Source organism: Ceratotherium simum, chromosome 16, assembly GCF_057802395.1.
Source record: "Ceratotherium simum simum isolate JZ-2026a chromosome 16, ASM5780239v1, whole genome shotgun sequence".
Lineage (NCBI taxonomy): Eukaryota > Metazoa > Chordata > Mammalia > Perissodactyla > Rhinocerotidae > Ceratotherium > Ceratotherium simum.
This window is the reverse complement of record NC_141915.1, coordinates 10445555-10996311: the sequence shown is the minus strand read 5'-3', so window position 1 is coordinate 10996311 and position 550757 is coordinate 10445555. Positions and strand designations below refer to the sequence as shown.

The 550757-nt window shown below is 48.6% G+C and overlaps 35 protein-coding genes, 1 long non-coding RNA gene and 5 other non-coding genes across 87 annotated transcripts in view; 31 read left to right on the top strand and 10 right to left on the bottom strand.

The window, feature by feature from the left end:
• The window catches only part of NLGN2 (neuroligin 2), a 14834-nt gene extending 1530 nt beyond the window's left edge, over positions 1-13304 (top strand). Inside the window, exons 2-8 of one of the 5 annotated variants that reach the window (XM_087440501.1) lie at positions 1373-2071; positions 5594-5644; positions 7737-7886; positions 8060-8245; positions 8372-8564; positions 8913-9509; positions 10317-13304. In XM_087440501.1, coding sequence (XP_087296627.1) covers positions 1615-2071; positions 5594-5644; positions 7737-7886; positions 8060-8245; positions 8372-8564; positions 8913-9509; positions 10317-11190 — 2508 coding nt within the window. In that variant the 5' untranslated portion in view covers positions 1373-1614 and the 3' untranslated portion in view covers positions 11191-13304. Of the gene's footprint in view, positions 1-1206; positions 2072-5593; positions 5645-7736; positions 7887-8059; positions 8246-8371; positions 8565-8912; positions 9510-10316 lie in introns of those variants that run through there. The other 4 variants (XM_014789573.2, XM_004433144.3, XM_087440502.1 and 1 more) reach the window with 4 other exon arrangements.
• Positions 13305-13352: 48 nt separating this feature from the next.
• SPEM1 (spermatid maturation 1) lies at positions 13353-17193 on the top strand. Its single transcript, XM_087440509.1, is given in 3 exon segments — positions 13353-14095; positions 14098-14155; positions 14354-17193. Coding segments are annotated over 3 exon segments (1047 nt in total). The 5' UTR covers positions 13353-13849; the 3' UTR covers positions 15097-17193.
• Positions 17194-17214: 21 nt separating this feature from the next.
• Positions 17215-19019, top strand: SPEM2 (SPEM family member 2). Its single transcript, XM_004433139.3, has 3 exons — positions 17215-17386; positions 17555-17612; positions 17748-19019. The coding sequence occupies exons 1-3, from the start codon at positions 17249-17251 to the stop codon at positions 19010-19012; spliced, it is 1461 nt and encodes a 486-aa protein (XP_004433196.1). The 5' UTR covers positions 17215-17248; the 3' UTR covers positions 19013-19019.
• Positions 19020-19773: 754 nt separating this feature from the next.
• On the top strand, positions 19774-23774 carry SPEM3 (SPEM family member 3). Of its 2 annotated transcripts, none has more exons than XM_014789571.2 (3): positions 19774-19952; positions 20096-20153; positions 20272-23774. In XM_014789571.2, exons 1-3 carry the CDS (start codon positions 19815-19817, stop codon positions 23772-23774), a joined length of 3699 nt encoding a protein of 1232 aa, XP_014645057.1. In that variant the 5' UTR covers positions 19774-19814. The 2 variants fall into 2 exon arrangements, with proteins under 2 accessions (XP_014645057.1, XP_087296303.1); XM_087440177.1 differs by having other exon boundaries at positions 20096-20157; positions 20378-23774.
• A 1552-nt stretch (positions 23775-25326) lies between these two features.
• On the top strand, positions 25327-27432 carry TMEM102 (transmembrane protein 102). 3 transcript variants are annotated; one of them, XM_087440498.1, is made up of 3 exons: positions 25327-25450; positions 25768-26000; positions 26103-27432. In XM_087440498.1, exons 2-3 carry the CDS (start codon positions 25787-25789, stop codon positions 27416-27418), a joined length of 1530 nt encoding a protein of 509 aa, XP_087296624.1. In that variant the 5' UTR covers positions 25327-25450; positions 25768-25786; the 3' UTR covers positions 27419-27432. The 3 variants fall into 3 exon arrangements, with proteins under 3 accessions (XP_087296624.1, XP_014645055.1, XP_014645054.1); XM_014789569.2 differs by having other exon boundaries at positions 25646-26000; XM_014789568.2 differs by lacking the exon at positions 25327-25450 and having other exon boundaries at positions 25458-26000.
• A 1966-nt stretch (positions 27433-29398) lies between these two features.
• Positions 29399-34578, top strand: FGF11 (fibroblast growth factor 11). 2 transcript variants are annotated; one of them, XM_087440499.1, is made up of 5 exons: positions 29399-29741; positions 31375-31485; positions 31680-31783; positions 32341-32455; positions 32729-34578. In XM_087440499.1, exons 1-5 carry the CDS (start codon positions 29549-29551, stop codon positions 32797-32799), a joined length of 594 nt encoding a protein of 197 aa, XP_087296625.1. In that variant the 5' UTR covers positions 29399-29548; the 3' UTR covers positions 32800-34578. The 2 variants fall into 2 exon arrangements, with proteins under 2 accessions (XP_087296625.1, XP_014645051.1); XM_014789565.2 differs by having other exon boundaries at positions 32257-32455.
• A 162-nt stretch (positions 34579-34740) lies between these two features.
• Positions 34741-42206, top strand: CHRNB1 (cholinergic receptor nicotinic beta 1 subunit). Its single transcript, XM_004433138.3, has 11 exons — positions 34741-34833; positions 34918-35057; positions 35695-35739; positions 36239-36348; positions 36452-36560; positions 36947-37094; positions 37420-37629; positions 39943-40166; positions 40651-40826; positions 41191-41338; positions 41634-42206. The coding sequence occupies exons 1-11, from the start codon at positions 34776-34778 to the stop codon at positions 41772-41774; spliced, it is 1509 nt and encodes a 502-aa protein (XP_004433195.1). The 5' UTR covers positions 34741-34775; the 3' UTR covers positions 41775-42206.
• A 1602-nt stretch (positions 42207-43808) lies between these two features.
• ZBTB4 (zinc finger and BTB domain containing 4) lies at positions 43809-59270 on the bottom strand. 3 transcript variants are annotated; one of them, XM_087440496.1, is made up of 5 exons: positions 55197-57832; positions 54818-54934; positions 50289-50358; positions 48741-49867; positions 43809-48071 (listed from the first exon to the last, which is right to left on the bottom strand). In XM_087440496.1, the coding sequence occupies exons 4-5, from the start codon at positions 49856-49858 to the stop codon at positions 46118-46120; spliced, it is 3072 nt and encodes a 1023-aa protein (XP_087296622.1). In that variant the 5' UTR covers positions 49859-49867; positions 50289-50358; positions 54818-54934; positions 55197-57832; the 3' UTR covers positions 43809-46117. The 3 variants fall into 3 exon arrangements, with proteins under 3 accessions (XP_087296622.1, XP_087296623.1, XP_004433194.1); XM_087440497.1 differs by lacking the exons at positions 54818-54934; positions 55197-57832 and adding an exon at positions 59149-59270; XM_004433137.3 differs by lacking the exons at positions 54818-54934; positions 55197-57832 and adding an exon at positions 58407-58512.
• Positions 59271-60189: 919 nt separating this feature from the next.
• Positions 60190-61255, top strand: SLC35G6 (solute carrier family 35 member G6). Its single transcript, XM_004433136.3, is given in 1 exon segment — positions 60190-61255. A coding segment is annotated over 1 exon segment (1041 nt). The 3' UTR covers positions 61231-61255.
• A 1340-nt stretch (positions 61256-62595) lies between these two features.
• On the top strand, positions 62596-88270 carry POLR2A (RNA polymerase II subunit A). Its single transcript, XM_004433135.3, has 29 exons — positions 62596-63093; positions 72204-72336; positions 72482-72618; positions 72712-72885; positions 73029-73310; positions 73657-73818; positions 73938-74158; positions 74558-74690; positions 75429-75553; positions 75652-75862; positions 76666-76875; positions 76961-77129; positions 77315-77409; positions 77567-77770; positions 78159-78381; positions 78873-79056; positions 79473-79644; positions 79738-79843; positions 79941-80146; positions 82818-83042; positions 83196-83442; positions 83797-83897; positions 84765-84869; positions 84958-85140; positions 85390-85593; positions 85802-85988; positions 86114-86227; positions 86409-86558; positions 86662-88270. The coding sequence occupies exons 1-29, from the start codon at positions 63001-63003 to the stop codon at positions 87816-87818; spliced, it is 5913 nt and encodes a 1970-aa protein (XP_004433192.1). The 5' UTR covers positions 62596-63000; the 3' UTR covers positions 87819-88270.
• Positions 88271-131809: 43539 nt separating this feature from the next.
• Positions 131810-139797, top strand: TNFSF12 (TNF superfamily member 12). Of its 2 annotated transcripts, none has more exons than XM_014789557.2 (7): positions 131810-132208; positions 132366-132416; positions 133021-133096; positions 133782-133835; positions 133921-133956; positions 138700-138824; positions 139023-139797. In XM_014789557.2, exons 1-7 carry the CDS (start codon positions 132050-132052, stop codon positions 139272-139274), a joined length of 753 nt encoding a protein of 250 aa, XP_014645043.1. In that variant the 5' UTR covers positions 131810-132049; the 3' UTR covers positions 139275-139797. The 2 variants fall into 2 exon arrangements, with proteins under 2 accessions (XP_014645043.1, XP_004433188.1); XM_004433131.2 differs by having other exon boundaries at positions 131813-132208; positions 132369-132416.
• A 92-nt stretch (positions 139798-139889) lies between these two features.
• On the top strand, positions 139890-143600 carry TNFSF13 (TNF superfamily member 13). 2 transcript variants are annotated; one of them, XM_004433130.3, is made up of 6 exons: positions 139890-141229; positions 141570-141648; positions 141800-141847; positions 141993-142111; positions 142320-142458; positions 142696-143600. In XM_004433130.3, exons 1-6 carry the CDS (start codon positions 140972-140974, stop codon positions 142803-142805), a joined length of 753 nt encoding a protein of 250 aa, XP_004433187.1. In that variant the 5' UTR covers positions 139890-140971; the 3' UTR covers positions 142806-143600. The 2 variants fall into 2 exon arrangements, with proteins under 2 accessions (XP_004433187.1, XP_087296619.1); XM_087440493.1 differs by having other exon boundaries at positions 141570-141726.
• Positions 143601-144015: 415 nt separating this feature from the next.
• SENP3 (SUMO specific peptidase 3) lies at positions 144016-151701 on the top strand. 4 transcript variants are annotated; one of them, XM_087440491.1, is made up of 11 exons: positions 144018-144222; positions 145061-145786; positions 146541-146780; positions 146876-146987; positions 147368-147515; positions 147645-147692; positions 148107-148184; positions 150160-150297; positions 150486-150569; positions 150647-150719; positions 151156-151701. In XM_087440491.1, the coding sequence occupies exons 2-10, from the start codon at positions 145072-145074 to the stop codon at positions 150686-150688; spliced, it is 1605 nt and encodes a 534-aa protein (XP_087296617.1). In that variant the 5' UTR covers positions 144018-144222; positions 145061-145071; the 3' UTR covers positions 150689-150719; positions 151156-151701. The 4 variants fall into 4 exon arrangements, with proteins under 4 accessions (XP_087296615.1, XP_087296617.1, XP_014645040.1 ...); XM_087440490.1 differs by having other exon boundaries at positions 144019-144222; positions 150669-150719; XM_087440489.1 differs by having other exon boundaries at positions 144016-144222; positions 147368-147692; positions 150669-150719.
• Positions 151702-152576: 875 nt separating this feature from the next.
• EIF4A1 (eukaryotic translation initiation factor 4A1) lies at positions 152577-158912 on the top strand. Of its 2 annotated transcripts, none has more exons than XM_014789555.2 (11): positions 152577-152648; positions 154018-154066; positions 154535-154667; positions 155118-155257; positions 156341-156509; positions 156866-156975; positions 157207-157350; positions 157439-157576; positions 157692-157781; positions 158050-158129; positions 158244-158912. In XM_014789555.2, exons 1-11 carry the CDS (start codon positions 152626-152628, stop codon positions 158386-158388), a joined length of 1221 nt encoding a protein of 406 aa, XP_014645041.1. In that variant the 5' UTR covers positions 152577-152625; the 3' UTR covers positions 158389-158912. The 2 variants fall into 2 exon arrangements, with proteins under 2 accessions (XP_014645041.1, XP_087296618.1); XM_087440492.1 differs by lacking the exon at positions 152577-152648 and adding an exon at positions 153786-153867.
• LOC147914909 (small nucleolar RNA SNORA48) lies at positions 154702-154836 on the top strand. Its single transcript, XR_015554821.1, has one exon. It is a non-coding gene; the product is annotated as a small nucleolar RNA SNORA48 (small nucleolar RNA).
• On the top strand, positions 155586-155730 carry LOC147914908 (small nucleolar RNA SNORA48). Its single transcript, XR_015554822.1, has one exon. It is a non-coding gene; the product is annotated as a small nucleolar RNA SNORA48 (small nucleolar RNA).
• LOC147914907 (small nucleolar RNA SNORD10) lies at positions 156629-156769 on the top strand. Its single transcript, XR_015554824.1, has one exon. It is a non-coding gene; the product is annotated as a small nucleolar RNA SNORD10 (small nucleolar RNA).
• Positions 157828-157974, top strand: LOC147914906 (small nucleolar RNA SNORA67). Its single transcript, XR_015554864.1, has one exon. It is a non-coding gene; the product is annotated as a small nucleolar RNA SNORA67 (small nucleolar RNA).
• A 124-nt stretch (positions 158913-159036) lies between the features above and the next one.
• Positions 159037-161887, top strand: CD68 (CD68 molecule). Its single transcript, XM_004433125.3, has 6 exons — positions 159037-159882; positions 159969-160399; positions 160565-160684; positions 160818-160890; positions 161006-161176; positions 161483-161887. The coding sequence occupies exons 1-6, from the start codon at positions 159834-159836 to the stop codon at positions 161614-161616; spliced, it is 978 nt and encodes a 325-aa protein (XP_004433182.1). The 5' UTR covers positions 159037-159833; the 3' UTR covers positions 161617-161887.
• Positions 161888-163713: 1826 nt separating this feature from the next.
• MPDU1 (mannose-P-dolichol utilization defect 1) lies at positions 163714-166754 on the top strand. Its single transcript, XM_004433124.3, has 7 exons — positions 163714-163857; positions 165035-165100; positions 165284-165416; positions 165747-165832; positions 165953-166071; positions 166244-166354; positions 166494-166754. The coding sequence occupies exons 1-7, from the start codon at positions 163755-163757 to the stop codon at positions 166614-166616; spliced, it is 741 nt and encodes a 246-aa protein (XP_004433181.1). The 5' UTR covers positions 163714-163754; the 3' UTR covers positions 166617-166754.
• Positions 166755-167250: 496 nt separating this feature from the next.
• On the bottom strand, positions 167251-169288 carry SOX15 (SRY-box transcription factor 15). The gene is made up of 2 exons (XM_004433123.3): positions 168307-169288; positions 167251-167629 (listed from the first exon to the last, which is right to left on the bottom strand). The coding sequence occupies exons 1-2, from the start codon at positions 168837-168839 to the stop codon at positions 167461-167463; spliced, it is 702 nt and encodes a 233-aa protein (XP_004433180.1). The 5' UTR covers positions 168840-169288; the 3' UTR covers positions 167251-167460.
• Positions 169289-170415: 1127 nt separating this feature from the next.
• FXR2 (FMR1 autosomal homolog 2) lies at positions 170416-185487 on the bottom strand. Its single transcript, XM_004433122.3, has 17 exons — positions 185078-185487; positions 179149-179201; positions 178684-178777; positions 178199-178270; positions 177944-178092; positions 177626-177719; positions 177008-177124; positions 174452-174622; positions 173876-173954; positions 173441-173550; positions 173120-173206; positions 172598-172820; positions 172186-172383; positions 171897-172097; positions 171703-171798; positions 171451-171551; positions 170416-171116 (listed from the first exon to the last, which is right to left on the bottom strand). The coding sequence occupies exons 1-17, from the start codon at positions 185156-185158 to the stop codon at positions 171021-171023; spliced, it is 2022 nt and encodes a 673-aa protein (XP_004433179.1). The 5' UTR covers positions 185159-185487; the 3' UTR covers positions 170416-171020.
• An 8197-nt stretch (positions 185488-193684) lies between these two features.
• On the bottom strand, positions 193685-195291 carry SAT2 (spermidine/spermine N1-acetyltransferase family member 2). Of its 3 annotated transcripts, none has more exons than XM_004433121.3 (6): positions 195034-195291; positions 194797-194848; positions 194577-194660; positions 194374-194475; positions 194186-194226; positions 193685-194055 (listed from the first exon to the last, which is right to left on the bottom strand). In XM_004433121.3, the coding sequence occupies exons 1-6, from the start codon at positions 195097-195099 to the stop codon at positions 193888-193890; spliced, it is 513 nt and encodes a 170-aa protein (XP_004433178.1). In that variant the 5' UTR covers positions 195100-195291; the 3' UTR covers positions 193685-193887. The 3 variants fall into 3 exon arrangements, with proteins under 3 accessions (XP_004433178.1, XP_087296620.1, XP_087296621.1); XM_087440494.1 differs by having other exon boundaries at positions 193685-193837; positions 195034-195220; XM_087440495.1 differs by lacking the exon at positions 194577-194660 and having other exon boundaries at positions 195034-195220.
• A 1172-nt stretch (positions 195292-196463) lies between these two features.
• Positions 196464-199214, top strand: SHBG (sex hormone binding globulin). Its single transcript, XM_014789559.2, is given in 10 exon segments — positions 196464-196523; positions 196700-196787; positions 196965-197173; positions 197461-197586; positions 197588-197626; positions 197866-198016; positions 198152-198288; positions 198600-198618; positions 198621-198806; positions 199078-199214. Coding segments are annotated over 9 exon segments (1029 nt in total). The 5' UTR covers positions 196464-196523; positions 196700-196762.
• A 7660-nt stretch (positions 199215-206874) lies between these two features.
• Positions 206875-213504, top strand: ATP1B2 (ATPase Na+/K+ transporting subunit beta 2). The gene is made up of 7 exons (XM_004433120.3): positions 206875-207569; positions 209371-209499; positions 209851-209955; positions 210062-210267; positions 210737-210793; positions 211592-211690; positions 211801-213504. The coding sequence occupies exons 1-7, from the start codon at positions 207458-207460 to the stop codon at positions 211963-211965; spliced, it is 873 nt and encodes a 290-aa protein (XP_004433177.1). The 5' UTR covers positions 206875-207457; the 3' UTR covers positions 211966-213504.
• A 6522-nt stretch (positions 213505-220026) lies between these two features.
• Positions 220027-232684, bottom strand: TP53 (tumor protein p53). 2 transcript variants are annotated; one of them, XM_014789552.2, is made up of 11 exons: positions 232540-232684; positions 224446-224547; positions 224271-224292; positions 223943-224182; positions 223315-223501; positions 223121-223233; positions 222772-222881; positions 222292-222428; positions 222133-222197; positions 221601-221707; positions 220027-220976 (listed from the first exon to the last, which is right to left on the bottom strand). In XM_014789552.2, the coding sequence occupies exons 2-11, from the start codon at positions 224517-224519 to the stop codon at positions 220895-220897; spliced, it is 1137 nt and encodes a 378-aa protein (XP_014645038.2). In that variant the 5' UTR covers positions 224520-224547; positions 232540-232684; the 3' UTR covers positions 220027-220894. The 2 variants fall into 2 exon arrangements, with proteins under 2 accessions (XP_014645038.2, XP_087296614.1); XM_087440488.1 differs by having other exon boundaries at positions 224446-224544; positions 232540-232675.
• A 982-nt stretch (positions 232685-233666) lies between these two features.
• Positions 233667-245279, top strand: WRAP53 (WD repeat containing antisense to TP53). 2 transcript variants are annotated; one of them, XM_087440486.1, is made up of 11 exons: positions 233667-233782; positions 233911-234315; positions 234481-234579; positions 234847-234958; positions 242913-243019; positions 243220-243310; positions 243418-243550; positions 244120-244328; positions 244524-244627; positions 244776-244910; positions 245026-245279. In XM_087440486.1, exons 2-11 carry the CDS (start codon positions 233912-233914, stop codon positions 245270-245272), a joined length of 1641 nt encoding a protein of 546 aa, XP_087296612.1. In that variant the 5' UTR covers positions 233667-233782; position 233911; the 3' UTR covers positions 245273-245279. The 2 variants fall into 2 exon arrangements, with proteins under 2 accessions (XP_087296612.1, XP_004433175.1); XM_004433118.3 differs by having other exon boundaries at positions 233692-234315; positions 242931-243019.
• A 1671-nt stretch (positions 245280-246950) lies between these two features.
• On the top strand, positions 246951-253166 carry EFNB3 (ephrin B3). The gene is made up of 5 exons (XM_004433117.3): positions 246951-247541; positions 249741-250033; positions 250222-250314; positions 250427-250531; positions 250959-253166. Exons 1-5 carry the CDS (start codon positions 247420-247422, stop codon positions 251366-251368), a joined length of 1023 nt encoding a protein of 340 aa, XP_004433174.1. The 5' UTR covers positions 246951-247419; the 3' UTR covers positions 251369-253166.
• Positions 253167-259005: 5839 nt separating this feature from the next.
• Positions 259006-355335, top strand: DNAH2 (dynein axonemal heavy chain 2). Its single transcript, XM_014789551.2, has 88 exons — positions 259006-259048; positions 260652-260819; positions 264803-264864; positions 267708-267878; positions 275582-275810; positions 276363-276473; positions 276645-276883; positions 277836-278027; positions 278726-278883; positions 279368-279455; positions 279797-280002; positions 280431-280560; positions 280835-281017; positions 282437-282651; positions 293326-293472; positions 294268-294424; positions 294667-294906; positions 295196-295384; positions 295583-295730; positions 296211-296403; positions 297810-298010; positions 298096-298252; positions 298612-298786; positions 299211-299374; positions 300470-300631; positions 300734-300837; positions 301865-302021; positions 302172-302254; positions 302371-302551; positions 302930-303068; positions 304928-305145; positions 305408-305509; positions 305850-305975; positions 306284-306394; positions 306707-306895; positions 307334-307437; positions 307537-307726; positions 308232-308412; positions 309153-309280; positions 309631-309783; positions 310039-310164; positions 315413-315631; positions 315893-316010; positions 316221-316357; positions 316920-317057; positions 317147-317305; positions 319456-319608; positions 319792-319883; positions 320215-320413; positions 320567-320791; positions 321748-321852; positions 322663-322851; positions 323063-323148; positions 323283-323413; positions 323569-323718; positions 324070-324237; positions 324500-324660; positions 324937-325076; positions 326216-326348; positions 326452-326591; positions 327851-328061; positions 328277-328393; positions 328569-328710; positions 329416-329585; positions 329745-329861; positions 339424-339588; positions 340145-340270; positions 340413-340561; positions 340635-340701; positions 340837-340987; positions 341231-341379; positions 341567-341700; positions 341846-341990; positions 342132-342331; positions 344093-344219; positions 345700-345886; positions 346086-346234; positions 346387-346570; positions 346813-347003; positions 352196-352387; positions 352559-352743; positions 352986-353214; positions 353292-353443; positions 353566-353680; positions 354150-354326; positions 354425-354499; positions 354681-354831; positions 354975-355335. Exons 2-88 carry the CDS (start codon positions 260666-260668, stop codon positions 355127-355129), a joined length of 13518 nt encoding a protein of 4505 aa, XP_014645037.2. The 5' UTR covers positions 259006-259048; positions 260652-260665; the 3' UTR covers positions 355130-355335.
• Positions 355336-355806: 471 nt separating this feature from the next.
• KDM6B (lysine demethylase 6B) lies at positions 355807-377662 on the top strand. Of its 16 annotated transcripts, none has more exons than XM_087440464.1 (24): positions 355807-355929; positions 362736-362852; positions 367680-367799; positions 368098-368240; positions 368333-368474; positions 368701-368799; positions 368906-369125; positions 369234-369326; positions 369407-369568; positions 369652-369861; positions 369951-370295; positions 370399-372557; positions 372663-372789; positions 372919-373024; positions 373874-374079; positions 374206-374270; positions 374353-374430; positions 374528-374676; positions 374808-374922; positions 375018-375205; positions 375389-375530; positions 375852-375978; positions 376073-376243; positions 376357-377662. In XM_087440464.1, the coding sequence occupies exons 5-24, from the start codon at positions 368338-368340 to the stop codon at positions 376378-376380; spliced, it is 4923 nt and encodes a 1640-aa protein (XP_087296590.1). In that variant the 5' UTR covers positions 355807-355929; positions 362736-362852; positions 367680-367799; positions 368098-368240; positions 368333-368337; the 3' UTR covers positions 376381-377662. The 16 variants fall into 16 exon arrangements, with proteins under 16 accessions (XP_087296590.1, XP_087296591.1, XP_087296592.1 ...); XM_087440465.1 differs by lacking the exon at positions 355807-355929 and adding an exon at positions 357625-357776; XM_087440466.1 differs by lacking the exon at positions 355807-355929 and adding an exon at positions 357813-358317.
• A 266-nt stretch (positions 377663-377928) lies between these two features.
• On the top strand, positions 377929-378950 carry TMEM88 (transmembrane protein 88). Its single transcript, XM_004433115.3, has 2 exons — positions 377929-378164; positions 378297-378950. Exons 1-2 carry the CDS (start codon positions 377952-377954, stop codon positions 378567-378569), a joined length of 486 nt encoding a protein of 161 aa, XP_004433172.1. The 5' UTR covers positions 377929-377951; the 3' UTR covers positions 378570-378950.
• Positions 378951-379539: 589 nt separating this feature from the next.
• On the bottom strand, positions 379540-380537 carry NAA38 (N-alpha-acetyltransferase 38, NatC auxiliary subunit). Its single transcript, XM_004433114.3, has 3 exons — positions 380243-380537; positions 379870-380053; positions 379540-379698 (listed from the first exon to the last, which is right to left on the bottom strand). The coding sequence occupies exons 1-3, from the start codon at positions 380321-380323 to the stop codon at positions 379586-379588; spliced, it is 378 nt and encodes a 125-aa protein (XP_004433171.1). The 5' UTR covers positions 380324-380537; the 3' UTR covers positions 379540-379585.
• A 27-nt stretch (positions 380538-380564) lies between these two features.
• On the top strand, positions 380565-385205 carry CYB5D1 (cytochrome b5 domain containing 1). 2 transcript variants are annotated; one of them, XM_004433113.3, is made up of 4 exons: positions 380574-381124; positions 381200-381276; positions 381404-381622; positions 382229-385205. In XM_004433113.3, exons 1-4 carry the CDS (start codon positions 380965-380967, stop codon positions 382457-382459), a joined length of 687 nt encoding a protein of 228 aa, XP_004433170.1. In that variant the 5' UTR covers positions 380574-380964; the 3' UTR covers positions 382460-385205. The 2 variants fall into 2 exon arrangements, with proteins under 2 accessions (XP_014645035.1, XP_004433170.1); XM_014789549.2 differs by having other exon boundaries at positions 380565-381276.
• A 3679-nt stretch (positions 385206-388884) lies between these two features.
• Positions 388885-405084, bottom strand: LOC106802260 (uncharacterized). 2 transcript variants are annotated; one of them, XR_015554635.1, is made up of 3 exons: positions 405007-405084; positions 403100-403197; positions 388885-395132 (listed from the first exon to the last, which is right to left on the bottom strand). It is a non-coding gene; the product is annotated as an uncharacterized LOC106802260 (long non-coding RNA). The 2 variants fall into 2 exon arrangements; XR_015554636.1 differs by having other exon boundaries at positions 388885-395082.
• Positions 405085-407543: 2459 nt separating this feature from the next.
• On the top strand, positions 407544-429914 carry CHD3 (chromodomain helicase DNA binding protein 3). Of its 2 annotated transcripts, XM_014789544.2 has the most exons (40): positions 407544-408894; positions 409463-409575; positions 410063-410233; positions 410478-410602; positions 411856-412139; positions 412379-412509; positions 412666-412816; positions 412994-413187; positions 413510-413743; positions 413941-414144; positions 414644-414855; positions 415595-415726; positions 416134-416233; positions 416650-416841; positions 417017-417217; positions 417576-417713; positions 417983-418104; positions 418261-418434; positions 418569-418710; positions 418940-419071; positions 419716-419833; positions 420049-420173; positions 420364-420595; positions 420892-421058; positions 421528-421705; positions 422176-422241; positions 422715-422800; positions 422954-423087; positions 423656-423800; positions 423981-424143; positions 424261-424382; positions 424488-424623; positions 424737-424838; positions 425023-425151; positions 425541-425649; positions 425849-425981; positions 426318-426513; positions 427620-427783; positions 428030-428156; positions 428641-429914. In XM_014789544.2, exons 1-40 carry the CDS (start codon positions 408795-408797, stop codon positions 428760-428762), a joined length of 6006 nt encoding a protein of 2001 aa, XP_014645030.2. In that variant the 5' UTR covers positions 407544-408794; the 3' UTR covers positions 428763-429914. The 2 variants fall into 2 exon arrangements, with proteins under 2 accessions (XP_014645030.2, XP_014645031.2); XM_014789545.2 differs by lacking the exon at positions 424737-424838.
• LOC147914905 (small Cajal body-specific RNA 21) lies at positions 423220-423359 on the top strand. The gene has a single exon (XR_015554818.1).
• Positions 429915-430507: 593 nt separating the features above from the next.
• On the bottom strand, positions 430508-433129 carry RNF227 (ring finger protein 227). The gene is made up of 3 exons (XM_087440485.1): positions 432509-433129; positions 432221-432434; positions 430508-432145 (listed from the first exon to the last, which is right to left on the bottom strand). Exons 1-2 carry the CDS (start codon positions 433023-433025, stop codon positions 432379-432381), a joined length of 573 nt encoding a protein of 190 aa, XP_087296611.1. The 5' UTR covers positions 433026-433129; the 3' UTR covers positions 430508-432145; positions 432221-432378.
• Positions 433130-433267: 138 nt separating this feature from the next.
• Positions 433268-445060, bottom strand: KCNAB3 (potassium voltage-gated channel subfamily A regulatory beta subunit 3). 3 transcript variants are annotated; one of them, XR_015554634.1, is made up of 14 exons: positions 444051-445060; positions 442683-442726; positions 442562-442599; positions 442246-442325; positions 440676-440720; positions 440546-440590; positions 440291-440334; positions 440008-440094; positions 439406-439759; positions 439226-439320; positions 439017-439137; positions 438758-438846; positions 436595-436746; positions 433268-433340 (listed from the first exon to the last, which is right to left on the bottom strand). XR_015554634.1 is itself a non-coding variant. In XM_004433110.3 (14 exons), the coding sequence occupies exons 1-14, from the start codon at positions 444290-444292 to the stop codon at positions 438406-438408; spliced, it is 1215 nt and encodes a 404-aa protein (XP_004433167.1). In that variant the 5' UTR covers positions 444293-444453; the 3' UTR covers positions 438378-438405. The 3 variants fall into 3 exon arrangements, 2 of the variants coding, with proteins under 2 accessions (XP_004433167.1, XP_087296610.1); XM_004433110.3 differs by lacking the exons at positions 433268-433340; positions 436595-436746 and adding an exon at positions 438378-438483 and having other exon boundaries at positions 439406-439526; positions 439674-439759; positions 444051-444453; XM_087440484.1 differs by lacking the exons at positions 433268-433340; positions 436595-436746; positions 438758-438846 and adding an exon at positions 438393-438709 and having other exon boundaries at positions 439406-439526; positions 439674-439759.
• Positions 445061-445230: 170 nt separating this feature from the next.
• On the bottom strand, positions 445231-446935 carry TRAPPC1 (trafficking protein particle complex subunit 1). The gene is made up of 5 exons (XM_004433109.3): positions 446859-446935; positions 446650-446748; positions 446427-446497; positions 445934-446072; positions 445231-445634 (listed from the first exon to the last, which is right to left on the bottom strand). The coding sequence occupies exons 2-5, from the start codon at positions 446746-446748 to the stop codon at positions 445506-445508; spliced, it is 438 nt and encodes a 145-aa protein (XP_004433166.1). The 5' UTR covers positions 446859-446935; the 3' UTR covers positions 445231-445505.
• Positions 446936-447002: 67 nt separating this feature from the next.
• CNTROB (centrobin, centriole duplication and spindle assembly protein) lies at positions 447003-495600 on the top strand. 7 transcript variants are annotated; one of them, XR_015554632.1, is made up of 21 exons: positions 447003-448220; positions 449027-449111; positions 449360-449441; positions 449922-450078; positions 450985-451101; positions 451321-451437; positions 451784-451882; positions 452874-453110; positions 453431-453577; positions 466906-467039; positions 467618-467743; positions 467970-468132; positions 469066-469324; positions 470343-470497; positions 470786-470849; positions 471045-471215; positions 471356-471488; positions 471992-472064; positions 492026-492097; positions 492240-492429; positions 492851-495599. XR_015554632.1 is itself a non-coding variant. In XM_087440482.1 (19 exons), the coding sequence occupies exons 1-19, from the start codon at positions 447960-447962 to the stop codon at positions 472654-472656; spliced, it is 2592 nt and encodes an 863-aa protein (XP_087296608.1). In that variant the 5' UTR covers positions 447003-447959; the 3' UTR covers positions 472657-472881. The 7 variants fall into 7 exon arrangements, 4 of the variants coding, with proteins under 4 accessions (XP_087296608.1, XP_087296606.1, XP_087296607.1 ...); XR_015554633.1 differs by having other exon boundaries at positions 492973-495598; XR_015554631.1 differs by having other exon boundaries at positions 492240-495600.
• A 25276-nt stretch (positions 495601-520876) lies between these two features.
• GUCY2D (guanylate cyclase 2D, retinal) lies at positions 520877-534186 on the top strand. Its single transcript, XM_014789533.2, has 19 exons — positions 520877-521609; positions 521693-521997; positions 524323-524674; positions 525010-525094; positions 525374-525476; positions 525896-525997; positions 527618-527698; positions 529037-529243; positions 529332-529488; positions 530038-530187; positions 530852-531000; positions 531526-531689; positions 531773-531965; positions 532240-532414; positions 532709-532807; positions 532935-533029; positions 533204-533289; positions 533465-533574; positions 534140-534186. The coding sequence occupies exons 1-18, from the start codon at positions 520877-520879 to the stop codon at positions 533556-533558; spliced, it is 3330 nt and encodes a 1109-aa protein (XP_014645019.2). The 3' UTR covers positions 533559-533574; positions 534140-534186.
• Positions 534187-550757: the final 16571 nt, after the last annotated feature.

The window sequence follows — 550757 nt, the reverse complement described above, 5'->3', positions numbered from 1 at the left end:
GGGGGGGGCGGGGGGGGGCTTGCTGAAACGACCTGGGTGTCTGCTCCTTCAATCTGATCTCTTCCCTGTCCTGCCCCTGCTACCCTGAGCACCCAGGCATCAGAGTAGCAACTGTGGGGGGCTGGCAAGGGGAAGGGGAAATGAACAGCTCAGATGCGACAAAAAGAAAACCGAGGTTTGTCCCCAGGACATAGGTCAAAATGCTGTGCATGGAAGAGAAGGCGTCTGGGGTCCAAGGCTGTTCAAGACTGGGGGGCAGTTGGTGGGTGCATCTGATGCTCTCCAAACCCACCTCAGCACCCCTTCTCCCCAGACAGAGAGGCCTGGTCACTAGAGCTAGGCTCTGATTGGCCAACAAGGGGCAAGAGGCGGGTCTTTTAGGGTTCTCTAAGCCCCCAATCTCCTCACCCCTCAACATACATACTTCTTCCTCTATGCTAAGGTTGGGGGAAACTCCAGCGTTCTGACTCATGCCTTTGCTCTCTCTCTCATGCCCTGAATGGACCCCATAACCAAGCCAGCCCCTTCCCCTCTTCCTCTAGAACCCCCTCCAGGGTGAAAGCTGCAGCCCGTTGCCGAGGTAACATTGCGGGGCAGCATCCCGTCGCCCAGCAACCGGCTGCAGGATCACGCATCTGTCCCCGGATTTGCCCCTCCAGCATCACCTCCCTACTCTAGCCCCTGCCTCAAAGCACCTTAACTTCTGAGGGAAGAAATGGAGAGGGCCAGGGGGAAAAGGGTCCCCTGCTGCACAAATCCTTAGGGAATGGGATGTTGAAGAGAGGAGAAGGTGCTAGGCTTGTGCAGTCCCAAGAAAGACCTGAGTCTGGCCTGGGGTTGGGGTTCAGTGCCATGAAATTACAGCTCAGAAGTAATTAACACGTATAAACAAAACCGCCACTTCCTGCTAATTAATGACTTGGTATTTTTATTTTCTCTTCCTTGCCTATCTCATCCTTCCCAGGGAGGTGGGAACTGGGACTCCTGAGTCCCCTGAGGAGAGCCTGCCTGGGAGGGATAAAGCAGCTGGAAGAGGGTGTCCTGGGTCTAGGGAGCTGACCCTCCTCTGGTTCCGTGCTGGACAGTTACCACATCTTGACCCCACCCCCCAGCCTCAGACTTTTCTATTTGGGTCCCTGCTGATGGGAGGGGGGTTGTTGGGGTTGGGGAGGGGCCTGGGGGCCTGGAGGTGAAAGAAGGGGGGCAACTTGCTCTGAATTTCAAATCACTAACCACTTGTCTCTTCTGTTTCCCCTTTCCTTTCTGTCTGCCCCGTCCAATTTTCCTTCCCTTCTCCTACCTCTCCTCTGTATTTTTCTGTCCATCTGTCTGTCTGTCTGAATCTTGCATACCGTGTCCCTCCTCCCCGAAGATCGGGCCTGCCTTCACCTTCTCCCACTTCCTTCCCCTTCCCCACCCCTTGCCCCCTCCATGGAGAGGAATAGATCTCTCCTCTGTCCAGTCTAACCCAGGGCCCTCCCCACCCCCCTCCTCCCTCCTTTCCCCCACCCCCTCCTCCCTCCTGGGGCGAGGGGGGCCTCCCTCCCTTCCCCCCCTTCTCTCTCTCTCCGAGGGGGGGGTCCCAGGGAGGGAGGGGGGGGTCCCCCGATCAGCATGTGGCTCCTGGCGCTGTGTCTGGTGGGGCTGGCGGGGGCTCAGCGGGGGGGAGGGGGTCCTGGCGGCGGCGTCCCGGGCGGCCCGAGCGTGGGCCTCAGCAGCCTCGGGGAGGAGCGCTTCCCAGTGGTGAACACGGCCTACGGGCGAGTGCGCGGTGTGCGTCGTGAGCTCAACAACGAGATCCTGGGCCCAGTCGTGCAATTCTTGGGTGTGCCCTACGCTACGCCACCCCTCGGCGCCCGCCGCTTCCAGCCGCCCGAGGCCCCCGCCTCGTGGCCCGGCGTGCGCAACGCCACCACCCTGCCGCCCGCCTGCCCGCAGAACCTGCACGGGGCGCTGCCCGCCATCATGCTGCCTGTGTGGTTCACCGACAACTTGGAGGCGGCCGCCACCTACGTGCAGAACCAGAGTGAGGACTGCCTATACCTCAACCTCTACGTGCCCACCGAGGACGGTAAGGGCGCTGGCACCAGGCCGAGCACCCCGTGGACACAGCCCACAAACGCACATGCAAACCTTCAGGCACTGGCATGGCCAGGGGCCCGGTGCTGGGCTTTTGGGGGGCCGTGAGGGGCATTGTGTCCCTGCAGGCTCTGCATGCCCTCCGAGGGTGGTATGGGTGCCTGCCAGGCAGTCCCAGGAACGAATCCCACAGACAGCCACCCCAGAAGTTCTTTGTGCCCACAGAGAATCGATGGTAAGGGCAGCAGGCACTAGGCTGGGTTTACCCACCCTCTCCGCACACACAGAGTGGCCACTGAGGGTGATGAGGTGATGGAGGCATTCATCTTCTGCCTAGACACCCACTCCAGCTCTGCCCAACCTCCCACCCCCAGGCCTGGGCTTGTCCCTGGCTCAATATCTACTTTAGCTATATCTATCAAGGACAACATAGACTCCTCCTTTCCCTCAGGCCGGCATGGGTAGACTTCCATCTGTCACATCAGATCCAGAGCCCCTGGCCTGAGCTGAGTGCCTCTTCTCCAGGATGCTGTGTCCCCTGACCCCTATATACCCCAAAAGGATCAGGGAAGCTCTTTGGCAAAGATTCCTCCACTTACAGCAAAGCCCACCTATCCCCATCAGAACACTTTCCCTAGGGCCCTTCAGCTGGCTCTTGTCAGTGAACTCTCTAGTTCACTACAGCACTGCTCATGGCCCCCAGCACACTCCCCCTGGACAGTTCTCCCCCTGCCAACCTTCAGCACACCAAGGTTAATCAGAATATCTTTCAGAATACCTTCCAGATGTCTACAACAGAAGAGTGATCAGCAGAAATCCAGCCACCCCAACAGACCTCACAAACAGCCCCCACGGGATCCTTCTAACACCCCATGTCACTACTCCAAAACACCCCAACACCCCCAGAGACCATTAACTCTTACGACACTCCCACAGGCAATTTTCCAACAACTTTACACATAGGCCTGGTACCCAGGAAACCCTGTATGTACACCCTACACACCCAATACTGCCACATCATGTCCTCAAGTCCCACTACAGACCAGGAATCTCAGCTACTCAACAACACTCAGGTCATGTACCCAACCAACCTGCACACTGACCATGTGCTCCAACACCCCACATATCACAATTCCCAGCAACTTCACACAGCACACATCCCAACACTTCTCTGAAATTGTGTGTCCATCACCCACACAGGCCTGGGCCCCCAGTATCCCTGGATATAGATCATGTGACCTAGTAACACCCACACATAGGCCTTTACCCCAGTCACTCTGCACCTGGACCATGTGCTCCAACAGGCCACTCACACCACAGTCCCCAATACCCTCTACACTTCTCAAACATTGCTTACCCCACTTCCTACCTAGAGATCATCTGTATCATACCTCAGGCTGTGACAACAGCCAGCAGCCTTACACCCTACTCACAGATCCGGTACTCCAACACCTCACTCCCTGCACTCAGAGTCCTCTCATGCCAATCACAGAACACCTCATGCACCTCAACCCATGTTCTTCCCAACACCTCCCATATGGACCATCCACCCTGTATTCCCATACCAGTCATGCACCCTAACACCCTACCTACCCCTCCCCATATAAACCGTGCCTCCTAGCAACTTGGACACACAATGCATAGAAGTATCATCTCCTCCAATCCTATCCAGATTCCAAGCACCCTAATAGACCATTTACCCCAATACATTCCACACATCCTCCCCAATACCCCAACACCCTCCACATGAGAACCATCCACTTCACATTCCCCTGCCCTCTCATGGACCACTTACCCCACCGCCCTCCTGCCTGTGAATCGTTCTCTCCACTGCCTCCACACAGACTGGCTATCTCAGTGCTCTCCACTCGTGGACTCTCTACCCCCACATCTTCGTGTAGGCTGTCCACCCCAGTGTCCCCTTCAGTGGGCTATCTATCTCACCACCCCACAAGTGAAACATCCACCCAGTACTTCCCACTAATGGACTGTCCACCCCAACACTTCCAAATAAGTTGTCTACTCTGCCCCCACACCACCCATGCCCACGCCTTCTGTATTTTTATCCATCACTTATTGCAGACCTGCTTAGGGCCTGACACATTCAGGTGATCTCACTGAATCTTCACACCAGCTCTGGGAGGAAGAGGTTGACTCAGGCACACACACACACACACACACACACACTTAATATTCTCATGCACACACATGGCCTGCTGACTTCATTCCCATCCCCATCCTGTTATGGAGAAGAACAGGTCCTGATCCTAATGGGTCCCCATGGGGTTATCATTGCTAGTTGGGAGAAGCCTTCCAGAGGCTGGCCTGGGCCTTGCTGACCCATCCCTCCTCATTCTGTTGAGGAGAAGCCTATCAGCCTGGGGGAACCCCTTCAGGCCTCTGGGTTCCAGCTTTCCCCTGACCAATCCCACAATCGGAAAGAACCCTGGAGCCAAACTCTGAGCCCATTGTGGGGCCTTTCCTTGACAGTGGACACACTTTGTGCCTCCCAGCACCTCGTGGCACCTTATGTGTCAAGCTAGCTCAGGGCACTGTGTTCCTTTTCCCTATTTGAGGACTGAACCCCCCAATTGGGGAGGGGGGCTTTTGGCATTAGAGCAGGGGTTGGTGGGGGGCTGGTGCCCCTGGTGGGAAGTTTACCATTTTGGGGGAGGAGAGCAGGCCTGGGTAAGGGATGAGGTTGGGGGAGGTGCAGAGGGAAGAGGTGGAGTGGAGGGCAAGACCTGATGACCCCTTTCCCTGCTTCACCCTACATTGGGGAGATGGAGTGAGAAGCCAGGCCTGTGAGTGTGGATGGAAGAGAAATGCTGGTGTGTGAGAGGCTGGGTAGGTGGGCAGGCAGCCTTAGCTGACCTCCCCACGGCTCTCCAGTGGGGAGCTGAGGGCTTCCAGGGGCTTCAAGCTGCAGGGGCGGGCTACCCCTAACCCCATCCTACCCTGTGCCCTCCAGATTGGTCCAGAGGGAAGCAGAGTCCTTTCTGCTGCAGCCCCTCCTCTCTACAGCCTGAGGGAGCAGGCAGGTGCTTGACTGGCCCTGAAGAGGGCCTTTGTGAGTGGTGGCCTGGGTGGCACAGCTGGCCTTGGGCTCCCAGGCACCCTGGCGGGCTTCCCCTCCCCTCCCATCCCACCTCTAACACCGTTTCATTTCCAGCAATTAGCAAACACATCGACAAGCCAAATCCTTTCCAGCCAAATCAATATATCTTATGACAGGCCTCAGCCCACTCAGGCACCCCACCTCCCCAAAAACAGCCTTTTCTTTGGGGCATGACTTTTTCCGGGGAGGGGAACAAAATTGGGTTGTAGAAACGTTTTTCTCTTTTCTTGGTTTCTTTTTCTTGCAAACAATTTTGCTTTTTTGGCTTATTTTTTCTGCCCCCCACCCTCCCCTTTTCTGCTTTCTCTCCTCCCCTCCCCATCCACCACCTCCCCCGACCCCCATCTTTCCCCACAAAATTGTCCTTTTTTCTCTGTTTTGTGTTCCCGGTCTTAGGTCCGCTCACAAAAAAACGTGACGAGGCGACGCTCAATCCGCCAGACACAGGTAGATTTAAAAATCCCGCTGCTGCATGTGGTTGCTGATAAGAGGACGTTCACGGCCCTGCCCCTAACTAAATGCCCCACAGCCCTCAAGGCCCCTCAGTTCTCCCAACTAAAAAAATGAAAAAGAAAAGAAAAGAAAAATTTGTGATAATTGGAAAAAAGAATTATGAAAACTTCAAACGAAATTTGAACAATGTTGGACCCACTAGAAAACCTGCAAGAAAAGCTAAACATGGTGAAAATTAAGTGAAAAAAGAAATTGGAATATCAGGAAAAAAAAACTCCAAAGAATTAAATGTTTAGAGTTTGACAGAAATTTGGACTGTTTTGAAACTTGTGAAATGTAACATTTGAAAAAACAATTTTAATTTGGAGCAAAACAACGTTTGAAAAAACATTTTAAAGTTGGCAAATTGATGACACAATTGAAACATCAGAAACCTGCTACAATTTCCAAAAGCCTATCAGACGCAGAAAACACAAACATTTGAAGCAAATTAAAGAATTTGGAAATTTTTGAAAACAGGGCCCAATATCTTGAAGTTTCACCAGAAAATTTTGAAAAAAAAATGCAAAGAACTTTTTTCTTTTTTTCTTTTTTTCCAAAAACGGATCTTTTGTTTTTTTTCTTTTCTTGTTGAATCTGCCCCGAGAGCTTCTTGCTTTTTGGTTGTTGTTTTTTCTTTCTTTCTTGATCCTGTTTTTTGTTGTGGGTTTTGAATTCTTGTTGCCCCAGCCCCCCTTCCTGCTCCTTCCCTTTCTGACCCCCTCCCCCACCAATGGGAGTGGAGGTGCTGGGTGGGGAGGAGGGGGTGAACTGAGGACATTTAGCACAGGACCTCGGAGGGAAGGAGACTCCAGCCTGAAGCCCACTGGAGGTTGAACAAAGGGAAGAATAGGATTTGGGGAGGACACAGAGGGGATACTGCCCACCTACGAGCTCCTGGCCAAAGTTAGGTGGAGGGAGGTGGCAGAGAAGGTCTTAGAAGACAGGAGGCAGGAAGCTGTCTGGGGTGGGGGACTGTGGAGGGGAGGGTCTTAGTGACCTGTTGGTTGACTTTCTGGCAGGAGGAAAGTTTCTAGCAGGAAGATGGAGGGTGGCAGAGGCGCTGGGGACCAGCTGTGGAGACCCAGGCCTGGCTTTTGTTTGCTGAGTGCTAGTCAGAGATTGCAGGTGTCAAGAAAGAGGAGGGCCTGTGGGACAGTGGTGACCCCAGCCCCAGCATTGTGGCTAAATCATGGAGGGGTTGCAGGGGAGGGTACTTACTATAGCCTTGGGGACCCTGGCAAGCCCTCTCAGACTCCCACCCTCTTCTGGAATTAGTCACTCAGTCCCGTCTGGAGTGCCTCAGGGGCCTACTACATGTAGCAGTGATTATGGGATCTTTTGGGGACATGGAAAGAGAGGGGTTCAGTGCAGAACCCAGGGCTCAGGCCAGTTTAGGGGGGTCCGAGACTAGAAGCTATACCCTGGCTTCATTAAGCAGGCTATTTCCCACCCTGCCTCCTCTTGCCACAGTAATTAGGCTGGGGGTTGCCGTGGTAACTGGGAGGTGACCTAGAAAGGAATTAGGGCGGGGAGGAGACCAAGCCCCCAGGGACCCTAGGGCCTGGCACCCCCTCACCCACAGACCAGGCTACCACGTGGAGCTGAGGCCCAAGGCCTGAGTCTGAGGAGACGCCAGGACCCTCCCAGCATCTCTAGCTCTATTGCCAGCCTTGGAACCTCACTCTTCCTAGGAGCAGGAAGGAGATTAGCTGTGTGTGTGTAGGGAGGGGGTTCCCTGGATCCAGCAGATGCCCTGAGGGGGGCCACCCCCCACCTCCACTTCTGTTAGGCTTGGAAGGTCTGCCCAGCTTTGGAGAAGTGCTGTGGGGCAGGCTGGCAGGAGGTGGGGAGGGACCTTCTGCCAGGGCTAGCTGGGGAGGGAGGGAGGGGAATCCGGTCTTGCCCCCCAGGGATGGGAGTGACATGTCCCTTGAGCTCCGGGCTGGTCCTCATCAGGCCTAGGAGCTGGGCGGTGCTGCTTCTGGTCTGACTGTATCCTTGTGCCCCACTTCCTGGCCCACCCTCCCGCCCTCTCCCCACACAGATATCCGGGACTCTGGGAAGAAGCCTGTGATGCTCTTTCTGCACGGCGGCTCCTACATGGAGGGCACTGGGAACATGTTCGATGGCTCCGTCCTGGCCGCCTATGGCAACGTCATTGTAGCCACACTCAACTACCGCCTTGGGGTGCTCGGTGAGGGTGGGCAGCCAACTCTGGGGGCTGGAGTATGGGGGCGGATCCTGGCGGGCAGGGTTCCTCTAAACCCAGCAGAAGCAGAATGGCTTCTGGGCTGGACTGAGCTGCCCAGAGAGGGGGCAAGGGTGCTGTGACACCCCCAGGGAGCCCATTTCTTCCTCTACCTCCAGGTTTTCTCAGCACTGGGGACCAGGCTGCAAAAGGCAACTACGGACTCCTGGACCAGATCCAGGCCCTGCGCTGGCTCAGTGAAAACATTGCCCACTTTGGGGGCGACCCCGAGCGCATCACCATCTTTGGGTCTGGGGCAGGGGCCTCTTGTGTCAACCTTCTGATCCTCTCCCATCATTCAGAAGGTACCAGCAACCTTCTCAGTCTGCCCCTCCCTTCTCCTTTCCCACACCCCTGACCCTACCAGCTCCCCCTTCTCCCTTGGGCTTATACCGCCCAGCCTGAAGCCTGCCTGTTGCCTATCTCGCCAGGGCTGTTCCAGAAGGCCATCGCCCAGAGTGGCACTGCCATTTCCAGCTGGTCTGTCAACTACCAGCCGCTCAAGTACACGCGGCTGCTGGCGGCCAAGGTGGGCTGTGACCGGGAGGACAGTGCTGAAGCTGTGGAGTGTCTGCGCCGGAAGCCTTCCCGGGAGCTGGTGGACCAGGACGTGCAGCCTGCCCGGTATGGGTATGGGTGTGGCAGAGGGCCAGGTCCTTGCTGGTTCCAAGGAGGTTGAGGATGAGAGGTGCCCACAGGCATTCTATTTGGCAAGGAGAGGTGGGCTTCAGGCCCCTCTAGGAGCTCTACCTTCTGTCTTGGAAGCCTTCCCTGAGTGGAGGTGCCTAAACAGAGCAGGTGTGCACAAGATGCCATGAAGGGCTTCAGGGAAGACTTCCTGAGAGGCCAAGTGCCCCGAGGACTCAGGAGATTTTAACTAGGGGAGAAGGGTTTTCTGGGCAGAGGCTCAGCAGGCTGCGAGCTGAGAGGAAGCTGTGAGCAGGTAATGAAACCCTGACCCCTTCCCCCCAGCTACCACATCGCCTTCGGGCCCGTGGTGGACGGTGACGTCGTTCCCGATGACCCTGAGATCCTCATGCAGCAGGGAGAATTCCTCAACTACGACATGCTCATCGGTGTCAACCAGGGAGAGGGCCTCAAGTTCGTGGAGGACTCCGCAGAGAGTGAGGACGGTGTGTCCGCCAGCGCCTTCGACTTCACAGTCTCCAACTTTGTGGACAACCTGTATGGCTACCCGGAGGGCAAGGATGTGCTGCGGGAGACTATCAAATTTATGTACACGGACTGGGCCGACCGGGACAATGGCGAGATGCGGCGCAAGACCCTGCTGGCGCTCTTTACTGACCACCAGTGGGTGGCACCAGCTGTGGCCACTGCCAAGCTGCACGCCGACTACCAGTCTCCTGTCTACTTTTACACCTTCTACCACCACTGCCAGGCTGAGGGCAGGCCCGAGTGGGCAGACGCAGCGCATGGGGATGAGCTACCCTACGTCTTCGGTGTGCCCATGGTGGGTGCCACTGACCTCTTCCCCTGCAACTTCTCCAAGAATGATGTCATGCTCAGCGCCGTGGTCATGACCTACTGGACCAACTTCGCCAAGACTGGGTGAGGCCCAGAGGGGCTGGGTGGGGCACCCTTGCAGGCCAAGGGACACACACCCTCCATCCTCGGCTCCTTCTCTCCCTCACTCCTTCACACGGCCATCATTCCTCCATTAAAGCGCTCTTGCCTTCTCCACTCAGACACCTGCTGGACACCTTCTCTGTGCCGGGCACTGAGTTGCATGTTAGAAATTCAGCAGAGTTAGAGAGGTCCTTGTCCTTTCTGGGGGTGGGCTCATTTGGTGGCTTTGGCTCTGTGTCTGTCTCTCCTCTCCCTTGCCTCCCCACCCTTTCTCTCTCCTCCCAGTGCTCTGCCCCTCTGTCTGACTGCTCCGGTCTGTGTGTCTGAGTATGTGTAAGGCTTTGTGTCTGTCTGTTTTCTTTATTGCTGTCTCTACATCTCTCTTGAAATCCATTGATATCTCTCCCTCTCCCTCTGCTCTCTTTGATCTATTTCCTTTTTGCCTGCTGATTTCACCCTGGCTGTCTCTCCTGTGACTTTGTCTCTCTGTTTCTACATGTCTCTATCTCACTCAGTCTCAGCTTCTGCCTCTCTCACTGGCTGTCTCTTTGTCTGTCTCTGCCTATCTCTGGCCCTCTGTCCTCATCTCTGGCAGTCTGTCTCCATCCCTATTTGTCTCTCTGTCTCTGGCAGTTTCTCTGTCTCTTCGTGTCCATCTCTGTCTCTCTCTTTTTCTCTGACTTTCTTTCTGTCTCCCTGCATCTTTATCTATCTCGCTCCCCATGCCTCCTACACCCCCGTGGGAGCCTCACCCTCACTCCTCCTTTCCCTGCCCTCCTGTGCCCACAGTGACCCCAACCAGCCAGTGCCACAGGACACCAAGTTCATCCACACCAAGCCCAACCGCTTTGAGGAGGTGGTGTGGAGCAAGTTCAACAGCAAGGAGAAGCAGTACCTGCACATCGGCTTGAAGCCCCGCGTGCGTGACAACTACCGCGCCAACAAGGTGGCCTTCTGGCTAGAGCTCGTGCCCCACCTGCACAACCTGCACACGGAGCTCTTCACCACCACCACACGCCTGCCTCCCTACGCCACTCGCTGGCCGCCTCGCCCACCCCCCGGCGCCCCGGGCACACGCCGGCCCCCACCGCCCGCCACCCTGCCACCGGAGCCTGAGCCCGAGCCCGGCCCCAGGGCCTATGACCGTTTCCCCGGGGACTCCCGAGACTACTCCACGGAGCTAAGTGTCACTGTGGCTGTGGGCGCCTCCCTCCTCTTCCTCAACATCCTCGCCTTCGCCGCCCTCTACTACAAGCGGGACCGGCGGCAGGAGCTGCGGTGCAGGCGGCTCAGCCCACCGGGCGGCTCAGGCTCCGGGGTGCCTGGTGGGGGACCCCTGCTCCCGGCCACCGGCCGTGAGCTGCCACCAGAGGAGGAGCTGGTGTCACTACAGCTGAAGCGAGGCGGTGGCATCGGGGCGGACCCTGCCGAAGCCCTACGCCCTGCCTGCCCGCCTGACTACACCCTGGCCCTGCGCCGGGCACCAGACGATGTGCCTCTCTTGGCCCCCGGGGCCCTGACCCTGCTGCCCAGTGGCCTGGGGCCCCCGCCGCCCCCGCCGCCCCCCTCCCTCCATCCCTTTGGGCCCTTCCCCCCGCCTCCCCCCACCGCTACCAGCCACAACAACACGCTACCCCACCCCCACTCCACTACTCGGGTATAGGGGGTGGCCTGGGGGGGACCTCCTCCCCAGCCCTCCCGGCCCGGCGGGAAGTGCCACTCGGAAGGCAGGGAGGAGGACTTGGCCACAGGCTTTTCTCGTGTGGAGCTGCCACACGTCGAGGAGCATTAGGTGGACGTGGGTTTCCTCCCCGGGATGCGTGTTTTGCCCATGCAGAGAGGCCCACTCTCTTCTCTGGACCTGGGCCTCTGTACAATTGGAGGGCGTTTTTTTTGCCCCCCACTGGGACACCAGTCTTCGGTGTGTGGAAACGTGGGAGCATTTTCCCATGCGGAGGTGTGCTTTCTCACAAGGGGGTGTGTTTTCCCATGTGCAGGGTGAGGTTTTTTTTGCCGCCCTGGACACATGTTGGCCCCCTCAAAGAGTTTCTGCGGGGATTTGTACCCCAGAATCCTGTTCCCTCATGCCTTCTCCCACCTCCTCCCCCCTCCCCACCCCATGGAGACCCTGGAAGTGGAGTGTTCACGGACAGTGACCCTTGGCCACCAGACAACGCAGGGTGGTGCCTGGGAAGTAGCGAGGAAATCACAGCCCCCCCCCCCCCGCCCCACACCCCTCCCCATCCCAGCGAAGCATGTTCCTCCCCCATGGCACAAGTCAGATGGAGCACGTTCTCTCCAGTTGGCCTCGCCTTCCACAGATGACAGACACAGATGCCCTGCCAGGGGGATGGGAGGAAATCCGGGCATCCCTGTGCTGCCTGGGAACTTGTTTTCCCACGGGTCCGGGACACGTTTCTCTGAGTGGAAGTATGTTCTTGCATGTGGATGTGTGTTTTCCCATGCAGACGGTCCCTTTCTCTGCAGCATCTCCCTGCATCCACCAGGCCTCAGGCCCAGCACTTAATTCCTCCTCACACAGCAGGTGGGAACAGACTTCAAACTAACAGCTGAGAGCTGACTGGGATGTACAAACCCTGAGGGGAGAGCTCTGCCCCTCCCTCCCCCCCCCAGATGCTGAGTTGGGGGGTGGGGACATGGCACCTGTCACCCACAGAGGCCATGCATGTTTGACCAAAGCCCTCATCAGGGTCTGAGGACAGCCTTTCCCTCAGTCTTCAGACCATCGCTCATCCGTGCCAAACTGGGTAGGTGAGTTTGAGGGGGGAAGACCCCCCAAAGTGTGCCAAGGATTCCCCAGTCCTGGGTCAGGGCAGGTCAATGTGGGAGCACGTGGATACAGAGGAGGGGAAGTGACAGCTGAAGGGGTCCCGACTGTGTCTCTCTCCTCACCATGTCTCATCCCTCCCTCTGTGCCTCAGTTCTCCATTCCTCCATCTCTGTCTCCCTCTTTGAAGCCGTCCCCATCTATCAGACCAGTTTCTCCCTCAGCTGCCCACTCTCTTCTTTGACCTGCCCCCTCTTCCCTTGGCCACCAGGGCTGAAGGAAAGGAGTGGAGGAGAGGAGAGCAGGGGAGAAAGGCTTCACAGGACAGGCTGGGGACAGAATGAGGTCAGCTGTGCTGAGGAGCAGATGGAGGGGGCAGTGGGAGACGGGGCTTGGGCAGACACCAGCAGGAAGAATTTGAAAGGACATGTGTGAGGTGACTGCCTGGAGGGCACCTGAGGAGAAAGGGTTTGAGCCTCTGGGGAAAAGAACGATGTCAGGAAGGGTTTTAAGGGACACCAGTGGAGAAGGAGAGAATCCTCATCTGCTGGCATTTTGTGGGTTTCTTAGTGCCAAACTTGAGTAGGGGGTGGGGTGCTGTCTTCCACTGACACCTAAATCCAGTATCCCTGGTCTTGGCTCCCCAGAACTTTGCCTCCTGGCTGTCCCTTCTCCCGCCTCCACCCGTGGAAACTTAGTTCTTTTCCCACCTCTCCCTGCCTGGTCCAGCTCCTCTCCAAACAGCCATGCCCTCTAAATGCTAGAGACCTGGGCCCTGAACCCTGTAGACAGATGCCCCCCAAATTGGGGCATGGGAGGGGGGCTGGGGGACCCCATGATTCAGCCACGGACTCCAGTGCCCAGCCCCTCTCCCCAGAACAATTCCCTGACAATCCCATGTCCCCACCCCAACCCTTCACGGCTCTGTACACATTTTTAAACCTGGCAAAAGATGAAGAGAATATTGTAAATATAAAAGTTTAACTGTTGGTTGTGCCTGCTGTTATGTTAGGGGGTGGGGGCAGGGGGCTCTGAAAAAACAAGCCTTGGGGAAGTGACTGCCGATGAGGGAGGAGGAGGGTGTCCGAGCCCACAGCCCTTTTCAGTGAACGTCTCCCAGCTCCGAGGGCTGAGAGAAAGGAAGAGTGGGTGCTGGAGTAAGACTGCCATGGTAATGGGGCTGTCTGGGGAGTTCAGATCAGGAGCCGTGCAGAGGTCAGAGCGTGGTGGAGAGAAGGAGCGGGCAGGGGCTGATGGCAGACACTAGACAGGCCAGAGGGCCCATGGGCTGTCCAGGTGTGCCACAGGAGAGGCATGCAAGGTGAAGGGCTTAGCCTCTGCCAAGGCCTGGGCCCAGGCTGGAGGGTCAACTGTGAGCCCAGGACTCTCCCTCTTAGCACATTGTGAGGGAGACCCCCAGCATCATTGTGACCCGCTTACCCCCAGTAGCCTCTGGGACAGGCAGGCAGGCCGGTAGATACTGTGGGCACAGAGGGCTGGGGGCCTAGGGGCCCCGGTGGCCCTAGGGACCCCCATGGCTATGGCTGAGTGGCCACAACCCGGGTGGGCTTCGTATCACAGCCCCAACACCAACAACTGCCAGGACCTGGGCAACTCCTTCCTGTTGCTGCTGGGCCTCATCATCTGCATTAACATTGGCATCAATATGGTGACACTGGTCAGGGTGGGGCTGGGCAGGAGGGTGCTGGTAGGACGGTGGGGTCGGGGAACAGGCCTGGTGGCCAGGACCTGCCTGGGGTCACTGTGTCCTCCCCCACCTAGCTCTGGTGCAGACTCCGTGGCTTCTTACACCAAGTGTTCCATATTGTTTGTGAGAAAGGTAAGCAGGGGCTGGGGGTTGGGGTGTAGGAGGGGCAGAAACCAGGCTTTCTAGCCCTGACCCTAAGCTGGCCTCTTCCCCTCCTGCTCTCTCCTCTCAGACACCATAGCTGTGCAGCTTCTTCTCCCTGCACCCTGCCTCTCCATCCCTGGAGGAGCCAGCCTCCTCACCAGCCTCTCACCTCTCCCTGATCCACAGAAGCTTCTAAGTCATCCTCACCTGGGAAGCAGACCCAGCTACCGAAGCAGAGCTTCCCTGCAGTCCACCTTCGATGCACCATGGACCCTGTGAAAATGACCGTGACCCCCCCACCCACTCGCCGCTATCGCCATCGAGGCTCTTCAGCGTGCCGTGCCCACTGCCCGGTAGCCTGGGCCCCAGACACTGACAATGACGAGAAGCCCCCACATCAGCACCCAGCAATCTGCTCCCACAACTGGGATCACCCTAAGGACTGGAAAGGCTTCCAACCCACCTGGGGGTTCTGGGCTCCCTGGGCCCAGGACACCGTGGAACCACCTCCCCAGACCATCCGCTTCCAGCAGACCATAGAGGAAAGGCCCCTCAAAAGAGAGATGCGGTCAGAGCTGGGCCTGGAGGCCTACGTGTATCCTGTGAACCCCCCACCCCCCAGCCCTCAGGCCCCGAGCCACAAGAACAGTGGAGGCAGGGCGGGGGCGGGGGCTGAGGCAGAGCAGGAGCAGTGCTTGCCAGCCCCACCAGCCCCGCCACCCATCCGAGGCCCAGCGATCGTCCCAGACATCCCCCAGCGCCACTCCTCAGGCCGCATAGTGTATGATGCCCGCGATGTGAGGCGGCGGCTTCGAGAGCTGACCCGAGAAGTGGAGGCCCTGTCCCACTGTTACCCCCTGGCCTCTGGATCCAGCACTGCTGAGGGGATGGACAAGGACTGGGTATACCATTCCCTGGCAGAGAGGTGACTGGGAAAAGAATAAAAAGGAGAGAGAAGGTAGTTTGTGGTAGTGTGGGGGGTGTCAGAGCCCACACAGCACCCAGAAGCCCTAGTTGCTAAGGGAATGATCTCCCTGGCAACAGGGCCTAGAGAGCCCCGAAGACCCTCATCAACTCTTGGCCTCCCCAGGCCCTGTCCTCAGCCCTTTCCCAGACCCTTCATGGTTGTAAGACTCCTACCTGACTCTACTCTGTTTTCTTTAGTGCCCAGAGAAGCCTCCCAAATCCCACCCCAGATCCCCAGGCACTCTTTTACTAGATGGGGAACCCTCATCCCCATGGCCCTAGCTCCTCAGAGGTCTCGTTCCTGCCAGAGCCCAGGTTTAGGCTGCAGCTAGGGGTGAGACGTGGTTCCCTCTTAAGCCCTGGTTTCTTTGAGGAGGGATGGCTGAAGGTCAAGGCATCCAGTCCCTCACAATTCCCCAGTCAGAACCTGAAGCTCCTGTACCCTCAAGCAGGCTTGGAGCTGAGGAAGAAATACTGGGGACACTCTCAAGGGCTGCCTCACGATAACATCACAGCCCTCTGTGACCTCACTCCTCTAATTAGCACCTCCATGTCACAAATGAGTAGACTGAGGCTCAGAAAGACCAAGTGACTTATTCGTGGTCACAAGGTCACCAAGGATCAACTTCACGACCTCAGATGCTCCATCCCCCTGCTCCCACAGGTAGATTCCCATTGCCACTGAGTCAGCCTGGCCCATCGGAATCTCTCACCTTCAGTCTGCCATGTGAACTCATCAGAATACCGCATCCACTGGACAACAGGAAAACCCAGGCTCTACCCTACTCCTAGACAATTGGAATCACACATGCATGCACACATGTACATGTGTGTGCACATACACAACTTGGGAACAAGGAGCCATGTGAGTGCGCATAGGCTGAGGGAGCTGGACCTCACCTGCCATACCAGCTGGGTTTCTGGAATGTACCCAGGATAGGTACAGGCCTTTTGTGAATCACCCAGCTTGTCTGATCATTTTCATTCAGCTAACGTAATTGATCATTTTAAGCTGATTCCATTCAGTGAGTATGCATTGAGCACCTCCTATGTGTTTGGAGGCTTGATGGGAAATGCCCACTGGCTGTTCCTTTATTTATTTATTTTTTATTGAGGTAACATTGGTTTATAACATTACATAGATTTCAGGTTTTATCACCTGAATTATAATTCAACTTCTGTATAAACTACATCGTGTTCACCACCAAAAGCTGTTTCTCTATTCTGCTGAGTTGTTCAGTGTGCAAACAAATGACTTGAGGTCCCCAGGGCACCATTTTCACAGACCCCAGTGATGAGCCTGGTTTAAATCGAAGACTCCTTTTGTCATATCAACAATTACATCTATTTTGCGCTTTGTGAATTTCATGTGGTTTGCTTAAGGTGGCAGCTAGCAGTTTTTCAACTTAGAAGGGTGGTTCAGTGGGAGGGCATTTGGTTAGGATGGAGAGGAGTGGTCCCTGGCAGAGGTAGAAGTCAGTCTTGCTCTGAAGTGAAGGGGCCAATGGGCTCAACGACCACCAGCACTGAGGGCTGCAATCCCTGGCCAGAAAGGGGTGGGTAGAGTGGGTGCTAGAGGGATTATGACAGGGAAAAGGGCAGGTCAGGGAGAGAATGGTGCAGCAGGGGGGCGATCCCAGAAGGGACTCTTGCTGTCACTGGTCCATCTAGTCACCCTAGCTCTGGCCCCAAGTAAGCATGGATTGGAAAGTACCAACAGGCTACATAAGCTGCCATAATGTCTCAAAAGAACAATAAAATAGAGGAAATCCTTTATGCATGATTCAATTCCTATGAAGATTGTCTCACAACTGTAGCTACCATATTTTCAAATCAGGAATCAGGTGTTGAGTTAAGCAAGTCCCACGGAGACAGAGGGACAGACTGGGATATCTGGGGACTGGGCTCCATTGAGTGGGAGAGATGGCCATATAAAGGGTCTGCCAACTGGATAAAAAAGGTGCCACCTCTGCATTGTGACTTCCTTCAATGTGCCTCATTATGACCCAGCTCCCTCACCAGCTGGTAGGTGTCCCCAGGTCCTGGCATGAGTTCAGTGTGGGTCGGGGCTGGTGGGGGGGGGCGCGGCCCAGGTGGCCCTAGGACCCCCCCACCATGGAAAACCAGCTCTGGTATGACACCCTGGGGTGCTGCAGTCAATACCAAGAAAGTCCCCAGGATGCTGAGGACTTCCTACTCCTGCTGCTGGGCCTCATCATTCTTGTCAACATTGGGATCAACATGGCAACTGTGGTCAGTGATGGTTGTGGACCATCCCTAGGGGTAAAGAGGGCTGAGGATCGAAGCCAGCTGCAGCCTGCACCTCTCCCTGCAGGAGTGGTCTTGGCTGGGACGGGGGTGGAGGGTGGGGGTGGAGAGCCTGGCCTTCACTCCCACCCGCCCACCCCACTCCACCCCCAGATGTGGCATGGGTTCCAGAATGCCTTAGACAAGATGATCTGTTGGATTAATCAAAAAAGTAAGTATGGTAGCTAGAGAGGTAGGGACTCCCCCCACCACACAACCACCACAGCCCTAGACACCCAGGCCCTGGTGTTCCCAACCCCGAACTCATGACAATTGCCCCGCCTACATGGACTCGTGCCTCCCCCAGATGAAATCTTGCAGGCTTGTGAAAGTTCTCCCCAAGATTCACCAGCCAAGGTCCAAGACGTCCACATCCACTGCACCCTGGACCCTGTAGAAGTGAAGATGGCCCGGCCCACTTGTTGCTACTCTTCCTCCTACCACCGCATCCGCAACCGCTGCTCACGCCGCCGCCGCCGCCGCCGCAGCCGCAGCCACCAGCAAAGGCTGAAGAACCACAGACAGTTCCCCTACAACCACTCAGTCTTCCGTAGCCAACAGCACAGCCGCAAGATGTCACAGCTGTGGCCGATGCTCCCCTTTGATCGGGAGGATCTGGACTCCTGCCTGGAAGAGGAGGATGACCTGTCCTTCCCATATCCCAAGTACCCACAGCGGGGCTGGGGAGGGCTCTACCAGCAAATGGGCCTGCCCTCCAATCTGGGGCTGTGGGGCCGCCAGGGTGGGATTCTGGCCAGCCTGCCACCACCCTCTCTCTACCTGTCACCTGAGCTGCGCCGCATGCCAAAGCGTGTGGAGGCCAAGTCGGAGCTGAGGCTGCAGTCCTACAGGCCCCTCTGCTCACAGTCCCGCATCTGGGGCAATATGGAGGCTGAGCAGTGGACCTCGTCTCTGCCAGTCCCCCGCCAGCTGCCCCGTAACCCCTCCTGGGTCCCCGGGGGGCACAGCCCCTACTCCTCAGGGGGCCAGCTACTGTGTGACTCCTGGGATCAGAGGCGGCGTGGTCTGGAGGGCTCTGAGCCTCCATCTCTCCTGGTGCCCCGGGGCTCCCGGCCCGAGGCCCAAGAGCAGTGCTCCCCACAGTCCCACCGGCGGAGCCTCCCCAGCCATGCTTACAGCCAGCCCAACCGTAGCCCCCACCCATCCACCGGACACTTGTGCTACAGCTCCCGAGACCCTCATGAGGCTCGGCGCCGGGCGGCCGAATGGGCAGAAGCACTGTCCACTCGGCACCCTCTGACTACCTCCACCTCCCTCACGGTGTTGGGCGAGGCCTCATACCAACAGGCCCTGGCTCCCAGCCCGGCCCTGCTCTCCCGCTCCTCCCAGCCCCTGCCCGAAGTCCAGGCTGCTGAGCTCCCCCCACCTCCACCCACCTTCGTGCCACTCAGACGGATTCCGGGGGGCAATGCCAACTACCAGGTGTATGACAGCCTGGAGCTGAAGCGGCAGGTGCAGGATAGCAGAGCGCGAGCCAACTCACTGCCACCACCTTCCACCTTAGCCTCGAGGCCCTCCCTGCACAGGAGCCGGACCGGGAAACTTAACTGACCAGCAGCGAAAGTAGGCAGTGGGGCAGGGCATGGGGAGAGGAATAAAGAGCAACAGAGTCCAGGAAACACTGTGGTGGTCTGTGGCTTGGAAGCGCCACTCCTTCTGCCGACCTGGGTCCCTGCCCTAGGCTTCCTGAAATGAGAAGCCAGTGTCCCCTTTTTGGCATGAAGTTCCCCTTGGCTTATTGGCCACAGTCCTGCTAGCAGGGCCCTCCTGGTCCTGCGCCATGCACTAAGTAGATCTTGCAGCTGCAGACTCCAAACCACTGGTCTCTGGGCACCTACTCTGTGTTTCTGCTCTCCCTGTCCCCACAGGGGGCTCAGAGGTTCAGCCCCACGTAAGAAGCTGAGGTCAGATCCAGCCCTGGGGGTTCCACACTTGGACAGATGCAGGCCCTTGGCCCAGTGAAGGGCAATAAGAAGGCCAAGGCTCTGGATTCCAGCCAGGCCTTCCCCAGGGCTCTGAGGCCAAGGTCTTCCCAGTCTCAGGAGCGATCAAGGGGATGGAATCCGTGAGTGTTTGAATGAGTGAGTCAGCAGGCAGTGAGGGAACGAATGAGGGTGGGAGGGGAGGTGTGCTGGCTTCCCAGCCCTGTTTGACTGTCCAGGCTCAGGTTACCTGAACCCGGTTACCAGGGAAAGCCACCGTGGGCCCTCCTTTTCCTCCCCCTCCTTCATTGTGACCCCAACTACCTGCCCCATTATGATCCAGTCCTTCTCCCCCTCCCCCACCAGAGGAGTCTGGATCCTAGTGAGTATATGGGGGCCAGGGGGCCCAGGTAGTCCTGGGACCCCCGGCCATGGGTGAGCAAGCCCACCACAGAGCCCAAGTGTGCTCTGGCACCAACCTCAGGAAGTGCCAGGACCTAGGAGACTCAATTCTTCTGATTCTGGGCAGTGTCATCTTGCTCAACGTGGGGATCAATGTGGTGATTCTGGTCAGAGCAGGGTCTGGGCAGCAGGGTTGGGGGATCCCTGGGGCCTGGAAGGGGTTGAGGTGGGAGGGCAGTTGGGATGTGTCCAGGGTTGGATTTCAAGGCTCACCCAACTTCCTGACCCTCCCCTCCCCTGCTCCCCTCAGCTCTGGAGGCATCTGAAGAGCTCCTTGCGGATTCTTTTCCGTCACTTTTTCCCCAAAGGTGAGTGGGCCCCAGCACGACCTCAAGGGGATGTGGGTCTGTGCCCTTTCTTCTATCCCTCTCCCCATTCTCAGCCTCTCAGGAACCCAGCCTTGTCCCATCCCACCTTTCCCTGCAGACAAGCAACCCAGCCGTATAGGCAGCCATCCCATGTGTATGCGCTGCTCCATGGATCCCAAGAACCTGTTCGCAAGAGTCTCTTCCCACTTCCATCATCGCCCAAGCTTCCTGCTTGGGCACCCTAACCACCTTGACTCCTGGATACCAGACACGAATGATGAGAAGGCTTCTAGGTGCTGCTGGATGCCACCTCAGTATGGACACGCCAAGGCTCCTGTGGAGGCTCCGTGGGGACTGTGGAAGGAGGGGATGATGGGAGCTGGGGAGGCCCCTCAGGTCACAGCCTTAAAGGCCCAAGCCACCTTCTTCTCCAGGCAAGAGACATCTTCCCAGTTCCCCAGGATGAGCAAGTTGGACATGGTTCCACTCCGCTTGCCCCCAAAGAGCAAGACTAAGACCCCAGACTATGACCCAAACCAGGCCCCCACCCAGGCCCCGACCCACTCCCCAGTCCACGCCCCTGAGCACACCCACCCCCAGGCCCAGACTCGCTCTCCAGTCCAGACCCCTGAGCACATCCCTGCCCAGGCCCAGACTCGCTCCCCAGTCCACACCCCTAAGCACATCCCCGCCCAGGCCAAGACCCGCTCCCCAGTCCACCACCCTGAACACACCCAACCCCAGGCCCAGACCCGCTCCCCAGTCCACCACCCTGAACACACCCAACCCCAGGTTCAGATCCGCTCCCCAGTCCACCCCCCTGAGCATAGCCCCACCCGGGCCCAGACCCACTCCCAAGCCCTCACTCCTGAGCACACCCCTGCCCAGGCCCAGGGCCCTGAGCACACTTCAGTCCACACCCTGGGCCACAGCCCAGAGCACATAACAGTCCACGCCCCAGCCTGCACCCCAGCCCAGGCTCGTCTAACCTATACCCATGCCCACACTCTGGTCCCTGCCCCAAACTCTGTCCCAGCCCCTCCCCCAACTTCTGCCCCTGCCACTACTCCTGCCCCAGCCCCTACACCAGCCCCTGTCCCAATCTCTGCCTCAACCCCTGCCCCAGCATTGGTCATGGCCCGGACTACCACTCCAGTCCCTGCACCTGTCCCTGCCACCACCTCTACCCCCATCCTAACTCCTATTCCCTCTACCCCGCCTGCCTTCAGCCAAGGCCTCTCCACTGGCCATGTGGTCTACAATGCCCGCGGGGTAAAGCAGAACTTATTCCATGTGTGCCTCCCCCAGAACTCTGAGTATTCCAGAAAGTACTTGGGCACTCTTTCCAGGCCCCAAGAGGGGCAGGGCCTGGTGAGCTCTGGTACAGCTGAGCAAACATCGAATCAACGTAGTGGGGACAGTGCCAAGCCCTCCATAGGATCCATATTGGGTTACCTGGAGTTGGGGAATATGGAATGGAAGATCTCAAATGATTTCAAAGACAAGTTCTCACAGCCCAAGACCTTCCCTTACTGCAGCTTCCATCCTTGCAGTTCTGAGAAGAGAAACACAGAGTCCCAAGCTCCAGTCTACCCCAAATTCCTGGTCTACTCCAAGGATGCTACACCTTCTCAACCTTGCTTTCATTCTCCAACAAATGCCCGGAGCCCACTGTGCACCATTCCTCCACCATGCACTCTTTCCCTGCCTCTTGTTTCTCCCAGGTCCTTTGTCCTTCATCAACCCACCAACAACCAGAAGCCCTCCACCTTAATACAAACCCCTACCTTTCCCCCAACCTCCAAGTCTCCTCAGTCTGTCCCCTCTTCCCAGTTCCCCATCCCTCTGCAGTTCTCTACCATTTCCCAATCCCCAATCCAACCCCAATCCCCGGAACTTCATGAGCGTCTAGGCCTCACCCAAGACTCTGGCCTCCAAAAGACCCCAAGCCCTTCAAAAGACTCTAAAGTTCCCAGGAACACAGGCCTTACCCAAAATCCAGGCCTCCGCAAGAACCCAGGCCTTACCCAAGATCCAGGCCTCTACAAGAACCCAGGCCTTACCCAAGATACAGGCCTCCACAAGAACCCAGGCCTTACCCAAGATCCAGGCCTCCACAAGAACCCAGGCCTTGCTCAAGATCCAGGCCTACATAAGCTCCCAAGCCTTACCCAAGACTCTGCCCTTCACAAGAATCCTCAAGATTTTGTCATTACTCAAGATTCTGGCCCCCAAAAGAGTGTAGGTCCTACTCAAGATCCAAGTATCTCTAGGAGCACATGTCTTACCCAACACCCTGGCCTCCACAAGAATACACCATTTACCCAAACTTCTGACATTCAGAGGACCTCAGGCTTTATGCAAGACTCTGGAGTTTATAGGAATCTAGAAGGAAACCAAGAGACTGTACTCCACAAAAGTCAAGATCTCTCCCAAACAACTGGTCTCCAAAACAGCCCAGGCCCTTCTCAAGAATCTGGGGGTTACAAGAGTACAGGTAATGCCCAAGATCCTGGAGTCTATAGGAGTCTAGGCCTTACCCAAGATTCTGGCCTGCAGAAGAACCCATACCTTGCCCAAGACTCTGGAGTCAACAACAGCTCAGGCCTTTGCCAGGAATCAGGTCTCCACAAGAGCCCAGGCCTTGTCCAAACTTCTGGCCTCCATAAGGGCTCAGGACTTACCCAAGACTCGGGAGACTACAAGAATCTAGAGACTACAAGAGACGATAAGAATACTCAAGATTCTGGAGTTTGCAGGAGTCTGCGCCTTACTCAAAATTCTGACCTCCATAAGAATCTAGGCCTTACCCACACCACTGAAGTTGAAAAGAAAAGTGACCTTACCCAAGACGTTAGAATTCACAGGAGCCCAGAACGTACCAAAGGCCCTAACTTCCACAAGAACCCAGGAATTAATCAAGATCCTGGCCCCCAGAAGGGTCCAGCCCTTACCCAAGACTCTGGCCTCCCCAAGACTCAAGGCCTTACGGAGGAATCGGGCCTCTACAAGGACACATGCCTTATCCCAAATCCTGACCTCCACAAGAACCCAGGCCTTGCTGCAGGTACTGAGTCTGTCCAAGTCTTGGGCCCACCTCAGACTGCAAAGTCAACACTGGCCCTGATTAAATCATTTGTATCTGAGGAGGCTCCTCAGAAGGAGGATGCAGAGAGGCACGTACTATGGACTTCTGTCTCACCCAGTCAGAACTCCTGCTCTTCCAAGGCCCGGGTGATCTACAATGACCTGCAAACCTTCTCAGAGGTACCTGTACTAATTGAGCTGCAGCCACCCTCCCGGAGAGCAGGCAGCCAAGACTGGGTGTACCGCCCTGTGGATATGGTTCCTCCAGCCTGCCAGAACTATCGCCAGATGTCTATGCCTCCCAAGATCAACTGGAAGCCCTACTGTCCTGGGCCAGGCACCCGGGTAGGGCATGTGGTCTTTGATGCCCGCCAGAGACAGTTTGGAGTGGGCAGGGACAAGTGTGAAGCTCCATCTCCCAGGCGCCTTCACCAAGAGGCACCCAACAACTCATCAGAGACCATTAAGGAGTGGGGCTATCAGTGTGTGATGAGAACCTCAGAAAAAGAGGGAACAAATGTGCATCAGGAATAAAGAGGCAAGAGAAGTGTTCTGTGATTGATTTAGGACACCCACCCTAGCCCCATTCCTGACACTGGCCACCCACAGGGCCTGATGAGGACTGGGACTATCCCTGCCCCTGCCTCTCCTCCATAGTGGCACAGCTAAACCCATTATCCCCAAGGCCCTAGAGCTGCATTGTCCTTTCCCTTGTCACTCATCCCCAGCATCTTCAAAGCTCCCACAGAGCCCAGAGAACTTAGTTCTTTTTAGGGTGGCTCAGAGGCCACCCTCTGGGGAGGAGGTAAGATGTAGGGATGCCCGATGCCTGATTACCCCAGACTGTGAGAAAGAGCCCAGTCTTCAGTTTTCCTGATCTAGTCTTTTGGGTCACAATCAGATGTATGGAAACCTGCCTCCCCAGTTCTGGGCTGTGTTTTGAGGTCTCTTTGTCAGTGACTAGGAACCCCTGAGATCTGGCATCCCCAAATTGAGCTCTGGATTCTGAAAGTCCCTTCCTTTACAGGCCTCTAGTTTTTCTGGGTGTCTCTGCTTAATTTTCTTGCCCATGGACTTAGGCCTATCTCATTCTGGAGACAGGCCCCGGGGAAATGAGAATGTAAGAAGCCCTGGTCCAGTGATGGATTGGCCTGATCTGTGAACTTGTCCTTGGTTTCCTATCTTTCTGTCCTATTATTCTGTCTCCTAGTTTCATCCTGGACTTAAGCTGTGTCCCTGATAGCTTACTGAAGCTATTCCTATTGGTTATTGAAAGCAATTGGTTACTGAAAGCAATTTCCTTCCCTTGATAATTTTCCATTGCCCTGCCCCGGCCCAGCTGGGAGTTTCTTCTGGACTTGATTTTCCGCCCTAATAACTCTTCTGTGTACACACACGAGCTGTGAGACCCCAAAGTGTTTTCCCTGCCACCACTCATGTGTATCTGAGGTGGGCATTGCTAACATGTATGTCCCTTCCCTGAGTCAGACGTCCATTCCTGGGTCACCACCTGTGTGTTCTTGCCTAACACCACCACCACCAATTCCAAGAGATGCCTCCCCACCCAACAACTCTTTCCAACAACTCTCTGGCTCAGCTCTGCCCTTGGACAAGTCATGTGCAACCTTTCTAGGCTGCAGTCTCATTTCCAAAATGAAGTTATAATTGCATGGAAGAACCCTCCTAGATCCAAATGACCAGGGCTCCTCTACTCACACGTGAGAGTAGAGGCCCCTATTTCTCCCAGGCGCTAGAATATGTTCCCCATTATTGTTTGCTATTCAGATCCATCCCATTACCCCTCTGCTCCAACCCCAAGGAATGTTTGTATGGGGTTGACCTAGGCTTGGAAAGGCACAGAACAGTTTATCTCCATAGAAACTACAACTTCCATCAGGCACTAGTTCAGCGGAACAAGAAGGGACATGGGGGCGTGGCCCCAACGCCCTGGTAGCACCGAAGACAAACTATAACTCCTAGGATAGCGCGAGATCTCCGCAGAGAGGGAGAGTCTGAACTCTGACTGGAGGCGGGGCCGGCCCGGAACCACCCTGACAGCCTCCAGAAAAGGGCGTGGCCCTATTTAGGGGCGTGGCCTTATGGGCAGCAGGAAGAAGTTACCTGTTGAATCGTTTTATGCATTCTCTTCCCAACCCTTGTAGCTACCCCGAAAAGGGAAGCCGCAGACCATAGGCTCTTCCGAAAAAGAGGTAAGGGGAGGTAAACAAGGGGCGGCGGAGGAGACTGGCTATCGCATTCCTTAGGAGGGGTCCAACAGCTAATTTTTACCTGCTGAGTCAGGTGAACTGGTCCATGGGGGCGGGGACTAGCATATGAGAAAAGGGCAAGGACGGAGGAGGTATTTGTTCGTTTTCAAGACTAAATTCAGAGCCCTTCATCTGCAGACCCATTGGCGGACTGTCTCTGGGGCCCTCTCTCGGCCTCGGGAAGAGAAAAGAACCGGGGCGACTTTTCAGCAGCAAAGGAAAGGCCCGTCTAGGCTTTCTCCCCTCCGTGTTTTCCCTAGCCCAAATTGATAGAGCCACATGGCTTCCACGGTCTGGGGGAGTGCACCCTGGTGGGGCCCGCCGCCCCCAGCCCCAGCCCGGCCGCTCATGGACATCGACTTCTGCTCCGGGGCGCAGCTGCAGGAACTAACCCAGTTGATCCAGGAGCTAGGTGTGCAGGAGAGTTGGAGTGACGGGCCCAAGCCGGGACCAGACCTCCTCCGGGCCAAGGACTTTGTCTTCTCTTTGCTCGGTAAGTAACCCTCTCTGCCTTCGGGAACTCACAGATCTCAGCCCCGCCCCACCCCAGCCCCGGCTTTGGGTCACGCCCTCACAATCCCTTCTCTTCCCTTAGGTCTTGTTCACCGCAGAGACCCCCGCTTTCCTCCCCAGGCAGAGCTCTTGTTGCTTCGTGGCGGGATTCGCGAGGGCTCCCTGGATCTGGGGCCTGCACCCCTAGGTCCCTACGCCCGGGGACCTCACTACGACGCCGGCTTCACACTCCTGGTGCCGGTGTTTTCTCTAGACAGCACTGGGCAGGAGCTACAAATGGACAGGGAATCCTGTTACGCATGGCTCTGTCTCCCAGAGCAGTTACGCGGAACCTCGGTCCGGGAGGCATGGCAGGATTGCCTAGGACCCCCAGTCCCAGGAGGACTTGATTCGATCCACCGAACCGAAAGTGAAGGAAGTCCCAAGGACTGGCAAAGCTCAGTGGACCAGCCGCATGGTTACATCAGTGAGCATGAGCCGCAGGTGTCTTTGGAAAAATCACCTAGTAACATTTCGGGGCCCGAGTCGCCTGGGCAAGACGTAACCGATCTTGGCTTTCCCGCACCATTGAAAAAACTGAATGGTGACGTCACCAAAGCAGCCGACGTTAGCCCAGTCCCACAGCCGTCGGAGGCTTGGGAGACATGGCCCACATTGTGCCCCGCACAGGTGGCTGCGTGGTTCTTTGCTTCTTTGGCCGCGGTCGCTGAGTCTCTGTTCCCGGTCCCTGGCGCCCCGCGCTTGGTCCACGCAGCCCGCCACGAGGGGTTCACCACCGTCCTCCTGGCTACGCCGGGGCCCCCGCGCCACCTCCTGCTCTTCGACCTGATCCCCGTGGTGTCCGTGACCGGCTGGCCCGAAGGGGCTCGGAGCCACTCGTGGGCCGGCCCGCTGGCTTCCGAGTCGTCCTTCTACCTGGTGCCCGGCAGCAGCACAGAGCGGCCGGGCGCTTCGGGCTGGCAGCTCTGCTTCGCCCGCCAGGAGCTGGCGCTCAAGGCGCGCATACCCGCTCCGCTGCTGCAAGCGCACGGGGCGGCCCAGGCCCTGCTGCGCCCGCTGGTGGCCGGGACCCGGGCCGCGGCGCCCTACCTCCTGCGGACGTTGCTTTACTGGGCGTGCGAGCGGCTGCCGGCGCTCTATCTGGCGCGGCCCGAGAATGCGGGCGCCTGCTGCCTCGGGCTGCTGGATGAGCTGGGCCGTGTGCTCGAGGCCGGGATGCTGCCCCACTATTTTCTGAGCGGCCGAAAGCTGCGTGCGGGGGACAGCGCCGCTGCGCTGCTCGGGGCGTTGGCCCGGCTCCGCGGGGACCCTACCGGGGCCCTGCGAGCAGCGGTGGAGGAGGCCAAGGCTGCGCGCAAGGGGGGCGGCTTAGCTGGCGTGGGAGGCGGGGCCCATTAAAGACGCTGCTCCTACCAGCGTGGAAAGTGCTTGTTGGCCAGCGGGATGTGGAGGGTGACTGCTCGCCCCTCGCCTGGGAGACAGATCTAGTGCCCTGCCCAAAGGTCCCTTTCTAGAAGGCCTCCTCGCCGGTTCCTCCCCATCCTCCCACCCTCCTCCCGCCCCATTCTTGGCATAGGTCCTTCCATTCCGGCCTCTCTACTTTCCAAATCTGTGGCCAGCAACCCTCTCACTCCGGTGCAGCCTCCGGTAATCATCTCCCCCCAGTTCTTATGGCCTTTTCTCTTAGGAGTCAATAGGATGGGGGAATGTTTTTTGCTGACAAAACGTGGAAGGGAGAGAGGTATGGAGACCAGGGACTGACCAATTTGGCTCACACAAAAGCAGAGATATTAATGAGGCCGGATTTCGCCCCAGGCTAGATCTCACCACTACCCCCATCTCTTCAGTTATTGCCCCCACTTTCCTCATCCAGTTGTGAACTCCTATCCTGGGCAGTAGAGTCTCTTCCCTTTCTCCATTCTTGGGGCGTCCGCCATTCCGTCTGCCTTAAGCCCAACCTCTCCCCCCATCCAGGGTTCCATTCAGTGGAGTCGCCTCCTTGTCCCTCCTCCTCTGAACCCTGAGACATGCGGCCTTGCCTCCACTCTGCCTGCCTCTAAGACCGTCCCCACTCCCTGCCTCCAAGGAACCCTGGGGTTCCGCCCGCCCAGCTTCACCCCACTCTTTCCCAGCGTCTCCGCCCCCTGCCCCGCCCCCGGGCCGGCTCTCCGAGGAGGGGGAGCTGCTGTCGCCGCCGCCGCCTCAGCTCCCCAACAGCCGCTGCCGCTGCCGCCGCTGCCGCCGCTCGGCTTGGTCCAGCGGCCAGGCCCAGTGCTCTGACTTCGCTGTACCAGGGCGCTCTGCGGAGACACCCTCACTCCTTCCCGGGGTCCTGGGCGCCTACCCGGGCTTGGGGGGAAGCTCCGCTTGCAGGGGACAGGGAGGGGGGAGCCTGGAACCGGAGCCAGCGCCACCCGTCGCCGGATCAACAAGACAGGACAGGTTGAGGGGCGTCGGGGAAGGAAGAGGGGGTGCTGTAGGCAGTCCCGGGGAGGAGACGAAGCTCTGTCGCAGGAAGCTCTGATGCGCTCTGACTTGTAGGGGGCCTGTTCACATTTGGGGATTGGTGACAACGTGGGTGCACTCCTCGCTGAGGGGGCTGAATGGATTAGAGGGCGTGGGATCTAAACAGCACCAGCTGTCCCCGAGGAAATTAAGGGACAGCCAGGAAAAAAAAAAAAAAAAAGAAGAAGCAGAAAAACCGGATGCTCCTTATTTCCAGGTAAGGGAGGGACCTCCAGACAACAACCTGGTGTATCCACTAGGAAGGGAGGCTTTGGATGTGGCTTCAAAAGGAAAGGAGGATAACAAGGTGAGGAAAGGGGCTCAACCGCGGGAACCCAGTGCCACTAGAAATGGGGGTGACTCGGTGAAAAAAAAGGTGTTGTCCAGAGACAGGGTCTGGGAACCCCTTCTCACTGACCACGGACAGCTTGGATATTCCCAGACATAGTTTTTGGGGATTTCAGTGAAAAAAGTGGGGGATCCTCTCCACTTAGAGGATGGCAAAGACACCAAGGTTGGATTCCTCCCTGACATTGGCAGCACGCTAGTAGGGATGGGGTGGGGTGAGCTAATATATCCCCAAAGCTAAGGACCCACACCTTTTAGATTACAAGAGTAGATTTGGCAGGAGTGCAGGGCCCCAAAATAGGGTGGAAAAGTGCCTGGGGATATTGGAACTACATCTTGGAAATTTTGAGGGTCTTGGCTTTGGGATAGCGGAAGTGGGAACAGGGACACTGGAGAGCAGGGAAAGGGAGAGTTTTCAGTAGGGGGCGAAAGTCGAGGGTGGGGTCTACTGAGAGGTACATAGGCTGCTGGGTCCGGAGCTAAGACGGGGCCCAAGGGTGGGAGCTGGTGTAAAGGGGTGGGGGGGAAGGGTCTAGGGCTTATCCTCAGGTCCTGTTGGTGGGGCGCAGAATCGGGACTGTAGTGTCGAGCATGCCCTGGTGAGCGGGCTTCTCTGGAGGAGCCCAGCGCGCTTCGGGCGCTTGCTGGTTTGGGGGTGTCTCTTCCTGGGGCGCCATGGCGGCGCTGGCCAGTAGCCTGATCAGGCAGAAGCGGGAGGTCCGCGAGCCCGGGGGCAGCCGGCCTGTGTCGGCGCAGCGGCGCGTGTGTCCCCGCGGCACCAAGTCCCTTTGCCAGAAGCAGCTCCTCATCTTGCTGTCCAAGGTGCAACTGTGCGGGGGGCTGCCCGCGCGGCCAGATCGCGGCCCGGGTGAGTGGCTGGGGCGGGGTCTCCGGGCCTTGGGTTTCTCTGCCTGGGAGGTTGAGGCCAGAGACTCTGAAGAATGGGGCCCGACTGAGGGCGCTCCCCGAAAGTGAAAGGGGGTGGACCAGGACAACAAAGTCTCTGCCAGACTATGCCTCAGTTTCCCTTCTCTTTTGTCCATAACCTCCAGTCTCTTTGCTTTCGAGGGCAAGGGGAAAGCTTGAGGGGCTAAGTCGGGGGCCCCGAAGCCTCACAGCTCCTGCTCGCCGCCCCCAACACAGGAATCCCCACCCCCACCGTTCTCCGCCTACGTGCCGGCTCTCGCGATTCTTGCAATCCCGAGCGGAGGGGCTGGGGGTTCCGGACGCCTGGGTCACCCCGAGGGTTTCTGCAGCTCCGGCAGCCCCGCCCCCGCCCCGGTTCTCCCGCTCCTCCCCGCCTCGGCTGGACTCCTTCTGGCCGAGCTTGCCTGGCTCGGCGCCAATCCCCGCTCCTCTCCCCCGGCTGTCCTTGCAGCTACCTCGCCAGTCCCCCCCTCTGTGCGCCCTCCTCCCGTGACCTGCGCTTCAAGAAGGGAACTGGGCACCCCCCCGTTACCCCCTACGCGACTCCAAAATCGGGTCCCACATACTCAGGGGACCCTCTGCCGCGAGGAACTCAGACACAGTACATGGCTGGAGACCTGCACGGAGACTGGGGGTTGTACCACCTACGAGGAGGTACAGGGAAGTCGGCCTAGAGCAAGCGACGGGGAAGGAGAGCTATGAGGGTTAGCGTGTAGTCCCCGTCCAGGTACGACAGGCAGGGAGTCCCTCTGGCCTCGGTCCCGCCCGCTCCCAGCTCTCCTGGGGGTGGCCCCTTCGCGGTCTCCTCTCCCCGCCGCCGGCCCTCCACAGTGGTACGGTCCGCAGCCCACCCTTTGAGTGGGACCGGGCCCCACGTGACTCAGCCTGCCTCGCCAGCTCCCCAGCCCCCTCCCCCATTTCCTTGATTTGGTAGCGAATGTCCCCCACCCCAGGCGGGTTACCTGGCTGAGCCTCAGGGAGGGCTGGGCCCCCCGGGAGCCAGCAGACTGACAGACAGATAGACAGACAGACGGGTCAGTGTCAGACAGGCCGGCGCTGGGCCAAGGCAAGGCCCGCGCCAAGCAAGCGGCAGCCGCAGCAGCAGGTGCTGAGTCAGCGTCAGGCCCAGTCCCACCCCCACTCCTGAGGGGGCGCCCCTACCCTATGGTCACTTTGCTGCCCCCCACATTCGCAAACACACTGCCCCTTCAGCAGCCCTGCCTGTCTCCCACTGTCCTCTACCTTTTGATGTATCTCTCCCCTTCCTCTTCCCTCTTCTCCCCTCCCCCTGCTTCTGGTTGAGCTGTAGAGTAGGAATTAAGCAATTTCAATAAATTTCAATAAATAAACTGAAAGCTGGTGGTTAGAGGAAGCAGAAGGGACCCACACCCCAGCTTTCTCAGGAGTCAAAGAGAGGTGGGAGAGAGCTTGCTTGGAGGATCCGAGAGCTGGGGCCCTGGGACCCTCTTCCTTCCCTCCATTCTCCTTTGTTTCTTTCTTCTGATCCCGCCAAGTGTAGAAATGTTTCTGGGAACAGAGATGTCATTTTCAAAGACGAATGTCTCTCTCTCCAGAGCCTCAGCTCAAAGGCATCGTCACCAAACTGTTCTGCCGCCAGGGTTTCTACCTCCAGGCGAATCCTGACGGGAGCATCCAGGGCACCCCCGAGGACACCAGCTCTTTCAGTGAGAGGGGAAGCCAGTGGCTGGGTGGGAAGGGGGAGATGGGGCTAGGAGATGACAATCCTATTCCCTTTCAGGTTCTGTTGTTTTCAGTCTGGCTCTTTGATCCCCCAAGGGCAGAAGTGGAGCTGGGATGGGGGGAGCTTAGACGGGGGTTCGAGGCCTGGGGTACTGATGCCCGCTCTCTCCACCCCCAGCGCACTTCAACCTGATCCCAGTGGGGCTCCGTGTGGTCACCATCCAGAGCGCCAAGCTGGGTCACTACATGGCCATGAATGCTGAGGGGCTGCTCTACAGCTCGGTGAGACAGTGAGGCTGACTGGCCTGGGGTTTGGGGACTCGCCCACTTCAGAGCACCTCCTCTAGGGTCCATCCAATCCCTACTCCTTGCACAGCCCCCCAGATACCCCCAGGCTCTTTGAATGTCCAACTCTCTCAGCCTTTTAGGGCTGCCATTTCTTGTCCTACCTCCTCTCGACTTCATTATTACTCACTTCCCCGAAGTCATTCACGACAGGGGACTGTGAGAGGTTGGGAGTAGAGTAGAGAGAAGGTATCTTCTTATTCCAGGGCTCCCAAAAGTCTAGTTCCTGACCCTCAGGGGCCTTCCTCATCCTCTTTTTCTCCCAGTTTCTGCATGGGCTCAGAAGTTGGCCCTCCCAGCCCGAAATGTGTGGATTATATCCTGGCTTGTTCTTCCCAGGGCTCCCTTCTGTCCAGTGATGTGTCTTTTTGTCTCTGTCTGTGTGCCTTTCTGGGTCTTTGTCCCCTCAGCCACATTTCACAGCTGAGTGTCGCTTTAAGGAGTGCGTCTTTGAGAATTACTATGTCCTGTACGCCTCTGCTCTCTATCGCCAGTGCCGTTCTGGCCGGGCCTGGTACCTGGGCCTGGACAAGGAAGGTCGAGTCATGAAGGGAAATCGAGTCAAGAAGACCAAGGCAGCTGCCCACTTTGTGCCCAAGCTCCTGGAGGGTGAGTATGACTCAAGAAAAGGTGGGCCACATGGGAGGGTATTGACCTTGACATTGATATTTAGCTCAGGGGCTACAAGTGTTAAGAGGACACCTGGTATGACAAGTAAGGCCAGGAAGGCTTTGGCCTTTGGGGGTTTGTGGAGCTCTCTTCCTGTGGGTTGGGGTTCCCCAAGGGTAAGTGTAGGAGAAAGGAGCCCTTTCAGAGCTCTGATTCTACCTAGGTCTCTCTGTGCCTAACTCTCTTTCCTGCTCGTCTCTCTCCCCTTCACAGTGGCCATGTACCGGGAGCCTTCTCTCCACAGTGTCCCTGAGACCTCCCCTTCCAGTCCCCCTGCCCCCTGAAATGTAGTCCCTGGACTGGAGGCTCCCTGCACTTGCACTGAGCCAGCCACCACCACCTGCTCCTTGCCCTGCTCTCTCCCCTGCTGCCACACTTATGCCCTGAGCAGCCAGGTCCCACCAGCTGCTCTACCCTGAGGGAGCCTAGGGGCTGGCTGTGACTTCTGGGGCTGCTGAGACCCTTAGATCCTTGGACCCAGGAGGAGGTCAGAGAGGGAGATATCTGAAAATGGTCCTGGCTGATCACTTCTTTCCTTCCACACTCACACACCTCCAAAGCCTTTCCCCCAAAGGGCACTGGGGGTTCCAAAACAGACAGAACCAGGGCATAAATACTCTCCTCCGCAGGCTCATCCAGTTCCTGGAGCCCTATGGCCTTTTCATTGCCACTGAACCGTAGATTTATAGGTCCACTGGAGCTCAGGATTAGTTTCCTTATTTCCCTACTCCGCCTTCTGCCTTGTTCTGGACAGGTTCTGGAACACCAGGCACCCCAGCCAGGGCCATTTCTGCACTAAGGCTCTGTGCTGGAACACAGGCATGCTGCCAGGCTCTGTTCTGGACCCATCAGGCTCTGTCCTTGACCCAGGTGGACCCATGGTTTCCAAGTAGAAAGAGGCTGATGTTGAGCCCTGTCCAGCTGTTGGCCTTGGCCTGACTGGGACCAGTTTCAGATCACCACAGGTTTAACTTTCTTATCCCAGAGACACCCAATTCTAGAGCATGGAGTTCTAGACACATATGGAGCCACGTTTCTTTTTGAATCTCAGCTTTAGGACATAGACCCCGACTCTCAGCCTTTCCCTCCAGGATGGAACTGGGGCCTGTATAGCCATATTATTGCTCTAGAGTTAAGTTCTAGACCCACCCTCCCACCTTCTCTAGTGATACCTATTAACAATGAGCTCTGGAAAGAACCCAGTTATGATTTATAAAGAATTAACTTCTGCATGAATCAAGAATCACTTCTTGTTTTCCTAGATAATTTTCTAAAAATCGTATTCTTCCTATAGAGTGCTAACCTTATTTTTACATGCAGTTTCTAGCTCCTGAAATTCAGCTGGGGTCCTGCCAGGGAAACAGAGTCTGAGGAAGGGCAGAGGAGTTTTGGAAGGAATCTCTGGCTCGCGTTAGGGAAGCTAGGATGGGAAAGGGGCCAAAACCATGGCATGACTGGACCTGTGCTTGGGTTTGGGGGACGTGAACACTTAGCTACCTCAGCAGGAATTCCTTCCAGGTCCCCTTTAAAGCTGAGGGCTTTAGGGTAATGAGTCTAGAATAAAAAGGACAAAGTGGACATATCCTTGACTCCCCCCCCCCCCAGTGAGGAGATCCCAATTCAGCAATAAGTCCCACCCATCATGGGCGCTAGACCTCATACACCCCTAGAGCTTCTAACTGAATAGGACTTGCTTTACCTTACAGCTTATAACCTCAGCTGGGTTTTAAGTACCCAAAAAGGACCTAATTAGATTTTTCTGAAAAACGTGGAGAGCTAGGGGCAGGCCTGAAAAAGATCAGGAAGACACTAGTGAGCTAGGAGGGAGACTGAGTAGCCTCAGACCTGGACAGGGTAGACTGAGGAGGCCCTGAAGGGAGGGGCTCGGGCTCAGAGGCAGGTCACTGTTCTTCAGGCTCTTTCTACTTCTGGCTTGTTGCAAGAGGGGTAGATGCTCCCCTCACCCACACAGACCCGGCTCAGGCTCCACTCATCTCCTGGCTCTGCTCCCAGGAGACCCGGTCTCCACTCCATGCTTTCTCAATTAAAGACGATTTATACAACTGAGGTGTTGTCTGTCATCTGTGGGTGGCAGGCATTGGCAGTTGCTCTGGGCGGGACTAAGTCCCAGGGGCGGGGCGGGTGGGCTGGCGGCTGCCCCCCAACAACAGGTGCACATTCCTGGGCGCCTCGTCACTTCCCTTGAGCTGGCTGTCCCTGCTGCTCACCGAGCGAACTCACTGAGCGACGCGGCTGGGCTATGACCCTAGCGGTTCTGCTGCTGCTGCTGGGGGCGCTGGGGGCGCCGCTCGCCCCGGGTAAGTCTGGGCCTCAAAGGGGCAGTGACAGGGCCAGAGGTCATGGCCAGGCACCATGGCTTCACTAGTGCTCTCCTCCTCCAGGCGCCCGCGGCTCCCAGGCAGAGGGCCGACTCCGCGAGAAACTTTTCTCGGGCTATGACAGCTCGGTGCGGCCGGCGCGGGAGGTGGGAGACCGCGTCGGGGTCAGCATTGGTCTCAGCCTGGCGCAACTCATCAGCCTGGTGAGGGCGCACGCGAGGGTTTGAGGTCCGGCCCACTGACCGGCTGGGGGCGTGGCCCTCCCTAGGCATGGCAGGACCCAGGGACGGCTCGGGGCGGGGCCTGAGACGAGGCCAGGCTAAGAGATGGACGGGCTGTTATCAGATATTGGGTCGAAATTGGACCAGTGGACCATCTGTGGGCGTGACTGCCGAACAGGCCAAGGGTAGAGCAGGGTAGGGTGAGGAACGGGCCTGTGGGCGGATCTTGACGTGCAGCTGGGGCCGATTGACAGGCTGGGGGGCGGGCCTTGAGGCGGGGTCACAGGCTGGGGCGGAGCTTGGTGCCGGACAACGTCAATAAACAACAACAGGCGGAGGTTCAGAGCTTAGTGAATTACGAGCTGTGGGTGGGGCCCCGGACCGAACCAAGCGGAGGGCCGGCGGGGTTGCTAGACGAATTGGCTGGCAGTATAGACCACAGGATATGTCTGAGATAGAGGCGGGGCTTAAACTAACGCAGCTTCTAGGAGGCGGGGCTTGCACCCAGGAGACCGGGACTCAGAAAAAGGAGGGAGTTTCCAGGGAGCGCTTGACCCGCCCAGCCCCCTCATTTCTCTACACTTACATCACTTCTACCCTTTAAACTTTTCCCTTCTAGAACGAGAAGGATGAGGAGATGAGCACAAAGGTGTACTTAGACCTGGTACGGAGACCCCACCGGGTGGGAAAGGGCGTCCTGCTGCCTTTACAATTTCCTCAAATGTCTGGCCCAGTGAATATTTTTTGCTTCACCACCTCAGAAAACACAAATAACTGAAACAGAAGCTTCAGGAAACAATACCTATCTTTACTACGGGAGTTGCACTACATGCATATTTCATTCTAATTTTTTTTACACTGGTTTGGGGCCACTAATTTGATTCTCGACCCGCTAAAGGGTCGCGAACTGCAGTTTGAAAACCAGTGTTTTAGAGGACAGCTAGTGCAACCTCCTCATTTTACAGACTAAAAAACTGGGGACCGGTGCGAGGGAAGGGGAAATTAGCTGATGGGGTTCCAGCGAGTGCAGGTGAAGCCGGAATCAGAACCACAGCCCATGCCCGCGCTGCTCCCCTCACTTGCACTCCCGGGCTTCCTTCGGACATCCCAAGTCTCCTCCCAGCCTCTAGCTCGGGACAGCCCCTCAGCCTCTACTTCCCTAGGAGTGGACTGACTACAGGCTGAGCTGGAACCCTGCAGAGTACGAGGGCATCGAATCACTCCGCATCACGGCGGAATCCGTGTGGCTACCAGACGTGGTGCTCCTAAACAAGTAGGATCCTCCCAAAGTCTGGGTGGTGGGGCGGGGCCTCCATAGAGGCGGGGCCTCCGGAGGGCCGGTCCTGATCCTAGATGAGAAGATTCCTTCCCTGCAGCAATGACGGAAATTTTGACGTTGCTCTGGACATAAACGTCGTGGTGTCCTCCGATGGCTCCGTGCGCTGGCAACCCCCGGGCATCTATCGCAGCAGCTGCAGCATCCAGGTCTTTAGGCTCAGCCGGCGAGGCTCAAGGCGCTCTCAGAAATCTGCCCTCTCCTCAGACATCCTGACTTCCCAGAGACTCCCCTCCCTCCTCCATTATCCCCCATGACCCTCACATCTCTCTCGCCCTCCTGATCAATTGAGTTTCATCTTCTCTGTCCACTTTCATTGACTTCCAGTCTTCCTCATAACCCCCCTCCATTACCCATGGCCTCCCCTAATAACCTTCCAATTCCTCTGTGACCCCACTTCCCTGTGACCTCCCCTGGTGGTCCCTGTCTCCCTGGTGCCCCATCTCCTCTGACCCCTATCTGCCCCGTGACCTCCCCAACTCCCCCAGCCCTGACCAGTTCTCTGGCAGCTCGAGTGACTCCCCACTCCATCCAGGTCACCTACTTCCCCTTTGACTGGCAGAACTGTACCATGGTGTTCAGTTCCTATAGCTATGACAGCTCAGAGATCAGCCTGCAGACTGGCTCGGGTCCTGGTGGGCAGGAGCGGCAGGAAGTGCACATTCATGAAGGGACCTTCATTGGTGAGTGGGCATGGCTCCCACGGCCATGGGCTTTATGATTTCCAGTTTCTAACACGCTGATAAATATACTCCATCAGCGATGCCCAAAACAACCCTGTGGAGTCAACAAGATAGGTACGACTATCTACGTTTTTCAGATATGACAATTGAGACTTATTAAAGTTTATTAGAGATGGGCTGCCCAGCACAGGGTCCACAGCTAGCTCATTAGCACATCAGCCCCCTCTGCTCTAGGATGTGGCAGAGAAAGCCCTATCTGGCACCGACAAGGACAGGTCCACATCTGTGTCCCCTTCTTCTGCTCTTCTTCCCCTTCCCCACCAAGAGAATGGCCAATGGGAGATTATCCACAAACCTTCTCGGCTAATCCAGCATCCGGTGGATCCTAGGGGAGCAGGGGAAGGACAGCGTGAAGAAGTCACCTTCTACCTCATCATTCGCCGGAAGCCTCTCTTCTACCTGGTCAATGTCATTGCCCCATGTATCCTCATCACTCTCCTGGCCATCTTTGTCTTCTACCTGCCGCCAGATGCAGGTAAGAGGGCAAAAGGCCCCAGCTCTCCTTATTACCTCTTCCTCTTCACCCTTAATCCAGGCAAGGTTTTCCTGCCAACTCAAGCCATCATGGATCGTGCTTTAGTTATCTCACCCAGGTTTTCCCTTCAACCAGAGCCTTTTCATCTGGATCCAGGTTTTCTCTCCAACCACAGGCTCTGCCTCCCCTCTGCTGCCCAATTCTGTCCACCCAGTAACTTCTGAACTCTTCCCTTCAGAATCCTAGGATCTCATCCTCGGAACCACTATTCCTGTGACCAAAAAATTCCCAGGCTTAAACAACTCTCCCTTTCCCTTTCCCCATTCCTGGCTTCCTCCCTCCCCCACCTGCTAGTCCCTTAATCTCCTATCTCTCTTGGAAATAATAGCCAACATTTCTCTAGGAGATAGCATAATGTAGTAACAGTGTAACCTTGGGCAAATTCCTTAATCTCTGTGTCTCAGTTTCCTGATCTGGAAAGGGGGACAACCATTGTCCCTATCACATAGGATTATTTTGAGGATTAACTGAGTTAATAAAACTATGCCTGGTACCCAGTAAATTCTATGTAAGTGTTGGTATTGTCTTTGCTCTTTTTGAGCAAAGACTTGCTATAAGGTAATACAATTAACATGTTACATATATTAACTCAATTCTAATCTTTATAACAACTCTGTGAGGTAAATACTGAATTGTCTTCCCATTTTACAGAGGAAGATAAAGAGGCTGAGAGAGTTTAAGTCATTTGTCTGACATTACACAGTTAGATAGAGGCAGTGTCGCTATTCCAACTCTGGTTAGTGCTGGTCTGATTCAGAGACTGATATGATATCTTTAACTCTGGTATTCAAAACATGCTTTCCTTCTCTCTGGAATCAAGTCCTCTGTCTAGGGAAGGAGAGGGTTGCAGCTCTAGAACACACTTCCAAATGTAACTTCTACTTCCTCCTGGAACAAGGCAAGTCTTGGAACCCAATACTAAAGGACTAAAGTAGAGCAGACCATAAAAGTTATTTATTTCAATACCTTCATGAAGTTTGCAGGTCTGTTGTATGCCACAAGAATAATAAGCCACCCGGTATATCCTTATATATTTTGTTTCATTTTTAGATCCCTCAAATTGCTATATAGTTCCTGAAAATGCTACAGTGGTTGGTCCATTCATTCACGCAGCAATATTTGTTGAGCATCTATAATGTGCAAGGCACTGGGAATACATTGGTGAAAAAAAGAGACAAAAATCCCTGCTCTCATGGAATTTATATTCTAGTGGGGGAGACAGTCAATAAACATAATAAATAAATCCATTAGATAGTGTATTAGAAGAGGACAAGTCCTAAGGAGGAAAATACAGTAGGAAAAGGGGTTGGGGAGGATGAGAATGAGGGTAGGGGTTGCAATTTAAAAACAGGATGGTCCATGAATGCCTCACTAAAAAGGGAATATTTGATCAATATTTGAACAAAGACTTGAAGGAGGTGAGAGAATGACCCTGACAGATATCTAGGGGAATAATGTACCAAGTGTTAACAGTGAATGCAAAGGCCCTGAGATGAGAGTGAGTATGCCTTGCATAATTCAAGAAATAGCCAATGTAACTGAATGAAGCAAGAGAGAAAACAGTAGGAGATGAAGTCAGAGAGCTAATGGGAAGGGCTTGTAGACCATACTAAGGACTTTGGCTTTTATGTTGAAGGAGACAGGAAGCCACTGGAAGGTTTTGAGAAGAGCAGTGATATGATCTGATTTACATTTTGACAGAATCAATCTGGCTGCTCTGTTGAGAACAGTCAGCAGGGGGGCAAAGGAAGAAGCAAAGAGGAGGCCTTTATAATAACTCAGACCTGAGGTAATGGTGGTTTGTACCAGGGTGGTAGTGGTAGATGTGATGTCATCAGTTTAAGGATATACTTTGAAGGTAGAGCTATGGATTGGATATGGAATGAGAGAGAGAGGAGAGTTGAGAATGACTCAAAAGATTTGGCCTGAGCCACAGGAAAGACGGAGTTGTCATTTATGAAATGGGCAAAACTATGGGAGGAGTTGGTGGTGCGAGAATTAGGTTTTGGACATGTTAAGTTTGAAATGTCTATTGGACATCCAAGTGGAGAGGTTAAGTAGGCAGGTGGATATAAGTCTGGAGTTTAGTGGAGTAAGTTCACACTAGAGTTATAAATGTAGGAGTCATTTGCATGCAGTTGGCCTTTCCAAAAGACTGTCCTTGAATGGGCTGGAAACATGGTGACCGATTATGGCATAGTGATGGCTTTTGGGCAAAGCCTAATCCTTCCACCTTCCCTTCTGCCTCCTAAGGAGAGAAGATGGGGCTCTCAATCTTTGCCCTGCTGACCCTTACTGTGTTCCTGCTGCTGCTGGCAGACAAAGTGCCTGAGACCTCCTTGTCTGTCCCCATCATTATCAAGTACCTCATGTTTACCATGGTCCTCGTCACCTTCTCAGTCATCCTTAGCGTCGTAGTCCTCAACCTGCACCATCGCTCACCCCACACCCACCAAATGCCCCTTTGGGTCCATCAGGTAAGAAGATCTCCGCCTACAACCTGTGTTAACTTTCAGTCCTAGTATTTGGCTTTATGTCTGGGTATCACTTCTCCCTCCCACCATCTTCCACCTTCCCTTTCACAGACCTGAGGGAGAACTACAACTCCTGGTAGAGTGTTGAAATGCCAAGGCCTGTTGGATGTTGAAACGTTGCACAATTAATGTTACCCTCCCATCATTATCATTTCATAGATCTCATACTCTCATCATCAATACTGCCCGTCCTGGGTCCCAGGGAAACATTCTCAGCGTTAGGTACTATCAGGGTAGAAGTCCTCTGAACTATTCTTTCCAGTCAGGATGCTTCCCAAACCACTTAGCTTTTAAGCTGTGTGGTTTCATTTCCTTGTATGCACGCATGCGCAGGAATGGGCATGTTGCGTGGGGGTGGTTAGCTGCTTCCCTTCTGGTCTGGAGTCATGAAAGCCCCCTCCAACACGACTCTTCTTTTACTCTGCAGATCTTCATCCAAAAACTCCCTCTGTACCTGGGTCTGAAGAGGCCCAAACCTGAGAGAGACAAGATGCCGCCACCTGTAGCCCTCAGGGATTCTCCAGGAAGTGGCTGGGGTCGGGGAACAGATGAATATTTCATCCGGAAGCCACCAAGTGATTTTCTCTTCCCCAAACCCAACAGGTAGTAGCTACTCTTCATCACCCACACAGAAGGGAAGAGGGAGGGAGAACTTCAGTTCCCAGAAGACTGTGTGGAGGCAGGCGGCCTGGGCCCCCGGAAGATGCTGTGGTTGAGCATCATGGGAGTTGTAGTATCCCTTCTGCTGCCCACTTAGCGTAAAGGAGAGAACTAAAGCGTAGAGGGATGAGAGGAATTGCGGAAGGCTGGCGAGGTCTCCCCGCTGGCAGGGAGAGGCTGAAGGGCCCTGTCAGGTTTGAAAACTGGCAGGGTGTTGGAGGAAGGAGTTAGGGCGGGGCCTAGAGCGCTGGCTCTGGCTGTGTGTCTTTGCGCCCGGGGCGTGGCCAAAGAGTCCCGCCCCTTTCAGGTTCCAGCCTGAACTGCCCGTCCCGGACATGCGGCGATTTATCGATGGTCCAAGCCGGGCTGTGGGCCTGCCCCCCGAGCTGCAGGAGGTCGTTTCCTCGATCAGCTACATCGCTCGACAGCTGCAAGAGCAGGAGGACCACGACGCGGTAAGCCCAGTGAGGGTGGAGCAGGGCAGGGCCTCGATTCCATTCGCAAACTCAAGCTTCGCCCCTACCACTCGGTTTTATTTATGACTGGAAGTTTGCCTCACTTGGTCCCGCCCCCTGCTTTCCGATTGGTTCTGTCCTCCCATCCATCGCCGGCCGTTTTGCACTTCTCTGTTCCGCAGCCTGCCCTTGTCTCAGAGCTGTGGTGGGAGGACCAGAGCCGGGTGTGGGTCTCTGGGAGTGGCCTTCCCTTGGGATCTGGGGCTCAGGAACAGTTTCTTGTGCCTACCCCCAGCTGAAAGAAGACTGGCAATTTGTGGCCATGGTCGTGGACCGCCTCTTCCTGTGGACCTTCATCATCTTCACCAGCGTCGGGACCCTCGTCATCTTCCTGGACGCCACGTACCACTTGCCCCCTGCCGACCCCTTTCCTTGAGAGCAGAGGGTCGAGACTCAGGTCCTGGGCCAGTTAAATCGAGAGTTCGGCAGTACTCTGAAACCTTATCCCTTTCTGCCTCTTCACTCCTTCACTAGGCATCCAGTCCCCTCCTCATTTCGTTTCTGGGGAGAGAGCCGAAGTGGGACTGGGCAGTAGGAGGCTTTGGGCCCACCAGAATGCACTATCAGGTTATTTACTCTTTGGCTTCTTGAAGAAGCTCCTTTGGACATCAACACCTAGGCTCCCAGTAAAATGGAACAAAGAACAAGAACTAGACGGTAAGCCTTATGAGGGCAGGAACTATATCTTGTTCAATGTAATATCTCCAGCACCTAGCACAAGTCCTGACCTATAGTAGGTGCTTTACATTTGTTGAATGAATAGGGAAGAATTTTTTCTGGAAGGAAATACACCAATTAATAGTGCTTATGTTTGTGTGTTGGGACTAGTGGTCATTTTTTCTTTATTTTTACCTTTCTGTAATTTATTATGTTTTGCAAACAGTATTATCTTTAGGATAAAAAAAGCTTATTTCTAAAAGGATGCATTTGTAATGAAGAAAAAAAAACTGCACTTTAAAAACACTCAAGTTAGGGCCGGCCCCGTGGCTTAGCGGTTGAGTGCGAGGCTCCGCTGCTGACAGCCCGGGTTTGGATCCCGGGCGCGCACTGACGCACTGCTTCTCCAGCCATGCTGAGGCCGCGTCCCACATACAGCAACTAGAAGGATGTGCAGTTATGACATACAACTATCTACTGGGGCTTTGGGGGAAAAATAAATAAACAAAATTTAAAAAATAATAATAAAAAAAATTAAAACACTCAAGTTCCAGCTTTGGTGCTGACTTTGGACAAGCTATTAAACTGCTCTGTGCCTAAGTTTCCCTATGTGTAAAATGAAGCTAATACTAGTATCTGCCTCCTAGTCTGAGGATCGTATGAGAAGATGGGAATAAAAGCACTATACGGTATATATCAGAGGTTGCAAACTGGTGTCTGTTGTTTGGCCCATGTTGTTGGCTTACACAATTTTAAATTTGAATTAGTTTGCTACTTTTAAAATTTGGGTATTTCCCAGAGAAATCTGGATTTCTGGCTTCTCTTGAAAAATTTTAAAAACTACAGTAACACCAGGCCAACTCCCCTGTTGGCAGCAATGTGCTAGAGCTGATTAGTGGCTGCCCACTTTGGTCAGGGTATTTGTTCCAGAATTCCTCAAAGCCCCCACCCCCCTGACCAGCTTCACTCATTTTACTTGCCCATCCCTCCACCACACTAGACAAACTACACGGGAGGGGGGACAAGGAGTTGAAGCCAATGGGACGCTAGGAGTCAAAAAAGAAAAGTTGTTGTCTCTTATGGCCATCACACATTTTGTGCCTCAGTTTCCTTTCAATTTGGAGAAAGGCTTGCACCTGGTTTAAGGCAGGGCTTTTCTGGGACATGAAGATCTTGTGCCCAGCAGGCTGTGCAAACTGGACTGAATTAATCTTTCTGCCTGGGGCCAGACCAAAGTCAGCTTGAGCCTAGTGGCTGCAGCAATTACGGTGAAGTACCTAGGGTCAGCAAGCCCTCACACCTACTCAGTTGCTGGAAGTTGTTGTCCTAAGAGGGAGAACAGGGCTGCAACTCCCAAGGATCCCTATGGGACAAGGTTAGCATGTCCCTGTCCAGCCAGACCCACCAGCCACGCAAATAATTGCACCTGGCATCCCACTGCAGAGCACAGTTTGTTTGTCTTGTTGGTTTATTGGCCTAGAGAGTTGGACACACACACAAATGCGGAGATAAATATTGGTCAGTTTCTCTAAATCTGGGTCCTCACTACGTATAGAGCTAGAGTCTGTAGAAGTCTAAATCTTGCGTGCTGTGGCACAGAACCAGTGGCCTTCCCACTCCACCATCACCCTTCTTCCTAGGGAACATGGGGAAAGAGGGCACAAACTGACAAGACTTGATAATTTTCAAAAGATGAAATAGTAAAATCCCAAATTTCCAACATCTGAAATGCACAATATTCAAGTTCCCCAGCTCAGATACATATATTTTTAATTTCCATTTTGCCACAATCTCACTTGTTGCCCAGAACCACCAAATTCTGGAAACTATTTTCCTAAGTCATATTTTCAAAAAAATAAATGTCTACAATCTCAGTTCTCCCAAAATGTCCATGGTTTTGGAATTTTGACCTGTTCTGAAATTCAAATTCCCCAGTCCATCCTCAACCTCTTCCATCTCCTGTGCCTTTTTGCCTCAGAGGAGTGCAGGTTAAGGATATAGGGGGACTGTCATCGCATCTGCCCCCTGCCTCCAAGGCCTTCCTCAGTCTCTCTTGTGGTTCCGCTGTGTGTGTATATATATATATAATTTGTGTGTAGATATATATATGTATTCTTTATTATGTACTTTTTTCGCAGTTTTTCTAAAGTGCCAGAAATAAGATTTGTGGGAATTTTTTAGTGACTTTTTTTTTTTGCATTTTTCCCTGTTTTAAACTTTTTTCCCCCTTAAAAATTGGAACTTGGTACATTCAGTAGGAAACTCTTCACTCGGACTGTGGCCAAGACCAAGAAAAGTGCAAAGAGACAGAGGAGGAGTGAAGGAGCGACACTCCTCCGTGGTTAACATTCAGGGAGCCTGTCGAAAACCTTCCCCTTCTTATACGCTGGGAGGGTGAGAGGAGGCAGGAGGAGGCTCCTGTCCCTCCCCCAAACTCACCTCCCTCCAAAAGCCATGATCTTGCCCTTTCAGCATCTGTTGAGAGGGCAGCCATCTTGGCCGCAGAAAACAGTAGCTGGGAAAAAGGCTGCCATTTTGATGACAGCAACTTTTCCCCTTTTTAAACTGCACTCCTCTAATTCCCATTTATCAAATTTGCTCCCCCAAACTGGCTCTCCCCTTGTGAGCTGCTTTGTTGTTTTTTTTTTTTTTGAGGTGAAGGTGGGTGGAATGGGAAATGTTCATCCAATCACAGAGTGGGGAAGCCCAGTTATCAAAGAGAATTAGGAGCAAACATTTCTTCAACTCCCCCACTGGAAAGAAACATAGGGACCCCTGACCAGGGTTAACTAGTGCAAATTAGGGATCAGGGACTATTTAAGGTCCCTGCACCCCATCCCTAGGCTGGGATCTTTGGGTGTGGGGAACTGAGTCAAAAATGGGGTGTAAGGTGCTATTTTGGAGGGAAAGTTGGTGGGGATACCCCAAAGCCCACCAAGGGAGTAGGATGGTTTTCCAAAAACCATCTGGAGTGATGGTGAGGGGAGCAACACTGGGGAAGATGGGGTAAAGGTAAGGATGGGAGGTCATGTGCAAATCTTGGGCTTACCCACCCATCCAACTCCCATCATTTTTCTGGCTATTTGGTCTAGTCTGGGAGAAACCATCAGGAAAAAACAGGGAGAAAAGTAGATTCCCTTCCCCATCCCGTATGGAGCTCCTCGCTCCTGGCCCCCAAATCTGGTTTAGCCCAGTAGAGGCCATATGCAGAGGCAGGAAGAGGTGTGATCTACTCACCTCTTTTGCCTTGGAAGAATCTGGGGCTCACTGGATTTGAGGGTCAAGATAGGGCCAAGATTGATGCTGCCCTGGGCTGAGAAAGTGCTCAGCCATGGAACAGATGGAGTAGGGTAGCCCTCCCCCCAACACCTCCTTGACCTGGACTGGGAGCGGCTATCTCCAGAGTCTAGGAGTATGAGGAGGAATATGGAAGATCCAAAGGCATGGAAGCCAAGGAAAGCATGGCATCATAACGTGACGGAAACAAGAACATAGAAACCCACCCTTGCGAAGAATGGAATCCAAAGCCATGCTCCTGGGGGGGGGGGGTGCGGGGGGGGGGAGGTCAGGTATCACAATGGTCTGGTCCAGGCCCTGGGCCACGAAGAATGGAATGTGCTAGGAAGCATCTAGGGAAGGGCTTAGAGAAAGCTTCAGAATGAGAGGGGATCACTATGGGAGAGAGATGGTTTCCCCCTAGGTTTACGAATTAGGGGGGAGGGTTAGACATTCAGAGCTGGTGGGGGCCATGAGTAGAGATTCTTATAAGTATATTGCTCAGTTGCCCCAAGGGCTGGAGAAGGGATGGGAGCTGGCCCCGCCCCTCATGGAGGCCATTCCCTGGAGGAGAACTGAGAGGGGAACCACCAAAGATCCCTTCCCAGGAGATGGGAAAACTACAATCTCACACAAAGCAGCCTGACCCCTGAGCTCCAGGGGCCCCCAAGTCCCTGCACAAGAGTGTGGAGGGACTCCCAAGGGGCAGGGAAGCCAGGGAGCTGGTAGTGGCGGGGGGTTCAGGGAGGGAGGCATCTGGTGAAAGGGGAGATCTGGGCCCAGAGCTCACCCCACATCTCCCTTCTGGGTTCTCTCAACCCCTGCCCTTTCCCCTTCTCCCTTAGGGGGGACTGGTGGAGGAAGAGGTGGGGGGGGTGGCGTTGGGGGAGTAGGGGGTGCTGCTTGAGGATTGACTGCGTAGCCAAAGACCCCTGGTAGGAAGGGAAGGGCCCCCCCTCCCTTCTCATCAGGTAGGACCATGTTAAGAGCAACCGGGAGAGCGGCCAAGTTGCTGAAGTTGTAAGGGTAGGCAGCAAGGAGCTGGGGGCCATAGACGAGTGGGTAGGGCTCGGGGTAGAAGGTGACTTTGGCAGCCCCCATCGCCTCCATCCGGTCTCCCTCCCCAGCCCCCACTGGCCCCTCACTCCCAGGTTTTCCCCTGCCACTGCCAGGTTCCCGGCCACTCCCAATTAGAGCCAGTGGAAATTCCTGCATAGGAGGGTATGCATAGGTGCCCGCTCCAGCCACCACTGGGGGCTCCTCACCCCCCGAGATGACAGGGTCCTGGAGTGAGGCGGTCTTGGAAGCTTCCTCAGCAGCAGCGCTCCCGCCACCTGCCTCCCCGCTGGATGAGGAGACTTGCATCTCTTGGGGGGCTTCCTCCTTGACATCCCCAGGTCTGGTGCCAGCGCTGCTCTTGGAATAGGCAATGACAGGTGTGGGGGTACCCCCGGGCCGCTCAGCAGCATGCCTCTGCCCGTGGCGGCTCAGGGCGGCTGCCGTCTTGCACACCTTGGCGCAGTGAGGGCAGGCAAAGCGGGTGGAAGGCCGACGTCCAGCCCGGGAGCCGTGGGAACCTCCACTGTGGGCCTCCTGGTGCTTTCGCAGCTTCCTCAGGGTGGCAAATGTCTGGGCACAGTCCCCGCAGCGGTGCCTCCGCTCACCACGGGCACGCCCTGCAGCGCCCTCGGCCGCGGGGGTCTCATCCCAGCTCCTCCGTTCCAGCTTCTGTCTCCAGCGTGGCGGCCGGCGGCCTCTGGGCATCCCGCTGCCCCCAGTGCTGCCTGTGCCTGCAGCTCCAGCCTTGCGCTTGGGCTTGTACGAGTAGTAGGGCCTCCAGAGCTGGTCCTCCCCACCAGCCTTTGATTCCTCCTCCTCCTCCTCCTCCTCCTCATCATCATCATCGTCTTCCTCTTCGTCCTCCTCCTCACTCTCCTCCACCTCCTCTCCGCTCAGCTCCCCAGGACGCAGGTCAGTTTCTGAGATGCGGCGCTTGACAATGGCCTCCTCACCGATTCGCACAGTGATCTGACACAGTGGAGGTGGGGCCTGTAGCTGAGAGGGGCCCCGGCCAGGGCCTGCAGGGGGACCCCCGCCCCCACCAATCCCACCAGCTGGCTTGGCCGTGTATGTCAGAGTCCTTCCAGCCCGTGGGTTCCGGCCCTTGGCCTCCTCTGTGGCTGTGGCGGGCCCTGCGGCTGTTGCTGGGCTGACTGCTGTGGCTACGCTTGCTGGTGTGGCTGCAGGCTCAGGGGGAGGAGGTGGGTACTCACGTTTTTTGGGAGGCCTTGGGGGAGCAGTGTAAGTGATGACCGAGGCGGCTTGGGCCCCCGCTGTGCTGGCTGGCCCACTCCCTGTTCCACCACTGCTACTGCCCCCATGAACAATGACAGATGGAGCTGGGTGGGCAAAAGTGATGACAGAGGGTGGAGGGCCAGGCTCTGGGGCAGGTGGGGGTCCAGGTGGTGGGCTGGCTGGCATTGCTGCAGGGGCCGGTGTGTTGAGGCTTGGAGAAAGGGGGGCTTCGGGGGCTCCCTGGCTGTAGGTCTTGTAGGGCCGCTTGGCTGCCCGCATGGGGAGCAGGCGGTACAGCTTGAGGGTATTGAGCTTGGGCTTATAGCCTCCATTGGGTGTCTTCTCACTGGCCAGGAGGCCCGGGCTAATGCCATGGAAGGCTCGCTGGTGGGTCTTCAGGTTATAATAAGTGACAAAGGTCTCCCAGCAGAAGATGCACTGGTACCTGGGCCAGGACAGCAGGGAACAGGGCAGGGACAGAGCCACTTGAGTCAGGCGCCATGAAGCCAGGGCCTCAGCTTCCCATGTCCTCTACTGCCCTCCACTCAGACCTATAACTGCCCCAGCCATTTGCTCACCCTCCTTTCATGCTGCTTGTCTCACCTTGCCAGCCTCAGGAGGGACCCCAGTCCTAGCTCACTGCCCCACTACCAGCTGTGAGACGCTAGGCCTCAGCTGTTCCATCTGTGAACTGGGAATAATCACATACCTCGCCTAACTCACAAACCTTTTTTTTTTTGTAGCTCAAATGACAGAATAGGGAAATGTCTTATGAACAAGGACACATTCTGGAAATACATATTATAACTATTAGTGGACATGCCTGCACTCTCCCTAGTCCTTTCCTATGAGGGCAACTTTCTCTTTCTTCCTCGGCCTTCTCCACACCACCAAGCCAGGACATGGCACCTAGAGGTGCTAATAAACATCAGCAGAACAAAGTGGGGCTGGAGGGAGGCAGATGGGTGAGTAATGGAGCAGGCCAGTCTCAGGATGATTTTCTAGGCCCCATTCTCTGCCCATTCCCTCCCTTGTCCATGTGGTCCCCGGGTGCTGACGCTTGACCGCTGCGCCCCCACCCACCCCCCAATCCCCGGCCCTCCAGGCCACTCACCTGCGTTCCCCGGTGTGCCACACCTCGTGCTTGGTGCGGTACTCAGCCAGGGCGAACACCTTCTCACAATAGCGGCAGGGGTACTTCCTCCGCCACGAGTGTACATTACTGTGCCGCTTCAGGCTGGACAGGGTCACGTAGGAACGTTCACAGGCCGCGCACACATATAGCACGTGGCCACCCACCACCTTCACCACGTGCTCTGGGCCACCATGGAAGCCCACTGGTGGGGGCAGGGCTGAGGCATCCACTCCTGCAGGACCACTGGGGCCAGAGCCGCCTGCTCCCAGCCCTGCAGACCCCCGAGTGCTGGCCCCCCGTCGGCACTGTGCCTCATGGGTCTGTAGCCGCTTGGGATGGATGAAGCTTTTCCCACATCGGGGGCAGGGGAGGGGCCGCCGGGGCAGGGGGGGCTGTGAGTCAGGAGCCTGGGCCTCAGCCCTGTCACTCTCCCATTCTCCAGCTGGCCTAGGCCCAGGCCCGAAGCTGTCCTCTTCAGGCTGTGAGGTGGCCATGGGGGCTGGGGCAGGAGGTACCCAGGCATCACCTCCCTCCCCCAGGCCCTGCAGGCGGGAGATGCCCAGACGCCGCCCCAGAGCTCCGATCTCTGCCACAGCTGCCCCGTCCCCTCCACCGCCAGGTAGTGCAAGCCGGGCACTGTAGATGAAATTGAGGACATCAGAGAAGGCGGCTGCTGGGACTCCTGGCAGCTCCAGGACCCGGGGTGGGGATGAAGCAGGGGGTGAGGCTGGAGGAGAAGAAGAGGAGGAGGAAGAAGAGGAGGAGGAGGAGGAGGAGGAAGAGGAAGAGGAGGAGGAAGAGGAAGAGGAGGAGGAGGAGGAAGAGGAGGAGGAGGAGGAGGAGGAGGCAGCTGTGGTGGTGGCAGGGTTGGGGGCTGAGCTCCCAGTAACTGGTGGGAGGGGCAGTGGGGCTGAAGCGAGCAGGGCCTCTCTGAAGAAGGGACTAGAAGCAGCCAGGACACTGCGGTGAGCAGGGAACTTGGTGTCTCCGGCTATGAGGGTGACGTCACAGAAGAGGCCACGGAGCCGCTGCTCATTGAGCTGGCGCAGGACGGCGGGGGCATGGGACGGATCCGTCACCTCTGCAGGGGGGGGCATGGCGCCAGCCTAGACGGAGAAGAGGCCAGGAGAGGGTCTCAGAGGCTGGGCAGAGGGCAGGGGCCTCTAAAACCAGGGAGGTGAGCTGGGAGGTGGTTGGAGGTTGTTGGTCAGAGACTAGAGGAAGGCTAACTTGTGGTCACAGAAGTCAGGGGTTAACCTTAGCCACCTACATCTGGCCAGCGGGGCTGAAAGAGGCCAGGGATACCTCAGGTCATGACGAAGGTCAAGGGGTCAGAACCTCCAAAGTCAGACTAGGGAGGTAAGCAATGGACACCTCTCTCCCATTGGAAGGAAGAGGAAGCCCCCACAACTACTGATGACCATTTCACAGGACTACCCAGCTTAGACAAAATGGCTGCCCTTGCTGGCCTGCTGCCTTTGGTCCAATTTCTCCTAGCTACAGACCTCTCGCACGGCACCGTCTCACCTGAGAGCACAGCCAACATGGAGTGGAGCGGGGGTGGCTCAGCGAGTCTCTTCTGCAGGGCCTCTTCCTTCTGTGGAAAAACAGAAACCATGACTTCAGGAAGGAAACTGGGAAGGGAAGGACCCCAGGAGGTGGGGGGTGGCACAGCACTTGGGGTCAGAGAGGATGCCGAGGCTGCTCTGCAGACCCCGACCCTCAGTCAGGTAATTTGCTTCGCTGCATCCAATCAGACCTAGGAGGTCACACAGATTATTGCAAGGCCTTGTCCTGCTGGCCCCAGAGAAGTACAGGAACAAGATAATTTGCATATTCTCAATGTACCTCAAAACAATACAGCAGCGTAGTTCGATCTCATAGGTCCAGGGAAGCCTGTTGGATCACTCTCAAGTCCCTTTGGCCCAATCTTTGGGGCTCAAAGGAAATGAAAGATTTGCATGTCGTCTTTCATTATAATAGTCTCATTTACATATCAAAATAGATTTGCTAGAGCTTTTTTATTGGACCAAGCTGCTAGATATTCAAATTAGGAGAGGACCTCCTCTCACACATGCCAGCCTCACAAAGCTTAGAGGAGGTTTCTGGTCTTGGTGCCAGGCGACCATCAAAGACCATGGATTCATATATACGTGCCAGCTTGCTCCAGTCTCTGAGGGCACTGGAAAGGCCACCAGACCAGGAGTGAGGAGGCTTGGGTCCCCTTCCTTACTCTGAGAGCTTGTGGATTTGAGACTGGCTTAAAAAGGAGGAGGGAACCCAACCCCTACCTCACCTCTTGCTGGGAGGCTCATCCAAAGGAATACCAGATAACCCAACAGTGAGCTGTGGCGGTCACGCACAGAAAGTCACTCACAGCTGCTTCTCCTGTGTGGGCACAGCCAGGGCTTTGGGGTCCCATTTTTCAGTTGAAGATCTGAGATCCAGATCCACAGAGTGACTTGGTCAGAGTCACACAGAGCTGGTAATAACAGGTCAGGGGGCCCTGTTCACAGAGCCAGGCCTGCTGACCTGAGAGCAGAGGTCTCAGCCCATCGTCCACCCTCCACAAGGTGTTGGAGCTCTCTCATTCCCAATGCCCTGGGTCACACATGTCCTCTGAGGTGTCCTGCATCAGGAGTTCCTCATACAATTCCCATCCCCCCAAAAATGCTCTTTTCCCATTTATTACTCATACTATCTGGACTAAAAGGCCTTCCCTCCACAGCCCATTTCATGTTCCCAAAAGACTGCTCTGACTCCTCTCCTGGAGAAGGAGGAGGTGATAAAGAGGGGTGATATTCAAAAGTTCTAATAGCCCTGACTGCCAGGCACACACCAGTACTGGGTCCAGTGTTACCTTGTCAGTTGTCAGATGGCAGATGGGTCGGGAATCCTGGGGAACCCCCCGTCGCCCCGGAACCCCCTCTCGCCCCTACTGCCCCATTTGTGGGCTGGTGTTCAGCTCTGGTTATAAAGTGAGGAAAGAGAGCAAGGCCTCCCACTCCCTTTCGTGATAGCCACTGGCCCACTGGGACCCCCAAGAGTCAGTGCTTTTCTTGCATCACCTCATTTGCTCCTCAGCACTTCCCCATTTTATTTATTTATTTATTTTTAAACAGTTTTTTTTATTTTACTTTATTTTTTTGTGTGAGGAAGATCAGCCCTGAGCTAACATCCATGCTAATCCTCCTCTTTTTGCTGAGGAAGACCAGCTCAGAGCTAACATCTATTGCCAATCCTCCTCCTTTTTTTTTTGCCCCCAAAGTCCCAGTAGATAGTTGTATGTCATAGTTGCACATCCTTCTAGTTGCTGTATGTGGGGCACGGCCTCAGCATGGCCGGAGAAGCGGTGCATCGGTGCGCGCCTGGGGTCCGAACCCAGGCCGCCAGTAGCGGAGCGTGCGCACTTAACCGCTAAGCCACGGGGCCAGCCCCAGCACTTCCCCATTTTACACTGACAGACCAAGGCTGAGAGATGCCAGACAGCTCGCCCAAGGATATACGACCAGTTAGTAGCAGGGCTGGGATGTGATCCCAGGAAGTTTGGCTCTAAAGCCTGTGTTCTTGACCATACCACATCAGGATAAAAGATATGTTTACAGCTGTGATGTTGCAATATAATAAGTATATATATTTGGTCTTCATCCCTGTTCCTGACACATAGCTCCTAAAACTCCTGTAATTTCCCAAGTGCTATCACTAGCATCCTCTGTTCTAATCTTTGGTCTTGGACCCTGGTTCCTAACACTAAGCTCCTAAATCCCTTGGAATTTCCTGGGTGATAGAAGCATCTTTTGTTCTAATGAGGTGACTCTGGATGGGCTCCTGGATAGCTTCAGGATGGGGGCTGGTCACCAGAAAGACCAAGCCATGATTAGAAGCTCGGAACTTCCAGCCCTGGCCCCCAACCTCTGGGGAGAGGAGAGGGCCTGGAGATTGAGTTAATAATTGATCATGCCTATGTGATGAAGCCTCCATAAAAATCCCTAAACTATGGGGTTCATAGACTTTCGGGTTGGTAAACACATCCACATTCCGCAAGGGTGGTGCACTCCAACTCCATGAAGACAGGAGCTCCTGTGCTCAGGATCCTTCTAGACTTTGCCCTATGTACCTCTTCATCTAGCTATTCATCTGTATTATCATATCCTGTATTATATAATAAACCAATAAACACAAGTAAGCATTTCCCTCAGTTCTATGAGCCATTCTAGCAAACTATCAGATCTGAGGAGGGGGCCATGGGAAAATTCAATTTACAGCTGGTCAGACAAGACAGGAGGCCCAGACTTGCGATTGGCATCTGAAGTGGGGGCAGTCTTGTGAGACTGAGTCCTTAACCTCTGGGATCTGACGCTGTCTCTGGGATAGCGTCAGAATTGAGTTGAACTGTAGGACACCCAGCTGGTGTCAGAGAATTGGTCAGTGTGGGAAAACCCCACACATTTGGTATCACAAGTGTTGTGAGTAGAATGTATAGAAAAACAATTGTTTATCTTTAAACAGCACCGACTAGGGCCCCCACTAGCCCATCTAGTAACTTCATGAAAATTAAAGGAAGGGGAAAAAATTAGAGGAAGGGCCCCTTCCTCCAGGAGGCAGCAGCCCTGCACAGGTGAGCAAAGCAGAGGTTCGACTCCAGCCCCCAGTTACCCCCTTGGCCAGGCCTGCCCTGTGCAACGGGCTTGGTGCCTGAGGCGCGGCTACGTGCTGCCAAAATAACGTGGACCAGACCTGTCAGGGCTTCTTAGAACCACAGAGGTCCAAAGCTGGCCTGGGATCACCTAGAATCATCATCATCATGGTACTTGTAGCTGCCATTTATGAAATGCTTATTATATGTCAAGTACACTGCTAAACATTTAATCTGCATCATCTCATTTCAACACTCAAAAGGCCCACAGAGAAGCAGGGGCTATCATCACCCTCATTGTACAGGTGAGGAAACTGAGACTTTAAATACTCTAAACTCCTTACTTTCAGGTAGAGAGAATATAGTGGCAGGTGATTTGCCCCCCGGTCTCATGGCTAACCAAGTCGGGATTTGGACCCAGCTCTTCTGAGTTCAACTGCCCCATCACTAGCCACTGCCCTGCAAGGGCTTATGGGAGGTGGAGAAGACACTAGCTTTGTGACCCTGGGCAAGTTGCTTAACCTCTCTGTATCACAGTGTCCTTGTCGATAAGGTGGGATAATGAATAGTTCCCCCTTCGTAGGGTCGTTGGCAGTGCCTAGACGAGTGTGTGGCACACAGTAAATGCTCAGTAAGCGCTAGCTCTCCTTATCATTCTGGAACTCAGTCCCGGAAAATGGTGGGGGGAAGTGGTGAAGAAAAAGAGGCAGAAATCAGGCTTCATGGTAGGTTTGGTGGCTCTGTGGTTTTTAGTTTTTTATTTGTTTTTACCGTTTCTCTACTCTTGACTGGCCGTGTGATCTTAGAAGTGTGACTGAGGGTGGGATCTGAGCACTGAAACCAGACACACTCCACTTCTTGCTGTTCCCTTTGCCTGGAATGTTCTTTCCTCAGACAGCCTCCTGTCTTGCTGCCCCACCTCCGTTAAGCCTAGACTCAAAAGTCACCTTCTCCTGGAGGCCTTCCCTGGCCACACCCTATCTCCCCAAACTTCCTATCCCTCTCCCCGATTTTTTCTCCCTGACACTTGGTAAACCCATTGCTCATTTATCTCTAGAATGTAACCTCCAAAGGAGGGGGAGATTTTGTTTGCTTTGTTTACTGCGATCTCCAGTGCTTAGAACAGTGCCTGAGACATAATGGGGGATTAAAAAAATTTGGTGAATGAATGGAGCTGCCTTCTTCAACTGCCTATCCTCAGGAAGGAAGCCATTCTCAGTGTTGGACCGAAGTGGCTGGGACCCGGGGATGATAAGCATAACTTGACCACTTCTGGGGCATCACACTTTGCCTAATACGCTTCCAGGGCTTGACATGCATTATCTCATTTAATGACGTCCTCAAAGTGGCCACCTACAGTCAGTGTTTATATTATCCCAGTCTTACAGATGAGGAAACTGAGGCTCATAGAAGGATATACCTTGCTCAAAGTCACACAGCTTGTGAGCAGCAGAGTCAAAATTCAAATCCAGGCCTGTGTGAACCCAGATGCTGAGTCTTTTCCTCTCCACACCGCCGGACTGTCCCCTGATGGGGCCTATGGCCAGCCAGCGGTTACAGAAATCACCACGCGAGGTCTCCGCACTAGGTGCAAACTGTGTCGTGTCTGACTCCGCCCTTTCCCTCGCTCCCCACATCTAGCGGTCACCAAGTCTGGTCGAATCTGCAGCCCAGCTTGGGAATGGCTCTGGAAGCCTTCCCTTCAACCCGCCTCTGGCCCCTACACTAGCTCAGGGCCTTGTTAACACTCACAGGGTCCAAGGCCATGGCCTCAGCCATTCCCCTGCCTCCAGGCTTACCTTCCACCATCCAGCCTTCCTCTCACTGAGGGCCAGCTTCCCCAGGGCAGCTCAGGTGGTATCACTCCTGGGCTCAGAAACCTTCACTGGTCCCCACTCACTCCAGAATAAAGTTCGAATTCCTCAGCCAGCCATTCAAGAGTCTAGCTCCAATCTTCCTTTCTAGTCTTGCCTGGTGTCAGCCTCCCTTCAAGCACCCGGTGTGCTCTTGAACCTCATGTGTCCCACACCCCCATGCCTTTGCCTATCCTGGTTCTCCTGCCAGAAACGCAACCTTTCCCCAACCTCTTCCCCAAATCCCTCCAAAGCGTGAAAATCTAATTCAAATGTCACCTCCCTCTTGGCCCTCCCTGACCCACAGGGCAAGGACAAGCTCTCCTTCGCCTGGCTCATCAACATTTGGTGCCCCGATGGCCACCACTCAGCAGCAGATATTAGGTTCTCACTCCCTAGGCTGGGACGCCCTGAGTCACTGTCTGAGCACACTGGTCTTCTAAAATAGCCGGGCGCAGGTGCTAAGTTCTGCAGAGATTGGGGAGAAGTGTGTGTGTGTGCGTGTGTATGTAGTGGAGGTGCACAGAAAGCTTCAGAAGGGCAGCAGAGGACAGTATATAAGGGCACAGGATCTGGAACCTGACTGCCTGGGTTCAAATCCAGCTTTACCTCTTACTAGCTAAGTGGCTTTGGGCAAATTATTTCTCTGGGCCTCAGCTGTCTCGTCTGAAAAAGAGAAGTAATGAGAACATCTACTTCCACAGGGCGTTGCGAAGACTAAATGAGTGATCATATGTAAAAGCACTGAGAATAGTGCCTGGTACATAGCAAGTGCTAATGAGTGTTTACTGCTATTGTTATTAGCCAAGCCCTGAGACGGGGCTCCGTGCTGGTAGAGGGCTAACAGTGGCTGGCACAGGCATAGCCCCCAACTGTAGCTACTTTCCAGGTACACTTCCCATGTGGTACTTACTTACTACCCTGTTGGAAGATAGGCAAGGCATGTAATTAGCCCCATTTTACAGATGAGGAACTGAGGCTCACTCAGGGCAAGCGCCAGTGAGGAAGTGGGAGGGCCAGAACTCCTCAGTTCTAGTCTAGGCCTCCTTCCCCTCCACCAGGCCGTTGTGCACCTGTTGTGCAGGCCTCACCCAGCAGCCAGCACCCCTCAAGCAGGAGGGCCCCACCATAGTGCCCTCTCCGCCCCCCATGCATATCTGCCCTTCCAGCCAGGCCATGCGCAGTCCACAGTGGCATGCACACTTGGAGCACGCATACCACTCACCCCTACATGCACACACACATCTACAAAACAGCCCAGGCCCCAAAGGTGAGGAAAACCTGTTCTGAGGAATCTGCCTAGTGAGCGAATTCTGTTCCCAGACCCTTCCACAGTTGCAGGAGCGGCCCAGTGTGCGTCACAGAAGAGACGGAAAAGCAGAGATACCCGTAAGGGGGGCAGAGAGAGGGTGAAGCAGGAGGAGGAGACTGAAAACTTCGTGTTTCTTTTTTCCATTTCAGTGACAAGAGTCACACCCGGCCTTTACGTAAACATGGCCAAGGAGCCAGTCTGTCCAAGCTCAGTTTCCTTGCAGCCGCCAGGCCTCTCCTCCCGGTGACCCTGACATGCTGGGCAGGCCGGTGAGGGGCAAGCACACAGACCCTGCACAAAGACTAGCTGGGCCACCACGACAACACCCAGGCCTCCCGCCGGCTGCCCTTGCTCTGCCCCATATTTATCTCTCTGCCTTCTTCATAACATATCCCCACAGCAGCCCCACACGGCCACTTAAACACACAGAAGGCAGGCACGCACACACAGCTTGCGCGGATCTCCAGTCTGAGGCCCACATTGCCCTTGTCACGCCACCTCCCTCCCCACAAGTGTTTTCTGACCAGCTCGCCTCCCAGCCCAACAGCACGGACAGGCTCCCACAAACAACGTCACAAAAGAATCCTGTAGAGAATGTTGCAAACACACAACCTTTCCCTGGCTCAGCTGCCCACGATCCCATAAACACAACCTGCACATTCCACCCAGAGCCCCTCACACCAGTGCCAGCTGCCATACAAGTACCTGAGACACACCCTGGGGCTTCTCGCTTCCCATATGATCCAAGGGACCTGAGTTCTAGATGTGCACCCCCCAATGCAACTCACTCCTCCCACAGATACACAAACCCACCTAGCGGGCCATCCTCACCAAGACTGGACCACAACTCAGCAGGGCCACAGAAATGGGATCCAGACGTGACACCTTCCCACTCAAAGGTACACAACTGCCCCCTCCACATGGGTACACACACTCTGCACTCTGGTACCCTCCACAGCACTTACACCACGCCAGCTATGCAGAAAACAACAGTTCATAAATAGTTCATATGTGCAGCATGAGAAACATAACGTGCAACAAAACACATGCTGGTATAAAACATACATAAAACCCCACATCTAACAAACTCAGCATGTATTGCACCCTGCTTCGACTGCAGACCTGTCACCCAAAGCCACAGGGCCACATCTTGTAATTCTGCCCCACAACATTGGACACCCCTCCATCTGGCTTTCTGTCCCCATGGCCCAGGGAGGGCCTTACCCGGACCCCTGGCTGCCAGACCAGCAAACAGTGGTGCCCAGGAGAGGTTTACCTTGCCCCACAACACAGCAGGAGACACACAATCTCCAGGACTCACAGCCACAACCCTGCCCCGACGGCGCGGCGGCTCCGGGGCCCCTGCTCGCCCTGCGCACCCCGCACACCCCAACTGTGGGGCGCTCGGCGGCCCACCCCTCCCCCTCTCTGCCTGGCTCCTACGCCATCGCCCTCCCAGCAGCTTGCAGCGCCGGCCCAGGCTCACACCCGCCCCGCCCCACCCCCAACCTGCCCTACAAGGGGAGGGGGACATTAGGCTGCAGAATTAACCCTTCAAATGGGGAGTGAGCGCGGCCCCTTCCACGGCCACAGGCGATCGCGCCCCCCGACCACTGCTCGGTCTGACGCCGTACTAGGGCCCCCTTAGCCGCCCCCCAGCGCCGTGCGCGCTTGGGGGCGGGGCCAGACTCAGCCCCCGACCCCGGAGCCCCCAGGTCAACCTCAAAGGGGAGCGGTCCGGCGCGGGGCGCGGCCCGGGCCCCCGCGGCGCCGGGCAGCGGGAAGGGGCCCCGGCCGTTGGCTCCGGTCCTCCCTGGCCCTGCCCGGTTCGCCCCGGGGCCCACCTGACTGCGATGGCGCCGCGTCCGCCAGGCCCGGCTCATCACCGTGGCCGCCCCCGGCCGCTCCGGTTTCGCCCGCCTCCAGCTCCGGCTCCGGCTCCGGCTCCGGCTCCGGCCCCGGCCCCGGCCCCCCCAGCGCCCGGCCCCGGCCCGCCCCCCCCCCCCCCGCCGCCGCCGCTGACATCATCGGCTCCCCCCGCCCCGGTCCTACCCCCACCCCCACCCCCGGAAACAGTCCCCCCCCAGCGCCGCCGCCGCCGCCGCCGCCGCCGCCGCCGAGAGGAGGCCGGCGCAGCGCAGCCGATACCGACACCAAGCTCTGGGCTTGGGCTTGGGGCGAGCGCGCCCGACGGCCTTCGCTCCCGGGAAGGGAGCGGCGCCGCGCAGGGCCGCCAGACGGGTGGGCACCGAGCGGGGCGCGGGCCTGGCTGCCGCACCCTCGCAGGTCCGCACGACCACCCACTCTCTAAGAAGGGAACCCCCCCCCCACCGCCCCCTGCACGTCCTTCACTCAGCAGTGCACACAGCCCAGAGCACGCACACCCTCTCCGGGCGCAGACACGCAACATGGCAGGCTCACAATCAGGCCCAGTGGGACCGGCAGACCCAGGCTCAGCACACTCACAGGGCAGCCCTGGACACACACACATACACGCACACCCTCCCCAGAAATGCACAGGGACCCCCACCAGGCCGCGGGCCAGGAAGGCCCCAGCCCTACGGAACAGGCACAAATAATGACTACCAGCGCAGATGCATACGCAGCTTGGTATTTTGTCCCCACCGGCAGAAATATCCACGTCTATATACTTGTGCGTAAATGCAGAGGCCTTGGTGTGGGCCTCCTGGGACAGCACCAACAAAACACCAGGTGGAAGCACACACAGAAGCAGCACATTCCTGAAACTCCAGAGGGACAGTCTCAGAGACTCCTCCCTGGTGTTCAAAAATTCAAAATTCAGGAGACAGAGGAGCCGGCCCTCAGAGCTCCTTTCAGTAAAACCTTTCTGAAACAAGGGGAGACACAAATAAATTAATTTAAAACCAAAGAAGTCTCATCACAGAGTAGTTGTGAAGAGAAAAAAAAAGAATCTGACAAACTTTGGAGTCAAAGACATAGATATAAAGCAAGCAGAGTTGGAAACAATGAGAAAATAGGCCCACCTCCACCTCAGGGAGGTTCCAAGGAGGAATCTCCCACCCCCACCCACCTCAGGAAGGTTCCAGGGAAGAACCCCATCCCCACTCCAACCAGGTCACAATGGTTGGAGCTCTGATGGATCCAGGCCCCCTGAGCCAGGAGTAGCAGGAGAAAGTCCAAGGAGAGATGGTGAGTGTGGAGGGCAGGGGCGCATAGGCCCCCTCCCTGTAGCTTCTGGCTGCTGCCTTTCCCTCCCTCCCCTAAAACTTCCCAGCTGTCCTACAGACACCCACAAATGAAATTCACAATGGTGTACCCAGACTCTCTGGAACCTGTGACATCACACAGATACACAGCATCTGAGGCCGCCTCCCCTTCCTCAAACCAACAGAGCATCCCTGGGTCCTCTTTCTCTCCTCCCAGGAACAATTTACCCAGAGAAACAGTGCTCCAGGACCGCTTACTCCCTGCTTCCTGCTTTAGAGGCTCAAGGCCCACATTGTACCACGTCATCCATTTTTCAGGCCCTTTCTAGCTCCCGAGAGTTCCTCAGTAAGACAGCCTGCCCCTCTACTCTCCCTCAGGGTCCCAGCCCCCAGCCTGGCATTCGCCTTGCCCCAGACCCTCCAGGCTATGGCTGCCCTAATGCCTGAGCTCCTTTCTCCCTAACAGGCTGGCAGTCACCCCTACTTCAACCTGCCTGACTTCACCCAGCCATCGCCGCCCTCCACTCCGTCCAGCCTCCCCTCACACCAGCGCTGCCGGCCCTCCAATGCCACCAAGGGCCTGCTCGTGGCCCTGCTGGGTGGGGGCCTGCCCGCTGGCTTCGTGGGCCCCTTCTCCCGTATGGCTTACCAGGCTTCCCACTTACCCTCGCTGGAGCTGCTCATCTGTCGATGCCTCTTCCACCTCCCCATTGCCTTGCTACTTAAACTGCGTGGCGACCCACTGTTGGGACCTCCGGATGTCCGGGGCCGGGCCTGCCTCCACGCCCTGCTCAACGTCCTCAGCATTGGATGCGCCTACAGTGCGGTTCAGGTGGTGCCTGCTGGCAACGCTGCCACTGTCCGCAAAGGTTCTTCCACCGTCTGCTCTGCCCTCCTTGCCCTCTGCCTTGAGAGCCAGGGTCTCAGCGGCTATGATTGGTGTGGCCTGTTGGGCAGCACCCTGGGACTAATCATCATTGTGGGACCTGGACTAGGGACACTGCAGGAGGGGACCACGGGCCTCTACACCGCCCTGGGCTATGTGCTCGCTTTCCTGAGTGGCCTGGCACTGTCGCTGGGGCTTCTGGTGTATCGCTCCCTGGACTTCCCCTCCTGCCTACCAACAGTGGCCTTCCTGTTTGGCTTGGTGGGGCTAGCAGGCTCTGTGCCAGGCCTCTTTGTGCTGCAGACCCCCGTGCTGCCCAATGATCTTCTGAGTTGGAGCTGTGTGGGGGCAGTGGGGATCCTCGCCCTGGTCTCCTTTGTGTGTGTGAGCTATGCGGTCACCAAGGCCCACCCTGCCTTGGTGTGTGCTGTCCTGCACTCTGAGGTGGTGGTGGCCCTGATGCTGCAGTATTATGTGCTCTATGAGAATGTGGCACCTTCTGACATCATGGGGGCAGGGGTGGTGTTGGGCAGCATTGCCATCATCACTGCCCAGAACCTCAGCTGTGAGAGGGAAGGGCAGGTGGTGGAGTGAGATCAAACTTGAGAGCCTGGGGGTTGGGGGGGCAGGGGTAAACAGAAGGAGAGACTGGAATACAAACATAGAACAAGTGACTGGAAAAGAACTGGTGTGGGAGAGGGACACCCCTTGGAGTCAAGGGTGACTTGGGGACGTGCTGGAGAGGGACTGCCTGGAAGACCCAGAACAAGCCTGGGGACCAAGAGATGTGGAATCTAGGCTGGGGCTTGGAGATCAGGGCGTAACTAAGGGGTAAGGTCTGACGAGCACATCAAAGGGGCTGAGGCAGGCAGGCCATGAGCCATGGGGAGGATTTTTCCCTCAGAAGCAGAGAAGAGCATTGGGGCTGGAGTGTTTGGGGCTTGCAGGCAAACAGAGCAAGCAGCTGTGCTGGGGGAAGGGAGTGTGCCTTTTTTCCCTGAGCGTCCGTTTCCCTTCCTGGTGGTGACGTGACATTGACATCAAACAAGGATCACTCTGAATGTGGCTGTGCAGTTGGTGTCATCTCTGCTTTGGAAGGAGAGTGGAAGTCCTACCCCACTCTTATTGGAGAATCCCTTGGGATCCCCGCTCCCCATCTTATTTCTGAAATATTCTGGGGGGGGGATTTCCTAATGTTCAGACGCCTTGACCCCGAATCCCACAGGACTTCTGTGTCCCGTCCCAAGGCTAATCTGCTTTTCCCGGATTGTCGCGGTCCCATGATCTCTCCCGGACAGCGACCAGCCTCCTTCTGGAGCAGGTCTCCGAGCTGAGGCCTCTTCGAGCGGCTCAGGCCGGGGACCCAGGACCAGAGCTCCGTACAGCGCTCCATTAGAGGCCAGGAGATGCCCACCCGTCCCAGGAGGCCGCTCAATAAATATCAGCTACTTCCGGGCAAGCAATTGGCCTCGCCATCTTGATCTGTTCATGCATATTCAGCACGATTACTGCATATTCATGACCAAGGACGGCCCCAGCACTCCCGCCTCCGGGAACCCACTTGGGAGGACCCGGCTGGCCCCGCCTCTTTCATTACCGATTCGCAGAACAGACCATTTTCCAGCGGTGGGGGAGGATATTAATGAGAGACTTCTGCTGAAGACGAAACCATACTCCAAACTAGAGTAAAAGAGGCCTATATTTACCCTCCATCCTTCAAACCTTAAATTTCAGTGCGAGAGAGAGCAGAGAGGGGAGGCGGCGGGATAAAATGTTCCCCTCCCCCCTGTCATTTCAAAAGGTCGCCCAGAGAGGGAGCGAGAGAGCGAGGATCAACGACTTGGGCGCACGCCCCGTGCAGGCCGGTGCAGGCGGCCCCGTAGCGCAAGGGAGGGCGGGAAAGGAAGGGGCGGGTACGCAGGGGCGAGTCTATAAAGGGCGTCATTCGGTCAGTTCTCTCCTCAGAAGCGCCGAGAGCGCGGCCGGGACGGTTGGAGAAGAAGGCGGCTCCCGGAAGGGGGAGAGACAAACTGCCGTAACCTCTGCCGTTCAGGAGCCCGGTTACTTATTTATTCGTTACCCTTTTTCTTCTTCCTCCCCTCAGGATCTTTTCCTTCCCCCCCCCTCTTTTTTTTTCCTTTTTAGGAGACGAAAAATCTCCGGAAAGGGGGAAGAGAGCTCCTTTCGCTCTTTTTCGTTTCCCCGCCTCCTTCCCTCCCCCACCTTTCCCTCCTCCGGCTTTTTCTTCCCTACTCGGGGAGGTCCTTCTCGGTGGCCGCCCCGACGGGGTCTGAGCACCTAGGCGGAGGCGGCGCAGGGTTTTTGTAGTGAGGTTTGCGCCTGCGCAGCGCGCCTGCCTCCGCGATGCATGGAGGCGGCCCCCCCTCCGGGGACAGCGCATGCCCGCTGCGCACCATCAAGAGAGTGCAGTTCGGAGTCCTCAGTCCGGATGAACTGGTAAGCGGCTCTGCCCTTCGACTCCTCCTCCCTCCCGCGCCGCGGGCGGGGCTTGACGGTGGCTGCGGAAACTTGGTGCTTCTCGCTGCGTAAGAGTCCCCGGCAGGGAGGGTGGGTTAGCGGCGCCGACGCAGTGTGGGGGTCCAGCCTCGCGTCCTCCCACAGTTAAATTTTGCTAGGATGTGAGCAGGCTGAGCGCTGTGTCCGGGAGGGGGGCCTGGCCACAGAAGGGGCTGGTGAGTAGGGTGACTGGCTCCACACGTCAGAGTTACCGACGTTAAACGAGGTGAGACGAATCCTAGGGGGCCTTTCAGCTTTGGATAAGAGGACGAGCCCCAGATATTTTTCCTCCCCCTTCTACAAATATTAATTGAGCACTTGCTATGTGATAGAACAGACGCTGGGGATACAGAGCTGAACAAGACAGACAAGGACCTGCCTTCTGTGGGAAGGGGCAGGGGAGACAGACACTAAACATATGGATAAATGAATAAACAAGATAATTCAGTTAATAGCAAGTGCCCTGAATAAAGTGAAACGGTGTAAGGCGATGGACGTCACTGAGGTGAGGCTTCTTTAGATGGAGTGGTGTTAGGGTTTGGGAAGGCCTGTCTGAGGAGGTGACATTACTTGAAAATCATCTAGGCCATAAATTCTAGGTCAAGAGCTTTTCAGGCAGAGGAAGCAGCAAATGCAAAGAGCCTGAGAGAGGAAGGAACTTGGTGTGTTCCAGGCGCTGAAAGAAGGCCAGCGTGGCTGGGGTTTAGTGGCTGAGAAGGAGAGTATTACCAAAATGGGCAGAGGAAGCATCAGGTGGGGCATGCCAGGTGGGATATTGTAAATCATGATAAAGAATAGAAAATAGAATATTCTATTTTCAGTAGGAAGCCATTGGAGAATTATAAGCAGGAGAGGGACATCAAGTTTACATTAAAAGAGAAAACAAAACCTACTCCTTTGTTTGTCCTGTGAAGATCTGATTGGGGAGGAGGGCTAAGAATGGAAGTGGGAGAGACCAGGGAGGAGAGTGGCTCTAGGGGAGAGCTGTGGGTGACTTGGACTCCTTCCTTTGTGGAGCGAACTGGTTGGAGAGAATGGAGTTGAATGGCTGTGTTTGTGGATGGAGGCAGTCGCTGGAAGAGAAGGCTCAGGTGTGTGAAAGTTGTGTCAGGAGTTAGAACTTCCTGAATTCACACCATACCACAGAATAAATTCCAAATGGAGTTAAGATTTAAACCTAAAAAACAAAATGTAAAGCACCAGAAAAATACAGAAGGCTTTTAAGGTGCTGATACTAGGGGCAGAACCCTTAATAGTAATGAGTTAATTGTAGGTAAATTTTATCAAGTCCCTATTATGTGATAGGCACTGAGCTAAGCATTTTAAATACAAGAGCAGATTTTAAAGAAAGGAAGGGCAAATTTCACGAGCACTTCTGTTTATCAGAGACACCATGGACAGCTGAAAAACAGATTGGGAAACAACGTTTGCAATGTGATGGACAAGGTTAGATTTCTTTTTTTTTTTGTGAGGAAGATCGGCCCTGAGCTAACATCTGCCAATCCTCTTTTTTTGCTGAGGAAGACTGGCCCTGGGCTAACATCTGTGCCCATCTTCCTCCGTCTTCCCACATCTTCCTCCACTTTATGTGGGACGCCGCCACAGCATGGCCTGATAAGCGGTGCAACGGTGCGCGCCCGGGATCTGAACCAGCGAACCCCGGGCTGGCGCAGCGGAGCACGCACACTTAACTGCTTGCACCACCGGGCAGGCCCTGGATTTCTTAATATACAAGGAACACTTACAAATTGGGAAGGAGAGCACACATCTAGACAAAGGGATGAAAGATCCGAATAGGCAGTTCACAGAAGTAGTACAAATGGCCAATAAAAAATATTCAGCTTGCTAACAAAAACGTGCAAATTAAATAAAATTTTTTCCCTTATCTGATTTTTCCCTGCTGGCAAAAATATTGGGAAATAGGCATGCTTATGCATTGTTGTAGGAGGATAAATTGGTATAACCTTTTTGGAGGACAATCGGACAATTTAATCAGTCATTTAATATGCATATTCCTTGGCCCAGCATTACCACTTCTCAAAATTTATCCTTAAATAAGAAACTCTTAATTAGTTCCTCTCGAACTTGCCCCTCCTCTAAGTCTTGCCTAGTTCATTGAGCAAGCATTGCCTCCACTGTTCATCCAGTTGCTCAGGCTAAAAACTAAAAAGCCATCTTTGATTCTTCTCTTTCTCACAACCTCCACTCAGTCTATCTGCCACTGTCAGTTGTACCTTTCAAAATATATCTGGAATCCAGCCATTTATGACCATCTCCATCTCTACTGCCACGTTCCATTCCCCCATCATCTTTCCTATGGAGTACTGCAGCGCCCAGTTGTTCCTCCTGCAGTTTGCAGGGCAGCTAGAGAGATCTTTTTATCATGTCTCTTCCTGCATGGAATTCCTTCCAAAGGATCCCAACTCCTTACTCTGACGTATGAGGTCCTTTATTATCTGGCCCCTGCTTGCCTCCCCATCTCATCACCAATCTCCTCTTTGCTCTTCTTTAACCACACTGACCTGCTTGTTCCTCCAACACTGCAAGCTCATTCCTGCCTCGAGGACTTTATTATTCACTATTCCTGCTGCTTAGAACAACATTGCTTGGGTCTGCTCCTTTAAGTCAGTATGTTCTCTGCTCCGATGTCATGTCATTAGGAGCACTTCCCTGACCACTCTGTAAAGTAGCATCGCATTCTCTAAGCCTTAGTCTTGATTTAATTTTACTTCATAGCCTGTCACTACCTGAAAGGATTAGTTTTTGGTTACCTCAATAGAAGGTAAATTGCATGAGGGACTTGGTGTTCACCTCTTTTCCTTCAGCCTCTCAAATAGTGCCTGGCACATAATAGGCATGTAATACAAGTTAATTGAATAAATGAGTGAATAAAATATTGGGGAAGGATTTTTATTACAACATTGTTTGAAAATGATAATTATAAATCGCCTGAATATTTACTAGTGGTTGCTATTGGGTAATCCAGTGTCTTTTCTTATAATAGAATAAGACCTTCCCTGTATATTAAAGCCCCTGTTCCCAAACTGCTGAGGCACTGCAGCAAACTCACAGGGGCCCAGTGAGAGGTTTTAAATTTTCAAGAGAAGCACAGAAACAGCAACATTTGATGCCCTGGGAACTCTTAGTTCCAGGTAGTTCCCTTTCAGCATTAGATGGCGCCAAATCCCTTTCGATGACGTCATGTCTTTGTAAAGCTGGGTTTTTAGCAGTTGCTAAATACTGGGTAAAAATCAGTGTAGAGCAAGAAATAAGGGTGGTGATGTCCAATCTGATTCCAAGATTTGAGAAGTTGTGCAGTGCCCAACAGGTGTCGTAGGTAAATAATTGTGGTTATTTGGGAAATAAATTAAACTATTTTTATTTTAATATATTAAAATATTTTTCTCAGTTTATATGTGTTATTTTTTCAAATGGCTATTGAGTTGCTAGGACATAAATGCTTATTAAATTGTTTGGATCTAGGTACCTAATAAGTGTGGGCCTGTTTTGACCTAGAGAGTGCTGTGCAAGTTACTAAGACACTAAGGGCGTTGTGTACTGATAGAGTTTAGGAATCTGTATAAATGAAAAAGTTACAGGACACTATGCAGAATGAGACCTCACTTATGTAAGAATGGGAACATTGCATTTTTTAAAAAGTATGGAAGGCTGTTTCACAAAACTTTATAGGGGTCATCTCTGGGATGCAGGATTATGGGAGACTTTGATTTTGCTTTGCAGTGCTTGCAGTTTTTATGGTGCTCCAGTATTTAGAGGGAATAACAGTTATACTTCGGGTAGGATGGTGGGTAGGTCATGGGCTTCTTGTGGAACATAAGGGCCGACTGTCTTCCAGAAGTCTTGGAGTGGGGTGTATATCGAGGTACAGAGGGCTTTGAGAATTGGCTGCAACGTAGAGCTGTTGTCTTTGCTGTTGTAGGATGGGTTTGGATGTTACCGAGTGAGGGTAAGGAAGCGGGGAGGGTTGGTGCTAGGGCTTTATGCAAAGCTTGTACAAAGTCAGGAGAAATGGGTACTTGATTACATTTGAAGGAGTTGACCCCTGTTCATTAAAAGCAACTGTCTCCCTTGGAAAGCATAATTTATTTATTCCCCAACTTATTTCAGGAAGGATTTAAAACAGTAGTATACTTTTATGTAGTGTGGGTTACATTGGTGAATCAGAAGATTGTCCTTGTCTTCAAATTATTTAGAGTCTATTGAGAGATTTCCTATACATTCAACAACTGTTTACTGAGTTCGGACCATGTGCTGTTTGTTTGCTGTGTCCATGCTGAGGATATAAAGATCAGTGAAACATGATCCTTGCCCTCAAGGGTTACAGTCCAGTGGGAGAGACAAATGTGTAAACAAGTAATTAAAGTTGGACTGAGAACCTTGCTGGGGTGTGGACAGGTTAGGAAGATTTAGAGAAGACTTCACAAAGGTGACATTTGAATTGAGTCTTAAAGAAGTTTACTGGAAAGGGGGCATGTGAAGAAAAGGAATTTTGAGAAATCTAGTGCAGTCGGAGCATAAATGTAGGGGGACAAATGTGGTAACAAATAAATCTGTAAGTGTGGGTTGAAGCCAAGTTGTAAGGACCTTGTGTGCTTTGCTAAAGTGAGGAGAGCAAATGAGTATTTTCTGAGAAATATGGCGGGCCTTTTGTTCTCTCACCTCAGGGGCATCCCCCTGGGACTGGCCACCTCCTCAGGGGTCTAACCTTTATCCTGTAGGTAGTGAGAACTAGTGTTTGGATGAAAGGTTGGGGGCTAAAGTAGTTTGTATATAATCCAGAAAGACAATTTGTTAATTTACGTAGAGGGATAGTCCAGAACATTCCAGGACAGCGCCTGGCCCAGTCTCAATGCCTGGAAGCAGAATTAGTCCTTAGAAGGTGGTTGGCTTGGTGCGCATGGACTTGGAGCAGAGGGAGGTGAAAAGGTTTGAGCATGATTTCCCTTAGGTACCTCTAGTGATTCCCTGACAGATTCAGGCCTGCTTCCGCTTTTTTGTGTTTCGTTGAAGGTGAGCAAACTCCTTTGTATTTCTCCCAAGACATAATGCAGCTGATGGGGTTCCAGCTTTGTGAATTTGTGAACTGGGCCTGTCTCCCTGAGATTTCACCAGGTTATCTTCATGAGCATTGTGGGTATTCAGAACCTCTTCAGCCTTGCATCTGTAGACCGTTTTTGGTTTCTACCCAGCAGTGGCTAGTCAGATCCATTATGAGGGCATTACTGGTTTGACTGGCAGGGGACAACATTCCTCTTTTTTCCAAGTTCTTTGAGGGCACTTCCTGTAGTGTAGGGTTCTAAGCAGTTTAGTTCAGTTTAACAAACATTTATTGTGAGTCATGGGATCCAGGATGATAGAGAAATGCTGCCTGCTCAAGAGATGCTTATAATCTATGGGGAAGCCAGGCCCGAGTAGATAATTTCATTGCATGTGAGATGTGTGGTGATAGAGGGGTTATGGAAGCACACAGTAGGCATGGCATTCTGCCTTAGGGAGGCTGTGGAAAGGTTTTCTGGAAGAGACAGTGTCTGAGCCGAGTCTTTAAATAGCACTTTGTCTTGTGGGGAAGGGCATTCCAAGCAGAGATAACAGCATGTACAGCAGGGACCCAGAGGAGTGCGTCACATATGCTGGGTGATAGGGGGACTACAGGGGACTCTGTTATTGATGTGGAAAAGGAAAAGAAGGTGGAAACATCATAAAACCCTTATTGTAGGCTGTCCTGCTGAGTTTGGACATGATTCTGAGGACGAGAGGGTATGAGGATTAGCTTTCCATTTTAGAAGAAACACCCCAATTGTGATATGGGTGGATTGGAGAGAAACAGGCTGATGACCTATGGAACACTCTGGTGTAGACTACAAAAGAAGGGCCTGACCTAGGGCAGTGATTGGAGGGATGGAGAAGAGGGGCAAGACTGAAGAAGTATTTAGGAGATAAAAATGACAAGTTCTTGGTGAATGATTGGACAATGATAGCTGTCATTTATTGAACACGTATTAAACTGTTGGGGAAGAGGCAGAATCCCCCTCTGCCCTTTCCCTTAAGGTTCTTATGGCTAGCCAAGTAATTAAAAGACAGGTTAGCAGGAGAAAATAATACCAAGTTTAATAACATGTATACATGGGAGAAACCAGGGAAACTGAGTTTCTCAACACAATGGCAGAGATTCTCATCTTAAATACTATCTTCAGCTAAAGACAAAGGAGGATGTTGTGGGGGGTAGTTGTTTGGGATTTCAGAGGGGAAGACGACAATTCACATGGAGAGAGAAATGTAAATGTTTGTCAGACAATTCTTTACAGGACCATCTAGAGATTGTGGCCCGAGAGACAGAAATCACAGTAATCAAGAGTATGTAGGGCTGGCCCCGTGGCTTAGCAGTTAAGTACGCGCGCTCTGCTACTGGCGGCCCGGGTTCGGATCCCGGGCCCGTACCGACGCACCGCTTCTCCGGCCATGCTGAGGCTGCGTCCCACATACAGCAACTAGAAGGATGTGCAACTGTGACATACAACTATCTACTGGGGCTTTGGGGGAAGAAAAAGAAAAAGGAGGAGGATTGGCAATAGATGTTAGCTCAGGGCTGATCTTCCTCACACACACACAAAAAAAGGAAGATAGTATTAACAAAAAAGAAAAGAGTATGTAGATTTAAGTCTTCTCCTTCCGTACTGATAAGAGTTTCTACAGATGAGGCCATCCCCCCCTCTTCCCAATATAGAAAGGGAGATGCATTTACAAATGTAAATATTTGGTAAACAGAACTTTGAAAAGAATGGGCTTAGCAGGACCCTGCCAGTCTGTCTGTACCCAGAGTTAAATTCTAAATTCCTTTAGGCGGTTAATGGGGGAGGTCAAATGTCCGTCAGAGAAAATAACCAAGGTAAAGAGATATATTTCAGGGTGGCCAGTATTGATTTCCCACAACATCCTGGGTTTGTGGGCTAATTAAGTCCTTAATGGTTACATAGTTCATAAGTGATAGAGCCAGAATTCTAAACCAGGGGTCTCCGGCTCCAGCCCATACCCTGTCAACTGTTTTATGCCTGAGGGAAGGCCGGATAAGTGTTGTTTCTGACTTGAGTGCCACCATCTTAGATGGGGACTAAAGGAAAAGGAGAGATTTTTGTAGAGAAGGGAGTTTGCGTTTAGACATTTTGAATTTGATTTATCAGTGAGATATCTGAAGAGGTTCAGTAGGTCATTTAATATGTGAACCCAAAGTCCAGGAGAAAGATGAGGCCTAGAGGTAGAGATTTGAGTGTCATCAGTATATAGTCAAAATCATGGGGCAGCATATAGAGCGCAATGAGAAGTGTGGATGAGCTGAAACCTTGGGGAGTAGCAGTGTTTAAGGAGCAGACCAAGGCAGAGGAGCTTAGGAAGGAGACTAGGAAGCCGAAGCCAGGAGGTAGGAAGAGAGAGTGAGCTTCAAGGAAGTGGCCTATCTGCAGTGTGTCACAGGCCAACAAACTAAAACTGGGACAGGCTTGTTGGATTTGGCAGAGTGGAGCTCAGTGGTCCATCAAGAGTGGTTTCCGGGATGTGGTGGTAGCAGAAAAAGATGTACTATTTAGGAAGATTGCTGTGTATATGCTCTCATAATCACTGCAGTTTGCAGTTTGAACTCAGTCGTCTGTTTGTCGAGCATGACGTGGTGGAAAGAATACACAGCAAATCCTGGCTCTAGCGCTTTCTAGTTGTATGACCTTGGGCCTCTCAGTTTTATAATCTGTAAAATGGAGCCAGTGATGAATATTTTAGAATAGGTTAGTCGTGAAGATAAGAATGAATCAGCTAGCACTGCGCTTGGGACCAAGAAGATATCTCCTGGAGTTTAAATAATTATTTATGCTGCAGCATGGTTGACTAAGATGAGCATATGTTTGGGAGCAGAGAGGGTTGGTTTCGGCTTCTGCTGGTTCCTTCAGATTGAGGCTTTGGGCAAGTCACTTCACACAGCCTCAGGTTTCGCGTGTCTGAGATACGAATTCATGCTAAAAGGATTAGTGGTTAGGGTTAGAGAAACAAGGTACATTAGATACCTTTGCTGCCTAGCATGAAGTTGACACTCGGATCGAAGCTTTTATTAAGTTCCTCTAAATTCTTCTCTCTAGAAGTTAGTAGACCAAAGCCTAACTAATTTAAAAGTCCTTAGTTTTCAGCGTGTGAAAACTAAAGTTTGCCTCAGCTAACCTCTAGCCCAGGGCAGAAATCTCTTCTCCAACTCGTGTCTACTTCTGAGCTCTTCCATCTCTCCCTTTCCTTCACTGAATTGGTCCCTTTAAGTCCTGGCTCCACCTCTCTCAGGATTCTGGCCCTTCGCTCTGCCTGCATCTCATGAGGTGCCTGGGTTCACTTCTGCTCCAAATAATTTTCACCAACCTGCTGCTCTGGCACCCGGCCCTCCTGTTTTATAATAAAGTCTCCATCTGAACGTGAAAGGGTTCAGGCTGGCCAGGCCCTTAAGGAGGAGGAGATGACAGGGATGGGGGCAAAGAGTGCCTAACTTGAGGAGCTGAAATTGGAGTTGGCAGAGCATGTTTTGGGGGGAGGATACCTGGGCTGTCTCAGCAGGACGCAGTGCAGAGTGGTTCCTGCTAGGTACTTAGGTTCTGGGCTTGATTTCAGCCTCGGGGAGGAAACAAGGCATTAATACCCCCTTGAAACAACTTTTATTTCTTTTTTCTGTTAAGTCCTATGGATGTCAATGACCTAGAATTCAGCCCAGAGGGATGTCTGGGGTTGAGTCCTAGAGATAGGCGATCTGTATGGAGCCCAGGGTCGACTGCAGTCTAGTCTGAGCACCCCGCTCCCGCTCAGACAGTGACTGGAACAAGCTCGTGACTTGTGATATTCAACTCGGGCATTTCCAGAGGTATACACACTGATCCCCCATTCCCCTCACTCCAGGCTAAACCTGGTTAGTTCTTCTGTAAGTAGTTTGGGGTTCTTTGAGGCCTTAGTATAGGAAAGCTGGAAACTAGGAATCCTATTTAATTGTTATTGGCCTTTTTTTCCTGCAGAAGCGAATGTCTGTGACAGAGGGTGGTATCAAATACCCAGAGACAACTGAGGGAGGCCGCCCGAAGCTTGGGGGGCTGATGGATCCGAGGCAGGGGGTGATTGAGCGGACTGGTCGCTGCCAAACTTGTGCAGGTGAGTGTTGAGGGGCTGGCATGGAATCCTGAAGGGCAAGGAGAGAGGCTTGGCTCCTTAAAGAAAACCAGGCCTGAGGGTGGACCCCTGGAGACCTAGTCTCCGAGGTGACAGTGGGAGGAAAATGTGGTGTGTGTTCCCACAGGAAACATGACAGAGTGTCCTGGCCACTTTGGCCACATTGAGCTGGCCAAACCTGTGTTTCACGTGGGCTTCCTGGTGAAGACAATGAAAGTTTTGCGCTGTGTCTGCTTCTTCTGCTCCAAATTGCTTGTGGACTCTGTGAGTGGGGGATAGGCCCCGGCCTCAGGGAGGGGTTGCTTGGTGAGGGGCAGGGGAGCAGGCCCAACTGACCCTGCTCTGCTCTGCCCCCAGAATAACCCAAAGATCAAGGACATTTTGGCGAAGTCCAAGGGGCAGCCCAAGAAGCGGCTCACGCATGTCTATGACCTCTGCAAAGGCAAAAACATCTGCGAGGGTGGGGAGGAGATGGACAACAAGTTCGGTGTGGAGCAGCCTGAGGGCGATGAGGATTTGACCAAAGAAAAGGTAGCTGGGGCTGGCCTAGACTGCTGGGAGGGAGGGGTCAGGAGGTGGTCCTAGAGGCCTGGAGAGAAGAGTGGGAGGGCTGGCCTGGTGTGGAGGTAGATGGCCTGATCTCTGGCCTCTGATGACCCCTCTCTCCTTTGAAGGGCCATGGTGGCTGTGGGCGGTACCAGCCCAGGATCCGGCGCTCTGGCTTGGAGCTATATGCAGAGTGGAAGCACGTCAATGAGGACTCTCAGGAGAAGAAAATCCTGCTGAGTCCTGAGCGAGTGCATGAGATCTTCAAACGCATCTCAGATGAGGAGTGTTTTGTGCTGGGCATGGAGCCGCGCTATGCCCGGCCTGAGTGGATGATTGTCACAGTGCTACCCGTGCCCCCCCTCTCTGTGCGGCCTGCTGTTGTGATGCAGGGGTCTGCCCGTAACCAGGTTAGCGGCTTCAGGATCCTGCCTCTCAGTTAGATAGCTAGATGTCTGAAGGGAGGGAGCCCTGTGGCTGGGGGTGAAGGTGTGCAGGAGCCAGTGGTGGAGTGCATTGTGCATGGGTGACGGACAGATCATCTGGGTCTGAAAATACCCTGCCATTTGTTAGCTGTGAGACCTTTAACGAGGCCCTTGACACGGTTAAAGGTCACAAAGGTGCTTCTGTATCTATGAAATGAGAGACCAGACTTGCCTCCCAGAGTGGTGTGAGGATGAGAGAGGTGCTGTGTGCTGGCACATGCATGCTCAGTGCTCGGTGGCTGGATTGTGACGGTGTTGACTTCTACCTCAGGATGACCTAACTCATAAACTGGCCGACATTGTGAAGATCAACAATCAGCTTCGGCGCAATGAGCAGAATGGTGCGGCGGCCCATGTCATTGCAGAGGATGTGAAGCTCCTCCAGTTCCATGTAGCCACCATGGTGGACAATGAGCTGCCTGGCTTGCCCCGCGTGAGTCAGCACGCTCCCCACACCCTGTGCCTGAGTAGGGGGCCAGCATGAGGCCTCCAAGCTCTGGAGAAGGACCCACTGCTGACTACTGGGGTGCCCCCCCCAATGTTTCTTCACAGGCCATGCAGAAGTCTGGGCGTCCCCTCAAGTCCCTGAAGCAGCGGTTGAAGGGCAAGGAAGGCCGAGTGCGAGGGAACCTGATGGGCAAGCGAGTGGACTTTTCAGCCCGCACTGTCATCACCCCTGACCCCAACCTCTCCATTGACCAAGTTGGCGTGCCTCGCTCCATTGCCGCCAATATGACCTTTGCAGAGATTGTCACCCCCTTCAACATTGACAGGTGTGCCTCAATTCAGAAGCCCTGCATGGAGTGGCCAGGGGAGACATGAGGGGAATGGGCTTGGAGCGAGCAAGAGGGAGCATTGAGGTTTAGAAGTTTGGGCTTTGGGCTGGCCCTGTGGCTTAGTGGTTAAGTGCGCGCGCTCCACTGCTGGCAGCCTGGGATCGGATCCTGGGCGCGCACCGACGCACCGCTTCTCCGGCCATGCTGAGGCCACGTCCCACATACAGCAACTAGAAGGATGTGCAACTGTGACATACAAGTATCTACTGGGGCTTTGGGGGAACAATAAATAAATAAATAAAAAAGTTTGGGCTTCCACTTGGAGCTTTGGTGTGAGGGTAGTGACAAGGGCTTTTTGGGAAGCATTTTATTTATTGTACCTCTTTTCCCTCCTAGACTTCAGGAACTAGTGCGCCGGGGGAACAGCCAGTACCCAGGGGCCAAGTACATCATCCGAGACAATGGCGATCGCATCGACCTGCGCTTCCACCCCAAGCCCAGTGACCTTCACCTGCAGACTGGCTATAAGGCGCGTAATAGGGCCGGCCCCGTGGTTTAGCGGTTAAGTGTGTGCACTCTGCTACCGGTGGCCCGGGTTCGGATCCTGGGCGCGCACCGACGCACCGCTTGTCCGGCCATGCTGAGGCCGTGTCCCACGTACAGCAACTAGAAGAATGTGCAGCTGTGACATACAACTATCTACTGGGGCTTTGGGGAAAAAATAAATAAATAAAATTATTAAAAAAAAAAAAAAAGGCACGTAATAGACCAGGGCCTTTCTCATCTGAGTGGGAAGCTCTCTGGAATGGGGGCCTGCTGGAGTGGGCCATCTGAGGCTGTCTTGTTCATTAGGATCCAGGCTTGTTGACTCTCTTTATAAAAGACTACTGCTGTCCTAGGCTAGGTTATAGCTGCCAGCCACTGGAATTCTGGGTGGGGATCACATAAACCCAAGGGTAGAGGGACATAAATGGCGGGGAAGAGGGATCCAGGGATGGACAGAGCAGAAGGCTTCGTGTTCAGAGTCTCTCTCTGTTTTCTCCCTTGATTGAGTTCCCTGAGGTGGAGGATATTATGTCTTAGTCATCTCTGATAACCTGGTATCTATCCCAGGCCTGAGCCAAAGGGGATCGTTGATAAGCGTTTTAAGTGAAATAGCACCACCACAGTGTCATGCGTTTCCGTGTACAAAGCATTTTAAGTACACTGTCATTTCATTCTTAGCATATCCCTTGCACTGAGACTAATCTGCACTTCATCTCCCTAGGTGGAACGACACATGTGCGATGGGGACATTGTTATCTTCAACCGGCAGCCAACTTTGCACAAAATGTCCATGATGGGCCATCGGGTCCGCATTCTCCCCTGGTCTACTTTTCGCTTGAATCTTAGGTCAGTCCCCTTGCTGAGGGAAGCAGGCTGGGACGGGGCTGCTCCCTGAGGTTTCATACAGTCATCTTCCCGCCTCTGACTTCTCTCTTTCCCTGCAGTGTGACAACTCCGTACAATGCAGACTTTGATGGAGATGAGATGAACTTGCACCTGCCACAGTCTCTGGAGACTCGGGCAGAGATCCAAGAGCTCGCCATGGTGCCACGCATGATTGTCACCCCCCAGAGCAATCGCCCTGTCATGGGCATTGTGCAGGACACGCTCACTGCAGTGCGCAAATTCACTAAGAGAGACGTCTTCCTGGAGCGGGTGTGTGATCCTAGAGAGGAAACCTGTCTGGGCAGGTGGAGGGGCCTCAGGGTAGCGGGGCGGAGGACGGAAGGAAGGGCTATGATTTTTGCCCTGACTTGCTTTGCACTGACCTGTATGTGAGACTGGCTTTTCTATGAGGCGGAAGGAAGGGGGTCAGGAAAGATCAGAGGCCGAAAAAGGTACATGGCTTTAGCTCCCCATTTAATTCCTTAAAATGGCATGTAATTTCAGGTGTTGTCTGGAAAGTAAAGGTGAAGGGAAAAATAAATATGACTTCGTTAAAATTTTTATTTATTTGTTTATTTTTACCTCCACTTATTTCCTGATTATTAAGTAATTGATACTTGTTAAAAAACAAACAAACGTGGGGCCAGCCCGGTGGCGCAAGCGGTTAAGTGCGCACGTTCTGCTGCGGCGGCCCGGGGTTTGCCGGTTCGGATCCCAGGTGCGCACCGACGCACTGCTTGTTAGGCCATGCTGTGGCGGCATCCCATATAAAGTAGAGGGCGATGGGCATGGATGTTAGCCCAGGGCCAGTCTTCCTCAGCAAAAAAGAGGAGGATTGGCATTGGATGTTAGCTCAGGGCTGGTGCTCCTCACAAAAAAAAAAAAACCAAAAAAAAACCGAAGTCTCACTATTACAATGAATTTTTTATTAAAAGTTTGGAAAACACTTTCCCTGGCATCTCTTTGCCCCTGAAATCTGGCTTCACACCTTGGGCAGGGTGGCCTCCCCTAACATACCCAGAGGTGAGGCCTGCAGTTATGACTTTGTGTCTTTCTTGCTCTTTATCTCACAGGGTGAAGTGATGAACCTCCTAATGTTCCTGTCAACGTGGGACGGGAAGGTCCCACAGCCAGCCATCCTGAAGCCCCGGCCCCTGTGGACAGGCAAACAGATCTTCTCTCTCATCATACCAGGCCACATCAACTGCATCCGCACCCACAGCACCCATCCCGATGATGAGGACAGTGGCCCTTACAAACACATCTCTCCTGGGGACACCAAAGTAGGGCTTAGCTTCTGGATGTGTGGGGACAAGATTTGGACATTGGAGCCAGAACAGGGGCCTTGAGTGGGTGCTTTGTCCACAGGTGGTGGTGGAGAATGGGGAGCTGATCATGGGCATCCTGTGTAAGAAGTCTTTGGGCACATCAGCCGGCTCCCTGGTCCACATCTCTTACCTAGAGATGGGTCATGACATCACTCGCCTCTTCTACTCCAACATTCAGACCGTCATCAACAACTGGCTCCTCATCGAGGGTGAGCATAGGAGCTCTACCAAGCCCTCTATGAATGCTATCTCTCCCACTTCTTACTGCCCTTCTTCCATCTCTTGCTCTTTCCTCCTTGGATTGGTGTTCTTCCGTCAGCTCTCGGCTACAGTTCCATCCCATGTTTCTTGGGAATCTAAAGAGGGTGTTGTTGATGCCTCTCCTTGTCTCTAGGTCATACCATTGGCATTGGGGACTCCATCGCAGATTCTAAGACTTACCAGGACATTCAGAATACTATTAAGAAGGCCAAGCAGGATGTAATAGAGGTGAGAGAGAAGGCTGGGCAAGGACTGAATAAGAGGCTCTCAGAGACTTTGAACCTAACACCAGCTCTAGCAAGAAGGGTGTCGGGGTTAGAGGAAAGGGAAGTAGTTACAGAGGTTGATGTCGCCCTGAGAATTCTGCTTCCTCCTTTGCACCCAGGTCATTGAGAAGGCTCATAACAATGAGCTGGAACCCACCCCAGGGAACACTCTGCGGCAGACATTTGAGAACCAAGTGAACCGCATTCTCAACGATGCTCGAGACAAGACTGGCTCCTCTGCCCAGAAATCCCTGTCTGAATACAACAACTTTAAGTCTATGGTTGTGTCTGGGGCTAAAGGTTCCAAGATCAACATCTCCCAGGTGGGGAGCCTTGTCTTTCCAGATAGGGGGCCACATGAAGGTTGGGAGGGGGGAAAGTGTATGTTTGGCGGGGTTGGGAAGTTGGGGAAAAATACTGGGAACTCTTATTTTTAAGGCAAAGGGAGGGCCGGCCCCGTGGCTTAGCGGTTAAGCGTGTGCACTCCGCTGCTGGCGGCCCAGGTTCGGATCCCGGGCGCGCACCGACGCGCCGCTTCTCCGGCCATGCTGAGGCTGCATCCCACATACAGCAACTAGAAGGATGTGCAGCTATGACATACAATTATCTACTGGGGCTTTGGGGGGAAAATAAATAAATAAATAAAATCTTTAAAAAAAAAAAATAAGGCAAAGGGAGAGTTAGACGTGCCCCACCTTTTCTGTTTCCCAGGTCATTGCTGTTGTCGGGCAGCAGAACGTGGAGGGCAAGCGGATCCCATTTGGATTCAAACACCGGACTCTGCCTCACTTCATCAAGGATGACTATGGGCCTGAGAGCCGTGGCTTTGTGGAGAACTCCTACCTGGCTGGCCTCACCCCCACTGAGTTCTTTTTCCATGCCATGGGGGGTCGTGAGGGTCTCATCGACACAGCTGTGAAGACTGCTGAGACTGGTGAGGCTTTTCAATCCGGGGCCCTTTCATGGGCTGGTACCAGGGACTACCACAGGCTGAAAATCCCGTAGGATGTGGAGAGTGGGGCTTCTCAGGCTAAAGGCTTCTATTCCCAGAGATGTAATTTGGGCCTTTATGGAAAGAATAGAGACTAGAGTTAGGCAGATGCCAAGAGTTAGGCAAACACCCTTGTTCTCATTGCTGTACTGCATTCCATGATGCAGGGAGAGAACTTCAGGGTCTCTGCTACTGACCTGTCACATGGCGGGTGGTTCCTACAGGCCTCTGCTTAGCCCTGGCTCCATCTGGTGGTGGACGTGACTTTCACTGAGAGACCTTGGGGTTGAGGGGGCTCCCAGCTGACTCATCTGAGGATCCACATGGGTTAAGGATCCAGAGTGGCCGCATGGCTTGTCCTAAGATAGGGAGGACTTTGGGGCTTTGTCATCCTCTCCTTGCCTTGGGTCCCACAAGTGATTACCTCCCCCCAGGCTACATCCAGCGGCGGCTCATCAAGTCCATGGAGTCGGTGATGGTAAAGTATGATGCGACTGTGCGGAACTCCATCAACCAGGTGGTGCAGCTGCGCTACGGCGAGGACGGCCTGGCGGGCGAGAGTGTTGAGTTCCAGAATCTGGCTACCCTTAAGCCTTCCAACAAGGCTTTTGAGAAGAAGTGAGGAGGGGCAGGCGGGTGGTTCTCACCCCCTGGGGCTCAGGGCCAGTGTTTAGGATTCCTTTCCCCACACACAGAGCCTGGAATGTGTCTTGCAGTAGAACTTACTTTTTAAAGCCGTTTCCCCACCCCTCTGAAAGCAGCTGTGTCATGGGAGAGGGTGGGTCCAGGGCAGAGTTAAGACCCATCCCTGGTTTGTCCCTAGTGATGGTACAAAGCAGGCCCAGAGGGGCTGGTGCAGGCTCAGGTCCTATTGGCAGCCCTCAAGCCTGGATCTTATATTTCCCCGCTCAGGAGTCTTGCCTCCAAACCCCTGTTCCTGTAGGTTGCACACCTTCGGGAGTCTCACAGTACCCATTGTGGGGATCAGGCCCCAGCCCCACCTGCCCCTTGACTCCACTCCCTGCTGACTGTAGGTTCCGCTTTGATTATACCAATGAGAGGGCTCTGCGGCGCACACTGCAGGAGGATCTGGTGAAGGACGTGCTGAGTAATGCACACATTCAGAACGAGCTGGAGCGAGAATTTGAGCGGATGCGGGAGGATCGAGAGGTGCTCAGGGTCATCTTCCCAACTGGCGACAGCAAGGTGTGTGTGGGCAGAAAGGGCTGGGCTGGAGAAGTGCTGCCACTGCATGGCTGTCCCAACCTGTGAACCTCCCTCACTTCCATGCTGCCTCAGGTTGTGCTCCCCTGTAACCTGCTGCGCATGATCTGGAATGCTCAGAAAATCTTCCACATCAACCCTCGCCTTCCCTCCGACCTGCACCCCATCAAGGTGGTAGAGGGTGAGTACCTGCTTCAGGGCCTCCATGCCAGGCTTGGGGGGATAGGAGCCAGCTGGGCCCTGGTCTACAATCTCTTCACCCCTTGCTTGGCCCCCAGGAGTCAAGGAATTGAGCAAGAAGCTGGTGATTGTGAATGGGGATGACCCACTGAGCCGGCAGGCTCAGGAGAATGCCACGCTGCTCTTCAATATTCACCTACGATCCACGCTGTGCTCCCGCCGCATGGCTGAGGAGTTTCGGCTCAGTGGAGAGGCCTTCGACTGGTTGCTCGGTGAGATCGAGTCCAAGTTCAACCAAGCCATTGTGAGTATTGTACTCCTCACCTCAGTCTTGTTTATCTCCTTTGACCTATTGACTTCTCTGGTCTCTGAGAACAGCCCACTTGTACCCACAATCACCTAATAATGGCTCTCATTCATTGAGAGACTGCTGTGTACCAAGTCCTGTGTTTGGGGGTTTATACCTTTATTCCTTAGCAGTCTTAAGACAGACGACCCTAGTTGGGGGGGTGGGGGTTAGTCCCGTGTAGCAGAGATAAAAACTGGGCCTTGGAGAGATGGTGTGACTGTATTGTATGATACATATAGAAAATAAGTGGCATGGCTGGGATATGAAATGGGAGTATTGTCCTTTATTTTCTTAAAATGCCTGCTGTGCGCAGAATCCTGATTTAGGTGGAGGTAGGGAATTGGAGGGAGTAAGCAGGAAAGAGATTTATAGATATTGGAATATACTATTACTATCTTTAAGAGTTTTATAGGGTAATGGAAGGAGAGAAACATAATTATAGGCATGTCTCTGAGTCCATTTGATGTAAATCCAGTTTTATAAATCCAATAATTAAAATGCATTAGGGAATACTACAAAACATGGTTGAAAGAAATTAAAGAAGACTTAAATGGAAAGACATCTGTGTTCATGGATTAGAAGACTTAATATTGTTAAATGGCAGTAATCCCCAAAGTGATCTACAGATTCAGCACAATCCCTATCAAATTCCAGCTGCCTTTTTTGCAGAAATTTACAAGCTGATCTTAAAATTCATATGGAAATGCAAGGGACCCAGAATAGCCAAAACAATTTTGAGAAAGAACAAAGTTGGAAGACTCCCACTTCCTGATTTTAAAAGTTACTACAGAGCTACAGTAATCAAGACAGTATACTACTGACATAAAGATACATATACAGATCAGTGGAATAGAATTGAGAGTCTAGAAATAAACCCTCACATTTATGGTCACTTGATTTTTGACAAGGGTGCCAAGTCAATTAAATGGGAAAAGAATAGTCTTTTCAACAAACAGTGCTAGGACAACTGGATATCCACATGTAAAAGAATTAAGTTGGATCCCTACCTCACACCATATACAAAAATTATTTCAAAATACATTAAAGAGCTAAAATTAAGTGCTAAAATTGTAAAACCCTTAGGAGAAAACACAGGGGTAAATCTTCACCACCTCAGATTTGCCAGTGGATTCTTAGGTATGACACCAAAAGCATGAGCAGCAACAACAACAACAAAAATAGATAGAGTGGAATTCATCAAAATTTAAAACTTTTGTGATTTAGAGAACACCAAGAAAGTAAAAAGACAACACACAGAATGGGAGGAAATATTTGCAAATCATATATCTGATAAGAGCTATGCATAAAAGGATATATAAAGGTCTATTACAAGTCAACAATAAAAAGAAAAAATGTTGGGCCAGCCTGGTGGTGTAGTGGTTAAGTTCATGTGCTCCACTTTGGCGGCACAGGGTTTGGATCCCGGGCATGGACCTACACACCACTCATCAAGCCATGCTGTGGTGGCGTCCCACATGAAAAATAGAGGAAGATTGGCACAGATGTTAGCTCAGGGCCAATCTTCCTCACCAAAAAAAAAAAAAAAAAAAAAAAAAAACAAAAAGTGAGGGGCTTATCGTTAAGCCTTCTAGGGTAGACAGAGATATAAGGAAAAAATGATTCATAAAAAAAAAAATCAAAGGATTTGAATGGATGTTTTCCCCCAGAGAAGATATATAAACCACCAGTAAAAACATGAAAAGGTTCTCAACATCATTAGTTAACAGGGAAATGCAAATCAAAACCACAGTGCAATACCACTTCATGCCCACTAGGATGGCTAAAAAAACTTACAAGTATTGGTAAGGATGTGGGGAAATTGGAACTTGCATACCTGGCTGGTGGGAATGGTGCAGCTGCTTTGGAAAACAGTCTGGCAGTTCCTCAAAAAGTTAAACATAGAGTTACTATATAAGCCAGCAATTCAACTCCTAGGAATATACCCAGGAGAATCGAAAACACATGTCCACACAAAAACCTGTACGCAAATGTTCATAGCATTATTATAATAACCAAGCAGTGGAAACAACCTAAATGTCCATCCATTCATGAATGGATAAACAAAACTGATATATCCACACAAGGGAATATTATTCAGTGATAAAAAAGAATGAGCTGTCAAGCCATAAAGAGACAGCGATGAACCTTAAATACATATTACTAAGTGAAAGAAGCCAGTCTGAAAAGGCTACATATTGTATGATTCCATACAATATGAAACGTATGATTCCATACCATGAAAAAGGTGAAATTTTATGATATGTGATTATATCTCAATTAAAATAATATATTGGAGAGCTTCCCACTTAGAAGACTTATGAAATAAATATTTATCTTGTAACTAGCATACTTGTAGGAATCTGGACTGTGGGTGCTATACTACCTTTTTCTGGGTGTCCAGCACATCAGGTGCTAAATGGCATGTGTGAATTGAAGAGATGTCTGAGGAAGGGGATGATCAAATAAGACTGATTTTTTTTTTTTTAAGTTTCTCTGTCCTTTCCAAATGCCTTTGCCCCATGTCCTTTAAGAGCAGAGGATAGTCCCAGCTCTGACTGCATTTCACTCTCATTCACCAGAAGAGAGAAGTTTGCTTTTTCTGATGCCAGCTTTTCTTACTCTGTAGGCCCATCCTGGGGAAATGGTTGGAGCTCTGGCTGCACAGTCCCTTGGAGAACCTGCCACCCAGATGACCTTGAACACCTTCCACTATGCTGGTGTGTCTGCCAAGAATGTGACACTGGGTGTGCCCCGACTTAAGGAGCTCATCAACATTTCCAAGAAGCCAAAGACACCCTCACTTACTGTCTTCCTGCTGGGCCAGTCTGCTCGAGATGCTGAGAGAGCCAAGGTAGGGGTTGGGTAGATGGGCTTCCTGGCAGGAGGAAAAGGAGGGGAACTCTTCCCGTTGAATAAAGGGTTTGGGATTTCCTCTATAGGAAGGTTTGAAGAGGCCTTTGGAGCCACCCAAATGCCTATGTCATGAATCTGTCTTTCTTCCCAGGACATTTTGTGCCGCCTGGAACATACAACATTGAGGAAGGTGACTGCCAACACAGCCATCTACTATGACCCCAACCCACAGAGCACGGTGGTGGCAGAGGATCAGGAATGGGTGAATGTCTACTATGAGATGCCTGACTTTGACGTGGCCCGAATCTCCCCCTGGCTTTTGCGGGTGGAGCTGGACCGGAAGCACATGACTGACCGGAAGCTGACCATGGAACAGATTGCTGAAAAGATCAATGCTGGTAAGGCTGGGAGAGCAGGCCCAGCTCAGGAGTCCTGCCTGGACTTCCCGTCTGTCATGTCACTGCACTCTAGTTCCAAACAAGCCACCCAGCCTCACCGCCTTCCATGCACCAGTTCTGCTCCTCTAATGCATCTCTTCTCCAGGATCACTGCTCCCTAGTCTTCAGTATCTCCAGTTCCCCTCTGCCCTCCCTTTTCTTTCTCAGTGTTTCCCCTCTCTCTTTCTAGAAGGGTTCTATGTGAAAGAGGGGAAGCCAAAAGAGAACCCCGTGTGGGGAGAGCTGCAGATGAACAGTGACTAGGACGCAAGTCCTATAGATGCCGTCTTTCTCATGGCTGCTTCTCCCCACTAGGCTTCGGTGATGACTTGAATTGCATCTTTAATGATGATAATGCAGAGAAGCTGGTGCTCCGTATCCGCATCATGAACAGTGATGAAAACAAGATGCAAGAGGTAAATGGGACCCAAGAAGAAATCGATATGTTAAACATAGAAAACTGTTAAATCATGTTTGTGACCAAAGAAGTGAAAATGAAAGCAACGTTGAGGTACCAGTCACACCACCTAATGTAGGAATGGAGAATGGTGGTTAGCTATGATTTTCAAAACTTTCAGCAGCAAAAATCTTTGAAATCTGAAGTAGAGGTCATATAGATAAAACAGATGGCATTGAAATGGGGGCGACTCCATAGCCATGTCACATGTGGGAGAGCCTTGGCTCTCCCACAAGGCTCCTGCGTGAGGGTTGGGGGCAGGTTGGACAGTAGGAATTGCTGTGTCCTAGGGAAAGTGATGTGACAGCAGGTGGAACAAGACCCGAGAAAGTGTTTGACAAGTGACTTCACTCCTGGGCCTGGCTCCTAAAAAATTGCTCAGCAGATGTGGGTGTCTGTTGCTTTAATAATAAAAACTCAGAACTTACTAACTAATGAACTGTCAGAGAATAGATAAGAAAATTGTGACATGTCTTGATGGAATACAGTATACCTCCATTAAATGAGATCACTTGTCAAGGCAGTGGCAGCCTGGGCACCTGCTCCGTGAGTGCCAGAGCGAGCAGAAACTGCTGATGCCTTGCTGCAGCCCTCAGAGTGCACACAGACACAAGTGGGAATTGTGTTAGGGTGGTGGGGTGAATGCCTTTTCTAAGGTTTCTTTTAATATAATCCTACAAACACAATCAAAAGTAATCTCACTGGAACTGAAGAGGGCGGAGTCTGGGGCCTGACTTGACTCTTAGGTCCCTGAGGAGGCTGTGGTGTGGGCTGAGCCTGGGAAGAGACCGGAGGATTCCAGGAGCTGACTTCACTCTTGTTGCAGGAAGAAGAGGTGGTGGACAAGATGGATGATGACGTTTTCCTGCGCTGCATTGAGTCCAACATGCTGACAGATATGACCCTGCAGGGTATCGAGCAGATCAGCAAGGTCAGCCATTCCCTCCCCCATAGCCCTTCCACCTCCCACTTCTTTCCCTCCACCCCGCCCAACCTGAGCTTACTCTGTCCCCCTCCAGGTATACATGCACTTGCCGCAGACAGACAACAAGAAGAAGATCATTATCACAGAGGATGGGGAGTTCAAGGCCCTGCAGGAGTGGATCCTGGAGACGGACGGTGTGAGCTTGATGCGGGTGCTCAGTGAGAAGGACGTGGACCCCGTGCGCACCACGTCCAATGACATTGTGGAGATCTTCACGGTGAGCCGCTCAGAGACCCGCTGCCCTGGTCTTTCTTGGATCTCTGGCTATAAGCCCCCCTCCCTGGTTGCATTCCTTGCTCTCCACTCACAGGATTTCCTTGGTCAGATTTTTTAATGTCTGAATCTACTTTTGAGTCTGGGCTTCACTGACTCCTGACCCTCTCTCTTTGGATCTGGGTGGCAGTAGGAGCCGGGAGGAGAGCAGAGCTACTTGTTCTTGACCCTTCACCCCCAACTCCCATGCCAGGTGCTGGGCATTGAAGCTGTGCGGAAGGCTCTGGAGCGGGAGCTGTACCATGTCATCTCCTTTGATGGTTCCTACGTCAATTACCGGCACTTGGCTCTCTTGTGTGATACCATGACCTGTCGCGGCCACTTGATGGCCATCACGCGACATGGAGTCAACCGCCAGGATACCGGACCTCTCATGAAATGCTCCTTTGAAGAAACGGTAATGGCAGAACTTCTGAGCAGGGTGGAACTAGAGAGAAGGGAAGGAGGGAGTGCTGTGGGAAGAAGGGCATCCACCAGAGTGAATGTGCGGTGGGCACTGGAGCTGTTCCTCCCTCTTTTGTGTGAGTGGGCTGTCACGAGAGGAACAGCCCTGGGGCACTGTGTAGAGGGTCTAATGGGGCCTGCCCCCTCTTCCCATGGTTCAGGTGGATGTGCTTATGGAAGCAGCCGCACACGGAGAGAGTGACCCCATGAAGGGGGTGTCCGAGAATATCATGCTGGGCCAGCTGGCTCCAGCTGGCACCGGCTGTTTTGACCTCCTGCTCGATGCAGAGAAGTGCAAGTATGGCATGGAGATCCCCACCAATATCCCCGGCTTGGGGGCTGCCGGACGTGAGTATGAGGGCCTCAGCTGCACAGAACCTGGCTGGGCCTACCAGGAGGAGGCAGGCCATGGATGGGAGGGCGGCCAGTTCCTAGGTGATGGTCCTCATAAGTCACTGTGTGCCCCTTTGCAGCCACTGGCATGTTCTTCGGCTCAGCACCCAGTCCCATGGGAGGAATTTCTCCGGCCATGACACCCTGGAATGTGGGTGCCACCCCAGCCTATGGCGCCTGGTCCCCCAGTGTTGGTGAGTGACCCAGCCCAGGAAGAGAGCCCTCTAGGTGGTTCAGAGGGTGGGTGAGCTGGGCTCGTGAAGAGCCACCACACTGGGACACTGGAGGCCTTGGAGCTCTAGGGAAGGTGTCGGGTGGGGTGGGTTGCTTGGGCTCCTGCTCTGGTTTTAACTTAACCTTTCTCTCACTTTACAGGGAGTGGAATGACCCCAGGGGCAGCTGGTTTCTCTCCCAGTGCTGCTTCAGATGCCAGCGGCTTCAGCCCAGGTTACTCCCCTGCCTGGTCTCCCACGCCAGGCTCCCCAGGCTCCCCAGGCCCCTCAAGCCCATACATCCCCTCACCAGGTGAGTCGTCCCTGTCTGACAGGGCCAAGTTTGTTTCCTCTCGGATCGTACCTTTTGGGCGAGTCTCTCCATCACTAAACTCCTTTCGGCTTCTTTCCCACAGGTGGTGCCATGTCTCCCAGCTACTCGCCCACATCGCCTGCCTATGAGCCCCGCTCCCCTGGGGGCTATACGCCCCAGAGTCCCTCTTACTCCCCCACTTCACCCTCCTACTCCCCTACCTCTCCATCCTATTCTCCGACCAGTCCCAACTACAGTCCCACATCACCCAGCTACTCCCCGACCTCTCCCAGCTACTCCCCGACCTCTCCCAGCTACTCCCCAACCTCTCCCAGTTATTCTCCCACTTCTCCCAGCTACTCTCCCACTTCCCCAAGCTACTCGCCCACATCACCTAGCTACTCACCAACTTCTCCCAGCTACTCGCCAACATCTCCCAGTTACTCACCAACCTCTCCCAGTTACTCGCCAACTTCACCCAGCTATTCTCCTACCTCTCCCAGCTACTCGCCAACATCTCCGAGCTATTCACCAACGTCACCAAGCTACTCACCCACTTCCCCAAGTTATTCACCCACCAGCCCTAACTATTCTCCAACCAGTCCCAATTACACCCCAACATCACCCAGCTATAGCCCAACATCACCCAGCTACTCACCTACTAGTCCCAACTACACACCGACAAGCCCTAACTACAGCCCAACCTCTCCAAGCTACTCTCCAACCTCACCCAGCTACTCCCCGACCTCCCCAAGCTACTCTCCTTCAAGCCCACGATACACACCACAGTCTCCAACCTATACCCCGAGCTCTCCCAGCTACAGTCCCAGCTCTCCCAGCTACAGCCCTACCTCACCGAAGTACACCCCAACCAGTCCTTCTTACAGTCCCAGCTCACCGGAGTACACCCCAACCTCTCCCAAGTACTCACCCACCAGCCCGAAATACTCACCCACCTCTCCCAAGTACTCTCCTACCAGTCCCACCTATTCGCCCACCACCCCAAAATACTCACCAACGTCTCCTACTTATTCACCAACCTCTCCAGTCTATACCCCAACCTCCCCCAAGTATTCACCTACTAGCCCCACTTACTCACCCACCTCCCCCAAGTACTCGCCCACCAGCCCCACCTACTCACCCACCTCCCCCAAAGGCTCTACCTATTCACCCACTTCCCCTGGCTACTCGCCCACCAGCCCCACCTATAGCCTCACCAGCCCAGCCATCAGCCCGGATGACAGTGATGAGGAGAACTGAGGGTGAGCAGGGTGTGGCGGCAGCTGGCTAGGGCGAAGGGCAGCCTTGGTGATGCCCTGCAGCCCTCACCTCCCTCGTGGGGTGCAGGCCTCCAGACCAGGTCCTTTGTACATAGCTCCTTGTGACAAAGTTCCCCATTGAAGTTCTGGTCCCATTTCTGGTGGGCCTTTTTGTCTTGTCCTCTACTTGTGCTGTTTCAGAACCCACTCACCCAGCTGTGGTGTTCTCGTTCCTACCCCACCCACCCCAGGACTGTCCCCAAGTTGAGGATCTCTCCTTGCCTATGGCTTGATTTGGGGGTAAAGGGTATTTTAACTTCTTAGGGGTAGTTCTTGCTCTGGGTCGTTTACGGCTGATCCTTGGAAAGAACAAAGCTAAAAGCTAAAAAGCTGCCTTTTGTCTGTTATTTTATTTTTTGAAGTTTAAATAAAGTTTACTAATTTTGACCAAAAGTGTGTACATCAAATGCTTAATTTGGAGGCAGGAATACCCAGGCCCCTGCCCCTGCCTGGGCTGCTGTTCCATTTAGTGTGTTTGAGCTGATCCCAGGGGAGCAGGCAAGACAATGAGAGCAGACAGTCTGTCCATTGAAGAAATACCGACTGTGTGCCAGGCATCGCTCTGTCCCGGGCTTGTGGTGGTCAGACAGAGACCACCCTTGTCCTGCATTAGGGCAATAGTGAACATAATGGCTTTTTAGCCCATTTTAGTATGTAATTTGGAAAAGCATAGAAAGATGTAGTACAGAAGCAGAAAAATTTCACCCTGCATGCCGCCACCAGGAGGCATGTTTTCTTTTGCTATTTTTCCTACACATTTCTCAAGTTACTTCTAATCAGCTTTTGTTTTGGCCTCAAACCAACAATGAGAAGATTATGAATACTGAAAGCCAAAGTTAAAGGATTTGGGGATAATTTTCTGGTTTTAGCTGACCATTTCATATTTTCTTTCATTAGCTCCTTCTTAATGTGGATATCAACTTTCTATATTCTCTGCAAGTTATTTCTGCTTTGCTTTAGCTATTTTTAATTAATTTTCTTAAACTTTGAAATATTTCGTAGTATAGAAAGTGATACGGCCAACATCTATTAATTTATCACTAAGATTATAGATGGTAGATATCATTTTGCCACATTTAATCCAGATCTTAAATTGTTTTGAAAGAAATGAGTTCTTTTTATAAAAAGGATATACATATATTTATTATAAAAGATATGAGCACTGTAGAAAGAAGAAAATAAATCTCCCCAAATCCCACCACCTAGAAACTAGTGTTGACAGTTGGTGAACACAATTTTACCAGACATCTCTTTCATCATGTAGAATGATGATAAAAGGTTAGATACAAATTGTTTAATAAGCATGGGATTAGTGGGCCGGCCCCGTGGCTTAGCGGTTTAAGTGCACGCGCTCTGCTACTGGCGGCCTGGGTTCGGATCCTGGGCGCGCACCGACGCACCGCTTCTCTGGCCATGCTGAGGCCGTGTCCCACATAGAGCAACTAGAAGGATGTGCAACTAAGACATACAACTATCTACTGGGGCTTTGGGGAAAGAAAAGGAGGAGGATTGGCAATAGATGTTAGCTCAGAGCCAGTCTTCCTCAGCAAAAAGAAGGATTAGCATGGATGTTAGCTCAGGGCTGATCTTCCTCACAAAAAAAAAAAAAAGAAAAGAATGGGATTAGTTACATACTGTCTTGATTTGGGGCTGCTATAACAGAATACCACAGACTAGCTTATAAACGACAGGAATTTTTCTCACAGTTCTGGAAGCTGGGATGTCCAAGATTAAGACAGTGGCAGATTCAGTGCCTGGTGAGGGCCTGCTTCCTGGTTCATAGATGGCCATCTTCGCACTGTGTCCTCATATGGTGGAACGGGTGAGCGAGCCCTCTGGGTCCCTTTTATAAAGGCACTAACCCAGTTCATGGGAGCTCCACCCTCATGACCTAAGCACCTTCCCGAAGCCCCACTTCCTAATACCATCACAGTGGGGATTAGATTTCAACATATGAATTTTTGGGAGACAAACATTCTGTCTATAGCACATATTATGTAATAAATACAATGATTTTTAAGAAGAAAAAAGTAAAACTGATGAATTTGCTGGATGTTATATCACCGATTTTTCTCCTTAAGAAACGTTCCTAGAGCCAGCCCTGATGGCCTAGTGTTTAAAAGTTTGGCGCACTCCGCTTCAGCCGCCCGGGTTCAGTTCCTGGATGTGGAACCACACCTCTCATATGTCAGTAGCCATGCTATGGTGGCAGCTCACATAGAAGAACTAGGACGTAACAACTAGAAAATACAACTACATACTGGGGCCTTGGGGAGGGAAAAAAAAAAAGAGAGGAAGATTGGCAACAGATGTTAGCTCAGGGCTAATCTTTCCCAGCAAAAAAATATATATATATTCCTAAAAGTTCCTTCTAATATTAACATACATTATGATTTCTCAAAAAATTAAAAATAGAAATACCGTGTAATCCAGCTATTCCTCTACTGGATATTCATCCAAAGAATATGAAATCAATAATTCAAAAAGATTTATGCACCCTTATGTTCATCACAGCATTATTCACAATAGCCAAGACATGGAAGCAACCCAAGTGCCCATCAATGGATTAATGGATAGAGATGTGGTATATATCTGTACAATGGAATACCACTCAGCCATAAAAAATACAAAATTGTGCCATTTGTGAGAAGATGCATGGACTTTGGGCATATTATGCTAAGCAAAATAAGTCAGGCTTGATGGAGAAACATGAATACTGTATGGTTTCACTCATGTGGAAGATAAACAAGTGGATAAGGAGAACAAATAGGTGGTTACCAGAGGGCAAGGGGGTGGGGGGACGGTGAAAGGGTTAAAGGGGCACATGTGTATGGTGATGGATAAAAACTGGATTATTGGTGGTGAACACAGTGCAGTCTATACAGAAACTGAAATAGAACGTACACCTAAAATTTACACAATGTTATAAGCCAGTATGACCTCAATAAAATAATTTAAAAAGATACAATTATGAAAACTATTGAGAAATTGATGATATGCTATTTTAAAAAACATTTAAAGTTTAGATGGCATGGGTTGATTTCCTACAGTATTCTCGTGTTCCTTCTTCCTGTGTTTTCTATGGTTTTAAAATTTCGTTTTATGTGCTTTAAAAGAGAATAAATCCGTATACCCCTACCCAGTTTAAGAAATTGAATGTTGCTGTCCCTTAAATGCTCCTGCCATAGCGTGGCCTTCCCTCTTACCCAGAGATAACCACTACCTTGAATGTTGTTAATTGTTCTTAAGAATATTATTAAATATGTTTTTGAACTTCATATAAATGAAATCACACTGTATATCTTCTTTGTGACATACTTCTTTTAGTCAACATTAAGTTTTAGAGGTTCATCCTTGTTGAGGTTTATAGCTATTCAGTAATTTTTACGACAGAATAGACTTTATTGCATTGTTTAAATATATACTTTATCCATGTTACTGTTGATGGATATTTCTTTATTACAACATAGCCACCATGAAAATTCCTGTACCTGTCCAACGTGCACATAGGCATGGGTTTCTCTAGGGTATATCTTGGAAATAGAATTGCAGGATTGGATCATTGGATGTGTACTAGGTGAAACCAAACTTTTCCAAAATGGTTCTACTAGTTTACAATCCCACCAGCAATGGATGAGAATTCCCTTGCTCTACAATCTCTTCAATATGTGGTAGTGTTCAAATTAAAAAATGTCACCTATTTTGTGTGACATAGTATTTTATTTTTTTTTAAGATTTTATTTATTTTTCCCCCAAAGTCCCAGTAGATAGTTGTCTGTCATAGTTGCACATCCTTCTAGTTGCTGTATGTGGGACGCGGCCTCAGCATGGCCGGAGAAGCGGTGCGTCGGTGCACACCCGGGATCCGAACCCGGGCCGCTGGCAGCGGAGCGCGCGCACTTAACCGCTAAGCCACGGGGCCGGCCCACATAGTATCTTATTATGCTTTTAATTTGCAATCCCTAAGTTACTAAAGAGGCTGAGCATGCACCTTAAGGGACAATGGTGTTTCCTCTTCTGGGAAGTGCATGTTTGTCTTTTTCCCATTTTTTCCCTTTAGTTATTCCTCTTTTGTGATTGATTTATAGGAGCTATTTACATATTTTGGATACTAATCTTTTCCAATTATCTATGTTGCAAACAATCTTCCAATTTAATGGCTTGGCTTTTCACTCTATTCAGTGTCTTGAGTTCTTATCGTAGTTGAATTTACCAATTTTTAAAATGGTTTGTGTTTTTTATATGTTTAAGAAATCCATCCTTACTCTATACAATATTCTCCTATATTGTCCTCCAAAAGTTTTATGGTTTCGTCTTTTGCATCTAGGTCTTTAATCCACCTAAAGTTGATTTTTATTTGGTGGGAAGAAGGGATCCAATTTCATTGTTTTCCACATAGATACTAATTGTCCTAGTATGATTTATTAAAAGACCCATCCTGTTCAAACCATCTGTCTGTCTAAACTGTCTTGGTGTGTACTTAGTCTGTTTCTGGGTTCTTTATTCTCTTCTTTTGGTCTATTTTCTCTTCTTCTGCTAAGCATACCACATTAATTGCTAGACTTTTATTGTATTTTGAGTATCTGGTAAAGCAACTCCCCCTCACCTTATTCTTTTTCAACAATGTTTTGGCTATTTTTGGCCCTTTGTTCTTCCATAAAATATTTAGATCTAGCTCATAAAAATAACCCAGCAAGGATTTTTGTTAAAGTTTCATTAAATCTATAGCTTAGTGTGGGGAGGACCTCATTTCTAACGTTTTGATATACAGAAATGAAATCACTTCTTCATTTCTTCACTTTTTCATATCAATTTTATATCCAGCAAACTTTGTAATCTTTCTTCATAATCTATTCATTTATGTGTAGGGTTCTTTGTTTTACATATAGACAATCATATCATGTACACATAATGCCAAGTTTGTTTATCCTTTTCAATTATTGACTTTTATTTCTGTGTTACTATACTCTGAGAAATTTGAGTAAGTTGCTGATTAAAGAATGATAACATCCTTGTCTGCTCTTGATCTTAAAAAAGGATGATTTCATTGTTTCACTAACAAGTATGATGTGTGTTATAATTTTTAAAAAAAAAAACTTTTATCAAGTTAAGGAAGTATCCTTCCATGTCTAGTTTGCTAAAAGATCTTATTATGAATGAACATGAAATAATAATAATTGGGATTATTCTCCCATTTTCTGTTCTTTCAGAGTATAGAATTACCTGTTCTACAAATATTTGGTAACACTCATCTGAACTGTGGTCGGGCCAGATGCTAGGGTGTTTCTATGTGGGAAGTTAGTTATGTACTTATTCAATTTCCTTAATTATAGGACTAGTCATGTGTTCTATTTCTTCTTGATTTAGTTTTGGTAAATTGTATTTTCCTAGGAACTTTCTTCAAATACAGTTATTAATAATATCTTATTTTTATCATTTGTTTAATTTCTGCTGTTCCTGGAGTGTGTCACCATTTTGTCTCCTGTATTGTTTATTTGTTCTCTATCTCTCTAGCCATCTTGTCATACGATTGTCTCTTTTTTACTCTTAAATAATGAACTTTTGGCTTCGTTGATTCCATTACATGTTCAATTTCTAATGAATTAATTTCTGTTCTTAGCTATATTGTTTCCTGCCTTTCTACTTTCTTTGGGTTTATTCTGCTATTCTTTTAGGTGATTTCATTAGCCTTTTAGCTGTAAACAGTTATATTGTATTTTAAAGAAATTAAGAGGAAAAACAAGAGTCTTTTATATTTACCTGGATAGTTAGCATTTCCTATGCTATCATTCCTTCCTGAAAGTCTGTATTTCCCTCTTGTATCATTTCTCTTCAGCCTACACACTGCTGGTGACAAATGATCTTAGTTTTCTTTTATCTGAAAATGTCTATTTCACCTTCATTCCTAAAGGATATCTTCATTGGATATAAGATTCTGGTGTGACAAGTTTATTTTTCCTTTTAGCACTTGCAAGATGTCCTAGTATCTTCCGGCCTTCATAGTTTCTGATCAATTTGCGGTCTTTGAATCATTATTTCCCTGCATTATTTTTTTCTGAATACTTGCAAGATTTTTTTTTCTTTTGTTTCCAATAGTTTTACTGTGGTGTGCCTAGGCATAGTTTTCTTATTTATCGTGTTTGGGTTTCCCTGAGATTTTTGATTTTCTAAATTTATATCTTTCACCATATTTGGGAATTTTTCAGACATTATTCTTTTAAATATTGTTTTCTGCCCCATTCTTTCCCCTCCTTCTGATAGTCCAATAACATGCATGTTAGACTTTTAGATTTTGCCCCACTTGCCCCTGAGATGCTTATTCATTTTCAAAAAATTTTTGTCTCTCTTCTTTACATAATTTTTATTTATCTGCTATCAAGTTTACTGACTTTCTTCTGTCATCTACATTCTGTTATTAAGCCTATCCAGTGAATTTTTCATATCAAATGTTATATTTTTCAGTTCTAGAATTTTCATTGATATATACAGTAAATTCTTGTTATTCATGATAATTATGTTCTATAAGATCACCATGAACACCGAATTCATGAATACCGAACCGTTGCTCCTAGAAAACATACAGGGTTAGGTTCTTGCAAGCTTCTGGTCACATTTTCAACAACGCATCAATACATAATCTTGTTTTATGTGTGTTTCTGTTAAAGACATGTTATTTAATACATGTTCTTGATTCGTTATCATTGAACTCATGGCCAAAAGCATTATAACTCATGCCTGAACAAATCTTATCTAACACACATATTTACTCCATAAGGTACATCACAGCCTCTTTGCACTTAGTAACACCAGACAGCGATTCAGCGCTATGTTTGGGCTCCATTTTATTTTATTTTATTTTTTTGCTGAGGACAATTCACCCTGAGCTAACATCTGCTGCCAATCTTCTTCATTTTTGTATGTGAGCTGGCACCACAGCATGGCCACTGACAGACAAGTGGTGTAGGTCCACACCCGGGAACCAAAACCAGGATGCCACAGAAGAAGTGGAGTGTACCAAACTTAACCTCTAGGCCACCGGGGCTGTCCCTGGGCACCATTTTAAATAGCAAAGTCAGCAACAAAGAGCAAAAAAAAAGTGAAAAACATGTCACTAAATATACCTCAAAAAGGACACTTGTTTATAGTATGAGAGCTGAAACAAGAAGGCAGAGGGTTGCCTTGTTCAGCCTCAGCTGAGAACCTGCGTGTGGGTAACTCAAATTTTCACATCTGTATATGTCTGCAAATGACCACAAAAACACCACACATATTGATTTTGGAATTACAAATAAAGTATAGCAAGTAGGAGAGTTTGCAGATATGGAATCAGCCAACAGTAAGGACCAACTGTGTGTGTGTGTGTGTTTATCTTTCTTTCCTCCTTCTCTCTCTGTTGAAATTTCTTATCTTTTAACTCACTGTAAGAGTATATTTATTTACCTCATTGAGCGTAATTGCAATAGCTGTTTTAAGTCCTTGTCTAATAATTCCAGCCCTCATCTCGAGGTTGGCTTCTGTTGATTTTTCTTTTCCCTTATGAATCGGTCACATTATCCTGGTTCTTTGTGTGTAAAGTAATTTTAGATTGCATCTGGATATGGTCAATATTATGTTATGGTGACTCTGAATTCTGTAATATTACTCCAAAGACTGTGTGCTTTTGTTTTATTAGGCAGTTAACTTGGTTAGACTCAAACTGCAAATATTGTCTCATCTGTGACGGATGGCAGGAGTAGTTTTTGAGGCCAGTATTTCAGCTTTGTTCTGACCCCAAGAGAGCTCTTAGTTGTCTGTCCACACACCCGCCCCCCAGCCCCTTCTCTCTGGTGAACTAGCTGGCCTCTGGTTTAACTTGTTGTTCTTAATTAAAATGAACTACCAGCCTCCTCTTACTTGCTTACCACCACCATCTCCATTGTTTTAGAGAGTACCCTTAGACTTGAACTTCCCCACACTCTGTTTCAAATAAAGTCAGTTCCTTTGGAGAGTGTGTCAGATCTCTGTGTTTTTATGAACTGCCTTGTCCCCCTGCGCAAAATCTCTAAGCCACTACTCTGGGTGCTGGGTGGGTGAGGGGTGGTAGCCTCTGATCTTCTCAGCTTGCCTCTTCCCAGCATGGAGCCTCTGCCCTGTGAGCGAGCTGGGGCAAGGACATTTGGGGTTCTGCTATTCTTGGCCTGCCATACTTGGGGTAGAGCCTCTTTCCACTGTATCCCTTGTTTAGGAGCTGAGAGGAGAGGAAGCCTTGTCTTCTTGGCCATACCTGCCCAGAGCGGAGCTTCCATCAAAGTAAGCTGGGGTTGGACGGCAGATATAGAGAGGGAGCAGGTCGTGGTGCAATGCCATAGACTCTCACTGTTCTAAGTTTTAGTAGATTTTCTAGAATAAATGTTTCTTCATCTGTGGCATCCTCTTAGGACAATTACCAAACTTTGATATTTAAAATAGTTTTCACCATTAAATTTGTTTCACTGGGAAGTGCTCCATGGAACTCCTTGTGCTGCCATCCTGGAGGTGAAACTTCACCTTCATTGTTCTTCTTTGCTTCTCTCTCTTTTTAAAAATTAGTAACAACTTTATTAAGATATAATTTACATACCATACAATTCACCCATGTCAAGTGTACAGTTCAATGGTTTTTATCATATTCACAGATATATGCAACCATCACCACAATCAATTTTAGAACATTTTCATCACTTGATAAAGAGACCCCATGTCCTTTAGCTATCGCCCCCCCATACTCCCCTCCCCAGCTCTAAGCAACCATTTATCTACTTTCTGTCTGAATAGACTGGCTTATTTTGAACACTTCATATAAATGGAATCATAGGATGTAGTCTTTTGTGACTGGTTACTTTTCACCTTTGTTCTTGAAAGATAGTGTTGCTGGTTATTGACTTCTAGGTTGACAGTTATTTTCTCTCAGAACACTGAAGATTATTCCTTTGTCTCCTGCCTTCACTTGTTGCTGTTGAAAGAAGTCAGTCATCTGTCTAATTGCTTTTCCTTTGTAGGAAATCTGTCTTTCCTCTTTGGCTGTTTATAAGGTCTCTTTTTCCTTGGTGCTCCACAATTTCACTATCACATGACCTAATGTGGCTTCCTTTCTTTTTATCACAACCGTCTTATGATATTGTGGGCTTTATAGATATGAGGATTGATGTTTTTCAATAATTCTGGAAAATATTATCTTTTTTCCATTCTATCTATTATCTCCTCCTGGAATTCTGATTAGATATATGTTAAGCCTTCTGACTCTAATTATCCATATCTCTTAATCTTGCTTTTGTTTTCTGTCGCTTTGTCTCTCTTGAATGCATTCTGGACAATTTCTTCAGATCTATGCTTTGATTCACTATTTTCTTTAGCTAAGCCTATTCTGTTTGCTTTGTCCATTGAGTTAATTTCAATTTTCATATATTTTCTTTCTAGAAGTTCTATTTAGTTCTTTTTTCAAATCTTCTTGGTCATTCTTTATAGACTCTTATCTCTTGCTCCTATTTTCAAGTATCTCTTTTATTCCTTTAAACAAATCAATCAGGTGAGGCTAGGTTAAGCTGTGGTAACAAACAACCTGAACATCTCAGTGGCTTAAAACAACAAAGATTTTTTTTCCACTGCCTGTTGGTTGAGCCTATGCTCTGTGTCATTGTCCCCACTCTGGGGCCCTGTCTGGAACTTTGTTGGTTGTAGTGGTAGAAGGAGAAAGAACCTGGTGAAGCTCACACTGGTTTAAAAGCTTCTGTTGAAATGTGACACCTCTCACACAAATCAAGCATGACTTTCAGAGGAGGGCGAAGTGTAGAGAGAGGAATAGATATCAGTCAATAGTAAAAATACCACTCATCATAAACAGTGTTAACTGATCTTTTGTTCCTGGCAATTACAATAAGTGAAGCCTTTGCCCGGGCCAGGCCTCCGGTGAGGCAAGCAAGGCACTCACTCTCAGAGGCACAAAATTTAAGGGGACAACAAAAAACTCATAATCTAGATAAATAATATTTTAAAGCAATACTTTAAAAAATCAAAATAAAGGTAAAAATCCATTATGAGTGAAATATGAACATTTTAAATTAAAAAAGGATCAATATTAGTGATTTTTTTTTTCTTTTGCTTCTGGCCCAGCATGGCTCGGCACAGCACTGGCCTTGGTAGGTGTAATTCTGCAGTCTCTTGTCTCTCCTGACTCTTCCGTGGTGCTTTATTTGCATACGTATTTTATAGCTTTGGATTGTGAGCTGCTCTTTTCCCTTAGAACTTTATCTGTGGAAGACCTCTGAGTCCTTAACCGAAGGGGCATACCTCTAGAGAGAATTTGTGTTTGCTTTGCCTGGCACCTGGGTGCACTACCAACCGGGAACGCTTTGCACTCGGTTGTTAAAGTTTTCTTGGGCTACTAAGGCAGTGGGAATTTGAGCATAAACCATGGAAGGCCTGGATTGTGGTTTCAGGTTCTCAGGAGAGATTATTTGTTTTCTTCTATTCAAGGTCAAGACAGGCCAGTTCCCTTGCTCCCTCCTTCCCTGACATGGGTTTTGGGTTTTGTTTTCTATGCTTTTATATTGAGGTTGTAGGTGGTCCCAACCACACGCAGAAACCCCCCCACTATCTTGGTAGGCCCTGGGTTCTACCTCCTGTCCCCTGCATCCTGGAAAACAGGCTGGGCAAAATTCAAGGACTCCTGTGTTTCACAGAAACCCTTGGGGAGAAAAGCTGACCTTGGCACTCACTTATCTCCTAGGCTTCCTGATTTTACTTTATTTTTGGCCTCTGTATGAATACTTCTATTTGTGCCAGCTCAGCAGTGTTCTTTAAAAAAAATTTTTTTTTCTCTTTTTGGTGAGGAAGATTGGCCCTGAGCTAACATCTGTGCCCATCTTCCTCTATTTTGTATGTGGGATGCCACCAAAGCATGGCTTAATGAGCGGTGTATATGTCCGTGCCCAGGATCCGAACGTACAAACCCCGGACCGCCAAAGCAGAGTTTCACGAACTTAACCACTATGCCACTGGGTTGGCCCCTTTAAAAAGTTTTTTTTTTTACAAAATATTTCATCCAGGATTTTAGTCTTTTCGATTAAGAGAGCTATTTAGGATATCTAGTTTGCTGTATGGCCATCCCACCTCCTGGTTGTGGCTTTTATCCTTTTTATTTTGTCAGGTTTTATAATATTTACTTTCTGTTCTGCAGATATAATCCCTCCAGTTAGTAGTCTTATTCATGTATTTTAATGGCTCATCTCTAGTCTTACCACTGCTTCTCCACTGTCATCTTTTTTATTCATCTCCCTAGTACATTTCAGAAAAGGCTCATAATTGCTTTATTATATTCCCTGAATTCTTTTATTTTTGAGAATATCTTCCTGTAGCCTTTAAAATTGAAGCACATCTTGGCTGGATATTTCTTTTCCTCAGAATTTTGTAGACATTGCTTGATTTCTGTGTTAGTCAAGGTTCTCCAGAGAAACAGAACCAGTAGGATATATATAAATAGAAGGAGATTTACTATGAGGAATTGGCTTATGGGATTATGGAGGCTGAGAAATCCCACAGTCTGCCGTCTGCAAGCTGGAGACCCAAGAAAGCCAGTGGTGTAATTCAGCCCAAGTCCGAAGGCCTAAGAACTAGGGGAGCTGATGGTCTAAATCCCAGTTTGAAGGCAAAGAAGATGAGATGAGATGTCCCAGCTCAAGCAAGTGAGGCAGGGAAAAAGGGGCAAATTCCTCCTTCCTCTACCTTTTGTTCTGTTCATGCTCTCAGAGGGTTGGGTGATGCCCACTCACATGGGGAAGGGCAATTTCCTTTACTGAGTCTGCCAGTTCACATGCTAATCTTATCCAGAAACACCCAGAAATGATGTTTAATCTGGGCACCCATGGCCAGGCAAGTTGACACATAAAATTAACCATGACAAGTCCACCCCTTGTCAACTTGGCACCTATATGCATTTCCTTAAACCATACTTAATCTCCAAATACAGTAACAAGGTCTTAATTCTGCCTAGCATGATACAACTGGCCCATGTACAACCGATTTGCACTAACCCCTTCCTCAGAAGAGGAGGGGAAGTCCTTGAGTGATGTTTACTCTTCTCCTTGATATCCTGTAACTTAAATACTATGGATGTAAAATAAACAATACTTAAATACTATAATATAAAGTCAGTACATCTTATGTTATATGATAAGGAAATAGAGGAAAGAAAACAAAAATAGATATATATATACACACACCAATTTATTCATAACAAAATAAGGAGGAAATACTCCTAACAATTACAGTCCTCGCTTCTGAAATTGGCCACATAGCTGGTATTTATAACTAGCTTCTTCTATTACCCAGTCTGTATTCTCTGTGCCTTCAGCAAGCACCTCAGCTGGTCATGTTTCTTTACCTGGTGGAGTGACCCAAACCTTCATTCCTGAAAGGTCTAGGCCATTACTCATCCTTCCCACATTGGATTGTAGTTTTCCATTGACTTTAATTACAGGGCATGGTAATACTAAGAGATGCCCTTTATTCCAGACATACTCTTTCTTACCTCCGTTATGGACAGTAGTTCAATTTCCCCTTGGTAGTCGGGATCAATCACCCCACCCAGCCAACACCATAACTCCCTTCTTTGCCTGTTGATTCGGAGGCGTGAGGAGCCCAAAGTGGCTGGGTGGCAGTCTTAACCTCCAGTTCGATGGAATCATTGTTATGTCTCCTGGTGGAAGTCTCCTTCCTTCTGGAACTAAGACCTTTAGGCTAGTAGTCATAAAGTCACAGGAACAGGAAGCAAAAACCTTGCTAATGGGTTATCAGGGGTAATAATGAGTGAGCCACTCCTATCTCCACTCCTTGATTCCTTGACCCATGAATCCTGGCTATCGGAGAAACAGCACCATATATTAAATGCTGATTTAGAGCATAGACAGCCTCCTGAAGAACCTTGCCCCAGCCCTGCAAGGTATTGCCACCTAGCTGGTTTTGTAACTGAGTCTTCAGAAGGCCATTCAACCATTTTTCCAAACAGCTGCTTCAGGATGGTGGGGAATATGGTAAGACCAGTGAATTCCATGAGCATGGGCCCACAGCCACACTTGTTTTGCTGTGAAGTGAGTTCTTCAATCAGAAGCAATGTGGTATGGGATACCATGATGTATGGATAAGTCATTCTGTAAGTCCACAGATAGTGGTTTTGGCAGAAGCATTGCATTCAGGGAAGGCAAATCCATATGCAGAGTGTTACTATTCCAGTAAGAATCAAATACTGCCCCTTCCCTAATGGAAGCTGCCCATGTAATCAACCTGCCAGCATCTCTCACTGACACTTGAAGCCCCGTTGGATCGGCTGGATCACATGGCCCGAGCGGCAGAGCAGCTCGCACAGCAGCCGGAACCTGTTGCAGAGCCTTCTCTTGTTCTGGGCGCCACTCAAAACTAGCAACTTTTTGGGTCACTCAGTAAATGGACCAAAGTATCACACCCAAATGAGAAATACGTTGCCTCCAAAATCCAAAGAGGCCCACTAAGCCTTGTGCCTCTTTCTTGATTGTAGTAGGGACCAAATACAACAACTTGTACTTCACCTTAGAAGGGATCTCTCAACACACTCTACACTGGTGGACTCCCAGAAATTTCACCCGAGAACACCTCTGAATTTTGGTCAGATTTATTTCCCACCCTCTGATACACGAATGTCTTACCAATAAGTCTAGAGTTGCTACTTCTCACTCACTATGTCCAATCATCATCATGTCATCAAGGTAATGGACCAGTGTGATATCTTGAGGAAGGCAAAGGGGATCAAGTTGCCTGTAAACTAAATTATGACACAGGGCTGCAGAGCTGATACACCCCTGAGGGAGGACAGTGAACTGTATTGCTGGCCTTGCCAGCTGAAAGCAAACTGCTTCTGGCGGGCCTTATGGACAGGAATGGAGAAAAGGGCATTTGTTAGATCAATAGCTGCCTACCAGGGACCAGGGCATGTGTTAATTTGCTCGAGCAATGAAACCACATCTGGTACAGCAGCTGCAATTGGCATCACCACCTGATTAAGCTTACGATAATCCACTGTCATTATTGCTTGATTTTTGTATGAGTCAGGGTTCTCCAGAGAAACAGAACCAGTAGAAGATATATGTTTATTGATATCTATATTAATAAATCTCCATATATATAAACTTATATATATTAAAATCAGATTTATTATGAGGAATTGGCCCACACATTTATAGAGGCTGAGAAGTCCCACGATCTGCTGTCTGTAAGCTGGAGACCCAAGAAAGCCAGGGGTGTAATTCAGTCAAAGTCCAAAGGCCCGAGAACCAGGGGAGCTGATGGTGTAAATCCCAGTCCGAGGGCCACTGAAGATAAGATGAGATGTCCCAGCTCAAGCAAGTGAGGCAGAAAAAAAGGGGTGAATTTCTCCTTCCTCCACTTTTTGTTCTGGTCAGGCCCTCAGTGGATTAGATTATACCCACCCACATTGGGGAGGGCCAGCTCCTTTACTGAGTCCAGCATTTCAAATGCCAATCTCATCCAGAAACACTCTCACAGACACACTCGGAAATATTCTTAATCTGGGCACTTGACCTGTCAAGGTGACACATAAAATTAACCATCACAATATTTTCTGGCATTGAATGCCGCTTTGAAGAAATCCGAGGCCATCCTGATATTTCCTCTCTTTAATATTCCTTCCTGAACACTTGGGAATTATTTCCGTCTTTGAAGTCCAATGATACCCAGAGTACATTTTATTATCTATTGCTGTGTAACAAATTACCCCCAAATCCAGTGACTTACAACTTTTATTATATCGCAGTGTCTGAGTGTTTTTTTTAGTTGAGGTGAAGTTCACAAAGCATGAATCAACTACTTTAAAGTGTACAAGTCAGTGGCATTTAGCACATTCACAAGGCTGTGCAACTACTGCCTCTCTCTAGTTCCAAAACATTTTTATCAACCCAAAAGAAAACCCTATCCCCATCAGCAGTCACTCCCTGTTCTCCTTTCTCCCAACCCCTGACAACCACCAATTTGCTTTCTGCATCTATAATCTGGGTGTTTTTGCTAGGACCATGAAGTGCTAATTCTGAAATTTGTAGTGAAGAATAAAGGGCCAAGAATAGCCAAGACACTTGTGAGTAGAGGAGTAAGAAAGGGAGGACCTGCCCTATCAAATATCAAGATTTATTTTTAAACCATTGTAATTAAGATGGCTTAGTACTTTCAGAGTGTTAGACATACTGAGCAATGGAATAGAATAGAGAGCCCAGATATTGACCTGTGCATATGTGGACTTACACAGTGATGGAATGCAGATCAGTAGGGAGAGGAGAAACCATTCAATCAATGAGGGAAAGAAAGATGAAACTGGATTCCTATCTCATACTAAAACACCAATCCTAGATGGATTAAAGACTTCAATGTCAAAAGAAAAAAAATTAAGCTTGTAGTAAAAATAGACTAATATTTTTTTCTGAGGTTGGGCTAGGGAAAAATTTATTAAATAAGACACAGAGAGGATGTGGATCAACAGGATCCACATGGCTCAAGGGAGGGAGTGTAAATTTGTGTAAACTGTTTGGAAAACAGTCGATGTTATATTAAAAAGGTAGACATTACCTACCCCAGAACCTAGCATTCTAATCCTAGCTACGTGCTCAGAGAAACTTCAGCTTGGGCACCAGGAGGCACACAGCGTGTTCATAGAAGCAGTGTTTGTAATAGCGAAACCGTGGAAACAACTCGAATGTCTACAGGCAGGAGAATGAATATTGTGGCTTATTCACCAAATGATATATTATACAGTAGTTTGAACTAGAACAACATAGGTGGATTTTAACAATCTAAGTATTAAATGAAAAAAGTAATCTCAGAAGATTACATGATACCATTTTTTATAACATTAAAATTTAACTAAAATTAAGCAATATTTTACCACTACACGTATATGTCATAAAATCAACATTAAAAATCAAAGGACAGAGTCATGGAATAGGAATTTTCTTTTTTTTTTTTTTTAATTATTTGTTTATTGCAGTAACATTGGTTTATAATAGTGTATAAATTTCAGGTGTACATCATTATACTTCTATTTCTGCATAGATTACATCATGTTCACCACCCAAATACTAATTACAACCCATCACTACACACGTGCCAAATTATCCCTTTCACCCTCCTCCCTCCCCCCGTCCCCTCTGGTAACCACCAATCCAATCTCTGTCTCTATGTGTTTGTTTGTTGTTGTTATTATCTACTACTTAATGAAGGAAATCGTACGGTATTTGACCTTCTCCCTCTGACTTATTTCACTTTGCATAATGCCCTCAATGTCCATCAATGTTGTCACAAATGGCTGGATTTCATCGTTTCTTATGGCTGAGTATGGAATAGGAATTTTCTACCATCATGCTCCCACAGAACATCAATTTCGAAAACTACCCACGGATGAGAGTATCTTTGTGGGAGTGCAGGAGTCTAGGAGTCCAGCAGAGAAGTTCCAGCACATGGCGGGAGCAAAAAGTCCAAGAACAGACACATTGAGGAGGATAAGAGCAGTTTCAGTTTATCCCCACCACCGCTTCCCCAAGGCAGCACAGCTCATTGCCAGGAGAGGCCCCCTCCTGCCTGGCCTGCGATTCCCCCAGGGGGGAAGGTGAGAGCGCAGTGAGTGGCTTCCTCAGCTATGCAGGACACTGCCCAAGAGTCCAACTACTCTCTTACCCCACCCAGAATACTGAGGTGATCTGGGTGGCTTAGAGGATGGGAGAGGCTGGGAGCACAGCAACCAGGGCTCATAACTCATCACAGGGCTTAGACCTCAGTGAACACTTCAAGGACTCCACCAGGAAGACTGACCAGAGCTGCTTGAAATGGGTATACGAAAAGATGCTCAACGTTGCTGATCATCAGGGAAATGCAAATCAAAACCACAATGAAACATCACACCTGTTAGGATGGCTATTATCAAAAAGTCAAGAGATAACAAGTGTTGGCGAGGCTGTGGAGAAAAGGGAACCCTTGTGCACTGTTGGTGGGAATGTAAATTGGTGTGGTCACTATGGAAAACATATGGAAGTTCCTCAACAAATTAAAAATAAAACTACCATATGATCCAACAATTTCACTTCTGGGTGTATATCCAAAGGAAATAAAATCACTATCTGGAAGAGATATCCGCATTCCCAGGTTCATCGCAGCATTACTCACAATAGCCAAGATATGGAATATGGAAACAACCTAAGTGTCCATCAGTGGATGAATAGGTAAAGAAAATGTGGTATAGGGCCGGCCCCGTGGCTTAGCGGTTAGGTGCGCGCACTCCACTGCTGGCGGCCCTGGTTCGGATCCCGGGCGTGCACCAACGCACCGCTTCTCCAGCCATGCTGAGGTCGCGTCCCACATACAGCAACTAGAAGGATGTGCAGCTATGACATACAACAATCTACTGGGGCTTTGGGGGGAAAATAAATAAATAAATAAAATCTTTTCAAAAAAAAAAAAAGAAAATGTGGTATATATATATTTCATTGTATGAAATATTATTGAGTCTTAAAAGAAGACTCAATACTTCTTTGACATTACGTGTGCATGCACAAAATTGGATTATTCATATTGCTTGGTTCATGACACACAGTCATTGTTGAATATGACCATGAAATATTATTAAGTCTTAAAAGAAGAAGAAAATCCTGCTATTTGCAACAACGTGGATAAACCTGGAGGACATTATGCTAAGTGAAACAAGCCAGACACAGAAAGACAAAAACTGCATGATCTCACTTACATGTTGAGTCTAAAAATAATTGAACTCACGGAAACAGAGAGTAGAATGGTGGTTGCCAGGGGCTAGGGAGTGGGGGAAATGCAGAGATGTTGATCAAAGAATACAAACTTTCACTTGTAAGTTGTAAGATGAACAAGTTCTGGAGACCTAATGTGCAGCATGGGGACTAGAGTTAATAATAATGTACACTTGAAATTTGCTAAGAGAATAGATCTCAAGTGTTCTCACCTCACACGTACAAAAATGGTAACTATGTGAGGTGGTGGATATGTTAATTAGCTTGATTGTGGTGACCATTTCACAGTGTATACGTATATTAAATTATCACGCTGTATATCTTAAATATATACAATTTTTATTAGTCAATCATACTTCAATAAACCCGGAGGAAAAAAAGCAAGATTCAGAATAGTGTTCTCCTTACGTTTGGGCTGTCAGGGAGACCAGTTGGGTGAGAAGTATGTAGGTAGATGTAAGTTATCATCAATGTTTTATTTATTTATTTATTTTTTCCCCCAAAGCCCCAGTAGATAGTTGTATGTCATAGCTGCACATCCTTCTAGTTGCTGTATGTGGGACGCGGCCTCAGCACGGCTGGGGAAGTGGTGCGTCAGTGCGCGCCCGGGATCCAAACCTGGGCCACCAGAGGTGGAGCGCGTGCACTTAACTGCTAAGCCATGGGGCCGGCCCCTATCATCAATGTTTTAGTTCTTGGTTTGGGTAGTGGGTTGATGGGTGTATAAAATAGGGTCATGCATGGAACAACAATGACCATGTGTCGTGAACCAAGGAATATGAATAATCCAATTTTGGGCATGCACACTTGATGTCAAAAAATAAATTTTTGAAATGTACTTCATCAATTTAAGATTAAAGAAGGAAAACCAAATGATCATATCAATAAATTTAGTAAGGGCATTTGATGAATATCAATATCCATTCACAATTTTTAAAAAAACCACAAAAGTTTTATCAACTAGAATAAAAGGATACTTCCTGAACCTGATGAAAAGAATCTATGAAAAATATATAGGAAATATCATCCTTAATGATGAAGCATTAAGATGATGCATTAAGGATGGAGAAACATTCTTTTTAAGATCTGGAATGAGACAAGTATGACCTCTCTCACCACTTTTATTCATCTTTGTCCAAGAAAGGAAGTCTGATCATACTCCTTAATGACTTACTTTGGGTTGCATAACAGAGACGACAGAACACAAGATGCACACAAACTTAAATGCCTCAGCTGCTTGAAAGTTCTAAAAAATATTCGATTTCTGAACCACATGGAACACCATTGAGAACTTGAGAAGCAGAGGGATGATAACTGGGAAAGCCACGGCCCCTGCCAGCATGGCCACTGACAGGTTCTCCTACCCTGCCACATCACACCGATAGTTCACACATTACCCATGGACCCTCCAACATCTGTAAATTCTGAATTAGTGTTTGAGACAGATCAGGCCCTATTACCACACAGGACAATCATAAACCCAGTGAAATGCCCTTTGTTTCCCAGATTTACAATCATAGACCATCAGCCTTTCCTAGTGGAGACACACACTTGAGATCATGTTGTAAAGGCACTGAAAATCTGATTTTATCTATTTTGTCTCAAAATTTCCAAAATTGCAGTACCATACATGAATCCTTATTGGAAGCAGAAAAAGAGAGTCTTGCAGTGTTTCAAGTGCCAGCCATAGTTTTTAACTTTCATATCTGTCATATCTAAGTCTGGTTCTGATGCTTGCTCTGTCTTTTCGAACTGTGTTTTGACTTTTAGTATGACGGTAAGTTTTTGTCAAAAGCCAGACACGATGCACTGGGTAAAAGGAACTGCTGTATACAGGCCTTTAGTGATGAGACCATGAGGTGTGGGGGGAAGGGAAGCATTCCATAGGCCTGTGAGTGGCCTCAGTCTTTTAGGGAGCCTGTGCCCCTGGGCCGTGAACTTCACAGGTGCATCTCAGTTTTTTCTTCCCCTTAGGTGGAACAAGATTGTTGGAGAGGGCTGGAGTTGAGAATTTCCCTTCTCCCAGGGTTAGGCTCTGGTAAAATAGTTTCTCTTGAGGGAAGGCCGTGTTAGGAGGAACAGAAGGCTCTGGGTGAATTTCAAAATAGCGCTTTCCCCCTTCTCCCGCCTGAAGCAAAAGATTTTTCTCTGATCTTCACTGTAAGAACCTGGTGGAGCCCCTGGAGGTAAAACTGACAAAGAATAGACCACTCCCCCCAAGACTGGGCACCCCTGGAGTTTTTAACTCTCAGGCTTGTCCACACTGAGCCTCCAGCAACTGCATAATTACTGCTTCAATTTTCCCACCCTCATAGTGGTTCTAGTGGAGGTTTCTGTTCCCGGGTTTCTGCTCTGGTAAGTTGTAATTCTTTGTGTCTGCCTATCTGTCTCTCCAATTTGAGGGGCAGCGGTTTACCCAGTGACCTCAATTCTATAACAGATCTAAGAAAAGTTGTTGATTTTCAGTTTCTTAGTAAGGAGTGACAACTTCCAAGCGCCTTACATACCAGACAGGAAACTGGAAGTGTCTCTCTCTCTCTGTTTTAATAATAGCTTTATTGAGATATAATTAATATACCCCCCTCCCCCAAAATTCACCCTTTTAGAGTGTAAAATTCAGTGGTTTACAGGATATTCACAAAGTTGTGCAACTGTCTAATTTTAGAACATTTCATCACTCCAAAAAGAAACCCCATTGTAATCACTCCCCATTCCCCTTCCCCCTAGCCCTAGGCAACCACGACTTTTTGTCTCTATGGATTTGCCTGTTCTGGACATTTCATATAAATGCAATCATAATATGTGGCCTTTTGTGTATAGCTTCTTTCACTTAGCATAATGTTTTCAAGTTTCATCCATGTTGTAGCACATATCGATACTTCATTCCTTTTTATGGTTGACTAATATTCCATTATACGGCTATACCACATTTTTATGTATCCATTCATCAACTGATGGACATTTTGGTTGTTTCCTCTTTTTGGCTACTATGAATAATGCATCCATGAACATTCATGTAGAGATTTTGTGTGAACATATGTTTTCAATTTTCTTGGATATATTCCTGAGAGTGGAATTGCTGGGTGATGTGGAACTCTATGTTTAACATTTGAGGAACTGTGCTTACTGGCCATTTATACATTTATTTAGAGAAATAGTATTCAAATCCTCTGCTCATTTTTAAATTGGGTTGTTTGTCTTTTTATGGTTGAGTCGTAAGAGTTCTTTATATATTCTGCATACAAATCCCTTATCAGATATATGATTTGCAAATGTTTTCTCCCATTCTATGAGTTGTCTTTTCACTTTCTTGGTGATGTCCTCTGAAGCAAAAACGTGTTTAATTTTGATGAAGTCCAATATATCTACTTTTTCTTTGATTCCTTGTACTTTTGGTAACATATCTAAGAAATCATTGCCTTGGGGCCGGCCCGGTGGCGCAAGTGGTTAAGTGCGTGCACTCTGCTGCGGCGGCCCGGGGTTCGCCGGTTCGGATCCCGGGAGCGCAGGGACACACCACTTGTCAGGCCATGCTGTGGCGGCGTCCCATATAAAGTAGAGGAAGATGGGCATGGATGTTAGCCCAGGGCCAGTCTTCCTCAGCAAAAAAAAGAGGAAGGTTGGCAGATGTTAGCTCAGGGCCAATCCTCCTAACAAAAAAAAAAAAAAAAGAAATCATTGCCTAATTCAAGGTCACAAAGTTTTAGGCCTGTGTTTTCTTCTAAGAGTTTTATAGTTCTAGCTCTTACATTTAGATCTATGATCTATTTGGAGACAATTTTGTATACGATATGAGGTAGGAATCCAACTTCATTCTTTTACATGTGGCTATTCAGTTGTCCCAGCACCATTTGTTGAAAACACTATTCTTTCCCCATTTAATTATCAAAAATTGGGGGCCGGCCCGGTGCTGTAGTGGTTAAGTTTGTGCGCTCCACTTCGGCGGCCTGGGGTTCACCAGTTCAGATCCTGCTCCTGGAGCTATGCACTGCTTATCAAGCCATGCTGTGGCAGGCGTCCCACATGTAAAGTAGAGGAAGATGGGCACGGATGTTAGCCCAGGGCCAATCTTCCTCAGTGAAAAGGGGAGGATTGGCAACAGATGTTAGCTCAGGGTTAATCTTCTTCACCAAAAAAAAAAAAAGATTGACTGGAAATGTAAGGGTTTACACCTTGCTGATTCTTACTAATCCTTCACATGTCAAATCAAACTTACTTTCCTCAGTGATGCCTTCCCTGACTATCTCCTGACTCCTAGCACCCAATTAGACAGGGCCTCTGTAATGGGATCCCAAGACCCCCATTCACAGCCCTCTGCCTATACGTGTAATTATTTACCTACTTACTTGCTCCGTGTCTGTCCCTGCAGATTCAAACTCCCTGCAGCCACTGCAGGATTTGAGTGCCCTGTGCCTGATCCCCCATTGCTGGGCTCCCTAGAGCCCTTTTGAAGGAGGTTTCCTTTGTAGTGTTGGTTTTGCCTGAAGGAGCCCCTTTCTAGGGTGACCGGTTCATCTCTGTTTGCCTGGCACAGAGAGTCCAGGGTCCCATGAAACACCTCAATTCCAGGCAATCTCGGTGGCTGGTCACCCTACTATTAGTGCTCCAGGACAGGCTTGGGGCCTGAGGGGCTCTTCATCCCAGGCCTGAGTACTCGTCATGCTCCTCAGCTTTCCCCCAAGTCTGGGAAACCGACTCCTTCCTTGTATCTGTAGGAAGCAGAGTCTGTCCTCCGCCAACTATGGGGGCTTCCTGGTGCCCCTTTCGCCACCTGATTGCCATTTGTGGGCTCCAGGGTCTGCTAGAGAAACAAGGTCAGGGAGGCAGGACTCCTTGCTCAGCCTCTCTGATGACCCTTGCTCTCCTAAGACCTAGTCCGGGATAAGCTGCAGAAGCGGAGAGCTCCGTCAGAGGTCGGGGCTTATCACCAGCCTCCTGGGCTGCTTTCAGTGAAGTGGACTCCCTGTGCTGCTGCAGCTGCACTGAAGGAGGGTCTTCTCAGAAATGCCCCATGACTCTCGTTCTCAGAGCATTGTGAGGAGGTCATTCTTTACCCCATCTTTTTAGGGCAGATCTCAGGAGAAATTCCTCCAGGATCCTAATACAAAGAGCAGGAGTTTTCCTGAGCAACTGGTTTGTTGTTAATCTCAGGGACTCTTGGAAGCGGTTATTGACCAAGTCTCCCGTCCTACCTTAGCTACTGGGATGTTCAGAGTAGATTTGTGCCCCTCCCCCCATGTAAAGTAATTAGAGCATCAAATTTCCCATTTTATACTTGTTGCTGGTTTGTGATGGCTCTTCCTTGCTTTTTCATCTTCTTTTACCGTTCTGTTCTTTATTGAGGTAAAATTACATCCAGTGAAATGCACAAATCTTAAGTATACAGTTGGATGAGTTTTGACAGCTCAAATCTTGATACCCATTTACCCAACACCCAACTCAAGAGAAAGACCATTTCTTTTTTTTTTTTTTTTTGTGAGGAAGATCAGCCCTGAGCTAACATCTGCCAATCCTCCTCTTTTTTTGCTGAGGAAGACTGGCCCTGGGCTAACATCCGTGCCCATCTTCCTCCACTTTATACGGGATGCCACCACAGCATGGCTTGCCAAGCGTTGCATCAGTGGACGCCTGGGATCCCAACCGGCGAACCCCAGGCCGCCGCAGCAGAACGCACGCACTTAACCGCTTGCGCCACCGGGCCGGCCCCCGAGAAAGACCATTTCTATCACCCAGAAAGTTTCCTTGTATTCCTTTACGGTCAACACTCCCCACCCCAAAACCACAGTTTTCCCTGCTTTTAATGTATTCTCTTGTTGTTTTTCATGTATTCTTTTAAATACCTTAAACTCTCTCTTGGAATGAGGAAAGGCATGAATAATTAGGATATTAAAATGCTAGAAAAGTCCCAGCCCTGGCTCATTGCCTTACAGAGCTTACCTCTCAGTTGGGAAAATGACCCCCACAGAGCATGGAATGCTGAGGAAGCTTGGAGTGGCTGATCCTACCATCTGAGGTCCTCCTCCCCTCCTCCTGTCTGACAACCTTCTCCACATCTCACTCCCCAGCCCTGTGGGTGCCTCCCAGTTCACTCACTCATGGGTGGTTCTCGCCTTTGCTCCATCTGTCCCTTTCCATCTCTGATCGTTATGGACCCTCCACCTCTGGCAACCCAGCCCCAAACTCAGTCTTCACAGTTCGTCCAACAAACCGCTTTTGCTATGTGACTGTCATTGTGCCGGGTGAGGGGGACACAAAGACGGAGCCAAGACGGTCATGATAAGGAAGGTCAGGAAGGGCTGCTTACCCACATGTGTAAAAGTCACTTCTCAATACAAGGCAGTATCTGACCTCAGAAGATGACTCTCACCCTAAACTCACGCGCACCAACCTCACTAGGCTCTCCGTAGCGCCTAGCGATGTAAGGTCCTCTAGTTTATGAAGCCATTCAAAGTATTTATTTTATGTTGACGAGGTGCCAAGCACAGTTCTAGACACTTGGGCTCCATCAGTAAACAAACCTGTAAGGCCCCCTGCCCTGGGAGCTTACATTGTAACGGGAGAAGAGACACAATAAATGTAACAAAGAAGTAAATCATGTAGTGTGTGAGAAAGTGACAATTGCTATGGCAAAAAGAAAAAGGACAGGGGCCGGCCCCGTGGCGCAGTGGTTGAGTTCGGCGTGCTCTACTTCAGCAGCCCGGGTTTGCGGGTTTGGATCCCGGGCACAGACCTATACTATACGTTGGCCATGCTGTGGTGGTGACCTACATACAAAGTAGAGGAAGATTGGCACAGGTGTTAGCTCAGGGCTAATCTTCCTCAAGCAAAAAAAAAAAAAAAAAGAGGAAGATTGGCAACAGATGTTTACTCTGAGTGAATCTTCCTCAGCAAGAAAAAAAAAAAAAGAAGAAAAGCAAAAGGCCAGGATTGGGGGATCAGGAGTTTGGAGCTGAGGGCCAGACACAGGATTAAATGAGGGAGTCAGGGTAGGCCTCGTTGAGCAGCTGAGAGTTGAGCAGACTTGAAGGGGTGAGGGAGGGAGCCCAGTGGGTGTCCCCAGTGAGCTGGGGAAAGCTCGTTGGGGGCCAGGGGTTCTCATTCAGTGGCGATTTTTCCCTCTTGCCCAGGGAACTTTTGCCAATGTCTGGAGACATTTTTGGTTGTCACAACTGTGTGTGTTGGGGTGCTACTGGTATCTGGTAGGGAGAGGCTGGAAACATCCTACAATGCACAGGAGAGCCCCCATGACAAAGAATCATCGGCGCAAACAGTCACTAGTGCTGAAATTGGGAAACTCTGGTCTAGCAGAGGGAACAGCCAGTTCAAGGCACCTTCGGCAGATGTGTGCCTGGTGCTCACAGAGCTACTTGGAGCCCCCACTGCTGGAGGGAGATAACAGGAGTCCAGGTTGGAGGGGGAGCGGGCCTGCTGCTGTAGGGCAGGGAGGCACTGCGAGGACTTTGGCTTCACTCCGAGTGACGGACTTGAGGAGCCACTGCAGGATTTGACGCAGAGGAGTGATGTCATCTCACTGAATGTTTTAGAGGCCCCTTCAGGCTGCTGAGCTGGGAACAGGCTGGGGGCCGGGGTGTTAGAGTAGAAGCAGGACCATAGGAGACCAGTGCAGTGACCCCAGGAGCCAGCCTGGCCTCCTGTTTGGAGACTGGCCCTGGGCTAACATCCGTGCCCATCTTCCTCCACTTTATGTGGGACGCGGCCTCAGCACGGCCTGACAAGCGGTGCGTCGGTGCGCACCTGGGATCCGAACCCCGGGCCGCCAGCAGTGGAGCACGCGCACTTAACCGCTACGCCACGGGACCGGCCCCTCAGACTTGAGAGCAAAAACAGCAGCGATGAGATGGGACTCCCACGGGCCACCACCACACCTCGAACCCTCTTTTCCTGGCACGGGCCAAGCCTGTGGCGAGGGCCCAGGATCCCCCTTCTGGCCCTTCCCTTCCACACTCAGGTGTGCTCTGGTGTCTCCCATGTGAGAAACAAACCAAATAGACAAAACTGTCCTCCAACAGAGGAAACCTGGATGGGGTCACCATTGAGTGCCAACCTTCTGAACAGTTGTATTCCTTTATTATGAAAGATCCTAGGGGTTCCCACCACCTCGCTGTGTGAATTCTGCTTACTGTGAGCATGCATTCCTTTTTCAGATAAAACAGAAGGGGAGAATTTAAAATATTTAACAAAAATGATCAAATCTACTATAAAGCACCCTCCCACTGGCGCTGTGGCCCCCCTTCAGCTACCACCTGCCCCCCCACCTCCCCCAACAAATCCCTTCACAGTCAAACTTCACCTTCACTCACTGCAGTCTGGCTTCTGCCTCCCCATCTCCACCCCAACTGTTCTGACCTCCTGCTCTTAAATCAGCACAGTTGACCCCTCCCTGCCCCTGACACCCTCTTCCTCTTTCCCCCCAGCTGGCTGGTCCTCTTCCCGGCTTCTGGATCTCCCCAGAGTTCAGCCTGACTCCACTTCTCCTCCCTCTCTCTCTAGGTAATCTTCTCCCACAGCTTTAAATATCATTTATTTAAAATGTCATTTATACCTTCAGCCTGGCTCCAGCCTGAAATACCCAAATGCTGGGCCCACTTCTCTGCTTGGACATCTCACAGGCAGTTCCAACCTAACATGATCAGAATGGACCTCTTTGTCTCAAACCTCTTGCTCCCTGGAGGTCCCTGTCTCACTCTATGGCACCCACGTCCACCCAGAGGCTGGAGCCATCCGAGCTGCCCGTAGTTCCTCCTCCCCTTTGGGACCATTTCTAACTTGTGTTGCTGTTCTGTTTTATGACTGTGTCTGAAGGCCCTCCACATCTCTCCATTTCCACTGCCTCCTCTTTAGCCTAAATTGCCATCATCCCTCTCCTGGACAGCCGCGGGACCCTCTAGCCAGGCTCCCTGCCTCTTCTGTTACTCCCTCCAGTCTGCTCCTCTGATCTCTCTAAAATAAGTCTTCTCCCTCCCTGGCTTGAATCGGGTTTGACGGCTTCCCTTTGCCCTTAGGATAAACTCCACAATGTTGCGTGCAGCCTCATAGTGGGCCACTACCCCTCCCTCATCATGTGCTGCCAGGTCTTTCCCACTCTTGGGCCTTTATCTGCCTTCTGGGGATGCTCTTTTTCCCAACAAAGATATATTATTTATGTTAACATATTGGTTTAAAAATTTTTTAAATTCTGGTAAAATACACATAACATAAAATTTATCATCTTAATCATTTTTAAGTGCACAGTTCAACAGTGTTAAGTACATTCATGTGGTTGTGCAACCATCACCACCACCCATTTCCAGAACTTCTTGCAAAACTGAAACTCTGTACCCATTAAACAACAATTTCCCATTATTCCTTCCTCCCAGTGCTTGGCAACCACCATTCTACTTTCTGTCTCTATGATTTTGACCACTCTAGGTACCTCGTATAAATAGGATACAGTATTTTTCTTGTGACTGGGTTATTTCACTTAACATAATGTCCTCAAGGTTCATCCATGTGTGTCAGAATTTCCGTCCTTTTTAAGACTGAACAACAATCCATTGTATGTATATTCCACATTTTGTTTATATATTCCTCCATCCATGGACATTTGGGTTGCTTTTCACCTTTTGGCCATTATGAATAACGCTGCTATGAACATTGGCGTATAACTATCTCTTCAAGATCCTGCTTTCAATTCTTTCGAGTATATAGCCAGAAGTGGAATTGCTGGATCATATGGTAGTTCTATTTTTAATTTTTTGAGGAACTTCCATGCTGTTTTCCATAGCAGCTGCACCATTTTACATTCCCACCAGTAGTGCACAAGGGTTCCAATTTCTCCACATCCTCGCCAACACTTGTTATTTTGTGGGCTTTTTAATATTAGCCATCCTAATGAGTGTGGGGTGATATCTCATTGTGGTTTTGATTTGCATTTCCCTAATAACTAGTGATGCTGAGCATCCTTTTATGTGCTTATTGGCCATTTGTTTATCTTCTCTGGAGAAATGTCTGTTCAAGTCCTTTATTCATTTTTTAATCAGGTTGTGTTTTTGTTTTTGAGTTGCAGGAGTTCTTTATATAATCCCTTCTCAAATATATGATTTGCAAATATTTCCTCTCATTTCGTAGGGTTGCCTTTTCACTCTGTTGATTGTGTCTTTTGATACACAGAAGTTTTTAATTTTGAAAGATTTTTTTTTTTTATTCATTTTTCCCCCCAAAGCCCCAGTAGATAGTTGTATGTCATAGGTTCACATCCTTCTAGTTGCTGTACGTGGGACTCAGCCTCGCGTTGGACGGAGAAGTGGTGCCTTGGGGCATGCCCGGGATCCGAACCCGGGCCGCCAGCATCAGAGCGCGCGCACTTAACCGCTAAGCCACGGAGCCGGCCCAGAAGTTTTTAATTTTGATATAGTCCAATTTACTTATCTTTAGCTTTGTTGCCTGTGCTTTTGGTGTCATATCCAAGAAATCATTGCCAAATCCAATGTCATGAAGCTTTTCTGCTATGTTTTCTTCTAAGAGTTTTATAGTTGTAGCTGGGAATACTCATAAACTCCTTTCTCCCCGGCTAACTCCAACTCAAGTTTTGCTGCATAAATGGCTCTTCCCCAGGAGGCCTTATCCAATCCTGGCCACACTCCCATTGCCCTGTGACATCCTCTCATGACCCACACAATACAATTTCCCCTTCGTGGCCCTTTCCACAAGTGTAGCGAAGTTTTCACTTGGTGGGCGTTTATCATCTTAAAGGTAGGAGTCTCTTGTTCTCAATGTAGGAGCAACACTCAGTACAGGCCTTGGCACCTAGTGGGCCTCCGTACATTTTTGTGGACTGAGTGAATGAAGGAATGAATGATAGAGTAGACAGTGAGCACAGGAGGAGGTTAAAGTCTGGATGATCAGAAAGAGGTGAGATCTGTGCTAAGCCTTGAAGGCCAGGAAAGGTTTGGAGAGAAAAGAAGTTTGGGAAGGGCTTCCAGCTGGAGGGAACAACACGTACTCAGAGGTGAGAATGAGCAAGGCTCTCTGACATCAGTAGGCGGCCAGCCTGGCTGGAGCAGGGGCCAAGAGGGCTGGGTGGGCCCGGCCTACACTGAGCACATGAGACTGACCAGAAGGATGAGGGGAGCCAGTGAGGAGTTGGAACCACCCTGTGACATAATAAAATGCTGTTTCTGGGAGATTCTTCGGCAGCAAGGTCAAAACGGATGTGACTGGAGATACCGAGGCCAGCATGGAAACCTCTGCTGGCGTGAAACCTCGTCCACGCTGTCAGAGAACTCAGCTCGTTACCTCAGTGCTGTGGCCTTTCAATCTCTCGCTAAGCTCTTTGCTAAGAACCTTCTGAGCAGGACTAACTGGTTGCTGCTCGGCTTCCTGGCATGAACCTGTTTACTGCACTGGTCATGCAGGTGGGTTTGGTTGTGCTCACACATTGGTTTTGTCCTTGTCATCTGCTATCCCCACACCACACAGTGGGACACACAGCAGGCCCTGAACGGACAGGTCAGGTGAATGAATGCTTTAATATAGGCATTCTTCTCCCTGAAAAATGGGTCCTGCTCTTCTAATGCAGTTTAAGGGAAAAGCCTGATATGTTTTCTCAGAATAATTCCTGGTCAGACAGAATACAGAGCATACTCCTTGTATCCAACTACAATTTCCTCTTTGTATAATGAAAACTGCCTTGCACAGCTCCTTGCGTGCAAGTAGGGGCTAATAAATAATTGTCAGCACTGAACAGATAGCAGTGCCTCAAAAATTGTTGACTGACTACCCTAAATAGAACATACAGAACGTAAACAAGCCTAAGCATCCACCAAAAGCCCAATGACAAAACTGCCACCAGCGTGGACATTGGGTGTCATTGGCTGCCCAGGATCTGATCATCATGTCATATGCATGTTGGTAGGAGGTAGAGCCTTCCACATTCAGTAGAGGCCTCAAAGCCAGAGGTTCACTTTCCCAGCATCCCTTGCAGCTGATAACAAGCACATGACCCAGGCTGAGCCAGGTGGAGATTGCCCCCGCAGACTTTGGTTTGAGGGCTAGTGAGGCAAAGCAGCAAGAAGATCATCCATCCCAGGGCCAGCAGCAGCCTCCAGCATCCAGGGCCAGTGGTGCTGGCAGTCCTGGCTGTGTGTCTGTGTCCCGCAGGGCCTGTGGTGGGCGTGTCCTCACCAGACCAGATCTGCTTTGGCCCTGTCTATGCTGCAGTTTCCTTGAGCCAGTTTCCTGAGCGTGAACCTTCCTGGTGATTCTGGGAGCTACCTATGGCCTTCCAGTAAAATCCTTTTCTGCTTATAAACACAAGTGTGTTTTTTTTAATTGCTTTCAATTAAAAATTCTAACCGCTCAGCCACAGATGAGAGCTTGAGGCGGAGGTGGAGGCCTTACGTCCTGCTGGGCTGAGGGCATGCATCAGCTTCAGGCCCAGGCTCTGCCCAGGGGACTCCGCCAGCAAGGCCTGAGCAGGACTCTGAAGTGGTGGGGGCAGAGGCTGAGAATGCAGAGCAGAGGTTGCAGACAGCAGCTGTGCCATCACCTGAAATGCAAATTCTCCCTCCCAGAATCAGAAATGGGATGGGGCCCAGCAATTGGTGTTTTAACATGCCCACTAGCTGATTCAGTTGCACCCAAAACTTTGCCCTAGCACTTCAAGGAGGAGCCGCATACAGCAGAAAAAGCAACAGACAGAAATCAGAGACCCATTTGCAGCCCTTGACTACTGGTTTTGTACACATTTGCCTTACCTCTCAGAGTCTCGGATTTTTTCATCTATAACATGGGGATCATAACATCACCATAGAGGTTAGTTGTGAGGATTAAGTTAAATAACACTGTAGACATCCAGCGCCAAACCTGGTGCCTGGCACACGGCAGAGGCCCATTAAATGGCGGCGACCACTGTTCACACTGGTTATAATTAGTCCTCCTCGTAGACAGCTGTGCAAATTTGGGCAAGGCCCCTAGTTTCTCAGCCTCATTTTTTCTTCTCTGTAGCATGCAGATAACAACCCTCACCTCCCAGACTTGTTTGGGGAATCAATGAAGATAAAACATGAAAGCAGTGTTTTATGTAAGTTAAAACATGAAACTATGAAAACATGAAGTAAAACACGAAAGTTCAAAAATATGCAACCTAGACACCAACACAAGATGAGGTGAGGCTCAGTTGTGGGCTTCTCATTCGGCAGACCCTGGGCTCCTCCTGTGGGCAGGAGCTGCCTTAGGCAGAGGGGATCCAGTAGGGACCTGGCAGAAAGACTCTCTGCCTTGAAGTTGCTCATAATTTAACTTTCAACTCAATCAGACCCGAGTAGACTGCTCAAATTTCTACAGGGAAACATTTATATGCATATATATATTTATATACATACATATGTATAACTATAAAACTCTCTCTATAAATATAGAGAGAGACATATAGATATATATGTCTTTACATGTGTGTGTTAAATATGTGTCTGTATAGTTATATAGATTTGAATTAGATTTACATTGAGGTTAGTTTTGAAAATGCACATTTAAAAAAATTTGTTGATAGGGGGCTGGCTCAGTGGAGTAGTGGTTAAGGTTGCACACTCCACTTCGTCAGCCCAGGGTTCTCAGGTTCAGATCCCGGGGGTGGACCTACGCACTGCTCATCAAGCCATGCTGTGGTGGCGTCCCAAATACAAAATAGAGGAAGATTGGCATAGACGTTAGCTCAGGGACAATCTTCCTCAAGCAAAAGAGGAAGATTGGCAACAGATGTTAGCTCAGAGCCAATCTTCCTCACCAAAAAAAAGAAAAAAGAAAAAAAATTTGTTGATAATTCATTTCCTCTTTGCAAAACAGTTAATTATTTATTTATTTAGACTAAATGAGACAAGCATATGGGAATAAGAGTGGATGGTGAAGAGTCTCTCTCTCACCATAGACTCCCAGGTACCCAGTTCCCCTTCTGTAGGGGAAACTGCTAGTACCAGTTTCTTGTGTCTCCTTCCGGAAACATAGGCTGTGCATATACAAGATATATGTGTGTGTGTGTACATATATGTTTTGCATTTTTGCTTTTTTCACTTAACAATATATCTTAGAGCTTGTTCCTTAAATGGCTGCATATATGCATTAGGTTTTGTCTACTGTTTTTCTACCATAAACAATTCTACAATAAAAAAATACACTGCTTTATAGTGTCCCATGATGTGACCCCAACTCTCTTCTCCAGCAGAATCCCCCTACCCAGGCCTTATTTCTTTTCATCCCATTTTCCCATTTGAGACCCAGAGAGCTGGGTGGCGCACCCAAAGCCTTACCAAAGGCCTGAAGCCAGTGGAGACCAGAATTCAGGTTTCCCATTTCTCAACCCACCTCTGGCTAAGGGGTTAATGGCTGTTGGCAGACATGATGTATTCTTGATTGATTTGTGCATTTACACTTGACTTCCCAAAAGGGTTTAATGTGGCTGCCACTGAAGTATCAGGACTTGTGTTTGCTTTTACCACATTTTCTCCCGCTTGGCGGGTGGCCAGAGGGTCTGACCCATCACAGCCAACCTAAGACTGAGTCAAGCTGCAGCTCGGGGCCAAGACTGAGGCAGGTGCCAAGGGCCAGGGCCAAACTAGATGGATCACATTAGCATCAGGCCGAACACCACATCACCAATACAGCCAAGTCTGAGCTTCAGGCCAGAGAGCCAGGCAGAGTGGGGGAGGGGGCGGGTGGCATCCAATGCACATACCACCTGGGAGTCTGGCCGCCTCCTGACCCTCAATACCTGGGCTGAGTCTTACTTTGAGGCAGATATGAAATGGATGGAGAGCTGGGGATAAAAGTAAAAACCTTGTGACCTAGGAAACTCTGAAATAGTCAGAGAAAGTACAAAGGCAAAGAAGTAGATGAAAGTCAGGCTAACGATTGCCCCCCTAACCTTGGAATGCTGACCACTCTTCTCTGCTCACCAAATCCTACACAGTCGTCTAGGCTAGGTTGTCTTTCCCCTCCTCTGGGGAGTAATGGAACATGTGAGGAGAGAGGAGGTCACTTTGGAGACCCAGGTTTCAATTCTGGTACCTCCACTTCCTGGCTTTTGAGCAAAATCACTCCTGTCATACAGCAAATATTTATGGAGCGCCAACTATGTATAAGGCTGTAGCCAGATGCTGAGAAGCAAATATAAATAATCACAGTCCCTGCACCCAAGAAGCTAACGAGAGGGGAGTCAGATGAGTGAACAGATGATAACTTGACGGGATAGTGATGTGCTCAGGGTGAGCACAGGCAGCTGGAACACAGAGGGAGGCCCTAACCGGGGAGAGTATGTACAGGGAACCTGATAGGTCCAGATACAATCCTTTGGGGAATTCCTTGGGACCAACCAAGGAAAAGTAGCCATTCATTCAACAAATATATAAAGTGCCTACTGTGTGCCCGGCACCAAGCAAGGCACTGGAGACACAATGGTCCACAGGACAGATTTAGCCCCAGACTCATGGAACTTCACGCCCAATAAGGGAGACAGACAATAAATATAAATTGCGGTCAGTACAATGACGGAAACGCATAGTGCTGTGATCAAGAATAGCATGAGGGGAATACAAACGTGGGGGAAAGAGGAGGAAGAACCTTGTGACATTGGACCAGAGTTAGAGGAGTCATTATGAATATACTATATAATATTTATATATCCTAGCTCTGTCTGATAAACGGTTTTGTAGCAGTGACACTTCGAGTAGTACTGCGTTTACCTTGTGCTTAGATCTTGGTTTCTAAATACGCTTCTCTGTGACAGGAAACAGAGTTCCTTGAAGAAATGGCTGCTGATCCCAGGGCTGGTGCTGAGGAAGTACAAGGTGTGCCTGGAACATCTTATTGTGCCAGAAGAAAGAGAAAGAGAGAAATATGAAGGAGGAAGAGGAGGAGGAGGAGGAGGAAGGGAAGGAGGAGAAAGAGAGGAGAAGGAAAAGGAGAATCAGATGGAAAAAGCTCCCACTGGATGAATCTGAAACAGTTTAAGTATTAAAATGAATAATGACTTAGTGGATTATAATACAATAAAAAATACACCAGTAATGAGTACATGGTTATACTAAAAATAATAACATAGTAAATGGGAGAGAAGGGAAATTACAGTAGAATATAATTAATAAATGTAGAGAGAGAATTAGGAAATCCGCGTTTTGAAACCAACATAGTAATAATGGATTCAGGCAAGAATCATGAATGAATGCTAAAATCTTTATGTGAAAGTTTGTTGCAGAACAGGGTATTTACAGATTCTCAAATGTCTTTCCACAGACTATTCATTACAGAGATGATAAAGGTAACTTTAGAGTAGAGGAGCCTGGCACACGTGACCTTAACCAAGGGATCCAAGTTAACCTCACCAGTGATGGGATGAATTGATGTACTGTTCCTCCTGATGTGAGGCACCAAGAAGAATACAACAGCATTTCTATGGTTTTCCTGCCAAAAAATGTGCAATCTGAATTTAACCGTAAGAAAAAAACTAGGGGACATTCTGTGATATTGTGATTTATAATAAGAAATACATATTTCGTCTTTGTCCCCCGTTTCTGGCACAGAGCTCCTAAACCCTCATAATTTCCCAAGCGATAAGAGCAATGGCAACATCATTTGTTATTTGGTCTTTTGTCCTGAGTTCCTGAAATAGTTCCAGAGCCATAAAGGGGAAAGCAGTGTCTTGTGTCATAACAAGCCGCTTTCAACTACACCCACCTGAGTTTATGTTAATGAGGTGACTTTTAGAAACCCCCTAATGATGGGGCCTGGCTGCTAGGGAAACCAACCATGTGATTAGAGGGTTGGAACTTTAAGTCCCACCCCCTGACCTGCAGGGAGGGGACAAGGGCTAGAGATTGAGTTCAATCCCCAATGGCCAATGATTTAATCAATTGTGCATATGTAATGAAGCCTCCATAAAACCTCCCAAAAAACCAAACAGGTTCAGAGAGCTTCTGGGTTGGTGAATACGTGGAGGTGCTGGGAGGATGGTGTGCCCAGAGAGGGTATGGAAGCTCCATGTCCCTCCCCACGCATCTTGCCCTACGCATCTCTTCCATCCGGCTGTTCCTGAGTTATATCCTTTTGTAATAAAACGGTAATCTAGTAAGTAAACTGTTTTCTTGGGTTCTGTGAGCCATCCTAGCAAATGAATCGAACCTGAGGAGGAGATCGCAAGAACATCTGATTTATAGCCAGTCAGTCAGAAGTACAGATAACAAGCTGGACTTACAGTTGGTATCTGAAGAGGAGGGGAGGGGCCCGTCTTGTGGGACTGAGCCCTTAACCTGCGGGATCTGATTATCTACAGGTCGATGGTGTCAGGATTGAGTTAAATTGTAGGATACTCAGTTGGTGTCCCAGAATTGCTTGATGTGTGGAAAATCCCACACGTCTCATGTCAGAAATGAAGCAGTGTCACAGAGTGTTGAGAGGAGAGGAGACATACAACAGGAAGTGGTTTTTCCTCTACACATTCTATAAAACAACTGGCCTGTGCTCAAAAATACCGGCGTCGTGAAAGACAAAGGCCGAGGAACTGTTCTCCATTTAAAGAGCCTAAAAAGAAAGGAGTGATTAGGTACATGTGTGTGGTGATGGATGGTAATTAGTCTTTGGGTGGTGAACATGATGTAATCTACACAGAAATTGAAATATAATGATGTGCACCTGAAATTTATATAATGTTATAAACCAATGTTACCTCAAAAAACAAAAAACTGCATAGAATTTAGCAAAACCTAAAAAAAAGAGCCTAAAAAAGACATGACAGTGCAACATGTGATCCTGAATTGGAAGAAACAATTGCTATAGAGGACATTATTGGGACAATTGGGGAAATTTGAATATAGATATATATACTAGATAATGGTGTTGTACAGATATTAAATATCCAGATTTTTTTTTTTTTTTTTTTTGCTGAAGAAGATTCACTGACATTCAACTAACATCTGTTGCCAATCTTCCTCTTTTTGCTTGAGGAAGATTCGCCCTGAGCTAACATCTGTGCCAATCTTCCTCTATTTTGTATGTAGGTCACCGCCACAGCATGGGTGCTAACGAGTAGTGTAGGTCCGTGCCCAGGAACCCGGCCCGGGCCTCCAAATCAGAGCTCGCTGAACTTAACCACCAGGCCACGGGGCCGGCCGCCAGAATTTGATAGTTCTATTGTAGTTAAGTAAGAGAAAATCTTTGTTCTTAGGAGATCCGTACTGAAGTGTAGGGTAAAAGGTCACGATGTCTGCCACTTACTCTCACGTATTTCGAAAATAATAGTATGTATATCCACGTATGTATATAATATACGTGAAGAGAAAGATAAAGCAAATGTGGAAAAATGTTACCCACTGGGGAATACAGGGCAAAGGTCTAGGGGTGTTCATTGTCCTAGTAAGTTTTCCACAGGTTTAAAATTATTCAAAATAAAATTCCGAAACAAACTAATTAAAAATACTTTGGAGTGAATTCAGTGATCTATTATGGAATTTCCATATAAACTCCACTTATGATATCAAGTTTGGTAGAAGAATGAATGAGCCAACTTAAAGACAGCATTTATCTCCCTAAAATAACAAGCGAAAGAAACTAGAAGCCAGAGGGGTAGGTGGCCAAGGAAAGAGGGTTTCAAAATGAGAGTGGGAAAGAATCAGAGATGCTGCTGAGATGAGGGCCCAAGTATATCTACTGGGTTGAGTAAAAGCAAGGCCTTTGGTGGAGCACCCGAATGTTCAGCAGGGCAGGGGGAGAACAGGACAGGACAGGAGTCATCCGTGAATGGATGGTTGTGAAAGCCTGGAGGAGGATGGTGAAGTGTCCAGATCCCCGTGCCAATCCTCGGGGAGGGGCTTCCCCCACAGCACCAAGCATTTTTCAGACTCCACCGGGGTGTCCAAGAATTCAACTCAACTCTGATGCTATCTACCCGGAAACAGACTCAGATTCCACAGGTAAAGGGCTCAGTCCCGGAAGACTGCCCTCCACTTCAGAGACCAGTCACAAGCCCAAGTTGTTACCTGTGCTTCTGGCCAACTGGCTATAAACCAGAGGTTCCCAGGACCCCCTCCTTGGGTTTGATTAATTTGCTAGAATGGCTCACAGAGCTCAGGAAGACTTGTTTATCCACTAGATTACCGATTTATTCCAAAGGATGTGAATCAACAGCCAGATGAAGAGATACACAGTGTGAGGTCTCGAACAAAGGAGCTTCTGTCCTCTCTGAGCTTGGGGCCCGGCATGGCAGCACGTGGAAGCATTCTGCTTCCCCAATGTGGAAGCTCTCTGATCCTCCTCCTCTTTTTTTGGTTTTTATGGAGGCTTCATTACATAGGCATGATTGATTAAATCATTGGCCATTGGTGATTGATCCAACTTCTAGACTCTCTCTCCTTCCCAGAAACTTTCAGTTCCACCCCACTATTCAAGTTGGTTCCCTTGGCAACCAACCCCTTATCCTTAGGTACTTTCCAAAAATTACCTTCATTACCATAGACCCAGTTGTGATGGAAAGGGCATATTATGAATAACAACACACTCATTTCACCTTTATGGCTCTGAAGCCTTTTCAGGAACTGAGAACAAAAGACCAAATATTATAACAAAAGATGCTCCCGTTGCTCTCATCACTCAGGAAATTCCAAGGGTTTTAAGAGCTGTGAGCCAAGCTGTGGTTAAAGACCAAATATATCTGAGAAATATATTTTGGTCATTTGAATGACCAAATTTGTACATTTCTTATAACTCACAATATTGCAGATGGGGACAGCAGGTAGCGGTGTAGAGAAAGGGGCCCAGGACCAGGTCTTGAGGAATTCAGTTGTTTTATTAATTGATTGAAGTTTAAGTTGAGCTTACAAATTTTGACCAAAAGCGTGTGTGGCGGTGGTTTGGGAGGGTGGTGATGAATATCCAGTCCTCCCCTAGACTTGGTATCAACTCATCTTGGTTTGCCTGGAGCTGTCCCAGTTTTAGCATTGAAAGTCCCATGTCCTGGGAACCTCCTCAGTCCCAGGCAAAGCGGGATGGTTACTGTCCACTCCCAGGCTGCTCCCACCATTAAATATTCACTGGTCACAGCCAACCCAGGAGGTTAGATTATGTTTATTCATTCAACAAACTTTTGCTGCCACTAGAAATATGATGGCAGCAAAGCATACACAGTCCCCACCCTTACCAACCATGTGACAGCCTTTCTTTGCATATAAGTGATATTAATCAAACTGAGCCTCTAAAAAACAACTCCAAAAAAACCTTATTCTCCCTCATTATAATGGTAGAAAACTTGAGAAGAAAAGCGTAAAAAGGCAGAGAAAAAAAATCATACTGGCAGAATTCCTTTCAGTATTTTTCCTACACATTTCCCAAGTCACTTCCGATCAGCGTCCCAAAAACATGCAAGTTAATTTTAATTTTGGCTGCAAACCAAGAACAAAAAGGTTAAGTGTATTGGATTAATTTTTCAAGCCAAAGTTAGATGTTCTGAGGATGATCTGCTGTCTCCAAGGGTCCCACTCCTGTTTTTTTCCATCAGCAGGTGTGATCACAGGCCTGGCAGAGGCGGGTAATGACTTTCCCTCTCAGCAAGGCTTCCTCGTTTACAATTTTTTTTCTTTTTACAAATTAAAATGCTGCATTCACTTGATAACAAATTAAGTAGAACAGAGGAGATTACCATGAAAAACAACAGTGCCTCACCCCTTCCCATCCTGTTCCACCCACCCCACTCCCACGACCTAGAGGCAACCCCTTTTAACGGTTTCTGTTTTTAGTTCTTCTGGAAGTTATTTCCAAAATCCTAGCTAAAATGCTCATACTTCTATTTCTTTATATATCAACGTTAGTGAATGCTGACTTTCCAACGTAAAACACAAGGCATTTAATTCACATTCCTTCTTTTTCTCCTCTTCCCGATGACGACTATTTATATAATTATTTTGGTTCTCGTATCATTAAACCTCTACTGTCCACTTTTGTCAGTATCCCTGGTGAGAGGCCAGCTTCAATGCTTCTTTCTCTCCTCACTTCCACGTGCAGCCTTTCCTCAGTCTCACATTTACAAAGTCAAGATCTTGAGTGTTTACACTCTTTTCTGCAACCACAACCAAGTCTTCTGGATTTTTCTACAGGTTGATTCTAAAAGTTGAAACCCAGTGAACAGTACTTACATTATTATGGTCATGTAAATATTGGTCAAACTCAGGCCAAACCATGGGCAGGATTATACTTCCTTTTCCATGCGTTCAATCCCACAATCCAGGAGAATTTTGCAAGCATGAAGGTCATTGACTGATACCATATCAATTAGATACAATCATGTCGTAATCTACCTTGATTTTCATTTAAATCAAGAGTTTCTTCTTCAGTTTTGGAATTTTCCTAGAGATTCTAATTGCTTTTCTTTCTTCTTGTACTCTTTACTTGCATCATATATTTATTTTTTCCAGTTATCATTCATACTATTTATTCAATCCGAGCCCCATTTTGCCTCCTCCTCCAATTAGAACTCATCATCACTAAGCTTGTTCCACACTCGTCGTCTTGGCACCTTGTTCACTGATCTTCTGAGTTAGATCCACTATTTTTATATATTACTTTGTCTTCTTTCTGGTTTGCTCCCATATTTTCTGGAATACATCCTCAATTTTCTAGGAAAGGGTGTGTGGAGGCCAACTTTGCATGTCAGAACAGGTCTTTATCCTAACCTTACACTTTGGGGTAGTTTGGCTAGATAAAGAATTCTAAGTAGAAATTGTTTTCTCTCAAAACTGCAGGCATTTCTCCATTCAATCTTCTAGGATTCAGTGTTACTGATGAAAAAGTGTTACTGTAGTCATTTTGATTCTTGTTCCTTTGGAGATTGTTTTTTCTCTTTAGAAACTTTTAGCATCTTCTCTTTATTCTTGATGTTCTGAAATTTCATGAGGAAGTATCTAGATATGGATGATTTTCATTCATTATCTTGAGCACACAATAAACCCTTTCAGAATGAAGACATGCCTTTCAGTAGTGGGAATTATCTCTTTTTTTTAATACGATATTTTCCTTCCCTCCATTTGATTCATATTCATTTTCTGGGATTCCTAATAACCATATAGTCCTTCTGGATTGGTCCTCTGTGTTTGTTATCTTTTCCCCCTGATTTCCATCTTCATCTTTTTGCTCTATGTTTTTAGAGAATTTTTTCCTCAACTCTATGTGTTAATCCTTCTATTGAACATTTTACTTTTTCCAACTACATTTTCAGTCTTTGAGAAATATTTCTTGTTCCCTGATTGTTCCTTTTTCATACACCATCCAATTCTTCTTTTATGGATGTTTTGTCTTCTTGAATCTCTTTAAGCATATTAGGTAGTTCTCTTTATACTCTGAATTATTGGTTTACTCCAGTGTCAGTTCTTTTGCTTATTTACCTTGGCCTCCTTTGCATGTTGCTGGTTCTCCTCATATGCATGGTTATCACTGGCAATATTTAATAAAGAACTACCTAGGTATCCTGGATTTCCTCTGCTGGTGTATAAATTATACTATTTTTCCTCTAGGTTTCTCTCTGGGTAGGAATTCTGCCTAGAAATTTTTTGTGGATCAGGATAGGACACATCAACTAAAAGCCTTCAAAATTGGGGTAGGGAGGGCTGATGGTCAACTGTCAGACTGTGGGCTACTCCAAATACTAGAATAGGAACATTTATTCTGGACCACCAACATTCATACTAGAAGCCTTAACTTCTGCAAATAATTGATTCCATCTCTTTGGAGACAAGATGTCTGAGGGAAAATGCCTTCTGGGTGATGAAGGGAAGTGGGGTCATCAACTGATGCTATTGGCCTATCTTGCATGCCTTCAGTCAATTCCAAGTTTTCAGTCCCATTTCTCCCACCTTCCTTTGCCTGCTGATCAAGGACATTGCCTCTTCTCAGCAGCCTAAGCAACCAGGCTTGGCTGGCACACCCCTACTCCATCTTTGTCTCTTGTATCCTTTTGTATTCTCTACTTTTATTTCAGTAGGATCTGAGGAGGGATTGGAGATAAAGGAGTACGTCTGGCCTGGAATCAGGAATCCTGTCTTATTTTCTAATTGTTCCACAAATCCAGTACCCAGATTGATAGAAGTTGATGGTAATGGCTCATTCATCAAGTTTAGTTGAAATCGAATAACTGTTTACTGAATATCAGAGTCATGTCTCAAACATAGGGCTTGCATGTTTATCTCAGAGCTCTGGCCTCAGAGCTGAGGAGAGAGCTGGTAAACTGAGGAAGGAAACTGAGTTACTTTAAGAAAGCACAAGTAGTGCCTTTGTGTGGGTCAGGCTTTTCCAGCTGAAGATTTCTTATGTGAGGAGGACCAGCCCTGAGCTAACATCCAAGGCCAATCCTCCTCTTTTTTTTTTTTTTTTTTTTTGGGCTGAGGAAGACTGGCCCTGGGCTAACATCCATGCCCATATTCGTCTACTTTATATGGGACGCTGCCACAGCATAGGTTAACAAGCGGTGCATTGGTGCACGCCCGGGATCCGAACTGGCGAACCCCGGGCCGCCGCAGCAGAGCGTGCGCACTTAACCGCTTGCACCATAGGGCCGGCCCCATCCAGCTGAGGATTTCTTTGGTCACCTGAAGGAAGGGGGTTTATGGCAGGGACAGACCCCCACGGCTGAAAAAAATCAAGACCTTTCTCAGCTCTAGGTCTGATGAGAAGGGCCAGCCTCTCTCATAACTGCACACAAACTCTCCTCAGGTTTTCTTCAGTTCTTCACCTGGCTCAGACAAGAGTCTCTGGGACCAATTTGCATCTCATTCTTCTTTCCTTGACTGTTTCTAATTCTTGCTCAATAATCTCAGAAAATCTCTTTCTACTGCACCATCTTTTTCTTCATTTCATGTGTATGCACCCAAATAACCCTGGCTATGCCTATTAAGCACAGAATAATGCCAGAGAAACCCCGTATCAAGGGAAAAAGGAAAGTCACAAGTTTGAAGTAAAATTAAATTTAAATCAGTGCCATTAAGTTATATAGATCCTGAAAATGACCAGAATTCCTTCTGGGCTTTCCACCAAAACCCCTTGTGCTGCTTCTTTCTCCCTATGTTAAACGTCAACCACTAGAATCCATCTGTCTATTCATTCAAGAAATATTTATTGAGTGTTCCCTGTTTGCCAGATACCGCACTAGGCACCGAGTATGACCAGAGGAGAAGACACATGTGGTCCCTGTCTCCTTGGAGCTTTCGGTTCAATCAACCAACAAAAGTTTATTAAGCATCCATTATGTCCAAGGCACTGCAGTAAGTTGAGAAGTGAAGCCATGTACCCTCACACAACTCACATCTACATTCACATGACTATTCCACTGTCTTCACTGACATAACTAGTATTCCAAGAGACTTTAACATTTAGGATGAATGTTGCAAATCAACTTTGTTGCTTATTCCGGGAATTTCTTGAAAGACCCGTCAACACTCCAACAGAAAGCATCAACTGACAGTTTACACCCTAAGACACAAAATCCTCATTTTTCTGTGATCCTTCTAGATTTTTATTTATTTTTTTATTTTTTCCCCCCAAAGCCACAGTAGATAGTTGTATGTCATAGCTGCACATCCTTCTAGTTGCTGTATGTGGGACGCAGCCTCAGGATGGAGGGAGAAGTGGTGCCTCGATGCGCACCCGGGATCCGAACCCGGGCCACCAGCATTGCAGCGCACGCACTTAACCACCAAGCCACAGGGCCGGCCCATCTGTGATCCTTCTAAAGGATCACATTTACCCAACCCTAATCAACCCCGCTCCTACCCCAGCATGGAAAGACCTGCTTTAAACCAGACTTCAAAGTCGCAATAAATGTTGAAGCCTTGTGCATCTCCATCTCTCTATGAGGCCTTGTCAGACTGCCGAGAGGTAAGCAATAAACTTTGTCTTATCAACAGGTTGTTATAGCGATATTGGGGGAGCCAGCACTGGACAAGGCGCTGCGAATGTAGTAGTGAATAATCTTGTCATAGGGTTTACATTCTAGAGACAGACAATAAACAGATAAACCAGCAAATACATAATAGTTGGGGAAATAGTAGCCAAATATAATACAAATTGTGATGACTAAGAAAGAAAGAAAGAAAGGTTATCAGAATAGAGAATGAGGGCAGTTGGGATCCTAATTAGAAAAATGATCTGGAAAACTCTCTTTGAAGTGACTTATGCTGGGAGTGAGGGTGGTCTGAGCATTTCAAGTAAGAGGAATAACAGGTGTTGAGATTTCAAAACAGAAAAGCAGTTCAGTAGGTTCCAGAACAGAAAGGAAACCAGCAAGACAGGAGTGTCGTTGGGGGAGAGGGCAGAACAGCGCAGAGCCATAAGACCAAGAACCACTGCTTTACCCTATTGTTTATTACTTTTGCAACAGAATTCTAACAGTTTTCACTGCAAATGTGCAGAAGCGAACATTACAGTTTAAATGAACTTTCAAGGGGCTTACTGTTTACATGAGCGTTTACATGGCAAAAAGGGTCTAGCTTTTACCAAATTCATTTACAGAGCTCTCCTAGCTCCACCTTGAGCTCACGCAAGCCGTATTATTAGCTGTAGCGGCCGGTGTGCTTCTAGAGAAGTGCATTTGGGGAACACACTGATTGGGGTAGGGGGGTGTCTGGCACAGGGCCCAGGGCCCAGGGCAGCTTGCTCTCTCTAGCTGCAGGGTGCTGAAGTTTAAATCAACTACTAACTGATTTGCTGAAAAAAGTGAAAACACGACCCATGTTAACGATGTTCTCAGGCTTTTTTCCAGTTACTTACAGGAGAGTACTGTCTTTAAGTGCAGCTGATAAAAATCCAAATGGGCCTTGGCCCTAACCATGTTGACCGAGGGAATAAGAAGACCAGCCACACACTGCCTAGTTGCCTTGGTCTGGAGCCCTAAATTAATAATCCCGCGTGGGCAGGACTGGACCTGTAGGAGTTCCAGTGGTCTTGCAGCCTCACCACCCGCACACAGGCCTGGGTGGAGTTGCTGCTCATTTCTGCTTTCGCTCCCTCTCTCCTGCCGTCCGCACAGGGAGCCCTCAGCTGCACGCCCCATCTCGGCCGGTTGCACACTCACACAAACATCGCCCCTGCTTTTACACGCCCAGGCGGTGTGTGCCTCTTCGCCGGGAATCGCCCTGTGCTCCGACATCGGCGCGATGCGCACAGCGCTGCGCCGGGCTCGGAGTTGAATCGCACAGTGTCCGGCTTCCTGTCCTCATCCCCCCTCCCGCCCCGTTTCCCTTGCCCCTCCCTCTCCCCAGCCTGATCCGCCCGCCGGCTCCCCCTCCCCCGATCCCTCGGGTCCCGGGATGGGGGGGCGGTGAGGCAGGCACAGCCCCCCGCCCCCATGGCCGCCCGTCGGAGCCAGAGGCGGAGGGGGCGCCGGGGGGAGCCGGGCACCGCCCTGCTGGCCCCGCTCGTGCTGGGCCTGGGCCTGGCGCTGGCCTGCCTTGGCCTCCTGCTGGTCGTGGTCAGCCTGGGAAGCCGGGCATCGCTGTCTGCCCAGGTGAGGCCCCGCTGCACACCCCTCCTTGGGCAGATTAGGAGCGGAGTCTGCGGAGCAGCTGATGGAGCCGGGTGGGCTGAGGACAAGGGGCCAGGAAGATGGGTGGAGGGTGAGATGTCAGGTGGAGAAGGACAGGGTGACGCTGCCTCCTTCCCAGCAGGAGCCTTCCCAGGGGGAGCTGGTGGCAGAGGAGGACCAGGACCCACTGGTGAGTGGGTGTGGATGCTGTGGGCAGGCTGCTGGGCATGGGAAGTGTGTGCAAGCTGAGGGTGCAGGGTGTGCCCTGGCTGTGCCAGCTGTGTGTGGGGAATGTGTGTGCACCAGCTGTGGGTGGGTATCTGAGAGAGAAAGGGTGACAATTGTGTGTAAGGGCAAAGTTTGTGCTGGGTTTGTGTCACCTGAGTACGAAATGTTCATTGGCTGTGGGTGAAGTGGGAGTATAAGATATATGGGCGGGCCGTGGAAGAGGGATGCTGGTTTGTGTGCAGGGTGTGTACCCACTGTGCACGCTGATGGCATGGGCGTGTGTGTAATGTGCCAATTGCTCGCAGGGTCTGTGCTGGTTCTGGGGGCGGTAGTGGGTGGGAAGTCGTGGCTGGTCCTGGGAAGGGGATGAGGGCTGGGGCCTGACCCCGGGAACGTGTCTCCCCTTGGCCCCAGCCACACTTGGCTGAGGGGTTCGGTCCCTCCCTAAGACTTCTGTGCCTGTTGCTGGCTGGTGCGTCTCCTGACAGGCTCCCTGTCAGTCTCAGTTTATGTCTCTGGGAGTCCCTGGCAAGACCTTGGTTTAGCTCTGCCCTTAATTGCCCTAGGAACTGAATCCCCAGACAGAGGAAAGCCAGGATCTCGTGCCTTTCCTAAAACGACTGGTTCGGCCTCGCAGAAGTGGTGAGCATCCCTTTCTCTCAACCTCAGGAAGAATAATAGTGGCTGGTCTAAAGTGGCTTCTGGACTCAGTGTTGCTTTTGTTCATCATAACAGCCCCATGAAGCGGGCAGAGCAAAAACCATTATCCCCAAATATGGATGGAGAAACTGAGGCACAGAGAGTAAAGGAGGGGTTCAGAGTCATGCAGCTAGTGAGTTGAGACGTGAACCTAGAATTCCCTCCCTCCCTCTGAAGCTCCTTCCATCACATGGACTTGCTTCTCACTTCAGACCCTGCCCCAAATACACAGGAGGGATGGCCAGGAGTTAAGAGAACTGCTGGGGTCCTGATGGAGACCAGGTGGAGGAGTCAGAGGCCTGGGCGCCAATAAGCAGAGAGATTTATGAATGAGAGGACCATGTGACCATATATCCAGGTCTGCACAGGACTGCCCTGGCTTACACCTGTTATCTCAGTGTGATTATTAATAGCACCCCTTTTGTTCTCAGAAGCATCCCAATTTGGATGATAAATTATATAGTCATTCTACTTATGGAGGAAGGTAAAGCCTGAGGTTCTGAGGCTGGGAGTCTGGATAAGAATAAGGATGCCAGGGTTCTAAGAGGGGACGGGGTTGGGGGAGTGGCTCCGGGCCCCTCAGGTATGGGGTGGCTGCTTTGCCCATCTGTCTTTCCTTGATTCTCAGCACCTAAAGGCCGGAAAACACGGGCTCGCAGAGCGATTGCAGCCCATTATGAAGGTGGGTGATGGGTGAGCCGTGCCCAGGGCGGAAGGGTGGCAGGGGGGCAGGGCAGGTCTCACCAACCCTTTCTTATATCTTACAGTTCACTCACGACCGGGACAGGACGGAGCGCAGGCGGGTGAGACCCCATCCCCTCCTCTGAGCTCTTCCCTGACCCCCACAGCATTGGCCTCCTAGAAAAGGAGACCTCAAATTTTGACTTCCCACTCCTCTCCCTGCCTTCAGCCTCGGAACCCCAGAAGCCAGTTCAGGAAAGTTCTCAGGGCTCGGTTCTCTCAGCTTTCAAACTTGGACTTTCTCTGTGACCCAGGCATGGGACCCCAAGAAGACCACTTCCCCTCCCAGAACCCAGGAAGATTCCCCCAACAGACCACCAGCCCAGCTGCTCCTGTAGCCCTCACTCTAAGAAGCACCGTTGATTTTGTTCCTCTTCTTTCCCCTCCATAGTCCATGAGTCTTCATGTTCTGATCATTTTTCTCAAAATATTTCTAGTCTCTGCTCTTCTTTTCCATCCCCACCCCACCCCCTAACTCAGCACTGTCACCTCAAAACCTCAAACCCAGTCTCTAGCCCCTTGCCCATTCCAGACTCTCCCCATTCCCTATTCTGTCCCACTTGTGTTGCCAAGTTAAGCCCCCCTAAACCTCACTTTCATTATTCCATTGCTTCTCTGCTTGGCTTCCAGCCTCTCCATGGTCTGGTCTCAACCTCTTTTCCCTGCACACCCTTATGCATTCTCCACACTTGTTGAGCTGACACCCCCTCCCCACCAATGTGCCTCTTCTGGACTTCGTACATAGAGTTCCCTCACCTGAAATGCCCTTCCATGTGACAGGCCAGGAGGCAAGACATGAGGGCTTGGTCTACGGGACTGGCAGCTGAGATGGAGAGAAGTAGAAGGATTCAGCATGTGGCTTGAACACAGGGCTTCCCTGTGGGTTGGTTGTGCAGGATAAGGGAAAGGGAGCAATCAGAAATGACTTCTAGATTTTCAACTTAGGCATCTTTGGGAATAATGATGCCATTTACTAACATGGGGTTAACCAGGGAAGAAATAGGTTGAGAGGTGTTTAAATTAATAATTAAATTTGAGATCTAATCATAAACAAGTGGATAAATAATAATAAACAATGAGTTCCACAAACAGACAGCTGGACATAGTAGACTAGCTCAGGCCAGGTCAGGACATTTCAAGTCAGGAGTCATGGCCATAGGGATGCTATTTAAAGCTATAGGACTGGATGAGACACCAAGGGAAAGAAGGGTCCCAAGAGCGAAGTCCTGAGGCTCTTGACATCCAGAAGTTGAGCAGAGGAGGAGAACCCAGCAGAGACTGAGAAGCAGCCAGAGTGAGGGGAAGAAACCCAGGGAAGGTAGTATCCTGGAATCTAAGAGAAGACACGGTTTCTGGAAGGAGGATGTGGCTGTCTGTGTTGAATGCAGCTGAGAGATCACATGAGATGAGATCAGAGAAATGACTGTTGGATTTGGTAACACTAGAGTCAATTGGTGACCTTGACAAGGGCAGTTTCAGTGGCATAGTTAGGAGGGAAGCCAGCATGGATTGGGTTAAGAGAAAATGGGAAATAGCAATTGGAGACAGTAATAACCCTTTCCTGAAGTTTCTCTGTGACAGGAACAGAGAAATGGGCCAGTAGGTGGAGGGGGAGGGAAAAGTTCAGTCCTTTGAGTGATAAGCAATACCATATGAATTAGCTAACATTTATTAAGTGTTCGATCTCATCTAATCCTCACAACAGTCCTAAAAGGAAGATATTCTGATCATCTCCATTTTACAGATGGAGGTTATTTAACTTGTCTGAGAGCATGATGATACTAAGTGGTGGAGCCGGGATTTGATCCCAGCTAGAGTGTCCTTGTGTACTGGACATGGTCTGTGTGAGAGGCGATTGCTGGTATAGGGGTGGGGGGAACCTGCAGGGCCACACCCAAAAAGATGGGAGAGGGGTTCCAGAATGAAGAGAGGGACACATCATCCCATCATCACAAGAGGGTCAAAGGAGAGGTGGGAACAGGTCAGTTTGTAGTTTTGGTGGGGGGAGATGAGGGAGCCCTTGTCTGATGACTTCTAGGTCCTCCAGAGAACTAGGAAGACAGGGGCGAGAGGTCTGAGGAGATGGTACAAACTCTTTATCTTGGTGAGTGTAAAAGCAAGCTTAGTGGGGGAAAGTAGGAGGATTGCCAGGCAGTACGGAATGTCCATTTGAGGTTCATGATTGTGAAACTGAGTGATACCACAGTCCCAGGCACACCATGTCCTTTGGGCACAACCAGCCTTTGCTCAAGCTGGTTCCATAGCCAGGAATGCCTTCCCTCTTCCTCTCCCCTAGTCTTCATGCCCCAGACCAGCCTTCTTCCCCTCTGTATGGACCACTTATTTTAGCAGTTACCCAGATGTTCATTCATTCATTGACTCAACACACATTCACTGAGAACCTACTATTTGTAAGGACTGGGCTAGGTGCCCACAGTGAATAATGCTCAGACCTATTCTCAAGAAATTACTGTCTAGGAGAGGAGACAAGCATATAAATTTGTAAATTACAGTATGCTATGACAAGAATAATAATAAAAGTAGCCAGAGGTACACGGTAGCATAGAGGAAGACAACTTTACAATGGAGTTGGGGACTTCTTCCCCCAGAAGCCGTGGGCCTTGAAGCATGAGTGTAAGATGGACACGGGGTCAAGGACGTTCCAGGTGGAAGGAGCCACCTGTGCAAAAGCCCCGAGTTTGCCAAGAGTATGATGAGGCTGAGGGACCGTGAAAAGCTCAATGTAGCTGAAGGAGAAAGTGCTAGAGGAGCAGGATGGGGCATAAGGCTGGAGAAGAATGTGGAACCCAGGTCACAAATGGAGTCTGGAACTTATTCTGAGGCTCACATCTGCATTTTAGAAACATCACTCTGTGGCTGTGTGTAGGGAATAGACTGGAGCAGACAATATTGGAAACAGGAAGTTCAGTGAGGAAGGAGGCCAAGAAGAGTCCCAGTGAGAAGTGGCAGAGGCCAGACTGGGGAGGAAGACAAGACAGGGCTACTTAGGTAGCAGAAGTTGCAGGAACTGGTGATCGGTGAATACAGTTGGTAAAGGAGAGGGAGGCTTGGGTACACGGTGGGAGGTAGAGCCAAATCTGGAATACAGACAGCAAAGCAAGTATGGGGTGGGGGGGCCAAGCTCAGTTTTGGTCAAAATGAGTTTGGGGTACCCAGGGCTATTCCAATGGCAGCAGTTAGCAGGGAGAAGAGGGTCAGGAAACCTCCGAGCTAGAGGCTCAGATCAGAGTCTGCAGGGTAAAGGCCTAGGTAACTCATAAGTGGGAATGAAAATGCTCAGCAAGTACTATGTTTTCCTTGAGAAAGTAACAAGAACAGAGTCCTGCGGCTGGTGGAGGATGAGGGGCTGGGGAAGGCAGATGCCCAGGCGGCTGAGACGTAGCCAGTGAGGCCTAGGAGAGTGGCCTATGGACCCAAACAAAGAGAGCGCTGTTGGCCATGTTCACCTCCTTCCCTCCATCTTCCTATCAGCGTTTGCTGTGCACCCACTCAGAGCAGGCCCAGCTCCAGGCGCCGGGATACAGTGGTGCATAAGACCACTGTCGCTGCCCTCTTGGTGGAGTCAGACCCCAAACTATCACATACATAAATAAACGAGATGATTTCCCATGTTGGTGGCTGTTATGAAAGAAACAGGGTGACTTGAAGAGATTAACGGAGGCAAGGCTGGGACTGGCTATTTTAAACCAGGTGGCCCCGGAAGGTCTCTCAGAGGAGTTGAGACCTGACTGACAGAAGGTGCCAGGCAGGGGAGGAATCCTGAGGAGAGTGTTCTGGGAAGAAGGAAGAGCAGTAAAACGCTCTGCAGGGACAATGAGCTTGGCGCATGGCAGGAACAGGAAGAGGGCTAGAGTGCTGGAGTCTTGTGAATTGGTGGCATGTGTGAGAGTAAATTGGAGAGGAGACAGAAGGGGCCTGTGGAGGACCTGGGAAACCACTTGATACTCTGCTCTGTCATTTTATTATTTATCTTCTTTACAATTTGCAATTACCCTAGCCTAGATGGTTTTTTTTTTTTGGTAATGACTTTATTGGGATATACTTCACATACCATACAATTCATCCATTTAAAGTACAATTAAATGGTTTTTAGTATATTCACAGAGTTGTGCAACCATCACCACAGTAATTTTAGAACATTTTCATCACCTCAAAAAGAAACCCTGTACCGTTTAGCCATCACCCCCATTTTCCCCATCCCCCCGGCCCTAAGCAACCACTAATCTACTTTCTGTCTCTATATATTTGCTTATTTGGACATTTCATAGAAATCATATAATATGTGGTCCTTTGTGACTGGCTTCTTTCACTTAGCATAATGTTTTCAAGGTTTATCCACATCATAGCATTTTTTTTTATGGCTGAATAATATCCCATTGTATGAATATACCACAGTTTTCCTTATCCATTCATCCGTTGATGGACATCTGGGTACCATTTTACTATTTTTCATTTAAATAATTCAAGTGGTGTATGATTCAAGTACTGTATGTATACATTCTCAAAGTAAAAGAGGCAAGCAATATAGATACAAAATATAAAAGCCCCCACACTTTGTCAAACCTACTCTTCTCCCCAGAAGTGACTGGTGACAACTTGCTCTGTGTCGTACCTGCCTGTTACACTATGGGCTCCACAGGCCCTGGCTCCTCCCTTGCCCTGAGCCGTCTATGTATCTTCTGGGTAAGGTGGGCCCCAAAGGTTTATAAACTCAGTGGGTCCCTGGGGAGTGTGAGAAAGTCCTGTAAAGGGACTTTCCCCTATCTCTGAACATCCACATTCAGGTGTGGACGGGACGGTGAGTGGCTGGGAGGAGGCCAAAATCAACAGCTCCAACCCACTGCGCTATGACCGCCAGAGCGGGGAATTTATAGTCACCCGGGCTGGGCTCTACTACCTGTACTGTCAGGTAAGCCCCACCTGGCTCCATGGGTAAAGCAGGAACTGAGGGAGAAGGGTTTGGTTTAGGGAGTGGGGGCAAGCTAAAGGTGGGGAGGGGGAGCTTGGGGTTTGGGCTGGAGAGGATACCTGGGTCTCTAAGGAGATTTGAAATGGACATGAGGGCAAGCAGAGCCCTAGATTCCACCCTCCCTCCCCTGCCCCCCAGGTGCACTTTGATGAGGGGAAGGCTGTCTACCTGAAGCTGGACTTGCTGGTGGATGACACGCTGGCCCTGCGCTGCCTGGAAGAGTTCTCGGCCACGGCAGCGAGTTCTCTCGGGCCCCAGCTCCGTCTCTGCCAGGTGTCTGGGCTTTTGCCCCTGCGGCCAGGGTCCTCCCTGCGGATCCGCACACTCCCTTGGGCCCATCTCAAGGCTGCCCCCTTCCTCACCTACTTTGGACTCTTCCAAGTTCACTGAGGGGCCCTGGTCTCACGGTGGTTTTCCCAGGCTGCCGGCTCCCCACGACAGCTCTCCGAGCACCCCAGTCCCCTCTGCCCCACCCTAAGCTGCTCCTCCCCCCAGATCTGCCCCTCCCTCTGTAGGCTGCCAGGGCTTCACGTGTTCTCCATGCCACATAAATATTCCCATTTGACTATGACAACTCCCCCCACCTCTGGTCCTCCACCTCTCTAGCTCCCAAACCCCTGATCTTTTGATGCCCCCATTTATCTCCTGGCTCCCCACCCTGGCCACAGCCCCCCAGGACACTGGGTTTACTGTACTCTGGGTAAGGATGGGTCCTGAATACCCCTCTTCAGGCACTAAGAGGGGCTGGACGCCAGAAAGACTGGGACTAGGCCAGGAGTTCCCGACTGTGAGGGGTCAGAGACCAAGACAAGCTCCTCCCCTGATAATTCCCTGTGGATTTTTAAAACAGATATTATTTTTATTATTATTGTGACAAAATGTTGATAAGTGGATATTAAAGAGAATAAGTCATGGTCTCTCTCTTTATTGGGGCTTAGGGGACATTCTCAGTGTAGCCAAGGGCCAGGGGAAGGGTGTCTGGGCATTGGGGAGTCGGGGGCAGGACACCCGGAATTCCAGGGTGATGTACGGCTTGGGAGTGGGGACCTGCATGCCTCCAACCCCTGAGGCATAAGCAGAGAGTGGAAAGGCAAACTGCCAGGAAAAATATCAATCCTCTGCCCAAGGTCCAGCAGGGCAGCCTCATTTACCTAGGAGGCGGGCCTCCTCCTGCGGGGAATCCCTGGCTGGGAGGAGCAGGGGCCCTTCCTCTTGGCAGCCTCAGGACATTCAGCAGGTGCTGGCACAAGCCCTGGCTGGGATCTGGGGTGGGAGCAGGTCTGGAAGGGGGCTCAGAGTCAATATGAAGGACCCCGAGGCCCAGGAACACGGGAATCTGGGCCCCTGGGTCCAGGGGAGGAATCCTACAGTGGTAGGGTGCTTGGGGCTGTCTCGTTCTCTCTTTGTCCACAGCCTTATGTAAGAGCTTTTCTCGGGAAACAGGAAGTCCTGCTTGCCAAGTTCAGCACAGGGAGTAGTGCAGGCCTTATTCCAACACACCCGGCCTGGCCTTAACCCCAGAACTCAGACGGTTTCTTGCTTCCGCGACCCTGGTTCTCCTCCCACCGACCCCCTCCCCTCCTCTGCCACCTGCAGTCACTCCTAGCAGACATCCCCAGAAATCTCTCCCGTGCCTGAGCCAGAGGGTCTTCCACCCTCACCCGTTGACCCTCAACGCTGCCCAGCTTGTCCCTCCATCCTTGCTCCTGGCACCATGCCCCACAGCCAACCAACCTTCCCTCCCCCACTTCTGGGGCCGCCCCAGGGTTCCTGTGCTCTGGCCGCTCCTCCTGGGTGTCACTGGCAGCCCCGTCCTTCCTAGAGAGACTGACACCAAATTCTCCTGAGGCTGAAGGAGGGTGAGGGGTCTCAAGACAACACTGGCCCCATAGCGGGGTGCCAGGAGCACCAACAGTGCCCCCAGCTTGCTTTCCTCCTCCCTCCTTTTTATTCTCAAGTTCCTTTTTATTTCTCCCTTGCGTAACGCCCTTCTTCCCTTCTGCACCACTGCCTGCACCCCCACCCTCTCCGCCACCTCCTTGCCACCCCACTCCTGAGACCACAGCTGTTGGCAGGGTCCCCAGCTCATGCCAGCCTCATCTCCTTCCTTGCTAGCCCCCAAAGGGCCCCCGGGAGACATGGGGGGCCCGGTCCGAGAGCCGGCACTCTCAGTTGCCCTCTGGTTGAGTTGGGGGGCAGCTCTGGGGGCTGTGGCTTGTGCCATGGCTCTGCTGACCCAACAGACAGAGCTGCAAACCCTAAGGAGAGAGGTGACCCGGCTGCAGAGGACTGGAGGGCCCTCCGAGAAGGGGGAAGGGTATCCATGGCTGAGCCTCCAGGAGCAGGTGAGTGAGGGGAGAGGGGTGTCTGGGAGAGAAAGATGGGTGGCAGGGCCATCTGTGGGCCTCTCGGTTTCAGCCTCCTAGTCTGCAAAGTTTCGAGTGGGTGCAAGAGAGGGTCCCAGGTCTGGAGGTCAAGGGAGCAGCCATTCCAGGAAAGGAAACTGTTAAAGATTAATGCTTCTTGTACCTAACAGATCCTGGAGGACAGCCAGCACCAAGACTCAGGTTGCTAGGGAAAGGTGCATGAGATGTGAGGCATTCCTGGGTCAGGGGAGGGCTGGGGAGAACGGCTGTCTGGGACCCTTGCATCTTAGCCTAACCCTGACCCTCTTTCCGTGAGCAGAGCCCTGATGCCCTGGAAGCCGGGGAGAATCGGGAGAGATCCCGGAGAAGGAGAGCAGTGCTCACCCATAAACAGAAGAGTGAGGCCTCCGGGGTGCCGCAGGGGTGGGAGGTGATCAAGCCGCATGGGGATTTGGAGATTATTACCCCGAGTCAAGGTGAGGGTGGAGGGCTGACAACAGGGCAACTGGGGTAGTGGGCACTGCTGAGATTTCCTCCTTCTCTCCTCAGGAAAGCACTCAGTGCTGCACCTTGTTCCCATTAACATCACCTCCAAGGGTGAGCACAATTTTATATATTGGCTTTTGGGAAGGGTGCAAGATCTGGGAACTTTGGGGCTGGCACCTGGGCCCAAGAGAATCTTAGAGGTGAAAAGAGTCTGAGAGTGCACAGAAATCCTGACTGCCACACTCCTTACCTCCAGAGGACTCTGATGTGACAGAGGTGATGTGGCAACCAGCTCTTAGGCGTGGGAGAGGCCTGGAGGCCCAAGGATATGTTGTTCGAGTCTGGGATGCTGGAGTTTATCTGCTGTACAGCCAGGTAACCCCAAACATGAGCCTTGAGCCTCACATGGGGGCCTGGAGTCTTGAGCCTGTGTACCCCGATACTGAGGGTTCCCAACCCCTGTTCACACCAAACTTGGAAGACCCTTCTTCATCCCTTGGCTCCCTTGACAGGGCTCCTGAGACTGTCCAGAAATGAGCCATGCCATCCTGTTTTTTTCAACATCTCCTCCCTTCCCTGCCAGGTCCTGTTTCATGATGTGACTTTCACCATGGGTCAGGTGGTGTCTCGGGAGGGCCAGGGAAGGCAGGAGACTCTATTCCGGTGTATAAGAAGTATGCCCTCCAACCCGGACTGGGCCTACAATAGCTGCTACAGTGCAGGTGAGAGCCGTGCGGGCAGTGGAGGGTGGATGTGAGAAGACCACGACATCTCTGACCTGGGGGCAGTGGTGAGGGAGCTACGACAGGGGGTTGGAAGCCTGGGTGTCAAGGCAGATCTGCGGAATACCTAGGTCCTTACAGGAAGCAGAAAAAAGGTTGAGCTGGAGAAGGGAGGGTGAAACATCAGAGTATCTGCATGCCTGTGCTTCACTGAGCAGAGTTTCTCCCTTTTCTCAGGTGTCTTCCATTTACACCAAGGGGATATTCTGAGTGTCATAATCCCCCGTGCAAGGGCGAAACTTAGCCTCTCTCCACATGGAACCTTCCTGGGGTTTGTGAAACTGTGATTGTGTTATAAAAGGTGGCTCTGAGCTTGGAAAACCAGGGTGGGTACATATTGGAGACAGCCAAGAGCTGACTAGACAAATGACAGGGAATGGGTAGGAACAGAAGCCTCTTCTGGGTTTGACTGGAACCCTGGGTTTGACAGCTCATGACTCCTTTCCTCCCTTTTCCTTTTCCACTCCCACCCCCTAGACTTTGATTTCATGGATGTTAAAGAGGTAGAATGTCTTGCTTTTATCCCTCATCCAGCCCCAAATTCTTAACGGGGAGGGAATGCCAAGCATTGTCTAGATCTGCTTTGGGTCCCACTGGAATGCTTCCAGAACAGCACCACCATCTAGCGGCAGTTTGAGAGAATCATCCTGCCTGTTGGCAGAAGTCCACGAAGCCTTCCTCCACTCAGGAAAACTCCTGGTTCCCTTTGCCAAACCTCTCTCCAGGTACCCTCTGCCTCTTCAACCCACAAGAAGCCTCATCCTCCCTTTCTTCTCTCCATCTATTGGGCCTCAGTTTCCATCACTATCTCCAGAGGTGTATTTATTATGCGCCCATCTGCAGGGGGTGCCCGACGAGGAGGGTCCCTTTGCAGTCACATTACTCTTCGGGTCCCAAGTTTTGCCTTTCATACTCTCCCTTCCCCTGGCGTGGCAGGCCACTCCAAGCCCCTCTGGGCTGGGACGGGTCGCCGGGGAGGCTTGGAAGAATCGAACGCCCTGATGCTGGTCTTGCCTCACTCATCTGAGCTCTTCTTTCTGCTCAAGCCCTGCTTAAAGTTAAATAAAAGAGAATAAATGATACCTCGCATCCATTTCCCCCACTGCCTTGCCTCAGCCCCGTCCCTGTCCCGGCTCTCCTCTGGCGCGCCCCACTGGACCAAGGTATCGCGCCCCTGGGCTCAGGCCCCGGAGTGAGGAGAACGCAGGGCTACGAAGCGAGGCGTGAAGCGGCCCGGACCACGCAGGCGCAAAGGGGCAACTGGCGCAGCCACCGCGCCTGGCCCAGGTTGGGTGTGCGCAGGCGCAGCCCTGCGTGGGGCTCGGGGGCGTGGCGGTCCCGTGGCAGATACGTTTTTGGGTAGGCGGTGCTAGGCGCGTGGTGGCCGCGCCGGCGCTGTTCGCCGGGTGTGACGTACTAATCGTGCGCCGCCACCGCCGGTGGGCCTGGGGCTCGCGGGAGGGGAAGGAGGAGGAGGAGGGGGAGGAGGTGGTGGAGGTGGAGGCTGAAGAGGAGCGAGTGGTCGCCTCGGCGGGGTGGCTTGGCGGCGCGCGGCGCAGAAGCGTTGGAATCCTGAATTGAGACGGCTGCGCCCAGAGACAGCAGGAGTGGCGGGGCCGCCGCCGTCGCCAGAGAGATGAGCCGGGAAGCCTGAGGCCGGAGACGCCCGCTCTCGGGCCCGTCCGCCCGGCTTCCCCGCTCCCGGTGAGGACGCCCCCTTCCCCCTCCCCCCAGCCCTGCCGCGGCCTCTCCTATTCCTGGACCTCATTCCCACCTAACCGGGGCCCAGGAGGCCCTCGAAGGGGCTTCTTAAGGCCCTTGCGCGCAGAGCCGTGCGAGCCTGTAGGACCATACCGGTGCCGGAACGCATTCTGGTCCCCGGGGACGGAGCAGGAGAGGGGGCTGGGCCAGCTTGGCTCGCGCGGCTCACTTCTGTCCCAGCGCCTTGATTTGGCTGCCTAAGCGCCGATTCGGTTCTCTTTCAGTTTCTTTTAAAATCTTTCGTTTTCATAAGATTCTACTATCTGAGCCATAGTTCTGGCATCCCCATTCCCTCCTGAGACGACCTGAGCATGCCCACACACTCCATTCATTCCAGGGTGATAGCTCTCTTCCCGCTCTAGACCACGGTCTTTCTGTGGAAGTTGTGTTCTCTTCAGGTATCTCTACCATGTCAGGATTCCCGTGCTGAACCATCTCCCTCATTACGGTCTCAGTTAGGACACCTTGGTCGTATTAGAATAGAGAAATAGAGGCTGAAAATACTGGGTTTGATCTGTAGATCTGAGAAGTAAGATCCTCGAGGCCTTTTGCCTAGCCATTCTCCGTTGCCTCTGTCTGGGCGGGGAGAAACCATGGCACAGACTCTAAAGGGCTCCTTGTGGACCGTGTTGACTGGGAAGATCTGAAGTTGGGAATTTTGCATTTTTTCCTCTTTCGTTAGTTTATTTGCATCTGATTCCAGAGAAGGATGCTGAGGAACAGAAGCAGGATCTGGAATACAGGATGTTTGGATTCTGACACTCTAACCTTTGTATTACAGGCTACTGAAAGATGAAAGAGACTATACAAGGGACTGGGTCTTGGAGGCCTGAGCCTCCTGGACCCGACATAGCCCCAGCTTACTCAAGCCCCAGGCGGGAGCGTCTTCGTTGGCCCGCACCCCCCAAACCCCGACTCAAATCAGGTGGAGGGTTTGGGCCAGATCCTGGGTCAGGGACCACAGTGCCAGCCAGACGCCTCCCTGTCCCTCGGCCCTCTTTTGATGCCTCAGCTAGTGAAGAGGATGAAGAAGAAGAGGAGGATGAAGATGAAGATGAGGAAGAGGAAGTGGCAGCTTGGAGGCTGCCCCCTAGATGGGGTCAGCTGGGAAGCTCCCAGCGGCCTCGCCCTCCCCGCCCTACTCATCGAAAAACCTGCTCACAGCGCCGCCGCAGAGCTATGAGAGCCTTCCGGATGCTGCTCTACTCTAAAAGCACCTCGCTGACATTCCACTGGAAGCTTTGGGGGCGTCACCGGGGCCGGCGGCGGAGCCTCACACACCCCAAGAACCATCTTTCACCCCAAGAAGGCGGTGCGACACCACAGGTGCCATCCCCCTGCTGTCGTTTTGACTCCCCCCGGGGGCCACCTCCACCCCGGCTGGGTCTGCTAGGTGCTCTTATGGCTGAAGATGGGGTGAGAAGGTCTCCACCAGTGCCCTCTGGGCCCCCTATGGAGGAAGATGGATTAAGGTGGACTCCAAAGTCTCCTCTGGACCCTGACTCGGGTAAAGTGGCGATGAGGCAGAGGAGGGAGTGGGGAGGGCTAAGATCCTGGAGGACCAGGAGCCTCTTCCTGTGGTTAGAGCTGGGCCTAAGGAAAGTAGGAACTAAGTTAGGGGAGATAGTCAAGGCTGGGATACAGCATCCCTAACTAGATGTCCTGTGCATGGATGAGAAAAGGAGACATGGTTTAGGAAAGTCAGACAGTCTTGTCCACTTGAAATCCCTCTTCGTTGGGTGTCAGGATAAGGACCCCTGCATGTACCTCTCCAGAGGGTGCTATTCTCATAGTGGTGGGAAGGACTCTCTCTAAGTAGTGGAGTACATCACTTGTACAGTTGTGTGTGACATTTCACACTCAGGATATTTTTCTTTCGAAGAATCCCAACCAAACAATTTCAGGCTTTCTATGTCTTTATGAATTATTTAAGAATTTATTGAGTCTTTGCTGTGTGCTGGGTACTATGCTAGGTGCTAGGCATATAGTGACAGATATCTCTGAACTTTAAATCTCCCTGAATCCTAATCTTTTCTTATTTTCTTCGTGTCTGTGAGTAGTAGCTTTTTCTCTCTGTCCCTTTATAACTTCTTGGACATGCTTGTCTCATGCTTTAGGGTCTCCATTCCTTAGAGTTTATATTGGTAGATTTTGCTTCAATTCATTCTTCTTGTGGTCTTATAATTTGTGTATACCATTTAATCTTCCCATTGTCTTTTGAACCCATTTCTCATCCCCATCCTTTTTCCTCTGCCCTACAGGCCTCCTCTCCTGTACTCTGCCTAACGGTTTTGGGGGACCACCTGGGCCAGAAGGGGAGCGAAGTCTGGCACCCCCTGATGCCAGCATCCTTATCAGCAATGTGTGCAGCATCGGGGACCATGTGGCCCAGGAGATTTTTCAGGGCTCAGATTTGGGCACTGCAGAAGAGGCAGAGCGTCCTGGGGAGAAAGCTGGCCAGCACAGCCCTCTTCGGGAGGAGCATGTGACCTGCGTGCAGAGTAAGGAACCCTAGAGGACCTAGTCTCTTTCCCTCAGCCAACTCCTAGTTCAGAGTCTGGAGGCCTCACCCCACTCCTCTCCCTCCTCCACTCAGGCATCTTGGATGAATTCCTTCAAACTTACGGCAGCCTTATCCCCCTCAGCACTGATGAGGTAGTAGAGAAACTGGAGGACATTTTCCAGCAGGAGTTCTCTACACCTTCCAGGTGAGGCGTGACAGAGATGCCCTTCAGGAGAGGGCTGGGACCTGGGGGATGGGGAGAGAATGCTGCTACCTTTTCTCCCATAGGATGTACTTGGGGAGAAGTAGGAAGCTAGAGCTGAAGGGGAGGAATCTGTAGGCAAAGTGCCAAGCCCCTGTAAGCTGGCTGGGAGGGTCTTTACTTGGAGCCCCGAAATACTATGTATACCTGAGTATTCATGTGCCTCTTTCAAGGGACTAGGCCCTTAGCAGGTCCTCAGAAGGACCTATGCCAAAAACGGGGGCGGGGGTCAGTTTATAGACTCTAATTCTAGGCAGTAGAAGGAACTTCTGTGTGCCCTAGCCCCCTCGTCTCTTGTGTGACTCCACCCTTGGCCTACTCAGGAAGGGCCTGGTGCTGCAGCTGATCCAGTCATACCAGCGGATGCCAGGCAATGCCATGGTGAGGGGCTTCCGAGTGGCCTATAAGCGGCATGTGCTGACAATGGATGACTTGGGGACCTTGTATGGACAGAACTGGCTCAATGACCAGGTGAGGAGGAGTAGAAAAACAGGCCCAAGAGGGGATTCAAGGAGCAGGGTGTCTGGGGCCCTCTGCATGGGGGAGCCCTATACCCATGCTGCACCCTCCATGGCAAGCTGCCTCCCGTCTTCCCCCCAGGTGATGAACATGTATGGAGACCTGGTCATGGACACAGTCCCTGAAAAGGTAGGCCTAACCAGTTATTTCAGTCCCCAGAAGAACTTTCACAGTTCCAAGCAGCTTTTTTAGTCCCTTTCATCTCTTCCATTTTACATAAAAGAGAGTCTTTGTTCCTGGGGGAGAGGTGGTGGAAGGTAATCTTGTTAAATTCAAATCTGTAATCTTAGGCCTGAATTTACAATTTTCTTCCTTTACCCACCGGTCTTGAGTGTTTTTCCGCTATGGCTAACTCCACAAATTGGGATGGGAAGCTATAAGATTAAAAACAATTTGTTTTTTCAACCTTAGTGAGTTGGAGTAGAGGTTGTTGAAACCAGTCCTTAGATCCATAATGAAGTGGAGTGGACTGGGAAGGGGAGACTTAGCAGGAGGGCCTGAGATCTTTTAATTCCATCCAGCTTTTTTGTATCATTGGCATAGGTGCATTTCTTCAACAGTTTCTTCTATGATAAACTCCGTACCAAGGGTTATGATGGGGTGAAAAGGTGGACCAAAAACGTGAGTTATGAATTCACATCTACTTGTGCAACACTTTGCTTCTGAAGAATTAGAGTTCTGTTTTCTGTGAGCCCTTTTCCCAACCCTGTTCATTCAGTCTTTCAAATATTTATTAAATGTCTTCTCTGTGCTAGGTATTGTTCTAGGCATTAAGGATACAGTATTAAACAAGGAAAACTTCTTGCCTTTATGGGGTGAGAATAAATAAGCAAGTTAAATTTCAGCTAGTGATAAGTGCTGCAAGCAAATTAAAACAGTCATGTAGTAGGATGGGAAGTGAGTAGTTTAGACTGGGTGGTCTGGGAAGGCCTTTCTTAGCTGAGACTTGATGAGGAGCCAGCCATGTGCAGATCTGGGGGAAGAGTGTTCTAGGGAAAGGGAACAGCAAGTACGTGGGATGCAAAGTGAGAAAGAACATGTTTAAATAACGGAGGGCCTGTATGGGTGGCTTTTGTGGTTAGAGCAGAGTGAGCAAAGGGAAAATAAGAGAAAATTTGTTTAAAGAGGAGATCTTGTAGGAATGGAGCATAGGCTGAAGAAGGCAGATCTTATTCTGTATGTACTGAGAAGCCATTGAAGAGTTTTAAGCAGGCTGGGAATTGCCTCGTTTTTTAAACTCCTGTTTCAATGACAGATTGAAGGGGGGGCCAGAGTGGCAGCCGGCAGACTAACTAAGAGTGTAGCACAGAAGTCCAGATGAGAAACGTGGACGAGAGTGGGAAAGGCAGAGATAGAAGTAGTTTTTTTTTTTTTTTTTTTAAAGATTTTATTTATTTATTTTTCCCCCAAAGCCCCAGTACATAGTTGTCTGTCATAGCTGCACATCCTTCTAGTTGCTGTATGTGGGACGCAGCCTCAGCATGGCTGGAGGAGTGGTGCCTCGGTGCGCACCTGGGATCTGAACCCGGGCCGCCGGCAGCAGAGCGCACGCACTTAACCGCTAAGCCACGGGGCCGGCCCAGAGATAGAAGTAGTTTTATCTAGAATAAGTTTTGTAGGTAAAATCAATAGGACTTTTCTGACAGATTGGATGTGGGAATTGTAGAAAAGGTAGGAATCAAGGATGATGTCTAGGTTTTTGGCCTAAATTACTGGCGAAAGTTGGGGGTGGGGGCAGGTTTGGTGAGGAAAAAGAGTTCTTTTCTCCTCTAGTTTCCCTGCCCTCTAATTCAAAGGCCAGGAAATTCTACAGTGAGGTAGGACCATTGGCTCCAGCATTTCTTAATTTCCATCCCCAGATTCAAGAGCTTAAACCCTCAGGGACCTGGCAGGCCTGCTTCTCCAAGTAGAGGTGGGGTGACATACAGTGAAAAAAATTTGGCCTTCCATATACCTGTATTTGAATCCCATCTCTGCCACTTTTTACTTCTATGACCTTGGGCAAATTACTTTACTTGGCCAAGCTGCATTTTCCTCATCGTTAGGTTGAACATGAAAACCTCCCCCCAGGATTGTTGTGAGCATTAACCGACCGAGCATTTACAAGGTGCCATGCATTGTTCTAAGTGTATTATGGATATTAACTAGTGTAATCCTTATAGCAAATGGATGAGGTCGGTACTGTTTGCACTCTTACAGATAAGGGAACTGAAGTATAGAAAGTTACTAAGTAGCTTGCCCATGGTCATAAGCTAGTAAACGGAGGAGCTGGATTTGAACCCTCGCAGTCTGGCTCCAGAATCTTGAGCCTGGGTTTTTAGGTACTAAGCACTTCTACCTTTCATGTGTGAAAAGTATCTGGTCCATCCTGGGCTCTCAAGTGTTTATTCTGACACCACCTCCTCTGTCCTGTCTTCCCCCCTTACCCCGAGAATTTAGACATCCAGATGCTGAGCCTTGCCTCACAATCTAGGGCCTGGGTCTTGTGTTCTCCCACTTGGCTCCTTGCCTGCTCTTCCATTCCTCTTTAGAACCCTCATGGCAATAGGCAGGACTCCTGTGCTGTCTTACCTGACCTCTGGCACTGCCTCCTTAGGTGGACATCTTCAATAAGGAGCTACTGCTAATCCCCATCCACCTGGAGGTGCATTGGTCCCTCATCTCTGTTGACGTGAGGCGGCGCACCATCACCTATTTTGACTCGCAGCGCACCCTAAACCGCCGCTGCCCTAAGGTTTGAGAGGGAAGGGGAAAGACAGGCAGAATGTGGGGAGGAGATCCAGTGGCAAGGCATTCCAGGCAGAAGGAGGGTGGGTTTTGGGTCTCTGAGGAGCAACCTGGTCATAGTGCCTGTGAGCCCCACACCCTGGGTTCATCGGGGAAACGTAGGGCATCACTTCCTCCTTTTCTCCACCCACATAGCATATTGCCAAGTATCTACAGGCAGAGGCAGTGAAGAAAGACCGGCTAGATTTCCACCAGGGCTGGAAAGGTTACTTCAAAATGGTGAGTTTCCAGAGGGAGGGGTGGGGGTGCTGGGAGGCAGAAGTTGAAGCCACATCCCTAGGAGTCTCCAGGTGAAGGGCCTACCTTTTTATTCTCTAGAATGTGGCCAGGCAGAATAATGACAGTGACTGTGGTGCCTTTGTGTTGCAGGTAAGCAGATGTCACTTGGGTTAAAGGGTTGGGAGGGAGACAGGAGGCTGTTCTGCATCCCTCATTTGGTTCACAGCCACTTGTGGAGTGGGAGTAACATTGTGTTAGAACGGAGAAACTCTGATTTCATTGGTCCTCTCTTGGCTTCTCCATCCCACATTGGGTCTGGGTCTTTGGTCCTTGGTCTCCCTGACCCCCCAACCCAAGGTATCCCTCTTAACAACTAGGTATTTCATGAACCTAGTAAGAACACTGGCTTTAGAGTCAGACTCTTTTGGAGCCCCAGGCTATGGGACCTTGGCTTCCTTTGTTTGTGAAATAGGGATGTTCTCTGAAAGATCCAGTGCAACATATCTCATATCAAATGTGTAGCACAGGTCCTGACTTGGGGGTTGCTCAGTAGGTGGTTCTCATGGCCTGCTTTGTTAACACCCAGTACTGCAAGCACCTGGCCCTGTCTCAGCCATTCAGCTTCACCCAGCAGGACATGCCCAAACTTCGGCGACAGATCTACAAGGAGCTGTGTCACTGCAAACTCACTGTGTGAGCCTCGTATCCCAGGCCTCAAGCCCATTAATGAATGGGCAGGGGCACATGGGAGACCCTTCCTTCTCAAGAAACTCCAGTTCCTTTCCTCTTGGCCTTTCCCCACCCAATTCCCTTTGGTTTTTCATATTTAAATGTTTTAATTGATTTCTGTAATTTTTTTTTCCTTGAGAGAATACTTGTTGATTTCTGATGTTCAGGGGGTGGCCATGGAAAAGCCCCTTTTTCCCTCAAGTGTGCAGGGGAGTATGGCCTTGTGGCCTGGGTGGGGCAGTCATCCTCCTTCCATGTGCAGAGGGGGACAGGAAAATCTGTGCTGGGGGTGGTGGGCGGGCAAAGGGATTACTGCCTGCCAGATCTTGAAACTTTTTTTTATATATATATATATAAATGCCACGGCCCTGCTCTGGTCAATAAAGGATCCTTTGGAGATACATAGTGGTGGTCTTCCTTAAGGGGCCTCATACTAGTGGATAATGCTCTATCTCAGGCTTTCCTCTAGCCAGTGCTGTTAGCGACCCTTTTTTTGGGTCTCAAGACTTCAGGGGCCAGCTTTTCATCCCTGGCTCAGACGGTGCCAACATCATTTCTTCATCACCCAAAAGAATCCCCCAGTCATGGGAGCCAGGGCTGGAAGAAGGGAGAGTTTTGGTAAGCCTCAAAAATAAGGGAGCTTGAGAGGTGCTAAAGTTGGGGAATAGGACACTTAAGGAATTCGGCCAAGATTCCTAATAGAAACCTCAAATGCCCTTAAGCCCAGAAGTCAGTTATCCATCCCTCCTCCCTCCAGCCAGGGACACTTTCCCAGCCGCCAAGATATGGCTCCTGATTCCATCATCCTTGGTACACTTGGAACACGTCGGCGTGGTGTCCGATTTATCTTGGTTGTAGGAGAGAACAAAATAAAATGTGGGCCCAGTGGAGGCCTGGAGCAAAGGTAAAGGGAAGTGGTAGTCCTGGGAGCCCGGAAGTCCCTGGAGGCTGAAACCTCGCCCCTCTTACGCGATAGGGCCTACTAGGCCACATGACTAAGGCCCTGTCGCCTCCGCACGTGTAGGGGTGCAGGGCCCCAAGATGGCTGCCAGGCCTCGAGGCCTTGACTCCTGTATGTCACTTCCGTACCGGCGAGAAGGGCGGGCCCTTTAGCCAATGAGGCCGCGGGGCGGGTCTTCATCTTGATAGGCGTTCAAACTATCCAATGGTGGCTGCGTGCCAGAGCGCCTACGAACTAACGTCACGCAGAGTTGCTGAGCGAGGGCAGGCGGGGCCGACGCGGCCAGGCCAATGCGACGGCTGGGGCGGAGTCGGGCGCTCTATAAGTTGTCGATAGGCGGGCCCTCCGCCCTAGTTTCTAAGGATCATGTCTGCGAGTCAGGATTCCCGGTAAGAAAGGCACTTGCAAGAGGTTGTGGCTACTTACCCTGCCGCTCCCTTCCGAGGGCCCCGCCGGGGGGAGCTGAGGCCCACCAATCTAGGGCCACCAGGGTTGCGGGGAGACCAAGTGGGAGGACCCGTCTTGGGGGAGTGAGGGGCAGATCCACGGTCGCCGCTGCCACCAGGGCCTGGGCAGGGGGCAAGGACAGCCCGGCTTTCGGGGCCCAGCGTGCGAGGATCGCTAGGAAGCCTCGACGCGACGCGCTGCGGTGCGCGGAGCCCCGGCGCTGAGGGGCGAGACGCGGTCGCGACCTAGCGTGGGAAAGGTAGAGCCGGCAGGTCCGGCTGCCTCACTGCCGGAGGGAGGGCTCGCGCGCGCTTGGGTACCGGAGGATTCTGACAGTATCACTCGCTAAAAGCGGGGGTGCCTGGGTCCTCAAATCCAGTCGCCTCGTCGCGTTGAGGTGTGGGTCGGGAGAAGAAACCGGCCGTTCAGTGTGCTGGTTTTCTTGACGGCCAGGACTGAGCCTAACCCCGAGGAGCGGCCGCGTGAGGCACCAGGAGCCCACCCGGCGCCCGGCGGGCGGGTCCATTTTGCCGCACAAGCCGGGCAATTGGCAAACTGCGGATGGGCAGGTCCACTTTCCTTCGGGGGTGAGCGGCCTGAGGTATGGGAGGGCGACGCCATTTCGCGACGGGGGCGGGCGGGATGTTGATGGTTCCTTGGAGGGAGGAGATGCCGCCGGGTGGTCGAGGGAGCGAGCACATGGCGGCCCGAGGTGTTCCCCTCCCCCAGTCCGCTTCGCTTCTAAGGGTTGTGCAATCTCCCCTTTTGCTAGCTCGGCTGGGTCTCATTGTGCGCGAGGCCGCCACCGCCCGCGGCCTCCCACATCCGGGCACCGCGAAGGGGGAGATGGGCTGGAGGGAGTGGGGGAGGGCGCGGGAGGAGTGACGTGGGGGAGAAGGGGATGTCCTACCCTCGGATCTGGGAGGTGAAGGGCGGGACTTCCGGCGCGCTGGGGCTGCGATGGGAGGTGCACGCGCCTGGGCATGGGGTGGCCAGGCCCGGGACACGTGGGACCGGCCCCAGGCACCATCTCCGGACCCCGTAAGCGCGGCGCCGCTCCTGCCGGGCTCCGGGTCGTCTAGGAGGGTTACCCCATCATGTCCCGGGCGGCCTGACCTGAGCCGCTCCTGGGATGGGGCAAAGGACTGACTCAGTTGTAAGGTAACTACTACGTCTTCTGGGAATTGATGGGGGTGGGTCAGGGATTGAAGGCCGATGGTATCATGCAAGGCCGGTTGCTGGTAGGAAGAGCCTGGCTGTCAGGATTTTTAACGTGCCTCATTCGGCATACTCAATACTTTAAACCAACAGATCCAGAGACAATGGCCCCGATGGGATGGAGCCCGAAGGCGTCATCGAGGTGAGATTGAACCCCTATCAGTATTGTCCTTCATCTCTGGGAAAGGCAGTGCCACTAGCCTTGGTTTCTGGAGTGGTGGTTCAGTGATTTAAGATTTGACTAAAACCAGCACCCAGGATTCATCTTTAATACATAGCCTAACTCCCAAATGGTTAAGTTTCCTCCACAGGAAATCTTAACTCTTTTATAAGGCTTTGTTAAAAATATATTCTTGAGAGTATGTATAGAACATGTCCTTCATATTGAGTCCAGTCCTCCCTTCTACAGCCTCCAGTCTCACACAGTTTACAAGTGGGCTGGCCCCTTAGAGTGATTTCTCAGACCTTGTAGAACCAGCTGGCTTCCCTGGAGGGAGGAAAGGTGGTGGGCTCTGAAGCTTTAGTGCTGCAGGCACAAGGTCCTGTTTGCTCCAGTGCTAGAGCACACCCCCCGCCTGTTCTACTACATTAATTTCTTTGTATCTTTCAGAGTAACTGGAATGAGATTGTTGACAGCTTTGATGACATGAACCTCTCGGAGTCCCTTCTCCGTGGCATCTACGCCTATGGTTTTGAGAAGCCCTCTGCCATCCAGCAGCGAGCCATTCTTCCTTGTATCAAGGGTAAGACTCCTCTGCCCCAGAACAAGTTTTGGACTGTCCCTGACCTGGGTAGAGAGGCACCTGGTTGGTGGTGCGTATCTCATATCAGGGAGGGACAAAGCAGCTCCTTGTTCATCCCAGCTTGGCTTTTGGTCTGTGCCCATGCCTGGTTCATGCCCTGGACACATGGATTGTTGGTTGATTTTCAGTAAAGTAGTATTTCAGCTACCTCACACTTGCTTTTTATAGCTGTATTTCTAGCCCATTTTGTGCAGTACTAAATCAGTTAATAACCTGACCTGGCTTCCAGATCTCTTCCCATTTGGGCACTTTGTGATAAGGTGGTCTGTGAAGCACTTCACCTCTGGCACATAGCTCTATTGATTGCTTATTGATTGGGGTCTTGAATATTTCATGATCCCAAACTGTATGTCCTCTACATACACTTTCCCTCCTAATTTGTCTGTTTAGGTTATGATGTGATCGCTCAAGCCCAATCTGGGACAGGCAAAACAGCCACTTTTGCCATATCGATTCTGCAACAGATTGAATTGGATCTAAAGGCCACTCAGGCCTTAGTCCTGGCACCGACTAGAGAGTTGGCCCAGCAGGTGAGAGTGTAGCTTCTTTCTTCTCCCCTGAAGGATCAATTTAGAAATGATTGGCATAATCAGAAAATTAGAGGTGTGCTCCTCAACCATCACCATCTTGGAAGAACTGAAATATGGGGTAGGTGGGGTGGGGAAAAAGAGATGATCTAAAGTAAAGAAAATGAGTTGATGACTTCTAGATCTCTCAAGACTTTTTAGGTTAATTATAAGCTCGTTCCTACTAAACACAATAAGCATCACTCCCTCCACCCATTTCCTGAGTCAAATGGGAAGGCTGCTGGGTGGAGCCTGGCTGGCTGGGCAAGTTTGGTGGCTGTTGTATGAACAAACCCCCTGGCAATGGGCAAAGAGACACCTGATTGGTGGTGCTGCTCTTATATCAGTCAGGGGCAAAGTAGTTGTACAGTCCTTTGTTCATCCTAGCTTGATGCCTGGGTTGGTGGCCAGAGCTGTTTCATGCCTGGGGCACATAAAATCCTAATGCTGCTGTTTTCCTGGGTCTTGGAGGGAAACAGATCAGAAACACTGGTCTCATAAGTAGATTATTGAGACTCAGGGGATGTATTTTTTGAAATGTTCTGTACTAATTTCTGGACAAAGATAATGTAAGCAAATGGTTTTAGTAGAACTCTCTTTGAGGATCCTTATGTTCAGAACATGCCTTTAAAAGAGTGAATATGCCACCTAGCATAGGTTCTGTGGCAGGAGTGCAGTAGGACACAGGTATGTCACTATACATAAAACTGGTTGCTTGCTGTGAAATAAAATAAACGGGTCACAATTCGTTTTCAGCAACTTAGGAGGTGTAATAGGAAAGAAGCTACATTGAAGTTATTTCAGAGGGCTGTTACTATGAATCTGTGCACTCAGGAGCCAGATTGGGTTCAAATCCTGAGTCTCTGCCACTTATTGGCAGTCGTATCTTAAATGGATTGTTTAACCTGCCTCTGTTTTTTGCCTAAAAAGTGAGTTTATTAATGGCGCATGTCTCAGTTGGAAAGAATAAATACATGAGAAACATTTAAAATAGGGCTTGGCACAGTTGTAGCTAATATATGAGCACTTATCTTTTTCTGGGTTCAGATACAAAAGGTAGTTATGGCATTAGGAGATTACATGGGTGCGTCCTGCCATGCCTGCATTGGAGGTACCAACGTGCGTGCTGAGGTGCAGAAGCTGCAGATGGAAGCTCCCCATATCATCGTGGGTACCCCAGGACGTGTGTTTGATATGCTTAACCGGAGATACCTGTGTAAGTACCTCAATTTTCTGGTCCTCTGGGCCATTTCCCTCTTGTGCATGCTTTCCCAGTCTTTCAACTTGGCCACAATCTCATTCCTAATGATGCTAGTTTTCCCCTCTGAAAGAGTTGCTCTGTGATGAACCCCATGCGTGTCATCTGAGCCTGGCTTCCCTGTCATCTCAGCCCAGGTAGTGTTCTACTTCCCAGGGTTGTTGTCTGGCCTGGCAGGGGCGTCCTGGGCAAAGGATCAATCTTTGTATTCTGAGAGCAGACCACCTGTCTCTCCCCTTATCTTTGTAGGGAAAGTTAAGTGTATTTCACATTTCCCCAATTACTACCTGTTGATGTTTTTTTCTTTCCTGTAGCTCCCAAATACATCAAGATGTTTGTACTGGACGAAGCTGATGAAATGTTAAGCCGTGGATTCAAGGACCAGATCTACGACATATTCCAAAAGCTCAACAGCAACACCCAGGTGAGAAAGAGAAAGATACGTATAGTCTTGCTTGTATAGCTGATGATCGCTTATAGATAGTGGTGTGGTTGAGGTAATAGAAGAGCAATATGAGTGTCAGAAGAACCGTGAAGAATTCTGGAGTCTTGCCTCAAGCCTTTTTATGCATTGGTTTCTGTTTTAGGTGGTACTAGGGAAGGGGACAGGCATTGTGGAGTATCCCCTAGTCTGAGGCTGCTCTCTTTCCATTAGGTGGTTTTGCTGTCGGCAACAATGCCTTCTGATGTGCTTGAGGTGACCAAGAAGTTCATGCGGGACCCCATTCGGATTCTTGTTAAGAAGGAAGAGTTGACCCTGGAGGGTATCCGCCAATTCTACATCAATGTGGAACGAGAGGTGGGGCCTAGTGCAGGAGGCGGGCCTGGTAATAAGTTGTTGGGTATAGCCCCTGACTGATTTTTTTTTTTTCCTCCCCCACCCCCAGGAGTGGAAGCTGGACACGCTGTGTGACTTGTATGAAACCCTGACCATCACCCAGGCAGTCATCTTCATCAACACCCGAAGGAAGGTCGATTGGCTCACTGAGAAGATGCATGCCCGAGACTTCACTGTCTCTGCCATGGTGAGTTTTCCCCAGCTGGTTACCAGCAGTATGTGTGTGTCAGTTTCCCACTTACAGCCAGTTCTCTCAGAACTGAAGTGCCTGCCTGTTCACACCCTTCTATTTCCTGTTCTAGCATGGAGATATGGACCAAAAGGAACGAGATGTAATCATGAGAGAGTTCCGCTCAGGCTCTAGCAGAGTATTAATTACCACTGACCTGCTGGTGAGTAGAGGGGAATTTGGAGATGATTGGGAGGGAAGAAAGGAGAATCCAAGGTGATTCCCTCTTCCAAGGGGCCTACTAATGCCCTTTTTCAGGAAAGTAGCAACTTGGAATAAAATCTGGCATGCCTCAGGTTTTTCAGGGAGAGGAGGGGATGTTTATTTCCTTTGCCTTCCTTTGGCTGCCTACATGTACACTTGTAAGTCCCTTCTGGATAGATTGTCCTCTTCTCATTCACATGCTGAAGTTGTCATCTTTCTTCACATAGGCCAGAGGCATTGATGTGCAGCAGGTTTCTTTAGTCATCAACTATGATCTTCCCACCAACAGGGAAAACTATATCCACAGGTAAGTGTAGATCTGGGATACTCACCCCTCGTGCCCAATCCTCCCTGGGCTGAAGCTCCTGATTTTCATCATTCCCCTTATCCTCACTTATCCTAAGGTGTCCTTGTTTTCCAGAATTGGTCGTGGTGGACGTTTTGGCCGTAAGGGTGTGGCTATTAACATGGTAACAGAAGAAGACAAGAGGACTCTTCGAGACATCGAGACCTTCTACAACACCTCCATTGAGGAGATGCCCCTCAATGTTGCCGACCTCATCTGAGAGGGGCTGTGCTGCTACCTAGCCCCAGCCAGGGTTCAATCCTTGGGGGGCTGAGGAGGAGCAGAAGGGGGGAGGGAAGGGAGCCAGGGGATGGACATCTTGTCATTTTTTTTTTTCTTTTTTTTTTTTTTTTCTTTGAATAAATGTCACTTTTTGAGGCAAAAGAAGGAACCGTGAACATTTTAGATACCCTTTTCTTTGGGGTAGGCTCTTGCCCCAGGCGTCGTCTCTTCTCCCAAAAAACACTAATCCATTTCCCTAACCTAGTCAACCTCCAAATCCCAGAGGCTCTCCCCACCCCAGCTGAATTCCTCTGAAAACAATTCAAGGGGCTATAATGTCACTCAACCTCATTTGCTGGACCAAATCTGGAGGGAGAACCCCTGAGTTAGGTGGCCCAGGGGATTGTCCCAGGTTGGGGGAGCAGGGGAGAGAAAATGGTAGCCATTTTTACATTGTTTTGTATAGTATTTATTGATTCAGGAAACAAACACAAAATTCTGAATAAAATAACTTGGAAACTGCCTGTTTGGGCTTTTCATTTCTTACCTCCCCTTCCCTCCCACCTGCTATTGGGCACATCTCTGCTCCCCTCCTTCAGCTAATATTTACCCTTTTGTTGTGTTGCTTTTTTTGTTACCACCTAAGAGTTGACCAGAAAGTGGTCATGTTGACTGGACAACGTGACCCTTCCATAAGAGATTGGGCAAGCACCATGAGTGCATCACGTGTCTCAGCCAAGAGGAAGTGATGGGGAGGGGGGAAAGTGGAAAAAGCATTCCAATTGTACATAGTTATTTTCGGTGAGGAAGATTAGCTCTGAGCTAACATCTGTTGCCAATCCTCTTTTTGCTGAGGAAGATGGGCCCTGGGCTGACATCCGTGCCCATCTTCCTCTACTTGATATGTGGGACGCCTGCCACAGCATGGCTTGATAAGCAGTGTGTAGGTCTGTGCCCGGGATGTGAACTCGGGGCTGCCAAAGTGAAGCGCGTGAACTTAACCACTACGCCACTGGGCTCGCCCCTAATTGTACATTCTATGGAACTCATCTCTCTAGAGACCGCTGAAGGAGGGAGGGGTTGCTGTTTCTCAATTGGTTCTATAATTACTTGCCACAAATGTGAGCACATTTTGCTAAAGTAGACAAACGGGTCCCCAAGGGTCAACTGTCCTGAAACCCCATCTCATTCTACCCATGTGACATTCTTGACCCTGATAGCACACACTTGTGAAGCCAGGGCCAATAGTCTCCTAACTTAATGACAAAAATTTAATGACTAAGAGATTGGTGGCTGGGGCTGAGGTGCCTGAGTCAGGTGGGGGTGGAGTTATCTCAGAAGTCAAAGACTTTCATTTCCTCCTTTTCCAAAAGAAGAAGAAGGTTGAGCAAGTGGCTGGTACTGACACAAACCTAGCTGCACTCTGGGTGAGGCTGTTCTGTCATGAGGCTGGCTGTGCTTTTCTCAGGAGCTTTGCTGGGCCTACTAGCAGGTAAGGAGAAAGGGGACTAAAGGGGAGGGAGCCCCTGGGAAGGAGCTTGCTCCTGGGTTGCTAACCAGTCTTTCCTCTGCTGAAAGCCCAGGGGACGGGGAATGACTGTCCTCATAAGAAATCGGCCACTCTGCTGCCATCCTTCACGGTAACACCTACAGCTACAGAAAGCACCTCAAGCCCAGGAACAACGAACCACCAAACTACCCAGAGCCACAGAACCGCCACCACAGACACCACCAGCCAGCAACCCACAACAGCCACTCACAATCCTGTGACCACCACCAGTCAAGGAAACGCCACAGTTCATCCAACAACAAGCAACAGTACTGCCACCAGCCCAGGATCCTCCACCAGCTCCCCCCACCCAGGACCACCTCCACCCTCTCCAAGTCCTAGCCCAGGCTCCAAGGGGGCTATAGGAGATTACATTTGGACTAATGGTTCCCAGCCCTGCGTCCGGCTCCAAGCCCAGATTCAGATTCGAGTTCTGTACCCAACCCTGAGTGGAGGAGAGGTAAAGCAAAAAGACTGGAAGACATGAGGGGAAGGGGGCGAGGCCTTCTGCTGTGGTTCGGAAGGGAAGAAGGAAGAATAGAGAAGGGTGGGCATGAAAGGAACAGGGAACCTTGGACGGCACAGCTGTCTAGTCTCGTGACCCTCTCATCTTTAACTTCCGCAGGCCTGGGGCATCTCTGTACTGAACCCCAACAAAACCAAGGCCCAGGGAGACTGTGAGGGTGCCCATCCCCGCTTGCTTCTCTCATTCCCCTACGGACAGCTCAGCTTTGGATTCAAGCAGGTACTTCACCTTCATCCCTCACTCTCACCCTCCAAGCACCCTATCCCTACCAATCCCTTGCTGCACTCCTTACTCTCTGTACACGGATGCCACTCTCCCCTGCTGCCCTGAGCCTTCCTGGTCACCTCTGCAGGAGCCACTGCAGAGCACTGTCTACCTGAACTATATGGCTGTGGAGTACAACGTGTCCTTCCCGCAGGCAGCGCGTGAGTAACCTTCCATTTCTCATCACTTGCTCTAGATGTCTGGGCTCCTGAAGGGATCTAAGTGGGGGTGGGGTAGGGACGTGGATATGGAGCTGACCCTTCCTCGCTCTCCTAGAGTGGACATTCTCGGTCCAGAATTCATCCCTTCGAGATCTCCAAACCCCCCTGGGCCAGAGATTCAGTTGCAGAAACGCGAGCATCATTCTTTCACCAGCTTTCCACCTTGACCTGCTCTCCCTGAAGCTACAAGCTGCTCAGCTGCCCCCCACAGGGGCCTTTGGGCCAAGTAAGACCTATTCCTTCCCTCCTAGAACTCTCTCACTGCACTGAAAGCCCCCTTCCCTAGTCTAGAATCTCCCTTCTTATACCCCAAAATCTCCTCCCTCTCTCACGCTGTTGTAACTATAGGGCACTGTCCTCTCCTCCATTACAAGACTGCCTATTCTCCCTTTTATTTACTGCTCTGAGTCACCTGGGTGAGCTCCTCACCAGTCTCCTACTTCCCAACATCCCCCACCTTCCTTCCTCCCTCCTCCCACCTTTATCCCAGCCACCACCACTGTGATGCCTACTTGCCCTATCTTTCTGCCAGGTTTCTCTTGTCCCAGTGACCAATCCATCTGGCTGCCTCTCATCATCGGCCTGATCCTCCTCGGCCTCCTCACCCTGGTGCTTGTTACCTTCTGCATTATCCGAAGACGCCCACCCACCTACCAGCCCCTCTGAGTATTCATCCCAACACCCAGGCACCAGGGGGTGCCCTCATTTCTCACTACTTCACCGACTCAGAGAGAAAATTATCTGCCTTCCCTCTCTGTCTTAAAGAACAAAAGTAGAGATAATGCAATCAGGAGAGATAAGGGGGGGGTGTTTATTAAATGTGACAGATTTCCCCCTCCCCCATCCCCAGAGGGAGAATAGTAAAACCTACTCAAATCTTTGTCCTTGATTTTCCTTGTCCTTCCTGCCAGGATTAAAAGCTATGAGTTTCTTGTCACATGCTTTTCTGTGCCTTCCATGATTGAGTCTCAGGGAGCCAGAAACAGCCGGTGAGGAGGGATGAAAATGCCAATGTGTGACCAAATGCCCCCATGGTTCATCTCCCAAAGCCTGGCACAACTGGTGTTGAATCTGCCTCCCCTCCGTTTCTCCTCTTCTGGGGCCCCTGGCTGCTCCAGATCCCCCTCCCCTCCAATCCAGTTGGAGCCACCCATCCCAGCCGTCTTCTTCTCAACCCTCATATACCATTACAGGTGAAACAAGGAGCAACAGCAATGAGTGAGTGGGGAAGTCACATCTCTATCATTTCATTTCCAAAGGCTGTGCCAGTGGCTCTTTACCACAAGAATGCCCTGCCCACGTGCCCAGGGCTAGCTGAACAGCCTGATTAAACCCTCACTGCATCTGGAATGCTCCTATCTCATCTGCAAAGGGTTTCATCAACCATGGGAGCAGTGGATACTCTGACCTTCACCTACAATCATCCTCGGCGCTCCTAGGAACACATGGCTCCAGCCTGGGCCACTGTCCAGCCAACCCTGATGTCCCCAGTGGTGGTGTACCTAGTGGTGGTCAGTGGCAGCCAGTGTCCAGATTCTAGAAAGAACCTCCCAGCCAGCCATAGCCTGTACCACCACTGAGTGCCAGTCCCCCCTTTATAGTAGGCCTTGGTGCAATCGCTGGGGGCCCGAATGGGGCCTTTCTGGTTGTAGGAGCCCTGTAAGGCTACAGAAAGCAGCCACCAGGACCTGGAGACCCACCCCACTGAGGGCAGCCCGCAAGTGGCAGGGCCCCAGCAGCCCCACTCCGCTTCGTGGACATCCCGTATGACCTCGCAGACAGTGGTGCGGGGGTCACTGAACAGCTGCTCGACAGCGTGGTACTCGCAGCAGGCAACTGGCCGCCATAGTGTGATGGCCAGGCCCCCCTCCACTGGGATGGCCGGGAGTTGGTGTCCCAGTGCCGGGTGGCTGAAGGCATCGCTCCCGCCGGGTAGTCCAAGGTGCGCTCTCCCAAGGGGAGGTGCTGGGTGGGCCATGCTTAATTAAGTCCTTGCTCAGCACGTGGTCACAGAAGGTGGAGGAGGAGCGGGCCTTGGCCCAGAGGTGGCACCCTCGGGGCAGTAAGGTGGGAGGGAACCCCGGAGTTCTGCGCTTCACGGAGGCTGCCAAGGCTGGGCCCTGCAGGGGGATGGGGAGGCTGCCCTCTCCCGGAATGGGGCTCGCCATCCCCACCTCCTCTTCTGCTTCACTGTCCCGGCCGGACAGTTGCTGGCACACACCTCCGACAAGGCCTGGGCGAACCAGAGGAAGGAGAAGCATGGGCCCTGCGCGCAGCCGGTGCCCATGGAGGGCTGCCTGGCGGAAACTGTCCTGCTCCCGCTGGCGCCGTTCCCTCTGAAGATGCTGGGAGAACAGGAGATAGGGAGCCACAGCGCCCCCATCCAACGCCATTTTGGAGACTCACGCTCCTTCTCTCTCAACTTCGAACAATGTCAAGTCAGCTGGGAAAAGACAAGATGGCGCCGAGCCGGAGAAGCGGAGAAAGGCAGGAGGATAAATCTTGCTTCCGAACTGGAAGCGTAAACAAAGGCACGAAAGATCGAAGTGCGCAGGCGTACAGCCTTGGCACACTTTAAATTCGAGCAGCAGGGAGAGCGCGCCCAAAGCGTGGTCTCTGGACGAGACCTATCTTACGCTACTGAAGACGGGGTGGCGTAAAAGGCGGAACGCAGGGGGCGGTCCCGCTGAGTCGCGGGAAGACGAGAGGAGAGGCGGGGCGGGGCGGGGTCCGGGGGGGCTCAGCGCGCATGCGCACCGGCAGTCGGAGCGTGGCGGTCTGGAGACTGGCGGAAGCTTTCCAGTATGGCGGCCGAGGCAGATGGGATGCTCAAACGGGTGCTGGTGCCGCTTCTTTTACCTGAGAAATGCTACGACCAAATTTTTGTCCAGTGGGACTTGCTTCACGGTGAGTTTTACTCGGCATCCGCGCAGAGTTCTGCTCGAGAGCCCTTAGGCCATAAGCGGGATATGACCGAGGATTAAGTGACGACGGGGACTGCTGCCACGCCGTGCTCGGCGGAAGTCATCTCTGAGAGGGGCGGGAGTGTCTTGGTTTCCATAGAGGGAGGACGCCATATTTGGGCGAGAGGGGGAGTTGCCGGGTGGAAATACTTGTTTGTGAAGTTTATGCTTTAGCGACAATGAAAGACAAAAAGACTCAAATTTTACAAAAAAAAGTTAAAAGCAGATCAAATCGTTCCAACCTATGCCTTCAGGAACAAAGTTACACTTGATTCAAAGTCTCTGATGAATCCAGGCTTTCAGCGGTACCCCCAAAGGCTCTTGCCATCTTGATGGCTTTCCTTCCAGCCTTCACATTTGCTCATAGTCTAATTTTGGAATATCTTGCTTTCCTTCCTCTTTCTATCTACGAGGCAACTCCACAGCAAAGCCCTCTTCAAACATCAGACCCTTTGGGAAGCCTTCCCAGGGTGCCCCTGTCGGTTCATGGTACCCCACTGGGCTCCTGGGACACTGTTTTAGCCGCATTCATGACCTGTGAGAATCTGACTCCCACTGGGCCAAGCTCCTTGGGGGGAGGGCTTGAAGGCTAGCGTGGATATGAGTGGCCAGGGCAGAAAAGCAAGCCCTAGAAGGATAGGGTTAAGACCCTGAGTAGGGGCCAGGGACAAAGGGTCCAGGAATGAGTGAGACCTGTCCTTGGGGAGAGAAAACAGGTGATGTGGATCACCTAGTTCTCAGTGGAGGCAAATAAAGAATCAGAGGGCTTTTGGGTATTGCTCAGCTTTATACAGGGAAGCAATAGAGAGCCTTGGAAGTCAGACCAAGCTGTTTAGATGTAATCTGCAGGGAACGTAAGATTGGATCAGAGGAAAGGTATGGTCAGAGCTGTTTTGGAAAGTCACCTGGTCTGAATGTGGTATGATTTGGAGCAGGAAGGACCAGACCTTTTTCATCTGCTTCCAGACAACCCATGGCTTCCTTGTGTGGGTATGTCAAGGTCTTAACGAGCAGCGGCCGTCCACAGGAGCGCTTAAGGTGTTTAGGCCTGGGCTGCTCCTGAAAAGCCCTGGCCTGGGTTCCGGAGTTCTCAGTTCTGCCTACCCTTTTTCTCTTCTCAGTCCCCTGCCTCAAGATTCTCCTCAGCAAAGTCCTGGGGCTGGGCGTTGTGGCTGGGTCACTTCTGGGTATGTATCTTATCTTCCTTTCCTGCTGTTGCGATGCGGGTCGAGTGTTAAGATGGCATAAACTGGGTGGGTTCCTTAACCAGAAGTGGGGTTAACATGCTTCCCAGTCTGCTGCGTAGTTGTTGTGTTGCACTCCCATGGAATGTCAGCTCCTCAACCCTGCCCTTCTCATTGTTTCTGCAGTAAAACTGCCTCAGGTGTTTAAAATCCTGGGAGCCAAGAGCGCAGAAGGGTTGAGTCTCCAGTCAGTAATGCTGGAGCTAGTGGCATTGACTGGGACCATGGTCTACAGCATCACCAACAACTTCCCCTTCAGGTGAGGGGCCTGCCCTTTATCTCCAAGGGTAAATGCTCACAACTCTAGTGGAGGTTAGGGTGAGGGAGGTAAAAGGGCAGGAAAGCTTAAGCTCTTCCGGAAATCTAGACATCTATGGAGGTGATGAGAGGAGGTGAGCATCCCAAGAATGCCAGGATCCAGACTGAGTCAGTCAGGTGAGGGCTGCTAGGAGGCAGGGGTAAGGAACCAGTAGGGCTGTGGAAGATAGGGAGTAATCAGAGAATTGTGTCCCCAGATGGACGGGCTATGGAGGCTTTCCTTGCCTCTTTCCAGGCCTGCCTTTCTTCCTCCCAACTCTTGACTCTGCAGCTCTTGGGGTGAAGCCCTGTTCCTGATGCTCCAGACCATCACCATCTGCTTCCTGATCCTGCATTACAGAGGACAGACTGTGAAAGGTGCTGGGGACTTACCCAAGAGCAGGCTGCAGCTCTTGGGAGCCCTGCTGGGAACTCAGGTCTGGGGAACCCAGAGGGCTTGAGAGGTTGATGAGGACTCCTTGCCTCCCCGACTCCCAGGTGTTGCTTTCCTGGCCTGCTACGCCCTGGTGCTGCTGGTGCTGCTTTCACCACTGACACCCCTAGCTGTAGTCACCCTACTGCAAGCCTCCAACGTGCCTGCTGTGGTGATGGGAAAGGTGGGTACTGGGAGCAGGGAGAAAGGATGTTAGGAGTGGGGCTGGGTGAGAGGCAGAGTAGAAGCCCAAAGTGTGGGGGGTGTTTTACTTAGAGAAAGGAATGGGGAAATCTGTGATGGGAACATGGGAAGAGTTCACATGACAGAACGAAGGATCTCAACTCCTCCCCTAGCTGCTCCAGGCAGCCACCAACTACCACAACGGGCACACAGGCCAGCTCTCAGCTGTCACAGTCTTTCTGCTCTTTGGGGGCTCCCTGGCCCGAATCTTCACCTCCATTCAGGTGAGTGCACCTTCTCCCCTCTAGAGGGCACTAAAATCTCACCTTACCTCTCCCAGCTGAGGACTTAAAGCTGCCCCCTTCTCTGGAACCTTTTTTTGGTTTTTGGAAGAGTGACCCTAGCTCTCTCTCTCACATCCAGGAAACGGGAGACCCCCTCATGGCTGGAACCTTTGTGGTCTCTACCCTCTTCAACGGCCTCATCGCTGCCCAGCTCCTCTATTACTGGAATGCAAAGGCTCCCCACAAGAAGAAAAAGGAGTAGGGCTGAGCTGGCTACCAGAGTCCATTCCCTCTTTCTATTCATCCACCCAACCTCAGGGTCCTTCCCATCTGAACCAGTGTGCTGGCGTGACTTTAATCATTCCCCATTCTTCTGCCAATTATAACTTCTTGGACCAGGGTTTGTTTTTTACGGAAATGCATAGTTGGTGGACCTGGATCCTTAGGAAGGATGGGGGTAGAGATTTTCAGGGTAATATTTTGATTTATTGTGGTTGTCCTGTGCATGTACTATTAATTCATCTAATTGCTTGGCTGAGATTCCTCCTTTAGCAGCCATTTCCAGCTACTTACCTATTCTGGGCAAAAGTCTTGCCCTGTCCTCCCATCTTCCCACTTCCCTTCTGGCGCAAAAGAACAGAGCCTGGACAGTGGAAGGGACTAGGGGCTTGTGGCTCCTCCCTCCCTCAGCCTGGCTGGGACTGTCTCCTGGACCCCAGTGCAGGGTGGGGGGTGGGGGGAAGGGGCACAGAGAATGACTCAGGCAGGGCCCCAGGGTGGGGTGGAGGTTCCTGCTCTGGCAGGTCCAGGCGGAAGGGAGTGGAGAGGGCGAGTGCACTGGTTCCTGCTGCAGCGAGGGGGAACCGAAATGGTGCAATAAAGACACAGAGACATGGTTTAATCGTACAAAACTGTGTTCGTCCTACAAAAAATATTAAGTGTTGTGTTGCTCCCCCTGGCATTCTTGGGGGCGACTGCAGGCCTCTGAACTGTGTGGTCCATCACAGTTCTAAAGAGGAGTTTGCAGCCTGAGAATGGGATGGGGGGTGGGTTCTGGGTAAAAAAGGAGGATGGAGCCCTTCCTGGGAGGTCCATGTCCATGAGGGTTAGAGGTGGGTTAGGGGCATGGGGGCCCCTGAAAGGGGAGGGTTGTATGGAGTGGGAGAGCCTGGGGGTAGGTAGGGGCTATAGTGGGGGAGCAGCTCCCCTTGGATCCTGGGGTTACTCTGAGGGAGCGAGCATGGTGAGAGGGCCTCTGGTTTACAGTGGGAAGAGCTGCAAAGAGACAAGAAAACACCGGAGTTAAGAGAGTGCTTCCCTGGGTTGGAGGTGCCAGGCAGAGTTCCTAACTCGTATGTGGGGGTGGGTCTGACCAGTTCTGGGCAGAGGTAGAACTTGTTACCCACCTAGCCCACCCCTGGCTGTCTGGGCCCCACTGGGTACCGCAGGTCCAGAAGCAGACCTCAGGATGGCTCGAGAGCAGCACAGCCGTGTTGGGGCACGTTCAAGAGCGGGCTTGCGTGCGGCGCCTGTTTTCCTCTTTTGGGGCGGCAGGCCAGGAAGGGGCAGAGTTGGGCTTAGCCTCTCCTTGCCCCAGGGGCTGGGAGAGGAAGCTGGGTCACACGAGGGCCAGAAGATGGGGGAAACGGGAAATTCAGGTAACTAGAATATGGCCACATCCAGGGGCCTGTGGTCTGCCACTGCCGTGCTGAGATGGAAAGGTCCTCTAGGAAAACCCCTCAGCCACCGAACTCCCACCGCATCTTGCACCGGGCACTGGGAGTGGTGCCCGCCAAACCTCAGCAGCGGTCCCCAACTCCTCCCTGGAGCAGCCTTTGCTTGGGTGGGCTCAGGGCCCCAGCCAGCGAAGCCGCTCTAGTATCCGCCCCCACCAGGCTCCAGGAAGGGGGGCAACAAGCGTCTCTTTCCTCACCCGCTCCCCAGACACTCACCTGTAACCGCCAGGCAGGTAGGCTGTCGAGTAGTTTGGGGGCTGGTACCCAAAGCCTCTGCTCCCTTGGATGGTCGTGTACCCGGGCCCCCAGGCTGGCCCGCCGCCAGCTACGCTGCTGCTTCCTTGTCCGAAATGGGGCGGCCCGGCGCCGGAGCTCTTGGTCTTGCGCCGAGGCCGGTACTTATAGTCGGGGTAGTCGCGCAAATGCCGCGCCCGGAGCCGCTTAGCCTCTTCCACGAAGGGCCGCTTCTCGTCCTCGCCCAGCAGCTTCCACTGCGCGCCCAGGCGCTTGGAGATCTCCGAATTGTGCATCTTCGGGTTCTGCTGCGCCATCTGGCGGCGCTGAGCGGAGCTCCACACCATGAACGCGTTCATGGGTCGCTTCACCTTCTCCAAGGGAACCCCTCCGGAGACCACTGGGCTCCCCGTTCTCTCCCGCTCCTGGGAACCCGAGGACGAGGAGGTCGGGGCCATGGGAGTGGGAGGTTCCAGGCTCCAGACCTGATCCTGTGAGGAGCTCGGTAGCGCCATGGGGGGGTTGGAGGAAGCCTTAGGAGGGTGTCCCACACGCTCTCCTCTCCAAAGTTAAACGTTTTTGATCCCCAAACCCGGTATCCTTAAAATGGAAGTGTCTCCCTGGTCTGGAGTCGTTCCAGAGAAACTCGTGTCCTTAAAAAGTATATATCTTCCCCAAGTTCAGAGTCCCTCTAATGGAGCCCTTGCTCTCAACCAATTCCGCAGGCTTTGGAGGGAGTGCAAAATCCCCTGTCTGGTACCCGGTACTGGACAGGTTGTGCTCTCCTTTTCTTGTTGCCTGGAGGTCCCTGACCCAGTCCTGCTCCCCCTACCCGCTCCTGGCCTCGGGCTGACCTTCGTTGGAGGCAGTAAACCTTCGCTCTGGGTCTCTGCAGTTCGGTAGCTGCCAGGCGGCACAGCCCAGGTGCCACAGCCCTCTCACCTGGCCTCAGTGTCTGTGGCTGATGGGTGGGCCAAACCGGGGAACAGCTTTTTAACGACTAACTCCTCCCCATTCCCTCCCAGCAGACCGCGCCTCCTTAAGGGCGCCAACATCCCCCTCCCTTAGGCAAACCCAGGTGTCCTGTTCTTCCCAGCCCCCAACACTCCTCCTCAGGGCACCACACCCCCTCCCCACCCAAGACCCAGATGTCAGGCCTTCCAGCCCCAGTAGCTCTGAACGTCTTCCCCTCCCTTCTTAAGCTTTGGCAATTTAAAGTCAATTCCTTTGCACAATGGGATCAAGCACAGGGGGATCAAAAGCCCTCAGGGTCAGAGTTGTGCTAGGAGGAACATGGGAACACCCCCACCCTTTTCTTGTGCCTAGTGCTCCTCAAACCCCTGACCTGCCCCTGGGGCAAGCAAGTCAGGCAGTCAGAGGGAGGTAGACCATTTTTGTTTCCTGAGTCATCCCAGCAGGTGCTTGGGTGGTGATTCAAACCCTCTCCAGGTGAGAAAACTTAAACCCTCCCAACTCTAGCCCCTAAACCTAGGTTTCTCCACCACTACTGAACCCTTGAATTACGGCACGTTTTCTCAGTCAGGAGGCAGGGAGCCAAGAACTCCAGAACAGCTCCGTGGGGCTGAAGGTCAGTGATGTGGATGCTGAAGAAAAAGCCTGGATCCAGAGCCAAGAACCATCAGGAATAAGGGCTGGACACATAGGTCCCAGAGGCTTTTGTGAGGGAACCCTGCTCCCCACTCTGCCCAAGGCCCAGCCCAAGCCCCAGGCCTCAGGTAATCGGATTAAGCAGCCTGCCTTGGCTCTCAGCTCTTAGCAGAACAGCTCCAGCTTGGAGTAGCCCTACCTAGCCTGCCCATGACTCAGGGTATAGGAGTGGCCTAGCTCCCTGTACCAGCGAAACTGGAGGAGGGGAGAAGCAGCAAGACAAGCCATTCTCCTCTGGACCAGGAGGGTACCGGGGCTTAGGGAATTTAGGAATATCAGGAATTCCCAGAAGTAGATCATCTTTGGAACACTAAAGAAGCCAGGTGTGGAGAAACAGGAAACAAAGGCCAGGGGCCAGGGCAGCTCAGTGCTCAAGAAACAGATGGACCAACCTGGGCACAAGGAATGCACAGGAACCAGAGCGCCATTTGGATTTTTTTATTCTCTTTTTAAATACTGTACAGTGAAAAATAAATACGCCTTCTCATCCACCAGACAAGGTTGGTCCCCCCTCCCCTGGGGGACCTTGTCACCCCCCTTCATACACACCCCTGGTTCTACTCCAAAACCTTCCCCATGCCTCCCACCCACTTATATCCTTACTATCCCCGTCTTCCACAGTGATGAGGCCCCAGAAATGGGGGGTACAGGATGGGAGGAGGGATAGCAGGGGAGCCCCCCTGAACTGTCAAATATGGGTGGGTCAAGGAGCACCCCGCACCAACAGGTGGAGAATGGGGGTGTTCAGAGAGAGATTGGGGCATTAGAGGATAAAGGCACATCCAGTCTGATGGGGAAGAAGAGAGGCTCCCCTCACCCTGGGGGTAGGGTGGACAAGAGGGAGGGGGGTATGACCCTGTTACACACCCCTCCACTAGCTCCTGGAGGTTGGGGGGGGACCCAAGCTGCTGTGCCACCCCCCTCCCCCCTAGATAAGAGCAGCTCCAGCGCAGGTCAGTCGGGCCTGTGAGGGCCATGGTGTTGGGCAGCAAGCGAGACGGAGAAGGGAGGGATGCAGGCTGGGGGTTTTATGAAACCCCATTCACCAAACTACCCAACTCCAGGGGGGCAGAGAGCTCCCCATTCTCTGAGGGGCCCTTAGGAAGCTTGCTGACAGAGTCACCCTGAGGGGAAAGTGGGAAAGAAAACGAAGAGGAAGGAAAGAAAGCAGTCAGTAGAAATTCAGGTAATGACATTCCCTACCATCCAAGCCCTCTTCACATCTGGTGACCCAAGGGTTGGTCCCCTGATCTCTCTTAGTCACTCTGGGATCCAGAAAATATAAACCAAACTTTCCTCCCTTTTCTATTCAAACTTTTCACTATTCTAAATGCAGTCTAAACTCCATCAGACATAGCCTTCTCTGCAATTTAGTAAGAGATTTCTTTGGGAGTTTTCTTGTGCCCCCTACCCCAGAACAAAAAAGCAGGTGGAGTAAACTACATCTCGCCTGCCTACCTTCTGTCCCGAAAGAGAGTCCTCTGAGGGTTTAGTGCGTTCCAGAGGTGGCCGCTGGCGGCTCTGAGACTCTGCTCGGGAGATATAGTCAGCCACAGTCACTGGGGAAGGCAGAGGATCAAGAGTTTCAGAAGGATCCCAGGTGTCCAGCCCCTAGAAACCCACTGAACCCCAATCCCTGGTTTTCACAGGGTAGGTGGCATCCATTCGCTCAGCTCTCAGGAAGGATGCTGGCATCCAGTGTTAGCTGACCTGGCTGACGGTCTCCACTGATAGAACCATCAGTCCGGTTACCACGGTTACGACGGCGGCGGCTCCGATTACGACGCTGGGGTCTTGACTCATCTTCTGTGGGGCAGGGAAAAAGGAGAGTTGTGCATCAAATCTCCCAACCCTCTAATTCTTTGCCCAGCTCTAACTTTTTAGACCCCAGGCACACCCCTTACCCAGGCCATTCTCTGTCAGGCTTGGCCCATCAGATTCCAGGCCTCCATCCATGACAGTCCTGTCTTCGTCAGTGCGGCGGCGACGAGAGCGGCGGCGCCTGGCACTTGCTGGGGGCGGTTCCCCAGGCTCTGAATCAACTGGGGGCTCTGGTTCAGATGTGTCCAGTAGGCTGTAAGGATTACTGTCCGGATCCTTCAGCACTAGTTAGAGAAGAGGAGTTGGGAGTCAGGTGTCCGTCATGTTTCCTTTTGGCCCACATTCATGAGCCCAGCTGTCTGGTATTGGTACCTGAGCTAATAGATGAAGAGTTGTATCTTGAGGTGGGCCGGGGAGCAGGTGGGGGTCCCCTACCCCGGCCCCCCGTTGGCCGCCTCCGGCTTTCTTCCACCCGGGATGGGGGGTCCCGGTCGCCAGGACCAGCTCGGTTGGGCTCCTCCCTCTTCTCTGACTCAGTCTCAGAAGCTGTGGATGGGTCTGAGCTGGGGCCTGAGAAACACAATGGAGTTCAATCAGGGTCACTCACCCCACCCCAGGATCCATCACAGCCCCCAAACTGAAGACTTCCTCTTCTCACTCACAAGTCCCCCAACCATCACCTCTTCATCATCTCTATCACCCTTTCGTCAAGCTTCTACCCAGATCTCTGCCTCTCCCCACAAATCCCATCACTGCTCGCCTCCCTCTCCCATAGCTGTCTCACCATAGGCAGGACCGCCTGTCCTCCGGCCCCGGCCCCGGCCCCCATAGCTGCCCCCATAGGTTCGCGTGGTGTGGAGGGAGGAGGAGGAGCTCTCATCGGTGGTATATCCAGCCTTGTCATTGCCACCGCTGCCCCGCCCACTCCCAGGAGGGCGAAAGCCCAGCCCAATCTGCCGAAGCTGTTCATCAATTTGCAGCCTCTCCAAACGAAGTTGCTCCACCTCCTGATTGGGTAGAAGATGGAGGAAGATACAGATGGAGGAATAAGTATGAGATCAATGAACAGTCTCCTACTTGCATGCTTCTCCACCCTACATATCTAAATTCTCAGGAATGCAAGGAGAAGGAGGACATTGGCTAAAGAAGGAAAATTCTGAGATCCAACCCCCAGCCCCAAATTTCCACCCAGCGGTTCCTCTTCTACTCAGAGACAGACTGGGTACTACAACTCCTAACTTTATCCACCAGCAATCTTAGTCCCCTTGCTACACCCACATCTCTCCCAGGCTTCCAGCCTGGGTACCTGCAGGTAGGAGAGGTGATATTCCAGCAGAGCCTGAGCATTGCTGATATTCTCTCGGGTGCCAACAAATATGAAGGGAACCATTCCCTGGAGAGCAAAGGGAAGGAGAGATGGATCAGAAGGAGAGTCAAATGTAAGTATTAACCCCACCCTGTCTCCTAGGGAAGCCCACCCAATGGGATCTTTCTGGGCTCTACAACTACTGGGGGAAACAAAAGTTACTATGCTCTACCTCCTAGAAATCCCAGCCCCCAAAGAATGGCTTTGAGAACAATCCCACCTACTTCTGGAAACCAATCTCTAGGTGTAGTTGCCCCATACCTCCTCCCTGGGGTTCTTCTTGTCATTATCACCTTCTACTCGAACCCTCACCACACCAGATTTATCCACAATCTCCTGGATCACTTTCCCGTTCTTTCCAATCACTTTGCCTGAATGGGTAAAGGAGGAATTAGGCCTTTTTTTTTTTTAAGGAAAGAAAGAAGAGTAAAAACAGATAAGATAAGCAGTCTTTCAGCTTCTATACATGGATTCTGTTTAATTATTCTCCTGCTTCTACATTTCTGATGAGTTTTCACAGGACAAAATATTACAATGCCTAGATATTTGTTCTTCCATTTTTGTCACTCTTATTACAGACTGTTTTGCTCTGAAACTACAAGTCCATAGGGAGGTGCCAAGCCCAGAATCGCTTCAGAGAATCTCACATCTGGCCCTCAACTGTATTCTCTTTTATACATACACACCCCAACTCACCAACCAGGTTCCTGGGCACCTGCACGGAGTCCTCAGAAAACTCAAGGTAGCTTCGTGCCTGTCGGCATGCCTCAGGAGTCTAAGAAAAGAGTGGGGAGTCATTACTACAACAGAGGACCTGGATCTCAAACAATGATCTTCCTCACTTTTTGTGAGGAAGATCAGCCCTGAGCTAACATCCATGCTAATCCTCCTCTATTTGCTGAGGAAGACCGGCTCTGAGCTAACATCTATTGCCAATCCTCCTCCTTTTTTTTTTTCCCCCAAAGCCCCAGTAGATAGTTGTATGTCATAGTTGCACATCCTTCTAGTTGCTGTATGTGGGATGCGGCCTCAGCATGGCCGGAGAAGTGGTGCATCGGTGCGCACCCGGGATCCGAACCCGGGCTGCTAGTAGCAGAGCGCACGCACTTAACCGCTAAGCCATGGGGCCGGCCCCCCACTCAGTGTCTTTGGGACAGTGTGTCACCACCAAAGTCAGGGAGAGAGGTCAACATGACTCAGGTTTCCTTTCTATTTCACCCTCTCTTCTCTGTATCCCCTAAGGGACCTGGATGACAGATATCTTTTGCTGACCTCTCCATAGATGCGGAAAGTGCAGGTCTCTTCACCCAACTCAATGGCGGTCACCCCAGGTACTTTTCGGGCCTGCTGGATGTTGGCACCGTGAGTCCCAATTGCCAGTCCCATCAGGTCCTCTCGCACTGTGAACTCCTCCTGGAATGCTGCCGCCAACTGCTTACTTGTCTGAAAGGAAAAGGCACCGTGAGAATCACAGTGGTGGAATCTTGGAATACCTGTTCCAGGCACCTGACACTTTGCATAGCTTCAATAAGGAAAAATGTGTGAAAGAAAGCCAAAATGAACCTAGAGTCTGCTGACCACTAGGACCTGCTGGAGAATTCAGGAACTTTTCATTCCACTCCCATCTCCCAAATACCAATGGCTTGGTGGGGAGGGGAGGTAATATGGGGAAAGTTTGGGCTGGGAGCCAACAAAGTTCTAGATTTGGCTCCCACACTATCTGGTTGTGCGATCCTAAACAAAACACATATTCTGTGCCTCTGTTCTTTCACTTACTAAATGATTATATCTGACCTACCTCATTCCCAGAGTATCAAGAGGATTAAAGAAGGTTGGTGTGCAAGGACTTTTCACAAGGTAAATGCAAATGTAAGGAACAATACCTTACCAAATTAATATCAACTCCCAAAATAAAACCCAAAGAGGTGAACAGAAAGCAAAGGGTTAAGAAAAGCATAAAAGGAGCCTATGGAACACTATACTATAACGTCATTTCTCAACCAGTCCTTAGAGGGATCCCTGGGTATAGGGGCAGGAAGACAGGAAAGATCCTGGAAGAATGAGTCCTAGGCAGGAAGCACCAAATAGGAAATATATCTGAAAGGGGACATTCCCAGACTGCAATCCACTACCTCCTACTTCCAAGATAGATGGGGTTGAATTACAGCAAGAATCTACATTAGGCAAGAAGAGAAAGCTGGAACAAGGAACTAAGTTGGGTGTTCAAAATAACTGAGTTAGGGAGGGAGAGAAGAGGATCTACAATGATTTACAAATGTCTTCTAGAGAAGTTTGCCAAGGGTTTTATTTCCTAAACTGCCTGCTAGGTACAAGGGTATTGTACTTTTACCCTTTATACATTCAGTATTTCAAAATACTTTTTCAAAAAACAGAACAAACATGGGCCGGCCCCGTGGCTTGGCGGTTAAGTGTGCGCGCTCTGCTGCTGGCGGCCCGGGTTCGGATCCCGGGCTCGCACGGACGCGCCGCTTCTCTGGCCATGCTGAGGCCGCGTCCCACATACAGCAACTGGAAGGATGTGCAACTATGACGTACAACTATCTACTGGGGTTTTGGGGGAAAAAATAAATAAATAAAATTATTAAAAAAAAAAAAAAAAACAGAACAAACAAGTTTTTTTATGTCCTTTTTTTTTTTTTTGTGAGGATCAGCCCTGAGCTAACATCCGTGCTAATCCTCCTCCTTTTTTTTTCCCCAAAGCCCCAGTAGATAGTTGTATGTCATAGTTGCACATCCTTCTAGTTGCTGTTTGTGGGACGCGGGCTCAGCATGGCCGGAGAAGCAGTGCGTTGGTGCGTGCCCGGGATCCGAACCTGGGCCACCAGTAGCGGAGCAGCCGCACTTAACCGCTAAGCCACGGGGCCAGCCCCTGTCCTTATTCTTATATTCATTTCCTATTCAAAAACAAAGATATGTCCTTGCACCTATGGTTAATTTAGCTATCTGCTACACTTTGTCAGACAGATCAATACAGCAAAGTCCCACGAGAGTTGAATATTCTTCCTTTTGTCACCAGGAAACCTCCTCATTGGGAACTGCAGCAGATACAGTTTGTATAATTGGGGGTAATGGTGAATTTTTAACTGCCAGTACCCTGAGTAGCATCCCTGGAGAAGTGAAAGATGAACATGATCCAGAATTTGCACAGGCTTAGAGAACAGCCACCCAAAAGGACCAGTTCACTTGATAAATGGAAATGGATGTTCACACACACACACACACACACACACACACCCTACTTGTTTAGGATGGTATACTACCTAAGAAAAGGGAACCTAACCATCATAAGACGTCAAAAAGACCTTGTAGAATAACTACCTCGTTGTCACAGATGAAGCTCAGTGGAATCAAACGATTTGCCAACGGTCAATCATTTGACGAAACAAGACTTAGGATTCCCAAGTCCAGGGGTATTTCCAGTGTGCAAATGGTTCTCAGATATATCCCACAAAGCAGTTTGGTTGCCAGAGGTTATGTGGGGCAGGCTGGTGGAGGTTAAGAACCACACCCCCTTCCACTTTTAGAGCTGCTCTGATTGATCTGTTTTATGCACTGTACTTTCAAATAAAATTTCACTTGATCAAAGGGTCCCATGGCTAAAAAAAAGTTTGAAAACAACTGTACTATAATAAGATGTAGCTCTGCCATCTGGAGGAGTCTGGGATAAAATAGCAGACCCAGGTTTAATGGCCCAGAAAGACCTTAGTCTTTTCGTTTTGTAAACATAAGAGCATGGGTAGAGGACGGGGCAGGAAGGGAGGAGGACGACGATACCATTCAGCAGTAAGAAGTGGAGCCAAAACTTACCTCTAGGTGCTTGGTAGCTTCTTCATTGCGGGACATGAGTAGCAGTTTGGTGCGCAGGCTTCGGAAATGCATATCACCCAGCAGGGATGCCCGCTTCACAGGGGCTTCTGTGGTTGACTAGGAAGAAACCAATGGAAAAGTCATTAAAACTGACTTTGAATACATACTGGGGGAGAGCCAGGGACTAGGAATTAGGATGCCTGAGTCTCTGGAAAAGGGTGGGAGTTAAGAAATGAAGCTAGGGAAGAGGAAAATCATTGTCAGTCTCACAAGGGCCTACTATCTGGGTGCCTAAGGGAAGTGATTTTAGGTAGCAAGCAAGGAGTAAGCACGGGTGAGAACCGTACAGTCTATTTTTGAGAGTCCAAATATGCAAAGGAGGGTCCCCAGCCCAGGCTGTAATATGATGGTCAGGTTAAAAAAAAATTAAGGTCATATATGAGGAAGACTAAGGGAAGGCAGGGCTACCTGGGCCCACAGGAGTCAGGAGCAACAAAGTCCTCTCTGACAAATAAAAACAAACACATTTTAGCTCCTCCCTTTTCGCAAAGAAGTTAAAAGGGGAGAAGGAAAAATTGTTGAAAGGGTTTATGTGAAATTCAGGCAGAATAAACTCACCAGAATGAAGAGCTCACTATTTGTGATGTTGAGAAAGATGCAGTTTGCTCCCAATGCCTTCTTGAACTCTTTATGGACGTTTTCATTGGAGCAGCTGCAGAGAAAGAGAAAAGTGCTCAGGCGGCAGAATGTGAAATGCAGTCAAAGGTTCAAGGAGAGAGAGAGGGACCAAGAAAAATAAAAGAGGATGAGGAAGTGGGAGCAAGAAGGGCTCTAGAGGGCCAAGGGAACAACAGAGAAGACTGAAACTGGGAGAAATAGGGGCAGAGACGAGGACTGTAAAGAGGGCCCCCCACTCCTGACATCCCTAACACTCACGCCTCTCTCAGATCCTCAGGCACAGCCATAGTAACCTTGAAGAAGCTGCCTTTGGTTGCGAGGGGATTGGGATTAACTGGCCGAAGCCGTTCCAGGGTGACAATCTCATTGTAAGTGGCATCACAGGCAGCATATTCAATGACATAGAACTGGAAGAAAGGAGAAGTTGTTGATGACCTGAGCTTCTATCTCCCACCTTTTCATGACTAAAATATTTGTTTCAGCAGTTCTCCAAAGGCCTTCACAATCACTCACATCTCCCTTCATCATCCGCACCCGGGCCAGCCACCAGCCACAAGGTTCTTGCTCATTGGCTCGAGAATAAACCTAAAGAGAAGTTGAAAATAAAAGAGAGATTGAGGACCATCCAAAAACATCAAGAATGGAATAAGCATTAAGACAGCTGGTAGGCATCCTAAACTGAGACAAAGAAAACTAGAAGAAGGAGGGGCTAATTAAAAATCAGAGGGCATTGGATTTTAGATGCTCTTATCATAAATGGAAGAAAAGTGAATCCCCTGAAACTGGGAAGCTCCCTCAGAGTTTGGTTGATCACAATAGTGATGGACAGGGAACTGGTGCATTTCACTATTCCACAGGCTACCTGGCTTGGACGTAGTAGCTTCGCTTGGGGAGGAAGGAGAGTGAACCAACTGGTGAGGAGCCTAGGATATTGGTAAGGGAGATGTAGAATCCCGGGAAAAGTGACATGTAGAAAGGGTGGACTCCATGGCCCTTACCTCCACCTCATCCCCTTCTGTGATCTCCTTATTATAGTCAGCTGGAGGTGGTAGCCGGACATCCCCAAAAGGAATTTGTCTCTCACTCTGCCAGCTGCAAGGGAAACAGTGATATGAAAGCTATTCAGGCTAATGTGGTTGCCCATTTCTTCAGGAAGGGGTTATTGCCTCTGCTGGGCAATCTCCACCTTCCCTGGTGATTAGAGAAGATTAGAGGATAAACCCCAGGCCCTGCTCCATAGTGGTGTCTTCCATCTTTTGCTAGAATCTAATTACTGGGTCAAATGCCGCCACCCCCCCCCCCCAAATTTCAGCCCTTTCCTCTCCTAAGATCCATTTAAGTTGCCCACCCAAACCCTTGGCTCTCTCCCACCTATTACATGCCTCATGGGACTCAGCCGCCCCCTCTTCTCCACTCTCCATTTAGGACCTAGTAGGCTGGATTCTCTATTCCCAAGGTCTTACTTGTTTTCAAAGAAGATGGTGACAGAGTCTTCATGGACATCCTTCACAAAGCCCTAGAATAGATTTTAGAACAAAGTAAAAAAAAAAGACAATTTACTACCACCTCAACTATCAAAAGAACAGAGACATTTGGAGGCCTTAAACTAGACTTTTAGATGGGGATGCAAGCTATCTAAAGACAGGGCCAGAAAAAGGTGCACTGGGGAAAGAATATGAATGAAGTGGAAAGAAATGATATTGGCATGGAAAGAAATGTGGCAAAATCCAGAAATAAGATGAGACAGAAAGTAAGCAGAAGGGGGAAACATCACCTGCATCAGAACAGCCTGGAAACTGGTGGTCTACTATGGCTCCCACAGGGGCCTCCCTATCTGTCTGCCTCCGGTTGTGCTGAGCAGCTTGCCAGAGTTCAATTAAAATACCAACAACATTCAGCAAGGCTAAGAATATCCCATGAGACAGTGTGAGGCTGTCCTGGAACACCTAGAGGACATCAGGATCTGCCAAGAGGGAGAAGGGTCAAGCTCCCCAATACAGCTAGAGACCTGAGCAAACTTGATGCCTTGATGCCTTGGTCCTAACAGATTAATCAGAACACTCAGAATAATCTGAATAATCAGAAGTTCAAAACAATGAACACAATTTACAGAAGGATAAATTAGGACTGAAGAGATGTGAGATTTTTTTTTTTTAATTTCTTTTTTGTGAGGAAGATCAGCCCTGTGCTAACATCTGCCAATCCTCCTCTTTTTTTGCTGAGGAAGACTGGCCCTGGGCTAATATCCCTGCCCATCTTCCTCTACTTTATATGGGACGCCATCACAGCGTGGCTTGCCAAGCGGTATGTCAGTGCGCGTCAGGGATCTGAACCGGTGAACCCCAGGCCGCCGCAGTGGAGCGTACGCACTTAACTGCTTGCACGACCCGGCCGGCCCCGAGATGTGAGATTTCTGAATGCTAGACTACGACACTGCTAAGAATTTGAAAAGGATAATAAAATTTGTAGAAGACCCCAACCTTGAGATCATGACAAGAGAGAGGAAAAGGGATGATTGAAATGCTGGTCCACCTCCTATTTGCTATGTCCTCACTGAGGAAGCCAAAGATATATGTTCAATCCCATACTCCCAATTTTTCTACTTTCTCTCCCTATTTTTCAAATACTCAAAAACTAGGGATTGCTAATTTTGATAAAGTCCAATTTATCAATTCGTTCTTTTATGACTGAGCTTTTGGTTTCATATCTAAATCTTTGCCTAATCCAAGGTCACAAAGGTTTTCTCCTATGTCTTCTTCAAGAAGTTTTAGAGTTTTTATTTTACGTTTAGGTCTATGATCCATTTTGAGTTAAATTTTGTATATGGTGTAAGATATGATCAAAGTTCATTTTTTACCTATGGATATCCAGTTGTTTGAGTACCATTTGTTGAAAAGACTATCCTTTCTCTACTGAATTGCCTTTTCACTTCTGTCAAAAATCAGGAAATGAAAATTAATGTACAATGACAGAAAGTAGATTGGTGGTTGGTGGACAACTTTTGGTAGTTACAAGTTTATCATCTTGATTGTGGTGATGGTTTGTTATATGTATATATGTCAAAACTTAAGAAATCGTACACTTTAAATATGTGTACTTCATTGTATGTCAATTAAAGCTGTTATAAAAAATTAGGGATTTCAAAGGCTAATACACTGGAACTATTCCTGAGCTTTGCAGCTAGGGACAAAAGCTGAGCTTTAAAAGAGAAAACACCAAAAATGCACACTTGTGTCATTCCCATCTCACAGAATTGGTCAATCATAAACACTTACTATACTGCTGTTTCCTTACGGGGTGGGAAAATCTAAGCCTAAATTTCACTCTTGATATAGCCATCTTTCTCTTCTTTCAAGATAGGATCTTGTTATGGAGACTTACTACTGCTCAAGGCATTAGTACTCGGTACTGTCTGGCTTCTTCCTTACCTTGCTTTAGCTTTCTCTGCCATTCCTTTCCCCAGAAAGGGGAAATACCCACTCCTACCATTCTCCTCTCCGGTCGTCTTCTCAGGCACTTTTACTCCTCACTATTTGCCTGAGTCCCTCTTTCCTTTTGGGTTCCTCCCTTAGCTCCTTCTTAAGTGTCCTCCTCCCACAACCACCAATATCGTATCCCTTTCCTTTTCTCTTCCCCCTTTATAAGGATCTGTCTGGATTTCTAGAAACATCCCAACCAGCCTCTTCAGCTGACTTTATCTAATTCTTTATCCAAAATGTCTGTCTCCAAGCTTCAGAAATAGTTCATCAAGAGAGAGTTAGCTATTCTCAAAACATTTTAAGGAGGAGATAAAATGAAGTAGAAGAAATAGAATAAGGACAATTACTTGCCTGCCTCTTTTGTGAAGAGATTCCCACTCCTAGATATACTCATTCACAAAGGATATGCCTAAGGCTCTAATCCAATTCTCCTCCAACAGTCAGGGTTGGCCCACAGGTGGAGGCAGCAATATTACCCTGTTTTTCCCAGCTTCCATGATCCCCAAGACAGAAATGCAGAGCTTAGAATGGAGTTTTCCCTCACATTACTCAGCAGTTCAACCAAACCTGTCATTCACCCTTTTACTTCCAGGGTCTTTTTCCTTTAAATAGTCTCCAAAACAACCTTTCTCTTCAACTTCATATTCCAATCCAGTCTTTGCTCCTTAATTCTATGCACATCACCCCAGGTTTTTTTCCTCCAAAGATACCAGTGGTAGAAAGTGAGCTCCTAGTTCTGCTCAGTCCATGCTCATTGGGAAGATAAGGAGGTGAGGGGAACAGCAGGTAAGTGGATTTAGAAAGCCAACTAGATCCAAAGAATGACTCGATTCAGTGGTCATGGCACATCCTGGCTTTGGCTTATAGGACCTAGGACCACACAGAGGAAGTGAGAGCCCTAGGTTTCTAGGTACTTCAGTTTTCTCAAATTAGAAGATATGAAATTAGTCCCCATCTTCAACCCAGCATCTAGTCCCGGGCTCCCAAAAAAAAGGAGGGAGTTCTAGGAGAAAAGCAGAAAGGGTCTGGGTAAAACCCACATGTTGAAGTTGAGATGTCACATTCCTTAAGAAGGAATGGGAATTAGGATATCCAGGTCAGGTCTGGAAAGTTGGATGACTGTACCCTGGAAAGCAAACAGATATTTCATTTGGGAGAGTACAACTTAAAGAATAAAATATACTATGTTCTGACAGAAAAGGAAGAGGTGATAGGATAACTACAAGATAACTTAGATTCCAGATCTGATGTTTGCAGTTCTATTGTACAAGATCAACAACAGGGACCCAATTCTCAGAGGGGTAAAAGGGACCTTCCCAAATTTATAGTTCTGGAAGCAATATAAACAAACACTCCTTGACCCACACTGAAATTTGCTGAGTCATGAATATTAAATCAGTAGCAAGGTCAGAATGGCTAAGTATCTATATGGCACTGAAAGTTGAAGAAAGATTAGTTGAATTTAGAGATTTACTATTGTTTTTAACCGAGGCATGGGGCAGAAAATGCTAAAGTAGCCAGAACACAAAATCCACATTACCTAGCTTTCAGCTTAGCTCCAAACTCTACTCTCTGATTCAAAGTATCCTGTCCCCAATTCACTCAAGTCTATCATTGCCACAGCCCACAGGAGAAAAGAAAAAGATTCAGAGAGCGATTTTCTGTTGGACACTCATATGTGGAAAGGAAAACATCTCCCTTCCCAGTTAATTTTTCTTTTTTTGTGAGGAAGACTAGCCCTGAGCTAACATGCGATTCCAGTCCTCCTCTTTTTGCTGAGGAAGATTGGCCCTGGGCTAACATCCATTCCCATCTTCCTCTACTTTATATGGGACGCCGCCACAGCATTGCTTGACAAGCGGTGCATCGGTGCGCGCCTGGGATCTGAACCTGCGAACCCCGGGCCGCTGACATGGAGCGCGCGCACTTAACCGCTATGCCACCGGGCCGGCCCATTCTTCCCAGTTAATTTGAAGTGGATACCAATCTTTCCCAGCTGCACTTGGCTCCCACGTTTCCTAGAACAAAAGCAAACATCATATCTTGATCTCAGACACAATTTAAGAATCACTCTTCTTGGAACCCAGAATTTACGAGTGGGAAGGACCCAGATGAAGGACAAGATGGGAAAATTGGGGCTAAAATCTTATGAGGAAGGGTATTTCAACAAAGGTAATGCCGGTTTGGGGGAAAAGGATATAAGAGACAAATGTACTCTGTCAGAATCAGAAAGGAATTAGAGACTGCCAAAGAAAACAGAAATGCTATGGAGGCAGGCTGGAAGAAAAAGTCCCATGAGTTAGGAAAGTATGCAGAAAAAAATGACAGAAGAGGATCAGCTGGGAGCTTCTTTGAGACACGGAGTAAGATAGTTCCTGGGGATTACAGAGGAATACAGAAATACTAGGATAAAAAGCCAAAGACTTAAATTGAGAGAATAAGTTAAGATAGACAGTGTGGGTACCCTCAGGCACTGAATATAAAAAAATCTGGTGAGGGAAGTAGGGCAGAAATGGATAGGCGCTTAGAGTGGGTAAAAAAATGCCTACACTGAACTTACCAATTGAAGCTGGGGCAGAAACCTTCCACTACAAGCGCAAATATGAGACTCTTTCCAGTTACAGTAAGATATAACTTCACAAGGAAGGAGCTGGAGAAAGTCATTTCCAAGGGCATGAAGGTAGAGAGCTCTTTTATGGGAGAATAGGTTTGAGGGGAAGTAAAGGAAAACGGGGCTCTTCTCACAAGTGATGTTATGAGAAGATATCTCAGCTCTTGCTCCTCAGGGTAAAATGAAAGACTAAGACAGAAATGTCTGCAAAAATTCCAGGCATAAAGTCCAAAGCAGTTCAAAATAACAACAGTCACACAAAGAAAAATTCCTGAGAGGCAAGAGGGGTCTCCCTCTGGCTTAACGTAAATGGGAAAAAATGTCCTAAAAAATGTCCTAGAAAAGGAAATCTAAGGAACCAAATCCTGGGTGATGGGCAAGCTTAAGTAAACAAGGATCTTTTAAAGACAGTCCCCTTCTCCTTCAAAAAAAGGCTATCAGATTCCCAAATTGGGAGAGTTGGCCAAAAGTCTTCTAGAAGTGGAAATCCTTAAGACAGAAGGAATCCTCATGAGATCCCCTTTTAGAGATCATGAATACGAAGCTTACACTCATTTAGAAACGAAATGAATGATCTAAATGTATTTGAGGTGAAAGTGAGATAACAAATACAAATCCACCCCTGGGTAGACTGGTAAACCAGCTAGCCTTGGGATAAAGGGGTGGGGTGAGAGACTTGTGAAAAGATGCCACCTTATGGCTAAGGAGGCAACTTGATGGTACAACCCAGAGTTCCTGAGGTCAAAGATACCAAATGTCATAAATGGATTTTGACCGTTTCTCCTTGGGTTGGGAACAGAAATACAAGATGAAAGTGGGGTGAGTCTTCCAGAGCCAGTAGGAAGAGGCCTCTCCCAGGAAGACGAAAGGATCTAATATGGGACGGCCTTCCCAAGGGGTTAATAGGGAAGAATAAAGAGAATTCTCCATGTGCTTGGACTGTGGGGAAGATGTGATTAAGGTCTAAGGTATGTCTTCCACTAGGAAACAGGAAAAGTCAATAGGAAGCTGGGTAAATGGGGTCTCTTGGCGACGGGGGCCGGAGCGGCGGACGACACTGATCTAAGCACAATGATGACCTGATGTTCAGTCTCTGAGAAGGAGGTAAAAGCAGGTGAAATACCAAGAGGTAGGGGGTTAACTTCCAGAGGTCTCCCCAGGAGGGCTGCGGGTGAAAGTGTGGGTCTCAGGTTCTAAGGGTCAGGACTTAGCTCCAGAAGCTCGATCCCGCCCCACTCTTCCCTGCTCTGGCTGGAGGGAGGGGGCTAAAGACGGGTGTCCCCGGTCGGCGCGCCGCCTCACCTTGTAGAAGGCCCCGTTGGAGCCGCGCACCTCGACGGGCAGTCCCGGCTCCACATCCCCCCCAGAGGCCAGGCCGCCCATGGCGCCGCCACCTCCTCCGACTCCCCCGGCGGCTGCTGCAGCAGCGGTCTGAGCACGGGCCGGGCCAGGGCCCCGGCGTCTCCCCGGAGGAGGAGCTGGAGGGGGAGCCGCGGGGGGCGGGAGCCGGGCCGGCCCCACGGCGGCCCTGCCACAGCCAACGAGCAGGGGGCCGGGGCCGGGCCGCTCCCCGTCCGCCGCCGCCGCCTTGGTCTCCGCCACCGTGAGGGAAACGGCCGCCGCCGCCGCTGCCTTCGTCACCTCAGCTTCCGCCCGCCGCCGCCCCACAGCTGCCTCAGTCCCGGGACCCGCGGCTGCCGCTGCCTCTCCACGGCCTCCACCTCCCCCTGCCGCCTCCGCCTACTGCGCAGGCGCACCGCGCACCCGCCCGCCGCGCGCGAGGCCCCGAGGCTCACGGCGCAGGCGTCAAGACTGGCGACCCAGCTCGTGCTCGCCAGCGCATCAGGGCTTCCACAACTCCATTTCACTCTCGCACGCCCCCTCCTGGTCGCTTACTTGCGCTTGCGCAGAACGAGATTGGCTCCCTTTCTTCGCCACCACCACTCCACCGCCCCCACCTCTTCCTTTCCCCGCCCCACAACACTGAGAGTCAACCAATCGTGGGGAGGGAGGAGCCGAGCTCACTCAGTTGGATTGGATTTCTGCAGCTCCTGGTCAGACCACAGCCACTTTACCACTGGGAACTCCCCCAGGCTTGGACAAGTTAGGGATGGGCATGCGCCTAAATGACTGCTTGGTCACTTGCCCCACCTTTGTCTTTCTTGGTGCGCACGCTCTAAAGAAAAAAAAGAAGAGGAGTCGAAAGGCAAAAAAAGGTGCCCGGTGCGCAGGCGCTGAGCTTTACTGTCCATAGGCGTCTACCGACTCTGGAGCTTCTGTAACTCCTTCCCATAGGAAATTGAGTCACGTTGTTGCCTAGAGAAAATTCTGATCATGCATATAATGAAAGGTTAAAAAATAATTTCAAAGCAGTACCGAAAAGCAAATGCAACTTAGATCAGCACAAAATGTGATATCTAAAGGCTGAGGAAATTCAAAATAGGAACAATCGTTATGGAGTAAGGATAGTAGAGGGGAAACTTCGGGTTCTTGAACTAAGGAAGAAATTTAGGTAGAAGTGAATAAAATAGCACAGAAATTAGAATCACGTGTTGTGCATTTAGTCATTTAGCAAAAATTTATTTAGCCTTCACTGTGTTCCAATCACTGTGCTAAGTGCTGGGGATACAAAGCCAAGATGTGGTCCCTGATCTCAAGGAATTTATAATATATTGGGGAAGGGGCAATTAAACAAGTTTAAACAAATAAATTAACAAATAAGTGCATAGAGTTCGACTGAAGATATGATAGAGATAAGGATTAGGGATAGAGAAAATTCCAAGGAGACAATGGTCAGTTGTTCTTCGGAGTGATCAGGGAAGGCCAAGCAGAGGAGGTGATGCAAATTGAGATTTGAGGGATGAATAGAAGTTTGCTAGAGGAAAAATGCAGGAAGAGTATTCGTGAGAGAACAAGGAATACAATGGTGCAGAGGAGCAGAAAGAGTATGTCTTTTGGGGAACCACAACCAGTTCAAATAGCATTTGGCTTGAAGTAGGGAGCTGCAGGAAGCTAGACTGTGAAAGACTTGCAAATCAGATTAAAGAGAATGGCTTTTACTTTATCAACAATGGAGAGCCATTGAAACGTTTTAAGCAGTAGTATAATGGGATAAGATTTACATTTTACAACTGTGGAGAATAGATTAAAGAGTAAGGGTGAGGAGCCCTTGCAGGTAAGAAAGATGCTGAGGATCTACCTTGATTAGGGCTCTGGGTAACAGAGGTACAAGTTGATTTACACCTGTTAAATTTGCAGTAGAATCAACAAGAATTGGTGATGAGGGTTCGGTGGGGTGGGGGTGAGGAGCCAATGAAGAAGAGGGAGAAACACGGGACAACTCTCAGATTTCTACCTTGGGTTACTGAGTGAATGGTGATGCCAATCATGGAAGAGAGAACACAAGAGACAAAGGTTTGGAGGAGAAGTTGATGAGTTTAGTGATTTTAGTTTCCCTCTTTGAGTCAGAGGATCCACCATCCAGGTGGACACGATCCTTTGTCTTCAACAAACTTCTCTTTCAGGTCTCAATTTCTTGGGCCGCCCCGTGGCTTAGCGGTTAAGTGTGCGTGCTCTGCTGCTGGCACCCCGGGTTCGGATCCTGGGTGCGCACTGACGCACCGCTTCCCTGGCCACGCTGAGGCCACGTCCCACATACGGCAGCTAGAAGGATGTGCAGCTATGACATACAACTATCTACTGGGGCTTTGGGGGGAAAAATAAATAAATAAAATTATTAAAAAATATATATATATATAATTTCTTTAGCCTTCTACTATGCCCACACTAGGTTAGGCCTCCCACCTCCCACTGCCAAAGCATCCTATATTCCTTTGTGGCACTTATCATGGTTGTAATGTTAATGTCCAGCATCTTTCTTCTGCCATTACACTATAAGCTCTGTGAGGTCAGAGACTGGGTTCCATGTCTGTTTGTCCCCACCATTGTACACCCAGGACCTGGCACAGTTCCTGGAATGGCAAATATTAACTGAATGAAGGAATCAGTGTCCTGCAGGTCAATGGACACACAGGCGTGTGGCCCAGGAGAGGTCTGGGCTAGAGAGGTGGATGTGGGAATCATCAGCATGTTAATCATAGTTAAAGCTGTAAGAGAAAATTAAATCTCTAAAGGAAAGTGTAGACTGAGAAATGAATTGGGTCCATGATGGAACTCTCAACTACACCAGTATATGAAGGGCTGATAAAAGAAGAGGAGCCTTCCAGGCGCCTGAGAAGGAACAGCAGTAAGTAGGGTAACTGAAAGGTAAAGAGACTATTAGCAGTGATTCTGATAAGGAGTAGGGAGAGTTAGAGAACTTAAGTGGGGCAGATTATCAAGAGTGCTGGCTGTCAGACTGAAGAGTGTGGGTTTGGACTCAAGCAGTAGGGGTGACGGAATTTTGTTTTAGAAATGGCCCCATCACCAACTTCCAAGCTTTTGGCACCAACAGTCCTCTCAGGCTTGATTTTTCCTCTTCCTTATCTGCTCTGGTCATTCTTTATTCAGGCAAAGGATGAGAGTGGGAAAAGGGGAACAGCGTTTCAGACAGGAGAATGGCATGTGCAGACAGATCAGAGAGGAGAATACAGTGCATTTGAGGTACTGAAAAGAGTCTAACATGGTTAGAACCGACTTGGAGAGGAAACATGGTTGGAAGGGTTGGTTTGGGCCAGAGCTTGGAGGGATTAAATATATTTAGAAGTTTGGACTTTCTGCTGAGAGCAGAGGGAGCCATTACCGGATCTTCAGCAGACTTGCCTTTTAGTAAGATTATTCTAGCTGGAGTATAAAGGATGTGTAACAGAATGATCCAGCTTGCCTTAGGACTTCTGGTTCTTTCTTTTTATTTTTTTGTGAGAAAGATCGGCCCTGAGCTAACATCTGCCAATCCTCCTCTTTTTTTGCTGAGGAAGACTGGCCCTGGGCTAACATCCATGCCCATCTTCCTCTACTTTATATGGAATGCCACCACAGCATGGCTTGACAAGCAGTGCGTCTGTGCGCACCCGGCATCTGAACTGGCGAACCCCGGGCCGCCGCTGCGGAGCACCGGAGCACGTGCACTTATGGTTAGATAGATACTGAAAATGAGGATTCAGTGAAAGTTTACATACCGAATGTTAAGACTTCCCCCAGACTCCTTCACCCAGCTCTGAGAATACCTACAGCCAGGTTTATACCCTCCAAGTAGGAGTTTGGAAGAGCCTTTTCTGGGAAATCTGATCAGACAAGAAAAAAGACCTAATGATACTGAAATCAGAGGCTCCTCATGGAAATAGCCTAGTGGTTCACCCTATAGGAGAGGCCATAGTCAACATGCCTCCCTACCGCCCACATATACACACACAGTTTCCAATCAGTATTTTAGTGTCCCAATTTTCAATATCAGCAGACAACTAAGGATTACCAGACATTTGAGGAAAGCCTCTAAAACGAAAGACAGAAGCCAAAACAAATAGAGAAAGAAAAAAAAGCATAGAAGAAATAAAGACTATGCAAGGAGAAAAGCATTTTTAAATAAAACTATCATGAATATCTTCAGAGAGAGAAGAAAAGAACATATATCTATGAAACAAAAACAGAATGTTTAAAAAAATGCAGAGAGGGCCGGCCCCGTGGCTTAGTGGTTAAGTGCGTGCACTCGGCTACTGGTGGCCCGGTTCAGATCCCAGGCGCGCACCACTTGTCCAGCCATGCTGAGGTGGCGTCCCACATACAGCAACTAAAAGGATGTGCAACTATGACATACAACTATATACTGGGGCTTTGGGGAGAAAAAGGGAAAAAAAAAAAGGAGGAGGATTGGCAATAGATGTTAGCTCAGGGCCGGTCTTGCTCAGCAAAAAGAGGAGGACTGGCATGGATGTTAGCTCAGGGCTGATCTTCCTCTCACACACACACACACACACACAAAAAATGCAGAGGCTCTTAGAAATGAAAAACATGAAAGTAGAAATAAAAGTTCCAGTCAGCCCTGTGGCTTGGTGGTTAAGTGCACGCGCTGCGATGCTGGTGGCCCGGGCTCGGATCCCGGGTGCGCATCGAGGCACCACTTCTCTGTCCATCCTGGGGCCGAGTCCCACGTACAGCAACTAGAAGGGTGTGTGGCTATGACATACAACTATCTGCTGGGGCTTTGGGGGCAAAAAATAAAATAAATAAAATCTTTAAAAAAAATAAAATAAAAAAATAAAAATTCCATAGAAAGGTTGGAAAATAAAATTAATCTCCCAGAAAGTAAGGCAAAAAATGAAGAAGATAGGAAAAAGGAAAGAAAATTAAAAGACTAGTCCATGGAATTCAACATGTGAAGAACGAGAGTTCCAGAAAGAGATAATGAATGGGAGGAAATTATTCAGAAAATAATAATTTAAAAAAATTTTTCCATAACTTAAGAACACGAGTTTGCAGATTGACAAGACCCACTGAGACCACACTAAAACATTTCCATGTAAAATTTCAGAATGCTGGGATAGAGAAGATCCTAAAAGCTATGGTTGGGGGAAGAGGGAAGGAAAATAAAAATAGCCTTCATACAAAGGATCTAGAATAAGAATGGTTTCAGGCTTCTTAACAGCAACACCAGACAATGGAGAAATGCCTTTAAAATTCTCAGAGTAAATTATTTCCAACCTAGTATTCAATACCCACCCAGCCACACTGTCAATTAAGTACAAGAGTAGAACAAAGACATTTTCAGACTTATAAAGTCCCAGCCAATTTACCTCCCAGGCACCCTTTCTCAAGAAGCTCCATCAAAATAAACTGAGAAAGATCAAGACATAGGTTCCAGGAAACAGGTAGCAACCAAGAGAGGCAAAGGGAGTCCCCAGGATGGATTTAAAGGGAGATTCCAACAGTGCAACCTAAAGAGCAGCCTCTCTGTGCTGGGACAGGTCTACAGTTCTGCAAGAAAGTCCTTCAAATGAAATAGATCAAATTCCTCACGGGTTTGTATACCCTTAGAAGAAATTAACACAACTAAGGAGAATTTGGGGATAAATTAGAGTATCCAGAAACCTAAGCAAAGAAGAGGAGGCAAGTATTAATTCCAGGGGAAACAAAAACGATGCAGGAACTAAAAACAACCTAACCGCCCACAAGGCTCAACTGTGAAGAGCATTTGCATAATCATAATAATGTAAACACTGAACCAGACTCATGATATAATATCAGCATTTGGGGAGAATGGGAAGTGGGAGTGGGGTGGTTGGAAAAGAGAGCTAGTTTCTCATCTCCAGCAGTGAGAAGTCAATAGCTAATGCCTAAAACAGAAACATCAAGAAGTAGCAACATGTGCATGCTATTTTGAGTTTGAGATATGAAGGTGAATAAAAACAAAACATAACACAATTTAAAAATTCAATTGAAAATGATCGTCTTTGAAGAGTGAGGGGAGTTGGAAGACTACTGTTTTTTATATAAGCCTTGTAGAACTTTTTGACTCTTTAGATAATATAAATCTATGATAAAAACAAATAAATAACCCCATGAAAGGGGGGCGGTTACAGAAGGAGGCTGGGAGACCAGTTAGGAGGCTGTGGCAATTGTCAAAGAGAGATGGTAGTGGAAGTGGGAATATGGATGTGGGCAAATTTGAGAGCTGTTTTAATTAAGTTTTCTCTATTCTCCCTTTAAAAAGCCATCACCCTAAATGCCCTCTCCTCTGTTCTCCCTGCAACAGCCAGAACCCAGGTCCTTATCACCCCATACCAATCAGCCCCAACATCTAACAGAGTCACCTGATAGGAGGCTAATGAAGTGAGAGTGGGCAGGAGGCCAAGAGGAGGCTGTAAAATGGAGTGATGCTGGAGTGCAAAGACATCCTCCAAAAACTGGTGACATCTGGGGCCAAGGTGAGAGAATAACATAGAAAGCACAAACTCTGAGAAGCAAAGACAAATCAAGATGGGGGCAAGATAAATTTTGGAAATATTAAGTTTCCTAATATATACCCTTTTTTTCTGCATTAATGTTTAAAGTTTTACTTATTTTTTTTTAAGAAGTAATACATAGGCATGGCACAAAATTCAGCAGGTCCAAAGTCGTATGTGGGAAAAGTAGTCTCCTTCCTTCTGTCCCCTGGCCACCCAGTTCTTCTCCCCAGGGGTGACTACATTCTCTGCTTGTTTGTGCATCCTTCCAGAAATAACCTATTCTGCATTAAAATTTAAGTTTAAAAAGTCCCATCACGGGCCGGCCCGGTGGCTTAGCGGTTAAGAGCTCGCGTTCTGCTGCTGGCGGCCCGGGTTTGGATCCCGGGCGCACAACGACATACCGCTTCTCCGGCCATGCTGAGGCCACGTCCCACATACAGCAACTAGAAGGATGTGCAACTATGACATACAACTATCTACTGGGGCTTTGGGGGAATAAATAAATAAATAAATAAAATTTAAAAAAAAAAAGTCTCATCACTAGATAAACTGATCATGTTTGAATGACATTAATTCCTGTCAGATTGAGATGCGCCAAGGATCTGAGACTGGGTTCTTCTGGCTCTCATCTGTGGAAGGGGTTGATCAGCTTCATTATCTTCTTCATTATCTCTTGATCAAGATTGTCCTACAGGCCCATCTGCAGTAAGCTGATTTCAAGGGCCAAAAATTGGCACCACTCTGGAAGAATCTGGGCCCCTGAAGTGTTCTGTTTGGCTGAATCCTATTTTTTTCAATTTGAATTTTAAGATGGATCTTCAGCTCTCTAGGCTTCCACATATCCTGTTTCTTACAATTTACGCATTTATGTTACCTGCTTGTCCCCTTTCGGGGTCTAAATTATGACCATTTACCCAATGGTTCATCCACAAAAGAAATAATATGCTACCATTGAAAGTGACAAATATATGTTGAATAGCATAGGAAGATGCTTCTGATACATAGTTAAATGAAAAAACAGGTTGCAAGAGTATGATCCCCTAAATCCCTACTAACTTAACTAATTATGTGTAGATCTGTACATTGAAAAAATCTGAAAAATCAACACTAAAGGGTTAAAAGTAGTCATGTAAGTAAGGCTATAGATTTTTATTTTATATGTCTGTTTCAATTTTTCTACAACAAACCCACATGACTTGTGCAATAAAATATTATCAAAGTGAGATATGAGCCTGTTTCTCTCCTTGTCTCCTTGGATCCTAAAGGTTTGTTTTGATTTTGCTGAATGGAAAATAAAGGCTTTGTGACTTTTGAAAAAGAAAAAGCACTAGCTAGCTTGTTTTTTTACAAAAAAGCTGATTTTTACAATCAGGCAAGTGGTCCTTCCCAGTGTGCCCCTGAAATGCCACCACTAGGTGGCAGCCTGCTCCACCTGTTGACTCCGTGGGCTAGCCTCAGTCTTGGGTCCTTTGTGGCTCAGTCCAGACACTGGAGGCCTTTGTCTGGGTCCCAAACGTGACCAATAAGCCTGGTGTGTCAAGCTGGCCCCTTGCTCTTTTTTTTTTTTTTTTTTTTCTGTGAGGAAGATCAGCCCTGAGCTAACATCCATGCCAATCCTCCTTTTTGCTGAGGAAGACCGGCCCTGGGCTAACATCTGTGCCCATCTTCCTCTAGTTTATATGGGACACCGCCACAGCATGGCTTGACAAGCGGTGCGTCGGTGCGCACCTGGGATCTGAACCTGCGAACCCTCAGGCCACCGAAGCGGAACGCACACACTTAACCACTGCGCCACCGGGCTGGCCCCCAACCCCCCTCAATGCCCCCCCCCACCCCCCCGCCGCTCTTCTTTTCTCTATATTCCACCGGCAAGAGCCAAGACTCTGGCCCATTGAGGGTGAAAGTCATCTTGGGCCCACCTTTACCCCTAGAAGCAACATCCACTGACCACAACAGTGAGGAGTTGTAAAGTGTAAAGTGGCTGCAGCTTCTTGTGTCATCAATTCCTTTACCCAACACCACATCAGGATACAGTAATTCTCATTTATTCTTCACCCTCAACAAGGAGGTAGAAGGGCCTCTCCGATTCTGCTCTTTTCTTACTTCGGCAATATTCACTCCCAACCCTCCTTCCTTCAGGGAGGCCTTTGCTAGTGGAGACAGTATCTGAGGACTGCTTGAGCTGGTGGGAAAGGAGAAGCTCAAATAGAGAGAGATGCCTAAGGGATGGCGTCACTTTCCTGCCAACTCCCTCATCGCCTCTCTCTCAAAGCGAAAGGAGTGCCAGCCTTCAGCTTCAGTCAAATCTTGGGCTCCTAGGGCCTTGTACAAGTCCATTGCCCGCTTGTTCCAGTCCAGGACTGCCAGGCGGAACTGGGAGCAGCCCTTATCCAGGGCTACCTGTGGAAGACATCACTCACTTTCCTGAGTTAAAAAGGAAAAAGCTTTCTCACCCTCCATTCAACCCAGGTGCCTCCCATAAGCCGTTGCTTTTCCAGGGCCTAGCCTGTAGTCCCATCCCTCTCCTCACCTCAGCCACCTTTTTGATTATCTTGGAACCAATCCCCTGACCTGTTGTGGGGAGAAGAAGGCAAAAAGAGGGATTGTTTGAGTTGACGGGATAAGAAAAGGCCATAGGCTGGGACTAGGGGGCAGGGGATGGCAGTGGGGTCTATGTGTTGCTTTTCTCCCACCCCAGCCTCAGCCTCTGCCCAGTACCCCGATATTCCGGCTTCACGTAGATGTCTTCCAGATAAACGTTGCGACCCGTCCATGTGCTGTAGATGAAGTAGTATAGTCCATAGCCCACCACACAGGGCCCTAAGAAAGAGAGAGAAAAGAGGGGTCAGGCTGCCGGGCACCTGGGGGAGAGACCTCTGAGGCTGACTGGAGAGAGGACTCTGAGTTCCCAATGTTCTTACCATGTGGCTCCCCGGGTACGGGAAGAATTTCTGCTACCAAACAGTGATAGAAAGGATTCTCTCCAAAGCCATCTGCTCTCAGGGCTGCAGAGATCGGAGTTGTGACAGAGAGATAGAAAAAGAGGGCCTGGGTGTGTGCGCAGCCTGGAGCTACTGCCTGGGGAGCCCACCCTTCACTTCCTCCCCAGCCTCCGTCAGGACCCAGGTGCTGGGCCCCCACCTTCTTCACTGATCTTCACTTGATCCGAGAGTTTTTCATATTCAGCTAGTTCCTACGGCGTGAGAACAGAGGCTAGATTAGGGCAGGAGGGTCCCTCCCGGAGCAGGACTCCAGGGTGCGCCCCTTCCCCTGCTCCCACCTCTTCCCCCTTCTTCCTCTCCCTCCCCCTGCCCCCCACTCCGGCCGCGCCGCTCTGACCCCCTCTGAAGACACTGGTTTCCGGCCCGCAGCCTTCACCCGAATCAGCCTCAGGATATTTCCACAGTCTCCCTCCTTAGCCTCTCGGATCCGCACGGAAGCCATCCCGATTCCCCACCGTCTGGGACTGAAGTCCAGCACCCCCACTTCCTTTCTGCAGGACCGGGCGAAGGGCAACTGGAATCCTTTAAAGGGCCTACAAACTCGGATCCCAGAAAGTCGGGGGAGCGGGCGGCGAGAACGCCGCCGACCGGGAAGCAGAAGACCAGCTCGGGCTACGGCAGGGCGGTCCTCACGGCCTCGTAGCCCCTAAATTCTGCTCCTGCAGGCGCGCGCCCGCCAGCCAATCAGCTTGCAGAGTAGGCACGTCCCCGCCCCCCCCAGACCTGCCCCCGTAGGGCGGAGTCTCGTGACTGGGTGCCTGGGCAAGGGTCAAGGCTGAAGTGCTGAGGCTTTCTGGTTGTTATTATCCGGGTGTTCAAGCCTCCGTTGCAGAAATCCCATGGCTCAAAAGTCACCTCCTGGTCCTTCTTTAACTGAAGAAGGCGGTGATTATCTGCTCTACCCTTCTCTCACTCACCCATTCAGGCCCACCCAGACCCCGAGGGAGCCCTAAGCCCCAGCTCTGAAAGCTGTTTCCTACAGCTCTTGAGTGGCTCAAAGTGTTAGATCTCTCCGGACATTTGTATTTTAAAATGGGTCAGGGAGAGGGTGATGTATTTCTGTTGGTAAATGGTTAGGCCTTGTGATAAATGGATAAGGGAAGATAATTGGGAGTGGGGGATGGGTCTTTTTTTCGTATCTATTAAATCACACTCAGAGACAATACCTCCCTATGAGGCGAGCCTCAGAGACGTGGGTAAGTACTGAGGGAGGCGCTCAGAGCAGATACCAGGTACTGTGCCTGCGTTATCTCAATTAATCCTCATTCACAGTAACCCCATGAAGTAGGTATTATTTTTCACATTTTACAGACAAAGACACTAAAACACAATGGTGGAGTGACTTACCCACAGTCACACAGCTAGATATTTGGGATTCCATGTCTCAGCTCTAGTCCTGATGGAGGATGCTACTTGGGGAGCAGGGCAGGACTGTTTCCAGGCCTCAGGCCTGTCGAGGCAGCCTTCCCAGGTGGGCAGAAGGCTTGGAGAACCCAAGTCAGGCTCTAGAGGAGGAAAGGGGAAAAGTGGGGTCTTCCCTCAGGTCATAAACTTGCTGGCGGTAGGGGAGGGTAGTGGAGGAACTCTGTCCCTCACCCTATTTATCCTCAGAAGGGCCATAGGGTCAGTGCCCCTGTCTCCTGCCCCCCTTCTCCCTTCGAGGCAACCTTTTAACCCTCCACCAACCATGTGCAAGGCTGCCTGCCCCCATGCATTCTCCTCAGAGTTGTCTGAACCACACAGCGGACTGAGGCTGATTATAGAGAGCAGAGAGGCCCACTGGTCACATTGCCTAGGTGGCTGCTGCTGCTGCTACTGCCTCACAGCCACCAGGGACTGGCCCTGAGACATATTCTTCCTACTCAGGTGCAGGAGCTGCAGGAGCAAGGTGGGGTACTTAGCCACGTGTGTGCTTAAATGAACTGCTACTTTGGCTCTACCCTCTTCCTTTCTTTCCTCCTCCAGCCCTGTAGCAGTGCCTCTCCCTCTGTCTGTCTCTGGCGTGTCCTTATTCTAGCTTGTTTATTTTCTCTTTCTGATAGAAGATCCAGGACCCTCCTGCTGTGTACCTCAGCAATGGCCTAAGACAAAAGCCTGTCGCCATCATGACCTTTGACCTCACCAAGATCACAAAGTATGGGGTTGACCTAGCCCCTTAACCTAGTCCCCTGACCTTACCCTCTCTCCATCAGCTCTTCTCTTTTCCCTATCTCCCTGTCCTTCTCTCTCCCTGAACTCCACCTTCCCCAACCCCACATTTACTCTCAAAGGGCACACCCTATGCACAGTCCTTCCTTCTGTGTCCTTCCAAAACCTCCTCCTCCTTTGAGTTTCGAACCTTAGATCCAGAAGGAGTGATTATTTATGGTAAAACCAACCTAAAGGATGACAGGTTTGGGCTGGGACTTTGGGATGGCAGGCCTGAGATCTAACTGTCCAATCACTGGGCCCAGCTTGTGGTGGGCACTGAAGCCTGGCTGGACAATGGGGGGGCGGCACCAGGAAAGCTAGATCTTGTCCTGAAGGGGGAAGGGTCTGAGGAAGGGGAACAGAACCAAGTTATTGGGCATCCCTTTACCACTGTCATCTCCTTTAATCTGCACAAAACCCCCATGAAATTGCTATTCTTGTCCCTATTTTTTCAGATGGGAATTCTGAGGCTCAGTCAGTATATAAGTGAGTCAAGGATGCTAGCTGACTCTTCAAGTGCATGTTCTTTCTACTATACTTGGCTGCCTCTGAAGGAAGTGGTGGAGGCAGGCCCCAGGGGCCTCTGATGCTGCTTCTCTCCTCCTTCCTGTAGGTGGAAGTGAAGATCTTTGGGGACTCTGCTGCTGGGGGTGGATGGGAGAAGATGCTGTGCCTGAGACAGGTCTCTGGGCCTCTGGCCAACAATCCCCAGCCCATCATGAAGATTGCACTGGGGGGGGGGGGGTCTGCTGTTCCCTGCCTCCAACCTCCAGTTGCCGGTAACTGCATCACAGGGGCGGGAACCATGAGCAAAGCTGGTAAAGCCTTGATGGCTTGGGTGGCCATGGGGGTCTAAGTCCACTCTTTTGGGGGAGGGGATAGGATGAGTGCCTCATCGGGGGAGGCCATATGCTTGTGTCTCTGAGAGGGGAATAAACTGAGGGCAGCGAACTTGGGGCTGGGTCAGATGTCCTGCTTCTGACATCCCTGCATCTTCCCTTCCCCCTACTGGCTCCAGCTGGTCCCTGCCCTGGATGGCTGCCTGGGCTGGGATAACTGGCTGGATCAACAGGCCCACACCTCAGTGTCTGCCCCCACTAGCCTCAGAAGCTGTGCTGTAGAGTCCCATCCCGGCATATTCTTCCCTCCAGGGACTCGTGCAGAATTCAGTTCCAAGGTAAAGGCTATTTCCCCCTCCATGGCCAGCTTTGTGTCCGCCTTCCTCTGTCTCCCCCTCCACCACTAGCCCCCTCCCTCCATGATTCCCAGCCTTGAGGCGTCAGGAGGATCATTTCTCCCCCCAGACATTCCCCAGCTTCATGCAGAGCCCTGGGCCTTCTCTCTGGACCTGAGACTCCAGCTAGTAGCAGGCTCCAGCCACCTCCTTGCCCTTGGGATTCCAGAAAACCCTTCTTGGATCAGCTTTCACCTCTAAGATCAAGTAAGAGGGGGGCTCTACCTGTATTCAGTGGAGCCTGGGAGCAGCAGGGAGAAAAGGGGACTCCAAAATGTCAATATTAGGGAGGCTTTAGGGTGGGGGTGGGGGGCCAGGGACACATCTTGAAGCTACCTGCAGGAAGCAAGAGGCTTTTATTTAGATTGTATATTTACCTGGGGTGGATGTGGTTTTATAGAAGATCAAGCCAGGAAAATTGAGGCAGGATTTAGGTGGTGGAAATGGCCAGTAGATAGAAGATAGATAGAAGGTGTGGCTTCTCCCCCACTTATGTCCCTGTCCCACAAACTCTGCAGAAGGTAGTGCTGTCTTCTGGGTTGGGCCAGGGCTGGATCTGCCCCTGGTCTTGGGACTCCCTCTTCAGCTGAAGCTAGCTGTATCCAGGGTGGTCTTGAACCAGGGGCCAAAGAAGGAGATCCTTGCTCTGCCCCTCTTGGGCCTTGGCTCCCTCCTCAACCTCTGGATCCAGCTGCAGGGGCGTCTCTTCCTGGGGGCTTTGTCAGGTAAGAGAGAGTGAGTGAAGAGTGAAGAACTTGACAAGTTCTTCAGCACACAGTCAGAAAGAGCTAAAGAGAGGGGAAGAGATAGGAGGGGGTACATTTTTAAGGGAAGGAAATGTGTGGGAGGGAAGAAGAAAAGACCAGAAGAGGAGAGAGGGTAAGGGGGCAGTGGGAGGAAGTGCTTTCAAAAACTTAGGTTGGAGAACTAGAAAAGTGAGGAGGAGCTTCTGGATCCAAGCCACTCTAATGCCCCCTCCATGCCACCTCCCTCTAGGAGAGGCCTCTTTTGCCTTCTTTTGCTTGGACAGCCTTTGGGCACAAAGCCAGAGACTAGACATGGACTGAGTCCTGAGCAGAAGCCGGGACCTCTGGACTCAGAGCCCAAGCAATGGCCCTGACAGCATCCATTAAATCCCCACCTAAGAACCCCCTTTGAATGTCACTCATTCATTTATTCTACAAACATTTACTGTGCATGTGCAATGTACCAGGTGCTGTGCTGAGCATCAGGTTGTGTTGATGGGCAAAAACAACCCTTATTCCTGTCCTTTTGGTTCTCACAGTCCCCTGGGGGAGGCAGGCATTCATCACAGACCAACAAATAAGTGGATAATTGGAAACTCTAATAAGCACCATAAAGGAGCAGTCAGGGAATTGTGAAAGCTTGGAGATCAGGGGCCTTAAGCTAGTCTGAGGATCAAGGAAGTCTTCCTGAGGCAGCGGTGACTTCTCAGGCTGAAGTCCCAACAACAGTCTCCACAGACACACACACACACAGACACGCCAGATACAGGTCACTTTCTGGTTGCCAAGAGCCCTCCTCCTTTGCCCAGCAGTTACTCCCTTGGGACTTTAGCTTCCTCCCTCTGAGGTGGGGCCCAGGTCAGGAGGGAAGGGAAGAGATGGAATTCTGTTGTGCTTTAGACTGGCCACTGCTATTCAAGGAAGGAGCAGCAGGGGGCGTAAGAGGGTCTTAGAGAGATGGGGGCGGGGTGCTGGGAAAAGGGGTGGAGGCAGCAGGGAGAAAGAAAAAGGGAAGAGAGCAGAGGGAGAAAGCTGCCTCTCTCTCTCCTAGTCTCGGTCCACTTGCTGCATTCCCAGACAAATTGGTCTACTCCATTAAACAAGAATTGCCTTGTGCTGGTTCCAGCTGGGAAGAACAGACAGATTCAGGAATATCGCTGCTCTCAAAGGATATGGTGACCCAGCCCTCAGCCCCCAAACCTCTGGAGAATCCTGGTGCCCCAGCCCCTCCCCGGGGCAGCCTCCTGCGTCAGCCCCCAGTTCCCTGGGAGACCCTCAAGCCCAAGCTCCCAGCCCCTAGTTCCCAGCTCCAAGTCTTTAGCCCTCTTGGGAATCCTTGCGTCCTAGCGCAAAGCTCTCAGCCCCCTAGGGAGCTGTGGGACTTCAGCCAGTCCGCATCTCTCAATCCTCATCCCTCTCAGGCACTGTTAACCCATGCCCTATCTCCAGACCCCATGGAGATCCCAGTGTCCCAGCCTCGGGGCTTCTTACAATGATTTTCCTACTAGTAACCCCCAACAGGGAGAGTCATTCATTGGACCTGCTGTCCCCTCTATAGGGATCAGCCAGGACCTAAATGACCCCAGGGTAAGGAGGCTCCAGAAGACTCTGGGGTTGCAAACACAAATCCTAGACCCCTGCTTGCACCCTCCCAATCTTGCATTTGCCAGGTCTACAGCTGTGTCCACTCAGCTGGAATGTTTTATAGGAGAGTCCTCAGCATGGCCAGGGAGCCCAAATTCAACTCTTGTTCTTGGGCAGTGTTCAGGGTCAGGCTGGGCCACTTGGATATGTCCATTCAACTGATTACTGAGCACCTACTGGGTACCAGGCACTGTTCTAGACACTGAAGATACAGTGATGAAAAGGATAGACATATTCTCTGCTCTTATGGAGCTCACAGTATGGAGGGAGGGGCGGGTAGACAGCTCACAAACAAGAAAAATAAGCAAGATCATTTTGGATAGTGGTTAGCGCTATAAAGGGAATAAAATCCTGTAATATGATAGCGGGTGGTAGTGGGTGGGGCAACGTTAGCTGGGTGGTCAGGGAAGGCCTCTCTGAGGCAGTGTCATTGAGCAAAGACCTGAATAGTGAAAAGAAACCAGTCCTGTGGGGGCCTCAGGTGTGAGCCAGTGGGAGAGAGGTTAAAGGGCTTGGACACACCTGGGGCCCCACCAAGGGGGTTGTCTGAGTGGCAACTTCCTGACCTTGTGTCCCCGAGGAATCTCCCAGGGGCTGGCTTTTCTCTCCTCCCTCCACCCGACCCTGTCCAGGACATCATGCGCCCAACCTCTCTTTCTCCAGCCTGCCCTAGATTCCAAGATTCCTGATTACCATCCAGAGTTGTCTACAGTCTTTCATTAAGACTGACTTTGCTTTGACACAGACTCTGCCAGGGCCCCACCAAGGGCACCTACAATGCCTGCCCAGTGCCCCCTGCCTCTCCCACACCCCTAAAAACTTTTCCAGAGCTTGGCAGCCTACCCTGCAGCCTCTAGGCTTAGTCTACCCACTCACTCCACCCTATGCACTGCCTCTCTCTTCCCCTCCCTCCCTCCTTTGCGACTTCCCTCCCTCTCTGTCTGTCCCTCTCTTTTTCTTTCTTTCAATTAACATTTATTGGCTGCTGACAGTATGCCAAGCACTGTGTTAGGTAGTCCACAGGGATTCCAAAGATGAAGAAGACTTGATCCTGGCCCTGGAGAACCAGGGTCTTGAGAGAGAGAGAGACATTTTACTAGATCTCTAGTAAAATGCTTGACTAGAGATCTCTATGAAGTGCCAGGGAACCTGGTTGCAAGGTCTACCAAGGATCATCAAAGAGGTGAGTTATTGGATATGTGAACTTGAACCAATGGTTTTCAGTTTCCCCATCTACAAAAGTTACCCTACTCATAGGCTTGCTGTGAGGATTTGATGATGTTATTGTAGGTCAGATACCTAGCACAGTGCTTGGCATATAGAAAGTGCTCAATATATGGGAAATACATTGAGCTTTTGTTGATATCATTAACCTTGTGCACAGTTCTTGAAGTATAAATCTGAGCTTGCCAGGTATAAAAGATGAGGAAGGGTGTGTCATATGGCTGAACTAGGGGCAGGCTGAGATGGAATGAGGGCAGACTAGAGATGTTCCTTGGGCCATGTGGCGAGAGGCTGAGGAGTTGGGGCTTGATCTGGTCAGTGGAGGAACATCTATGTTTCTTTCTTTTTTTTTTTTTTCAGTTGTGGTAAAATACGCATAACATAAAATTTAGCATCTTAACCATTTTTAAGTGTAGAGTTCAGTGGCATTAAGTTTCACAGTGTTGTGCAACTGTCACCACCATCCATCTCTAGAACTCTTCATCTTGCAAAACTGAAACTCTGTGCCCATTAAATGATAACCCCCTATTTCCCCGCCATATCTGTGTTTTGGAGCTCTCTTCTTTCTTTCTTCTTGTCTCTGCCGAGACCTACCTTGTCAGGAACCCAGAGAGCTGAGTCCACCAGACAGCTGAGTCCCTGGGATTTGGCGGGGAGGGGGATCAAGGGGCACAGACCTTATGACAGGCTCTGGATATGGGAGAGGGAGTGGGGGGGCCCCTTATTTCCTTCCTCCTCTCTGGAGATGCTGGAGGGAGGAGGGCTGGGTTCCAGGAAGAGGTTGGAGGTTTGTAATGGCTCTTTGCCTCCCTTCCTTAGCTTATTTCCCTGTGAACCCCAATGCTGCATTTAGTAGTGTGCTCCCTCCTCCCCGGCCTTCCTCATGCTGATCCTCACCTACAGAAGCAGGCATGGATGGGAGCAACAGGTATCTCAGCCTTACCCCAGAACCCCCCACATGTACAGAAGACATTCATTCTTTCTTTTCCAAGTGAGCTGGGATACAGGGCAGAGACTGAGCCAGCAGGCTGGAGGCCATCCCCAGGCCTGTATTTGCCAAGCTAAGTGTGTTGAGGGTACGGTCCAGGCCTCATCTCTCCAGATCAAGACTGGCCCATTTCTTTTCTGTTTTTTTTGTGTGTGTGTGTGAGGAAGATCAGCCCTGAGCTAACATCCGTGCTAATCCTCCTCTTTTTGCTGAGGAAGACCGGCTCTGAGCTAACATCTATTGCCAATCCTCCTCCTTTTTTCTCCCCAAAGCCCCAGCAGATAGTTGTATGTCCCAGTTGCACATCCTTCTAGTTGCTGTATGTGGGATGCGGCCTCAGCATGGCCAGAGAAGCGGTGCGTTGGTGCGCGCCCGGGGTCCGAACCTGGGCCACCAGTAGTGGAGTGCGCACACTTAACAGCTAAGCCACGGGGCCGGCCCGGCCCATTTCTTTTCTTTCTTGCTTTCTTTTTTTTGTGTGTGAGGAATATTGGCTCTAAGCTAACATCTGTGCCCATCTTCCTCTACTTTGTATGTGGGATGCTGCCACAGCATGGCTTGATGAGCGGTGCGTCAGTCCACGCCTGGGATTCGAACCTGTGAACTCCAGGCCACTGAAACAGAGTGCGCGAACTTAACCACTACACTACCGGCCTTGGCCCACTTTGATCCTCCTTGCCTGATGAAGGAAAGGGCATGTTGCTTCCCTGAGGTTTCTTGCAGAAGGAGCCATTCCATCTTTAAGCCCAACGCAGAAACAGGCATTATATATATATTTTTTTTGCTGAAGAAGATTCACCCTGAGCTAACATCCCCTGCCACTCTTCCTCTTTTTTTCTGTGTGAGCTGTCTCCATGGCATGGCCACTGACAGAGCGGTATAGGTCCGTGCCTGGGAACCGAACCCAGGCTACTGAAGCAGAGTGTGCCAAACTTAACCACTAGGCCACTGGGGCTGAACCTCAGGCGTTATCTTCAATAGGTCTTCATTATCTTCAACAGGGTTGCTTGGTTATAGAATATATATACAAAGTCTAAGACAAACGCCTGCTCTCAAAATGCTTACAGTCTGGTTGAAAAGATAAAATACACAAGAGTTTTCAGCCCAGTTGCTGAGGAGAAGACAAAAACCTAGGCATTAGCCTTGATTCTTTTCTTTCTGTCATCCTCATTGTTCATGTCACTTTACTTCCGACATAGATCCTGAACCCATCCTCTAGTCTCCATCTGCACATCTGCTACCCTGGTCCAAGCCATCTGTGTGGCTGGACTGCTGCAAAGCCCTCCTGACTGCTCTCCTTGCTTCCCATAGTCCACTCTCCACACAGCAGCCATGGTGATTTTCATTAAATTTAATCATGTCACTCCCGTGCTTAAATCCCTAGAATTGCTTCTGTGATGTTGGATTAAAATCCAAACTACTCCCTTTGGCCTACAAGGACCTATCTGATTTGGCCCCTGCCTACTTCTCTGATCTCTTGCTGTATCAATTTGCCTTCCCTCATTGAAGCCCAGCCTCTGCACTTGCACTTCCCTCCTTCTGGAGAGCTGTTCTCCTACATCTCCCCATGGCTCCTTTGGGGTCTTACATTAGGTAAGGTCTCACATTAAAAGTCACCTCCTCAGTATGGCCATCGCTGACCATCCAGACACTCTCTGGCACATCACCCTGTTTTATTTTTTTCTGCGTAATATTATAATATGCAGTAATATTATAATACGTCATTTTATTTGTTTGCAGGTTTTTATTTTTTATTAGAATGGGAGTCCCGGGAGCACAGGGACCAGAATAGTGCCTGGCTCTAAGCAAATGCTCATTAGATACGCACTGAATGAATGAATGGGCGTTGGGGCTGGACTCTGAAGGGTGGGCAGTATTCCAGGATGAGGAAATGAAATGGACAAAGGTGTGAAGTCAGGAGTAAGCACAGCCTGTCCCGGGAGTGGCCGGCTCAGCTCCAGCGGAAGACTAGTCAGGGCCTAGTGGGAAAGGAGGTTGGGGATACAGGCTGGGTCTACATTTTGGAGTACCCTGAAGGTCAGACTGAGGAATCAGGACTCCATCCCGCAAGGTGACAGGAAGCCATTGAAGACCTTTGAGCTGAGGAGTGGCCTAATTAAAACTGTATTTTGAGAAAATTAATCCAGAGTCTGCTGCAGAAGGGACTGAAGCAGGGCCAGCTGCATGATTTGCAGGACCCAGTGCAAAATGAAAATGTGGGGTCCCTTGTTCAAAAAGCAGGAAAAGAATGCTGTTCAAGGTACTAAAATATAAAATGTTTTCTTTTCTTCCATGGTTCTTCTCTCAACTTGTCATGGTGTTTTTTATTTGCTGTTTAGTATTGTTCTAAATAAAGAAAAATTAACATTTTTCTACCTTCAGCTTACTGATGAGTACGGAAGGACTGAAAGGAAGAAGAATTATGGGTTGCCCCAGTGTTCCATTTCCTTCTATGTCATCATTGCCAGCAGAAGTGGTTGGCTGAATCAGGGAAGTAACATGACTAAGAGGATATGACAGGATGCCTCAATCACCTTGTCTCCTAGAAGGCCATTGCTTCATCTCTGTGTTCAAAGCAAGTTCTGCTTTGAATGGCAAGTGTGGCCTCTCAGCTGTCAGCACCCTCACTTATTCAGGTGTACAAGTACAAGTACAAGTACAAGGTGCTTGTACTCACTTTGAGTCTCACTGAACTCCCACACATGGTGGGTCCACCGGAGTTCTGTGCTCATGGAGCATCACCAATAGTGTATTATGCATATCTCCTCTGCTCACACCCATGCTCCATTGTCCCATTGGACTTCACTTACAAAGCACAAGTTCAAAGATAAAATTATTAAGAATTTCGAGATGGTGACAGCAGAGCACTAAACCAAGCACAAGGCCATTCTGGGCATGGGCCTTGTTCAACTGAGCAAATCCCAAGTCCATGAAGCTGGCCCTGGACTGGGAGGGAGTGAGTTTGAGGGGGAGGGTGAGAGTCAAAATGGGACTTGTTGAGGCCTAGAACAGAGGATTTAGGGTGAGAGTTGAAAGGAGAAGAAAAATCTCTCCAAGGACAGGTGACAAGATTTGAGGGGAGAGAGATAGTGATTTTTTTTTTTTTTTTTTAGTGAGGAAGATTGACCCTGAGCTAACATCCATTGCCAATCTTCCTCTTTTTGCTGAGGAACATTAGCCCTGAGCTAACATCTGTGCGCATCTTCCTCTATTTTGTATGTGGGACACCACCACAGCATGGCTTGATGAGTCGTTCGTAAGTTCATGCCTGGGATCCCAACACCACCAGGCCGGGCCCCTAGATAATGATTCTTAACACCGAGTCTTTAGAGCCTCTTGTACCTGCACCTAGACTGTGAGTCTCTCGAGAACTGCAACTTTACCTCTCCAGGGCTAGAGCTGCACAAAGCCTCTAGTAGGTGCTCAATAAATGTTTATTGACCCAAATGGGCAAATGAGGAGGGGAATTCAGACATGGGGGTGGGAGGATGCAGAACACTTAAGCTGACCTGACTCCAGGGCTGGGGTCTCAGGGCAAGGCTAGGGGTTGGGAATGTGGTGGTGGGACATCGTGGGAAGACCAGGAAGTCCCTAGGCTGGGAGAAAACCAGGTGATGGGAGAAGGGTCTCTGGGACTAGAGAAGGAGGTATTGGGGGGACTGGTAGCAGTTGCCACAAGGGGACTTTCCCTCCTGTGGTAGCCTCTATCCATCTCTACGTGGCCTGTTCTAGCTTCCATCCTGGCTAGTCTCTGATATGTTTTTCTTGATCCCTGGCTCTTTCTCTATTCCTCTCACATTCTGCCCTGTCTGTCTCCCGGATCTTAAGTCTTTTTTTTTGACTCCCTGCTTGGGGCCCCCATGTCAGCATATATCTGCTTTCCTCTCGGTCTCGGTGTCTCTGGTGCTATCTTTCCCTCTACTCCGCCCGGACACGCCCTCTATCCCCTCCACCCATGCTGATCCAGTCCAGCACCTGGGGTCGCGGTAGGGGAGAGACCTCCTGGTCCAGACAAGGCGGCGGGGGGCGGACCCAATCCCTCTCTCCATATTTGCATATGTATGAGGTCGCCCGGGCCAGCGGCGAGGAGGCGGGGTTTCTGGGGGAGGGAAGGGGGCGGGCACCCCCAGAGCCGCCGACTATAAAGACTGCGCGCCTGGACCGCCGGACCCGCACTGCTGAGAAGCGGAGCCTCCGCCGGGGGGACCCACCATCCCTGGCTGTCCCCCAACTGCGCTTCCCCGCCCCACCCCCGCGGCCGAGCCACCACTGGTGTGGCGGTCTCCGCTTGGCGGAAGGGCCTTGAGCGGTCACCCGACCCCTCTCCACAGCCTCTTTGCATCTCGGATTTTGGGGCGACACCCTCCCCCCACGCCTCCCTGCCTCTTTGCGCCCTGATTTTTCTGCGTTTCGCTTGGGTTTTGTAGCCGTCTATTTTTGCATCTTTTTTTTTTTTTTGCTTTTAGGAGGTTTAGGGGGTGAAGCTGCATTCGCACCCCTTCCCCTTTTTATCCTCCCCTGCTCTGACAACACCCCTTTTCCTCGCAGTCGGGGGGCCTAGGATCAGTGTACCCTACGCCGCGCTGCCAGCACCCCGCAGCGCGTGGCCGCGCACCCCGGAATTTGCAGCAGCTGCATATCTAAGGGGGCTCCCCTTCGCCCCTGCTGCCTTTGCTCGCCGCGCGTTCCGGTGTGGGGGGGGGCTTCAGTGCGCCGCACCTCAGCTTCGCCGCAGCCCCCTCGCCCCGCGCGGGACTCGCCCCCCGCCATCAAGATGGTCATCCAGAAAGAAAAGAAGAGCTGTGGGCAGGTGGTTGAGGAGTGGAAGGAGTTCGTGTGGAACCCGAGGACGCACCAGTTCATGGGCCGCACTGGAACCAGCTGGGGTACGCAGGGCCGGCCGCGCGAGGGGCTGGGAGGTCCGCTGGGCGACGCCCCGGGGGCACGAGGTCCCGCCAGCTCAGCCCAGCTCTCTTCCCGGGTCTCCGGGGTCCGGCCCCCCTGCCGGGTTCTGGGCTGGGAGGGGGCCGAATCGCAGGTCTAATCTCCCTGGCTGGCCGCTGCGGAGGCGGAGAAAGTAGGTCACTGCCATTTTCCCGCCCCCCGCAGAGCCCCCTCGCGCGGGGGGTCGCGGGCTCTGCGCGCGTGTCCGCGCTGCGGCGCTCGCGCTCCCTCTCGGGGCAGGTCTGCTCCACACGGTCGCCCACCCTCCCCCAGAAGAGCGCCCCTTCCCTCCCTCCAGCTCTCACTAGCTAGTCAAGCCCGTCTATTTTTAGCTCGTGCCCCCCTCCCCGACCCTGGGAACATTCATGAGGGGGCGGGTCTTGGAGAGGTGGGGTGTGTTTTGGAGAGGGGGGTTCTTCACAGCAGAAGTTGTCTGTATCCCACTGCCGAGCGTTTGGAGCCTTCTGTGGCTGCTTTGTGGGTGAGGGGGCTGTTGGGGAGGGGTGGCACTGTGAGGTTTTCGAGGCTGGATGTTCGGCTCAGATGTCGCAGGCAGAGGGAGGAGAGGTCACTAGTGGTGAGATGTGTACATCATTTGGCGGAGTGTGTCTGTGGGGTTGGGGTGGCTTGGGACCTTCCCTACCCATACTGTGGTGGGACTCATGGAGTGCAGAGGGAGTTGTGTCTGGTCCAGGGTCTGGTGCTGGGCATGGGTGCAAGTGAGGGGTGGAATTATTCCAAAAAGGATTGTCAAGCTGGAAAGTCAAGTCACAGGGGAACCTGTGTGACACAATGTACAATTTATCCACACTGAATGAACACTGTCCCCATCAGCTAACCCACCTGGGGCCCTTGAGGTGGGTCCAGTGCAGCCCTTGCCCTCAGGGAACTTGAAGTCCAGCCCCTGGGATTGGAGGGGTCCATGATTGCTCCGGAGAATCTGAAGAGGGTTCATGGGTCCTCTGAGATGGAAGGATTGGGGGTCCTGGGTGGTGGAAACAGCAGGCAGTTACATTAGGCTGAGGAGTGATGGAGTGGCATGTCACATCCACCAAGGACTTGCTCTCTGCTGGGAAGGCTGTGGGAAATTCTTCTTTACTCGTCGCCTCTGCCCTGGGTGCTCTGTGTGAGTTGGGGGTGGGGTGACTGTTGAAGGTTCTGGACAGCTGTCTCTGAGAGATTTTGTAGGTAGGCAGGAGCTGTCTTCAAGGTTTGGATTCTGTGGGGCGCCAGCAGAGAGAAGATTTTGCTATTTGAGTGTGAGGATCCAAGCTCTGAGGAATGAGATGAGAGCTTGGTTGTGAATGGTGGCCAGTGCCAGTTTAAAAAGTCATTGTGCTGGACAGCTTTAAGCATGAGTCCCAGTACAGCAGTTAACAGATGTTGTGCCTTTTCAGGGCCATGAATGGTTGAGAAGTTGAGAATGTAATCTGAGGCAAAATGACTGGGGCCTATACTTAGGGTTGTCCCAGCAACAGGAGTTTAGGTCTCTTGAGGCCTCCACAAGGTCGGGCTTCACTGTGCCCTAGGACCGGGAGGGGGCTGGGAGTCATGGCTGGAAGCCAGATAAACTGCCTGTTTCCAGCTTGTCTCATTTTGCTCCCAGGAGAAGGCTCTAAGATGTCCCTGAGGCTCTACGACCTGTCCCAGTGCAGAATCTCTGAGTGGGAGAGGGGTGTGTGGGGATAGGTGAGGTCACTGTGGGAAACTTGGAACCTGCTGACCCTGTTTCCTCCTCTCTAGCCTTTATCCTCCTCTTCTACCTCGTCTTCTATGGCTTCCTCACGGCCATGTTCACCCTCACCATGTGGGTGATGCTGCAGACTGTCTCTGACCATACGCCCAAGTACCAGGACCGACTGGCCACACCGGGTGAGTGATGAGGTTCCTCTACCAGCCACTCTAACTGCTCTTGTGCCCACAAGCCTTCAAAAGGAACTTACAGGCTGAGAACTCACAGCTTTTCTCAGAGGTGTGGTTCTGATCATCCAGGCACCACGTGCTGGGAAGTTCTTCTTGAAGCCTGCTTTCCTTCCCATTTCGTGCAGCTGAGAGCTATGTGATCTGGGGAGGTGGCAGATGTTCACAGGAGCAATTCCTGCCATAAAGAGGGTCTTAGATCTTCACACCATCCCTCACCATGGTGTTCCCTGTGTCCATCTTCTTCCCTCTGTGTGTGATCCCTCATCTCATACCCCCCACCCCTGCCCTTGTTGGTTATAGGCTTGATGATTCGCCCCAAGACTGAGAACCTGGATGTCATTGTCAACGTCAGTGACACTGAAAGCTGGGACCAGCATGTTCAGAAGCTCAACAAGTTCTTGGAGCGTGAGTGTGGGGCTGGCGTTGTGGCTGTGCAGGACCTTGAACAGGGGATTGGAACCCTTGGAAGCAGAACATCAGACCCGTGACTCTCTCTCCCCCACCTCCTTAGCTTACAATGACTCCATCCAAGCCCAAAAGAATGATGTCTGCCGCCCTGGGCGCTATTACGAACAACCAGATAACGGAGTCCTCAACTACCCGAAACGTGCCTGCCAATTCAACCGGACCCAGCTGGGTGACTGCTCCGGCATTGGGGACCCCACCCACTATGGTTACAGCACTGGGCAGCCCTGTGTCTTCATCAAGATGAACCGGGTACCCACGTCCTTGGTCCCCAGGGAGAATGGAGGAGGGAGCTGGGGCCACCATCTGCTGACACTTGTTTCCTTTTACTGGGGCTAATGCACATTAGAGAGATTTTTGGATGTTTGAGTAGCTGAGAGAACAAGAGAGATCGGGCCATTGGAGCCTGAGATCCGTGGGTGGAAGGCTGGATACTTGTGTCTTTTTTTTTTTTTTTAAGATTTTATTTATTTATTTTTTCCCCCCAAAGCCCCAGTAGATAGTTGTATGTCATAGCTGCACATCCCTCTAGTTGCTGTATGTGGGACGCGGCCTCAGCATGGCCGGAGAAGCGGTGCGTCTGTGCGCGCCCGGGATCCGAACCCGGGCCGCCAGCAGTGGAGTGCGCGCACTTAACCGCTAAGCCAGGGGGTCGGCCCAGGATACTGTGTCTTTGACAACTTCTTTCTCTAACCCTCATCGCTCTCTCTCCTCACTCCAGGTCATCAACTTTTACGCAGGAGCAAACCAGAGCATGAATGTTACCTGTATGGGGAAGGTGAGTTTGTTGGGCCTTATCCACCTGCCTACCTGTTTGTCCTTCATGGTTTCCATGTTATTCACTCATCTCTCCCTATCTTCTTTGCTCCCAGACGCCCCGTCACTATAGGGACAAGGGGGTAAGAGTGGACTCCAACATGGCTCGAACTCTAAGGGGCTCCCACCCCTCTTGCTTCTCTCTAGGATGCAGAAGCCTGCCCTTGGGTGGATAGACACCCCCTTCCCTAACTCCACCCCAGCCCTGCCCTCCTAGCTTCTCTCTCTAACCCTTCCACCTTCTCTATACCCTGATAACCATGTCTTCTGCTCTCGCTCCCGTATCTCACTTGCCCCTCAGTTCTTTTTAGGTCTCTGGTAGCTGTTGATCTATTAGCACCATCTGCCACCACTAAGTTGTCCTTGGAATCCTGCTCCCTAACCTCTGTCCCCTCTAGAAACTTCCTGGCCCTTTTCAATCATCCCCCTTCTTGCTTCCTACTGAGCCCTTACTCATTTATCTGTTCTCTTTTGGCTCTGCTCCAGAAACCAATTCCTGAGGATGGGGTAAGAACTTGGGGTGGGAGTGGAGTAGGAGGCTTCAGTATCATTAGCACCCTTTAGGACTTCTCAGTCTGATGAAAGAGACAGGACACCCCTCCTGCACACATGCAAACACACACACAGACTCACAGCTCAAGGGAAACAGATTTGAGACAGAATTATTGAGGGTGAAAGGAGAACAAAGGAACTCTGGTGAGCTTCTGGGTTCCTGCCATCCCTAACATGCCCTCCTCCCTACCCTTCTGCACCCTCACAGCGAGATGAAGATGCTGAGAATCTTGGCAGCTTTGTCATGTTCCCTGCCAACGGCAACATCGACCTCATGTACTTCCCCTACTACGGCAAAAAGTTCCACGTAAGTCCTGTGGGAGACCGGGGGTGATGGCTCCTCGAGGGGAGCGGGGTCCTTGGGGAGGAGGCTGAGTTGCCATGGACCTGGACCCTCGCTCTCCTCCTCTGGCCCAGGTGAACTACACGCAGCCCCTGGTGGCTGTGAAGTTCCTGAATGTGACCCCCAACGTGGAGGTGAACGTGGAATGCCGCATCAACGCGGCCAACATCGCCACAGATGATGAGCGAGACAAGTTTGCCGGCCGAGTGGCCTTCAAACTTCGCATCAACAAAACCTGAGGTCCCTATTTCCTGCCCCCATCTCTTTCCTCTGGATGCTTCTGGAATGTCCCTGACCCTGCCTGATCCCTCCCTCACCCACCCCAAAGGTATTTTTTATAACTGAGCTATGACTTGTCTGAGCCTCACACCCTTTTCCTTTACTTCTGAGCCCAACCTGGTGTCCACTGTGATTCTCTGCCTATACGTGTTTCCCACCATCTTCTCCTGATCCTAGCTCAGTCAGAGACAGGGAGATGGAATCCCAAGATGGTCAGAGGAGTTAGGAGCCATTCTGGTTCTGGCTTAGCTGTGAGTGGACTGTCCCCACAGCTACCCACCTTTCCTGCCCTTCTATCCCCTGAGAGAGCTATAGAAAAAGCCCACCCACCCACCTTCACACTCACCCACCCCCGCACTCACCCACCCCCCTTCACTCCCACCCACCTTCACACTAATCCACCTTCACACCCATCTACACACACACACACACACACACATTTCATTTCACCCCTTAGCTTCCAGACACGAATGTGGCACTCCATTCTTCTGTTCCTAAGTGCAGCCTCTGTCACCTTTATCTCCTACACTTTCTGCTTCGTCTACACAGTTGCTGTCTTGGTGGCTTTTGACTTATCTGACTCCTCTGGCAGGTCTTTCCCCACCTCCTCTCCATCCCCATTCCCTCCTTTGTAACTGAGGACAAGGTGGCTCTGTGGCCTTTTCCCTATTTCCTGGCACATTCGGCTTTTCACTGTATGGTGATTGCGTGAGGAGGGTCTGGAAGAGAAGTCCATGTTGGTTCTCGAAAATTCTCTTCCTGGTCCCTTCTGTCACCCAAATAAGCACTCCTCAGAGGGGTGGGGTTGACCTAGGCTGAATATCCATTTTGTTTTTGCCGATGGCTCCCTTCCCCTTGTTGGCTTTCCCAGAATATCCTTCAAGTTCCACTTCCCAGGAGCCCTGGGGGAGGGGCAGCAATTTTGGCTCTGTCCCCAGTGGCCACCTTGGAAACGTCAGCTGGCTATGAGACTATTCCACATCCTTCCCCTGGGCCCAGATCTGCCCCCACCATCCTCTCTCTGGCTTCTCTTAGCAAGTTATCAACTAATCACTAATTCCTCTTTCCTCTGCATGTCAGCCTGAAATACCCCCTCAGTCTAGGCTCTGAGTTTCTTGGCTCCTTCAGACCCCTTTGCCTTTGTGAACAACCCCGTAGTGCCCATAGAACAGTTACATGAGGGACCTCCTGTGGTCTTGAGTTAGAGAGGCGTTTTAACTCTTTTTGCTCCGGTGTCCCTTCACTTCCTCACCTCTTTCATCTCCCTTCTCTTTTTTGATGCTGCGGCCACCACACCCCGCCCACAGATGGACCCTTCCCTTTTTTCTCTTGCTGGATCTGAGTCTCTTCCCTTTGGGTCCCCTTGTTTTCCTGCACTCCCTCACCCCAGTGGTCTCTTTCTGCAGTTATTTAATGCCTGTGTCAGATCTACTGTAAAAAGAGGATAAAGTACAATAAAATGAGAGCAATTATATATATAAATATATATCATAAACAGAGCCCTGCGTGCAGGTTATTCCTTTCTGAGCATTTGGAAGAGCCCTGGGAAGGGGGTGGAGGGTGGATTTGGGTGATCTGGGGGGTTACCCAGGCCTTGGGGGCCGCTCCCTAGCTTTGATCTCTTCCGTCCAGTGCCCAAGCATCTACCTCCCAGATCGCTCCTTCACCTGTACTATCTTGAGATCACTCAATACAAGAGAGGCAGGAAGCCTACATTCCTTTGTACTGCGATACTTATAAAGTGCCTACTATGTGCATTCTAGGCACCGTGAGGACACACTTATGAAAGAGGCAGAGTTCCTGCTCCCAAGGAGCTCCCCACTTTAACGGGAGAGGTGAGGCGCACACGAGAAACTCGCATACCAGGTAGACCTAATCGTGCTTCAAGGAGGGGGAGAAAGCTGGTGAGGACTAATTCAGAGTGGTTATCCACTTTCTGTTGGGGGCTTCGAAGGGAAGATTTCCTAGAGGCTTGAAGGATGGGGCGGTTTGGGGAGAGGGAAGAGAGAGACAAATGAGAAAAGCTGATGAAGAAACACACATCTCAAAACACTATGAACTGGGGGTGGCCCGGTGGCGCAAGCGGTTAAGTGCGCGCACTCCGCTTGGGCGGCCCAGGGTTCATGGGCCGAATCCGGGGGCGCACTGACGCACCGCTTGTCACGCCATGCTGTGGCAGCGTGGCAGCATCCCATATAAAGTAGAGGAAGATGGGCACGGATATTAGGTCAGGGCCAATCTTCCTTGGCAAAAAAGAGGAGGATCGGCATCTGATGTTAGCTCAGGGCTGATCTTCCTCACAAAAAAACAAAAAAACACTATGAACTGTATGATCCTAATTTTGTGTAAAAAAAAAAAGTACACACACAAGCCTAGAAAGAAGGGCCGGATGAGTCTATACAACATTTACTGTGGTATATGGGGGAGGTGATGGGTTTATAGCTAATTTTTATTTTCTTCTTGGGTTTTTTTTGTTTTTGTTTGAAATGAATAGGCCTTACTATTTGCCTTGAAAAATAGCTTTATTACATATGCATACGTATATACACAGTTTTATTATGAATTCATAGTACACACACACGAATCACTGGGTTTTGGTCATTGTTATACCAAAATTGGATCATATTATACACTTATGCATCTCATTTTTTTCACTCAGTTTCTTGTGTCACTACTTCACCTGGTAAAGCTCTAATTCATTTTCTAAATGGCTGCATATTTTTTCTGTTGGGTCGTTCTTCCCTTATGAATTTGTTAGAGCTCCTCGCCAATTGTAGATATAAACTGATTTCTGCACTGCAAAATTCCCCTCAATTGATTGTTTGCCTCTTGAGTTTGTGGTTTCTTTTACTGTTAAAAAGTGTTGGGTTTTCAGATAGTCAGATATGCTTAGTTGTTCTTTTGTAATTTCTAGGTTTCCAGTCACTAGAGTATGCTCATATTTTCTAGATTTTTTGGGGGGATGGGATTTTAATTTGATTACACCTCAATTCCTCTGGTTTATTTTTGTTTCTTTCTGTGTGTGGTGTAAATTAGGAGTCCAGTTTTATTTTATTTTTCCAGTTGTGTCAGCTTCATTTTATTCTTTAAAAATCCATAATGTATTCTCATTGAATTGAAATGCCAACTTTGGCCATATAATACATTTTCCTACATGCTGAGCTCTGCTTCTGGGTTCACTACTTGCTGCCCCTGGCTTGTCTAGCACTCCATACACCAAGCCATTTCGATCTGATTCCAGTAGTTTTATAGTACGCTCTCTGATATCTAGCAAGGCAAGTAGGTTCCCCCACTGTTGTTTTTTTAAAACAACTGTTGGGGGCCGGCCCAGTGGTGCAAGCGGTTAAGTGTGTGTGCTCCCCTGGGGCGGCCTGGGGTTCACTGGTTCAGATCCCGGGTGCGCACCGATGCACCGCTTGGTGAGCCATGCTGTGGCGGCATCCCATATAAAATAGAGGAAGATGGGCAGGGATGGTAGCTCAGGGCCAGTCTTCCTCAGGAAAAGAAAAAAAACACAAATAAAACAACTGTTGGCTATTCTTAGGTGCTTATTCTTCTCTATAAATTTATGATAAATTTATCCAACTAACAAAAACAAAAAGCATCAAAAACTTGTTGGGATTCTAATTGGAATTGCATTATATGTTTTTTTTTTTTTTTTTTGTGAGGAAGATCAGCCCTGAGCTAACATCCATGCCAATCCTCCTCTTTTTGCTGAGGAAGACCGGCCCTGAGCTAACATCTATTGCCAATCCTCCTCCTTTTTTCCCCCCCAAAACCCCAGTAGATAGTTGCGCATCCTCCTAGTTGCTATATGTGGGATGCCGCCTCAGCATGGCCTGACAAGCAGTGTGTCGGTGCACGCCCGGGATATGAACCCGGGCAGCCAGTAGCGGAGCGCGAGCACTTAACTGCTAAGCCACGGGGCTGGCCCTGCGTTATATCTTTATTTCAGGAGAATTGACCCTTTTTAAGGATATTAAATTTTCCCATCTAAGAACATGTTATCTTTCCTTTTGTTTGGAGTTTGGTTTCTGTTCTTAAATAAGGTTTTATAGGTTTCTTCATAGTTCTGTGCCATTCTTTTATTTTTTTGTGTGCCACTCTTATTAATCTTATTCCTAAATATTTTACTGTTTTTGTTATTATTATTTTTATTTATTTATTTTTTTGGTGAGGAAGATTAGCTCTGAACTAACATCTGTTGCCAATCTTCCTCTTTTTGCTTGAGGAAGGTTGTCGCTGAGCTAACATCTGTGCCAGTCTTCCTCTATTTTGTATATGGGATGTCACCACAGCGTGGCTTGACGAGCGGTGTGTAGGTCGGCACCCCGGATCCGAACTCACGAACCCCAGGCTGCCAAAGCAGAGCTCGAGAACTTAGCCACTACACCACTGGGCCAGCTCTTGTTATTATTATTATATATATATATTTTTTTTGTGAGGAGGATCAGCCCTGAGCTAACATCCGTGCTAATCCTCCTCTTTTTGCTGAGGAAGACCGGCTCTGAGCTAACATCTATTGCCAATCTTCCTCCTTTTTTTTTTTCCCCAAAGCCCCAGTAGATAGTTGTAAGTCATAGTTGCACATCCTTCTAGTTGCTGTATGTGGGATGCGGCCTCAGCATGGCTGGAGAAGCGGTACGTCGGTGCGTGCCCGGGATCCAAACCTGGGCCACCAGTAGCAGAGCACGCGAGCTTAACCACTAAGCCACGGGGCTAACCTGTTATTATTTTGAATGGAATACTTTTTCATTCTTTTTTCTCAGTGCTTTTGCTAGAAGATAAAAATATTTCTCTATCTACTATCCATCTACCTTACTAAATTCTCTTAATTCCATCAGATCGCTATTGAGTTTTTAGGTACATAATCATATAATCGAAAAGGTAAAGAGATATTTTTTTACCAGTGCTTTGTTTTCTTCTCTTTTTTTTGATCCTCTTGAATATCCTAAAACCAATGATTGGACATCCCTGTATAGTTCTTGATTTTTTTTTTTTTTTGGTGAGGAAGATCAGCCCTGAGCTAACATCTGCCAATCCTCTTTTTGCCGAGGAAGACTGGCCCTGGGCTAACATCCGTGCCCATCTTCCTCCACTTTATATGGGATGCCGCCACAGCATGGCTTGACAAGCGGTGCGTTGGTGCGCGCCTGGGATCCGAACCGGCGAACCCTGGGCCACCACAGCGTGGCACTTAACCGCTTGTGCCACCGGGCCAGCCCCTAGTTCTTGATTTTAATTGAAATTATCTTAGTGTTTAACCATTAGGTTACTTATTGGTATTCCATTACTGTTTTAATTAAGATTTTTTTTTTAAGGAGTGGCTGCTGAAATTTAATCAAATTCCTTTCAGCATCTGTTGATATAATCATATTTTTCTTCCTTAATTTGTTAATGCAATGAATTATGTTGATAGATTCTCTGCTATTAAACCAACTTTGTGCTTCTGGAATAAACCCTACTTGGTTTTACTGTTCATATTCTTTTTTTTTTTCTAATTTATTACACTTTTTTGTTTTTGAGGAAGATTGGCCCTGAGCTAACATCTGTTTCCAATCTTCTTCCTTTTTTCCTTTTTTCTCCCCAAAGCCCCAGTAGATAGCTGTATGTCATAGTTGTACATCCTTCTAGTTGCTGTATGTGGGATGCCACCTCAGCATGGCTTGATGAGTGGTGTGTAGGTGTGCGCCCAGGATCCGAACTGGCGAAGCCCGGGCCACCAAAGTGGAGTGAACGAACTTAACTGCTTCACCACCGGGCTGGCCCCTGTTCATATTCTTTTGATTCATCAATGTATTCGGATACTATTTTGAGATTTTGCATCTATGTAAATTAACTTGGCTTCTAGTTTTTTTTTTTAATATTTTTATCAGGTTTTTATTTTTTTTTATTTATTTTTTAAATTTTATTTATTTATTTTTTTTCCCCCAAAGCCCCAGTAGATAGTTGTATGTCATAGCTGCACATCCTTCTAGTTGCTGTATGTGGGACGCGGCCTCAGCATGGCGGGAGAAGCAGTGCATCTGTGCGTGCCCGGGGTCTGAACCTGGGCCACCAGCAGCAGAGCGCGCGCACTTAACCGCTAAGCCACGGGGCCGGCCCACAGGTTTTTAATATTAATGAAACCACAATAATTTTACACAAATTGGAAATTTCACTCTTTTCCTAGGGCCCAGAATAGTTTACGTAACATTGGACCATTTGGTCCTTACTCTTTTATTCCTCAATCAAGCGCTTGAGCTTTTTTCTTTTTAAATGTATCTCTTTTTTTTTAAGCTCCTGCTTTTGGATTTGTCCTTTCAACCAAGTTTGCCTTCTCTTTCAATAATTTGTACCTGTAAGTTTTAGTATGCATGCTAGGTTTCTTTATTTTCTTTTTTTTAAATAATGAAAGCATTTATGGCTATACATTTTCCTCAGAGTACAACTTTTGCTGGGTCTCAGATTTGGGGACCTTGTGTTCCTGAAATCAGGGAGATAAGATTTTAGTACTCTAAACCTCAGTGGGGCAGGGCTTGTGTTCTTTGAGCTTGAGGGCAGGGACCATGTCTGCCACGGGACCCCAGGGCCTAGAACAGTGCTGAGCACAGAGTAAGGCAGCAGTGAATACCTGCTGACCAGATGGACAGATGAATGAACACACCAGAGGGAAGGAAGCCAGCAGTTGGGATCAGAGACTTTAGGGACTCATTAAAAGTCACACAGCTCATAGCAGTGCTGGCTTGAAAACCCAGGCCTCATAATTCTCTGTCCAGTAATCTATCACCTCACAAAGAAGGGATTGGCAGAGGCAGAATGGATCTGCTTTCTGAAGGAGTATAGCAGAAAGGAAAACAGAGCTAGGGACACAGTCTAGGTAAATGTGAGAGTAGAGGGGTGCTGGATGGTGGTCAGAAAGGTAGCTTCAAGGTGACCCCGTCTACAGGAGTGAGAAGGAATTAATTTCAAGAGCTCTGGTTTGCCAAAGGCCTGGTGGGTGGGGAGAGATGGTGAAGTTAAAGGTCTCTGAGAGAGGTGGTTCTGGTCTCCTGGGGAGTGTTTGGCATTCCTCAGCAAGAAAGAGAAAAAAGGTGGTTTTGAGGTGAGGGAAGCTGGTGGCTTCACAGCCATCTGGGATCCTCAGAGCAAGCCAACGGACTCCTATGGGCACTTTAATCCTCATTGGTAGGCTGAGAGGACAGTGGCCCCAGAAGCCTCTCTGGATCTTAGAACCCTTTCCTCCATCCCCAGGGAGGAGGCAGGACAAGCCGTGTCCCCACTATCTGGCCATCCCTCTAAGCACTGGCTCAGGCAGCAGCGGGTGATGGGGAGAGCGGGCCTCCAGCCCCCCTCCCTGGGAGCCAGCAGCACTGAGGAACAGGACGGGCGGGGGGTTGCTGAGCTCCCCAACCTCAACTCTCCTCCCTACCCCAAGAAACCCTTTGAAAGGTTTTCCTGGCAGAGTTTAAAGCTTCAATTCATTCAACTCCTTGGCATGAGGCCCAGGATGAGGCGATGGTGGGAGGGCCCAGGCCCCACATCCCAGCCCTCACCTTAGCCGCCCCCACTTCCTGGGGACCCTGGCAGGCAGGCCTCCCCCTGCTCTTCCTCTTCATCCAATAACACCCACCCTGTCTCCCCTCTGGAACCCAGGTATCCTACCCCTTTCCCGAGGAGCAGATGGCCAACCCAGAGGCTCAGGCTTCCTAAATCAGACATTTAAATCCCATAATCCTTGGTGAGAGGCTGACGAGGGGGCAGCAGCCCAATCCTAGAAGCAGGGGCAGGAGAGAACCTTGTGCCAGCCCTGGCAGGAGGGGAGGAGGGACAGTTGGTTCCCAAGTTATGAATGGAGTTACCCCCTCCCTTGTTGTCATGCAGGCTGCAGACTGACCCAGTCTCTAGCTTTTGTTCTCCTCCCGGAACCCGGGCATTGGGCCCCCCAGCCCACACTCCCTGGAGACTCAGGTGGCTGCCTCCCAATAGCACCTCCTTATTTACCCCTGCCCTGTTGGCCTCAGGCACGCATCCCTCAGACATGCAGGTGGTAGCAAAATTTTATTGTAAAATAAGAAACCAATATAAAAATGGGATATAAAAAAGGGAAGAGGAGAAGGGGTGTGGGTGGCGAATGCAGATGTGCCTTGCAGAGTGCAAAAGAAATCAGCCCTGAGCATTCGGGAGAAGTAAAACAGATCTCAGTAGACAGACCAGGGATGGGATCCTCTGTGGTGTGGGACGGGGTGAGATTTCCTCTCAGGTGTTGAGCTTCACCAAGAGGTTAGATAGGATTTGGCCTGGCCAGCAGAGAAGAAACTTGGAAATTCCCTACCTCAACTAGCTGCCCAGTCAGAGAAACTATCAATACATCCAACAGCAGGGACAGGGAGCCAGCCCCCAAGACAGCAACAAGTCCCAGACATCGTGTGATAAAGGGCATTTTCAGGACCAGACATACATTATTTCATCATCCCTCACAACAAATCCTGTGAGGTAGGTATAATTATGGGCACTTTATAAATGTGGACAACGAAGTTAGGAGAAATTCAATAACTAGCCAGCTTCCTTGGCTACTACGGTGGGGAACTGGGCTTCCAACCCAGTGTATGCCTGGTTCTAAAATGTTCCTTACACAGAGGAACATTTCACTACCTCTCCCAAACGTTCCTCACAGTAAAAACATTAAAAGCTAAGCTAGAATGTTCTAGCACCCCCCCACCTCCCCAGAAAACCACCAGTGCAGGCCGATTTCTTTACTGGAGTCCCAGGCCAAGGCAAATGGAAGAATTCCTGGGGGTTTCTGAGGCACACCTGTATCAAGCCTAAGCTCAAGCGCCTGAGTACCCAAAAATGCCGGGGAAGGGGGTGAGGATGGGGGTGTCAATCGGGGACAGGAATCAGAGGATGTCAGTCCGAGTCAGGCCCCTCTCTCTTCAATATCAGTTTTTTATGGCAGGAGGTAGACTGCCCTTTCTTAGACTTCAGGTGGCTGTCGGGGAGAGAGAAGGGGGAGGGGAAGAGATGACATCATTCAAGTGAGAGGCTCTGGTTCCCTCTTCCTGGAGGGGCTCGGAAGGGCCCGAGGCTGGAGCAAGGGGAATTTAAGTTAAAAATGTCTGCACCACCAACTGCAGACATGTTTACTGAGCACCCTGGGGTACGTGTGTGTGTTAATCTCTTAATCTTCCCTTATCCCATTGGACAAATGAGGAAGCTGAGCCTGGGAAAGGGAGTAACAAGGCCATACAGGACTCACTAGCACTTTGCAGGGTGAGGATTTGATCCCAAACTCTGGCTTTGTTTGTCCGACACTTCCACACAGTTATCAGCCCTCTATTTGAGACCCTAGCTCTGAGCTAGGGGTTGCTGGAAATGGCAAAGAAATATCTATGCTCATCTGGCTTTGGGACCTCTCAAAGGTCCTGAAGGGGTTTGTGCACCACCCCCTGCAGGAAAATGGTTGTATGATACAACTGGAGGAAGACTAAAGAATGGGCAGGGCTGGGACCCAATGGGAGGGGATCAGTTGCCTTTTACCTTGCAGGTAGGATTAGAATGTAATCCCATGGCTTTCCAACATAGGAAAGCAGGGGAGGGAACCCAGGTCACTCACCTGGAGTGAGCCCTGCTTCCCCCTGGCTCCTTTCCAGCCTGAGCATCTTTCAGCTCCAAGGCCTCATTCAGCTCTCGGAACATCTCGAAACGTTCACGCCCACGAATCTGTGGCAGGGGAGGAGGGGGATAAAGAAGTATTAGGTAAAGTCATAGAACCATTTTCATGTTTTCTTTAACAATTTTCTTTTTGAAAGGTGGTCCTTTAAAATGTATGTCATGGTGCAAGCTCATGTTCTTAAGTTAGGCACAACCAGGAGCCATTATCTTGAGGCATCACTGCCCCCTGATGGCAACTGTCCCAATTGCAGGCAAAGCAGTTAAGAAAAGAGCATTTTAAATGCTAGACTTGAAACTTAAATCTTCCAACCCAATATTATTAACTACAAGAGTTAGGGACATGAACTGAGGAAAGGATGGATAGAAACACTGGGCCTAACCTCACATTTGCTACATGTACATCTTTCTTCCCTTATCTAATCCCACTGAGTGGGGGTAAGAGACTGCATATTTGTTTCTCCCAGAGTTGGTACCTGAAGGGTGAAATATTCCCCATCCAGTGGCTTCTTTTGCGGAGGAGAGGAGCTGGTGGGTAGTACTGGGAAATAGGCAAGGAAAGGTGAGAAGAGTGAATTTTGGGCAGAACTGCACCCTCTCCACCTCCTCCAACTCCTCCTGTCCTGCCTACTTACCTCTCTTAGTGCTCCCAGGGGGTCGCTCAGGGCAAGGCTCCCCCTTCTTGCGGAAATTTTCTTCCTCTGTGCGCCGATCTCTCCCAGGACAGGCACAAACACGTACCTCAAAGGTGTTCCGTCCCAGCAGATTACCACTACCAAGGTAAGAAGAGGGAAGCAGGAGGCAGTAAGGAAGGTGGGCCCTACCTCCCTGTTCTCTGGTAAACTAGTCCCCACCTACTCCCAACCACCCTCATCCTATGTGGAGCCAAGTGCCAGCTCCAGGCATACTGAGAAGCCACTGGTAAGAGAAGTCCCAAAGCCAGAGAAAAGAAAACTGGGAGGGAGCAGCAGAGGAGATTCTACAAAGGGGATGGGAGTGAGAGGGAAGGTGGGTGGTAGCACGGGAGAAGGTGGTGAGGGGCAGGGCCCAGGGGACAGACAGGCAGAGGCAAGGGAGGATTGTGCCAGTGTGAAGGCCAGCACGTGAGTCCCTACCTGGAGTCTTCCAGTGTGATGATAGTGACGATGGGCCGCCGGTTCATGCCCCCCATGCAGGAGCTGTTACACATGAAGTTGTAGTGGATGGTGGTACAGTCAGAGCCGACCTGGGAGAGAACATAGGCCCAAGGTGAGGCCATTCAGCCCTAGGGAGGCCTATAGCCTCTGTAAGTCTCAGTTTCCTCAACAGTGGAATGGGGATAACCGATCTGCTCTGCACTCCTCACAGGGTTGTAGGGAGGTTGAATAAGAAGCAAGAGAAAGCCCCCCATCTCTCTCATCTGGATGGCCACTGACAAACCCTTCCAGCACCCTCCTCCCAGAGACACCAGTTGCCAAACCAGACCTCAGGTGGCTCGTAGGGCACCACCACACTGTGTCGAAAACTGTTTGTGTCCTCCACATATTTGGCATGCAAATTTCCTTCCACCCGGATAAGATGCTGAGGAGGGGCCAGACCTGAGAGCAATCAGGGAGGAATTAGGGGCTTGAGGACTCCAGGCACCAGCCCTGCCCCGTCTGCAGCCCCTGACCACTCACCATCGTTATTGTCAGAGCAGCGCTCATGGTGGGGGCAGCGCCTCACGACCTCCGTCATGTACTCTGACTTCTTGTAGATGGCCATGGCACGGACACGGGTGCCAGTTGGGGGTGGTGAGCTGACCCAGAGTTGCACGGGGCAGGTCTTTGCCAGCTGGCAAAACAGCTTGTTGAGGGCAGGGGAGTACTGTAGGAAAAGGAGAAAGAATAAATGGAAGGTCAGGAGACAAGTGCCCAGGGGGTCAAACGAACAAACACTGTTTAAGCACTGACTGGAAGCCGTGCACTATGTGTGGACGATGGCTAGAGGTGGCAGGGTTGGGGTTTACATCCCAGAAGCTTATTTACAAAAGCCAAGGAAGGAATGAGAGTAAAGAAAAGAGCAAAGTTCCATGGTCCCATGAGAGATGCTGAGAGTATGATGGGAAGGATGAAAGCCCAAGGTCAAGGGGGAAAATTCAACTTTGGGACAGAGGTCAAAGGTCACAGACCAAGAAGTAAAATGTAGAAAGACTGACAAGAAGCCAGACGCCGAAGAGGAATCCCAAAGTTCTGAACAGAAAAATCCAGAGGGATATGGCTAGACATCAAACAGTCACATGGAAGCCAGCCCCTCAGGGCCACTCACCGTGCAAGTAACAGACTTGGCTGTCCCAGAGTTCAGAAACCCTAAACGGAAGCCATAACAGCCGGGGTACGTCTTCTGGGAAGGGACAAAGGATGACAGGGGCCAGGAGGTGGCTGGTGCAGAGGCTACTGGTGCGGGAGCTGCTGGCATTCTGGTGGCTTCATCTGGATCTTCATCCAGCCAGGTCGAAACATCTGGGGACAGCAACAGTTCATCCACTGGTGGGGACAGCTCAGTGGACTGCGGATGGGAGAAACAAGAGTCAGAGGGCCAGGCTCCCAGCACCCTGCCCTGCAGCCCCTGGTCCCCCCCAACTCCTAGTCCTTACCAGAAGATTGTTTTGAGGAAGTCTGAAAGACAAGAGTGGAAAGTCAGTACTGGTTTTGTTTCCTACAGGCCTCTACTAAGGGGCTGGGGATTGGGTGAGTTGGGCGGGGGTGGGGGGCCAGCGGTTATTAGAGGCTGGGCAGTGAACACGCCCCTCCCAAGAGACCTCCACTCACAGATTCCACAAGTCTGAAAATGTCTCCTGACTCAGAGAGGGCTCGATGATGAGTTCTGACTGTGGCTCCTCCATTGCAGCGCCTTGGATGGCGGTGTGGCTGCTGTGGCGGGAAAATTGAGGATCCAACATGAGACACACTCAACCCTGGGTCACCGGCCCCAAGGCAGGAAGTCCCCCTCTGCCAACACCATCCCAAGGTCCCAGACACAGCCTGAGGATCTGCTACTGGGGTGGGACACAGAAGTCTCCTGACTTCCCGGGGAGCAGGAAGGGTTGCTCCTTCACACCTTCTCTTTTCAAATCTTTTACCACAACCCAGGCTGCTCTCGCCCTGCCCCTCACCAACCTCACCGCATACTTCCTTGCGCAAAAAAGATAACCAGAGATAACCAGAGTCGGTTTCCAACCTTCTCACCACTGAATCAAGCCTTTCTAAAAGTGAACCTTACTTCTGCCCTCCTTCCTGGTCATAAGAATGAAGTAACTCTCAGCCTACTCCATCTGGGGGAAGATACTTCCCTTGACCTCCACATTTCCCACCTGATCCTCTTCATTGCAAAGCTTCCTGAAGAAGCACTGTCTTCACTCTCACTCCTGGCTCACAAATCCCTCATGACCTGGCCCCTGCCTGCCTCCTTGATCTCATCTCTTAGCTCTCTCTTCCTTCCCTGATGCTTGAGCTACACTGGCTGCCCTTCTCTGCTGTCAGACACTCCCCAGTTCATTCAACTGGTGGTTCCCTCTATTGGGAACATTGGTCCCACCATTACCACAGGGTAGGTTCCCGTCTTACTGAAACCTCACCTTGAATGTCACACTTCCTTAGGGGTTTTCCCAGACTACTCAATCAAAGACTGCCAGCCAAACTGCCCCCCTATTTTAATTCTCACAGTCCTTACACTGTCTGATACCTTTATTGTTCATTTCATCTGTTTCCTCTAGTGGAATATAAACTTCCTCAGCTCTTTGAGACTTTTATGGAAGGGAGCTCGTGTGAACAGGGAGGGGCTCAGAAGTGAAAAGCCCTAGGTTTGACATTGTACTGTTACTTAAATTTGCTGCATGACCTCACCTATCTTGAAGGGCTAACCTTTTGGGTTTCTGAGTTTTACTCATGTTTGTGTTTTCAGTGCAAAGCCCTTAGGGGCAGCTGCTCCGGTGGCAGACAGACAAGGCTGTGTAACTTAGGGAGGTTATTTACCCTCTCTGTGCCTTAGTGTCCTTTGCTCTTAAAATAGTACCCTACTTATTATGGGAAATTAAAAGAGCTGAGAAAAGTGCCTGGCACATAGTAAGAGTTCAACAACTATTTCTCTTTATATGAGTGTTCCATTTTATTTGTTCTACATTATCATTCTTGAGTGAGAACTTTGTGATTGTGAGTGGGTGGGGCTTTTGTGGTACTGCCCCTGTTAATGCTAGTTCACCTCCTTCAGGGAACTCTGTTCAGTAAGCATGCTAGGAGGGGCTGTCCTGGGCTGGTGGGCCCCTCAGTCCCACTGGGAGGGAGACAGCCCCAGGACAGAGGAAGTCTTCCTCTCTCAGTCCTCAGTAGAAACTAAATTCTCAATGTTTTTCTCTCTAAAGAGCAGTACTTCCCATGGGTATGAGCATCAGGGGGCCATGATACTAAATTGTCAGAAGCTGAACCAGACCTTCCAAAAGGTTGGGGAGGCAGGATGGTTCCACAGGCAGCCTTGGTGGGAAGGTGATAAACTCAGCTGGGACTCTAAGGAGGGGCAGGTGGGACCACTATCATAACAATGGCTGCTGTCTATAGGCCCTAGGGGGCCCACTGCTTCCAGTGGCTTATCTCATTAATCCTCTCAAAAAGCCAGTAGGTAGGTATCATCAGATGAGGGAACTGGGGTTAAAGGAATTGTCATTTACCCAGGCTCAGAAAGCTCCCAGGGGGCAGGGCCAGGGATTTGAACTTGTGCTGTCTACAGCCACACCCAAGGCAATGTTCTAAATAATGAACACCCTCTAATACACCCTCTAAATAATGACGTTCCCCTTGGCTTCACCCAGAGTCCAGTGTGAAAATTTTTTTTTGGCTGAAAGCTATTTGATTAGGTAAAAAAAAAAAAAAAAAAAAAGATTATGGAAAGAAATAAGGCAGCGTCTGGTCAAGTTGAAAACACACACACACACACACACACACACACACACACACCTTATTACTCAGCAAAACCACTTCTGGGTAGAACCCCTAGAAAAATGGTTGCATGGGGGCAGCAGCAGGAGTCTTACACAAAAATGTTCATGTCATTGTTGTTCCTAATGGCAGGTGACAAGAAACAGTATTACTATCCATCAGTAAAGAACAGCGAAATGAAACATGGTGTATTCCTTCACCAGAGAAATTTACTACAGTAATTTAAGGAAATGGATTGATCTGTATAATGTGTAACCAGATATAGCTTGGAAACATGTTGGGTGAAAAATACAATTTGCAAGAAAAAAGCAAAACATAGTAATGTAAGTAGTTTATGTAAATTAAAAATATAAAACTGTTTATTGGTTATAAACATTATGTATGTAAAAGTATGAAAGACAGGCAAGAAGAATAAAAAAGTCACAAAACCTATGATAGCGATGGTCTAAGGGAGAGGGGTATTTATGCTCAGGGGACTGGAGATATAGTCAAAGGGGGTTTTAGCTCTATTAACAAAGAAAACTTAAAAAGATGGTATCATGCATACATTACTTGTGTAATTAAAATATGGACACAAATAAGACAAAATGTTGTGTTAAAATTATTTGATGGGAATATGTATTATGTTATTCTGGTACTTTGTATTTTTCCAAAATAAAAAAATCTAAAAAAGAAAAATAAAACTTATAGAAAATTTCAAACATATAAAAAGGTAAACGGAATAACGTACCCCCTTGTACCCATCACCCAGCTTCAAGAATAATCAACATTCACGGGGCCGGCCCGGTGGCATAGTGGTTAAGTTGGTGTGCTCTGCTGCATTGGCCCAGGGTTTGCAGGTTCGGATCTCAGGCGTGGACATACACACCGCTTATCAAGCCATGCTGTGGCAGGCGTCCCACATATAAAGTAGAGGAAGATGGGCACGGATGTTAGCCCAGGGCCAATCTTCTTCAGCAAAAAGAGGAGGACTGGCGATGGATGTTAGCTCAGGGCTAATCTTCCTCACCAAAAAAAAAGAATAATCATCAACATTCTGCCTTTATTGTTTCATCCATACCTCTAGCCACTCCAGGTTTTCGAGGTGAAACTTACATAGGTTGAAACACGCAAATCTTAATTATACCATTTTGATTACAAAATTGGACAAATTTTGATACATCCCTGTAACCCATCCCTACCAAAACAAAGATATTATTTTCCTCTGTTTTCTTCCAAAAGTTTTGTATTTTCTGTGTCGGTCTATTATCCATCTCCAATTAATTTTTGTGTATGGGGTGAGGGAGGAGTCAAAGTCCATCTTTCTGCTCCAGTTGTTTCCACGCCATTTGTTGAAAGACTTTCCTTTCCCCACTGATTCACTTTGGTGCCTTTGCAGAAAATCATTTTACTACACTTATGTGTCTTTTCCTGGACTCTGTTTATTGGCTGTTGTCCTACCGTAGCTTTATAGTAATCTTGAAGCCAGGTAGTTTAAGACCTCCAACTTTGTACTACTTTTTCATTTTGGAATCAGCCTGTCAGTTTCTACGAACAAGCCTGGTAGGATTTTGATTAGGATTGAATTAAATCATTTTAGAGAGTACTGACATCTTAACACCACTGAGTGTTCCAATCCATAAATATGGTATCTCTTTCCATTATTTAAATCTTCCTTAAATTCTCTTCTTAAAATCTTCCTTAAATTTTGTGGTTTTCAATATAGAGCTCTTGTCCATCTTTTGTTTAATTTATCTGAGTATGCCATGTTTTTGGATGCTATTGTAAACGTCACTGTTTTTAAAATTCATTTTCCCACTTCAGATTCAATGGTTGCTATTATATAAAAATACAGTTTATGGGGCCGGCTTGGTCGCGCAGCGGTTAAGTGTGCGCGCTCCGCTGTGGCAGGCCGGTTTGCAGGTTCGCATCCTGAGCGCGCACTGACGCACCGCTTCTTAAGCCATGCTGTGGCGGCGTCCCATATAAAGTAGAGGAAGATGGGCAAGGATGTTAGCTCAGGGCCAGTCTTCCTCAGCAAAAAGAGGAGGACTGGCATCGGATGTTAGCTCAGGGCTAGTCTTCCTCACAAAAAATAAAAATAAAAATACAATTTATGGATATTGCCTTTGAAACCCGTGACCTTGGCTATAATCACTTATTAGTTCTGATAATTTTAAAATGGATTTTTGATTTGAATTTTTTGCATACACAATCATACCATCTGTGAATAAAACAGTTTTATTTCTTCCTTTCCAATCATTATGTTTATTTCTTTTTCTTGCTGGCTAAGACCTCCAGTACAATGCTGAAGTGGTAAGAGTAGAATACTTTTCTAGTTCCTGATCTTAGAGGAATTCAGTCTGTCACTATTATGTAAGTTGTTAATGGTAACTTGATTAGGGTTGCCCTTTATCAAACTGAGGAAGTTTCCTTTTCCTAGTTTGCTAGCAGGTGGTTTTTTTTTTAAAATCATGAATAGGTGTTGCATATTGTCAATATTGTCTTGAATTGATCATAGGATTTTTATCCTTTAATCTGTTAATGTGGCAAATTACACTGAGTTTTGAATGTTAAATCAACATTGCAATCCAGGGATAAACTCCATTTGGTCAGGATTTATTTCTTTTTTTTTTTTTTTTTTTTTTTTTAAAGATTTTATTTATTCAGTTTTTTCCCCCCAAAGCCCCAGTAGATAGTTGTATGTCATAGGTTCACATCCTTCTAGTTGCTGTACGTGGGACTCAGCCTCACGTTGGACGGAGAAGTGGTGCCTCGGGGCGCTCCCGGGATCCGAACCCGGGCCGCCAGCATCAGAGCGCGTGCACTTAACCACTAAGCCACAGAGCCGGCCCATATTTCTCATTTTTATATATACCAGGTTTGATGTGCTAAAATTTGCCAGATTTTTGCATATATATGCTAACATGAATATTGAGCTCAATTTTCTTTCCTTGTAATGTCCTTGTCTGGTTTTGGTATCAGGATTATGCTGGCCTCATAAAATGAGGGGGCAATGTTACTGCCTCTATATTCTGAAAGAGTTTGTGTAAGAGTGATATTATTTCTTCCTCAAATGTTTGACGAGAAGAGCAAAGAACAAAGGAGACAGATAGAAAATAGCACTAAGATAGCAGATTTAAACTCAAACCTTATAATAATTGCATTAAATGTAAATGGACCAAGCACTCCAATTAAATTCAGTGGGGGAAAGGAAGGCTATTTCAACAAGTGGAGCTAGAACGACTGGATGGAATCCATATAAGAAACAACAGCAACAACACAAAACCTAGACCTCTGGCTCAGATCATGAAAAAAAATTTTTTTAATTAATTAATTAATTATGGCTCATAGACCTAAATATAAAACCTAAAACTATAAAGATTCTAAGAAAATATACGAGAGTATCTTCATGAACTTGGGGTTAGATTTCCTAAACAGGTTACAACAAACACTTAAAAGAAAAAAGAATTTTCTGCTCCTCTTAAGATACTGTTAAGCAAAAAGGCAAGCAACAGGTCAGGAGAAAAGACGTGTATCTGACAAAAGATATCTGTATCCAGATTATATACTCCTACAACTCAACAATAAAAAAAAAAAGCAAATAAACCAATTTAAAATATGGGGAAAAGACTTGAAGAGCCACTTCAAACATGACATAGGAATGGCCAATAAGCACAATGAAAACTGTTGAACATAATTAACAGAGAACAGCAAATTTAAACCACAAAGGCATGTAACATTAGAAAGACCGACAAACCAAAGGTGAGGAAGGTTACAGCTTGCTGGTGGGAGTGTAAAATGGTACAACCACCTTAAAAAACTTGATTTTTTTTGGTGAGGAAGATTGGCCATGTGCTAACATCTGTGCCCATCTTCCTCTATTTTGTATGTGCGACGCCACCACAACATGGCTTGATGAGCCCTGCATATGTCTGCACCCTGGTTCCGAACCTGGGAACCCGGGGCGGCCAAAGCAGAGTGCGCCAACATAACCACTACGCCACCCGGCAGGCCTCTTGAATTTTTTTACAAAGTTAAAAAAATATATAGATCTACTCTCTGCTCTTTGACCTAGCAATTCCACTCCCAAGTATTTATCTGAGAAACATGGAAACATATGACCACAAAAAGAATTGTACAAAATGTTAATAGCAGCTTTATTCAAAATAACGGGAAACAACTCAAATGGCCATCAAAAGGAGAATGGATAAACAAGCGATGGTTTATTCATCTAATGGAATATACTAAATTTTAAAAAAAGCAAAATACTGATACACCACTAATAACATGCAATAACATGGATGAATTTCACAGACATTATGCTCAAGGAAAAAGCCTGACACAAAGGAGCACATACTGTACGATTTCATTTACAAGTTCTCCAACAGGCAAAAGAAATCAAAATAGAGGTGGGGGTCAAAGACAGACCGGACAGAAGCATGAGAAACTTTTCTGGGGTGATGAAAATGTTCTATATTTTGATAGGCGTTACACGGTGGTTAGCTGCCAAAACTCGTCTAACTGCAGTGGGTATAAATGCTACCTCAATTTAGACAAAAGATAAGCACAGAAGTACCGCGCACAGTGTCTGGTGCGTAGCAGGTGCTAAGTGGCTGCTGAATGAAACGACCGCGACCCAAGCGATGAAGATGCAGGAGAAAGGGATTCGCGTTGGATTTCGCTGGGGTTCCACACCCTGCCATAGGAAAGAACTAGCCGGGACCGGAGAGCGATACTCAGGTCCGCGGGGCCCGCCCCTCGCCAAGGCCCGCCCCTTCCGCTGTCACGACGTTCAGTCTGCGTCCGAAAGTGGAATGGCTTAGCCCAAAGCCGGAAACAAGAGAAAGTGTTTCTCCGCCACAAACGACCTGTCGTTACACTCCTTCATCATTTAATTCTCAAATGTACCCTTTAAAAAAAAATACCCAGGGGTTTCCCTCTGCACCCTTTTTAAAAAAAAAAAACCCATCCCACGCAATGGTAGCGTCCGCCTAGGTTGCAGTCGACCAGGGTGGAGCACACCATTCAAACGGGGGAGGGACTGAGGTTTGCATCAAAACAAATATATCTTCCTTTCCCAAAGCGGTAACTAAGTACTCCAGGAAGAAAGAAAAAAGAGGTAGAGGAGGGAGTGAGCAGCCTCCCTCCGCAAGTAATAGGAATCAGTCTAAAAGACATTTTCTGTCTCTCTGCTCCCCTCTCATCGGGTGAATAGTAAGCTGCCCCCAAAAAAGAAACCGGAAATGCTCCTGCAAAGGGCACAAATGTAAATGTAGAGCCAAACAATAACAGGGCTCTCGGGCCTCTGAGACCGGGATAGTCCTCCCTGGTTTCGCGGGCAAATCTCTCGTTTAGCACTTCCCACTTGCACGACTGACAGGCTTTAACTGGATTTTCTCCATCTAGCGGAGCCGAGGACCGGTTGCAAAGACCATTCCAGGAAGGACAAAGGTCCGGAAGTTACGGGACCTTAGCAGCTTGGGCTTCCCAGATCACCCCGAATAATCATTTCGGAATGAAGCCCGAGGTTCCACCAGCATGCCATGGGCTCTAAAATCTCGAACCATGAATTCCCAAAGTTCCGAGATCCGAAAGTCTGAGACCCTCATGCTCTGTGCGTCTTATTTCAGGATTCCCCACACCCGGCACTGGGATGGAGGGGGGTGGGGAAGAATCCCGTAGGCCGGCTCAAGGTTCCCCCAAAGTCCCACTCCCCGCCCAGGTGTTCAGCTTTGATTTCAACTGACAATTGAATTCCTAATATCCCCATCATCTACACCCAGGCCTCCCAACATTGCATTCCTATGTTGGTGCCGCCAAACTTCCATCCCCCCAAAATCGCTAAGTCCCCAGTGGCCCCCCCCAACCCCCACGATTCTCCCGAGCTGAAAATACACGGAGCCGAGAGCCCGTGACTCAGAGAGGACTCATCAGGCTCAGTCACGAGCTTACCCGAACCTCACGGGAGCGTGTCACCGTCCTGGAAAGCACGCCCCGAGGCCGGACGCCAGGTGACTCCGGAGCCTGGCGGCTACCTGCACCCAGGATGGTGGCTCTGGACTTTTGAGAAGCTCAAAACTTTTAGCGCCAGTCGGAGCACATGGGAGGGGAAAATCCCAATCCCAGCAAGCCCCGCGAGGCTTCTGGCACAAAGTTGGACAGTCGCCATGACAAGTAAGGGCAAGCAATTCGCCTTCGGGCGGAGGCTATAGGAATGCAGAGTCGGAGAGGAGGGCACGGAGAAAGTTAGGATTCTCGCGGTGTTGGTGCTGTAGCTATTGACATTTTGGGGTGGGGAAGTTCGGCAAGCCAGAGCCGTGAGGGCAGAATTGGTGGAAACCGTTTTGGAAGACTCCTGCCACTGTGTCAGATATGAAGGTGGAAGGAAGAAAGCCTCTGCACTTGCTGTTCCTTCTGCCTGGAACACTCCTTTCCCAGATAGCTGGATAGTTTCTTCTCATCAGCTAATATCTTACCTTTTTGGAAGGCCTTCCTTAATATCCCAATCTAACGTATTCCTCCAGATACTATATATCACGCTATCTTGTTTAATTTCCTTCACAGCTTTTATCACTTTCTGAAAAGATTTGTTCCTTGCCTTCAATACACAGCAACATAAGCCTTAGGAGGGCAGGGACTTTGTCTACTATTTTATTCATTGTTGTATTTCCCAGTACTCAGTTCATACTGGGTAGCAAGTAAGAGCTCAATAATAAATATTTATTGAATGAATGAAAAGACAGAGGTCTGAGGAATTTGGCGAATGAGATGCAGAAGAGGTTCAGAAACCTGTAAAATCAAATACAACGCCGGCGCCCTCTGCAGGTTGGGGAGTAAGAAGTAGGTGCTTTTAGCATGACCGCGGGAAGAAGCCAGGGGGAGCTCAGACGCTTCTCGCGGAGGCAGAAGCTTTCAGACTACAACTCCCAGCAGCCTCTAAGAGCCCCGGGGCTTGATGGGAACGGTAAACCGGGACCTGTTGCGTCCCTGCCCCGCCCCTCCCGTGGGTCGCCCGCGAAATCTGATCCGGGATGCGGAGGTCCAATCGAGAGGTGGGCCCAAATCCCGCGAGAGCAAGTGGCGCGTAGCGACCGACGGGGCTGAGGGACGCCGTGCTTTCAACGTTGGTGTCCACTTCTTCGCCTTGCCTTCCGGGGGTCTTCTGCCCCCTCCCGGAAGAAGAAGGAAGGCACAGGTGGGTTTTTCTCCAGGATCCGTGTGAACTTTGGAGCTGTCTCGGCTGCTCCGCGGGCCAGGCAGCTGGTAGCCAGCGGGAAGAGGGTTGCCTGGCCGAGGCCAATGTCTGCCGCGCTTCCTCTGCAGAATGAAGACGCCGGAGGCGCCACTCTTAGGTCCGGACTGCCTTCTTTCAGACCAGGCCCCAGCTCCAGCCCATCTCTCTCCTCAGGCTTCCGCGATGGATAAAAATACGGACCCTGAACGGATGCTACCGCCACCCGATGGGGATGATCCCCCCCAGGTGTCCCCAGATCCCGCGGCTGGCTCAGCTGTGTCCCAGGAGCTGAGGGAGGGGGACCGAGCTTCCCTCTTCACTCCCCTGGAAATAGGGTTTGGTACTCCTAGTGAGTTGAGCCCTCGAATCGAGGAGCAAGAACTTTCTGAAAATGTGAACCTTCCTGCAGAAGAAACTAACGGGCCAGAGTCGGGGCCTGGAGAAGCCGTGGAAGGTGTGTCTGAGGAACCAGCTCCAGAGGAGGAGGGATACACGTAAGTGGTGGTGGCAGTTGCCTCAGGAATCTGAGGAGATTTAAGTGTGAGATGTGTGGACGTATGAGATACACCTTATCCGCCAGTCCTCAGCCCCACTTCTCCAGACCCATTTCCTTTTTCCTTTGGCGACCCAGGTTTGTTGTCCCCCCATCTTCCTTCCAGCGCTTGGAACTACAGCTTCTCCCAGCTACCTCGGTTTCTCAGTGGTTCCTGGTCAGAGTTCAGCACCCAATCTGAGAACTTCTTGAAAGGGTGTAAGTGGTAAGTAAGGATAATGGGCCAGAGAGATAACCATGCCCAGGATTTTCACCTTAGAACACTCCAGTTAGTTGGGAGAAGTATCCACCAGAGGTGGGAGAAGGAGTAAGTATCCCTCTTGGACTGAGCTTAAATTTCATGTAGGATTGTGTGTCTTCTACTTCCTCCAAGGTTTTGGGGGGCTTACCTACCCCAGAGGTAGGCTCAGCCCTAGCCCTACACTTGGAAAATATAGGCCTGTCCAGCTTTCTTACTCTTCCCTACTCCTAGGGCCCCTGATGGTTCCTGCATCTTGACCAATAGTGCCGATAACATCCTGCGGATTTATAACCTGCCCCCAGAGCTGTACAATGAAGGGGAGCAGCTGGAATATGCAGAAATGGTAAGGGTAGTGGCTAACTCTGCTCCTTCATCAGACACTGCACATTTAAGTCCTTCCTGTAGATGGAGAAAGTACAGTCCACATGTTTTCTGTTCACAAACAGGACATTTCTTCACCATGAATTTTCACAGGTAGTGTTTTCAACCCTGAATTCTGAAGTCATTTAAACAGATGTTTGTCCTTTCTTTAGTCAGGAATATGTGTTTCCCATAAAAGAATAGTGGATTTCTCATGGCAGTGTTTAATTGGCTTACAGATATTTATTGATTGAATACCAGTGTGTCAGTCACTGTGTTTGGTGCTGGGATAAAGTGGTGAAGGAGACAGATGAAGAGCTGATTTGCTTTCTTGTGTGTGAGTTAGACAACAAACATGTAAACCAATAGATAATCAAGTTCATGACAGATTATAATAAATGCTATGAAGGAAATAGAATGAAGAGAGACTAACTAGAGGATGCCACTTTATATAAAATGGTCAGGGAGAGGCTCTCTGAAAAGGAGACATTTGAGCTGAGACCTGAAGGATGATGAGATCAGTCAAGTGAAGAACTGTGGAAGGAGCATTCCAGGAAGAGGCAATGATATTACAGATCCAGAGCTGAGAAAGAGCTTTGTGTATTCAGTGAACAGAAAGAATGCCAGCGAAGGGGAAGTGTGGTGAGGATGGAGAGGTGGCTAGCAGCCATGTCGTTTTGGGTTTTGTGGGTAGGGCATTTGGAGTTTATTTGGGAAGCCATGGGAGAGTTTTAAAACAGGAGAGTGAAATGATGGCTGAAGTTTAGAGAATGGATTGTGGGTGGGCAAGAGTGAAATCGGGGAGACTCATTAAGATGCGTTTATCACAGTCCAGGCGAGAAATGATGGTAGGGTGGTGTCGGGCGAGATGGAGAGAAGTGGATGGATTTGAAGTATGTTATGTAGGACTTGGAGGTCAATTGGATGTGGGGGTGCAGGGAAGGAAGCAATCAAGAGTGATGTCCTGGCTTTTGCAGCTAGGTGGATTATGGTACAGTTTACTCGAAGGAGGAAACAGGGATATGAAGAGGTATTGGGTTGGGAGTCAAGAGTTTTTAGGTACATTAAATGTGAAATGTAAATCTAAGAGGAGAAATTGGGGCTGGGGATATACTTTTATTTATTTATTTTTCCCCCAAAGCCCCAGTAGATAGTTGTATGTCATAGCTGCACATCCTTCTAGTTGCTGTATGTGGGATGCAGCCTCAGCATGGCCAGACAAGCGGTATGTCGGTGCGCGCCCGGGATCCGAACCCGGGCCACCAGCAGTGGAGCGCGCGCACTTAACCGCTAAGCCACGGGGCTGGCCCTGGGGATATACTTTGAGAAGTGGGAGAGCGTGTAGATGGTATCTTATGCTTTGAGAACGGATTCAATGTCAAGTATAGATGGAGAAGGAGGAGGCTCAAGCAGAGCCCTGAGCGCCCCAGCATGTGGAGGTGGGGTGCAGGAGAAATTACGAAAGTGGAGACAGAGTCATGTCCAACACTGTTGAGAGTGAGGCAAATTTAGAGAATGACCTAAGAAGACATTAGTGACTTGTCAAGAGCACTTTCAGAGAAGTGATGGAGGCAGAAGCCGACTAGAGTAGGTGGAAGAGGAAGGAGAGACAATTCTTTGGAAAAGTTTTCCTGTGAAAGGGAGCTGAGAAATGGAATGGTGACCAGGGGGAATGTGGGGCCAAAGAAGGGTTAATGGGGTGCTTCTGTGGTGTCAGGAATAACCCAGTAGGGAGGGAGAGGTTGATGCTGTAGGAGAGAGAGGGGGTACAAAGTCCCTGAGTGGCTGGGTGGAGACGGGATCCAGAGCACATTAGAAGACTGACTTTGACAGGTGCAGAATCGTCCCTGTGGCAGGGAGAAGGGCAGAGGGTGTATTCAGAGGCAGCTGTTTAGTGGTCAGAAGATTTGGGTGTCTCTGTCTCTTGGCTTCTCAGTGAAGTATAAAGGGAGATTATCAACTGAAGGAAAAGGATCTGAAGAGAGAGCAGAAGGTGTGAAATGATGGGTCCTGGGAAGTAGAAAATCAAACCTGCCAAGGAATGTAGTAGTATTGCTGTTCTTTGCTCAGTGCCCACTAGAAATTTGTTGCCATCTATTTAAAGTGAGACCAGTTACTGTGGTTGCGCATCTTTCCCCATCAAGTTAACTGACTGTAGTTTTTCTGTTTGTAAAATGAGGTTGATAATAATAGCATCTACCTCACAGAGTTGTGAGAATTAAAAGAATTATGTAAAGTGCTTAAAACAGTGTCTGGCATCTAGTAAGTGTTCAGTAAACACTAGTAGTCAATTGGTGTCAGCTGAGTGCAAGCATGGACAAAGAGGCTGGTCAGGTTGGGGTTTGCCAGGAGAGAAAGAGAAGGATGTCTTGAGAGTATCTGCAGGAGTATGCATGTAGTGGTTGATGAGAATGTAAAGTGGGTAAGGAAATGGATTGTAAATGTTTTTGATGAAGCTAAATAATTGTGGTAGAAATAGTAAAGCAAGTGAACCTAATGGGTCGGAGATGGTAGTCAGACATTGTCGTGATGACAAGGCCCAGGACTCGATTATGGGAGTGGGTGACTGATGTAGAGGGAAGGCTGTGGCTGTGGGTGCTGAAGAAGTCACGGAATGGGAGAGGCCAAGATGTTGGATGGATTTATTCATTCTTTCATTGATTCATCCATTCAAGAAAATTTTTTGAGCACATTCTATATGCCAGGGCCTGTTGTAGGTGCTGAGGATTAGTCAGGAACAAAACAGACAAAAATCCCTGTCCTTGTGAAACACATATTCTAGTATGGGGAATAGGCAATAAAGAAATAGCAAAGTAAAACATATATCTGACAAGTGCCATGGAGAAAAATAAAGCAGGGAAGAGGGGTGGGGGAATGAATTGCAATTTTAAAAAGGGTGGTCTGGGAAGACCTCACTATTAAGGTGACATTTGAATAGAGATATGAAGGAGGGAAGGGGATGAACCAAGCTGATATTTTGGGGGAGAATATGTTGGGCAGAGAGAACAGGAAGTTCAAAGTCCTAGTGGAAGTGAAAGTCATCAAGAATAACAGGAGTATCTGTGGGGAGTGAGACAGTGACCCAAGAGATAAAGTCTTGGGGAATGAGGGAGGGTGACAAAAAGCGGGGAGCTAGTCTGATGACAGGAACTGCAGGGGAGGTAGAGTTTTGGGAACTGAAAAGACAGCAGGGAGCATAGTTGACCCTCGTCTACCTCCTGTCTTTGAGGTGTGTACTGGGGAGTGGGGTGAGAATTAAAGACATTTCAGCTTGAGAGGGCCACAGGGGACAGCCAGGGTCGGGCAAGTCCAGGTGGGTGAAGGGAGCCTTCTGAGAAGATGAGAAATAAGGGAGTTTTTAGATCCTGGGGTAGGAATTTCAGAGGCCAAGAGTTAAGGATTGGGGAGGTCAGAGAGGAGTGTGGGGTTGGGGCCGATGAGGGAGTATGTAGAACAGTATACAGGTGGTGGTGGTACTAGACGACCCAGAACACTGGGACTTCTCAAGCGCCTGAGGTTAATGGGAGTGCCAGTCTTGATAGCTTCCTAAAAGAGGGGTGCCCAGTTCCAGGGATGGTCCTGAACGCTTACCTGACGTGCAGCTCTAAGGTGGGAGGCTGCAGACGTAGTGCAGGCTATAAGGCACTCCCAGCCCTGCTTCCTGGAACAGAAACCTGTGGTGTCTCAGGGCCAGATGGGTATGGTGCAGCCATCCTGAGAGAGTTCAGGAGCAGAGAAGTTCTTTCAGGCAGGGATAGGTAGAAGAGACTCTGGAAATGTGGGAGGTTGAGTATTTATTGCACAAATTTGTTTAAGAGAAATGAGAATGTTAAAAAGGGAAAACGTCATTATTCAAAAATTCAGCCCTTTAAATTATTCCACATTCTTTCCAAGCTCTGTCCAAGTACTGAAGCTTTTTTTGTGGTTGTAATCCTAGAGTAGATGGTTTTGGATACTGCATTTTTCTTTTTAACAATCATATCCTGAATGTTTTTCATGATGCTCCAATCTTCATAGTTATGTTTAATGGTGTATGATATTGCATTGAGTGCCTATAATAATTCTGTTACCTGTTCCCCTGTTTTGGACATTTGGGTTGTTTCCAGGATTTTTATATCATAAATTATTATTCAGCGAACATCTTCATGTGTTTTGATGGAGATTCTTTTTGTAAGAGAAATGTTATGAGTAAGAAAAAGCCTAGGTCAGACAGTATTAATTTTTTTTTTATGTCTTGTTAATTTGTTTTCAGAAGTTTTTGTGCCTTTTTTGTGTGTGTGTGTGAGGAAGATCAGCCCTGAGCTAACATCCATGCCAATCCTCCTCTTTTTGCTGAGGAAGACTGGCCCTGGGCTAACATCTATGCCCATCTTCCCCCACTTTGTATATGGGATGCTGCCACAGCATGGCTTGACAAGCGGTGCCTCGGTGTGCGCATGGATCTGAACCCTGGCTGCTAGCAGCAGAGTGCGCGCACTTTACTGCTCTGCCACGGGGCCGCCCCTGCCTTTTTTCTTTTTTAACTGCTGTTAGCAATGTGAGTTTACCAGTTCTATCACAGCCTCACTCATTAGGGATTTTCTTTCTTTCTTTATTTTTTTGGTGAGGAAGATTGGCCCTGAGCTATCATCTGTTGCCAATCTTCCTCTTTTTGCTTGAGGAAGATTGTCGCTGAGCTAACATCTGCGCCAGTCTTCCTCTATTTTTGGTATGTGGGACGCCGCCACAGCATGGCTTGATGAGTGGTGTGTAAGTCTGTGCCCGGGATCTGAACCTGGCGAACCCTGGGCCACTGAAGCAGAACGCGCAAACTGAACCACTACGCCATAGGGCCGGCCCCGGGATTTTCATTTTTAATGTTTGCAAGTTTAGTATTTGGAAAAGGATAAAATTTATATAGGTGGGGAAATTGCAGGGGGGGCATTTTTGGGTATTTCCATACACCTGTGCACATCTTCTTCCTAATGTAGTCTCCCAATTCCTCTCCTCCCTTCTCTACCTTTTCACAGAGCTTTCTGGAACTCCTATTCCTAACTCGCCAGCCTCTTCCCTGAGTATTCTCCTTTCCCTGTGGCTCTTGCCTGAGGCCTTGGCTTCCCTCTAGCTCTCTCCAGGGGAGACTATGCCTTCTCTGTGCCCTGTATATCTCAGGTGCGGGGGTTGTCCTCATTCTCAAATGCTATATCCAGACAATTATTCTTTCCATTTGCCAAAAATTTTCCTTTGAGGCTTATGCTGTTTGATTCTTCCTCACTCACCAAGGGCATTGGCACCTCATAGCCATCCTGTGCACCCTGGGTCCTTCCACCATCTTGGTGATCTCAGGTATCCAAACCAGAAGCCAGGGTCTCATCCTTTAATCTTCCTTTTCCCTAACCTCCCACATCCAATTAATTACCAAATCCCATCAAGTCCACCTAATCTTTCTAATCCGTCCACTTCTCTCCACTCCACTGCCCCTGCTTTAAATATTTATTTATTTATTTATTTATTTATTTAGAGTGTGTGTGTGTGTGTGTGTGTGTGTGAGTGAGGAAGATCAGCCCTGAGCTAACATCCATGCCAACCCTCCTCTTTTTGCTGAGGAAGACTGGCCCTGAGCTAACATCCATGCCCATCTTCCTCCACTTTATATGGGACGTTGCCACAGCATGGTCTGACAAGCAGTGTTTCAGTGCATGCCCGGGATCCGAACCCAGGCCGCCAGCAGCAGAGTGCACGTACTTAACTGCTATGCCACGGGGCTGGCCCCCACTGCCCCCTGCTTTAATTCAAGGTCCTGTTATTTTGGGCCTTTTGTTACTGAAACAATCTCCTGTCTCCATTTGCTCATGAAAACATTATTTATTGACTGGTGATTGGACACTAGGTGTTGGGGAAACAGTGGTGAGCAAGACAGACATAACTCCTGCCTTCTCAGAGTGGTTCGATGCAGAGTGAGGGACTCTCACTCTGGAGAAGGGCACCGTCTCAGCTCAAGGGGTTAGGAAGGAAGCATCTTCCAGTGGAATAAGCATCTAAGAGACCCGAAGGATGATTAGGATTCAACCAGGAGGAGTTGTTGGGGGAAGCGAAGGGACAATATTCTAGACTTGGAGACTAGTGTGCTGGAAAGCCTGCAGTTTGAGCGTATGGTGAGTTTGCCCTTCTGAGAACTGAGAGTCAAAATGGTGGGATGTAGAGATTTTTAAAGGAGTGAGTATAGAGAGATGAGCTTTGAGAGGTGGGTAGGGGGTAGGTGCCTGGTAATGAAAGGTTTTGTAAGGAGACTGGGTTTTATACCGAGGGTTATGTGGAGTCATTGCAATGATTTAAGCAGGAGAAGACACTGTACAGAATTCCGACTTAACAGGGTCTCTAGGACTTTGATGTGGCTACAGTGTGGGGAATAGATGGTCAGGTTGTAGTGTGGGGGTGCAGGGAGGCCAGAGAACATGTACAGTGTGGCAGAAATGCTAGCAAAAAGGCAGTGGCTTCACATGGGAATGAAGGGGAGCAGACAAGTTCAAAAGAACCCAAGGAGGTAGAGTTGGCAAGATTTGGTATTGGGTTGGACCAGGAGTGGAAAAGGAGTGAAGATTAGTAGTAGCCAAGGCTGGTGCTCAGATTTCAGGCTTGAAAATTGGACGTGGAGCCCAGGAAGAACAGCAGGTTTGAAGGCCGCAGATGCTGGGTCCGTTGTGGACAAGTTGAGCCTGTGGGATGTCCAAGTGGAGCTGTCCACCAGGCAGTCGGATATATAGGTTCAGAGTTGAGAAGTGGCAACTGAAGTCCTGGTTGGGTGACATCACCCCAAAGACCAGCAAATAACTGACAAGGACTGGTATCCAGATGATTTAAAGATTTCCTTCAAATCAGTAAGAAAAAGATAACCTAGTAGAAAAATGAGCAAAAATTATGAAAAGTTGTACTTAAATAGCTAAGAAACAGAAAAGTGTCTAATCTCACTTGTGATGAGAGAAGTGCAAATTTATACCATAATGAAATACCATTTCACAGTCTCCAAATTGAGAAAAATTTAAAAGTCTGTCAGTACCAAGAGGATGCAGAGCAACAGGCACTCTCATATGCTGCTGGCGGGAGAGTGAATCGGGAGGAGCACTTTGGAAAGAAATGTGACATTATCTAGCAGAGCTGGAAAAGCTCTATGGTAAGAGCCCAGTAATTTCCCTCTTTAGCAGAAGCTGTGGAGGAACCCTCCCACGTGTGTAGCAGAATGTTAAAGCACACTAGCCAAAAAATGGGAAAACATCAGTGACTGTCAATAGAGAAGGATAGGCGAGTGGAGTACCTGACAGCAGTGGAAATGCATGAATTAGAGCTAAGGGTGTCACCATGGTTAGATCTCACAGTCACAAAAGGATGCACCGTTAATATTAGGTTTAAAGGCATGCAAGACAACCGTATACATTATTTTTTCTCTGTATGAGTATGTTCCTAAAGAAATGCCTGAGAATGCTAAATTCAGGATAGTGTTTACCTGTGAGGAAAGGTTTTATTGGGAAGAAGTTTTAACTGTTTTGTATAATATTTTATTTCTTAAACTGAGGGGAAGAGTCACAGGGTTTTTTTTTTTGTAACACTCGTTTGCATATTTGAACTGTTTAATAATTTTTTAAAAGGATCAAATGGTACCTCATAGGTGCTCAGTAAATATTCGTATCATTGGTTGGTTCTTTGTCTCTGGGTTGGGATATTGTTTGTTTCTTCCTCTCTAAGTGTTTAAAAAGCAAAAAGATAAATCTGTATGGCTGTTAGTGGTCCAAATCTGACATTCAAGTCTGAGCTGACCCTTGAACATGAGATCAGGATTCTGTTCTTCATATTTACCCCGTCTGCCTTCTCCTGCCTGGTTAAGTGCCGACAGACTGTCTCCCTCTGCCATAAAACTGCTAGAGGCTTGAGTCAGCCTCCTTTTCTCCCACTGACCCACGCAGTCCCACATCTCTGTCCAGGCCCCTGTCCTTCGAATGGTGGAAGGCGACACCATCTATGATTACTGCTGGTATTCTCTGATGTCTTCAGCCCAGCCAGACACCTCCTAGTAAGTGATGTCTCTTGCCTCCCTTACTTCCCTCCTAGTTTCAAGGGGACCCTCTACTGAGAGAGAATCAAGGGCTGCCGGGGGTCTCGGGAGGACGAAAGCTTGGTGTGCCCTTCAGATGCGAGCTGAGAGGGCTGGTCAGTTGGCTTCCTCCCCTTCCTTTGACAGCACTGGGGCCTCAGTGTCCGTGTCTCTCTCAGCGTGGCCAGCAGCAGCCGGGAGAACCCGATTCACATCTGGGATGCATTCACTGGAGAGCTCCGGGCTTCCTTTCGCGCCTACAACCACCTGGTAGGGACCTCCCCGCCCAGCCCCATGGCTCGTCCTGGCCCAGCTCTCCTTCCTTGAGGACGGCTGAGGCTTTGCTAGGCCTGTTTTCAGCCTTTTCCTGCCCCCAGGATGAGCTGACGGCAGCCCACTCGCTCTGCTTCTCCCCGGATGGCTCCCAGCTCTTTTGTGGCTTCAACCGGACTGTGCGTGTGTTTTCTACATCCCGGCCCGGCCGTGACTGCGAGGTCCGAGCCACGTTTGGTAAGATCTGTGCCTCCAAGGGAGGAGGAAGGAGAAGGGCACTGCCACATGCAGAGGGGCCTCGTGTGAGCCAGGGGCCCCATGTAGGGGGTCACAGCATCCTCAGTACAGCCGTGGGAGGCAGCTTGTGCCCAGTGGGCAGAGGAGAAAACAGACTTGGGGAGGGGATGAAGCTTCCCCAAAGTCAACCTGGTGGGTAAAGAGCTGGTTCACTTCTGAGCCTATGCGCTGTTGGCTGTGTACCTTTACGTCTCTAAAATCTTGGTGTCTCTAGGAAATTGGAGGTGAAGCTGATTCCATTTTCCTGTAAACCTTCAACTTTCCATCCCTTCAAGGAAAAACAGATTTGAGAGGGAAGAAGTAGGTCTTGGGCACTTCAGTCCTTTAGGGGGATAGAAGGACCTGGGGAGCATCAGAGGTCTTCATCCTGCTTGTGACAAATGGGACGGGGGAGACATGGGGTCCCAGCACATGGGCTCTGGGACAGGAGACAGAAGTGCACCTCTGATTAGCCCGCTTAATGTCAGGTGTTATTGCCCTCTTCCCCACTTTGCACATTCCCCTTCTAGCCAAAAAGCAGGGCCAGAGTGGCATCATCTCCTGCATAGCCTTCAGCCCAGCCCAGCCCCTCTATGCCTGTGGCTCCTACGGCCGCTCCCTGGGTCTGTATGCCTGGGATGATGGCTCTCCTCTCGCCTTGCTGGGAGGCCACAAAGGGGGCATCACCCACCTCTGCTTTCACCCTGATGGCAACCGCTTCTTCTCGGGAGCCCGCAAGGTAGGGGTCATGTCCTGAGATCCTAAAGAGGGTGGGCATTAGGCAGGAGTGGGGATGTAGTCTGTGATGTGTTGGGGGACGGATGTGGGACTAAATCAACCCAAGCTAAAGGAGTGCCTGTAAACCTTGAGGGAGGCAGGAATGTCTTGGGGAGGGGGGAGGGACGGACTCCAGGCCCCTGTTCTGTGTCTTCAGGATGCTGAGCTTCTGTGCTGGGATCTCCGGCAGCCTGGTCATCCACTGTGGTCCCTGAGCCGAGAGGTGACCACCAATCAGCGCATCTACTTCGATCTGGACCCGTGAGTGACCTTGGGTCATTCTTGCCCAGGGCCCTGATGCCCCCAGGGATGCCAGAGCCCAGCTGTAAGGTCCCAGCCCCTAGTTGTGAGGGGTTCCTGCCCCAGGGGTGATGACTCCATACCAGCAAGCCTCTCCTCTTTCCACCAGGACTGGGCAGTTCCTAGTGACCGGCAGCACTAGTGGGGCTGTCTCTGTGTGGGACACCAGCATGGCTGGGCATGAGGGGAAGCCGGAGCCAGTGCTGAGTTTTCTGCCCCAGAAGGACTGCACCAATGGAGTGAGGTCATCAGTTAATTCCGCATATCTTGGGGCTCAGGTTGGGGAGGGAGGTGAGTTGCTGAGGGAGCAAGCATCCTCTCTCAGGGTGCTGACAGACTCTGCCCATCTCTCCCTCCAGCCTGCACCCTAGCCTGCCTCTGCTGGCCACTGCCTCCGGTCAGCGTGTGTTTCCGGAACCCACGGAGAGTGGGGATGAGGGTGAGCAGGAGGTGGACCTTCCCCTACTCTCCATGCGCCATGTCCACCTTGAATGTCAGCTTCAGCTCTGGTGGTGTGGGGGGGCTGCAGACACCAGTATCCCTGATGCTCCCCAGGGCGAGAAGGGACAGGGAGGGACAGAGGGAGGTGGGGGTGAGTTTATATAAAAAGCTTTTATATGTATGATACTAGAGTCCGTGTGTCTGTTTGGGGAGGCAAATGATGGAGATGGGGGAGGGGAGGGGTACTAGTGGGCTCCCTTGTCCAGCAGCAGCAGGGACTGGCATATTGTTCCTGAAACTAGGGTTGAGAGGTGGGACTAGGCAGGAGCCAATGGGGCTGCTGAGCATGGTGTGAAGTCAAGTGAGTGAGGGTGGGGCTTCGTGCCATTGCCTGGTTGGTTGCTAGGCAACTTGGTAAACTGAAGGGGGGGGAACCTGTTTGAAATCTCACTCCCAAGGTAGGGGTGGCAGAGGTCAGGGTGAGTGTGGCTGAGCAGGAGTGGCAGGAGGTGTGTGTCAGACTGTTGGGTGTGACTGTGTGAGACTGTGCAGACAGTGACAGACAAGACACCCGCTCATTCGTGCTCAACACTGTTTAGCATCATCCAGCAGCAGAGGGACCATTACTCAGCTCTGGGGGAAGGGGAGCAGGAGCACCTGCCTCCCCACCCCTGGACTTCCCCAGGAGGCAGGCGAGTAAGCAGCCAGAGTCAAGGACACATGAAAGAGTAAAGGTGCCGAAACACAGACGTCATATTCTGTATTCCCTTCAGATGCAGGATCAGGGCAAGAGTCTTTCATTCAGCAGCTGTCACTGGTCTCCTTGTTTCTCTATTTGTCTGCTCTGTCTTTTGGGGGGGTAGGGGGTGGGTATGTTATTTCAAGCAGTGGCTCCTCCCCCTCCACACACACCTTGCCAAACACAGAAGGGGGCTCTAAAGAGATATTGTCGGTAGGGGATTTGATTTTGGACCTCACAATCAAAGGGAAGGGACGGGAGGCCTGTGCCTGCTTGAGAGGGGAGAGGAATGTCACCTCTGCCCAGAGGTGCTGAAAGCGAGGGTTCTTACACCCAAAAAGGCAAATCCTCCTCCCTTCCCCCAGGATAATTGGAAACAGCCCTTCCGGCTGAATTCGGGTTTGGGGTTGTAGGTGCTCCTTTTCCTCTCCTAGCCTTGGATCTCCCCACAGCCATCCAGGAAAGGCCCAAGTTTACCCCCTAATCTCTTGCCTTTCACCCCACCCCAAGATAACAGTAAAGGGGTCCAGGAGGCTGTGACAAAAGAGACCCCAGGGGCGGGACTTCAGCGACCTGGGTTTGGTTTCTGGCTTTATCCCAGACGCCCTGTGTGACCTTGGGCAAGTCACAGGGCCTCCGTGAGCCTCAGTTTCTTCATCATTACAGTGGGGATCCTTTAGCTCTGTCCCTTCCACTTCACACAGGTAGTCGTGACGATCATCTCAGTCCACTTTGTAAAGTGCGAAGCCTTCAAGGTTATTATTCTCTACAGATCTCCCGGGAGCAACGGTGTTGTTTTGGGACAGCGGAGGAGGATGCTCCTGGAGCAAAAGGGGCTGGGCTCCTCCGGGTGGAGAAGGCGAGAACCTTCTTGGATTTGAGAGGAAGGTTCCAACCGCTCGGGCAATCCGAGGGCAGGAGGGGAGACGGGCAGAAACTAAGCCAGAGACAGAGTTGGAGAGACAAAGGGGGCGTGAGAGACCGCGCCAGGGAGTGAGGCGGGGCGGCGGGGCGAGGCGGCCCGGCGGGAGGTGCACGAGGTGAGGGAGGTGTGGCGGGCGTGGGCTGCGGGATCCTGCCGCCGGCTCCGACTCGAGCTCCAGCTCCGGTTTTTCCCTCCGCCATGCTCTCCCCCTCCCCGCCTCTCCTTTAACTCCCCCCTCCTGGGCTCGGGACTGGTTTCCTCCCTTAGCCCTCTGCCTTCAATCCCGGCGAGGCTGGGGCTCCGGCTCGGGGACCCCTTCCTCGCTCCCTCGTTCGGCGCCCCATGCCGCCGCCGCCCAGCCCCCGGCTCCCTCAGTCCCCTACTTAGGCCCGCTCACAAATCCCGGGGCGCTGGAGCGTGGGCCGGGGCCGTAGGGCGCCTGCAGACGGCCCCTGGAGAAGGGCTCCTGCGGGCTGAGCGCTCCGTAGCGGGGGTGCGGGCAGAGCAGGAAGCGGGTCCGCGTGGGAGCGGGGGGCGTCAGCCACCCGGGTGGTCGGGGCAGAATAGTCAGGGCAGGCCAGGCAGTCACCCCAGGGGTGAGCGACTTTGGGGGAGTTGGTGCCCCGCCCCCCAGGCCTTGGCGGGGTCATGGGGGCCCCCCATTCTGGGCCGGGGGGCGTGCGAGTCGGGGCCCTGCTGCTCCTTGTTTTTTTGGGGCTGGTGTCTGGGCTCAGCCTGGAGCCTGTCTACTGGAATTCGGCGAATAAGAGGTGAGCGCCCGGGGCTGGGGAGACCCCCACACCCTCCGGGCAGGGACTGTGGAAGCTTTGGGGACCAGCGGGGCTGGGTTCTCTGAGCTGGGAGGAGGCTGGAGGGAGGGTGCTGGTGCTCTGATGTGAGCTGATGGGTAAATAGACAGAGGTGATCTTGGGAGCCAGACTCCTGGGTCGCACAGAGAGCTGGATGTGGGTGGTGATATCTATGTGTCAGGAGTTTGAAAGACCCCAAAGGAGCAAGGATCCGAAAGTTCATGGGTAGCTGGGAGGGCAGTGGAGTGGTTATTTGGGTTTGTGGGAGAATTGTGTGGTATCCGGGGCTGGGCTTGGAGGGAGCCTGGTTAATGTCAGCTCTCAGGAGAGCAGCTGAGTAGGTGCTGCTGAGGCGCTGAGGGGAAGGGCAGGGTGCCTCCCTCTCCAGAAAGGACTCAGCGTTGGGGATGGGAGGGAAGGGGGCTCATTTTGGGGGCTCTGGGGACAACTCCCCCAAGGCTTCTTGACTCTCTTCACACAGTCTGTCTCCCAACTCTTGCCCACAGCCAGAGTCAGTGAGCCCTTGGCAGAAGAGTTTCCCAATCAGAAGATATTCCTGCCTTCCTGGCTTGGGGACTTCTTTCTGGAAGAAGCCTGGAGCCCCCTAAAGCCTCCTCTTTCCCTCTTGCATCTGGAGTCCTGAGGACTCCACTGCCCCCTCCCCCATCTTTGCTGCAAACTTCCATCAGACCCTCTGGTCCAGGGCATGCTTGCTTTGTTTTGAAAAAAGGCCAGGGGTCAGATGAAACTTCAGGCCACACAGGGTAGGACAGAACCCTTGGGAGGTTATCTGGGTCCCTTGCCTCCATGCAGATCTCTCTCCCCATTAGCAAGAAGAGTTCTGTGTTTTGAAAACTTTCCTGGGGAGGCCGTACAAGGGAGGCCGTGAGAAGGGGGAGGGCTTTGGAGCTCATCAAATCCTAGGTCTTAATCCTAGCTCTGCTGTTTTCAGCTGTGTGGCCTTGGGCATGTCACTTAACCTTTCTGAGTTTGTATCCTCAATCCTTACAGCTTTTATGAGGATTAGAGGTAAGGTGTTTGAACATGTTATATGCTCGTTAAAGGAGAAGTAGGATTATTGTTCTTCCTCTCTTTACTTCACAGCCTCCCTCACATTGCCCTCTCCTGGCCTCCTTCTCATATCTCTTTGGGCATAATCTCAAACGTCTTTTCTCTACTCAGTCTCCTACCCTCCAACTCCCGACTGCAGTTTGAGTGTCAGGTGCAGCGTGAGGACATAAGTTAGGCTTATTCTGATCGAGTTGAGAAAAGGCAGTTAGGGTGTTCTGGGGGCTTTTTGGGATGTTGGCTGGGAAGGAGTGGGTCATTTGAAGTCTGGGAAGACACCAAGCAGCAGTCCCATGAGACCCAGTTCTGAGATCCTGTCTGCCATTAATGCCCAAGGATGGGCTGCAGTTGTTGGCAAATAGTGGCTGTGCTGGGCCAGTGGATGCCTGGGCCAAGGGAGATGTGGGCTTGTGTTGGCTGTGTTTAGAAAAGCCAGCTCCTTCAAATCCAAAGCACTTTCCCTAGGAAGTCTGAGACCTGGGGCAGGAGGGGTACCCAGCAGGGAAATGTCTCTGGCAGTTGGCCCCTAGACCCTGGTTCCCTTTAGCCCCATTTAGGGCAATTGCCTGACCAGACATTTGCCTCCTGTCACATTGCCTGACTAACTTGGGACACTGGTCTGGATCACCCTTCACAAACCCTCCCCCACCCTGCTCCCTTTGCCCTAAATCCCTGAAATTCAGTGGTGGCCTGGGGGAGGGGAGGCTCTGCCCCCATGGTTGACTGCCATGGAATAGTGAAATCACCTGGGAAGGGTGGGCTGTGTGGTTCCAGAGAGGCCAGCTCCTTGGTAACTGGCATCCTGTTGCCACGGCAACAGGGCTGGTGATGGAGCGAGAGATGGCAGTGTGCATGTGGTGAGGGCGGGCTGAAGAGTGCATTTGGGCACACCAAGGGGCAGGAGACCTCTGAGCCTGTCTTCCTGCTGCTTCCGACGTGAGCTTGCAGAGTCCTTAGTGCTTGCTCTGTCAGAACAGACTTTCCACTCAGATAAAGGCTATCCTGCAGGGATGTGGGATGAGGGAGGCAAAGCTCTGGGGGCCAGACCTCTGACACTTCTCCTCCTTGTCCACCTCGCCCTCCTCCCCATAGGTTCCAGGCAGAGGGTGGTTACGTGCTTTACCCTCAGATTGGGGACCGGCTGGACCTGCTCTGCCCCCGGGCCCGGCCTCCTGGTCCTCACTCTTCTCCTAATTATGAGTTCTACAAGCTGTATCTGGTAGGGGGTGCCCAGGGCCGGCGCTGTGAGGCACCCCCTGCCCCAAATCTCCTTCTCACTTGTGATCGACCAGACTTGGACCTCCGCTTCACCATCAAGTTCCAGGAGTACAGCCCTAACCTCTGGGGCCATGAGTTCCGATCACACCACGATTACTACATAATCGGTACTGCTGGGCAGAAGGCAGAGTTGAGTGGGGAGGTGCTCCCTGGATGGGGGGCAGATGAGGGAGGGGACCACTGGAGCCAAGAGAGACCCCTTGTACCCTCAGGTGGTGTTGGGGCCAGGGCAAGGAGACAGAATAGGGGCAAGGCTCTGGAGTGCCAACTTCTCCCTCTGGCTCTTGTCTCCCAGCCACATCGGATGGGACCCGGGAAGGCCTGGAGAGCTTGCAGGGAGGTGTGTGCCTTACCAGAGGCATGAAGGTGCTGCTCCGAGTGGGACAGAGTGAGTGGTGCTGAGGCACACCGCCTAGGAGCTGAGGGAGGTTGGGGCAGTACCATTATGATCAGAGGGCTGCTATCTTAGCCCCTCTCTCTTGGGTCTTCCCCATCTCCAGGTCCCCGTGGAGGGGCTGCCCCCCGAAAGCCTGTGTCTGAAATGCCCATGGAGAGAGATCGAGGGGCAGCCCACAGCCTGGAGCCTGGGAAGGAGAATATGCCAGGTAGGAACCAGCAGTCCAGTCTCCTGCCTTCCCAGCCTCCTCTGCCCTCGGACCCCAGCTGCCCAGCCTCCACCCTCTCCCTCCCTCTTCAGTTTTGGAGCGGTGATACAGGAAAGAGGAGAAGAGAGGATGGGAGGGTGGGAGGGGAACAGAGGCCAAATGAGGAGAAGACTCAATTAGAACTAATTAGTCAAGTCAGTGCTTCAATCAGTGCTGTCAGAGAAGTGGGGAGGACTGCCTGGCATGGAGCTGAAGGGCTGGACACACCTGGATTCTGAGTGGGGCTTGGTGGGGGAGGGGAGGTGGGGTCCCCAAGGGGCCTGGGCACTGCTAGGGAAGCCCATGGGGACCCCCAAGGCTGGGTGTCCAGATGCCCAGGTGGCTCCTTCAGCCCCTCCCCCTCTTTCCTCCACCCCTTCCCTGCCAGGTGACCCCACCAGCAATGCAACCTCCCGGGGTGCTGAAGGCCCCCTGCCCCCTCCCAGCATGCCTGCAGTGGCCGGGGCAGCAGGGGGGCTGGCGCTGCTCTTGCTGGGCGTGGCAGGGGCTGGGGGTGCCATGTGTTGGCGGAGACGGCGGGCCAAGCCTTCGGAGAGTCGCCACCCTGGTCCTGGCTCCTTTGGGAGGGGAGGATCTCTGGGCCTGGGGGGCGGAGGCGGGATGGGACCTAGGGAGGCTGAACCTGGGGAGCTAGGGATAGCTCTGCGGGGCGGTGGGGCTGCAGACCCCGCCTTCTGTCCCCACTATGAGAAGGTGAGTGGTGACTATGGGCATCCTGTGTATATCGTGCAGGATGGGCCCCCCCAGAGCCCTCCAAACATCTACTACAAGGTATGAGGGCTCCTCTCACCTAGCTGTCCTGGATCCAGCCCTTCTTGGGGTGCTCCTTCAGTTTAATCATGGTTGGAGGGACACCTCTAGCATCTCCTTGGCCCCCTCTGCCCCACCAGCTCCTTTGTTCCTCCTGGCTGTTGCCCTCTTCTCCACTTTTAGGATTCCTTAAGACTTCCACTGAACCACCTCCTGCCCTCTGGTTGGCCACGTGTGCCCAGCTCTGTCTCTGTGTTCCTGGGTCCTATTCCCTTGGGGAGGGGGCAGAGACTCAGCCTCCTTTTCTGACCACGACCCAGGGATCCTTGTCTCCCTCGCCCACCGAGAGCTAGGGGCGGGAACAGTCTGTCTTTTGGTTGGCACCTCTTTCTTTCTGCCTCTCACTGTTTTTCTCTTCTCTTCTCTCTCTCCCTCTTATTCTCTTTCTCCCTCTTCTGTCTCTAGGTCTGTTCCTCTTCCCTAGCATCCTCCTCCCTTCATCTCCTTTTACCCTCTTGGCTTCTTATCCTGTGCCTCTCCCATCTCCTGGGTGGGGGCATCAAAGCATTTCTCCCTTCAGCTTCCTCTTCTGACCTCTCTTACCAACCACCCCCCTCAGTCTGCCAAAAATGGGGGCCTTATGGGGAAGGCTCTGGCACTCCACCCCAGCTCAGGGCATGGGCAGCAGGGCCTCCTTCTCTGCCCTGCCCCAGGCCTTTACATACTTACTCCAGCCATTTGGGGTGGTTGGGTCATGACAGCTACCATGAGAAGAAGTGTCCCGTTTTGTCCAGTGGCCAATAGCAAGATATGAACCAGTCGGGACACATATGGACTTGGTCTGATGCTGAATGGGCCACTTGGGACAGGAAGTGACTTGCTCCAGACAAGATGTCACCAGGCCTGGACAGAAGTGGCCTGGGAAGTGGCAGAAGCAGTGCAGCAGGAACTGGAAGTGCCTTCATCCAGGACAGGAAGTAGCACTTCTGAAATAGGAAGTGGTCTGGCTGGAACTCCAAGTGGCTTAGTCTGGGGGTGGGGGGAGGCGGATGGTTCTTACTCTGTGGAGAAGGGAGGGCAGGAAGAACTTCCTGTTTCAGGAGGAAGCTGGAACTTACTGACTGTAAGAAGATAGGCCGGACTGAGGAGGATTTTCCTAGTATTCAGTGGCGCTTCCCAAGATCTCCCTTCCCTGTTCTCTGTGCTTTTAGGACAGCTAAGATGACTGCCATCTGCTGTGGCAGGCCCAATTTGTCTTGTTCTTCCCTTTCCATATCCCAACAGGACTACCCCAAGAACCCATGTATTGTCCCCGGTAACCCAGATGGCTGTCTTGCTCATCACATCCTCCCTATCCTACTCCCTTCAAACTCAACACAGCTCCCTTCTTAGTGACCAGAATGGTGGCCTACTGACTGGTCTAGCTGACAGTGGTACTTAGCAACTGCCAGTTTCCATAGTGACCAGCTTATACCTCTTCCTGCCCTCTAGTGCACAATTGTATGTTGCCTGACTTTCCTCCCAGCTCAGTTTCATTAGGTCAGAGCTGCCCTTGGGCACCAAGTCGGCCACCTCAGTCACCAGCCAAGATGGTTGCTTTGTCCACCAGAGGTCAAGTCATCTCTCTGGTGCTGTAGTTCCCAGCTCCTTCCTGATTTTTCTAATCACTCTTTCCAGGGAACAGGAAGTTGATATTGCCATGGGGGAGGTGGCGGGATATGGCTGTCACCTCAATAGTTTTACTGTAAAAGAGAAATTTGAACAACAAAAACCAAAAAAAGAATAAAAAACTTCAAAAGTTGATGAGAAGGCTGGAGAGTGACTGGACATGAATTGGGACAGAGAACTGGTGGTTAGAATGGCTTTCGAGCTGAGGGTTGGATTGCATGAAACCAATGGGTAGGGAGAGCGTTGGGTTGGAGGGGTGAGGTGGGCAGTGCATGGGCTGGGGATAATGAGCTGAGTGAGAAGGCTGAGGAAGGCAGCCACCTCGGGGGAGGGAGAGAGGGACCCAGGTGGGAGTGGGTGTTGCCAGTACATCCAAATGGGGATGTATGTGGATATACGTTCACACGTGGGGAAAGCCTGGGTATCTATTGCTAAACCAAAGCACCGGAGATGAGGCAAGTTGTAGTCAGAAACAAAGTGGAAAAAACAAATTTACGTGTTCAATCTATTCCCTACCACCCCTGCTCAAGGCACCTCTGACTTGGGGAGTTTTGCTCTTGGGGATTCATCTGGGGAGAAGGGGTGTGACTGCCCAGAAGACTCAGGGACCCAGGCATTAAGCTGCCTGTCCCCTGGCTCCCTATGTACCCACAACCCAGGCTCGTCTCCCCTAAAAGCCCAGGTGCCCAGCCCCCTAGACTCAGCCCCATTCTCCATCCACAAAAGCAGCCGTCAGGAGCATCTCTGGAGCTGGTCAGCAGAGGTCACAGCCTCTGCCCTGCCTGCTCCTCCCCTGACTTTAGGTTCCCTCCTGCTGTCTCCCATCTGCCTGGAGGTCAAGGGGTCCTCCTGCCCCTCCTCTGTCCGGTGGGACCCCTGCCCTCTCCCCTGTCTGAGCAAGATGCCTGGGTCCCGAGAGGTGCAGGTGCTGTAGGAGAGGAGTTGAAAACTGGGAGGCCAGGTGCTGGGCTATCTGGAATGTACTCCTGCCTTCCTAGCCTGAGCCCTCACTGGAGCTGCCTGAGGTGGGGAGGCTTGAGGGGGGTGGAAGGGTTGGTCCCTGCCCCTTAGTGGGGGTTGGTTGTCATGGCAACATCCCCTTCTCCACACAATGGGAAGCCCCCCTCAGCCTCCCGCGTGGATGGAGCCGACAGCCCCATCGCTGGCTATCAGCCTCAGGGACTTGGCAACCGTCACTATGGCAACCCAGAGCCCAGCAACAGGGCCCAGTGAGAAAGGGAGGGGTCCAAGACTGGGGCAGGGCTGTGTGTGTGAGGGGGCAAGGGAGCTGAGGGAGACTCCCCCTACACATACATCTAGAGGCACAGGTGGAGAGACAAGAGGGAAAAGAAGGGGGGATAAATATTCTCCGTGACAGACAAACACTTCACCAAAGCAGTCGAGACATCATAACATGCCGAGAGACAGGAAGACACCTGGAGACAGATGCACAGCTGGAGAGAGGAATAGCACATTCTGCACAGCACCCTGGGACACACCCCCTCGGAGCACTGGCATCTATAGATTCCTTGCCACCTCCAACATTAACAACACGAGTGTAGGGACTTGTGTATCTTTTGAGCTATTTGAAAGCACTGGTGACTTCCACACAGAACAGCACATGCCATCCTATTCTCTTTCTGGGTACAAATCCATAAACACACTCCTAGGGTAACAACTACAACAAAACGAATAAAGAGGCAGGAAGACATTTATTCATTCGTTTGTTCATTCCTTCCCTCGACACCATATTGCATGTCTACCTTGTTCCAGGTACTGTTTCAGACACTGGGAGTATATGGTGAATAAGACAAAGTCCCTGCTTTCATGGAGTCCACATTTTGTTGGGGAACAACATAATAAAATTTCTGGTAGTGATAAGTGAAGTAAACAAAACGGAGTACCAGGAGGAAGACGATGGAGAGTAACAGGAGGAAGAAGACGGAGAGTAACAGGTAGATGCTTTAGATTAGGACATCAGGAAGGTCCCTATGAAGAGGTGACATTTGGTCAAGACCTTGAATAATGAGGAGTAAGGCATGCGATATGTGGAAGGACATACCAGACAGAGGGAACAGTAAGTGCAAAGCATAGAGGTGAAATCTCGGAGTGCTTGGGGACAGCGAGAAGGACATCACAACCACATGCATATTCTAGATGTGTCCTGTCCTTCCCCAGCCTTAGCCTGTAGAGGAACAAGTCACTAAGGGTCTAGAATCCACATTTAGGAAGTTGATTTAACTCGGTCTTCCGTTTTTTTCCCCTTTGTTTCCTGTGCATATGTGAGTTGTGTTTTCCTCAACTAAATTTTAAGCTCTGGGAGGGCAAGGATGATGCTCTGAGATTTTGGGGCTGTGGAACAGCTGCTGGTACAGAGTCTAGAGCAGGCAGGCAGAGTGGAAATAAGAGAACTGAGAGGGCTGGGGGCCAGGGAAACTAAAGCAGCCCCCTCCCCAACAGCGTAGGATTGAGGCTGTCCTGGGGGCTGTGCTGCCGACAAGCTCAGGCCTTGCCATCCTTCCAAACAGAAGTAGGATGTAAATTAGGTTGAGGCGTGTGTGTTTGTGTATGTGGTTTATGTTGGGAGTTTTAAGGAAAGGAGAATAGAGCAAAGGGCTGTAGTGGAAATTTCTGATGGGGAATGGCTGACATCACAACTGGAATTTCGGTTGAAATGAAAAATGGAGCTTCTTAAGGGGCTACATGGGAGCTCACAAACATGGGGCACCCCCTTCCCCAAGGAGAGTTTCAAGATCTGTAGGCAGACTGGGAGAAATGTTGCAGGGTGGTTTGGAGGCAGGGGGCTGGCTGGGATGGGCTCAGAGAGTTGGGTGGGGGTAGGAAAAAGGATGCAGAATAAACGGGAGTGAAAACAGGGCAGCAGGAGAGATGTTTGAAAGGTCGCAGGAAAGGCGGAGTCCTGAAGGGAGTTCTGAGGGGACCAGGTCCCAGGTACCCCTGATTCCTACAGGGAATTGAAACATTTGGTGTCCTGGTTCTTCTGCTTCCCCCAGTTGCCATCAGAAACTCAGGCATCAGCTCCCTCCAACCCCAGTGGCTGATGATGATGGTGGTGAGATTGAGCAGCCTCAGGGGGCGGCAGCTGGTGAGTGGGGAGGAATCTGTGTGCTCAGCAAACAGCAGCCTCAGTGCCCGGTGGCTGCCTCCTCCCTCATCAATCAGCTCCAGCCAAATGTCCTTGCATTCCCACCACCCCAAGGGGACTGGGGCTGGGCCAGGGTCCCCAGGGGAGTGAGATGGTGATGGGTGGGGGCGGTGGGGGTGGTTCTTGGCTTCCCATCTCTTGGCCCCTGTTCCCTCCTCTCCTGGAAGCTCTCAGCTTTTCGTGTCATGGAACAACTCTCTTCTGGCCCCTACCCTCCGTGAGGGCATCAGCTACAAATCACCTGTGGGAGTCTGCTGGGGGCAAGGGGAGGAGAGGGATGAGTCAGGGCTGAAGAGGAATCTACTCTGGTTCTCACGGGACCAGCGCAGGGCACAGTCAGCAGGGAGGCTGCTGGCACAGAGGCCCTGTCCCCCCGGCTGGCCTCTCCATCCCTGACGGATGCTCTGGACAGCAGACTGAGACCTCGACCCCCTGAATGTCCTCTCTCTTCCCATCTTCTCCTAGCCCCCAGCCCTAATTTCCCATTTCCTGTCAAGATCCAGAGGTCCAGCCCCCAGCTGATCCCAAATCTGCTGCTCCCCATTGGGGACTGGGGCCCCTAGACCTCAGCCTCTGGCTCATTCTGCCCCTCCTCAGCCCTTGCTCCCCTCAGGGACCCAGGCGTCCTGCCCACTCCCTTCACCATAACAACCATTCTTTTGGAGTTGTTTAAGACTTTAACATCATTTCATTAAGTCAGCTAGTTCAGAGAAGGTTGGGGGCACAAAGAGACTGGGGTGGGCAAAAGAGGGCCAAGGTAGGGGGGAAGCAAGGGAAGAGCCCCTCTCGCTCCGTGGAGAAGGCTCTGAGAAATCAAATATTGACAGTGAGAGAACAGAACTTATTAAAGCTGGGACAGGGGTATGTGTGGGGGGAGCTGTGGGAATGGCCGGATGCCTGGGTTCTGAGGGTAATGACGGTTCTGGGAGGAGGGAAAAGCCTGAGGCTGGGAGGGTGCAGTAAGACTAAGTGGTCTTGCAGTACAACTCCTCTGCCCCTTTCCTTTGGGAGGTACTGAGTCTTGCTACCTGGGCTGTTTCTCAGCTGTCCCCTAGAGCCCCTGGAGACAAGACCCCCATCACAGCTGTGGTTGGCCCCCCTCCTCCCTTTCCCCACCTCCACCTCTGTTGATGAGCTTCAGCAGCGTTTAATCGGATTGAGCAGTAATTAGCAAAGCAAGATGTTTGATTACCTATTTAGCATAATGTAGGGGGTTGGGATCCCTAGGCAGAGCCAAGGTTTGGGGCGGGGGAGTCAGAAAAGAAACGGGGTCTACACAGTGTTCCTTTCCCTGAGGGAGCCATGAGCCCTGTCTATAAGGCTCCCCACTCTCTGCCTCTCCTCAAATCTTCACTCCTTTGGAAGGACTTTTCCCTGGGGGAATCTGACCAATCATGTCACCTCTCTCTGCCACCCACTGCCTATCTGGTTGGAGGATCACCCGCTTAGCCCAGCTTGCTGTGCAGCTGGTTTTGGGGTGTGGCAGGACCCTTCTCTCCTTCAATCCTTGTCCTCGGCAACAGGACTTTGGGCTGGGCAGGAGGCCACAAATCAGAGCCCAGAAACCCACCTTACGGATAATGGGAGAGGAAGGGTGCCAAGGGAAGGGGCTGTCAATTCTGGAAATTTAAGATAGAGTAGGTGGGATGGTGAGGTCAGGGTTGGGTCTGGGTGTGGATTAATCCACTGGCCCTTCAGAAGTCTGTCACTCCTCGCAGTGCCAGACTGGTGTAATGAGCCTCATCAGGTGTGAACACCCACCAGGAAAAGGGGGAACTGAGGTGCCAGCCTCTCCCCTCCTTATCCAGCAAAGAAAATGTCATCAATTTAGCTCCTCATGGAAATGTAATCAGTGGGCTCACTGCTGGCTTTGTCTTAATTAGGCACTATTGATGGAAGCAGGGAGGGTGCCTTCCCATCCCCCTGACTAGGCTTCCTCCCTGTATCTCCTAGGCCTCCCTGAAGCTTCTCCTAGTCCCAGGTACACCTCAGTCTTCTAGGCGCCTCTTGGGAGCCTTAGCCCCGGCTCGCAGCGCCCCCTAGCAGCGACTGAGGTCTGCCCTTCCTCTCACACCCCTCTCCTCTCGCTTCCCCAGGACTAAGCCTTTGTTCTTATGGAGAGCCGAGCCCCTCCCCGGCCAGGTCACCTTCCCCAGGGAGTCCCCGCCTCCTGTTCCCCCCAAAACGAGCGACGCTTTCCAAAGCCAATCCTCAGATTCCAAAAATTCCAGTTCCGTTCTTCTCTCTCTTCCCCCGCCCCGCGCTGCCCGGTGATCCTAGACCCCAGTCCGAACTAAGAAGGGGGAACAAGCGGGAGGGCAGGGGTGCTCCAGCCCCAGTTTTTCTCCCGGACCCAGCTGCAGCCACGGCTGCCTCGAAATCCTGGAGCGCCTTCTAGAGCGTCAATGAACGTAGTAGGCGGGACACCGAGCGCCATCTGCTGGACTCCTTCGGGATGGAGCCCGCAGACCCGGGTGTGGGGTCGGGCGCCTGGGTTCCCCTGCTTTTTCAGTGTCCTGCGGAAGGGTAGCTTATTGTTTCCAACCCTAGCCCTTCCAGCCCCGTCCTCAGACCAGGCCCTACTCGCACTCTCCGGCCTGCCAGATTTAGTGGCTTTCCCTTGCTCCCCAGCCCTCTGGCCCCGGGTCCCTGCTAGGGACACGCGCGCCGAGCGGGTCAGTGGAGCAGCGGAGCAGGGCTTCACTGCGCTTGCGCCAAGGAGGCCGGCTCTGCGGGCGCGTGCCCCGGCCGCTGTCCCCCTCCCGCCGGGGTTGTCATGGCGACGCGTGCCGCCCCAGAGGGCCACGCGGGGAAACTTCTTAGCTGGAGTGGCCCATCGGTCGGCCTAGGGAGGAGAGGGTCGGCGTCGTGAGGTGTGTGTCGGGGGCAGAGGGGAGGAGGGGAGAAGTGGGAAGCTTCGAGGAGAGGGGGCAGTGGTGATGGGGTAGGAGGGAGAGTCGTAGGGGGGAAGAAGGGGCAGTTGCGAGGGAGGGAAGGAGCAATTGTGGAGGGAGAGGGAGAGGAGAGGAAGTTGTGGGGGGAGGGGAGAAGGGGCAGTTGTGGGGGGAGGGGAGAAGAAGGGGCAGTTGGGGGTAAGATGAAGCGCCGACAGTTGTGACAGTTGGGTGAGGAAGCTGTTGTGAGGGGAAATTTGCCCACTGGTAGGCAGTTTGAGGAGAGGGCCGGTCTGCTACATATTTCCTGATTAATAGGATGAGTCCCCAGCTCGTAGAACAGCTCCTCCTGGGGCCTGCGGTGGGATCGTGGATGAACCCCTTGGGAGGGAGGACTCCCAACCTTGCCAGCCGAATGCTCCTGAGGCTCCAGTTGGAGGCAGGGAAGCACAGGCTGATGCTTCTCTGGAGACTGGTGGAGGGAGCTGCCCTGCTGTAGTTGGTTTATTGATGTGTTGGCCTAATAGAGCGTTTTTCCTTGGAGCAAAGTACAAATCCTTCAAGTTTGAAACTCATAAGCTATGATCAATGCCTGTGGCAGCCTGGGGGGATGAGGAAGGAAAGCCACAGGTGGCTGTCAGGCTCTAGCTGAATGAAGAGGGAATGCCCAGGGAATCAAACATTGCCCTTGGGATTCTGAATGCCTGCCAGAGATGCCCCTGCTTCCGGCTATCCTACTTTTCTGAGAGGCACTACTGTGGCCTTCCTCATTCCCCCGTTCTCTTCTCTGCCAAACACAATTTAAAATTCAACGTTGGAAGACTTTTGTCCTTTCTTCTTCCAATCTGTTCTCAGGGCATTTGGAGTCAAATGATCTTGGTCTTTATTATCAGTTAGCACGCTCGGCCAACTATGCTAAGAGACCTTTTCAGTACACACAAAACAGGGTTCCTACCCCTCAGAAATTAAAAGCTAAGGAGATGTGTTGTAAATACAGTTTTTCTTTAAGGAAGTTGCAGATTTTAGTGTGGGTAGGAGGAGCATTTTTCCATTTCCCTCCTTCCAGGTGGTAACTTGGAGGAAAGGAGGTACATAGGAAAATCATCTTGGTTTGCTTCATTGACTTGACACAGTGACAAAGGATAGGGAACTTGGGGACAGTCTTCCCTTCCCTGGGCCTTCTCTCACTCACTGGTGGCCCTGAGGGGTAGAGTGGTTGAGGGTGTGTGCAACCGCACCTCAGCTTGGTAGGTCTTTTTCTGACTGTCTTATATTCTCATACCTCTGGGCAGAGATAGGGATTCCTAACCCCTCATTAGTGGAGTGTCTGGTGGGCCACCATCTTTAACTTCCATTTATTGCTAAGGCCTTGAGAGACTGACTTTGATTTTTAAGCCAATGCTCTGAAGAAAGTGGGATATCCCAGGGAAAGGAGTGAGGAGCAGGGTGTGGGTACCCCCAGATAAGATTATGATACCTAGGGTCTCAGTCAATTTGTGAATTCAAAAGGGACTGTGTGTATCAGGGAGCTGGGTTGGAGGTGGATCTGATTGTGAACTCGCAGCTTCCCGTGTGTCTGCAGGTTTTACTTACACGATGTCCAGCAAAAGTGAGAAGAAGCAGAGAGTGAGTGGCCGTGGAAGTGCCCGCCAGCGAATTGCTCAGGCCGCTCTGGCGACACAGGTCGTGGAGACCACCCTGCCCACCAGCGAGCTGGAGCCCGAGCCCAGGCTTCTCAAGGAGGAGCCTGGTGGGTACATGCTGGGAAGGCGCTTGGAGGCAGAATGTTTGTTTTGAAGGAGGGTCTGAGGGCTGGGGGGTAGGTTCTGTTGCTTCTGGGTAAAAAGTAGGGAGTTCAGTGGAATCTCAGGCCTGCTGCTGGGTCCCTTTATTTGTGTGTTTTCCTCCTGGCCAGCCTTATACTTGTTCTTTCTGTCTTAAAATTTCCCCCCAATGCACCAAGAGCTCACCAGCCAATCCTTTGTTTTAGTCTCTCTCTCCTTATTTCAAATGTTCTGGTTGCTCCTACCCCAATGAAGAGGGTTTGATCTCTTCCTTTTTCTCATTTTCACCCTGTGTGGCAAAACAAATACTGTTTTTCTCCCATTAAGCCCATCACCATGGAAACTCAGCCTGCTTTGCCACGGTTTGAATCCTAAGCCCGACTGATGCTTTCTCCCATCTGTTTAAGGCTCTTGTATCTCGGCCCTCATTTTGGCAGGGCCTTGGTCGACTAAGGGTGTTCAGGTTCAGGGGCACATAAAAAGAAGCTTGACATCTAGATTGAGGGAGAAAAGAGTTTAAAGAGGCTGCTTCTTGTGGCTTTGATCTGAGGGACTGCTTCCTCAGAGGGTGAGCCTGGGGCCAATAGGGTTGGGAGGTGTTTAGTAGCTGTTGCTGTCACTGGCCAGTGTAGACACAACTCTGAGCTAAGGATAGCCTCCCCTTTTACCTGGGGCTTCTTTACACTGCTAGCAGCCTGTCAAGATGAGAGAAATAGGATCCCTTTTTAGTATTAAAAGCTGAGAGATTAAGCATGGGCGTGAGAGAAAGGTCCAGGGTACATAGGGTCCTAGGATCCAGATGTTAGAAATGTGCAAAATTTTCTCTTCTGAGTTCTCTTGAAAGCAGTTGAAAATAGGACTGGCTCCTAGAAGCTGGGTACCAGGAGTAGGCGGAGGGAGGCAGGAAGGCAGTGAGGTTCAATTTGGAGACTACTCCGGAGTGGGAAGGGAAGGAGCTTCTAAATGAAAGCATTGACCACCAAACACCAAGGACCTCTGACCCCTTTAGCTATGAGCCTTTTTATTGTTTGATTTGGAGCTTTCCAGCTGGCATGTAACCCTGGTAGAGGTTCAGAGAAGACTTGGGCCTCCAAGGCAGCCCTGAAATGAACATTAATCCTCATAATCTCTGGAGTTGGGGAGGGATTGAGGCCTGTCCCACTGAGGCGGAGTGGACCTGCTATGGTCTGAATGTTAGTGTCTCCCCAAATTCATATGTTGAAATCCTAATGCCCAATGGTATGACATGGGCGTGGGATGGTATTAGGAGGTGGGGCCTATGGTAGGTGCTTAAATCACGAGGGTGGAACTGTCATGAGTGGGATTCGTGCCTTCTAAAAGTGGCTGCAGTGAGATTCCTAGCCCCCTTCCGCTGTTTGCGACCCAGAAGAGGGCCCTCACCCAACCATGTTGGCACCCTGATCTAGGACTTCCAGCCTCTAGAACTGTGAGAAATAAATTTCTGCTCTTTATAAACCACCTAGTCTGTAGTATTTTGTTATAGCGGCCTGAACGGACTAAGACAGAGCCTAAAACACTGCTTGGTAAAGGATGGTGGATTGAAGGGCAAACACCCTTTTGAGGTCTGTATTGACGTCCTTTGCTTCCTTAAGTGCTCCTCAATTCCCAGTAAGAAAAGAAGAAGCTGAAGTACACGTTCATAGTCCCATATCTGTGATTTTTTGTGTGTGAGGAATATTGGCCCTGAGCTAACATCTGTGCCAGTCTTCCACTGTTTTGTATGTGGGTCACTGCAACAGCGTGGCTTGATGATTGGTGTAAGTCCGTGCCCAGGATCCGAACCCTTGAACCTGGGCCGCCGGAGCAGAGTGTGCTGAACTTAACCACTATGCCACCAGGCCCGCCTCTTTATCTGTAATTTTAAAAAACCCTAAGAACTAGAAGCTTTTTTGCCCCAAAGTTTGGCATCCAAACTTATTTGGTGGTAAAATGTAACCTAAGCTGACGTGAAGGTATTTATAGTCTATTTAAGCCACTTAGTATAAATTTTCATATGTTTTACTACAGAAATACTAATCTTAAAAGTGTATGGAGTGCTGTTCTCGAGCCTGCTGTGGGGTGGGAGGTACATACCATACTATGTTATAATTCTAAATGCTGGAATATACTTGACCCCAAGGGTTTTGAATAAGGGATTGTAGACCTGTATTTCCCACAAATCTGAAAAAGTATAGAGAACAATATAGTGAACACCCAGGTATCCATCACCCAATGTAAGAATAAATCATGATAGCAACAAGTGAACCCCTCTGTTTGTCCCCCTGCCAAGCCCTTCTCTCCTTCTCCAGAGGTCACTGCTATCTGAGTTGACGTTTACCATTCTCAAGCTTGTGTTTTTTTGATGAAGAAGATTGGCCCTGAGCTAACATCTATTGCCAATCCTCCTCTTTTTTGCTTGAGAAAGTTTGTCACTGAGCTAACATCTGTGCCCATCTTCCTCTACTTTATATATGGGACACCGCTGCAGCATGGCTTGACGAGTGGTGTGTAGGTCCGCACCCGGGAGCTGAACCTGCAAACCCCGGGTCGCTGAAGTGGAGCCCACAAACTTAACCACTACACCACCGGGCTGGCCCCTCAAGCTTGTTTTTTAAATTTTTGCTGCATGTATCCATGAACATCATATACTAGTATCGTATTGCACGGTTTAGACTTTAGATAAATTGTATTATATAAGACAAAACCAGTTTACCAGTTACTCAGATCATCTCAGCCTCCCTCCCCTGGCCTAGTTCCTGTCTGAAATCTTGATTGCCCTCGGTTTTCTCAAAGGGCCTTGGATTTCTTGGTTACCTGTCCCACTTACCACTAAGCTCCTAGAATCGTCTATTCTATCTTTTTCATGATTTCCTTCCTTCGCCTGTATGCCTCACTCCCCTCTTAGTTTTTCTTTCTGGAAGTCAGAGTGTCCTGTTCTCCAGTGTCTTTTGATTCCATCTCATTTGTTCCTTCCTCCTTTCAGCCCATGTGAGATGAGAAACTCACCAGTTTTACCCCTGTCTCCTGTGTGAGCAACAGATCAGGAAGTAGAGAAACACCCTCCTGGATTTTATGGGAGTCCAGAGTGGGTGTGGCGGAAATGAGTGCTCAGTAGCCTGGTTGTTTGGAGAGGGGCAGAATTCTGTGGGCCCCAACTTCTCCGCAAGGGAAGAGGATTGGGAGAAGAATAGAAGGCCAGAAGCTGAATGCTCGAGTAACCTTAGTACTGACTGCCTTCATTCCCCTGCCTCCCTCTGCCCCCCCCAGCCCCAGTCAGCTTTTTAAAGGAAAATTGAGAGTTCACTTACTATAACATTCACCCTTTTAAAGTATACAATTTAGTGATTTGGGGTATATTCACAAAGCTGTGTAACCATCACCAGTGTCTAATTTTAGAGCATTTTCATCCCCTGCGAAAAAAGCCACTTCGAGCACCTTGAGAAATTGGCACTAGATGACCCCTATAGCTTTACTTCTAAGTTGCATCAGAGCCCAGCCTTTTAGCAGTCACTCGCCATTCCCCTTTCCCCCGAGATCCTGGTAACCGCTAATCTACTTTCTGTCCCTATGGATTTTCCTGTTCTGGACATTTCATATAAATGGAATCATACAATTTGTGGTCTTTTGTGACTGGCTTCTTTCCCGTAGCATCATGTGTCCAAGGTTCATCCATGGTGTAGCATTGTAGCAGACCTTCATTCCTTTCTATGACTGAATAACATTCCACCACAATTTGTTTATGGATTCACCTATTGATGGACACTTGGGTTGTTTCCACATTTTTGCTCTAATGAACAGTGCTGCTATGAACATTGGCATGCAAATGTCTGTTCAAGTCCCTGCTTAATTCTCTTAGGTATATACCTAGAAGTGGAATTGCTGGGTCATATTGTGACTATGTTTAACTTTTTAAGGAATGCTTTCATTTTTGAATTTTTATTCTTCCCAGAGCCAGCACTGGAAGAACCTGAAGTACAGAAAGAAGAATTACGGGAGCCTGAGGTGGATGTGGTAAGTTTGGGTTTTCCTTGAGACATATATTCCTCCCAAACAACTGGTGAATCAAAGGATTAGTTATAGAATGGTGTACAAGGAATTCTTTCCAATCTGTCAGTTCCTTCTACTTACTCTCTACTGGTAGCCCACTCACCACAAATCCAGTTCACTGAGTAAAGGGCAAAGTTGTCTGTGCGCCCCCATCCCTCTAGACAAAGAGGGCTTTAAGTGAGGAACAGATCTCTTCACTGTCCCTTCCTCATCTCCCCACCTTTGGTGATACTGCAACAAGCTTCATCAGTCGTGTGGGTGAACATCTGAACATGTTGAACAAGCTGGGCAGATATTGTCCTAATTGGGTTCTGTTTCTAAGACATCTCTTTCTTCCTTTCCTTTGATTCTCTCCTTTGGCTGAAGAATTTACAGAAGCCACTTCAAGTACTTTGAGAAACTGGCACTAAATCACCCCTACACCTTTACTTCCAAGTTGCATCAGAGCCTGGGCACACCCGTAGTTACCTGGGTTACAAGAATAAAGTGGTGATCCTGAAATTCTTTAAAAAGGGTGAGAAAAGTAGCAACTGCTCATTAAAGAAAACATTGGAAGGGACAGAAGAGTAAAACAAAGAAAGGGAAAATAAAAGTCATAGCATTACTGCCTAAAGACATCCACTGTTAATACTTTGGTATATGTCTTTTCTTTCTGTATATAGATTTGCATGTTTTTTTTTTTAAATAATCCTAATTGTACCACATACTGTAATTTTTTTTTTTAAAGATTTTATTTATTTATTTTTCCCCTCAAAGCACCAGTAGATAGCTGTATGTCATAGTTGCACATCCTCTAGTTGCTGTATGTGGGACGCGGCCTCAGCACGGCCGGAGAAGCGGTGGGTCCGGTGCACACCTGGGATCCGAACCCGGGCCGCCAGCAGCGGAGCGTGCGCACTTAACTGCTAAGCCATGGGGCCAGCCCCTCACATACTGTAATTTTTTATTAAGCTTTTCCACAAAACATTTTATCATTCTTCCTGTTACTATATACTTTTTGCAAGCACTCTTTTTTTTTTTTTTTTTTTTTGGTGAGGAAGATTGGTCCTGGGCTAACATCTGTGCCCATCTTTCTCTACTTTCTATGTGGGACGCCTGCCACAGCATGGCTTGATAAGCGGTGTGTAGGTCCATGCCTGGGATCTGAACCTGTGAACGCCGGGCCGCCAAAGTGAAGCGTGTGAACCTAACTACTATGCCACAAGGCTGGCCCCCTATACTTTTTGCAAGCACCATTTTTAAAGGTCTTGTGTAGTGCTCGATTAGATGTATGTATCATAGTTAAATCATTACTCTTGGACATTTTGCCATTTCTAATTTTTTGCTCTCATAGTAGTACTGTAATGAATATAATAAATAAAACTAACACATTTTGAAATACTTACTATTTCCTTGAGATAGATTCCTATAACTCAGAGTTACTGAAGGAAAGCGTAAAGAACATTTCCAACACTTTAAATATATAAAACCAAGCTGTTTTCCAAACAAATTGCGCTTTTTGCCCTCACACTAGCAACAAACCCGTTCCAGGCCTGCGTGTTACCGTTTAGCAAGGATTTTTACAAAATGATAGGCAATAGGGCCAGCCCTGTGGCTTAGTGGTTAAGTGTGCGCGCTCCGCTACTGGCGGCCCCAGTTGAGATCCCGGGCACGCACCGACGCACCGCTTCTCCGGCCATGCTGAGGCCGCGTCCCACATACAGCAACTAGAAAGATGTGCAACTATGACATACAACTATCTACTGGGGCTTTGGGGAAAAAAAAAAAAAAGGAGGAGGATTGGCAATAGATGTTAGCTCAGAGCCAGTCTTCCTCAGCAAAAAGAGGAGGATTAGCATGGATGTTAGCTCAGGGCTGATCTTCCTCACACACACACAAAAAATGATAGGCAATAAATGATATATCTTTGCTATTTTTATTTCTTTGATTTCAAGTGAAATTGAACACTTTTTTGTATTTTCCATAAAAAAGAGATCTGTTCATGTCCTTTTGTCCATTTAATTTATTGGGGTCTTAGTGTTTTTCTCATCGGTTCATCTGTGTCTTTATATAGGAAAGACTATAGATCACTGTCTGTTTTCTTGAGCTGGAAACTTTAAGTAAAAGCGATTCCTTCTCATCTTCCAGGAGTACTGAGAGAAGGACAGGGTGACTTCTCAAGTTCACTGAGCTATATCTTCCTATCTTCTAGTTTCCTTAATTTATTTAGTAGAGTTCTACAGATTAATTTTTTTCTAGCCACCTGTTATACTTTATTTTCCATCTAATTGATTTTTTCTTTGGTGTTTTCTAGTCTTTTCTTTCTCCCTCACTTCTTCCTCACTGCTATGCCAATTGACTTTTACCCAATATTTCATACTTATTTTAGTATCTTGGGGAGGCTGCACCGTGAAGAAATTGCTCTCGCACCCTTATCCTTTTTCCAGCTTGTCATCTCCTTGATCCGAATTGCTTGATTTAGGCTAATATCCTACATGTTTCCCTTAATTTCATTTTACTTTGAGGTTGATAGTTGCCCGATAATGCATTTTTACAACCACAGGCATAAATGAAATATCTTGGGAACATAATATCCCTTAGTTTTCCTCTATGGTCCATTCTATTTTTATTCATAGAGGCAAGAGAATCCTATTGTCTTTCTTCAAAACCTAGAAACCAAACATTCGGTTCATCCTCAGCTTTCTCTTCACCATTTTGGACCTGTCTGACTTCTCTCATCTCCCATGTCCTCATATGTGATTGTGGATGGGAGAAATGACTCATCCTAACAGCTGTACTTGCTTTGACTCTCTGCTTTCCTTCTGTAGAAGCCCCTTTTCCTGTCCCGAGCTGTGCTGACAGGACTGGCAGATGCCACGTGGACAGAGGAGCATGATGGCATTCTGAAACGCTTTGCCCAGGACCCTTCGGAGCCCATCCTCACCATCTTCATCGACCCCTGTTTGGGGCTGAAGATAGACCTGGGCATGCCTGTGCAGGTGGGTACTCTATTTTTCTAGACGCCAACATGGTCTTCCAGGGAGCTGAGGGTTCCATGTATCTCTGTCATCTTTGAGTCTTACCTCCTGTGCCCAAGGTCTATTGAGCCTCATGGTGTGTCAGGCACCCTCCTTGGCAGCAGGATACAGAGAGGAATGAGGCAGGGTCTTGCTTTTGATGATCTCATGGTCTAGTGGGGAAGACAGACTTATAAAAAAATATTTACAATATATTATGATGCATGGGCAAAGCTTTATAGGAGCTTTATGGGAGCAACTAATGTAGCCAGTGGAATGCTGGCAAGGCTTGGTGATGGAGGTGATATTTGAGTTGGGGATGGAGGGTGAGTAGGATTTCACTGAGGCTGGGTAAAAGCTGTTCGGGTAAAGAATACTTTATGTGCAAAGGAAAGAGGAGTTGTGGGAAATGATACTGAAAATGTTGGTTGGGGTCACCTTGTGACGGGCCTTGTATGTTACGCTAAAGAATTTGGCCTCGATCCCAGAGGGAACTATTGAAGGCTTTCATGGATTAGAGAGATAACTCTTTCAACAACGTGGAGGATACGTTAGTGAAGGGTAAACCATGGATAAGGAGACGGTTAAAAGATAGATATGTAGTAAAATGTTAGTGGTAGAATCTGGGCGGTGGGTGTACAAGTGATTATTGTAAAATTCTTTTAAATTTCTATATGTTTGAAAAATTTTGAAATAAAATCTTGGAAAAGGAAAAGACTATGGCTTTGCTTTTACTGGCAGCACATATACAAATAACAAAATGATAATGAAGATTAGCATGGTCTTGTGCAATGACGCAGTTTGTGAAGCGTTCCATATTAAATAAAAGAAAAAACAGGCTATGGCTTTTTCCTGTATATTGGCCATAATTAGCTACAAAACATGAAAAAATTTCATTCACAAAAGGAACAAAAATTTTCAAAAAATGCGTAGGATTTATATGAAAGAAAACGACTTTTTTGCAGGCTACAAAAGAAGATTAAATAAATGGTGAGCCATATCCTGTTTCTGGGTGGGAATCTTAATATTACAGAGATCATTTCATAGAAAAAAAAGTACCATTTTAATGCAACTCCAGTCAAAGTGCCACAGTCCCTAGATCCCTTGTGTAAAGGATTTTAAAATATATCCAGAAAAATAGCAAAGAAAATGATGAAGAAGGAAGGTAATGGAGACTTGTGAATATGAAAATCTTAAACTACAGTAATTAAAACAGAGTTGTCCTGGGTCAGAAATATATATTATATAAGCCACAAGAGAGAGACATAGAAAGTACGAAAACATATATGTAAACATTTTCTGTAAAAATGGCATTTAAAATTTGTGGGGAAGGATGGATTATTCAATTAATAAAATTGGGAAACATGGAAAACAAAGTTTTTCCATTAAAAAATCTATTTAGCTGGGGGGATGGTGAAATGGGTAGATATTGATCAAAGGCTACAAAATTTCTGACACCAAAAGCAAAAATAAACAAGTGGGACTACATCAAACTAAAAATTTATGCACAGCAAAGGAAACCATCCACAAAATGAAAAGGCAACCTAAAGAATGGGAGAAGATATTTGCAAATCACATATCTGATAAGAGTTAATATCCAATATATATAAAGAACTCATACAACTCAATAGCAAAAACAATCCGATTAAAAAATGGGCAGAAGATCTCAATAGACATTTTTCCAAAGAAGACATAGAGATGGCCAACAGGTACATGAAAATATGCTCCACATCGCTAATCATCAGGGAAATGCAAATCAAAACCACAATGAGCTAAAACCCCACAGCTGTTAGAATGGCTGTCATCAAGAAAACAGGAAGATAACAAATATTGGAGAGAATGTGGAGAAAAAGGAACTCTTGTGCATTGTTGGTTGGAATGTAAATTGGTGCCACCCCTATGGAAAACAGTATGGAGGTTCCTCAAAAAATTAAAACATGAACTACCATATGACCCAGCAATCCCACTTCTGGGTATATATCTTAAGGAAATGAAATCACTATCTTGAAGACATATCTGCATCCCCATATTCACTGCAGCATTATTTACAATAGCCAAGAGATGGAAACAGCCTATGTGTCCATCAATGGATGAATGGATAAAGAAAATGTGGTGTGTGTCTGTGTATATATATATATATACACACAGACACACACACACACACACAATGGAATATTATTCAGCAATGAGACAGAAAAAAATCCTGCCATTTGCAACAGTATGGATGGACCTTGAGGGCATTATGCTGGATGGACCTTGAGGGCATTATGCTAAGTGAAATAAGTCAGACAAAGACAAATATTGTATGATTTCACTTATACGTGGAATCTAGAAAAAAAAAACCTAACTTATAGAAACAGAGAACAGATTAGTGGTTGCCAGAGTCAGGGGGTGGGGAAGTAGGGAAAATGGGTGAAGGTGCTCAAAATGTACAGACTTCCAGGGGCCAGCCCCGTGGCTTGGCGGTTGAGCGTGCGCACTCTGCTGCTGGCGGCCCGGGTTCGGATCCCGGGTGCGCACCGACACACCGCTTGTCCGGCTGTGCTGGGGCGGCATCCCACATGCAGCGGCTGGAAGGATGTGCAACTATGACATACAACAATCTGCTGCGGCTTTGGGAGAAAAAGGGAAAAAAAAGGAGGAGGATTGGCAATAGATGTTAGCTCAGTGCCGGTCTTCCTCAGCAAAAAAATAAAAGGAGGATTGGCGTGGATGTTAGCTCAGGGCTGATCTTCCTCAAAAAAAAAAAAAAAGTACAAACTTCCAGTGATAAAATACATAAGTTCTGGGGATTTAATATACAGCATGGTGACTATAGTTAACAATACTGTGTTGTATATTTGAAAGTTGCTTAACCAGTAGATCTTAAAAGTTCTCATGATAAGAAAAAAATTATAACTGTATGAGGTGATGGATGTTAACTAGTTTATTGTGGTAATCATTTTGCAATAAATACATATATATCAAATCATTATGTTGTACATCTTAAACTAATACAATGTTATAGGTCAGTTATATATCAATAAAACTGGAGAAAAAAGGGTACAAATTTTCAGTTATGCAAGATAAATAAGTTCTGGAGACCTAATATACAGCATGGTGACTACAGTTAATAATACTGTATTGTATACTTGAAATTTACTAAGAGGGTAGATCTTAAGTGTTATCACTACACAAAAAAAAAAAGAAAAAGAAAATGGTAACTATGTGAGATGATGGATACGTTAATTAGCTTGATTATGGTGATCATTTCACAATATATATTTATATCAAAACATCAAGTTGTACACCTTAAGTATATACAATTTTTATTTGTTAATTATGCCTCAATAAAGCTGGAAAAACAATCTATTTAGCCTGCCGAAATACATTCTAAATAGATCACAGACTTAATTGTATTCTCCTAGGTTAAGATGGCTAATTGAAACTTCCTTAAAAAATTATTACCCTTGAATACTCAATAAAATGAACAAAAAGTAAAACCAGAGGAAAAAAACACCCAAGAGTAAATAAACAAACAAAGAAGCATAATCTAACCTAATAAACTTTAAAAGTGGGTGACCAATGAAAGGTCTATGCATTGAGCTAAGGAAACCGTCCTCCCCACAGAATGGCGGACCCCCAGCGAGACGGAGTGAACCTTAGATAGGACATTTAACAAAATCTGAAAAAAGAGAAAGAGCCCAGGTATTTTAACGAAGATTTTATACTGTTTTAAATTAGCCTTAACCACCCACCTAACCCCTCATGCCATTCTCTTAGGCTACAAAAGAGTGAAAAAACATAAAACCCCCAACCCTTTCATTTTAACTTTGAGGGAGGAAAGAAACTGGGCTCTCACAGTGGGACATAAAAAAGTCACCCACATGGGCCGGCCCCGTGGCTTGGTGGTTAAGTGCGCGCGCTCCGATGCTGGTGGCCCGGGTTCGGATCCCGGGCGCGCACCGAGGCACCACTTCTCCGTCCATCCTGAGGCCGAGTCCCACATACAGCAACTAGAAGGATGTGCAGCTATGACATACAACTATCGACTGGGGCTTTGGGGGGAAAAAATAAATAAATAAAATCTTTAAAAAAAAAAAAAAAGTCACCCACAGTATGTTAGATCCAAAAGAATGGATTCAGAGAGCTGTGCAAGCATGGAGGAAGTGAAAATAAATTGCATGGCAACTGCAAGCGTATTACATCAAGGGAAGAAAAAATGGAACAAAGCATGCAAAAGAGGAAAGCAGAACAGAAGGACATTCCTCACTATAGCGTCATGTTATAGTATACCTTGAAAAGAACAGGAATTTAATTTTTAAAAAAGCTGAGAGATGAAATAATAAAACGTGAGAATGAGATAAAAGAGAGGTTGCAGATTTTAGGAAATAAATAAAGCAGCATGTTACAAAACTATTAGGTTAGAAACAGGAAGGAACTGAATAGCTATCGCTGAACATCTGAAATAACATAGAAGAGAGGCTTGAGATAATACAGTGTGTGCAGAAGAAAAAACCAGTGACAACACAATTAGAAGTTAATAGATGGGAAAGACAGACGCAGGTCATCTAATATAGATAACCAACTAATGAAACAGAATATAAAATTAAAGATAAAATACAAAGAATTCTCCTGAACTGCAGAAGAAACTGAATCTGGGAATTGAAAGCATGTACTTTATTCCACAAAATTTGTTACACAATGTTTAATGTCAATACACATCTTAGTTAAGCTACTAACATCTGAGGAAGTTAATTTTTTAGGAACATCACCTATGTGGTATTCCTTCCAAGACTATTTAACTTGAATCTAATAGTGAGGAAACAATCAGATAAATCCAAATTAAGGGACATTTTGGAAAACAACTGACTGAGACTATTAGAAATATCAATGCCATGGAAGAAAGAAAAAGACTGGGGAGCTGAGCGGAATTAAAGGAGACTGAGGAGACATGACTGTATGTGATTCTGGATTGGATCCTGGATGGGAAAAAACCAGCTGTAAGTGACATTATTGCACCATTGGGGAAAATTGAATATGGACTGTATATTATATAAAGTATTATCTGAAGTTAAATTTTCTGAGTGTGATAATTACAGTGTTGGGTATGTTGGAGAATATCCTTGCTTTTGGGAGCTATATGCTGAAGTATCTAAGGGTGTAGTATCATGATGTCTGCTGCTAACTCTCAAATGGCTCAGCCAAGAGATATGGCAAAATATTAACAATCAGTGAATCTAGAGGAGGGGTATGTTGTTGTTCATTGTGCTTTTCTTGCAACTTTTCTATGAGTTGGAATTTTTTTCAAAGTAAAAATTAGGAAAAAATTTATTTAGGCCTCTGGTCAAAAAAATCAAATTATCTACCAAGGGGAACCATCAGGCTGGTCTCAGACTTCTCTGAACACCTGCTGAGTTCTCCAGGAAGGACAGTGTCACCCAAGGGTATGATTGCCCACGATCATTTTCGATGTTGAAAGAACACTTTACAAAACAAAAATAACATCATCAACGGAAATCCAGTCCATTAAGAAATGAAACATAACTCAGGAATAGAGAATCTATGAACACTTAATTCATTTAAATAAAGAAATAATACTAAATAACCATGGGAATTATGATTATGCTATAGAATGTGAATGTTATTAACCTGGACAATGTAACAATAATACTAGAAAAAAAATTGGGAAGTGGTGAGAAAATGAGAGGGAGCATAAGGATGCCAATGTTCCTATCTTTCTAAGCAGTGAGTCAGTAGAACTTAAAATTGAAAAGTAGTGAGAAAACTAATCTCAATGTTTTTCATAATCTCTCATAACCTTAGAAAGGGGTCTTTTAGGAAGAAATCTCTCTTACAGGTGAAGAAACGTATTTGAAGCTCAATAATTTCTTTATTATATTCACATCAATGTCTTTTTATTCTATTAAATCCAAGTGAAATTAAATTTAATACTTTTTTTTTTTTTTTTTTTGCTGAGAAAGATTCACCCTGAGCTGACATCCATTGCCAATCTTCCTCTTTTTTTGCTTGAGGAAGATTAGCCCTGAGCAAACATCTGTGCCAATCTTCTTCTATTTTGTATGTGGGTCACCGCCACAGCATGGCTGATGTGTGGTGTAGGTCTGCACCTGGGATCCGAACCTGTGAACCTGGGTCACCAAAGTAGAGTGTGCTAAACTTAACCACTATGCCACGGGCTGGCCCCAAATTTAATACTTTTAATTAAAAATAGCATGATCCTATTTTGAAATAACTTTTAATTTATTTTTCTGTAAATGTCTATAAAAAGATGTCTGGAATAATGTTTTCTCTAATGGCATGAATGTCCAGGTGGTGGAATTTTAGATGACATTTTAACTTTTATCTTTGTACTTTTCTGCATTGTTTCAGTTATTTATAAATAACATATATCATTTTAACAAAAATAATAATCATTAAGCTTTTAAAAAAATAGACACAAAATGCCAAAATTTAATTCTGGGTAGTGGGAAGATGGACAATTATTAATTTCTTCTTTGTGCTTTATTTTTAGTTTTTAAAATTAAATAAATTGTAAAGAGTAGTTACAAAAGCACTAAAGAAAAAAAAAAGGTGAATCTGATCTTAGGGTGGGAATGACCTTTCTAAGCATGTAGAAGTCAGAAACTTTAAATTTAAGAAGTTTTACCTACATGAAAGTTATACATTTCTGAATGTAAACAACAACAACAACAACTCACCATAAACAAAATTGAAGGATAAATTAAAAATTAGGGGAAAAGTATATGCAACTGAAATGGAAAACCCTAGATGGTTGTCTCTCTCTCTCTTTTTTTTTTTGCTGAGGAAGATTGGCCCTGAGCTAACAACTGTGCCCATCTTCCTCTACATTATATGCGGGGTGCCTGCCACAGCATGTCTTGATGAGTGGTGGGTTGGTCTGTGCCCAGGATCCGAAGCTGTGAACCCCAGGCCGCTGAAGTGGAACGCGCGAACTTAACCACTATGCCACCGGGCCAGCCCCGACAGTTGTCTCGTAATTCCAGTCCTTCTCCTTTCTGCTTTCCCTGTAGCTGAAAGTGCTTCATCCATTCTAGCCTTTTCATTTCATCCATCCATCCATCCAACATTCATTGGGCATCTAATATGTCCCAGTCCCTGTGCTAGGTTCTGGAGCCAAGTTGGACAAAATACACAGTCCCAGGGCTGGCCCTGTGGCATAGTGGTTGAGGTCAGCACGCTCTGCTTCGGCGGCCTGGGTTTCATGGGTTCGGATCCTGGGTTCGGATCCCAGGCGTGGATCCCGGGTGCAGACCTACACCACTTATCAGCCATGCTGTGGCAGATGAACCACATTTAAAATAGAGGAAGATTGGCATAGCTGTTAGCTCAGGGCTGATCTTCCTCAAGCAAAAAAAGAGGAAGATTGGCAACAGCTGTTAGCTCAAGGAGACTCTTCCTCAGCAAAAACAAAAAAACCCACAGTCTCTGCCCTCAAGGCATGCTCTCTGCATTTCCTCTCCAGATCTTTGGGTATGGACTCTAGTATGTCCCTGAAAAGAACAGGAAGCACCTCATAACACTTACATTGGGAGAAAGATCAGGATATGCTAAGGGAATGTGACATAGAACTCAGCCAGGCTTTCATGATTGGAGCCTCAGATTCCTTTGGGTGTCATGACTGGGCCTGGAGACTGAACTCTTGTCTACTGTCTTTCATGCAGACCCAGAACCAGATTGTCTACTTCATTCGCCACGCACCGGTTCCCATCACTCCAGAGAACTTTGAGGCAACTGTGCAGTTTGGCACAGTGCGGGGTTCCTACATCCCTGCCCTGCTTCGTCTGCTCAGTGGTGTCTTTGCCCCCCAGATCTTTACAAACACAACCTGGCCTGAGAGCATTCGAAACAATTTTGCTTCTCATCTGCACAGGTTCTTGGCCTGCCTGACAGGTGAGCAAAAAGGCCTGGTTTCTCCCTAGTGTCCTACTGACAGCAGAGTGAGTGAGGCAGGTGGGAGATTCATCCTGAGTACCTGCATTGCCTGGCACAGAGTAGGTACTCGGTGTGTGTTTGTTGAATGAGTGGAACAGGGTACAGAATTTGCCTTCTAATCCTGATGTGGTTTTCTGCTATAGAACAGTTGGCCAGACCTGCTCACACTTAGAGCTGGAGATTTCTAAGAGTGCCTGGGGGATAAGGGGACATGTAGGTGGTGGGGGGCAGTATGGGGTGTACATGTGTCATAGAAGAGAGTGTTGAGGGCCTGGTACAAATCTTTGACCTTATTTTATGTCAGTCTCTTATTATACCTCAATGAAGTTTCCTTCTTGCCTTCTGTCCTTTTTCCTCTTGATATCAAAAAAGTATGAGTCGTAATTTCTCCTTCTGGCTCTCCTGAAATGCACATACTTCCTGGGCCCAAGATCATCAACTACAATTGGAACTAGGGTGGCATAAACTCATCCCCCTCTGTGAACTTCCATGGTCTTTTCCTTTCCTTAGATACTCGGTACAAACTGGAGGGGCACACGGTTCTCTACATCCCCGCAGAGGCCATGAACATGAAGCCTGAGGTGGTGGTTAAGGACAAAGAGCTGGTGCAGCGGCTAGAGAGTGAGTGGCTGGCATTGCCAGTGTGTCGGAGATCCCATGGGGGAGAAAAGGGGGGCAGCCCAGATGCTGAGAAAGGAGTTGGGTTAGGAGAGCTGTGTAGGGAGCAGAGAGAAGGACACAACTGGGGAGCAGTGTAAAGAAAGGGAAAGGGTTTTGTATTCTCCCCTGCAGCCTCCATGATCCACTGGACCCGGCAGATAAAGGAGGTGCTCAGTGCCCAGGAGACTGTGGAGACAGGAGAAAATTTAGGTCCTTCGGAGGAGATTGAGGTCTGGCGCAACCGATGCATGGACCTGTCTGGCATCAGTAAACAGCTGGTGAAGCAGGGAGTGAAACACATTGAGTCTATCCTGCACCTTGCCAAGTCATCCTACTTGGCACCCTTTATGAAACTGGCCCAGCAGATCCAGGTTTGTGAGTAGATCAAAGGATGGAGGCTTGGCAGAAAGTGGACAGTAGTTGGGACAATATAGAATGCTAAGAAGAGGGAGCCAATGTAATCATCAACAGCAAAGATAGATCCACCCAGTGTTTGAACTTGCACCTGTGGCGGAGTATAAAAGTGGTAGAACACAGGGTCCCAAGGAGCTTATAGGATAGTTAGGGAGAGATGTAGTTCATCACCCTGTATACATTCAGTACCCTCACTGAGCTCAACCTCTACAGTCCAGCTGAGAAAAGAAGACTTATGCTAAATAGGATTACTAGACAGCATGGGATCAAAGAGGAGCCCATGGGGTTCAGCCAAGAGGGTACAAGATAAACACTTAAAAAATAAATTTGATATAGTATGACAAGCTGATTATGTTAGTGTTGGGGATGCACAGAAGATCAGAGTGATCTGTAGAATACAGAGATGGAAGACTTCCCTTCCTAGGTGGAATTTTAAGCTAGGTATTAAGGGAATTGAGCCGTGGCTAGGTGGAGAAGTCAAAAACCCTGCTTGAGAACAGGGCAGTCAAGGGGACTGGGTGAAAACTCTGGGGATGAATGGGAGTGATGTCCAATCAGTTGATCAACAGCTGTTGAGTATCTCCTTTGTGCATAGTTCTGGTTCAGCTGGAGAAACTAGAGGAATAGACACAAAACCTGAGCTTGGGGAATTCCGAGTCTACTGGGGGAGATGGGACTCACACATGAGAAAAGACTTTCATAGAAACTCGAAAATGAATAAAAGATTATCTATAAACTCTGGTCCTGAGGGCTGCAGAGACCTGAAATGATTGGTACTAGGTGGGGTTAATTGGGAATGCTTCCCAGTAGAGGCAGGTCAGGATGGAGTTCAAGATAGATAGAAAGTGCTCGCTTTGAACAAGTTCTTTCTAGTGGATAAGTCTACTCCTGGTTTCTCTTTACTGCCAGGATGGTTCTCGTCAAGCACAGTCAAACCTGACTTTTTTGTCAATCCTGAAAGAACCTTACCAGGAATTGGCTTACATGCGGCCTAGGGACATCTCTAGTAAGCTCCCGAATCTGATCAGTCTCATCCGCATCATCTGGGTCAACTCTCCCCACTACAACACTCGGGAGAGACTGACCTCCCTCTTCCGAAAGGTGTGTGTCTGCAGAGGGTGGGACAGAAGGTGTTAAGAGGGTGGCCACATTGATAGAACTCAGATTTTCTGAAGAAGGTGGAATTCACTTAGCAGAAGGTCTGTGGTGAAAAGGTAGTGAGGAGTGCCCTTGAGGTCAGACAGAGACCAAAGTCTTCTGCCTGCATTGTCAGCTTTAGTGATGCTCAGAGTTGGGGCCTGGGCTGGACATTTTGCTTCTAGATAGAAGTAGCCTAGGCAGGAAGAGGGCCTTTGAGAACAAGAGTTGATGGAGTGTGGGGATGGAGGCAGGAAGGACAGACTCCCAGGCTGAGTTGTACAGGAGGGGAAGACCCTCTTTTTCTCATTCCAAAGATGGAAATTGCAGTGGGCGAGAGGTAGATTTAGGAAGGAACGCTGACTTTTGAGGAGCAGAACCTGGCACATTTCATCCGGGGTGACAGAGCCAAAGAGTGGGAGAAAGGGCACTGAGCTGAGTGGAGGCGAGGAAAGAGCAGCTGCAGAGCTGGGCTGAGGCAGGGCGTGGAGGGGGAACCTGGAGGGGCTGCCTGCCAGCAGTGGAGGACCTGGGTGAGATGGTTATCAGGAGCCAAATCTGCAAGTAGAAGGCCGAGACCTGAGGCACAGTCGGGGAGATTCAGAGAAGGGGTTGGGTGCAACTAAGGCTGGGACTTGAGGCTGCTGGGACCCCTTCTGCAGATGAGCAATGAGATCATCCGCTTATGCTGCCATGCCATCTCCCTGGACCGAATCTTCGAGGGATATGTCACTTCTAGCAAGGAGGACCTACAAGGCTGCATTTCCTGCTGCCATGCCTGGAAAGATCACTACCTACGGGCTGTGCAGATGCATACCCAGTATGATATGTCTCCCCCGACATCCCGTATATTAGCCCCTGTCATTCCGATAGAGGGTAGATTCTGACTCCTTTCACTTGCGTTTTTTTTAAAGCCTATGGATTATATTTTTCTAGACCTGAGAGTTTCTATATGGGTCCAAGTTTTCTCTCTGAGTACAGATACTCTGGCTCCTAGCCCTAGGTTCTCCTTACCCTAATAACCTCTTCTCCCTGATTCGAGGAATCCTGCCTGGTCTTTTCCTCCTTTCTTGGCCCTAAAGTCTAAAATTCCATGATGTATAAACCTTCTCCTAGGTGCTTTGTCTCCTCTCTGGTTCTCTTCAACTTGCGTTTCTTCTCTCAGGATTCAGGAGAACTACTTCTTGAGTTCTCCTCTTCTAAGGCTCCCCCTGAACCCAAGACTCCTGGTTCTAGCTTTGCGTAGGCAGATTGATACCTGGTGTTCCCGCTGTTTGAATCGATCCATCTTTCTCCTAACACAGGTTCTCCACTCGGGGCTGGGTCCTAGACCAGACCAGCATATTCGCTCAGGTTGATGCCTTTGTGCAGCGCTGCAAGGACCTTATTGAGGTGGGAAGACTGTCAGGGAAGAAGAGTCAAAGCCAACAGCAGACCCTCCAGAATCCCCACGCAGGAGCTGGAGGAGATGGGGCAGAGGCAAAGCATAGAACTTACCACTTTGGCTGTTCTTGCGTAACTGTGTGCTCTACCACCATCCTGTTCTTTTAGACTTTTGCCTCTTATCACTGCCTAATATTTCATATTTCATTCTGCAGTCATAATTCATCCCAGTAGCCCCTTGCATCTGGTTGGTCCTGCCTAGTTTTTAGACATTTTAGGCTAAACCAGAGAGCTCAAGACTTACAAACTCAGAAAAGAGAGCAGGAATCCTCATGATGACTTCTTTTTAGGTATGTGACTGTCAGTACCATTTTGCCCGCTGGGAAGATGGCAAGCAAGGTCCCCTTCCTTGCTTCTTTGGTGCCCAGGGACCCCAGATAACACGGAACTTGCTGGAGATTGAGGACATTTTTCACAGAAATCTGCACATGCTGCGAGCTGTTCGTGGGGGCATCCTGGATGTCAAGAACACCTCTTGGCATGAAGACTACAACAGGTGAGAATCCCAGGCTGATGCCCAGGTAGAGAGGGAAGGGAGGTCAGGAGAGGCAAGAACAGGAGCAGTGGCAGAGTGTGTGAGGGGAAGGGCGGAGGTGGCAGAGTGGGGATGGGGAGGGCAGGAGAGAGTGCAAGGAAGAGGTGGCTGCTCAGATTGAGGGTTCCAGAGTTAGCCTTTCACGGCTTGAACCCCAGTTCTGCCACATACTAGAGATGTGACTCTGAGCAAATTACTCTACCAGCTGGAGCCTCTGTTTCCTGTCTATAAAATAAGGTTAGTGATAGAACCTATCTCATTGCATAGTTAGTCAGTGCCTGGTACATAGGAAGCTCTCAGTACATAACACATAGGATTCTTACTCAGGGGGATATACTTGGGGTCAGGTGAGGGCACTCACCCTTCAACACGCCTCTTGAACGGTGCAGGTTCCGTGCGGGAGTCAAGGACCTGGAGGTGATGACTCAGAACTTGATCACCTCCGCCTTCGAGTTAGTTCGTGACGTGGAGCATGGAGTGCTACTGCTGGACACCTTCCACAGGCTTGCAACCCGTGAGGTGCCACTGCCCTGCCTGCTTCCTCCACCCTTGGTTCTGCCACTTTCCTTCAGTTCCTCCTGATCCTTCCAGACACCATCCTACCTCCATTCACACTCTTTCTCATGTCCTAAATTGCCAGTGCCTCTTTTCTTCCCTCTCCCTGTTCCTCTAGTGTCCAGATCGCTAAGGAGTGTGACTCCCAAAGCAGAGGGGTAGCTTTCCCCCAGGATGGGTAACTGGAGGGAACCCGCGTGCCAGGGCATGTTGTCAACTTCTTTCTCTTCTTCCTTAGGCTATCAAGCGAACATATGACAAGAAGGCAGTGGATCTCTACATGTTGTTCAATAGCGAATTGGCCCTCGTGAACCGTGAGCTGAACAAGAAATGGCCATACCTGGAGCCCTACATGGCCCAGTACTCTGGACAAGCACACTGGGTGCGGATCCTACGGCGTCGCATCGACAGAGTCATGAATGTAAGGGCCTGGCCTTTTCCAAGACTTGCTCTCAGTGAGATGGTAGTTTGCAGGCTGTGCCACATGCTGGGAGGGATGAGGGACTGGTCCAGAGAGTTTCCCTAGAGAGTTTTCATGACCGGAGACCACGTCTGAGTGGAACATACAGTGCAGTGAGGCAGGCCATGGCTTTGGATTTGCAGCCATGTGAAGTGTGGTTGGTCGAACATGGGTCATTTTAGGCCTTTCATATCAAGGTGGAGAGGAGGAATAGGGTCAGCTTCTGGGAAGTTAGGCTACCAGAAGAGTAATACAACCTCACAGTCTATAGAACTGGACAAGTGAGGCCCTGATAGGGCCTGGTCTCCCTCGAAGAACAGGCTCAGAGAAACAGGAAAAAGATTTTTTAAAACTTGTTGGGAATATAGGTCTAAAGCTATTGTGGTACCTGCTATCATCTAATTGGCTCTGGGAGAGAGTAAGGCAGCCCACAGATGTTACTGAACCAGGTTTGTTTTGCTCGTTGCACAGAAAGCCAGTCACCTGAGGCAACGAGTCTGCAGCAGAGAAAGGGTTTATCCACAAGGCAGCCAAGCGAGGAGATGGGAGAACAAATCTCAAATCCACCTCGCCCCAAAATGGGGATTAGTGGTATTTGTGAGATAAAGGGTGGGGTGGTCTGAGGTGGGGGGATAGATGATTGGAGTTAAGGAGAAGTGAGGTAATTGATGGCCTGTGCAAGCATAGTCAAACTTCATGGCTCTTTATAGGACACAAGTTTACAAAATGGCCGGGTTAGCATGATCTGAGAGTGGAGTTTTCAGCTCCCTGACGTCAGGAGGTCACACGTTGGTCATCCATGCTGGCCCAGTTGATGAGTTGGTGGCCTTAACTGGCCTAAACTGGACAAGGAGTTGACTCTCAGTTCCTGAAAAACTTAAGCACCCGTAACCATGGTGACCCAAACGTCAGAGGTGTTATCTATGGGGTAGGCTTTAGTAATGCGTTATCTAACTACTTTTGCAAACAGACAACTGAGTATGGTTAAAGCATTTGACTCCCAGTTTCACAGACAACTGGAGGCTTTTTAAGTATCGGTGGGCTAAGACTGTGGTGAGGAAGGGCTCCTGCTAGTTTTTAACCTTGTACTTCTTAAATCCTTCACCTCCTGTAATTTACTGTCTTTTCCCAGCTTTTTTCTTGAGCTGAATATCTGCGCTTCTCTTTCTTCATTTTGACTCCCTTTCTCATTGTGCCTTGGTCTCTTCCTCTCACCTATCTTTCTGGCTCCATCTTCCTTCTAAGTAGTCAAAATCAATCTCTATAGCAAGCCTTACACATATTGTTGGTGTGTGTGTGTGTGTTTGTGGTCCCAGAGTGATGGTAACGTGGAGGAATGTGGCCAGTAGGCTCCACCTATCTGTTTTTCTTCCCCCTCAGTGTCTTTCTAGTGCTCATTTCCTGCCTCACATCGGGACTGGAGAGGAGAGTGTGCATGCCTACCAGCAGATGGTTCAGGCCATTGATGAACTGGTCCGAAAAACCTTCCAGGACTGGACATCAACGCTGGACAAAGACTGCATTCGGCGGCTGGATACACCATTGTTACGAATCAGCCAGGAGAAGGCGGGCATGCTGGATGTCAACTTTGACAAGTACAAGACCCAACCCGTTCCTCTCCTGGTCCTGTCTTTGGCGCCATTCGCTTCCCCAACTCTCCCAAGAGTTTAACTTACATCTCTTGGTTTCCCTCCCCATTCTTCTGCCTAAGTCTCTCTTGTACTGTAATATGTTTACTTTTACTTTTTTTTTTTTTTTTAATTTTATTTATTTATTTATTTTTCCCCCAAAGCCCCAGTAGATAGTTGTGTCATAGCTGCACATCCTTCTAGTTGCTGTATATGGGACGCGGCCTCAGCATAGCGGGAGAAGCGGTGCGTCGGGGTGAGCCCGGGATCCGAACCCGGGCCGCCAGCAGCGGAGCGCGCGCACTTAACCGCTAAGCCATGGGGCCGGCCCAACTTTTACTTCTTAATTTTAACTTTACAGTTTATCTTCAAAAAATTGATTAAAAAAAAAAAAAAACCCAGTAACCTACTAAACCAGTGATGTAGGTGTTCTGCCACTAGATGGCCATGGTGGCTCAGCTAAATCATCCAAACTGTGAGCAATGGTGTGGGCTTTTCTGAGAACTGATGGGGCTGTCAGACCATGCCCTCTCCTACAGCTTTATAATTATGGCATTTTCGTATTACAATTATTTAAAATTTAATTAATTCATTTATTAGTTATTAAAAAATATATAGTGAGTGCCTTCCATGTGCTAGGAACCAAGATTGGCACAGGGAATGTATACGATGCAAAGTCCCTGCCCTCTGTGACTCTGTGAATGAACCAAGTTCTACTCTTAGAGCTGTGCTTCCTTTTCATATAAGATGCAGAAGAGAAAAATAAAGAAGGATCTGTGTAAGGCATCTGTCTACAGAGATTACAGACCTTCTGGTGACAGTTTTTTCCTAATCGGAAGGAAATAACTTTCTACTTGATTGGTTTTGGCTCTGTCTTGTTGTCAGCTAGGCCCTATAATGACACTTGCTTCCCATGCTTCTAGGCTGTTGCTACTAGCATCGGCTTTAACTCATAGAATGTCCTTATTTGTTGGACAAATGTAGAAGGGGCTTTGCCAGGGAAGACCTATGTGGAGATGGAGTCTGGGGGACAGAAGAGACTGAGCGTGTCTGTCCTGGGTGGCTGCAGGCAGCCTAACCAGGGGGAGAGGACACATTACGGTTGAGGAAAGAAGCAAAAGAACCAAGGTGGAGAAGCAGTGCTGAGAGTCAGGTCAGAGGGGTGAGGCAAAGGCGTTAGTGGGAAGGACAGAGATGTTTGAAGCCACATGGATCAGGAAGCAGTTGAGAAGCAGTGTGAAGACGAGGGTGAGAGGTTTGAGATAAGTCTTTGGCCGGTGAGGGGCATCAGAGACCAGCTTTGATAGTGTTCCTGGTTTTTTTAGATATGGCCAAGCAGGATCATATAAAAATAACCTTATAAATTAACAGTAAGATTTTGAAGAGACAGAAGACTAGGCCAGTATTACCCTAGCTATGACATTTGCAAACACATAATGGGGTTGAATCTGCCAGACAGTCTTCCATCAAGCTGGGTACTCCCAAAGACGCTGTGTTTGGAGAGACATCCAGACACACTTGTAATAATATGAATATGAGCACACATAGTCCACCAATTGCCCTTTCCCATGAATTAAAGGATTGTATTCAAATAACAGAATTTTAATAAACACCAGTAATCGATATTTACATTTTAAGTATGAGAGAAAACAAAAGTTGAGAAAGAGGTAAAGAGATGCCATAGGTAAGCACTGGTTGGTGGCTACTTCCTTCTAATCCTCAGGGTCAGCCAGTGAGCGGGAGTAAAGCTTCAACTTCAATGCCACACAGACGAGAGTTTGAACCCTGGAGTAGTTCCGTTTTGCCGTGTGACCTCAGGACGGCCACTGAATTTCTCTGAGCCCAAGTTTCCTCATCTGCTTAAAAAATCCTTCTCTGAGGTTGTCATGAGGCGAGATGAAGTGTAAAAGTCCTCACAAAGAATAAACAGTCAGTAAACATTATTTTCCTTTAAAAAAATTGCCTCATAAAACTTGGTGAACATAGTACTTTCAAAACAAATTTAGCAAGGTGATATAATAGTTTTAATTTTTAAAACATTTAAAACTTTTAGAAGAGGTAATACATGCACATGTTATAAAATTCAAAAGTGACACCAGGGTAGAGAATGAAAAATCTCCCTACACTGCTGTCCCCCAGTGACTCAGTTTCTCTCTGAAGAGAGTCACCGTTACCAATTTCTTGTATAACGGTCCAGAGATAAGAGTGTGTATCTACATGAGTATCCTTTTTATATAAATAGTAGCATACTATACTATACACACTGTTCTATACATTCAAAGTGTTTTCAAAATGTTTTATTTAATTTTTCCATTATAAAATTATTGATCATTTTAGAAAATTTACAAAATGCAGAAAAGTAGAAGGAAGAAAAAAATTCCCCCAAAGATAACCATTCTTAATGATTTGGTATTTTTTTTTATCACTCTTTTTTTTACTGCTTATTTCATATGGTTGTTTTTCTTTACTTTTTAAAATCTTTTTTTTTTAATAATTTTTTAAATTTATTTTTCCCCCAAAGCCCCAGTAGATAGTTGTATGTCATAGTTGCACATCCTTCTAGTTGCTGTATGTGGGACACGGCCTCAGCATGGCCGGAGAAGCGGTGCGTCGGTGCGTGCCCGGGATCTGAACCCCGGCCACCAGCATCGGAGTGCGAGCACTTAACCGCTAAGCCACTGGGCCGGCCCTACTTTTTAAAATCTTTACTGAGTATTTTTAAATTACAAATGTAGTGCATGCTCACTGTAAAAAAAAAATTTATTGTAGAAGTATATAAAGGAAAAAGTGAAAATCCAGCACACAGCCCCACTCCCTAGAGGTAACCATGATTACCATGAAGTCAAAAACATACACTGCACTCATAAAATAAGATTACATCATAAACAATATTTTTGCAACTTGCTTTTTTTAAGGTTAACAATATGTGTGGGAGGTTTTCCATTCTGTACGTACAAAAGTATGTAATTGCTTTTCATGATTGACAGCATCCCGTAGTTTGGCTGTACTTGTTTGAAGTTAATCACTCGGCCCACTCTTGATGGACTGACAGGTTGTTGTACAGTTTCCATAAGGTTTCTGAATATTCTGTACTGGAGGATTTCAGCTGGGCTTCCTACACGTGTTCCCTTCCCTCCACAGTGGGAGTTCACCTGGTGTTGGGGCCTAGTGTCCATCTCGTTAGGAAAAGCTTAGGAGACAACTTTTTTGTCTGCCGTGATCATCTCTTGTCGAGGAACATGTGAGATATTTATCTAAAATACCGTTTGTGTAATCTTTATAGTAGAGTTTCACAAGGCAACTTTGGGCCAAATATTTATGGCCCAGGTTTAGCTGAAACCCAAACAATGGCTAGGCACTTCTTCCAGAGAGAAGAGGTGTTCCTGTCCTTTGGCAGTTGTTTTCTAGAGAGATGTGTTATAAGCTGCTTTACATTTTTGTGGTTTTAAGATAAAACGGCCTCAACCCAGTAAATAATGTATGGGAAAAAAACATGATCACAGGGAAGGATTTTGAAAAGTCTAGGCTCATCATGCCAATAAAAAAATCCAAGACAGTTGCAGCTTTTCCAAAGCGTGTTAACCCTGCAAGGAGGTGTGGATGGCTTGATCAGGTTTCCTCTTTGTGTTCAAGGTCTAGATAAGATCTTGGAATAAGCATGCTTTTCAGATGTCCCGATTATCCTCAAAAGTACCTGACTTGCCCTTAGTTCTGGGAGCCTTCCAGTCCCTAATAGCACCTATTTTATCTCACAGGGGGTTTTGTTATCCTACCTTATATCCCAAGTATTTGAACTCTGAAGTCCAAATTGGCTTTTACCATGTTTTATGGCCAGACCAGCTTTACAGATTGCACTTAATACAAACATATTCCAGATGTTGTCTATACCCTGGCTGAAAAGAGCTGTGTTATCACCATGTATGTAGCAGATTCCTCTGTGGAGTGGAACTTCCCCAGATCAGGGTAGGGGACACTGATGTCTGTTGGTTTTTTGTGTCTAGAGCTTCCTCTTTCTCCTTTTTTTCCCCAGTCATATAGCACTTTCTCCATCGGGTCAGGTCGTTCAGGGCTGTCAGCTCTAAACTAAGCCAGCTCCACTTCCCTATCTCTACTGCCTGACCACTTGTTTGAGGATAAATTATAAAATATTTTACTAAAATAGTTCCCCAGACCGATTTTTTTTCCGAAATTCTATTTGTCAGTAAAGTAAAATTTGCATCCCAGAAATTTATCGACAAACTTCTGGCAAAGACTGAACATCACTGTGAAAAAAGTTCCGCATAGGATTTTCAGCTCAACATCAGGAAGATATTATCCAAATTCATCCTGTTAACCCACAAGTTATAATTTGATGATTTGCCTTAAAGTTATTTTGAAAATCTTGTCAAGATGAAAAAGAGAAGAAACATTTTGGTGCAATGTTGGATAGCATACATACCCAAGTGGGCTTGCCATGATGTTTAGGGAGACAAATTCAAGGCCTCCAGTTTGAAGAACATATGAAAATATGTTTATGCTACTGAAATGGTCCCATATATATTCACACCCCTCTGTCCTCCCGATATAGTTATAACACAATTTTTGGTTAAATCAATATTCAGTGCTTATCTTAATATGACTTTGTTAGTATTGTTTACTACTGAGCCAAGTAATTTTCTGTTGCTATAGTTCTTTCCTTCCTTGTATGACATTTTGCTCTCTTTGCAATTAATAGTTACCTCACTATTTTAGTTAGCACACTATTCACTATCATTAATTCTTCCAGACCAACCAATAAAACCTTTTTGAATAATATTTTTCCTCACTATCTGATATGTCAGGTATGTTATTGGTTTCATGTTTTTCTTAGAGCTATCCGTCCTGGAACTCCCTGTCCAATTGCTTCAGTCCAATTGGTTGGTTTTGAGGCCTGCTACACAAGTGTCACTCTGGGACTTCCCTGAGCCTCTTTTCTTGTTTGATTTCCTATTTCCTTTGTCTTCCTCTTTCTTGGTTTATGCCCTTGTTTTGGTGGCGTGCATCCTTTAGTAGTTTTCTGAGAAATGGTGCATAGGAAATAAATTTTTTGAGTTCTTTCATGATTGACAACTATTTTCTGCCCTCCACTTGGACTTTTGGCTGGGTTTGGAATTTTAGGCTGAAAATAATTTTCCTTTGTTTTGGCTTCTCTCTTTTACTTTGCAGGCTTTCCTTAAATGTCTCTCTCAGATAGAAACTGCTCATTTGTATCTGAGAGAGGCTTATTCACTTTGAAGAATTTTGACACAGTTTCAAAAATAACACATTAGTGGAGATCAACAAGGTTTGGAAAAAAAGCATTTCTTTTTCCACAATCTCTTAAAGCATGTATCACAAATAAATGAGCATGTGAAAATAATTTTCTTCATTGGAAGATTCCTCTCCAATAAGGGTGAAAATATAATCCTTTGCAAAACTTGAAATGTGCAGTTATCTCCTACATTGTTAATTCAGTGCTTGCCTGTAGAATAGACACAAAACATTCTGGAATTTTCACCTCAATATTCTTTCCAAATAACATTTCAGTAATAATCAGAATGTGAAGTTTCATGAGAGCATCTTCAGGTTGTAGGGCTTTTATGCTCTATGACTAAAAAGTGCAATTTCATTAAAAAAAAAAAAGAAACCACACAGATTTAAAAAATCAAGTGATTTTATTTAGGATTTTTTATTTTTAAAATATTCTATATTTTCTTCTGGTATTTTGTGATTTTATTCTTTGCATTTAGATCTTTGATCCATTTGAAACTTATTTTGATGTAGGGAGAGAGGTGCAGATGCAACTTGAGCTGTTTTTATTTTTTACCCCCAGATGGCTAGCCAGTGGGTGCAATCTCATTTATTGAGCTACTATCTTTATAATGTAACAAATTCCCAAGTATATTTACGTCTATTTTGGGATTCACTATTCTTGTTCTGGTATGTCTGTCTATTCATGTGCAGGAACCAAACTTTTAATTAGTGTCCTCATTACTCTCCTTTCTCAGAGTTTTCCTGGATATTTTTAATATTTATTTCACATAAGAACTTTAGAATCAATTTGTTTAGTTCCAAAAATAGTCCTGTTTCTATTTTTATAGGAACAAGGAGTGGGTTAAATTTATAGGTTGACTTAAGAAGACTGGACATCTTTAAGATGAGTCTTTCTGTCCAAGAATAGCTTTTTTCCCCCAATTTATTTAAGTCCTGTTTTTTGTTCCTAAGTCATTTTTCTGTATATATTAACCAATTAACAAGAAATGTTATAATATATATAACATATATATATGACAGACATACCAGAACAAGAATAGTGAATCCCAAAATAGACATAAATATACTTGGGAATTTGTTATATTATAAAGATAGTAGTTCAATAAATGAGATTGCATCCACTGGCTAGCCATCTGGGGATAAAAAATAAAAACAACTCAAGTTGCATCTGCACCTCTCTCCCTACATCAAAATAAGTTTGTAATATATATAAACATTTCTTGTTAATTTATAAATTTTTGGCATTTTATTTTTATTGTTTTAATTATCATGGGGCCCTTTGCCTCCGCAATAATATTTAACTGGTTACAGTTTTTATATTGGAAAACTTTGATTTTTAATAAGTTAATTTTGTACTCAGCCACTTTTACAAATAATCTTATTGTTTAAAATAGTTTTTTCCTTGAAAAAACATTTTTTATTATGAGACGTATCATACACCCAGAGAAGTACTTACAGCTTACATATTCAGTTTAACAAGTCAGTATAAAATAAACACCCTTGATTTATTTAAGCAACTATCACCCAGGTCAAGGAAGAAACTTTGCCAGCAGTCCAGCAGCCCCCCACTTATAATTATTTTTCAGTTGAATTAGTGGTCAACACTTAAAATTCAGGAAATTTTATATAAAAACCCACATTCTGGCCTCTCTTGAAAAATGAGACAATGCAGTCGCACTGGGCCTGCGTTCCCACATGGTAGCAGTTGCCTGGAACCCTGGAGCAGTTGCTCTTTTAGATGGACCGTGCACTCTTTAGCTCGGTGTAGGTTGCCATTTATCATCACACTTGAGCTACACCTGCCTTGGCGATGTCGGAATTTCTGAAGTTTTCTTTTGACTGTAAAAGCCAAAGGAGTGGTAGTTGGTTGGCTGTTGGAAAGTGAGGCTGAGGGGGACGTGCGGCTCTGGTTTAGGCAGGGGGATGGTGCTGTTCCCTGAGACAGGAGCTCAAAGTTTGCAGAGCAGATGATGAGTTTGTTTCCAGACACAGTGAGTTGGAGGTGCCCGTGGGACAAGCCAAGGGGAGATAGAGCTCAGGTGGCCGTGTAGATTTGGGAGTCATCAGCTTATAGAAAGCAGCTGAAGCTGTTGCAGTGCATGAGATACCCAGGGAGAGTGTTGGATGTGAAGAACCTTGAGGAGCCCACATTTAAGGGAGCTGCAGGGGAAGCGGACTCTTTGCTGAGTCTCCAGCTCCTAGCTGCATGCGACTTCCAAGGGACACTGGAAAGAGAAGGATACTTCTACTGAAGGGCAGGGCAGACCAGGAGAACGTGGTCTGGAAGCCAGGGAAAGAATGTGTCTGAAGAAGACGGAGAGGAGTCCGCCACAATGTTAAGACCTGTGGATGGATCAGGGAAGATAAGGCCTGAGGAGGTCTGTGGGGTTTAGCTACCAGAAGTCCTGGGCGAGCTTGATGAGAGCAGTTTTAGAGGTGAAGAGAGGGCAGCTCTCACCCCTCATTCTCACTGAGAAATGGGAAGAAAGGGAATTTTTGAGGACGATTCTTTATTTTTTTTAAGATTTTATTTATTTTTCCCCCCAAAGCCCCAGTAGATAGTTGTATGTCATAGCTGCACATCCCTCTAGTTGCTGTATGTGGGACGCGGCCTCAGCATGGTCGGAGAAGCGGTGCGTTGGTGCGCGCCCAGGATTCGAACCCGGGCCGCCAGTAGCGGAGTGCGCACACCTAACCGCTAAGCCACGGGGTCGGCCTGAGGACGAGTCTTTAAAGAAGGTAGGCTATAAAGGGGAGCCGAGTGTGGTATCTGTTGGAGTATGTGGAGTCAGGGAAGTGCTGCTTTTTGTTTTTGTTTTTGTTTTTAAGATTTTGGAAACTTGGCCTTACTTAAGTGTTGATGGGAAGGAACTAGTAGATTGAGGGTATAGGAGAGCTGGAGAAGATGGCATCTCAGAAAGCAGGAGGGGGCCGGCCCCGTGGCTTAGTGGTTAAGTGCACTCCGCTACTGGCGGCCCGGGTTCGGATCCCTGGCGCGCACCGATGCACCGCTTCTCTGACCATGCTGAGGCCGCGTCCCACATACAGCAACTAGAGGGATGTGCAGCTATGACATACAGCTATCTACTGGGGCTTTGGGGAGAAAAAAGGAGGAGGATTGGCAATAGATGTTAGCTCAGAGCCAGTCTTCTTCAGCAAAAAGAGGAGGATTAGCGTGGATGTTAGCTCAGGGCTGATCTTCCTCACACACACACAAAAAAAAAACAAAAAAAAAAAACAAAAAAAGAAAGCAGGAGGAAACCGGATCAGAATGTAGAGCCCAGGATGAGGGTTTGGCCTTAGGTGGGAGGAGGCCTCTTCTGTCATAAATGAGAGAAATCATAGGTGTGGAGACAGGTACATTTATAAGTTTTGTAGCAGGAAGTGGCTGGAGTTCTCTGATGCCTTCTATATTTCTGTGATGGAAGAGGTGAGGCTTTCTGCAGAGAAGGGGAGCGCAGGAGGAGACCAGGTTTGAGAAAGTAGAGGATTTGCAAACAGTCACTGTGAGAACAGGAGGGAGAGCAGATTGGGGAAACCCCAGGGATGCAGCAAGCAGAGCCCAGTTGGGATGGGAGACCTTGAATATGCAGTATGCTAATCTGTGGGGTCACCTGATCTTCTCCAGCCTTGCTGGCTGCCTTCTCAGGGACACAGCGGGGAGGACAGTGGATTTAGCCAGGGTTGCTGTATTGCCAGGTGGCTTAGACTAATGAATGAAGCAAAAGAGTGAGGATTGGCAAGAGAGTGGTGAAAGTGACAGACGGCAGGGAGGAAGTGGAGATGGGAGGGGATGAATAGGCAGAAAAAAAGACCAGGGGTCAGTGCCCTGAGGATCCCTAATGAGGTCAAAGAACTGGTAGATTGGGAGGACTTGAGTGCAAGTGCTGGAATCGGGGGTGGTGGGGGGTGGAGCTAGGCTCAGGGAGTGGGGTGTCTGGGTGGGTTATCTCAGGGGTGGGGGAGTTGTGAAAGTCACAAATTCCAGCATGTGGCATGGGAGTGGCAGCTGGAATGGGAAGCAGAAGAAGGTCACTGGGTGTGAGGTGGCAAGGGACACTTACCATGAGGGCTATATGCAACTTTCTGGTATTGCATTTAATAAAGGAAAAAGGAACAAGTGAAATTAATTTTAATGTTTAACCCAATATTCCCAAATATTATCATTCCAACATGTAATCAATAAAAAAATTATTAATGGGGAATTTTCTGTTCTTTTTTCATACAAAATCCTCTCTGCCTTCCATCTTTGTATCTTTTTCTCTACTTTCTGAGAGATTTGTGTCAACTTTATCTGTTATCTTTCTCTGATTTTTCAATTTTCTGCTATCACTTTTGCCTTCCAGGAGCTCTTCCAGGGTTTGCTTGTAGCACATCCTGTTTTTATTTCACTGATGCTCTTTTGTTTCTGTTCTCTCTCTCGGGATGTGAGCGGCAGTCATGTTTGTTTTTCTGGTTTGGGGTGGGCAGTCTTCCTTCCTTCCTCACCGCCTCTGTCCCCTCTTGCTCCCTTTGAGTGGTTTTTTTCGCTTGTTTTGTTTCGCTCCCACCTTTTGTGCTAAGAAAGACAGAGGCCAGTGTTTTGTGGCCCTTGGTCATCTGTCCCTATTTAAGGGAAGAGAGCTGGAAAGCTGATTGGAAGCTCTGCCGAACAGGTAGTGGACTCTCAGCTGTGAGCTCCACTGCCGGCTTGTCCCGGTGGGCTGTTCTCAGGGGACCCCTGAGGTCATCATCCTTGGGACTTTTCCTCTTGGGCTGGTCAGAGGCCACAGAAAACAGTCTTTCAACTTCCTTCTGGAGAGTGTAGGTCCAGCTGCTAGAGGGCTGGTTTCTGGGTGGGAAAAGAAGGCTGGGCGTCTGCCCTTTGCATCAAGAATATTACTCTCTCCTTCAGCTGGGCCTGGGGTCCCCAGTCCAAAGACCCTCTGATTGTCTCTGTACTGCCTTCTCCAGACGAGAAGCCTTCAATCCCATGCTGGGGTGAGGAGGGGACTTGCTTAGCTGTGCAGAGTGGGGAGGGGCCTTGGGGAGAGCTGCTTCCTAAACTTCCTAAATTGGTCTCCCTGTTTTACTCCCACCTGCACCCCTTTCCTGAGATACTTGAAGCCACCGGCCCCTGGGACTTCAGAGAGGCTTCTTATCTGTCTCCATCGCCAGCTGAGGATTCCAGTTTTGCTCCTTATCCATCTGCTTTTCATCTTCCAAAACTTTTCTATTGTTCCTTGTATTGGGGGGCTTATGCCTTAAACAAAAACTCCCTTTACAGTTGTTTAGTGGTTTGGGGAGCCCTGCACCCCTTGGTCCATTGTTGGTTCTAGTTTATGCCCTTGAGGAACCTCCTCAGCTGCTTTGCTTTTCTTTCTCCCCAAGGTCCCTGCTGATTCTCTTTGTGGAGATTGACTACTGGGAGCGGCTGCTGTTTGAGATACCCCATTATGTGGTGAACGTAGCCGAACGAGCCGAGGACCTGCGAATCCTTCGTGAAAATCTGCTACTCGTTGCTCGAGACTACAATCGGTGGGGCTCCGGTCTGCGTTGCAGCCCTCCTGTCTGCTGTTTTATGCCTCCTCTTTGTCTTATCTGCCCCATGATGTTATCCGTTTCCTACAGTCTCCGTCCTTTAGATTTAGTCCGTCTCAAAAAAAATCGTTTCCTCTACTTTTACAGTCCGATGATGATTCCTGTCCCTTGCAGTTTTGTCTTCTAGCTTTAGGGTAGAGAGCAAAAACAACCAGGTCCCCTCCCACCCCACAGGGCACTCGGACCTTATATATCTACTGTAGGCCTGGGTCTTTAGGAATGAAACTGGGTGGCATCAGGATTATGGGCATGGAATAACATCAGAGTCATTGAACCAAGGCCGGGCTGGCACCCCTTCTCTGAACTCCCTTGGTACTCATTTCTGGAGTGAGGTATGGCTCTGGGTTGGGGACCTTTCTCAGCCCAGTTCAAGTCCAAGGGGTGGAACCACCAATCTTGTTTGAATGTCTAGAACTGTACTGTCCAGTATGGTAGCCACGAGGTGCATGTGGCTGTTTCTATTTTAATTAATTAATTGAAATTAAATAAATTTTAAAAATTCAGTTACTTATTTGCACAGGCCACATTTCAAATGCCCCACAGCCACATGTGGCTAGTGGCTACCGTGTTGGACAGCACAAATTGTAGAACATTTCCATTATCGCAGAAAGTTTTATTAGAAAGCAATAGTCTAGAATTGTGAACTTTCAGATTTCTCCACAAAGTGTCCTAGTGTGGAGAAGAGGTCTGCAGAGCTTGCCCCCCCAACCACCAGTCTTCTCTCATACGCAGGATTATTGCCATGCTGTCCCCAGATGAGCAGGCCCTATTCAAGGAACGGATCCGATTCCTGGATAAGAAGATCCACCCTGGACTCAAGAAACTGCACTGGGCCTTGAAGGGGCCTAGTGCCTTCTTCATCACAGAGTGCCGCATACATGCCAGCAAGGTGGGCCATGGTCATTAAACCCTAAAGATCTGCAAGGCTGACCGAAAGGCTGGTGCATGGGTAATTAATTCCTGAGTCCTGGGTAGTGGTGGAGAGACCGGGAGTAGTGTGAAAGTATGCTTGGGGAAGGACTTTTTTTGGTGTCAGCAACTCTAGCTGGAGGACAAACGGGAGGATAAAACTAGGCTCAGAGGTCTTTCCCCAAGCTGAAACAACCCCCCATGGCTGGGGTCTGACTCCAGGTGCAGGCAATTGTGAATGAGTTCAAGGCGTCCACTCTGACCATTGGCTGGCGAGCCCAAGAGATATCAGAGACGCTGCTGGTACGCATCAGCGGCAAACGGGTGTACAGGGACCTGGAATTTGAGGAGGACCAAAGAGAGCATCGAGCAGCTGTGCAGCAGAAATTGATGAGCCTGCACCAGGATGTGGTGGCCATCATGACCACCTCCTATGAAGTCTTCAAGAATGATGGCCCTGAGGTAGGGGTCCTGTGGCCAGGGCTTTGTGGTTGGGCATTCTTCAGTCCCCCGGTCCCATCAGACCATTCTCTTGGTCTTTCCCTTTTTCCACCAGTGTGTGCTTCTCAAACATCCTGCTCTTGTCTTGGATTCGCCCAACCTTCAGTCTTTCAATCCTTCTTCCTTCAGGACTCAGTGTCCTGCCTTTCTATCTAGCCAGCTTGTTCCTTTCCCCATTGGCTGGTTCTCATTTCTTAGGGCCCGCCCTGTCTTCCCTGAAGGGTTCCATTTCCCCATCTCTTCCCACCAGATTCAGCAGCAGTGGATGCTGTACACGATACGATTGGACCACATGATGGAGGATGCCCTGCGCCTGAATGTGAAGTGGTCACTCCTAGAACTGTCCAAAGCTATCAACGGGGATGGAAAGACCACCCCAAATCCACTCTTCCGAGTCCTTGTCATTTTGCAGAATGACCTGCAGGGAGGTGTGGCACAGGTGGGAATCACTTTGCCCCCAACACCCCAAAACTGTCATACTTTATTTGCCAGTTTCCTTCAATCCTTAAACGTGGCCCTTGGCCTTGACTTTATCCCACGGCCTCTAGGCCTGGTTCTGAGGTGTTCAACCTTACCAGTCCTGAGCCTTGACTCCTCCATGGCCTGTGCTAAGGCCCTCTCCACTGTGTTCCCATAGGTGGAATTCTCACCCACTCTGCAGACTTTGGCAAACGTGGTTAATGATATTGGCAACTGCCTCTTCTCTACCATCTCTGTCTTCCGCCACCTCCCTGAAATTCTCATCAAGTGCAAGTTTCATCGTGACCCCATCCATACAATTGTGGGTGAGTGGGCAATGGGGAGGACACCAGATGCAGAGGTATCAGAGGCTTAGGAATGGGTGGAGCTAGGGGGAGAGACCAGTGTGTGTTTCCAGACATACTGGGCCGATCATCTCCATGGGTGGAAAACCCAGGTCAAGGGGCCAGATTGGGGAAGGGAGTAAGGGCAGAGATGAGGGTCAAGATTAGGTGACTAGTGTTCAAGGGATTTGGGATTTGGGGTGGGAGATTAGGAAAGACAAGTTTGGGATTGGGGCTGGGATATAAGATGCCTAGATACCAACAGGTAAGATGTTCGAATCCTATGGATTAGAGTCATGCTTTTACTTTCTGCCTCCTCTGTTATTTTCTAATGTTCCTGTTTGAGCCATGTTTCTTTGGGGAGGTGGTATTGGAGTGGAGGGTCTGGGGCAGTGGCCAGGGGCCACGCTGGAGTTTGGGTTGAGATGGAAGTTAATGAGAAGCATTTTGCTGGGTCTTAAGAGCGAGATGAGGACATCAAGAAGATCCAGGCCCAGATCAGCAGCGGTATGACCAACAATGCAAGCCTGCTACAGAACTACCTCAAGACCTGGGATATGTATCGGGAGATCTGGGAGATCAACAAGGACTCTTTTATTCGTCGCTATCAGCGCCTCAACCCCCCTGTTTCTTCTTTCGACGCAGACATTGCACGGTGAGGAGTGAAGGTGGATATGAAGGTCTGTCCCTACGAGGAATAGAATCACTGGAGGAGGTCCAGGCCTAGAGCCTTGGGAAGGAGGGTTAGGTGTAGGGGGAGGTACAGAAAATGTGTGTCCTCAACTATGAGAAAAGAACAGGACCTAGGGCATTGGACCTTTGTTTTTCAAGGGGTAGAAATCAGGTAAAAGTTGGACAAGATTGAGGGAAAAAGCTGTTTTGGTGGGGAGTACCGTAGGGTTCTGTTGGGAAAGAAGAAATGCTAGGGATCCTAAAGATGAGAAAAGTGAACACTTTCATTATAAGAAAGCAGATTGGAGTTAAACTGAAGAAGATTCTTAAATTCTCATCTGAACTCCCATCTGTTTGTCCTCTAGTCATTTGTTCATTCATTCATTCAATAAACCCATGTCCTATGGGTCAGGAGGAATAAAAAAAAAGAGATGAACATGTTTTTTTCCTCCTGAGGGCTAGAGTGTAACAGAGAAGGTAAAAGTTTTGCTGGAAGAGCAATGGCTGTGGTGTCTTGAGAAGGGTTGAGAGCCCAGCTCCACCTCTGTAGCTGTGTAATCCTAGGCAGGTGACTTATATTCTCTGGGCCTTAGTTTCCTGAGAGACAGATATTATACCACCTCCCTTATAAGGTTGTGAGATTACTAAATATATGTGGAAGCACTTTGTAAGCTCTAAAGCACTGTGCTAATGTACTTCTTATTATTACACCAGCTTCAGTGGATTAAGAACTATGGTTAAGATATACAAGGTGCTAGGGCAGTTCAGTGGAAGGAGAGAGTTTCCAGCTAGGGGCATTAGGAAAGGGAGGACATGAATGAAGGGAGTGAGTTTGGGGCTGGGCTTTCCGGGATGGGTAGGATTTCAACAGGCAGAGATGGGCAGTGGGAGGGCCTTCCAGCTAGAGAAAATAGCGTTAAGAAGAGGCATAAAGATGGGAACACATGAGCACGTTCACCAAATAGTGAGTACTGTGGTCCAGAACACAGGGACAGGAGAGGAAGTAGGCAAACAGACAATTCTCTCAATAACCTTGTGAGGTAGGTTCTGTTATTATCACCATGTTGCAGGTGAGGAAACTGAGGCTCAGGGGTCACAGAGCTACTATGCAGCACAGTGTGAACTGAACCCAGATCTATGTGACTCTAAAGCCTTGAATACCAGATTAAGGAGTCTGATTGCTATCTCATAGGCAGTGGTGGGCAAAATGACATGATGACTGCTGTATGCCTGGGATGGATTGACATGGGAGGCACCTGGGAGTAGAAGGATACTTTCGAGCTGCTGCACAGGTCTGGGTGGTAAGAAATGAGAACTTGAACTAGCGTCAGGGCAGTGAGCACTTCTGCAAAGAAAAAAACATCCTAGCGGGGATATGGGCCCTTTCAGCTACACGGAGGTTGCTAATAACGTGCAGAAAGAGGAGACAGTCCTCAACATCCAGTTTGTGCTGCTGGACTGCTCGCACCTCAAGTTCTCGCTGGTGCAGCACTGCAATGAGTGGCAGAACAAGTTCACGACTCTGCTCAAGGAGATGGCAGCCCGGCGCCTCCTGGAGCTGCACACCTACCTGAAGGAGAACTCAGAGAAGTATGAGCTTGGGCGCCCAACTCAGGCGTGGGGAGGGCAGGCCCTGTCCTTTCCACTTACCAGCACTCTCTTTGCCTGCCTTCAGAATCAGCCACCCTCCCCAGACGCTGGAGGAACTGGGGGTCAGTTTGCAACTCATGGATACCCTGCAGCATGACCTGCCCAATCTGGAGACCCAGATCCCTCCCATACATGAGCAATTTGCCATTCTTGAGAAGTATGAGGTGCCAGTTCAGGACAGTGTGAGTTCCAGTGGTGTTTGGTCCACCCAATCCGGGTCTTCCCAGCATTAGATTGTAGGGGAAGCGGACTCCCTATGTTGTAGCCCTTGTGCTATCAGGTGGGAGAGCTGAGAAGTGAGTGGGGGAGAAGGCACAGGATTCAAAAGCCTCTGAGAGCCAAAGCAAACTCAAATGATATTTTGAGTCAGCTTATGGATTTCTTATAGGCCCTGCAACTCATTGCTTGATTCTTTGGGCCTCATTGAGTGTAGAACTTGGCCACAGACTCTGGTCCAGAGGATCAGAAAAGAGTCCTTAAAAGCATTGGTGAGAAGGACAGACCTGCTTGTGCGTCATCCTGCCCTCTTTGATGTCCCCAGGTACTGGAGATGCTGGACAGTCTCAATGGGGAGTGGGTCATCTTCCAACAAACTCTCTTGGACAGTGAACAAATGCTGAAGAAACACAAGGAGAAGTTCAAGACAGGCCTTATTCACTCAGCTGATGATTTCAAGAAGAAAGCACATAATCTTCTGGAAGAATTTGAATTCAAAGGTACCACTTTCTCAACCTCTCCCCCTTCTTTACCTTTGTTTTGGACCCAGTCTTTGAAAGTCCTGAGGAGGTGTGAACAGGATGAGCGGAGGAGGGATGGTGCTGGGGAAGGAAAGAGCTGTAGCGCTTTTCTCAGCAATGTGCCTGTTGTCACTCATTTTTGGTTGGAAGGTAGCAGCCCACAACATTTCCAGTGTACGACTTCCCATGTCCCTGTTTCTGATTCTAGAGCCGTGTTTAGTAGTTTCTGCTAAGATTAACCATCATTCTTTCAATGCATTCCCTCCTATTTTCCATCCCTTCCCTCTCTTGTGGGAAGAGAGAAGGGAGATTTGTCCACAAAGAGGTAGGAGAGCTATGATGGTCCTTTCAGGGGGCCATGGCCTCGAATGGGAATCTGAGCTTCATCTTGGATTTGCCACAGGCCCCTTCACCAGTAATGTGGGACATCAGGCTGCTCTAGAGCAGATTGCACAAGTGCGGGCCATGCTGAATGCCATGCGAGAAGAAGAGAACATTCTCCGTGCCAACTTGGGCATCTTCAAGATCGAGCAGCCAGTCTCCAAGGACCTGCAGAACCTGGAGAAGGTGGTGTGCTGAGCGAGGGCCTCGTGGTAACCAAGGATAGGGAGCTGGGGACAGGAGAATGGGTCCCAAGGGCCTGGAAAAACAGCTGGGACCAGGAAAATGGGTGCGCAAGGAGCTTTTTAAAAATATTGAGGTAAAATTCAGATTACAAAATAACCTTTTTAAAGTGAACAATTCAGTGGCATTTAGTACATTCACAATGTTGTGTAACCATCACCTCTAGTTCCAAAATATTTTCATCACCCCAAAAAGAAACCCTGTACCCGTTAGCAGTCATTCCCCATCCCTTCTGCCCCCAGCCCCTGTCAACCATTAATCTGTTTTCTGTGTATATGGATCTACTTATTCTGAACATTTCATATAAATGGAATCATGCAATATATGGCCTTTTGTAGCTGACTTCTTTCACTTAGCATAATGTTTTCAAGGTTCATCCATGTTGTAGCATGTATCAGTACTTCATTCCTTTTTATGGCTGAATAATATTCCGTTGTATGGATTTACCACATTTTGTTTATCCATTAACCAGTCAATGGACATTTGGGTTGTTTCCACCTTTATTTGAGTGGTATTGTGAGTAGTGCTGCTATGAATATGTGTGTACTTGTATTTGTTTGAGTCCCTATTCCCAACTCTTATGAGTATGTTTGTAGGAGTGGAATCCTTGGATCATATGGTAATTCTGTGTTTAACTTTTTGAGGAAACCAGCAAGGTATTTTCCACAGCAGCTGCACCATTTTACACTCCCACTAGCCATGTATGAGGGTTCCTATTTCTCCAGATCCTTGCCAACACTTATTTTCCTTTTTTTTTTTTTCATTTTAGCCATCCTAGTGGGTGTGAAGTATCTCATCAAGGTTTTGATTTGCATGTCCCTACTGACTAATGTTGCTGAGGATATTTTCATGTGCTTCTTACTTGAGGAGCTCTTAAGGCAAGAGAGTGGGGAAAAAAATGTGAACCGAGGAGGCAGCTCTGTTTTCTGGAGGGAAAAGCTTCTCAGACTGAAAGGAGCAAAGGACTCGAGTGTTTGTCAGGGAGGAAGAGGGCAAGAGTCAGTGACTTAACACATCTTTCTGCTCTTGGCCATGAAGGAACTGGATGCACTCCAGCAAGTCTGGGAGATCACACGGGACTGGGAGGAGAACTGGAACCAGTGGAAGATTGGCCAGTTCCTGACCCTGCAGACGGAGGCCATGGAGACTATGGCCCATGGGCTATTTCGTCGCCTCGTAAGACTAGCCAAAGAGTTTAAGGTGTGTGGGGAAAGGAGTGGGGGACTGAAGACAAGCCAGTTGAGGAAGGGGGACTGTGCAGGAGGACCATCAGGTCTTCTGATGTCTCCCACTTTTGCTTAGGACCGAAACTGGGAAATTATTGAAACCACTCGTTCCAAAATAGAGCAGTTCAAGAGGACCATGCCTCTCATCTCGGACCTGCGAAACCCTGCCCTGCGAGAGAGGTGAGGCATCTCCTCCTTCCTGGGGGCCACCATCTGGCCTGTGCCATCGCCTGGTGCTTTCAGTTGTCCCCTCCATGGCATTCATAGCTCTCTCTGCCCCTCTGTCCCCAAACACGGCATTGAAGAAGGCTTCACCAGAGCTGCCACTGTCCTCTGTTTCTCACACTGTCCTGGGTTTGCAGCCTTCCTGGCTCCTTCTCTGCCTCCTTCCCCTCTGTCTCCCCTCACTGTATGTTGTCTGTATAGTGAAGCTTTGTGTCTTCTGTCATACAAAAGCTTTTATTTTGATGTAGCCAAAAGTATACCTTTCTTCCTTTATGAGTTTTGCTTTTGTGCCTTGTTTAAGAAGACCTCCCTTACCCCAGAGTTATAAATGCATTCTCTCCATACTTTCTTCTAATATTTTCTAATTTTGTTTTTCAAGTTTAACTCTTTTAATGCATCTGGAATTTATTACATGATAGAAGATGGCTTTGAAACCACTAAGGATAGAATAAACTATTTTATAAATGGTGTTTTAATAATTATCTATCCATCCATTTAGGAGAAAATAATTTTACTTCTTTTGCATTGCCTCCAGTATAATGTTTCTGGCAATGCTTCACCATTAAATATTATGTGATTAAGTATAATCTAACCACTTTATTTGCTTAAGCTACTTAACTTCTCTAAGCCTCAGTTTCTTCACCTATAAATGGAATGACAATAATTCCTCATTTATAGAGTGGTTGTGAGAAATAAATGAGATGTTTTATGTAAAGCACCTAGCCCAGTGCATAATCTATAGTAAACTTGCAATAATCCGTCTTAACTCCCTCTCTAAGAAACAACACCTCAATCTCTGTATTCTCCACAGTGCTGAAGATTGTAGCTAAGAGCCTATTTAGTAAATATGTGTTGAATCATGAATTAATAAATACATGGAATCATAATATCCTGATGGGAGAAAGCCTGAGAGTGATGCTAATACCTTCCAGTAGGCCCTGGTGTCTGGCCTCCTGATCCGACCTTCTGTCTCTGGCTACAGGCACTGGGATCAGGTCAGGAATGAGATCCAACGGGATTTTGATCAGGAATCTGAAAGCTTCACTTTGGAGCAGATTGTGGAGCTTGGGATGGATCAGCACGTGGAGAAAATTGGAGAGATCTCTGCCTCAGCAACGAAAGAGCTGGCTATAGAGTTGGTACGACAGAATCCTCTCCCACACTCCCGCATTTCCTATGCCTCCTGGAGCAAAGGCTTCCAGCTTTTCATCATCTGATGGCCCCTCCCAGCTCCTCTTTCCCTTGGAGATTAAATACCTGATTGCTCTGTCCCCAATTTCTTTCCACAGGCATTACAAAACATTGCCAAGACCTGGGATGTGATTCAACTAGATATAATACCCTACAAGGATAAGGGCCATCACCGACTCAGGTAGAGAGGGTCTCAAGGATCTAGGAGAGGGGGAGGGCTGTGTGACCTGGGCTGAGGAGTGGGACTGAGGCTTCACAGATGAGGATGGACTATGATTTTGACACCTTCCACCCCAGAGGTACAGAAGAAGTATTCCAGGCACTGGAAGATAACCAAGTGGCTCTGTCTACCATGAAGGCATCTCGTTTTGTCAAGGCCTTTGAGAAGGATGTGGACCACTGGGAACGCTGCCTCTCCCTCATTTTGGAAGTTATTGAGATGATCCTGACAGTGCAGCGTCAGTGGATGTACCTAGAGGTCAGGATTCACTCCCTGAGCTCTTCCTACATCCTGTTTTTACTCCTTTATTTGAGTAGGACCTAGATATTTGCCTTGTTAGCAGCCTCATTTTCCCACCTCTAAAGACATTCTTTATCTAGGACCCAAGCATCTGACTCTTAGTTATTACCTCTCCTATTCAGTTTCCTCCCTGAAAAGCCTTTGTTCTTCCATTTTCTCCTTGGACCCAGGTGCCTGGCCTCCCAGCCCCAACTTTCCTTCTAGAACTTGAGCATCTTGCCCTTTGATTCTGATGCTCCTTATCTTCTACTCAACTGTCATTGCTGGTCTGGGGACAGGGAACAGAGTGTGGAGAGTATGAGAAACAGCCTCTCACTGCAATTCTTGGCCCTGCAGAATATCTTCCTAGGGGAGGACATCCGCAAGCAGTTGCCCCATGAATCTACCTTATTTGACCAGGTCAACAGCAACTGGAAATCCATCATGGACCGTATGAACAAGGACAGCAATGCTCTCCGGAGCACCCACTATCCAGGTCTGAGCTCCATGGCCACGTGCTTCATTTACTGAAAGACTGACTGTTGTACCTGGCTTTCATACCATCATCATCGCCTCTTCCAAGCATTAAATAATAGTTTAGTAGTAAATTAAATTCAACAGATGTTTGAGTGGAGTATGATGTAGTGGTTAAGAGAATGGGATATGGAATCAGACAGACTTGAGTTCAAAATCTGACTGCTGCCTTCCTGATTGTGTGCTCTGGGGCAGCCTGCTTCCTCCGTACTACAGTTTCTCACCTGTAATAGGGGTGTTAATGATAGCTAGTTCTCAGGGCTTTTGTAAGTGTTCTAAGGGAGTATGTAACACTCAGTACAGTGTCTGGCATAAAGTTAGTGCTCACCTAATAGCTCTGTGCCTCAAGAAGCCCTTGCTGAGGCCTTACTCTTCTTCTCTAGCTGATTCATTCAATGAGATAATGGAGGTAAATGAGATAATGCAAATAAAGCACTTATCACATTAAATGGCACAGAGTAAACCCTTGGTTACTATTAGCTATTGTTATTATTACCTTGACTTTAATTGGTTTATCATATTAACTAGTTTTTATTGTAGACACTTTGGTAAGCATGGGGATAGGGTAAGGGGATGGGGGAGAGATGTACACATAATGAGGCCTGGTTGCTTATGGTAGATTAGGGTAGAGAATCAGTAGGTCAAGTTTGGCAATGGGCACCTAAAATGAGTGTCCTGAGGAGAAGAATTCTGGCAGGGGGTACAGAGGACTTCTTTATTTTGCCTAGGGCCCGTCTAATGATTCTTTATGTTCCCAAGAACTCTGAGTATACACGTCAAAAAAACATAGTTTTACTTATTCTGATAAAATGTAAGTATTAGGTTATGCAAAGTTGAGTGACAACATGCATTTTTTAGAAATATTTGAGATAACTGACAAAATTAAATTTTGTAACAATTTATAAGCAAAGCCATAAAAACAACTATCCCTCTGTTGAACACACAGAACAAATCCATCTTGTCCACTGCTACTGAGTCTCCCTGTGGTCTCCAGGGGCCACACAGGAGTCACTCAAAGGCTCTAACAGCCCATAGACTCTGTACTTGAAGGCCTGCGGGTCACTTGAGGTCAGATTCCAGGACATCCATACTTTCTTCAGAAAGTAGAAACTGGGAAGACAAGGGCATAAACCTAAAGCTTGGAGGAAACTAAGATTATCAAGAACATACAAATGTGAACACATTTTATTTAATATCTCGAATTGTTCTTTGAGGTGGATCTTATTACCATTTTACAAAGAGGTGGTAGTTCACTGAGGTTAATTGACATGCTGAAAAGTGAAAGAGCTGTGATTTGAATGGCCATCTTCTGTCTCTCTGTGTAGTGCTCTTTTTGCTATGTCATGAGGGACACTGGCAGCCCCAGTGGTTGTGGCAGACCTCTTTCATTGTGTGTCTGTGATATGTATTTAAATCTCATGATTTAACCTGTTGGATTCTGTATGTGCAGAACAATCTCTAATTTTCAGAAGCTTTTGGGATGACAAGCAGATCCCCAAGTTCTTTGGTGGAATGGGACTGTTGTTCCAAAGACTGATGGGAGATGTAGTTATATTAATGGGATCATATATGACGTATAATTAATGTATAATGTATAACATGTATAATGTCATATAATGAATACTTAATAATTAATTAATGAAGAGAATGGGATAAGCATGATAGAGTGACTGGGGACACTTTTCTGCTTCCAAAAACCATTATGGCAATCTGTACCCCAACATTTAAGAGCTAGCAAAGTGGATATAGTTGGAGATTCTAGATCTACTCAGGGCAATGGTAAAAGGGCCATCAAATGTCATTCATTGCTCTTCTTCCCAGGCCTCCTGGACATATTGATAGAAATGAACACAATCCTAGAAGACATTCAGAAGTCTCTGGATATGTATTTGGAGACCAAGCGCCATATTTTCCCCCGCTTCTACTTCTTGTCCAATGATGACCTCCTGGAGATTCTGGGCCAGTCCCGCAACCCAGAGGCTGTGCAGCCACACCTCAAGAAATGCTTTGACAACATCAAATTGCTGAGAATGCAGAAGGTCAATAGAGGTGGCCATGAGGGGATGGAGGGCAGAGGAGGGATGGTGATGTCAAGGTATTTAAGGCCTTGGAGGAGATCATGCCCTCCCAACAGAAGAGGGATATTAATGATTCTGAATTATCTGGGATAGAACTTTTTAGAATTGGTAATATTGAGGGGAGGAGAGATAAGCAAAAATTACCCACGAAGGGCTCAAATACCTTCTAGGTTAATACCAGGAGTGGGCAGGCCAGGCCAGTAATAGCTTCTTGTTTCCACAGCTCGGGGGGCCCAGCAGCAAATGGGAAGCTGTGGGAATGTTCTCAGGTGACGGCGAGTATATTGATTTCCTCCACACAGTACTTTTAGAAGGGCCTGTGGAGGTGAGTTGTGGCAAGGGTCTAAGAATCAAGCTGATTCTTCTTTCTATTAGAAAGTTTGCTTGGCTCTGTGAGGAGAGAACCTCTCTGTGAGGGGACATTAGTCACTTTTTGCCCTCCCACCTGCCATTCCTGAAAATTCTAACCCCTACCCTCAACCTGAAAGTCAGACAGTCTGCCCCATAGCCTCCATTTCCTTAGGGACCCAAGCCAGCTGCTGCCCGGTTCCTGCTTTTCTCTTGTGCCCAAAGTCCTGAAGTCCTGTTTCCTAACCACCTTCCCTCTGGGGAGTCTTGTCTCTGTCCCTGAGGCTGAGCCATTCTGTTCTCTCACCTCCCTCCAGTCTTGGCTTGGAGATGTGGAGCGGACCATGAAGGTGACCCTACGAGACCTTCTCCGGAACTGCCGCCTGGCCCTCAAGAAGTTTCTTAACAAGAGGGACAAATGGGTGAAGGAGTGGGCTGGCCAGGTGAGCTGAGGTCAATAGAAATGAGGGAACAAGAAAGACAGAGCTGAAAGGGAGCAGCATGTGTAAAGACAGAGTCTTGAGTCTCACAAAACGCAGGTTTCTTGCCCCTGTTCTGGGCTGTGGCCCTGGACCCCTGCATGCTGGACCCTTAGCTCCTGACCTTAGGCCTGTGCCTCATCCTTCAGAGCGGACTAGGCATATTGAGAGAGGAATACACCTGGTCCTGGAGGAAGCTGGGATTTGGGAGCTAGGCTGTGTGGGCGGCTAGAGTTCAGGGCTTTGGAATACAGCCTCCACACTTGCCTCAGGTGGTGATCACTGCCAGTCAGATCCAGTGGACAGCTGACGTCACCAAGTGCCTGCTGACAGCTAAGGAGCGAGGAGACAAGAAAATCCTCAAGGTCATGAAGAAGAAGCAGGTGGGGAACCCTATAAGTATGGGATAGGCCTGGAATTAGAGTTGGAGGGAGAGAGGTGATAAAGGGGAGTCAGAATTAGAGGTGAGCTGGTGGGAAAGGGTCAGAATGTGGGTGCTTTATGGTAGAAGTCCAATGAGGAAAGATTGGATGGATTAGAAGTGCGTTTTCCTGTGCTGATGTTGGGGGTCAGAAGTTACAGCGGGGTTGGGATTAGCCTTGGGGTTGAAAGTTGTGTTAGGCTGGGATGAGGTGTGATTGGGATTTGGTTGCACTTCTCCATCCACTCTCTTCCCCTACCGCCTCATTCCACAGGTGTCAATACTGAATAAGTATTCAGAAGCTATCAGAGGGAACTTGACCAAGATCATGCGGCTTAAAATCGTGGCTCTGGTGACGATAGAAATTCATGCCCGGGATGTGTTGGAGAAGCTTTATAAGAGTGGCCTTATGGATGTCAATTCCTTTGACTGGCTCAGCCAACTGCGCTTCTACTGGGAGAAGGTGCAGATGGGCCAGCTCCCCACTCTCATACCCTAAACGCAATCCTAATGATTTAATTAAACTCATGCTCTCTAAGTACAGTAATATCCTAACCCAACCCTTAGTGCTATCACAGTACCCTAATCCAGTTCTTAACTCTATCTCAAATCTCCCAAATCAGGAGTGGCAAATCATTTTTCCAGTCAGTGCTCACTATGGGTGTCACTTTACTGGGACTCAGAAAGACACCAGGCAGCTGCTGCAATGGATTGGGGTGGACATGCAATATGAAACCCATCTTCTATCTCGGCCATAAATCCTTCCGTCCTTCTAACTCTAAACTGAACCCCTAATCTAACTGCAACCTCCCTGCCACCTCCAGTCCTCCTCTCCATCATTGCCTCAGCTCTAACTCTTCCTCCAAGCCCACCTCTCTCTTACTCTGCCCTGTTTCCCCAGGATCTCGACGACTGTATGATCCGCCAGACCAACACACAATTCCAGTATGGTTATGAGTACTTGGGTAACTCTGGCCGGCTTGTCATCACCCCCCTGACAGACAGGTCGGCTGTTTGGGATGAACAAGGTGGTTGGTGTGGGGGCAGCAAATGCTGAATGAAGGCTTCCAGAAGTCTGACTTGAGTCCTGTCCTCAATTCTCAGGTGTTACATGACACTGACCACAGCATTGCACCTGCATCGAGGGGGCTCCCCCAAAGGTCCTGCTGGCACGGGAAAGACCGAGACCGTCAAGGACCTGGGCAAGGCCCTTGGCATATATGTCATCGTGGTCAACTGTTCCGAGGGCCTGGACTATAAGTCCATGGGCCGAATGTACTCAGGACTGGCCCAGGTCAGTATCCTGCCACCCTGTCCCAGAGGCCCCTTAAATATCTTTTAGTCCCAGAAAATCATCTGAAACCCACATCTGCTTCAGTGCTTTGTAACTTACAACATTCATCACCCCAGTTAGTTTTTATAATTGAGGAAGTCCCTGTACCTCCCTGAGCTTCACTTTGCTTATTTGTCATATCAGAAAATTACGTAAGGATTAAATAAGATAATGCATGTAAACTGGTGCATAATAGGCACTCAGTGCTCACAAGTTCCCTCTCCCAGTCTCTCTCCAACTCACACCTTTTCTAGCATTCCCCCAGATTGTCCCTGTGTGATGGAAAGTTCTGGCCGGAAACTACAACAGTGCTACGCTAGCCCCACCCCACTGCCCCCTGCCACTTTTTGGAGGCCGCCATACCTATCAAAACATTTCAGGAAGGATATGTTAGTCACAGTTTCTAGTTTCTCCCAGTCTAGGGGTACTCCTCTTGCTCCCAGCAGCTCTGTCTCCCACCCTACAGACAGGGGCCTGGGGCTGCTTTGATGAGTTTAACCGCATCAACATCGAGGTGCTGTCGGTGGTGGCCCAGCAGATCCTGTCGATCCTATCCGCCCTGGCTGCCAGCCTCACCCGCTTCCATTTTGAGGGCTTTGAAATAAACCTGGTGTGGTCCTGTGGGATCTTCATCACCATGAATCCTGGTAAGGGCCAGGGAGTAGATGGGGCTCCTGGGGGAACAACTGAGTGTCCAGGGCAAATAACTGTGCATCCTCCCCTTCCCCCTTCCAAGCCAGTGTATTTAGCCAAGTGAAATGTGGCTAAGACAACAAAGTGTGAGAGAAGGATAAACATACAACTTTCTGGGAGAAGGGGAGGCAATCTTACTATTCTCTAAAGGGATTAATAACCACTTATGTGTATATATATATAGCCCTAGTCTTTTAAGGTACTTAGCTATCTTCTCCCATTGGGCTAGCTCCCAGAGTGCTGGTCTGTCTGCCATGCCTTTTGCAGAATGAGAGACTCTCCCCAAAGTGCAGGGCCTTGGGTCTCTCATTGCTGTTCCCTAGGAACAGCACTGGGGGAAGGGTCTAGGAGAAAACAGGAAAGGTTTGGGTACTGAAAGAATCAGAGAAACAGCTGTGATTTCTATTAGGACTGATGTGAGTTATACATGGAACTTGGAGAAATGGGAAATTTACAGCTCTGCCATTTGAGTTTGAAACAGGGCCACACAGAAAGTAAGGAAAGGACCAGAGATAGGGAAGAAGAGCAAAGTGGTACAGGAAGAGCCAGGGCTGAGATGAGAAAGGAAGAGATCTTGGAGTTGGAGATGGGGAGAAAGTTAGGGATGGAGCTAGGGTTGGAGAACACGGGATTGATTGGGAAGTGGGCCCTTGGGAAGCAGTATGGATTCTAAATAAATGGCATTGTTTTCTAGGCTATGCTGGTCGCACAGAGCTTCCTGATAATCTTAAATCCATGTTCCGTCCAATAGCCATGGTGGTGCCTGATTCTACTCTTATTGCAGAAATCATTCTCTTTGGGGAGGGCTTTGGCAACTGCAAGGTATTCCGATAATCTCTTTTCTCTAATTATTTTATTTCCCTTTCATGGTTATTCCCTGGACAGACCAACTCCCTGAAGGCCTCACAATCAGCTTATCCTACAAAGAATGTATACTGCTGTCTGTAGGATATGGAAGCAGAAGAATTCAGAGGAGGGAGGTCTCCCCTCTCTGATGCCACTAATCCATGATGGCACGATTCACAAGATCTTCTCTTTAGGATTGCCCATAGAGCACCTCCTAGCTGTTTCAAATCCCAGGACCTAGCTTCCTATATCCATAACTGTCCCTAGATGAAGCACAGGGATTTGTGGGGAGACAGGTTGTTTCCTCCTCTGTTTCGGTTCCCCAGATTCTGGCCAAGAAGGTATACACGCTTTACTCGCTGGCTGTGCAGCAGCTCTCCAGACAGGACCATTATGACTTCGGCCTGCGTGCCCTCACCTCCCTTCTGCGCTATGCTGGCAAGAAGCGCCGCCTGCAGCCAGATCTGTCTGATGAAGAGGTAGATCAAGGACACAGCCCTTGGACCTTAACCTCCACTGTCACTGGTCCTATGCATCTTCACTCAAGTTTTTGAGATCCTTTCTTTCCCCAGATTGGGATTCCCACCCTTCTGCCTATCTATCGTATTGTTAAAGACTAGCTCAGGTGTAGCCATTGTTCTTGGCTCTTGTCTCTCACCCCTTTGGAGAGGAAGGCCCTAGTGTGTACCAGGCCCTGGCTTCTCAAGCCTGAGTCTCTGTCTTTTCCCGTTTAGGTGTTGCTTCTCTCAATGAGAGATATGAACATTGCCAAGCTAACTTCAGTCGACGTGCCACTATTCAATGCCATCGTGCAAGATCTATTCCCCAGCATTGAGCTGCCTGTCATTGACTATGGCAAGGTATTTGTTCTTTAATACCCTTCCTGACAATCTGTGTGAATGTGGGTCCAGGAACAGGACATTTGGTTTCCAGACCTTGTTCTGCTATTCACGAGGCTGTGACTTTTTGCAAGACAGTTGGCCTCTCTTAGGCCAACTTATCTATAAAATGATATAGACCTATTCAAGCGTTCTACTCTCCCACCACAACTCCCTACCTCTCGACTCACCAGCTCAAGTGCTTCCACTCATCAGTTCTTTGACTTTATTGAGCTCTCTCATCCATTGCCCTTTCTACTTTCTTTATACCAATCAACCCTTTCCTGCCTCTACTTCTCTCCTCATTCAGGGATTTTTGAGAAGAGACTGCTAGGAACTGTTTGATATGTGAGAGCAGTGGAATGGAAGGGGTGGAGGAGGAAGATTTTAGAAAGTATAGAAATTTCCTTCTCTGGCAGTATGGTAGTTTAGGTACACTGAATGATCCTTTCAGTTGAAACCACTAAAATACTGGATAAAAAATATAAAAATACATCTTTGTAAATGCATTGCTATGCTGGCAAGAAAGAAGGAATTCTGGGATGAGGAGGGAGAGTAAAAGCAGAGAGATAAGTGAGTGCCAAAGCTGGCTTTCTTCCTGAAAATTTTTGTTGAATTTAAGGCACTGGGGATAGGAGATAAAGCAGCCCAAGTTTGGAGGTACAGTAAAAAACCCAGTCCTGCATAAATTGCAGTCCACAAGGGAAACATCCTCAGTAAATAGGAAAATGAGAAACCCACCATTGAGAAGGGTCCATACAGTAAAGAAACTTGCTTGTCTTGACCTCCAGTGATGGGAGGAGGGGACAAAATCTCCTTTGAGATTTCCTAACCACAAGCCACTCATGTGGTCCATGGTCATAATTTATTCTACTGTGTAATCCCCCAAAATCTCAAATTTAGAAGTTAATTTTAAGTAGTTCCAGGTTGTTAGTGCTTCCCCCAGGTGACTGGCAGAAGCAAATGCAAATTATTTCTGGAAGATTGAAACTTCAACTTAAGCCTCAAAGAATTCTCATAAAAGTCCAAGATAAAAGTCCAAGAAAATGAGCAGCTCCTGGTCAAAATTCACAAAACACACAAGAAAATGAGACATCATGAATGGAAGGCTGAAGAATAACAGAATAGCTGAATTAGATCCACAAAGACTTCAGATATTGAAAATAATCAGCACAGAATTAAAAAATAACTAAATTAATATGTTTAAAAAATAAAAGAGAAGCTTGAAACTATGAGTCAGGACCAAGAGACTTCTAAACAAAATAGATTTGAAAAGAACCAATAGAATTTCTGTTAATGAAGAAATGTTATAATTGAAATTAAAAACAACAACAACAGGACTTCCAGGTAAAGAAGGTGGATTAAAAACAATTTTGTTTCCTTTTGAGAATCCATTACAACTACTCTAAAGAGATACCCAAAAGGATGGGGAGAATGGAAGAGGAGATAACGACAAAAATTTTCGACATAGGAAACAAATGAATAAGTTGTGACTTACTTAGCAAACCTGGGAGGCCTGGACGTGGGGGAAATTGAAAGGCAATTCTAAAAGGCTAAGCATTTGTGGAATTAGGTACCTCTGTTAGTAGGGAGTAGTGGGAAGAGTAAAGGAGGTGTAGCTAAAACAAGGAGGAGTGGAGGCAAACTGTCTTGGAAGCCGTTAGATCTCTAGATCTCCCCTTCTCTTTGACCCTGGATGACCATGCCTCTCCCACTTTGGCAGAAGACTAGAGTGTAAAATAGCAGTCTCTGGTCTGGGGGATACTGGGTATAGTTGAAAGCAGGAGTAAACTCTATTAAAAATGAGGGTTAAGTGAATGTTTACACATTAAATGCTGAAGCCTTAGTCTTCTTTCATCTCTGCTCCCAGAATTCAGCAGCCAGAGAGGAAATTGGAAGCATTCTCTCTGGGGAATCTGTCTGGCCCAAGAGGAATAACCAAAACATCGACAATGGAAACTTCCCAACGAAAGTCCCAGATAAATTATCTATAGGGACACTTGCAGTCTCACAGACTCACAGCCCCACTCACACACTCAGAGCTTCCATTCAGCTTTTTAGTCCTCAACCCTTGTATATGAGCAGAAAACCAAGACTCACCACACATCTGAGAAAAGACTCTAACATGAAAGCAGCCAAAACAAATAGGAAAAAGAAAATTGGAGAAAATAGATAATGCAGAGAGAAAAAAAGTTTTTAAAAAAAATCTATCATTAGTATTCTTAAAGAGAAGATTAAGATATTGTATCCATGAAATACTAATGAAATGCTATTAAGAAAGATATATTCCATAGGATAGAGCAGGCAAAGGGGGAAAGAGATGAGATTTAAGAGTCCGTCTAGGAAAGACAATATCCAAATAATAGGAGTTCCAAGAAGTAGAAACAGAGAAAATGGAGGGGGGCAGGATGAATAATGAAACAATTCAAGAAGAATCCCCAGAACTGAAGGATCTCTTTCCAAAATGGAAGGATCCATAAGTGCATGACACATGGATAAAATAAATCATTACCAAGGCCATCATTGCGAAATTTTAAAACACCGGGAAAAGGATAGGATTTAACAAGCCTCCAAATAGGGAGGAAAAAAAGAGAGGTGACATGCAAAAAAACAAGAATTATAATGTTGGACTTCTCAATAGCAATATTGAATCTATAAACAATGGAGCAGCCTTCAACATTCTGAGGGAAAATTATTTCCAAGCTCAAATTCTATACCCAGCTAACCTGTCATGTAGGAGGCTAGCTCAGAGACATTTCAGACATGCAGACTCTCAAAGAAAAAACCACCTCCAATATATCCTTTCTTAGAAAGCTACTAGAGAATATGCTCTCCTAAAATGTGGGAGCGTACCAAGAAAAAGGAAAATACAGGACACAGGATGATGGTTATGCACCAGACAAAAACAGAAGCCAATCCAGATTGGAGCAAATCTGAAGGCTTCAGGAAGACTTCTTTTTCCCTCCCCCCGCAAAGCCCCAGTAGATAGTTGTATGTCATAGTTGCACATCCTTCTAGTTGCTGTATGTATGCAGCCTCAGCATGGCCAGAAAAGCGGTGCGTTGGTGCATGCCTGGGATCTGAACCCCGGCCGCCAGTAGCAGAGCACACACACTTAACCGCTAAGCCACAGGGCCGGCCCTAGGAAGACTTCTTTAAGAAGAAGAAATTGATACTTGATGTGTATAAATGTTTTGAGAGATTTAGTCAACTGGCAAAGTTTGGAGTTGCATAGAGATACGTACATTAAAAACTAAGCAAATAAAAACTACAGCAACTATTAGCTCCTAGGGAAAACAAAAAAGTTATGCAGAAAAGGAAAAAGAATCATACATTGAATAGTACACATTGTTATACTAATATTGAATAGTGTTTACAAGAGACACACCAAAAACATAAAGACAAAGCGTTGCAAGTCAAAGAATAGAAAAAGATAAATCAGGCAAATACTAATCAAAAGAAAACTGGGATAGCAATAACAGACAACATCAATTTTAAGGCAAAAAGCATTGCTAGAAATAAAGAGGGTCACTTCATAATAATAAAAGGTTCAGTTCACCAGGAAGTTATAATAATTCTAAATTTGGATGCACCTAATAATATAGCCTGAAAATAAATAGGGCAAAATTTTGCATAATTATAAGGAGAAATAGACAAATCTACTATCATAGCGGAGATCTTATCATCTCTCAGTGAGTGATAGACCAAGCAGACTAAAAATCAGTTAGAATATAAAAGATTTGAACAACACAATCTTGATTTAATAGACATCTATAGCAATTGCACTCAATAACTGAAGAATAACCATTTTTTTAAAGCACTCATAGAATATTTAGGAAAAGCGACGATGTAAAGGCCACAAATCTGCCTCAAAAATTTCAAAGGAATTTATTTAGAACACATTTTCTGATCACAATGGTAACTCTACTGATATCAGGCAAAGTAGAGTTTATGGTAAAGGGCGACATTTAATAATGACAAAAGTGCCAATGCACAGAAAGACAACAATTCTAAATTTGTATGCACTTATAGCTACAAAATACATAAAACAAAATTGACAGAACTAAAAGAAGAAATAGATAAATCCACAACCCTAGTGAGAAATCTTGACATACTTCACTCACAAATTGATAAAGCAAGCATACCAAAAACTCCATAAAGATACAGATCTGAATGCTTTTAACAGATTTGACCTGACACATATAGAACATTGCAGGTAACAATTGCAGATACATGTTCACCTCAAGTACACATGGAACATTTACTAAAATTGACCATATGCTGGGTTATGAAGTATAAGTCTCATAAATTTAAAATGATTGAAATTATACAGAGGATGATCTCTGACCACAATAGATTAAGCTAGAAATCAATAACAAAATAGAAAAAGCCTGAATATTTTGAAATTAGGCAATACAATTCTACATAACTCATGGGTCAAAGAAGAAAGTAGAGAATATTTTAAACTGAATAAATACAAATTGTGATGTACTAAACTTGTGGCATGATGCACACAAGCAAACATACTAATAAAACTAATTGTGAGAAGGAAGGAGATAGTAGTGGTGAGGCCTCTTAGTGGTGTTTGAGAGATACAAGTAAAGATCTTGCATCTATTTGAACTTATTTGGTTGCATTGGCTGTGTGTTTAAAAATAGCACACTATTCTGGGACTGATCCATATGGTCATGATTCTATAAGCATTACTTTTTAACTTAGGTGATGATTTGTTTAATGTCTGGCTCTCCCACTAGACTGTGAGCTCTGCAATAGGATGGACTCTGCTTTGTTCTCAGCACCCAGCACACTGCTTGGCACATTCTGTAGAGGCTTAGTAAATATTTGTTCAATAACATTAGAAAAAACATGTAGAGCTTTGTGTCAGATGTTATGTTTTATGTTAACTATCTTATCTAATACAACAGCCTTATGAGGAAAGCATCATCATTGCTCCCATTTAACAGATGAGGAAAGCGAGGCTAAGAGAAGTAACCTACTTAGGTTCACATAGCTGAAAGCTGGAGACCCAGGTTGGCTGATTCCAGAGCCCACTCTCTTAACTCTGCAGTTGGCCAGCTTCCCAGGGAATGAACAATTGCCAGAGTGCAAAGGGCCCTGGTGCCATTTTCAACAGTTTGAACATTAACTTCCCAGGCATTGAGGAGGTTTTGAAGGCCCTTTACAGGCCTAATCCTTTTTCTTCTCCTTCCTTTATTTTCCCTTCACTCAGCTGCGGGAGACCATTGAGCAGGAGATTCGAGATATGGGCCTGCAGACCACAGCATTCACCCTCACCAAGGTTATCCAGTTGTATGAAACCAAGAACTCCCGCCACTCTACCATGATCGTGGGCTGCACGGGCAGCGGCAAGACTGCCTCATGGCGAATTCTTCAGTCCTCCTTGTCCTCCCTATGCCGAGCTGGAGACCCCAACTTCAACGTTGTTAGAGTACGGAGTCAGGACCATGAAGCCAGTGGCAGAGACTTGAGTATCAGGAGGACAGTGGAGGCTGGGGCAAGAATGCGTAGATGTCAGGGAGGGCAGTGCAGACCCGGGGGGTAGGGCCTGGATCTGGGGAGGCCTGGGAGAGAGGAGAGAGAGAAGGGGCAAAAACAAATACTAGAAATAAAGGGAGGCTGGAAATAAAAGGAGATGTTTGGGATTTGTGTCCTCCAGCAGCTCAAAAACCCCTTTCTGTGTCATTTTTAGGAGTTCCCTTTGAACCCTAAGGCCCTGTCCCTTGGCGAGCTGTATGGGGAATATGACCTCAACACTAACGAATGGACAGATGGCGTCCTGTCCAGTGTCATGCGGACGGCATGTACAGGTACCCAAAGGATCAGGGGGCAGGGAGAGCAGATGCCTGAATCTCCTAAGGGGGTGGGTAGTCTGGGGATAGAAAGCTCAAATTTGGGATAAAAATGTTTGGGGGACACCGAGATACAAGCAAGCATCTGCTTGCGTCTCTGAGGAGATGAGTGGGGAGGGAGGCCTGGGTGAGAGGCTCCTGGTTTCCTTATCATCCACCTTCTACTAGATGAGAAACCCGATGAGAAGTGGATCCTTTTCGATGGCCCTGTGGACACACTGTGGATTGAGAGCATGAACTCTGTCATGGACGATAACAAAGTGTTGACCCTCATCAACGGAGAGCGCATCGCCATGCCTGAGCAGGTACAGGGGTGCGCTGACTACTGAGGCCCTGCAGGTTGGAAACTGGAGGGCCTGAGGTAGGGCTAAGGGGAAGAGCACTGGAATCCTAAGAGAAGAGTAAATTCTACGAGAGGGAGCTGAGGAGGAGGAGGATGCCTGGATTCAGGGAAACCTGTGACTGAAGAAAAAAATGCCTTGTCTACCATGGATGTTGAGAACAATTGTACTAGGAAGCCCTGTGTAGACTGAGGCAGCCCTCCTCAGCCTCATTTCCCCTGACATATGCGGGATGACCTTCACTTGTGTACCCAGGGTTATGAATTCATGGGCTGTAAAGCACACCCTTTTCCAACCACTCAAACAATGCAAGTAAGAGAGTGATTTTTCATGAGGATATCTTTGAATAAGCTCTAATTTCTTTTAAAAAGCAAATCATTTGTAAAGCTTAGATCTTTATTCATGCTGTCATACACTTAGTACTTGGTAGAGACACCTTGGGGCATCAGAGTTCTGGGTGTTTTTATTATTATTGATGGGGGCAGGGAGGAGGGAAAGATGAGATTCTGACAAAGTATATCCTTAGGTGTCTCTCCTGTTCGAAGTGGAGAACTTGGCAGTGGCCTCTCCAGCCACTGTGTCTCGCTGCGGGATGGTCTACACTGACTATGTTGATCTGGGCTGGAAGCCCTATGTTCAGTCATGGCTAGAGAAGAGGCCAAAGGTATGAAGGGAAATGAGGAGAGGGAAAGTAACCTGCGTGGCCTATGGGACACAAGAATGAATAAAGAGCCCCTTCTTATTCAACTCCAGGTTGAGGCAGAGCCCCTGCAGCGCATGTTCGAAAAGTTCATCAACAAGATGCTGACCTTCAAGAAGGACAACTGCAACGAGCCAGTGCCCCTCCCTGAATACAGTGGAATCATCTCCCTCTGCAAGCTGTACTCGGCCCTGGCCACGCCAGAGAATGGGGTAAGTGGAGACCAGAGCAGGGCCAGGGCAGGAAGGGCTCATGACCTCCCGGGGACAGCTTCAGGGAAACGGTGTGTCTGAGACACGATTTGAACACCAGGTGTGAGTGGAGCAGAGACTCCAAGGGGAGGCCTCACCAACCATGGAGGCAGCGAGGGATGTGTGTGTGTGTGTGTGTGTGTGTGTGTGTGCGCGCGCGCGCGCGCGTGCATGTGCATCCTCACTGGAAGGCCAGACTAAGAACTCTAAATTGGATATAGTACACAATGGGTCTCACTATAATTTCCTACACATATTTTGGGAGCTGAGGATAGTTCATTTGGTTCCTCATTTCTCCATCCCTTCAAAAAATAAATATTGAGTCTTGGTATACGTGAGGCCTTGGGATACCATTTCTTCTGGAAGGAGCCCTCAGCCTAATCTGATGAAGGGTTTTAGAAATTTTCAGATTAATTGATACTTAAGAAAAATTTTGTTCAGTTTATAATTATGGAGTAAGGACCAAAATTGGATATTTTCTCTTGAGATTAAATCACTGCCTAGAAATGGTTTGTATTGTTTTTAAAGACATTGCTGGATAATTAAACTGTTACTATATTAAAGTTATATAACACTTAAGATCTATAACAGTATATGTCATTCCTGGTACAGTTAATATACGTTAAAACTGTGTAGATGAACTTACAAGGTAACATATAGGAAAAGGACAATAATTTAGTGTCAGGGGCACCCAGGTGCTAAGGAAGACAGGCCAAGTCGGGGGCTCATCAGAGGGGGAAGAGCACGGATGAACAGCAGAGAGAGAGGAGGGCATTCTAGGTAAAGAAAATGGCCTTTGCATAAGTGCAGAGACATAAGAGTCAGGCCTGTGGGCGGGGTGGGGTGGAGTGGGTGGTGTTTGTGTGCAGAACTTCTTGAGTGTAGCAGAGACCCAAAGAAGAGGATAGTGAGATGTGTTGTGTGTTGGGGTGAGCTGGATTGAATATTCCAATCCAGGATTCTCGATTGAATGTGGTAAACAATAGAGTCTCAACACAATTTCTCACCTATATTTTGAGGATTGAGGATTATTCTAAGACCAAGTCCAATATTCTGGATTGGACAGCATCCTGTATATCACATTGTCTGCTGTTCTATGTATCTTAATTCAGAACCCATCTTCCAAGAGCTCCCCACTCACGGGACCTGTAGCTGTTTCACATAGTAGGTTAGAGATGATATGCTTGATGCTGAGTTAGCTGTCTGTTGGCCATTTTCCCCAAGGAAGCAGTGGAGTTTGCACAGCCCGTGTGTTCCACAGACCCTATCAAAGAACACCATCTGCTACGTGCCCTCTGGGTGGGGGGTTTGAGCATGAGCAGAAAATGCTGTTTCTGCTATTAAGTTGATACATTTTAAATTTTAATTTTTAATCACACAAGTGATAGTTGAATCTAGTTTCCTTTCTACAAGTTAGAACTTTTTTATAAAACAAAAGTCCTTTTTGATCATCTCTGTCCTTCCAATTCTGATCTACTCCCCCCTATACACAAGTAACTACATACTGGAGTATGTTTGTATGTGTCATTACGGACCTTTTTTAAATATATATTTACATATAAGCCCATAAGTATCCATAGAAAATGTGATATTTAAAAAATGTATCATGCTATATGCCACATTTGCAATATGCTTATTAAATCAGCAATGTGTTCTTGAGTTCCATATTGCTACACATAGGTTAATTTCATTGCTTTTAGCTGCTATATATTATTCCACTATAGAACAGGACATTTTATTTTTCTGTCCCTCTACTGGTGGACATTTAGGTCATCTCCAGTTTTTTGCAGTTACAAAGAAGTCACCACGGATGTCCCTGGGCCTGTCTCCTTGAGCACCCATGGGCACTTCTTCAGAGTAGACATGGTGTTGCTGGATCTCTGCTATGTCTTTATTTGCAACTTAGCAGAGAAGAAACTCAGGGCAACTGCTGAGCTACAAGAAGTTTCAAGTTTATCTAAATGTTTTAGATTTAGGTTTCTGTACAACCATATGGTTTTCTAAATAGAACCAGGAAAGGAGGAAAACTAAGCCTATGTGATGACCTGCCAAAATAGATCCCTCTATCTCTTCTAGATGTAGGGTATTTCCCCTTCTCTTCTTCCATCCAGGTGAACCCAGCTGATGGTGAAAACTATGTCTCCATGGTAGAGTTGACATTTGTGTTCAGCATGATCTGGTCTGTGTGTGCCTCTGTGGATGAGGAAGGCCGCAAGAAGATTGACAGTTACCTCCGAGAAATTGAGGGCTCCTTTCCCAATAAGGTCAGGGCCTTCAAACCCACTTATCCTGTTTTTCCAGAACCCACCAGTATCCCAGATCCTTAGACTCTGCTTGAGTTTCAGCCTGCCAACCCAGCTCTCTTTCTTCTACCCAGTGGTCTGTGAGCACTTTTTCTGGGTTGGGGAGAACTAACGGAAGGATTTGGTAACACATTCTCTCCTTAGGACACGGTGTACGAGTATTTTGTGGACCCCAAGATGAGGAGTTGGACATCATTTGAGGATAAGCTCCCTAAGAGCTGGCGCTACCCTCCAAAGTGAGGGCAGGGCCTGGGGGGGTGGGTTGGGCTTGGGGCTGTGGTTGGTGGGAGGTGTGGAGAGGGAGCTGGGGCCTAGGAGCAAAAGTGAGCTGTGGAAAAGAGAAGGTGGATCCCAGAGCAGAGATGACTCAAGTACAGGAAATGGATCCAGAGGAAATGGGACAGGGTCCTAAAGCAGAATGCCCAATCCCCAGGCCCCACAGGAGGCAGAGTTGGTGATTAGAGATTAGTGATGCCAGAGCAAGATAAACATTGGGAGACAGAATGAAGCAGAGTTAGAAGGGAGTGGGTCACTGATCCTTGAGACACAGTTCCTTTTCTTCCCTAGTTCCCCCTTCTACAAGATCATGGTACCCACTGTCGACACTGTTCGCTACAACTACCTGGTCAGCGCCTTGGTGGCTAACCAGAATCCCGTCCTGCTGGTGGGTCCTGTGGGGACTGGAAAGACCTCCATTGCCCAGAGTGTTCTGCAGTCCTTGCCATCCAGCCAGTGGTCAGTGCTCACTGTCAACATGTCTGCACAGGTGTGTTGCAGGACCTGGGGGCCAGACCGCAAGCTCCCCATGCTCTCCCTGCCTTCTGCTTTCCCTTGGGATCCAAATGCCTGACTGACCCTCCTCTCTAACCCTGTATTTCTCTGGGGGACCCAGGCATTCATTCTGTACCTTTTTCACTAGACCACATCCAATAACGTGCAGAGCATCATTGAAAGCAGGGTGGAGAAACGAACCAAGGGTGTCTATGTGCCATTTGGGGGCAAAAGCATGATCACCTTTATGGATGACCTAAATATGCCAGCTAAGGACATGTTTGGGTCCCAGCCACCCCTGGAGCTTATTCGCCTCTGGATTGACTATGGCTTCTGGTATGATCGTATGAAGCAGACCATCAAGTACATTCGAGTAAGCATCCTGAGAATTCATTCTTCAGGCCTCTATTCCCTCCTATGATAGGCTCAGTTCCCACTCCACAGGGACCTCAGGATAGAGTCCTATGATTCTGTATTCCTCTCCACACAGGAGTGTTCTGCCTTTCTCAGGACCCAGACATCTGGCTCCTAAGTTGTCAATTCCTATTATTAACTCTCCTCATTGACCGTGCCCTGTGCTTTGTGACCAAAGGATCCCGTCCTCCAACTTCCACTCCTTTTCCAGGCCTCCATACCATGCTCTCGTGCCACCCCTGATGCCACCCAGAACTGTCTAGGTCTGTAACTCCCCTCTCCAGGCTTTCTCTGCCCCCCATTGTTACAACAACCACCTCCACGGTGTCAGTTCTCCACTCCCCAGCCAGGATCCAGGCATCCCCCTTCAGTCCTGGCTCTTCTTCCATGGGATTTGGAGCATCTTATTTGTTTCTTTTTCCTGAATTAATGGGCAGCAGCCATTCCAGCTTTATATCTGGGGTGCTCATCTATCTGGCACTCAGGGTCAAAAACTCACCTAATAATATATTCCTATGTTTCTGAGAAAGAACACACATGTGCGTGCACACACACACATGTGATATATATATTAAAAAAAAGAAAAAAGAGAGAAAGTCTAGAAGACATAATCAAATGTTGTTTTTTAACTTACCTCTCTTTTTTAATTTGGGTACATGGATTATAATGATAAAATGAAAAAAATACATTACTTTAATAATTCTAAAAAAAAATTTCCCTAATCCTTTCCTTCGCTTCACCTTTCCCTGCTCCCATTACTCCATGATTCTTCCTGCTCATTCTGTCCCCGTCCCACTTCCCGTCTGTCCCTCCATTTACTCTCTTCGGCTCCTTGTACCTCCTCCCTATTTCTGTGCCTTGCTTCATCTCTTCCTCCCACCTGTCTCTCTGCCCCGTCTTGTCTTTGCTCTCTAGGACATGTTCCTGATGGCTGCCATGGGCCCTCCTGGGGGTGGACGGACTGTCATCTCCCCAAGGCTGCAGAGTCGCTTCAACATCATCAACATGACCTTCCCCACAGTGAGGGCACATTGGGGGCTGGGGTAGGGGGACTGTAGAAGGCAAAACCATCCGTGTCCCAGAGAGGGAGAGGGCAGATCAAGGAGAGGGCTGAGGGACCCCGAGCAGAGTTGCATACAGGGTGCTATCATATACAGAGGGGAGGCCGCTGTCCATAGGAACCCTTGCTTCCCCTGAGCTAGGAGAGCTGCAGAATGAAAGTGTCACTTGCTGGCTCTGGAACATGACGCCTTGTAGTCCCAAAGGGCAGAGAATGCAGTGGCGCCCGCATAGACTAAGGAAGGTAGATCCTACAGAGCTGAGAGCTGAGAGCAGCGCCAGGATTAGGGTGAGGCGAGGAAGGCACTCAGGGGTGCAAAAAAATCCTCAGGAATCAAGATAAATAATCTTTTAATGTAATATTTTTAAAAAATGAATGCCAAAAATTTATGATGAACAAAATACCAAAATTTTAAATAAACATAAGATCAGTCCAGTACCGTGCTGAACAATATTGAGCCTGAGGCAAAGGAAAAATCAATAATGTTGTTCTCACCTTTATTTAAAATGTTGATATTTGTTCATCAGGGATATTTTGCATTGATTTTGATCTTTAAATATTGCACTAAAATTTTATTTCTCTTGATTTTGGGGGTTTTTTTGGTGCCCCCTTAAATTCTGGCCCCAAGGCGAGTGTTCTACTCTCCTCACCCTCATCCCAGCCTGGCTGAAGGGCCAGGAGCCTGAGAAAGTGAGTCTGAGGGCCTGTTTCTGGGAGTCCCAGATCATCCGAGTATTCGGCACCATGATCATCTGAGGGCCTGTTTCTAGGAGTCCCAGATCATCCGAATATTCGGCACCATGATCAATCAGAAGCTTCAGGACTTTGAGGAAGAGGTGAAGCCCATTGGGAATGTGGTGACTGAGGCCACCTTAGAAGTGTACAACACCGTGGTACAGCGCTTCCTGCCCACACCTGCCAAGATCCATTACCTCTTCAACCTTCGAGACATCTCCAAGGTGAAACTCCATCTGACCTTGCCCCTTTCATCTGGCACAGCCCCCTTGGAGGCATTTTCTTCTCCTTAAAGTAAGCCTTGGAGCTCAATAGCATCCCACATGCCCCAAAACACCCCCGTCCTAGAATGTTGCTTTCTCTGGCCTTACTTTGGAAACTTCTGGAGGAAATCTCTTGTCTCCCTCCACCCCATGAGCCACACCTCTTCCCCAGGTGTTCCAGGGCATGCTTAGAGCCAACAAGGACTTTCATGATACCAAGTCCAGCATCACACGACTCTGGATCCATGAATGTTTCAGGTGAGTTGCCGCCTCGGCCAGATCCAGGCTTCCTCAGCCTTGCCCCAAGCCCCGCCTCTACCCGTGTCCTGACACTCCTTTCCCCAGGGCTATTCTCTGTATTCCCAGATCTCACCCCAGCTCCCTCCCAACAGAGTCTTCTCTGACCGTCTGGTTGATGTGGCAGACATGGAAGCCTTTGTGGGCATCATCAGTGACAAACTTGGCTCCTTCTTTGACCTCACATTTCATAATCTTTGTCCCAACAAACGTCCTCCTATCTTTGGTGAGCTGGGAGCTCTGACTGCTGTAGGCTGGAGACCCTTAGGAGATGGATTAGAAGGAGGGTTGGGGCATGGAGTCCTGATGCATAGGGCCCTTTTGGGGAAGTCTGGGTAGGACCAGGAATTTGAGATCTGACTCTCGCTTCCCATGGCCCAGGGGACTTCCTGAGGGAGCCCAAGGTGTATGAAGACCTCACTGACCTGGCAGTACTGAAGACAGCCATGGAGACGGCTCTGAATGAGTACAATTTGTCACCTGCTGTTGTGCCAATGCAGCTGGTGCTCTTCCGAGAGGCTATCGAACACAGTGAGCACTTCCTACTCCCGTCCCCATCCTCAGCATCCCAATTATGGGTATTTCCAAGGAAATAGGGATCCCTTCCCAGGTCTCTCCCAAATCAAGTCCAGGAAGTTGCCTTCCTCCCTGGCTCCAGAGGCTCTTGTGGCAATGGGTAGGCTTTTCCTTGATGGTGGTATTTAATAGGAATGGTGGAGGTTAAAAGTCGAATTGCTACCAAGGCTTCAGGCATTAACCTCTTCCCACTTCTTGATCCCTCTACTTTAGTTTCAGTCATCCTAATCTCCAGCCTAGGGCTTGGAGGTCCCCTGAGGTTGCTCAGCCAACTCATACCCTCATCCCCTACCCCTCTACCCCCAGTCACACGGATTGTGCGAGTAATTGGACAGCCTCGGGGCAACATGCTCTTAGTGGGCATTGGGGGCAGCGGGCGCCAGAGTCTGGCCCGCTTGGCCTCATCCATCTGCGAGTACATCACCTTCCAGATCGAGGTCACCAAACATTATCGGAAGCAGGAGTTCCGAGATGGTATGGCTGGGTTTCTGAAATGGAGGAGGGTTTGGGGCTAGGCGTGAAAGATCAGATGCCTGACTTCCTGCAATTACAAGAGAGAGGGGAGATGGGGGCAAGATGGTGAGACGTACCAGGCCCATGTGGAGTATAGGATGGTGGTGTGTATGTATTGCGGGCTGGGGGAGGGTTCCTAAATCTTAGAAGAGGAATAAGGGACAGGATGGTGAATCTGAAGAGTCTGTCTCTCCCCTCTTCCTCCTTCCCTCATCTGGGCCAGATATTAAGCGTCTGTATCGCCAGGCTGGGGTAGAGCTCAAGGCCACATCCTTCCTTTTCGTGGACGCCCAAATTGCTGACGAATCATTCCTAGAGGACATTAACAACATCCTCAGCTCAGGCGAGGTCCCCAATCTCTACAAGACTGATGAATTTGAAGAGGTATGATCTCTTCCATATCCACTACCAGTTGGTTCTTTGGCCTTCCCAACTAACCGCTGAAGAAGCGCAGATCCCAGAGTACGCTACTGTAGTACCCCCTTTATTCACCCCCTATTAGGTGGAAGAGCTGTTCCTGTTCAGCCATCTTCCCTCAAGGGACCCTGTTGGACAGAGCTGCTTTAAAACCCACACCTTCTCAGCCCAGCCTCACTTGCCACCCACCCTGGTTCTACCATTGAACCTTCAGCCCTCTGACTCTGTGTAGTTTCTGTGCAGATCCAGACACACATCATAGACCAGGCCCGGGCAGAGCAGGTGCCTGAGTCCTCGGACAGCCTCTTCGCCTACCTCATTGAGCGCGTGCGGAACAACCTGCACATCATTCTCTGCCTCAGCCCCGTGGGCGACCCCTTCAGGTGACTCCTGGGTATAGCCTTCTTCCCCCTCAGTGCCCAGCACTCTTCATGGGGTCCTCCTCCCCTCTTTTGGCCTCCCGTGCCTTCTGCACGGGAGTCTCATGAATAGCACCAGGCTCTCCCGCCTGGCACGCCCCAGCTCCTTTCCTTAGACCATGCTTTCTTTCAGGAAGTTCCTGCTGCTTACATAGGAGTTGTCCACTCCCTTTTGGTTTGACTAGATTGTTTTGTGTTTTTTTTTTCTTTTGAGTGGTGGTTTTTTGTTTTGTTTTTAAATTTTTAATTGTGGTCAAAAAACACATGATGTAAAATTTACCATCTTAACATTTTTTAAGTGTACAGTTCAGTAGTGTTAAGTATATTCACATTGTTATGCAACAAATCTCTAGAACTTTCTCATCTTGCAAAACTGAAACTCTATACTTATTGAACAACTTCCCATTTCCCCCACCCTCTAGTCCCTGGCAACCACCGTTCTACTTTCTGTTTCTGTGAGGGACTATTCTAGGTACTTCTAGATAAGTGGAATCATATAGTATTTGTCTTTTTGTGACTTGTTTACTTTGCTTTATTATGCGACTTGTAGCATGTGGCAGGATTTCCTTTCTTTTTAAGGCTGAATAATATTCCATTGTATGTGTATACCACATTTTGCTTGTCCATTCTTGGTATGACTAGATTTTTAAGGGCATCAGAAAGTAGGAGGAGGACAGAGAACTTGTGCAGAGAGGCAATTTGGGTTACTTTTTTTTTCATATTTATGGTATATGGTGTATTTACATATACCAGGCACCGTGCTAAGCATTTTACATGTGTCACCTCATTGAATTCCTAATCCTAGTTAGTATTTTTTTTATTATTCCCATTTTAGAGATGAGGAAACTGATGTTCAGAAGGTTAGATCACTTGCCCAAGATCCACACCTGGAAGGTTTGGAACCTGGTTTTTCTGACCCCAGAATCTGTTTCTAAATACTACACTGCACTAGCTCTGAGGGAAACAGAACCTGGACAAGGAGATCCAGGAGCATGAGGATGGGGCATTTAGGTTCCTGGAAAGCAGGTGGACCTGTGACGAAGCCAGTAGCCCGAGGCTGAGTCTGCGAATGGACTTAACTGCCTCTCAAAACCCTTCACCAGGAACCGGATCCGCCAGTACCCAGCCTTGGTGAACTGCACAACCATCAACTGGTTCTCAGAGTGGCCCCGAGAGGCCCTGCTGGAGGTGGCTGAGAAGTATCTGGTGGGAGTAGACCTGGGAACTCAAGAGAATGTGAGACCCTCCTCTCCTCTCTCATCACACCCCTGCCCTCCCCCAATTGCCGTTCTCCCTCTGTCTTTACTCTCTGTCTTACATCCTTTATCCATGGCCTCAGATCCACAGGAAGGTGGCCCAGATCTTTGTTACCATGCATTGGTCAGTGGCTCAGTATTCCCAGAAGATGCTGTTGGAACTGCGAAGATACAACTACGTCACACCCACCAACTACCTGGAACTCGTGTCTGGATATAAGAAGTATGAAGAAGAGTAGAGACAGGGAGGGCCAGGGAGCTTGGTGTCTTTTGAGGCTGACTGGTGAAATGATGTAATGGAAAATATCCAGGAGCTGGCCAAGGGGACCCCTTCAAGGGCTAGGGTGCCAGTGTGCAATGGCAGAGGTGCAAGCAGTCTTAATTCTGCCCAGGAAGTTAATAAAAGAGAGATGGGGTTTCTAGGGGGCATGGCCATCTCTAGAGCCCTCTGGTTATGACCTGTCTTCACACTCTCTTTGTCCTTATTTTCCAGAATGATGTTTCTTTTTTCAACCACAATACAACTGTGACATTGCCATATAGATCCGTAATGTATATACCCAGTCCTCTCTTCTCTGCCTTTAATGTCTTCCAGACTTTCCATCGGTCTCACAAATTATATATTCATTGATTAAGTTGTATTGAGTGTCTTTTATGTGCACAGCACAATAATAATTTGCTTTGAAGGATATAAGAGAAATGTGGAAAAAAAACCCACCTTATTTATTGGATTCAGTATTTTAATCAAGGTGGAGAAAAAGCCATCTGTAGTGATAATACTAGTCAACATTTATTCATTCATTTAACACATTTTTTAAGCACCTACTATGTGCTAGGCACTATCCTAGATACTCACACTATACCAGTTAACAAACATACTCCTTGCCTTCTCTGGGTACATAGGCTTACATTTTGTTTACTATTTGCTGGTCACTGCTAAGCCCTTTACATGCATTTTCTCACTGTACAACGTTAAAACTTTTTGAATGAGTTGCCAACATTTAACACTTGGGAGCCTTAGAAAAATCCAGATTTCCAGCTTCTTTTTACAAAACAGAAATTGTGGCAATACTGAGCCCACATTCATACTCACATGGGAAAAACAGGCTGGAGTCCAGGGATGCCCTCCCCCCTCGAGACGGGTTTGTGTTTTCTGGTTCACTGCAGCCCCCTGCCTGCTGCATAGTGGGGAAGAGTGGAAGATTCTTAAGTAGGAAAGTGGTGTGATGAAACAGTATCTAGCAAGCTGGTTTTGACGCTGGTGTGTAGAATAAATCAGAAAGAGGAGAGTCTGGAATCAGGAAGACCAGTTGGGAAGTTGTTGGCAGTAATGCAGGCAGGAAATGATAAAAATCTGACTAGAGTGGTGGCAGTGGTGGCAACAGAAAGGAAGACAGGGACTAGAGAAACACTGGGAAGGGAGACTATATAGGCCAGTCTCCTCTCTGGGAGCCCAGCCTCTTATCCTCCTCTGTCTTTCAGGTTGCTGGGAGAGAAGCGACAGGAGCTGCTGGACCAGGCCAATAAACTGCAAACAGGATTGTTTAAGATCGATGAAACTAGGGAAAAGGTGGAAGTGATGTCTTTGGAGCTGGAGGATGCCAAGAAAAAGGTTGCTGAGTTCCAGAAACAGTGTGAGGAGTACCTAGTCATCATTGTGCAGCAGAAGCGGGAAGCAGATGAGCAGCAGAAGGTGGGGGGCTCCACACTGGTCCTGCCCTTCCAGCCCCCCTACTACCAGTGCCCACTGGGCAGAGGCTTCCTGGTCTCTATCAGTTACTGTGTCAGGGGATGCACGTTCCACTCCTCACATTTTCTTTAGCTTCATCTCTCATCGTTACCACCAACACTGTCACCCCACCTTTGCCCAAGGCCAAGACAAAACCCTCGTTCTCTTTTCATCCCTAGGCCGTCACAGCCAATAGTGAGAAGATTGCAATTGAGGAAGTCAAGTGCCAGGCACTCGCTGACAATGCCCAGAAGGATCTAGAAGAGGCATTGCCAGCCCTGGAAGAAGCCATGCGGGTATCGGGACAGGAGGGTCCAGGGAAGGAATGGGGCCGGCTTTCTTTGTCCTCAAAGTCCCTGGGGAAGTGGGAAGAAGGTGGGGTGCCTCAGCTGGGTCCTGTCTCCATGAAGGACCTGTCCTGCCACCTGAATTGACTCTGGCCATGCTCCCTAAGTTAATCCCTTTTCCCAGGCCCTGGAGTCCCTAAACAAGAAGGATATAGGCGAGATCAAGTCTTATGGACGGCCCCCCACCCAAGTGGAGATAGTGATGCAAGCAGTCATGATTCTCCGAGGCAACGAGCCCACTTGGGCAGAGGCCAAGAGGCAGCTAGGTAAGCTACAGAACCAAAAGAGAATTAATGTCAATGCTCCCAACATTTATTAATCATCTGCTGTGCACCAGGCACTTAGAGAGACAGAGATGAACGAGGCATTGTACAGCCCGTCAACAGCATAGAGCCTACGAGGAAAGAGAAGACATAAATATCAGTTAAGATTCTTTGGTTGTGAGTAACAGAAAACAACTCGTCTTAATTTAAGCCAAAAAGAAAGGGGGGAAATTGCCGTGAAGGTGTAGGAATGTATCGCAGAATCCAAGGACAGGAATGCCTTTGGGCCCCCAAAAAGGGCAAGAGTCAGAAAGTGAAAAACAAGAGTCTTTCTCTTTCACTCTTGTGGTTTTCTGTGCTTTGAGTCCCCTTGGTAGAATGTAACCTGCAAGCCGTAGTGTGGCGACCCCTACCCCAGAGGAGAGTGCAAAGCAGATAGAAAGAATGATGTTGGGGTGGTTGGGCTGAGAGTATTCAAGGTGAGTGATGGGAGATGAGGCTAGGAAGATTGTGGAGGGCCCTGGGGGCTTCGAGGTTCTAGAGAAGGGAGCAAGGTCAGCAGAAGGAACTCAAGATGAGGTCAGATATTCTGGCCTTGCGAACTGAGCCCAGGAAAAATGTGGCCATGCCTGAGCATTGGAGGTGAAGCCTGGACAAGGAGGGTGGCGGTAGGCCCTCTGGCTGAGTCCCCCAACTTTCATCCCACAGGAGAACAGAACTTCATCAAGTCACTGATCAACTTTGATAAAGACAATATCTCAGATAAGGTGTTGAAGAAGATAGGGGCCTACTGTGCTCAGCCTGACTTCCAGCCTGACATCATCGGCCGGGTCTCGAGTGCTGCCAAGTCCCTCTGCATGTGGGTACGGGCCATGGAGGTAAGCAGTGGCGGGGGTGGGGTGGGAAGCATGGAGGCAGGCCTGGGAAGAGGGCGATGCACACAGGAAAGAGCTGGAGGAACGGAAGACCCAGGTGGGAAGGACGGATCACCGCGGGTGAGTGGGTGGATGAGTGGGTGGGTGGCTGTCTCCCTGCAGCTGTACGGGCGGCTGTATCGGGTTGTGGAGCCCAAGCGCATCCGAATGAACGCTGCGTTGGCCCAGCTTCAGGAGAAACAAGCAGCACTGGCTGAGGCCCAGGAGAAGCTGCGGGAGGTGAGCCTCACAACCTTCTTTTTCGGGGTGGCCTCTCTCCCTGATTTCAAGGACACTTCATTACTGTTATTTTTCCTCCTCTAATTCTACTCGCCTCTCCCTTACAGTTCTGTCTGCCTCCCACTCTATGCCCTGTTTAGATGGGCTGCCTCTGGCTCAGACAGCTAAGCCAATTGCAGAGGGTTACAAAGGCACAGAGGGCACTGTCCCTGGGGAGCCTTTCCAAAGACTGATTGGGAGGTGGCCATCTCTGTCATGGCCTTTGGAGATGGGTCCTGAGATATTAACAGATGACATCTGTGTGGCAAATCCATCTTTGTCTGGGGGATGGGGCAAGAGTGTCACATTGCTGCTGTGGGCCAGGAGGAATGTGAGGGCATCTGAGCTAGTGCTTGAGGGGAGGAAGCGGTCCTCATAGAGGTAGAGGGGCCACTTATTATGAGCAGGCTAGACAACCCAAAAGGTGATTTGCTATAAGATGTATGCACAAGTAACTCTCAAACCAGGTAGAATGTGAAGTGCTGTTATCAAAAGAGTTCAAAATCCTTCCAGTCTATCACTTAATTTCTCTATCATTGATTTAACAGGTAATACATTCACATGGTTTGAAATTCAAAAGGTGCAAAAGAGTATCCAGTAAGAACTTGCCCTCCCATCTTCTGCTCTCCAGCCACTCAGCTGCCCTCCCTTGAAAGCAATCAATATTACAAATTCTTGTTTTTCCATTGGGGGGGGTGGTTCTATGCTTATATAAGCGTTTTTTTACATTATACACACTGTTTTGCACCTTCCTATCTTACCTATATATTGAAGGTTATTCTATATCAGTGTTTAAAGAGTTTCTGCTTTCTTTTTACCGCTGCATGGTATTCCACTGTATTGCTATCCCATCATTTATTTAACCATTTCCCTTTTCGATGGACATATTCATTGTTTCCAATTTTTTGATCTTCACTTGTCCTCTAACTTTGTTGATGCTGTCTTTAACTATATAGAAGTTTTTGGGGCCGCCCATTGGTGTAGTGGTTAAGTTTGTGTGTTCCACTTTGGCGGCCTGGGGTTCCGATCCTGGGCATGGACCTACTCACCGCTCATCAAGCCATGCTGAGGCGGCATCCCATATAAAAAAACTAGTAGGACCTACAACTAGGATATACAACTATGTACTGGGGCTTTGGGGAGAAAAAAGAAAAAAAGAGGAAGATTGGCAACAGGTGTTAGCTCAGGGCCAGTCTTCCTCAAAAAAAAAAAAGAAAGAAGTTTTCAATTTTTATATAACTGAAGCTGGTCATACCATTTCAAAATGTTTTTTTTTTTTATTGTGAGGAAGATCAGCCCTGAGCTAACATCCATGTTAATCCTCCTCTTTTTGCTGAGGAAGACCTGCCCTGAGCTAACATCTATTGCCAATCCTCCTCCTTTTTCTCCCCAAAGCCCCCAGTAGATAGTTGTATGGCATAGTTGCATATCCTTCTAGTTGCTGTATGTGGGACGGGGCCTCAGCATGGCTGGAGAAGCGGTGCATCGGTGCGCGCCGGGGATCCGAACCCGGGCCGCCAGTAGCGGAGCGCGCGCACTTAACCGCCAAGCCAGGGGGCCAGCCTCTCAAAATGTTTTAACCAAAGCCAACTATAGAGAACGTCCAGGTCCATCCTCTTCAGATTGGATGGGAACCCGAGGTTTAGTGAGATTAAGTGACTTGCTAGTTACTGACAGAGCTAGAATCCATGTTTCCTGACTCCACGCCCCATCGCCACCAGGGTTCATCCCTGCCTTTTCCCGCTGCAGGCATCTTTACTGTCAGAAGTGAAGCTGCCCTTGAGGCCTTTTCTGATTCTGTCTGCAGAATGAAGCAGGCTGGGCGAGTGGGCCTCTGTCTGCACATGCTCCTCCATTGCCCTGTCCTTTCTACCATTTGCAACTGCCAACCTCTCATGAAACCTTCACTCTTTCACTCTCTTTTTCAAGTGTGAATAATCACAGGTGTGGCAACCATTTGCAAAGGTTTCTCCTGGATGAATCATATCCTGGGCCAAACAATTAGCAGTTGTTTCCTTCACATGTGAAAAATTGAGACCTCTGGGTCAGCTGCCAACAACATTGTTCACTGGATGAACATTTATAGAGCAGCCAATGTTAGGTCTCTGGTGGGGGATCCACACCCCACCTTGAGAAACTAGTTGATGAGAGTAGGCAGACAGGGAACCAGAATTTCTCTTTATTACTGAAAAGGCTGTGAAGTGTAAGAGCCAAAGCACCTTTTAACAAAACCTCAGAACTGGGCGCTCACCCACCCGCCTGCAGATAGCACCGTGCTGACGCTGAGCACCCCAGCCAACTAAGTAAGAATCTCTGGTAGAGCCTGGAAGTCAGCATCTTGAAAGCTTCCCTGTCAGAGCCAACCAGAGGTGGGAAAGCCTGTACAGCACTAGGGCCCAGAGGTCTGGAAAGAGGCCCAGAGACCAAGTATATTGCATATCAATCCAAATCTTGAGTAAATAGTTTTAACCATTACTCACTTGCTTGGGGCCCTGCAAATATGTTTTCCCCAGGCCTGATTTTGACATGCAGCAAAGCTTGTGAACCACTGGCTTGTAAATTGCCTCAGAAGGCTCTGAAATGGTCATAACAGAATCTTAATCTATTTCAAGGCAACTGTATACCCAAGGTTGAAAATTCACTTTCTTTCCTATTTCCCATTCCAAATTACATCTAGTCGCATTGTCCAACACAGTATATCAGAGGTTATGGAGTGAGATTGAATGACAACATTAAAATGCTACAATAATAAACATCACAGAAATTCCACAAATTTGAATATAACCCCCAGGGGGAAATTAAATTTCAAATATTAAATTCCTTTGTAAACTAAAGTCCAAATAAATTAAAATCTGAAATCAGATTATCTTGCTTTTGTGAGTTAAAAATATAGAATCCAACATTCTTAAGTTCAAGTCCCCAAACCATCCTCCCCAAATTCTTGTTCTGCTCAGTCTCAGCTGAGGGGTTCTTAGTATCTGGGTAGAGTCAGTTTCTTTAAGTTATAATCTGGGCTGTCACTCAATGGAAATGGATGTTGTTCCTGCAGGACCTCGGAGACTATTAGTTCAAAATCAAGTCTCTAATGAGCATCATTTGAAAATAAAAAACAGTTCAAGGAGTTAATAAGGCATACATGACTTCCAGATAAAATTATGTTCCCAGAAACCAGTTGTTATTATTGCATCAAAGACCGTAGTAGAAACTCGTAGTAATATTTTCGGGAGTGAGGATACATGGAGAAAATCTTGGTTTTAGCTTCACTAGAATGTCAGTTATCTGAAAACCATGACCTGTGAATTTAAATTAAACCAGCAGAAACCTCCATCAATAGATTAATATGAGATATAATCCAACCAATAAGCATTTACTGTTTTGGGAGGGGCTGGAAATCCACATATGTATATCTTCTGTGTTGGAGGGGGAGTTATTGTGGTGAAATACACATAAAATTTACCATTGTAACCATTTTAAAGTATATAAATCAGTGGCATTAAGTACATTCACCTTGTGCAGCCATCACGCTATCTAGTTCCAGAGCGTTGTCATTATCCCGAACAGAAATCCTGGGTACGTCCTTTTAATTTCAGTTTCCCCCTTGAGCTCGCGTTCCCCGCTCTGCGTCACAGCAGCACAGTGGCTGACATTACTGTCTCTCTGTAGAGTTGCTGAGGCCGACGAAAACTGCCTCTTTGGGAAAGTTTTCACCTTGTCCCCATACTTTTTTTAACTGGAAAATTACCTTCAGCAGATTCCTGAACTGAAGCTGCTGTTGATGCTGCTGAAGCCTGTTTCCCGGGGCCTTGTAGGGAACAGTCCTCTGCCATTTGTGTCTCAAGACATGATTTTCCTCCCCTTTTGAGTCCCCTAAGTTGCTCAGGCATGTTCCCTTAAGGCACAGGTAATACCTGTGTACCCACCTGCCCTAACTGCACCACCTGGAACCTCAGCCAGAATGGAAAACTACCAGCCTGTAAGCCTGTGGACAAGCCACAGGGACTTCAGGTTAGTCCCACCACAATCACCTCCTTGCTCAGAATAAAAAATTGAATAATGGGATAGCTGATCTGGTGTTGTCTGCCTAGGCCTGGCAGAAACCATTTAAAGCTAGAACCTGTAGTACACACAAAACTGACTGCCTTGTAGTTTAAAAGCAGCAAATCTAATATTCTGTCCATTAGTGCCTAAAAATGATCTAATCCCACTTCAACTTAGTCAACAATATCAGACCGTTTCTGTGTTGTAGCTACAGAAGCCTTTATCCTGAGATCCCCGCCCCTCACCTCTTAGTTAAGGCCACCCTTGCAGACCACATCTTTCCTTTGCCCAAGCCCAGTTTCCTTGATGCTTCAAACATTCCTGCCTCTATAGAAATAGCCACTCACCTGTGGACAAAGCTGAAGCCATCTGCCAAGGTCAAGATAACGCAGGGTTTGCTTCAAGACTTGCACTCAGGCTGCAGAGGTTAAAAGTCGACCACACAGATGTCAAAACCCACTAGGCCTAATATAAGCCTCTACGAATCACCTAAGTCAAAACACCTGTTTACACCCCGAGTCTGCCCATGAAACTCCGAGCCCCACCAAAAGCTCCTTAGTGGGTTTTCTGGTCTGCAGAAATACTCTTGAGGGGATCTGAGAACTAGCAGCCTTCTTCCATGCCTGGGTTCTAAGCAAACTGAGGAATAAAACAAAAGGCATTTGGCCAAAATATTACCTTCAAAGGCTAGGTTGGAGGATGTGCCTGACATCTGTAGGCGAGCAGCCCCACTAGTAGTGACCCCATATTCAGACAGACTTACCCAGTCTTGGGCATTGCTGGAGGCACAGAGTAGAGCTGGTGCTTACCCCTAAAAGGAAAGGGCCTGGGGCCAGCCCGGTGGCGTAGCGGTTAAGTGCGCTCGCTCCGCTTCAGCGGCCCGGGGTTTCCAGGTTCAGATCCCGGGCTTGCACTGATGCACTGCTTGTCAAGCCATGCTGTGGCAGCGTCCCATATAAAGTAGAGGGAGATGGGCACAGATGTTAGCCCAGGGCCAATCTTCCTTGGGAAAAAGAGGAGAATTGGCACAGGATGTTAGCTCAGGGCTGATCTTCCTCACAAAAAAATAATAAAATAAAATAAAAAAAAGGAAAGGACCTGAGCTCAGTTAAGCATTCCTAATTTATTCTTCCCAATTTTACCAATCAGATTAGTCATGCACCTCCCCTGGAGAAGGGGTGAGTAAAGGCGTGGAGGAAGTCTTCCAATACACAAGGGAATGACAAGATAAAAATTTATGACAAAACTTGACCCCAGAGGAAAAAATAAATCCAGAGATAATTCAGGTTACAGAGAAGAACTTAAAAAGCAAACGTACTCTAATCAGAGAGTGGTTAAGGAAGAAATGACATCCAAAATACAAAAATAGAAAGATAAGAGAAGAATTCTAAACAGAGAAAAAGAAAGAATTCTGGAAAATTTTAAAATGATCAAAGTATGACATGCAGTAGAAAGGTGGGAGGATAGATTCAAGGAATATAATACAAAACCCCAGAAAACATGAGAAATAGAAAAGACTCAATACCAATAAGAATTTCTGAAAGAGAAAACACATAATAGGGGTAATAGGAAAACATTTAACAGCCAGTTCAGCATGTGCAGTGACCTATCAGAGTGTGCGTCAGCCACAAACAGCTCAGCTAGCCGCCCGGGGCACTCGGGGCACCAACCCAGGTCATAATAACATCAACACTGTTTATGACGTTCGACCTTAAAATCAACCTAGAGACGAAGCACAGATGACTGATTGTGGCTTCTCAATGGAAATGTTATCAACCTTGACAACGTAAAATAAAAGCTTAAAAAGTTGGGAGGTGGGGGCCAGCCCGGTGGCGCAAGTGGTCAAGTGCGCGAGCTCCACTGCGGCGGCCCAGGGTTTGCTGGTTCGGATCCCGGGCGTGCCCCGACGCACCGCTTGGCAAGACATGCTGTGGCGGTGTCCCATGTAAAGTAGAGGAAGATGGGCACGGAGGTTAGCCCAGGGCCAGTCTTCCTTAGCAAAAAAAGAGGAGGATTGGCAGATGTTAGCACAGGGCTGATCTCCTCACACACACACACACAAAAGTTGGGAGGTGGATGTAGGTTGGGGTTGAGGGAAAGATGGGGCAATGCTTTTGTAGTAGATAAAATAAAACAAGGTTTTAATATGTTATTTAAAGTAATAAAGGTAACCAGTAGAAGAAACTGAAACTATTAGGAGTAGAGAGAAAGGGGTGGTGGTGTGGAGGTATAAGAGAATCAAATCTTCATCTATCATACCATAGAGTCAATAGAAATTGTCTAAAATTGATAAACCAGGAAACAGCAGTATAGGATACAGTCATGTTTCGCTTAATGACAGGGACACTTTCTGAGAAATGCGTTGTTAGGCAGTTGCATTGTTGTGTGAATATCACGGAGTACTTATTACACAAACCTAGATGGTCTAGCCTCCTATACACCTAGGCTGTATGATACTAGTCTTATGGGACCACGGTTGTACACACAGTCTGTTGTTGACTGAAGTGTCATCATGCAGTGCATGACTACATGCTCCTGTATGTAGACAATCCTTCTGGAAGGATATTCAAGAAACAGGTCACATTGGCTACCTTGAAAAGGGAGCTGGGTGAATGGAGAGCAGGGTTGGGAGGAAGACTTTTCATGCTCTTATGCCTGTTGAATTTTTAAGTTACTTATTCACAAAGTAAACAAAATTAAAAAAGAAATAGCAGCATGAAGATGTGCTTATGCATGTACGAGGATATTACAGCATCATTAATAATAGAAAATGTTGGAAAGACAAATGTCCATCAGTAGGAGACTTGTTCTATAAATTATGGTTCAGTCATACACAAAATTATTCGCAGCTGTTAAAAGGAATGAGACAGCTCTACAAGAATGATTTGGAGACAAGTAAAAAATAGTAAAGAACAGTGTTATTGTATGTTACCATTTATCTTTGTAAAAATATTCATCCATTCAAGAAATATTTATTGAGTATTGAGAATACTGCTGGGCAGTATTCTAGGTCTAAGAATTCGGTAGTGAACAAGGCCCTGCCCTCACGGTGCTTACATTATCTTTATGATTGATGGACTCTGTGTGTGGACTCTGTCTAGAAAGCTACACTAGAAACTGGTGACAGTGGTTCCCTCCTGGGCTGGGGGTGGGGCTGGGGTCAAGGGTGGGAGGAAGATGGACCCTTCACTGGATACGCTTTTGTTTCTTTAGAATGTTGATTTGTGTGAACATATTTAGTATTCAAAAAAGACATAAATAAGAAAAATTATTTTATAAAAAAGATAAAGATGTTAAATGTGATAATGGTGTTAGGATTATATAGGAAAATGTCCTTTTTTAAGAAGAGATGCATTATGAGGTATTTAGCCTTGAAATTTCATGAGTTTGTAATTTGCTTGAAGATACTTGGCAAAAAACAATGAGATGCAATAAATATAGCAAAGCGTTAACTGTTAAATCTAGATGATGGGTATATAAGTATTCGTTATATTATTATTTTTCCTAGGTTTGAAATTTTTCATGTTAATTTTTAATGAAAAAGATTAAAACTGTAAAAATTTAAAAACAGATTAATATATATATATTTTTAAAATAGTGGAATAAGCATAATATTCAGAGATATGGAGGTAACTACCAGAAGAAATAAAAAGAGAAATGGTTAAAACACAATTTGCTACTGAGGAGTGAGAATGGGAGTGGAAAAGCTGGGCTAGAGGACTATTGCTTTTTACCCCTTTTATTATATTATTTAGGTTTTTAATCTCATGCATATCATTTCTTGTATAAAAAGTAAAAACAGTAAAGATAACACCACACGCAAAATAAATAGTAAAATATAGAACTATCAAGTGTGCTGGCTGCCTCCCCTCAGACAAATCTCTATGGGAAGCCAAATTATAATCAGAATGTTGCTGATGAGCGTGGGCTCAGTGCAGAGAGGCGGTCATGTGAACCTGATGACAGGTGTCAGCAGCAAGACCACCAGTTGCATGGCTTCCATCAGGGAGGGTTAAACCCAACCCATGTGTGTGGGGTGGGGGGTGGGGGCCAGGGCATCCCTATCCCTTTAGGCCCCCAGCCAGCGTTTCCTCTGAGTGGCCTAGCTGACCACGCCCCTTCGAGTGACATCTTTCTTTAGATGTTAATGCCTTCTAACAGATTACTACCAAGGCTTGACCTATAAGCTGTCCTGTCACTTGAAGGTGACATTTTAAACTTCCACTTTGCTTTGAAGACTATTTCTTGGAGAATTATCTATCCCATTTCCAAGTTCTTGGAGGCCAACCTCAATTGTTGGGCCCAGGTACTGCTTGCTTACTACATGCTAGGCATTGTGCTACAATCCACATTTATCCTTACAGCAGCCGGATGAGGCTCATTTGGTAAAGGAGGGCAAGGATCTGAACGCTCTGCACTATTGCAGGCTGCCTCTCCCCGTGGGGATGGCAGCAGGAAAGGGAACTAACATTAATCGTGTGCATACTATGTGCCAGGAACTTAGTGTAACGCCAGCCCGCTGTTCCTCATCATGAAAAGACGGGTGACACGGCGTGTTACTCTTCGCCAGTCAGGCACGTACAGGGTCTTGGAAAAGGCTCAATCAGTCCTTGACTTTAGATTTGAGTGATATATTGCAACCTCAACAGAGCCCACAGGGTGACGACGACTTGAGGGAGGCTTCTCTAGTAGGAGAAGCTCTTCCCAGGTCCTCAGTCTCTCGTGTGGGACTTTGGATCTGGGCCTTTTTCTTGAATGGACTCCCTCTTTCTCTCTCCAACGGCTCCTGGGTTCATTTCTAGCTTTTTCTTCCTCTCTCAAAGTCCCACCTTAGGTATGGCCTCTGGCACGGAGTGGCAGTCATGTTTGTGCTATCTGATCCTCTCTTGCCAACACATCTTGTGTGGTTTATTATGCTACACGAGGTCTGTCTCCTACTCAGCCTGGAGTTTCATTACCAAGTAGTTTCCAGGCTCAAGGAAAGAGTAGTGGAAGGAAGGGAAAGAACTCATCTTTTCACACATATTTTACCTTGTCGTCTCCTTACAATAACCCTATAGGGTAGGTGTTGTTATTCTTATTTTGCTCATGAGGAAACTGAAGCTCAAAGAGATCAATTTACCCAAGGTCATACAGCCACAAAATGGCAGATTGGTGATTCGAACTCAGAACAATCTGGCCTCAAGCCCTGTTTTGTTTTGTTTTGTTTTGTAAGGAAGATCAGCCCTGAGCTAATATCCGATGCCAATCTTCCTCTTTTTTTGGCTAAGGAAGATTGGCCCTGAGCCAACATCTGTGCCCATCCTCCTCCACTGTACATGGGACGCCGCCACAGCATGGCTTGACAAGCTGTGTGTCGGTGGGCACCCAGGATCCGAACCCGCAAACCCCAGGCTGCCGCAGCGGAGTGCCACACACTCAACCGCTTGCGCCACCAGACAGGCCCTCAAGCCCTGTTTGATCTCTGTACTCTGATCCCTCCCAGGTGGCTGAGAAACTGGAGATGCTGAAGAAACAATATGATGAGAAGCTGGCACAGAAGGAGGAGCTTCGCAAGAAGTCTGAGGAGATGGAGCTGAAGCTGGAGCGAGCTGGGCTGTTAGTGTCTGGTCTGGCTGGCGAGAAGGCCCGATGGGAGGAGACAGTACAGGTGAGATCTCTTGTTCCGCCTGGCTCTCCTTCCTTCCTGCCCACCGGTTCTAAGAGCTCCCATCCCCTTCAGGTTGAAGGACAGTCAGGGAAAGGGGGGACACCTGGGTGTAGGGACAACCAAGAAGGGGGGATGGGAGTTCTTCCCCTCCCCCTCCTCACCTTTGGTAAGAAGAGTGGAAGGAAAGACTTTTTGTACCATTAAGGATCTTCCTCCATATTTAGGTAGGGCTGGAAAGCACACACGAGGACCCTTCATGTAGCCCGCCGACCTGAGAGAAACAGTCATGGGGCATCTTGTCTCTAACCTCAGTGAGCGCCTGGATTCACAAAAGGGTTAGGCCTTATCACCAGAATGTAAACAGAATTGCTGTTAAAGATGGGAAACTCAAAAGTAATTAGAACCAGGTTCCAGTGCTCAGGGCACAAAGGTTTAGGAGATGGAAGGAGTCTCTTTGATCTAGATAGTGTCCAGAGGAGAGTGCCTTCAAAGCATTCCAAGTGGCTCCCATTGCTAGGGGCCTAGGCAGGCTGACACCTCCCCTACTGTCCTCTAGGGCCTGGAAGAGGATCTGGGCTACCTGGTGGGCGACTGTCTCCTGGCAGCCGCCTTCTTGTCCTACATGGGACCCTTCCTGACCAACTACCGGGATGAGATCGTCCACCAGATCTGGATCAGGAAGGTGAGGCAGGGCCTAGGCGTGATGAGTGAGCTCTTGGGCTCTGAGACCAGGGCTTTGGGGAGTAACAAGAGATATTGGGAAGGGACAAGGGTGCGGGACTCAGATCTCTAGTCTGAAATTTGGGGCTCTCTTCCCTCTCCAGATCGGGGAACTTCAGGTTCCTTGCTCACCTCACTTCACCTTCGATAACTTCCTGTCCAATCCTACCAAAGTTCGGGACTGGAACATCCAAGGGTTGCCCTCGGATGCCTTCTCCACTGAGAATGGCGTCATCGTCACCCGTGGCAACAGGTGAGGATGCTGCTGGGAGCATGAGGCCGAGGCAAGGCAGAGCCTGGCTTCTGACTGATGCTTGCTCCTTCAGGTGGGCACTGATGATTGATCCTCAGGCCCAGGCCCTGAAGTGGATTAAGAACATGGAAGGAAGCCAGGTATAAGGCTTGAGGGCTGGTGTTGTCCCCTTAGAATCTCTTCCCAAGCCTGTCTCTTGCTGAGGTTCTACCCTGGGGCCATTTTTCCGTTTGAATCCCTCAGCGTTTCTTCCATATTTTGTCCTTGCTTTCTAGGGCCTCCAGATCATCGACCTGCAGATGAGCGATTACCTTCGAATCCTAGAAAAGGCCATCCAGTTTGGATACCCAGTGCTGCTCCAGAATGTGCAGGAATATCTGGACCCCACACTCAACCCTGTGCTCAACAAATCTGTAGCTCGAATTGGTCAGGGCCCAGGCTTATTGTGGGGTTGGACTGTGGGACAAATCCTAGAGACCAGCCAAGTAGGACACTAGGGAGGAAAGGGCTGGCGCTTTGGCTATGTCCTCTACTTACCTGTCTCTCCATTCAGACAGCCCTGGGCTGGGGCCCTTAAAGCAGGCTGAGTCACTGCCACTGGGCTGAGGAATGGGTCAGCCTGCCCCTAGTCACATGCGGTCCTTGTCCTTGACCCTCCTGTGGGTACAGGTGGTCGGCTGCTGATGCGCATTGGAGATAAGGAGGTGGAATACAATACCAATTTCCGTTTCTACATCACCACCAAGCTCTCCAACCCCCACTACAGCCCAGAGACCTCAGCCAAGACCACCATTGTCAACTTTGCTGTCAAAGAACAGGTGGGTGGAGGCTGATGCCTAAACTGAACTAGGTTGAAGCAGGAAGGGCTGTAGAGTTCGGCAGGATGGAGAGAAAGGCTAAGATTGTGTTGGACAGCTGGGTATGAGGAGCTTGGGAGGTGTAAAGGGATGAAAAGGGTGAAGGTCATCAGAGTGAGATTCTCACCATGAGTCTTGGTGCTCCCAGGGCCTGGAGGCCCAACTGCTAGGCATTGTGGTCCGAAAGGAGCGGCCTGAGCTGGAGGAGCAGAAGGATTCGCTAGTCATCAATATCGCCGCTGGCAAGAGGAAGCTCAAGGAGCTGGAGGATGAGATCCTTCGGTGAGACCTTGCCTCCACCCACCCACCATCCCACTGGTCCACTGGCAGGCGCAACTAGCATCGCAAGGGGGCTGATGAGGAGTCCCTTGCCCCCAGCCTAGTACTCCTAACCCCTCCATCCACGTGCTTGTTGGCTTCTCTCTAGGCTGCTGAACGAGGCCACAGGCTCCCTGCTAGATGATGTGCAGCTGGTAAACACCCTGCAGACCTCCAAGATGACCGCCACTGAGGTGACTGAGCAGCTGGAGACCAGTGAAACTACGGAGATCAATATTGACTTGGCTCGTGAGGTGAGCTCCTGTGCCCTCCAACCTAGCCCCTGCCAGCCATCAAGACACAGCTCCAACGGTGTTGGCTTGAGGCCCCTTTCCTCCCTGAGTCCCTGGCCTGTGCCATGCCTCTCTGTGGCCCTGACTTTGCCCCCTCTGCAGGCTTACCGTCCGTGTGCCCAGCGGGCATCAGTACTGTTCTTCGTGCTCAATGACATGGGTCGCATCGACCCCATGTACCAATTTTCGCTGGATGCCTACATCGGCCTCTTTATCCTCAGCATTGACAAGAGCCATCGCAGCAACAAGCTGGAGGACCGCATTGACTACCTGAATGAATACCACACCTATGCTGTCTACAGGTCTGAGGGTTCCTCCCGACGTGTCCTAGGCAGGAGGGCAAGTGGCTGGTGCTAATGCTGCCCCTTCTTGCTGCTTCTGCCTTAGTGCTTTCCCATGCCACCATTGTTGGTCCCCTGCTCTCCTCTCCATACACCTTTCCTGGGTAGCTCATCCACTGTCATGGTCTAACCATCACCTATGGGCTGACTATTCCCAATTTTATATCTTGATGTCTCCCTTGAGCACTGGACTTGTGTATACAACTGTCTGCCATACCAGCCCTTCTCAAATGGTAATGTGCCTAAAAAGCACTGGGGATCCTGTTGAAATGCAGATTCGGATTCCGTAGGTCTGGGGTGGGCCTGAGATTCTGCATTTCTAGCTAGCTCCTAGGTGATGCTGCTGCTGCTGGTCTGTGGATCACACTTTAAGTAGTAAGGTACTTGCCTTCTCTACCTGGACATCCCACAGACCCCTCAAGTTCAGCATGTTTCACATCAAACTCACTATCTTCTCTCTTCCTTCAGGGTCCTCACCCCTGAATGGCATCAACACCCACTTCCCAGGCACCCAAGCCAGATATTGGGAGTTATCCATGGCTCTTCCCTCTCCCTGCCTCTCAGATCAGTCACCAGGTTTTGCTCATGAATCTTTCTGTACGCTGTTCCCTCCCAGTTCTGCCCACTGCTAATGACTGTACTTTAGCTCAGGCCCTTCATGATCTTTCTTTCTGAATTACACAACCATCTCCTAACAGGTCATCCTGCCTCTAACTTGTCTCTCTCCAATATCTCCTCCTGCAGCTGCCAGTGTGAGCCTTCCAAACGTGCAGACCATGCGCCTCCCGGCTTAAACTCTTCAGTGGTTGTTTCGTGTCCAGTGACCCATGAAGCTCTCTGTGCGCTGGCCTCCACCTGCCTGCCAGCCTCACCTTCCCCATCATACACTGGACACTTTCCTGTGCTGTTCTCTCCCCCTGCCCCTCCGCTTCTGCTTCTGCTCTGAGCTCTCCCTGGAGCCCTCCCCTCTCTTCCTCTTCCACGTCACTGGAACTCCGCTGCACCTCACGGCAACTCCTTGCAGAAACTTTCCCTGAGTCCACTAGGCAGGGCAGGTGCCCCTGCCCTGTGATAGCGCTGCCGCCCCTGTATAGGATTCATCACCTCATATCATAATTGATGACCTCTCTGTCTGTCCTCCCCACTCTACCTGACTTCCTCCAGGACAGAGACTGTGGCTTATTCGTCTTTGTGTCCTCAGGACCTAGCACATAGTAGGACCTAGCACATAGTAGGGGTCCAGTCAATGTTGGTTTTTTTTTTTATTGATGTCTTAATAGTTTATAACATTGTGAAATTTTGGTTGTACATTTTTGTTTGTCGATCACCATATACAAGTCTCCCTTCACCCCTTGTGCCCACCCCCACCCCCTTTGCCCCTGGTAACCACAATACAGTTCTTTCTGCCCGTGTGTTGGTTTATATTCCACATACGAGTGAAATCACGTGGTGTTTGTCTTTCTCTTTCTGGCTTATTTCACTTAACATAATAACAATGTTGGGTGTTTTTTTAAATGGAAATGACTGACTGATTTTACTGTGAACTCTGGAAAAATCACATCCTCTCTCTAGGTCCCTGAGTGCTTGGCTCTTTACAGGAGGTTTGGATTAGATGCTGATTAAGGTCCTTCTGTGTAAGGCTCTGTGATAGCATGATCTTCATTCAGGAAGCATTTGTGTTAAGTATCTGCCTCCTCCTCCCTCCTTGTCCCCTTCTCCCAGGTACACCTGCCGCACCCTTTTTGAGCGCCACAAGCTGCTATTCAGTTTTCAAATGTGTGCCAAAATCCTGGAGACTTCTGGCAAGCTCAATATGGATGAGTACAACTTCTTTCTCCGTGGGGGTGTGGTGAGTTGGACAGAGGGCGCATCCAGGTGTGGGGTGGTCAAGGTTGGGGATGAGGGCAAGTATGACGAGGACTCCAGGCCCAGAGGGTAAGGCCCAAGGCTCCGGCGCATGAACCGAGGAAAACTGCCAGGAGCAAGTACATGACAAGCTCCCTGGGGCTGTGGGGAGTGACTTGCAACGCGCCCCCTTGCCCACGTTACTCTTACCTGTGACCCACCAATTGGCATGATCTTGCCGCTTTTTCTATGTCTCTCAAGCTGCTACTTCCTCAGCCTGAATTCCATGGTCACCATTACACTCTCTCCTTTACAAGCACCCTCAACCCTTTGCCCGCACCCCACTCTGTGTTGCAGTTGCTGGATCTAACTCTAGTTGGATCCAGCTCTCCTTCCCCTCTGTCTGTCCCTGTGTGGCCCATGCAGCTGAACGTGGCTGGAGAAAAACACACCCACACTGACTGGACTCACTTTAAATCCGTGATCATGAACCTCAAGTGGGCCCTTAAAGCTGCCTGACAACCACACCACGTTTCCCTGGGCTGGTCACTCCCCCACCTTCTTGGACAACAGTTTCATCCTTTGGCCACCTTCACGTCACCTCCTATCTGGATTGTAGCAAGAACCTCCCCCACCCCCAGTCTCTCAACACAGCAACCAGAGAGATTCTTTGAAAAAGAATCCCCATCACTGACGTCACTTCCCACTGCCCGACTCCTTGGTCCATCCTCCAGATGCACTGGTCTCCTTGCTGGCGCAGTCATGTCCCACCTTAGGGCCTTTGCACTGGCTGTTCCTTCTGCCGGAAGACTACCCCCCAGGTGTACACTTGGCTCTCTCTGTCACCTCCTTCAAGACTTGATTCAAACCTTACCTCACTGACACTTCCTTGACTTTCTTGTTTAATACTTCAAACTACTCCCCAGCACTGCCAATCTCCCTTATCCTCCTCAATTTATTTTATTTTTCCATGGCGCTGCCATCTTTAACATACTAGATAATTTGCTTATTTGTTATGTTTTTGGTTCATTATCTGCCCTCCCATGTTGGAAAATAAGTTCCTCAAGGCCAGAGATATTCGTCCGTTTTGTTCAGTGGTGTGTCCCAAGTGCTTAAAACACGTAGTTGGTGAACAATTAATGTTTGGTAAAGAGAATAAGTGAATAAATGAACCGTTTGTGCTTCTCTGAAGAGTGAGGCTCCCAAGTGAAATCATTAGGGTAGGAGACATTATTACCAGGCATCCACGAGAGGGCACCAGCTTCCTAAATTTGAACTGTGATATCTGCACAGTCTGAGAGAACTAGACCCCCACTTTATTTCCTGAAAAAGGTGAATTCCAATCCACCTTGGATTCCTGTATTCATCTCTTCATTCTGTTTCAGGCAAGACTCATTTTCGTTCTCCCACCATAAAAAAAAAAAGATAATTATTCTTTTGAGGTGTTCCCGGTCAATCCCTTTCTCCTCTCTCCTTCCCCTCAGGTCCTGGATCGGGAGGGCCAAATGGATAACCCATGCACTAGTTGGCTCGCAGATGCCTACTGGGATAACATCACAGAGCTAGACAAACTGACCAACTTCCACGGACTCATGAACTCCTTTGAGCAGTATCCTCGTGACTGGCACCTGTGGTATACCAATGCCACCCCGGAGAAGGCTATGCTGCCAGGTGCCCAGGCAGCCGAGCCTCCCTCTCCTGCCCTCCCTTCAGCCCGTGTGCTTGCCCTTCCCTTTCTTCTTCATCTCCTCTCCCAAGTTCGCCTCAGCGTATCTGCCTCCTGGCAGAACATTCCCTGCAGGTGCCCCTTTGGTTAGATTCCCAGCTCTTCCAGACTCACCCTCCCTGCGATTATTCAACTCATCCCCAGGTGAGTGGGAGAATGCTTGCAATGAAATGCAACGGATGCTCATCGTCCGCTCCCTACGCCAGGACCGCGTGGCATTCTGCGTTACGTCTTTCATCGTCTCCAACCTTGGCTCTCGCTTCATCGAGCCTCCTGTGCTAAACATGAAGTTGGTCAGTGGCTTGGTTTCCTTGCCCACACTACCCCTGGGTCCTTCCTGCCTTCCTCTCCTGGTTCCATTCTACCATACCCATTTCCTCAATCTCTCTCTCCCACTTGTGTGACATGGCCTTCTGCCTGAGGCCATACCCTGTGCTTCTGGCAGGTGATGGAGGATTCAACCCCACGAACCCCACTCATATTCATCCTGTCCCCCGGTGTGGACCCCACCAGTGCCCTGCTCCAGCTGGCAGAGCACACAGGCATGGCGCAGCGCTTCCACGCCCTGTCCCTGGGCCAGGGCCAGGCCCCCATTGCTGCTCGGCTCCTCCGAGAGGGTGTGATTCAGGGTCAGTGTCCATCTTGTTCTTCTACCCCTGTCCTTGGCCCTGGCCCTACTCTCCAGAACCTCTAACCTCAATCACACTATTGTAACTGCGGCTCCCACTTCTCCAGAAGGCTCTAGGAGTGGCAGACCTGAGCATTTGGACGCTCCCCCCCGCCCCGCATACACTCACACAATCAGGTGGAAAGTGTGAGGACAGATAGGCCTTAGGGAATGGTTCCCACTGAACCCAGCATCTCTTTGCAGGACATTGGGTGTTCCTGGCTAACTGCCATCTGTCACTGTCTTGGATGCCTAATCTGGACAAACTGGTGGAACAGCTGCAGGTGGAGGATCCTCACCCTTCCTTCCGCCTCTGGCTCAGCTCTAGCCCCCACCCAGACTTCCCTATCTCAATCTTGCAGGCCAGCATCAAGATGACCACAGAACCACCAAAGGTATGGGCCACTGTAGATAGCCAGCATCAACCGTGCCATCTGGTCTACCTCCCCTCCTGCTAGCATCAGAGAGAGGGCTTAACCTTCACAACAACATGGCTTGTGTGATTCTACTGTCCTCTGAAAAATTCCACCTCTTTTCTTTCCTCCAGGTGCCAAACTCTTAGAACATGATAGTAATAGCTCATATTTCTTGAGTGTTATTGTGTGCCGGGCATTGTTCTAAATGCTTTACCTTTATAATTCATTTAACACACACACACACACACACACACAGACAATCAGGTAAGTACTATTACCCTCATTTTACCGATGGGCAACTAAGGCACAGAAAGAGTATATAACTAGTCCATGGAACCTTCCTGCCGCCTGACATTTCCTTACATTCTCTCTCTAATGTCACTTCCTGGACTCCCAGACTCTTTCTCCTTCTTTCCTTCCAAGTCTATTGAAGTTTGTATCTCCAATATTACAAGGTCACCATTGAATGCAATCATATTGACCCTTTGAAATCTGATCATGTCGCTACATCCTATGCACTTACCCCCTGCTTAAACTATATTAATAGCTTTTTATTGCTTTCAGTCAAGATCAAACCCTTATCGCCGTGGCCTGTGTGTCCCAGTGGGCACCTCTCCAGCTTCCTCGGTTGCCACTCTGCTTCACTTTATTTGCTCTACCAACACTGTTAATTAAAAAAATTTTTTTTTTGTTCTTCCTCAGTAGACCCTCTGTTCTCCTGCCCCCAAGGCTTTTGTACATGCTGCTCTCCCTTCTTTCCTCCCCACCCACGCCTTTGCCTCATCAGGTCTCAGCCCAGTCATCACTTCCTCAGGAAGCCTCTGACCTCCATGTCAGGTCAACACTCAACACTCCAGTGACCCGCCCTCATAAAACATTTACCACTCTCTTCGGCTCTTACTGTAGTAATTTTACATGTGTTAGTGTGATCCTGATTCATGCCTATCTTCCTCTCTAGACTGTAAGCTCCATGAGGGCAGAAGCCATGTTTTTTTTTTCCTCTCACTGTTTTGCTCATCCTGTGACTAGCACAGGGACCCGTATGTAGCAGGTGCTCAACAAATAAGTCCTGGACCGTTTGAATGCACACACACAAGGATGTCTTTCATCATTCTGAATCCTCCATGACCGCCTTGAGGCAGTTGACACAGTTGACCACCCCTTTCCTGGTTTCCCTGACACACACTCCTGGTTCCCCCTCTGTCTCTTGCCACATCCTTTATTACTTCTGTGTTTCTTTCTCCTCCTATCATGTGGTTGTATCTCTAGACTTAGTCTTTGACCTCCAGCTTTTCTTCCTTTCACAAGTTGATGGAGAAATTGTCCTTTTCCTGATTTCAATTCCAATCCCCATTTCTGGCTCCAGTATCAAACTCAGTTCCAGGTCTGAATTCCATCTGGTTACAAAGCATTTCTTGGCCTGCCAGCACCATAAATCCCACACTCTCAAAACAAGTTGTCAGTTCCTCCACCATAGATTATCTCCTCATCCCATTTTTGTTAATGGTGCCACTAATTAAAAAAAATATATATGTTTAAAGTTGATTTTTATTTACCTTTATTTTTTTCTGCCAACAAAAGTATTCTGTACCCCCATTTAAAAATGTCAAACAGTCCAGAAATGTGTCGCCAGTGTAACAGAACATTTCTTAATTCATTTTGTTTAAGAACCTTTTTTTGTCTTCTAAGAGAAGTGTGTGCCTTGGTAGCTAGAGGGCCCTCTGTCGATTGAGCACCCTATGATGGGTAGCGGTGTATAAGGGCACAGGTAGGTGCTACTTAAGTCTGCATAATGAAAGTGGGAGGCAATGATAAATCTGAGGGAAACCTAGGAAGAGGAGAGAGGAATCAGAGAGGATGGTTCTGCAATGGGGCAGGTCCCGAGGGGAGAGGGCCCCATCCTGGCTCGGCCCAGGAGAGCTTCTGTGAAATGCTGCTTGCTGCTGATGCAGAATCTCCCTGCAATCTGCCAAACCTTCATGGAAAGTAGAACATTCAGGGCATACTTGGTACAACTGGATTTCTTTTGGAAACTGACAAAGAGTCCGTATTTTTTAATATTTATTTGGAAATCATTTTAAACTTACAGAAAAGTTGTAAGAATAAGAATAGTACAGGGCCAGCCCCGTGGCTTAGCGGTTAGGCGCTCTCGCTCTGCTGCTGGCGGCCCGGGTTTGGATCCTGGGCGCGCACCGACGCACCGCTTCTCCGGCCATGCTGAGGCCGCGTCCCACATGCGGCAACTAGAAGGATGTGCAACTATGACATACAACTATCTACTGGGGCTTTGGGGGTCAAAAAAAAAAAAAAGAATAGTACAAAGAACACCCATATATATGTTACCCAGATTCAAGTATTGTTAACATTTTGCCCCACTTGTCTTATCACTTGATCTCTCTCTCTGTTTCTCTCTCTCTTTGAACACACACACTTTTTCTGAACCATTTGACAGTAAATTGCATGTATCATGGCCATTTACTGCTAAATGCTTCAGTGCATTTCAGTGTAAAGGGCTCAATCCTAAGAATAAGGATATTCTCTTATATAACTGCTGTGCAGTTGCCAAATTCAATAAGTCAACAGAATATTTTAATCTAAATATATTATGTATTCCAATCAATCATGTCCTTTATAAATTTTTCCCCCAGCACAGGATCCATTTTAGATCAGGTATTACGATTTTGTTGTCCTGTGAAAGAGGCCAGTTTTTGCCTCAGGATATAAAAAGTCAGCCCAAATAGTCAAGGGGACAGTGGTTCATGAGTTTTACTTCAAATAAGAAAGTCCCCTTAATCACAGCCCCCCTGCCCGTTGTCAGTTTGGGGTATAGTCCTGGAGTATATTCTTGGATCACTGCCTGCCATCCAGTCTTTTTTAAAAAATTAAATATTAAGTAGACACAAAAGAATATTTATAAAATATATGCAAGATATAAAGGATCAAGAATAAACACCTGTATACCCATCATCCTGTGTAAGAAAGAAGATTACCATTTTCTTTGAAGTCTTGGTGCACTTCTCCCCAATCTCACTGCCTTCCCTCCCTACTCAGAAGAAGCCACTATTCTGAATGTTATGTTTGTCACTTTCTTTACTTTATAATTTTAACACAAAAGTTTATATGGCTAATGGAACCACGTTGTATACATACATATTCCTCTGGGACTTGCTTTTTTCATTCAATATTATGTGCTTGACATTCATTCATGCTGTTCTTCGTGTTTTGTAGTTCTTCATATATTCCAGATCCTAATCTTTTGTCAATTATGTGTTATTTTGTTGTCTTTTCTCTTTTCTCTGTTTTGTTTTTTTTTTTTTTTTTTTTTTTTTGTGAATAGAACTTTTAAAGTTTTTTGAGGTTGGATTTAGTCATCTTCTTTTTTACGGTTTGTACTCCTATGTCTTGTTTAAGAAATCTTTGCTTGGGGCTGGCCTGGTGGTGCAAGTGGTTAAGTGCGCGCGCTTGGCTGTGGCAGCACAGGGTTCGCCGGTTCGGATCCCGGGCGCACCCACGCACCGCTTGGCAAGCCATGCTGTGGCGGCATCCCATATAAAGTGGAGGAAGATGGGCATGGATGTTAGCTCAGGGCCGGTCTTCCTCAGCAAAAAGAAGAGGATTGACAGATGTTAGCTCAGGGCTGACCTTCCTCACAAAAAAAAAAAAAAAAAAGAAATCTTTGCTTACTCCAGGATTGTAAAGTAACTCTCTTATACTTGCTTCAAAAAAATCTTATAATTTGACTTCTACATTTAGGTTTTTAATCACTTGAAATTGATTTTTGTGAGTGTGGAATAAGGTAGAGGTCTAATTTTATTTTTTTCCACATGGATAACCAACTGTCTCAGAACCATTACTGAGTAGCCCACAATTACCCTCCTGATCCACAGTTCTCAGCCTTAATCCTGTTTTCATATATATATATATTTATATATATGGGTTTCTGGACCCTTTATTCTGTTCATTGTCAAAAGTTGTTTATCCTGTGGGTCAATATACACTGTCTTAATTACTGTATAGCTCTATAATAATTCTTGATAGCTGGTAAGGCAAATCTCTTTACCTAATTCTTCTTCAGGCTATTCATGGCCTTTTATTCTCCAACATAAATTTTGGAATTAGATTTTCAAGTTCCACAAAAAAATTCTATTGATCAATTTGGGAGAAATCAACATCTTTAGGCTATTGGGCTTCCCAATCCATGATTGTAGTATGTCTCTCCATTTTATTCTTTATTTCAATAAAGTTTTGTAATTTTCTCTATAAAGATTTGTACATTTTTATTAGATTCATTCCTAGATGCTTTACATATTTTGATGATATTATAATGGCATTTTTAAAAATCATATTTTCTTTTTGTTACTGATCTATCCAGCATTCTTACTTCAGTTTTCTCACTACTCCATTCTGTCCATCATAGATGAGTCTTCTTAAAACACTGTTTCAACGTAGCACAGAAAGTGGATCCATGAGGCCTGGTGAATCAAGTCCAAATGGCTCAAACTGCTATTCTTATTGCATCTCCATCTGTTCATGGCCCTTCTGACCCAACCTGAGCACTTGCACTCGACTTCAGTTAGACTCATCTTCTCACTTATTCTCCCTTTTGTGCCTTTATTCCTTTAATTCTTTCCATCGCCAGGAAACCAAGGCCCTCCTCTCAGCCTAGTCATCTCCTTCCCATTTGTAAGACTTAGCCCAAATCCCAACTTGTTCATGAGCCTGATAAATCCAATCACATGGTTCCTCCTTGATGATATACTATGGGCCTTTTAATCTATACTGAACCTTTGCACGTAGTAGTGTACATTCTTGTTCATTAATAGTTGCATGTATATGTCTTCATCTTTGTTCATGTTTTCTGGCACTCCCAAATTGAGTTGGCCTAGCCACCATTGAAAACATTGTGGCTGAGAAGATCAAAACTGGGGGGACAGGATGGTAGGGCTGCCACTAGCCTGTACAGTGCCTGTGTGTGAACTAGAGAAAGGCACCCAGCCCTGTGAATGAGTGCACATCTCAGCATGCAGATCAAGCACTGGATTTCAGCCTCCACTCACCCTTCAGCCAGTACCCTTGTGCAGTGAGCAACCGCCACAACTGTACACAGTGGTGCTGGTGGTAGGGCTGAGCATGATGCATGTCACTCCATCTCTGTACTTCATTGTTCCCAGGGCCTAAAGGCCAACATGACACGTCTTTACCAACTGATGACAGAACCACAGTTTTCCCGCTGCTCCAAACCTGCCAAGTATAAGAAGCTGCTGTTTGCCCTCTGCTTCTTCCACTCTGTGTTACTGGAACGCAAAAAGTTCCTGCAGCTTGGCTGGAACATTGTCTATGGCTTCAATGACTCTGACTTTGAGGTTTGTGCTAACGGAGGGTCCCTCATCCCAGCCCTCTCTCCTTACACTTCCTGCCCCATAGCTCCCCTGCGAGAATATCTGCTAACAGAAAGCCTGTGTTAAAGCCCCATTGGAAGATTTCCTGCCATAACTGTGTGTGGGGCCGGGGGCTCGGGCTGGGACCATACACAGGTGTCAGAGAACTTGCTGAGTCTCTATCTGGATGAGTATGAGGAGACACCCTGGGATGCGCTCAAGTACCTCATTGCTGGCGTCAACTATGGTGGGCATGTCACGGACGACTGGGACCGGCGCCTGCTCACCACCTACATCAATGACTATTTCTGTGATCAGTCTCTATCAACCCACTTCTACCGGTGAGGAGGAGGTGGCACTCAGCAGGGGGCCAGAGGACACAAAGAGACCAGGTGGCAGCACTGGGGGTAGGGGAAGTATTTGAGGAGAAAATATGAGATTGGGAGAAGGCTGAGCTTGTGGGAGGGGGAGCAAGAGCAGGGAGTTGGGATGAATGGGATGTGTGCAGGGACTGAGGTCTTGGCCTGGCATTGAAGCCCCAGAGTCCCCACAGTGTGGTGATAATTATGCTATGGCTCCCTAGGTTGTCAGTATTGGAGACTTATTTCATCCCCAAGGATGGCAGCCTGGCCTCTTACAAGGAGTACATCAGCATGTTGCCCGGCATGGACCCCCCTGAGGCCTTTGGCCAGCACCCCAATGCAGATGTGGCCTCCCAGATCACTGAGGCACGAACTCTCTTTGAGACTCTGCTTTCCCTGCAACCCCAGATTACACCCACCAAGGCTGGAGGCCAGAGTCGGGAAGAGAAGGTAAGAACAGATAGACACCTGGGGGAGGGAAAGCAATGAGGAAGAGAGGTCTACACTGACAGCGCCTGCCTTGTCAGGTCCTTGAGTTGGCTGCTGATGTCAAACAGAAGATCCCTGAAATGATCGACTACGAGGGGACCCGGAAACTGCTAGCTATGGACCCCTCCCCCCTCAACGTGGTCCTCCTGCAGGAGATCCAGAGATACAACAAGCTTATGGAGACCATCCTGTAAGATGGAGTGGGGGTATGCGGAAGGTGGGGAAGGAGCAAGAGGAAAGGACTTCACCTCCCGCCTAGTATGGCTTTCCCAGGCCGATCCCATCTCTAACCCTCCACCTTATCCTGCTCAGGTTCTCACTGACGGACCTAGAAAAAGGCATCCAGGGCCTCATTGTCTTGTCTACAAGCCTGGAAGAGATTTTCAATTGCATCTTTGATGCCCATGTCCCTCCACTCTGGGGAAAGGCAAGATTACATCACTGTTGATCTTACTCCAATAATGAGCTCTCTCCTGGTTCTAAGGAGGCAGATAGCAAGACAGAGTGAGCCTCAGCTTTGGAGCATATAGGTTCAAAGTTGAAACCTGGCTCTTCCATTCACTGCCTGACTTTGTACAAGTTATTAACTTAGGAACTAACTCGGGACAAGTTACCTCTCTAAGGCTACTTCAGGGATTCCCAGTACTGTGCATAACACTTAGTAGGTGCTTCATTAATGGTAACTGGGTAATATTACCGTTGCTATGTTGCTAATAAATAGTTGTCATTTTATACTTCTTTCCTGGGAGTTGGCTTTTAGAGAGCTTTGCCCAACTACAGTTGGGGAACAGGGGCTGACACCACATATTCTTCTCATATCTGCTCTGGGTACTCGAAATAAGGATTTGAATGCATGAATAAATGAATGAACACACATACACTGCTTCCTCCTTCAGGCATATCCCTCACAAAAGCCATTGGCTGCATGGACCCGGGACTTAGCCATGCGTGTGGAACAGTTTGAGCTGTGGGCCAGCCGTGCCCGGCCTCCTGTGATCTTCTGGCTATCTGGCTTCACCTTTCCCACTGGCTTCCTCACTGCTGTGCTGCAGTCTTCAGCTCGCCAAAACAATGTGAGCAATGTGGAAAGTGTCATGGGGGAGAGATGCTGGGGACAGGTATTTGCTCTCCTCTTTGGCAGTCCTCTCTTATTCTCACCTTCAATCCCCAGATTTCAGTGGACAGCCTCTCTTGGGAGTTTATCGTTTCCACTGTAGACGACAGCAACCTAGTGTACCCACCCAAGGTGTGAACCAGATGTGCTTGGGGCTCTGAGCAAAGGCTCTGAGTGAGGTCTGGCAGGAAAGGGTGCTAGGAACAAAGGTGGGAATTAATTGGTTGAGAAGGGAGGAGAGAGGTGGCAGGTCAGGGGTTCTGGCAACTGAGGGTCTAGACTTCCTCCCAAACCTGCCCCCTTCTCTCCCCAGGATGGTGTCTGGGTTCGGGGCCTGTATCTGGAGGGCGCCGGTTGGGATAGAAAGAACTCATGCTTGGTGGAGGCAGAGCCCATGCAGCTTGTCTGCCTCATGCCCACGATCCACTTCCGGCCTGCAGAAAGCCGCAAGAAGAGCGCCAAAGGTGGGACAGCTCCCTCAGACCTGCCTGTCCCATGCCTAGTTTGGATCCTCATCCATCCTCTGCTCCATCCCTGCCCCACAGCTGCTCCTGCCCTGCTCTCCCAGAGGCTCCAGGGGTCTGACTCCTTCTCTCCTTTCCCTCAGGCATGTACTCCTGTCCCTGCTATTACTACTCCAACCGGGCAGGCAGCTCAGACCGAGCCTCCTTTGTCATTGGCATAGACCTCCGGTGTGGGACCATGACATCTGATCATTGGATCAAGAGAGGCACTGCCCTACTCATGAGCCTGGACAACTGAGAAGGCCTCCTTTTCTTCCCCTCTTGAGAGAGCGCTGGGGACTTTTAAGAATCAAGGCTGATAATGCACCTAGGATGGAAGCTGGACCTCACTCACGCCTTGACCTTGGCTGAATTTGTCGTGTGATGGGGCCCTGGAGATACCTAATTGTGCTAGCCATAAAGGAGAAAGAAATGTATTGGAGCTCAGTGCTATAAAACACCCGCGACCACAACCCCTAAGTCTCTCAATGGGATGGAGAGGGTTTGAGCAGGAAGCACGGGGCCTTACAGTGGACCGGAACTCCTGTGAGAGGCAACTAGACGGGGAATGGAGGGAGGGAAGCGGGAGGCCTTGAGAGGAAGGGAGGCGTGGCCTTGGACGAATGGGCAGGGCGGTGGGGCCTAAAGAGGGTGTGGCCAAATCTCGGGGTCAGCACTTGAGTAGGTGGGGCGGGGCTTACTTTGGAAGGGCGCGTGATCCAAATGGAATAGGGGTTTGTCAGGCAGGGATCCGGGCTGGACCCCGTGCGTTGCACCCTGAACCCTGCACCCCGCATTCGGCATCCTACTCGGTACCGGCGCTGAGGCGAGCGGGACCGGCAGAAGGCGGGGCGGAGCCGGAGAGGGGACTTCGGAGCGAGGAGGGGCGGGACCATGAGAGGGGGGCGGGGCTGGGGAGGGGGGGCGGTGTTTGTGTTGGAAAATCCAACTGCGCCACGGGGCGGAGCGGCCCCCCCAGCCCCGGCCTGGGAGAGGGGGGGGCCGCTCGACCCCCTGGGACCTTGGGGAGCCTGAACACCTGGGACACCCCAGAATCAGGTAACGGGGAGTCGCGAGGGCATCTGGAAAGAGGGAAACCATCTCCGCTTAGGGGGGCGGGACGCCTGAGTCGTCAGAGGGGTAGAGTTGGGGATGGACGTTTGGGTCTCAGCAAAGGCACTGGGAAGAAGACTGGGGCGCAGGTCATCCGGGTCTCCTAGAAAAGAGCTGGGCGTGGGGGGTGGGGGGAGAGCTGGGAGGCAGATGTCTTGGGTTCCGGATGTCGAGAGGGGCCTGAAAAGACTCCCAGTCCCTCTCGGGCTGGGATTCCCCTTCCTGACACTAGGGCGGGGCGGGGCAGTCCCTAACTGAAGGGCAGAACTACAGGTCAGAGTTTGCAGATAGGTCAGTGCAATGGCCCGTTGAGGTCTGCTGTGGTCAGACAGGGATGTGTCTCCGGTCTTGGGGCCACTTCAAGTCTCCCACTGGTGAGGTGTGTAGCCTCAGCCCTGACTCTCACACCAGGAGCCCTGATGGCCTCCCAGCCGTAGCCTTCGCTCCCATCCATTCTGCCTCACCTCGCCTCCCTTCACTCGGCCTCACGCCGATAGTCTCCTCATCTCTCGTTCTGCCCCCACCTTGCCGTCTCCTGTTCTAGCCCTTGCCAGGCTCGGCCCCTTCTCTGTGCTGAACCTTCCCGAGGTAGCCACGAGATGGCGAGGGCGAGACGCCACAGCCGGAGCTGAGGGGAACAGGGTGGGGGTGGGGGCCGTAAAAGCCGCCTAAGCCCCTCGCCCGGGCCTGAGGGAAAGGTGAGCTGAGACGCTCATTTGACTTCCTGTCATCTCGGCCCCCTCACAGGAAATTGTGGGCGGGAGGGCGAAGGGCCTGGGATGGGGGGGGGCTGGGCACTCAGTCTCCGCCTCCCCAGGTTGGGGTAAATAGTGGGGAGGGGGCACGCGGGTTGGTTACTAAGCAACGCAGATTCGCTTCCTGTCTGCTGTGGCTTGTGGCTGTGACTTAGGGTGGGAGTCGGCTAGAGTGGGGGGGCTGGGAGACTGTGGGGAAGGTAGAGGGCAGGATGCCTGGTTCTCAGGACAAGGAGAGCCCGGGGAGGAAGGAGGGGAGGCAGCAAGCTGCGCTGCCACCGAATTGCACTCGGCGGTCATCAGGAGGGAGGCGGGACCCAGGCGCGGCGCTGAGCTCCTCTCCTCTTCGCTCCCGGGGGTTGCTTGCCCTGTTGCCAGAGTAACTGGAGAGCTAGAATCAGGAGCCGGATTCCCGAACTCTCGCATCCGCCCAATCCGCTCTAGCGGACGCCCCTGACATCAGGCCCTGGTAGCCTATGTGGAGGAGGCATTATAGAGCGACAAGAGGGAGAGGGGAGGGGAAGAGGTGGAGGAAAGGAGGGGGTAGCTGCCCGGGACCCGCACGTGCACTCCCACACGCTCTCGCCCACTCCCCCCTCTGCCGCACGCGCCCGAGTACTCCCCCTGCGCCTGCGCAGCGAATCGGCGCTCGCCGCTCGCCCCCCCCCCCATCTGGAGTCTGTGTTTGCAAACTAGTCCGGAGCTGCGCTCCTCAGCCCCTCGGGACCCAGACGTCTGGGTCCTTCTGCCCTCTTCCGCGGGGTCTCGAACCATCAATGCCTAGCCTTCCGTGGGAGGGGCTGGCTACCTGTTCCCCAGCAACCCTTCAGCTGACGCCCCACTCTCCCAGGTGGGCTGGGCGGAGCTGTGGTTTCCGGCCCATATGCTCCGCCGCTGCCTTCCCGGCCTCTGGCTTAGGTTGCCTCCTCAAGAGGGGCGGAACGGGTACCAGCGCCCCTTCCCGAGGTTTCACTTGCTCGGGCCCAGCTGCTGTTGCTGGCGGGATAGGGCGCCGCGGGGAAGCCCCGGACCGCCCAGGTGACTCTCCCCGGGCCATCACACCCCTTCTTCGCGTGAATTCCTCCTCTTTGGTGTGCACCAAAGTCCTTTCCATCCCTAACGTCTCTTCTCCACTCGCCCTGGTGCTCTTTGCACCTCCCTCGGCTCCTTTCGGGCTGTCTGTCCCGATCTCCACTCGTCCTTCTCGGCTTCTCCCGGTTATATAACTCTTCCTCTTGCCGTGTCCTGGTTTCAACTCCACAGACTCCGCCCTGGAACAGCGCGGGGAGGGGCAGGAGAGTTGGGGACCCAGACAGATTCCGGCTGGCAGCCGGCTGGGACACGGGTGAGGGGGTCCCACAGATGGGAGACGGAGCCCTGCGGGACCCAGTGCCCCCGTCCCACCTCCCGCCCCCACCCGAGATCTCGCCCAGGAGAGAGAAGGCATAGTAGCTTTGAGAGGCGTGTCGGGACTCCGTCAGAAATGTGGGTTGGGAGGTCAGGGCTGGAGGAGGAGAGGAGGAGCCGAAAGGCCCGAGTCTCTGCGATTGGAGCCGCATTGAGGGTAAAAGAGATAAAGGTAGGACGCCTGGGTTCTTTCCTTTCCTTTCCTTTTTGGGTTCCCAGAATTCCTAAGGCTATTTCCCAGGAAGCTTAGCTAGCGGCCCCTCTCCGCCCCTAGGGGTCAAAGGTCTGTGTTAGAGGTGGCCTGGGATGATGTCACCAGTGCACGTGCCCCGGGATGGTTGCCAGGCAATGAGGCCTCCTCCCCTTTCCATTCCGGCCCCCCCACCTCTGCCCCGAGTCCAATTCCAGCCCCGTGCCATCTTTTTCACCTCTCCCTTCCCTTGGCCTTAGCATCCTGCAGGTGGGAAACCCTGGCCTGGAGTTTTGTGAGGGGGAGGGGGACGAGTTTGGTGTGTCCCTAAGACTTTGCCCCTTTGCTGGACTAAGAGAACCCTGGGTCACTTTTCCCTAGATTGGTACAGAAGAGCTTTCCCTCCATGCTCCCTCCCCCCTTGAAAGAGCCTCCCAGCAGTCTTTTTACTTTCCCACCTGCTGCATTGCCAAGTGTCCTATTGCCCCTGTCCCCATTTTGAGTTGAAGTGAGGGTGGTTTCAAGATAACTACCCCCAGGAGAAGAGCTGTGTGTGGTATGGGGGATTCCCTGGACACTAGCTCATCTTTGACCTTAATCAATGGCACCCCCACCCCCACCCGGGAAGGTAAGGAAAAGGGTCTAGAAACAGTATTAGACTGAAAAGTCAGGGTCTTTATTCTGTGTAGGTGGGTGGATCTCTCCCTTGAGGGAGGGGAACTCAGTTGATAGCCATGGTAGCCCTTCTCTATTGAGTTAAGTCCTGGGGTTGGTTATGGTATTGGAAAAAAATTGGTTTCTCTTTTTATGTACCTTAGAGCTTGGGCTGTCAGATCAGGCCTGAATTCTATTCTCAGCTCTGCCACTTAGTGGCTATAGGGACTTGGAAAGGTCACAACCTCTTTGAGCCTCATATTCTTAATCTGGAAAATTTAAATGTCAATACCTACCTTCTAGGCAGTTGGGAGGGGAAAAAAAATGAGATAATTTATGCAAAGCACTTAGCATAGTGCCTGACACAGAATGAACACTGAATGAATGCTTGTTATGAAAGCTTATTATTGTTCAATGGTGTTAGTTACTATTTTTATTATTATAGTTGGTAGGCCTGCTTCAAACTGGCCAGGACCTTAGGAGTTGTTAGGGAGGAGTGGAGAGTTTGTGTTAATTTGGGAGGGGGTGGGGAGAGGCTGGAGATTTGCTTCCACTGCTTTTGTGCACTTTATTTGATGATGGCTTTAGTCAGATTTGTATTGCTTGCTTTAGGATTATTTTTTTCCCCCTCTTGGAGAAAAAACAGCTAAGACTATTCCTCTGGCTGTAAAAATAAAATAATTGTATTGTGGTTCTTGATTTTTAGTCAAGACCCCAGTCCCCTCCCATGTTCTTTGGAGCCTTTCAGTTTTGCAAAGGGACTCCACAGTTTCCTTTGCGGGGAAGGGGCTGGGCTGAGGGGTGTGTAAAAGGTTGGGGTGGGGGGGTGGAGAGAGACTAGTGCTGGGGTCTGGGGGGGCGGGTAGTTAAAGGAAGAGACCGGAAGGGAGGAGGAGGGAGCCTGCTGGTGGGGAGGGAGGGAGGGGAGGAGGAGGTGGAGGAGGAGGAGGAGGAGGAGGAGGAGGAGGACGAGGAGGAGGAGGAGGGAGGGAGGGGGTTGGGGAGAGCCTGCTACAGTTCTTTGTTTGACTCCGGGACTCAGGGACGGGGAGGAGGAGGGAGGGAGGCAGAGGCTGCAAGCGCCGGGGCAGGCCCAGGAGGCAGAGGAGGGACCGTCTCCCCGCCCCCCCCAGCCCCCACTCCCCCCCCCTGCTGCTCCCCCCCTCCCTACCCGGACTCCGGGGGCACCGCCGGGGGACAGACACCCAGCAGGTAACCCCGGCCTGGCTCGCCCTCTCCTCTCGGATATTCCTCCACACCCTCCCGGATGACCCCTTTCCCCGGTTCCGTCTCCCCGTTTTCTCCCGGCCTTGCCTCTTCCATGGCCCTCCTTGTTCCATCTCCCCGACTTGGGCTTGTCGCCTGCTAGCCGCGCCGCCGTCTCGTGCAGCCTGACTCCCTTCCCATCGCCCGACAGCCTGTGCGCCCCAGGTCTGCCCGCGGCACCTTTCGGGGCTCTGCCTAGCTGCTGCTCCGGGCTTTGCTTTCCTTCTGACTTGTCCCTTGGGGCTGTGAGAAAGGAGGGAGTCCCTGTCCTTTTCTTGCTCCCCCAGTTCCCCGCCCCCCCAACTCTGGCCCCCTTTCTCCTAGCAGTCTCTAGGGGTGAGGAGAGAACCGGAATTTGGGGGGCCCTTTGGAGGGGCAAGGGGCTGTGTGTCGCTGGGGAAGGGGGCTGTGTGTGCGGGTTGGGGGTGGGGGTGGTTAGAGACCCGGCTGCCTCTCTGTTGTCCCTTTAAATGGCCCTCACATTTCTGGGGACTCGTGGGGGGGAGGTGGCAAGCCGCCTGCCTGGGGGGCAGGGCCCTCCGTTCGTCCACACAATCAGGGGTGGTAATGATTTAAAGGGACAGTCACGGTGTGGCTGCTGCCACCCTGTGCTGGTGGGAGGGGGAGCCGGCAGGCCATGTCTGGGGAGGCTTGGCTGGCTAGCAGGGCATTTGAGGCTGAATCTAAGAGGCCTGCCAGGTCTGGGACGGTGCTGTGCCTGGGACTTGCAAGGAGGGGTGACAGCTTGCCTGGGGGGCTCTCAGCCTGGGCCTTCTCCAGGGCCCCACCTTTGGGTTCATGGACTCCTTGGCCGAGAATCCTTGAGTCCAAACTATGGAGTCTGTCAGCCACCAGGTGGGGGACACTGGCAGGTCTGCAGGTCAGCAGCTTGGCCTGGGCACACTGGAGCTGGCCTTTCAGCTTCCCCTTTTGTTGTTTGGCTCTGTGCACAAGAAAGCCCCAGCCCCTCCCCCAGCTCCCCCTTCCCGTCCACATGCCCCCCCCCCCCCCAACACCCACCCACCCCAGCTGTTGGACAGATGAATTACAGCCTCCGGCTTGGGGCCAGGGCTGGTAAGGGATTAAAGCTCTGAGGCTGGCCCTTTAAATGGCTATTGGCCCCTCCCCCACTCTGGGGTCCAGACACCCCATACACACCCTGCTTGACCCCCTTGGCTGCCCCTTACTCCTCCTCTTGGTGGGTCCTAAGGCCTGCCACTCCCCTCTCTCTAGGCTAGACCCTCCCATGCGTCCCCTTCCCCCCAGCACAACCACATACACAAATGCTACAGACTACACAGACACACACTCCCTGGTCCCACATTCTGAGCATTCCTGTCCTGGAGGGTTCCAACCTCAAGCTCCCTTCTCCAGCTGAAGGACCTTGCTTACCTGGCCTCCCTGGCCTGCAGCTGACCTCTACCCTGGCCTGGTGAGGGGCCTTGCATGGGTCAGAAATAGCACCTCTCTGGGGGCAGTGTCATCAGCAGCCAAGGCAGCTTGCAGCACATTGCGTCATGGAGGCTGGGGGCCAGAGGCCTGAGTCTCTGGGGCAGGGGGAAGGATGGGGGCTGGAAGGCCAGGGAATGGAGAGACTAGACTGGGAGCCCAAGTCTCTGAGGAAGCTCAAATGTCTGGGTCCTTAAAGGCCCAGAACTGTGGGTAACAGAGCAGAAAACATAGGTCCCTGAGGAATGAGTTTGAGGTGAGGGCAGACTTAGATCTGACCCCTGGATAGACACCTGATTCTTGGCCCTTATGTTAAAAGACCTAGCTTCTTGTCTCTGAGAGTTAGGAAGGGAGGGAGTGGGCCTCTATCACCTTCTTGGGCCACACAGAGGAAGGAGGTGATGGGGAAACAGGATATGGCCTTGAGGGGTGGGATGGAAGGGAGGCTTGCAGCAGAAGCCACTTCCATACTCAGGCCCAGAGTCACAGTCCTTGCTGAGGGAGAAGGCTCCTCCCTGTTGGGCCCGTTCATCTAGTCTGGCCACCTGTGCTGCTCGCCAAGACCTGCCTGCACCCGCCTGAGGGAAGGGGAGGGGGCAGAGTCCAGAGGGTGGGGTTGACTAGTGTCTTGATAAAGGTAGGGAGGAGGCAGAGCTGAAGGTAGAAGATGTGTATGCCTGGGGCCAGGATTGAGGCTGACATGGCTGCAGTTGTCAGGGGCAGCTGGGGCTACTCTGGGGCCAGGGACTCTCAGCAGGAGGGCCCAGTCAGAAGAGGGATCATGGGTTGGGTGTCCCCTATGGACTTATGCAGATGCCATAGTGTGCTCCTCTTACCCCCTGGTCCAGGCTGCTTCCTAAGGGGAAGGCTGGAGGACCACTTTGGGGATGGCTTTTTCTGGTTGCCATGGAAACAGACTCTCCCATCCCATCTGACCACCAGAGCCAGGTTTCTCCTCAATAAGGGGATAGGAGCACTGGAAAATTCTCCAGCTTGGGAGATCCCACCTCTAACTGGCTTTTTTCTTTTAGGTTCCCCCAGGCACCATGCCAGCCCCATAGTACCACCCACCCCACCCACTGTGGTCTGCTGCACCCCATTGCTGGGGCACTGGTTCCAATGAGACAGGGCACACCAAACTCCATCTGGTAAGTCCTGCCCCTGAGCAACTCCCCCTCCAAATAGTCCAACTCTGCACCACATGCTTTAAGAAGGGTGGTATGATCTGGATCATGCCCACTGCTCAGAATGGTCCAGTCCAACTCTGAGCGTCCCCCCACCATGTGGTGCTTGAGTGGTTCAGCTTTCCTGGTTTATGGAGCTCCTCTTTGTTGCCTACCAATGGTTCAGCCCTGTACTTCACCAGCCTCTGCACTACCACCAAAAAATCTTCTTCCCCAAGTGCTACAACTCAGTTGTTTATTGAATTGAATTAAGCTACGGTTCACAAGCTGGGAAGTAGAAGTGAGATACCCTGGAGGGATTTTTCTTGGGATGGGGAGGTCTTTGCCCCCTAAGAGTTGTTGAACAGCCTGGCTCATGAAGGGTGATTGGAAATTGATTTGGAGAGATACTAGAGGCCATTGCCACAACCACCTGCTCTTACTGTGGCAATCTTGGCATCTCACCTTTCCTTTCAGATCCCTTTCTGTTCCATTCTCTCCCCATTGCTCTATAGCATTTGCTCCCCACACCCTAAGTCTTGCTCTTCTTCTGCTTCCCTTTCTCCTTCTGCTAGTTCTCTGCCTGAGGCCCTGCTCCATCCTCCATTCTTCTGTAGGAGAAAAGATGATACCTGAGCCAGGGACTTAAGTTCTCTGAGTGTGCATCGCTCTTCTGCACTACTCACTCAGTTTTTGAGTGGGACTCTTTTCTTCTCTGTATCTCTGTTTGGCAAGATGGTTTGCACATTGGGGTGCCTCATTGGAATTGTGTTGAATCAATGTGTTAACTGAATGAGCTTCATTGCCAAGAAACCGATGGCTTCTGAGGTCTGCTGCCCAGCCTCCTACCCACACCTTCTCTAGAGGACATGAGACATTTGGGATGGTAACCTGCAGTAGAGCAAAGGGGCAGGCTGACCCAGGAAATGGTCTGTGAGGATAAAACTAACAGAGGGAGAATAGGATAGAGGTATTATAGAAGAGTGGTAAGAATAAGGCTTTGGAAGGAAGCCCAGCTCTTCCACTCTCTTGCAGAATGACCTTGATCAAGTTTCCTAACCTCTTTGAGCCTCAATTTCCTCATCTGTAAAATGGGGTAATAAAAGTACCTCCTACCTCTGGTTTTGGGGAGGAGTTTAAAAAATAAGGGCTTAACACAGTGCCTGGCAAGTAGTAAGTCTTCACTAAATGCTAGCAATTATCATCATAATGGGAGCCACAGGGAGCTGTAAGGATAAGCCAGGATGTTGAGGAATAGGACAGACCTTGACTGAAGGCAGACAGACCCCCAAATACTTGACTCAAACAGAAGGATCGCTGATCCAGCAAGACATCAAGATTCAGGGGACTGACACGACGAGTCAGCAGGGTCATCCTGTTCCAGTGTTTCCCTGACTCTGTTCAGGAACATGAAGGCAAACACAGAAGGGCATGTGCAGAGACACACGTGATCACGCAAGTGATGCAGAGGCAGACCCAGACAAAAGACCGAGACAGGAGCCAGGCAGACACACAGACAGACAGCCCCTCGGAGTCATGTAGACAGGCATAATGACAGGAACGCGGCAGACACAGGCACTGAAGGAGACAAGATGAGCAGATATGCAGGTGCACACGGAGACAGACAGTGGGACCCATACACAGCCAACCTTGTCAGACAGACTGGTGAACACAGCGGTCCAGTCAGAGGCAGACACAAGGCTTGCAGTGACACATAGCGGGCCGGGGCCGGCACTGTCACTCCTCGGTGGGGGGCGGGGAGGGGCCAGCAGCGGGGGAAGGCTGGGGAAGGGAATCCCGAGCGGGCGGCCTGCCCGGGTGGCTGAGTCACAGCGGAGCCCCAGCCGGCGGCCCTCCCCTCCGCCTCCCCCTCCCCCAGGTAAGAAGCGAGCCCGTAACCCCTCGCTTTCACAAGGCAGAATGAGGCCTGGCAGGGAGTGGGGTGCGGCGGGGTTCCCAAACCGGCCCCACATCCGCGCGCGTGCAGCGTGCCTGCGGACTGCTTGCTCGGTAAAACCCTGTCTGCGAGGTCTCGACTTGGGCCGGCATGTGAGTCTGCATGCGCACGTCTGGCCCGTTATCACGCGTCCCCCGCGGCTGGAGCGCTGCGCGGAAGGGCTTCTCGGGCTTCAAGCCGCCAGAGAGTTAAGTGGGTGTGATTGATGGAGTGGGTTTCTCTCGGGGCTCCAGGGGGAGGGGGTAGGTTAAAGTCCCCGAGTCCGGAGCCCGGATGGAGGGGGCGGAGCTGGGCTTAGCCGGGAGTGCCCGGATGGAGAGGGCGTGGCCTCGTCAGGAGAAGAATTAACCCTTTCTGAGCGGCTGACTCCCGGGACTGTGGGTCGGGCGGGAGAGGCTGGAATGTGTGCCCCAGAAGTATAGCGTCCTCCCAGCCTGGCTTTGGCCGCGTGCGTCTACCTCTCATCTGTCTTCGAGGAGTCTGTGGGTGTCTGTCTTTGTGCTTGTCCGTGGTTGTCCCCTCCCCTTGGTGGTAGTACGGACACCGGGAGTCGGGGAGGGCTATTCCTACCCCAAAGCGAGAGTGGAGGTGAGAGTGGACCGCGAGCCGGCTGCGGGCGACCGGGGAACAGGTGTGAGCGCGGCGTCGGAGCTGTCGGGCGCAGGGAGGGGCCGTCGTGGGGGAAGACGAGAGGGGAAATTCCGAGGGACCAGTGGTGAGCGGTGTGTGGGCTGAGTTGTGTCTGCCTCTGACTGTGTGTCTGTGTGTGTTCAGGGAGGCGGGGGCTGAGTCAGTGGGAATAGGGGAAGGTTTTCTGGGTGACTCATGCTCCCCCTCCCCAATCCTGAATCAGACCCCGAGGGAGGGCCTTGTACGGGAGGCGGATGAGGAGTCAGACGCCTGCTTCCCGGGTGGGCACGAGGATCCGAGGAGGTTGGCGAGAGTGAATGTGTGTTTAGTGTACAGGAAGTTTTTGTCCTCGAGTGAGGGCAGCTATATTCCGAGTACCGGCGTGGCGGTTTGTGGATAAAGGTAGAAAGGGGCTGGAGGGATGGGACTCGCTGGTTTAGGGAAAGCTGAGTCAGTTCCCCGTGGGAAAGGGGAAGTGGTGGAGGGGAAGTGTCATCATCGCAGAAGGGGAAGCTGCATTTCCTGGTAACTGGCAGCGCCCTCGGTACCAAGTCCCAAGCGGGGATCTGTTCATCTGATGTGTGGACCCCCGGTTCCCTGTTTTCCCATGTGTGGTCCGTGGGTCCCGGGACTTGGGTGAGAGCAGCTGGCCAGGGTTATACTTGACCGCAGTTAAGCGCTGTACTTGTCCCAGAGCTTGGTAACTGAGAGAAAGGCTGTGCGGTGAGGAGAGAGTTCTCACAGAAAGTCCGCCTGAACTGCGGAGAGGGTCCGCCGAGCCCAAGCGCCTACCAGGGCTCGGCGGGAAGTGACACGCCGGGACCGGTAGGGTCCAAGCGCTTGCGTGCGAACAGACGACCTTGCCCTGCGGAGGGAGGACTGTTTTCACCAGAAACCCGCCTGCCCTTGTGGGCTGGGTGGAAATTTCCCCACAGCGCAGACCTCTCTCAGCGAAGGCGAACTTTCCAGCCGCCCCCAGCCCCTCATCGCGCGCTCTCCCCCGGCTTCCTGCCCGGCTCAAGCTCCAGCTGGAGCGCTGGCCCCGCCCCCGCCGCTTTGTACTCTACACTCGCCTCTTGCAGCTCTTTGTACTCTAGACTCTCAATGGACCGATCCTGGGAGCGGAGCCGGCTCCCTATCTGCGGGGACGCCGGGTAGGCGAGGAGGAGATCCTGGGCTCAGAGAGGAGAGAAGGAAGAACTGGGGCTAAAGGGAAGGTGCCCAGGAAGGGGAGCGCTGCGCCCGTCGTGGGCACCGACGGGAAGGGGTTGGGGGTGTTGAGAAGGAGGAAGTGAAACGGGCTCTGGGTTCTTTAAGGGAGTGGGCGGTGAGAGTGGGACAAGGGTGATGTCACCGCCTGTCGGGCCCCGCCCTCCTCCCTCCCGAAGGACCCCCCCCCCGTACATTTACACACGCCGCTTCCGCTGCGCAAGTAGCCACGTCACGGGCAACCCCCGAAATCCCCCCTCCCTTGGGGGGCGGGGGCCACGTGGGCCGTGGGGAACCGCGTGGCCCCGGCGAGGAAGGGCATAGAGGATACGGGAGCCACGCGAGAGGGGCCACTCAGAACCGCGGTGCGCGACTTCTCAGAAGTTGGGGGATTAAAGGGGGGTTTTGCTCTTGGGGGTCGGTTGATGTTGAAGACCTAGAGAGCCAGGGGAAGTGGAGGAGCTGAAGGAACTGGGTATGAGGCTGGGGGCTTGACCGTGGTTTGGGATGGGGTCAAGCGTGGGGTTGGAACGCTCAGATCGCAGCGCGGGCGGGTTTGGGTGCCGTAGAAGTCACTGTGACTGGCCAGCCCTAAGCAGTTTCAAGGGGCACTCGGGATGGGGAGGTCGGGCACTGGGTGAGGTGACGTGAGGAAGGGCAGCGACGCCTTTGCGTTGTACATCTGTTTGCCGTCCGTCAGTCTTACGGCTGCGGGGCTGGGGGCGTCTCAGGCGATCTAGCTGTGACCACCGGCGGCTCTGTGGGTGCGTGGGACTTGCGCGTAGCGCCATCCCCCACGCCGGCCCGAGCGTGCGACTCGCTGCCTTCACCCGCAAGGGTCACAGCCCCGCTTGCCCCGCCGGCCCGGGTGTCAGGTCGGAGATGGAGACCCTAGGTGGGAGCTGCGGGGTCACATCGGGGTCACCCCGGGCCGAGCCCGTCTGACCGGCTCCGCCGCCCCTCCTCCCCCGGCCGGCAGCGGCCGGGCTAACCTCGCTCCTATTGGTCCCGGCCAGGCTGTTACTGAGGCGGAGACACGGGTGATGATTGGCTTTCTGGGGAGAGAGGAAGTCCTGTGATTGGCCGGATCTCTGGAGCTCGCCGACGCGGTGAGAGGACGCTCCCACGGAGGCTGGGTGAGCGGCCGCTGCGCTGCCTGCCGGCCGGTGGGTCCCGACTGCAAGCCCGGCAGCGCAGCCACCCCGTCCCACCGAGCGGCCAGACCTCTCCCGGCCGCTCGTTGCGGCTCCTAGCCACTCTCCTGGGCCTCTAGGGGCTCCTTAGGCCGGGTGGGCCTCCCCTCAGGGAAAACCAAGGCCGGGCTCCCTGCGCAGATGACAGATCTGTGGGTGCCACAGTCAGGCCAGTCCAGCTCCGGGCCCCGACTGTGTGCTGGCCAGCTCACCTCCCTCCTTTTCCTTCTCTGCTCTGTAGAATTGGGTGTGAAAAGCCCTGGGCTGCCATCTGGGGACAGTGGGCACTCCTGTCAGAGCGGCTGGAGCGGGACCATCACCCCAGAGAGCTGGGGCAGGGGGCCGTGCCCGATCTCCAGGGCTCCTGGGGCCACTGCTGACCTGGTAAGGGAAAGATGGGGCTGGGTTGGCTGTATGTACACTGCCAACTCAGGCTCTGCCCCCAGTAAAATCATAATCTCTTCTCCCTGAGTCAGGCTGAATGCATCGGGCAGTGGACCCTCCAGGGGCCCGCGCTGCACGGGAAGCCTTTGCCCTTGGGGGCTTGAGCTGTGCTGGGGCCTGGAGCTCCTGCCCGCCCCATCCCCCTCCTCGTAGCGCATGGCTGCCTGGAGGCAGGTGAGAACTTGGTCCATCTCTCTTTCTCTCTCTCTCTTTCTGTCTCCAGGCATTCCTCTTTCCATCTTGTATACCCCTCAATCTGTCATTTTCTGGGTCTTTGCCCTTCTGTGGGCCTCAGTGCAGTCCTCAGCTGCTTTCTTTTATTCCCTCAGTCCTCTTCTTCCTAGGTAGGGACAAGACTGCTCCATCTTGCTGTACATTAACAATCTTCTTCTCTCTCTAGGTGCTCTGCCAGCATCGGGCAGCCCCCACTCTCTGCTCCCCTACCCCCTTCACACGGCAGTAGCTCTGGGCACCCCAACAAACCATATTATGCTCCAGGGTGAGTGAAGATTCAAAGGTGCTGGGGAATGAATGGGAGGTAAGACTGGGGCCTTGAAAGATTTCCTCCAAGACTGACCACCCCCGCAATCCCTTCTGCTCTATAGGACACCCACCCCAAGACCCCTCCATGGGAAGCTGGAATCCCTACATGGCTGTGTGCAGGCATTGCTTCGGGAGCCAGCCCAGCCGGGGCTGTGGGAACAGCTTGGGCAGCTGTACGAGTCAGAGCACGACAGTGAAGAGGCCATACGCTGCTACCACAGCGCCCTTCGATACGGAGGAAGCTTGGCTGAGCTGGGGCCCCGCATCGGCAGACTACAGCAGGTGAGATGAGGCAGGACATAGGGGGTTAGGATTGTGCGTTCTGGCTCAGGGCTCTCGTCTTATGTCTGCTTCTGCTCTGTCTCCTGTACCCTTCCCCCACCTCCCCAGGCCCAGCTCTGGAACTTTCATGCCGGCTCCTGCCAGCACCGAGCCAAGGTCCTGCCCCCGCTGGAGCAAGTGTGGAACTTGCTACACCTTGAGGTTAGGCTGGGGCTGGGTGGGCTGTGGAGGAGGGCTGGACCAGGTCTGCACCTGTGCCATTCTCCCCTTTTTGTCCTCAGCACAAGCGGAATTATGGGGCCAAGCGGGGGGGTCCTCCAGTGAAACGAGCTGCGGAACCCCCAGTTGTGCAGCCTGTGCCTCCTGCAGCACTCTCAGGCCCCTCGGGGGAGGAGGGCCTCAGCCCTGGAGGCAAGCGCAGGAGAGGTTGCAACTCTGAGCAGGTATGGTGGTATGTGGGCAGGCAAGCAGTGAGTAGGCGAGATTGGGGCAAGGAGTGGGATCCTTACACTCTCTTTTCTTCTAGACTGGCCTTCCCCCAGGGCTGCCGCTGCCTCCGCCACCATTACCACCACCACCACCCCCCCCACCACCACCACCCCCACCACCACCCCCACCCCTGCCTGGCCTAGCCACCAGCCCTCCATTTCAGCTGACCAAGCCAGGGCTGTGGAGTACGCTACATGGAGATGCCTGGGGCCCTGAGCGCAAGGGTTCAGCACCCCCAGAGCGCCAGGTGAGCATCTATCTGTTGCCCTTTACCTCTTAGCTGCAGGTCCCCATGTTGTCCATTTCTCACCCAGTGTCCTCATTTATCTCCCATAGGAGCAGCGGCACTCGCTGCCTCACCCTTATCCATACCCAGCTCCGGCCTATGGCACGCACCCCCCTGGCCACCGGCTGGTCCCAACTGCACCCCTAGGCCCAGGCCCCCGCCCCCCAGGAGCAGAGAGCCATGGCTGCCCGCCTGCCACCCGTCCCCCCGGAAGTGACCTTAGAGAGAGCAGAGTTCAGAGGTCGCGGATGGACTCCAGCGTTTCACCAGCAGCAACCACCGCCTGCGTGCCTTACGCCCCTTCCCGGCCCCCTGGCCTCCCCAGCACCACCACCAGCAGCAGTAGCAGCAGCAGCAACACTGGTCTCCGGGGCGTGGAGCCGAGCCCAGGCATTGTGAGTGACAGACTGCAGGTGGAAGGTGGAGTGGGGGGGATCAGTGGAGCTCCTCTGAGGTGGCTAGAGCAGCCCTCTGACCACCCCCATCCTACACTTGCAGCCCAGCGCTGACCATTACCAAACTCCCGCGCTGGAGGTCTCCTCTCACCAAGGCCGCCTGGGGCCCTCGGCACACAGCAGTCGGAAACCGTTCCTGGCAGGTCCCACTGCCACTCCCCACCTGTCCCTGCCACCTGGCCCCCCCTCACCTCCTCCACCCCCCTGTCCCCGTCTCCTACGCCCCCCACCCCCCCCTGCCTGGTTGAAGGGCCCGGCCTGCCGGGTAGCCCGTGAGGATGGAGAGATCTTAGAGGAGCTCTTCTTCGGGGCTGAGGGACGCCCCCGCCCTCCACCACCACCCCTCCCCCACCGCGAGGGCTTCTTGGGGCCTCCGGCCCCCCGCTTTTCTGTGGGCACTCAGGATTCGCACACCCCTCCTACTCCCCCAACCACCAGCAGCAGCAGCAACAATGGCAGCCACAGCAGCAGCCCTACTGGGCCTGTGTCCTTTCCCCCACCTCCCTATCTAGCCAGAAGTATGGACCCCCTTCCCCGGCCCCCCAGCCCAACACTGAGCCCCCAGGACCCACCTCTTGCACCCCTGACTCTTAGCCTGCCTCCAGCCCCTCCCTCCTCCTGCCACCAAAATACCTCAGGAAGCTTCAGGCGCCCGGAGAGCCCTCGGCCCAGGGTCTCCTTCCCAAAGACCCCCGAGGTGGGGCCGGGGCCATCCCCAGGCCCCCTGAATAAAGCCCCCCAGCCCGTGCCGCCCAGGGTTGGGGAGCTGCCTGCCCGAGGCCCGCGACTCTTTGATTTTCCCCCTACCCCACTGGAGGATCAGTTTGAGGAGCCAGCTGAATTCAAGATCCTACCTGATGGACTTGCCAACATCATGAAGATGCTGGACGAATCCATTCGAAAGGAGGAGGAGCAGCAACAGGAGGCAGGCGTGGTCCCCCCGGCCCCCCTGAAGGAGCCCTTTGCATCTCTACAGCCTCCATTCCCCACTGACACAGCTCCAACCACCACTGCTGCCACCATCACCACCACCACGGCCACCCAGGAAGAGGAGAAGCCACCACCAGCCCTACCACCACCGCCGCCTCTAGCCAAGTTCCCTCCGCCACCCCAGCCACAGCCGCCGCCACCCCCACTACCCCCACCAGCCAGCCCGGCCAGCCTGCTCAAATCCTTGGCCTCTGTGCTGGAGGGACAAAAGTACTGCTACCGGGGGACTGGAGCAGCTGCTTCTACCCGGCCTGGGCCCTTGCCTGCCACTCAGTATTCCCCTGGTCCCCCATCAGGTGCTACCGCCCCGCCGCCCACCTCAGCGGCCCCTAGCGCCCAGGGCTCCTCACAGCCCTCCGCTTCCTCGTCATCTCAGTTCTCTACCTCAGGTGGGCCTTGGGCCCGGGAGCGCAGGGCGGGCGAAGAGCCAGTCCCGGGCCCCATGACCCCCGCCCCGCCGCCCCCACCCCTGCCTCTGCCCCCTGCTCGCTCTGAGTCTGAGGTGCTAGAAGAGATCAGTCGGGCTTGTGAGACCCTTGTGGAGCGGGTAGGCAGGAGTGCCACAGACCCAGCGGACCCAGTGGACACGGCAGACCCAGTGGACAGTGGGACTGAGCGACTGCCGCCCCCCACCCAGGCCAAGGAGGCGAGTAGTGGGGTGGTGGCAGCAGCAGGACCAGGCAGCAGCAAGCGGCGGCAGAAGGAGCACCAGAAGGAGCACCGGCGGCACAGGCGGGCCTGTAAGGACAGTGTGGGTCGGCGGCCCCGTGAGGGCAGGGCAAAGGCCAAGGCCAAGGCCCCCAAAGAAAAGAGCCGCCGGGTGCTGGGGAACCTGGACCTGCAGAGTGAGGAGATCCAGGGTCGTGAGAAGGCGCGGCCTGATCTTGGCGGGGCTGCCAAGGCCAAGCCACCCACAGCTCCAGCTCCTCCACTAGCTCCTGCACCCTCTGTCCAGCCCACACCCCCATCAGCCTCTATGCCTGGGAAGAAGGCTCGGGAGGAAACTCCAGGGCCACCCGGTGTCAGCCGGGCTGACATGCTGAAGCTGCGCTCACTTAGTGAAGGACCCCCCAAGGAGCTGAAGATCCGGCTTATCAAGGTAGAGAGTGGTGACAAGGAGACCTTTATCGCCTCTGAAGTGGAAGAGCGGAGGCTGCGCATGGCAGACCTCACCATCAGCCACTGCGCTGCCGATGTTGTTCGTGCCAGCAAGTGAGTTAGGGGCTGTCCCCCGTGAGGCTGCCAACCTGGCCCGGCAGGAGGCGCCCTTCCCCCATCACCCTGATATATCCATCCTCATTTCACTTCCTCCCACAGGAATGCCAAGGTGAAAGGAAAGTTCCGAGAGTCCTACCTTTCCCCCACCCAGTCTGTGAAACCGAAGATCAACACTGAGGAGAAGCTGCCCCGGGAAAAACTCAACCCACCCACACCCAGCATCTATGTACGTGTGCCATCTGTGCTCAGAACTGCCTCTGCCAGAGGGCTCTAAGACAGTGTTTGGGGGCTGTTGGGGTGCTCTGAGCCTAGAACAGGGCTCTGACCCCAGCCCTGTCTCCTGGTGGTCCCTCAGCTGGAGAGCAAACGAGATGCTTTCTCGCCGGTGCTGCTGCAGTTCTGTACAGACCCTCGAAATCCCATCACCGTGATCCGGGGTCTGGCGGGCTCCCTGCGGCTCAGTGAGTGTGTGGGGCACAAAGGTGTGGGGAGGGCTGCAAGGATCTGGGGCTTTGGGACCCTCTTGAGAGCCCCCACACCTGAAGAACCAGGACCATGACTATAGCGAGCTCTCCTCAGTCATAGGGCATTTTTGAAGAGTGCTCTGGGTAATGGGTTAGCTGGCCTCAGGCTTTTCTCCCATCTGTCAGTCTGTCCCCAGCAGTGGGCAAGTGGGAATGGGATGTATCTCAGGGCCTAGTTAGAGTCACTTTTGGTTTTCTTGGTGATTAAGGATGAGAAGAATACAGATTGTAGTAAACCTTGAAGACCCATGATTTGGAGCTTTATCAACCTGAAAAACCTGGGGGTTTTTCAGCCTTTTATTGTGCAAAATTTCAAACACATATGAAAGTAGAAGAAACCATATAGAAATATAAAATTCAATCTTGTTTCCTTTATACCCATAGCCCTCTCTGTACCCGTATATTCTCTAGGCTTTCACTTGACTAAATTTTTCATGGGATCCAATGATAAAGAAACTGCCATTCATTGAGCACCTACTGTGTGCCAGGTGCTGTGTGCATGTGGCGTCAGGCACACCTGGGGACTCTGGTGGAGAGGCTGAGGCTCAGAGTGGCAGTGGGAGAAAGGGGGTTGGTGATGATCCAGATAAAGGCCAGGGCCTGAGAGGGCCAACCCTCCCAGCTTCATGTGGGGCTGGGGCTCTCGCCTGTTCCTCCTGGGCTGAGCTCTGTGAAGCCTATGTTCACCCTGTCAGGCTTCATGAGTACAAAGGGACAGAGTGAGTTGGATCCTTGCTCCCTGCCCTCTGCTTCTGTGCTGACGCCCTGCTCCGCCCTCCTTTACAGACTTGGGCCTGTTTTCCACCAAGACGCTGGTGGAGGCAAGTGGCGAGCATACGGTGGAGGTACGCACCCAGGTGCAGCAGCCCTCAGATGAAAACTGGGATCTGACGGGTACGCGACAGATCTGGCCCTGTGAGAGCTCCCGCTCCCACACCACCATTGCCAAGTACGCACAGTACCAGGCCTCATCCTTCCAAGAGTCCCTGCAGGTGAGAGGGGAGCACCGGCAGAGGCCGGGGCGTGGGATCAGGGGACTTGGAGCTGGGGCTGTGGTGGGGTGGGAGGGCTTCTGGAAGGTCGCTGATCCAGGCCTGCCTATCCCTGTGGCCAAGCAGGAGGAGAAGGAGAGTGAGGATGAGGAGTCCGAGGAGCCGGACAGCACCACAGGAACCCCTCCTAGGTACCATACAGTTTGCCCCTTCCCTTCATGACTGCCTGCCTTTCCTGGGCTTCTCCACCAACCTGTGCTCTTGCTCCTGCAGCAGCGGCGGCGCACCAGACCCGAAGAACCATCACATCATCAAGTTTGGCACCAACATCGACCTCTCTGACGCCAAGCGGTCAGTGGGGCTGAGGCGCGCAAAGCTGGGGCGGGCGAGCCCAGGGGTCCGCGCGGCGGGGTAGCCTCTCACTTTTGTTGCACCCTCGCTACCGCAGGTGGAAGCCCCAACTGCAGGAGCTGCTGAAGCTGCCCGCCTTCATGCGGGTAACATCCACCGGCAACATGCTGAGCCACGTGGGCCACACCATCCTGGGCATGAACACGGTGCAGCTGTACATGAAGGTCCCGGGCAGCCGAACGCCAGGTGCCCTCCTCGCGGGGGCGCGCGGGGGCGGGACTGGTGTCGGTGCTGCTCCGTCCGCCAATGAGGGCTAAGGGGGCGGGCTTGCCGCCGAGTGCTCGGCTAGCCATGCCGTTCTCTGTCGCCCCCTCCAGGCCACCAGGAGAACAATAACTTTTGCTCTGTCAACATCAACATCGGCCCAGGTGACTGCGAGTGGTTCGCGGTGCACGAGCACTACTGGGAGACCATCAGCGCCTTCTGCGACCGGTGCGCGCCGCCTTCCTCCCCGCTAGATACCCCTCCACGTCCTGTCCCGTCCCTGGGTCCCCAGATTTCCATCTGACCCTCTGGCCACCCCACAGGCATGGCGTGGACTACCTGACGGGTTCCTGGTGGCCAATCCTGGATGACCTCTATGCCTCCAATATCCCTGTGTACCGCTTCGTGCAGCGCCCCGGAGACCTCGTGTGGATTAATGCGGGGACCGTGCACTGGGTGCAGGCCACCGGCTGGTGTAACAACATTGCCTGGAACGTGGGGCCCCTCACCGGTGAGAGGGTGGGGCGAGGTGACGGGGCATGTAGAGCCACTCAGCGGTGAGGGAGTGGGGCCCATGGAGAGTGAGCCCCGTGGCGGGTGGGCTTGGAGGGTGGCCAGCTGTGAGGGAAGGGGCTGGGGCCCAAGTGGCTGGGGGCTGTTTGAGAATCCTGTAGTGACCCTCTCTGACCCACAGCCTATCAGTACCAGCTGGCCCTGGAACGATACGAGTGGAACGAGGTGAAGAACGTCAAATCCATTGTGCCCATGATTCACGTGTCCTGGAACGTGGCTCGCACAGTCAAAATCAGCGACCCCGACTTGTTCAAGATGATCAAGTGAGGGCCCTAGTTGAGAGGGAGCCCATCTGCCCCCGCCCGGGTCCTGCTCTTGTCCTTCTGTGTGATTCTACCCCATTCTCCACCTACCTCTCTATCCTTTATCGTGTTCCCTGTGGTGGTACTGTGCTGGGGTGGCTGACAAGGGCCCAGCTCTGAGAAGCTTTATTTTCTTGTGGTCAAAATAGACAAAAACCACATGAAATTTCAACTGTGACAGATGCCCAGGTCAAGGGATGTGACCTAGGCGTGCAGCGGGGAGGCCCCAACCTGCTCCCCACGCCGGCAGCCCTGCCTTACCAACACCTCCCCCGCACGCAGGTTCTGCCTCCTGCAGTCCATGAAGCACTGCCAGGTGCAGCGGGAGAGCCTGGTGCGAGCGGGGAAGAAGATCGCCTACCAGGGGCGGGTCAAGGACGAGCCCGCCTACTACTGCAACGAGTGCGACGTGAGTGGGCCCGCCCTCCCTCTCCTGCTTCCCCGAAGGGAGGTGTCGCCGGTGGCCCTCCCTCCCCGTGACTGCCCCCTCCTCCCCGGCCCAGGTGGAGGTGTTCAACATCCTGTTCGTGACGAGTGAGAACGGCAGCCGCAACACGTACTTGGTGCACTGCGAAGCCTGTGCGCGGCGCCGCAGCGCGGGCCTCCAGGGCGTGGTGGTGCTGGAGCAGTACCGCACTGAGGAGCTGGCGCAGGCCTACGACGCCTTCACGCTGGTGAGGGCTCGCGGGCGGGCGGGCGAGGACCCGGAGTGGGGGCGCAGGGGACGCGCTTGCGGTTGGCCGCCCCGCGCCTGCCCCTGAGCCCCACGCCCGCTCTCTCCCCGCAGGCCCCCGCCAGCACGTCGCGATGAGGCCGGACGCCCCGCCCGCCTGCGCGCTCGCAGTGCGCCGCGGGGCCACCAGCACACGCCTGGGCTGGACCTAGGTCCCGCCTCTGGCCGGGAAGGGGGTCGGGCCCAGCCCTTCCACCCCATTGGCAGCTTCCCTCACTTAATTTATTAAGAAAAAAACATTTTTTTTTAAATATGAGGAAAAAAGGAAAAAAAAAATGGGAGACGGGGGAGGGGGCTTGCAGCCCCTCGCCCACCAGCGCCTCCCCTCACCGACTTTGGCCTTTCTAGCAACAGACACAAGGACCAGGCTCCGGCGGCGGCGGGGGTCACATACGGGTTCCCTCACGCCTGCCCGCCGCCCGCCCGGCGCTGATGCGCGCGGCTCGTGTATGTACATAGACGTTACGGCAGCCGAGGTTTTTAATGAGATTCTTTCTATGGGCTTTACTCCTCCCCCAGAACCTCCTTTTTTACTTCCAATGCTAGCTGTGACCCTGTACATGTCTCTGTTTATTCACTTGGTTATGATTTGTATTTTCTGTTTTTTTGTTTGTTTTTGTTTTTTGGTTTTTAATTTATAACAGTCCCACTCACCTCTATTTATTCAGTTTTGGGAAAACCCGACCCCCCGCACCCCCAAGCCATCCCGCCCGCCCTTCCAGGGATCGCCCGCTGCCGGGCTCTCCCTGCGCCCCAGTGTGTGTCCGGGCCCGGCCCGTCCGTCTCTGCCCGTCCGCCCGCGGCTCCAGCCGGGTTCTTATGGTGCTCAAACCCGCTCCCCTCCCCTACGTCCTGCACTTTCTCGGACCAGTCCCCTACTCCCGACCCGACCCCAACCCCGCCTGAGGGTGAGCGACTCCTGTACTGTAGGGGAAGAAGTGGGAACTGAAATGGTATTTTGTAAAAAAGATAAAATAAAATAAAAAAATTTAAAAGTTTTAAAGAAAGAACTATGAGGAAAAGGAACCCCGTCCTTCCCAGCCCCGGCCAATTTTAAAAACACGGACCTTCCTCTCGCCCCCTCCCCGCCTTTTTCTTTTTAAGCGTGAAACAGCCCAGGGCCAGGGCCTCACTGGGGCAGGGACACCCCGGGATGAGTTTCTCTGGGGCTTTATTTTCGTTTTGTCTGTTTTTCCTCCTCGCTGGGGCTGCGGAGGGGTGGGGGGTTTACAGTCCCGCCCCCTCGCACTGCACTGTCTCTCTGCCCTAGGGGCAGAGGGGTCTTCCCAACCCTACCCCGATTTTCGGTGATTTTTGTGTGAGAATATTAATATTAAAAATAAAATCAGAAAAAAAGTTTTGTTTGGGTAACGTGCTGGTGATAACAGGGAAGAGTACTGGGAGGAGGGCTGCACGCTGGTGATTGATGGGGAGGGACTGCGCAGACCCCGGGAGGGTGAGCCCCTCCCCGGAGGCGCCTGTGGAATGTCCAGAGCTCTGGTCCGCTCCACGGTATGGGGGGTGCCTAATCCTGGAGTCGCATTCCAGGATAAGGGGGGTGGGGAGAGGCTGGGCCGGGGGAGGAGCAGGAAAGAGGGCTATAAGGGCCGCGGTCCAGGCAGCCCAGGCGGGCGGGAGCTAGGCGGGCCATGGCGGATGTCCCGGGGGCGATGCGACCAGTTCACGGCGGCGGCAGCCCAGAGCCCCGGGACCCCCTGGACTGCTGGGCCTGCGCTGTGCTGGTCACGGCCCAGAATCTGCTGGTGGCTGCCTTCAATCTTCTCCTGCTGGCGCTGGTGCTGGGGACCATCCTGCTACCCGCTGTCACCATGCTAGGCTTCGGCTTTCTCTGTCACTCCCAGGTGAGCGTGCGCCCCGCGGTGTGCGTGTGAGTGCGCGTGTATGTGGTGAGGGTGGCGGTGGGGTCTGTGGGCCACAACTTCTCCCCACTTGGCCTGTTCGGCTTGGGCCTGACGCCTCTTCTCCTCCCGCAGTTCCTGCGCTCCCAGGCCCCTCCTTGCACCGCGCACCTGCGGGACCCGGGCTTCACGGCCCTGCTGGTCACCGGATTCCTGCTCCTCGTTCCGCTGCTCGTGCTTGCCCTGGCCAGCTACCGCCGCCTCTGCCTGCGCCTCCGCCTGGCCGATTGCCTCGTGCCCTACAGCCGAGCCCTCTATCGGCGCCGGCGCGCCCCGCAGCAGCCGCGGCACACCCGGGCCTCACCAGGGTCTCAGGCCGTTCCCACACCAGGAAAGGTCTGGGTCTGAGGACCCTCAGGTCAAGAACAACCCTGACGACTGCCCTCCCTCCCAGTCGGCAAAAGGACTTGAAGCCCGGGGGTCTCCCGACCTACCCTGCCCCCACTCCTGCCTAAGCTGAGTCCTAGCGTCCCCTTGGGGAGCAGCACCTGTGGACCCAATGCTGGTGAAAACTTGCCACACCCCAGAAAACCCACTTTCCTCTCACTACCCATATCTAAATCCTGAACATCTGGGCTGGACCCTGCACACCCTCTGCCCGTCTTGTGAAAAGGCAACGCAACCTCGTGTTCGCCTTTTCTGGTGCGGTTCCTCTAGTATTTACGGGCTGCAGGGCGAGGTTGGAGGTAAAGGAATGATCACACATCAATAAAGAATTAATGAACTGAACGCGCTCCTGGGATCTTGTGAACACAGGGACGGCACAAATACTATCACTCCTGCCCCTGTGCCCAGGAGCAGGAAACAACATGGAGGGGGCGGGCTCAAGAGCGCAGACGAGAGCATCCTTCAGTCTCCTGGCCTTCCCTTACGCATTAGCCCATTCTTCCTGGCCAGACCCCAGAGCTCTGTCCCTGACCCCAAAGTCACCTCCCCATCAATAGAGTGGAGGGGGCCTGGCCTCTGTCGCTTGCCCTGCTCCCCTTGGGGACCTGAGCCCGTTCTCTGACCCCAGCTTAGAGGAACTCGGTGCTGCCAGGCCGGGGAGGGAAACAATGGGCCTTCCGGAGCAGGATGACACCCCCTCCCGCCACAATTCTGGAGCAGCAGCGTGGGAGGGAAGATGGAGGGGCCCACTCTGGGGCCTGTGGGTCAGAAGCTCAGCCTGTCCCCCATCCCCACCCCCGAAACTGAGGGAGCCTTTGGCACTCCTGGACGTCCAGGTTGAGTGCGCTCGCGACCTCGGATAAACCTCCTTCTCTAGGGGTGGGGTGCGTAATCCCTGCCCCGGCATCCCAGCTACACGCAGACAGGCCACTTCTGTTATAGGTTTAATGAAGTCTGAAAGGCACGCGCGATCGTGGTCAGAGATAAGGAGGCGCCGCCAGGCTCTCTCTCTGCACCTCAATGGAAACGATGTGGTGTCCTGGTACCATGGCCAGGCCCAGCACACGGGGTTCCCCGGCAGAGAAGGAATCTGGAAAGGAGGGTCAGAGCATCAGGGAGGCGGGCGAGCGTTGGTCCCGCCTCCTCTGAGCCACGACTGCTAGCCCCCGAAAACACGGAGTGCAGACAAGCACTGAAGGAGAATTGCCTTGCGTGAGGCTCGCCCGCATTCCAGGCGGGTGCGCAGTCCCCGGGTACTGACCCGACGGCTTGAGGAACTCCTGCGCCGAGCCCAGGATGACATTGCAGTCGCGGTCGGTGCAGAGGAAGCAGCCGACCAGTGTCCGTCCGTCTGTCATGCGAATACGCATAGTCTTGTTGAGCAGCGCCTCCAGCTGCTGTCGGGCGCGCGCAGCCGGCGAGTCCTCGCGCTCCCCGTCTGAGTCCTGCGCGGGGCGGGACACGCGCTGAGACCGCACCGCCCAGGCAGCCGCCCACCCGCGGAACCACAGCTCCCGACAGACCGCGGGGCGCTCACACAAAGCCCAGAGGCTGCCGGGAGCTGCAGTTCCCCCTTCGTCCCCCCATCTTGCTCCCTGACTACCCCTCAATCCCAAAACCTGAGCCCGGCTAACCCCGGCGCTGGAGCTGCTTTGACGCCGGCTGCAACAGCCATTCTCCTCTCGTAGCAGCATGGTTGGTCCAGCTCCGGCCATTTGCCCCGGGGCCTCCTCTCGGCCCTTCAACTTCTGAAAAACCTTTCGGGTCCGGCGATCTGAGATCTCGCGAGCGCTCCCGACCTCTTTTCTTTCGCGAGATCACCTCTTCTTCTAGTCTCCTCGGCAACTGCAGAGATCTCGCGAGCTTCCCCTACTTTTTCAGCAGTGTGGCCCACTGAGGCCTATTACGCCGAATGTCTTAAGATATCGCGAGAAATTTAACCTTTCTGGTTGCTTACGCATCCTTTAGGAAGCTTGGAATTTAGCGAGAATATCTATTTTTATAATCGCACTCCACCTCGCGGAATAGTCTGCCCTAAATACCCCCTGTAGCCCAGGCCACTCTGAATTAAAGCAGAGTGTGTTCGCTTTCCCCTAGAACTCCAGAGAACGCAACTCAATTAACTTGAATGCCGGACGCAGACTACGTTTCCCGTGAGCACGCAAAGCCCACGCTCCTCCTCGCCTACACAGCGTTTATCTCAGCGGACGGTGGCCGGAACAGAACAATGGTTTCCATGTTAGCGGATAAACGCACTAGTCTTAGCTCCTGGACCAGAAGGCGGATGCGGTAATGCCTGCGTGCTGAGGCGCGAGGAAGCAACTAAGGGAGCCCGGTGACCAATAGAGCAAGAGCCATGCCGCGCCGGGGCCTAGTGGCCGGGCCAGACTTTGAGTACTTCCAACGTCGTTATTTCACGCCGGCCGAGGTGGCCCGACACAACCGGCCGGAAGACCTGTGGGTGTCTTACCTGGGATACGTGTATGACCTAACGCCGTTGGCACAGGAGTACAAGGGTAAGGGCCACGCTTTGTGTGTTTGGGTGCCTGGTTTTTGGGTGGCTATCATTGACGGCGGCTGCTCCTTCCCAGGAGACCTGCTGCTGAAACCCATCGTGGAAGTTGCGGGCCAGGACATCAGCCATTGGTTTGATCCAAAGACCAGAGACGTGAGTTCTGTTGAAACCTGGGGTTAGGGAAGGGACACTGGAGAGCGGGGATGGAGAGGAAAAGCAAGGGCTAGCCGGAGACCGAGATAGTGACTGCTCCCTCCCATCCCCAAACCCTGCTTTAAAGATCCGCAAGCACATAGATCCGCTGACCGGTTGCCTGAGATACCGCACCCCCCGGGGCCGCTTTCTGCACGTCCCGCCTCAGCTGCCCCGTTCCGACTGGGCCAATGATTTCGGGAAGCCCTGGTGGCAGGGGTCGCGTTACGAGGTGGGGCGGCTGTCTGCCAAGACCCGGAACATCCGCATCATTAACACGCTCACGTCGCAGGAGCACACACTGGAGGTGAGAACTGGTGCCTGGGGGCAGCTTACTGGGAATCTCAGCAAATCTCGAAGCAGGTCTTCAGGCCATCGGCTCTCCATAACCGTGGGAGCTATATTTTCCTTTCTTTTAGGGGTAACCGAGGAAAGCAGACCACCTGATCCCCAGGGTTGGGAATTTGAGGAGTGGCTGGGTCTCAGGGTACAAGAGACCCCTTCATAAGCCTAGGGCAGCAGTTCATGCATCTTAGTGATGGTGGCCCTTGGAAGCTCTTACATGCTGTGTTTTGGACAGCAATTGCAATTAGACTCTTATTAGTCTACTCTATTGTGGGGATGAGGTGAGGGAGCAGTGACTTTTACTCTTTAGTGGCATCTGTTTGTTAGAAGTGGCTGCCATAAAGACAGGTAGGACTTCGGGGCCATTCATTGCATGCCTGAGCTCCAGTGTCATTTCTGGGACTGTGGAGTGCCTGAAGCTGCTATCTGCCAAGGGAGGCACTTTGATCCCAGCTCTATCATCTTTGGGCTCCTGGCCTTTGCTTGTGTGTGCGTGCGTGCATGTGTGTGTGTGTGTGTAACTGTTCCACCCAGAATTCTGGGGGTGGGGTGCTTTCATGTTCTCCAGGTGGGGACCCTGGAATCAATGTGGGAAATCCTACACCGCTATCTCCCCTATAACACACATGCTGCCAGCTACACATGGAAATATGAAGGCAAGAACCTGAACATGGATTATACCCTGGAAGAGAATGGGATCCGGGATGAGGAGGAAGAATTTGACTATCTCAATATGGACGGTACACTCTACACACCTGCAATACTGCTCTACTTCAATGATGACCTCACAGAGCTATAGGAAAGGAGATGTATGCTCATGTAGACTCAAAACATATTTTGAGTTTGGCTGTTTCTGTGCCCTGTAGGAAAAGAAGTGGGGATGTGGGGGTGCTGGGATCTAGATCTCCATTCCACTCTGGGAACTGGCCTGTGGTTAGGGAAGGGGCACTGGAGAGTGGGGATGGAGAGGAAATGCTCGTCTGAAGTGTAAAGATCCTACTCCCCAGGTCCATTACAACTTACTCTGACAAAGTTAGGGAGAATGCTAGAAGTGACTTAATTTTTAGGAATGATACAAGAAGATGAAGTATCTTGGATTAGGGAGATGCAGAAGAGGACAGTCAGATAGAGCTCAGGCAGAACTTCTTTTTTTTTTTTTTTTTTTTTTAATAATTTTATTTATTTATTTTTTTTCCCCAAAGCCCCAGTAGATAGTTGTATGTCATAGCTGCACATCCTTCTAGTTGCCGTATGTGGGACGCGGCCTCAGCATGGCCGGAGAAGCGGTGTGTTGGTGCGCGCCCGGGATCGAACCCGGGCCACCAGCAGCGGAGCACGAGCACTTAACCGCTAAGCCACAGGGCCGGCCCTCAGGCAGAACTTCTTGATGGTAAGAGAAAGAGAAGTCCTACCCAGGGATGAGGGATGGCAGAACTTTTTTGGCAATGATGGACATGCAATGGCTGCAGGAAGATGGGATTTACAAAGACAGGAATAGGAAATGTCTATCACTGGCTGGACAAAACTGGCTTATGTCCCTTCTGAATAGTATCTGGCAGCTGAAACCCAAGGGGAAGGAAGTGAATGGTTACCAGGTAGTTCAGGCTAGATATTATGCTATGTGCTTTATACACCCTGTTTACTACAACTACCCCACAAGATGGATACCATTACCACTATTTTACAGGTAAGTCTTTTGAAGTTTAGCAAGATTTAATAGCACAGAGGTACACTAGTTACTAACCAGGATGCAAACCCAAGTCTGCCCATTTCCAAAGTCCATGTTCTTTTCAATGTAAAGGGAATATTGCAGTGTCCTAGGCTCACTGCACAATGGGAACCTGTAGGCCTACTGTGTAGTCAGCTCTTTTTTTCCTGCAGTTATTGTCTTTGGAAGGGAGTTGGCAGAGTTCTGCAGTACCAGAGAGGAAGCAGGGAAGGCTAAGTGTTAGCTGAGCAATAGCTGTGAGGCTATTTCCTGGTTAATCCCACAGCAAAATTTTTCTTCTGACTTTTTCGAGGCAAAGAGGTGGGTATACAGTGACTCCAGGAAAAACTAGAGTGGGGAAAAGGCCTTCGGATTGGGACACTTTGGATGAAGGAGCAAAAAGGAGGCAAATCGTACAGTATATTCATGATGGGCCTGTGCCTCTTAGGTAAGGTAAGTAAGGCAGGGTGGACTTTGCTAGATGGTAACTCTACAAGAGGGGGCTTGACAGGGGTAATGTAAAGAGAGGAGCTAAGTCAGTCAGAAAACTCCTGGTGACCAAAAGAGAACCACAATCAGGGGCAGTAGCCAGATTTGGTCCCCTTTAATCTAAGCAGGAGTGGGGAATGCGAATGACAGGTGTATTTCCTGACAGTAGCAGGCAAAAATGAATCAGGGAGAGGTTAGCGCATCATCCTGGCAGGGGGCACCAGGGCCCAGCACAGGGCAAGGTGGCGCCTGTGAGAAACTGGGTGGGCTGCATAGGAGTTTTCTGAGGGGCTGACTATGAAAGGCTTGGACAAAGGTGGAGACATCTGTACTGGCTTCAGCAGTATCTGAACTCACTGTGAGACAGAGGGCTTCCATTCAATCCCATGTACTGCAAGAGTCCATGAATTATCTGAATCATTTTGATGTTTAATCAGCTCTGCAGTTGTTTCATACACATGAAACAACTTGTGTATGAAAGTTGTCTTGTTTGTCAATTAAACCCTAAACTATTTGAGAACCAAAGCTATGCTGTTGCTCTAGCACCAGACTCGGGGCCTGTGCCTATGAGATCTGCCCAAACCCATCCCTCTTGCAGAGGATCCTGCTTCAGTACCTCTTGCCAGCAACACATCCCTCTCTTCACACACCCAGACACTCTCCAAGTAGATTCGATCTCCTAAATGTCTCTGGAATCCATCTTCTTTTCTCCAAGCTGTCATCACCTCTTTTCTAGACTGCTGTGGAAACTTCCTAAGCAGTCCTCCCGTTTCCACTTCTGTCCTCCACACAGAGCAGTCAGAGTGAGCTCTGAAGAACAAACCTAAACATCTAACTTTCCTCCTTCATCTTCTTCAGTGGCTTCCAGTTGCTTTTGGAATAAAGTCCTAAATTCAAAGACTTTGCATAAATCAGCCTCTGCCTACCTTGCATATCTTATCTTGCATGACTCCTCTTGGTTCCCTATGTTCCAGCCACACTGACCGGCTTTCAGTTCGTTTCATTAAACATCTTCTTGCCTCAGAGCTGTCACACAGACTATTCTCTCTGCTTGCAATGCTCTTCCTTCCATTTTCCACCTAGCTGATTCTAAATATTTCTTCCTCAAGGAGGCCTTTTCTGATTTCTCGGTGTAGGTCAAGACTTTCTGTTAAATCGTCTCTTAGCACTACCATGCATATTTCAGAGCACTTATTACAGCTGTAATGTTAAAATTATGGATGTAATTGGCTGGCTGGCTGGCTGCTAGATTGTAAGCTCATGAGGGCAGAGATTGTGTCCATCTTGTTCACTGCTGTATTCCGTGTTGGGCACATAGTTGCTGCTCAATAAATTTTGATTGTATGAACTCAAATGTTAAGTGAATTCATCTGTCTGTAATAACTGGTGGATGGGATGGTGTGTCCTACGAGGCAAGGTGGGACCAAGAAATAGGATGTCTGGATCCTGTGCTGTAATCACAGGTTTCTCTTTCCTTGCTCCCCATAGATGCAAGACCAAAAATTACTCCAGAGAGGTTCCTTCTCTCACCAGGGATTTTTGGGGCAATCTGTCATTTCCCCATATGGCCACCAGGTGGCTGTAATTGCCTAGAGAGTCAGGGAGAGGGGACTGGAGGAGGGAAAACACTTCCAAGTTCTAAAGAGGTTAGGATTAAAGGTGGCCTGTTGAAATTTATAGGTGGGAGGGAAGGATCAGAAAAAAAGGAAAAACCACATGGCCACTATTCTATTAGCATTATATTTATTCCTGTTTTAAATTTTTTCCACAAGCACATGCCAGGAAAGTAGTGTAGTTTGACAAAATTCATGGGATAGGATAAAAAAAAAAAAAAAAAAAAGAAAACGAAAAACAAACTCATGGGATAGGAGAAGTAGGGGGTCTGATTACAGGTGTGGGTGTTAATGAGGTGAAGCACAGAGCTGTGGAAGGAATCAAGACCACACATTTGTAAGATAATGGAGTACGTTCATTTATGAATACTTATTTTCTTTTCTTTTTTTTTGTATAAAGCTTTCCACTAGGCACCACTTTGTTCTCTAAATATCCAAGACTGGATATTTGCATGACGAGTATGTAAATAATGCCTTGGCCTAAAACCTAGAAAGTAAATAGAACATTAGTGTAGAGTCCAAGTCCTCTTGTGATCTCTATAGTTTTGAAGGGAGGTGGGGTGGCAGTTAGAATATTAAAAGGAAAGCTGCCTGTTCTCAGTAAATCACAACAGCTTCAAAGGACTCAAATGGCAAATATTCCCCACAAGCCTCAGTGCCTACATGCACACATCACTGGGGGTAAATGAAGAGGCATATATTTCTTGTAGGAAGCTTGCCTGCTCAATGGGATAAAATATACACACGTGAAAAGGTAAATTAAAAAAGTACATGATAAAGGACAAAACTATGGTATAGAAAAAGTTTCCACCCTCACGGCAAATCACAGGTGGATTCTTAACCTGGACCTCCAGAAATGGTTTCTAAATATTGTGTGGGTGTATGTGCAGAGATGTATTATTTTGGAAAAGGGTTCTACAATTTCCATCAGAGTTTCAAAATGGCCCAACCCCTTGTCCCTGAAATAGCGTGCACGTGCGCACGCGCACACACACATAATAATTTAAAGACCCTCAAAAATAAAATATCAAAGGTGACAATACAATGTGGTCCCAGGATTCCTGGTATCTGTCTCAATGGTCTACTTCAACCTGTGTTACACTTGTGTTCCAATAGCAGCAATTCCTAAAGCTTTAACCCTTGAGGCTAAGTTTATGACTAGTCTGAAACACTTTACTACTGTCCCAAATTCTGATCTGGACGTACCATGGAGCTGAGTGAGGGGATCCATCATTTGGGCTTGGGACCATAATACCCAGTCATGACATCAGGACAAGGTTAATGCACCCAGCTCCCACAGCTGAGCTTAGGTAAACCACATAGATGTGTTGGTATTGGGAGAATAGCCGCTTCATGATGGATCAGCAAGAGCACATGGAGGTTTAGTTGTACAGAAAGCAGACAGATTTGCAAACCTGAATGATCTTGGAAGTCAAAGATTAGGCATTCAAAATACTACATATAAATATGCAGTCCAAGTACTGGGTATTCTAGGCACATGGGAAATACTAAAATAAAGCTGGTGAATGAATAAGTGAAGTAAGACCACTAAAGTGGGGTCAAGGGAAAGAAGGTTGAGATGAGGAACAAGATGGTAGAGAGACTGCTAGAATTAAGTCTCTCTTGTACTGGGAGCAGCACAGCTCCTGCCCTTTGGGAGCTTAATGTTTAGTGGGAACTTGGGCATCCAGCTTTGATCATCTGACTTACTCATCGCTGTATCCCCAACAGCCACATAATGCTGGCACACAGTGGCAATAAATACATTTGTTTCAGGAATGAAAAGTACACGTAACCCCCACTATTTGAAATGTCTGAACTCAGGAGCCAAATGGATTCAGATAATATGGTGGCCCATGTCACTTGCTGACTATCACTATTTTAAGAGAGCTGAAGAGATCTGGATAGTGAATAACATTTCTGCTGATAAATTCTTCCAGTCCTCCTATAGAATAGTATAGGAGGAAAGTAAGTAGTCCAGTATAGTCCAGTAAGAAAGATGAAATATTCCCTTGCCCTTAATGAACAGCCTAGAGAGGTAGATAATACTCCATCATAGTTTATCAGTTGAGAATGTATTTGGCTGCAAGTAACAGGAGGCTGACTGCTGGGGCTTAACTACAAAGGATTAATTTTTTCACATAATAAGAAAGTTTGTGGTGTAGTGACTCCACTATATAGTTCGTTAATGTCTCGGGTAGTTCCTGTTTTGGTCCTCATGTTTATCACCTTTTTGGCTGCTCCACTTTTAGCCTGTATTGTGGGCAGGAAGGAGGAAAAGGCTAAGGAAGAAAGGGCAGTGCCTATATCAAAGCAAAAATTTTCCCAGACGTCCTTAGCAGACCTTTGACTATGTCTCATCAATACGAAATGCATTACACAATGACCCTTGGGTGCAAGGGAATCTGGGACAGTATTTTATATTGACATCCACAACAAAAGCAGGGTCCACTACTATGAAAGGAGAGAATGGATACTGGGTAGGAACTAGTGATATCTTCCACAAGAAGTGTGAAAGTGGTATTCATCCATTCATTAACAAAAAAAGTTATTAAGCACTTTGTGCCATGCACTGTTCCAGGTATGAGGGATATAGCAGTCAATGAGGCAAGGGTCCTGCTTTACTGGGACTCATACTCTGGTGGGATAAACAATAAAAAGTAGTCAAGATAATTTCAGATAGTACTAAAAGCTATATATGTATATATATACATATACATATATAAATACACACACACATATATATACATATACCAAAAGTGCTATGAAGACAGAAACAGAATCACATGAGCGTGATAGCTGAATGATCAGAGGCTTGCCTGAGATGATCACAAAGACTGATCTGGATTACCTATAGATCTGCGTTTACCTGCATTAATCACTTGATTCTCACAACAAACTTAAGTACTGTTTTTATTTCCACTGAAAAAAGGAAACTGAAGCACAGAGAGGTTGAGTAACTTGCCAAAGGTCATACAACTAGTAAGTAGCAGGGGTGGGCTTTGAACCAAGACAGTCATAGGCCACCCACTTAACCAGTGAGTTGTGCCACCTCCCTGCATGACAAACATAGGATGCCGTTCCAGTTACCTATCGCTGCTTAATAAAACCATCCCAAGACTTTAGTGGCTTAAAACAATCACCATCATTTATTTTGCTAATGAATCTGTAATTTCGGCAGGGTTCAGTGGGGACAGCTCATTTCTACGCCAAAAGGTCTCAACTGGGTGGTTTGCTGGAAGCTGGAGGATTCACTTTCAAAATGGTTCACCCACATGGCTGGCAAGTTGATGCTGGCTATTGGTTCTTCTCCATGCGGCCTCTACACAGGGCAGCTTGGGCTTCCTCACAGCATGGTGGCTGGGTTCAAAGAGCAAGTATCCCAAGAGAACTAGGAGGAAGCTGAATCACCTTTTATAACCTCACTTCAAATCCAAAGGGAGGGAACTAGACCCCACTTCAGTGGGAAGAGTATCAGAGTTACATTGTAATAAGAGCATACTGGAAGTGAGATAGTATTGTGGCCATTTTTAGAAAATACAATCGACCACAGATGCATTAGAGGCAAAAAGGAGGGATATGTAATCAGTCTTGGGTGGAGTGGAGAGGTGATCTTTGAAGGGTTGTGTGTGTGTAGGGAGCAGGGTGTGGATACTTGAGCTGAGCCTTTCTTGAAAACCTAAGTTGGAATCCTGGCCCCATTATCCATTTATTCAATTCATTAATATAATACCGAGCATTTGCTATGTAGTAAGGCACAGTGCTGGACTCTGTGGATATACTAAATTAATGACATAATTTCTGCCCTCAAGGAGCAGTTTAGTGGGAGATCCAGAGAAGTTTGTGAGCCTCTTAACTTGTCATCTTGCTTCCACTTGTACATAGCAGCCAAGGGAAGCTTTTAAAGTTCCCTTGTTTAAAGTCTTCAAAGGCTTCCTACTCTTCTTAAGAGGACGTAGAACACCCTTACCATAGTCCACAAGGCCCTGCGTGATTTGGCTCTTCCAGGCTCTTCTTTGTCTCCCATATTAGCCTTTTAGTTTCTGAAACTCCTCCAAGCTCCTTTCTGTCATGGCTTTCTCATATACTGTTCCTCTGCCTGGAACACTCCACCTACACTCATCATTGGGCCAACTCCTGCTCCTTAAAGTCTTTGCTTAAATGTCACTTTCTCAGAAGTCTTCCCTGATCCCTTCAATTATGTCAAATGTGTCATCATGCCCTCTCAGGTGTCCCTGAAACATCATAATCACAATCAAAATATTTAGTGTAATTCGTTGTTCAACATCCATCTACTTCCTTCTTAGACTATAAGCTCCAGGAGGACAAGGACCATGTCTCTTATTTGCCACTGAATACCCAGCCCCTAGCCCAGTGCCCAGCCCAGAGCAGTTACTCAATCAATCCTCATAAAATGAACAAATATAATGTGATAAATGCTACAAGAGGGCTAAGTATGAAATGCCTCAGGAACATCTAAACCCAGTCTGGGGAGATCAGGGAAGGATTTCTGGAGAAGCATCATCTCAAGCTGAGACCTGAAGGACAGGGAGGAGGTAGCCAAGTGAAGAGAAGGGAGAAGGTAAGGAGAAAGATTAAATAGAATAAATTGTGCACAGTTTAGAGGTGAGCGAGTGTGTGGTGAGCTCAGAAGCAGAAGGAAGTGCAGCACAGTAAAGCTAAGAGGAGATGGGAGGCCCAGAGAGGGTGGGCAATGAGAGACGTTGAGGCCAGACCAGGTCATGCAAAGCTTTATAAACCAGGTTAAGTTTTTTTTTTTGAATTGAGATATACTTCACATACTATAAAATTCACCCTTTTAAATTTTACAATTCAGGGGCCGGCCCTGTGGCATAGCGGTTAAGTGCGCGCGCTCTGCTGCTGGCAGCCTGGGTTCAGATCCTGGGCGCACACCGATGCACCGCTTGTCAAGCCATGCTGTGGCGGCGTCCCAAATAAAAAAAAAAGTAGAGGAAGGTGAGCATGGATGTTAGCCCAGGGCCAGTCTTCCTCAGCAAAAAGAGGAGGATTGGCATGGATGTTAGCTCAGGGTTGATCTTCCTCACACACACACAAAAAAATTTTACAATTCAGGTTTAAGGGTTTTATAGAAGAATGGCATGATCGGATTTGCATTTTTAAAAGATGACTTGACTACAATGTCAAGAGAGAATGGATGTGCAGGGGGAGAAAAAGGGAGGGGGAGAAAGTGGAGACAGGGAGACTGATGCTATTGCAGCAGTCCAGGGAAGAGAGGAAGGTAGCTGGAACTAAGTTAGTGGCAGTGGAGATCAGAGAAGATGAACTGAAGTTAAGGGAGAATTGCACAACTTGATAATTTACTGAGAGGGGGTCTGAAGCAGATGGAGGAGTCAAGGATGACACCCTAGTTTCTGACTTGGCTGACTGAGAGGATGATGAGTCCACTGACGGAGAAGGGGAATGCTGGAAGAGGAATTTGACTGCGGAGGAAGATGATGTATTTTTAGTTAGTTGTATGAAGTAACTTTGGGGCATACAAATACAGATGCCCAGATCTTACTGGATATATGGGACTAGATCCTAAAGAAAGCGCTGGACTAGAGTTACAGGTGTGGGAATTATCAGCAGAGAGTTAACTGTTGCCAAAGTCAAGGATGAGACCACCTGGAGAATGAAGTGTGATCTAAGTGGAGGCCCAGCGGGGGAAAAACATCTAAGGGAGGGGAGGAGGAGAAGGAGACTCAGAAGGAAGAGCCAGAGTGGTGAGCGAGACCCAGGAAAATGGTGCCACGGAAGCCATAGAGAGAATATTTAAGAGGAGGGAGTGGTAAACAGTGTGAAATGTTGCATAGAGGTCAAGTAAGATGAGGACTTGAGTGTCCATGGATAGCAAACAGCAAAATGGTGGTGTGTTAGAGAAGTCAGGCTGTAGTTGGATGACGTGTGAATGGGATATTCATAGAAGAAATCCAACCGCAGAAGGGAGGAATTTTCTGGCTTTGTAACCATGCACAGACTACTTTGCTTCCTTTAGATTCCATTTTTTCAACCATAAAATATGGATAATAGAAGTAAGGTTTCACTAAGGACAAGAAGCATAAACCAGGACATGGTCACTTAAAAAGAAGCTATTTTACAGTGCTGTTGAGAAGATTAAATAAGATAAGGTTAAGGGAAAATACCCAGCCATATAAAAGGTCTTTGGAATAGGCACTCGAAAATTTTAGATTTCTTTCCCTTTCTTTGTGCTAGCCACTCTTTATTTAGTAATGAATGCTTCCCTTGGGACATCCTGAGATTTGGCATTGTTCGGTATCCAGGTAACATATGTCATGATTAGAAAATTAGTAGACCATATCTATGAGTAACATTTGCTTTCCAACCTAACAATGGTGTTTGTGCCTCCATTAAAATTATTTGAGTCCAGTAAAATGCGGTTTATTTTGTATCATGCCAGAGTTGAGCTTATTTATAGAAAGCAAGGAAATGGGGCCAACTGTTGGGAGCAAGAGTAACTAAAGTCAGCCCTTTGCTCCTTCAGTTTAAGGTGCTATTCATAACTCAGGTCGTGAATCCTCACCTTGCAATCATCTTAAGTGAATATCTCTTTAGTGAGAAATGGCTAATAGTAAACTTGTTTAGAATAAGAGCTACCAATTATCGAGTGCCTTATAGCCAGCCCGTGCTTTATGTAAGTTCAGTTAGCTCACTTATCCTCACTACCACCACGCAAGGGAGGCATTAATATCCCTGTTTTACAGTGAGGGAGCTGAGACTTGAGGGATAAGTAGCTTGCCCAGGGTCACTGTTAGTAAGTGGCAGAACTTGGATTCCAGGTGCTACCTGACTCCAAAGCTCAACTTCTTTCTCTAATAGAGGGAATGGATAACTTCATTATTTGGCTCTGGAATACATTTTAGGAGTGATACAGTTTTGGAATATAGAATCTTTAAAAAAAATTACTTGATTTTAATTTACTAATATCTAATTTAGTCTGAAATTAAAATGATTCTCCTTTTAATTTCAGAGAGCTAGACAGTGAAAGGGCTCATGAGCAAGCAGAGGGGCAGGGGGAACAAGACAAATCTATAACTTGAAAGATGGTTACGCAGCTGAGAAAGGTGTCAGGGCAATTCTGCTGGGGTTTGACAACAGATGGAAAGCAAGGCATTTCGAGCTGGCCAGTCAACAGAAAACTATAAGAAATTGTTAAAAGCCAATGTCAAAAATGAAAAAATGGTTGGTTTTTGCCATTTTGTATAGGACTATTACGTTCAGTTCCCATCATAGTGGTCAATCAAAGCAGGTCTAAAAAACTGGGAGAAGACAAAGACAACAATTTGGGGCTTATATCTTCCTCTTCTTCTTAGGGTATCTCCTTTACTCAATGAAGAGCAAAGGAAAGAATTTAGCTAAAAGGCAGCAACAGAAGTATGAGCAGATGTGAGATCACAGAAGCCAAGCAAAGACTATTTCAAGAAGGTGGGGTGGTCAAGTTAAGAACTCAAAAATATCCTCTGAATTTAGTAACCAAGGGATTATTGGTAATTTGGTAAAAGCAGTTTCAGTGGTGTGGTGGGGCAGAGGGTTGGAAAACGAGTACGCAAGTAAAGTAGACAATGAGTATAGATAATTCTTTCAAGGAGCATGGCTGTGAATGGGCATAGAGAGGTAGGGTGGCAGCTAAAAGGGTCCAGAGTATCTCTTTCAAATGTAGGGAGATTTGAACACATTTAAATGTGGTTGGGAAGGAGCAAGTAGAATGGGAGATAAAGGAGAGTTAGGAGATCACTGTTAACCATTAGTCCCTGAGAAGGTGGGAGGGCCAGAAGCCAGAGCCCAAGTGTAGGGATTAGCTTCAGACAGGATAGAAGGGAGGATAGGACAAACATGCATACAGTTAAATATGTTGGTTTAGGGTCAGTATTTCAAGGGAGTTTTCATCTGATGATCTGTCTCCTAGAAGCAGATGATAAGATTTTCTACTGAAGTGTAAGATGGAGGAGGTTTGAGGAATTTGAGGAAGGTCTGAAAAAGTCACCGTGGAGCACTGAAAGCAAGCTGACTAAGAAAAAGGATTTCTGAGCAGGCACACTGGTCTGAATAGTCATGGTGTTTTCTTCAGCAATACTTTGCACCCTGGATGGAAATAGACAGCCAAAGTGATCCAAGGTTAGGGGTTTGCAGGAGGGAAAAAAGGAGGGCACTGAGACACTGGCAGGAGAGTGGTTGAAATGACAGACCATGGAATCTAAGTTGGATAGGGAAGTTGGATAGGGAAGACAGAGTGGAGCTGATTAGGAGAAAACGGAAGAGTTAAGGGGATTAGAGTGTCTCATGGGTCCAAGAACAGTGGATAAATGAGAGAGCTGGAAGGATAGAAAGTTGTAGCCAAACTAGGGGGCTTGAATGTAATATTTCAGAAGAGGTCATATTTTTTCAGAAGAGGTAAGAATTTAATATTTCCCAGAGGTGGGAGACAGAAGTGGGATGGAGAGAAAGGTCTCTGATTAGGAAGTTGAGGGCAGGACTGAGCCAGGTATCAGTCTTCAATGAATGAGGGGAATGATGAGGAGGTAAGCAGATGACAGCTAGGGAGAGAAGTGGAGGGGTATACAGCCAGACTGCAGGAGCCTTAGAGAAACAGGGGCTTTTCACACAAGACGGCAGAATCTGGAAGCAACCCTAGAGATAAAAATTAGATTCCTTCAGGTATGTGGTCTGTTTCCAGGTTTATTTTCCCAACTATTCTAAACTATTTTGGGAGGACTACCAAGCTTTATGACCAAATGTTTGATACTCACTATCTCCTATTCTCTCTCTTTCCATATAGTTTTTGAATTAATTTTTTAAACTTAGTTTTCTTTTTCATTATAGAATATGTGCTCTTTGCAGAAAATTCCAGGTAGAGAAGCATAAAGATGCAAAACAAAAATCACTCTTATTCCTATCACTCAGCAGAAACCAGTATTAACATTTTAACCACTTCCTTCAAGTATTTTCCTACATGGTTACGATTATACTACATATATTATTTTATATTGTTTTATGCAATTACACTAGATAAGCATTTGCTCATGTCATTCTGTCAATGTGGCAAAAGGTTAATCAGTAAATCTAAGTGAAGAGTATGCTGGTGTTCACTGTACTCCTTCAACTTTTCTGTAGGTTTGAAATTTTTCAAAATTAAGAAGTTACAAGCGGGAAGGAAACTAATCTCAAAGAAAAAGCAAGGGAATGATAACACAAAATTCAGGATACTGGGGGTCGGGACAGGAGAGGAATGTGGAATATGGAAAAACATATGAGGGTTTAAAGATATTACTAATATTATATTTATTAAACCAGATGATAGATATGTGTTCATTTTAATATTCTTTGTGGTTGATATATGTTATACATATACTTTTAACCTACGAAATAGTTCTCAATAATAGATAAAATTTTTAGATTAAAAACTTCCATAGGGGCCGGCCCCATGGCTTAGCAGTTAAGTACGCGACCTCCGCTGCTGGCGGCCCGGGGTTCGGATCCCAGGCGCGCACCAATGCACCGCTTGTCAGGCCATGCTGTGGCGGCATCCCATATAAAGTGGAGGAAGATGGGCACGGATGTTAGCTCAGGGCCAGTCTTCGCAGCAAAAGAAAAGGAGGATTGGCAGATGTTAGCACAGGGCTGACCTTCCTCACAAAAAAATAAAAATAAAAATAAAAACTTCCATAGATAACATTTTAATGGTTTCTCATAGTCTTTAATTGCTACATAACTTCCTCACCGAAACTAGCTTTAAAGGTGACCAACTGCAAATACAATACTTTTCCCAGTTTGCACTCTTTTTAAAAAAACTGAGATATAATCCATAAGCCATAAAATCCACTGTTTTCAAGTGTACAATTCAGGAGTTTTTAGTATATTTACAAGGTTGTGAGGCTATCACCACCTAATCCCAGAACATATTCCTCATGGCAAAAAGAAATCCCATACCCATTAGTAGTCATTCCCATTCTCCTCTCCCCCCAACCCCTGGCAACCATTAATCTATTTTCTATCTCTATGAATCGATCTACTATTCTGGACATTTCATATAAACAGAATCATAGAATATGTAGCCTTTTGTGTCTAGTTTCTTTCACTTAGCAAAATGTTTTCAAGATTCATCCATGTTGCAGAGTCTATCAGTACTTCATTCCTTTTTATGGCTGAATAATATTCCATTGTATGGATATACTATATTTTGTTTATCCATTCATCAGTTGATGGACATGTGGGTTGTTTCCACTTTGGGGCTATTATGAATAATGCTCCTACAAAGATTCACGCACAAGTTTTTGCATGGACATATGTTTCAATAATCTTGGGTATGTATATACCTAGGATTGAAATTGCTGGGTCATATGGTAACTCTATATTTAATTTTTCGAGAAACTGTTGGTACTCTTCTTGACCTCCATGAAGCATTCAGCATCAATATCATGCCTTCTTGCTCTACCATAATAACACTAGCTGGTATACCTCCTACTCTAATAACTTCCAATTTTTTCTTTGGCTTCTCTTCTCTTCCCTCCATTCTTCAAAGTTCCTCCAGGGTTCCAGCCTCCTCTCTTCACTTGATATACTAACAATTCAGACCCTTTAAAGAGTACCAACACCTACTATAACTTTCTATCATGAACTTACCACTCTAGCCAGATGAAGTCCACATACTAGTACTTGCTAAATACTTTCATACTCAACCTAGACTGCCCTTCTTTTTCCTCTCTGCTATATAATCTTAGTTATCTTTTGGGGCCTACTTCAAATACAACGACATGTGCAAGTTTTTCAATGATCCCCCTTCCCTGACCAAAATCTCTCTTCTCTGAACTCTCAGATTTTACAGCCCATAGCAATCATCACTACCACATATTATTAATTAACTTTTCTTGTGTGTTTATGTCTGATCTCAAATGTCTCTCCTCCCTCCACCTAGCTAATCTTTTGGTCACTAAAAAATTTTCAAGTTGTTTTAAATGATGCACAATGAAAAAATAAGTTTCCCTTCCCAGTGTTAACTACTACAGTTTCTTGTGTATTCCTCCAGGGATATTCTATGGATATTCACATATTTTTTTCTTTCATCAATGGTACCATATTATGTATGCTCTTCTGCACCTTTCCTTTCTTTCCTTCATATTTTAATTAATTTTAAAACTAGAACCTCACTAATGTTTTCAAAAGTGTAACTACATTACATCCATTGATTATACTTTGCTTACATATTTTTCATCTCAAAAAACTAGAGATCAGTGAGGAATGATTTCTTTACAGAAATCATACTAATTTTTGTCCCATTTGGCTTCAACTGCTAATGTGATCATGAGGCTACCTAAATTTGTTTACACAAATAATAAATGAATTCTTTCTCACTGTAAAAATTCAGAATTATCAATAAAGCTAAATATCCCCCTTAACTATTCTTTCCCAAAAGTAACCACTGTTACTAGTTTGGTATGTATGTGTCTAGAATTTTTAAAGGCATTCATATACATATAAATGTATCTGTAGAAACATATAGTATTGTTTTTAGTTTCTTTGAACAAAAATTAACTAAATGATATCATAATGTGTATATTGTTTTGCAGCTTTATTTTTTCCATTCAAAAATACAGTAAAGAATCTTACTATGTAGATGTAACTCATTTTTCTTAATTGCTTTGTAATAGCTATACCTTACTGTTGGAGATTTAGGGTGTTTCCAATTTTTTGCTATTACAAACAATGTTGTAATGGGCATTGTTGTATGTGTCACCTTATGCACAAGTGTGATGACTGTTTCTCTAGGGAAGATGGTAAGAAGTAGAACTCTGTGTCAGAAAACATGTAGTTTAAAAGTGTACTAGATACAATTAAATTGACCTTTGCCAGTATAGTTGTTATAGTATAATATAGTTGTTATAGGTAATAAAGTTATATATGTGACCATCAATTTTACATATTAGTTTCTTTTTTTTGAGGAAGATTAGTCCTGGGCCAACATCTGTTGCCAATCCTCCTCTTTTCGCTGAGGAAAACTGGCTCTGAGCTAGCATCCGTGCCCATCTTCGTCTATTTTATGTGGGATGCCTGCCACAGCATGGCTTGAGGAGTGGTGCCTAGGTTCGCACCTGGGATTGGAGCTTGCAAACCCCAGGCCACCGAAGCGGAGTGTGCGAACTTAACCACTACGCCACTGGGCCAGCCCCCACATACTAGTTCCTTTAAAACCCTAGGACATCCAATTGACTTAGAAGTCATTTAGTATATAGTAGAAAGAACACCAGACTAGAAATTGGAAGATATAAGTTCAAGTCCTGGCTCTATTCCTAACAACTAACTCGATCTTAGGCAATCCTTTCAACATCTGGGCCCCAGTTTTTGTACCTACAAAATTGGATTAAAGTGACGTTTCCTAAAATATGGTACCTATACCATTGGTAAAATGCAAGATGCTTTTATTTTTTATTTTTATTTTAATAATTATTTGTATTTTAAAATAAATTAGGAAAAACATAATTACCCTATCAAATCAAGAGTTTATGGATATTATTTCTTAGTAATATAAAATTTACTTTTTAAAGGACATTCATTTAAGTTAAAGAAAAGTGAATTGACTTAAAGAAAAACAGTATGCATATAATAGTATAGGTGGTGTGTAAATATGGCAAATCACGAATATGATATATGTAGGACTGAAGTTTCTTTCTTCATAAAATCAAGAAGAGATTAGATTAAAGTAGTGGATCCCAGACTTGTAGATTTCAGTGGCCAGTAAAATGTGAAAAAGAAAACGTTACGGGCCAGCCCAGTGGCGTAGGGGTTAAGTGCGTGCGTTCTGCTGTGGCAGCAGGGGTTCGATCCTGAGGGTGCACCAACGCACTGCTTGTCAAGCCATGCTGTGGCGGCGTCCCGTATAAAGTGGAGGAAGATGGGCACGGATGTTAGCCCAGTGCCAGTCTTCCTCAGCAAAAAGAGGAGAATTGGCACATGTTAGCTCAGGGCTGATCTTCCTCACACACACACACACAAAAATGTTAGTGATCAACCTGGAGTTGCTGACTTTTTGCTAATTAAGGACATTAAGAACAACAAAACCCAAACCTATATACCCATTATCGTTATTTAATAAAAAGATATTAAAAATATTTTGTAACTATAAAAGAAGTACATGGATGTTGAAATTTTTTCGAATTGTACAGAAGTATAAAAAGTAATTTTCTTTCTCTTTCCCTCTCTCTGTAAAATCTACTATGAACATCCTTCCCTACAGATCTATCTCATTTTTAGAAAGGACATTTTAAACAAATATAATATATAAATATAAACATGTATATATATATGCATATATATCATATATTTATTATATATAAACACAGTATATCATATTATTTATTCTATATAAAAATATATAGAAGACATATATAATCTCAGAACAAAGGACAGACCTTCCCATGAAAGGCCAGGTGGCAATCTTATTTATCCATTTGGTAATCACAGGTTTGGATGACCTTCTATCTCTAAAATTCCATGATTAAGTCTAGAATATCCTCAGCATTTACATGCCTTTCATTATTATCACTAACCTATATATTTCAAAAGACAACTAGGAGTCTCTTTAACATCTCCTTGGGTAGGAAATCATAGATTGCAAAATGCTCTCTCAGTCCTCTGACCTGTTTGTTGCCTGAGTTCATGTCTGTGCTCCATCATTCTCACTGGGTCCCTATATCAGGGTTTTAACCTGGGGTCCATAGATTTCACGGTATTCATAACACCATGAAAATATATATGGTATTTTGTGTATATACTGTTTTTCTGAGGGAAGGGTTTATAACTTTCTATGATCCAAAAAATGTAGAAAACTATAGCTTGGGTTAAGTTTCTTGGTTTTGCTTTAAATAAATAATCTTATTATTGGCTTGGGAGTCCCTTAACAATTTTTTCTAGTTCTTTTTTTGTGGGGGGTACCTAATTTCTGGTTTGCATTTGACAGCTGCATGCCTGAGCTCCTTGTTCTCACCTTAATGGTTTTCTCATTATAAACAGAAAACATTCTCTTCTACCAATTTAGCCATATGGTATTTTAATTTTTTATTCTATTTCTATTTTTTGAAGTACAAAAAGATAGAAAAAGGCAGAGAGTGGTGCCGACATTGAAACTGACAGGCAGGGAGACAAGCAGCTAGAGACAGTGATACACAGAGGCACAGATAAAAGGCCTAAGGACAGAGAGAATAGACAGTAAAAGAAATATAGAGGAATCTGGAAACACAGAAGGAGAGACACAAGAACTGAGCAGATAGAGAAGAAGGATGGCAGAAAAACAGACAGGCAGGCAAGGAGAGAAAGGAGCATGACTGACAGAGAGGCAGGAAAGATCAACAAGAGGGACACAGATAGACAACCAGAAAGGGGTAGAGAAAGAAAGAAGGCAGACAGAGAAAGGAAGAAAACAATAAGGAAAGAAAGAAGACAAAGTGATAATAGTGTTTTATACTACACAGTGCTTTATAATTTATAAAGTGCTATCACATACATTATTGCCAGCAGACAGGGAGAATCCAGCAGACAGATGGGGTGATGGAGGGATACAGGCCAATCAGACAGAGGAGAGAGAAGGTGGCCAATCAGAAAAAGAGGCCAGAATGGAGCCCAAGACAGATAGTTAAGAAGAAAGACAGAACCAAGAAAAGAGAAGTGAGAGAGGGAGAGAGGAAAAGAGAGGAGAGACACAGAGACAGAGGCTGAAACGGTAAAATTCAGGAATACACTCAGTAAAAAAGCAGAAATGAAAGAACAGTGTATTGTGTTTAAAAGTTTTGTCATCATCTTTTATCATCATCTTGAAGAGACCTGGATAGAGGCTGTGTCTTTGTTTCTCCCAAGGAGTTACAACATCTCTAAGGTGGCACGTGAGAGGAGCCAGAAGGAAGGATGAAAAGGGAGAAAAGTTTTAGTAAGAAGCGAAGCTTTTTAGACGAGGAAGATAAACTTCTTGGACAGGCCTAGGTCAGCAGCCTAAGGGTGCTGCTGAACCTGAAAGTATCTAGATTCATATGACTTGAAAGAATTCATATAGACTATGGAAAAGCAGAGCGGGCCTCCACCTACTCTCTGCGCATGTAAGCTCAGCTTACAAACTCTCTGCACTTATTAACTGTACCTATATTTATGTGGTATTTTTCAGTACTACCAGTGCTTTCATGTCTTTTCTCAATTAATACATAGTTCAGTGACAAAGAGACCAGCAAAGGTGTGCTGTCAAAACAACTTATTATGCAAAGTAAAATAGGAGATTAGGAGAGAGCAAGCCCTTCCTAAATGCTCCTCAGGTGCTGACAGTAAAAGCATGCAACCAGCAACCAGTCAATCAAAAAGATAAGTGCCATAAAGTAGAATCAAAAAGACAAGAGGTGGCAAGCCCAGCAAAGTAGGAAGGAGTACTGACAGACTGACAAGAGGAAGAAGCATCCAGCAAAACTGGGAGAGAAGCAGGAAGAAGTGTAGCAAAAAGCAAGTAGACTTTTATATGTGTATATTCTTCTCTGGAACAATATCCAAGAACTGTGAAGTAGTGACTGCCTCTGAGGAGAGGAACTAGGGGACTGGGGGAGAGGGATGGGAGGGAGGCTTACTCTTCACAGGATACTTTTAGTACTTTAAAAATTTTGTACAATGTGTATGTACTATTTAAAAGTTGACTGAAAAAAAAAAGAAGAAAAAAGAAAATCAAGCAGAGATGTTGACAGCAAGAGCCAGCCAGCTAGCCAACAAAAAGGCAGGAAGACAATGAGAGACTGGAAAAATGGCAAAAAGACTGAGGCAGGCAGACTGTCTAAGGAACCAGCAAGACAAAAAGAAGAAGAGACAAATGAAATGGAGGCAAGCAGTGAGGGAAGGCAGGGTAGGGGATATGGGAAGAAGGCAGATAAGAGTTTGGGGCAAGGGGGTCACTGAGAGGTTTGGGGTAGAGAGACCGTCACCAGTGACAGGATGTTGGTATAGAGGAAGCTAAGGGAGGAAAAGCTGATAAGCAGACAGACTAAAAAGATACAAGCATTAAACAGTGAGATAGCAGCAAGCAAGTAGGGTAGACAGGCAAGAAGACAATCATAAAGGGAGGCAAGGAAAAATCATGAACTTTACAGGCATAAATAAGAGGAGGAACAAGTAGAAGGGCAAGATAAGAGGCAAACCAAGATAGGGAACCATGGCAGGGCCTGGCAGGTAGACAGACCAAGGCTAAAAAAGTGATAGAGACAGGCAGGCGGGGAGACAGATGGCTAGAGAGCGAGCAGTGGGCAAACAGCCAGAGAAGCAGACAGACAACCAGAGAGAGAGAGAGGCTGCCAGCCAGTCAGGGAGAAGCAGACAGGCAGGCAGGCAGGCAGGCAGACACCGTAACAGGAGCAAGCAGGTAGAGAGGCAGGTAGAAACGAGGAAAGAAGAAAAATCAAGAGGTCAGCAGGGAGAAAAAGAGAAGAGGAGATGCAGGCAGAGTGGGAGATGGACAAGCGGGAGAATCAGGCAAATTAACAGATTTACATGCAAAGCACACTCAAGAGAATGACGAGTGTTTGTATAGGGATGCACACAGCCACCTTTAGCCACTCACACCTGCAGCTCATGGCACATGTGGCAGGCAGGCAGAGGCGCTCAGCACAGAGGGAGAGGGCACAGAGGCAGAGAGACTGCGGCACACATGATGTGCAGGGTTGCCCACACACACGTGGGGACACTCTTCCCAGACACACACAGAGGGGCCAGAAAGAGGGGGAGTCAGGCACACATGAGGAAGAGGCACATACAGTCAGGGCCTGGAAGACAGACGTAAACAGAAAGAAGACAAAGATGAAAAGTCACTTAGAGGTGACAGAGCCTGAGAGTCAAAGGGATAAGAAAGTCTCTGTGAAAAAATAAACACACACATACAGAGAAGCCCATATACAGAAAGGGGGATAGTAAAGAGAGACTGAGAAAGAGAACAGAACAAAATTGAATAGAAGAGGGACAGGAGTTAGACTCAATACAGGAATGATATGAGAACAGAGGCAAGAGAATTCCAAATGCCAGGTTAAGAAAAAGATGGAAATCAATGCTCAATAAAGTGTATTAGTCTATGTAGGGGGGGTGGCACATCAATAAAGAACATTTTAGCCTCCTAAGCAAAAATTTGCATAGTATTCTTTGTCACTAATACTTTCTGGTTGCTGCCTACCTATCCCTACCTCTTAAGGTGCTCTGAACACTGCAGGGGCTGCTGGGTGGCTGACAGCTCTACTTAAGCGGTAGAGAAATAACCCAGGAGAGAAATGATTCCACAGGCATGGGATAGGAAGCAAGGAAAGGGGCAACATGAGATCAAAAGAATGGGAGGAAACTGGAGTAAGAAAAGGGTGACAAGAATGAAAAAGGGTAGAACTGAGCTATTTGCCCTCTTTCCTTTGCTAGCATTGCTCAACTGGCAAGTGTTATTTTATGACTTCTCTGCTCACATCTCTGGGTGAGAAAGCTACTTTCGGACTCCTTTTCAATCCATCTGACTCCTGGTACCACTTTTAAGATAACACTGGAGTACAGTGGGAAATCATGGGTCAGAAAGTTAGATGAAAATGCGAGTGTAACCCCCTACCTCTTTCTTTTTCTCAGTCCCAGTTACTTTTCTCTTTGACGGTACCTCAGTTTCTTCTACTTTATCAGTGTTGGAGATCATGGAGGAAGGGAAATATACTGAAACGGGAGAAAAGAGAAAATAATTTCACAATCTTCAGACTTGACTCTTTCCCCTTTATTCTAAAAATCTGTTCTATTTACCCCTAAATTAATTCCCCAAATCAGATGAATTTTATATTCAAGCAACTGGGGGAGGGAAGGGAGAGGTAAAGGAGAAAAGAGTGAAGATAAAATTTACAACAATTATAAATCACTGAAAAGGCTGGGCAAAGGGGAGAATCAAACATGGACTCCTTTGAAAAAAACTCAATCATCCTATCTATTCATGTCTCTCCCCCAAAAGTCACTAGGATTTCTATTACTTTTTTAAAGAAAGAAAAAAAATCCAGTACCGCTTCTCACTTAAAAGATACATACACAATTAAATGCGTTTTGACTTCAATGAGGTATGTAGAAACAGAGTTATACATAAACATATATTTCATCTTTCTCCTTTTCAATGCCTGAAGGGGAAAAAAAAACCTTCACATCAAACCACTCCCTTCTGAAGTATTCAGAAAAAAAAAAAAAAAAGCTTTTCTTTAAGAGAAGGGAGGTGGGGAGGAAGACTAGTAAAGAAAAGAAAAAAATTTAAATCTAGTTGGACTAGTATCTAACTAGTTAACCTTTAACAATTTATGCTGATGTCAGACTGAGCATGAGTACTGATTAATGCCCCCCCTCAAATATTTTTTTATAAGGGGGGAGTTAGTCACAGCAGCCATTTTTGTTTTATGCAGAAGTCCTTCATGCCCCCCCCAACGCGCATAGACACACACACACACACTCAGTACACAAGGAAAATATCTCTATTAATCTGTGCACTAATCAGTTATGAAAAAAGGGAGAAATTTGTGGGTTTCTGGGTAGAGGCTTGGTGATGGGGGTGTAACAGGGAGGAGAATGGGGGGGTGAAAAATGAAATATTAAGCCAGCCATTTTGTTTTAAAAGGGGATTTTCCCCCCCTCTCCCTTTTTTCATGGAGGGGGTGGCGGTGCTGGAGGGGGGGTTGTTTTAAAAATAATTTCAAGGCGGCCATCTTAGTGCCTCAGCTCTGAGAAATATTTCTGAGCGCCCCCCTCAGAATTTAAATATATTTAAAGCAACAGACAGGGAGGTAGAGAGAAGTCGAAAACTTTTATATACATATATATATGTTTTTTAATCCCCCTTTCTTGTTCTCTTGGGAGGAAGGAGAGAGGGGGAAAAAAAAAGTCTCTCCTCAATTTTTTCCAAGAAAATTTCTGGGGGTGGTTTGGCCCCCCTCCTCAGACGGCGGCCCCGGGGGTGGGGGTTTTGGAGGGGGGTGGCCCGGGGGTTTGGGGGGGCGGGGGGAGGCGGTGAGGAGGAGGAGGACGCCGCCGCCGAAGAGGAGGAGGAGGAGGAGGAGGAGGAGGAGGAGGAGGTGGTGGTGGTAGCGGTGGGGGAGGCGGGCGGGCGGTGGGTGGGGGGTGGTGGGGGGCCAGAGCCACAGGATGGCTTCCTCTGAGGGACGAGGAGGAGGAGGAGGAGGAGATGGTGGTGTCGGAGGAGGAAGAAGAGGAGGAAGAAGAGGGCGACGAGGAGGAGGAGGAGGTGGAGGCGCCCGACGAGGACTATGAGGACGACGACGAAGGAGTACTCGGGCGCGGGCCGGGCCACGACCGGGGCCGCGACCGCCACAGCCCCCCCGGCTGCCACCTCTTCCCGCCGCCGCCGCCGCCGCCGCCGCCACTGCTGCCCCCGCCGCCGCCGCCCCCGCCGCCAGGTAAGCGGCAGCCCCGACTCCCCCCCAGCCCGAGTGGGAGCCGCGGGCGCGCGGGGCCGGGCGGGGGCGAGGCACCCACCGCGCGGCCGAGCCGAAGCGAATCCGGGCGCGGGCGCCGTCTCGGGCCCGGCGGTCCGAGCGGTCCGGGCGGGCGGCGGCGGCGGCGGCGGCGGCGGCGGCCGCGGGGCCAGGCCTCCTCCCCTCCCCCGCCGCACCCCTCCCCCGCCGCCGCCGCCGCCCGCCGCCGCCCCGGCTGGAGAGCGCTGGGCGCGAGCTGCGCGCGCGGACCGGGCCACTCGGTCGCGGCTTTCGGGGGAGGAGGAGGAGGAGATTTTTTTTTACCCTCGGCGGGGAGGGGGTAGGCAGGAAACGGCCGAGGCGAAGCCAGGGCCCCCTCCCTGGCCGAGCGAGGGACCGCGGAGACCCTGGCGGCCGGACGGCGGCGTGGGGGAGGGGCGCGTGGGGGAGGGGCGGCCGTGCGGGCGCCCTTCGGGCTTCGGCCCCGGTGGGGTTGGATTGAGGTAAAGTGGGGTTTCGACGTGTGGGGCCGACCGCGGCCCTAACTCCTTCCCCTCTGGAGTTGGGAAGGCGGGGGGAGGGAGCGGGTGTCCAGCGGAGCCCCCCACCTGCGGGGACTTTGGTGCCCGCCAACTCTGGGGCGTGCGGTGGCACATGGGGGAGGGGTCGTGTGAATGTTTGTGGGCGGCTGACGACTAGGGGCAGGTGGTGGCCACACTCCACGCAGACCACTTCCTGGAATGTGACTTGATCCTATCCCCTCTCCCCCCAGTTCGTAATAGGCAGAGCAGTCACTTAAGATTGGGGAGCGAGAGGACAGTGTCTGGGAAACCAGATGCCCCCAACTCCACCCCCTTTATCTCTCCTCTGCTCTGGGCTCCTTTGTGTCAAGTGCGCCCCCCCTCCCTCCATGACCCCGTCAGTCTGGGGTGGCCGAGCTGCCCAGCTGTGACTCTCACGTGGCTGCCATTCACTGTCACTCTCTCGCTCAATCCACCCACACCCTGACCACTTTGGGGGGCGTGAACTTCCCACCCAGCTGTTCTGCAGTTTGACCATCACTCAGCACCCCTCCCCGGGATAAGTCACCCGGCATTCTGGGCAGTTCCACCAGTGGCAGAGGGGACAGACCAATGCCTTGCATGGGGGGCCCAGCAATGGCCTCACTCAGACCATCCTCCTAGTGGAGTTATTTCTAGTTTTCTTTACAATAGGTGAACATCTTTAGAGTGTTCACACCCCATGCTTGGGGAATGAAAGGGGACATCCGCACCTCAGGCCTCTGGGTGCTGTGCTGCACAAATGCACCAAACTTCAAAACATCTAACATCATGCTCTTTGTAAAACTGTCATATTGATCTGTGTGGCTTATGTGGCAAATGATCCTGTCTAGTTGAGACAACCTTTGAGGGAATGTCGCATGTTTCCTTATGAGGGGCAGAAGGATGTGTGTCTGATGGAAACAGAATAAAGCCCCCCGCCCCCCACCAAGCTTGTCTGAAAAAGGGAAAAGTTTTTAGAAAGTTATCCCAGAGAGCCCACTGATTTGCACGAGGGAAAAGGAATAAAGAATTGTGGGGAGGGGGTTGCCTGGAAAACAGCAGGGGTGCTAAAAAGAGGGAAAGAAAGGATGTCAGGTTAGGTTAGGGGTTTGGCGGCTCTCATCTATTTGTATTCCGAACTTGGAATGTGGTGTTTGGGTGTTTTTGATCCCGGATTTGGGTATGTGGGAGAAAGAGGAGCATGAAAGAATCTGAGGTCGAGATGGGTCTTTGTGTCAATCCTCCCTCCCCTTTCCCAACTCTGCCTTCTGAGTAGACGAGAAGAAACGTCAATGTTTTTAAATTTTTATATTTGAAATGAAAAACCACCTCCTCTCTCTCCCAGGGCAATTTATCTCCCTTTCAGCCCTCCGAGTCAAATGAGTGACCCAGATACACCCCCTCAGATGACTTTCTGAGGTAAAACTTTGGGAAAATATTTTTAGTCTGCTCATTATTTTTGTCTACCTAAGTGTGAGCAAAATAACCCTCCTAAAGGAAATTTATTCCGGCTGCCCTCCCTCTTTTCTCTAGAATATGAATTTGTACGTATTAGGGGTTTCTATTGTTTTTCATTCTGACTGCTTTGATTCTCACCATTTTGTTTTACATTCTTACCCAAGACCAATTTTATCCCTTCCCCCCTCTCCAGTCTCCTTACATTGTTAAACGTTTAAAATAATAGCACTCGTGTTGATGGGGGAAGGGAGCAGGAAGCCAAAAACTCATTTCTTCTCCCTCCCCCTTCTGGCAAGTCTAGAGAAATAATATAACATAATATATAGATGTGATTCCTTGGGGGTGGGGGTGGGGAATGATTGTGGGTGGTGCGGAAAATTCTGGTAGTTTCTTTGCAAAAGGTCTGAAAATACAAACCCACCCCCTGCGTGCAATACGCATGTGCAGCAGACCTATTATGGTGGTTCGTTGTGGGGGAGGGAGGGGAATTTGAGAAAAAATAAATATATGTGTGAGAGATTGATGGTGAGATTAGAAGGAGAGAGGGGCGGGCGGGAGGCGAGGCTTTCTGCGAGGCTCCTCCTGCTTTCTCCGGCTTGCCAGGCCCCGCCCTCCCGTTCCTCGCCCGCCCTCCTCCCTCGCAGTCTTCCCGAGATCTGAGCCAGGGCTGTGGGAGAGTCTGGGCTCCAGGCCAGCATTGAGTGGCTGGTGAGACAGAGGTTGGGACTTAGATTTGCGTTATTGCCCTTCCTTTCCTTTCCTCGCCATTCTACTTTGCCTCTCCCCATCACCGCCGTCTTTCCAAGTTGGGGAACCTCCTGCTGGGGTGGGGAGTGGGATGGCCAGGGCTTGTGCCCTACCCCCAGCTGGTAGTGACCGAGGCCGGTTCCCTGATCCTTAGCCAGTTGGCCTGCCCTTGCCACTGCCCCGGCAGTCTCCGTTTCCGTGTTCATATTAACCGAAGTCCCTGGGGTTAGGAAGAGCTGGCTGCTGGGGCATGGCGTCTTACTGGCTTCCTATTACAGTGCCCATTCTGTTTTCACACCCGGGACTTTCTGCAGCCGCCCTCCAATCCTAGAGTGTCTTCCTGCACCAGAGGACATAGGATGCTGGAGTTATGAGAAGTAGCATTGAAGGAAGGAGGTGCCCGTATTCTGAGGCAATGGAAACCTAGGCCTCTGGTGTTAATTGGGGCTAATTTTCCCTTGGCTGTTGTGGGAGGAAGGATTGTGTGTCCTAGAGCAAGGGGTTGGGCCAAGCCCAGGCTTTCCCTTCCTGCACAACTGCCTCTGCCTGGGCAAGACAGGTCTGGCTGGTTAGTCTAGTGCTTGCTAGGGGACGGAGGCCAACCAGGGCCCCATGTCTGTGTGGCATCAGTGTCTTCCTCTATGTGGAGTAACTCTCTGTCCCATAAGCCTTCGCAGACTGGCAGGGGTCATGGATAATGGGGTTGGGGGACATCAGGGAAGAACTGGCCCCAGCCTTTCTAACTGAGACGTCTGGGGAGAAAGCCAGGGACCTAGCCCTGCTTTTAAAAGCAGGTACAGGCTGTCCTCTGGATTTGTGCTCATGAGTATGTGTGTATGCTTGTGCAGCTGAGAAGGCATATGTGGGGTGTGTCTGTGCCTATATCTTTATTTGGGTATCCCGTACTGTTTATATATGAGTGGGTCAGAATGTCTGGGACCAAATCTGGAGACAAAGGGTTAAGACCAGGGGGCAAAGGGTAGGGCCCCTGAGTTCTCAAAGGGAACAGGGATGTGGAAATAGATTTGAAGGCAGATTCCACGCTACTTGGGAGGAGGACGAATGTTAAGGTAATTGTGGAGACTTTCTCCTGTAGGGTGTGATGAAGGAGCCAGACACACTGATCCTGTGGGCAAGACGTGAAAATGACCAGCTGAGGATTTTTTTTCCTCCAGGGCTGCGTTGGGGTGACAGGAGGCTTGGTGATTATCTGAGGAAATATAAATAGAGGCCTCCTACTTCGCAGAAAGGATGTCAGGGCCCCAGGATGTTAGTGTGAGAACCCAGGTGTCCACCTTTGGCTCTCTCTTCTCAGCATCTGGCTTAGGGAGCTGCCAGCTTGTGTCTCCCCACTCCAAGTGCTGGGGTCAGGCCAGGCCAGCAGCTGGGCATGGCTTCCCCAGTTCCTGGGCAGAATGCCAGCTGGCTAAGTGAGGGGGAAGGCAAAAGGAGCCCTGGCGGCGACTGAAAGGACCTGCCACAGTCGGAGCCCATGGCCTAGAGCCTGGGCCCTTGTTAGTAGGAGGGGAGAGAAGGGAGGGGTTTGGCTGCTCTTCCCTTCTGACCTCTGACCTCCCATTCAGAACCCAAGCATCCCAGAGTACTCGAAACACTCTCTGTTTGCATCCAGTGAAGGGAGGCAAGGTTTGGAGGAATTAAAGCCGAAGTTCCTGGAGAGTGGGAACTGAGGAGATGAGGAAGGGTGAGGTCAAGAGGCCACACAGACTGGGAACCTAGAGGCTTAGGTTTTTGGTGCTCTCTGCTCCAAAGATAAGGACGACATTCGGCTGCTGCCTTCAGCATTGGGTGTGAAGAAGAGAAAACGAGGACCCAAGAAGCAGAAGGAGAACAAGCCAGGAAAACCCCGAAAACGCAAGAAGCTTGTAAGTGTTAAGGACTCCTGTCTCTCCAGCAAGGCTCAGAAGACCCACTCCCAGAGACCTACATTTTCTCTGGTCCTGATTACCCGGGGGGGGGGGGTCCCAAAGTTAGAGAGGCCTGACTCCCCCTCCCTCCTCCTGCTAGCCTGTATCTCATGGATCTGGGACCCTAACCTCACTCACTACAACCTAGTGAAGAGCCCACTTATTGATGTGACTTGCCTTAGCAGCAGAGAAGCAGTTGAAAGCATAGGCTCTGGAGATAGACGGCATGAATTCAGAGCCCAGCACTCCTCTGTCTTCTTGGGCAATTTATTTAGCTCTCTGTGCCTCAGTTTCCTCATCTGCAAAAAAGTAGATAAAAATAGATTAGTTAGTATCTCATAGAATTGTTGTGAAGATTAAAAGAAATGATATATGTTATGTGCTAAGAACAGTTTCTGGCATGTGGTAGGGCTGAAGAAATGTTATTTTTATTTCTGTCCCTTAGGACAGTGAGGAGGAATTTGGCTCTGAGCGAGATGAGTACCGGGAGAAGTCAGAGAGTGGAGGCAGTGAATATGGAACCGGACCAGGTCGGAAACGGAGACGGAAGCACCGAGAAAAAAAGGAGAAGAAGACAAAGCGGCGGAAAAAAGGGGAGGGAGATGGGGGGCAAAAGGTGAGCAGAATTAGGGAGTGGGGGGAGAAATCAGTATTAAAGACAGGTATGAGGAGGCAGGGAGAGCCTGGTGGGGGGGTGGTGCTAAGTGGAGAGGTTAGTTTGTGAGGAGTGGGGATTGGTCTGAGAATGGAGCAGGAAGCAGAAAGCCCATGGAAGCTGGCGGGTGGGCACAGAATCATGTGGGTGGCCCAGGGTAGGGGCCAGAGCAGCAGCCGCCTCACTGAAGCCTGGTCTCTCCCAGCAGGTAGAACAGAAGTCATCAGCAACTCTGCTTCTGACCTGGGGCCTGGAGGATGTGGAGCATGTGTTCTCTGAGGAGGATTACCACACACTCACCAACTATAAAGCCTTTAGCCAGTTCATGAGGTGCGGTAGGACTGCAGAGTCCTTGTGAACAGATACTTTTAATTTTGGGGAGGCCCTGGACCTTCTGGACTCTGATAAAAGCTAAGAAACTGCTTTCCAGAGAAAGTCACAGCACATACACACAAAATTTTACACATATTTTCAGGGAATTCCTGGACTCCTAAAGATCCAATGACCCGGCTCAGGAACCCTTCACTGGGGGGTCATAATTCCAGTGCTAGGTTAGAAAACTCCCTAGTGACAAAATATAGTGAGGACTGACAGTACTCCCTGTTCCCCTTTCCACTGCATAACTGCTCTGTAGACTGGAGCTGAGAGATAACATCAATGTTCCCCAATTTCCTTTGCTCAGTTATCAAGTCCTCTGCCCCTTCCTTAGGCCCAGGTAATAATGGAGGATGCATTGCTGGCAGCAGGATCTGAGCTTCAATGGCTCCCCAAGTAGAATAGAGAATAGCAGAGATGCCTTTTGGGAAGCAGGCACTTTAACACAGCAGTTCAGTGCTCTGGTGGTTCAGGTCCGGGTATCATCTTGGGCAGTGTACTTCTTTGGTCTTTGGTTTCCGCATCTGTAAAGTAGGCATAATCATAGTATGTACCTCATAGGGGTCTTATGGGGATTTGATGGGATAATGAATGGAAAGCCCAGTACAGTCAGTGCCTAGCCCCTAGGGAGTGTTCGGTAGCTGTCATTAGCACTGTCGTCTCACCTACCTCACTGCTAAAGACAGTGCTTTTGTCAGCACCTTGGTCACCCATGTCCTCACAAGAGCTTAGCACCCCACCGCAGAGCAGAACCAGCATGGTCCATCAGACTCCACCTTCATCAGGGCCCATGGAACTTATTAGGAGAACACAGGGAATCATAGCAGCTCATAGTGTTATCGTGAAGACGAAATAAGACATAATATATGTGAAAATGTTTTATCAACTGTAAAGTAGTATTCAAAAGTAAAGCATTTTTATTGACATCATTCTTTTTGTTTATCCTTTTTTATCTTCTGCGCGTTTAAATTTTATTTTGCTTTTTTCTGTCTTTTTTTCTTTTTTATACTTTTTCTTTTTTTTAACCTTGTTTTCTTTCTTAAACTTTTTATTTATTTGTTTTTAAATTGATGTTATTCTTAATAGGACATATTTTCAACACCCAGGAATCCTGGCTTATACACAGATAGACTTAATTCATGAGGGGAAATGGCAGTATTCCCAGACCATCTGTGAAGGGTCCGAATCTTCTGCTTCTATATTTACAGGCCCCTAATTGCTAAGAAGAATCCTAAGATCCCAATGTCTAAGATGATGACCATCCTTGGGGCCAAGTGGAGAGAGTTCAGCGCCAACAACCCCTTCAAGGGGTCAGCAGCTGCTGTTGCGGCAGCAGCGGCAGCAGCAGCCGCAGCTGTAGCTGAGCAGGTGTCAGCTGCTGTCTCATCGGCTACCCCCATTTCACCTTCCGGACCCCCTGCCCTTCCACCACCCCCTGCTGCTGATAACCAGCCCCCACCCATCCGAAGAGCCAAAACCAAAGAGGGCAAAGGTAAGAAACCCTCTTCTTCTAACAACTGTCACCCCACCCTCCAGACCGCATGTTTTCAAATTATAGTCTAGAAGTCTTTTGTCTTCTCAGCCCTGATTGTTGTAGGAGAAATGCTTTCCAGGAAGGGGTGTCAGTGAAACCATGGCCCACAGAGGGGAGTCCAGAGGCCTCTGTGACCTCCATTATTCCAGGATGTCATGACCTCTGCTTTTTCTCCCTCACCCTCACTTCTCATTCAGGTCCAGGCCATAAGAGGCGGAGTAAGAGCCCGCGAGTGCCTGATGGACGCAAGAAGCTTCGGGGAAAGAAGATGGCACCACTCAAAATCAAACTAGGGCTGCTGGGTGGCAAGAGGAAGAAGGGAGGCTCAGTGAGTGGCCCATCCCCTGTCTGCTAACACCCGGGGATCAAGGGCCTGGGGGTCCAGACACAGAGGTCCATGAGGGAAGCTGGAGCGGGAGCCAAAGGCCTAGGGAGGGGAGTGGAATCAAGTTGGCCTCCCTGACAGCCACGGGGCTATGGGCAGTATGTTTTTCAGAGTGATGAGGGCCCCGAACCAGAGGCTGAGGAGTCAGACCTGGACAGTGGCAGTGTCCACAGTGCCTCAGGCCGGCCTGATGGCCCTGTCCGCACCAAGAAACTAAAGAGAGGCCGGCCAGGAAGGAAAAAGAAGAAGGGTAAGGGGTATTAGCTGTGTGTGATCCTGTCAGTCTGCCTTCCTCTCATTCCATCGTTGTCTTTCTTATTTTCAATTTTGACTTCTTTATTCAACCCTTCTCTCTCTCTCTCTCCCTTCCCCCATCCCTCTCTCTCTCTCTCTCTCTGTTCTCTTTTCCTCCACTGGGGTATGACAGTCCTGGGCTGTCCTGCAGTGGCCGGGGAGGAGGAGGTTGATGGCTACGAGACGGACCACCAGGATTACTGTGAGGTGTGCCAGCAGGGTGGGGAAATTATTCTGTGCGACACCTGCCCTCGTGCCTACCACCTCGTCTGCCTTGATCCTGAGCTTGACCGGGCTCCTGAGGGCAAATGGAGCTGCCCCCACTGTGTGAGTACCTGGTGCCAAAGTCTCACGGCCCTCAGGGACCCACCCATTATTTCCTCCTTGGTTCCAGGTGTCCTCTTCCTACCCCCAGATGCCTGAGCTTCTCAGTAACAGATGTTTAAGTGTCCAGGATCCTAGTTTGTTCCTCCCTCCTCATCCATTTGCCCCCCAGATCAACAGGAAACTGAGGTGTCCTGTTCCATCATTCCCACCAATCTTCTCTGTACTTCTAGGGTTTAGGTATCCTGTCTTTCCCTCTTTCTTCCTGTCTCACTCCTTATCTCCTTTCTTCTGCCTGTCTCTGTGTCTGTTCTTGGCCTCCCAGGAGAAGGAGGGGGTACAGTGGGAAGCCAAGGAGGAGGAGGAAGAATACGAAGAGGAGGGAGAGGAAGAAGGGGAGAAGGAGGAAGAAGATGATCACATGGAGTACTGCCGCGTGTGCAAGGATGGTGGGGAGCTCCTGTGCTGTGATGCTTGCATCTCCTCCTACCACATTCATTGTCTCAACCCACCCCTGCCTGACATCCCCAATGGGGAATGGCTCTGTCCCCGATGCACGGTGAGTGTACCCATTTCTCTCTGTTTACTGTCAGCCCTGACTCCTTCCTCATCTCGGGGGCCCAAATGCCCAGCTCTTTCTCTACTCTCCCCCACACTTAGCCTTTGATTCTCTTGTGGGACTCCTATCCTCCTACTCTAACAACGGGCTCTTTCTGTCTCTTTCTTTCCTCCTCCTTGTGTGTGTCCATCCCGAAGTGCCCTGTGCTGAAAGGCCGTGTGCAGAAGATCCTGCATTGGCGTTGGGGGGAGCCACCTGTGGCAGTGCCAGCCCCCCAACAAGCAGACGAGAATCCAGATGCCCCACCCCCCCGTCCTCTTCAAGGCAGATCGGAGCGAGAGTTCTTTGTCAAGTGGGTAGGACTGTCCTACTGGCACTGCTCCTGGGCCAAGGAGCTTCAGGTACAGGGGCCTCTCCTTTCCCCCTCTCCTATGACCCCATTCACTGCCATTCTAACTCTGTCTCACCACTCTGTTCTTTGGTCTTCTGTACCCTTTACTTTCGCTCATTTCAGGCCTCCAGCCCTCACACCCTAACCACTTCCTTAGTTCCATATGGAGACTTGGTCTTCAGTCCTTTTCCTCTCATCTCCATTAGATTTCATCCCTTAGATATAGCCTTCCTTAACTCTGTCTCTTCCCTTATCTGTCTTTAACCATGTTTTACCAGTATTCTCAATCTTAATAACCCTATTCCCTGCCTCCTTTTGCTTATTTCAGGCTCACCAGGCCCTGACATTGTATTCATTTTCCTGTTTTGCCTTTAACTTACTATGCCTCTCATCCCACCTCTTTCATAGCTCCCTTTCCCTTGCCATTCTTCCTGCTGGCCTCTTCCCTGTCCCCTTTTGTCCTCTCTGGATTTGCGGACTATCTGTTTTCCTTTCCTCTGCCCCATCAGCTGGAAATCTTCCACTTGGTAATGTACCGAAACTACCAACGGAAGAATGACATGGATGAGCCCCCACCCCTGGACTATGGCTCTGGTGAGGATGATGGGAAGAGTGACAAGCGCAAGGTGAAAGATCCGCACTATGCTGAGATGGAGGAGAAGTACTATCGTTTTGGCATCAAGCCAGAGTGGATGACCGTCCACCGTATTATCAACCACAGGTGAATCTTGGTCCACAGGAAGGCCCGCCTGGGGTATGCCACTATTCTGGTTGTGGTTATGGTCCCATGTTAGTATTTTTTGATTAACCAAATAATTGATCTAATGGGATAACTCCTGCTGCACCCCAGGCCCTTCTGGCCTTGTTTCCTCTTTGGGGATGAGAGAAACCAGGAGGAAAGTCCAGCCCAGCACTGACTCTTTTGTCGTTGCTTCTTGTCATCTCTAATAGCGTAAGAAATGACACATGAGTCTGGGGATCGGGGCACAAAAGCAAAACACGGAAAACGTGATTCATCCAGACCAGTGTTTCTAGTATTTCTTCATAGTACTTAGTACTGCCTAATGTTATACTGTAGACTTATTTTTCTATTTCATTGCTGCCTTCCCCAGTTGAATGTGAGCTCTGTGAGAATAGGGTCACTTGTCTGTTTTGTTCACTGCTGAATCACTGGTGCTTGGAACAATGCCTGGCATGTAGTAGATGCTTAGTAAATACTGATTGGATAAACAAATGATGTTGAAGCCCAGGGATGTTTTGTGATAGTTGATTTTTAGGAAGCTGTCCTGAAAAAGGGTAGTACTTCAGCCATTCTAAACTCCCTTCCAATGGCCCACTACTGAGGATTAGGTAACAAATTCTGCATGTTTGCTGATAATCGTATTTATATGACTTCTTTCTATTTGTGAACCATGTTATTTTTTTCCTCCTGCTCCTCCTCTTGGCCTCTTGCCCCACAGTTTGGATAAAAAGGGGAATTACCACTACTTAGTGAAATGGAGGGACTTGCCATATGACCAGTCCACATGGGAGGAAGATGAAATGAACATCCCTGAATATGAAGACCATAAGCAAAGCTACTGGAGACACCGGTGAGGGAGCCGGGTGATAGGTTAGAGGGAGTCTGAGGATGAGGGCATTGAAAGCTAAACCTCCAGCATAAAATAAGGTACAGTAGGGACAGACCTGATTTAGAATTCAGGGCAGTAGGAGCCTGGGCTGAGTTGTTTGGGGCGGGGTTGGTAAAGAGGCAGTGTGAAGAACAGACATAAAATCTAGCCTGAGTAATGGGGAAGAGGCTGTTCAGGAATGGGGAGAGTTGGCATTAGAGGTAAAATCCAAGGGGTGAGGGTAAATAGCCTAGGAGAAAGGAAATGTGAGACTCTAGGTTATGGCAAGTGGGAGGGAGGTCTAGAATGGGTTCAGAAGAGTTGGGGGGAGGTAGGAGGCGGTGCGGATCCCAAGGACCAGGCCTCACTGAGACCCGCTCTTTTCCCAGAGAACTAATTATGGGGGAGGACCCCGCCCAACCCCGCAAGTATAAGAAGAAGAAGAAGGAGCTGCAGGGTGATGGGCCTCCCAATTCTCCTACTAACGATGTAAGTCCTCTCACTTGGCCTTTCTCCCATTTCTGGAGCCGTGGTGATTGAAGATTTCCCGAGGGCTAATGACAGAACTTCCCAGAGTTTCAACAACCTCTTTGAACAGTAGCTCTTACTTCAGTATTCAGCTTTGCCCCAAGAGTGGCCAGGAAGTTTGGCATCAGAGCAAGAGAGCCACTAGAGATAGCAGCACACAGGGTTCTTCCACCAGTTTCCTTCCCCGTGGTGCTGCTGGGTATTTTTTTAAGGAATGAGGGGGAGGGATCAAGAAATAGAACTTTTATAAGCTTAGGTCATAGTAGAGGCAATTGTAGTTCAACTTGATATCAGTGCCAGGGAGCGGGGAGGAGGAGACCAAGACCAAAGGAACAGCTGACAGTTCCCTTGAGCTTTCTGACTTCTTGACTCTACAGCCTACAGTGAAATATGAGACTCAGCCACGGTTTATCACAGCCACTGGAGGCACACTGCACATGTATCAGCTGGAAGGGTTGAATTGGCTACGCTTCTCATGGGCCCAGGGCACTGACACCATTCTGGCTGATGAGATGGGGCTGGGCAAGACCATACAAACCATCGTCTTCCTCTACTCACTCTATAAGGAGGTGCTGGATTCTAGGGCCCCTGAGGGAGACAGCCAGGCTGAGGCCTAGCCTGGACTGGGGAAAGTGGGAGTGGAGGATGAGGGCAGAGGAATGGGGGAAGGGGCGTGGCAGGCAGAGGACTGGGGTATACAACTGCGAGCCTAGACTAATGGTCCCCCTTACCCTTGACTCCCAGGGCCACACAAAAGGTCCCTTCCTGGTGAGTGCCCCACTCTCTACCATCATTAACTGGGAACGGGAGTTCCAGATGTGGGCACCCAAGTTCTATGTGGTGACATACACGGGTGACAAGGACAGCCGAGCCATCATTCGGGAGAATGAATTTTCCTTTGAAGACAATGCTATCAAAGGTGGAAAGAAAGCTTTTAAGATGAAGGTAAGCCCCTCTACCTCATATCTTCTAAGACCCTCAAATCTGTCACTTCTTCACCCCAACCAGGATTTCAGTCCCTTTATTCCCCACTCAGCTTTCTCCCTGCTTTCCTCCACCTACCCTTACACCTCTGCACTCCAGTCCTGGAGATGTAGCAGGTACTCCCAGGGGTGTACACAGACCTGTCCGTACTGGACACGTGGTGGAAGTTGGGGAGTCATGGAGTCAAAGTTAGAAGACAGGATAACCGGCTCTCTTTGGGAGTCACTGTCAGGACGGGTGTCTGGGTGAAGAATGGGGGTGGAGATCTAGGTACTTGGGTGTCAGGTGGCAGCCGAATGGACAATGGTTGTGTTGGCAGAGGGAGGCACAGGTGAAGTTCCACGTTCTCCTGACATCGTATGAGCTGATCACCATTGATCAGGCAGCACTTGGCTCCATCCGCTGGGCCTGCCTTGTGGTAGATGAGGCCCATCGGCTCAAGAACAATCAGTCCAAGGTGAGTGAGATACCCAGACCTCAGAAACTTGAGGCTGTGAACTCCTACTTGCCCTAGTCCTAAACACTAAAGTGCTGGGGACTTTCTGTAGTCCAGGAGGCAGTCTCCTCTGGGGAGAAGTCCAGGTTGGAAGAGGGAGAGAACTAGGGATTTGGGGCCTCTGATCCTGAAGGAAATGGGAGCTGGGGGCAGGAAAAGGTCGATACTGTGGGCCAACCACTTGCCACTAATGGGCCCTTTCTCCTGCCTTTCCTTGCCCCATTTTCTAGTTTTTCAGGGTCCTCAATGGCTACAAGATAGATCATAAGTTGCTGCTGACAGGGACTCCATTGCAGAATAATCTGGAGGAGCTCTTTCATCTGCTGAACTTCCTCACCCCAGAGAGGTTTAAGTAAGTGGCTCATTAGGGTAGTCTGCAGAGATGAGAGGTGTAGGGGCTGAGAAGATGAGTCAGTGGAGGATTCCTCTGAAGTGAAGAATAGAGCCTGAAGTCAGGGGCAAAGAACCTGACAGCCTCTTCATTTCCTTTTCTCCTTCTGGCTACTAGCAACCTGGAGGGCTTCCTGGAGGAGTTTGCTGACATATCCAAAGAAGACCAGATTAAGAAACTGCATGATTTGCTGGGGCCACATATGCTGCGGAGGCTCAAGGCTGATGTCTTTAAGAACATGCCAGCCAAGACAGAGCTCATCGTTCGAGTGGAGCTGAGCCCCATGCAGAAGTGAGATGCAAGGCGGGTTACCTGGACTAGGGGTTGGGGATTAGGTGGCAGCTTTCCAAGAGTTGGTGACCAAGTTCAACATCATAATTGCTTCCTTTCTTATGTCTCTTCTATGCCCCTACCCTGGTCTTTAGGAAATACTACAAGTACATCCTGACTCGAAATTTTGAGGCCTTGAATTCACGAGGTGGTGGGAACCAAGTGTCGCTGCTTAACATCATGATGGATCTTAAGAAGTGCTGCAACCATCCATACCTCTTTCCTGTGGCTGCTATGGTAGATACAAGAGCTGGGAACTGATTAAATGCCTGGCCTGTCTGAAAATGGAGGGAGTTGAGAATAGGGCTTGAGCTGGGCTGGGAGGCCAGGGACTGGATTTCTGAGAAGAGTAGGAATTTAGAAGGTCTGGAGGCTAGATTTGGGCTTCTAGCTTTCTAGGCACAGTCAGAATATGGGGGCACATTTCCTGACCCTGTCATCCTCCTTTTTCCTCCCTTCTTTTCAGGAGTCCCCAAAACTCCCCAGTGGAGCTTATGAGGGTGGGGCACTTATTAAGGCATCTGGGAAGCTCATGCTGCTACAGAAGATGCTGCGGAAGCTGAAGGAGCAAGGCCACAGAGTACTCATCTTCTCGCAGGTGACCCATCCCCATAGCTCTTTTTCACCATCAGATTAATCCCTTACCTTGTTCCTGGGGCTGCCATGGTATGAGAGCTTAGGAGATTACACCTTTAAGAGTTTCTGGTATAGCTAAGTTCATCTTGCCCTCTGATCCCTGTTCTTAATTAAGGCTGTTGGAAGTTGTAGTCCAGCTTCTTTGAAGCCGAATGGGGAGAAGAGGGAGGGTGAGCCATCAACCTCCTTAAAGAAGGTCCCTGGGCCTGGTACTATTTCTTAACCTTATTGGGGAGGGAGGAGAGCACAGACCTTTTGGAAATCTGATGAAATCTTTGAGTCCATTCTCTAGAAAACGGCACATACAATTATACAGTTTTGTACAGATTTTCAGGGGGTTCATAGATTTCCCTGGAACCTTTTCATGGGTCTCAGAGAAGAACTTCTGCCTTAGGAGAAAAGATATTAAATCAAGAGAGTATGACAAGAATGTGGAATGAGGAAGAGCTGGGGCTCAGGGAAGCAGCATCAGGAGAGCGTCTGACAGGGCAGGGGTACAAGTGTGAGGATTGGGGCTGAGGAGGTAGAAAAAGATCATCGTCAGAACAGACAGGGTGCATCCCAGTGCCTCGTCATTCTAGACTCTTTCCTTTTCTCTTGCTCTAGATGACCAAAATGTTAGACTTGCTAGAAGACTTCTTAGACTATGAAGGCTACAAGTATGAGCGCATTGATGGTGGCATCACCGGTGCCCTGAGGCAGGAAGCCATCGATCGGTTCAATGGTGCGGGGGGAGATGCCCTGGTCCCTGCTGGGCATGAAGGCCCAAGAAACCTGTGCCTCAGTCCCTGGGATGGGAGGGGGCTGGCCTGGGAGGATATAGCCACCTGGGCTTTTAAGTTTGGGGCATGGTTATTTGTAGTCAGGGAACATCTAGGAGCAGGTAGACAGAACTGCTGGGTACAAGAAAAGCCTGATCTCCTAATTCTCACCTCCTAGCTCCTGGGGCCCAACAATTCTGCTTCCTCCTGTCTACCCGAGCTGGGGGCCTGGGCATCAATCTGGCCACTGCCGACACTGTCATCATCTTTGATTCTGACTGGAACCCCCATAATGACATCCAGGTGGGAACTTGCCCCCTGGAGCCCCTATACCATTTTGCAAGGAGACACGGGTTCATGGTGGAGGGTGTCATGTTCGGGGGTCAGAAATAAACCTCTTGGCGGGTAGAAGACCCTTCCTTACCAGCCTCCTTTCCCGAGCATGTGGGCGGCATCTCCCCTGGCCCATCCCCTCCTTCTCCTGTTCCTGCAGGCTTTCAGCCGTGCTCATCGGATCGGCCAGGCCAACAAAGTGATGATTTACCGGTTTGTGACTCGTGCGTCAGTGGAAGAGCGAATCACACAAGTGGCCAAGAGAAAGATGATGCTCACACATCTGGTGGTGCGGCCCGGGCTGGGCTCCAAGGCGGGCTCCATGTCCAAGCAGGAGCTGGATGACATCCTCAAATTTGGCACCGAGGAGCTGTTCAAGGATGAAAATGAGGGTGAGAACCTTTTTGGCAGCTCCCTGAAAGCAGGCCCCTGCTCTTCCGTGAGCACTACTCTTCTGAAACCTCTGAAGAAAATCTCTTCTGTGCAGTCCGTGGAGGAAGGTTAGCCTCTTTCCCTACCTGTAGGGTTGAAAACAACAGATCTCTACATAGACTCCCAGGGAAAGGGCCTTCTCCTCCAGAGCTCCCGTGAAAAGCAAGCAGAGCAGGTTCTCTTCTGACCTTTCTAAAGTTCTGCTTGAGGTTGTGGTTGGAATTCAAAGTCCCCTCTTGTCCCCTCTCTTCACCAGGGGAGAACAAGGAGGAGGACAGCAGTGTGATTCACTATGACAATGAGGCCATTGCTCGGTTGTTGGACCGGAACCAGGATGCCACTGAGGACACTGACGTGCAGAACATGAACGAGTATCTCAGCTCCTTCAAGGTGGCACAGTATGTGGTGCGGGAGGAAGACAAGGTGAGAGCTTGGGGCCAGATACTGTCTATCCTGGGCCATCTCTGAAAGACAGTGTCATTTACTGGACCTTGAAGTAGAAGGATCCACCTTTGCTCTTGTTTTTTGTCTGATCTTTTACCGTAGTGCCCAGCAAAGAAAAAGCAATAGTGGACCTCAAACAACTTTTTGGTCTAATGGGTGACACCAGACTTTGGAGAAAACTTAGGCACACAAAGTACCAATAAACACGGAAGGGTACTTTCAGAGTCAGAGTGGGAGGGACACAGAGGGCACTAGAGGAGAGGTTTAGAAAAGAGGGAAATAACAAGGAGGAGAAGCATACTGCAGGTAAGAGGTAGGAAAATGTGCAATGTCCAGAAAACTTACACAGAGTTGAGGAGATCTAGGAAGCAAGAAAGTAGGGATTTTGTTACGGTGGAAGAACTGGGTGAAGAGAAAGGACGCCAGCATTCATTCTGCTGCTCTTCAGATTGAGGAGATCGAACGAGAGATCATCAAGCAGGAGGAGAATGTGGATCCTGACTACTGGGAGAAGCTGCTGAGGCATCACTATGAACAACAGCAGGAAGACCTAGCCCGGAATCTTGGCAAGGGCAAGAGAGTTCGAAAGCAAGTTAACTACAATGATGCTGCTCAGGAGGACCAAGGTGAGGACTCCCCCTCATGCAGAAACCGAGAAGGGAAGAGTGCTGAGGAGGGGCTGTGAGGCTGGGGCATTTAGAGGGAAAGAGAGAGGACTAGAAGTCAGGGCCTTACCTGCTAAGGGGAAAGAGATTAGGAAGGGTCAGTAGGAGCTACCCAGAGGCCAGGTGGGTTTGCAGGCAATCTAAACTATCTGGTTGTTGCAGTGGGCTCATGTGGACACTCAGGGGTCCTTGCTTAGAGTGGGATATACAGGAATCAGGAGGCACCCAGAGTCAAGGTGGGTGGTGAGTGGATCTGGTTCAGGATATGTGGCCCAGAAGTCAGACTGTGGACAGTCATCCAGCATCCCCAGGAGGACCAAGGCCAGAATGAAAGGTACAGAAGTCTCTGAGGGGAGACATCCAGGCAGAAAGGGCCTTGAAGGGCTTATCCAGGGATCCATCACTGACCGCTGAGCCCTTTCCCCTCACAGATAACCAGTCAGAATACTCAGTGGGATCAGAGGAGGAAGATGAAGACTTTGATGAGCGTCCTGAAGGTGGCATGTTTTCCTGACCTTCTGTCACAGCTCTTCCCATTTCACTTACCCATGTCCTTTAAGCCCACTTTTTTAAGTACAAATAAATGCTTTTTTATAGAAAAACTAAAGACTGCAGATAAGCAAAAGTAAGAAATATCCATAATCTCTCCACTGTTAAAAGTACATACTATGAATGTATAACCATGCAGGCTTAGATGCCTAGATGATAGATTAAGAAAGGTTACATCATTTTACATTCCCACCATAATCTTGCTGGCATCAAATATTTGCTACTAATTTTTTAATATGACTTGATTCTTTTAGACCTACTGGGTTAATAGTTCCGAAAGTGCTTGGAAGAAAATTAGAAGTGCCTCAGACATGACATAGGCCTTCCTTGTGTTCTGTATCTTGTGGGAATGGGGTGCTGAGAAAGACTGAGGGGTGGAGGAGGTAGTGGACCTACTAAGCAGAGTCACCTCCACCCCCAGGGCGTCGACAGTCCAAGAGGCAGCTCCGGAATGAAAAGGATAAGCCACTGCCTCCACTGCTGGCTCGAGTTGGGGGCAACATTGAGGTGAGAGCTGGGCCCACACCCCTGAGAGTTCCCTAAGGAGAGAATGAAGGCCGGGGAGTTGGAAATTGAGGCTGAGTCCCCAAGGGTAGAAAGGACCAAGAAATGAGATCCCTGGACATTCATCACCCAATCCCTCCTTGCCCCCCACTTCAGGTGCTGGGATTCAACACCCGTCAGCGGAAGGCTTTCCTCAATGCTGTGATGCGCTGGGGCATGCCGCCACAGGATGCCTTCACCACTCAGTGGCTGGTGCGGGACCTGAGGGGCAAGACTGAGAAGGAGTTCAAGTGAGTGTGGGTGATACAGGGCTGAGTTGGATGAAAGGGTAAGAGCTTTGGGTGTTACTTTCTTTCTCTTGGCCACCATATGATGTGACCTTACTCAACTGATCACCATGCTCCCTGCCATACAACATTTTCTGGCTCGATTTCCTGGGGGGTGGGCTGAGTCTACCCCACCTCCCCTCAGACGAGCCTAGAGTAGAGAGGCTGAGCTTCATCCCCCATGGGAGAGGTGCTTAAGATAGGAGCCTCGCCTGGGCTGTCCTTGCCTCACATTTACCTGGCCACAATAACCTGGCAGGGGAGCTGGTGGAAAGGATGAAGAGCAGACTGATGGGGCCTAGAAGCAAAGTACCAAGGCCAAAAAGACAGTGGAAATACCAGAGGAGGGCCAGATGGGGGAGTTAGGATTTGGAGGGCTGGTAATGGTGAGATCGAGAGACCCAGGGGAAGAGCCTTGGAGGCACCCTGGGGAGTTTAGGGTTTGGGGGTTTAGTCATCCCTGTGCTCCCCTCACTACCCTCTGTCCCTCCTAAGGCTCTCCTAACCTGCCCACCACCCCCATGCTCCCTAGGGCTTATGTGTCTTTGTTCATGCGCCATCTCTGTGAACCTGGAGCAGATGGTTCTGAAACCTTTGCTGATGGGGTCCCTCGGGAGGGCCTGAGTCGCCAGCAAGTGTTGACACGCATCGGAGTCATGTCTCTCGTTAAGAAGAAGGTATCAGTCTTCCCCTCACCCAGACTCAAGCTGGCCACCTAGGCTCTGTCCTTTCTCTGCCTTACGTCCCTGAGTTCTGGACTCAGGCCGGTGCAAGATGAGGCAGAAGGGACTGGAGCTTCCTATGTGTCCAGTGGCTGGAGCTGATCCATGTCCCTATAACTCCCCTGCCCCCCTCAGGTACAGGAGTTTGAGCATATCAATGGGCGCTGGTCGATGCCTGAGCTGATGCCCGACCCCAGTGCTGACTCTAAGCGCTCTTCCAGAGCCTCCTCTCCTACCAAAACAACTCCCACCACCCCTGAGGCTTCTGCTACAAACAGTCCTTGCACCTCTAAACCTGGTAATCTGGGGTCGGGATGGCAGGACAGATGGAGATAGGGCCAGTGTCTGGCAGACGCAGAAGGATTGGAGTCAGGGTGGGCGTTTCTGCCTTCTTCACTCTGCCTTCTCCCTGTAGCTACTCCAGCTCCAAGTGAGAAAGGAGATGGCATAAGGACACCTCTTGAGAAGGATGAAGCTGAAAACCAGGAGGAAAAGCCAGAGAAGAATAGCAAAATTGGGGAGAAGATGGAGACAGAGGTGTGTGACTACCTGGCTCCCCTGGAAGGGAGGGAGTAGAGGGGTCTTGGAGGTCAGGTACCTGGGAGCCCTCTGCTTCATCCTGACTCCCTTATCCTCTTCCAGGCTGATGCCCCCAGCCCAGCCCCATCACTCGGAGAGCGGCTGGAGCCAAGAAGGATTCCTTTAGAGGATGAGATGCCAGGGGTACCTGGAGAGATGGAGCCTGAATCTGGGTACCGGGGGGACAGAGAGAAGTCAGGTGGGTGTATGGCCTTAGGGGTGATAGAGGGTTTAGAATTTTGGGGTTCCCTTTTCTGGGATCAGGGGATGAGGGTGACATCCTCCCTTCCTGTCCCCTACCCCCTCCCACAGCCACAGAGTCGACGCCAGGAGAGAGGGGGGAGGAGAAGCCGTTGGATGGACAGGAACACAGGGAGAGGCCGGAGGGGGAGACAGGGGATTTGGGCAAGAGAGGTAATGGGTGGAAGGACTGGACACCTGGGTCCTTGAGGGAATCAGGGGAGGTGGAGTCTGGGGGACCAAATGCATGGGTCCTGGGTGGGTAGCTGTTCCAAGGCCAGTACAGTACAGGGAGTGGTCTCGGGCCCTGGGAGGAGACTGTCCTGAGGTGTTAGCTCTGTTCTATCTGCCCTAGCAGAAGATGTAAAAGGGGACCGGGAGCTTCGACCTGGGCCTCCTCGAGACGAGCCACGGTCCAACGGGCGACGTGAGGAGAAGGCAGAGAAGCCGCGGTTCATGTTCAATATTGCAGACGGTGGCTTCACAGGTGGGGGAGATTCTCACTGCCACCTGTGCCTCACTGGGATTTGCTTATGCTCGTGAGGTTAATCATTTTGCCTGAGGCCTCCTGTTACCTTTAATTCCAAGTAACTGCCAATGAAATGGTGCATGCTGTCTCTGATCCTTGCCCTCATTCCTCCTCAAGTGTACTCTTAACTCCATAGCTGTCTTTAATCCCCCCTTTATTCTGAATCCTAACTTGAACCTTGTTGGTAACTACTTTTATTCCTAATCCCTAACCTTATCTTTACCCGTTCCTCTTAGAGAGCTCATAGTTCTCAACCACTCTTCAATTCCCTCATCTGTACCTGTCTGTTGGGCTGGATGTGGTTCCCAAACTCCTGATGCCTCATCTATCTTCCTTTCTCTTTTAAGAGCTTCACACACTGTGGCAGAATGAGGAACGGGCAGCTATTTCCTCGGGGAAACTCAATGAGATCTGGCACCGAAGACATGACTATTGGCTTTTGGCCGGGATTGTCCTGTATCCTTTGCTACAAACACAAGGAAAAAAAAAAGATTCTCTCAACCTAGAGAGAGGGGAACTAAAGAGAAGACGAGTCCACACCCAGGGAATGGGGGATTGTGCCACACTTTGGGGGGATAAGGCCAAAAGGAAGAAGTATTCACAGCCCAGCTCATCCCAGTTAAATTCCTTGATGGTCCCCTTCCTTCATCGGCAGCCATGGCTATGCACGGTGGCAGGACATCCAGAATGATGCTCAGTTTGCCATTATCAATGAGCCATTTAAAACTGAAGCCAATAAGGGGAACTTTCTGGAGATGAAAAATAAGTTCCTGGCCCGGAGATTCAAGGTGGGGATCAGGGAGGAAAGGAATAGTGTTGAAGGGGGTCTCGGGTCAGAGGTGGGACCATATCTGGTTGGAATGTAGGGAAGGTAACACCTTGAGGGTGGCCCCGACACTTGAGGCTAAGACCAGAGTGTAACCTTGTGTCTGGGACTGTGGTCTGGATTGGGGTCAGTGCTGGGGTTGCAGTCAGTATTGGTGTGGATCTGGACCACAAGCTCTGGACCAGCAGCGAGGGCAGTGTGGACCAGCACTGCGTCTGGCCCCCCATCTACTTGCCCACTGCTTGCAGATCCTTGCACTTACACCCTCCCCACCCCCTCCCCCCACCCCCGCTCTCAGCTCCTGGAGCAGGCGCTGGTGATCGAGGAGCAGCTTCGGCGGGCGGCCTACCTGAATCTGTCGCAGGAGCCGGCGCACCCCGCCATGGCCCTCCACGCCCGCTTCGCCGAGGCCGAGTGCCTGGCCGAGAGCCACCAGCACCTCTCCAAGGAGTCGCTGGCGGGGAACAAGCCGGCCAACGCCGTCCTGCACAAGGGTAAGGGCCGCGGCGGCCCCGCGCGGGGGAGGGCCCACAACGCTGCGTAAGTCTTCACCCCGCACCCCTCAAAATCTTCCCACCCCTGTGACCCCTTTACCCTCTGAACCACCCCCCTCTGACCTCTAACCCCACCCCGACCCACCTGGCACTCCCTTGGTTTTTAGCCTCTAGGATTTGTACGGCCAACCCTCATCCATGCCTAAAAGCATTCACGTCAGTGCCTAACAGAGGGACCTTTCCCCTCAAACTCCGTAAGACTGTGCCACGTCCCCTCCACAGGGTGGAACTTCTTCGCTGACCCACACTCCTGCCGTACTGCTAATAGCACCCTCTCCGGGGCCTTGGCCTGTGTATAGTCCACAAAAATCCTTACCCCCAGTCCCATAAATCACATTTCTCATATCTCATTCACCCCATGAGGCAGAAACCACCCCCCACCCTTTGACCCTACCCCATGAAACTTCCCTTTGACCTTCAACCCTTCCTTCCAAACCCTCTTACCTTGATATTAATAGATTAAATTCCAAAGCCCTCTAACCATCTAACCCTATCTGATGTAGTAACTGATTCCTGGCCCCTTTGATTCCTGTTCTAATTCCTTGAATCTGCAATGCTGACCCTCTAACCTCCCTCCCCCCTTACATATTAAAACCTTGATTCCTTAAATCTTTGACACCACTTACCACCTCCCATGCCTCCTGACTATTTCCTCACCATCATCCCCAACCCCAAACCCTCACTCTTCCAGTACGGGATGTTCTGACAACTCCCCGCCCCATGTCTTCCAATGTCCTCCCTATCTCCCTTTTCTCCGTATTCCCTTTTCTTTTCTTGTTTCTCTCCATCTGTCCTCTGTGGTGATCTGGTCTCTCTGCCTCTTTACCTGACACTTTTTTTTTCCCTGACACTTTTTCTTTTTCCCTGAGTCACTCTCTTTTTCTCTCTACTTCTGTTACTTTCTTGGTCTCTGGTTCTTTGACATCTGTATCCTTCTCTCTCTCTGACTATATCTGTCCGTTTGACTCCTCATCTCTTTTCCTGGCTCCATCTCTCCCTTTCCCTGTCTTTCTCTTGCCCTTCTTTCTCTGTGGCCCGGGCCCCAGTTCTGAACCAGCTGGAGGAGTTGCTGAGCGACATGAAGGCGGACGTGACCCGCCTGCCAGCCACGCTGTCCCGAATACCCCCCATCGCAGCCCGCCTTCAGATGTCCGAGCGCAGCATCCTCAGCCGGCTGGCCAGCAAGGGCACAGAGCCTCACCCCACACCGGTAACCCTCTTTCCCCTAACTCCAGTTTTCCCTGTTGGTACTCCTCCTGCACATGTGTAAACACTTCCATCAGAATCTTATACGACATGGAAAAACAATTTGCTTGAACACACTCATCAGCCTTGAGTCTCCCTACCTGTGTTACACCCTTCAGTAGTTCTGGAGGTTGGCCCATAGTGTTTCCCTTACACCTTCTTTCCTTTCAAGACTATGGACCTTCTAACTTCAGCTTGCTCTCTATTCCAGGCCTTCCCCCCGGGTCCCTACGCTACACCTCCGGGGTACGGGGCAGCCTTCAGCGCCGCACCCGTAGGGGCCCTGGCCGCCGCAGGCGCCAATTACAGCCAGATGCCTGCAGGGTCCTTCATCACAGGTCAGCTGGTGACTTCCTGCTCCTTGCTTTTCCCATTCCTCCTTTTCCAAGCTTCATCCCTGCTCAGCTACCCTTTTACTGCTCTAGTCCATCTCATTTCAGTCCAGCGTTTTATGGAATGGAGTTGTCTGGGCTTTGTTCTTCCCATCCCTTTCTTCTCTTCCATTCCCATTGTCAGAAACCTTATCCAGGGTTTCGTGGTTCTGTGGCTTAGTAGCTCTTGCCTGAGCTTCCTCCATCTGGGTTACTTTGGGGAAAGAGAATATGAAATCGGAAGGGGGTATAATGACAATTGGAACATGTGTTCCATCATGTGGCACAGGGGAAAATCTCAGGGAGAGGGGCCCACCCTGGTCTTCCCATTCCTACCCTGGAAAATCAGAAGTGGCATGAGGTGACCTAGAACTAAGAACATACTATTGTCAGTAAGTGATGTTTGGGAGTGAAGTAGGGATTGACTCTTCCTCACCCCCTTCCCAAACAGCCGCCACCAACGGCCCTCCAGTGCTGGTGAAGAAGGAGAAGGAAATGGTGGGGGCATTGGTGTCAGACGGGCTGGATCGGAAGGAGCCCCGAGCCGGGGAGGTGATCTGTATAGACGACTGACCGGATCCCAGGCCTGCCCTTCACCCAGGCCCCGTGCCCGAGGCCGACCCCCAGCTCAGGCTCTGGGGCCTGCTGCCAATCCTCCACCTTCCCCACCCCTTGGGCCACCACTGGGCTAGGAGCCCCTGTGCCCCTCTCTACAACAACTCTCTTCAGGAAGGGCCCTTTGTCTTTCTCCCATGCACCTTTCCCACCATGCTTTGAAGACTGTGCTGGTGAGAAGAGGTCTGGGTGGGAGGTGGTTAGCAGGGTCTTCTAAGTACCTTTATCTCCCAAACATATACAGCTTCCCAGTAAATGGTTGGGGAAAGAAAGAGGTGGAGCCTTCCCAGTCTTTATTCCTGCAATATAAGCTCCATCTCTTGCAAAAGTGGGTGATCAGCCTTGCCTGGCCTTTAGGAACTTTGGTGGGGAAAAGAGCTTTGAAGAGAAGAGGGGGACTTGAGAGAGGGATGACAATGAACCCTGGGAGGGAGGAAGGGAAGAGGAGGGGTGGCTGCATGTTTCCTTCCCCTACCTCTCCCCAAATGGAGGGTGGAGCAGTTACAAGGGAGGGAGTCAATTGCTGTTCAGCCTCAGAATAAAGGCGCCGTTCACTGGCTCAGTTACCTCCTGTGTACCAGCATTTTGTGTTGGGAATCTTCCCCCCTCCCTAGGGACCAAGGACCACTCCTACAAAGAGAGTAATGGTTGGGTGATACTCCCTCAAGCCAAAGAGGAGCTCCCCAATCTGTCCTAGGGACCCAGGTAACCTAGAAAGGGTGGGAGAGAACACAACGGGCCAGATATGGGGGGAGTCCCCGGCTCTGGGGCTCAGGTTCTTGGAGGACTTCTGCCCTCCCTCCTGAAGGCCTGGATACAGACTAAATTTGAGTGGGTCAGGCAGGGGGCCTACTCAGGGGACTTCCTTGCTTTTGGGACCAGAGCAAAATAGTAGAGGGCAGGCTGGGGAGACACAGGCACATCCTCTTCCCCAGGAGGGGCCGGGGAGAGTGGCAGTTTGCATGGCAAACCCCCCACTTACTCTTCGCTGCCCCTTCACTTTCTTGCTGCCCCTTTCCCATCCTCTCTTCACACCCACTCCTGGTCTGTCCCAATCCCTTCTTCTGTATCAGGTTTATTGGTTGTACATATAAATTATACTTTCCTTTCTGTGTACTGTTATTTTTGAATGGGGGAGCTCTTAGGGTGAGGGGAGGGATGAGGAAGAAAGGGTGTTGCTTTCTGCCGTTTCATATTATCCATCTTTTTCTCTTTTTTTAAATCTTGTGACTTCCTGTTTCTCATTTTTATTTCTTGGATTATCAACCAAAACTCTGAGGCTTTTTCCAACCCCAACGCCAACGTGATGAGTTCATTGTACAGACGGAGGGTGAGCAGAAGGATACCTGCACAGGGCTCAGGCTGAGATCAGAGAGGTAGCGGGGCTCACTGGGAGAGGTGCCTGGAGAGATGCACAACTGCCTTCCATTCATCCTTTTGATCATTCTTTCTACCTTCAAGTTGTTTAGTTCTCCCAAGAGTCAGTAGAGGTCACTACAGCTCCACAGGTTCAGTTCCAAGTGTGCAGAACAAAAGTGTATACTTTTTTTTTTTTTAAAGGAGTTGGGGGATCAGCCCTGCATAGCTTGCCAAAGATTTAAATTGCTAGACATTTCCTTGACATGTACTGTTCACTATCAGAGCTTCTCAGAGGTTGAGAGAGACAAGACACTTAACTTTTGAGACTCTTATATTAAAAAAAATAAACCCAACAAACATTTATTGAGTACATACTATATACATTAACACTGCTCTTGGTCCTGGAGAGTCAGTCACAAGTCAGTCATTGCTCTCATGGAGCATACACTCTAGTGGGGGACACCAACAAAACATACTGTCAAAAAAGAAAACAAGGCATTATGCTCGAGAGGGTGAGGGAAGGGGCTACACCAAGCTGAATGCTGAGAAAAGCCCCCCAAAAGAGAGAACATTTAACCTGAGACTTAAGGACAGAAAAAAGCCAAAATATGCTTATAAAAATTGAGGTTTACACTTAAGTTCATTTTTTTTTTTTTGAGGAAGATTGGCCCTGCGCTAACATCTGTTGCCAATCTTCCTCTTTTTTTCTTTTTTCTCCCCAAAGCCCCAGTACATAGTTGTGTGTCATAGTTGTAGAGTTGTAGCTCTTCTACGTGGGATGCCGCCTCAGCGTGGCTTGATGAGCAGTGAGTAGGTCTGCGCCCAGGATCCGAAAGGGCAAACCCTGGGCCACCGAAGCGGAACGCGCGAACTTAACCCTTACTCCGCCAGGAGTACCCAATAAGTTCACATTTTTACCTCAGAGGAAATGCAACACAGTAAGTAAGGTATGCACACAAAGAATTTAGATTTCTTCAGCAACAGAATGTCACTTTAGAACCTTTAATAAAAAAGTTTATCATTTATACCAATTGTGTTTTAAATATTCCACCCACAGATGGTGATATCCTAGAGTCTAGGACCTGGACCAATGCTTCTTAAATTTTATGTGACAGGTCACCTGGGATTCTTGTTAAAATGCAGATTCTGATTTGGTTAGTCTGAAGTGGATCCTGAGATTTTACACGTCCAACAAGCTGCCAGTGATGCTGATGCTGCTGGTCCTTGACTATCACTTACTCTAATAAGATATTTACAGGATTTTAAAGTAGAATCTATGGCATACAATAGGTGATGTCCAATTAAGGGACCCAAGTGTAAAACTATGACGAGAATCTTTTTTCAGTAATATTTCCCTGTGACTGTAAAGATAAAAAAAATACTGTCAAAAGTTTAAAATTGTATGCCTTTACCAAATGGCTCTCCCTTCTATCCATGATAGGCCCTAATTAGGTGCCTCAGATCAATGCCATTTGGAACTTCTCATACCTGCAGATCAATGCCATTTGGAACTTCTCATACCTGCCCTAACAGGTTGAAGGGAGATTGTGAAATGAAGCAAGGTTCCTCATAGACAGGGAGGCATCTCAGTAATTTTAGGAACACAGGACTGACAGTGGGGAGACAGTAGGCATACAAGCACCGAGGGGGAGAAAAAAAAGGTTTATTTTTCTCAGCTCTCTTACGTGCTAGAGAAGTGAGATTAACATTAACAAAAATTAGCCTCTTCTGTCCCGTTCCATCTTTTCAAAAATTTCAAACCACTGACACAGAATTGCTAAAATGGGGACATGTTGCTCCCACACACCATAGCTGCGCTGGACAAAAGCCAAAGTCACAGCTAAGGAACAGTGTGTCCTCCCACGGAAACATAGACCTTGGTTCCATCATCCCTGCGCCACTCCATGCTGAATATGCAAGACTGGTGCTGTCAGAAGATGGGGGCGATTCGTCTAGGAGCCTCCCAAGCTCAGCATCGACACCTCCCAGGGCGTTCCCTCCTGCCCTCGGCTCAACTCTCTCATCAGTGCCAATCCCGGGATGGGAGAGGGGGAAGCCTCCCAGGGCGTTCCCTCCTGCCCTCGGCTCAACTCGCTCATCAGTGCCAATCCCGGGATGGGAGAGGGGGAAGCCTCGGCATCAACCCCCTTTACTACAGCACAACACGAGAATGCAGCTCCCACCTTCCTTACGCCGTAGCTTCCGGGCTCCGCGGTTACAGCGTGCAGCGGGTCGTGTGGGCGAAGTCCTTGATCTCTGGACAGTACAGCACTGCGGAAAAGAAGAAGGGTTAGTGGCAGCACGAAGGCGCTCTCCCCCTGCAGCCTCCCGGGGCGGCCCCTCACCGTTGCTAGGCAGTGGGCGCCGCCAGCGGCGCGCGGGCGCCAGCACCCTGTCCCAGAGCCGCCGGAGCACGCGCCAGCCCCTGCTCCTAGGTTCCGTCCCCTTCTCGCTCTCTTCCTCGTCGTCGGCCTCTCGGTCGGCGTCGCCGCTTTCCCTGACCGAGCCACCTGTCTTCTCTGGCTCGCACTTGGCCCGCGCTTTTTCCTCCAACAGAGACCACAAGTCCGGGTCTACAGCGACCTCCGTGACCCCGCCGCGCGGGAGCGGGGTGGGCGCGCGGCAGAAGGGGCACGTGACCACGCGGCGCAGGCGCACCACGCGCGCGGCCGCCCCGCTGCCGTCGCCGCGCGCCGCCAGCTCGCGCAGGCAGGCGGTGCAGAGTGTGTGGCCACAGCGGGCGCGCGCGGTCCCGGGCAGACGGCGGGGCGCCCGGCCCCGGAGGTTAAAGGGACGGTAGCAGATGTTGCAGTCCAGCTCGCCTCGCTCCGGAAGAGACGGCACCCTCACCAGGAGCTGCATGGTGCTCGCCGCGGACTCGAGGGCGTCACTGACGCGGCCGGCTCCGTGGACAGAAGAAGACGGCTCTTCCTGCGATGCGGGTCGGGTCCTGGGGCCCGCGCCGCGGCCTCCTTGCCTCTTTTAAGAGTGAGACCCCGCCCCTCGAGGCGTCACGCCGTGGTCAGGCGGTTCCCTGCGGCCGCACGCGTGGGGGCGGTGGAGGTGCGAGGCCGGGAGTGTCAGCGATGGCGAAGCGGTGCAGGTGGCGCAAGTGCTGCCAGGACTGGGGCGGTGGGAGGAACACCACCCTCTACTCCCTCCAAGCCTGCCTTCATCCTGCAACACAAAGCCGGCGCTTCTTAATTCTTTTTTGTGCGCATCCCCGGTTCCCTTTCTGTGCCCTAGCCCCCAGCCACTGGCACAGGTCTCTTCAGCCCTCTGTGCCTGTTCGTTCAGTTGCTCATCCTTTTTCACAACCCCACCCAACGAACTTCCTAAGCCAGTGACACTGCACATTCTGTCCAATCTTTAGTGGGCTCCTGGACGTTTCAACAGATGCTGCCCGGCAGTAACTCTCATTCTGCTCTCAATTTTCCTTATTATATATGACCTATCTGTGTTCTTTTAAGGCTGGCTGCCCAAATTTTATTCTCCCCAAACTGTTCAGCTCACAGCTGACATCTCAGCCTAAAGAGGGACGTAGATTCCAGGACCATGGCCTTAGGAATGCTGGGAATCCTTTCCTTCCAGAATTGCCAGGCTTGGACACCCACACACCATGATGGCTCCAGCAAAGCAGCCCAGCATGAGTTCTGACTCAGGAGTCTGACCTCCGCCAAAGGTAAACAAGACATAGTACTCAGAGCTCACATTCCGTCATGGTGCCACCCCAGCTGCCTTCTCACCCTCCTCTCCTGGACCTGCAGTCCAGGTTCTGTTGTGGAGGGTCATAGCACAGACTCTGGAGCCAGCTGGCTTGAGTTCAAATCCTGGCCTCTACTACTTACTAGTTGTGACATTCTGAGCAAGTTACTTAACATCTCTGGGCCTTGGTTTCCTTATCTATAAAATGTGGATGATAATAGGTTTGAATGAGCTTATTTATATATATATATATATATTTATATATATATATTTATATATATATTTATATATACATTTTATATGTATATATAAGGTGCTTAGAATGGTGCCTGGCACACAGTAAACACCATGTATTAGCTATTATTATTATTCTGCGCCCCCAGCCTATATTGTGTTTACTTTAACTTCTCAGTACTCAGCATTTTCAACATCCATCTCTCTTGGTCAATACAGGATGGGTTTCTCCACACCCCTGGCATTTACTAGCTTTAACAGGAAATGTAGGGCTGGTTTTGTTTTTTAACTAGATTGTTAAAACTTTAGAGGTTAATCCTTTGTGAGGAGGTATATCATTTTTAATTATTTTATATCATTTCAGAACTTCTGAGTTGTCTTCATGATCACTTGGGGGATATCTAATTATTCCAATGATGCTATCATAATTCAAAACTTTTTTGGAACTTCTCTTTGAAATGGTGTTTGGCAATCTCTTCACATCTTTTAATATCTCCAATTGGTGATTAAATCTTAATCTTTTAAGGTAGCCTTGATTATATAAATGCTCCCAGAGTGTTTGACAGCGAAAGCCCCTCTAAACTTCAGACCTTGACATCCAGTCACCTGCTCAACTATCTTTCTTGTTATCTTCAAGAACCCAAACTGATATTCTTTCTGTCCTATTCAGCATCTCTTCCAGTGTTTCCTGCCTCTTTCTTTACCCAACTCCAGAAACCTAGGTGTCATCCTTGATCCCTCCATGGCTTTCACCTTCCTTGACTATCATTAAACTCAGTACATTTTGCTCCCTAAATATCTCTCAAATCCACCTACTTTTCTCCACCTCCAGTACACCACCCTAGTCCAAGTTGCCAACATCTCTTGCTTAGACCCTGGTAGAAGACTCTTAACTGGTCTGTCCACAGCCATTCTAGCTTTCTGCAGGCTTCTCCATCCTGCTTACAGTGATCTTTCAAAATCTCAAGCCCAACCATGTCCTGCCACACACCCTTTCCATTCCTGTTTAAAACCTTTTAATGCAGCGGTAGTTTAATAGCCCCAAATTCCTATGCAATGTGACTTTGCTGCTTCTCCCATCAAGAATTGAGGTCCAGGGGCTGGCCTGGTGGCCTAGCGGTTAAGTTTGCACACTGTGCTTTGGCGGCCTGGGGTTCGCGGGTTCAGATCCCGGGCATGGACTAACGCACCGCTTGTCAAGCCATGCTATGGTGGCGTCCCATATAAAGTAGAGGAAGATGGGCACGGATGTTAGCCCAGGGCAAATCTTCCTCAGCAAAAAGAGGATTGGCATCGTGTGTTAGCTCAAGGCTAATCTTCCTCCCAAAAAAAAAAAAAAAAAAAGAATTGAGGTCCATATCCCTATCCCTTGAATCTGGAGGATTGCTTTGACTAGTAGAATGTGGCAGGAGTGATGTTGTGTCAGTTCTGGAGCCTAGTCCTTCAGAGGCCTTGCAGCTTCTGCTTTTGTCCCTTTGGAACACTGCCCTGAGACCACCATATAGGGAAGTTTACTGGCGGAAGAGACGACATGGAGAACAACTGAGGAACCCCAGCCAATAGCCAGCACTAACAGCCAGATGTACCAGTGAGGCCATCAGATTTTCCTGTTCAGCTACCCTGCCAGCTGAATGCAGCCACAGGAGTGAGCCCAGGGGAAAACAGCAGAGGAAACTCCTAGCCAACCCACAGAATCATGCAGAAAAATTAAGTTTTAAAAAGTTGTTTCAAGGCACTAAATTTTGGGAGTGCTTTGTTGCATCAACAGATAACTGATATAGAGGATTTCCTACTGTCCTTAGGATAAAGATAATATTCTGAAGTGCTGTATAAGGGCCTGTATATTCTGAACCCACCCATGTCTCACATTCTGCTTCCATTTCCTCTTTAGACACTCTGGCTTTGGAGACCTTTGGCTTGTATGTTCCTTTCTGCCACAAGGCTTTCTCATATGCTGTTCCCCTAACCCTCTTGCTTTCACCTTAGTAACACCTGCTCATCCTTCAGCTCTCAGTGCAGCCTCACCATGTCAAGCACCCACTGAAGACTCTGGTCGTCAGCACACCATGTGCTTTCCTCTGGACTTTAGACAACCGAAGTTTGTGTTTGTTTGGGGGTTATTTGTTTGTCTCTCCCATCTGAAAACTCCACGAAGGTTGTTCTGAGTCTGGTTTTGTTCACCATTGTATCCCTGTGACGTACCATAGTAGGAGTCCATGAATAAACACTTGTTAAATGAATGAATGAAGTGAGTGATAAATATGGTAAATGAGGTGTGACAGTAAAGGAAGGTTTCTTACAAGGGGTTTCTAAACTGCCTGTAAAGGTAATTCTAAGAGGAGTTTTTTAAATGTTTTGAGCAATGGGGGAGGCTTCATTAAAATAAGTACATAGCCCTCCAAGGTAACTATTTAAGGAGAGTACTATTTTGAATATAAATTCTTGTATGTTTGTTACAGAATAACTAATCATAGTTTAGTCGTACATTTTACCTTTTTGTTTCCTCCACAGTCTTCCCAGATGAGTGGGAGATGACAGGAGTGGATGTAAGTGTTCATTAGTTGATCCAGTTGGTTGCTAACCCAGTAAATGGCATGCTGCCGACTTCTCTCTTTTGGAAATTGGTTTTACTCTGCTCTCCCAGCTTTAGGATCAAGGAGGGGTGAGGATACAGAGAAGGGAGATGGTGAGGTTGTATTTTAAGGAAGGCAGAGCTCATCCTCCCCTGCCTTGTGATCTTTAAAGGTTGTAACTTTCCACTCAATTTCTCTCCCAGGGAAATCAGAGTTCTTTGGGGAAGAATGACAGGCAAAATCTGACATAATCCCATTTGACTCCTTTCCCTCTCTCTGTATCATCTCAATCATAGACCAGTTTTCCTTTTACCTCTCTTTCACCAAATCCCAAAGCCTCAACCTCAGAACTGCCCCTCCCATTCAGCCACACAAAAGCCACCCAGATAGTTCCTTGGTATATGTGTGGGTATCAGGCAAGAGGGAAATGAGAAGTGCAAACAAGAAGTGTGGCAATTAGAACTTTCAAAACAAAACAAAACAAAACAAGGGCAAGGGTGTCAGAGGGAGGAGCAACAAACCTATGAAGCCAGACCTCTGGGTCCTAATGAACGTGGTGACTGAAGGAAGGAAGAAAACTGGGGCCTGGGGTGTCTGGTGTCTGGGTCCTTGATGAGAGCAGTGCCTAGGAGCAGGATGCCCGGGTCACTGGGGTAAATGAGCCATGGAGAGAAAGCGAGTACTGGAGCTTTCTAATGGCAGGGGGCTAGGAATCAGATATGTGAGGCCGAGATCCTAACTTCCCAACCTCCCCCCACCAGGCAGTTTCAAACGAGATGAGTGAGGATCAAGCTGAGAGTTTATTTACAGTTCCCTGGAAAGTCTTACAGAAAAGGGGCCATCATTATTGCTTTAAGATTATTGCCAGGAGGAAGACTGCAGTCCTCCACTCCCAGGTAGGAAGTCCTGCTCAAGGCTCAAAAGTCTATCCCCAGAGCTTTTTAGGTCAGCCCCATGACTCTACCATGACCTAAAGGCTGTCACTATTTCCTGCAAAGCACAGCCCAACTGTGCTTTCCAAGGGCCACCCTGACCATGTTATACATCTGCCATCAAATTTCCTTCTACCTTCTCAGTGCTGTGTCACTGTATTCCCACCCTACCCCCTCTTGGCAAGAACAAAGTATTAACACTAGTTTAGTTTTAAGCCCTCCTTCACCTCCTGGCTGGGGGCAGAGTCCTGATTTCCCAAAGATTAGCATTTACTCCCTGCCAGGACCAGCCTGGCTTCCTTTGTATCGAATAACGTAAGAGCCCCATTTCCTTTGTCCCAGATGACATCATAACTCACTTCTTATTAGGTTATTACCCCTTGATGACATTTAAAGTGCCACTTTTGAGGTACTCTGCATGTTTCTTGTATCCACCGGGTTGTTTTTTTTTCTGGGCCTCGGCGATTAGGACAAGAGAGAAGGGAGTGGGACCAAGTGGCAGAGAGGGGACGGCCCAGTAGCTCATGCCCGGGATTAGCAAGAAGGCCTAAGAGAACGCAGCAGGGGGCGGCGGACTACTTTTCCTCTCACGCCTTACTGCGGTAGGATATGGCTTTGTTCATGCCTATTGCTACACGAAGCCGGGACTCGTTATGGGCGGGACCGCCCTGGCTCTGGCGGGGGTCCGGAGGCTGAGGGAGGCCACTGCGGGGAAGCTACGCGGGGGGGGGGGGGGCTCCGGGTTCGGGCCCCCCCCCCCCCGCGGCTCCGGGTTCGGGTCCCTGCGCCCCCGACGGGCTACTTCTTGGAATGCAGTTTGTTGCCCAGGAGCCCGTCTATCTCCATCACTGTCTGCGGCGTCAGCTGGCTCAGCACCTGGAGGAGAACGGGGTGGTGGAGAGAGCAGTACATGCTGGGTCACTGAAGAAGGGCATGAGGTTCAGGGACCTGGGGAGCAGCACAGCGGGGCCAGGTGGCAGGGAGAGAGTTGCAGCTGTGCCCCTGCCTTGCCTTGTCACCCTGGAACCTCTCATCTGCAAAGCGAGGACCTTGTGGGTGACCTCACGGGCCCATTCTGGGTTGGACAGCCAGGCTTTGACTGCTGAGGAAGGGGACAGAGATGGCCTCTGCCTCTGAGTCCTTAGCTCACCTGTAGGGCGCCCAGGTGTTCTATCAGCTGCTCTGCACTGGATACCCCCAGCAAGACGGAGCTGACACCCTCACTGTGGAGACACCACGCTGGGGCCAGAGGAAGAAAAAAAGAGAACTGATGGAGAACAGTGAGCACACAGACTTAAGAAGTGTCTCTGAGGAAGAGAATCCTCCTTAGGGACAAGTCAGTCTGGGGTTTGGTAGCATCTCAAGAGGAGACAAGGCCCCTGCAGGGGCAGGGGCTGGCAGTGTCTCACCAATAGCAAGCTGTGCCACAGTGCAGCCCAGCTGGTGGGCGATGGGGAGAAGGTCCATGACTTTGGCTTGTTGCTTCTTGCCATCCTCACTGTGCACTTTGTCTTTGAGCCACTGGTAGCCCTGGAGGTCAAGGACAATCAGCAAAAGACCACGTCCCCCAGCAGCCCAGATAGCCCAGTCCTTGCCGTCCTGAGCCCCTAGATCTCACTTTGATGGTGGCCCTGCAGGTATCTGGGGCTTGTCCATCATACTTGCTGGTGATAAGGCCACAGGCCAGAGGGGACCAGGTGACTGAGCCAACACCTAAGAGGAAGGGAATTAAATCTGGGGTAAGGGATCTAGGTGATGGGGAGGCCAAGGGAAAGGTACCGATGTGGGGGATGCGAACCAATCTTGTGGTAGAGCTCTGGCAGCTGCATCTCCACCTTCTCTCTCTGAAACAGATGGTGCTCAGCTTGTTCACACACTGGAGGAATCAGATTGAACTGTCTGGCCATGGAGTAGGCCTCCTGGGTTGAGGTGGGGAAGAAATGGGGGTCAGAGCACTCTCTCCATTTTCTTCCACTCTCCCTCCTCCAGTAGAGTGGGGTTTGGAGTGGCCATGTGAAAAGTGGGAACCAGTTGTGAGACAGGGGGAAGTGGGGTGGCACACTCACCATGATTTCTGCAGCCCCCCATCGGGATGTCCCCCAGTATAGGGCCATGCCCTGGTTGATGACGTAGGTCATGGCTCGCACAATCTCTAGGCACATGGGAGAGGGAGAGCCTCACTGTCAGACCCCTGGCATCCAGGGCTCCAGATCTGCAGACCTCTGTCTGCCCCACCAGGACCCCAGGCATCTTGGTGGAGTCAGAGAGGTTGGTATCTGCTCTTTGCTTCCCTCCCTGTCCAAGTCCTGGGGTCTGAGCCTCCCTGTGGAGCTTGGGAGGCCTCCTGAGCAGGGAGAGAGCAGTTTTGAAGGACTGTCAGGGTTGGGGTGCTGCTTTTACCCTCCATGGGACTGTTGGGGTCTGAGCGATTGGCAAAGACGATGTCCACATATCCCAGCTGGAGGCGTTCCAGGGATCCTCGCAAGCCTAGGGTAGGGATGGGGAGAGGAAGGTAAGCACTTAAGCTTCAGTTACCTAAGAATTCAGGCCTTACCCCTTTGCCATGACCCCCTAAATCCCAGCTTCCGTATTCAAAACCTCTGACTCAGAGCTTCAGAGAATGTTCCCAACTCCTCTGGCTTCCATACCCGGCCACTGCAGGTTCCCAGCCCCTAACTCTCACCCTCAATGATGTGTTTGCGGCTCAAGCCTCGCTCAGTTTCTGCCCTGTAGGAAAAGGTAAGTCAAAGATGAGGTGTGTCAAAGATAAGGGACCAGGATTGGCCTGGTGCCATGAGGAACTGGGATTGCATGAGTCCTCACAGGCAGGTGCAGACCCGGGGTAGCAGGTGCAGGGACAGCTGTCCCCACCCCCATCCCGTGCACCTTCACACATTCTCTGTAGATCTTCTCCCAATTATAGCGAGGCAGCACTTACTGTCCTCCCCAAAAAATCTTGGTGGTGATGACATAGCTTGATCTCCTGGAAAAAGAGAAATGGGAGAACTATCAAGAAAAGGACTTTTGGATGATCATGTCCCCAGCAATCCCCCAAAACACAGTCTCACCTCCAACCTTTGCTCTTGAGGATGTTGCCTAGGGTTCTTTCAGCCCTGGAAGAAAGACAGTGCAGAAGCACTCACCCCTCCAAGGTAGACCAGTTCCTTCCCTTCCTCTCCACCTTTGCCCTCAACTGATTTCCTCTCTTGTAAAGTGAAGCATAAACCAGGAGCCCATTGGGCTGTCAGCCCCATCCTAGACTAATAAAGAGGGGCTCCCAGAACTAGAAGTATAGTTGTATTGTTTTCATTCATTCATTCATTCATTCATTCAACAAATATCAGTTGTGCATCAACTATGTACCAATCTCTGTTCTGGATGCTGAAGGGATAGAATAGGATGAGGGGGGAGGGACAGATTGTAGTGGAGCGGGGGAGGACACTGCCTTGTCTGGTTCCAACCATCTGTGGTGCCCTCCCCCTTCTTTGAGTCTCTGCAAAGTCCTACCCATCCTCCAAAGCTTAGCTCAGATTCTGCCTCATTTTATGGAAAATGTTCTGATTGCCATAGTCTATGGTCAGTCCTTCTTGTCACCTTCCATAGCTGTCGTTGGCTATACAATTCTTTAGCACTTAATTATGAGCTAACATGTGACATCTTAAGTTGTTATGGTGAACTGTTACTGAAGTGTTTTACTGTTATTTAATTTTTCATATCTCCCTGTCTTTTTGGTTTGTTTGTTTAATCACTTAGACTATGAGCTTTCTGAGGGCAAGTTGATGTCATCCCACAAGCAGTGCCTGCTCTGTGCTAGGCTCTGTGTAGGTACTTGGGTGACATGGGGAAGAGCAATGCCAGTTCCACGGAAGGAGGAGCCTCCCAACTGAGCAGTGAATATGGCCACGTAAACTGGTAATTGATGAACAGTGTGTCAGAGGGCAGTATAAAGTGCTTTAGGGGGCTGGCCTGGTGGTGTAGTGGTTAAGTTTGCATGCTCTGCTCTGGCGGCCCGGGGTTTGTAGTTCAGATCCCAGGCGTGGATCTACACACCGCTCATCAAGCCATGCTGTGGCGGTGTCCCACATACAAAATAGAGGAAGATCGGCACAGAGATAAGCTCAGGGACAATCTTCCTCATCAAAAAAAAAAAAAAAAGTGCTTTGGGAGCTGAGGTGGGTAGTGACCAACTTTGGGGAGTTTGGCGAAGGCTTCTTGGAGGAGCTGACATTTGGGCCAAGTCTCGAAGGTAAGCAGCAGAGTTTGCCAAGTGGAGAAGACGCAGGCATAGGTCATTCTAGGTTTTGGCTACTCCCAATGTGAAGCCATGGTATGTGATGTGATGTGTGGTGTGTTTGAAAATGCAGCTTTGTAATCTTCACATAGTTGCACATAACTGACACCTACGATATATTTGTTGGCTTTAATTTATTTTGACTGTACAGTATGCCCATTGCCCTCTAAGCTGGAGAGAGACTGATGTTGGGATTACATTTCCCATAATGCTTCAGGCGCCCATTGGCTGAAAGGTTGGAACTCAGTGTTCACAGAATTCCCAGGGTTCTTTAGAGGGAAAACAAGACACCCTGGTGTTCCCTCAGCCTTCCAAGTGTAACTTAGCTCTTTCCCCTGGGTCCTTACTTTCCTGCTGCGTACACTTCGGTGGTGTCAAACAGGTTTACACCATGCTCATAGGCTACTGTCAGCACATCCTCTGCTGTCTATGGAGGTGAGAAAGAGTTGAAGATCAACCACTGGCCCCTCAATTACCTCCCTCACTGCACTCTAGCCCATCACACCTCAGCCCTGGTTTCCACATTGTTTCCCCTTTCCCCATCCTCCAGCCCAGGTCCACCATTCTCCACGCTTGTTGTCCAAACCCCTATCCAAGTCCATTTCCCCCTTTTCTGGTTCCCTCACACCCCCTCACCCTGCTGCTAGGCCCCATCACTTATACCTCATCTGAGATCTGAGAACCAAATGTGACCCAGGTACCTGCAAGAGACAAGCCAGGCATGTGAGAATGGTGGGAGGCAAGCATAAAAGAACGCCTCTTCCCTTAATTCTTTCTAACTCACCTAGGCCAAGACAGGATACCCGAAGACCAGACTTCCCTAGGTTCCTGCACAATACAGAAGAAGCAGGAAGGGGTGGGGCTTCCATTAGGGACATAGATTATCAGCCCCCAGCTCCTCTCCCTCCAGACTGAGAAGCGTCAGGATGTCTCCCTCCAAAGAAACTAGACCCAGTGGGCCTACCGAATTGGGCAGTGCTATGGCTGTAGCTCAAGTGAACAAATAAATGACTGTTCCTCTGGAGCCACTGTCCAATGCCTCTGTTCCCTCCTATCACACTAAAGATGTGCTGCCTGGTTTGTGTTTCTTCAGGTGGGGCTTGTCTGTGTTTGAGTCATCTCTGGGATATGTGGAGTCAGGGGCTGGGAGGAATGTGACTGGCTGATTGTGATGAGTTTGTGAAAACAGACCCTCAGATAGAAAGTGCTATGCTAAAGGGCAGACATCGGGGTGGAGCGGGTAAACCAAGTCAAGTTCAGACACTCAGGCAGGCAAGGGTCCTTAGATAGGCTAGGCAGATGGGCCACCAACAAAGGCAGGTGGGACACCTGGGTGGAGAGTATGACAATTTTCCCTCTTCCCCTCTCCACTCCTGCTTCTGTTGGCTTGTGAAGTCTGTCTCCGAACCAGAAAGCCCCCTCCTCCCAAGGCCCCTCACCCAGGTAGTCGGCTCAGCTTCCCAATCAGGGTTGCCACATGGAGGGGATCCAAGTCCTCAAGTGACAAAGCCAGGTCAGATGAGTGACCTCTGCTCACTTCCAAACAGGAGTCCCTCCCGTCTCCCCTCTGTGAGTTCTGAGAGCCCAGTGGTTTTCTGAGACAAAGTCAGTTACATTTCAGTCTACCTTCCCCACTGGGGCCCTGTTCCTCAGTACTGGGTTGAGAGATGTGGTCCATCCTTCCCAGGGCCCCATTCCCTCCCCACCAAGAAAGGTCACAGGATACCGGGGCTCTTGGGGCAGGTGGGGCAGTATCTGGGTCAGCACCCTGAGTAGGCCAGAGTGAGAAGCTGTTTCCTTCCTCCCTTCTTCCCAGGACACCGGCCCAAGGACAATTTATGGGGGCGCAGGGGAGCGCAGCCTGGAGATCCCAGCATCTCTGGCCTTCCCCGGGGTAAGGAGGGAAGCTTAGGAGTATCCCCTGGGTGTGACAGGACCTTGTCAACCTTGGTAAACTTGATTTTCTCCTAGTCAGGGGTATCGATGGTGACCAAGGAAGGGACCAAGTAAGGGAGTGCTGTCATGAGTTGAAGAGATGGAATGAGCTGGGACCTTTTTAGCGAAGTTTGAGGGGGTTCTGGCGGCATCCCAAGAAGCCTCAGAGGTCAGGAAAGGGGAGCAGATGGGGCGGGCTGCCCGGCCGCCCCCATACCTGTATTTCATGCCAGTGCCTCTGCCGGTGCTCTCTCGGAGGGCCCCAGCGGGTGCTGGGGGTCGGGGTACCAGTGCGGCCCGGGCCTTGGGGCCCGACCCTCCTCCCCCGGGAGGATTCCCATGCCCCCCGCCGACTGGCCCGCCATTACCGCCCCCGGGGCCCGGCCGGGGTCCACACAGACGGTCCTCACTGCTGCGGCTGCGAAGGTTCTGCTCGGTACACGCAATAGACACCTGCATGCCGGCTGGCCAGGGCCGGGGAGGGGGCTCCGAAGGGGCGGGAGAAGTGAACAGGAAAGCCTGAGGGCAGACACCCGGGGGTGTAGTGGCGCGACCCCCGGGAGAGCGGGAGGGCTGAGGCGGCTGCGGCGGGAGCCTCCAGGCTGATCCGGCCCGCGGGGGCGGGCTGCTGGAGGTCGCGGGCTTTGCCGCGGGAGGGGAGAAACGCGGGGGGCGCAACGAGCGGAGATATTCGGATACGGGGGAACTGGCGCCGGGAGGAGGAGGGGGAAATGTATGAGGGTAAAGGTCGAGGGCGATCCTGGGTGAGTGGGGGGTAGGGACCTAGGGACTAGGGGGTAGGAAGAGAGATGCCACCTCAGCCCGAACCGCAGCGGGACCCGCTAGGCTCCCAGCCGCGTCGGCAGCCGACCCAACTAATCAACATGCAGGCACCACCCCCTCATCTGCATAAAGCCGCCCGCCTCCCAGCCAAATCTGCCGCTCGTCTGCACAAGCCCCGCCTTCCGAAGCTCCCTAGCTTGACTATTAAGTGTGCTCAGACAAGCCAGAGAGCAAGACACGGGAGGGTGGTTCTCCCAACCTCTGGGACACGAGGCAGGTCGGCCTTCCTCCAATTCAGTGCTTTTCAATCGGGGACGATTTTGTCCCCTAGGGAACATATGGCAAGGTCTGAAGATATTTTCGACTGTCATGACTGGGGAAGGGGGAAGATGTGCTTCCAGCATCTAGTGAGTGGCGGCCAGGACAAAGCACAGGACAGCCCCCCTCCCCCCAAAACAGGGAATTATCCAGCCCCAAATGTCAGGAGTGCCACAGTTGAGAAATCCATGAACAAAGCTTCTTTGCAGGCTCAGGGGATGTGGCCACTCTGGTTCACGCCTTCATGAGTGGGGTAGGCCCCCAACAACCACTCACACTGACACACTCAGGCCGCAGAGGGTGAAAAAAAAGTTTATTCTGTACTTCTCACAGTGTCAAGTAGGGGATAAAACTGGAGAATGGGCCTGGTTTGGGGGTGTAGGGACTCCTAGAGGCTTCCTTCCTGCGATTCAGAGGGCACCAGGGCAAACTTTTGGTTGGTGCCCTGGGAGGGCTGCTTGGGGGGCCTGAGGGGCTGGAGAGGCTGGCAGTGGGGGCCCGCAGGTGAAACAGGCTAGGAAGGGCCCCAGGCAGACAGGATTCTCCTGAGGGGTGAGGTAGGGTGCTTCCTTCAGCCAGCTCGGGCGGAGAAGAAGGGCAGAGAGCGGACGTAGGAGTCTAGTCGGGAGCGGAAGAGCTCGCTCTGCACAGTTTGGCCCAGCGGGCACAGGGGATTCTTCACCACCAGCTCCACATACAGCTATGGAGGGGGAGGGTGTTAAAACCAGGCTTTGGACGCTTCTTGTTTTCAACCCAAAACCTAGTATAACCTCAGGGGTGTGTGAATGCACAAAGATCAAGGGCTGGGAGGCAAGTCCTCCCTGAGGAGAAAATGGTGGTGGGAGTGTTGAAGGACCTAAAGGGTCCCAAGAAAACTCTGACTTCAAAAGAGATACAATAGAGTAGGATTAGGGCAGGGAAGCTGAAGGAGTCTTGGGGCTCTAAGTGGCCACCGCTGTTGAGGAGCTTTGGGGAAGGGTCCCAGGGGCTGGCACTGACCGCACTGTAGATGTGGTGCAGCACATCTCGGATGGGTCCCACGCCCAAGTCAGTATTCATGACAACCTTGATTCCAGTGGGCGTCTCGTAGTAATGGAGTTTGTAACGGCTGGTTTGGAAGGCCAGGAAGCCGTCCTTCCTGCAGAGATAAGGAGGATGTTAAGGAATGGGAGCGGAATCTCTCCCAAAGAGATACTTCAGATCCCCTCTAGGTCGACTCCCTCTTCTCTAAAGATATCATTTGTAGGAGCCTGGTTGAGTAAAGACCCCTCCCATCTTCCCCCCTCAATTTGTCCCCGATGCCCAACCTCACTACCTTCAGATCTTTCCCACCGCCGCTCCTGCCAGCTCCAGCACTCTAGCTCCAGACTCCTTCTCTCTGTCTCCTTCCTGTCTCTGGGGGCCATGCCCTCCCAGTCCAGAAGGTTTCCCCCACTCCAGAATTCCCAAGGCTAGCCCTCCTTCCCTCAACATCCCCTCTGACTCCGCGTACATGTCTAGCGGGGACATCTTGCTGACAAACGAGCGGATAGAGAAGAGCATCCCGTACATCAGCTTGTACTCCTGGAGGGAGAGGGGCAGAGTTAGCTTACGGTTGTTGAAGGAGACGGGGTAGGGGTGGGAACTAGCTGGCGTTTGGAGAGGAGGGGCTGGATTGGGACTAAGTGCGTTTGGAGATGCGAGGTCACTCGGGTTGCGCGGGGCCCTCTCGTCACCTCCTCCTTGGGGATCCCCGCTTGCTTCTTGCGGTGCCACTCGCTGTAATGCAGACACACTCCATTCCGGTCAAACAGGTACAGGTTGTGGACAGTCATCTGCAGGGTAGAAAGCGTGAGCCTCGCTCCGGGACCGCCCACACTCAGTGGGCTCCAGTTCTCGGTCCCAGACCCCTCCAACCAGCCGGGGACCCCACCCCCGGACTCACCGGAACTGCTCCGACTGCCCGTCACTAGATACTTCCGGTTTTCACGGAGCCCCACCCCACCGGGTCCTCACGGGGCAATAACTCCGCCCCAAAACCTCTCTCAGCCAATCCATGGCCGCCGAGGCCGCGCACGCGCGTCCAGCCTCCTGGGCTCCAGAAGCTATAGGAGCCGCTGCGAGCGACAGGCACGGGGCTGGTGACTTCATCCAGGCGAGAGAGGCGGGGCTTCGGCCGGTGGGCGGGAGGTTGCCAACGGTTTTGAGCGTAGGGAAGGGCGCGAGAGCGGGGGGTCTTGGTCTTCCTGGACCAGGACTCAGGGGTTGGGGGCAATACCTTGTCCCCACCTTGGCAAATTGGGGGGCTGAGGACTGCAAATGTGGAGAGTCATCGGAACGGGGTGGTCGGGGTGGAGGATCTCAGTCTAGGCTTGAGGGCGGCGTGCTTTTTAGGGCCGTCTGAGGGCGTGGCTGAGTGTTCACAAGGTTTCTTAGGGGTTGGTAGGGAGTCTAGGGAGGTTTTGCTATGGCTTTCTTCCAGGAGGGGTCGGAGGGGATATACAAGAGAGTTGACGCTAGGTAGGAGGGGGTGTGGGGAGGTGGGGAACGTGAGCTTCCTGCCTCTCTGAGACTGGAGCCAGTTGAGGGGCACATAAAGCAGCTGGACGGAGGTTAGGCCCCTATTGGATTTGAATACGTTTCAGTTAGCACGTTCTGAGTGTGAGAACTGCTCATAGTTGACTAGTGATAGCCTGTGCTAGAAGTTGGTCTGCAGCTTTCAGCACTCCAGAGGAATTGCAGTGGTGCTGTTGCCCGCAGTTGGTCTTCTGTGCCCAGCCCGTCCTTGCGGCACCCTTCTTTTCCACTGTTCCCAGGAGCTGTGGAAAGAAATGCTTTTGCCTTCTCCCATGGCCTCTGGAACCAGTGGAAACCTTTTCTCTAACCAGAAAGCCTCCATACCCTTATTCACCAAGAATCCTTGGCTTGGAGTCTTCCTCCTTTCTCCGAAATCTTCCTTCTCCATGTACTTTTTCTCCTGGGCTCTCCTAAAGCAGAACCAGGAATTCCCAGCTCTGTTGTTTCCAGTTGTCTCTTCCCTGTACTCATGGCAACATCAGCTACCAGCCCCAGTTCACCTCTCCGGGAGGAAGATCTCCTGAGTGATTCATCAGAAGCTCCTAGGCTGAACCAGGTGTCCTCTGAGGTGACCTCCCAGCTCTATGCTTCTTTGCACCTCAGTCGTCAGGCGGAGGCCACAGCCCGAGCCCAGCTGTATTTACCCTCCACCTCCCCACCTCTAGACGGCTTGGCCCAAGAGCTGAGTCACAGCTTGTCAGTTGGATTGGAGAACAACTTGAAGAAAAAGGTGAGGAAGGTGTATCTTGGGGACCTCTCGGGTCTTGGGATTGGGGGTGGTAAAAAGAAATAGTTTTACTGAGATTTGAACTCTTGTTGGAGTTCAAATTCCTTTTAGCTACGGAGTCAGTCATGCTTGTTCCTGGGAGCAAATGTTTATGAGGGAGAGAGTGGCCTGGAACACCATAATTTGGAAAATTGTGAAACTTCTTAGCGTTTTTTCTGTCAGACAGCTGCACTGTGGGATAGGTTGCTGTCCTTTGACTGGGACTTGGGCACTGAGAGTGAGGATGAGGTTTCCTCATCCCAAGAGGGAACTAGGGACTTAAGGGTAGCAGCAAAATATGCTAAGGTCCTTCCAGCTCAAAAATATTTTGATTTTATGGTTCAAAACTTGGCATATAAATCATTAAAACATGGTTTAATCAATTACACATGTTGCAGAGAAGATAGTTGTTAGTTTGAGATAGAAAAGGTGTCATAACCAATTTGCAAACTGGTTCGGTTTTCCAGAGTTTGAAAAACTGATAGCCATGGGCTACACGGTCTTTAGGCAGGTATTTGCTGCCTAGTTGGCAAGAATCCTCACCACTCTTGTCTTAACTTGCCCAATTAATTCATTTATACTACCTTTATGGCTTCTGTAGACATTTGAGTTTCTGACCGCTATAGGGTCAGTTCTGTTTTTCTTGGCTTCCCCAGGTGCTAGAGTAAAAATTCTTGGGTTTTAGGGGGTACTGGATGCCATCTACCCTGACAGTAGGTAGAATATAGATTATACAGGTTGCATCTGATTTCTGTGTTGCTTTTTTCTAGGATGGTTCCAGGCATATCTTTGAGATGGAAAGTGTCCGGGGTCAGCTCCAGAGCATGCTCCAAACCTCACGTGAAACAGCCTATCGTGAGTAACCCTCTTCCCTATAAAGGAGAACCTAGATTTAAGGGGTGGGAGAAAGTAGAGAAAGGGGGCGGGGGAATCTAGACCTCTGAGACAAGAGGTTTCAGGAGGAAAGGCTCCAGTTTTTTGGGAGAGGGGCCAGAGGAGTGAGGGAGGTAGAAAAGAGAGCCCTCTCCTCTCTTCTCCATCAAGTGGTCTCTGTTCCTATCCTTACCTGACCCTGGCTGTGGGGTCCCTCTGGCTGCCTGCAGGGGATCCCCTTACCCCAGGTGCTGGCTCAGAGAGACGGGAAGAGGACTCCTTTGACAGTGACAGCACAGCCACCTTGCTTAAGTGAGTTCTCCTTGGGGTTCTCCTAGTTTGCTTGCTTTCTTGGAAAGCCAAGTGTTGTATTCTTTGGTTCTTCCTTTACTGCTTTTGTAGTTCTTGAGGACCTAAGATGCTTGTCACTTAGCTTTTAGCTTTCGTCCTTTCTCTCCTATCTTCTACCCCTTTACTCCTTCAGGAGCATGGGAATCTGCTGCCTAGTACCTGGCTTTTTCCCAACGTCTAGTCTTTCTTCCCCCAGAAGAGTTAGCTTGTTTCTGCTGAGGCTTTTTACTGCAGGGAGTGTGGCTTAGAGGAAGGAGCACTGTAGAGTGAATCACAGAAACTCTCTGCTATCTATGGCTCTGTCACTGCCTAGCGTAATGACTTTGGGCAAGTCTCTTGCCCTTTCTGAGTTTCAGTTTCCTCATTTGTGAAATATCACAGTTGGATTAGTGAATCTCAAAAGCTTTCCCAACCCTAACATTCTCTACTTAATTTGCTCAGCACCCGGCCCCTGCAAGACTTGTCTCCGTCTAGCTCAGCCCAAGCCCTGGAGGAGTTGTTTCCCCGCTACACCAGCCTTCGGCCAGGGCCCCCACTCAATCCCCCGGATTTTCAGGGCCTGAGAGATGCACTGGATTCAGAGCATACCCGTCGCAAGGTAAGATACAAAAGCTTCTTTTTGAAAGCAGCAAAGATTAGAAAAAGGGTTGAGGGTTAAGGACCTGCAATCTGGGACTTTGCTCAAATGGCTCTTCAGGGAAGCTTTCTTTGACCATCCTGTCTAAGATGGCACACTTCCCCTCCAGGTGTTCCTTCAGATCACTTTATTATTTCTTTCATATAGCTTATCACAGTCTGGTATATCTTGTTTGTTTTTCCCTTCTAAAGTCTAAGCTCTATGAGGGTCATACCTTGTCTTGTTCAGCACTGTCTCCCTAAGGTCTAGAGTATACCCCTCACATAGAAACACTCCATAAGTGTTTGGTGAATGAGCAATGAACTTTGCTGGCTTGTGCAAAGGTTTTATAGCTATTGGTGATAAAATAAGCTATATCTCTGTGAGCTGTAGCCTGTCTGAAGAGGGCAGAGAGAGAGACAAGGCAGAGGAAAAGTCAAAATCACTTGTTGTATTATCGTTTTTGGAACACTGTCTTTCTCTATTTTAAACTGCCTAGGCATGAATGAAAGGCTTTCCCCTTTATCCTTGCTATGTTTAATCGTTGTATCCAGTGAGCTTCTTAAGGCAGGAGTAGCTTCCTGCTCTTTGCAGTGTGGACTGCTGCACCCTGCCAAAAGTCTCCTGGAAATTTTTCTTAGGAGATCTAGGAAAGGTAAGAGCCTGGAAGCTAAGCTCCTATTTCCTGAGAAGGTAGAGGAAGGTGTTGGAGGTCTTGGGGCTCGAGGCTCCTCTACCAGAATTCTTGCTTCTCCCTCTCCAAACCTGTTCTGTTCTTGAGACCCAGGCTCCCTGTCTCCAGCCCATTTCCCCTGGAGGAGCTGGGAAGTTTGGTGCTTTGGTCAGATTAACGATAATAACACCCAGACTCTTCACCCTTCCTCCTAGCACTGTGAGCGCCATATTCAGAGCCTGCAGACTCGAGTGCTAGAGCTACAGCAACAGTTAGCTGTGGCTGTGACTGCTGACCGCAAGAAAGATATCATGATCGAACAACTGGACAAGGTGCCAGGGTAGCAGAATGTGGGTGGGTCTCTTCATGGGGGGCACTAAGGAGTAGTAAATAGGGGGTGGTCAACCAATGTTTCTTTGTCCACATTAGGAGCTGGGGTAAGGGGTGGGTTTACTGACCACTGGGAGAAGGTGGATATTGACCCTGCCCCTGTGGGCAGAAAGAGGACAAAAAAGTTATTTTGAAATTCAATCTGACTTTCCTCTCCTGAGACCCTGGCCCGAGTGGTGGAGGGCTGGAACCGGCATGAAGCTGAACGGACAGAGGTGCTTCGGGGACTCCAGGAGGAGCGCCAGGCAGCTGAACTCACTAGAAGCAAACAGCAAGAGGTGGGTAACCTGGATCGTATGGCATTAGAACCTAGGTCACAGATTGCTAGATGAAAGGGGGTAGAAATAGCTCTGGACTTAGGGTTCCCAACAGATTGACTTCATTCTGGCAGTAGTTGTCCTGATAGTTCTCCTCCCCTATTTCCTCTCCGTTCACTGTTCCTGCTGTCACACTTGCATTGTCAATGTCTTCCCAGCTTTTCTCACACTATGTAGTCTTCTCTTTGGCTCACAAGTCATTTAGTTAAGTCTTACTTTTCAAGTTTACGTTGTTAATGCTTTTTGAAGTATAATATACAGGGATTCCCCTCAGTTCCTCTGTCCTATGTTCCGCTCTCCCTGAAAGACGGTAACCCGCCTGGAACAAAGCCTTTCTGAGGCCATGGAGGCCCTGAATCGTGAACAGGAAGGTGCCAGACTGCAGCAACGGGAAAGAGAGACGCTGGTGAGAGTGCTGGGTTAAGTTAATTCCAATGGAGGCTGTTAATTACTTCTAGAGAGCTAGGGGTGATTGGTGGATTGTGGGAGTTCATAATTTGAGTTGCACCAGGGCAGTGTTTGCCAAAATGTGTTCCTTAGAACACTAGTTCTGCTAGATACTCTACAACAAAATGGCTCTGCCACCGAGTAAGTTTGAGAGACTCTGCAAATTGCATCCTCGTTAGAATCATCTTGGGAATTATTTTAAAATATAGATTTCTGAGACCCATCCCCAGAGGTTTGGATTTAGTAGATATATTGTAGGGCTGGGGAACCTAAATATTTTCCAAAATTTCCTAGGTGATTCTGTTCAGCCAGGTTTGGGAGCTCTGGTCCAGGGCATAGCTAAAAAAGGTGTGGGATGAGACTCACTCAAGTTTCTTATTGCTGAAATGATAAGATGATTACCCATGTGAATTAGTAGCCAGGTTTGGAACTTGTTGCTTGCATGACACATGCTTGCTACATGCATGCTGGTACTTGTAGTCTTAACAGGCTACATCTGACAGTGCTGATGATGGTTGCTGCTTGGCTAGTACATGATTATAGGCTGGATTTTCTAGTCTTTGTGGAATGTCTTTTGATGATGATGGTGTTAGCTATTGTGTATTGAGTACTTACTATGTGCTAGACACTGTGCTAAATGCTTTAGATACACTTTTTCCTTTAATCCTCACAAGGTAGACCCTAATATTATTCCCATTTTATAGATAAGGATGTTTGCCTAAGAACACATAGTAAATGACAGAACTGGGATTCAAGCTGAGATTTGAACCCAAGTCTACCTAATTCTGGAACAGAAGCTCTTACCTACTATATTGTAATCCTGTGGGCTTGTCAACTATTATCTTTTTAATGGGTGTAATTCTCAGTAGGCACATTGTATGGGGGTGAGGGGCAGATTGCTTGTCTCTTGAGTGCGTGCTAAGGATCTTGGTTTTCTCCTGGGGCTATAGGAAGAGGAAAGGCAAGCTCTGACCCTGAGCTTGGAGCTAGAACAGCAACGGTGCCGGGCCCTGCAGGAAGAACGGGATGAGGCTCGGGCTGGGCAACGCAGCGAGCATCGCCAGTTGGAGACACTTCAGGTTGCCCTAGAAGAAGAACGGCAGGCCCGGGCCCAGCAAGAGCACCAGCTTAAGGAACGCTACCAGGCGCTGCAGGAGGAGGGCCAGGCTCAGCTGGAACGGGAGAAGGTAAAAGCAGCTGTTGGGGAACAGATGAAGGGCAAAATAATTGAATGAGACGGGTCAGAATATGGGGTGTAGGGGACCAAGATGGAGAGAACTATATGTGAGAGACAGGATTGAGAGTGTAGGGCCAGCAGGAAGGGCTGGGGGCATCAAATACATGGAAGGCCAAAGAGTGAGATTGAACAGAGATGAGGAAATAGGTCAAATGTGGAGAGAGAGAGAGGAAGCTTGGGTTTTAGGGTATGGGAGAAGGAATTGGGGAATGGAGGTAACCAGGAGACAGGAAATGAGGTACGTACTTAAGTCTGATTTCCCTTTCTCAGGGGAACACCCAGAGGGAGGCCCAGGCAGCCCAGGAGGCCCAGCAACAGTTGGCATTGGTGCAGTCTGAGGTGCGGCGGTTGGAAGGAGAGCTGGATACAGCTCGGAGAGAGAGAGATGCCCTGCAGCTGGAAATGAGCTTGGTGCAGGTCAGGAGGCAGAGGGTTCTGGAGGCTTTTTCTTGGTTGGGAGTAGATCTGAGGCAGAGTGACCTTTAAGGAGCCCCAGCAAATACTCCCATTTCTAACTAGAATTTTGACCTTTATAGGCCTCTGTTTTTATGTGTAAAATGTGTGTTAAGAGAGTTCCTAAGAGCAAGTTAGTCTAGGAGACTTTTTTCCTTATTAATGGTTGGTCTTTAGGAGATATCCAGTTTCTGGGTAGTGAGGCCAGTGTTTGAGAAAACGACTCCTTTTACTTCTCACCTAGCCCATTGAATTGAAGGACTGACCACATGGAAACTAATTTACTATGGAGGGCCAAGGGTAAAGATGTTAGTAAACAATTCAGTAGCAATTTATATACCACAGTAACCCTCTGAACTGTGTGTATGCGTGGGCATGTTCACACAGGTGATGATTGTTCTCTCATTTCAATTCAGGAAGCCTATTAAACAGCCCCTCTGTGTAAGCTCTATGCTGGGAGCTGAAACTAGTCCTGACCAACAAGGATTTCACCAGCTAGACGGGGAGTTTGTCTAGTACACACGTTTTTGAAGTATTATGATAAACATGATAATTGAGGGTAAGGAGAACTGCTCTTTGCTCAGATGTCATCTTCTTAGTGAGGTCTTCCCTAACCACACTAAGTAAACTCTGCAACCCTCTGACAATCCCTGTTCTCCTTTCCTGTTTAATTTTTCTCCTAATATCCTACATAGTCTTCCTTTTAACATCTTGTTTAATTTCTGTAAGGTCCATGAGGGCAAGGATTTTTGTCTGTTCATTGTTGAATCCCTGAATAGTGCCTAGCTTATAGTTTTGTTCAAGTCCTCTGTTTCCTTATTGTTCTATCCATTGTTGAAAGTAGGGTATTGAAGTTTCCAAATATTACTGGAGAACTGTCTGTATTTTTCCCTTCAATTCTGTCAATTTTTTCTTCATATGTTTTGGGACTCTGTTAGGTGCATATATGTTTATAATTGTTATGTCTTCTTGATATAACCTTTTTTGGCTTAAAATCTATTTGGTCTGATAATAGTATAACCCCTCAGCTCTCTTTTGGTGCTGTTTGTAAGGACTATCTTTTTTCATCCTTTTACTTTTAACTTCTTTGTGTATTTGTATCTAAAGTGAGTCTCTCGTAGAGAACATATAGGTGGGTCGTGTTTTTTTTAAATCCATTCTGCCAATATCTGCCTTTTAATTGGAGCATTTAGTTCATTTGTATTTAAAGTAATTATCGATAAGGAAAGACTTACTTCTGCCATTTAGCTACAGGCATACCTCGTTTTATTGCACTTTGCTTTATTATGCTTCAGAGATACTGCATTTTTTACAAATTGAATGTTTGTGGCAACCCTGCATTGAGGAAGTCTATTGGCGCCATTTTTCCAACAGCATTTGCTCGCTTGTGTGTCTCTATGTCACATTTTGGTAATTCTTGCAATATTTCAGACTTTTTCAATATTATATTTGTTATGGTGATCTGTGATCTGTGATCTTTGATGTTGCTATTGTTATTGTTTTGGGGCACCATGAGCTATGCCCATAAAAGACAGCAAATTTCATCGATAAATGTATGTATTCTGACTGCTCCACCGACCGGCTATTCCCCGGTCTCTCTCTCTCCTCGGGACTCCTTATTCCCTGCAACACAATACTGAAATTAGGCCACTTAATAACCCTACAATGGCCTCTAAGTGTTCAAGTGAAAGGAAGAGTCTCACGTCTCTCATTTTAAGTGAAAAGCTAGAAATAATTATACTTAGTGAGTAAAGCATGTCAAAAGCTGCGATAGGCTGAAAGGTAGGCCTCTTGCACCAAACAGTTACCCAAGTTGTGAATGCAAAGGAAAAGTTCTTAAAGGAAATTAAAAGTGCTACTCCAGTGAACACACGAATGATAAGAAAGCGAAACAACCTTATTGCTGATATGGAGAAAGTTTTGGAGGTCTGGATAGAAGATCAAACCAGCCACAAAATTCCCTTAAGCCAAAGTCTAATCCAGAGCAAGGCCCTAACTCTCTTCAATTCTATGAAGGGTGAGAGAGTTGAGGAAGCTGCAGAAGGAAAGTTTGAAGCTAGCAGGGGTTGGTTCATGAGGTTTACAGATAGAAGGCATCTCCATAACATAAAAGTGCATGGTGAAGCAGCAAGTGCTGATGTAGAACCTGCAGTAAGTTATCCAGAAGATCTAGCTGAGATAATAAAGGTGGGCACGCTAAACAACAGATGTTCAATGTAGACAAAACAGCCTTATATTGGAAGAAGATACCATCTAGGACTTTCATAGCTAGAGAGGAGAAGTCAGTTCCTGACTTCAAAGCTTCAAAGAACAAGCTGACTCTCCTGTTAGGGGCTAATGCAGCTGGTGACTTTAAGTTGAAGCCAATCCAATGCTCATTTACCATTCCAAAAATCCTAGGGCCCTTAAGAATTATGTTAGATCTACTCTGCCTGTGCTCTATAAATGGAACAGCAAAGCTTGGATGACAACTTACATGGTTTGCAACACAGTTTACTGAATATTTTAAGCCAATTGTTGAGACTTCATGCTCAGAAAAAAAGATTGCTTTCAAAATACTACTGCTCGTTGACAGTGCACTTGGTCACCCAAGAGCTCTGATGGAGAGGTACAACGAGATTAATGTTGTTTTCATGCCTGCTGATACAACATCCATTCTGCAGCCCATGGATCAGTGAGTAATTTTGACTTTCAAGTCTTATTTAAGAAGTACATTTGATAAGGCTATAGCTACCATAGAGAGTGGCTCTGATGGACCTGGGCAAAGTAAATTGAAAACCTTCTGGTAAGGATTCACCGTTCTAGATGCCATTAAGAACATTTGTGATTCATGGGAAGAGGTCAAAATATCAACATTAACAGGAGTTTGGAAGAAGTTGATTCCGATTCTCGCAGATGACTTTGAGGAGTTCAAGAATTCAGTGGAGGAAGTAACTGCAGATGTGGAGGAAATAGCAAGAGAACTAGAATTAGAAGTGGAGCCTGAAGATGTGACTGAAATGCTGCAAACTCATGATAAAACTTTAAGGGATTAAGGAGTTGCTTCTTATGGATGAACAAAGTGGTTTCTTGAGATGAATCTGCTCCCGGTGAAGATGTTGTAAAGATTGTTGAAATGACAACAAAGAACTTAGAATATTACATAAACTTAGTTGATAAAGCAGTGGCAGGGTTTGAGAGGATTGACTCTAATTTTGAAAAAAGTTCTACTGTGGGTAAAATGCTATCAAGCAGCATTACACGCTACAGAGAAATTGTTTGTGAAAAGAAGAGTCAATCAATGCAGCAAACTTCATTGTTGTCTTATTTTAAGAAATTGCCACAGCCACCCCAACCTTCAGCAACCACCACCCTGATCAGTCAGCAGCCATCAACATTGAGACAAGACCCTCCAGCAGCAAAAGAATTACAACTTGCTGAAGTCTCAGCTGATTTTTTAGCAATAAAGTATTTTTTAATTAAGGTATGTACATTGTTTTTTTAGACATAATGCTATTGCACACTTAATAGACTACAGTATAGTATAAACATAACTTTTATATGCACTGGGAAACCAAAAATTCCATGTGACTCACTTTATTGAAATATTCACTTTATTGCAGTGGTCTGGAACTGAACCTGCAGTATCTCCGAGGAATGCCTATAGTTGTCTTCTGTATGTCTTATATGTTTTGGTTCCTCAATTCCTCCATTACTGCCTTTGTTTGTTTGTTTGTTTTTTTGTTGATACCATTTTGATTCTCTTCTTTCCTTTTCTGTATATTTTTAAAGTTATTTTCTTAATGGTTACCTTGGGATTACAATTAACGTCTTAAAGTAATAATAACCTAGTTTAAATAATACCAACTTTAGTTTCAACAGTGTACAAAAACTCTGTTCCTATATATCTCTTTCCCTACCCCTTCATGTTGTTCTTGTCACAGATTTATAATTACTGTTTTATGCATTTACCTTTTAAATTGTATATGAAAAAAGGAGTTACAAACCAAAAGTACAATAATACAGACTTTTATATTTACCTATGTAAATACCTATATTTACCAATGTTCTTTATTTCTTCATATGGCTTCTAGTTACCGTATAGTTTCATTTCATTTTAGCCTGAGGACTCCCTTTAGCATTTCTTGTCGGGCAGGTCTACTAGTAATGAAGACCCTTAGGTTTGTTTATCTGGGAATGTCTTAATTTCTCCTTCATTCTCGAAGAATTTTTTTTTTTCTAGATATAGAATTCTTGGTTCACAGTTGTTTTTCTTTCAGCACTTTAAATGTGTCATTCCACCACCTTCTGGCCTCCAGGATTTCTGATGACAAATCAGCTGTTAATCTTATTGAGGCTCTTGTGTAAGTAACAAGTTGCCTCTCTCTTGCTGCTTTCAAGATTCTCTCTTTGTGTTTGGCTTTTGGCAGTGTGACTATAATGTGTCTTAGTATGGATCTCTTTGAGTTTATTTTGCTTAGAGATTGTCGGGTTTCTGGGATGTGTAGATAATTTATGTCTTTCATCAAATTTGTAAACTTTTCAGCCATTATTTCTTCGAATATTTTTTCTGTCCCTTTTTCTCTCTCTCTTTTTATTCTGGGACTTGCTAATGCATATGTTGGTATGTTTGGTTATGTCCCACAGGTCTCTCGGGTTCTGTTTATTTTTCTTCATTCTTTTTTTCTTTCTGTTCATCAGATTGGATAATTTCAATTGCCTTATCTTCAAGTTCATTGACCCTTTCTTATGCCTGCTCAAATCTGCCATTGAGCCCCTCTAGTGAATTTTTTAAAATGGATTTTATTTTTTAGAGCAGTTTTAAGTTTACAGCAAAATTGAGCAGAATGTACAGAGATTTCCTGTATACCCCCTACTTCTACACATACATAGCTTCCCTCTTATCAATATCCCCTACGAGAGTAATACATTTGTTGCAATTGGTGAACCTACATTGGCACATCATTATCACCCAGAGTCTGTGGTTTATTAGGGTTCATTCTTGGTGTTGTATGCTATATGGGTTTGGAAAAATTTATACTGACATGTATCCATATTTATAGTATCATACTTAGTAGTTTCACTGCCCTAAAAATCCTCTGTGCACCGCCTATTCATCCCATCCTCCCTTTAATCCCAGGCAGCCACTGATGTTTTTACTTTCTCCAGTTTTGCCTTTTCCAGAATGTCATATAGTTGGAATCATACAGTATGTGGCCTTTTCAGATTGGCTTCTTTCACTTAGTAACGTACATTTAAGTTTCCTCCATGACTTCACGGCTTGATAGCTCATTTCTTTTTAGTGCTAAATAATATTCCATTTTCTGGATGTACCACAGTTTATTTATCTGTCCTACCCACTGAAGGACATCTTGGTTGCTTCTAAGTTTTGGCAGTTATGAATAAAGCTGCTATAAACATCCGTGTACAGGGTTTTGTAATTTTTATTTATTTATTTATTTTTCCCCAAAGCCCCAGTAGATAGTTGTATGTCATAGTTGCACATCCTTCTAGTTGCTGTATGTGGGACACGGCCTCAGCATGGCCAGAGAAGCGGTGCGTCCGTTGGTGCCCGGGATCCGAACCCAGGCCGCCAGCAGCGGAGCGCACGCACTTAACCGCTAAGCCACGGGACCGGCCCAGCGTGTACAGGTTTTTGTGTGGACATAAGTTTTCAGCTCCTTTGGGTAAATACCAAGGAGTGTGACTGCTGCATCGTATGGTAAGATGTTTAGTTTTGCAAGATACCACCACAGTGTCTTCCAAAGTGGCTGTACCATTTTGCATTCCCGTCAGCAATGAATGAGAGTTCCTGTTGCTCTATAGCCTCACCAACATTTGGTGTGGTCAGTGTTCTGGATTTTAGCCATTCTAATAGACGTGTAGTGGTACCTGGTGAATTTTCCATGTCACTAATAGTACTTTTCAGCTCCAGAATTCCTATTTGGTTCCTTTTTATAGTTTCTGTCTCTTTATTGACAGTCCCTATTTGTTCATGCGTTTTGATTTCCTTTAGTTTGTTGTCCATGATTTTCCTTTAGCTCATTGTGCATACTTAAGACTTCTAATTTAACCTCTTTGGCTAGAACTCCCAATGTCTGGGCTTCCACAGGAAGAGTTCCTATCAAATTCTCTTTTTCCTTTGAATGCTGCTTATTTGCTTGTTTCTTTGTGTGTTTTGTAATTTTTTTGTTGAGAGCTGGACAGTTTGAGTGTTCTCTTCCTCCTCAGGGATTTCTTTTGGTGGCTACAGCCATCTATTTGTATAGTGACTTTCTAAACTATTTTTGCCAAGTCTGTATTTCTTATTGTGTGTGGTAATTGACATTCTGTTCTCTTATCTCTGTGATTAGCCTGTAAACTGACATAGATTTTCTTAAGTGTCTGGATCCCCCCAAAAGAAGTATATATGTCTCTTTAAATCTTCTGTTAGATGTTGCTAGGGAAGCTTCTATAGCCCAAGGGGCCCAAAACAAAAGGCATTTGTCTGCTCTTGTTCCTCAGGGAACTGATAGACTGACCAAAACACATAAATCCCACGTTTTTGGAGGACAAGTTCCCTACTACCCACCTTTGCTTTAGCCAGCCACTCTAGCAACATGGGCTGCCATTCCCATTGCTGAGGGATAGGGGATGGTAGGTGGTTCACACTACAGGCTCTCTTACTGAAGTTGAGCAGCCTTTCCCTTCATCAAGCACTCTCTTGGTTGCTGATCAGGTTCCAGAGTTCCCAAATAGTTGATTTTGATTGTTTTTTCCCAGCTTAATAGTTGTTTCAGTAGAAGGACCAACCTCTGAATGGAGTTTCCTGCTCCACCATTTTCTGTGCCATCACTCTGTTTATGTTTTTTTAATTCTATGTTTTGAATAAGAGACTTCCATAGAATATTAATAGTGGGGCAGGCCCCGTGGCGTAGCAGTTAAGTGTGCACGCTGCGCTGCTGGCGGCCAGGGTTTGGATCCTGGGCACGCACCGACGCACCACTTGTCAGGCCATGCTGTGGCAGCGTCCCAAAGTGGAGGAAGATGGGCACAGATGTTAGCTCAGGGCCAGTCTTCCTCAGCAAAAAGAGGAGGATTGGCATGGATGTTAGCTGAGGGCTGATCTTCATAATAAAAAAAAAAAAAGTATTAATACTGTTCTATAAAGTTAATACTCGCTTAGAGGTATCCACATAATTTACTACTTTTTTTGCTCTTCTTCCCTTCTTTGAACTCAGACCTTCCATCTGGGATCTTTTTCTTGGTGGCAGAATCTCTTTTGTTTGTTTATTTTTGTTTGAAAATGTCTTTATTTCACATTCATTTTTGAAGGAGTTCCTGGGTGTAGAATTCTAGGTTGGTAGTTATTTTAACATTAAAAATATTATTCTGGTTTCCATTGTTGCTGTTGAAGTCAGCTGTCAATTGACCACTCTTGCTTTTGAGATTTTCTCTGTAGTTTTTTGGTTTTTTTTTAATCTCTGGAGTATGGGCAGGTATATGGGCTGCCCCTAGCAGAGCTGATATCCTTGGCTTCACAAAAGTGCCTGTTGTGGTGGTCACAAGGGAAGGAGAGGCGAGAAGGGCTCTGGGGCCAGAGGAAGCAAATCTTTGCAACCAAACGTGGCATTGACTACCAGCAGTCTTCATTATCCCTATTGTCACAGGTAGTTGGGCTGGCTTTTTGTCAGGCCTGTTCAAAGAAGCCTTGTTAATTCACCTTCATGAAAATGGAAGTTTCATATGCATTGACATAATTAATGAAGAGACAGGCAGCATGCTCTACTAATTAACACCACAGGGAAAAGTAAACTTGGATGCATTTAGTGTGGATTTTTAAAATTTTTTTAAAAATCCTTTTTGGGATTCTTAAGCCTTCTTGAATCAGTGGAGTGGTATCTTTCATCAGCTCTGGAAAATTCTCAGTCATTATCTCTGCATATTGCCTCTGCTCCATTGTCTCTGTCATCTCTTTCTGGAATCTGATTAAATGTATGTTAGATCTTTTCCCTATATCTATGTTGCTCACTCTTTTTTATCTTTTCCATCTTCTATGTTTTCATGCTCACTCTAGATAATTTCCTATCTGTCTTCCAGGTCACTAATTTTCTGTTCAACTTTGTCTAATCTACTGTTATATCCACCCATTGAATTTTTAATTTTATTTATTGTATTTTTTATTTTATAAAGTACTGTTGTTTTTATTTTCAAATCTTAATTTTTCATAGTTTCTTGTTCTCTGATATTTCAAGTTTGTCTTTGATTACTTTAAACACAGTTTTATTATCTGTAGATGATAATTCCAATATCTGAAATGTCTGAGGATCCTTTTCTTTTCTTTTCTTTTTGCTAGCTCCCATGGAGTCTAGTTTCCCTACATCCTGTTTATTTTTTGTGCTGGACCTTGTACTGGAAAAGTTGTAGGAATAATTTGAGGCCTGCAATGAAAGTACTTTGCTCTAGAGAAGATTTGCATTTGCTTCTATTAGGCCCTGAAAGACACTACAAGTCCAGAACCAGATTAAAGCAAATTTTCAAGGGTGGGGATTCCTGGATAATTCAAGCTGACCTTTAATTTTGTATAGGCTGTTCCACTTCTGGTTCACCTTCACCCTGAGGGTGAAGCTCATTGGAGTCTCAACTTATTGTGAGGAGGGTCTCCAGTTAGACTCCCCAATTTATGTGGGCCATGGCCTTTGATTTCTGTTTATTTGCCCTTGAAAGGCAGTCACAACAATGGTTTTAATTTTCTAGGGTAAGCAGATACCCACAGGGCAAAAGCAGCTGTCTACCATGCTTGCTAACCTGGCTAGGCTCTCATTTTTCCTTTACTTTGGCCTAGTAATTCCATACCTTCTTGTTACCTCCTTGATGCTTTGTATATATATTTTTTTTAATATTTTATCCAATTTGTTTGTTTTTGTTCAGCAGGAGAGTTAATCTGAATAACTTAATCTGCCAGTACTAGAAACATGAAGATCTACTCCCCCTCTTTTTATACTCTGAAATAGTTTGTAAGGTTGGAATGAATATGTTTCTTGAATATTTGATATTTGACTATGATTTTGCTTCTTTAATGTTTATGGAAATATTTAGGCTTTCCATTTCTTCTTGAACTATTTTTGGTGTGCTCATACTTTCTATATGTATATAAATAGCATCTTCTCTCATGATGTCATATCTCTGAAACTCTCTTTTTAAAACCATCTTACTTATAGTTTAATTGAGTATATTTTCAGAGAATTAACTTTTGACTTTGTTGATTTTTTTTTCTATTTTATTAATGTCTGTACTTTATTTCATTCTTTATATTTTCTTTGGCTTTATTCTGTTGTTCTTTTTAAAATATTCTTAAGATGGATGCTTGCTTATTAATTTTCAGCCTTCTTTTCTAAATTTCTCTGTAAGTATCAATTTAAGTGTATCCTACAACTTATCCTATGTGGTATTTTCCTTATTGTTTGGTTCTGAATAATATTCAGAGTTTTATATGATTACTTTTTGGCCTCCTGGGTTATTTCCAAACATACAGGGTTTTTCTAATTATATTTTTATTGTTGACTTATAGCTTAACTGTTTGTGATTAGAGAGTGTGGTCTTTTAAAAAATTACTTATTTGTGTATATTCTACCTGATGTTTTGTTTTGAAGTATTTCAATCTTAAAGAAATATTGCATGAACAGTATAATGAATACACTTAGCTTCATCAGTTGATGTTTTGCTACATTTGTCTGCACCTCCCTCCCTCTCCCTCTTCTCTCTCTCCCCCCACCCCCCATCATTTGAGAGTTTCTTGTGGACATCGTGAAAGAATGTGCTATTTTTATTATTTAAATTCTTTGAAATTTTTTGAGATTTATTTTGTTTTAATATGTGGTCAGTTTTTCTAAATGTTTCGTGTGTGCATGAAAATATGTATTTTGTAGTTGTTGGGTGCAGCTTTGTATATGTATCTGGTTTGTTAATTGTGCTGGGTTTTTTTTTTTTTTTGGTAAGGAAGATCAACCCTGAGCTAACATCCATGCCAATCCTCCTCTTTTTGCTGAGGAAGACTGGCCCTGGGCTAACATCTGTGCCCATCTTCCTCCACTTTATATGGGATGCCGCCACAGCATGGCCTGACGAGCGGTGCCTCGGTGCGCGCCCGGGATCCGAACCCGGGCTGCCAGCAGCGAAACACGAGCACTTAACCACTACATCACTGGGGCAGCCCCCTTAATTGTGCTGTTTAAATCATTATATCCTTATTGATTTTTTTTCTGTTAAAGTGTCACTGAGTGTGGATTTGTCTGTTTATCCTGTAGTATGTCAATTTTTGCTTTATACATTTTGAGGCTATGTTATTAGATGCATATAAATTTTTAAATTGCTATATCTTTCCTGGTAAATTGAATGTTTTATCCTTATGAGGTGACTCTTTATCTCTTATAAGGCTTCTTGCCTAAGAGTATATTTTTACCTAATATTAAAAGAGCTATACCAGCCTTTTTCTTTTTTCAAATAGTTTGCCTGACATATTTTTCTAACCTTTTTACTTTCAGCCTTTATATATTTGCCTTTTAGCTGGAGCATTAAGTTCATTTACATTTATTTATTCATAGTTGGATCTACATCTTAACTTTATATCTTATTTTGTCTTGCCTATTCAGTGTTTATTTTCCTCTTCTTTCTTGTCATCTTTTAGATTCTTTTTTTTTTTAATTCATTTTCTTTGTCAGCAAGTTTTGAAGTCAAAAACTCAGTTTCTGTTTGTTTGTTTAGGGGTTACTTTAGAAATTATAACTTAAATTATCAAAGTTAACTTATCAGAGGTAAATATCAAAGACAAAGATAGAAACCATCAATTCTACATGGATGGATCAAGGTAGACTTCCCAGAGAACTTTTAAAAATATTTTTAAGATATAAAAGTTATCTGTAATACAAGTTCAAGTAATACAGAAATAAAAAGTATTAGTTACCCTCTCTTATCACACCACTTTGTGTGTGTCCTTTCAGAACCTTTTCATATATGAGTTTATGGGTTGGTGCTTAAAAAAATATGAACATGCTCTGCATTCACTGCAACTTATTTTACCTCATAGTATATCATAGACATCTTTCCATATCAATACACATAGATGTACATCATTATTTTTGAGGATTATATAATATTGCAATGAATGGATGAATCATAGTTTACTTAAGCATTTTCCTTTTGATGAGAAATTTACACAGATACCAATTTTTCACTATTAAAAACAGTGCTGCAGTGAACATCACTGTACATAAATCTTTGGCACCCTTCTGTAGGATAGATTCCTTAAAGTGGAATTGCTGGCTCAAAGGGACTACGTATTAAATTTTTTAATTAAAAGAACTTAGAGGGGGCCGGCCCCGTGGCTTAGCAGTTAAGTGCGCGCGCTTTGCTACTGGTGGCCCAGGTTCAGATCCCAGGCGCATACCGACACACCGCTTGTCCGGCCATGCTGAGGCAGCGTCCCACATACGGCAACTAGCAGGATGTGCAGCTATGACATACAACTATCTACTGGGGCTTTGGGGAGAAAAAGGGAAAACAAAAAAAAAAGAGGAGGAAGATTGGCAATAGATGTTAGCTCAGGGCTGGTCTTCCTCAGCAAAAAGAGGAGGATTGACATGGATATTAGCTCAGGGCTGATCTTCCTCACAAAAAAAAAAAAAAGAATTTAGGTAATGAGATATCTAGAGCAGTCAAAATCTTGGAAACAGAAAGGAGAATTGTGCTTACCAGGGGCTAGAGGGAGGGGGAAATGGGAAGTTGTTGTTCAATGGGTATAGGGTTTCAGTTTTGCAAGATGAAGACATTCTAGAGATCTGCACAAGGATGTGAATATAGTTAACACTACTCAACTGTACACTTAAAAATGGTTAAGAGGGTAAATTTTATATGATGTGCTTTTTACCACAATTTAAAAAAAATTAACAAAAAAAGAATTTACGTAACTGCAAGGAGTTTGGTATGATTGGAACCTATTTGGGAGAGGTGAGGTAGATTGGTGGTGGGAGATCAGAAAGGGCCTTGTAAGCCATTTTAAGCAGCCAGAACTTTAGGCAGTGGGGACATTAGAATGGTTTCAAACAAGGGAATAAATTGAGCATATTTGTATTTTAGAATATTCACCCAAGCATGAAGTGGAGGATCTATTGGAGCCAAAATAAGAGAAGGTGGAGGGTAGAATAGAGGCAGGGAGATCAGTTAGATTTGAAATAATATTGAATTAATGTAGAAGTGAGTGGAGGGGTAAATTAGAGAGAAGTTAAGGAAGTAGAATGGAATGAAGGGGTAAAGAAGTAGGAGGAGTCAATTTGAACTCTAGGTTTCAAGTGGAGAGTGGTGCCATTAACTAAGGCAAGAAATAGAATAGGAAGAGAAGGGTTGAGGGTAAAAAACCAAATGAGCTCAGTTTTGGATGTGTTCTATTTGAAATGTATCCAAACAGAGCTGTTCAGTAGGTTACTGGGTATATGGGCTTAAAGTGTGAAAGAAAGGTCTAGGCTAAAGAGAGAGATTTAGAAAGTGTTTTAAGGTATAAACGGTAGCAAAGAACGTGGCCTAAATGCCAAGTGTTTATTATACACGTGTAAAAGCATCAGTGACCAGAATGTTAGTAAATGGTCAAAAAGTGGCCTGAGGACAGATCTCAGGAAACCTTCAACCTTTCTGGGCAGTTGGAGGAAGCACAATCAGCTGGGACTGGGGAACAGTCACACGGAGTGAGATGCGGAGCTGGTGGCGTCCTGGGAGCTAAGGGGAAAATGGTTTTAGAAGGAAGGATTGACGTAGGTGGCAGATGTTACAGTGAGATCACATAATTATCTATTGGAGTTAGACATTAAGTTCTTTGCCATGAAGTACTATAAATGGAAATCAGATTTCAGTGAGTTGAAGAAGGAATATGAAGTCAGAAAATGGAGACAGCGATATAGACTGATTCTGCTTTAGGAGGAAGGGACACTGACATTTATTGAATGCTTACTGGCTTCAGATACTGCAGGAAGAATACTGCATGTGTTATCTCAGACGGATATAGCAGATTTGATTGTTCTACCTAATTTCTTTTGGTTAAAAAAATCTATTTCTTTTGTCCAAAGTTGTTTTCACTTTTGTGTATGAATAAGATGTGAATACTTCATGGTTTAATAAGGAAAGGGAACCGCTTCACTCCTGTGACAAAATTCTTGTTTTTCATCCCTTAGGCGTATGAGGGGGAGTGTTGGTACGTGGGTTTTTGGTCTACATTATATCCTCCATCCTCTTCAGAGCCCCAACAGAATGGAGCTGACTATTACCCCTTTTTCCTTCACTCCCAGGCCCGGTATGAAAGCCAGCGGATCCAGATGGAATCTGAGCTGGCTATGCAGCTAGAGCAGCGGGTGACAGAGCAGCTGGCACAGGCTCAGGAGAGCAGCCTGCGGCAAGCAGCCTCCCTGAGGGAACATCACAGGTACTGGGGACTTCCTGGGTGCTGCTTCTCCCCAGCCACAGCAGGTGGTGTTAGTGCCCTGCCCATGTCCTCTCGGATGCTTTGACCATTTTCCAACACGCTGGCTCCTGTCAGCCGGGACTCGAGGCTCTCTGCAGGAGAGCTGCCTGCAGGTGCACAGGAAGAGCCAGAGTGCTGGGGAATTTTCATCCCATAGGGAGTAGCCCTTAACCAATAACTGATGGGTGCAGGAATATAAATTTCCCAGCTCCCTTGCCCCTGCTGGGGCAAGAGCTGCCCTGTGGGACTGGGCCTCCTTCCCATCTCAGGCTCACTTTTCCTCACCCCTCTCCCCCACCAGTTTTTTCTTGAAACACTTCATAAGTGAATCACTTGCCCATAAATCCTCATCTCAACCTCTGCTTCTGGGGAACCCATCCTGAGACACCAGCTTTGTGCTTACCACTTTCCTGACCCGACCTGTGCCGTGGCCAGGCTGGCTGCCTGTCTCACTCACACATGCACACCCTCTGACTTTGTCTCATTTGTTTACTTCTGTATCCAGAGTCAGTCCTCTTTTCTCACCCGTGTCCTCTTAGGAAGCAGCTGCAGGACCTAAATGAAGAGCACCAGCAGGAGTTGTCCACTCACTTGGCTCAGTTCAAGGTGGAAATGGCAGAACGAGAGGAAAGGCAGCAGCAGGTGGCTCAGGACTATGAGCTCAGGTACCGGTCCCTGGAGCATCCCTTTTAGGCCTCAGTCCCTTTCCTGTGCGTAGAGCCCAAACTGGGAATGGTGAAAAGTTGCTCCCTCCATAGATCTGTCTTCTTTTACATTGGCCCTAGGTCTTTTCAGAATTTCAGATGTCTGACATGCCATTCTGGCTCTTCTTATTCTCCAAGTCTCTGCTTCCTCAGAGGCCCTGCGTCAACTCTCCCGTCTCTTCTTCAGACTGGCCCGGGAGCACGCGCGCGTGCGGGAACTGCAGAGCAGGAGCCGGCAGCTGGAGGAACAGCAGCTGGAGCTGGTCGAGCGGCTCCAAGCCATGCTGCAGGCCCACTGGGAGGAGGCAAACCAGCTGCTCAGCACCACCACCCTGCCTCCTAACCCCCCAGTAGGTGTTGCCCCTGGAGCTAAGCTGCTCTGAGTTGTTGTGTTTAGGTCCCTTCTTTGGAAATCTAGCTCCCTCCTGAGAGAAATCCTAAGTTCAGGTCCTAGGACCTGTATTAGGAAAAAGAAAATCTGTGGACTTTCCCAAAGAATAACTGTCTCATCAAAAGAAATCTTTTTCTCCATGGCCATAGCTCACCCACTCTAGCCCCAGTGCATTGGGCTTGACTCTCTTCTCCCAGCCCAAGAGGTAGTAAGGCATACAGCATGGTACTAATTTTGCCAAATGGCAGCTGAATTAATTATGATGGTAAGAGCCAAAAATTGTTGCCAAGTCCTGCCCTAGAGTAGAGTTGAGAGTCTCATCCAGCGCTTTTACGTTGGCATGTCCTACTTCCTTCTTTTAATTATGAAATCTTTATTATTAGCTAAAATATTTTTCGGAATAGATAATAATATGCACATGGTAAAAAAAATGCAAACAGTTCAATAAGGTAGACAGTGAAAAGTCATCTCCATCCTATCCCTGCACCTCAGGCTCCTGGTTCCTCTCCCCAGAAGCAACCACTGTTACTGGTGTCTTGAGTGTCCCTCCCCCCGACCCCCGAATGGTAGTCTTCTGTACACTGTTGTATAACTTTTTATTTAACCAAGTGCTTATTGGTGGACGTTAAAGTTGTTTCCTATATTTTACTTATATAAACAATGCTGCAATAAATATCATTAATATATGTGTTTGTGCAAGTGTATCTATAAAATTTCTAGAAATGGAATTGTAAGGTCAAAAATAAGCATTTTAAAATATAGTGGATATTATCAAATCTCCTTTTAAGGAAGTTCTACTCATTTGTAATCTTATTAAAGTGTCTGCACCGTATCTTGTCTTTTTAAATGCAGTGGGCTTTGATCCTTCTTTCTGCTTCTCTGTTGTGCCCAGGTTCCTACCACCAGCCCCTCCAGCCCTGGGCCTCAGGAACCAGAGAAGGGGGAGAGGAGGATCCGGGCTGTGCCTCCCGTGGCTGTGGCCCTGAAGCCTGTATTGCAGCAGAGCCGGGAAGCAAGGGACGAGCTGCCTGGAGTGCCGCCTGTTCTCTGCAGCTCTTCCCCAGATCTTAGCCTTCTGCTGGGCCCCACTTTCCAGAGCCAACATTCCTTCCAGCCCCTGGAGCCAAAGCCAGATCTTACTTCATCCTCAGGTCAATGGGGACAGAAGTCACTGGGGTTCCCATGCACTAATTGGCTCCCTCTTAGCTAGCTTCCTTTCTATCTGGGACTTGAGTGTGTATTTAGTTTTTCAGATGCCTTAGTGATTATAAGTTGCAAGGAGCAGAAATCTACTCCACTTGGTTCAAATAAAGGGAGGGAGATCTCGTGGAAATGTGATGTAGCTGGACTTAATGAGACCTGGAATTGGTGTCCAGGGGCGCTATCAGGAACTGAGGCAGCTGTTCCTCCCCTCTTTGGGCCTGCATGGGCTCTTGACTCTGCCTCTTCCTGCATATCTGTTCCTTTCTCTTGGTAGACCAGCACTCTCTCTCATTAAGGTTCTTACTCTCATAACTTTGGCTTGCACATGAGTTTGACCAGCCATGACACTGACTCCAGCCAAGACAACCTTATAGAGCCATTGGTACCTCAGTTTCTTAGGTCCAGTTTAAAGAGAGGTTATCTGATGGGTTGGCAACCATCCCTTCGATTGGCTGACCTTGGGTGTGGTGGCCACCGCTGGTTTAGGCAGCTGTGACTTGAGTGGATGGGGTGCTCTGCGTGGTGCAAACGTGACAACCCACGTTGAATTAAGAATGAGGGATGAATTATATTCCAATTTTAAATTTAAAAATTATGTAATAATAAAAAAAGAATGAGGGCATGTTCTGGTTAAGGATCTAGAATGTGTCTATTAATCCTATCCATTCTGGATATTGGTTTCTGTCTGTAAGGAGTTCATGGTGGTACTTATTTATTTAGAGTCTGAGAATCACAGCTCTCCCCTTTGGTCTACAGTTCTGTCTTAGAATTCAGCTGTGCCATCTCGGTCACCTTCAACCCTTCCCTCTCCAGCTGTTTTTTAAGCTTTCATTGTCTCCTCCTCCTGGCTGTGATGTCCCTCTTATATTCAATAGGCCCCTATCTTCTGGGCATGTGGCAAGTTGATTTGTGGAGGAACCCCCTCCCCCTACAGCACACAACACACACCCCTGTTTCACTTTACAGCTGGGGCCTTCTCTGCAGTTGGGGGCTTCCATCCCGATCACAGGGCAGAACGGCCATTCCCTGACGAAGATCCTGGATCTGATGGGGATGGCTTCCTAAAGCAAGGGCTGCCACCTCCTTCTCAGCTGGAGGGCCTCAAGCATTTTTTGCACCAAGTAAGAGTGGACCCACCCATCCCACCTTATTTTCTTCTTCCTACTGGAGGAGTCCAAGACCCTGGCTTCATCCACCTTCTAAGACTAATGCTTTGTCCCAGCTTCTTCCTATCCCAATCTGTCTTATTCCTATCTCATAAGTCCCTTCTGGAACTTAGGCAACCAACCCTAGGTCTTACTTCCCTAGCCTCTGCTTCCCTCACATATCTAGGTCTCCTTTATTGGTCCTCAGGGAACCTTACTATCTTGTAGTATCTTTCTATCTTCAACCTTACTGTCTTCCCCCAGCTGCTGGAGACAGTACCCCAGAACAACGAGAACTCATCTGTTGACCTGTTGCCCCCTAAGTCTGGTAAGTGCCAACTCCAAAGAAGGTTGGGGCTAGGTCTGGAAAAGGTGGGAGTTGGTTATCTGGGATGGATTTTTGGGAGCTGGCAAAGGTGATAAAGAAGGTTGATGGTAGGACTAAGCCTAATGAAGGCTAGTGGTAAGACTTCCTTGGCTCTTTGCCCCATTTCCTGATCTTGGATCTGTTTCCTTTTGCTAGGTCCTCTGACTGTTCCATCTTGGGAGGAAGCCCCTCAAGTGCCACGCCTGCCACCCCCTGTCCATAAAACTAAAGTGCCCTTAGCCATGGCATCTAGTCTTTTCCGGGTCCATGAACTTCCCTCAACCCATTCACAGAGCACTGGTCCAAGTGGTGGCTCCCCAGAGAGAGGTAAGCAGGTCATGGTTTACCGGGAAATAAGGGGGGAAGGTTTAGGTCTGGAACTGAAGGCCCTTCTAGATTCCTAGGGAGATGGGCTGAGGGCTGAGGAGAGGGGTCCTAGGATGACGACTGTTACCCATATGTCTCAGGTGGAGATGGGCTCGCATCCTCGAGGCAGCTGATGGAGGTGTCTCAGCTATTACGACTATACCAAGCTCGGGGCTGGGGGGCACTGCCTGCTGAGGATCTGCTGCTCTACCTGAAGAGGCTGGAACACAGCAGGTACCAGCCTGGGAGGGAAAGAAGGATGGGTTAGTGGATGGAATCTGAATTGTGGGCAGGGACATGGGTCAGGTAGGGAAGAGAGGGGTGTGTCTTGTCCACTTAGTAGCATCTTTTGTCCTTTTCTGGGGAAGAGTGTGAGGGTGAGATGTAGATCAAGTCTCCTTCTCTTCCTCCGTCTCTCACTGCTCCCCACCTTTCTTCTGTCTCTTCTTTCTACTTTCTGTTTTTTTATTCGCTTCTAAAAGAAAATCTCTTCTCCATGTCTTTCTACCTTAGTTTTTTCCTCTTCACCCTGCTGCTCAGAACTCAGAATCCTAGGATTGTGACCACCTAGTGTAACTCAGTATTTGATTCTTCTAATGTCTACTCCTATTTGACCCCCAGGTCTATCTTGTTTGTTCTTGTTCTTGAGAGACAGAACTGGGGAGTAGTTCTTCCATCCAGTGTTGGGGAGTGGGGGGAGCAGTGCCCCCATCCTCATCCCTCGATTTGTACGGCAGGGCTGACAGCCAAGGCGATAATGTCCCCAGAAGGAATACAGACTCCCGCTTGGGTGAAATCCCTCGGAAAGAGGTGAGGGAAAGGAGGGAGGGCAGGGCTGATGAGGGTGGAAGGGCTCTCACTGACTTGTTCCTCCAACCCTGCGCACTCCCTGGCTGGCTCCATTCTCTATTGCCTCACCCCTCCCATCCCTGTTCCCATTTTCTGTAGCATGGTCTTTCCCCCTTGCCGAGTGATTCTGGCCCTCTCCATGCACGACGCCTTTCCTCGGTGGGGCAGGGGATTGAGAGGACACGACGCTGACTTTCTCGTCTCTTTTCCCACAACCCTCAGATTCCCTCCCAGGCTCTCCCTCGCCGCCTTGCTACAGCCCCTAAGACTGAAAAACCTCCAGCACGCAAGAAGAGTGGGCACCCTGCCCCTAGTAGCGTGAGGAGTCGGGGGGGAGTCTGGAGATGAGCAACTTGCCCTTTCTCCTCTTCTTTCTTCTTGTCTTGTTCTTATTTTAATAAATGCTCAATAGTCTGTATTAGAGTCTCTGACTCAGAAATTTGGCAAATTGAGGTTTTGTAGGAAACTACTTTGTAAAGAAAATTCATTTTATTCTGTTTGTGTATGTTTTTTATATATGTTTCTATTTTATATTCTGTAGAAAAAGATATGAATGCTCTGAAAGAAGACTGTCTCTGGCTGGGTTTGAGAGGTTTTAGTGAGCTGAGATTCAGTGTTCCAAGAGGAAAACCTACAGAGTGATTAGCTCTGGTTGGTTGTGGAATTATGGATAGTTTCTTGTTTTCTTTTTTATACGTTTCTGTATTTTCCAGATTTTCTAAAACAAGTATGAATAATCAGAAAAAACAAACTTTTAATAAAAGAATAAGTTATTATATAGTTTGAGTCAAAATTTGATTGTTGGGGAGACAGTTTTCTCTTTTAAGAGCAGATAATTCTTTCAGATTGCATTAGTAGGATTCTGATTGACAGATTCTGCTCCAGCCAGCAGACATATTATGGCTGTAATCCTCACTCTTATGGCTTTAAAACATGTATAAGAGACTAGAGTGCTGGCAAGGAAAAAAAGCCATGATTACAAAAACTTCCATCTTAATACTCACCAAAATGAACAAAGAGAAACAATATTAGATAAAAAAAATGACATCTACACGAAACTAAGCAAGGTGCCAACTTCATGGTACAAACACTGAAGAGCAGTACAATTTAGATTGAACAGAAGGACAGTGCTCTGGGACCCACACACAGCTTTCCAGCTCTGGAGCACAGTGCAGGGTGGTGATGATGGTAAATACAGTTCTGAAGGGCCTGGACCTAGGTGGGTGTTTAAGGGACTGAGTTTACTAGATTCTCTGAGGAGGGTGAGGCCCCTTTTTTTTTTTTTCTGAGGAAGATTCACCCTAAGCTAACATCTGTTGCCAATCTTCCTCTTTTTGCTTGAGGAAGAGTCGCCCTGAGCTAACATCTGTGCCAGTCTTCCTCTATTTTGTGTATGGGTCACCGCCACAGCATGGCCGCTGACAAGTGGTGTAGGTCTATGCCAGGGAACCAAACCCGGGCCACCGAAGCAGAGCGTGCTGAACTTAACTACTAGGCCATGGGGCCGGTCCCGGAGGCCCTTCTGTTTGCCCCTGAATTATTTTCTTAGCTCCAAAATAGACATAATAGGATATAGACTCATACAATGTTTCTTATTAATAAATGTTGAGGTCTTATTTCTTCTACCTAAAGGTAACTTTCCAGCTCTTGGGGGAGGGGAAAAGGAAGAAAAGCTAAACACACAGGAGCAGCAGGTGTGCATGTTCTCCTGTCCCAACTCTGGCCAGGACGGCTGATCATCAGTCTTGTTCGGGACTGCTCTCTCTGGCCAAGAAAGCGAAGGCAGACTTGTGCAGGAGTCACCAGGCTCAGGGGGCTTTGCAGGCCCTGTCTCTTTACCCACCTATGGAAATGTTTGCTTTTCTGTTTTTTACCTCAAGTGCATAAAATTGATTTGACCAAACTCTGTGATTTATGGCACACTGTCATCATTGATAACAGATCGTTTTATGCCCTTTTTAAAAGCTGGTAAAATGAACACCCAGTCTTATCTCGTTATCTCTTGGGTTCCACGCTGCCACCTTCAGTGACCATGCCCTACATTTTTCTTGACATAAAGGACATTCTGGAGAATATTTCCCAACTCTCTAAAACAAAATCAGAAAAGGGCACAGTGCTGACTTAACCATTTTGTGAGCTAATTATAGTAAGACAACTTTGACTTTTTAAAAGTATATTGTACCCACATTAAAAGTGTTTCTTCACTGAAGACCACCAGGCAGGCTGGGGAGGAGGAGAAAACTCACAGTCAAGCAGCCCCCCACTTTTTCCCTCCATAATCATCTTGGGAATATTCGGGGGTGGGGAATGAAAGATTTTGGGAGCTCTATAAAAGCCCACATGCAGAGGAGGTGGGTGCAACCTTTAAGCTCAGGTTTCGCTTGGTAGAGAGAGGGTATACTATGGGATTTTGTCTCCTGAGAACTCCCACAGCCTCTTAGGGTTGGGGCGGGGGAGGTTCTCGTGATGGAATATATGAGAGTGAAGGCTAAGTGCTATAACAAAGAAACCCAATGGGACAGTGGCTTTGGGCAAAGTTTATTTCCCTGGTAATAGTCCAGAGCAGTGGGGTGGTCCTGCTCCACATGGTCGTCTAGGGTCTGAGGCTCCTTCCATCTTGTTGCTCTGCTGCCCCTTAGATCGGTGTCATTATTTGTGTGGTTGAAGCAAGATCATTGTCATGTAGGACTCCCAGCTGGCAAGAAAGGGAAAGAGCCATATATCTTAAGCCAGTATCTTAAGACCCACATTTGGAAATGCCACACATCAGTTTTGCTCATGTTTCGTCAGCAAGACCTTGGTCACATGGCCACATCTGACGGCAAGAGAGACTCGGAAATGTAGCCTAGCTGGCTGCCATGTATGCAGCTGTAACTCTATTACTACGCAAGAACTAAGGAGGAAGGAGAGAATGGATTTTGGTGGACAACTAGCAGTCTGCCCTACAGAGAGCGGGACCTCCTTTCAAGAAATTGAAAACTAATAATTGCTGAGACAACCCCTGCCAGTAATCAGTATTGACTAACTGTGCAGATAATGAAAAAATGCACTGGACATATGTAAATGAGTCCAAGTATATCAAGTGTTGCTGGGGGCGTGGAGCTATAAGAACTCTATTTATGCTCTGCTGGTGGCAGACTAGGGGAGGACAAGAAGACCACTTTGGGAGACATTTTGGCATTATCTGGTAAACGTGGTGATGCCCACACTCTGTGACACAGTGACTCCATCCCTGAAGATGTGCCCTAGAAAAATTCTTGCCTTTGTGTGCACCAAGAGACAAGTAAAGGAATGTCAGAGCAAAAACTTGCAAACAATCGAATGTCTATCAACAGTGGTAGATTCATGTAATGAAATACCACACAGCAGTACAAATGGACGAGCTAAAGTTACGTGCATCAATATGGATGAATTTCACAGACATGATGTTGAGGGAAAAAGCAGATTGCAGAAGAAAATATACAGTACAGTATACAGTACACTATTTATGTAAAGTTTGAAAACAAGCACAGGGCAGTCCAGTCCAGCGTGGGGTGTTGGAGCCTGAGTGAGGTGAGGAGGGGGCCCTCGCAGTGGGTGGCCTGGCTGTGTTGGAGGTGAGGAGCAAGTCCATTCGGCAGGATGGGCTGGCGAGGTATTAGAGCATGGGTGGGGTGAGACAGGGCCTCTGTGTGAGGGAGGGAGTGGTGGGAGACTGTCGCATATGGGGGATTGATCAAACATGTAAATATATTATGAAAAATGGGAGCTAGGTTTCTCACTATTGGAGAAAGGATTTACAGATATGGAAAGGGAGAAAACTAGAATGAATTCTGTGATGTTGGGTTAGAATTGAATGCATCGGTGTAAACTTCTGGTCTTATATATATATATATATATACACAAGTCAAGATATGGAAATACATATAGCTGTAAATTGATGTATTATGTACATTCACATATTCCCTAGCAACACCCCTGTATTAGTTTCCTAGGACTGCTGTAATAAATTACCACAAACTGGGTGACTGGGTGACTAATGCAACAGAAATTTATTCTCACAGTTCTGGAGGCTAGAAGTCTGAAATTAAGGTGTTGGCAGAGCCATGCTCTCTGAAGGCTCTAGGAGAGGATACTTGCTTGCCTCCTCCTAGCTCCCACCGGTGGTTACCAGTGATCCTTGACATCCCTTGATTTGTAGACACGTCACTCCAACCTCTGCCTCCATTGTCACATAGGGTGCTCTCTGTCTGTCCCCCTGTGTCTTCATTGGATTTGGACCCACCCTAATCCAGTATGACCTCATCTTAACTGATTACATCTGCAAAGACCCTATTTCTAAATAAGGTCATATTCAGAGGTACTGGGGGTTAGGATTTCAACATATCTTCTGGGGGGATACAATTCAACCCATAATAACCCCATTAACAATGAGCACACCTAGCATGCAGCTCTTGTCTTCTAAATACCATTTTCTACTAAAAAGAAAGCAGGGTTCCTTGGAGAAATGGCTGATTCAAGGTCTAGATCAGGGAAAGTACAAGATAAACCTGGAAAATCTTGAGGTAAAAAGTAAGGATGTGCTCAAAGACAGTGGGGACACGGCAAAGGAACGCAGAAGCTGGCTTGAGGGTTCTACTGGCCCTACAATTTGAGCCTCAAAATAAATAATGATAGTAAGGGATTATAATCCATTGAATAAAACAAGAAATCATGAATCTATATGAATATAAATAAACTAATAAGTTGAAAGTTTGATGAGGTACAAGATATTTACATAGTTTGAAAGTATGTCCCACAAAATACTAATTACAATGGGGAAAAGTGTAACTTTACTGTGGAGAATTCTGGGTGAACCACCTTAATCAAGTGATGGAAGTCAACATCATCAGTGATGGGTCACATCTAAATCCGGCGCCCCCTGATAGATGCAAGGAGAGTACAGCGTCTGTGAGATTCCTTCCAAAGATCCATGGCCTGCATTTAACCATGAAGAAACGTCAGACAAACTCAAACTGATGACGCTCTTAAAATTATTGGCCTGTAATTTTCAAAATTGTCAAGATCTTGAAAGTCAAGAAAAGACAGAGGAAATATTCTAGACCAAAGTTGACTACCAAGACGTGAAAACTAAATGAAGCATGTGATTCTGAACTGGACCACTTGCTATAGAGAACTTTATTGAGACAACTGGGGAAATTTGAAAAGAATTTGAGTATTAGATGGTAGCAATGGATGAATGTTAATTTCCTGACTTTGACATTTGTATTGTGGTTATGTAGGAGAATCTCCTTGTTTGCAGGAAACAAGACAATAAAGCATTTGGAGGTGATGAGGCTTCCTGTTGGCAACTTGCTCTCAAATGGTTCAGGGGAGAAAAAAGTTATTTGTACAGTACTTGCAACTTTTCTGTAAAGCTTGAAATTATTTTTTAAAAACCAATATGTTCATAGCCAACAAAATAATTTTTTTGTGTGTGAGGAAGATCAGCCCTGAACTAACATCCGATGCCAATCCTCCTCTTTTTTGCTGAGGAAGATTGGCCCTGGGCTAACATCCGTGCCGATCTTCCTCTACTTTTTTATATGGGACGCCGCCACAGCATGGCCTGACAAGTGGTGCGTGGGTGCACACCGGGGATCTGAACCGGTGAACCCTGGGCCGCTGAAGCAGAGTGCGCACACTTGACCCCTGCACCACCGGGCCTGCCCCAAAATGAATTTTTTATTTTTATTTATTTAATTTTTTTGTGAGGAAGATCAGCCCTGAGCTAACATCCATGCCAATCCTCCTCTTTTTGCTGAGGAAGACCGGCCCTGGGCTAACATCCGTGCCTATGTTCTTCCACTTTATATGGGATGCTGCCACAGCATGGCCTGACGAGCGGTGCCTCGGTGCCCGCCTGGGATCCCAACCCGGGCCGCCAGCATCGGAGAGCTGCACTTAACCGCTATGTCATGGGGCAGGCACCCAAAATAAATTTTTTAAATACCATTTATGTAGCATCAAATACCTAGGGAGAAATCTAATAAAAGATAAGCAAAACTTCTATTAGGAAAAAACTGGGGCGAAAATAAACCTTATACTATTTAGAAATACCTATGTTATGTGATAAAACTAAAAAGAAAAGCAAGGAAACAATATACACCAAATTCAGACAGTGGTAACCCCTGGGGTGGGCAAGGAAGCGATGTGATGGGGAGGACACACCGGAGCTTCAGGGTGTAGGTGATATTCCATTTCTTCAACTGGCTGGTGATTACAGTTTTTGTTATTGTGCTTTATAATTTATACACATATATTTCATATATTGTTTATTGTATATCAAATATTTCATAGTAAGGAAGAAAAATACATGCAATATTATTATTGCATTTATATCAGAAAAATAAACTATGGGGGCCAGCCCAGTGGCGCAAGCAGTTAAGTGCGCGCGCTCCACTGTGGTGGCCCGGGATTCGCCGGTTCAGATCCCGGGCGCACACCGACGCACTGCCTGGCAAGCCATGCTGTGGCGGCGTCCCATATAAAGAGGAGGAAGATGAGCACGGATGTTAGCCTAGGGCCAGTCTTCCTCCGCAAAAAAAGAGGAGGATTAGCAGATGTTAGCACAGGGCTGATCGCCTCACGAAAAAAGAATAAATAAATAAACTATGTGTATATAACTATATGTAAACCTATGTGGGCATAAGTGTTTATAAAATGCATAGAGAAAGGAATAGAAAGAGACCCACTCACAAAAACAAAATGCCTTAGACAAATTTATGTTGAGCACATGTCAAATTTTATTAAGTAGCTGCCAAGGGAAAACAGTAAGGAAAAAAGTATGCAGCTCAGTGGAAAGTTGCTACTGTGAGATGGCAGGAAATGCTCCGACAGAGCCTAGAGAACTTCTGACATCAAAATAAGAGAGGGCAGGCTTTGGAATAAAGAAAGATAAAGATGTCTGACAGTTGAAAAACATCTGTAATGCTCTGTAATTCATGTTCTCTATAAATCTTCAAATTATCTCACTAGTAGCATCTTAAAGTGTATGGTTCTTTTTGTTTTGATACCAAACAAAGCATTACATTTAAAATGTAAATGTTTGAAATGTACCACAACTTTTGTACTTAAAGAGGAAAAACTCGGGTTTTTCCTTCCTGTGTAGGGGAAAACCCAGTTCCTTCCTACTGTGTTTCTTCCCTGTGAGTCTCCTTTACTACTCACAGAAAACGCTTCACTTCTGGTCACCAATGTGGTGGGGAGGGAGTTCCCCACACCAAGCAATTTCTGTGACACCAGCTGGGTGTCCTACAATTTAACTCAATTCTGACACTATCTACCCAGAGATAGCGTCAGATCCCAAGGGTTAAGGGCTCAGTCCCACAAGACTGTCTCCACCCCACATCAGATGCCAATCACAAGTAACAGATCCCCAGGTTACCCACAACTTCTGTCTGATTTGGCTACAAATTGGAGCGTCCCATGACTTCCTCCTCAGGTTTGATTAATTTGCTAGAGCAGCTCACAGAACTCAGGGAAACACTTACGTTTCCCAGTTTATTAAAGGATATGATAAAGGAGACAGAAGAACAGCCAGATGAAGAGATACCTAGGGTCAGGTCTGGGAGGGTCCTGAGCCCAGAAGCTTCTGTCCCTGTGGAGTTGGAGTGTGTCACCTTCCCACTGTGGGTGTGTTTGCCAACCTGGAAGCTCTCCCAACCCCATACTATTGGGATTTTTATGGGGGCTTCCTTATATAGGTATGATTGATCATTAAGTCCATTTTCAGCCTTTGTCTCCTCTCAAGAGAATGGGGGTGGGAGACTGAAAATTCCAAGCTTCTAATTATGGCTTGGTCTTTCCCATGACCAGCCCTCATCCAGGAGCCCACCCAGAGTCACTTCATTAGAGCAAAAGACACTCCTATCACTCAGGAAATTACAAGGGTTTCAGAAGGCTTGTGTCAGGAACTAGGGGTAGAGACCAATATATATTTTTCTATTATCTCCCAGTAATTCTTTGTGGCATTTTTTCTTTTGCTATATCAGGAGCCACAACAACAACAAAAAAAGGAAGTGGCCTGGGCCCCCTTTGTCCTCTGAGCTGCTCTCACTAGAAGAATTTTCATTTTTCATTTGGTACCACTTTTTTCTGTTTGAATTTTATTTTTACCATGTACATAGATTTCTTTTAAAATTCTAATCTAATAATAATACCTAATAGTCAAGAGTTGGTGAACAAAACGTCTCACGGTATCTGTGCTGAAATGATTTAAGGCTGGCTCCAGGCTCTAAAGCCAGGATTTCCAACCACGCGGTTTGGCCTCAGCACTGGTGGCTGTAGTTGTGCCACATCAGTGTGGGAAGTCAGTGCTGCTGATGTTGATAACAATTTATCACCACTGCCTTCTGGGCTGACTGGGGAAGAACGACCAACGGCCACAAATTGAGTGCTGGTGTGCAGCATAAGAGTAAGGCTTCTTTTGCACCGGTGGGTCTTTGGTGAGGGCAAATATGGAACATGAATATTTATAGGTTGTATTAGGTTCTCCAGAGAAAAGGAACCGACAGGATGTGTGTGTGTGTGTATGTATGTGTATATATAAAGGGAGAGAGACTTATTTTAAGGAGTTGGCTCACGTGATTGGGGAGGCTTGGCTAGTCCAAAATCTGTAGGGTAGGCTGGCAGGCTGGAGACTCAGGGAAGAGCTGCAATTGGAGTCGCAAAGGCCATCTGCTGGCAGAAATATTTCTTGCCTGGGGAGGTCAGTCTTTCTATTCAGACCTTCAACTGATTGGATGAGCCCACCGACATTATGGAGAGCAATCTGCTTTACTCAGTCTGCTTTACTTTGAATGTTAATCTCATCTTAAAAATACCTTCACAGCAACATCTAGAATAATGTTTGACCAAATATCTGAGTACCGTGGCCTAGCCACATTGATACATAAAATTAACCAACACATAGATTATGAAGCAAAAGATGCTTTTCATTCTTGATCAGCTGATCATAGAAAATCTCCCATAAGCTGTTGGCTCAGGGGGTGGCAGCATGCCAGATTCAGGTTCAGTCCCCATTATAAGTCATCCTCGACTTTTTAATGTGTATCTTATAGACCACCATTTGTAATTTATACACTGAGACCCCAAAACTGCCTTTTTAGCCTGGATTTGGGCTTTTGTACATCAGCAAATTAACCAACATTTCAAGTTGTCTTATGGTAGCCATAGAGAGGTGTTAATTTGTGTATGTTTGAATAATTTATCACTTTTTATTTTAAAAAAGAGTAGAAAACAGAAAAGCACAACTGCCAATTTTATCAAGAAAACAATTGACACAAATATGGAGAACATTCTTGAGTCCAAAGGAGCAAACTGCAGCTTTAAATGGGCTTCTATGGGACTTAAGCTTAAGACGTGAGTTTCTTGTCACTAATGCTCAGGATTGAACTGCTTGTTTCTATGTCTGCTGCTCCCACTAGATCCTAAGCAGCTTGAGAACAGGGCCTGTGTTCCTCAGCTTTATCTTCCAGAACTTGTTACTGAACCAGGCCCGTTTTGCCCACAGCACGGTATGCCAATCACCGGGGTGACAAGTTTTGCAGCAGAGAAAGGGTTTATTCACAAGGCAGCCAAGCGAGGAGACAAGAGAACAAGCCTGAAATCCACCTCCCTGAAAATGGGGATTAGGGATATTTGTGGGATAAAGGGTAGGGTGGTCTGAAGTGGGGGGATGGATGATTGGAGGTACAGAGAAGTGAGGTAATTGATGGTCTGTGCAAGCGTAGTCAAGCTTCATGGCTCTTCATAGGACTCGTGTACAAAATGGTGGCGTTAGCATGATCTGAGGGTGCGGTTTTCAGCCACCCTGATGTCAAAGGGTCACCTATCGGACACTTGCTTAGGCCCAGTTGATGGGTCAGTGGTCTTAACCAGCTTGAACTGGACAAGGAGTTGACTCTCAGTTCCTGAAAAACAACTTAAGCAACCATTACCCTGGTGACCCAAGCATCAGAGATGTTATCTATGAGGAACCTTGTGGGAGTCTGATGATATCTTGCTTATCTACATGAATTTTAAGAATAATCTTTAATGGCTATCTGGCCGTCCGTTTCAGATTCTAGCACACAGCCTGGCAGAGAGTATTTGCTCAATTGATGTTAGTGACTGGAGTTTTAAAATTTTTATTTTCACTTATAAAGCTTGCTCATTGTAGAAGGTTTACAAAACAAAATTATAAATAAGAAAACAGAAGTCACCTGAAATTCTATCACCCAGAAAATCACATTTTCTTCCAATTTCTAATGCACATTCCAGAGACCTCTTTGGAGCTGATGATTCTCCTTGGAATTTCCACGTCCCTCTCTGCGCAGGGAATTCAGTCAGCTGCTCCTGGCCCTCTGGGCTGAGGGAAACTGGGAGGCTCCCAAGACCTCTGTTGCTCTGTCACAGCCTGGGCCACAGGGACTTCTGTGATGCCTCTGCTCCAGGTTCCTGGGACTGAGCACACCATTCTGTCATTTCTGTTCTGGGTCTTTCTCCACCTTGGCCTCCACCCCCAGCATCCTCAAACTTCTCTGAAATTCCTGATTCTGTCCCCCCACCTTGGGGTTCAACCTGGTGTTGGGGCGAGGGTGGAGTGCATTCCGCACACACTCACCTCCTCTCTTTCTCCGCTCAGTCTTTTCCTGACTTGGGAGTGAAAAGTCTAGTTACATCCCATTTGCCAGAATCCTTCCTGTTTCCCACAAGGCCTCGACTCTGGAAATTTAAAAGCCAGCAAAAGACTTTCTTTTTCTTCTGCCTTCAGGTAGAGTCACCCTTTCCCTGAGGCAGTGAATACAGAATACTTGGAAGAGTGAATGAGGAAAGGGTTATGGTGTAACAGGAAAAATTGGGAAAATGTAGGCAATATTTCAAAATATTGTTTATCTATGCAAGTGAATGGATCCAAATTATACCACAATGGCATAAAAATTATTTTGAGCTGAAGACATTTGAGAATCAACAGACGCAGAAAGAGGCTTTTTCTGAACCCTCCCTTATCTGACTAAAAGCAGGAACTTCTGGGACTGGGACTGCCATAAATCTCCTCCCCTGGGCAGCTTCATTCCCAGGAGACCAAGAGCGACATTACCATAAATCCCCTCCTGGGGGAGTTTCGTGACGTTGAAGAAGACAAAAAAGACCACTGCACCTACATAAACATTACCACAAACTACCTTATCTCCCATTTTGTTCCCATAAAAGCTCATTTGTTTTTCCTAAAGTAACCCATCTGTTCTTCTAGTAGAGGCTCTTTTCTCCCCTCTCCGTTTCCCCTATTTGGTTAGGTATATAAACCCCTGTCTTTAATCATTGAGCCAAGCTACTTTCTTTGTGAGCTCCCACATTCATACATGAATAAACTTTGTCTTTTCTCTTGCTAATCTGTCCTTTGTCAGTTTAACTCACAGGCCCCCCAAACTGAACCTAAGAGGATGGAGGAAAAGTTTTTCGTCCTCAACACAAGCAATAATTTTAGAATCTTCTTCAAGTTTTAGGTAGAATTTAGGGACTCCAGCTCCCGCAGAGGGATTCTAGTCTTAGACCTTCCACCGCAGTAGAGCAGATCCTATCAAACCTCCTAATAATTTTCACTGTATGAGCTTGTTTGCTTAAAGCTGAGGAAGAAAAGTCACAAAGGAGGCCTAGGGTTTCAGGCAGCACTGAGCCCAATCAGCCCGAGGATTCAATTATAATCCTAGAAAAAGAGAACACTAGGGGAAATGTTTGCACGCATACCCTGTATCTCCAGGGCCAAAGACAACGCAGTATTACATCTGCTTTTTCCAGTGCTTATCCACTTTTGTTTGCTACATAATTGGACTCCCACTTGTGCATACTGTTTTGCACCTTTAACTTATTTATTAATTAAATATAAGTTTACATTGTGAATATGAACATTTTTTCAGGCTATTAAGCGTTCTCATACATCCTAAGTACTGATGGCTTTAGAATATTATATTACATAGATGTACCATAATTGTCTATAATCAGTCCCCTAGTTTTGGACAGCAAGGTTTTGTCTAAAGGTTTTGATATGATACAATTTCGTTGCATTGAACATCTCTGTACAGAAATCTTTGTGCTAGGATCCCAGATTATTTCCTTAAGGTAATTTCCTAGAAGTAGAATTAAAGTAGGTTAAAGAGATGCATCATTTTTGCTTTTCTTTTTATTGAGATGTAGCTTACATAAAGTATGTAAATCTCAAGCTTGATGAAATTTTACATGCGTAAACACCCAAGCAGACGCTGTGCAGACCAGAATAGACCATTTCCATTTCCATCACCCGGAAAGCCTCCTCGTGCCCCCTCCCAGTCAATGCTCACGCACTCCCCAGCAATAGCCACTACTACCACCACCAATGAATATTTTTGCCTGTTCTTGGACTTCATATAAATAGAATCATCAATATGTACTTTTATGACTGACTTCTTTGTCTCGATGTCTGTGAGATTCATCCATATTGCACATATCAGTCATTTGTTCTTTTTTTCCTGCAGTATAGTATTCTGTCGTTTGAATATACCAAATTTATCCATTCTCCTTTAATAGACATTTGGGTTGTTTCCAGTTTGGGGATGTTACAAATAAGGCTGGGGTGAACATTCTCATACATTTTTTGGTGGACGTGTGCACTTATTCCTGTTGAGTATATACCTAGGAATGGAATTGCTGGTGGGTCTGTTTAGATTTAGTAGATAACTGTCAAATGGTTTTTCCAAAGTGGTTGACCAGTTTACACACCTACTAGTAATGTGTGTGAGTCCCAGTTACTCCCTATCCTCACCAGCATTCGGTATTGTCAATCTTTTTCATTTTAGCAATTCCGGTGGGTGTGAAGTGGTATCTCATTGTGGTTTTAATTTGGATATGCACATTTTTATTATGAAAGTAACGTATTTATATATATGAGAAAGTATGAGAAAGAAGAAACTAAAAATCATTCATATCCTACCATCCTCTTCCCTCCCCCTTCGACTTTATTAAATTTGGGATATGTACATATGATTTTAAGGTTGTACTTCTTTATACTTCCATTAAAAATGCATGGAAGGTACCCCTTTTTTTCTGAACTGGCATTATTTTTTAAGTTGTCAATTTGTTATTTTGGTGTCTCATTATGGTTTTATTTAGCATTTCTTTTTTTTCCTAGTGAGGTTGGGCTTTAAAAAAATTTTGTTGCTATTTATATTACCTTTTTTGTAAATTGTTTCATTCCTTTGATGAAATAGATTTTTTAAAAAATATTTATTTATTTATTTATTTTCCCCCCAAAGTCCCAGTAGATAGTTGTATGTCATAGCTGCACATCCTTCTAGTTGCTGTATGTGGCACGCGACCTCAGCATGGCCGGAGAAGCAGTGCGTTGGTGCGCGCCCGGGATCCCAACCCTGGGCCGCCAGTAGCAGGGCGCGCGCACTTAACCGCTAAGCCACGGGGCCAGCCCAAAACAGATTTTTAATCATCCCATCTAATAAGAATAACATCAAAAAGAAGTTTATATGGTAATCTCATGAATTAACAGATATGCAAAAATTCTAGATAAAATTTTAGCAATCAGAATATAATATAACTTTAAAAGGAACATATTTTAATCTTTTCTGAGTTTTTTTCTACTAAAGCTCGTCATCAGCATAACTAATATTATTGGAAAAAATTGTAAAAATTCATATAATTATGTCCATAAATGCCAAAGGGAATTCTTCATTGAAACTCTCCTAAAAGCAATAAAGGGTTGCCTCTTTAACATGACAAAAAGACTCTATTGAAAACCAAAAGTCAAAATTACACTTAATGGAGAAACATGAATTATTCCTCTTTGAAACAGGAACCAGACAAGGACACATTATCAGCGTTATTTAACTTAGCTGTAAAAATTCTGACAAAGCTGTTTGAGAAGAGAAAGAAAGATATTCATAAAGAAAAGGAAGAAATAAAACTATCATGTTTTGTAAATGAAGTGAAAAGCACCTCAAAATTACTAGAGATAAATGAAAGCATCAAAGAAAGAAGATACAACATAAATTAATTTAGGAGAATTTTCATCTTTACAATAATGTATCTCTCATCTTTGTTATTTCTTTCTATTTATCCATTTCTTTTTTAATTATAATTTTATTCCTATAAATCCTGCACATTTCTTCTTAATTTTTTCACAGGTATGTATGTTTGTATTGCTGTTATGAATGGAATCTTTTTTGTCATTACATTTACTTTCTTCTTCTTAAATATTTTAAATAAAGGCCTTTATTATATACACTGATTATAGCATAACATTTTAAACCTATTTGGAATTGCCTTTCATTTCTGTTTTTCTATCACTTAAACTGAGCATCAATTATTCACAGTCACTAATGATAGAGGTATATCACGTGAATATAGTGTTATAGTCTTGTTGAAGAAAGTTTGGAAGTTTATTTTTCTGGCTTTCATGTTGTTAAGCTGCTCCCATTTTTCTATTGTCCTTTTCCTCTTCTCATTTCCTTTTGTAATACTTTGAATCAGGTAACTGCCTGGGAGACATATTAAGGACTTTTAAATTTGGGTAATAAAACCAATCACTGGTCCCTGGTATGGAGCACTAGACCAGTTATGATTTGGTGACAGACTTTTGGCTAACCGTGACCCTGCTTTCACGCACTTGTCAGGCTAAGAGTAGTACGTTGTTCTGGCTGTATATTGCTAGCTAACAAACCACCCCAAAACTTAGTGGCTTAAACAAAAAGGTATTGCTGTTGCTTGTGTGCTGTGCATTGACAAGACTTACCTGAGTGGTTCTCGCCCAGGATTTGCAGTCAAGTGGTAGCAAATCTAAAGCTTCAACTCGGCCGAACATCCAAGATGGTGCACTTACATGGTTGGCAGTTGGTGCTGGCTGTTGGCTGGGAGCTCAGCTGGGCTTAGACTTCTCCCAGGGGCTGGGTTCTGAGAGGGAGCATGCCAAAAGTGAGCGAGTCCACGAGGCTCATACAGAAGCTGCAAGGTGTCTTTATGACCTAATCTTAGGAGTCCCAAAGCATTGCTTCTGCCACAAGGTATTGGTCAAGCAAGTCAGTAAGGCCAACCCGGGTCAAAGGGGAGGAGAACTGGCTCCCCCTCTTGATGTGAAGTGCAGCTTGCAGGTGTAGGGAGGGAAGGAACTGAGGGCAGCCTTCTTTTGAGATTGTCTACTGCACTCATACAAGTTGCAAAAATACTTGAGACAGAGCCAGGCTAGTGAGGGGTAGTTTTTTATTTCCAGTTTAGAGTGTTGTCTAGTCCAGTTCTTCTCCAACTTCAGTGTGAATACAGATTGCCTGTGGATCTTGTTCAAATGCGGATTCTGACTCAGTAGTCTGGGAGGGGGCTGAGATGGTGGTGCCCACACTGCCGGTCTGCAGACCACACTTTGAGTAGTGAGCGTCTACTTGAGCAGCGCAAGACCATTTACACTGGATGGTTACATATGATTGCCATTTAGTCTAGTAAGGTTTTAGTGTCGCTTATAGATTGGTGCCCAGCAAAGCCCATTTTCTAACTGGTTGTTCCAAGTTCCTAGAAAAACTATTGCTTTTTGTATATTTATCTTGGCTCTGACCTCCTTTTAAATAGATTCTTCTATCTGACCAGTTTTTCAGTTGATTCTCTTGGATTTTCTAGGTAGAGAATTTTATCATTGCTTTTCCTCACCAATATTATAGCATTTTAATCTGCTTTTCTTGTCTTACTTTGATGACTAGAACCTTCAAGGTAATATGAAATAAAAGTGATGATAATTGGCATTCTTGTTTTATTCCTGACTTTAATGGAACTGCTTCTAACGGTATGATGTTAATTTTTGAATCATGATGCTACCTTCTGATTTCTGGTGGATACTCTTTATCAAGTTAAGAAACTATTTCAGAACAGTTTGGTAATGTGTCATTATTAGTATTTTCTTTTGCTTTTCCAGAAACCTTTTACCTATTTGCATCTTAGCAGTCAGAAGACATTACATAAATGCTTGAGAAGTTCTAGATTTCTCTTCTAGAACTTTCTATTCATTCTGTCTCCCCTTCCCCTTTCTTTTTCGTGAAAGCTCAAGTTAGAAAAAGATAGAAAACAAACTTCCAGTCCCCCTGTGTGTTTTTCCCCCCAACCAGATTTTTTGTTCCCTAATAAGAAAGCCATACTCCTATTCACACTTTTTTTTAGCCTCTGTCTCAGGAAGGTTCCCTCCTGGCGCTGTCTTTTTTTCTAACAGACTTATTGAGATGTAATTCTTATGCCATACAATTTATTCATTTAAAGTGTATAATTAATAGTTTTTAGTCTATTCACAGAGTTGCACAACCACCAGTACAATCAATTTTAGGACATTTTCATCACCTGAAAAGAAACCCTGTACCCTTTAGCCATCATCTCCCCCAGCCTCTCCATCCCTCCCTGCTCTAAAGAATCACTAGTCTACTTTTTGTCTCTATATATTTGCCCATTCTGGACACTTCATATAAATGGAATCATACAATGTGTGATCTTTTGTGGCTGGCTTCTTTTACTTAATGCTTTTGTCAGGGAAAAGGGAGAATCTCCTTCCGCCCTTTCCCTTAAGGTTCTTATGGCTGGCCAAATAATTAAAAGACAGGTTAGCAGGAGAAAATAATACCAAGTTTAATAACATGTATACATGGGAGAAACCACAGTTTTGGCACCCAACGCAGGGCAAAAATTTCACTGGCTGGACGCTGCTTGCTCCTGGACTGCTGCTGTGGAGAGGTCCTGGACCCCTGACACCAGCTGGCAGGAGGTGAGAGTTCTTACCCCGGATCTCTGCCTGCAGGGTCCAATGGAAGTGAGAGTGGTGAGTTTTCTCTTTTTAAATTTAGGTAACAGGAGAAAATCTTGGACTCAGTGCCTCTAGGATCTAGTTGGGTACCCATTGGGTAATTGATCCGTTTCCTCCCAGAAATAGTCCTTGTCTCTGTTTCTCTTTTTGTCGTTTGTCATAACACATGGGCATCTCTATAAGCCTGCTCTCTGGGTTTTTGTCTTGTTCTGTATCTTGAGAGCTTGGCTTTGTGACCTTTCTGGTCTCCGCCATCCGGAGGATGTATGTACTGGCATACATCCTTGGCGGCCAGTCATGTAGACTGGGGTTCCGAGAAACTGTCTTTGTCTGGCTGTGCGTGCTCTCAGGGGTTTGTCATAAGGGGTCCCATTTGCTTCATAAGAGGCCTTTGTCATCTCTTGTTGTGCTTTCTTATTTTGGGGAGTGAATTCTCTGGATCTCTTTTGGGGACGCCTCTTGCGTCCGTAGTTAAAGCTTGGGATGAGTCGCTGTTAAGATTGAGATCCTACTCGTCAATGTGGATCATTTAAATTGAAAAAAACTTCTAAACTGGGGGAAAACAAATTTTGAGAGCTCTCACATAATTGTGTTATTGGTACTTATGAAAAAGGCCAGGAAAAAAAAAAAGGGACTAGCCTTAAGACCCTGACTCAGGTTACAACTGAATTGAGAAAATATAAAAGTGTAAGATTATAAAGGTTGAAATGTTTGAGCTAATTTTATATAAAGAGGTTATATCAACTTTGCCTGAGTGTGTTTTAAAATGTCTGACTGGAAATGCTTCTCTTGTCCAAAATTATAAGACCAAGACCCATTGATAAAAGTCCTAATGAAAACTATGTTTAGAGGTATAAGAGGTGATGAAATTCACATGAAATTTTGTAGAAAAACTGATTTTATTTCTAGTACAGAACTGGTTAACAAAAATAATAACTTAAATGGTGGCTAATTTTATCTAATGTCTCATGAAGTCTTGTAGGCAATCTAAATAATTATTGGGAACAAGTAACTAAATACATGAAAAAAAAATGAGTGTTGGGTGAACTTTTAACAACAATTATGTGTTATGGTGTATATAGCTTCCAAATTCTTTTTGGTGACTTAAAACTTCAGAGTTTTGCTAAATTTTATGATAAAAATTCATTGAGGGGCCAGCCCCGTGGCTTAGTGGTTAAGTGTGTGCACTCCACTACTGGTGGCCCAGGTTCAGATCCCGGTGTGCACCGACGCACCGCTTCTCCGGCCATGCTGAGGCCGCGTCCCACATACAGCAACTAGCAGGATGTGCAACTATGACATACAACTGTCTACTGGGGCTTTGGGGAAAAAAAAAAAGGAGGAGGATTGGCAATAGATGTTAGCTGAGAGCTGGTCTTCCTCAGCAAAAAAGAGGAGGATTAGCACGGATGTTAGCTCAGGGCTGATCTTCCTCACACACTCACAAAAAAAATTCGTTGAGTATCTAGATCATTTCCAAATAAGATAAAATATTAGACATTGATTGCTAAATATAGGTTTATCTACTTTGGCTTCTTATTACAGGAAAACTAAAAGGTGTTTTGGGTCTATTGGTAAACATGTCTTGTGTTTTATTAAAAGATTGTACTATAAAGTATCATGTTTCCAGAAATTATAAAGTGTTTATAAATTTTCCAAGCCACAGAATGCTAATGTAAAAGAAAGTTTATAATTGCGTACTTAGTTTTTACTTACAAATTGAGGTTTCTAAGGGTTTAAAGTTCTAATATGTGATTAAAGCTACTAGAAATCAATAAAGAAAATATGTTGGTATTCAAGGAAAGTAAAGTATGTTTTTTTTTGTAAAGAAGATATGAAAATTGGAAATATTTTGTTAAGACCCAAGTACTAGAATAGAAGAAAGGAAGGCGTGAGACAAATTCTAAATGTAAAACGTAAGTGACAAAAAGTTTGTGAATGTAAAGCCCTAAGGAGTTTTATACATGGTCAAGTTGGCTAAGATTAAAATAAATTTAATTAAGGGAATAAGTTTTAATATCAAAAGTAAGCTGGTACAGGGGCTGGCCCAGTGGCTTAGCGGTTAAGTGCACGCTGTGCTACTGGTGGCCCAGGTTCAGATCCCGGGCGCACACCGACGCACCGCTTCTCCGGCCATGCTGAGGCGGCATCCCACATACAGCAACTAGAAGGATGTGCAGCTATGACATACAACTATCTACTGGGGCTTTGGGGAGAAAAAGGGAAAAAAAAGGAGGAGGATTGGCAATAGATGTTAGCTCAGGGATGGTCTTCCTCAGCAAAAAGAGGAGGATTGGCATGGATGTTAGCTCAGGGCTGATCTTCTTCACAAAAAACAAAACAAAACAAAACAAAACAAAACAAAAGTAAGCTGGTACAAAATTAAAATTTTGTCTTCTTTCATTTAAAAGGATAATTTTATTGTACTCTTAATCTGCTCTTGATAGAGGTTTTTCTTTACCTTTGAGTAAGTTTATCTAAAGGACAGAGATCTGTTTTGTTAAGGTAATTTCCTATATTCAAAAGACTGAGGTCTCTCTATTAAGGTTTTTTTAAACTATTTTAACTCTCAGTCTGCCCTTGACTGTTTCACAATGAACATACTTGATCAAGTGTTTATGATAAACCTTCTTAGGTTGTATTAAGTGGGTGAATGATATTGATATAGGTGTTTTGAAATTGCATAACATCACTGAAATTCTGATCCATTCTGGTTATCAGTCATAATTATGGTCATTATTTAAAGTATTGTATGTCACAAAATTAACCAAATTTCTTTGTCAATTGCCATCTTGGGATCTTGTTTACAGATAGTTAATTCTTTACTCTGATGCTTTTACATGTTTCATCTTCAGAGAAGTTCCTGGAAAGGACTTGAACATTTACTCTGGAATACAGGTTTCTGACAAACTTTCTGATGATAAAACTGAACTTGGTAAGAAGTTACAGAACTCTGATAGAGAGACTGGTGACTTCATGAAGCTGCTAACAAGAAGATCAGGATTGAGAATTGATTACACAGGACTGAATAAACTGATGAGGATAATTATAATTTTTATGATTTTTCATTTAAAATATTGCTTTTTAAAATGTTTTGTTTTTTCAGATTTAAAGAAAACTTTTTCTCTTTTCTGCTGAGCTAGCTGTGACTTATAGCAGTTTGGTAAATGATACTTTTGTAAGTAAAATTAAAATATTTACCTTTTTCTTTCTACCTGATCCCTCTGGAATTTAAAAACTCTTAGTAAATAAATATTCTTATTTCATGGCAATATAAATATTTGCATAAGTTCAATAAGAATCTGTTCTCCTTATAACAGGACATGATTGAAAACATTGGTTATATGACCAAGGCTGTGACTGGAACATTGTATTTGCGATATAACCATACAGCTTTTGAGGAATGAAGATTGGACTTTATGGAGTAAAGCCACGTGGAAATATTGGCCTGGTACCTTATGTTCCAAACAGCACTTACTGCATAAGTAAGGAATGTCACTTATCTGGCAGGTACAAGTAACCTTGAAATATTTGGGGGGAACCTCAAGAAGAGAGGAATTCACCCAAATCTGTAGGTATTGCAGGCAAAGTCTGATGATGAAAGTCCTTGGCTTGGCTTTCCTGGCCTGGAGAGGCCTTTGAAGTTCAGTCTGAGATTCCTTACAAAAAGTTCCAGCAAAGCACATTTAAAAGAGCCTATATAATCAATTGCTATTCTTGCTGTACTTCTGTAAATAATTGGGCCAAATTTACTAAACCTAGACTTATATTGCAAACTAGTTAGTCTTGATTTGGCTACCTTTGATTAAAAAATGAGAGTGATTTTAGAGAGAAAAATTGTTTCAATGGAAACTATAGTATACATTTATGGATATTAGATCCTAGTTTTGTTAATTTGAGGCTTTTGTTTTGTATCTGTTGACTGGACTAGATCCTGATTTCTTCTAGTCTCCTGAAATATCTGGCTACAGATCTCCAAACTAATGTTTTTTATTTTTTTCCATCATTTTCATTTGGAATCACTGAGACCTAAACCTGCCCTTTTTCCTGAAGCCTTACAAACTGAAGCTGATGAACTTAATATAAACTTGAGAGATTTCCCAATGACATCATCAGAGACATTTTAAACTGCAAAAGATGCTTTAACGGCCCACCTGCATCACCACCTTCTAAGATGAACTTAACTGACTGGTTTATTATCAAGATCAAGAAATGTGTTCAGTGAGATGAAACAATCTACCAACGCAGCTTCTGGACTATGAAACTTTTTAAGTTTCAAAAGGACTGTGAAACTTTTAGTTTCAAAGGCGGAACTGTGGGAGATCAAAATTGGCCACCCTGAAATATGTCTCTTTACCTTCATTATTTTCTCTGATGGACATTTGACCTCCCGCAAACTGCCTCAATAATTTAACATAGAAGGCCTGTTTCAGGAAGGAGCTACTATCATATGATGGCTGTAATATAATGTAAAATAGATGTTACAATACGAAAGGCACCAACAAGCCCATCTTATTAAAAATTCTGTCTCTCCCAGGCCACATTCCCTAGATGGCCCTGCAAAGAGTTACCAGACAAATATTTACATTTATAAGGGAAATCTCTATTTGTAAAGATATCTCTCTCTCTGTATTTGGAAGAGGGGAGGATGGCCTATCTGTGGAAACTCTTATCAGTATGGAAGGAGAGGACTTAAATCTGCACACTCTTGATTACTGTAATTTCTGTCTCTCTCCCCACCCCCAACATCTTCCTTTGTCTTTAGCTGAAGATGGTATTTAAGATGAGAATCGCTGCTATTGTGTTGAGAAACTCAGTTTCCCTGGTTTCTCCCATGTATACATGTTGTTAAACGTGGTATTATTTTCTCCTGATAACCTGTCTTTTAATTATTTGGCTAGCCATAAGAACTTTAAGGGAAAGGGCAGAGGGGGAATTCTCTTCCCTGAAACTTCAAGGTTCATCCTTATAGCTTGTATCAGTACTTGATTTCTTTTTATGGCTGAATAATATTCCATTGTATGGATATACCACCTTTTGTTTATCTACTCATCAGTAATGGACATTTGGATTGTTTCCACTTTTGGGCTATTGTGAATAATACTGCTATGGATATTTGCATATAACTTTGTATGTGGACATCTGTTTTCATATACCCAGGATTGAAATTGCTGGGTCATATAGTAATTCTATGTTTAACCTTTTGAGGAATTGCCAGACTGTTTCCAAAGCAGCTGTACCATTTTACATTCCCACTAGCAGTGTATGAGTGTTCCAATTTCTCAACAACCTCACCAACACTTATTATAATCTGTTTGATTATAGCCAACCTAGTGGGTGTAAAGTGATATCTCATTGTGGTTTTGATTTGCATTTCCCTGATGGCTAATAATGTTGAGCATCTTTTCATGTGCTTATTGACCATCTGTATATCTTCCTTAGAGAAATGTCTATTCAGATCCTTTGCCCATTTTAAAATTGGGTTATTTGTCTTTTTATTATTGAGTCATATCACGAAAATTTAAAAACAACAAACTGCTAATTTCCTGAGCTGCCCGGATGCTGACTTCTTACTCATTTCCAAACCTGCTTTTGAATGAAACCAGACTTTTTTTCCTTAGAATTGCATTTCAACATTCATGTGAAGAGAACATAAGCAAGTTTAAAAACAGAAGTTTCCTCTGCCCTCAGCTGGCCAAGACAGGGGAAGGAAAGAAAAGCAATGTTCCATAGGATCATTTAAAGAAATGGTGCTTAAAAGGTGTCAGTTGGTTCTCGACTTTTTAAACAAAAACTGTGAACGTCTTATAGCCTCAGCTCAGAGAGCCCCAGGCAGAGACAGGGACTAGATGAATGGCATGGAGAGTCAATCTTTGACTCAATTAGACTGAATCAATCTTGTCATTGAGTTCCCAAGGAAATTCAATTACAGGTCAAGTGTAGGAAGCCCAGTAATTGTGGTTTAAGCAGCAGAAATGACAAGTGATCGATAGCAGCCTGGGGATGAGTTTGACTTCAAGGCCCCTCAATCTGTAGTAGAAGAAAAGGCAGGAGAGCTGCAGAGTGGAAGAGGCTTGTGGAGTTGGAGAACCAACGACTGAAAGGTTTACCCCAAGCCAAGGGGACACAGGACAGACAGGGCACTGGAAATGGCACTGCCACTCATGCCTGCGTACCCAGTCACTGACCTCACTGTGGAGACTCATGGGGCAGAGGGGCTCATGGTTGGGACCACCAGGCTGGATTAGGAGCCTCCAGCACCTGTGTCTCCAGCTGAGTGCAGTTGCATGTGACTAGAAACTCTACTACCCAGGCCAAGGTCAGAGGCTGGGGCTGTAAGAAGTGAGCTCTGTGGGGAGAGCAAAAAGTCATGACATGGGACTAGAGACAATGCCTGAGAGAAAGTGCCTCTAGGGATCCCTTTTCTCTGCTAAAGGAAGTATGAGATTCATGGAAGTAATTACTCCCTCTAGTGGTGACACAAATATTGCAAGAGGGGCTTTGTAGCTGAGTCAAAATTCAAAAGCTATAAAAATTCCACCACCTTAAAAAGAAAAATCAAATTTTTGTGTGTGGCAAAAAAAAAAAAAAAAAAAATAGAGGTACATTGCACTATAGTTTTGCAAGATGTTACCATTGGGGGAAGCTGGGTAAAGGGTACACAAGATGGTTCTGTATTATTTTTTACTACTGTATGTGAATCTACACTTACTTCAAAATAAAAAGTATAATTAAAAAATTATAAATAAAGTCAAAAGACATACAAGAAGTTGGGGTAAATTTTGCAACCCATATCACAAACCAAGGGCTAATTCTAATATACAAAGAGCTTCTAGAAATTGAGAAGAAAAAGATCACACATCCAATAGAAAAAATAAATGAGCAAAAGACATAAAGAGATAGTTCACAAAAAAGAGATATAACAAGCCTTTAAATACAAAGAAAGAAGCTCAAACTTATTTACAAGAGAAATTCAAACTAAAACTATAGTGAGACACCATTTTTTCTACACAATAAATTGGCAAAAATCTTCAAATCCAAAAGGCGAACAATGCACTGTGGTGGTGAGGCTTTAGGGACCCTTTGCATGTGCTCTTTGACCCAGCAATGCCACTTCTGGGTCAAAGATGAACATAAGATACAGACACATGCATAAAAATGACATGACATAAGTACAGGAGATTCATTGAGACACTGTCATAGCAAAAGACTGGAAACAATCCAAGTGTCCGGGAATGGGGGACTGGTTGAATAAATTACGGTCCAGCTATGTAGTAGACTAAATACAAAATAAGCTGTAAGAAAAGAGGAAGATCTCTATGTACTGCTAGAGAGAGAGTTCCTGACTTATTGCTAAGTGAAGAAAGCAATGTTCAGAACAGTATAAAGTGTATGCTGCCTCTTGGGGAAGAAAGGGGAAATCAGGTATCTGTAAAAATGATATCTCTGGGGGGAAAGGTGGAGCAGGCAAGGGTAGAAGCAAGGCTTCTCGGTGATGTCTTTTTATATAGTTGTGACGTTTAATTCTGTAAATATATTACCCACACACACACACACACACACAAAAAGATTCCCAAGACTTCGAGATGGGCAGCAGAGGAGGGTGGACTGGAATTCATCACCCATCCTTTGGGCTGACACAAGCGCAGGGGCTCAGGGATTCATCACTGGAATCACAGAGCTTGTCAGTGTTAGGGAACACCACCACCTTACAAATGTTAGTTCTGTATTTTTATGTTTTACGCAGTGAGGGAGAGTAAGGCCCAGAGTTGGAGAATTCACTTGTGTGAGGATTCGTAGTGAATAGTGTGAAAATAAGCTCTGGAGCTCAGATCATGCCCTTTCTGAGGAAGGGAACTCTTCAGCAGTAAGTCCTCTCACTGAAGAAGAGGTGGCACAAATAGAGGGGAGGAAAATGGGTCGCTTATGAGTATGTCCTCCAGAAGCCCGCTACACTCCAGACAACTGGTCACCCCATAGCTGCCAGGGTTACAAGTTCTGCATGGGCTAAAGCTCCCGCATTGTGTCACTGAGGGCTGGCAGGGCCGGTACTGAATGGCCATGCACCCGAGGTGACAGGCAGAGGACTGATTCCTCCAGTCCTGGCGGGGCTGGGGAGGCCTACCTAGCAGAGCGGGAGGGGACAGTTCACCCTCTCACCGGGAAAGGGGGCCGAGACCACTCCTCAGGGAAGGAGCGAAAAAAGCGGACTTTCCAGGCAACTGGGGGTTACGCATTTCAAATAATTTAAGCTACTTTTTATGGAAGGATTTCTAAAACCCTTTCCTTAAAAAGCAGAGCCCACTGAACATAATTTAACTTTCCCAATGACACAGGGCCGTCATTATAAATGAATTGCCCTGGGTTGTGACACAGGGCAGCCCTCAGGGACTCCTGCAGTATGAAGGTGAGGTCTCTGCCCCTTGCGGTAACACACTGCTCTTCTTCCTTCTCAGATCTTGCTTGGTATAGCCCGTCTGTCCTTTCTTTCAGCTGCCATCCGCCTGGGCTGGCAGCGACTGAGTTGCTGGTGGTCCCTCCTGCAGCTCCCCGCCCATCAGTCGCCCTGCTTATAATCACCAAGAATTTGGCGAGTGAGAAAAACCCTCCTCTGTGCAAAACTTGTTCTTCTTTTGGGGTCTTTCTGAGCCCCAGCCTCCACTAATCCTCTCCATCCTCCTTGATCAGGACTCCTTGCTCACTGCTCTGCTGCCATCACGGCTTACTCAGGGCAAGTGTAAGCTCCGTTCTGTGATGGCTCCTCTCTCTACTCTCCTTCCTCGACTGTTCTTGGTTCCTTGCTCCTGCCCCAGCCATCCACTGCTCCCCTCCCTTCCAAACCTCTATGCCGTGGTCTCTGGAAACTTGCCCAAGGTAAACAAACTTCTCTGCATAGATTTTAAAAATTAATTGTATATTTACCAAGTAACGCATACACATATGCGTTAAATGATTATACGTATTAAAGGTTCATGGTTAAAATAGCAGTGCTCTATCACACCCCTTCCTACTCCCCAGGCCCATTGCCCAGAGGGAGGTCTCCTTTAGCTGTTACATTTTGTATTTGCTTTCGTAATTTTAAATAATATGCAGGTACTGCTGTTTTTTGATTTTTCAGTTTTAGAAATTGTCTGTCAACTTCCTAATATGGCACATGATAAGTTATTTCTCTTATACACACACACACACACACACACACACACGTTGATTTCCCTCTCCTCTTCCTCTCAGTTTAGTTGTATCTAATTTTTAGATGTCAATATTCAGTATTTCCATTTGTGTGTGTGTATATATATATTCAGTATTTAATATATAATAAATATAACAAACATATAAATTCAGTATTTAATATATTATTCAGTATTTAAGTATTCTATGGTTGTGTTTCCTTTGTTTTTCATCATTTTGATTTTCCAGGAGTTAGTGATTGCCTTGTATTTTCTTTTGCTTAGTTTTCTATATACCTATCATTAATTCTTTCCCACATTTTCCTACAACCTCTCAATTTTTCCACATGATACAACACAGCAGATAATATATTGTTTTCTGAAATCCTCTCTGGAGCCCCCTGTCATCCGTGCCAATCTGAAATTTTTTATTTTTTAGGTCTGCTGTGCACATATTATTTTAGGACTTCCTGTCACTGTCGTTGCAGAATTTCTCTCAGCCTCTCTCTGGACTGAATCGCCTGCTTCTTAACTTCCACATCTTGCTCTTTCTTGGTTTAATCTCTTGCTGTGGTAGAGCACATCCTCCACTAGCTATCTGGGAGAGAGTATTTGGAGATAATTTTAAAAAATCAACTTTATTGAAGGATAATTTACCTACTATAGAATGCATCCACTTTAAGTGTATGTTTTGGTGGGTTTTAATAAATTTATACCCCTGTGTAACAACAGCCACAATGAAGATGTGGAATATTTCCATTACTCCAAAAAACTCCCTTGTGCTCAAACCCAGTCAATCCTCCTGGAAGAGTCAGCCCCCGTCTCCAGCTACAGGCAACCTTTCTGTTTTTTGTTACTATAGATTGCATTGGCCTCTCCTAGAGTTTTATATAAATGATATTAAACAGTATGTAGTCACTTGTGTCTGGCTTCTTTCACTCAGCATAATATTTTTGAGATTCATCCATGTTATGTGTGTACCAGTACATTCATTTTTTTAAAAAAACAGCTTTGTTGAGCTGTAATTGACATACAACAAACTGCATATAATTAAAGTGTACCATTTGATGAGTTTTGATATATATATGTATTTTGGAAACTCTCATCATCACTCAGCACAATTATTCTGAGATTCATCAATGTTACACGTATCAATAGTTCATTACTTTTTATTGATGAGTAGTACTCCATTGTATGGATATACCACAGTTTGTTTATCCATTCATGTGTTGATGAATATTGGATTGTTTCCAGTTTGGGCTGTTACAAAGAAAACTGCTATGAACATTTTTCATACACGTAAAGTTGCCATGTCATTTCAAGTCTTTGTATGGACATATATTTTCTCTTCTCTTGAGTAAATATCTAGGAGTGAAATGGCTGGATTTATAGTAAGTGTATGTTTTAACTTTTAAAGAAACTGGCAAACTGTTTTCCAAAGTGATTGGACCATTTTATTCTGCTGCAAGCAACATATAAGAGTTCCAGTTGCTCCAAATCCTCTCTAACACTTGGTTTTGTCAGACTTTTAAATTTTAGCAATTCTAATGGGTGTAGTTGTATCTTAGGGTGGCTTTACTTTGCATTCCCCTGATAACTAATGATGTCAAATATGTTTTCCACATGCTTATTGGCCATTCATATCTTCTTTTGTGAAAAGTCTGTTCAGATTTTTTGCCCATTGTTTATTTGGGTTGTTTGTCTCCATATTATGAGTTGCAAGAGTTCTTTACATATTCCAGATACAAGTTTTTGTCAGATATTTGTGTTCAAAATATTTTCTCCGTGTCTCTGGCTTGTCTTTTCATTTTCTTTCTTTTTTTTTTATTGTGAAATTTTTGTTGTACATTATTGTTTATCAGTCACCATGTAAGTGCATCCCTCCACCCCTTGTGCCCACCCCCCACCATCCTAGGCCCTGGTAACCACCAAACAGTTCTGTCTGTCCGTGTGTTGGTTTATCTTCCACGTATGAGTGAAATCATGCACTGTTTGTCTTTCTCTTTCTGGCTTATTTCACTTAACATAATACCCTCCAGGTCCACCCATGTTGTTGCAAATGGGATGATTTTGTCTTTTTTATGGCTGAGTAGTATTCCATGGTATATATATACCACATTTTCTTTATCCAATCATCAGTTGAGGGACACTTGGGTTGCTTCCATGTCTTGGCTATAGTGAATAATGCTGCGATGAACATCGGGGTGCATAAGCCTCTTTGGATTGTTGATTTCAGGTTCGTTGGGTAGATATCCAGCAGTGGGATAGCTGGATCATAAGGTATTTCTATTTTTAATTTCTTGAGGAATCTCCATCTATTTTCCATAGAGGCTGCACCAGTTTGCATTCCCACCAGCAGTGGATTAGGGTTCCCATTTCTCCACAGCCTCTCCAGCATTTGTTGCTTTTTGTCTTGGTGATTATAGCCATTCTAACGGGTGTAAGATGATAGCTGAGTGTGGTTTTGATTTGCATTTCCCTGATGATTAGTGATGTTGAACATCTTTTCATGTGCCTATTGGCCATCTGCATATCTTCTTTGGAGAAGTGTCTGTTCATTTCCTCTGCCCATTTTTTGATTGGGTTTTTTTTGTTGTTGTTGTTATTCAGTTGTGTCAGTTCTTTATATATTATGGAGATTAATCCCTTGTCAGATATATGGTTTGCAAATATTTTTTCCCAGCTGGTGTGTTACCTATTCATTTTGATCCTGGTTTCATTTGCGTTGTAGAAGCTCTTTAATCTGATGAGGTCCCACTTTTATTTTTTCTTTTGTTTCCCTTGTCTGAGTAGACATGGAATTCAAAAAGATCCCTTTATGGCTGATGACGAGTAGTGTACTACCTATATTTTCCTCCAGGAGTTTTATAGTTTCAGGTCTCCCCTTCAGGTCTTTGATCCATTTTGAGTTAATTTTTGTGTATGTTGAAAGAGGATGGTCTAATTTCATTCTTTTGCATGTGGCTGTCCAGTTTTCCCAGCACCATTTATTGAAGAGACTTCCCTTTCTCCACCGTATGTCCTTAGCTCCTTTGTCAATGCTTATCTTTTCATTTTCTTAACAGTGTCTTTTGAAGAGCAGAAGTTTTTTATTTGGATAAAGTACATTTTACCAGTTGTTTTTATGGTTCATGCTTTTTTTGTTGTTCTATTTGAGAAAATTTTGCTTACCTGTGTAGAGAAAGCACAGTCTAATAATGTGATTTGTGACGGGGCCTTTTGGTAAAGGTAGCGGTATCAGTTCTGCCTCTGGAGGGACTGGAGACTAAAGGTATCAGCCTGATCTCCAGAAGGGCTGAGTACTAAAGGTCTGCCACGTGGGTAATATGTGATTGAGTCCCAGTAAACACTCTGGACACCAAGGCTTAGGTGAGCTTCTCTGGTTGGCAATATTCCAGGTGTATCATCATATATCATGGCAGGGAGAAGTTAACCCTATCCATGACTCCACAGGGAGAGAGCAATGGACGCTCCACGTTTAGACCCTTCTTGGACTCTGCCCTATGCATCTCTTCCCTTGGCTGGTTTTAATCTGTTTCCTTTCCCTGTAATAAACCATAATCATGAGTATAGCTGCTTTCAGTGAGTTCTGTGAGTACTTAGAGTGAATTATTGAAACTAAGGGTGGTTTTGGGACTCCCCCAAACTTGCAATTAATGTCAGTAGTAAGGGCAGTCCTGTGTGTGGACTGTTCCATCTACTATACAGTTGGTCTAAACGCTTGCAGTTGGTGTCAGAAGTGGAATTCTCTAGAATGACCCTGACTCACTTAAACATGTGGTTTGGAAAAAGGAAGGAAGAAAGGGTGGGGGTTGATGAACTTTTTATTCCTGGATGGCTACCTAGTCACCCATAGTATGAAACTGCAGCTGCACTGTGATTAGTTACTGGAGGCAAAAGCTACCAATGGAATTTAGAAGTGATGGATCTAACTCCTGAGTTGTTGGCTCACTAGATGCATAAGGAAAAGCAAAGTAAGAAGAAAGAAGCTAAATGTATAATTTCTTGCTTATTTTCATCCATAGTACCTAAAATGAAAGTAAGGGAGCATGTTGGGACTGATCTTACTGGGCCAAGCTTGATTCCATCCAGCCTGAGTTATAGCTGCTAGCCTCAGGGCCACTACCAATAGTAAAAATTATGTTGAAACAACAGATATCAGGAAAGTTAGACTGCTTTGTGAGAGAATGTAAGAGAAAGAGGAAAGTTAAAGGACTCATCCCAGAAAGGTAGAAATCTTTAAATGGTAATTAAGAAATGGGATGAATAAAGCAGACGTTGGTGAGATAAAAACAAAGGTGTTAGCCCAGTACTCTTGGAGGTTGAGTGGACCAGTGGGAGCCCCTGCTGGTCCATCTACATCAAGGGACCCTAAACAAATCTGATTTATTCACCCCAGTTTAGAGGAATTTAAAAAGCCAGAAGGCAGGGGCCAGCCCCATGCTGTAGTGGTTAAGTTCGGCACCCTCCGCTTTGGCGGCCCAGGTTTGTGGGTTCGGATCCCAGGTGTGCACCTATACCACTCATCAGCCATGCTGTGGCAGTGACCCACATACAAAATAGAGGAAAATCAGCACAGATGTTAGCTCAGGGCCAATCTTCCTCAAGCAAAAAGAGAAAGATTGTCAACAGATTTTAGCTCAGGGCAAATCTCCTCAACACCACCAACAAAAAAGCCAGAAGGCAAAGATGACAATGAGAAACCTGACTTCCAATTGCCAGAGACCACGGTCCCACAATCTAATCAAGATGCTGACTTTTGACAGGGCCTGAGTCCCTTGGCTCTGTCCCTGGCTGGGGACTCAAGGCCATATGCACATGAGTGGGTAAAATGATCAGGGGATAGAAAAGAGACATTTCTGGGACTTCTTTTCATTGAAACCCTATGTACTATGGTTCCAAAACCTGTTGTTGAGTCCTAATGGGGGCTACAGTTAGATTGGGAGGATATGGGAAGGCAACAGTTGATGGGATTAAAGTGAAAGTTTGCATGAAAATTGTATGTTTAGACAGAATTTATGTGAAGTTCTTTTGTCTCCTTTAGCTGAATGTATTATGAGGATAGATATTGTGTCTGACTGGAGAATGCTTCCCCTATGTAGTATTGTAAAACAGAAGACATGTAAAACTGCCCTTCTGCCAATATTGATTGGTCATGCTAAATGGGAACCAATAAAATTGCCTGAGCCCACACACGTTGTTAATTTGAAACAGTATAGAATACCTAGTAAACAAAAGGAAATCACCACTTTAATTAATGCCCTGTTAGAAGCTAGAGTCCTAGTGTGGACAGACTGTTCAAGGGCTCTGTGTGCAGTGTAGACTTTGGCTATGGCAAAGTGCCACAGTAATGATCACTGGGATTTTGGACCAGAAAATTTCTATATGAGAGACAATTACTAGCTTGCTATTGGACATTAATTGAAACTGCCTCTATGACTGAAGGATATAAAATAATCTTGAACCTGAAATACCCATAATGTCTTGGGTGATGTTGGAGAAACATTCTAATGGTGAGGGCTGTGTCCAGAAGAGTTCCATAACAAAATGGAAATGGTTTTTACAGGAATATGCTATCGGGCGAATGCAAGGAGGTACTTACAAGCAGGTAGTCTCTTTTCCCCTAGTGCCAACTTTGGAACCACCTGAAGAGCTGCTAGATCCTATGGCCACTTGGGCCGCTTGGGCAGTGCCCTATGAACAGCTTTCTATTGACCAGCTAAGAGCTTCTTGGTTCATGGATGGCAGTTCCAAAGTGAACAGACAACATCCTGTTTGGAAGACCACCACTCTGATTGAAAAAGGTAAGATCAAATCAGCTCAGTAGGCTGAACTGCATTGTGTTTAAGATTTTACCGACTCGTGGGTGGTGGTTAATGGCCTGGTCGTCATGCAGAAAAGCAATGGAAAACTGAACTATTAAAGGGACGCCCACATGGAGCGTGGCTCCATGAAAATCTCTATGGGAATTTAAGGGGTGCGTTAGAGTAGGACATATCAATGCCCACTAGAAGAACTCCCTTCCAGGATTGGAAGGTGATTAAAATCTGCAAGTGCATATCCTGGTGTGCTTGCTTGAGATGGCCACTGGATCCATAAAATGTGTGGGCGTAGATGTACTGCAGCAATGCAGAGATGGTCTGAATCTAGACGTATTTTTAATGCACCCTCTGAGGCACAAAATGCCAACAAGCACTGTTCTGTCTGCCAACAAGAGAGACAGAGACTGCAGACGGCTGTGGGGAAGATCCCCACGGGGAAGGCCCTGCATTTAGCTGGCAAGTTGGGTTGATGCCAGTCGCCATGGGAGGCTACAAATGGGCCCTGAAAGGAATAGACACTCTGGACTGGGCTTTGCATACCCGCTGGTAGATACAAATGCTCAAAATACTATAAAAGGATTGAAGCAGAAAACACTGCACCAATTGGGACTGCTGAGTCACATTTCTTCAGACCAAGGGACATATTTTCAACCTCAGACTAATGGTTTGATAGGAATTGTAATGCACAATGGAAGCATTTGTTGTCTAAAACAGGGGGAAATAAAGGCAAAAAGAAATGGCTTACACTCCTTCATGAGTGTGTGCTCACATTCAACATGAGGGGGACCAAGGGAGAGCCGCCACTAGATAGATTCCTCCACTTTTCTGGGGGATCTGGAGAAACAGGGTGAGGGAGGATGCTGGCACAATTATGTGGTTCTTTCTCACATTACCCTACTTTCTTTTTTCCTACCTGATGCAGTGGTCCCAGGACCAGAGCTGCAACCCTGGGTACCAGAAGCAGGGGTGATTCCACAGCAAGAAACTAACTATACCTTTAAACATTTATGTCAGAATTCCTAAGGGCCTGATGGGGTGGATTGTGTCTTCACTTCACCTGGCAAAATTGGGGTTAACAGTGAAAACAGCCATATTGCCTAGTAGTCAAGATAGCCCACTAGTCCTGTATCTGTATCATGAAATTACAAATGGTTGTTGCTCCAAGCCACTAAATATTGGGGTATTTTATTACCCAGCAATCAATAGACAAAACATCTGATATTTCCAATCCCCAAGCCTTCCAGGATTCTGCTTTTTTGATGTCTGTCCCCACCAGCACTTGGGTGGGAGCTCTCTCTTCTCTGCCGAGTCAATCATAGCTCATCCACCCTCTCCCCAGTTTCCAGAATGCTGACTTCTCTTGTCTGCTCTCATTTCCTCCCCCATTCTTCTTGTCCTTATGGGATCATGCCTTTTTTTATTCCTTTGTTGTAATTTTAGTGGGGTTGTGGGGGAGAGAGGAGATAAAATAAATGTTTACCTGTCCTGTTTCATTCAAAGTTTCTCCTACATTCTCGCCATGCACACAGAATTTTCCCTCCACCTCCTGTTTTGCTCAAGAGCTCCTCTGCTCAGAGGCTCCTCCCAGACCCCATATACCCCAGAGTTGGGAAGTTTGGGGTCAGTGTCCTCCTTACTCCCCAGCGCTTATTTGAGTGCATCATTCATCCACCCACATCCCTGGTGAACGCCACCATCTACTGACCTGAGAGCACACTCTATTCTTCATCAGCTCTCCATCTTCTCATTCTGGTGATTTCAACATCCCCATGATCAATCCATCCATCCCTCCCTCTGGCCTTAGTTCCCTGACCTCCTTGTGTCACATGGAGGACACCTCCTTCAGCCACCCTCACAGGACCAAACCCCAACTGTGTCATCTTTGGACCGCCCAACCTCTGAAGTCACTAGTTCGCCACTGCCTGATCATCACAACGGCCGACCAAGGGGGTCTGTCCTCCTGTCTGAAGCTGACATGCAAGCCGGGCTCTGTACTCCTTGCCCCACCTCCACGCCATCTCACTCCATCTCCCTTGTGTCCTGATCATGTTTTCTGAGGACTGGCCAGCACCCATTCACCCAGCTTCCAGGAGCAGGGCCTGATTTTGTCTGTAGACCCCTCTGCCCTCACCCTCTGTCCTCGTCATCTGGGTTAGGCTGGCTCGACCCTCAGCTCCGTGTGACCCAGGCCTTGCCAATCCATCAGGTTGCCCAGTGACTGAGATGGGCTCAAGAGTGGACACTCGGCCAGTCAGGAGACCCAATTCTTGGACTTTTGTTGAAGCCTTTATGTAAATGGGGTCTTTGCTTGTTAGATTTAAGCCTGGGAGAGTAAGAGGCCAGAACTGCTGTGGTTACTTTGCCCTATGAGAGGGCCTTTTGGACAATAAAGCCAATTATGGAGGAGAGCAAAGCCTGAGATGCCTGAATGCAGCTGTACCTGAAGTAAGACCTATCCCTTCAAGTTTTAGTAGCAAGAACCCATTAAGGCTTTCTGTCTTAGCCTGTTTGGTCTCCCGGCCCTCACTGAATCTATTAGGAGAATCATATTTAAAAGTGGCACAAGAAAGACACAAAGAAACATTTCCCTAAAAAAGCCATAAAACAGAAAACTTCAGACATAGCCTGCAGCGCCCCCTGGTGGAAAATATTGTTTTTCAGCATCTTGATAATAGACAATTTCAATCCATCGTATGTCCCAATAGTCTGTATATATCTAGGTTAATTTAGAATATCTTTCTTAGTTCAAAAAACATATAATTGCCGCTACTTATAACCTTGATTACAGCCTTTTCCCATAATACTTTGTAGCTTAGAACTGTAACACTGAATGAAACATGTCCCAAAATCATGCAGTGAATTTAGAATGTACTAGACCATTAGGACTAAATTTTTATAACTATCAAAAAAGAGAAAAATAAGAAGGAAGACAGGAGAAGAGAAACAGAAAACTGTAATGTGGTAAAATTTTAATATCGAGTCAAATGTAACTTCACCGGCTTCTGGTTTCAAGGACTGTCCCCCACACACACCTCTTTTTTCTCTCCACATCCTATGGAAATGATCAAAGAGAAATCAAAGAAAAAAAAAAAGATCTGTTCCAGCAAACCAAAAACCTGGAGAAAATGCCATTAACAGAACTGAATATTTGAGGGATTTGAAGAAAGGTGTTGTTTTTGTTGAGAGAGAGGTCAAGCAGTCCTGAGCTGAGTGATCTCCACAAAGGAGGGCTCCCCAGAAGAAAGCGGAAACATCTCCCATGGCCTCGGAGTGGGGCCTACGTGCCAGGCAGGAGGGTTTTTGAGCTGTGCTGGTGCCCTGTGGCCCATCGCACTGTCCTTCTTCCCTTGTGAAGCCTGTGGAGGACTTGCTGAGGCTGTTTCAGAAGTGCGTGGAGAAGCCACAGAGACAAGGGGTACAGCCCCCCGCAAATTCCAGCCCCACCCCAATCCAGCCACTTGAGCAGTTGCTAGGCCTCCTCTGCACACAGACAATCCTGAGGTCCACTGCTGAGGCCAGAGGAGGGGAGGCTGGGGAGAGAGTGGCCCTGCCCCACCTTGGCTCCACAGACCGGTGAGCAGAGTAGCCCCAGGTGCCCTTGAGTCTGTGCTGCTCCAGCCCCTGTAGCCCCTCACGTTATTCTTGGGGCACAAGGCCTGGTCCAGTCCCTGCAAGAAAATGTGCCTGTTGCCTTGTCCCCACTCACAAAGCATTCAGGGTCAACAGCCCAGTGCCAGCCCTCCGCTGTGCTAAGGTGACACTGGGGAGGGGAGAGGGCCCCATGGAAGAAGCAAAGGATGATTTGTGCAAATACTCAGGGAGCCTCCACCACCACACCTGCCTGTGAACAGATAATGGAGAGTCACCTCACAGGTAAGGACCATCAGCATCCTGAAAAAGATGGATGAGAAAAGGCAATCTGGAAAAGGATGGTCCCCAGTGGAATGGAGGAAATACAAATGTACATAAAATATTCAAATTAATCTCCTCAATAATATTTATGACAGAATATAGCATTCACAAAAAGCAACCTGGTATACAAAATATGGTATGTACATACAATGGGATATTATTCAGCCATAAGAAGGAAACAATGTATGCTATAACATGGATGGGCCCTGAAAACATTATGCTAAGTGAAATAAGCCAGATACAGAAGGACGAATATTATATGATTCTACCTATATGAGGTACCCAGAAATAGGCAAATTTATAGAGACAGAAAGTAGAATGGAAGTTCGCTAGAGGGAGAAGGGGAAGTTCTCGTTTAACGGGTACAGAGTTTTTGTTGGGGTGATAAAAAAAGTTTCAGGTATCAATAGTGGTGATGGTTACACAAAATTGTGAATGTACTTAATGCCACTGAACGGTACACTTAAAGGGTTAAAATAGTAAGTTTTACGTTGTGTATATTTTACTACAATAAAAAAATACCCCCTCAAACCAACCTGTTATAGAAAAAGGAACAATCAGAGAAAAAGAGAGAGTTCTTATAAATTCAGAATATAATGGCAAAAATGAAAAACTCAATACTCATAGAGTACTCAATACTCAAACTCAAAACTCATAGAAGCAGAGAACAGTGGAATGGACATTGCCTTAAAACCTTGTGATTTAAAAGGCCAGCCAAGGAACTCTCTTAGAAAAATTTTGAGGACTCTCTTTGGATTTATAATTATTTCCATCCTCAGTTAGTCTTATTTCCAATGTGTGTAGTTTTAATATAAAAAATCAGGCCTGTCAATGCAAAAGCATAGAGTTTATTCCACAGTGTAAAGAAAACGTCCCTTGCACCTCACCTCAAGACTGAGTGGCAAAGCTTAGGGTCCCTAAGGGGAGAAAGGGGAGGTGTAGGGGCACTCCCAGCTAAGAGAAAGAGCTTAACTTTTCCTCTTAAGGAAGTAAATCCTGACTCTTCAGGCCCTGGAGGATATGAAAAGGGGAAAAAGAAAGAGGTTTATCAAAGTAGTCAAGCACACATGTTCTTGTTTTCCCTTCTTGGCTTGGAGTTGGGGAGTCCTGGCATGGTGGAATCATCCAGATGGGTATGAGGAAGCTCGTGGACATAGAATAGGGGATGCTTCAAACCAGGAGAAGCCCGTTAGGTAGCTGCAACCAGCAGGGATTTGGGCAAGAGCATAGAAGAGGCAGAGAGAGGAGGGGAGAGAGAAGAGCCTCATGATACGGTGCGACGCAGGGGATCCAAGGGCTCCCAGCTGGACACAGCGAGGGGACACCAGTATGCTGAGAGGGGGTTGGAGAGAGGGTCATCGATGGCCGTGGATGTGGAGGGTCAGGAGGGAGCAGTGGATGCCATGACATGCCCAAGGCCAGGTGGGACCTGTTGCCCCCAGCAGACATCAATCCAGAGACCAGACCAGACCCACCACCCCGGGTCAGGAACCAGCTGAGGACAGCATGGGGACAGCTACCCCTCCTACCATGCCAGATGTCACTGTGGGAAAGGAATGAGAAGGGAAGGTCAGCCCTGTTGAGAAGATGAACTGGGAAATGACTGTATATTTATTCCAAAGAGAACAACTAACCTGGAGGAGACAGAGATTCCATTAACCATCAAGTTAATGTATTTTCTCCTGCTCCAGGATGAGAAAGGAGGAAAGAAAAGATCAGTCATAGACATAAAGCATCTCCATCATATGCACATCTGAGCGTGTGTGTAAATTTACAACCTTGCCACATAAATATGAATCAGAATTAAGAACATAATAAATGGTAAAACATGATAAACAAGAAACAATGGTGAGAAAGGAAACCAGCAAAACATGTGGTTAAGTCTTAATTGCTGTTTCCTAAATACGTGAGAAACTTAATGCAACTGATTAAAAAGAATCATAAAAATAGAAAAGTCATAATATTAAAAAATAAAAAACAATTTTTTAAAATCTGGAACTAAAATTCTAGAATCTATATTCTGTTCAACTTTCTGATTGGGGGTGGGGTGAGTCGAGAGGAAGAAGAGAAGTTTCGAAAGCAAGTCAAACCAAAAACCACAGTGAGATGTCACCTCACCCCTGTTAGGACGGCGATTATCAAAAAGACAAACGATAAGTGTAGGTGAGGTGGTGGAAAAAAGGGAACCCTCATACACTGTTGGTGGAAATGTAAATTAGTGCAGCCAGTATGGAAAACAGTATAGAGGTTCCTCAGAAAATTAAAAATAGAACTACCGTATGATCCAGCAATTCCACTCCTGGGCATTTATCTGAAGGAAATTAAACCAGTATCTCGAAACAATATCTTCTCCCCCATATTCACTGCAGCATTATTTACAATAGCCAAGACATGGAAACATCCTAAGTGCCCATCAATGGATGAATGGATAAAGAAAATGTGGTATAGAAGTACAATGGAATATTATTCAGCAATGAAAAAGAAGAAAATCCTGCCATTTGCAACAACGTGAATGGAGTTGAGGGCATTATGCTAAGTGAAATAAGTCAGACAGAGAAAGACAAATACTGTATGATCTCACTTATATGTGGAATCTAAAAAAACTTGAACTTACAGATACAGAGAACAGATTGGTGGTTGCCAGAGTTGGGGGATAGGGCGTGGGTGAAACGGGTGAAGGGGGTCAAAAGGTACAAACTCCCAGTTATAAGACACATAAGTCCTGGGGATGTAATGTTCAGCATGATGACTATAGTTAACAATACTGTACTGTATATTTGAAAGTTGCCAGTAGAGTAGATTTTAAAAGTTCTCATCATAAGAAAAAAACTTTGTAACTGTGTGAGGTGATGGATGTTGACTAAAGTTATTGTGGTAATCATTTCACAATATATACATAGATCATTATTTTGTACACATAAAACTAACACAGTGTTATATGTCAACTATATTTCAATTTTAAAAAAAAGGTAAGCCTAACCAAACTAATCTATAGGGAGAGAAACAAGTGTTTGCCCTGGGCTGGGGGTAGGAGAAGACTGACTGCACATGGCCACAAGAGAATGCTTTGGCGTGATGGGAACGTTCTATACCTTGGTTGGCGTAGTGGTTACAGGGGTGTATATATTTGTCATAACCCCATCAAACCATACATTTAATATACATTTATTGTTTCTGAATTTTATCTCAGTAATTTTGGTTTAAAAAGAAAAAACACAAAGTTCTCCTCTCCCCCTCTGTTCTTGTGGACTCAGGTCTCTCTGTCGTCTCTCCTCATGGGTTGGCTGGTTTGAGCTTCCTCACAGCGTGACGACCTCAGGGCAATCAGGCTGCTTGCATGGTGGCTTTTATGACCTAGCCTGAGAAGGCACATAGCATCGCTTCTGCCATAATCACAAGCCCACCTAGATTCAAAGGGAGGGACATAGATATACTTTTCAATGGGAGGAGTGTGGAAGTCACATTGTGCGACATGAGGGATATTGTTGTGTCCATCTTTAGAAAATGCCACAGCAGTTCACATTCCTCCCACATGAAAATACACTCCCCCCTTCCCCCAAGTCCCTCAAGTCTCATTCCATTGTGACACCAACTCAAAGTCTAAGATTTCTTCATCCAAACCAGGTCTAGATGCAGATGAGGTTCCACAGGTGCAGTTCACCCATTTTCTGCAGCTCTGAGGGTACCTGACCCGAATTAAACATGAGATCACCCCAGCTCTGTGGGGTGGGAGCCTGGCCTCATAACATTCTGCCAGCACTTCCTGAACACCTTCTACACGCCAGGCACTGTGTTAAGCTATGGAAAACCTGGGTGAATGAGAAAGACCCAGAATCTGCCAACACTAGCTTGTGTCTAGCCTTTTCCTCCATGGCTGCCACTGAGTGAATTGATTCCACTACTCAGATGTCATGCCCAATTGTGGGAACCTCCTTCAGGTTCCCTAACTTTAGTACATTCAAATTTCAGACCTCATAGCTGTATTCCATGCTGAATTTAGATTTTTACATATCAGCTGATAAACTAATATTGGGAGGGGTCACAAGGTGGCCCTACCATTCAATCTTATTTTCCATTTTGGCTACATCCTCATTTTTACCATTTTTTGAATATTTATCTTATGGGAAATTGGAATGCTGAGAACATAACTTTCATAAACTTCATACAATTGAGATATCTTTACCCACAGGAGGCTGTTCATTGGATTTAAGCTGGGTGAACTGGTGGACTGTGCATTCAGTTGTTGAGAAAAGGAACAAAATACACAAAATTCTAGAAATGCGTCATTGGAGATTGAATCTAAATGCCATGTATTATTGGGGACTTGATATCAAATATATTTGATAATGTACTTACGTTATTTGGGAAGAGAACCTTTCTTATAGCCTGTAAATCCAACTTTCCCTCATTAGACCCAAGTCTACATTTTCAGGTGTGCCACATAGCAAATAAAAAAGTAGAGAAAAGCCTAGATATTAGTTTCCTATAGCTACTATAACCAGAAACTTGGTGCCTTAAAACAACACACATTTATTCTCTTACAGTTCTGGAAGTCAGAAGTCCAAAAGCAGTTTCACTGGGCCAAATTAAGGTGTTGGCAGAGCCGCACTCTCCATGGAGGCTCTGGAGAATCCATTTCCTGGCCTTTTCCAGCTTCTGGAGCTGCATTCCTTGTGTTCCTTGGCTCGCGGCTCCTTCCTCCATCTTCCAAGTCAGCAGCGTAGCGTCTTGCTTCAGTCCTCACATTGCCTTCTTCTTCTGTCTCAAATCTCCCTCTGCCTCCCTTAATAAGGACATTGATGATGGCATTTAGGGCCCACCAGGATAATCCAGGATAACTCCCCATCTCAAGATCCTTACCTTTATATACATTCAAACAGAGGAACACTATTTAAGGAAATGAGGTAAGTTCATATCCAAGAACATAGGAAAATGAGGTAAATTTATATCTAAGAATGTGGGATAACGCCCAAGGTATATTATAAAGAGAAAAGTAGAAATTAACAAGCAACAAACAGTTAGAAGATATAATACACTAGAAGAGCAATTAAAAGACAGAATACCTTCTAATAAACTTAACAAGAAACATACCAAACCTATTTAAAGAAAAGTTTAAAATACTACAGAAGGACACAAAAGTACACTTGAATAAATCAACACATATGCCATATTCTTGCATAGAGAGATTCAATGTCATAAAATATGAATTTTCCATAAATTAATTTATAAACTTAGCACAATAACAACAAAAGTACTAATGCTTTTTTAATAAACCGAGACAAATTGACTATAAAGGCCATATAAAAAATTAATGCATAAGACTAGCCAGGCAAATTCTGGAAAAGAAGAGCAATGAGACAGGGGATAGGAGTAGCTCTCCTAGTTATTTAAAAATATTATAACATTTCAGTAATGAAAACAGTATGGTACTGGTTCATATTAGAAGACTGACCAATGGAAGAGAAGAGGAAGCCCAGAGATAGACGCAGACACATTCAGGACTGTCCTTTCTGAAGAGTATGGGGAGAAATGAATTATTCAGTGCATAGTAATAGGACAGTGAGAGCCAGCCGGGAGAAAATAAAGTTGGGTCCATAACTGATGCTTTGCGTCGGGATAAATTCCAAATGGGTCAAAGATTTAAACATCAAAAGTGAAACTATAAGCTCTAGGGGCCGGCCCCGTGGCTTGGCGGTTGGGTGCGTGCGCTCCGCTGCTGGCGGCCCGAGTTCGGATCTCGGGCACACACCAACGCACCGCTTCTCCCGCCATGCTGAGGCCGCGTCCCGTGTACAGCGGCTAGAAGGGTGTGCAACTGTGACATACAGCTGTCTACTGGGGCTTTGGGGGAAAAATAAATAAATAAAATTAAAAAAAAAAAAAGAAACTATAAGCCCTTGAAGAAAACGCCAGAGAATTTGTTTATAACCTTGGCGTGGCAAAGGCCTTTCTAATAATGACTTAAAAGTCCAAAAAGCATTTAAAAATTTTAAAAAGACACATTTAAAAATACACTTGGCAAAAACACACTCACATTATAAGCAACTGATAAACATACAAACTGGGAAAAATATGTTTTTGCAAATCATATCGCAAATGTGTAATTCTCCTGACATTTAAAGAGCTAAAAAATTATAAAAGACCAATAACCCAATAGAAAAGTAAGCAAAGGATATAAAGTGTCAATTCACAGAAAATGATATACAAATGGCTTCTAAATATGAAAATATATTCAGCCTCACTTATAAGAGAAATACAGATTTAAACTACACTGAGATGTTTTTGATGTCATTTTTTTTTTTAAAATATCAGACTGGAAAATTTGAAAATGCACTCTGTATCCAGGCTGTGGGCAAAGAGACACTCTAGTTATTGCTGGTGGGAGTATAAATTGGTATAATCCCTATAGGGGACAATTTGGCAACATCTATCCAGGTGACAGCGCATCTGCCCCTTGACTTGGCAATTTACCCTACAGGTGTGCTTGCACACATGTGAAATGAAATCTGTACAAGGTTATTTATTGGAGCAGTGCTAGTAATAGCAAAAGATCAACTGGTTAACCAGGTTAGGGTGCCTCCATTCAATGGAATACTGTGCAGCTATAACCAGCTCTATGAAACAAGAAATGGAAAGGCTTCCAAGATCTATTGTTAAAATAAAATAGTAAGATATAGTGTTACCTCTTATGTAAAAAAGGGAACTGTAAGAAAATATGTTTTTATTTGCTTGTGTATGCAGAAGGATCGCCAGAGGAAACATAAAAATCCATCAAAGGTTGCCTCTTTGGGGGAAATGAGGTGACAGGAGACAGGGGTGGGAGGGAGACAAACATTTAAACATAAACTGTATTCTTTTTTACTTATTTTATTTTTTAATCATGTAAATGTATTAGCTTTTTATAAAACGGATATAAAATAAAATATTTTTTAAGGAGGGAAACAAATTGTAAAGCAGTATAGAAAATGATTTATTTTCTCACATATGCATTTTTAAAAGCCATTAACAGTGGTTACCACTGCAGGGTTTTTATTTTTGCTTACAGATTTTTGTCTGCTTTAATTTGTTCAAGAAATGAGCATTGTTTCTGTAATCAGCAAGAGCAAAAATGGTGATTTTTTTTTGGGCCGGCCCCGCGGCTTAGCAGTTAAGTGCGCACGCTCCGCTACTGGCGGCCCAGGTTCAGATCCCGGGCGTGCACCAACGGGCTGCTTCTCCGGCCATGCTGAGGCTGCGTCCCACATACAGCAACTAGAAGGATGTGCAGCTATGACATACAACTATCTACTGGGGTTTTGGGGGAAAAAAAAAGGAGGAGGATTGGCAATAGATGTTAGCTCAGGGCCGGTCTTCCTCAGCAAAAAGAGGAGGATTAGCATGGATGTCAGCTCAGGGCTGATCTTCCTCACACACACAAAAAAAAGGTTATTTTAAATTTATTTTCTAATTTAATAGGGGAAAATGATTTATTTCTATGTTCTCTCCTCCAAGACAAATTGATTATAAAGGCCATATAAAAAATTAATGCATAAGAATAGCCAGGAAAATTCTGGAAATGAAGAGCAACGAGACTCGGGATGGGAGTAGCTCTCTTAGTTATTTAGAAATATTATAATATTTTGGTAATAAAAACAGTGTGGTACTGGTTCATGTTGGACAGACTGACTAAATGAAGAGAACAAAAAGCCCAAATAGATGCAGATACATAGTTAATATTCTTTAACTGTCACAAACTGCAGTTTAATGGAATCCTGGCTTTCACCCTCTATTTTTCAGATTCGGTGTTCTTTTCTAACTCAACTTCAATTATTTTTTGAGATTCAGACTCCCCCAGAAATTGCTTGCTATTCTGAGATTCAGGCCAGACTGGTTTCAAAAATCCTTTGCCTCATTTAAACCAAAGGAATCATTTTTTTTCTTTATCTACTGCTGCAGTGATTCCACAACAGAAACTTCTAATTCCCTCTGTCAACTCCAAGGTCATGACTTCATGGGGAACAGGGGAGGGACTAAAAATCCCAGGAGAAAGACCTTTTCCCTTTCCCTCTGAAGAAGAGGAACCAAGATCTTCCGGAGGGGGAGCTCCCCCTGCAGCTGAGGTTATTTATAGGAGCTGGATTTAAATATAATTCTGCCCTCTGGGAACTCCAGCAGAACTGCTGCTTTAAGAGCTGGCCCCACCCTTTATGTAGGAGGGCGTGTTTTGCTTTAGTACCTTACAGATTGAATACAAATTTATCAGGCAACAGACAAGAAACATAAACAAGCTCTGGCCTGGGTCACTGGAAGGGAGGGGCAGTGTGGTGGCTGGGGTCTGGCTGTGTAACCTTGGCATGAGGACCAGGGTGGATTAAAATACTCTGCCCCTCCAATACAAAATGGTGCAGCCTCTGTGGACAGTATGGCAATTCCTCAAACATTAAACATAGAATTATCATATGATCCAGGAATTCCACTGCTACGTATATACCCAAAAGAACGGAAAGCAGAGACTTGAACAAAAGTTTACACACCATGTTCATAGCAGCATTGTTCACAATAGCCAAAAGGTGGAAGTAACCCAAGTGTCCATGGACATATGAATGGATAAACAAAATGTGGCATATACATATAATGGAATATTATTCAGCCTTAAAAATGAAGGAAATTTTGACACATGCTACAACATGGATGAACTTTGAGGACATTATGCTAGGTGAAATAGGCCAGTTACCAAAAGACAAATAACTGCCTGACTCCACTTATATGAGGTCCCTAGAGTAGTCAAATTCATAGAGACAGAAGAGAATGGTGGTTATCAGGGACTAGGGCGAGGGGAGAGTGGGCAATTATTGTTTATTGGGTATGAAGTTTCAGTTGGGGATGATGAAGAAGTTTTAGAGATGGATAGTGGTGATGGTGGCACAACAATGCGAATATATTTAATGCCATTGAATTGTATACTTTTTTTTTAAGTTTCCCATAGGATCATTATGTGGTTTTTTTTTTTTGAGGAAGATTGGCCCTGAGCTAACATCTGTTGCCAATCTTCCTCTTTTTTTCCTTTTTTCTCCCCAAAACCCCAATAGATAGTTGTATGTCATCATTGTACATCTTTCTAGTTGTTCTGCGTGGGACACTGCCTCAGCACAGCTTGATGAGCAGTGCTTAGGTCTGCGCCCAGGATCTGAACCTGTGAACTCTGGGCCGCTGAAGTGGAACACAGGAACTTAACAGCTATGCAACTGGGCCAGCCCCTGAATTGTATACTTAAAAATGGCTAAAATGGTAAATTTTATGTTATGCACATTTTACCACAATAAAAAAAAGTTAAAAAAAATTCTGCTCTTCATCGGTATCTACATTACCTGTCACTTCACGAGCCCTAGAAGAAAATCAGAAAATTATGGACTAAACCAAATAAGTCTCTGGGCCTCAGTCTCATCATCTGTGAAAGGAAGGGTTGGGTGGAGAATCCATGATTCCTAGTAGAGATGTTGTGTCAGAAGAGGAGAGATTTGGGGAAAATACCCCTATGGAAAGTAGGAAGCCCAAGACTATATAAATGAACATTGACACCTACTAGATTTTGAGACTCTACTATAGGTCAGACATTAACATTTTTTATTTAAAATTTTTTTATTTAAAATTTTTTAAAAATGCAAATTATAAAATATTTCAAACATACAGAAAATCCCTAAATATAGTGATTAAAGGTACACCTCCATGAGATCTTAACTCTTTATTCACTGCTGTATCCCCAGAGCCTAGAACAGTGCCTGGCACATAGTAAATTCAATGAGTGTTTTTTGAATGAATAAATGACTCCTTAGACAAGTCTCTTCATACACAAATAAACGTTACTTTCTCTAGGGCAGTTCCTACAAGAGGAATTGCTTCAACTCTACTAAGTTAGCTGCCAAACAGCCCACCAATTTTACATCGTCATCACCAAAATATAGGGTTTGTGTTTTTCCCCATATCCACACCAACGTTTGGTATTGTCACACTTTCTTATTTTTGCCAATCTGATGGATGCTAATGGTATTTCATGGTTTTATTTTGCATTCCCTTGATTATTGGTGAGGTTGACCATTTTTCCTTAGGCTCTTCTTATGACTTGCCTGTTCATACCCTTTGCCCATTTTTCGACTGGGTTATCTTTTTCATATCATATATATTTTTGATAGTTTGTTAATGTTTTGCAAATATCTTCTTCTTGTTGGTGGCTTACGTTTTCTCTCTGTGATATGCTTCTCTGACCAGCAATTTTAATTTTAGTGTTTTCAAATTTATCAGTCTTTTCCTTTACGGTTTGTACTTTATATGATTTATTTAAGAAATCCTTTCCTACCCTGAATTGATAAAGACATTCTCTTTTTTATGTAAAAGTTTTTTACTAACTCTTATTTGGAAATCATTTCAAACTTATAAAATGTTGCAAAAATAAAAATTGTACAAAGAACACTCATATAATTTTTACCCAGATTCACCTAGTGTTAACATTTTACTTTATTTGTTTATCATTTGATTCATATTATATATATAACACATCATATGTAATATATATGATATATAATATATACATATATTTTTTATGAACTCTTTGAGGGTAAGTTACATACATTATGGTGCTTCATAGCTAAATACTTCAGTGAGTATTTCCTACAAATAGGGATAGTCTCTAACATAATTACAGTACTGTTAAAAATTTACATTGATAGGCCGCTGTCCCCGTGGCCTAGTGTTCAAGTTTGGAGCGTTCCGCTTTGACAACCTGGGTTTGGCTCCCAGGTGTGGACCTACACCACTCGTCCGTGGCCATGCTGTGGCAGCAACCCACATACAAAATAGAGGAAGATGGGCACAGATGTTAGCTCAGGGCAAATCTTCCTGAGCAAAAAAAAAAACTTTTAATTTACATTGATAAAACACTTTTATTAAATCTCCCATTCATAACTCATATGAAAATATTCATGTTCATATTTTGTCAGTTGACAAATTTGATGTTAATTTTCTTTGTAACATTTATACATATTTATAAGTCCTATAACCTTATAGCACTTTTTAAAACTCTTTGGTACAGGTGCCAAACTAGAGGCAGGTATTGCATTTAATTATCATGTCTTTTTAGCTTCTTTTAGTCTGGAACAGTTCCTCAACCTTTATTTGTCTTTTATGATATCGACATTTTTGAAGAATACAGGCCCCTACTGTTTTTTTTAGTAGAATGCTCCTCATTTTGTGTTTATCTACTGTTTCCTCACGATTAGACTGATGAAATGCACTCTTCGCTGGAAGCCTGCATAGATGCCTATCATGTGGTACTGCATCTATGCAGTATTAAACAGGTGTAGTATTGTGTTTTTCTCAGGGTACCACATCTGGAGGCACACAATGTCTATCTGCCCCCCATTGGTTTGTTTTGATCACCTGGTCGAAGTGTTGCCCGATTTCTCGACTCTACAAGTACTGCTTTCTGTTTTTTTGCTCCTTTCCAACTCATAAGCCATCTGTAGCGAGACACTTCAAGACATGCAAATATCCTGCTCCTCCTCAAAATTTCTCCCTAGCTTTAGCATCCACTGAGGACTCTTGCCTGATCCAATCTTTGCCACGACGCTTGAAAAATTGTTCATTTCAAAGCTTTTATGTTTTGTCTTTATGTATGTCTTTAACCTTTTGTATAGTGTGAGATGGGGATCTAATGCTCTCTCCTCCCTCCCCGTCCCATATGGCTGACTAATCAGCTCCATTTGTGGAATAGCTCATTCTTACCCCACTGATAAGACATGTCCACTTCTTCATACGTCAAATTTCCACTTTTGCTGGGTTAGTTTCAGTGCTCTCTATTCTGTCACGTTGGTCTATTTGTTTATCCCTGCACCAATACTACACTGTCTTATTATAGTTTTGTAATAAATTTTGATATATGGTAGGACAAGTATTCCATCATATTCTTCTTTAAAATTGTCTTATCCATTTTTGTCATGCAGGCAACTATATTCATTGTCACAGGTAAGTTTCACAATAACCTTCAGAGAGATTAAGCAACTTTGCCACGGTCACAAAGCCAGTAAGGAGGAATTTGAACCCAGGTCTGCCCAAGGTCAGAGCTCTTTCCATCACTTCCTGGGGCTCTGCCTTTCCCAAGGCCAAAGGCATGGTTTTCTAGGCATGGAAAAGCAGAGGTCAGAGAATCAAGTGTGGGCAGGTGAGGAAAGAAAGGCAGACTGAGACAGGTTTGGGTTTGGTCTCTGGGGTGTAGACTTTGCCAACCAAGGGATGGGCTTTGGACTCGGCTAGAAGAACTGGAAACAAGATTGGAGGGAATGGGACTGAGAGAACTCCCACCCAAAGACTGATCCCCCAGAAATGTCCGTGGGCACATCTTTTTGCTTTCCAAGCTGAGCAGGGTAGTGTGGCAGCGGCCTGAAAGGGGGGCCTGCAGCTGCTTTTATGCTGGGAGTTGTAGGGGGCTGGGGGTGAGGGGGCAGCATGGAGGGGAAAGAATCTGGCTGGCTGCTTGGAAGCAAGGATGGATCCACCCTAGGGAGCCTCATCCTCCACCAGCCCCTTCCTGCCTGATTAAGAGACCCTAATCAGCTTGGGGAGATTAAGCGCTCTGGCCTGCTGTTCCCACACTCCCCCGTCCTGGGCCCTGGCAAAGGAGACCTGGGGGAGGGCGTCAGAAGCAGGATCGGCCCTGTGACCCCTCACCCCAGCCCTGGGCCGCTCCGGACTTTCCGGTGAGTGACAAAGGTCCCTCCTCACGGATTCCAAGTCCCTTTTGCCCCGGACAGGCCATGGAGGGGCGTGGGCGTGACCCGACTGAGCCCCGACGGCTCTGATGAGGGGGGAAGGGCAGACAAGGGGGAAACGGGAAGCAGAGCAAAGCGCGGGGTTCTTCCAGGCTGCACCCCTGAGCCCATACCGTTGTCGAAGCCTGGAGAGGGGGATGTGGAAGGGGAGACATTCCACGGGGGAACTGGGCTTTGAGAAACTGGGGACTGCAGAGGGAGTTCTGGGGCGTCTCATCTGCTCATCCTGCGCTCTTTATGCTCCTAGAAGCCGGCAATGAACGCCTGTGCCCTCCTCGCAGGTGGGCTTCTCGACCCCCGGCTCTGCGCCCCCGCGCGGTGGGCTCGGTCTCCGCGCTGCCTTCTCCGGACCCTGCCCCGGCCCCGGCCTGCTCTCCGGCTCCTGCTGCTGCTGCTGCTCCTGCCGCCCTCCGCCCTCTCCGCCGTATTCAGAGTGGGGGTGCTGGGCCCCTGGGCCTGCGACCCCATCTTCGCCCGCGCCCGCCCGGAGCTGGCCGCCCGCCTGGCCGCCGCCCGCCTGAACCACGACCCTGCCCTGGAAGGCGGCCCCCGCTTCGAGGTCGCGCTGCTGCCCGAGCCGTGCCGGACGCCAGGCTCGCTGGGGGCGGTGTCCTCCGCGCTGGCCCACGTCTCCGGCCTCGTGGGTCCGGTGAACCCTGCAGCCTGCCGGCCGGCCGAGCTCCTGGCCCAAGAGGCGGGGGTCGCGCTGGTGCCCTGGGGCTGTCCTGGGACGCGAGCGGCCGGCACCACGGCTCCGGCCGTGACACCCGCGGCGGATGCCCTCTACGCCCTCCTTCGCGAGTTCCGCTGGGCGCACGTGGCCCTGGTCACCGCCCCCCAGGACTTGTGGGTGGAGGCGGGACGCGCACTGTCCACTGCGCTCAGGGCTCGGGGTCTGCCCGTTGCCCTAGTGACCTCCATGGAGCCCTCGGACCTGTCTGGGGCCCGGGAGGCCCTGAGGAGGGTCCGGGACGGGCCCAGAGTCAGAGGTAGGCTCCCCTGCAGGGTGCGGGGAGGTCGGCAGTCCCGCGGGCAGCGGGACGGGCGGTGAGCGGAGTCTCTGTGTCCGCAGCAGTGATCATGGTGATGCACTCCGTGCTGCTGGGCGGCGAGGAGCAGCGCTGCCTGCTGGAGGCCGCAGAGGAGCTGGGCCTGGCCGATGGCTCCCTGGTCTTCCTGCCCTTCGACACGCTCCACTATGCCTTGTCCCCAGGCCCGGAGGCCTTAGCGGTGCTTGCCAACAGCTCCCAGCTTCGCAGGGCCCATGATGCGGTGCTCACCCTCACTCGCCACTGTCCCCCGGGAGGCAGCATCCTGGACAGCCTCCGCAGGGCCCAAGAGCATCAGGAGCTGCCCTCTGACCTCAATCTGCAGCAGGTAGAGGGAACAAGGAGGAGGAAAGAGGGGAGGAGAGCCGGGGAAGAGAGCAGGGGATAGCCAAAGGGAGGCGAGGAGACAATAGACAATGGGAAAAGAAGTGGATAGAGCCAATGGAATGAGAGGAGGATGGAGAGATGGGAGAGAGGAGGAGGATGCCAACAGGGAGAGAATAACTAGCAGCTCTAGCTGTTCCGGAGTTTCCTGGGGGATGTAGAGGCTTGGGGCATCTTCGTGTATGAGGATTGCTCCTACAGAGCAGGCATGAGACCCCTCAAGCCCAACTCCAAGGAGTAAACTCTAATGAACTCTACACTGCAACATCTTTTGTAGCCTACTTAAAAGTAAACCCACTTCCAACACCACCACAACGTACAGTCTATAATAAACAGTCGGTGTTCTTAAGAGAGCAGGAAGGAGGTAGGATGCAGATCCAACCTTCATGCCCAGTTCAGAGGTGTTTGCTCTGGGGTTTCGTCTGGTGGTCTTCACTTTTTGAGGGCCTTGACATCTTGTGAGAAGCAGAAGGCCTTATGTGGAACCAGGGGCTTCCATAACCATTTAGATCCACAGCTTATTCCCAGCAACCAGCTAATACCCAGGATTCCGTGAGAACCCAGAATCCCAGTTCAGACCATCTAGCTCCACTCCATTCACAAAAGGGGAGATAGACATTACTCTTTTGAGATAGAAACCACTAAGATAGAAGGGAATTTAGATGTCAGTGGGCAGTAAACTAACCAGCACAAAGACCCTACTCAAAGGGGAGCACGTGAGAGAGACTGTGAGTCAAGGGGGTTAAAATATTTTCCACAAATGCCCCTAGTCTCCCTCAAGAGGATTTGGGGTAGCCAATGGGGAGAAAGGATGGGAATGGTCAATAAGAAGAGAAGAACAAGAGTTAGGAACAGTGGTGAGATGGGATGGAGGGCAGATGGAGAAAGATGGATGGAGGAAAAAACTTTTCGGTTCTGAGTAAGTAGCACAGCCTTCCACCCAGCTGCCCAAGTGAGACCCCTGGAAGTCACCCTTGATTCCTCTGATCTTTTCCCCCTACATCCAGACACCAAGTAATGTCACTTTTATTTCCTAAAGGTCATTAGAATCCATCCACTTCCTCCATTTTCGCTGTCACTGCCCTGGTTCAGGCCATAGCACCTCTGGCCCAAGTCCCAAAACAAAATCTCCCAGATGGTCCCTGCTTCAACTCTCACCTGCCCCAGGCCTTTCTCCACCCAACAATCAGATCAACAATCAGAACTTCAGAAATCTGACAAATCTCACTGTGTCACACCCCTGTTCAAAGCCTCCTAGTGGCTTCTCTCACCCTGCACAGATGCAGGTCTCTTCACATGGTTCACCAGGTCTCCTGTCTTCCTCTCTTCCATCTTCCTTGAACTTCAGCCAGAGTGAGCTAAATGGGTTTCCTAAATGTGTCTTTCTCTTTTACCTCTGTGTTGCTGGGTGTACTGTTCCCTTTCTCCTGTCCCTACCCACCCCCAGATAATTCTGACTCATCCCCTGAGGGATGGTCACTTCTTCTGGAAGCCTCTCCTCCTCTGCCAGCCTGGCTTGGGCCCCTGTTTCCTGTCTCTGAAGCTCCCTCAGATATGCCTCCCCACACTCTGTGCACTGCTTTGACATCCCATCTGTCTCCTCCTCTAGACAAAAGAGGCCTTGGGACAGGGCCTCTGTCTTGTACACGGATATCCCCCTAGTGCTTTACTGTGAGAGATGGGAACTGGGAATAACAGAGAGGCTCGATGAAATCAGGTGGTAGCCTTGAAAAGAAAAGAAGGAAAAATAGAAAATAGAAGCCAACCAAAAGATGGGAAAGAGGCTTTTAGGTGAATAGTAGATAATGAGAGTAGTAAAATATATACAGGGATCATATTGATCATTTTGCAATATATACAAATATCAAATCATTATACTATACACCCAAAACTAATATAATGTTATATGTCAATTATACCTCAATTTTAAAAAGTTAAAAAAATATATGCAGAGAAACCAACAGGAAAGAGAAGAGAAGGGCTGTAGATGAGGGAGAGTTAGAATTAACCAAAGATGAGAAGAGCCTAACGATCCTAAAGAGAGGGAAGGTCGGTGGGGAAAAGGAGTAGGATAGCCAATGGGGAGAGAGGAAGAGATAGCCACTGGGGAGGGGGAGGGATTTGGGCAACCACTAACTAGGAGGTGGGAACAGCGAATATGCGCGAGGCTTGAAGGGCCTGAAGGGCTCTGTGAAAGGATAGGTGGGGCCTTCCTGTCTGTTTACAGATCGTCACCCCGAACCCAGGGCCCCCTACTCTCCTTCCCCAGGTATCCCCACTCTTCGGCACCATCTACGACGCTGTCTACTTGTTGGCGGGCGGCGTGGTGCGAGCGCGAGCAGCTGCAGGTGGCAGCTGGGTGTCCGGAACAGCCGTGGCCCACCACGTCCGGGATGCTCAGATCCCCGGCTTCTGCGGGGCCTTGGGAGGAGCCGAGGAGCCCCCGTTTGTACTGCTGGACACGGATGCCGCGGGGGACCGGCTGTTCGCCACATACATGCTGGATCCCACCCGAGGCTCCCTCCGCTCCGCTGGGACCCCGGTGCATTTCCCTAGAGGGGGACGGGGACCTGGGCCCGACCCCTGGTGCTGGTTTGACCCAGACAACATCTGTAACGGAGGTGAGGGCTAGCACACCAGCCCCCACTGGGACAGTCACCATGGACCCTCCACGTAGTGGTCAAAGAGTGAACTCTCGTCCTGTAACTCCTCTTAGAGGCCCTTCCACGTCCTCCTCAACCCTCTGGCTCATGCAGGACTCCTCTCTTGCCGAGCCCCCAACGCTCTCTGGGAACCTTTCTAGCATTCCCAGGCACTCTCCTTTGCGGAACCCATGGCCTTTCCGTAGATCCGGTTCCTGGCTCCCATCCCCCTTTGACATGATTGCTTGCCTCCCTGGAGAGGGTGCCTCCCCTCACTGCAGTCCTCAGCGTCCCTCCTCTCACTGCCTCTCCAGGAGTGGAGCCACGCTTGGTCTTTATCGGCTTCCTCCTGGCGGTTGGGGTGGGGCTGGCAGGGGCCTTCCTGGCCCATTATGTGAGGTGAGTAGGGGAGTGAGGTAGGTAGGAGGTGAGCTTGGCTCTCTAGCTGTCAGAAATGCATCTGTGCAGCAAAGACAGCAGGCGGGGCTCACTCAAGAGCAGAAGAAGGGAGGATTTTTTTGGAGGGGAAAAGGAGGATGCATCCTGGAGGGCTGGCAGAGTCCCAGGGGATGTCTGATTTGGGGATGACTGCCCTCCCCTGAGCCAAAATTATCCCCTGCTGGCCCCTTCTCATGGACCTTGGTCCCCTTTGTGGAGATGACCTCCTTTCCCTACCAGGCACCGGCTACTTCACATCCAAATGGTCTCTGGCCCCAACAAGATCATCCTGACTCTGGACGACATCACCTTCCTCCACCCTCAGGGGGGCAGCTCTCGAAAGGTGGGGGAGGCAGGGAATGGGGATTCAGCTGTATATCTGCCTTGTATATCCTCCCCTTGATATCTGGTCCCCGCCCTGGGCCAGCCTCACTTCAGCCCCCAACTGGGAAAGCCTGGTTTCTGTCCTAGTTCTGTCCTAGGTCTGAGCTCTGGGGATCAGCACCCTCATGTGTGCAATGAGGGTAACAGCCCCTGTGCTGGCTGCTTTCCTGGGGCAGTTGAAGCTCCAACAGGAAAATGAATATGTTTGTTTTGTAAACTGTAAAGTGCGGTGCACTTGGGAAGTAATGTCATTATCACCTTCCATAATCAAGATTCCTTCCCCTCCACTCTTTAATCCCCAGAACTCAGCCTGACCTCAACCCAGGACTCTGGCCCCACAGTATATTTTGAGCCCTTGCATTGACCTCTATCCTCCAGGTGGTCCAGGGGAGTCGATCAAGTCTGGCTGCCCGCAGCGTGTCAGACATTCGCAGCGTCCCCAGCCAGCCCGCGGATAGCTCCAACATTGGCCTCTATGAGGTGAGCTTGACCCCCAGCCAGGCTGAGCTCTCTTCCTGGAGGGGCAGTGAGAGGAGGGATGTGAGAGGAGGGATGCTCAGGTCCGGGGCAGAGAGGAGGCACCCTCTCTAGGGAGGTAGCAGTTGTGTCGTTTCCTGCAGGTTCCAGGAAATAGGGATGGGAGCCCAGAATGGAATCTAGGGAGAGGTCATGGATTCCCTAGGGGAGCATCTGGGAATCCACCCAGCTCCAGGATTTTCCCTTAGCCGTTATCCGGGTGAGGGCTCCTTAGAGGCCAATCACAGCGGCTCAGAGGCTGGAGGCCTGAGCTGGCAGGGAACATGATGGCCTCTGAGGCCATCCCCCACCCTTTTGGGAGCCTCTGGCCCTGCCCCTCAATGATCCAAGCCTTCAGGTTACATTGGGGCAGGGTGGCATCTGGGATGTGGTCTCATGGTCACAAAAAGGACATTTCCAGGGCATGCATTGTTCAGGATGGGGAGTTTCCAGACAGGGCTCTCCCTGACTCCAGCCAGACCCATGTCTTGGCCCCACCCAGCATTTCCACCCAATTCAGATCAGACTCAGGAATAGCAAACCTTAGAGGGGAAAAGAAAGTCACACACGGACATTAGGCTACTAACTATGGGGTCAACAAATCGGAATGTGGTGGGATGGGTGGGAGACAATGAGAACAGAGTCAGAGAGCCCTGAGAGAGCTCAGCCAATCAAGAGAGGAGGGGAGATTTAGAGCTCCTGAGTGTTAGGTCACAGAGAGAATGCAGAGGCTCGTAGGGTGTCACCTAGAGGCCATCACGGCCGTTTTCTGAGAGGGGCACTATTGTCATTATGGGCAGGTTGTTCTTCATTGTATGTTCCTGTGCCTTGAAGAATGTTTAGTGTCTCTTGTCTCTGACTCTACACTAAACGCAACCTCAGTTCTCCTGACAATTAAAAATGTCTCCACATTTATTTCCAAATGCTCTTTAGGGGTCACTACCAAACCCCCCAAATTCCCTTCTAGTCCAAATCCCTTACCAATAGACAAGGCCAGCTACATAATTTGCAAGGTCTAGGGCAAAATAAAAATGAAGGGCCCCTTGTTCTTTCAAGACGACGATGGTAAATTGTTGAACCAAGCTCGGGCCCTTCCGAGCATAGGGCCCTGTTTGACTGTGCAAGTGGCACGCCCATGAATGGCCTTGCCAACAGCTGAGGACAATGAGGCCCATAGCCTGGAGGGGAGCTGCCTGTACTTCACAGTTAGTCTATAATAAGGACTGATCTACCCAGACTCCTGACTCCCAGCACAGTGCTCTCTCATGGCAACAGATGGTGATGAGTGCTGTGATTTCAATGACATTTGTGGTGGTAAGAGCTCGCTTAATAGAGCTGCTGGTGAGCGCATCTGGGGTGGTGAGGCCATACAGGCCTTCTGCATCTCTCTAACCAGGGGTGGGCTCTCACGCAGCTGGCTGTGAAGTGGACTGACAGACATCAAACCCCTTGCTCCCGACGCTCTTTGTCATATGGAAGATGTGTTCTGGGGCAGTGGGCCAATGAAAATGTGGGGACTCTAGGCCTCCTTGCATTAGGGGGTTTGAAGAAACTGACTTCCCTACTCCCATCTCTCTGCCCCAGGGAGACTGGGTTTGGCTGAAGAAATTCCCAGGGGATCAGCACATAGCTATCCGCCCAGCAACCAAGACAGCCTTCTCCAAGGTGAGAGCTGGGCCTGTGATAGGGTGTGGTGGCCATCATCTCCTCCCTCCTTGCCTTCTCTTTGCAACTGGGTACAGAGCTCGGCCCCAATGTGTGAGAGAACAAGAGGTCTCAGTAAATTGTCCCCTCATTTCTAAAGCAGGTTCCCATTATGCTCTCTCATAACACGAGTTTTTTCCTTTGATGTTCTTATCATAATTTGTAATTGTATGTTCATCTGAGTGCTTGCTTATTGCTTATCTGCCTTCCTTGCTTGTCTGTAAGCTGTTAGGACTTCCCTCCTGCCCCCTCCATTGTATTTCCAGCACCCAGCAGTGTCTAGAACATTAGAGAGATTCAATGAATGTTTGTTGAGTGAATGATAGAAGATGAAAAGTGGGTTTCCAGTTCTGTGCACAAAATGGCCTAGTTGATACATTCTGAGTGAAGTGGAAAGTTGGCTATAAACTGGCTTATTCTCGTCCTTCCAACCTTAATGCCTTATTCCCCCCAACAGGAAGGAAGGCCTCCTTCCTTCCCTGACATCGCCACAGGAGCTATTGGTCACAGCTGCAGACTGACTTAAGTGGACTACTTGCATGGGTCAATGGACTTAAAAAAAAAAAAAAAAAAAAATCGCCATTTAACAGCAGGTGTTTAAAATGAAAAGAAGCCCCTTACTGGGCACGTGGACAAAAAAAAGCTAGAAAGGGCACCTGGCACCTGCTAGCTCCCTTTTTCCCAGTATGCCAGATTGTGAGGGCACTCAGTCCTGCGGAGTGGGTGTGGCCTTGTTGATGGCTCCTCTGGGACCACAGCTTGGCTGCTCTGTCCCTCCTTCACTAACCTGGGGAGGATGTCTCAGACGTATCTGACACAATGATGTAACCGAGGGAAGCGGCCCCTGGCTGAGTCGCTGACACAAGCCATTTCTGGTGTTTCTTGAAAGTAATGCAGCTTCTCCCTGCAAAGGCTGTTACATCAGAAGGGGAGGGTGGTGGTGCCAAGGGCTTCTCCTTCATGAGGTGTTTTCCCTTAAGACCCTGGGCAGTTCAAAGTCTTATGGTTAATAAATCAGAACCTGCCTGGGTCCTGATTACCAGGGCAAGGTTGTCTTTTCATTCATAACATGAAGCTAAACCATGCTCAGTATTTGAACAGTGGCCTTTGACTATGTTGTCTTCTCCAGAAAAAGAAGTCATCTGTAGAAGAAAGTACCCCTATATGCCCTATAGACCGTTCCATTTACCATTTTTATTCCATCTTCCGAGTTTGGATACTCAAAAACAGACCTGAATCACAGCCCCTCCCCACATTGCCCCCAGGACAGAACATGCCTGTTAACTTTCCCCCTCTCAGCTCCGCGAGCTCCGGCATGAGAATGTGGCTCTCTACCTGGGGCTCTTCCTGGCGGGGGGAACCAACGGCGCCGCCGCCCCCAGGGAAGGCATGCTGGCTGTGGTCTCAGAGCACTGTGCCCGGGGCTCCCTCCACGACCTGCTCGCCCAGAAAGACATAAAGCTGGACTGGATGTTCAAGTCCTCCCTCCTACTGGATCTCATCAAGGTGTGTGTGTGGGGGGGAGGGGGGTGCAGGGAGGAGAGGGCAAGGGAACCTCTCGGGCTGAGGCTGCCTCGTACCTCACCCCTTCCAGGGAATGAGGTATCTACACCATCGAGGCGTGGCCCACGGGCGGCTGAAGTCACGGAACTGCGTGGTGGACGGGAGGTTCGTGCTTAAAGTCACCGACCACGGCCACGGGCGACTGCTGGAAGCGCAGAAGGTGTTACCGGAGCCTCCCAGCGCGGAGGGTAGGAAACCCCGGTTGCCTCCCGCAAGGACGAGCATCCCGCCGAGATCCCCATTATTTCAAGGGCCCCTCCTTGCCTCCCTCCCTCTGCCTTCACACTCTAGCCATCCCACATCCACTGGACACACCTCCTGCTACGGAAAAGGTCTTGGGACCTCTGAGATGAGCAGGGTGGGCTCTGTGACTGGGGAGGCGGGGGCTTGTCAGGGGGCGGGAATTGAGCCTGAGGGGCGGAGCCCCTGCCTTTGCTGCGGAGTCGGCTCTAAGTGGGGCTTTGCCTAAGGGCGGGGCTTGTGCCAAAGGGCGGAGTCTTCCCTGGGCACCAGTTTGAAGAGCGGGCCCTATTTGTGAGCGCGGGCTTTCTCTGAGACAGGCTTTGGGTTTCTGGTAGTTTCTCTTGGGGATAGCTGTTAACTTCCAGGCTGCAGGGCTAGACTCAGACTGGGGGGTTGGTGAGCGGTGCAAGCCTAGGTTTTCTGGTGAGAGTGGGAGTCTGTCCCAAGCGCCCTCAAGGCCCTCCGCGTGCCCAAGCCCCCTTCCCCATCCCCAGACCAGCTATGGACAGCCCCAGAGCTGCTTCGGGACCCGGCCCTGGAGCGCCAGGGAACGCTGGCAGGCGACGTCTTCAGCCTAGGCATCATCATTCAGGAGGTCGTGTGCCGCAGCACCCCCTACGCCATGCTGGAGCTGACTCCAGAGGGTACGGACGCCCTTCGCAGAGGACGCCCCTCGCATAGCGTTTGGGTCAGAAAGGCACCCAGATGTTAGGCAGGCCCAGACCAGACCCAGCCTCCCTCTTTTCCCTAAAGCCAGGTGATGAGACTTAATTATGTGTGCCTCCCTTAAAGCTGGGATCTGAAAGAGCAGGGCAGTGGAGGGCCAAGCATCAGGATGGGAGGGGGCGGCTCTTCGGTGCCCAGACCTCAGAGGTTTCCTCTGTCCTGATCCTGGACCAAACCTGCCTCCCCAGCTGACAGAGCAGGCTCATCGCTGGTTCTTAGGGGCCCCAAGGAGGCAGCAGAGTGAGGGGAAAGAGGGAAGAGAGCAGTCAGATCTGGTTCAAATCCATATTACTTATCACCTATAGGACTCAGCAAGTTACTTGATCACCCTCTCACTTTTCTTATATGCAATAAATATTAGTTTCTTTGCCTGTCACTTCTTACTGCCCCCTGCCCCCCAGGGTTCAGAATCCTCTTGTTACTGGCAGCAACCTGGCTCCACACTATACTCCCCCACTTACTGAAGCTCTGATTAAAGGGTCCCCTTCCAGTCCCCTCATCTTGGGCTTCAACAATCAGGCCAGAGTCAGAGGTGGCTTCCGCTCTGGGGCACCCCCTCTCACGGTCCCCTCATGCCTCCAGAAGTGGTGCAGAGGTTGCAGAGCCCCCCGCCGCTGTGTCGGCCCTCAGTGTCCATGGACCAGGCGCCCATGGAGTGCATCCAGCTGATGAAACAGTGCTGGGCAGAGCAGCCGGACCTTCGGCCCTCCATGGACCGCACCTTTGACCTGGTCAGGGGCTGGGATTGGGGGAGGGCTGGGCTGGCCTCTTGTCAGCAGCCTGGGGATGCTGCAGGAAGGCAGGCTGGCAGGACCTCTGACCTTCCAGTCTACTTCCTAAGGGGTAGCCTGAGGACTGGGGGTTTGGTGGGGGCAAAGTTAGAACAGGAGCTGTGGAGGCCTTGGAACAGGAGACAGATCTCTGGGTAAGAAAGATATTTAATTCAATTCTAATAATATTTATTGAGAATCAAGTTTATGCTCAGCCTAGTGTGGCAGAAAGACCCTTGGCCTGGGGGTCCAAAGCTGGGCTGGTTCCAGTGTCCTGTCAATTACTAGCTGAAAACAGCTAACCCCTTGGAACCCCCATTTCCCATGTGCCTCCTGATAATGTCTGCAAACACAATGCCCAGCACCCTGGGGGGCTTAGTGAGTAGAAGATGAATGGAGGGAAAAGGATCAGGCACAGTGCACCCCATGAGATGGGCATGACAACGCAGGTCCTCAGCAGCCCCACCAGCTTCCTCCTCCTACTAGTTCAAGAGCATCAACAAGGGCCGGAAGACGAACATCATCGACTCGATGCTGCGGATGCTGGAGCAGTACTCCAGTAACCTGGAGGACCTGATCCGGGAGCGGACGGAGGAGCTGGAGCTGGAAAAGCAGAAGACAGACCGGCTGCTCACGCAGATGCTGCCTCCGTGGGTGCCAGTGGGGAGGTGGCTGGGGAGGGCAGCTGGAATCCGGCCAAACTCCTTGTGACCTCATGGCCTGCCATCCCCAGGTCTGTGGCTGAGGCCCTGAAGATGGGGACACCTGTGGAGCCCGAGTACTTTGAGGAGGTGACACTGTACTTCAGCGACATCGTGGGCTTCACCACCATCTCAGCCATGAGTGAGCCCATCGAAGTGGTGGACCTGCTCAACGACCTCTACACGCTCTTCGATGCCATCATCGGCTCCCACGATGTCTACAAGGTGGGGTGTGTAGGGGGCAAGCCCTCCTTCAGCTTCAGCCTCCAGCCCAGCCCTTTCTGCTCAGCCACCAGCCCACCTGCCCCAGGCCACCAGCCCAATCTCCTTTCCCAGCCCTCTTGTCCCTTATCTCTTCTGCCAGTCCCCAGCTCAGTCCCCCAGCTGGACGGATCCCCAGGATGTCTGCACTATCCCCAGTTTAGGCCTCCTGACAAGGGACAATCACTTTGGGTCAGAGGGGTGCGCAGTCCTGAATTTGCACAACCCCTTTCTCTAGGTGGAGACAATTGGGGACGCCTATATGGTGGCCTCGGGGCTGCCGCAGCGGAATGGGCAGCGGCACGCGGCAGAGATCGCAAACATGGCGCTGGACATCCTCAGTGCTGTGGGCTCCTTTCGCATGCGCCACATGCCCGAGGTGCCCGTGCGCATCCGCATCGGCCTGCACTCTGGTAAGTCCCGGCCCTCCGGGGCTCCAGCCCATCTCCCTCTTTAGGGCCCGGCTCCACATTTCCTAAACAGGAGGCAGACTCGTGGAGTGGGTGGGTGAGGGGACCTGTCCTGAAGCCGCCTTTGCGTAGCAGACACTCCTTGTAATTGAGAGGGTACACTAGAGAGTGTTTCTCTGGGGAGCTGGTGGAGATTATGGGGTGCTGAAGTCCCCTAAGGCCCCAGGTGCCGCCCAGCCGCCAGGCACGCCCAGCTTCAGCCCAGGCCCCGCCCGCCGACCCCCCGCGTCTCCGCAGGCCCGTGCGTGGCGGGCGTGGTCGGCCTCACCATGCCGCGGTACTGCCTGTTTGGGGACACGGTCAACACTGCCTCGCGCATGGAGTCCACCGGGCTGCGTGAGTGTGACGGGGGCGAGAGGGGCTGGGGGAGGTAGGGCGACGTCACGGGGTCCGAGGGGGTGACGGCCCGGGAGGGGGACTGCGGGAGGTGAGTCGCGAGCTCACGGCGTCCCCTCGGTCCCAGCTTACCGCATCCACGTGAACATGAGCACCGTGCAGATTCTCCGCGCTCTGGACGAGGGCTTCCAGGTGGAGGTGCGAGGCCGCACGGAGCTGAAGGTGAGGCCGGGCCCCGCCCCCACCCCGTGACCCCGCCCCTGCCCCCTCCTGGGCGGGGATTGGAAGACAGCTCCGGCACCTGGGACCCGAGGTTTCCCGGTTCCGCTCGACCTGGAGATCCACCCTCTTTCACCCTAGCCCGCCTAAGTCCTCCTCTCGCCGGTGTCTCCCCAGGGCAAGGGCGCCGAGGACACGTACTGGCTGGTGGGCAGACGCGGCTTCAACAAGCCCATCCCCAAACCGCCTGACCTGCAACCGGGGTGAGGAGCCGGCGTCGGCGGGCAGGGGGAGTTACAGGGCGCAGGCTGGGTGGACCCCTTCTCCCTGCGTCCCGCCCCGTGTCCGACCCCGTCCGGCGCGAAGTAGCAATGACCTGGGCCCTGCCCTCCCACCCGCAATTCCCCCTCTCTGAGGCTGCCGCCCCCTTGCCCGCAGGGCCAGCAACCATGGCATCAGCCTGCAGGAGATTCCCCCTGAGCGGCGTCAAAAGCTGGAGAAGGCGAGGCCGGGCCAGTTCTCCGGAAAATGAGGCCGGGCCCCTACAGGTGCTGCCCCTACGCCTCCTGCCCCCCTTCCAGTCTCCCCTCAGACTGGGGCTACATACACCCCTGGGAGAGGCTTCCTGGGGGACAGGTGCCTCTTCCCCAGCCTGAGGGCCCAGCACTACCTGCAAAACTTCCCACCCAAGCCAGGTGTCCCTGTTCTTCTCTGATTTCGTGATCGCAAGCTGGTTCCTAAACCCAGGCATTTCCCCTGGGAGGGAAGCACCAGCCGCAGGGATTCTGGTTCAGTAGGTCTGGAGTGGTTCAGAAATCCAGATTTGGGAACCCCTGTAATCATGGCCTTCTGTGACCTCTCCTCTGACCCCCACTGTATTAACCAGGCCTCCCCACCAGGCCTCACAGGCTGTGCACTGCACAAGAGACAGAACTCTAGGGGTCAGCATTCACCAGAGGACAAGGTAAATGCTGCCTCTGGAGTTCCGTTAGAGCAGAAGCCCTGCCCACTACCCTCTTTCAAGAAACTCTGATCCATGACCCTCCCCTTCCTAGGTGAACCCCCCTGACCACTTTCCACGATGTCCCTCTGAGACACTTCTCTTTCCCTCAGGATGATTCCAGAAGGTCATTTTCCTGAAAGTTGCTGCTACAGGTGACTGAAAGTCTGGCTAATACCAGTGGTTTCTGTCCGGCTCTGCCTCAACGGATTCTGGGCCTTTACAAGAGCTGGTTGCAAACCAGCTGTGTGACATTGGGAAAGTCTCATGCACTCTCTGGGCTTGGGTTCCCCTCCATGGCGAGATGAGGAGTGGCCTAGGTTGTTTCCACACCCCCCAGCACTGACAGAGGGACTTCAGAACAATTGGCTTTGGGATGTGGGGCACTGTGCATGTGGCCCCCAGCCCCAGTGATCCTGAGCCCATCAGGGGGTGCTCGGCACTTTCCGGGGCCTCTCAAGGCCCCAGGAAGGAGGATCTGAGATTGGATGCCCTAACTCCAGAGGAGGTAGAGACAAAGCACGGGTTGTCACATGGCCTGAGGAGGCGGGGCCTTCTGTTGAGCCTCAAGCTTCCTTCCCTTCTCCATCCCTCACCAGTCAGCACCTGGCTTCTCCTCCTGTGGGCATAACCAGGTAACTTGCCCAAGTGCAGAGAAAAGCTTGCTTCAAGGCTTTGGGGAAAGGAAGGTAAACAAATTGCACCAAACCTTTATTAACCAGAACACCTAGGACCAGGAGTATTTTCTGTGTAGACAGCAACTCCTCTCGGCAACAGTGTCACCCTCTTCCTGATAAGTCCCCAGCTGAAGTTTCTTCTGTGGAACTCTGATGTTCCATAGCTAGGCCTTGGCACGTTTGACTCTGGGTGTCCTTCACCATTGCAACAGAGCCTGGCAGAACTTAGCAGAAGCTGCAGCCGCCCAGGCTGCCGTCATAGGTAGTGAGCATCCGGTCCCTAGCGGTGCTGGAGCAGAACTGGAGACATCACTGACCAGGGATGTAACAGTCAGAGGGAACGCTTAGGTGGAAGGGTGAACTAAATCCTCACCACACAAGGTGTGGGTGGTGGACCAGCAGCAGTGACATCACCTGGGAGCTTATTGCAAATGCAGATCTCAGGCCAAACCTATTGACTCAGAATCTGCATTTTAAGAAGTTCCCTCAAGTATTTATATGCACATTCAAGTTTCTGAATCATGGAACTAGATGATCCTAGGATCCCAAAACTCTCAGAATCTCTAAGATTTCATAAAAGTCAGACTAGGAACCAGCCATAAGACTTGTTTTGTTTGGCCTATGGGGTGGTTTTGTTTTTTGTTTTGAGCTAACATTTAAAAATCAAGAGATACCACATTTTAAAAATGTGTACCAAATTTCCCCCTTCTCTTGAAATCAAAAGCCCCACACTGGGACGACTGCTGAGTTTCTGCTGGAGCTAAAGAGTGACTGTCCCCTCTCTCCAGGGCTTCACTCTTCAGTTCTCATGGTCCCGCCCCCCCCCCCCCCCACCGTGGACTCCAAGACACCAAGATTTGCTGAACTTCCTTTATGTACCTGTCTGGTGCCTGCAGGCAATTGAGCTCAGGACTCCTGGAGTAGCTGATGTTGGGATTACAGATGCTGCTGGAGGTTGCTTTGCCTGACTCATGAAATCTACCAGTTTAGTGGTCTTCCCCTCCTTCCTAAAGGTAGAGAAAGAACATATTAGAAATCTAAAATCCAGCACTTGTAGGTTCTGGTTACTTAAGGCGGTGCTGCTATAGTGAGTAATTTAGTGCAATTTGAAAAACATTTTTAACCGAGTTTGGAGATGATGAATTAAAGATTTTTTTAAAACCCTGATGCACACACATAAAAAAATATTTTAAAAATTATGTGCATTCTTAAATCTCTCTCTTCAGATTTTCTCTGTACTTAGGTCCCAGGGACTGAGGGCAGACTCGGCACTGCTGGGGCTGGACCTGACTGTGTGGATGTAGCTCTCACTCCCCTGACTCTTCCCTCCCTTGCCACCCCACCCCTTCCCTCTCTGCCCGTGAGGGGCCTAGGGTAGTTAATGGCCTGTGACTCAGGTCAGCCTCAGGGACGAGTCAACCTGGAGTTGGGTGCAAGATGATCAGTGTGGGCAGGTTGGGGCAGGGCACACCCCAGAGGAGGAGGAGGAGGAGGAGTGGGGGCCCACACCCAGTTTGGGGAAGAGGTAAGGCAGACAGGGCTGAGCAGGTCCTTTCTCACCCTCAACTCAGCCTTGTTCCCAGGCCTCAATCTCAGATGGAGGAGGAGCCTCATTTGAGGAGAGTCCTGTCCTCCTCCCCAGCTAGGAGAAGGTGGGGACCGCCCACCCCAGAGCTCACAGAGTTGGTGGGAGAAGAGAAGCGGAAAACTAAGCCTCAGTCTCCTGTCTTCCCTTCAGTCTCCCCCATTCTCTGTCCCTGTCTCTCCCTCTCTCTCAGTCTCCCCTAGTCTCCTCTCTGTCCCCAGTGTCCCCTCTCTCTGCCTGGCAGTTTCTCCATTTCTGTGGGACCTTTTTTCCTGGGCCCAGCCAATATCCTCGAGCCCTGCTACTCTCTGACTGGATTCCTCTCCACACTCACCCCTGTTGTTCCTGGAACCCAGGCAACTCCCAGCCCAGAGAGCACCTGGCTTGGTCTTTAGGTATTTCCCACCTTCAGATGTGTTTACACTACCTCTGCCAGCTGGCCTGTGCCAGGAGCCCACTCTCAGGGCTGTCCTCACCTTTGGGATGGCTCTGTAGCTGGGACCCGTGATGGCCAAAGCAGGGACCTCTCGCAGCCACTGCTGCTTCATTCCCGTAGCTGGGACTCCACATCACGTCCTGGGGCTCATCTGGCACCTTTTCTCTGTGCTGCTCCTCTGGGTCTGGGCCCTGTTCCCCATCCCCACCTGCAGTGGACCCCAGGCACACCCTTTGGAGAATCTGTGATGCTGCACTGTGGGCTGTGTTCACTGGTATCTTCTGGACTGTGTGCTATGGACACCAGGCCATGTGCTGTGGTGTTGGGTCCTGAGAGGGTGGGGGCTGAAATGAAGGTGTGCTTTCTTCCATTTCATGGTGTGTGATCCTTTTGGCCTGGGTAGTCTGAACACCCCCATCCCTGGAACATTCAAACCTGGCATTGCCAAGGAGGGCTTCAGATAGGGGTGAACTCTAGAGATGACCTGAGAAGGGGGAAGTGACCTGGGGCCAACAACCCCCCAGGAACTCCTCTGCTCAGGGGGTCTGCTCTGAGGGGACCAAGCAGGGACGCTCAGGCCTTTAAAGCTTCTAGAAAAGACCGGGGTCTCTGAGGCTCTGGAAATGGGTGATGTGGCCTCATCCCTTGGTCATAGGCAGGAGAGAGGAAGGAAGAGAAAGGCAGAGCATGTCTATGGCCATGACTCATGACCCATGGAAACCAGAGTCTAGGACTAAAGAGACAGGATCCCCAAATGGAGAAGTTGAGGTCCATTGGTCTCTGGCAGGACCTCACCAACAACCCACACTCCACCTCCAACCCCTCAAGAGCCTACTACTGGGGCATTAGAGCAGGACAGACCATCCCAAAGCCACCGATGGGTGACCAGCCCATTGGTCATCCATTTTCTTTGAGCTCAGCTATCCCTGCCCCAGGCCCAATGTTTCTGACATGATGACTTGTAATGGACCTCAGTTGTTCTGCCTTCCTAGCACCCGTTCTGCTCAACGGTGGGCAACCATCCCTGCCCCCTTCTCAGTCCCTGTAGAACTGACCCCAGACCTCCCCCTCCAGTCCTGCCCAATCATTCCATCCCTCTGGGATTGCTTCAAGAACAGGCAGGTGAGCTGGGCCAGGCAAAAGAGGCTCAGGGCCCAGACATTGCTGGAAGCCTGGTGAAGATGTTGTCTCTTTTCTGTGGGGTTACTGGGAGAATGGGACGCTGAGAGATCCTGCCACCACAAAGACAAGGAACAGAACTGACAGAGGGGCAGAGACTAAGTCTTGCCCCAACTGTTTGAGGCTGTACACCTCACTGGGCCTAAAGCCAGACCCGGCTGGCAAGCTGTTTTCTTAAGACACATTAAATCAGACTTGCTGTTCTTTGCGGTCAAAACTGTCCTGACAGACATAACTCAAGAGGGTTATGGAATGCAGTGGGGGTTAGACTGGTTTAACAGGAAAGAAAAGAGGAAGACTCTGGCTTGGGAGGGAGGAGGGGGGTGAAGGACAAACGACCAAGAGAAGACAGTCCGCAAGCCTTGACTCCATTGTGAGTCAGCCCAGGCCCTTCCCTTGTGGGAACCGAACCCAGGGAAAGGTTAGGAGCTGGGGTGAGAAAATGCCCACAGCCTTGTAGCCTTGTCAGGACTCTTGTGCTGACTCAGCATTTAGAAGGTGGAGGAATCGTCCTGCCTCAGAGGAGATGATGCAAATGAGAGTGTGAGGATCGCTGATTGTCAACGTCTTGACCAGTTAAGTGACTAGACTTTGACAGGGAGGTTAGGGTGGGGGCAGGTGTCCCTCGCTGCTCCCAGGACAGGGAAGGGAGTAGAGGAACTGGGGAGAAGGACAGCTGTGATGTCTGGGAAGCCAGGTGCCTGCAGGGCAGGGCTTATTTGTCAGTCTGGAGACTCGCCCACTCAAACTAAAGCCATTTTGTCACCTCTACCAGGGACATTCCTCCTCACCACCCACCCCTGAGCCTAGTCTTTAGCCCTGGACCTAGAGAAGGGCCTGCTGTCTAAGACTTTACCTGTTTTGCTCACAGGGAATGTTGACCCTGCCATTTAAAAAGCATATCCCCATACACCTCTAATACATACGTCTCTAATCCTCACACAACCCATTTTATACACGTGAAAACTGAGGCTCCCAGCAGTGAAATGACTTGCTAAAGACTGCATGTCCAGCAAATCTTGGGATCAGGAAGCACACCCAGGAGTTCAGACTCTGGGCCTCAGGGTGCCTCTCAAGGGTGCCCTGGAGATCTCACAGATCTTATCTTACAGACAGTCCAGCTTCATGCCCCCTTGATTCTTTTCTGCAAGAGCACAGTTTAAACTCTGAATCAATGTCTGTGTATTCAGACTATGAAGGAGTTTTGAGTTGGTGGGATATGAACAGGAACACATTTTACGTTTCTCTAATCAGCGCCTTCATGAGTCCAGTCCCGTTGAAAACGCCAGCCTCCCGTCTGCTCTGAATGTCTGCTCCACTCTGTGCCTCGCCTGTCAGGGTCTGGGGAGGGGCGACTGCTCCTTCCCTCCTCCCTCCATTCTGGCTCCTTGGTCAGGAGAGGAGGGACATGGGGGCATCATTTGATCCTGGGACCCCTCCCCTACACTCTTCAAGTGGAAGACACAGCAGAGGCATAACTGGTTGCCTGTTGGGGAAGTTTCCCTGGTCTCTCTTTGGCTCGGCTGCTGCTGATGTTGGCTGGGTGGGGAGGGGAGGGCTTGCTAGTAAAGTTGAAACTTCACAGCCCTGCACAAGCCCGTTCCAAGCCCCCTTAGCCAATTTTGTTTTCTTTTTCTTAAGAAGGGCCTTCAGGGCCGGCCTGGTGGCATAGTGGTTAAGTTCGTGTGCTCTGCTTCGGCAGCACAGGGTACGCAGGTTCGGATCCCAGGTGAGGACCCACACACAGCTCATCAGGCCATGCTGTGGCAGCATCCCACGTACAAAATAGAGGAAGACTGGAACAGACGTTAGCTCAGTAACAATCTTCCTCAAGCAAAAAGAGGAAGATTGGCAACAAATGTTAGCTCAGGGCCAGTCTTCCTCACCAAAAAACATAAATAAAAAGGGTCTTCAAAATTGGAAAACCTTCAGGTCCCCACAACATCTGGAATAGCCTGGGTGTGGTCCCCTGGTGGTTGGGTTTCAGATTCCCCCCAGCCTTCTTCATCACTGAAGACCCCCTCAGAAAGCAGCAGCCATGTCTCTCTTTAGCCCAACAGTGGTAGGCACCCCTACGCCATTCTCTGGGCACCACAGCCCCTTGTGTGTCCCATGGCTGCCTGGAGAGCCTGGGCAGCCCCCAGTTTCAGCTCATCCTCTGACCTCCATCCTCCTTCATGAGGAGCTGCGGGAACTGCCCTCTGATTCATCCTCTCAGGCCACGGGGGACTGGGCCAGAGGCTACCACTGCCTTCTTCCCAGGCCCCTGCACTGTGACTCCTTCTTTCTGTGTTCTTCAGCCCAGCTCCACCCAGCTAGCAATGAGATGCCTCTCTCACCCTCGAAGGCGCCTCCAGTCTGCATAAATGATTCTTCCAGAGAGCCACCACTAGGTGTTTGTTAGGGGAAGGGTAGCCCTCAGCCCGGATGTTTATCCCACCAGCTCCTGCTCTTTCCCTCCCCCGCTGGTCCTCTGCTGGGTGGCCTGGGGACTGGGAAGTAGGAGTAGGGATTATGGCAGGGCCAGTTCCAGAAACTCTCAGAAAGCCCTTGGGATGGGGGTGAAGGTGGGGGTAGCTGAGCCATCTGTTGGCTTCTCTCTTTAGAATGTGGAGCACTTCATATTTAAGAGTTTCAGCTGTGGGCGCTAGTTCTAACTCCGTGGCCACAGGAAAAGTTTCACTCAAACCTTATTACAGATGAAGTTAATATGCATTTCATGAATATGTTACAAATCAGGTACATAGGTTATTACTACATACCATCTTTTAATGCCAAACAAAATTAGCTTCTGTTATATACTATGAAACTCTCATGATTTTTTCATCATGACAAAATGTTGGTCCATTGGATTAAAATGTGCTCATGACTGCAGGTTCAACTAGGGCCTTTTCCTTCCACTCTCCCTCCTCACCCAAACCACCAAGCCAAGCAAATAAATGTCCATAACCACCCAGTTTATGGCCTTGCCTCACCTTCTTTCTCTTTATCATTGGCCAGCCCAGCCAGCACATTGTCCCCTCAGGCCTCTCTCTCAGGCCTGACCACTCGCCCCCCAGCCATGTGCCTCCTTCAGAACGTCCTTCTTACTACCATCAACATACTGTCTGATTTGGGGCCACATGGGTTCTCATGCATGTCATTGGCCAGTCCCCTAACGATCCCTGAGATCACCTCTCCCAGGGCTTAGCCTTTATCCCAGGATGGATGGGCACAAGAGCTCCTTCCACACTCTCTGCTGGGGGTCGGGGGAGGCGGGGGGGTGCTGGCCCCAGTTGAAACAAGGCCTGAGGGATTGCACAGTGGCATCAAGCGCCTGCAGCTAAAGGCTCCAGACCAACTTCAGCAGGCCCTGAGAGAGGAAGAGGAGGGACCAGTACTGAGCACTTCATACTCAACACTGCCCCCAAGTAATGGAGACCTTCCTGACTCTTGGAAAATAGGCTCCAACCTGGTCTCCATCTTGGTGGATTCCCTGGGCCCACGTGCCCAAGTGCGGGGCAATGCCCACCTACACTGAGGTGGTTGGACTGGCTGATCATGGGTCATCCCAAGACCAGAGCTGGTCCCAGAAACTGGTCCTGCCAGGAGTCAGAGCCTCCAGGAAAAGAACAGAGGACATCACAGAGCTGTGATGACACAGCTGTACAAGATGTTCTTTCAGGAACTAGAAAGAAGGCAGGGTAGCTGGGTGGAGGTGTTGTGTTTCTCTTTTGAAGAGGGGAGAGACTTCTGCCCATCAACAGCTGATGGGAAGGAGTGAGTCGGGACGGTGACACTGGAGGGAGTGACAAGGGAGCCTGGTTCCTGTGTCTGGCACAGGAGGAGGGATTCACTTGTATGGGAGGAGGGGAAGTTCTTGTAAGAGGATTAGAGTAGGACAGGATGTGCCTGGGAGTAGGTGTGTTTGTGGGTTAGGTAGCTGTAGGTTCCGGGAGTTTCCAATGGAGGTTTCTGTTTTCTCAGTAAAAGAGAAGGTGAGGTCATCCTCAGAGTGTGTGGAGGGAGGAAGGAGCAATGTTTTACTGGGTGCTTCCTATGTGCCAGAAACTGTATTAAGCACTTTACCTGTGAAAGTTAATTTAATACCCTCAACCACCATATGAGTCAGATACTATTATAACTCTATTTTACAGATGATAACATTGAGGCTGAGAAAGGTGGTATGACCTGCCTAAGATCACCGAGTTACTAAATGATAGTCAGGATTATAATTTTCCCAAGGTCTTAGACTCTACACTATTGATAAAGAGGCAAAAACTGATGGGACCAAGTCCCTGAGGAAACGGAAGTAGCTTTAGAGAACAGTAAGCAAGCCTCTTTCTCTGAGGTGTGAGGCAGGAGTAGGAGAGGAGGAGGCCACAAGTGTTTAGTGAGAAGGAAAGGCTGCCAAAGAGCTTCTCTTCCTGTGTCCTCAGTGTTGTCGGGAACGAGGACAGCCGTGTGTCTGCCAATAGCAAAATGAGTGGGATGGAGAGTTTGGTGAGGATTTGATGACTTTGGCGAGGGTAGGGGTCGGAGAGGGAGGAAGTCTCTGGAATCCTAGATCATCTAGGTCTTCAGCCTCCCTGAGCCCGGAATCCCTGGGTGTGGAGACCAGAAGGAAAGAGCCACTCTCTGTGTTAGGCATTCTCAGACCTTGAGGACCCAGCATGCAGCACCAGAGGGGATTAAGAAACCAAAGGAGACATCACAGGGCTGGGGGAGGGGAGGCAGGTGCTCAGGAAAGGTAGGGGTAGGCCAGAGGCCTGGGACCTCAGGCAGTGCTGGGGCCAGTTCAGCCTTTGCTGGGGGCAAGAGCCACTTCCTCCCCACCAGGGCAGACCCCCAACACTAGCCAAAGCTGACTGGGATTTTAGATGACTTGGATTTGTCTGTTTGGAAAATGTATGGAGGAATCACCAGACAGCTTAGAGGAACCAGCTGTTCACCAGGGGAAGGGGGTCCTTACACTTGCAGAGGCCCCACGATGCACGGTTGTTATTTGCTCTCCTGTGGCTCAGTAGCCCTAACATGGGGGCCAGGAAGAGGAATGGAGCTCAACCACGGTATCTAGTCCAAGACAGCCTGGCAGGAAGATTCAGGGTGGTGGGGAGAAAGTGGTGAAGTGCCTCGGACACCAAGGAGGACAAGGAGCTGGTCCTGGAGAGGCTGACGGGCTGCGTCCACGAGGCTGTCCTCAGCGGGCTCTCTTTCACCCTCACTCACTCTCAACCTCGTTTCCCCTCCTACATACCAGCAGTGATGGGGGTCAGTGTGTTGTGCCAGACTCAGCCTATCAATGACCAATGTTTGGTTGGACTGGCCCTTGTAGTTCTTATTATGATTACAAGATGCCCTTCAGCAATAACCGTTAGGAAACTGAAAAAAAAAAAAAAATAACAGGACCTGGAAATTACACAGCACACCAGTGGCCACACAGTGAAGTCACAGGTAGAGAGAGAGAGAGAATGCATGTGAGCAGGGGTTCTGCTATTATTAGGGTCAAGAGTGGGGGCCTAGGGTTTCGTGGCTCACTCTTTATGAATTTAAAACATAAGAGTGGGAATTTAAAGTGCAGGAAGAGAAAACAACGAGTGGCCCAAATGGTTGGTTGTTGAAATCAACCAAGATCTCCTCAGTGGGGGGAGGCAGCCTGGCTCTTTATCTAGTCACATGGCTGGCAATGTGTTTATTCAAGACAGCCATCTTTGAAGTGGATGCTTCTGTGAAGTGGATGCTTTGCCAATCAAAGCTTAAGTCAGGCACTTGCATTGCAAAAAAGAAAAAACCACTGTCAGGGCTTACACTATAGTCAGCCTCCTCAAATGTTAGTGAGGGGTCGATGGGTGGAACCAGAGGGAAGGAAATATTTTCTCCAGGTTCTCTGTCAGCACCTCTGTACTAGACATGTCAATCAGGGTGCCCGCCAAGCCCACATTAAGTGAAAACACTTCATCCACAGCCCCTGCTGAGGGGCAGCCCTTAAGCAGCCACATTCTGTAGGGCATAGCCTGCCCTCATCCAACCCCAGCTGACTGGATCAGGGGTTGGCACCTGACTCAAGCCCAGCCAAGCCATTGGTTGACGCATGACCAGTGATGTGCCCTGGTGCAAAAAGATGAGTTGGGTCAATTGGATTCTCTCTCTTGGAAATTCGAACAGGGAAATGCTGAGTGAATGGCACAGTTCAACCACCGGAGATGGAAGTAAAAAAGGGTAAGTGGAGAAGAGCTGGAGGGTAGAGTCAGGGCGGTAAGGAGTCATGGTAAGGGAAAGATATGAGGCAGGAAAAGATATCCAGAGGAGAGAAGAATGAGGTGTGGAGTCACTAATGAACAAGTCACAGAGACAAATATGCCTTCAGGATGTCGAGACCCCCAGAACTGGCCAGAGTTCTGAGGGGCCAAGGTCCTGAAGCTCCTCCTGAGCTCCTGGTCTGCCTGTGTCCCCAGGTGCATATCCCCTCACACTAAACTCTGTCCTCTGAAATAGCCTGCATAGTTCTCTTTACTCCCACCCAATAGAACCTGCCTAACGTGGCCACTCTCCTGTAGGCAGAACAAATAAACACGGACAGATTCTTCCTATTTAACTCCCATTTTCCAACATTCTGGGACCCTGAACTGCTGTGTTAGGAGGTCTGACTACCCTGAGACCACGCGGCTCAAGAGGCCGTGTGCGGGGGCATCTATTGACTGTCTCAGCTGAGTCCAGCCTTCCAGCTATCCCCTTCCAGTTGCCAGACACATGAATCAAGTCTTCTTAATCCTTGTATTCCAGCCTATCTGCCCTGAATACCACCCAGGATCTTTGTCTGTGCTGTGTAAAACAGAAGAATCACCTAGTGGATCGGGCCAGCACCAATCACAAATTCTGCAAAACAACCTGTGTAACTGATCTCTTGTTGTCTTTATAAACTCTTGCCTCCTTTGTCTTCCTCAGAACACATTCTGGGTTTCTGCCTGAATCTGTGTCTCCGGAATTGTAATTCTAATTGCCCAAATAAATATCTGCTGTTTAGATTATGGTGATTTTTCCTTGGTCAACATTTCTTGGCATACTCGGCAGGATCCAGAGCAGCTGACCCCAGACCCCCAGCGCCACCACGGTCACGCGGAAGGTGGGTCTCCAAGAGACCCTTGTTCTCGAGCATTTCCACTGGCGAGCCTTGGAGTTCCAGTGTAAGTTCTCCCGGATCCAAACCTCCTATTTTCAGTTGAGGTTGGGACCATATCTCAGCTGGGCAGATTAACGGGTTCTGTCCTCACTCCTTCAGAGGGGGGATTCCGTCCTTACTTTGCCAAGGCGGAGGATTCGGGTTCAAGGATTTCTTTTCTGTCCTTACTCCTTTGGAAGGGAGGATTCTGTCCTCGTCTTAACTAAGTGGAAGATTCGGGTTTAAGGACTTTTCTTGGTGAGGGTAGCTCTAGTAGTTTTTCATTTTATTTAAGTGGCCACATTCTCTTACAATTCGAAATTCAGCTTTCTTGATAACCAATGCAGACCTCTTAGGTTCTCCTGTTATCTAAATGAGGGTCCTCCGACTCCAAAGATAAGAGACATTGCTCCTTCCGACCCCTTTCAGGTTGTTTCCAGATGACTAGAAACCTAGTAGAAGTGTCGAGACTCTGTCCATGATGTGCAGCCGTCTCACAGGGCCTCCCAACTGAAGAACTTACCCCTTCCTGGGTCAGAAGGAACTCCATAAGCTGGTCCGGGAGGTACACATAAAGGACTGGTCATCCTAGTATCTTGAGCAACCTGACACTGCTTGGTGTCCAGAATTTTTCAAGACATGTAAGAGAGAGACCAACAGCCCATTGGTGACACTTTGGGAAGTGGTCCTCACAAGCAGCATGTACCTCACCCAAAACACATATCTTCCTGTCCTGGTCATCCGAGAACAGCCCTCTCTAAATTATGAGAAACAATTGTTCTAGAAGCCATAAATGATCAACCTCCTTCAGGAACCCCAGCTGGATTTATATTTAAAGAATATGATCTCTCTTCTTGTAAATTTTTACCTCAATGGACCCATACTACTCAAGGATGATTTAAACTTCGTTGGCCCCAATGAAAAGAAAGCTGGGGTAGCAATACTCATATCAGACAAAATAGATTTTAAAACAAAAACTGTAAAAAGAGACAAAGAAGGGAATTACATAATGATCAAAGGAACAATCCAACAAGAGGATATAACACTTGTAAATATCTATGCACCCAACGTAGGAGCACCTCAATAAATAAAGCAATTATTAACAGACACAAAAAGAGAAATAGACAGTAACACAATAATAGTAGGGGACTTCTTTAACACTCCACTTACACCAACAGATAGATCATCCAAACAGAATATCAATAAGGAAACATTGGCCTCAAATGACACACTCGAACAGATGGACCTAGTAGATATATACAGAACAGTCCATCCAAAAACCGAAGAATACACATTCTTTTCAAATGCACATGGAACATTCTCCAGGATTGATCACATATTAGACCACAAAACAAGTCTACATAAATTTAAGAAGATTGAAATAATACCAAGCATCTTTTCTGACCACAACAGTATGAAACTAGAAATCAACTATAGGAAGAAAATCAGAAAAGCCACAAATATGTGGAGATTACACAAAATGCTACTGAACAACGATTGGGCCAATGAAGAAATCAAAAAATACCTGGAGACAAATGAAAATGAAAATACAACATGCCAGAATTTATGGGATACAGCAAAAGCGGTTCTAAGAGGGAAGTTTCTAGCAATACAGGCCTATCTCAACAAACAAGAAAAATCTCAAATAAACAATCTAACAATGCATCTAAAGGAACCGGAAAAAGAAGAACAAACAAAGTCCAAAATGAGTAGAAGAAGGGAAATATAAAAATCAGAGCAGAAATAAATGGAGACTAAAAGAACATAGAAAAAATTAATAAAACCAAGAATTGGTTCTTTGAAAAGATAAACAAAATTGACAAACTTTTAACTAGACTCACGGAGAAAAAAAGAGAGAAGGCTCAAATAAGTAAAATCAGAAATGAAAGAGGAGAAATTACAATGGACACCTCAAAAATACAAAAGATTATAAGAGAATACTATGAAAAGCTATATGCCAACAAATTGGACAATCTGGAAGAAATGGATAAATTCTTAGACTCACACAACCTTCCAAAACTGGATCAAGAAGAAATAGAGAATTTGAATAGACCAATCACCAGTAAAGAGATTGAAACAGTAATCAAAAACCTCCCCAAAAATAAAAGTCCAGGACCAGACGGCTTCCCTGGTGAATTCTACCAAACATTCAAAGAAAACTTAATACCTATCCTTCTCAAACTCTTCCAAAAAATTGAGGAGGGGGGCAAGCTCCCTAACTCATTCTAGGAAGCTGACATTACCCTGATACCAAAACCAGACAAGGACAACACTAAAAAAGAAAATTACAGGCCAATATCACTGATGAACATCGATGCAAAAATCCTCAATAAAGTACTAGCAAATCGCATACAACAATACGTTAAAAAGATTATACACCATGATCAAGTGGGATTTATTCCAGGTATGCAGGGATGGTTCAACACTCGCAAATCAATCAACGTAATACACCACATTAATAAAATGAAGAATAAAAATCACATGATCGGGCCGGCCTGGTGGCGCAAGCGGTTAAGTGAGCGCGCTCCGCTGCGGCAGCCCGGGGTTCGCCGGTTCGGATCCCGGGCATGTGCCGACGCACCGCTTGGCAGGCCATGCTGTGGCGGCATCCCACATAAAATGGAGGAAGATGGGCACGGATGTTAGCCTAGGGCCAGTCTTCCTCAGCAAAAAAAGAGGAGGATTGGCAGATGTTAGCACAGGGCTGATCTCCTCACCAAAAAAAAAAAAAAAAAAAAAAAATCACATGATCATCTCAATAGATGCAGAGAAAGCATTTGACAAGATACAGCATCCATTTATGATAAAAACTCTCAATAAAATGGGTATAGAAGAAAAGTACCTCAACATAATACAGGCCATATGTGACAAACCTACAGCTAATATCATCCTCAATGGTGAAAAACTGAAAGCTATCCCTCTAAGAACAGGAAACAGACAAGGATGCCCACTCTCACCACTCCTATTTAACATAGTATTGGAAGTCCTAGCCAGAGCAATCAGGTAAGAAAAAAAAACTAAAAGGGATCCAAATTGGAAAGGAAGAAATGAAACTGTCACTATTTGCAGATGACACGATTTTATATATAGAAAACCCTAAAGAATCTACCAAAAAACTTTTAGAAGTAATAAACGAATATGGTAAATTTGCAGGATACAAAATCAACATACAAAAATCAGTTGCATTTCTATACACTAACAATGAAGTAGCAGAAAGAGAAATTAAGAATACCATCCCATTTACAGTTGCAACAAAAAGAATAAAATACCTAGGAAATAAACTTAACCAAAGAGGTGAAAGATCTGTACACCGAAAACTATAAAACATTTCTGAAAGAAATTGAAGAAGACACAAAGAAATGGAAAGATATTCCGTGCTCTTGGATTGGAAGAATTAACATAGTTAAGATGTCCATACTTCCTAAAGCAATCTATAGATTCAATGCAATCCCTATCAAAGTTCCAACAACATTTTTCACAGAAATAGAACAAAGAATCCTAAAATTTATATGGAACAACAAAAGACCCCGAATAGCTAAAGGAATCCTGAGAAAAAAGAACAAAGCTGGAGATATCACACTCCCTGATTTCAAAATATACTACAAAGCTATAGTAACCAAAACAGCATGGTACTGGCACAAAAACAGACACACAGATCAATGGAATAGAATCGAAAGCCCAGAAATAAACCCACACATCTATGGATAGCTAATCTTCGACAAAAGAGCCAAGAACATACAATGGAGAAAAGAAAGTCTCTTCAACAAATGTGTTGGGAAAACTGGATAGCCATATGCAAAAAAATGATAGTAGACCATTACCTTACACCATAAACAAAAATTAACTCAAAATGGATTAAAGACTTGAATGTAAGACCTGAAACTATAAAACTTCTAGAAGAAAACATAGGCAGTACGCTCTTCAACATCAGTCTTAGCAACATATTTTTAAGCACTATGTCTGACCAGGCAAGAGAAACAATAGAAAAAATAAACAAATGGGACTACATCAAACTAAAAAGCTTCTGCACAGCAAAGGAAACCATCAACAAAATGAAAAGACAACCTAACAATTGGGAGAAGATATTTGCAAACCATACATCTGATAAGGGGTTAATCTCCAAAACATATAAAGATCTCATGCATCTCAACAACAAAAAAACTAACAACCCAATTAAAAAATGGGCAAAAGACCTGAATAGACATTTCTCCAAAGAAGATATACAGATGGCCAACAGACACGTGAAAAGATGTTCAAAATCATTAACTATCAGGGAAATGCAAATCAAAACTACAATGAAATATCACCTCACGCCCATCAGAATGGCTATAATTACCAAAGCAGGAAACAAGAAGTGTTGGAGAGGATGTGGAGAGAAGGGAGCTCTCATACACTGCTGGTGGGAGTGCAAACTGGTGCAGCCACTATGGAAAACAGTATGGAGATTCCTCAAAAAATCAACGATAGAACTACCATATGATCCATCTATTCCACTGCTGGGTATTTATCCAAAGAACTTGAAAACACCAATGCGTAAAGATACATGCACCCCTGTGTTGGTTGCAGCATTATTCACAATAGCCAAGACTTGGAAGCAACCTAAGTGCCCATCAAGGGACGAATGGATAAAGAAGATGTGGTATATATACACAATGGACTACTACTCAGCCATAAGAAACGATGAAATCCAGCCATTTGTGACAACATGGATGGCCACTGAGGGTATTACGCAAAGTGAAATAAGTCAGAAGGAGAAGGTCAAATACCGTGTGATCTCACTCATTAAGTAGTAGATAATAACAACAACAAACAAACACATAGAGACAGAGATTGGATTGGTGGTTACCAGAAGGGAAGGGGGGAGGGAGGAGGGTGAAATGGATAATTAGGCACATGTGTGTGGTGATGGATTGTAATTAGTATTTGGGTGGTGAACATGAGAACATGATGTAATCCATGCAGAAATAGAAGTATGATGATGTACACCTGAAATTTATACAATGTTATAAACCAGTGTTACTGCAATAAACAAAAAAATAAATAAATAAATAAAAATAAAGTTACACAGTGAAAATTTAAATAAATAAATAAATAAATAAAAATAAAACTTTCTTGGCTCCTATGGGGCTCATTTGAAATACCTAAATTAGTTTATTTGCATGCACAGTTAGACCATAAGAGATCTAAAACTAAGCAAGTGGAAATGGGTGAACTTTTGAAATAATTTGGAATTGTAATGGCCATTCTGAGGAATCTTCGTTTCAGATAAGTCCATCTGAAGGGTCACCCTTAAAAGAGAGGATTCTAAACCTCTCAGAGACAATGGAATGCGTTCTTTGATTGGTATGCAGAAGCTTCTAAAAGACAAAATGACTTCAAAAACAGCTCTAAAAAGGATCCTTACATGGGGCCGGCCCCATGGCATAGCAGTTAAGTGTGCGCACTCTGCTGCTGGCGGCCCGAGTTTGGATCCCAGGTGTGCACCATCGCACCGCTCGTCAGGCCATGCCGTGGCAGCATACCATATAAAGTGGAGGAAGATCAGCACGGATGTTAGCTCAGAGCCAGTCTTCCTCAGCAAAAAAGAGGAGGATTGGCATGGATGTTAGCTCAGGGCTAACATCCTCACAAAAAAAAAAAAAAAAGGATTCTTACAGTATGCAAAAAAAAAATCTTTGGCCATCTGAGCAGGTAACCTTAACTTAGTCCATCTGCC

Bases quoted from the DNA above. Each gene is read 5' to 3' on its own strand.
- SPEM2 (XM_004433139.3), top strand. From the start codon at position 17,249: ATGGAAAACCAGCTCTGGTATGACACCCTGGGGTGCTGCAGTCAATAC. The intron at 17,387-17,554 runs GTCAGTGATGGT...CTCCACCCCCAG, and splicing joins GGATCAACATGGCAACTGTG to ATGTGGCATGGGTTCCAGAA. The intron at 17,613-17,747 runs GTAAGTATGGTA...TGCCTCCCCCAG, and splicing joins CTGTTGGATTAATCAAAAAA to ATGAAATCTTGCAGGCTTGT.
- SPEM3 (XM_014789571.2), top strand. From the start codon at position 19,815: ATGGGTGAGCAAGCCCACCACAGAGCCCAAGTGTGCTCTGGCACCAAC. The intron at 19,953-20,095 runs GTCAGAGCAGGG...TGCTCCCCTCAG, and splicing joins GGATCAATGTGGTGATTCTG to CTCTGGAGGCATCTGAAGAG. The intron at 20,154-20,271 runs GTGAGTGGGCCC...CTTTCCCTGCAG, and splicing joins CCGTCACTTTTTCCCCAAAG to ACAAGCAACCCAGCCGTATA.
- TMEM102 (XM_087440498.1), top strand. From the start codon at position 25,787: ATGGCTTCCACGGTCTGGGGGAGTGCACCCTGGTGGGGCCCGCCGCCC. The intron at 26,001-26,102 runs GTAAGTAACCCT...CTCTTCCCTTAG, and splicing joins CTTTGTCTTCTCTTTGCTCG to GTCTTGTTCACCGCAGAGAC.
- FGF11 (XM_014789565.2), top strand. From the start codon at position 29,549: ATGGCGGCGCTGGCCAGTAGCCTGATCAGGCAGAAGCGGGAGGTCCGC. The intron at 31,784-32,256 runs GTGAGACAGTGA...TTGTCCCCTCAG, and splicing joins AGGGGCTGCTCTACAGCTCG to CCACATTTCACAGCTGAGTG. The intron at 32,456-32,728 runs GTGAGTATGACT...TCCCCTTCACAG, and splicing joins TGTGCCCAAGCTCCTGGAGG to TGGCCATGTACCGGGAGCCT.
- CHRNB1 (XM_004433138.3), top strand. From the start codon at position 34,776: ATGACCCTAGCGGTTCTGCTGCTGCTGCTGGGGGCGCTGGGGGCGCCG. The intron at 35,058-35,694 runs GTGAGGGCGCAC...TTTCCCTTCTAG, and splicing joins TGGCGCAACTCATCAGCCTG to AACGAGAAGGATGAGGAGAT. The intron at 35,740-36,238 runs GTACGGAGACCC...CTACTTCCCTAG, and splicing joins CAAAGGTGTACTTAGACCTG to GAGTGGACTGACTACAGGCT.
- ZBTB4 (XM_087440497.1), bottom strand. From the start codon at position 49,858: ATGCCCCCCCCTGCAGAGGTGACGGATCCGTCCCATGCCCCCGCCGTC. The intron at 48,072-48,740 runs GTGAGTGGCCTG...GTCCTGGCCCAG, and splicing joins TGGCACACCGGGGAACGCAG to GTACCAGTGCATCTTCTGCT.
- POLR2A (XM_004433135.3), top strand. From the start codon at position 63,001: ATGCATGGAGGCGGCCCCCCCTCCGGGGACAGCGCATGCCCGCTGCGC. The intron at 75,554-75,651 runs GTCAGTCCCCTT...CTTTCCCTGCAG, and splicing joins ACTTTTCGCTTGAATCTTAG to TGTGACAACTCCGTACAATG. The intron at 78,382-78,872 runs GTGAGGCTTTTC...ACCTCCCCCCAG, and splicing joins TGTGAAGACTGCTGAGACTG to GCTACATCCAGCGGCGGCTC.
- TNFSF12 (XM_014789557.2), top strand. From the start codon at position 132,050: ATGGCCGCCCGTCGGAGCCAGAGGCGGAGGGGGCGCCGGGGGGAGCCG. The intron at 132,417-133,020 runs GTGAGTGGGTGT...TAATTGCCCTAG, and splicing joins AGGAGGACCAGGACCCACTG to GAACTGAATCCCCAGACAGA. The intron at 133,097-133,781 runs GTGAGCATCCCT...CTTGATTCTCAG, and splicing joins GGTTCGGCCTCGCAGAAGTG to CACCTAAAGGCCGGAAAACA.
- TNFSF13 (XM_087440493.1), top strand. From the start codon at position 140,972: ATGCCAGCCTCATCTCCTTCCTTGCTAGCCCCCAAAGGGCCCCCGGGA. The intron at 141,848-141,992 runs GTGAGCACAATT...CCTTACCTCCAG, and splicing joins CATTAACATCACCTCCAAGG to AGGACTCTGATGTGACAGAG. The intron at 142,459-142,695 runs GTGAGAGCCGTG...CCCTTTTCTCAG, and splicing joins CAATAGCTGCTACAGTGCAG to GTGTCTTCCATTTACACCAA.
- SENP3 (XM_087440489.1), top strand. From the start codon at position 145,072: ATGAAAGAGACTATACAAGGGACTGGGTCTTGGAGGCCTGAGCCTCCT. The intron at 145,787-146,540 runs GTAAAGTGGCGA...TCTGCCCTACAG, and splicing joins TCCTCTGGACCCTGACTCGG to GCCTCCTCTCCTGTACTCTG. The intron at 150,298-150,485 runs GTTTGAGAGGGA...CCACCCACATAG, and splicing joins TAAACCGCCGCTGCCCTAAG to CATATTGCCAAGTATCTACA.
- EIF4A1 (XM_087440492.1), top strand. From the start codon at position 153,839: ATGGGGCAAAGGACTGACTCAGTTGTAAG. The intron at 154,067-154,534 runs GTGAGATTGAAC...TGTATCTTTCAG, and splicing joins AGCCCGAAGGCGTCATCGAG to AGTAACTGGAATGAGATTGT. The intron at 158,130-158,243 runs GTAAGTGTAGAT...CTTGTTTTCCAG, and splicing joins AGGGAAAACTATATCCACAG to AATTGGTCGTGGTGGACGTT.
- CD68 (XM_004433125.3), top strand. From the start codon at position 159,834: ATGAGGCTGGCTGTGCTTTTCTCAGGAGCTTTGCTGGGCCTACTAGCA. The intron at 160,685-160,817 runs GTACTTCACCTT...TCACCTCTGCAG, and splicing joins TCAGCTTTGGATTCAAGCAG to GAGCCACTGCAGAGCACTGT. The intron at 161,177-161,482 runs GTAAGACCTATT...TCTTTCTGCCAG, and splicing joins CACAGGGGCCTTTGGGCCAA to GTTTCTCTTGTCCCAGTGAC.
- MPDU1 (XM_004433124.3), top strand. From the start codon at position 163,755: ATGGCGGCCGAGGCAGATGGGATGCTCAAACGGGTGCTGGTGCCGCTT. The intron at 165,101-165,283 runs GTATGTATCTTA...TTGTTTCTGCAG, and splicing joins TGTGGCTGGGTCACTTCTGG to TAAAACTGCCTCAGGTGTTT. The intron at 166,355-166,493 runs GTGAGTGCACCT...TCTCACATCCAG, and splicing joins GAATCTTCACCTCCATTCAG to GAAACGGGAGACCCCCTCAT.
- SOX15 (XM_004433123.3), bottom strand. From the start codon at position 168,839: ATGGCGCTACCGAGCTCCTCACAGGATCAGGTCTGGAGCCTGGAACCT. The intron at 167,630-168,306 runs GTGAGTGTCTGG...GTCTCTTTGCAG, and splicing joins TACCTGCCTGGCGGTTACAG to CTCTTCCCACTGTAAACCAG.
- FXR2 (XM_004433122.3), bottom strand. From the start codon at position 185,158: ATGGGCGGCCTGGCCTCTGGGGGGGATGTGGAGCCGGGACTGCCCGTC. The intron at 172,098-172,185 runs GTACCAATACCA...TTCTCTAACTAG, and splicing joins CTCTTCATCTATTAGCTCAG to TGCTGAAGGATCCGGACAGT. The intron at 171,552-171,702 runs GTCAGCTAACAC...TGCCTTCCCCAG, and splicing joins CAGTGGAGACCGTCAGCCAG to TGACTGTGGCTGACTATATC.
- SAT2 (XM_004433121.3), bottom strand. From the start codon at position 195,099: ATGGCTTCCGTGCGGATCCGAGAGGCTAAGGAGGGAGACTGTGGAAAT. The intron at 194,849-195,033 runs GTGAAGGCTGCG...CTCACGCCGTAG, and splicing joins ATATCCTGAGGCTGATTCGG to GAACTAGCTGAATATGAAAA. The intron at 194,661-194,796 runs GTGGGGGCCCAG...CGATCTCTGCAG, and splicing joins AGTGAAGATCAGTGAAGAAG to CCCTGAGAGCAGATGGCTTT.
- ATP1B2 (XM_004433120.3), top strand. From the start codon at position 207,458: ATGGTCATCCAGAAAGAAAAGAAGAGCTGTGGGCAGGTGGTTGAGGAG. The intron at 209,500-209,850 runs GTGAGTGATGAG...TGTTGGTTATAG, and splicing joins GGACCGACTGGCCACACCGG to GCTTGATGATTCGCCCCAAG. The intron at 210,794-211,591 runs GTGAGTTTGTTG...GCACCCTCACAG, and splicing joins ATGTTACCTGTATGGGGAAG to CGAGATGAAGATGCTGAGAA.
- TP53 (XM_014789552.2), bottom strand. From the start codon at position 224,519: ATGGAGGAGCCACAGTCAGAACTCATCATCGAGCCCTCTCTGAGTCAG. The intron at 223,234-223,314 runs GTGAGTGGTCAG...GATTGCTCTCAG, and splicing joins CTGCTCTGACAATAACGATG to GTCTGGCCCCTCCTCAGCAT. The intron at 222,429-222,771 runs GTAGGGACTCAC...TTACCTTGGTAG, and splicing joins ATCACACTGGAAGACTCCAG to TGGTAATCTGCTGGGACGGA.
- WRAP53 (XM_087440486.1), top strand. From the start codon at position 233,912: ATGAAGACGCCGGAGGCGCCACTCTTAGGTCCGGACTGCCTTCTTTCA. The intron at 234,959-242,912 runs GTAAGGGTAGTG...TGACCCACGCAG, and splicing joins AGCTGGAATATGCAGAAATG to TCCCACATCTCTGTCCAGGC. The intron at 243,551-244,119 runs GTAAGATCTGTG...TTCCCCTTCTAG, and splicing joins CGAGGTCCGAGCCACGTTTG to CCAAAAAGCAGGGCCAGAGT.
- EFNB3 (XM_004433117.3), top strand. From the start codon at position 247,420: ATGGGGGCCCCCCATTCTGGGCCGGGGGGCGTGCGAGTCGGGGCCCTG. The intron at 250,034-250,221 runs GTACTGCTGGGC...CTTGTCTCCCAG, and splicing joins CCACGATTACTACATAATCG to CCACATCGGATGGGACCCGG. The intron at 250,532-250,958 runs GTAGGAACCAGC...CTTCCCTGCCAG, and splicing joins TGGGAAGGAGAATATGCCAG to GTGACCCCACCAGCAATGCA.
- DNAH2 (XM_014789551.2), top strand. From the start codon at position 260,666: ATGTCCAGCAAAAGTGAGAAGAAGCAGAGAGTGAGTGGCCGTGGAAGT. The intron at 275,811-276,362 runs GTGAGCAAAAAG...TCCTTTCCTTAG, and splicing joins GTTCTTGGCCTGCCTGACAG to ATACTCGGTACAAACTGGAG. The intron at 303,069-304,927 runs GTCTGAGCTCCA...TCTTCTTCCCAG, and splicing joins CCGGAGCACCCACTATCCAG to GCCTCCTGGACATATTGATA.
- KDM6B (XM_087440464.1), top strand. From the start codon at position 368,338: ATGCATCGGGCAGTGGACCCTCCAGGGGCCCGCGCTGCACGGGAAGCC. The intron at 372,558-372,662 runs GTGAGTTAGGGG...TTCCTCCCACAG, and splicing joins GATGTTGTTCGTGCCAGCAA to GAATGCCAAGGTGAAAGGAA. The intron at 372,790-372,918 runs GTACGTGTGCCA...GTGGTCCCTCAG, and splicing joins CACCCACACCCAGCATCTAT to CTGGAGAGCAAACGAGATGC.
- TMEM88 (XM_004433115.3), top strand. From the start codon at position 377,952: ATGGCGGATGTCCCGGGGGCGATGCGACCAGTTCACGGCGGCGGCAGC. The intron at 378,165-378,296 runs GTGAGCGTGCGC...CTCCTCCCGCAG, and splicing joins GCTTTCTCTGTCACTCCCAG to TTCCTGCGCTCCCAGGCCCC.
- NAA38 (XM_004433114.3), bottom strand. From the start codon at position 380,323: ATGGCCGGAGCTGGACCAACCATGCTGCTACGAGAGGAGAATGGCTGT. The intron at 380,054-380,242 runs GTTAGCCGGGCT...CGCCCCGCGCAG, and splicing joins AAAGCAGCTCCAGCGCCGGG to GACTCAGACGGGGAGCGCGA. The intron at 379,699-379,869 runs GTCAGTACCCGG...CCTCCTTTCCAG, and splicing joins GGAGTTCCTCAAGCCGTCGG to ATTCCTTCTCTGCCGGGGAA.
- CYB5D1 (XM_014789549.2), top strand. From the start codon at position 380,965: ATGCCGCGCCGGGGCCTAGTGGCCGGGCCAGACTTTGAGTACTTCCAA. The intron at 381,277-381,403 runs GTGAGTTCTGTT...CCTGCTTTAAAG, and splicing joins TTGATCCAAAGACCAGAGAC to ATCCGCAAGCACATAGATCC. The intron at 381,623-382,228 runs GTGAGAACTGGT...CATGTTCTCCAG, and splicing joins CGCAGGAGCACACACTGGAG to GTGGGGACCCTGGAATCAAT.
- CHD3 (XM_014789544.2), top strand. From the start codon at position 408,795: ATGAAGGAGCCAGACACACTGATCCTGTGGGCAAGACGTGAAAATGAC. The intron at 408,895-409,462 runs GTGATTATCTGA...TCTGCTCCAAAG, and splicing joins TTGGGGTGACAGGAGGCTTG to ATAAGGACGACATTCGGCTG. The intron at 423,801-423,980 runs GTATCAGTCTTC...TGCCCCCCTCAG, and splicing joins TGTCTCTCGTTAAGAAGAAG to GTACAGGAGTTTGAGCATAT.
- RNF227 (XM_087440485.1), bottom strand. From the start codon at position 433,025: ATGCAGCTCCTGGTGAGGGTGCCGTCTCTTCCGGAGCGAGGCGAGCTG. The intron at 432,435-432,508 runs GTGAGGGGCCGC...TCTTTTCCGCAG, and splicing joins GCGCCCACTGCCTAGCAACG to TGCTGTACTGTCCAGAGATC.
- KCNAB3 (XM_087440484.1), bottom strand. From the start codon at position 444,292: ATGCAGGTGTCTATTGCGTGTACCGAGCAGAACCTTCGCAGCCGCAGC. The intron at 440,095-440,290 runs GTGAGAGTTAGG...TCCCTACCCTAG, and splicing joins CCGCAAACACATCATTGAGG to GCTTGCGAGGATCCCTGGAA. The intron at 439,527-439,673 runs GTGAGTGTGCCA...ACCTCAACCCAG, and splicing joins GGGGGGCTGCAGAAATCATG to GAGGCCTACTCCATGGCCAG.
- TRAPPC1 (XM_004433109.3), bottom strand. From the start codon at position 446,748: ATGACTGTCCACAACCTGTACCTGTTTGACCGGAATGGAGTGTGTCTG. The intron at 446,498-446,649 runs GTGACGAGAGGG...CTCTCCCTCCAG, and splicing joins CGGGGATCCCCAAGGAGGAG to GAGTACAAGCTGATGTACGG. The intron at 445,635-445,933 runs GTCAGTGCCAGC...CCCCCTCCATAG, and splicing joins TGCACCACATCTACAGTGCG to CTGTATGTGGAGCTGGTGGT.
- CNTROB (XM_087440480.1), top strand. From the start codon at position 447,960: ATGGCAACATCAGCTACCAGCCCCAGTTCACCTCTCCGGGAGGAAGAT. The intron at 449,112-449,359 runs GTGAGTAACCCT...GGCTGCCTGCAG, and splicing joins CTCACGTGAAACAGCCTATC to GGGATCCCCTTACCCCAGGT. The intron at 451,102-451,320 runs GTGCCAGGGTAG...TCCTCTCCTGAG, and splicing joins TGATCGAACAACTGGACAAG to ACCCTGGCCCGAGTGGTGGA.
- GUCY2D (XM_014789533.2), top strand. From the start codon at position 520,877: ATGAACGCCTGTGCCCTCCTCGCAGGTGGGCTTCTCGACCCCCGGCTC. The intron at 521,610-521,692 runs GTAGGCTCCCCT...CTGTGTCCGCAG, and splicing joins GGACGGGCCCAGAGTCAGAG to CAGTGATCATGGTGATGCAC. The intron at 525,998-527,617 runs GTGAGCTTGACC...TCTCTGCCCCAG, and splicing joins CCAACATTGGCCTCTATGAG to GGAGACTGGGTTTGGCTGAA.